This window comes from Mustela nivalis (assembly GCF_964662115.1).
Source record: "Mustela nivalis genome assembly, chromosome: 9".
Taxonomy (NCBI): Eukaryota; Metazoa; Chordata; class Mammalia; order Carnivora; family Mustelidae; genus Mustela; species Mustela nivalis.
Window position 1 is genome coordinate 19930510 of NC_139028.1, and position 544603 is coordinate 20475112.

At 49.1% G+C, this 544603-nt stretch overlaps 4 long non-coding RNA genes across 5 annotated transcripts; 1 reads left to right on the plus strand and 3 right to left on the minus strand.

Moving 5' to 3' along the window:
* Positions 1–20476: 20476 nt before the first annotated feature.
* On the minus strand, positions 20477–21906 carry LOC309840845. Its single transcript, XR_014298822.1, has 3 exons — positions 21740–21906; positions 21480–21563; positions 20477–20650 (listed from the first exon to the last, which is right to left on the minus strand). It is a non-coding gene; the product is annotated as an uncharacterized lncRNA (long non-coding RNA).
* Positions 21907–176042: 154136 nt separating this feature from the next.
* On the minus strand, positions 176043–183518 carry LOC309840913. The gene is made up of 3 exons (XR_014298861.1): positions 183454–183518; positions 182682–182807; positions 176043–176163 (listed from the first exon to the last, which is right to left on the minus strand). It is a non-coding gene; the product is annotated as an uncharacterized lncRNA (long non-coding RNA).
* A 110-nt stretch (positions 183519–183628) lies between these two features.
* On the plus strand, positions 183629–185323 carry LOC309840481. The gene is made up of 3 exons (XR_014298621.1): positions 183629–183811; positions 184338–184386; positions 184790–185323. It is a non-coding gene; the product is annotated as an uncharacterized lncRNA (long non-coding RNA).
* An 18167-nt stretch (positions 185324–203490) lies between these two features.
* Positions 203491–486369, minus strand: LOC309840910. 2 transcript variants are annotated; one of them, XR_014298857.1, is made up of 4 exons: positions 486283–486369; positions 457908–458063; positions 335271–335772; positions 203491–204410 (listed from the first exon to the last, which is right to left on the minus strand). It is a non-coding gene; the product is annotated as an uncharacterized lncRNA (long non-coding RNA). The 2 variants fall into 2 exon arrangements; XR_014298858.1 differs by lacking the exons at positions 203491–204410; positions 335271–335772 and adding an exon at positions 365222–365376.
* Positions 486370–544603: the final 58234 nt, after the last annotated feature.

Consider the following 544603-nt stretch of genomic DNA (forward strand, 5'->3'; position numbering starts at 1 on the left):
CAACCCCTGCTCTGTTATTTTGCATATTTTCATTTATTTAAAAGGCCCCCTATACTCTCAGGTTATAAACAAACTGTTGTACAGTCTCTTCTAAATATTATGAATCTCTTTATGCTTTGGTTTTTGAGCTATTTGGAATTGGTTTTCGTGCCTGGTAGATTCTGGCTCTGGTTTTTTTGCCCCTAATGAATAGTCAATTGTCCCACCCCAACGGATGTGAAATGCCACCTTTATTTATTTACCCAACAAATGTTTATTCAGTGTGTACTATGTGCTGGGCAAATATATGTATTTATTTTGAGGCTTGGTATTCCAGCCTACCAGTCAATTTGTCTATTTTTGGGTCAATACTGCAGAGTTTTACTCTAAATTTTAGTATGCTGGGCATCTGAAAGGGCAAATCTCTTTTCCTTTTTCTTTTTTTTAATTATCTTGATTTTCTTGATATTTATTTTTCAATGTGGATTTCAAAATTAGCTTGTCAGGGTCTATGAAAAACCTTATTGGGATCTTGATTGGAAGTGCATTAAATATTTATAGCTCTATTTGGGGAGAATTGACGTCTTTGCTATACCGAAACTTCTGTATCAGGAGTGTGGTAAATGTCTTCATTTCTCCAAGTTTCCTCTTTTTTTTTTTTTTAAGGATTTTATTTATTTATTTGACAGAGACAGATCACAAGTAGGCAGAGAGGCAGGCAGAGAGAGAGGAGGAAGCAGGCTCCCCACTGAGCAGAGAGCCCGATGTGGGACCCGATCCCAGGACTCCGAGATCATGACCTGAGCTGAAGGCAGTGGCTTAACCCACTGAGCCACCCAGGCGCCCTCTCCAAGTTTCCTCTTATGACAATAATGCCTGGCATATTCTTAGGAGGAAGAAGACTGCTTTCTCTGACTCGTCTGCTAGCTGTGTGTCAGAGTAGCCTCCAATGACAGGAGAACTTTGCTCTAGCTCAAACTTTCCTTCCCATTTTCCAGGACCTCCTAAGGGAATCAGTGCAGAGGCAGCCGATTCCTAGGTAGAGACTTCCTTACTCTAGGATTTTTCTGCACTTCTGAGAGACAGAGTTTTCATTGGTACATACAATGCCAGCCCATTGGGGAAAATCTCCCTTTTATATTCAGAGTGTCAGGAAATCATGGAAAATCTTTCGGGGTCAGAAATTTAGGAGGATATGATCATGCATGCAGTGTCACCAGCTAAATGCAGTGATTTAAAGGCTTTCGACAGGTATGTAGGAGTGATCACCATGAGCCAGGGACTGTGTTAGCTGTGGGGGCACACAGAGAGAACAACCCAGCCCCTCGATGATGACTTGCTGTCCGGGATTGGAGGTCAGGGCTGTAGGTCGCCGACCCATGAACCAGTAACGGTCCTCTTAGAGCAGTACAGAGGGGGCTACGGAATCATCCTCTGGGGAGTTAGCCTACCTGAGTTTCAGCAAAGGCTTTCTGGAGACGGTGATGCCTAGGGGAAGCCTTGTTGAAGAAGTAAGATGGAGCGCAGCTAAGAAAAGTGGGATAGGAGCTCCAAGGAGGAGGAGAAGCCTCCAGGAAACACTGAGGTGCGACACCTCCTGGTGTTCTTCGTCATGAAGGAATCCTGAGCAGTCTGGCGTCGCTAAGGAGCCCAGTGCAGGGGAAAGGCAGAAGGTAGGGCTCTGGAGATACGCAGGAAATCATGGAGCACCTTGTCCAATGCTCCATAGAACGTGAGCTTTTTTTGATTTTGTTTTTGTTTTTTTTTTGTAAGTAGTTGGAAGCTTTGGAGTTTTCCTTGGAGCCTAGAACTGGACATGTTAGAGATATTTAAATCACCCACTGGCTGAGCACAGATGACGGATTTAGTGGACATAAGACCAAAGTCAAGGAGACCACTAGGGAGGGAGTTCGACAGTCTAGTTCAAAGGGGAGGTTGATCTGCACTAGGGAGGAAGGAAGGGGCACCATGGCTCAAACACACGCTGGAGGTGATGGGCTTGCTAGTAGGGTCTAATTCCTACTTTCCCAAGATTTGGGTAAGGTGTTTTGGCTGCTCTAGGCACCCCCTTGCTCATCTCCAAAACAGAAATAACCATCCCTATTTCGCTCACTCGGTGAGGACCTGGCACAGGACACACGCTCCATCAGCCTCCGTGAGGGCATGCCAAGGCCGGCGGCAGGAGCCACCAGCACAGTCACGGCAGGCGGCTCTCTGGAATTAGTCTGTTTGGCTTAACTCGAAAGGAAGGGCAGGAAAGATGAACTGAAAGTCGTTGACGTGTTGCTCCTCCAGGGGGAAGGTGTGGTAGACCACGGGAAAGAGCAACCCTTCGAGGGAAGACCTCCCACTGTGATCTTTGCCGGTGGTAATCTGGCAGGTCTAGAGACAGTGCTTTGGTGGATGGTGATCAGCTCATGGCTCTGGGGTAGCACATAGACCTCGACTTGCAGGAAGGAGGGTAAGTCATCCTCCGCCCCATGAGTCACAAGGGACCAGGGAAGCTGGGCCCATGAGGTGGTTAGGGTGGGCAGGAAAGGTAGGTCAGGCTGGATGGGGGCAGGGGTGGGGAGCTCTGAAATGTGTCTCGTCCCAAAAAACCGAGATTTGGATCTTGGCTCTGAAACAATTATCAGCTCCACGACTTTGAGCGCATCTTGTAAATGCTCCCTGCCTCAGTTTCCCCACTTGCAAGAAGGGAATGAGAAGTAATGACGGTGTGTGATAGCTTACTTACATCACCTGCTTGTAACATGCAAAGGAGATGATGGAGGTAGAAGCACCATTAACTATAAAAGGGTATTTAAATGTTAGTTATTATTTTGCTAAGTGAAGGTGGGGCCCCGGGGCAAGGCTGGCGATCTGGGAGCTGCTCCACACCACAGCCCAGCAGGCTTCAAGTCCAGGAAAGAATTCAATTACTGCAGCGTGTAATTCTCTGTTTGCAAAGCTCATATTGTGTATGTAATTGAATCAGAATAAAGAGATCCAAAGGCTGCGGGCTTGGGATAAGGCTTTGGAGCTGGACTCCAACGAAGCCAGGCTAGGGGGGCTAGCTGGGGTGGGAGGGGGGCGCTGGCTGGGAGTGAGAGGGAGGGGTGAGGGCCCCGGGAACAGAGAGCCAGGTGGGCCCCAAAGCAGGAGCCCTGCTCCTCATTTTGTTTGGTTCCCCCAAGCCTTGTTGCCCAGAGACACAGAAGCTCTGAGGCTTGGAAGGCACCTGCAGGTGTCACCGGCCCTGGGCTGGACATCCCTTTTCTCTTCTGCTGGCGTAGAAGGCTGAGTCATGCCAGTCTGAAGGCTCTTTCCTCCCCGTCTCAACCCACCGTCTTGCCCCCTCTTCACGGCCCATTGCCTGCTCCAACAGAGTGCCTTTAAGGCCGAGAAGGTGCCTTTTGAGAAGGGATCCCTGAAGCCAGTTCAAAGGTCATGGGGTGATTTCGGTCTAGTGAGAAGGGTCCCGGTTTGCCTAGCACTGTCCCAGTCTTAGCTCTGGGGCGAACTCCTCACTTCAGGAACATCAGGTGGTTGATCTCCCTAATCTGGGGAGACAGTGGGTTTTAGAACGAGGAACAGTGAGACTCAGGAAACCTGCTAGGGAACTCGGGAAATCAAATGGCCTCCGTTTGGGGGTGCTCAGCCAACACTCTCCCCAGGACCCGGTGACAGCACCCCTCCCTGGGTGGGCTGTGGAGGAGAGGCTGTGGCTTCTCTGAAGTCATGCTGCTGGAAGCAGGGGAGGGAGGAAGCGTCTACACCCGCACTTTCTGAGCTCCCTTGTCTCCCCGCCCCGCCCCCCACCCCAGGCCACCCTGTCCCCAGTCCCCACCTCTCTCCCTCCTTGGTTTCTCTGACAACCCACCACACTCCATCTCTTCCTCCCCAACTCTGGGGGAAGCGAGTGCGATTTGGCAGTTGGTCCAAGCCTGGGAGATGAAGGGATTGGATTCTAGCAAAGAGCCAAGAGCGGGTCGGAGACCAGCTGCCTAATGACATTTCCCAAGCACTAACGAATCTGACTCCAAGACAAACAGCCTGGCCACACCTAGGAGAGAGCTGGAGATGGAGGGCGGATAGCTCACGGAGGAGGGGGAGGTGGCGGAGAGAGGAGGGACTGCGGACTGGGAGACAGACAGAGTGAGAAAAAAAAATGCCCAGCCCACCCAGCCCAGTGGCCCAGAATCTCTCCCACATCTGCAGAATCAGAAACACTTATTAATAGCCAGCAAAGGCAAAGAGGAAGTGTCTCATTGTCTGCGGCTGTCATTCCTCACTCTGACGAGCACTTAAAATGTCAAGACCCCTTTCAGCAGCTATGCACAAGCAATCAGGCCCTCTCCTCGGTCACCACGATTTTGCAGCCGCTGCCTCGCGGTCCCCACGACTTCTCTCTGCATTGTGTGTGGAGACAAGGCATGTGGGAGGACACCAACAAACACCGTCTTCGGGAAGGACGGCCTGGGTGCTGGGGGCCAGGGAGGCGAGAGAGGCCTGAACTGGGGGGTGGGGGGGGGGAGGCCACCTCCTGTCTCGCCTGCCTGCTCCGGGAGGTGGGAGAAAAGGTCATCACATGCATGTTTGGGGTATTGGGTCTGGACAGGGAGGGGGAGCTGAGCACCCTAGGTTTCCCTCGTTCCAGGGGGTGGGAACAGTCAGCTGTTACGGGAAGGAGATTCCGTTTGTAACTGTTAGGCAATGAAGGTAGGGGTTTCTGGAAGTTGGGGTTCTGGTTGACCAGTGTCTCTTTTGAGGACAAAATAAGACAGAAAGGGCCACAGTTGCAGCAAGTGGGATTTAGGTAGGATAGAAGGAAGGACTTCCTGGTCCTTGGAAATAGCTAGATCCATATGAAGCCAGACTGGGCTCCAAAAACCACTTTCTCTGAGGAGTTTACTTGCTGTTTTAGTCGCTCTACCTGAATTACTGCTCCCCGCTGGGGGCAGGGGAGGACGGGGAGGAAGGCTTTCTCCAGCAGGTGGTATCTCTTACTGTATTAGTCAGCTCCGGCTACAATAGCAAGCACCACAGACTGGGGGACAAGGGTCATGGTTCCAGAGGCTGGAAGCCCAAGATCAAGGTGTCAGCCCTCTAAGGGCTATGAGGGCAGGATCCGTCTGAGGCTTCTTGCCCAGCCTCTGGTGGCTGTGGCGACAGTTAGCATCCCTTGGCTCGTAGAAGCACCACACGCATCATCTTTGCGTGGCATTCTCCATGAGGATCTGTGTCCGTATTTTCCCTTTGGCTGAGGACACCCTTCGTATTGGACGAGGGGCCCACCCTACTCTAGGATGACCTTATCTATATCTGCAACAACCCTATGTCCACATAAGGTCACTGTCTGAGATGCTGGGAGTGACAGCAACATATGAACTGGGGGCAGGGAGAGGACACAATTCAATCATGAGACACTTATCCATCAGGAAGAAAGACTTTCCAGAGGGTGGGTGACCAGGAAGTCAGGAGTTAAAACAGAATTCCAGCATTTACTCTCCTTGGCTCCCTCCAGTCATACCCCTGTCCTCTGTTTCTGCTGGAGGAGCTTGGATCTGCTTCTCAAACCCCCACTTTCCTGGACCCCCCCCCAATTTTCTTGCCCAAGGGCAGACAGGCCTGGGTGTGACAGCTGGAGCGAGCTTGGGGTCTCCTCCTCTCGAAGGACCCACTAGTGCCCAAAGCATCCCAACCACCAGGAAACTTAAAACGTACCTTCCAATTCCCCCACCGAATGTTCCAAGCATGACTTGGTGAATCTGTTCACTTGTGAAAGGAGAGAAGGTAGAATTATTTCAGAGGCTGCTTTCTGCTGACCTGACGATGACACAGCCCGGGGATCTGGTTAATGTTCAAAGAAAAATTAGCCTGTTGTTCAACGTTCCCTATAATGTCCATCCAATTCAATTAGTTAATAGAATCATGAAATGTCAGTGCTGGAAGTGTAGAGATAATTCAATCTAAACTCCTCATTTTTTAGATGAAGGAAGCAATGTTGAGGAAAGGTAAAGAGGTGCCCAAGTATAGTCAGTGTCCCATGTGGGGACACTCAGGTTTGTCTGGTGGGCAAAGCCAGGGACAGGCCACTGCCGGTCACCTCCAGTGGGGCGTGCTTAGCGTGTGTCCCCCACCTCTGGTCTGTACAAGCCACGATACCCATAAGGCCTGGCGGCCAGTCCAGCGTGTGGCCTGCAATAGCTTAAGTTGAGTCGCTGATGTGCAAAGGGACCCGATGACTGAGGCCTCACTGGCCCTGCCTTTTAAGAGATGTGCTAATATGGCCCAACACCTGTGAGAAGGAGCGAGCACCCCACATCCTGGCTCAGTCTCCCTCCCCGTTCAGGGCAATTCGCAGTTCCTCCAACCTCTCCTCTTCCCCGGTACAAAATAGGCAGGGGCCGAGAGCTGGGCATTTGTGAGGGTCTGCAGGCTTGCCTGGCGCAGCCTGGGACCAGGCCTATGGTCTACAGTCCCCTTGGTGACTCCAATCCCCGCCTGGTCTGCTAGGCCAGGTCTTATCTATCTGCAGCCTTGACTCCCGGCATCATCCTTAGTCCCACCCCGTGCCCAGACCTGGGCTGGGCCAGGAGATTGGACCCAAAGACCTGCGGAGGGTCCTCTATCTTCACAGAGCTCCCTGGTTTTCCGGGAGGGTCCTAACTCATGCCCTGATGGCCCCAGGTTTCGGGGAGGGAAGGGGAGTTGGAATAATGGAGGGCCGACTTGCCCCTGCCTTCCCCTGGACACTGGGAGGACGCTTGGCTCCCGAGCTGCAAGGGAAGGAAGCACCAAGGGAACGGGGCATGCATTTCAGAAGGGGGTGTCACAAGCATGGGGATTTAAACACAAACAGACATAAGTAGTGTCCTTTTAGTGATAGCCGTGGTAACAGACACTGCTGGAATCCTAGCCAGGCCGGGGCCTGATCCTGAGGCTCCAGAAATGTGTGCAGCCTTACACGGCCCTCCAGCCCTCTTTGTCGGCCGGGCTGCTGCCGTTTGAGGTTCTCCAGGGCTGTGAACACAGCACACCCAGATGCACCCTGGCATTCTCTCAGGTGGCCCCGGCTCCTCTTCTCCCACGTTCCCTGCAAACATGGGATCACGGAGCCCCAAACACACTCAACACTGCACACCCGCAATGACACAAGACACATCCCATGGCGCTCAGATGCTCGCATGAACAGAAACCCAATCACATATATATACATCTTTGTGGACTCCTGAATCTGCTTAAAAATACGTCCTACCATCACCAAACCAGAGTTTGGGCACTTGAACCCGGGTCTCCTAATGCAGCATCTGGGCTCCATGAACATTTTTTTAAAAGATTTTACTTATTTATTTATTTGAGAGAGAGAGGAAGCACAAGGAGGGGAGGGACAGGCAGAAGGAGAAGGAGACACAGGCTGCCCACTGAGCAGGGAGTCCGACTCGGGACTCGATCCCAGGACCTAAGATCATGACTCAAGCCAACGGCGGGTGTTTAACCGACTGAGCCACCCAGGCGCCCCTCCTGGAACGTTGTCACGCACACACGAGCTCCCAGCTTCACCTGCCGTCTCTCCTGCCTGTTTGCCATCCGGCGCCCAGGCAAGCGTGTGGTTATCTGGGCTTCGTGCATGTGCTCACACAGATGTGGCAACACACTCGTGTGTCTGAGGACATACAGTTGGCACCTCTCCTTCCTTGGCATGCTCGAATATCCACATGACGGTGTTCACGTCTGTTCCCTCAAATGCTTACTCTCTGCCAAAAGCGAAAGCTCCCTCACGTCCCTTCTCCTGTGTCACGTGCAGGCTTCTCAGAGCCGAGGGTGGGCTTGTACATGCACACACGAGGGCTCCAAAGCAGCCCGGCAGGGATGCTCTCCGGGGCCCCCCTCCATACCTGACGTCTCTCCCGCTCCCATTCTCCCCCCCTCTCGCGCGCAGCAAAGCCGGGGTCCGTCCTTCTGTGGGCCCCATGCGAGGTGGGGGGACTAGCTCCGTCACAGACCCATGGGGTCCTCAGCAGGCGAAGTCGGGCAGCAGTGTAGTACCAGAGCCAGTGTGTTTTTTAAAAATTGCACAAATCTCCCAAGGAGGCAGAAAAAATCAAAGCCTCGTCATTTAAAATCCCCACACAACAGAAGGAGAAATAAACATGGAGTTCTCAGAAAAGGCTGAGCCTCCCCCCCCCCCCCCCCCCCGCTCCCTCCCCAGAAGAAAAGACAAACAGAAAACAAATCAAAAAACAAATCTGGACTGAAAGGAACAATTGTCGAAAGAATAGCTCCGGGCTTGCTTCTCAGCCCAGGAAACAGGCTCCCTGACCAGAGGGCAGGAATGAGAAGGGACTGGATGGGCTGCTGCTCCGAGGGGCAACCCAGGCTACACCCACCCGAGGATGGGGTCTTTGTTCCAGGGCAGTGGGGTGGGGAGACCACAGGCTTGGGAGGGAAACAGACCTAGAGCTGAGGGGAAGGTCTCTCATCCAGTGGGTGTGTGACCTGAAAGAGAGCACTTGGCCCCTGAGCCTCAGTTTTCCCATCTGTAAAATGGGGATAATGCCAAGTCTCTCTATCTAAGCCTGGATGTGAGGATCAGCCATAAAATCATTCCATAACTCTAATATGTATCTAGCAAGTGGCCAAAGAAAGACCTCAGGGTTCTAGCACATGGGAGGCCTCCAAATCCCCACCTTTGATGACAATAATTGCATGAGCACCGCCAGAGTACGATCTGTGCCTCCCTTCCCAGGGGAGGAAAGATGTCTCAGGAGAAAGAGCAAGTGAGCACCATTGGCTCCTTTATCCACACATTTGTCCACACATGTCCTTGTCCTAAGATCCTGGTTCCTTCCTCCAGCTACTGGAAGTCTTCCCTCTCCTATGACAAGGTCATTACCGTTCACCATGCTGGGCCCCGTACCTGCGGGAGCAGTCTACTACTGCGTCTGGGCTCCAAAGGGTGGCAGGTCAGCTGGAGAGAGCAGACTCAGCCAGGAAATGCATCCTTCTGTGGGGCGGCTTGGGCTGCTGTAACACGGGCCACAGTCGTGGTGACTTAGGCAACAGACGTCTATTTTCTTACAGTTCCAGACATGAGAAGTCCAAGGTGCTGGCACTTTTTGTTCCTGGTCAGGGCTCTTTCTGGCTTACAGACGGCCACTTTTTCTCAGTGTCCTCACTTGGCTTTTCCTTCTTGGGCTTGCAGGCAGGGAGAGGTCTTTCTGGTATCTCTCCTTTTTTTTAAGGACATCAGTTCTATAGGATTATAGGACCTCTGATACAGGTCCACACCTCTGACCTCACTTCACTGGCCTTTCTACAGGCCCTATCTCCAAACACAGGCACAGGTGCTTTCTTGGGGGACACAGTTCCCCATACAACACCACACTGGGGCAAGGGGACAAGAATTGAAAGTAAGCGTGCCCTGCTTGCCAGTATGACTCAGGACAGAGCCTGATACTGGAATCCTTCCTGTTCCAAGAAGACTCGAACCCAGTGAGCAGATAACAGAATAGGCAACTGTGGGCTGGCGCAGGAAGGGTGTTGGAAACCATATCGGAACCTGATCCTTCCCTTGGAGAAAGTAACAGCCCAGAATTCAGTGTGGGACCGAGCATGAGCGGCAGGAGGGTAGAGATCCCACTTTGTCTGTTGGGAGAAGCCCTCCAGTTCCTTGACAGTCCGGTTCACGTCCTATCTCCTCTAGAAACCATCCTCTGCCTACACACACACACACACACACACACACACACACACATACACGTACACATGCGTGCACACACACACACATGTGGCCATCATTGCTTTTTATTCTGAGTACTTATAGTTGGTGCCAACCTTTGTAACAGCGTGCTCCAAGTCTTACTGTCTTGGTCATCCCCTACTTTCTAGGATGTAAGTGCAGGACCTCGACCACCTGCTTGACCACGTTAACTCCAGCCATGAACAATGGAGCCCTGCGTGAGCCAAACCGACTTGCCTGGGACTGAATGATCTCCAGGGTAACGGACATTTGAGTTGTAAGACCAGGATAGCACCAGGCAAATGGGGATGATTGGTCTGGTCCCCTTGTCTGGTACGTAAGCATTCGGTACATAGTTGCTATGCAAATACTGTAATAGATCCGGACGTGATCCAGGAAAGAATTACAGGATACATTTCCACAATTGGGAGTACCAGATCAAGGGATAGAATAATTTTAATGGCTCGTACATGTTTTCACTGAATATTTACTGAACAACTACTATGTGCCAGAGACCATCCTGGGCACTGAGGATACCAAGATGAAAGAGCCAGCTTCCGTCATCGTGGGGCACAAGCACATCAATGACACAGTCTGATAAAAGCTGTCAATGCAAAACAAACCGAGTTATGGGGCCTCAGCAAGATCCCTTCTCACCGAGCAGAGGGCTGTGGGCCTGGTCAAGTGAGCTGCCCCAGGATAGAATTTAAATTACTTGAAAAATGTAGGGAATGCCAGCATGGTGGACGAGGGAAGGAAGGACATTCTGAACAGGGAAAACAGCAAGATCCAAGTCATGCAGCACCAGAAAACACAACGATTCTGGAACCTGCTGGCCGCTGGACGACAGGGGGGTGTAGATGCGGGCGTGGAGGGTTCCCAGAGGTTCATGGGGGGAGATGAGACTGGGCGGGTAGGAGGGGCATCTCCATGGACAGTGTCTCCGAGTTCATATTTCATCCTTATAATGGGGAGCCAGGAAGGGATTTTTAAAAAAATATAGTTTAATCAATCTCTATTTTTTTTGAAGATTTTATTTGTAACAGAGAAAGGCGGAAGCCTCTTGAACCCTCCCATGCTGCTGCCACCTGTCAACCAGAGCCCAATAGAGGACATCAGCTACGAGCTTCTCTTGTTCCCACATCCCTCATTTCCCCCAAACACACTGTGCTCGTCAGTGACCCCCAAAGCTTTACCTAAACTCTTCCTTTGACTGCCCTTCCTCTCTCTGCCTGTCTGGCTTACTCTGCCTTGTTCTCTAGGTCTTGGCTCAGAGGCCACGCTCCGCAAAGCCCACCTAGCCCTCTGGTCAGAGTGGGGCCACCACTGGACTTTGCACAGATCACTTTCACGGTGACGTCAAGTAGGGTGAGTGGTCACGTGCATGCCTTTGTCTCTCATTAGGCAGTGAACATCTTGGCAGCACGGATCAGGCCCTCATCTCCCATTCCCGGCCCCTTCCCGGAGTCTGATACCCACAGGTGCTAGTTAGTGACTACATACCCGTAGTCATCCTTTACTACTATTTGGTCACGTGGCAAGCAGGCTATGTGAAAGGGATAGAAGGGAAGAAGTACCCAGAGACAAAGGACCCCACACTGTGTCCTGTCATTGGGATGCATGTGAATATTCAGAGCCCCTGGGGAATCCAGGAGCTACTCGTTCCTTTTTCTCTTGCCTCCATCTCCTTCTCTGCCCCCTGATCTTCTTCCCCTCAGCTGCCAATGACACAAGTGCCATCCACCCCAGGTGCCCTCCTGCTCACCTTTCTTCCTGCCCCTGGGGGCTGGGGCACGGAGGGGACTGGGCTGGCATGAAACGCGTTTCCCGGCCCGGCTCTAATTCCAGTCCCTTATTAAAGTCAGGGCTGATCTGGGCTGTGGGGAGCTTTCTTGGGCCACCTGCTATCTGATCAATTCCTTTTCTTTTTGTCCCCCTGGTGACTAATAGCTGCTCTTTCCTTCAGTCTCCAAGTCTCTTTGTCCCCCATCCTACCCCCACGCCACATCGCCCCCTCCCCCCCGGCTCCACTACGAGGCAGGTGAGTCATGAAGTCTTCTCCACCTTGACTCCCTGAAGCACAGGGCTGGGAGGCCAAGCCAGGGGTTCCCCTCTCTGGGGAGGGGCTGCCGTGGAAGAGGTAGGATGGGGGTGCGAGAGAGAATGGGAGGAACAAAGGCTGGGGCTGCCAGGCAGCGAGGGAAGCTCCTGGAAAGGGAGACAATGTCTGAGAAGGACAGAGAGCCCAGGAGATAACAGAACCTTGAGCAAGGGAGGGAGGTCCTGGAGATAAAAGGACTGATTCAAGCAGGGACCGGAGAGCAGCTTAACGGAGGCAGGTGGCTGACAGGGGGTACCCAGGAGAACAGAGTGAAATGTTCCTACCTGAGAACGTGCAACCCCCTGTCCCCTTCAGAGAACAGAAATGACCTTGGAATCAGCGCTGGGTCCTGCCCAGGCTCCCCTTGCCAGTGTGGACGTGGACAAGGGGGACTCAAGGACCCTAGCGTCAGCCACAGAGCTGGAGCCGGGCAGGGCCTCAGGATGGCCGAGTGTGCTCAGCGTCCTCAGCGTCTGGAGTGCGCTGACCCAGGGCAGGAGCCCGAGGCCAGGGGGTGTCAGGGAAGCCTCCTGTCGGGTGCGGTCTGCGGGCACAGACCGTACCGTCACCCTGCCCCAAACAAGGGGACTTTGCGGGGAGGCGAGTGTGAGGCTAGGAGGTAGAAGACCAGGCCATGAGTCCTGACCCTTGGCTGGGAGCCTTTGAACAAGTCACCAGGTGTCGCAGAGCCTCTGTCCTCACCCGTGTTCACAATCTCAGCCCCGTCATTCATCAAAATGGACACAGAAGCAGATGAAAAATGGACATGGAAGCATTGTGCACGCTGTAAAGCTCCCCAGAAATAGGAAACGTGACTATGTCCTTCCCAGTTTGAAGCTCGCAGGTGGGACCCGAAGGAGAGCGTGGAGGACCCCCGCCCACCAACCCCCTCTCCAACCTTTCCCACCTCCCTCCACAGCCATTCTGAATTTCGTGTTCCCGGCCCCGGGCAAGCCAGCGTTCTCTCTCCCCAACCTCAGGGCCTTTGTACCTGGTTCCTGCTGCCTAGAACGTTTTCCTGCCTTCTCTTTGCTGTACTGATGCCTGCTCTGCCTCTGAGTCTCAGTTTAAGGCTCCCTTCTTCCAGGAGGCCCTCCCAGAGCCAGCACACTCCAGCTGAGGGTTCCTGCTGTGGGCTTTTCTGGAACCCTGTACTTCTAGAAGTGTGTGTGTGTGTGTGTGTGTGTGTGTGTGTGTGTGTGTGTGTTAGAGAGAGAGAACCGTGTCTGTGCCTGAGTTGGGGGCGGGTGGTTGTGAGTCCCTCCGTCTCAATGAGAGCCGCCTGCGGGGCCTCCAGACCACCGCGGGGAGACACCATCGTTGGGTATGGGGGCTCTGCCACCTGCCTGCCAGCTGCCACTCTCTTCAGACTCTTGGGGAGAAGCCATGGGAGTCTGAGGCATTTTCTGGGTCACTGCCTAGCACTTGGGAAGAGCGTCCCCTCACTGCAGCCCCCCACGTGTCTCACTAAGGCCACAGCCCCCTGGCGGAAGGAAGGTGTCACTCTGCGGACCCTACTGCGTGCAGCCTGCATGTGCCTTCCCGGCAGCCGAGGGGGACTGCTGGGCCCCATGCCCAGTCCTGGAGGGCCGCCTGCGTGACACACGGGCAGAGGGGGGAGCTCTGCAGAGCCGGCCTGCGCTGGCAAGGGAGGGTCTCTCTCCGCTGGCTGGAAGCAGGCCGCCACAGTCCCCTCGTCCAGATCTCCGCACCACGGCACCTGCTCCCAGGCCCCAGGCTACTCTACTTAAAGAAGTCCCCTTCTCAAAGAGACTCTCAACTCTAGGGAACAGACAGGTTTGCTGGAGGGGGAGAATGGGGTCCCTGGGTGCTGGGCATGCAGGGGGCACGTGATGGAGAGAACCCTGGGTGTATATGGGACTGATGACTCACCGACCTCCACCTCTGAAATTGATAATACACTACATGTTAAGTAACTGAAGTTAAATAAATTTTTTTTAAAGCACCCTTCCATTTTCACACTCTCCACCTGCTCTGTGTTTCTCCCTAGCACTCACTGCCCCGTTACTCTGAGTTACCCTTTTCTTGTTGTGCGGGTTACGTGTGTGTGTAATGTGTGTGTGTGGGGGGGTGTTTATTGTTAGAAGGAAAGCAGGGGCAGGCAGAGGGTCTCTGGGTGTGGTCCCCACTGTGCTGGACTTTCTCTGTGTGCTCCTGCCCCTCTCTGGTCCATTCTCTGCTCCTCTCTGCCCTGCTCTGGCCTCAGGATGATGACCTCTGGGGGTGACCTTGCTGACCAGCTCCTTGTTGGGTGAGGCCCTGAAAGCCCCAGAGAGCAATCAGAAGGCAGGGGACAGAGAGGTGGGGGTTTGTTCCCCGCCTCTCTCGCCCCTGCTTTGACACCAGGAACCTGGCAGAGCAGCGGTCATCTCTATGGCTCTGGCCAGACAGGCTCTTGCCCCTGAATCTGGGGTCCACGGAGCTCCCAGGCTGCCACGGCTCACCACTCCATCGATACTCCTGATTTCCCAGCCCTCACCATGACCGCCGGTTCCCCTGGCCTGTCCACGTTTCTATAACCCTTTCCTTCGTGAAAGCCTTTGCACCTGGACTGGTGAAAGCCAATCCTACAGCGCGTCTCATCCAGCTGGGGTCGAGCCCAGCCACTGCTGTGGAACGACTCCATGACCGGCGGCTGCCCCTGCTAACTGCCTCCTCCCCACCACCGAGCCTCCAAGGACCCCAGCGGTGCTCCAGAAGGACAGGGTGGGAGTCAAAAGGACGTTGAAGGCAGACGCGAGGTCTCTAAAGAAGATAACCCCAAAACGGTCCTCAGACTGACACCAGCGCTCACATTCTTAAAGGTTATAAGTAAGAAAATTCCAGCGTTCCCCTCAGTGGCCTGTTCTTATGACTTTTATGACTCTCCCTGGCAGAAATATCTTCCTAATGTCGAACCCAAATCCTTTTTATTACAGTTGGAAACTCTCTCTTCTTGATCTAAAGATAAAAGTTGCCTCTCTGTTATTATTTCAGGAAAATCTTCGCACTACATCAGCATGTTGTATTCTAGAACATCAATATATCAGATGGGGAGTGCAAAGAACATAGAATTGAGTCCAGAAAACCTGGAGTGTTGGTTCTAACATATTACGTGGTGCGGCTTTAGGCAACTCATTTAGCCTCCTCTGTATGTTTTCATCATCTGTAGAATGGGAATAACGGCGAGCCTTGCCCAGCCTACCTCTTGCCCTGTGTCTGGGAGCATTGAAAGAAAACCCTGTGAGAATGGGAATGCATTCTCTACCCAAAGGTTAGCTGGGACGCTCATTCTCTTCCCAGTATTTAATCCCAGGATCTGAGATGATCTTTGGGCTCTCTTTTTAAATCCTCCGGAAACCGAACCAAATTTTTTAAAAGGGCTCTTCCTGGCACTGAATACACTTGAGTCTTGGGATGGGGAGGGAGATCTCAGTTTCTGGTCTATGACCTTCTATTTGTGGCCTACTTGAGGCTGGTGGGGAAATGGTAGCCCATCAGATAAGGGCCTTGGTAAGGCCCCTGGATTTCATAGGAAGACCCTCCCCTCCTGCCATTCATTTGGTTGATCGATGAACAATGTGTGCTGGCATGTGTTGACAACTCTCCACACCCTTCTTGGGAGACATAAACTCCAACTGTCTGCTGCTGGCTGTCATGAAAAGCCCAGGGCAAGAAATAATATTCACGGAGGATTACCTGAAGGACATGTGGTCCATCTACTCCTCCAGATAGTCTAGATTTTATCCCCGGATCAAGCCAGACCATCAGACAACTGCACATCTGGACCACATGGTTTTGGCTCCTTGCGGAAGCAGATTTACTGACTTGTGTTTCGGCATACTGTTGGCACCGAAGGAATGCTTGACAGGAGAGCTCAGGGTCTAGCTATTACATTTAAAGGAAGCCTGGTATTTTTTAACTTGCCTGTTAGCTTCTGTGCTCCTTTTTGAAGTCCCACATGAGAAATTTCCCTCAGCTTCAGCTTCTCGGGGAAAACTGGTATAATTTTGTCTAATAGACGATGCAAAAATCTGTCACTGATGGCTTCCCCTTTGTCTCTGGTTGCCGGGAAGCTCGGACTTTATAGCCTGAATTCCTGTGTTCTAGCTTTTTCTCCATCTCATATTTCTATTCCTTCTCAGTTGTACTTTATCCCAATCTACATCTTTACCTTATTTTGGTGCATCAGGATTGCAAGCTACCTCCATTTCCATCTGTACCTCTGCAGAAAAGGGGGAAAGGTTTGTGGCTCAGAATATTTGAAAGGGTTGGGAATGGGGTGTGAGCAGTAGAGACAAAGCAGCAGAAACCTGCATGTTTTTTGAGGGGTGGACACCAGAAGACACATCTTCACTAATTTGTCATACATCCATCGTGATTTACTGAATGCTTGGTACAATATTCAACATTAGGGACATAAAATCAGGTTGGAATCCATTCATTTAAGACATATTTATTAGGACTTGCAAGGGGATAGAAGTACAGCAGCAAACAACATGGCCACAGCCCTCGCCCTCATGAAGCTTATTGACGGTGAGGGAGGCAGGTGATTTCACCAAAAAACTACTACCCCGAACTGTGAGATGAGTGTTCATGGAAGAAGCCTTAGGAGCATAATCTAATTCTGTCTAGAGCCTGAGAGGCGCCCCTGGCAGAGGAACATTTATAGTGATGTCTGAAGAGGGGTGAGGAGTCAGATTGGCAAAGAGGAGGAGAAGGGGAGAAGGGGTCCCCATAAGAAGAAACGGGTGGCGCAGAGGTCAGGAACCACAGGGGGCCGTGTCGTGCGGGGAGTGGATGTGCCAACCAGTCTTCATCCACGAAATGAAAGACGAGCCACGGCCACAAAAAGGAAAACAAACTTCGATACACACAACCACTGGCATCGGCCTCGCAGGCACGGTGCCGCGCAAAGAAGCCAGCCTCAGAAGGTTACTCTCCGCGTGCTCGCGTGGAAGCACTTCTTCCGAAGAAAACTGGAGCGGTGGAGAGCAGACTGGGAAGGGCGGCGGTTTGACCACCAACAGCCGTGCAGGTGAGAATGTTCCAGAGTTAGGAGACTGGCTGGTATTCCGGGGGCAACGGCGGCGCACACATCCACCCGTGTCACGACTCAGGGAACCGTACTCCAGAAATAGACATCAGCTTCACCATTGGCTAATTTCACCGCTAAAATCGCCACACACAGAAGAGAAACCTACAGCTGAAGATCTCGAAAAAGAAGACATGGGGGTCGAGAACGGTGTATGGTGGGTCTCAGCGGCGTCTGCGGTGTTTTGTTTCCTAATAGATCTGACGGGAAGAAAATCAGCCGTGCTAAGGCTGTGTTTGCACATTATCCTGGTGGCAGTGGGGAGCCCCTGCGAAGAGTTTTAAACAAGGCACCGGTGTAACTGGATTTGCATGTTAAAACGATTCGTCGGGCTGCAGTGTGCAGAGTGGACTAAAGGCAGCCTCCGTGGGGAGGTTGGGGAGGGGCTGTCGGGGTGGGGGGTGGTCCAGGAGACCAACACAGCAAAGAGCAGAGGGAGGAAGAGAGACAGGTTTATGCATAGCGATAGCCTCTGCCCAGGTCCACAAGGCAAGTGAGGGCAAGGGGTCGCAGCCCCCGCCGTTTGAGGGAACATGCCGGGTGGCTCTGGGCCAGAGGCCATGGTCAGTAGAGCCCAGCGGCCAGCCATCGAGATGTCATGTGCAGTCCCCTCCCGTGTCTGGTCACTCAAATCAGAACCCTTTGGCTCTCCTCGTTGGTTGGTCTCATCTCCAGCTTTGATGGCAGCAGCCTGTCCGGGCTGATGGAAAGGCAAGTGCAGGTCGCTGCCTGGCCCCAGGAGAGGTGGCTGTCCACTCTGGGGTCTCTCCCCTTTTCCTCAGCCCCTCTCATCTCCTTCCTCTCTGGGCCGCGTTCAAATTTGGGAAAGGCAGAGCTGGGGGTCCAAGGGCAGAGATGGGGAGGAGGAAAGGCCAGTTATAATACTGTTTCCCACCGAGTCCTGCTGAGAAATGGCTTCCTCGTGCTTTATCTGCCCTGGATATCTGCTGCAAGGATCTTATCAGGCTGTAATTACCCAGGCTGGGTCTGTGCTAATTGGTTCTCTGGAGTCAAGTTACCGGCGATCTGCGTGTTACAGGTACACGGCAGAAAGTGATTGGAGCCAAGGAGGTTGCCGGTGACGGCATGTCAGGGAATGACTGCGGCAGCAGCGACGACACGGGGGTGGGACCTGCTTAATGGGGAAGGAACTGCTCCCGAGGTCCCAGTTCGAACCTGAAATGACCAGCCAGCCTCCTGTCACCTCATGCCCAGGGTCCCCATAGAGAACAGCCAGGGTGAGAAAATGTTCCTCCATTTTAAAGACGAGCAGGGGGGAGGAAGGGAGAATGAAGGAAGGAAAGAAAGAAGTAAGGAAGAAAAGAAAAGAAAGAAAGAAAGAACGAAAGGAAGAAAGAAAGAAAGAAAGAAAGAACAGTAGAAAAAAATGCTCTTGGACCCCGCTGACTTCCCTGGTTAGGAGAGTCTCAAAAATTATCTCCATCGCAATCTCCAGCCAAGCCTTGTTCCCTCACTCCCCACTTCTGTAATCTGCCTTCTGTGAAATTGTGTTTGCAAAGGCCTCCAAAAACCCAGGATGAAGGAATCTGAGGATTGATAAGGGTCTTAAAGATCGCTTCCTCCTACGTGTATCTTCTGCAAGGCTGCCTTACCAAGAGCAGCTCCCACAGCCCCTCAGACGGGCACTCGCCGCTCGGTGAGCTCAGCATCGCTGGAGGAGACCAGTGGCTGTTTTTGAACGTTGACCCCAAACCCTTCTCCTTGCGATTCCACCTGCCCCCTCGGACGGCACTCCGCAAGTGGGATGCTTCTACCTTCTTGGGGCGTGTCGGCTGTTTTCCCCCAAAGTATCAGAGCCCAACCCCGTCATGCATCGTGTGTCCCACGACAAGGTCCTGCGTGTCACACACATCCCCTCTTTCTTTACATCCTGTGCGGATGGCTCACCCTGCCAGCTCTCTGCCTTCGAAATGCGTCTGCAGCCCATCTCTGGTCTTCTCTCCATCTCTGCTGGCACCACTCTGGTCTGAGGCCCCATCACACCACTCAGAGCACATGGAAGCCCCCCCGTGTTGGTCTTCCCCCACCCCCACAAAACCCCGCAATCTACTCTCCACGCAGCAGCCACGGGAACTTGTTTGCAACTTCTCTTTATAATAAGATAAAATATAGGGGGTATAAAATCAACATTTTGACCATTTTTAAGTGTGTGGTTCAGTAGCTCTAAGCTCATTCCCAGTGTTGTGCAATGATCACCAACATCCTCACTCCAGAGCTGGTTAATTCCGTAGCCACAAAACAGTAACTCCCCATTTCTCTTTCCCCGCAGCCCCTGGTAATCGGTGGTCTATTAGGTCTCTACGAATTTGCTTCCCAGAGATACAACACGAAAGAATGCAGATAATATTTGCCCTTCTGTGTCCGGCTTACATCCTTTAGCATCATGTTTTCCAAAGTCATTCATGTTATGGCATCTACCAAAATTGCATTCCTCTTTAAGGCTAAATAATATTCCATTCCACATACATACCACATTTTATTTGCCCATCCATCTATTGGTCTGTGTGGTCTTAGGATAATTATTTGGTGTCTCAGAGCCTTAAATTCCCCAACTGTAAAATGAGATGACTAATACCGTCTTTTTAAAGATGGTTATAAGGGCTAAATGAGATCATATATCAAAAGCATGCTGTGTACAGTAGGTGCTTAATAGATGGGAAGTATCATCATTACTATTATATTACGGAATGTTCCATTATCATCTTCCATGTCTTAAGCCTGTGTATACCTTGTGACCTACCTCATGCTATCCTGGCATGTGGTAGGCAGTCAAAACATATTTGCCAAATGAATGAATAAGGGAAATTCAACTTGCCCCTACATGAACATGTCATTTTCCTTCCCTGGCACATTTTCTTGTTCTTCTGCCACTGCCATTTCTTTTCTTCCAACCAGCGAGTCTAGTGAGTGGCTCATCATTTTTGACCCCATCGTTATCCTTGTCCTCTAAAGCCAAAAAATATGTAAATAAATAATAATCATCATACCTTCCCCCCTCAACTCTCCCGTTGCTTATTCTAAGGCCCTGCCTGCAGCGCCTGGGCTCTGGTTTTTATCATGTGACCCAGATTCTGGCCCCAGCCCATCCTCCCTCACTGCCAGTCCACAGCTGATTGGGCAGGGATTGGGCATCTGAGCTAAGATCAGCCCAGCCATAGGTTGGCGGGCAAGCCACGACCTTGTAACGTAACAGTCAAGGAATGCTGGGTCAGTCAGGAGCTTCCTCTCAGAAGTGTGAAGAGGCAGACAGTGAGCCTCTGGGTCACTTAGCAGTGGGAGGGCTGGAGGTCATGGCTGACTCAGGAAAGCTGAAGTTATTGAGGAATAAGAAAGCCAGTGGGTAGAGAGAAGGATGTAGAGAAGCTGTGTAGGAAGAGGAAGAATTGGTCCTAGGATCCAGAAAGAGGGAAAGAGAGACAGCCAGAGAAGCCAGCTCCATGGGTCTTCTTGGGTTTCTCAATGACGTCTATGCTCAGATCTCATTCCCATAATCTGTATTCTTTCAAGAGCTACCCACTCATCACCTTTTACTTTGATCTGTGACTCACTGTTAAGCAGTTTGACCAGTCCCCAAGTCATGCTTCCTCCTTGGGGCCTTGACTCCTGTCCCGTAAGGTCCATCCTCACGGCTGCCATGTGGTTCTCCTGGCCAGTCCCAGTGGAAGCTCCGACTCCAGCGGTCTATCCTCTCCGGTTCATACCCTCCAGGCTCTGTCATCAGGCTACTTCCCTGCACAAAAGATTTGGTGACTTCTCAGGGCTTCTTAGATAAAAGCTAAACTCAAAGAGACCGACGGTCCTACATCTTTCGGTTCTCAGATAAACCTATAATTTATCCCCCACAGGAAAACCTCACACAGGCCAGTCAAGATTCCTCCCCATCACGCCCTTCTCCACCCTATTTTACATCTTCCCCTCAAGTCTTGCAAAATTACCTTTCCCCCCACTCTTTATTTTTCTTCCTCTAGTTCTCCTCCTACTCTTTTGTTTCCAACTTCTTACTCAAATTCTACTTCATCTTTCAAGGCTCAGGTCAAACCTTCTGTAACCAACCCCAGACCACTCACTTATATTTCAACTATATGGACCTGTCCTCCCCACCAAACTGAGAACAGGGACTCCATTCTACCATATCAATGTCTTGTGTGTGTGGCACCTAACAATGTTTCATGTTCTTAGATTTTTTTTTTTAATTGAAAATGTTCTTGTCCAAGTAATTTCAATTATATAATTAATAAATGTGGTATAAATAGATATTTTATTTAAAGAAGTGGAAGTTGAAACGTCAGGCAAATTACTGTGTGCGTGTAAGAGTGGGTGAGGGTGTGTGCCTTTCAGCGTCCCACAAAGCTTACCCGGAATTTGGTTGTCTCCTATGCCAATGGTTCTTGTTAATGTTATTCTAGACATTCTTCAATAGGATGTAACTTCTGAGCTCATTTTTTAAAGAACTCTTTGGATTAAGGAAGTACATCAGTGCCTAGTCATACAAATTCAATTAAAATTCAAAAAGCACTTATTAAGCATACTGCAGGAAATAAAAAAATGATTAATAATACCTAATCTCTTCTTTCAAGATGCTCACAGTCTGGTTGGGGAATAGGCCAAACACATCCATGACTGTAGTCCAGGTAGGGTAAGACCTGTGTCATGAGAGAGATTTTTATTGCTAGGGTGCTATGGTGGGTCAAAGGAAGAGGCCACATGGGGTCTGCCGAGAAGCCACAGGAAGAGGTATTTGATGCGGGCAAATGAATGGCAGCGCGGGCAACAGGAGGCCCGGTGGGGAACCTTGAAGGGTCCAGTCAGTACTCCGTACCTGATTATCAGATCTCTGCCAATTGTAAGAGAGGAAAGTCCTCATGGCCAGGCGGTGTCATCAATACACAGCTGCTGGGCATTTGTTGAGCATGTGGACTTGGACATGACAGACGGGGAGAAGGCACCTTGTTGATCTATTTCTTGTCAAACCCTCCTGACAGGGAATAAATTGTCCACCTTCCCCTTCACAAAGGCACAAAAGCAGAGAAGACTGTTTTCCATTCAATGAATGTTTGAAGACGGTTGTTAACATTTTGTTAATAAATGTTATCACAGAGTCATTAAATACTGATGTAAAGAATGAACAAAATTCCGTATTTTATTTTCAATCTCACATTGAAAACGTGGTTTTCTTTATTCTTATCCCACCTCTGAGATAGGCAGAAGCTAGATGTTTTCCTTCTTGCCTGCCATCAGGTTAGCCTTCAGAACTAGGGATGTGGATGCACCTAGACAGGCAGAGAGAGGGCGTGTGCTCTGTACGACCATCCCATTATCATCTCATTTGGTGATGGGCGAGATCTCAGCCAGTGGTACACTGAAACCGTCTCATGCTGAAACGGTCTCCTGCCGGCTCACGAGAGCCAACGGTGGGCGCCTCTTCTTGGTTCTACATTCAGTGACATCCGCTTGACAGCTTGAAATCAGCTGTGGTAGGAGTATTTACACCACGGAAACTGGTAAAAGCTACAAAGAAGGGCTTTTCCTCCCTAGAGAGCTGGTTAAATATTTACCAGTGGATATGACTGTATAGAAGAGAAAGCAAAAGCAGCCAAGTGAAGTCACTTGTGCAAGGTCCCTCAAGCAGTTGGCTATGGAGCTAGCACCCACTGGGTCACCTGGTGCCTGTGTGTTACTACTCTTTCCACTGGGAAGCTGCAGTTCTGATTAGGATTTAGAGGAGACTTCTATGTGCCTGAGAATGTAGACCACAGGGGGCCCTGGGTGGCTCAGCGGGTTAAGCCTCTGCCTTCGGCTCAGGTCCTGGGACTGAGCCCCCCAGCATCGCAGTGTCTGGCTCTCCGCTCAGCGGGGAGCCTGCTTCCTCCTCTCTCTCTGCCTGCTTCTCTGCCTACTTGTGATCTCTGGCAAAAAAAAATTAAATAAAATCTTAAAAAAAAAAAAAAAAGAATGTAGACCATAGCAAGGATTCTTAGGCAAAAGAAACAGATGCCATGGTCTTCAAGTTAATAGCTGGCCACGGCCAAAAGAGGAGCATCCAAACTTCTCTCCCCGGATGGGACTTTTGTAACTGTCCCCCCACCCCCCACCCCTGCTCCCATACTCTGCAACTCCTCAGGGGAGGGGTTCCTGAGAGTAAAGTAGCAGGAGAGGAAACTTCAATTTCTTCCCGTTTCACGTTGGAGGGGGTGATGTGATGGAAGGCATTTCTTGGCCAAGGGCCTTGAAGCTTTGGACTCCGCACTGCTCTGTAATTAGTGCCTATTTGTCTCCTTAACTTAAACTGGGTTTTAGCAATTTAGAGCCAGGGAGCCCGTGTTATTTCAGCGAAGTGATAAAAAAATGGATATGTAATTGAAATCCCATTCTAGTCCTCTGGGAACCTGGTATGTTGCTTCACTCGGCTGAATGATAAAGACTCGGGGCCCTGATCACAGGCAGATAAGTAGGCTGGTTGATTAGGATGAATCCCATAGGCAATCCCTAATCTACTAGTCTGTTTGTTAACTATCTGTCTTTTTAGGATATTTGGTTTGCATAATATGATAATATAATAATGCACAAGCTCTTTAAAGGTGGAAATGAACCCAAATTGAGGACAAAACAGCCACAGCTGGTATCCGCCCTCCCTGCTGCAACAGATCAATTATCAATTAGCCACAGGTTTGTATCGAGTACTTATTGTTTGCACAGTGCTAGGTTGGGGAAGAAATGGTGTCAACTGTCCAGTTCCCGGCCTTTAGGAGCCAGCGAAGGCAGTAAGGCATGCCCACAGGAAATTAACAAGCGCTGTGAGAAAGTGAACGCTTTGGTAGGAAATACGTGAATCCGACCAAAGGAGCTGCTGTAACGGGGTATCTGGATTTTGGCTGGATAGAGCCAAGAGCCTCTGCAGAACCTCACAAGTCCCCCGAATACTCCCTCGAAAAAAGCACTGGAGTTTCTGGCACCATGTCCACCTCTGTGGTTAAATGGTATCTTTGCACCAAGGCATGGTGCTGCCTGTCCGGCGGAAACACCCAGAGCCCAGCAGGTTCCTCCCTACCCTCCGACTTTTCCAGCCTTCAGGTTTCTAGTCCACTTCCATAGACATAACCAAGAATGGCCATGACCCCTGAGCTCCTGCGGCACGCCAGACTCCGCCAGGTGCTCGCCATGTGGCGTTCTGATGTCACTGCCCCCCCACACACAGGAGTGTGTTCAATAAAGAAGCTACGCGAGGTGAGGCAGAGGAAAACACCACCTGGCATCCCTTACACGTGCAACCTAAGGCAAAAGCCAAACTCCTCGAAACAGAGCACAGAAAAGCGGCTGCCAGAGGCTGGAGGGTAGGGAAAAGAGGGGAAGGTTGGTCAGAGGATGCCAACATGCAGCTCTAAGACAAACATGCCTTACTGCCTTCGCTGGCTCCTAAAGGCCGGGACAAACAACGTGCAAGGATCTTGTGTAGTATGTGGTGATAACACGGTGTTGTGTGATGGAAATATGCGGAGAGCAGAACTTATCTGCTCCCGCCACAAGAAAAAGAAGAGACAAAGACTAAAAGTGATGGATGGGGGGAGGGTCTTGTCACAGTGTGTACGTGTAGTGAAGCATCCCGGTGCACACTTTCAATATCTTCACAACACTGTCAATCACGCCTCCGTAGAGCTGGGGAGAGACGGAGGGCCTTGTCCAGGGTCACCCAGAGCACCTGTTTTCCCCACTGATTGTACTCAAGGGATGCCGAATTCCCCAATCTAATCCCATACCAGAATATGCAGGTGCCCAGCCCCTATCCCACAGATTCTGACCCTCGATATCAGAAGCAAGGCGTCTGAATTTTTAACCAACTTCCCAGGCGACGCTGCCCACCGGTGCCTGAGAGCAGGCACTGGTAGCTGTTTATATGCTGTCTATTTTCCTTTCCCTCCCCAACTCCAAGAGCATCTCAAGGTCATAGATTGGGCCGGGGTTATCTCTGTGTGTCCAGCTTTCCACGTGAGGCCTGGCACAGTTCAAGAACCCGATGCACTTTTTTGCGAAAATGCTGAGTAACGTTGCACGGTTTGACTTTCTTTACTGCGATTCCACAGGTGGGATCTGTCACACCTGCTGCCGGTTCCTGAGACTCCGCTCACGTCCTGCCTCTGGGGGGGGGGGGGCGGTTTGCAATGTGTGCGACAAGCCCACACCTGCAGTGCACTCCCCGCTGCCTAGCTGGGGCTCCCTGCCTGCTGGCTCCCCTGCTACCCACCTCTCCCTCGAGCGAGCTCGGGGATAGCTAGCCACATGCCACCTAACCAGAGAAAGCATCACGGGAAAGAGGTGGCAGGCAGCCTCAGTAGGACTTTCCAAAACGGCACAATGCTGACCACTGGCTGATTGTCGCTGTGAGGCTGGGAAGCGCCACCCCCACCCCACCCTCCGTCTGGGTGGAATTACCATGTGATTATCCCGGAGGCACAAAATAAGTGACAGGGAGAAGCCCAAGAGCTCTGTCAGAGGCTGCCCAAGGCATATTCTTGAGTACGTCCACATCTATAGGACGGTAATAGGGGCCCTGCAACCCTTGGGCCAAACCAGGTTGAACAAACACGAGTTGTCCCTGCCACGGGCCTTTTCAGAGAGCTATGTATGCTCATCCGCACTCTGATTATCTTTCTACATTACGCAACATCCCTCAAACTTCTTCTTGAAATCTTTTCCAGGAACTCTCTTCTTTCCTGAAATGTTTTCCCCGGTGTCCCGAGGAATACACTTCGAACACTCATGATTTGGTACAATTCTCTTCGCTCCGACCTCCAGCGCCCATTTTGCAGGTTAAGAAACCGAGAGTCTCGAAAGGAAAAAGGGGTTGCCAAGACCTCAGCGCTGGTGAGCTCCAGACGCGGTTCTGGACCTCAGGGAAGCTGGGTCCCTTCTGCTCCCAGGAGCTCCCACTCCATGGCTGTGTGACAGTCCCTACAGCCAAGATCCACACCAGCCGGCGTGGCTGGTATGTCAGGCTTCCGGGGGAACATACTCCCTGCCGTGTCCGCGCCCAAAGGTGGGAGACAGGAGGAGCATCCACAGAACCCTCGGACCTTTACATTCTGCAGCTTGCCGAGCTCCTCCCATACTGCATATTCTGGACCCTTTCTGCAGCCCAGCGGGGAGAAACACACAGGATGCAGGGGTTTCAAGGAAGCAGAGGCTGTAAGAGGCTAGAGAATATATCTGAATCATTCCACTGAGAAAATGACAGACCTGGGACTCGAACCCAAGGTTTCCAATCTAGTCTCCAACCACCCTTTGACGACGCTGGTGCCCAGACGCTAGCTTGCAGCTCAGTGCGTGGGCCGTGAACGCTCCACGGGGCAGGGCTCGCTACCCCCACCCCCCAGGGACAGGGAAGCCCAGTGAAGGATACATTCCCCCTGGTGTGGCTATGTTTCTAATTCCTTCTCAGGGCCTTCCTAGGCCCTTGGCCTCAATTATGTTCCATGACCAGCGAGTGACACAAATTAATTATCTGCTGGGAAAAGAAGGGCTTTCTTTTATCTGTTTGAAAGTAGTCACCTTCTCATTTCAAGGATTGGCCTTATAAATTCCAGGGAGGGAAAAAGGAAATGGTTGCCCTAGGAAGACGGGAGGGAGGGAAGGGGGAGAGAGAGAGAAGACAGGGAAGGGCAGGGGAGGAGGAGGAGGAAAGGGAGTGGGTGGAGGGGAGAGTTGGGGCAGAGTGTGAGAGTCAGCACGATGTCACGGACAGTAGGAGAGAAGAACTGTAGACGCTGGGCAGGTACACAGGAGGGGTGCAAATCAGTGAAGGAAGAATGGATGTCATGACAGGATGTGATATTTAAGTGAACACCAAATTATTTATAATGTGTAAACCCCATCTTTGGCTCGCCCTGGTGTCCCAGCGCCCAGCGTGGTGACTGGCCTGCAGGAGACGCTCAGTAAACATTCATCTGTTCAGGGGCACCTGGGTGGCTCAGTGGGTTAAGCGTCTGCCTCCAGCTCAGGTCATGATCTCAGGGACCTAGGATGGAGCCCAGCATCAGGCTCCCTGCTCAGCTTGGAGTCTGCTCCTCCCCCTTCCTCTGCCCCTCCCTCTGTTTGCGCTGTCTCAAATAAATAAAATCTTAAAAAAAAAAATCCATCTGTTGAATGGATGAGTTAATCAGGAGATATTGACCAAGCAAATGGAGTAGGAAGAGCCATTCAGGGAAGAGTCGGCTGTGTGTGCGAAGGTAGTTGGAATGGCCAGCAGTGCCCATGACTGGAGCCGTGTGTACGCACATGTGCACACGCGCGTGTGTGCACGTAGGGACGGACAGGCAGATGTGAGGTGGGATAGGTAGGAACTGAAGATCTAGCTGTGCTGTGCTGGGGGTCCTTGATCATAATGAAATAACAGACAATTCCTTTTACATATATAATTCCATTTCATCCTCAAGGTCACTCTGTGAAGGATGGAAGGAAGTTCCGAAAGCTTATAAGATCACAGAGCAGGAACCAGTACCTGATTGTGAACCCAAACCCTGTGATCTCTCGGTGACACGTGCTCACCCCTCAGGCATCTGCCCGGATGGGTCGGGAGAGGGGAGGGTGACTCCCCTCCACGTGCTGACCTCTGGGCTGGGTTCAGAGCATGGATATGTGTTTTCAGGGCAAATGAAGATGGCAAATATGCTACAAAGAAAATCCACATGATTCATTCCAGAGGCAAGCAGGTGTTTGGTTATATCGTAATCTGTTCTTCCCAACTGCCTGTGCCCCTGGACCTACCCTCATGCTCAAAGATGAGTAATCCAAGGGTAGCTCTGGGCAAAGGGATGGGAGCTCTGTGTCATTGTCCTTGCTGCCCCAGGATAAAGGGAAAGAGAACCACCCTCCATGAGCGGATGGACAAGCCTCAGTCCCACACGCTGGGCACTCTCCCGCACACACCCACAGAAAAGTGTGCCCAGGATAGGACACAAACAGCACAAGGACACAATCTCTGGCCTCCAGAGACCTGCATCCACGTGGTGTGGGACTCCAAGTGGTACCAGGAATGTGGATCACGTGGGAAGGAACAGGACTTCACACCTGCTTCCTTGCCTGGCCACCGGACACAGCGATGCAGGAGGGTTTCTGAAATCCGCCAGGCCTGGGTTTGACCCCAGATCTGCCCGAGCCGGCTAAATGAACTCAGCTGTCCCACTAATACCAAGTGCACGCAGAGGGCTGTCCACTTCCGCACAGGATCTCATCTGAACCAGGCAGGGCTAGGAGACAGTGTGTCAGCAAGCACTTGTTGCAAAGCTGTTACCGGGATGCAGAAACTGAGAGTCACGGACTGATTTGGCTAAAGCAGCCCGGAAATCAGTAGATCTGAGACTTCCACACTCAGGAAGCCCACGGCCTCCTGCTGTGCTGCACCGAACAGGAAAAGCCCAGTTCCCTGAGCTACACCCACCAACAGTCTTAGCAAAGAACAAGACGGAAACCATTGTGTGGATTTTAGATCTCCAAGGCCTTGTGCCAAGGGGGCCGGGGAATAGGGAGATGGAGCCTCATTAACATAGAGGTGGGGACCCCAGGCCTCCCGGGCTGTCTACCCAGCTTCCTCGGACCCTTTGCCCACTGCCCTTCTCCCTCAGGTTGCTGCCTAATTATAGAGCTGTTGATGCAAATTATTCTAATAACTGCTGCTAATTTATACACATTTACATATAATTTGCAATTCATTTGCTGTCCACATTTTGTCAAACCTCACTAATTCAGACCAAAGTGGGGGAACCTACTCTGAAACGAAGAGTCTAAAATATAAAATAATTCACTAGTTTATCACCAGAGTATCCTCTAAAATCAAGCATGCAAGGTAAAAATAGGTATTGTCGAGGGGCGCCTGGGTGGCTCAGTGGTTTGGGCTGCTGCCTTTGGCTCGGGTCATGATCTCAGGGTCCTGGGATCGAGCCCCGCATCGGGCTCCCTGCTCCGCAGGAAGCCTGCTTCCCTCTCTCTCTCTCTCTGCCTGCCTCTCTGCCTACTTGTGATCTCCGTCTTTCAAATAAATAAATAAAATTTAAAAAAAAATAGGTATTGTCGAAATTCTCCTTGAAAATCCTTAAAGTCAAAACATGGCTCTCAGACGCTGAAAAGTGAAAAATTAATAAATTAGTGGATAAATAAAAGCCTCTTTCTCTCTCTGTGTCTCTCTCCCTCCCTCTCTGACTTTCTATGATGGGATTCAGGAAGCTTAAGTTCAGTTATCCTATGTGATTCCACCCACTAACTCCGTTAAACTCATGAAATTTTCCTGGCGCAAAATCCTCAATCCCTCACAGTATGTAGAGCGGAATCGCTTAACCGAGACGAGAGGAACCCCAAGGTCAACCAAGCTTAGACAGACTTGGGCCGTGTAGCCCGTGAGCACGATGCGGGGGACACATACGTGACCATGGGGTTTGCGAGGTCTACGCCCCATAACAATGTTGCAGAAGGAGGTGCTGTGTTAAACAGTCATAAACCCACGTACCTAATAACACACACAATGCGTGTCTTGTCTTAGGCGTGTATCCTAGAAGCAGTTCCTAGGGAGGGACCCTCACACTCATGATTTGTTGGGGGGGGCACTCCTGGGAGAGAACAGGAGGAGAGGTGGGGAAGCTACGCCAAAACAGGGTCTCAGCTGGGGTAGCTCGACTGAGCCCATGGGGTAGCTCCAGTCTGGAACACTAAATGCACCACGGAGTCAGCACCACCTTGAGCACCTTGTTTCCCCATGTGGGTCAGTCCATGGCTGAGACCCGAGCCTGGGGGCAGGGGCGTGTCTCTCCCAGGTCCGGTAGCCACCACTCACCGCAGCGGAAGGGTGTCTGAGTCAGGCACCAACAGCACCTACTTCGTTGAGCCTTTGCCCCACACTGATCTGCTTGTATCTCCCATTCGGTTTACTCCCTCCAGATACAGCCACTCTAGGATTCTGATAGGTCATGGTTTCCCAGAAAGCATCCAGAAGGAGGGTTTATAGAATGAGCCAAAGCCTTGCTTCCTGTTCCCAAGGTCATGACCACTTCTCTATCTTCCGCCTCTACCACCCATTCTCGATACCCTTGAATTTAGCTAGTGCTTCCACTGGTTTAAGAAACTTGCCTGGTGGGTTGACCAGGCAAATACTGTCTAACCTAGGGGCCACTCAATGTCATGGGATAAATGGGTAGCAGCAGAGTTGCCAACTGCAGAATATCCTACCTCCAAAACCTTTTGCTTCTTTCTCAGAGATCAGAGGTGGAAAGAGATTTCCTTAGGCCATTAGTTCCCTAGAAACGTCAATGATATGGCAGAATCCTAAGTCTCTAGGGTTTATTACCAGCCCTCTGGAACGCATGAGTCTTTCCATGGCATCCAGAGTATCTGGAACTTCTCACTGGGTCCAATTAACATGATGGCAGCCACAGAGGGGACCATTCTGATGTTTTGTAGAATGTCCAGATAGTCTAAGGTACTTTGGGCTACATTATGAATAAAAAATTAACACCCTCCAGAGATAAGATGGCAAACACAAACTATTGTCTGTTCCACATATAAATGCTAACTGCATTTGATCCTTCTTGCTTGTGGGTATGAAAAAAGGAATGCATTCACCAGATGGATAGCTGCAGGACCATGAACAAGGCCATGTTCATCTGCTTTAATAAATATGGGATGAGTGACATAGTGGCCACAGCTGGAACTGCTACTTGGTCAAACTTGCCGAAATCTGATGTTATCTGTCAGATCTACCTGAGTCTTGCAGGGGCCGGACCAGTGAACCAGTGGGACTATGACAAGGAGCCTCATTTCCATACCCTTTAAACCAGTTAGGGTGGCACTAACCTTGGCCATCCTTCCTAGAATGTGATATTGTTTTTGATTTATTGTCCTGGCAGAGGGAGGGAACATTCAAAGAGCTCTACTGGCCTTTCCTATTCAATAGTTCTTGCTCTACAGGTCAAAGAACCAAGTAAAGGTCATATCTTCTGCTAACTACATCCACTCCAATTATATTATGGCAACTGGAGAAATGACCAGCAGGTGGATATTTTGAGCAACGCCTGGGCCAGAACTCCATTTATTACGTGGCCCCCACTAACCTCACAGGGACATCAAAATTGCACTTTATTTCCTGGGTACCAGTGTCAATTCAGAACTTGTCTCCAGCAGACCTCACAAGGCTCTGGGTATCCCTTTTCCCCAGTGCTTGGTTATGCAAGTAAATAATTACAGGCCCTTTGGGGAAGAGCTGGGAAAATCATTAGTGTGATTTCACACTTAGCACTGTGTTGAATGACTCGGCCTCTCCTTTATTCAACGTGTTCTGGGTTTGAGAACAAGCTTGGGTCTGGAGACAAGGCAAGGGGACAGAACTTTCTGTCGGAGAGACTGAAGTTGGCCTTATGTTCATCCATGCTTGATTTCTCTTCATTATGTGTTTGTGTGTGTGTGTGTGTGTGTGTGTATCGAAGGCCATCTATCCTTGCTGGTTGCCCATCTGTCTGCCTTTAGGGACACCCTGATCTTCATACCATTTCCAGAAGTCCCTGCAGACCAGGCTATCCCAGCTCTCCTGCCAACCTTGCTGCCCATTGTGGTGATTATGCTCACCTTGTCTTGGACAATTACTAGGCTATTCTGGGACATGTCCATTTTTACTAACAAGCTCAGTTCCATAACAGAGTTTCTACCAGTTCTACCACTGAACCCTGTGGTGACATTAGAACCCCCATCACCTTAACAATCAGAGTGTCGTCCCAGTCCCCTGAGGAGCACCCTTAGCTGGACTTTCCAGTTTATATCACAGACCCGATCTCACACGCCCACTTCTCTGAGCCTTTGCTCTCTTCCCACCTGTTGGCCATGGCCATTGTGATAACACTGTTCAGTCACATGTGGGCCATTGTCTTAGCCAAGCTTCCAAGAGCCATCTCAGCAGTGCATTGGAACCAGACCTCATGGCCCTTCCCAGAGCAATAGACCCTGTGGCATGGGAGAGTGCTCTATGTTGGAAAACTGTCCACATCCAGCTTTGTATTCTGGTCCCCTCCCATTCCTGGGCCCTTCTGAATCCATTCCTGGTTCCTGCCACTACATGGCAGCCAGGTCCCATAGTTCTGGGGGTGATCCTCTGGTCCCTTAGTAGGCCCGCTATTCCAGTCTGGCTGTGTTGAGATTTAACCCAGTCTGAGGTTCTGGAGGCCAGAAAGGGGAGGTGGGGTAAACTCTGCATCATCTTCTAGCAAGTAGGATCTTCTGTCTTTGAAAGAGGAAGAATAAGCCATTTGGTCAGACCCAAATGGTTCAGGGAATTCTAAAGACTCAGTTCTCAAGTACATCTATCCAGATTTTCACATCCCAAGTATAAGGCCCTGCTCTCAGCATGGGCGATTCATCTTGGCTGAGAATTCATTCTTTGAAGTTCTGTCACTTCCACAATTAAGCCTTGTGCTTGGTTTTTAGCTCTGTCTGCCTCTGGCTGTGGGAAAGGAAGGTCTCCTCCTTAAATGCGTGACTTTGCTTTAAATTGTTAATTAATAGATGTGAAGCTTCCATTTTCTCTCTTCAGCAAATCAGTAGTGCTTAGTAAAGGCCACCCAGTTCCACAGTCTTCACAGTTGTTATTTTCCCTGTACCTTCTGTTACGGATTGAACTGTGTCTCTCCCAAACTCATATGTTGAAGACCTAGCCTCCAACGTGATTGCATCTGGAAATAGGGCCCAGAAAGGGGTAATTAAGATTAAACCATAGTAAGGCAGGGCTCCTATCCAACATGACTTGTATCTTTATAAGGAGAGAGACACCAGGGATAACACACGCATGAGAAAAAGCCATGTGAAGACCTAGAAAAAGGGTAGGTGTCTGCAAGACAAGGAGAGAGGCCTCAGGAGAAATCAAAACTTGACCTTGGACTTCCAGCCTCCAGAAGTGTGAGAAAATGAATGTCTGTTGTTTAAGCACCTCCAGTCCCTGGTATTTTGTTACAGCGGTCCAAACCCTCCAAGACAGGGAACCAGCTAGTACATCATCTTTGCTGCTCACCTAGGTAAAGATCTCAGCAATCACACAGCCTGTTGGAGACCAGCGATAATTCCACCTATGACCCACAATGTGATCTCCATCACAACCCAATTCCAGGATCCTGTACTTAGTGCCTGCTTTTGTTTTTGGTTTGTTTGCTGGCTTGTTTGCTTTCTTAGGACTAGTCTTGATAGCAAATGCCTTGGGTCAGACTCTTCGAAAAGCAAAGCCTATGATAAGAACTTACACTCAAGTTATTGATTGGGGAAATACACTCAGAAGAGGAGGACTGAGGGGGAAAAAATGGGCTGATGGGGGAAACGCTAAGCAGGGATACGGGTTTGGCTGAAAACAGTCTTCAGTCCGATCTTCTGGGGAGCCCAGACTCCCCCAGAATAGTAGAATAGTAGACGGTAAAATAGTAGACCAAGTCTACCTCAGAGTTTGTCCCAGGTTGGGGCAAGAGGGCTGCCCATTTACCCCAGTGCCAGTCGGTCACTGTCTCAGTTCTGCCATTGGGAAGGAATGGGGGAACACAGCCTCTGGGATAAAGCAGCTTCTGTTTGGCTACAGGAAAATTTCCAGGAAAGGGTGTAGTTGTGAATTATTATGAGTCAACACTTCCAGCACCTAGAAGGGTGCGTCCACCAATAAAGGAGACCTGTTCGGGCCACCAATAGTATTGATAGGTAGGTAGGTAGATAGATAGATGATAGATAAGATAGGTATGATAGACATAGATATGATATGAGAGATATGATATGACATGACATGATACGATATGACATGACATGGTATGGCAAAAAGAGAGAGAGGGATGGTAGACAGACAGGCGATAGATTGTAGGTGGATAGGGTTTTCTAGCAGTCACTAGACCGTAAGTCTGGAAAGAATCAAATCAGCGTATCCCTATTAGATGGAAAACATAAATGCTCTCATTCCATCATGACTCTCCTAAAAAAGCCTCTTTGGGCAACCCACGATGGCACAGGGATGCTGATGGCCAGAAAGGATACTACAGTAACGGAGAGGGTCACCATCACAAGACGAGCCACCTGGCCATCGGTGAGCAGGAAGCACATCCAGGGGTAGTCAGGCAGACGAACATGGGCCGTAGGAAACGGAGGGAAGCGAGACGGGCCCAAGGGAGGGGTTGGGCTGCAAGGCAGTCTCGTTCTCGGCTGAGCCAACTCCACTGGAAATCGAAGCTCAAGTGGGATCTCAGACTCGTACAAAACGGGAACAAAGGGCCCAGGCCTCGACCCCGTTGCAGGGGCCAGTCGTTGGAGGCAGGCACCCGGCAAATAGTGCATGACTCCTGACAAGTCGGCTCTCTTCAACGAGGGTCGTTCCTAAGAAGGGTTAACTGATGAGGACTGTCAGCGGACAACCCTCTCAGCCGCTGGCAGATACGCCCTTTAGAAGGTTCTGGGGCTGCAAAGCACAGTATCCACTAAAATCAGATAACCTAGTCTGAGGGAGCGGGGAGCCGTCCACCACGAAATGGCTTGTGAGCTGGGTCTCCGGGGCGGGGTTTGAGGGGGGGGGGGCCCGTTCAGTTGGGGACCAGGCCCGGCCCTGCTCAGAGCCTCCATGCCAGATGAGGAAGTACTCAATTAGGCTGAAGACTTTTCCGGAAAGAAGCAATTAGGAACCATTAACTAGGATACCTGTTCTCTCTCCTTTGTTTTCCCTTTTAAAAACAAGCTGGAAAATATGCCTTAATTAACCTGCTTCTCATCGGGAAGACAGCAGCCGTGCCTCGGAGCATGTCAGCCTGCTGGAGGAGGAAGTGGAGGAGAGCTTGTCAAACATCTCCCTACAAGGGCAGGAAAGTGAAATCAGGAGGTGAAAGGTTGGGGAGGAGGATTGCTCAGACTCAAGAAACTACCTGCAAGGCACTAATTGGGCTTCCAAAATGTGCGGGGGCAAAGAGGAGGAATGCAGGTAAACGGTTCCACAGCGAGGGGTCAGTGAGGGGCCGGGGATACAGGCAGGCGCAGCCAGGAGCCCCTTCCCCAGGCCCACTCCCCGAGGCAAGAGCCTGAGGATTAAGTGAGGTTTCGGAGTGAGACTGGGCCAGCCCCCCCGGCCGACACCCATCCCACTCCCTACTTCGGGCTCAGGTCTGGGCCTCACTTCTCTCCCCAGCTCACCTGCACCCTGCCGTCTGCAACATCACTCTGGGGGATACTGCTGGTAGGGCACGGGGGAGACGGCTGAGCCTGACATTCTCAAGTAGCCGGTGAGGAGGAATAGCAGGGAGAGCGGGCTCCTGGTGCTCCCCAGAGGGCAAGGCCAAGGTGAGAGAGGAAGGAGAGTGACAGCGGCGAATGCTCGTAAGAGCAGGCAAAGCAGGTCGCACTCTCCAGCTTTGGGGCAGAACAGGAAGCGGAGGGTCGGGACCAGGTATATGAAGGGAAATAGCGGAGCTCATCTCCTGGCTCATTCTCTGCTTGCTGTTCCCCTGCTTCCCTTCTCACCGGGGCTTCCTTAGCAAATTAAGGGGGCCGTGCCCATCCCCAACCCCACTACGGCCCAGGGTCACCCTCTGGCTTCTGCCCAAAGTGAGTCTCCCGAAGACAGCAGGCCACGCTAGAGATCTGTGGGGCCTCGTGGCTAATTCAACTGTCCCACTCCTCCTTGGTTCTTGGCGTGAGGGAAGCCCTGAGAAGCCCAGCGTGCATTACCCTGAGGGCCTGCACATGCTGGTCCAGAGAAGCTCCGTCCGAGGCTCTGGTGTCCTTTTTTCATTTAATCGTCCATCCCTTGGTGCATTTATTCATCTCTCGAACCTGATCCAAGCCCCTGGCGTGCCGGGCAGCCGGGTAGCGGAAGGGCAGAGCTGGAAGGCATCTCCCGTGTTGTCGGTGGTATCATATGGCCAAGTGAACGGAGAAATTAGTTCTTCAGTAAGGGGATGAAGAAAGTGGGATAGGGGTTGGGGCTTTCCGGGCTAAGTAGACATTGACCAGACATTAAAGGAGACAACGAAAGAGATTCCAGGCGGCATGAGCCCGTACGAGGGTGGAGAGGTGTGAAGACACGTGCCAGTGTGCCACGAGAAAATGGGGAATAATAATCCCGTAACGTCAGAGGACGGTCCATGTGGGGTGCGGGCGGTGGATGGAGGCGATGGAGGGACGGTGGGAGGCTGCCCATGTGGGCTTTTGCCGTAACGTGACCCCCAGTCCGGGGGGTTTACACAGTAGAAACTTCGCAGGACTCGCAGTCCGAGAGGCCGGAGGTCCAAGATCAAGGTGGCGGCCGTGTCGGGCTGTGTCCTCTCTCCCGGGTGGCAGGTCGCTATGTTCTCCCGGTGTCTTCGCGTGGCCTTTCCTCAGGGCGTGCATGAAGAGGGACGGACGGGACAAGCCCTCTGGTGTCCCTTCAGATAAAGACACCGATCCCATCACGGGGAGCCCATCTCCATGACCTCCCACCGACACCCCCTCCCCCCCCAACACACAAATCCCAGCTCCTTGCAGGAAAGAGCTTCAACATAAGGATTCTGGGCACTGAGTCCCAAACAGATGTGGAAAGGCAATGAAGACTCTTAGAAAGATTTTCTGAGAGTGCAGCAGGTCAGGGGGAGGCTCAGACACACCGCCCTGTCGCAGAGGCGGGGAAACAGAGGAGCGACCGGGGAAGCCAGAGATACATGCTGAGAGGCTGCTCAAGTCGTCGCAGCAAGAGGGGAGGGGGTTTGGCAGGGAGGTCCAGCAGTGGGTGCCTCTCTGTCCGAGGAGTCCGAGCGGGTTCCAGGAGATTCAGTGGCTGTCCTCAGGGTGGGGAGGGGGTCAGGTTGGCCACGATACCAACGCTCTAGTCCAGAAAGAGAAATGTTCGCCTCGGGACATTTCCTTCCCTTGCATCCACGGCTTGGCCGTTCTCCCTCCGGGAGGCGAGGCGATGGGCGGCTTGGGAGCACGAACGGCAAGCAAGACACGTTATGGTCCGGACTGTGGCCATGTTACATGACCTCTGATCTGTGACCGTCCCTCTCGAGTCCTTGCAGGCTGCGACAAGCTGAGCTTGCTCCTTGGGAGCGGGAATGAGAACAGACGTTCTCACAGAGACCGTGGAATTAGTCCTCACGGACACGATCCCGACGGACCGGCAGCCGCCGCCTGCCCACCTGCTCTGCCACCCTGGTACCCGGATCACACACAGGGTGACTCCCTTAGGCGACCACACACCCTGGTGAACCCAGGACAGCCCCGGGTTAAACGTGCTGTTCAACTGTAATTTTAACACAGTCCCTTTCATTCTCAAAAGGGTCCCAGTTTGGAGAATAAAATACAAGTTTCCTTGACACATCAGCTGCAACCTTCCTCCCCGCTGAGCCCAGAGGCAAACTCAAAATCCTTCTCCACGCAGCCCACCTTCTAGGCAACAATGACCCATCAGTCAGACATGGAAATCTACTCGCCACCTTCAATGCAAGAAGGAACACGGGTCCAGTATCAGCGGGGCGATCTCGGGCATCCAATTCCACCTCTCGGAGCCTCTGTTTCTGTACCTGACACTTGCAATAATAGTGTCACCCACCCTCTGGGCGGCAAGCGAGGGAGAATTCGGGGAAGTGCTACAAAATGGCGCTGGGGGTATGATTATGGGGCAGAAACAGCTGGTTTTGCAGTTGCCAGGGTCTGGGCATTTTCCTCCTGCTCCAGTGGGAGACCACGATCCTCCTTGGGAAGGAAGGAGCCTGCTGATGCCAGCAGCTCCTCTCGAAGTTTAAACCTCTCCTCCCCTAATCCTCTCCCCCTTTGGAGACAAACAACAAACCCCTCCAGCACCCCCGCCCCCCAGATCAACTCCATCAAGAAGCAAGGCTTCTCTTTGTAGTACAGCAAACACACGTCTCTTATTGACGCTCCCCTGGGACCCTCAGCGGCAACACTTAGAGCTTTGAAGCTGTGAGTGTGTTTAACGTGAGAGGGTCCCACCTCAGTTCAAGGACAGTATTTTAAGTCTCCGAGAAGACAGGAATGAAGTTTTGATGCTGAAAGAAACAGATTCTTAACAGACTTGAGTGATAAAGCGTCACAGTCCTATCTGATTGCCGCAGCCAGCTCTGAAGAGCGTGAAGACAGAAATGATGGAGAAGCCTGACTCCTACCCCAGTCTCGAGCCAGATGCCGAACCTAAGCCGGCATCACCTTCCTGACTTGTGACGGGCACCGAGCTAAGCATCCAGGGGGGTAAGGACAGTGGGCAGGGAAGCCAGCCAAGCCTAAAGAATGGAGGATGAAGACGTGTGTGGGGGAAAAGACCTTTGAGATGCTACTGCCTGGAGGAGGTGTCGCCTGGCCGACCAAATCATAAAATCCCAAAGTGAGCAGAGCTCAACGTCCGATTTAGAGTCACTGGTATGTGTAGGCAGTGTCTCTCCTTTTCCAATGAGCAACAAACCATAAATTTAGGAGCAGGTGCAAACGGAGTCCCGGCTTCAGAGAGGAAGATAAGAGTCTTCTGGGAGCTCCTGGAGGAAAGAAATATGAGGCAGATGCATCCTGACACTATGGTCTCCTTATGGGTTCCAGAAGGACCTGGGTGGGGAACAGGCTGAACTTCACCAAACTCACCACCATCTGTGCTGTTCCTGCTGCAGGCAGAGAGAGCCAGGAGATGCCTGGGCGAGGGGAAAGACTGCATTAGAGGCCAAGGTGAGCTCCGTGTACCTGAGAGGAGGGACGTGCTTATTATTCTGAAGGAGTAAGACCAGCGGCCTGGGCTCATGGGCAAGGATCAGATGGGGAAATCATTTCGTGGTGTCCTCAGGAAGTTAGGGTCTCATCATGATCCACAACTTTGCAAAATCGGGAATATGATCCCCCTACCTCTCCCAGGGGTGATCCGGCGCTAGGGGGATGGTTTGCACTGAGCCAGCAACATCATACTTATCTTTGTAGCTTCTGCAGGCAAACACAAGACAGGGCATACACCAGGCCACTAACTCAGCTCTGGCTGCTCATGAGAACAACCTAGGACGCTTTAGACAAGTACCTGTGCCTGGAAGCGGCTCCGGGAACCTCTCCATTCATTAGTCTGGGGAGGGCCCTGGGGGCTCTGTTTTGTGTTTTAGCTCCTCAGCTCCTCCCCAGTGGAGCCCAGGCTCTGAACCATTGCACCAGGTCTCCTGCGAGCAGGAGCCGAAGGAGTAGATGGATGGATGAATGAAGAACAGGGGAGACCGCCACATTCATTCTCAATGACAGCCTCTCCTGCAGGACCCATGGCCCTAGCGTGATAGGGGCTGCTGGACGTCTCCACACAGGAGGCCAAGGGATCCATTAGAAGACTCTTTGGTGAACTCAGTGTCTGCGGTGTTGACTGTGGCTGATTGTCTCCTCACAACAAACCGGGATGGCTGGTTCATTCTCATGAAAAACCAGGGTCATGGGCAGGATAGGCGTTTTTTGTCTATGTTTCATAAACGAATAAATTGGTGTGCCCCTCCCCCCACTGAGATGATACCGATTGTCTTCCGTCACTCAGTTCCCTCATGCGGAACCAAGGGCTCTGCCCTGGAATGGGCCATCCCAGAAGCTGAGGGCTAGCCTGGGAGTCTGACTCTCCTTCCCAGCACCTCCCCTACCTGTTCCTCACCACACCAGCACACACACGGATGGGAGGAATACGCCCAGCATCCAATTACGCACATACCAAACTCAAGAGGGTCCCACTTCTTCCATCGTGATATTGCAGCACCGAAAAGGAAATGCAGGAGTCTGAGGGTTGAATCACAGATTTAATAAACTTTTCCACCATCGCCTGGAGCCTGATTTCTGCCAAGGCACCCTGACTTCTTGAACTAATGTGTTGAGTGATCGCAAACTTCTTTGAGAGCCTCATGGGAGACGACGCTCAATGCTCACAGGTCAAGCCTGTGCCCAAACATATGCCCGTTTGGGTATATCCTAGCTCCTTTCTCTCTCCCTCCCTCCCACGCGCTCCCTCTCTCCCTCTCATGTGCGCACGTGCGCACACCCTCCTCACCATGCCATAATGTCTGTGTAAAATTGGATCTTTAATATCCTTCAGATAAATGGTCTCAGAAAGAACATGGATACAATAGCCTGTCTCTGAGTTAACATGATAGGCTCTGCTCCCAAATTGGCTCAGAGAAATTAGCAGGAATGAAGGAAGGATCAGACGAAATCATAAACCTGCTTACCTGTTCATTAATTCAATCTCCCCCCACCGCCACTAGCCGCTCTTCGCCCTGTGGTTTCACTACCCATGAAATAACTAGATAACTTCGAAGTCCTAGATGAAAGGGGAAAGAGGTCTGGAAGCTCTAAGATTAAAGGAGAATTTGTAGGATTAGTCTTTGATTTTCTCCTTCTCCCTTTCTCCCTCTCTCTTATTTTGTTCTTTTTATCTCAGAGGTGACTGAGGAGGCTTCCTCTTCTGTTCTTCTTTCTGCTGAGCTCGTCAGCCCAATGCCTCCCGGCAGAGCTCACAGGCCACTTGGGCCTGGGACAGAAGGTGCCATTTCTCGGGGAAATCGCTCACCAGGGGCTCACTGTGGGGCATCATTTGCTTCGGGGATATATGGGAGCAGAGAGCTGCTCCCTCCTCATAGTCTGGGTGGGTCCCCTTCTTACAGATTCTCAGGTGACACCCGTCCCCTTCTGGGTAGCTCTAGGACTAAAAGGGTCTGGGAAGAGGTAAGGTAAGGAAGACCCCCGACCCTTCTGGCTTGCAGAATCTTGGGGAATTTCAATAACGTCATGTCCTCCCAGTCGCAGGAGCAGGACAGCAGTCATCTCCAACACTGCTCTACAGCATATATCTCAAACCCTTTTTACAAAAGTCACAAAGGCCACAAAAGTCACAAGGTCAACCCCAACTGCTGGATGTAATTAGCAAGAGGGAGACCCCCTGCTACGGTACTTCAGCTCCGGTCCATAAGTTTGTTCCAGCTTTTCCATGCAGCCTGGGAACTCCTGGCCTCTTGGGCAGTGAGCACCTGCCCGAAGCACTGAGGAACCAGGTTTGCCCTCAGCACTCATGCTCCAAGCCCATCTCTCACATCCTCCCCAAAGTCCAGCAAGAAGTAAGACAAAGAGCACAGATACCACCTCCAGCTGGGGGAAGGTGACAGCAAGACATTCTAAGACAAAAGGGAGGGCAGATCGTCAGTGGGCTCTCTTCCATAGATGGGAAGCCCAGAGTGACAAAGGCAAGAACTCAGAGCCAGAGTGCCAGCTCGCCCTGATTCTCAGGCCGAGCATGGTTCGAATGGCTCCCCCAGTTGGACTGAAACCTTTTCATCAGAGGTCGTCTGCAACTCCTTCTCAGGTCAGGCTTCCTCAGAACAGGAGCTTCCCCATAGCAAGTGTGAGATTTTAGCAAAAAAGCACAGCCTGGGAATCGTATGTGGCACTATTAACAGAGGCAGCATTCCAGGGAATTGGGCCGTTTTAAGAAACAAAACAGGAGACATTTTCTGCTTCTTTCTGAAGACTCTCTAGGCATTGGAATTCAAATATTTATGAATCTATAAGCCCCTGATGCAGAGATATCCCCATGGCTGATATGGCACAAAACCTTACCTACTTTGATTCACTTTTGGATTCAGGGGTCTCCCACGTAAAAAGAAAGTTACTTTAGTCTGGAGCAACAGCATGCAAGATTGTTAAACGTAGGACCTCCTTATGATCTTAAAAATTATTAAAGCCCTCAAAGAGTTTTTGTTTACATAGGTTACATGTGTGGGTATGGACTGTACTAGAAATGAAAACTGAGAAAAGTTTAAAATATTTGTTAATTCATTTAAATAACACCAATAAGAACCACAACGCATTGATGTAAATAATTTGGTTTTTTGTTAAAAATTTTTCCAAAGCAAACTTCACGAGACCAGAGGCATTGTTTTACACTTTCACACACCTTGTTAATGTCTGGCATACTAGAAATCCATTGGATTCTTTTATCTGTTTATGAGTACACCCTGTTATAATATGGTGTTTTGCTGGAGGATATGGAGAAAATATGGCCTTACCCAGGTATGGAACTGGAAAAGCAAAGAGGATTTTGACAGGCTTTTCTGATCATTGTGAATAGTCTTAGAAATTACATCAAAATTCAACAAATAGCAGTTTCTTAAAGGTTAGCTTCAGAAACTGTCCATTCCCTATTACACTAAAATCCACTGGTCTGTCTTATACTGGGAAGGGAACCTCTACATCATGCGTTGATCACTTGGAAATATTGGTTCACTGAGTTACGCAGATTTAACAAATATCAATCCATTCCATCATACGATTTTGGAAAATCACATTCTTTAAGACCACCTCTGTTCTCATCTGGAAAGTTTTTAGGCTATTTGGAAGTTCACAGTGCAGGTGTAACCCCACTGGATGGCACAGATCTTTGCTTCATTGCCCTGGGCCAAAGCTAAGCCACAGTCAATGGGCTGAAGATGGCAAACAGGGAACTGGAACAGGACCCCCTTCCCCCAAATTGGGTACTGACAAAATCTACAAGGAAGCCATCTTTGAGGGGTCTTGAACACACTGAAGCCATCTGAGAAGTCTACGGAACTCACCGGAAAGCTGCCCTCCGGAATGCTTCCCATAAGGAAGTGTCCCACCAGTGGAACTGAGGAAAGACAGCTGTTTCAATGCTACACGGAAGTTGAACTCCGTGCCCAAGCCAAGCAGGAGAAAGGATGGACTGTAGCAGTTTTCCCGTTACCGCTGCCCAGCCCACGTCCATTCCCACCATGATGGTGGGACACTTCTTCCTGGACCGCTGGCACAAGGAGAAGTGGTGTCAGTAGACAGCACCAGGAGGACACAGAGTGAGGGAAAAGATTTTGTTTGTGGTTCTAATGATCTTCCCAGCTTGCTGTTCTGGCACAAGGTAGCCAGCAGCTTGAGGGACACTGAGTGGGGCCACGCCCAGGTCTGGTGCCTCCCCATTAGCAGCTTCCTTTGGCACCCTAGGGAGTGACTTTCCATGGAGTTCGGTCCACCAGTGCCTCACCTTCCTGTAGGCAGACCCCCTGGAACCACAGAGGGGAGCTTCTGGTAGGTTCTATAGGAGCCACAGCTGGCTTTCCAGGATGTTCAAGAACCCCTCTAGACAGCTTCTAGGCAAAGTTCACAGACACTCCCCAACCAGCTTCCTGCTAGTCAGCCTTGCTACCCCCATTATATTTATTATATTTAATATAATTTAAAATTATATTATATTTATATTATTTATATATTATATATAACATATAAAAATAAATATATTTATATTTTATATTATTTATATTATATATAATATGTTATATTATATATAATAAAATTTAAGATTATATTTAATCTTCCCTTGAGAGGTAGTTTCTGTCTCCTGTCCCAACCATGACTGATACAGTACAAATGCAAATTTTCCCAAATTCTAATATTCTTGGAACCTTGAATCTCATCAGCAGCAGCAAATACTGCCGGGGATTGTCCTTGAAGCAACAGTCTCTGTTCATTTGCAAGAATCCAGGTTTTTTTTTTTCCAAATACCCAAATCTGGATAGTTATAATTTGTCTGTCAGTCATTCTTTCAAGTAAAATGATATTTTGGGGAAAAAGTGGCTAATTCAACTTGCAACTCAAATAATCACACATACGCTCATCCTCAAGATAAACATTATATTTCACATAAATCTTTTTTTTAATATTTCCCATTTTATTACACAAATATTAAATAGACATGTACTCAAGGATCAAGATTTCATACAATTAATGTTTTTTTACTGATTTGTCAGAACATTCTTGAGCAAAATGGCATTTTTTTTCCCCTCCGCAAGGGTGTCCCAGTGAAAAATACGTATAGAAGCACAGTTTGATGCCTCTGCCTGGGTTTGGGCTGAGGCGCCAGCTATTTTACCCGCCACTGATTTTGAGTCGTCAGTACAAGTGTCAACACAGCGAAAAATGCAAATAAATCATAAACATGGTTTTGATCTTGGAAAAGGCCAAGGGAACCCCAGGCATCCATGAGGCGCACTTTGAGAACTGTGGATCTTGAGGTTAAGCATATATGGTTTGGCATTAAACAGGCCTGAGTCTGAATCTTGACTGCGTCTGTTTTTAGCTAAATGACCTTGGACAGTGTATTTAATCTCTCTGTTCATTGGTGTCCTCAGATATAAAATGGAATTAATAAGATCACCTCTCTCACAGAGACCTGGAAGGAGTCGATGAAAATACTGTCCGGACAGTAGGCAGCATAGAGCCTAACGTACGGTACATTCTCAGCGAAGGCAGAGCCATGACAGAAGGAAAAAAAGACAAGAAAGAGTGAATGGGCAACAACAGAGAGTCTTGGTTATCTGAGCGTGGGGACCTAAGGAGGCCGTCACAGCACAAATGAGCTCGCGGTAACTGACCCCAGAAGTCACCCGGGCCCTGAGCTCTTCCTCCTTGTCCTCGATTATGCTTGGAAGAGTGTCACGTGGTGAAGGAAGAAGCAAGTTTCAGGGCCAGATGCTCCACAGCTCACCCGCATCTGGCTCCGCTGTAGAAGGCAGCCCCAGAAGGGCTGTCTGTCTTTTAAGAGAATTTCCCTCCGCCTCTCGAGAAGGAGGGCACGGGTGAGAGACGCAACGTGGCTGACATGGTCCTGGTTGGCTCAGGACCTCGAATGGAAGGGCTTTTTGTGTTCACTAAGGTGCCAAGCTGCTCGGGGCAACTGGCTGATTTTCCTGAAGTTTCTCCCCTCCTGCCCTGCGGGGTCCCTCCCGGATGCCAGGAGACCTAGTCATCTCCATTCGGAGAAACGGGAAGAAAAAACAGTGACGCCCGGCAAAGGCAAGCGTGGTTCATACTCAGCCGTCGTATCTTAATTCTTCGGGTGTTGCTTCTACATCCAGCCATGCTCAGCCCCTGGGTTTGAATACTATTTTGCAGCAGGTTGGCAGGTCAAGCCACGGGGCGGGAGGTCTGCTTCCGCTCCCCACGATTCTCTTCTGGGAAAAAGGAATCTCCCTCACGATTAATAGAATTGTCATCAATTAATCCTTCATCACAAACATAATGGAAAACTTTGAGAACTGGCTTCACCCGAGGCCAGGGGCCGCACAGATTGTCCTTTAGTTCATCGGCAAACCTGCCACCTGGAGGGGATGTACAATTTAGGCTCATTTGAAAGGCGAAGAAACGGAGTGTCAGAGAGGTTAAGTTGCATCCGCCCGATTGGTGGATTTCATATGGCGCGTCTCTCTGGCCCCGGAGCCTGTACCAGGACCACTGCAAAGTGAGTTTCCACAGGAGGTGAGTGACTGTGCTTCTCCTTGAGCTTGGTACTTGGGATCACAATCTTCTTTCCTAGTTTATTCTGTTTCCATATCAATCCCCAAACCAAGTGGTTTCTGCAGTGCCAGAGGCTCCTTGTCAAGGCCACCTTTCTCTATTTCCTTCTCATCAAGCCTCACTCCCAAAGCCCTTGGAATTCCTCTTATCTCGTCAGTTTTCCTGCCTTCAGCTGCTTCTCCTGTGACCCTCCTCCCTGCGGCGGCCACCACCGCCGCTCAAAACAAACACGTGCTTTCCCAGCCGCCGTGCTCCCAGCATCGCCCCAGTTCCCACTGGACAAAGACTAAATCCTCCAGCTTGGCGTTCATGGCACGGCATCTCAGCCTCCGGCTGACCTCCCCAAGCTCCCCGCTGCTCCCCCCTGCCTGGTATCCTCTGCTTCCGCATCCTGGATGAATCCTACCATCTGCACGACAAGGACTGTGTCTTGTTTCTCTTTCCGTCCCTGGTGCCTAACACCATTCTTGGCACATAAGCTCTGTTCAGAACATGCCACTGAAGGAAGAGGTGGAGGATGGCTGCATGGGTGACGTTTCAGCAGCACTTTCCTTATGCCTCCTAGGACCCTGTTTCTTGAGGTCAATCCTGAAGATTGACCTCCAAAATTTTGGAGACACTGTATTACTGTTTGGAGCACCTTGTTCCCGGATTTTAACAGCTGAGCCTCCCTGTCTTCTTCCTGTCCTCTGGCTTTCCCAGGGAGTAGGTGGCCGTAGCTGTTTCTTACCTGGATTACCTTCTCCTGGGCTGATCTCCAGGATTCATGTATCCCCGACCCAGGAAACCTTCCAGTCCTCCTGCATGCAGACTGTAGGAGGTCAGATTTGTAGAATGATCGTGGGTTTCAAACGCCCTGCCACTGGCTTCTCCACGGAGCTCCTGCATCCCTGCCAGTGGTCCCCTTCCCCTCCGAGAAACCCCTTTCTGAGCTATCATCAGTTTGAAGGCAGGCATAGCACGGAGCATTTTCACAGCTTAATTCCAATCCAATCCTTGTGGCTCCAGCCAGGCTAGGAGGGCTCCCAGGTCCACTTTGAAATTTTGTCTCGGGTTACACAAAGAACGGAGTAAAAACAGCAGAGACGTGGAGAGTAGGCAAGTTACTTGTTAATATCACAGTTGCTTGGTGGAGCTTTGGGTATGCACCTTCTCTAGAGGCAACACGGAAATGGCGTTTCTAACCCCAAGGTAGCCATCTGTAACCCTTCCTGGAGCCCTTCGTAACCATCTGTAATGTCTGTCTATCCATCAGTCGGTACCTACCCTGAGCACAGAACAGGGGTGAGGAGGGAGGAGGGCGAACACCGAAGACATAGAAAGGGTCATTCCTACGCAAGCGCTATACTATCCGAAGTGAAGACATCACAGCAGACAGAAGGCAGAGAGTCATACAATGGACATTATCCTGGAAAGAGACAGACCCCTGTGACCATGGTGTGTGGACTGAGCTGGAGTATTCCTGACAGGGAGGCGGAGAAAGGGAGTAGCCTCAGAAGCTTGCGTGACACGAGGACACCTGTCTGGTTCGAGCCATGAGGATGCTCCCGAGGTGAAAGGTCAGATTGACGTAAGGATCAGAGCTTTCCAGTCCTCTCCGGATAGGTGGTCTCACCCAGCCTCACCGAGGAGATGCAGCCGAAACCCCCACTTGAGCCAGCCCTCTAGGATACGCTGACAGCCCTTGTACATTCCAACCTGAGAGTGAATTTACTTGCAATCTTTGGACCCATAGCAACAAGAATAAAAAGAGAGAATTTGGAAGTTATCTCCAGAGGGGGATAAAGGCTCATGAGGAGGGGCGTCTGGGAGGTGGTCGAGCAGAGACAACAGATCCCGGCTCCTTTGTGCCACTAGTACTCGGTATGTTTGCCAAGCAAAACATGTGAGCTGCTCGCTTCCTGCAGTTGTCTGTGGTCTCGCTCAATGCCGAGTCCTCCAGGGGTGCAGGACATCTTACTCTCCCTTCCTCCCAATATCAAGATCAACAGACAAATATCAGTAAGCCTGTGTCGAATGAATGAAGAAGGGAATAAATGAATGAATCATTGATGGTTCTCCAAAACCTGGTGATGCCACCACCAAGGAGAAGATGAAGGAAGCCAGAGTAACAAGGACGCTGTTAAAACCAACCAGAAAGAAAAAGAAAAAGAAAGCACAGGTTTCATCTCAACATCAGGAAGAACTTCAGAGAGGCCAAGGAGGTGAAAGGGTGTGGATAAAGGCTGTCACCCTTTGTCTCCTATTCATGTCACACAAACCTCCCTGCAGCCCGGGGACCCAGTGAGGAAATTGGGTCTCAAATAAGGTACGTAATTCGCCCCAATGGCAGAGTCCGGAAGTGGCAGAGGCGGGTTTTAAAACCCAGGATCCCTGATTCTGGGACCTCAGTTCCCTGGAACAGCGGACGTCTCTTCACCTGGGGATGCATATTGGAGGAGCTCTGCGCCCTTAGCTGACCACTGCTCACCCGGGTGTCTGCTGCTCGCCCACCGCAACCAGCCTCCTCCCTCAGACTTGCTCTTAAGATACCAGCCCAGCTCCAGCTGGGGAGGTCACGACGCTCAGACACTGGTGCTCTCTCCCACCTGTTCCTAAGGAAATGAAGGGTGCAGAGCTAGGTGTTTTCTCCCCAGGCCGGCCCAGACCTCTGCGCCCTCTGGGGCCTGTCCTCCCAAAACTTCTCGGTCCCCTAATTGGATGTCTTTCCAAGTGGACAGGGATGAGCTTTGCCCTAAGAAATGTTTGGCCTTTGCCCAGCTCCTGGGAGCTGCATTTAAAATAGGCCTGATAGGAGCGTCGTTCTTTACCTGGAGACCTTGGGCTACTCAGTATCACCTTGACCCCTGGAGGAGCTGGAGACTAAGTGAGGCTCCGGCAGGCTTCCCTAGCCAGCAACACTCTGCGTGTCGCCACCCATCCTTGCTGAGAGAACTAAGCGCCGTCCGGATCGTTCCATGGGAGGCGACACCTGGAAGCTCCTCCCCGGAATTCTGACATTGACTCGGCACCTTTCCTGGTCACTATCACCTGCGTCCTTTTGCTGTAATGAACTATAACTGTGAGAAACTGTTTCATTGAGTTCTGTGAGTCCTACCGAACTGGGACTCGAACCTGCGAATGGCCATGGGGACTCCTGCACAGCCTCCTCCAGACCGTTGCTCCCGGCCACTCCCTCTCACCACCTCTGCAGAAAGCCTGGCTCTCTGAGGGTTCCTGCCACCCCTGCCCCTCTGGACAGAACGGGGGGATACATCTAGCAACCAACACTTCAGGGTTGGAGAGAAAGGTGAAGATCTTCTGCTTCAGTCCTTGCCCCCGCTCTCTGTCTCTATGGGGCCTCCACCAAGTGGTTATTCCACTCTGATGAAGCACATCTGTCCTGCCGTCCTTGGGGAGGACAGAGCAGAGTGCTCCGGCCCGAGCTGGGTTCCCTGTGAGCAAGAGCAGGCCATGGTCAAGGCTGGGGCTGGTCCCGCCTGCTGCGTGCACTGTCCCTGGGCGTTGCAGGCGTCTGCTGGTTGCTAGCTGTATCCCCAGGTTTGGAAACGTTCCGTTTGAAGCAGGGACAGGGTTTTCAAACGGTTGTGTCCTCTTATCCGCCCACAGAGCGGCTGGGGAGACAGATGTGGGTGGGAGAGGATAGTCTCAGGGCGGGGCCCTGCCTGGGAGGCAGGAGGCAGGAGGGAGCTCCGCAGGCAGACAGCGACCTGGAAGCCCAGCAAACCAACCAGTCAGGCTGCCTTCAAAAGCTCAGCTTTGGTTTTCCAGAACTTGCTGGGGAAGGCTCCCCTTCCCTCCTGCCAACTCCTCTTTTCCACCTGGCACCAAAGGGCCTAGCCTCCAAGTCACCACGATGAAAGCTATGCAAGGATGCTAATTGCTGTATCTGACCTCCCTTCAGATAACAATGGAATCGCTCTCCCTAATTAGCCCCGCCACCGGTAGACCAGCAAAGCCAAATGTTTATTATGGGATGAATGCACTTACTGTAAATTTTGACATATGCTGTGGAAAGATGTTGGATAAATAAGACTTCAGAGGCATGGGTTGTTTAAATAATGAGTGCCCACTGCCGCGGGGGATGGGGTGGGGGCCAGAGAGGCCAAAAAGAAGCACGGGGTCCTGGAGCAGTGCTCAGAGCCCTGGGACAGACTGGGCGGGTCAGGAAAGGCAGAGGGAGGCTTTCTGGGGATGGGGTGGGGGCGGGGCGGGGGTGGGCAGGGAGCCAGTGGAAGGAGGAGAGGCAGGCTGGGCAGCCCCACCTCACCCCGTTGAATGAACCTCATGGCCCCCTCCTTCCTGCAGTATCTCCCTCTTATGCTCCTCCACTCGCAACCATTCACAGTCCCTTAAAGGGGGTCCTGGCAAACAGTGACAGTTGGTTGGGGACACCGTGTCAGAGAAGCGCTGCCCCTCCCCCATTGACTCTGCAGCCCTGGTGAGCGTTTGGGAGCCTGACCCCACGCCTGGGCTCTGCGGGCTGGGCCAGCATCTGCGGAGGGCAGCTTTCCGCCCCACAAGGAACCCCAAACCGCCGTGTTTGGAAGCGTTTTGGAGGGAGCCGGTGCATGGTGCAGCGTCCCGTGACTCCCTGCCCTGCTGGGAGAGCAGACCGCCTAAGGGCAGAAGGAGAGCAATTTCTCACACAGGGAAACCCGCCCCCTCCATCCCCGGGGACTCAGGCCCAGACAGCTGGTCCGCAAGCAGGGGTCACAATGATCCTGAACGCCACATCTCTCAGTCCGTTGGGTCCCTACCGGCCCCGGTGAGAGACGTCCTCTCATCATAGTAGGTGTGGGTTTGCTGGGCAAGCGCGTGTAGACGTCAGGCAGAGAGGGGACTCCCGGGAGCTACACAGACAGCCCCCCAGGCACCACCCGGCTTGCTCATGGTCAGCCCCTCGCTCGTCAAGTCTGCTCGGCAGCGCCTGGGCCTCCGCCAGCAGGGGCCTCACCGCCCTCACCTCGGCTCGTCCGTCTCCCTGACTGCCCAGCAGATGATTCTAGGGGTGGGTCTCACCCGGGAACACGGAGGGGCTGACGCAGCCCTGAGAGGTGTCCGCGTTTCAGCTGTGCCAGTCACTGGAGAGCTACTGAAGGTGTGCGAATGAGGACAGATCTGTCAGATCAGTTCAGAGAGGTAGAGCAGCAGCCGTGAGGCAGGTGAGTCCAGAAGGGGGGCCCTGGGGACCCAGTGGCCCGTGAGGAAGCTGCCATAGCGGTGCAGGCCTGGCCGGTGATGGGTCAGCACAGCCCCAGGCAGGCCCGCGTGGTAACCAAGCCCAAAGTGCAGGGCCTCCAAACAACAGATGTCCATGTCTCCTGGGGGTCGGAAAGGCCTTGGTCACTCAGGGACAAGGACTTTGGAGCTTCTCGTGGCGGGAAGAAAACCAGGGGACCACTCACTGGCTCTTCCACAAGCAGGCTTCAGAATGAAACATGAGCTTCTCACAGCTCACCCAGCGGGTCGAGCCCCAGGGCTCCCCCTCAGTGTGAGAGGCGGCGACCCATGGAGGGATCCGGGGAAGCAGCACCACGGGTGCCTCAGCTCACGTCGCAGGGGACAGCAAACAGGGACGTTCCCGGTCATGCTTTCAGTCCTGCCTTCCTCCCGTCCACACGCGTGCAGGAACACAGAATCAGGGGCCACCAGGGCATCTGACCTAGCAGGCCCCTCAAAGGACAAATGGGGAAACTGAGGCCAAGAGAACTTGTGGTTGGTCCAGGTTGCCCAGGCAGGCCACCGCATTCCAGAGCAGCCCTCCTGGGCCACCCACGCCCCACAGGCTCTCCTGGTTTGCGCACTGGCTCCTTGTCCCTTGTCATTTTTACTTCAGTATTCTCCCGCCCTCGTTCTGAGGAGCTTCCAAATGTCATTCTTTCTTTAGTTTTTCGCCTCCACAGAGCCCTCCTTTGCTTGTCTCCCCCTGGGCAGGCTCTGTCGCTGTGAAGGGCCCTTTTTTCCTCCTCCCACAGAGCACGCTGACCTTTTCCTCTTCTCCAGGACAAAGCCTGGCCTGGCAATTCCTAACAGGAGTTGGCTCTGGAAGTTCCGGTAATTGCTCCGTCCCTATTGTGGAGCGTGTGAAGCCCGTCTTGGACAGGGTGGCCCCCCCACCCCCGCTTTTACCCACTCACTTGCTAGAATCAGGCTGCAGATGGGCTGTTAACGAGGTGACCAATTAACCCAAACGCTAAATAACCCCAAAGGGTGTTTTTCTCCCTGGCCCCATTTCCAGGCCCCTTTGTTCCTCCTTGGGAATCTGTCCACTGTGACAAGACCACAATGGGACTGTTCCCAAGCCTGACCCTGTGAGAAGCTGACTCACTCAAGCCACGGTCACAAGACTGACTCCTTTGCTTCGGGTGGGGTGGGGGGGTGTGGCGCGCATGGGAGCAAGGAAGGTTCTTGCCTCTCAAAAATAATAATAATACAACCCCCCCACCACCACATCCACATTAGTGACAACTTACTACATCTTACATAATTCTCATGCAAACTTTCATTTGCTCAGTTATTAAACAAACATGAATTGAAAATTTCTGATGGGCCAGATGTTATACTGGGCGGTCTTGACCTCAGAAGGGACCAGAAATGGCCACTAGGTTAAGGCCCCTGCTTTGGAGTATCTTCCTACAAATTTTCCAAGTCTCTTTATGATGCCTGGTCTGCTGGCAGTCCAGAACTGGCATGTGGCCCTGAGCCCTGTGTGAGCCCTGCCCCTGTTTCTCCCCTTCAGGGCACCCCCTGACCCTCACCCCTACCTACCCACTCCACTCACAGACACAGACGTACATGGGGTAGACCAGAACCCCTGAGGCCACTCACACCTACGAAATCTCCTCCAGGAGTGGAGACCGGTGAGCACATTGCTCCTTCAGCCGATGGTGGTTTCTTTCATGGAGTCCCTTGAGATCGGCCACCAGAATGGTGCCGGCTCTCTGACTTTGTGCAACTTCCACCAATCACAGAGACAGAGGCCTCCCAAAAACAAAACTTTGCCTGGGACTCGACACAGGCTAGGAGGGACACTCACACGAAAAGTATGGTGGTGAGCAAAACAGACACAATCCTTGTCCCCACGGCAGCTGTAGTCACAAATATTCACCGGAACAGGACCAGAATGAAGAACTGACGGGATCAGAGCCTTCCCAAAAGAAACCCGACCCATTGTGTGAGGTAGGTACTTGATCAGCTCCATTTTACAAATGAGAAACTGAGGCACAAAGATGCTGGCTGCCCACCTGATGGGCCTTGGTAGCAGAACCAGAAAGAGACTGAGGAATGTGCTCACCTGGGATCTAATTAAGTGTATGATTTCTCCCATCTGCTCAGGCTGAAGGAGGAACACTCTGGCCTGAAAAACAGGAAAATGATAGTTGTAAGAACAATTTTGGTAGCCAGTGAGAGAAAACCTAGCACAATCTGACTCAAGTACAAAAAAAAAAAAAAAAAGGGAGGGGGAGGAGAATTAATTGGCTCTTAAGAGATGTAGGAGTTTTTGTCTTCAGGCATGGCTGGATCCAGGTGTTCAGATGAGATCCCAAAATTCAGTTTCTCCCTACTCATCACCCTCTTTTTCTTATTTAATTGAAGTATAACTTAATATACAATAAAATGTACAGATCTTAGGTGTACATTTCAGAAATTTCTACACATAAAACCATCAGATCAAGATACAGAATTTCCAGCACCCCATAAGGCTCTCTTTTGCCCCACTATAATCAATAATCCCCAAAGGGTAGTCACTGTGCTGACTTTTATCACCACAGATTAATCTTTCTTATCTTTTTATTATTATTATTACCAAAATATAATTGACATATAACTTTATATTAGTTTCAGATGTATAACATAATGATTCTATATTTGTATATACTAGAAAATGATCACCACAATAAGCCTAGTTAATATCTGTGCATACATAGTTACAATTTTTTTCTTGTTGTGATAAGAACTTTTAAAATTTACTCTTAACAGCTTTCAAAATACTGCCATGCAGTATTATCAACTACCATCGCCATGCTATACATTTCATCTCCATGACTTCTTTATTTTATAACTGGGAGTTGGTACATTTTGATCCTTTTCACCCATTTTGCCCACCCCCAACCCACCTGCCTCTGCCCTGGCAATCAATCATCTCTTCTCTGTACTTATGAGTCCGGCATTTTGAGGGTTTTTTTGTTTGTTTGTTTTGTTTTGATATGTTTTGTTTTTAGACCCCACATGTAAGTGATAGCATAAGTTATTTGTCTTTCTCTGTCTTATTTCACTTAGCAGAATGCCCTCCAGGTTCCTCCATGTTGTTTCAAATGGCAGGATTTCATCCTTTTTATGGCGGAACATAGAATACCACATGTACCATATATATCATAATATATAGCCACATATATATTTGAGATACACACACACAACACCATAACACCATGTACATATCACATTTTCATTCATTGGTGGACACGTGGGTTGTTTCCATATCTTGACTATTGCAAATAATGCTGCAATGAACATATATTTTTTCAAGTTGGTGTTTTTGTTTTCTTAAGATAAATATTCAAAAGTGGAATTGCTGGGTCACATGGTAGCTCTATTTTTGCTCTTTGGGTTTTTTGTTTGTTTGTTTGTTTTAGGAACCTTCATACTGTTTTTCATAGTGGCTACGCCAATTTCTATTCCCACTAACAGTGCACCAGGGTTCCCTTTCCATTTTTCCTTTTCTTTTTCTTTGGATTTTATTTATTTGTTTGCAGAAAGAGAAAGCGAGCGAGCATACAAGCAAGGGGAGCGACAGAGGGAGAGGGAGAAGCAGGTTCCCCACTGAGCAGGGAGCCCAATATAGGACTCGGATTCCCAGGACCCTGGGATCATGACCTGAGCCGAAGGCAGACGCTTAACCGACTGAGCCACCCAGGCGTCCCAAGGGTTCCCTTTTGTCCACATTCTCAACAGGTTATCTCTTGTGTTCTTGATCCTAGCTTTTCCGACAGGTGCGAGGTGATACCCCACTGCTGTTCTGATTTGCATTCCTCTGGTGATGAGGGACGTTGAGCATCTCTTCATGGGCCTGTTAGCCACCTGGATGTCTTCTGTGGGGAAATTTCTATTTGAATCTTCTGCCTATTTTTCAATCAGATTGTTTGTTTCTTTGCTGTTGAATTCAGTCTTTCCTCTCTGGGTCTCATACAAATCGCATCACGTGTGGGGAGTCTCCTGTGGCTGGCTGTGCTCCGTTGAGATTATGCTGGTGAAATGTATGCTTCTTATTGTGTGTAACAGGAGTTTGTTACTTTTAATTGCTGTACATTATTCTATTATATGAATATACCACATATTATTGTTGATAAACACACATAGATTATTTCCAATTCTGGCTACTATGAATAAAGATGCTGTGAGCATGTTTGTACACATCTTTGATGGACAAATCATTCATATCTTTTGGGTAAATATAACTCGGGAGTGGAGTTGCCAAAAAATTAGAGAACGTGTGTGTTTACTTTTAATAGATACTTTGAAATAGTTTTCTGGAGCAGTTATACCAATTTATACCCTCACTAGCCTTTTTAATTGGATTGTCTGTTGTTTGCCCACTGGTGTGCATGAGTTCTTTATATATCCTGAAAACTGCAGTCTTTTTTTTCTGATATGTGAGCTGCAAATATCTTGTCCTAATCTTTGGCTTATTCTCTCTCTCCATCATGTCTTTTTGTGAAGAGAAGTTCTCAATTTTTTTTTTTTAATTCTGTTTGTTTGTTTGCTTATTTGACAGAGAGCTAGAGAGAGAGCACAAGTAAGCAGAGCATCAGGGGGAGGAGGAGAGAGAGCTGAGCAGGGAGCCTGATGTGGGGCTTGATCCCGGGACCCTGGAATCATGACCTGAGCTAAAGGCAGCCGCTTAACCAACGGAGTCACCCAGGCACCCCGAGAAGTTCTCAATTTTAATAAAGTCCAACTTAACACTTATTTTACGTTGACTTTTATGTGTTGGTGTGTATATCCTGTAGGAGAAAACGCTATTAAAGGCATGAATATAAAGAACCTAGATGTCCATCAACAAATGAATGGATCAAGAAGATGTGGTATATATACACAATGGAATACTATGCAGCCATCAAAAGAAATGAAATCTTGCCATTTGCGACAACATGGATGGAACTAGAGCGTATCATGCTTAGCGAAATAAGTCAAGCAGAGAAAGACAACTATCATATGATCTCCCTGATACGAGGAAGTGGTGATGCAACATGGGGGCTTAAGTGGGTAGGAGAAGAATAAATGAAACAAGATGGGATTGGGAGGGAGACAAACCATAAGTGACTCTTAATCTCACAAAACAAACTGAGGGTTGCTGGGGGGAGGGGGTTTGGGAGAAGGGGGTGGGATTATGGACATTGGGGAGGGTATGTGCTTTGGTGAGTGCTGTGAAGTGTGTAAACCTGGTGATTCACAGACCTGTACCCCTGGGGATAAAAATATATGTTTATAAAAAATAAAAAATTAAAACATTAAAAAAAAAAGGCGTGAATACATTTTCCTTTGTTTTAGTCTAGGAACTTGAGTGTTCTGGCTTGCATGTTTACATCTATGATCCTTCGCGCATTAATTTTTTGTGAATGATATGAGGCAGAGGTCAAGGTTCATATTTTTTCCAAATAAATACCTAATTAACCCAGCACCATTTATTAAAAAGTACATCCTTTCCCCTACCCCCGGATCGTAGCGAAGCATTTGTTAAACCAGATGGTTGTACGTGCGGTCACTGTGGTCCCTCCCTCTGGTGTTCAGACAGGCAAGTGGGGCCCAGTCTCACCTGTAACTAATTCAGCAGCCCGAGGTGAAAGGAGTTCCTTTCTCTCATCAGCAGCCCCAACATTGCACTTGCCTTTCCACACTCAGCCTTGGTTCAGTCACTACAGTCAAGTGTTGACTGGCCAACATTTGGTCCTAGGTCCACCCCTGAGAGTAGGGCAGAGGGTGCAGAAAAAAGCCACCAATCCTGCCGATTGGGGGAAGAAAGGCATGGCTCCTCAGGAAGAACTTGGGAATCTATCACCAAAAGAGGGGGAGATGTCTGCTGCGGCAAACAGAATCAACTTAAAGAGATTCTATGGTCTCAGACGGCCCCTGGATCTTTCCAGTGATCATTCCCCTTTACGAAGTTGATTATGGGCCATTCCTGAGCCCCAGGCACTCTGCCAGGCACTGTAAGAATGCACAGAGATGTTTTAAGGCTTTGCATACAGCCCACCTCTGAGGATAGGCAAGATTAAGGAGACCTGCAGAGCAATCCAGCATTACTGGGTCCCTGGGGTTATCTGGGTCCCTCGGGTTATCCAGCACCCCCTGGGCTCATCTGGGCACCTACGCGTTGCCACTGTCAGGCTGCCCGGGAGACAAGGCAGGCCTGGAGACTTGCATGTCACGCCTCATTTCACCAGGTGTGATTTCCAATGAGACATCGCTCCACTGGGGCCTAATGACACGGGGAAAGTCGGGCAGGGAGGCTGTGATTTCCAATATGCACCAGCCCGTCATTACTAGCAGGAAATGGATTTTTGCTGGGTAATCAAAGTCAGATCCCTCACTCTCCCCATCTGTGAGAAGCCCCGGGCACTAGCCCCCATCACACACAAGGTGCCCTCGCGGCACTCTGCTCCCTGGGTCCTGGGGAACCGAAGCCGAGCCCGGCTTCCCCCAGTTCCCCCTCCGGAGGATATACTACCCCATCCTCCCCTGGGACAGCTGGATTCCTGGTTGGAAGGGGGGTGTGGGGGCTGTGGGGAAGGACGGAGAAGTAGGAGGGGCGAGGTCAGGGGAGGGAGGTCTTCACCTGGTGGGGAGTGCAGGAGAAATAAAGCAACAATGTCAGAGGTTTAATCAACCTTTGAAGACTTCACAGTGTTTGGACAGAAGTGTGTGAATAATATTCATTTAGATTGGCACCTGTACACACCACTGAAAGGAAAATAGCATTTTGTCGCGGTTGTGATGAGGAGCGAGCAGTCTGGAGAGACAGGCTGCACATCTCCTGGAAGCTGTGAAGATGGGTTTTTTTCCCTTTTGTTTCTGTCTCAGTGTGACCCGGTGACTCCTTGAAAATCCAGTGGCTCAGAGTCAATGCCTGACATTCTTACTTCCGCTTCTCCAGACAGAGAAGGAACAAGGGGATTGCTGGCACGGGCATCTGGGCAGGATGGGGAGGCCCGACTTCTGCTTCTGGCCCCGCCGCTGGCAGGCCACGAGGCTGTGGGCCAGTGTGATGGGGACCCCGGCCTCGGCCTCCCTGTGTGCAACGTGCACAGGAGCCGTCCGCTCTAACACACTTCCTGGTCTGAGTGAGGGTCACGGGAGGGCAGGTGACCCTGAGTGTGCGGAGGGTTCTTGGAGGGTGAGGCCATTCCCTTCTCTAGCGTTGACCAAAGAGACAGTCACACAGAGCAGCATCAGGGGACGAAGCCTTTGCGGAGCCCTCCCGCTCCTCCTGCTCCAGCAGGAGAGCCACGTCACCGACTTCCTCCCTCCCTCGTGCTTTCCTTCCCACCAGGGGCCCTTGGGTCTCTACATCCCAGTCACGGCATGTGTGAACGTTGGGACTTGTCGGCCTTTGTTCTGGGCTCCTGACCAGTCTCCCCAGGCAGAGTGGGGTCTGGCCATTGGCGCGTGACACTCTTAATCCTGTCCCCACGGACTCCCCAACTTCTGTAAATCAGAGGCCTCCTTCCTGCTGTTTGGAGACTCCTATCCACCATGGCCACGAGGCTGCATTGACAAGGTCTTCTAGAGACCCAACCTCCCAGAGCTGCGGCCTCCCCAGCACCTCTTACCTCTCTCCCAGGCCTCCCCTCTCTCCACTCCCATTCCCTCCCTCCCTCTAGCCACCAGGCTTCTCTTCCTGTTCTTCCTCCCCTCCCCCCTCCTCCTCCCATCAGAGGCCTTCCCTCCTCCCTCTTCCCACCCAGCTCTGCTCTTGACTGTCTTCTGAAACAACGATCCCCAGGGAAGAATCGCGGCTCCTCCTCCCAGCCAGGCTCCCCCCCCCCAAGCTCCAGCAGGGGCTTTCTAAACCATTGCCACGAAATACCTCCCAAACACACCAGCTATACCATACACGGGCTCCCCGACCTGCTAGGAGGTCACAGAGTCGATTTAGGAGGACGTGTCCACACAGAGCACAAATGAGCCCCCAACACTGGTCATACAGGATGGAGATGTCACCAGACCCTGCTTCCCTCCCACAGGCAGCAAAGTGGAGTCTTCAAAGTCTAGGATAGAAGAGCCCTTAGAAGTAGATCATGTTCCTAGTCAATGCCAACAATGTAGCTTGTTTGCTACTCAGAATAATATATGATTAAATATCAGTGTCCTTCTAATGTTAGCTATTAAACATTTTCAGTATTGAGGGTGTATAGTAAAGTATCTCTGTGTAGGAGAGTAGAGCTAGACCTATAAGGTAGTATAATATTAGCTAATATCTAACATTAGATATTAACATCTATCTAGAGAAAAAACTCAACTGAAAGAAACAGAAAGACACTAAACAAAATGAACGGAAGGGAAGAACTGCTCAACAAGATACTAAACATTTTAACACTATCGGGGTTATAATAGCCCATTATTGCATGTGGGAAGGGAGAGACCATACAGTGGAAAAGAAGAGAGACCCGAAATAAACCTAAATACAAAAAATAATTTAGCCTCTGATAGAGGTGGCATTTCAGATCGATGGATGGAAAGAGGATTGGACAAATGCTGGAGTTACCAGTGAACCCTGGACTGTTCCATATGGTAGCCACTAGCCACAGATGGCTATTGTGTACTTGAAATATAGCTAGTCCAAACTCTATGCTGCATTTTTAATACTAGGTATGAGAAAAGAAATGTAAAATAACTCATCTATAATTTTTATATGGGTTATATGTTGACATTATATTTTGGATATGTGGTGGGATAAATAATATGTGTTATTACAATGGCTTCCACCTGCTTCCTCTTATTTTTTCGTTGTGGGTAACAACATTTTAAATTACATATGTGGCTCGCTTTATGTATCCATTGGGCAGCAGTATTCTAAACATTTGTAAGAAGTCAAACTGAATCCCTATCCCACTCTTGATACCAAAAATAAAATCCAAATAGATCAATATTTTAATGTAAAATATACCCCGAAGAAAATATGCATAATGTATTATATGATTTTATTTTATGATGTTGGAACAGGAAAGGTCTTTGAAAACATGACTAAACTCAAAGGTATCTTTTAAAAAGGTTGATAAATTTGATGTCATAAAAAATAAAATTATACCCCCAAAATACCTCTAATAATGTCAAAAGACAATTAACAATTTTAATAGGGAAGATATTTGTAACATACAACAGTGAAAACTTTAGGTAAGAAAAGCTCTTACAAATCAGGTTTTCAAACAAAGACAGAAAACCTACACTATTGGCAAAGTATATGAATACGATGTTCAAAGGGGAAAAAATTAGAAATCACCAGTGCATGTATAAAAAATGTCCAACTTCATAAACAAAGGTGTGAAAACTTAAAAGCTGTTTAGAATATCATGAGAGTGGTAAGAAAATAGCCCTCTTGCTGGTGGGATATAAATTCGGGCCATCTCTTTGGAGACCAACTTTGGCAATAACAATTAAAATTTAAAATGCCTATTTCCTTTGACCCAAGAAGGCAACTTCTAGGAATTTAACCTACAAATATGCTCATGAAAGAAGGCATAATATGTGTACAAGAATGCTCATTTTATTACTGCAAAAGCAAAAGCCAGCCAGCCAACCAACCTAGGAATAATGTAAACATTTATCAGTAGGGACTGAGGAAGTAAATTTTGATACAACCATGCCATGGAACACTAGGCAGCCACAAAAAGAACGCGGTTAGGCTTATGTATATTAATATGGAAATATCTCCAATCTTTAAATGACAAATGCAAGTTACAAAAAAATTATGTATAATTCTATGTGTAGTTTTCAAGGACACAATTGTATATGTTGTGTTCACATAAAACATTTCTGGAAGGACCTATAACTTAACTGAATGTAGTTACCTCTCAGAGGTTGGAGGAACCCAAGAGTAAGGAAGGAAATTGCTTAATTTCTGTTTTTATTCTTTTATGCTGCTTGAACTCTTTTTAAAAAGACCATGTTCATCTACTACTTAAAATTTTCAAGCTATAGGTTTCAAATTGTATAGTAGAACCCTTCATTTTTATTTATTTTTTGAAGATTGATTTATTTATTTGTGAGAGGGGTGGGGGGAGGGGCAGAGGGGGAGGGAGAGAGAGTTTCAAGCAGACTCCCCACAGAGCAGAGAGCCCGACTCGGGGCTCAATCCCACAGCCCGTGAGATCATGACCTGAGTTGAAATCACAAGTCTGGCCATTAACTGACGAAGGCACCCCAAACCCTTCATCATTATAGAAGAAAATCAGGACCCAAGAGCAAGGGTTTTGGCAAATATTAACAAATTACTCCAGAATTTGGTAGCGTGTAAAACAATTTTGTGATACACATAATTTCCCAAGTCAGGAGTTTGGGAAGCACTTGGTGGGGTAGCTCTCACTTGGCCACTGCAGTCAGATGTGGGCTGCTTGCAAGCCTCTGAAGGCTCCAGTAGGCTGGATGGCCAACAGGGTTCACATTCATGACTGGTAAACCATATTGCCGGTCAGCAGGAAGTTCAGCGGGGCTATGGCCTGGAACAGCTCTCTCGCATGGCAGTCTCAAGGTTAGCACATTTCCTACATAGTGGCTGGCTTCCCCCAGAAACAGTCAGGCAGAAGCTGCATGACCTTTCCTGGCCCAGCCTTGAGAGTCACACCACATCAAAGCCACCATCTGTATTGGTTGAGTCATCACAAACCCACCTAGGGTCAAGAAGGACCCTCTCCGCTTCCCCCCATCACCACCATCACCGCCTCTCATTGGGGTGAGCGTTAAAGAATTCTGTGGCCATCTTTGTTTCCTCACCACTACAGGAAGTAACTTGCCCAACATCATAGGCAGGAAGTGTTGGAGGTCGGTGAAAAGCAAGGGAAGAATTCTCTGGCTCCATTACTGTCCAGAGTTGCTTCTGAACATGACCGCCCCACATTCAATACCTGCGACTCAACCAACTCCTATTCACCAAGGACCCCAGACAGCGGAGCTCCCCTAACCCTGAGGCTGAGTCCTGGGCTGCCATTCTCCCCTAGTTCCTTCCCCAGAAAGATCCACTCTGGTCCCATTTTATACCGATCTCTAGTTGTTCTCTGCAAGGGTCCTCTGGGGAAGACACATAGCAGCCAGTCTTGAAGAGCCTCCTAATGTCATCTATTCATTCAGTCCAGCTGAGTGAAGCTGGGGGCCACCCGGACCTTCTCTGTTGGTTCGCGGTGATAGCTTAATTACTGAACCTGCCTCACCCTCCCCCGCTCACTCGTCCCCTCCCGAGCCCGATCTCTGCTCACCCCTCTTCTCCTCCTTCTTCAAGAGCGTTGGCAGAAATTGTCAGGGAGTTGATCAGATTTATTCAATTTAGACTTAACAGACCGGGGACTCCTATTTCTCCTTCAGGTTCATAAGGTTTTTGATTCCATTTACAGGTTTATTCATTTATCAGATATTCGTTTCAATTCACTTTAAACACCGGGCATGGGAGATGAGTTCAGGGGAGATGCTCATCATTTATTGCTCCGGCTTCTTGGGAGCTGCTGGGCTGAACCCATTTCCATGTGTGTGGTGCCGTCAGGAGGGAGGGCTTTAAAGGGACAGGACACGGAGTGTGGATGTTCTGGGCAAGGACAGTTGTCTCGGGGGTGCGTGCCTCTTTCCCACATGGCTTGAGGCGTTCTGGGTACCTGTGGGTTCCCCCAGGCTGAGCGCTGCTGTATTTCGCGACTTGGAGAAGTGCTGCCTGCCTTTCCACACTGGGAGTTTCTTTCCATTTTCACTCTCTTGGGGCTAAGCGAAAATTTCCAGGAATGCCTTCTCTTATTTTCCAGAAATGAAGAACCCCAGCCTCCGTCCACTGCCCACCTGCCCTCCATCGTTACGCCCTTGTGTGTATCTCCAGGGATGGAAGCTGCCCAAGACGCTTCGAGAGAGCTGGCCCTCCTCCAAGAGACAGGGTGCAGGCAAGAGGAAAACCTAGGCCTGGGAGACCGTCCTTCTCCTCAAGTCAGGGACCCAGCACCCTGCAGCCACCCACCCCGGGGCCTGGAAGTCCCCTGACCACAAGGAAACCAACCCAATCTTCGCACAGCCAGACTCCTCTCTCCTGCGTGATTCAAGCCTCATTCTATTCTCCGTTTGCCATCTGCCCATTATCCTCTGAAAGGAGAAAAGGGAGAAAAAAATTCCCAATTCTTTAAAAAGAGTTATTAAGCCTCTTTCAATCTCTTTACTTCACTTAATTCTCCCTTAAAAGAAGTAACAGATCTTCAGCGTCTCTCTGAGGGACACATGTCTTCCTTTCCCTGTCCTATCTCCCACGATAAAAAGACAGACACAGACTCTACCACTCCCTGCCCCCCGAGAATGTGCCCTGGGCCCTACCGGTCAGCTGCTCCCACCTGGGTCCCTGGCTCTGGGAGGATTAGGCAAAGACAGTGGAACTTCAGGACCCTTAGCCCTGGAGATGGAGGTGCAGGGGAGAGGTGGCTGGTGGTGGTGGCCATTTGGTGAGGCAGGCAGAGGCCACGGCAGCCCCCCACGATGGCAGAAGCGTGATGTCCTGGCCAGACATCTCCCACCTGCCCCTTATTCCTCAAGACCACCCAAGTGCCTGACCAGGCTTTGTCAGGTAGCCTGCCAGGAATTTAACAAGCTCCAGAGGTGCTTCCAAAAAAAAAAAAAAAAAAAAAAAATCCCTTTTCTGTTTATTCCATCCAGAGCCAGTTCTGCCAGCTTGCCACCAAGACCTGTCCCTTGCTCCAGAGCCCAGAAGGTCAAGCCATCCTGTCCTTAAGGGCCTGAGCAAGCAGGTGACGGGTGTTGCTTCCCAGACGCACTGTCTGCCCCAGAGCAGCTCTGACGAGCCAGGCCCCACCCCAGACGCCAGCAAGCAGGCCTGGGTGCTGGAGGCCAGGGCCCCGCTAAGATGCCGAGGCAGCTCCCATTATCATTCCTGCAGCTCTTTTCCAGCTGCTTGTGGGTTGACACCATGACCTTACTCAAGAGGGGCCCGGGGCTTGAAGAGTCTCAGAATTTTTGACAAGATGACATGCACAGAGAGAAAACAGTTACATTGCTTCCCTGGTCAACCTTGAACCTGGCTTACACTTCCCCCAACACACACACACACACACACACACACCTTCCCTCAGAACAGAGACAGGCAAGAGCCTGGCTCAAGTAAAAGCTAATGGGAGGGCAGCAAGGCCAACCTTTCGCTGCCATCGGCGGTGGCCTCTGGCAGGTTCTTCAACCTCTTCCTGCCTGGAAGGGCGAAAGGGGACCCTCCTTCATCTTCTCGGTCCATGAGGAAGGTTTGGGATGGAGACGACGTCCTGAATGTTCTGAGGTAGACATCGCAGGCTGCCTGCTTCATTGCCCACCCCAGAGCTCTGCTGGAGAAAATGAAAGTCCTTGGAGAGGCTGCATAAGAATGCAAACAACTTATCGGTCTTGCTGACCTTCTTATGGAAAGAGAGAAGACTTTTTTTTCCCCCCTTCTGGTCCCTGAAGTAATATATATGTGGGCCTGGAAAGAATTGCAATGTGATTCTTTCTCCTTTGAGACATCTTATTCCAGAGAGGCTAAGAAAAGAAAAAGGAAAGGGGAGATCTGGCCACGGGCAGAACTTTCCGGAAAGCCGCATCTCAGAGAATGGAACGGGGAACGCACTTCCTGATTCAAATCGGGAGGGCACGTCCGATTTGAATCAGCAAGTGCATTCTTGAGCTGCCTCTTGGTAAGTTTGTGACCACAAGCAAGTGGCCTAACTTGTGGGCCCTGAGTTTACGCGTCTGCCGAACGGGCACGATAGATTCGCCGTCTGACTTACAGACTGTCGGAGCCTTTGTCTTCAAAGGCGTCCTCTCCCTTGTCTTCGTAAAATCCTCCTCACTCTGCACCATGCCCACCCAAGCAACCTGCATTTTGTGGCTTGTCAATACATACCCATATATTTAACCCGGTCCTGCCTGTTCTAGAAAGACATGACGTGACTGATGGGTTCAATACACGTGTACAATGAATGAATCAATTAATGGGCTAATGGAGGCGAAAGTGCTTTGAGAAGTATAAGATGAAAAAGATTTTTATGATCAGAGCAGTGACAGAGCGAGGCTGACTGGTACTTCCAGGGAGGAGACGCCTGCCTCGGACCTCTGGTCTGAGGAGGGGGGATTCTCTCTCAAAACCAGGCGATGGGCCGATTGACCCGTGAAGGTGACCCCTATTCAGCATTACTTTTTAAAAGGGATTCCAAGACCCAGGTTTTAAAAATACAAGCCCGAGGCTGCCGGCAATAAGTCACAGGTTTCTGGAGTGCGTTCTGCCTCTGGACTCAAGCCACGGGCCACGCAAAAGGAGGAGCAGGGCTTTCCACAGGTCCTTTCCCACACCCGCCTCAGGCAGGTGGGTCAGGAACGGTGCCACAGCAGGGCACCACAAATGACTTTAGAGTCACTGTTCCTTAAATTGGAGGCCCCCTCAGAGCTTACACAATATGAGATGAAACGGCTGGCAGGAGGTAGCAGAGAAATGGAACACGGGCAGAGGGGCTTTCTTCCCCCACCAAGAGAAATGCTTCAGACATGACGACTTCCGCCCCCTCCCTGCCCCTCTTGCAGTCACCTCGTCACCAGACATTTTTACCTGGATGGGCTCCCAGTGTCTCCAGGATTGACATGGACTACTTCCCCAGACACCTGCCCTCGTAACTGGCGGGGGTGAATCCAGCCCTTTGAGAAGGAAGGAGGGGTCTATTACGGGAAAAGGGAGGGCTGCTGTGGCATGAGGAAGACATGTGCGGCAGCATCTGTATGGGTACACGTTTTTGCACACACGAACCAGCATCGATGTCTGTCTGGTTGGACTGTGGGGGGAAATTTGCATATGTGCATTATATGTGCACGCGTATTCATACAGATGTGTGAGATGCAGGATGTGTGTGTGTGAGAGAGACAGGGAAGAAGGGGAGCATCCCTCGCATACAGTCTGGGGTGTCTTTAGCCCAGAGCCCGGCTCTTGTATTTCAGCCAAAGCCCAGTCGTTACCACCAGCTAGAAACATCATTCGGAGTCATTTGACTTTGTAGAGCTCCCACACCAGTGAGGAGCCCCAGGAGAGTAGTTCTTTGGGGAAAGAACAAAGGTAAGAGGAGGCAGAGGGAGGGACTTGCAGGTTTCCTGACAAAAGACAGGGATGGCAAATGTGAGGAGGTAAACTGAGGCAGGCCTGGGTGCGGGTGGTCTGTAAGTTGGCTGACCTTAAGACAAAGTAAGGCCTTCATCAACCTTCAATTAAAAATATATATATATTGTCTCTTGAGCCATCTGAAATCCCACCTTCCTACTGCACATTTCAGAGAACAGGAGAAAGGTCGAGAAGGGGCGTGCCCTTCGGGTGTAAGTCTGATCAGCTCCACATTCAGTTTGGCTTTGGTCCTGCCTCTGTGCCTGGGACTTGGAGGGGCCAAGGACAGGGAATATGAAGGTGTCCATACTTCGTGAGAAGACCACAGTCTGAAAGGATAGGTGAATCTCCCTTAGTGAGTTCAGGGTCTCAAGCCACTGGATTTCCCGCCACCTTTCCACGCCCCGTATCCAGTTAGGGCGATGGAGGAGACTGGCTGGTCCAATGGCTAGATAGAGGACGGCCAGGCAGGAATTGGTTAGCAGTTCAAGATCACCCACCCACGGGTGCAGAGGCCCCCGACGTTTTATCATGGAGTCGGGGCTGGAAATAGTATCTTCATTGCCCTCACTCCAAAAATCTCTCCTGCCTTTGTCCATTCCCAGGGAGAGGGCATTCCTCACTGCCTCATTAAGCTAGCCTTGACTGCCAGGCGCTCCGAACGCTTACTCGGTTAGCCAGCATCGGCGAAGACTCTTAGAACGGCCAGGCCTTTCCTTCGGTAACATCTCACAGCCCCAGAGCACTGGGATAAAAACATGGGTTAGCTGTGGTCTTTCATAATGTTTACCACACACTTAAGTCTGTTCTCAATTTCCTATTCATTTTCATTTCAAATAACATGGAATACAGCTCTGCATCAAAAGGAGGGAATTCATTGAAAATCCAGCAGGAGGGATTAAAACGCGGTTGACTGGGAAGCACGGATGTGTGTGAGCTCTGGCTTGCACGTAATTGGCGCCCTATAAATGTTGAATAGGTGAATGGAGAAATGTAGCTCGGAAGAGGTAATCGAGGAAACCCACACACGCCACATCTTCTGCATTTTACATGCGCTGCTCAACAGGTGAGTGAACCACCCTTCGCCCACCTGCATCAGCGTCACCAACGTTCCTGACAAATCCGTGGCTCCCCTGGTCCAAAGCCAGACCGACAAGATCAGAATCTAGGTGGTGGGTGGGGCAGGGCTCGTGAACTTGAATTTCCTAACTAGCCCCTGAGGAGATTTTGAGGAGCACCCAGGGCTGGGAGTCCTGGATTAGATGCTGGGTGAGACCAGCCTCGGGACACTGAAGCCCCCCAGTGATGCTGATTTGCTACCAGAGCACCCCACCAGAAGGCAGAAGGACTTGGTTCCTCCTTAGATGCCAGCTGGGGGCTCTTGAGTCACAGACAACTGCCCTTCTCCTGCCTGGGTTTGCAAATGGTCCTCTGGAGCGGTTGAGAGCCCCTTCGGGTACAGAACTCCACATTTTCATAACAAATCAGCAGGGAGAGAACTAAGATGGCTTCAAGAGCACCTAGGAGATGTCCCTGAGATGATAAGGATCTTCCTTCCTCCTGACCCCTCAGCCTCCCCTGCCGACACAGGGAAGGAGTCAAGAGGCGGCCGGCAGGCTCCTGGCTGCAGGAACGTGCAGCTGCTCCACCTGCAAAGCCCCTGGAAGGAGGCAGGGGGACCAGCCCCTGATCCCCGGCACCCTGCCCCTCCGACTGTCACCTAGGTCTTCCGGAAATGGCACCAAGGGGAAGCGCTAAATCACGTGCAGATTACAGTCGTTCTGTTTGCCTTTTTCCGCAGTAGATCCGATGATTTAAATTAGGTCTCGATTCTTGTTTAAATTATAGTTTACTGTTCTGCACCCCGCTCAGAAGTGAATTACCTTAAGCAGCGGTATTAATAACATGGTTATAATTAAGCCTCATTACTGCAGGCAGTTTGCTGAAACAAATTGCTTCTTCATTATTATTATAGCACCTTTGGTAAAAAGACATTTCCCCAGAATGCGACCTTGATGCTTTATATAGTAAAAGCCGAGATATGATAGAGATGTGAGGATGAATTAGCATCTTTTGCCTTCTCTATCCGGCTCATTAGAAGGAAAGGAACGCAAGTCAAATCCAAACAGCCTTGATGGCAATTTTAACCTGTATGAAATGGATAATGAATAGTTGTGAACTTTCCGCGACATTTTTGTAATGGTGTTTTATTTATACGACGCTACTATTAAAACGGAGAAAGAAATACAAGCCGGGGAGTGTAGAGACCGGAAAACTCGGGAAGGTCTCACCAGATGGCCAATGGCATTGAACTTGGGCTTGTTATCATCAATTGGTTTGAGAGTTTCTGGCCCAGAGCCTGTTAGGCTGGGGGAGAAAAAAGAGGAGGAGGGTCTGTTTATTTATTCTAATTATGCCGCCTTACTCTGGCCTTGAGGCCTGGGAAAGAAAGAACCCTGGAAGGAATGACCTAGAAACTTGGCAAACCAAGTTTGAAAGGCAGGCGAACTTCTGAGGACGCGTGGAGCCTCAGGAAATCCGTGCTGCCCAGTGGGGCCCCCTTGCTGCCCCTCCCACGGCCCACCCGAGTGGGTGCCCAGGCCCAAGCACGGCTTCCAGGGGCCCCGGGCCTCTGCTGGGTCATTTCCTGTTCTGCTTATTAATTACTCTTTCTGGTGATAATTAAGACTCTGAAAACTAATTTTGTTTGGTGATTTACTCTTTTTTTCTGTGATTAGATGTGGTGATTAGAATGTGTTTCGTATCACATTAGTGTTTTCTTAGAAAGAGGCCAGCGGAGGCTCACCCACGCTGGCATTCACCCCATGAAGGGTGGCCCCCTCCCATGGGGAGAGCAGGCTCCACCAGGGGCCATGATGGGCTGAGCCTACCGCCCACGCCCCCCCACCCAACCCCCATCCCTCTTGCCTCCCATATCCATGTAGGGCAACACTGGCCCTGCTCTCAACCCCAGACCCTGGCAGGCTCTAAGCCATGGCTCCAGACTTTATATCCAGCTAGAGACGCCTCAGCCGCGTAATCAGCAGTCCCATGAAGACACTCTACTGGTGTGCCATGTTACTGTCACACAGGTGGCCCCGACAGAGCACACAGCATAATCGGTAAAATAAATTCTCTCTCCACCTCTCACACCCACCCACCCAAGACACCCAAGACGTGAGAGCTGCCCTCACAAACCCGTTACCCATCTATAGCCCTGGGACCAGGCTCTGAGTGACAGAGGTCCCCCCAAGGAGTAGGCAGAGCGGCCGGTGCACAGCCCCGCCCGGAGCCTGCAGGAGGTAGTCAGTGAGAATGTGAGCTCTCGAGTCAGACACGTCGGGGTCCAACACATCGGGGTCCAGATGCCAGCGCCACCCGTGAGCAGCTGTGCGGTCTCAGGCACGTGACTTAAGTATTCTGAGCCTCAGACCCTTGCCATCCCTACGTCACCCCCCTTGCAGTACGATTCCAGATTCCTCAGATTCCAGATTCCACGGGTGAGGACAGGCGCCGCCTCCGGACCTGCTCCGGAATGAGGCTATTATCATAATCCCTCCCAAAGGCACCTTCTTCTTTCTCCGGGAAGTAGCTCCTGTGCTGTGTCCCAGGTGATAACTCAGCCTCCGGGAGGCCTGGGGAAAGGTCAGCGGGCCAGCCAGGGGACTCTTTTCATTCTGCGAAAAGCTCCCCAGAAGAGCGGGACCCATTTGGAACAGGCCCCCAGGCCTCGAGCTCTGTATCCCTTGGCGGCCCCGAGCTCCACCTGGCAAATGAATCATGCTGGTAAAAAGGAGACGTGCACCTCCTCACGACTCCTCCGCTACCTGCCCTTCCTGAAGGAGCAGCCTCACATTCGCCCCACGAGAAGGCTTCTCTTTCATTTATCCCCCATGCCCGGGCACTTGTCGCAAGCCTGACTCTGCGCGGGGCACCATGGACGGTACCAAATGGCTTCTCCATGGTTTTGAAGCTCAAACAGCTTCCAGCCTCCGGGGTGAGGATGGGGGGTTGTGTCTCTGGTTAGAGGGAAAGTCAGGAGGGGTCAGGAGCCTAGAGTTCTCCCCTGAGCACCCTCCCCTGAGGGTGGCTTTACCTGCCCATCAGAACACAAGCAAACATCAATAGGCCAAGAAGAGAACACAGATACGGAGAAGTCCTGAGGAGCCAGGAGGACTGGCACGACATGCCCAGAACACTCAGAAAATGGGAAGGGGATGGACTATGCACAGAGTGTTTCGAGGGAAGATAGGGGGCTGAGACTGGAAAGGTAAGCTGAGCCCGATTCCTCATTGAGCTTAAAAGCCAAACCAAAGAGTCTGAACTTCTTCTGAAGGCCTCTGAGACTCGCTGAAGGATGTGGGGGCAGGTGACAAGGTTCCGCTTATGTTTTACAAAGGTTACAGTGACAGCGGTGAGAGACAGGAGGGGAGACAGGGAGGCCCGTCTAGCTGGAGCTCCGGAGTCTCGGCGAGCGCTGTCCAGGGTCTGAACGAAAGCCGGGCAGGCCCCAGCCTGGAGCACAAGCCAGGGGGTATCTCTCAGCTCAGCCATTTCCTGGGACCAAGTGGTAAGGACCCCGCCATCCGCCTGCCTTGCTATTTTCCAATGACTTCTCAGGAGGCAGCCAGGCTGCTGACATCCCACACTCCATTTGTGGGAACATGCCCTGCTCCTTCCCCCTTCCCGATCTGCCCCCCCCCCCCCCCGTCAACCCTTGGGAGGAAGGCACCCCAACACGCAGACACAGTCTGATCGCTGTCTGGGCTCCGAAGCCCCCCTCGATACCACCTTTGTGGCGGCCGGGCATTGAAATCGCATCCTCGGGGGGTCCTCCCTCCCCATCGCATCCTTCTCCCCTCCTCGCCGCAGCTGCGACCCCTGGCACTCCCACCATCAGGGCATTTAGACTCTAGAGCCGTGGCTGCACTCTCCTCCGGCAGGAGCCCGGGTGGCATTTGAGGCAAAAAGCCACAAAGCCAAAGCTGAACTTTCACAGACCTTCAGTCTCTTGTCATTTCCCTACTTTGCAAAGAATTGTGAGTCCAGCTGAAGGATGCCGAGTGTGCAATTAGATCAAAGGTTACTGCAGAGAAGAATCTCTGCCATTGTTAAGTGAAGATATAGACCAGCCAGCGCCTCCCGTAACCTTTTCCTTGGAAGCTTAACCCCTCATGGGCCAAACTGTACAAGAGGCTGGAGTATGTGCTTTTCAGTTCTTGGAAAACCTCCTGTGGAGAAGCACCAAGACCAGCGACCAGACCAACCCATCCCTGCGGGGGCCTGGGCCAGTCCAAACCAGCGTGGAGGGAACAAGGTGAAGAAGGGGGATAGAGAGCTACTCTGGGACAGTTTTCTGATTTGCAGGAACCCCCAGACCTTCCTTTCTTATTTATGGGCACAGCACCAAGCTGTGTGGGGCGTGGAAGAGCAAAGCTGCACAAGAAGCCGTCCAGATTGGTGATTGGCTATAGGCAGCTCTGGTCCACCGTGGGGACATGGAGGGGGCCGAGCAATGGCAGCAGATGGAGAATGGCAAGATCGGAAGACCCTGGTTGTCCCAGAAGAGCCCTGATTACATACAGTGGCCGTAGTAAGTCTACAGGAAACTGTCACGTGATATGAACGACATTGCATTTATACAGCAGGAAAGAGACTTTGTGTTAGGATGAGTTACACCGCTTAACACACTTTTTTTGATATTTGTTAATGACTATCTCACCCCCTAGATGCTGAGCTAGTGAAGATCAGAAACTGTCATATCCATCTTTGATTCCCAGCATCTAGCCTGGGGCTGATATACATGGGAGATTCCCAATTAATATTTATTGGATCAATCAATAAGTAAATGGAAAGGAAAGGGCGCCTGGGTGGCTCAGTGGATTAAGACGCTGCCTTCGGCTCAGGTCATGATCTCAGGGTCCTGGGATCAAGTCCCACATCGGGCTCTCTGCTCAACAGGGAGCCTGCTTCCCTTTCTCTCTCTCTGCCTGCCTCTCTGACTACTGTGATCTCTGTCAAATAAATAAAATCTTTAAAAAAAAAAAATGGAAAGGAAAGAAGGAAGGAAGACTCACTAATATTTTTGCACACGTATTCAGAGCCAGGTAGCCACGTGGGCCTTTGTCACTCATGACTCTTACACTTGTCTCGTTAATGAGGTGACATCGTCTTGCTGCTCTCGGGAGCGAAACGAAGCTCCAAGGTGCGTAAGGTGTTTGCCCAAATCACACCCATATTTGAACCCACAGCCATCTGGCTCCGAAGTCCATCTTCAAATTCTGGAAGTCTGTTCAAGATAGAAATTGCAACATGTGTTTTCTGGTTCCTGAGTAGCCATTCCCTCTCCTTTTAGCAACATGACCCCCACTTTCCTTTCAAGAGATACCCTTCCCCATTCTCAGTCCAAGTGCTGTGGCAGATCCGGGCCCGGGGCTGTGTTTGGACCCTCACCTAATCCTTAGATCAGAGCCAACAAAACACAAGCAACCCATTGCAAGAGAATTATTGAAAGAGGGGCCATGTGTTGACATTCACCATTGTCCCCACCCTCCTCTGCTCTCTCCTGGGACACAGAACCAAAAGCCAGGAAATTCTCTCTGCCAGACTCCCTCCCCAGCCTGGTGTGCATATGAGTCCACCAGTGACTGGCGTCTGTACAAGACGTGGAAGGTGGCCGAAGCAGCTCCCACGTTTTTTCCAGCCACGGAGAGTTTTGCAGCTTCCAGACAGTCCCCTGTGAGGCACTTACTCCTGTGCAATGGGCCGCTGAGACCACTGGGGCAGCTTCCCAAACCTTCCTGCATTCCAGATTTCCTGGAGGTGAGGAGCTTCCTTCCTGGCCTTTGCTTCCCCAGTCCTTCCAACGAGTGTGTCCATTTTACTCTTTATAGTAAATGTATTGTTCCTCCAAGAGGAACTTCTGGTTTCCTGAGACGCTTCCAGTGACTGATCCATGCAGGGGTACGTTCCTGGCTTTATCCCCGCCCTGCTGGAAGCATCCTGGGGAACCGGAGAAGGGAGCCCTGGAGGACAGCTCTGAGAGATGGAGAGGAAACTGCGACTTGATGCCATCAGCTGAGCCCACATCCAGCTTTGCCTGAAGGCGGAGCTAGCCCCCGGGGGTTTCTCAGTGCCCAGCCTCACAAGATTCACCTTGGCAATTTATTTAAACCATTTCCTCTTGCATTTGGCAGGAGTATGGACAGCTAAGACCCCAGCTGAATCATCATCAGCCTTCTGGCAGGACCTTCGGGCTGCTCAGTACGTACCTGCTCCTGTTATCCGTGGCCCTTCGAGCGAATTCCTGGGCCTGCGCTCCTGTCGAGCTTCCCCCAAACTCCAAAGAGCTAAGTGCAACAGTTTTTCACCTACAACCCTATAGGCCTTAGGAACCACCTTCTGAGCTCCCCCTCTTCCTGGCTGACATACCCTCTTCCTCCATCAGCTTAGAACAAGGAGTTCATTATGCCTGTTGGCTGGGATCTCGGAAGCAGGAATCTCTTCCTCTTTCCTTCACTGCTGTTCTTTCCAACCACCCCACCCTGCTTCCACAGCTCACCCCCTCCGACTGCCCACTTCCACCCATCCCCGGGGATGGGGTTAGAAGACTCAGCAACTAGATATTCATAGTTCCTATTCCCACGCATAGGACCTCTGGCCATCATCACAATGTAAATCCCTCACGAGGGGCAACACGATAAGGTTGAGCAGGATTCCAAGGAATGGAAAGGACCAGAGTTCTAGACTCCAAGAGGAAGCGTTGCCTAATGTTTCTGATCCTCAGTTTTTTCACAGGCACAGCAGCTGCCACGGCATCCCCCCAGAAGGTCTCTGCGAGGAACCGAGCACCTTCGCTTACTGTGAGCTGAGTTGTAGCAATACTGAAGGAGGGCTTATGACGAGCCAGACCATTAAACCGTTCCATGCATGTCATTTCATCCCTCAAATCCCTACCCAGGGTGCTATAACTGTCTGCATATTGCAGAGGAGGAGATCACTGCACGCAGAAGTGATGCCACCTTACTACGCAGAAGGGAAGAGAGCCTTCCGACACAAGCAGGCTGATCCTAAAACCCACACTACTCATCTTTACTTCCTATGGTGCCTTGATCGAATATTGTACTGAAACTTCTTTTGTTTGTTTTTTTAGAGCATGAAAACCGATGATCTTTGGGAACCAGAAAAGGGGGCCTGTCTGGGGAGAGAGGGTGGGGATTTGAGGGTCCGGAAGACAGCCTACCCCAGGGCTACCTCCCATCCCATGGCCGGCCCAATGGTTTAAATGTACCCCCACTTCTTTACAATTAAAGTAAGTGCACGTTTATCAAACAACCACAGCCCTAGATTTCTGTGGGAGACACGGAGAAGGCTATGTAAAAGAAAAGAAAGTGTCATAATAATTTTTTTCAGAAGAAAATGTGTCTGCCACCTTTGTTCCATAGCTGCTGATTTGCATGAGCGTGAGTGTGCTCTCCAGATGTACAATAAAGTTATACAATACGCGTGGACAGACCCTGAAGCTCTGACCCGATTCTGACGGGCAACCCCCGCAGGAGAAGGGGTTGTGTGGGAAGAAGGAGGCCGGGTCGTGCTGCTGGCAATGGGGCCTGGGCAGGCCAGCCTCCCGTCCTGCCCCTGGTCCAGCTTTCCCAGGGCAGGGCAGGGCCCAGCCCAAGGAGACCGAAGAGAAGCGGCTCCTTCAATTCATTTCTGGGCCACTAATGGTTTCCGGCCTCTTCATTTGCATCCGTAACTGACAGCTCCTTAGCAGCTCATTAGGAAAGTAGGGCTCTTTGTGACCAACAAAAGAGGGGAATGAGTCCCTGACGGTGGGATTTGGGAACCTGCTTAAGAATCAGAGAAAGACAGCAGACAGAGTCACCGGAACCAAGAGCGTGAAGTTGTTGAGCAAGAATCACTGGCCGGGAACCCAAGCTTTGCAGCACTGGATGGTGAGCCTAGAACCTGAGCCTGTTCCTACCCAGGAGGCCCAGACGGCAGGAACCCTGGGCAGGGAAACAACCCCGGGACACCCAGGGGTCAGCCAGCAACAGTCCTCTTAGCCTCCTCGGGCCCAGCCTGGGCTCTCCGGTCCTCGTGACACCCGCAAGTGGCCGACCCCTTCCAGAATCTGAACCCTCACGCGAGGGAAGGATGCATCTGAGGAGGCAACCGTACATTCATTCTAGAACCACTTATTGGGCACCAACTGTTTATCTGCCAAAGCCCACACACTAGGTTGTTTTAATCCTCACAATGGAATTAGAACACAATTTGGGGGTGGGGGGAGAAACTGAAGCACAAAAAAGATTTACTAACACATTAAAAGTCACATAAGTTTTGAAACTAGATCTCGCACATCCCTATGGTAACGATTTCCCCCACAGCAGCCCAGTGAACAGCCCAAGGACATGCAGGTGTGAAAGGTCAGCACACACAGCAAGCTGATAGGCGATCAAGGCTACGAGAGGCTGCTCTGAACTAGGAGGTCACGGTAGGCTGCCTGGAGGGGGTAGCCCTTGGACTAAGTTTCAAAGGATGAGTTGGGTGTGGAAAAACAAGAAAGGAAGAAAGAAAGAGAGAAAGGAAGAAAGGGATAGGACCTGAGGTGAGGGTCACAGGCAGGGAATGAGCCAAGCAGTGACTCCAGAGCGAAAGGCCCCCAGAGAGTACTCATCAAAACCGCGCCCCTGCAGCAGAGGGTGTGAGGGCGGGAAAGGGCAGACCACGCGGCTCCACGGGCGCTCTGGGGCTAGAGCCAGGATGGCAGCAGATGTCAGACGAAGGGATGAGGGCTGCAGCCTCTGGGAGTTGAGAAACATAAAAGATGCTTGAGAAAAAATACGGAGCTTCAGAAAGCCAACCCTCAGCAAGCAGGGCTGAGCCCTCAGCCCCAGGACTGGGGCTAGGTGTGCAGCTAATTTCTACTGATTGGTTCCCTTCTCAGACTCCTGCAGGGCCCCCTCCACCTGCCACCCAACCCTTCCTTTCAGACGTACGGTGCCCAGCACGGCACCCAGACACCCCCAGCCCTTGCCAGGGCCTGGCTCTACACGCCATGTCCCTCCCAGAATGTGCTTCCCTGACCACCGCTGACTGGGGCGGGTTGTGAACTCCTCTCGCCCTGAACACCAGCCTCTTCCTCCAGGTCCCTTCGACCCCGGGGCCTCACCTCCCCCGACCGACCTCTTCTCTGTTCCCCCACGAGAATCTGTGCGTGGCCCTGTCCACATTTCCTGACGTATTTATTGGCCTAAATGATTCTCCCGTTTTTCATGTGTACCTTCTCTCTCAGAGTGACGATCGGCCCAGCATGGGCGAGGACTGAGTCCTCCCTCTTCCTCCCCTGTCCACGGGCCTCGTTCCTCTCAGAGCCCTCACCCCTGTTTGGCCCACTGAGGCTCACTGCATGGTATGTGTCTCCCACCCATTTCTTCACTAGTTTATTCATTCCAGCGGACCCAGACCTGCGTCTCACCGTCTGGAGCAAATCACTAGCCGGCTCCAGACCACGGCTGTTCCCCATGTAGGTTGGAGCAATAAGGGCAAATCTAGTGGGGAATTTTACAGACTTGATGTAAAGTAATATCCAAGAGGGCTCCCTGCGCAAGCTTGGGCGTCTATAGCCAGTGGAGAAATGTCTAGTGATTCCAAATCAGTGAATCCACTCACCTGAGCATCCCCACGGCGGACCCCCTCATAAGCCCCTGTCACATCCTCCTCTCTTCCTCTTGTCCCCTTCGCCCCCTCATTCCCTGTTCACTCACTTGACCAAGGATGCTCCTGGGTGCAGAGTAAGTTTCAATCGACGCCTGGCAACTTCACGAAAGGGAGTCTGCGTTCTCCAGCCTGACATCAGTAGCAGCGGGGGAGGCTGGAAGTCCTGACCCAGTCCTCCCTCTCGATCGTCATTCCCTCTCCCAGGTCTCCCAGACCGCAGGCAGGGAAGAAGGATCATCCTGGTGGGATCCTTGCGAGCATCGTCAGCCGCAGTGCCCTGGAGACCGCAGAAATGCCCCCCGTCTTTCAGCAGAGAAGTCTTGTTGGCACTGAGAGTCCCACTGAAACTCTCACCACTGGACAGCCTTCCTACAGGCCCCAGCTCCTTCTCCTAGGGTCTGCACAAGTCCACCTGAACTGGGATCTGCCTCCTCCGAGAAGCTTGTTGTGCCCAAGACCATAGGGGGCATAGGCCAGGTCACTGGTTCCAGAAGCGCAACCACTAATCTGAAATGAAGCCTAGTGCTGTCCCAGCAGGGGAGGTGGGGAGGGCAGCGCAGAGCTGGGATATAGGACAAGACACCTAGGCTCCAGGCGCTGTTCTGCTGATAACCTGCTGAGCAACCATGGCCAATCCACTGCCTTTACTAGCTCCCTCCTCTCCGTGCCAACCTGTAGGGTTATAGGACTGCCCTCTGAGCTCCCATTCAAGTGCAAAGGCAAGTGATGCCCCTGTTCCAGGATCTACAAGGCCTTTTGTCAACCAACTTCACCAGTCTTTCCCCCTACCTAACCTCACACTTCCTCCTGCAAATTATACTCAGTCTTCTCTGTTACTCTCTAGGCTAAAAGCAAATTGTCATCAGTTTTTGCTCCTTTTCCAGTGCTCTAAAAAAGCGTTGGGGGTGGGGAGCTTGTGCTGAGCCAGAAAGAGTAAGAGAAGGAAGCTTAATATGGTCTCTTTCATCCTTAGGACTCAAATTAAATGTTACCTCCTCAGAAAAACCTTTTCTGACCCCCCGATCCAAATCAGGTTCCCTGACACTGTCACCTACGCCCATTATTCTCGATCACACATCATCCGTACCCTGCTTATCTCATCTGTAGTAACAACCACTATCTGTCCTTCCTTAATTCTTTGTTTGTTCATTTATTACTTGGCTCCATATTCATTTCCTATTGCTGCTGTAACAAATTCCCAATAATATATTGGCTTCACACAACACATATAGTGTCAGAGGTCAGAAGTCCAAAACCAATTTCACTGGCTACGATCGAGGCATTGGCAGGCCTGTACCCTTTCTGAAAGAATCCATTTCCTTGCCTTTCAACCTTCTAGAGACTGCCTGCAGTCCTTGGCTCACGGACCCTTCCTCCATTGTCAAGCCTGAAGCTTGGCACCCTCAAATCCTTCTCTGTCCCTGCTTCTGTTGTCACATCTTCTTCTCTAATGCTGGCCCTACTGCCACTCGCTTATAAGTGACCCTTGTGATTATATAGCAGCCACCCAGACAATCCAGGATAATGTTCCCATTTCAAAATCCTTAACTTAATCATATCTATAAGTCCCTTATGCCATGTAAAGTGGCCCATCCACAGGTTCAGGAATGAAGACATCTTTGAAAACCAATATGCAGACTATCGTAAGCTCCCCTACCGTAATATAAGCATCAGGAGGTATCAACTTTTCCTGTCATGTTTATTACAGAATTTTCAGAACATAGAAAGAACTGGGCACTGTGCACTATAAATGAACAAAAGAAGGAAGAGAAAAAGAAACACGTTTGGTAGTGAGGAGAAAATAGCTCTCACCTCTGCTACCAACTCAAGTAGAAAGTACTAGTTTAGGTTTCTTTGCCTTCCTTATCCAAATAAGAAACCAATAAGCCATAAAAAAGATGATCTTGGAAATGGAGTGTGACAGAGGAAGAAAATTCTGGGAAGGAGCAATCTGTTCTCCAGCACTGTGGAAGAAACTTTGGCCATCCCTGGAGGAGAAGTCCAAACTAATTCACTTGCTGTCACCTGATAAGTCATGCCAATTGTCCAACTCCATGTCCTCTTGATGTCCCAGCCCCTGGAGGTATCCCAAAGGACAAAGAGTGAACTCCTCTTCTAGCAGTTTGAAATAATGTGGAAGGGATACAAAAATAGCCCATAACCAACAAGGAAAACTCATAACATCTTCCATCCAATAAAAAATTACCAGGCACACAAAGAAGCAAGAAAATACAACCCATGAGGGGCAATATAAATTAAAATCAATCAAAACTGGCATACATGTTAAAATGAGCTCATAAAGTTCTCAAACCAGTTATTATGCATGCATTTCACATGTTTTAGAACTAAACAGAGATGCGGAAGATACAGAAAAGATCCCAAATGAACTTCTAAAAATGAAAACTCCAAAATGGATAGTGAAAAAGACACTAGATAGGATTAATGGCAGATGAGGCATTGCAGAAGACAAGATTAATGAACTTGAAGGCGTAGCAACATAAACAAACCAAAATGAACCTCAAAAAGAAAAAAGCACTTTCAAAATGAATAGAACATCATTAACCTGGGGGACAACTCCAAGCACCCTAATATATAAGTAACTGGGGACTCTAAGGGAGAAGAGGCAAAAACAAATGAATGACAGCAAATAATTTTCCAAACTTGATGGAAACTATAAATCGACAGACCCAATGAATCCCAAGCATAAGAAACATGAAGACAACTATATAGCAAGTCATATCATAGTCAAACTGCTCAAAATAAATAAAAGAAAAATATTAACAGAAGCTAGGGGGGAAACCGTGTTATATACAAAGGAACAAAGATAAGGATGATGGTAAATTTCTCACTGGAAACAAGGCTAGTGAGAAGACTATGAAACAACATCTTTAAAATACCAAAAGAAAAAAATTGTTTTTTTCTATATAAATTCTATATAAAAGAATTCTATATAAAGCAAAAAGGTCTTTCTTTTTTTTTTTTAAGATTGTATTTATTTATTTGAGAGAGAATGAGAGAGATAGTGTGTGAGAGAGATAGAGTGAGCGCCTGAGATGGGGGATGGTCAGAGAGAGAAGCAGACTCCCCACACTGAGCAGGGAGCCCGATGTGGGACTTGATCATGACCTGAGGACCGGGATCCTGACGTGATGAAGGCAGTCGCTTAACCAACTGAGCCACCAGGTGCCCCCCAAAAATGTATTGCAAAAGCAAAAGCAATATAAAGATTTTTAAACCTAAAAAATCTGAAATAATCCATTGCTAGCAGACCCACACTACAAGAAATGTTAAAGACCCTTTAGCCTGAAGGCAAATGATACCAGATAAAAATATGAACCGGCACAAACAGAGGAAGAGCGCCAGCAATGATAACTGTACAGGTCATTGTGTAAGTTTTTCTTCCCTAATTGTTTAAATATCTTTAGAAAATAATTGACTAAACAAAAATGATATCAATGTAGTATGGAAGTCATAATGTAGGTAAAAATGTATAGCAATAGCCCAAGAAGGTACATCACTAGAAATTCAACTGCAATGAGGAAAAGATATTATAAGCCGTAAGCAACCAATAAAAAGTAAAATCACAGCAAATGACACAACAAGGGGAAAAAGGCAGAATTTAAAAATATATTCAACAATCCAAAAGAAGACAGAAAAAAGAGAAATATCAATGGGACAAATTGAAAACAAACGATGAATGTAAGAGATTTAAATGTAACCATAACAACAATCAATTTAAATCTAAATTCACTTTAAATGTCTCAATTATCAAAGTGGATTAAAAAAAGATGTAAGATCCTGCTAGACACTTCCAACAAGGAAAGCATGTCAAATATAAAGACACAAATGGTTTGAAAGTAAAAGGATGCAAAAAGATACACCATACTAAGATTAATAAAAAAAGTTTTTTTAACTGGAAACAGATTTCCTCTCCTGGGCAGGTGGAATAGATGTACTTTTCCCTAATCATCCTGCTAAGTAAAACTAAATATTCTGGATGCTGTATATAAAACATAAGACAATCCTAAAATGTGGAAAGAATAAAACAGGTCAGCTAGGGAATTCAAGACTCCAGAAATAATATGGTGGTAAATTTCCTGGGATTTCTTTTTGCCTCGTAATTTCAGAAGAATATATAAAGAAGCCAGCAACCTAGAAATGCCAATAAACACAGGAAAAAAAAAAAAAAAAAAAAAAAAAAAAGCTTGTTCTTTATAGTCAAAGACCAAGAAAAGAGCATCTTAGCAATACAGAAAAGTTTTAGAAAATCACTTCTCTACTCTAGCTTAGTAGAAAGAAAACTGGCTTTATCATAGCCTATGCTGCTCTAAAGGCTGACTGGGGAGCCTAGATTCCGCCCTCATGAAATTATAACAAGGCTTCTTGGTATCCCCACCAGCGAGGTGTCAGAGAAGGTCAACGAGAAGCCAGAACTTCCATTCTCACCAGCTGGTTTAAATCTGTTCCATCTTCAAGTCAGTAGAAAATTCATGGAGGTTCTGGCCTTCCATTCCCACCTGGCAGAAAGGAGGAAACTCTCCTCCTCCCCACTGGGCCACTGGGACTTTATCATGACCCAGGCCTCTCCCATCACTGGAGACCACCTGTGAAGCTGGAGCCCTCAACACTGCCCAGGGATAATGAAGAGCCTCTCTTCTTGGGTGCCAACAGAGGGTGAATGAGGAACTTGAACATCTACCTCCACCTGCCAGTAACAAGGCAACAAAACCTGGCAACCCTGATGGAGCAGAGTAGGAAAAAGGCAGGTAAAACGGAAAGTATACATAAGAACCAGTAGCAAACTTATTATTTAAATTTCTATGGCTCAATAAAAGGTCACTCATCATACCAAAAACTAGGAAGATTTCAAACTAAACTTAAAAAAATAATCAGTAGTTGCCAAAACTGAAATGACAGAGAAGTTAGCATCATTGGGTAAATATTTGAAAACAACCATGGTAAAAATGTTTCAGTGAGCAACGATGAACATGTTTGAATCAGAATAAAAAATAGCCACAGCAAAAAGAAGAGGAGGTATAAAGAATAACTAAGTGGACATTTTTGAACTTAAAAACTATTGTGTCTCAGTAGATAAATTTCTCATCTGAGAAGAAGGGAGGGAGAAAAAAATATTGAATTGGAAGATAAACAATAGAAATGACTCAATCCAAATAACTGGGAGAATATAGACTTAAAAAAAATTAGTCTCAGAGATCTGGGGAATAGTAATTAAAAATCTAACATTTGTGTTATCAGAGTTCCAGAATAAGAGAAGAAAGAGGAAGGAGCAGAAAAAATACTCCAGGGGCTCTTGGGTGACTCAGGCATTAAGCATCTGCCTTCCACTCAGGTCATGATCCCAGCATCCCAGGATCAAGCCCATTTCTGGCTCCCTGCTCAATGGGGAGTCTGCTTCTCCCTCTCCAGCTCCTCTGTGCTTGTGTTCCCTCTCTCACTATCTCTCTCTGTCATAAATAAATAATTTTTTTTAAAGAAAGAAAGAAAAAAGAGAAAGTACTCCAAGAAATAATGGCTGGAAACTCCCACAATTTGTCAAGAGACATAAACCTATAGATTTAAGGAGTTGAGCAAGTCCCAAACAGAATAAACCCCCCAAAAAATCCATGCCAAGACATACCATAATTAAACTTCTGAAAACTGAAGACAAAGAAAAATTCTTGAAATCAGCCAGTTGAAAACAAAACCTTATCCTTAGTAGAGAAACAATTCAAAATACAGTGAGTTTCTCATCAGAAGCCATGGAGGCCAGAAGGAACTGACACAATATTTTTCAAGAGTTAAGAGAAAAGAACTGTCAACTTGGAAACCTATTGCCCATCAGTATTTATCCTATATTTGGAAAAACTATCCTGCAATCATGAAAGGAGAATAAAATAGTCTTTGAAGAAAGAAAACTAAAAATATTGTTTGCCAGAAGACCTAACCCCTTCCCCCCAAAAAAGGAAACTTGGAACAACTGAAAGTAAGAAAGAACATGATAAGCAAACATATGAATAAATTCAAAAGAACTTAGTTTTCTTGAATTTCTAAATTATTATTGTCTGATGAGGTTCTAAGTGTATTTAGAAGAACTACTTAAAAGAATTATATTATAAATAAGGGAAGGTAAAGGAACATGGAGGGAAGTGAGATTCCCATCTTATCTCTTCATCAAATTGGTAAAATGATGATATTAGTAGGCCCTGGTAAGTTCAAAAACACATTCAAAAACACTATTAATAAATAGTCATTTGCGGCAATGTGGTTGGAACTAGAGGGCATTATGCTTAGCAAAATAAGTCAATCAGAGAAAGACAATTATCATATGGTCTCCCTGATATGAGGAAGTTGAAAGGCAATGTGGGGTATTTGGGGGGTAGTAAGGGAATAAATGAAACAAGGTGGGATCGGGAGGGAGACAAACCATAAGAGACTCTTAATCTTACAGAACAAACTGAGGGTTGCCGGGGGAGGGGTTAGGGGGAGGGTGATTGCGTTATGGATATTGGGGAGGGTATGTGCTATGGTGAGTGCTGTGAAGTGTATAAACCTGGTGATTCACAGACCTGTATCCCTGAGGCTAATAATACATTATATGTTAATTTTAAAAAGACACTATTAATAAATAAAAATAGAATTCTAAAGAAAAAGTTCAAATAACCCTCATGAAAGCAGGAGAAAGAAAACAGAGAAGCCAACAAGCACACAAAAAAGAAACACAAACAGAAAACCAAAAAAATGAAATAAAAGACTCGAGCCCTGATATACAATAATCCCATTAAATGTAAAAGGTATAAATACATCTATTTAAGAAGTGGATTAAAAAACTGACCCAACTATAGGCAGTCTACAAGAAACTCACATTAAATACAATAATATAGATAGGTTGAAAGTAAAAGGATGAAAATTACATACAATGCAAACATTAATCTATGGAAAACAGGAGTAGCTATATTAACATCAGATAAAATTGACTTCAGAGAAAAGAAAATTACTAGAAATAGAGAGGGATATTATATAACAATAAAAGAGTCAATTTACTAAGAAGACCTAGCAATTCTAAAAGGTTATGATCCAAACAACAGAGCTGAAGAATTCATGAAGCCAAACTGTTAGAGCTGAAAGGAGAAATAGAAAAAAACCACAATTACAATTGAGGACTTCAACACTGTACTCTCAGTAATTGATAGAACTCCTTGCTAGAAAACCAGCAGGGATACAGAAGAACATCATGGAACAAAAGGATCTGATTGACATTTATAAAACACTCCACTCAACAATAGAATACAGATTTGTTTCAAGTGCCCATGGAATATATACCAAATAGACCAGATCCTGGGACATAAAACACATCTCAACAAATTTAAAATGATTGAAATCATACAAACCGTATCCTTTGATTGCAATGCAGTCAAATTAAAAACCTAGAAACAGGACAGCAAAAATCTCTGCACACTTGGAAACCAAACCACATTTCTCAATAATTTGTTGATTAAAAAGCAAGTCTCCAGGGAAATCTATTAAAAGGATAGGGAATCAAGTAAAAATAAGAATTTGACATATCAAAATTTGTAGAACACAGCTAAAGCAGTGAGGATAGGAAAATTTATAGCACTCAATACATACATTAGAAAAAAGGAAAAGTCTTAAATTAGCAATCTAAGTTTTCTCCTTAAGAATCTAGAAAAAGAGTGACTTAAAATCAAAGGAAGTGAAAGAAGAAAATCATACATATAAGAACAGAAAAAAATTGAAGACAGAATACCAAAACAAAGAGCTGGTACTTTGAAAAGATTAATATAACTTAAAAAAATCCTAGCAAGACTGACAAAGGAAAAAAAGACACAAATTACGAATATCAGGAATGGAAAGGGGTATCATTATGGACCCTGCAGATAGTAAAATATAAGAGAAGGTAGAAGATGGTGACACAGATAGATCAGAATTTACCTCCTCCCACAGACACACCAAATCTACCCCTACTTATCGAACAATCCTTCCTGAAGAACTAAGGACTTATTGAACAGCTTTTGAACAATAAATACCAAGAAGGATCAGAGAGACAGAGATATGATAATTATAGGAACCTCGTCTCCAAAGTGACGACATGCAGTAAAGAGGGACATCACTGAGGGGCCCATGCACAGACTCACCTACACTGAAAAGCAATGAAAAAATAGTGCTATAAATGGATACTAGTTTAGAAGTAAAGGAAATTCATTTACTAACCCTAGAGTGTCCATCAAATGGATGGGAATTGCTGGAACTTTCTCCAGGGTCAGAGACGCTGGAAATCACTGTTTTTTATATTCCCCCGCCACCCTGAGAGTATGGATGGGGACAAGGTCCAGGCACTCTAGCCAGACTGCTAAAGTCACACAGACTGAAAGCAAACAGATGGAAAAAAAGGTATTCTATGCAAATGAAGTTGAAAAGAAAGCTGGAGTAGTAATATTCATATCAGACATAATGGACTTTAAAATAAAGATTACGACAAAAACAAAGAATGCACTACATAATGATAACGGGATCAGTTCAAGAAGAGGATATAGCATTCATAAAGATATGTACACCCAATATAGGAATGCCTAAAAAAAAAAAAGCAAATATTAACAGACATAAGGAAGAAATAGATCATAATACAATAATAAGGGAATTTAATATCCCCACTTACATCAATGGATAGATTATTCAGACAGAAAATCAGTAAGTAAACATTGGCCTTAAATGACACATTAGACCAGAGAGACTGAACAGATATAAAAAGCATCCCATCCAAAAACTGTAGGATACACATTCTTTTCAAAAGCATATGAAACATTCACCAAGATTGACCACATGTTAGGCCATGAAACAAATCTCAATAAATTCAAGAAGATTAAAAACATATCAAGCATCTTTTCCAACCACAACAGTGTGAAAGTAGAAATCTGTTACAAGAAGAAAACTGGAAAAAATAGAAACACATGAAGATGAAACAACAGGCTGTTAAAAAAACCAATGGGTCAACAAAAAGTTCAAAGAGGTAATTGAAAATACCTAAGACAACTAAAAATGGAAATACAGGTTTCCAAAATCTTTGGGATGCAGCAAAAGCAGTTCGAAAAGAAATGTTCATAGGAATACAGGTCTACTCAAGAAACAAGAAAAATCCCAAATGTAACTAACTTTATATCTAAAGAAACTAGAAAAAGAAGAGGAAAAAAGCCTAAATTTAATAGAAGTAAGGAATTAATGAAGAGCAGAGTAGAAATAAATAGACTTTAAAAAATAGAAAAGCTTAAAGGCTGGCACTTTTATTTTTAAGATTTTATTTATTTATTTGAGAGAGTGAGCAAGAGAAAGAGAGTGAGCACAAATTGGGGGAGGAGAAGAAAGAGAGAGAGAGAGAGGCAGACTGCCCACTGAGCAGGGACCCAATGCAGGACTTGATCTCTGGATTCCAGGATCATGACCTAAACTGAAGGAAGATGCTTAACTGATTGAGCTACCCAGGCACCCAAAGGCTGGTTTAAAAAAAAAAAAAAAAAAAAATTGATAAACCTCTAACCAGGCTTCAACAAGAAAAAAGAAAGAAAGAGAGTGGCCAAGTAATTACATGCATACCTTGAGAGATTGTATGTTCAACTCCAGATCACTGTAATAAAGCAAATATCACAAAAAAGTGAGTCAAATGATTTTTTTGTTGGTTTCCCAGTGCATATAAAAAATATGTTTATACTATACTGTAGCTCATTAAGTGTACAATAGCATTATGCCTAAAAAAATGTATATACCATCACCTGAGCTTCCAATGAGTCATAATCACTGGTCACAGGTCATTATTGCAAATATAATTATAATGAAGAAGTTGTAGTATTTAATGAAATAGTATATAATTAGTTTAGTAAATTATAGTTAATTAGAATATCATGAAATTAGTATTAGTAATTAGTAATTAGTAATATTAGTATATAGTAAATTAGTATATAATGAAAAAGTTGAAGTATTGTATTGTGAAAATTACCAAAAATGTGGCAGGGACATGAAGTGGGCAAATGCTGTTGGAAAAATGGCACTGATTGACTTGCTTGATGCAAGGATGCTTGTTCAACATCACTAATCTTTAGGGAAATGCAAATCAAAACCACAACGAAGTCTCACCTCACATCTGTCAGATTGGCTGTTGTCAGAAGGACAAGAAACAACAAGAATTGGTGAGGATGTGGAGTAAAGAGAACCCTGGCACACTGTTGGTGGGAATGCAAATTAGCACAGTCACTATGAAAAACAGTATCCGGTTTCCTCAAAACACTTAAATATAACCACCATATGACCTAGCAGTTTCACTTCTGGTTATTGATCCAATATAATTAAAGCAACAATTTGAAGAGATTCATGCATTCCTATGTTCATTTCAGCATTATTTACAATAACCAAGATGTGGAAGGAACCAAAGTGCCCATTGATAGATAAATGGGTTAAAGAAGAAGGAAATCCTGTCATTTGCAGCAACATGGATGGGTATTTGACTAAGTGAAATAAGTCAGACAGAGAAAGACAAATACTATGTGATTTCACTTGCAAGTGGAATCTAAAACACCCAAAAACAAATGAACAAACAAACCAACCAGAAACAGACTCATAGATACAGGAAACAAATTATTGATTATCAAAGGGAAGAGGGTTTGGGAGATGGGAAAAATAGGTGAAGGATATCAAGAGGTACAAACTATCAATTATAAAATAAATAGGTCATGGGTATGTAATGGACAGCATAAGGCATATAGTCAATAACATTATAATAACTATGGATGGTGAGAGATGATAATTAGACTTATGGGGATTATTTGGGGGATGTATAAAAATATCAAATCACTATGATATACACCTGAAACTAATAGGATGTTGTATGTCATTTTTACTTCAATTTAAAAAATTATAAGGGATTACTATGAACAACTATACACATACATTTGGCAACATAAGTGAAATGGACCAATTCCTCAGAAAATACAGATAAGCACAACTCACCTAAAATGAGATAGATTATTAAATAGCTCTGTTACTGTTAAGGAAATTGAATGTATAATAAAAAAAAAAAAAACTCCCCCAAATTTTGAATTTCAGTTTCAGATGGCTTCACTGGGAAATTCTATAAAACGTTTAAAGAAGAAGTAACATCAATTTTACAAACCACTTCTAGAAAATAGAAGAGGAGAGAACATTTTTCAATTAATTTTATGAAACTAGTATTACTCTGATACCAAATTTGACAAAGACAGTAAACCAAAAGAAAACTATCAATCATCATTCCTCAGAAATATAGATATAAAAATTCTTTTTTTTAAAGATTTTATTTATTTATTTATTTGACAGAGAAAGAGATCACAAGTAGGCAGAGAGGCAGGCAGGGAGAGAGAAGAAGAAGCAGGGAGCAGAGCAGAGAGACCTATGCGGGGCTCAACCCCAGGACTCTGAGATCATGACCTGAGCCGAAGGCAGAGGCTTTAACCCACTGCGCCACCTAGGCGCCCCACAAAATGTTAGCAAATAGAATTCAGCAACAAAATAAAACAATTACACACCATGACTGAGTGGGGTTTATTCTAGGGATGAAATATTGACTCAATATCCAGAATTTAATCAATGTAATCCACAATATTAAAAGTCTAAAAAAGAGGGCACCTGGGTGGCTCAGTGGGTTAAGCCGCTGCCTTCGGCTCAGGTCATGATCTCAGAGTCCTGGGGTTGAGCCCCGCATAGGTCTCTCTGCTCTGCTCCCTGCTTCTTCTTCTCTCTCCCTGCCTGCCTCTCTGCCTACTTGTAATCTCTGTCTGTCAAATAAAATAAATAAAATCTTTAAAAAAAAAAGTCTAAAAAAGAAAAACTATATGACTATATCAATTAATACAGAAAGAGCAATTAAGAAAATTCAATGTTCATTCACAACTTAAAAAAACTGTAGAATAAATAATAATAGAGGAGAACCTCCTCAACTAGATAGCGTGACTACAAAAACCTACAATTAACTACTAGGTTATGTATAACTGACTCCTTTCCCCCCAATGATTAGATAAAAGGAAAGGATATCTTTTTCCTCATTCTAATTCAGCAGAGTGCTGGAAGTTCTAACCAGTGAAATAAGGTAAGAAAAGGAATTAAAATGCATATAGCTGCGAAGGAAGAAATAAAACTGTCTCTATTTGTAGAAGACATAATTGCCTAGGTAGAAAAGTCCAGGGATCTACAAAAAACTTCTAAAACTAGCAAGTGAGTTCAACAAGGTTGTAAGATATGAGATAAACATTTAGAAATTAATAATATTTCTATATCTAAGCAAGAAACACATGGAAACCAAAATTAAAAATACAATATCATTTACAATCTCTTTTAAAAAATAAATACATAATTTGAAAATTTTTTAAAAATAAATTAAAAAAATAAGTACATAAAAAATAAATACTCTTTTAAAAAATAAATATACATTAATAAATACATTAAAAATAAATACATGTAAATCTAAAAAAAATACAATGCTGGTATGTTAACAACCACATAATATCAATGAAAGTAATCAGCAAGATCTAAATAAATGCAGAGATTGCTCTGCTCGCAAATTGGAAGACACAGCAAAGATGAGTAATGATATTAATTCTCACCATATAATATACAGGTTTAATAGATTTTCTATCAAAATAACAGACCAATATTTTGGATGTATAGGTAAGATTATTGTAAGAGTTATGTAGAAAGACATAACTAAAACAGCTAAAACAATTTTGAAAAAAAAAATGAATAAAGTGGAAGGAATCGGTCTACTTGATTTCAAGACTTACACAGGTGCAGTAATCAAGACCATGGATATTGGCAGAGAAATAGACACAAAGATAAATGGAAAAGAATAGAGAATCCAGAAATAGACCCACATAAATATGCTGAATTGATTGATGACAAAAGTGCAAAAGCAGTTCAATGGAGGAAAAATAGCCTTTTCAACATACGGTGCTGGAGCAATTAGACAAGGCAAAAATCAAAAACAAAAAACAAAAAAACAAGAAACAAAAAAAAACACTTCAACCTGAATCCCATAAACTAGGCAAAAAGTAAGTCACAACGGATCAAACTTAAATTTAAAATGTAAAACTATAAAACATTTGGAAAAAAAATAGGACAAAATACAGATATAGGCAGAGTTCTTAGACTCTTGAAAAAGGAAATTTTGATAAATTAGACTTTACTAAAATTTAAAGTTTTTGCTCTCTGAAAGACATTTTCAACCAAAAGTTTGAAAAAATAAGCTACAGAGTGAGAAAAACATTTGTAAACTGCATCTCCAACAAAGAAACTCTTCTGGCAAAAAAAAAAATTTAATTTGAAAGTGAGGATATACAGATGAAAAATAAGCACATAGAAAGATATCCAGCAACTAGTCTCTAGAGAAATGCCAGTTAAAGTTACAGTGAAATAGTATTACACACACTTCAAAATGGCTAAAACAAAAAAATAATAATAAGATGTCTGGGTGGCTCAGTCAGTTAAGTCTCTGTCGTCAGCTCTGGTCATGATCCCAGGGTCCTGGGATCGAGTCCTACATTGGGCTCCTTGCTCACTGAGGTGCCTGCTTCACCCTCTTCCCTGCTGCTCCCCCTGTTTGTGTGCTCACTCTCTCTGACAAATAAATAAAATCTCTAAGTAATAATAGTAATAATAATAACAGTAGTAGTAGTAGTAATGACAACACCAAAAGCTGGTGAAGATGGGGGAGAATCTGGATCACTTGTATATTGTCAGTGGAATGGCAAATAGCACAGATACTCTTGAAAAACTAAACCTCTAACTACTAAACAACCCAGTAATTGCACTCCCGGGCATTTATCCCAGAGAAACGAATACTTACATTTACATAAAAAACCTGTACATGAATGTAACAACCTTATTCATATAGCCAAAAAGTGAAAACAACCCAAATATCCTTCAATGGATGAACAATGGATGAACTGTGATGCATTCATATCATGGAATACTATTCAACAATGAAAAAGAATGAATTTATTCCTATATACAACAACCTACATGCATTTCCAAAGGAATACAGTGAATGAAAAAAATCGAATACCAAAAAGTTATATACTGTATAATTCCAATCTTATAACAGTCTTAACATGACAAACTTAAAGGAATGGAGAACAGATCAAAAGTTAAGGAGGAGTTGTGAGTCAGAGGGATGTTTATGGTGAGAGAAATGTCTGTGTCTTGATCATGTCAATATACATATCATGGTTGTGATATAATTTTGCAAGATGTTACACCACTGTGGGAAACTGGTTAAGAGTAATGTATTCTCTCTGCACTATTTTTTACAACTGCATGTGAATCTTTAATTATCTCAAAGCAAAAAATTTTAATTAAAAATAATGTTTAAAATCCCAAATATAAAAGCCACATATTATATGATTCCATATGTATGAAATGAACAGAACAGGCAACTCTGTGAAAAGTAAAAATAGTTGCCTAACGCTGAAGGTGGGAGGAGAAGAAAATGGCGAAACTGCTAATGGGTATGAGGTTTCTTTGGGGGTAATGAAAAGAGGTTCTAATATTAGATTGTGGAGATGTTTGCACAATTCCATAAATACACTAAAAACCACTGAACTATATACACTTGATGTGGGTGAATTTAGATTGCATAACTTTCATCTCAGTAGAGCTATAAAAAAAGAAAGCTTTAGAGTCTATATTAACCTCAGAAAAAGTAGATTTCAATCCAAAGAATATTACCAGATATTCTTCAAAAGTTATTTCACAATGAAAAAGGAGGCAATTCATCAAGAGGACATAACAATCCTGAATGTTTATACACCTAATAACAGAGCTTCAAAAACACGAAAATAAAACTGATAGAACTACAGGGAGAGATGGGCAAATTCATAATTATAGTTAGAAGCTAAACCCCATTTTCAGTAATTGTTAGACCAAGTAGACAAAAAATTATTAAAGATAGAGATGATTTGTACAGCACTATCAAACTAATTGACCCATTTGACACTACAGGAGATTCCACCCAACAATAAGAGAATGCAATTTTGCAAGTGTCCAAAGAACATTTCACAAAATAGAACATATTTTGCAACACAAACAAGTTGCAAGAAATGTAAAGAGCATAAGTCAAACAAAATGTTTCCTCAATTAGAGATTAATAACAAAAATATCCCTGGAAAATCCCCAAATATTTGGAAATGAGATAACACACTTTTAATAATGCATGGGTCCTGGAAGAAATAAAAAAGGGAACTAGGAAGTATTTTGAACTGAATAAAAGTAAGACACAACCTAATTAAAATTGTGGGAAGCCACCAAAGCAGTACCAGACTTGTGGAATGGAGGGAAGGGGAGACAGAGCACTAAATGCCTGAATTAGAGAAGAAGGAAAGAAGAAAGTAGCAAATCAAAGACCTAAGCTTAGATCTTAAAAGCTTAAAAGCTTGAAAGCAAAGAGTAAATGAAACCCAAAGTAAGCTAAGTGTTCTGACTAATAAAGATTAGAAAAGAAATCAATAAAATGGAAAACAGAAAAACAATATAGAAAAAAATTAATGAAATCAAAAGTTGGTTCCTTAAGGATATCAATAAAATTGAGGAGCCTTTAGCAAGACTGATCAGTAAAAACAAAGAGAAGACACAAATTGCCAATATAATAACGACAGGGCAACTTTGCCGATTCCACACATATTACTGAACAATAAGAGTGTATTACAAATAAGCAAATGCCAATAAAGATGCAAATCACCAACTCTCACTAAAGAGGAAATAGAGAACCTGAACAGATTTTTATATCAATTAAAAAAAATTGAATTCAAAGTTAAAGTTTTGTGACAAATAGAACTTCAGACCTACAGCATTGGTGAATTCTTCCAATACTTACAAAAAAAAGATAATAATCATAACTAAGTGGGATTAAATTCAGGAATGCAAGGTTGGTTTAACATTCAAATTTCATCAATGTAATTCATCATAGGGATAAATAAAACAAAAAGAAAAACCATACAATCTTCTCAATATATGCAAAGAAAACATTTGACAAAATCTAACATCCAGACAGAACAAAACTTCACAGTAAAGGGGGACTAAAAGGATCTTCTCCAACTTGATAAACAGTGCCTATACAAAAGATAAATTATCTCTTCCCCATCCCACACACACGCCAAGGCCAAGAGCAACATAAGCCCACTTCTGTTCAACATTGCCCTGGAGAATCTAGCCAGTGTAATAAGAAAAGAAAAAGAAACAAATGGAAGAAAGATTGCAAAGGAAGAAAAGCTGTCACTACTTGCAAACAATATGATTGTCTATGAAAAATTCCAATGGAATCTAGTAAAAGCTATGAAAACTAATAAGTGAGTTTATCAAGGTTAAAGGGTACAATATCAATATAGAAAAATCAATTGATTTATATACTATTAATGAATGTTCAAACATAGAAATTAAGAAAGCACAATATCACTTTATAATGATATCAAAAATATAAAATATTTGCAAACATTGAAACACATAGTCATGCCAAAAACCAAAAAACATCACTGAAGGAAATTTTTAAATATGTGAATAAACAGAAATATATACTATGTTCGTGGGTTAGATATTCAAAGTTATTAGAACTCTTCTCAAATTCATCTGTAGTTTCACTGTAACTGCAATCAACATACTAGCATACCCTTTAGGAGAAATTGATTCAAAAATTTGTATGAAAATACAAAGAACCCAGAATAGACAAAACAACTTTAAGAAATAAGTGCAATGTTGAAGGATTAGCACAATCTGATTTCAGGAGTTATAAAGTGACAGTAATCAAGATAGTGTGCTGTTGGTGTAAAAATTTAAAAATTAAATTAAATTAACCATATAACAGAACAGAGGACAGAGATAGACCCACACATACACAGATAACTGATTTTTGACAAATTCATACAGGCAGTTCAGTGGAGAGAGGATATTTTCCGTTACAGTACCTAGAACAATTAGATATCTACATGTAAAAGTAGGAGCTTTGATCCATTTTTATACCATATACAAATATTAACTCAAAAGGGAATTGTAATCTAAATGTAAAATCTAAAACTTTAAAATTTCTGGAAGAAAACCCTTATGACCTTGGGTCTGGCCATGATAGCTCAGATATGACCACACAAAAGAACAAACTGGTAAACTTCACTTGATGAAAATTCAAAACTTCTCTTCCAAAACACTGTTAAGAGAATGAAAACACAGGCCATAGGCTGAGAGAAAATATTTATGAATCACACATTTGATGAAGGAGTTGTATCCATGATGCATGATAAATAATCATAACAATAAGTAATAAGGACATAAACAACACTATTTAAAGAGAGGCAAAGGATGTGACTTTACCAAAGAGGATACACATAAAGTAACAATGAGACACCACTGTGCATTTATTGGAAAGTCTAAAATTAAGACGCCTGACCATACGAAACGTTGCCAAGGAAGTGAGGCAAGTGGAATTCTCTTACACGTCTGGGGGAACTATAAAATGGCACGACTAATTTAGAAAACAGCATGGCAGGCTCTCAAAAATTTAAACAGCCACCTACCACAGGGTCCAGTCTTCCTCTCTTAGGTGTTTGTCGAGGGAAATGAACACGCTTGTCCATACCAAGGCTTTCATACAGACAGTCACAGCAGCCCTGTTTGTAACAGTCCCAAATTGGAAACATACCAAATGTCCATCAACTGGCGAACAGATAAACAAACTGTGGTGTATTCATTTGATGAAATACTATCAGAAATGAAAAGAAAGGGACTATTGATATATACAACAACACAGATGGATTTCAAAATAATTATGCTGAGTGAAAGAAGGCAGACAAAAAAAGAGTACATACTGTATGCTTCCATTTATATAATTCTAGAAGATGCAAATGAATCTGTAGTGACAAGCAGATCTGTGGTTGCCTGGGAATTAGGGGTGGGGGAGCGCAGGAGAGAGAGATTACAAAGGGGCACAAAGAAATTCTTGGGGATGATGGATATATTCATTATCTTGAACACACATATGTCAAAACTCATCAAACTGTACACTTTAAATATGTTCGGTTTATTGTATATCAATTCTATTTCAATAAAGCTTAAAAATTAAAGGTAAAGAGGTGTACGACCAGGAGGGAAGATTATTGTTTTGCCTCTTGCCTTCCCCTTATTCTAACTCCCCAGTTAAGGGCTAGGGATGAGGGAGGAAGACAGAGAGAGTGCAGCTGGAGAGACACATCAGCCTGGGTCAACTCCAGAGTAGCTCCTGTTCCCCTGTACCCTGTACCCACAGCCCTGCTCCCCGCTGCTACCTGTCTCCCAAATCGGTGAGTACAAGAGCTGGAGGGGACCTGTGAGATGGTAAAGTCCCATGCAATGGTCAACACGTATTTATTGAACACTGTGTCAGGGTTCTCCAGAGAAATAGAATGAATAATGTGTGTGTGTGTGTGTATTCATACAAAAATTCATTCAAATATGTATATATTCATACAAATATTATATATAGTATATATAGTCATATAATATATATATACTGAATATATTGAATTGAATGAATTGAATATATATATGCTGAATATATATTCATACAAATATTCACAGCAGCACTATTTGCAATAACTAAAAATTATATATATATATTCAGCATATATATTCAATTGAATATATTCAGAAAATATATATACATATATGTGTGTGTGTGTATATATGTATGTGTGTGTATATATATCTATATATATATATGGAGAAAGACCTATAGATTAGAAATAGACATAGCTGTAGATTGATATATAGAGAAGAGGGGAAACTGATTTTAAGGAATTGGTTCACATGAATATGGAGGCTGAGAAGTCCCAAGATCTGCAGTCCCAAGAGACCCAAGAGAATCAGTGGTATAAGTTTTAGTCTGAGAAAAGGAGCAGAATAATGTCTCAACTGAACAGTCAAGCAAGAGAAGTTCCTCTTCTCAGCCTTTTTTTTGTTCTATGAGGTCTTCAGTTGATTGAATGGGACCCACCCACATTAGGGAGGGCAATCTGCTTTATTCAGTCTACAATTCAAATGTTAATGTCAGCCAGAAACACACCCAGAATAACATTTGACCAAAGGTCTGGGGTTACAAACCCCTGCTGTGTTGTATACACTGGAAATAAGGCAGCAACCAAGCATTTGAGCTTCCAGTCTATAGGGAGACAGACACAAAGAACTTTGTTATGATAATTCATTGTGGTCACAGAATTTCAGAATGGCCCTCATGATTTCTGATGCCTGGAGTTATGCCCCCTCTATGCCTTCCCTTTGAGTGTGGGCAGAGCCAGGGACCGCTTTCAACCAATATCATATGGCAAACATGATGAGATATCACTCCCTTGGTCATACTACTTAAATGGCAAAGGTGAAGGAATTTTGCTCAGATATAATCGATGTCCCAAATAAGTTGATTTGAATTAATCGAAAGAGATGATCCTGGGTGGGCCTGACTTAATCTGGTAAAACCCTTGAGAGGAACTCAGTCCCTCTTGACAGGGACACTCTCCTATTGGCCTTGAAGGAGCAAACAGGAACACTGTGGATGGTCTGCGGAGAGGGCCAGCCTCAAGGAGCTATGGTCCAGGTCTCACTGTCATAAGGAACAGAATTTGGGCAACAACCATATGCACTTAGAAGAACACATTGAGCTCCAGATAAGAATGCAGCCCAGGGGCACCTGCCAGTGTGGCTCAGTCGGTTAATTATCCAACTCTTGATCTCAGCTCAGGTCATGATCTCAGGGTCATGAGACCAAGTCCTGCATCAGGCTCTGCACGCAGCAAGAAGTCTGCTTGAGATTCTCTTCCTCTCCCTCTGCCCCCCACCACTGGCTCATACACTTTCTCTCACTTCTCTCATGAAAATAAATAAATAATCTTTTTTAAAAGCTTAAAGAAGGGGTGCCTGGGTGGCTCAGTGGGTTAAGCTTTCGGCTCAGGTCATGATCTCAGAGTCCTGGGATCGAGCCCCGCATCGGGCTCTCTGCTCAGCAGGGAGCCTGCTTACCACCCCCCTCCCCCACTTGCCTCTCTGCCTATTTGTGATTTCTGTCAAATAAATAAATAAAACGTTAAAAAATACAATAAAACAAACAGGCACCTCCCTCTGCCAGCGATGCCCTGCCTCTGACTCTTCGCCTCCTAGACTCCTTCTGCTCCTGCCACCGTATGAATGTATCCTCCTGCTCTCCAGTCACCCTCCCTGTTGGCTTCCTTTTGAAGCCTTCCTGGGTACATCGCGTGTCCCTCCCGGGGCTGCCAGCTACCACCGCAGGACACCCGCAACCCCCACCAGCGTTCAGCTCCGTGAGGGCAGGGCCTGGGTCTGCTTCACTCCCCACTGTAAACCCAGGGCTTCTTGAGGGGCCTAGCAGATAGTAGATGCTCAATAAATACTTGTTCGTGGAATGAAGCTCCTGGCTCCGACGGAGCTTGAGTCTGAGCCAGGCACACAGAGTGGATGAGAAACACCAGCCACCAGGGCAGACTCTCAGACCCAGGGCAGACTCCTCTGTCATGACAAGCTTCCCAGTGGGGATTTTGGGAGCAGCTCCCAGCTCTATCACAGGTTTATGACATGCTTCCCTTAGAGCTCCAAACTTCTGGTTTAAGAAAAACTAAGCATGTTATCCCCGTAAGAAAATAAGTCTCCTCGAGAAGAGTAGAATGTTTAAGCTTCTCAGTCCCTCATCCCTCAGGGTGCATGAGTTTACGGCTCCTTTGATCCTCTGACAGAAAGCATGAGAGAAAGGGAGCTTGCAAGGAGGGGCGGGAGGACCACCACTAAGCAAAAGGCAGGGTGGGGTCTGGGGGGCTCCTGTGCTCTGAGGAGACGCTGGCTCAGCCTTAGGGGTTCATTCACCGTGTGCTGAGCATGAACTATGGGGCGGACATGCGCCTGGTCTTGGTTCACAGGCCCCAAAAGAGGGCAAAGATATCACCCCCAAGGCCCCCAAGAGGTACTCAGGTCCCCTGAAAGCAAAGTGACTTTCTCAGTCCTAATATCAAGTATGTTAGGGGCACAACTGGAATTTGAACCCTGATCTGTCTCCCTTCAAAATGTCAGCTTTCCTCTTCTAATTCGACAGATCCGTCCAAAAACCATGAAACCGTTTATGGAGGGGGTGTTCAGGGTAACCCTCCTTGTGGCAGAAGGACCGGTGGACTCCTTGGAAACCACAGAAGGTCTGATCTCTCTAACAACAACGGCAGTAATAGTAATAGTGACCGTGGCAGCAGCTGCTTCTCGAGCACTCTGGCCAGGACCATAATTAGTGCTTTACACAGACTCTCTCATGTATTCCTTACCTCAGTCCTAGGAGGTGACTTTCTTTATCATCCTCCTTCTACAGAGAACGAAGATGAGGTTAAGTACTTCCCCCCAAATTACACAGCGAGTCAGCAGGGGGGCAGAACCCAGAGTTCTGACTCTGTTCCGCCCCATCCGTGGATTCCGGCTCCCGAACTCGCCTCGGAGGTGCTGCTCTTTCTTGGGGGGAGCACTGCCTGGCACTTCCCCAAACAACTCCCCTCCACCTGGGGCACAGCGAGGCCCCTCCTTCCCTTCGCTGCACCACCTACAGCCATGTGGGCAAACACCCTGCCTCTCCCCAGGCAGGGGACACCCGATTTGCATAACTTAATTAAATTCTGCATTCTCGGTTTCGAAGGAGCCGGCCTATGAAGGATGCTGAGTGCATGGTCTTAAGGCAAATCAGCGCAGATGATGAAAGAGCCTATTTCGGTTAAGCAAATTATGAGGAGGCGGGCGATGTCCTCACTCTAATAATTTCCCGTGAATTATTTATATGGAAACTGCAATTACATTGGGCAAAACAGTGTTGTGTGCATAAAGCTCACTTAATTACCCAACCACCTGTTGGGACACAGGGTCCTGAACCAGCCTATTGCTTCCTGCAATGGGTCCCCCTTCTGGGAGGGTAGGGGACCTGGAACCTGAGGTCCAGGGCTGGCAGGGAGGCGGTGGCACCCGGCTGAGGACATGAAGGCTCTCAGACCTGAGTCCCCCATCCTGGCTGTTCTGGTCCAGCCAGGAGCGGGAGTCCTTATTCTCCAAGGGCCTGGCCCTGCCCTGCCTCTCCCTCATCCCTGGAAAGGAGAGGGAAAGGTGGGGAGTCAGGAAGGGGAAGGAGAGAGGGAAGAAAGAAGGAGCCTCACACCCTTCCCCACAAACCCTTTAACCAAAGCAAACGAGATCCTTTCATCAGTGCCCGGTTGTTTAACTGGAAATGAGGGTTGCCATGGAAACCATCCTGTCACATAGTATTTCTTACCACTTGCCAGCGGGGAGAAGCGTTGATGTGTAGAGAACCCTGGCTGGGTGGGGAAGGTCGGGGAGGTGAGGGCTGCCGTGCTGGTGAGTCATTTGTTGAAACACAAGTCACACAGGCTGTCCCTAACCCCGGGGCCATCCCGAGTTGGTCTTTCCCTTTCCTGGATCTCGGGGTGGGGTCTGGAGGTAAACATCTCCTTCTACTTACACCCCGAGAGAAAAGCATCGTAAATGTCAGAAGTGTGATGGAACTGTCGGGAACACATGAAATCGGCTACATAGTAAATGGTGAAACATACATTCTTCGTTCTGCTGTGACTCCAGAAACCATGACATTTCTTTAGGAGGAAGTGAAAACACAGAAAAATCATGACTGCTGGAGAGGTTGCCTGGTAGTCCCAAGATTGGGGGAGGTCGCCCTCCCTTCCCAGCAGCATCCGTATCGGGAGTGTCCACATCCCAGGCAGCAGACACAGGTTCCATTAAGAGACGGGCAGAAGGTAAATTTGCTCCAAATGCTCTGAACTTGAGGTGGGCAGGCATTACGGAGATCAGCGGGCTCCCCGAAAACTACTGGCAGTTGCCGGGATCCAAGAATCCTGGGTTCTAACTCTACCACTTATTCCAATATAACCCTGAGAAATCAGTTACAGAAAGAAATTTCAGTTGGCGGTGAAATTCAAGCACAGTGATTGTAATACCCTGATTGATTTCACAATTAGTGATACACACAGCAAGTGAATAAAATAGCGTTGTATTGAATGGTTCAAAATAATGACAGTAGCTCCCATGTGTGATGCCCTGGCTAGCCCCCCCACCCCCCGCACCATCTTGTAGCTGATGTTTATCGAGAGTCCCAGCTTCCAGACAAACAGAGGCCAAGACAGGGGAAGCAATCTGCCCTTGCTACGGAGCCAGCAAGCGACAAAAGCAACATTCAGACCCAGACCCTGGGGCAACGCTCCTGCTCTTACCGCTGGAAAAAAAGTTTGGAGATCCCAATCCAAGTTCCCTGAGAGTCCAGCCCCCACCCCTCACCATGACGGCAGTGTGTCTCCGTCCGGTCTAGAACCGGCTGCTTAACAGAAATGAAATGGAGTGTTTTTTCTCCTTTAAAGATTTACCATGTATAAATGTATGAGAATATTAAAGGCAACAATTAACTTTATTGGAAACCTTATATTCTCCAGCCTCATTAGAGCTGCCAACAAGATCTATTATTAGTATTACTATGCAGATACTGTAATAAAAAGGGTATTTAAAGTGGATAGTTTGGCAATGAAATAAAATAGCTTTTCTCTCTCTTTCTTTTCCTTTTTAAGATATATGTGTGTACCAGCGATGGTCTTGGAGCAAGGCAGAAGCCTCGTGGGGCCGGAGGACTGAGGAGCTCATAAAACGTCCCTCCGGCAGCCTGATGGACGAGGCCCGCAGGCGGGGCGCCTGTGGGTCACCAGAAGTGTCCGGCCATATGCCAGCACCGGCCCAACGTCTCTTGGAAGAGCAGAACTTCTCTGCAGGGAGGAGGCCTGCTTGTCCGAGCAGAAAGGTGCCACGGGGCCCAGCTGCTGTCTCTGTAGGGTTGTGAGCCTCTCACCAAATTCCTGCAGGGGTTTTAGTTTATCTCATCCTTTCAACTCATCTCCAAAGTGATGGGTGTAAGCTCAGGAAGGACTCACTCTTCCCACCCTCCATCTCCTTCTTGTCGCCCCCCCATCTCTGCCTCGGGGTATGGAAAGGCAGAAATAAGAGGAGCCTGCCTCCTTGTCTTTATTTGGGCCTGCTTCCTCCTTCCTACTGGCTCTTAAGTGAGCCCTTCTCCAGCCTCTCTCTTAATTCAGAAGGCTTCCTGGACGAGGTGAGGATATTCCCAGGCCTTTCGCAGAAGCCGGTGCAGCAAAGGGTGCTTGGGCCTGCTAGCCTTCAGATGCAGAGAATCCGCCCTCCCTCCCAAGGTCACCCGTTCCCCCTCTGTGAAGTAAGAAACTCAGGATGGGTGAGCCAGCCGGGGTCATTGGCAAGTTATCCTCAACGCACTGAAGGCTGCCCACACCTGCTGAATGGAAAAAGTCTCAGCTGAATTATAGGCTCGGTCCTCCTGCAAGGGCCTAGCTACCGGAGCCTTCACCCCCTGCTCACACGATTATTACTCTTTTTATCAATGCTAATAAGTACCATTTATTACATTTAATCTCCACAACCACGCTATAGGATGAGCACTGCTATTATCTTCATTTATTTAAGTGAGGAAGCTGAGAGCGGATGTAACTTACCCCACCATCAGCATTGCTGACCTTGACCTTTGCAAGAACCTTCTAACAAGTCTCCCTACATCCACTCTTGATCCCCTGAGATTCACTCCACATAGGGCAATAAGCTAGAAACCTGGGGAAGAGGTCAGCCTTCTTTGTGCCCCAGGGCCTTTGCGCTGGTAGTTGTTCCTGCTGTCTCAACAGAATGTTCTCCCTCCAGATTACCACTTCATCATCATTCAGGTTGCAACTCAAAGAGGGTTTACATGGCCACCTTTCTGAGCATACACCTCTGTCCTATTTCTTACACTATGCCAAGACATATCCTTTACCACTATGGGTTTTGCCTGAAATCATATCTGGCACCTGGTAGATGCTAAGTAGATATTTTTCCCCATTATATTTATTTTCCCAGTAAATATTTTTCTTTTCTTTTCTTTTTTTTTTTTTTTTTTGTTTTGAGGAAGAGGGAGAGAGTGTGTGTGAGTGAGGCAACAGTAGAGGGAGAGGGGAGAGAGAGAATCTTAAGCAAGTTCCACACCCAGCAAGGAGTCCGGCACAGGGCTCAATCTCACAACACTGAGATCATGACCTGAGCTGAAATCAAGAGTCAGATACTTAACTGACTGAGCCACCCAGGTGCTCCTCCAGAATATATTTCTAGAACGAATGTTGTCAAGCTCATCCAAGGTTACATGCTCCAGAGTTAGAACAGAGAGTCAAATTCTGGGCTGTCTGACCCTTATGCACACAGCGTGTATGTGTGTGGTTTCAGTGTTCAGGGGAAGGACCAGGAGACGGGTGCTGCCCGGGGAGCCACTCAGACAGCTCCCCGACAGTCCAAATGCAAATGCTTCTTCACAGGACCTTCTTTACAGGCAGCCCAGGCAGTAAGGAGGCTGGGGAAGGACTGACCCACCACCCAAGAGGACGGTGAGGCTCAGGAAGGGAGGAGAGAGCACAGTCCCTGGGCACTAGTGGAGGAGGTGGTGAAGGTTGGCATCCTGGCCAGGCGGCCACAACCCATTCAGCCCAGCCGCCAGTCACGGGCCCTTGTGGCTCCCACGGCTAACCCAGGCAGGGCTGTCGGGTGCGCTGTAAGGGCTTCAGGATAGGCCCTCACTGCTGGGAAATTGGTTTGAAGGGGCCGGGTCCATGCATTCTCCAGTTCAGACTTCCCTCGGGGCAGGGGTGTGGGGGACGACTCTCTTACCCTCAAACACCAGAGCCCAGGCTGCATGGGGCTCGCTCTGCTGGGCAACAGCACAGGTAGGATCTCACACGCACGGTCACCTCCTACACCCAGGTAAAGCTAGAGGTCACTTGTGCCTTCGGTCTGCGACCCCAGGAAGGTCACCTGGCTCTCACTCTCCGTTCACACTAACGTGTCTGGCATGCCGGCAGTAATCCCTGAGCTCTTTCTACTGAGCCTAATCCTGAACAGTGGGGAGACAGAGAGACCGATAGAAAACATGGAGCTTGCTCAGGAACCACCCCACCCCACTCCTGATCTAACTGGGAAAAAGCAAAAATTTTTTTGCAAAAGCGAAATGCTCAACTGGTTAGGAGCACAGGCTATATCAGGCCAGAGAGACCCATGTCCAAATCCTGACTCAGCGACTTACGATTTGGGCAACTATTTCAAAGCACACAGACCTCGAGTCTCCGTGTGCACACGCACGCCAGCGCACACTACCCCACGGCACTGTTGTGAGTGAGTGGCAAGGCCCTTCGTGAGGGGTCAGGCACCTCTGCCAATGGCAGCAGCAGTAATAGTAGCTGTTACAGGAAACAGCCCACAGGCCACATATTAAGAAGGACAAATTAATTAATTTCAGGCTAAAGCAGCTCATCAACGCCGAGAAGACCATGACAGAGAAACGGCATTGAACTTGGTGTAGGAATAGACGTCTTGGAACAGGCGTGTTGTGAATCTAGAAGATGACTCACGGAATAGCGGCGGTATTATCCCAGCAGAGACTTCAGGGATGACTTCCAGGACTTCTCAGTGGTTTTTACAACACGGCACACAGAGAAATGGCCACATTTATTCCGCACCCTGGAGCGCACCATGCCGGCTACTCCCGGGAGAGGAGACCCGGCCAGGGGCCACCCCCGCCCACCTACAGCCTCCCTGTCTCAGCACATGGGGCATCTGTGGGGGGCTCGCCGGTGCACTGCAGTGCACCTGCTGGGAAGCTGGGATTCGGAACAAGTCCATCAACTGATGGATGAGAAAACAGCAGCGGGCAGCACAAGTGGCTCGGCTGAGGTCACAGGCTTGGGCCAGCAGCAAGCGGAAAACTAACATCTCTGTACTATATCGCCTGCTCTTAAAAAATGGGAGGACATCAGGTCTTTGGAGAAGGTCAAGGAGCTCATTTTAGGGCAAGGGAGTTAAGTAGCATTAATTGAGGAAACTGGACCCAATAAATAGGGGTAACAGTGGCTGGACTGAGCATCAGCAGTATCTCAGGCGTGTGCTAAGTGCTCTCAGTGTGTTATCTCACCTGCTGCTAGGGACTGGGAGATGGTCCTTCCCCTGCGAGAGGGCAGGCTGTCAACCAAGTCGTTATGCCTCCGGGGCTGAAAGCTTGGGGTGGTCCATCTCCAGACCTGTGCCCATCACACTTCTCTGGAGCAGGAAGCTGGCCAAGCCTACGGCCTTGGACCTCCACAGCTGGGGCCAGAGAAGAGAGCCCCCAGGAAGGAAGGACAGGTCTTGCTCCCTTTAACCTGCAGGACCTCCCACCCTGCTCCCCTCTCCTCCTTTCCCTCCCTGCGGCATCCATGAGCACAACCTTTGAACTTGGCCCTACCACCCTGCCTACATGCACATTCTGCAATCCATCACTCAAGTAAGAGGTGTGGCAGTCTTGAGCACACGTGTCCACCTGAGACACTGGCCAGGACTCCTGAGGGCGCTAGCATCATAGGGAGAAGTGACTTGCAGATACCCAGCTTCAGCAAGAACATTCGCCCAGCAGAGCCCGAGGCCCAAGTCTGGCCTCTTCTATCAGGAGCCGTTGAGGCCCTGGCTGCCCAGATCACCACCTTGGAAGGACCTAGCCCATTCTGGGCAAAGTGCCCCCTCTGTTGCCCCCTAACAGCCTCTTATTGCCAGCTTCAGGACCCCTCCTTCAGCGCCTTTATGCTTGTGCCTTCTTGGGCTTCCATACCCTGCTCGGCCGTGTGGAGTGTCACCTCCTCCTGTCCCACCAGTGTCTTCTGCAGCCCCTTTACTGGTCACTGCTGGGGCCCTGCTTGCAAGGCGCCATGAGCCGCCTCTGGCCTCTCCCAGCACCACCCAGACACAGCTCTTCTATTCCAACCTCCTGGTGGAGATAGGAGAGACATCCAGCCTTCCACTTGACTTAGGAAAGCCCGCCTCCTTCCCCACCGTCACCTCCAGGCGTCCTCTCATCCTGCCCAGACCCGCTGCCTTCTGCTTGTTGGTGTGGGTCTCTCTGAGCACAGCACATGTCCCCACTTCCAGGCTTCTGTACAGGCTGCCTCCACCTGGAGCAAGCACTCTCTTCCCCAGCTCTCCCGCCCCCTACTCATCCTGCAGATCTAGGCTTAGATACGGCATCTCCAGATGTGACTTCTCTGGACACCCATTCTGGAGAGTAGCCCCCGTCCTGCTCTTCTCTCTCACACCACCTTGTGAGTCTCCCTCCCAGTGAGGAAAAGCTAGGATTATATATCCATTCTCCCCTTTTCGAGGCACGTCTTGTTCTCTGATACCCCCTTGGCTGGCACCATTCTCAGCACAGACAAGATATTTATTAAAAATCTATCGATTAAATGATCCGATGACTTAGGCATTGTGAATTTCAAGTCCCCCCTTTTGGGGGAGAAGCAGCTCCCGCATCAAGAGACTTACTGGATGGAGCCTGGAATGGAGGCAGCCCAGGGGCTGGTCGGCCTTGACCCAGCCTCTGAGGCCCCGCTGTGGGCACTGATAAGGGGGAGGGGGCCGAGGAGGGGGCCTGTAGCCAAAGCTGCCCCCGGGCCTTCGTCCTCACTGAGGGCTGATGAACAGAGGTAGCTTCCGTCCTCCATTTGACAGAGCTCAGCCCCTCCTGGAAACAGTACCCTGGGATTTAGGAGAGGCACAGTGCCCATCATCATAACAAGGAATCGGTTTAATCTGCGTTTTAAATTTTAAATGACCCCACCTGAGACTAACTGCTCTAGGCCCCTCTCATCTCCCAGCCCAGGACTCAGGGCTTCATTCAAATTGGATTTCTGGGCTGATACCCCCTGGAGGCCGAATCCATCGCACACAGCCACTTTGCTCTCTTTTGGGCTCCCCCTCTTCATCTCCAACAAGTTCCTTGGTGCAAAAGGCAGGACCTGAAGCTGTGCTGGGACACCCCATTCACTACCTGATGGGGTCCTCGGCATGCAACAGGTCAACCTCCAGCCCCAGTAAAGTGTCTGAGAGGCTCTGAGGCTCTCAGCAACCCCCCCCCCAATTTTGGGGGCCCCATTCAGCTCATGGCACACATACCATTTTACCTCCTCCTTCTGCACCCTGAGTCTTGGGATTCCTTTATCATCCCGCTGTTTGGGGCACATGGGGACTGTTGGGTATGTACAAGGCCTAGCATGGTGAGTAAGATCCCAAAACAGGTGTCTCTTGGCAGTCCTCTAAGCTTCGGATGTGGGCCAGACCTCAGCCCTCTGTCCTGACCACCTGCTCAGGATCCTACAGGTGGTTTCACCAGCCACTGCGGCCACAGGGGCTCAGGCTCTTAGATACAGTTCTGACTCCAAAGATCCTCCTTTCTTGACCCATAATCCATCCCCACAGCACCCTGAGCAACAGCCTACTGAGCTCAAAAGGCTAGCGACTGACTGCCCCTCCCCTGCTATGGGACCAGGTGGATGGCGGCTGCTGGTCCCTCCTCCACAGGCTGAGGACTCAGACCCAATAAACACCAGGTCTCCTGGTCCTCATACTCTAGAGAGGCAGAGGGGGTTTTAATAATCCCATTTTACAGAAGATGAAACTGAGGCTCGAATCACAGAAGTGATGTGCCTGAGATTCTAGAAAGCCTGGCTGGAAAACTAAGCCTGCAATTCCTCTCCAAGACCCTGTTCTTTGGTGATTTCCAGAGGACCCAATGGGGCTCATGCCTACAGTGCTCCCCTCAAGGGCAGAGACTCAGCATCTTCCTCTTTGTTTCTCTGGTGCCTGGCACCGAGCTTGGAATCAAAGTCCTCACTTAACTGATGGATTTGTTTGCTGGCAGAAAGTCCATCTTATCCCCCAGGGGAGAGCTGGACCTGAAGTCCAGGCTGGGGAATGCTGGGAGAGACAGCCCGTCCCTCAGCTGCTGGGATGGAAGGTCTCCGTGTTCTGTAGAGTGAAGGGAGCTCCTGGAGCCAGTGGGAAGGGAGTGGGCTGGACAGAGCAGACGGCACCCAGGAGGGAAGCCAGCAGAGGGCGCCTCCTTGCCCACCTCCGCAGATAGCTCCAACTGGGCAGCTGCCTCGTTAGCACCAGGAGGCAACCCTGCTAATTACCAAACCCAAACTTGGGATTTGCATTTTTATGAAATGCTCACGGAGGAGGCAAATCTTTTTTCCTTAAAAAAAAAAGAAAGAAAGAAAAAGAAAAATCAAGATGGATAGGGGGAGAAAAAGCTCATACCAGTACATACTAATTCAATCTAATCTTGGTCATTTCAGTTTCCATAAGAAAGTGCTTTTATAAAGCTACAAAGCTAACATCCATAACTCTCCAGTTTCCCCAGACAGGATACCTCTGCATTAAGTTTCCCATTTATCTTCGGAGATGGCAAATCATCCATTTATAATGGGATCTAATAAAGCAAGCTCCCGTCATAGTCCCAGCTGCCGGAATGAGCCTCAGACCCAGAGATGCTCCTCTGTGACCATGACCGCTTCATCTTCTTGGGGGCTCTCTGACTAGATTTGTCTGGGTGCACAGTGCCCGGGGATCCACACACAACGTGGTTTGCCGGCTTGTGTGTGCGGGGAGGGACCTGGCCGTCAGAGGATCAGATACCCGACTCCTAGCAGCTGGTCCACACAAACCCCTTCCTGCAGAAGCCCCAAGATGAAGACCCACAGGGAAGGAGCCGAGCTCAGCCTGAGACTCACTCTTTAGAGTAGTGGGAGGAGCTTGCTGTAGAGAGGATGGGTGGGGAAGGAGCAGGGTTTGGCAGACAGATTTCAGGGTATCGGCCCAGCAGGCAGGGCTGATGTCCCCCTGTCATAACGTGGGTTCCTTGGGAAGCAGCCTCTGAGATGGGATTTCGCCAGTAAGGGGGTTATTAAGGAATGTTCATGAGATCCGCACTGGTGGAACAGAAGGATAGGAACTAAGTGTGGGGTGGGGGAGTGTGGGGAGAGCCTAGCTTTTATGCAGATCACCAGCACCCTTGGCTTCAACCCCACAATTTGCTATGGGGCCTTGGAGTGGCCCTTCAGAGCTATCCAAAACCCAACGGAGATGGCCAGGCCTTCTTATTCCCACATTACTGTCACTGGATATGGACCGCCCCAGAGGGGGTAAGCAGAAGGCTTCCGGCAGCTGAAGCGATCTCTGTAGGGGCCCGCTGCTGCTGTCCATCTGCTGACCACTTCCCCAGCAGCTGGGCCGGCAGGTCCTCACTGAAGGAGAAGCCAGGCGGCACCCCACTGTGGGGGAGGAAACATTTTTCTCACTACCCTTCTACACTCTTTTGGCTGCTCTATTAGTTCAATTGACATAAGACAGATTTAACAGGAGAAAAACAAATTTAATTTCACACACACAGGAGCCTCACAGAGACATGAGAGGTTCAAAGACAGCCAGGCACTGGAAGCTTCTATGCCATCCTGGGTCGAGTTGAAGTGCCAGACTCAGTCATTCGGCAAGCACTTACCGAAGTCCTACTGTGCGCTGGACACTCTTGGTGCTCTGGGCTCTCGCTCTTAAAATGGAGGTAGAGGGCAAAAAAAATGACCAGCAGGTTTTAATGGTTTTACAAAAAGATCCTAGGAGTTGACTGTCCCAATGGCAGACCCATACCCAACACGGTGGCTCATCCGTCCTCACTCCCTTTAACAGAGCCAGCCCTCCCGACGTCGACACTGAGGCTGGGCGGTCCCTGAAACGAAATCTCCCAGAAAAGCAGCCTCTTTGGCTCTCTCGACGGCCCCCTGAGAAGAACGTGCAGAGACCCCAAGGCATCCTCCTTACAGCCCGTCACGTGCGGGGCACGGGGCTCTCACTGCCCCTCCCAGAGACGCTGTGCTCCCTCTGTCATCGTGTTTCCTTTGAAACATCTCTGTGTGCGGAGTGGGGGGCATGGATTAGCTCCCCTTCCTGATAGGAGGCTCCGATGCCAGGAAGAGTGAGCTCAAATGGGCAAGGCGAGTTAAGCTTTCCGCCTGGAGCTGCGGGCTTAGTGGGGCCGATTACAACAGCAGGTGAGGAGCCGCGCTAGCCGGGGCCGCAGAGACTGTGAAAATCCTGTTAGAGGGCAAAGGCGGTTTAGCTACAGCTCCAAATTTCAAAGAATGATTGAGTTGGAACGTGGCAGGCGGGAGGCAACCCGGAGACCAAAGTTATTGGACTTAAACTGAGAACAAGGCCTGAGGAAGCCGGTGGAGTAGAAAATTCCAGGGGGACCTGGGGGGAGGGGCGCCCCCTCCCCCATTGTCCTTTGGGTAGAGCCTCTCTCCCCAACACCCCCTTCCCTCCCACCATCCTCCCGGCCCCACCCCTCCCTGCCCAGCTGGAAGCAGAAGGAGCCTCCATCTGCGCTGAATCCTGTCTCCCTCACCAATCTGTAAGCTCCTGGAGATCAGAGCACTTGCCTACTTTCCTCAACCCCTTAGGGTTTAGCACGGCTCCTGGCACATGGCAGGCCTCAATAAAGTTTGCCAAATGATCAGGTGGTTACTGCCTCAGAGCCACATCTTCCTTGCCTTGTTCTGCCTGGTTTCCAGATTACACACACACACACACACACACACACACACACACACGAGTGCTCCTGGAAACCCACATCTTTAATGCAGCCATCCCTGGCTCCTCGGAAAACAAGTGGCCCCTGGCTGGCAGACCCCCCTCTGACTGCAAAGGACGCACTCAGGGCAAGGAAAAGATGTCGAAAAACTAACCAGGAAAAGAATGAGCCTAAGTATTTGCTGGGCCCTATTAGCTGGGAAAGCGATACAATCCCAAGATTCGGAGTCTTTCCAACATCAACCTCCATCACGTCCCCCATAGTGATCCTAATTTGCTTTCAATAGGAAACGGTTTGATGCAGTAGAGAGCACTGGGGCTCCGAGGCGATTAGGGATCTGGGTCCAAATCCCACTTTTTCAAGTCAAGTCAATTAAGCTTTCTGAACCTCTAGTAAACTGTGCACCCCATTAGCTAAATACTGAGGCCATGTATAGAAAGAAATTTTCATTGGTCAGCCCATGCTAGAAGCTAATCAGATAGGAACAAAACCGTTATTATTTAAAATCACAGTTTCCCATGTTGTAAATCTGAGCATTGTCCCTCCTGCCCAAGGAAAGCCAGTTTACTTGGGGGATGAGGTGCCCTGATCTGATCTGATCTTCCCGACAAGCCTATACGAGGCTAGTCCTTCTTGTTCCCCGTTTCCTGTAGCTAGGAAACCGGGACTGCGAGAAGTAGCTTGCCCAGGGTGGCCTGGCTAGAAATACAAGCTGGAACCAGAACCAAGGAATTGTGGCCTGAGCCCGGAGCTGTTCTCCACACTGGGGCACCTCCCAGACACGAACCATGATTGTGAAACAGGGAAGCCTCTCCAAGGTGCAGATTCACTGATGTGTGGGCAGAAGACGACGGAGACAAACCTTCCCTTTTCCCTCCCTCTCCCCTCCTCTCCGCTTCCCTCCGTCCGTCTGTCCCTCTCTCCCTTCCTTCCTCCGTTCCACCATGCAGTGATTAAACGCTCGCCATATGCTCAGCCCTCTAGTAGTGAATATGTGGGATATAAAAGTTAGGGACGATCCGGTCCCCGCTGAAGACCGCTTACAGTCCAGCCAAGAGGATGAAACAGCGACCGTAGGTGGTCATTTCAGAGCATGGGTCCCACTCCCGCAGAGGGCAACGGGTATTCCAAGCCCAATGCGCTTGTCGGGTCAGAGGACAAGCCCAGACTTGGAAGTGCCACAGGAAAAACAGGAGCCAACTCCAGGGCTCAGGAGATTTGCATGGTAAATGGAAGCTACTAGAAGCAAGACTTCCTAGGCAGGAGATGCGCACAGGCAAGGCGGCTTGTCCTAGAAGGACAGAGAGGTCCCTTCCTGGCCGGTGTCTGCAGAATATCCCAGTGATTAACTTCAGGCCCCCCTCTCCCAGCCCCCAGATTCTCCACATTAATGACAGTTCTCGTTAAACAGTCCAGTGGAAGAGAAGCCAGGGGATCTAGAAAGGTCAGCTCCCGGCTCTCCGGAGAAGCAGAACAGCCCCAAGCGGGGTGCCTATCAACAGCTCCCAGCTCAGCTTAGCGTGGCTTCTGGCTTCTCATCTCACAGAAGCCCTCCCCCCTCCACCTTCTCTAGCCCGGCGGCTTCAGGCCAAGATTTACTGGACCTGTGGTGGCTGCCTCTCCCTCCAAGGGAAAACAAAGGAGAAAGCACGCAAAGACCATCTGAAAATCCCCTTGTTTGCTTTCCTCTTCTGAGTCACCGCCGAACGCGGGCTGGCAGGGTCCCAGACGAACAGGAAGGCAGCCTCCACTCACACCGTGCCCTTTGGGAAGGCTCCCATCCCCACCTCCTCCCCCAGTGAGGCCCGTTCTCACAGACCGTGGTGAGGGATCGCAGACTGCGAGGTGCTCTGCAGCAGCTGGCCACTTGTTCCCCGTCCTGTCCCTTTCCTCAGTGTCCCCAAAATAAAGGAGACTCCAGGCTGCCAGCTCAGCCAAAAGGCTTTCATCCCAAGGACCCCAGAGCTGGAGAACGTGACCCGTTGTGGTCCTTTCCTCCAGGTTCCTCATTTCCTATCTACTGCAAATGGCCTAGCATCATGCGCTGACCCCCTTTGCTGGTGGAAAGTTTTGCTGCCTGAGCACCTGGGCAGAAAGACTTGGCTGCTGTCAGAATTCTCTTAAAACTGACCATTGCCCCTCAACCCCAAGGAAAGACAGTTTCCAGAGCCTGCACTGGCAGGCCGCTTCCCAAAACGTAGCCGGAAGAGGAGGTGCCAACGCGCATTTAAGCCAGATTCCAATCACGGTTCCTGTAGTTGGCGGCTTGAAGACGTCGAGCTGCCGATGTATACTCTATGCCTGTTTCCTTGCGGTGGCAGCGGAGCTGAGATTTACCCATGCTGAGTTTTTGTGCAGCTTCAAGGACGTGATGCAGGTCGAGCCTTTGGCATTTAAGTAGCAGCTCCTTTTTCCTCCTTCTCTGAAGCCACCGGGAGGGGTGGAAAACAGAGATGGAAATGTGCTTTCTTACTTCTTTTCCTCCAAAGATCAGTCCCAGGTTCTGGCTCCTACTGGCCTAGCCATTACTTCTTAGGCTTCACCCAGACACGGAGAGCGGCAGGGGAAACAGGATTCCTTATCGTGACAGCCAGTGCCTTTCTCTAAGATAGAACTCCAGCGTCGCGCTCTCTGGCCAGAGTAGCCTGGCATTCCAGAAATGTAAAATCAGACAAATTGGGGAATGGTAAGAAGGAAGTGAGGTGATTACTTTTACGAACAACCTGACTGGGCCACTGGATGCCAAGATGTTTGGTCAAACATGAATCTATGGGTTTCTGTGAGGGTGTTTCTGGACGGGATTAACACCTGAATTGGTAGACTGAATAAAACAGACTGCCTCCTCCACTGTGGGTGGGCCACACCCAATCAGGTGAAGGCCCGTCTAGAACAAAAATGCTGACCCTCCCATGAGTAAGAGAGAGTTTCTCCTGTTCGACTACATTTGAAATGGAACATTGGCTTTTTCCTGCCTTTGGATTCAACCCAAAACATCAACATTTTTTGGGTCTTGAGCCTGCCAGCATTCAGACTGGGACCACACTGTCAGCTCTCCAGCTTTCCCACTCACTCTTCAGGTCTTAGGACTTGTTAGCCTCCATAAGTACAAGAGCCAATTCTTTTAATAAAAATCTTTTTCCATATATATGTGAAAAAGTATATATATATACACACACATATGGAAATATATAAATATACACATATAAATGGAAATACACACACACGCACACGCACACATATCTTACTGGATCTTTTTCTCTGGAAAGCCCTACCAGGGAGGATCCTGCTCAACACTGGAGAAGATGTTCTACCATCCTGAGCTCTCTCCCACGGGATAGGGGACAGCGCTCCCCTCCCCAGGAGGAATGAAAAGCAGGACTCGAGCCGCTATCCATGCATCCAGTAGGGAGATGAGCTGTACACTTTCCAAAGACCTTTACGCCCATCAGAGTCTGATTTTTAAGGCAAAGATGGGGAGAGCAGCAGGCAGGCATCCTTCTCCTCTGCTGCTGGCCAAGGTGGGTGCAACCAGAAGGAAAGGAGCCACGTGAAAACTACCTCCCCCATAAGCCTTCATGCCCACCGCCCCATCCACTTGGATCCTGTGGTGAGTAAAGCGAATTCTTCTAACTCCCAGCTCTGTGCTCTCCTGGAGGCCGATGAGCCATGATGCTCATGGAGGTGTGGAGGAGTGAGAAGGAAGGTGGACCCAGCCCTTCGGTGAGCTGGGAGGGCATCAGTGCAGGGGGGCGTGGGGCAAGATGTGAGTTTGTGGTCAGCTGCAGGGAACAGAGAGGAGCCCCAACACCCTGACCCCAAACCCAGCTCCCTAATTCAGAAGCACAGCGTGGTTCCAGGGCCTCCTGCTAATAGCAAAGACCTGCTTTCTCTATCTCCAGGAGGAAATTATGGGAGAATGATAAAGATATAAGGGCTACTTAATCTGGAAAAGAAAATTCTGATCTTTGTGTACTTTAAATAAAGATTTAAAAGAAAACAGCATTTCTCTCGCTTGAAATGTTTTCAGAATAATCCTATTATGAGGAAGAAGTGTGGTTAAAAGGCTTTCTCCGTGGCTGTGACAGCAAGCTTGGAATGAGGGGGATCTGACTAATTCCTACTGTCTCTCTTCCCCTCACTCCCGCTTCTCAGACTCTCCCCACACACCTCATCCCCCAGATCCTCTTCCGCGGTGCCTCCCTCACACTCTCTGGCTGGCTCTGCCCAGTTGTCTCTAAAGACACCTGAATGTGGGGGTTCCTTCCTCCTGGAACAGAGACACAAACCTGCTGGCGTGGCCGGGGCCCCAGTGGACGAGCCGATGACATGGAAAATGGCAGCTACAAGCAGGACTGGCAGCTCCTGAGGTGGGGCTGCTGGGCGGAGTCTGGGGTACCCTGGACATCCTGCCTCCATTAAGGGAGCTGCAGGGGGCGCTCTTCCCATCCCTCGCCCTTAGACAACCCAGCAGACTGTGCTGGAGAAAGGAAATCAGCTGGAGGAGTCTCTCCTGTAATGGATCCCAAGGGGGCCAAGGGAGCTCGGGGGCAGAGGATGGGGAGACGGGGGCTGAGTCTTACGGGTTGACTAGCATTCCCCGAAATCCATCTGTGGAAGTCCTACGACCCAGACCTCAGAATGGGATCTCATTTGGCTCCAAGATCTTTACAGAAATGGTCAAGTGAGATCATTTAGGGTAGACCCTAGCCCAACAACCTGTTGTCACTGACTGAATTTTGTCCCCTCCCCCTGCCAAAGGTATCTGCCTATGCTCCAACCCCAAATGTGACTGAATTCAGAGAAGGGCCTATGAAACGATAAAGGCTAAATGGGACCATGAGGGTGGGGCCCTAACTTGATAAGCCTGGTGTCCATAAAAATGGAGAGGAAGAGACGCCAGAGCGTTTCCCTCTGCTCTGTGAGGACACAGCAAGAAGGACACCGTCCACAAGCCAGCAAGAGAGCTCTCACCAGAAACTGAACCTGGCTGGACCTTCATCTTGAACTTTCCAGCCTCTGCACCGGTGAGAAAATTTTCTGTTTGTTTCTGTTGCTTGGGGCGGTTTCTGTTGTTTAAACCATATAGTCTGTGGCATTTGTTATAGCGGCCTGAGCTGACAAGGACAACCAGCCTTCTTATGAAAAGGAGAAGTTTGGACACAGAGACACACACAGAGGGAAGACAGCATGGAGAAGGCACGGCAGAGGACAGCCATCCGCAAGCCAGGGCGAGAGGCCCAAACAGATCCTGCCTTCCCAGCAGAACCCACCCTGCCAACACCCCGATTTTGGACTTCCAGCCTCCAGAAGCATGAGACCAAATCTCCCTGCTGTGTGCACCCCCTACCCATCTGAGGGACATTGTCACAGAGGCCCCAGCAGACTGGGAAGCCATGCGTCTGGGGCAGGTAGGGTCAGGTTCACCCTCTGTTCGGCCCTCGGCTCTGAAACCCCCACCAAGTCTGGAAGCGGGAATCCATTCTCTGACCCTAAGATTCGGGGCCCTTGGAGTTCCAGCTTCCCATCTCGTTTAGGGGGTAGACCCCACACAAGACCCTATTTTGCTTTGCAAGAAGAAATCATTTTTAATCAGGCCACAGTGAGTCTCTGAGAGAGAAATCCACGGAGAGAGAACAGATCTGGTGCCAGGAAAGGCCAGTTGCCAAAGCCCAGTGCCCTGCTTTAATTCCGTGGCTCACATGGGAGGGCATCTCCGCCCCACCGAAGGGTAGGAGAAAGACAGGGCTACTTATCAGCAGAACCAGATGCCCTCCCAGAGGCCTGGCTGGTGCCCTCCTCTAGCTGGGGCCTCCCCCAGCGTGATATTAAGCTGGAATGGAAGGAACTGGAGGCAAAGACAGGCCGAGGCTAAAGGAAGGGGGTAGACTTCAGAGAGGAAAGGTGGTGGCCTGGTCCCAAGCGACAAGTTGTCTCCTGCCCCCCTTATCCGCTGCTTCCCCAGCCCACGAAGAAGGAGTCCCTGCCACACGGTTTCAAAGACAGATGAGAAACAGGGCACAGAGGCACACAGGCAGGAAGGAATCTGGTGGGCATCCAGAGAAGGTTGGCATGAGAACAAGGGACAGAGATGAGCATCTCACACACACACACACACACACACGCACACCCGAAGCTGCCTCCGAAGGCTACGGAGACGCTGCAGAGAGCATGTCAGCCCAGTCTTCTCCAGCACCTTTAGAATATTCCCAGGGCAAGAAATTAGCGACAGTGTGGCAGTCTGGAGCCCCAGCCATCTGCCCCTGCCTGGCCGGAACACTCCTCCAATCGGCCCTGACTGGGGTCCGTCTGAGAGCCAGAGAGAGGAGCCCGTTCCCAGGGGTGAGGACAGGAAGGACGGAGTGACCCCTGGTATGGATTTCCAGGTCGGAGAATGGAATCCTTAAGCCACCGCGCTGATTTGGGATCCCGGCAGACAGACAAAACTGCAGACGAGGAGATGTCAAGGCAGTGTAAGAAACAAATCTGAACCAAAACAGAACTGCCTTGAAAAACAGTTGCTTTGCCCACAGCCGTTCCTCTTTGAGTTTTCAAAGATGGATCCAGAAGAGGGACCGACCTTGCCGCCAACCGTGGCAGCAGCCTGTGTTCTCAAGAATCGAGCACGTCACGTTCAGTTCCAATAAATGCACTAAAGAATTTTAAGCCAAGGATGGGATCCTCAAGTCCCTGTAGAAGGCAGGTGGATGTGGGAGCCGGCGGGCCTGGTATGCAGCCTAGCTCGACCTCGTGCGAGCTGGGATGTGTGCATTTAGTTCCATGGTTCTCTGTCCTTGCTTGCTTTCTTTTTAACCCCCACCATGGGTTTGGTGAATAGATTAAATGAGATGATATCACTGAAGAATCAGGCCCCTAGTGAATGCTAAGAACCATTCTCCCCATAACCCACTCCCCCTCCGCATCCTGGACAAGACTCCTCGGGAAGTGCTCTGTCTGAAAATCTCCAGTGACGGAGAACTCACCATGCAGGAAAGCGGGCCAGTCCATTTGGAAAGCCCACATGGTCAGAATGCTATTTTGCTCACCATACGGTAGGTAAATCAAAATCAGCCTGTCTGCAATGCCTCGTTGGTCCTTATTCTGCCTCACACCCCCTCACAAACAGGACATCTGAAGAGAAGGAATAGGGTCTCCTTCGTCTTCCATAACAGCTCCCGTCATCATCCGGGCCTTATCCATTCAGCCGGCACTTCTGCCAGTTACTCCCCCGCTCCCTCGCTCACTCAGCATCCAACGAGACGGGCCCCCCAAGGCACTTTGGGCGAACACAAAACCCTAGTCAAGGCTTCGCTCTGAACCACTTGTTCCTAGCTAACTAACATCTCAGAGAAGCGCTGTGATTTTTTTTTTTCTTTTTCCTGCCAGAGGAAATGCAAAAGGAAGAATAAACCGGTTTGGAAAGTGCCTCGGACGGAGGTCTTGCTGGAGACCTACAGAAAATCTGAAGGTTATGGCAGAGGAAGCGCGGTGATCCTAATTCCTAGCTCCCAGTAGGGCCTAAATCCCTTGTACATGGCAGGAAACGGCTCTTTACTTTGAGATGAGCCAGCTCAGTCTTATTTGCAAAGCTGTCCCCAAAGCCTCCATAGGAAGTATAATATCACCATAAAGAATCATTACATTCTCGTGTGACTACTTCTCTCACTTTAAAGAAATAGTCTGAGTTTTCCGTGAGCACGCCTCCTCTTCCCTCCCCCTCTTCTACCTGATATTACTCTGGCTCCCGATAATTACATTAGGTTTAGAAAGCGACTTTATGGTGCTAATAATTATACATGCTTACAAAACAGATGGGTCTGGGGATCTGGAGGGGGAGCGTTTATGGACTTGGAAATGAGACATTTTGTTGTAGGAAATGGATAGTTATTTCCAGGTTTTATTGCTGTGTTTCACAGGACTCTTCTTATATCTTTGTGGCTAATACTTCGCCTGCCTTGACTTCCATGCCTTCTGGAAGACTGGACTCACCGAAGTCCCGGGGGGGTGCTGGACCCACACCCAGTATTAGCCTGGTCTGAAACCAATCAGAAAATCTCAAGCTTTATAGGAAATTCTACCGGTGGCCCCCAAGAATCTGCTTTTCATTCCAGGAGATTCTGACGGTTGATAGGGTTTAAGAAACACAGATCTGGTTCAACCTTTTCATGTTAAATATGAGTCAACTAAGGCCCAGAGGACCTAAGTGATTCGCCCAAGTCACCCTACTAGTTAATAGGCAGGACAAGAATTTCCAACCCACTACAGCAGTTCTCTCCCTAAAACACCGTCTGGTCCCTGAAGAAGTTGGCACATGATCTAGGTGACTTGCTTCTTCAAGTTTGAGGTGCAGAGAAATCACAGGGAACTCCTGTTAAAATGGGGATTTGGATTCAGTAGTTCTGGGGTGCTGCTCAAGAGTCTGTATGTCCAACAAGGCCCCAGGTGAGGGGACGAGACTGGCCCAGGGCCTGGGGCAGCAGGATGCTGGCACACGTTGTGGGACTTCGGCCAATCACTTGCCCACTTCCCCCTTTTCTCCGCCTGGCAGCAGGGTCTGCAGAGAGGGGGTTTGAGACCTTTGTGTCCCTTTGTAAGCCAAGATCACAAGGACATTGTACCCCACTTCTCACCCCCTCTCATTCTCTTTGGAGCTTTGGTCAGTGCACCACAGGCCCACCAGTCCTTTGCCATCTTTGACCTGTTGACTTCTTATTGCCCCAGACTGTCTCACTTTCTTGTGTAGAGCGGGTCCTCTCCCATTCTCTCCAAAATTCTACAAGATCCATAGACAATGGGATCCAGGAAAAATGAAATATATCTGCCTTTCTTTCAAAAGATTCTTGGGGGTAAGAACCCCAGAACCCATTTTTAGACTCTCTCATTCCTATTTCTTCCTGCTCATTGGTAATGAGTCCCTTATGATGTCTGACCTGAATCCCTCTGGCTGCCGTGAAAGACATTTATTCACTCAACAAGCACTTTCTGGGTGCTTCAGAAAGGCAACCACGAGAGTGGACTTTCGATAATCGGGATTTATCTCTTCCCTATATTCTTCATCCCTTCCCCCAAAGTCTGTGGCTTAAAATGAGCTCCATCCAAAGCTAAAACTCCCACAAGGACCCCTTGTCGGCTTGTTGGACATATTTACTGAATTTCTTCTAATTTCATTTGGCTTATTACCTCTTCCCCCGTCCAATCCAGTGGACAGGCCTCATCCTCCTAATTGGGAACACCCACCTCCAGCCCCCAAACACACCCATGCTTCGGCTGCCAGCGGCTTCCGCGATGCCTCTTTCAGATCTCATCCCCTTTGGAATCCTGTTCCCTCCCCACTGGGTCCCTCTCCCAGACAAACATTGATAATGAATAAATCTCTTTCAGAGAAGGGAGTGGGCTGGCGTGTCCATGGGGAAGGCCCCGCAGACACAGGCAGGATGGATGGCTGGTGGGAGCCGCGCTGTCGGCTCTAATTAACGTATTGTTCTCTGGGCTCCAGCAGGATTATGGATGAGCTCCACAGAGCGGCCCACTTAACCTGAGCATCCTGGTTCCAATCCATTACTTTCGCCACTGGCTTCAGCCTACAGTTTGGCCTGGTGTGGAGGGGCTAAGTGTGGGCAAAGAGCCAAGAGAGCTCCATTTGACGAGCTCCCCAAATGCACCTGCCTCCCTTACTTCCACCTGACAGGTGAGCCTGTCGGAGGCCTGGGCTTCTACCCCACCCCTCCAGGGGGCAGAGAATACACAACTCAAGGTGCCACAAGTCTCTGCTTCGAGGTCCCCCCTCCCCCGTACAGCCTTACAGATACACCCAGTGAGGTTAGGAGCCCTCCAAGAGATGGGAGCCGCCTCCTGCTCCCGAGGGTTGGGGGGAAACAGTCAAACAGACGTAAATGATGGCTCCTAAGCCAAGTCTTTCATTTGCATATCATTGAAAGTCTTGGCTATCTGGTGATGATTTTCTCAGGCGTAAACTATTGTCTGAGGGCTGTTATGTCCAAAGGTACAAATTGTACAAGACTTAGCTCTCACCCTGATGAGCCTCACAAGCTGGGGGAAAAGATAAGAACCGTTCTCAGAAGACCATGGCACCGAGGGTACCTCCGAGGCAAACACTGCACGAGGGTACAAACGTGATGACGGAAGAGCGGAGATTATTGGGGGGACCAGGGGAGATATCTTAGAAGTGGCGACGGGTAGGCTAGCAACGAGGGTGTCCTGGCAGTGGGATGTCGGAGGGAGGAGAAAGGAAGTATGGCAAGAGTAGTGGATATATTTCAGGGAATCAAGGAGGATCCATCCAGAAGGGCAGGCTAGGGGCAGAATATAAAGAAGCAAGAGGGGTTAATTAAGGAGCCTGGACTTGACGGCAGTCATGAACATGGCTACGCAGAAGAAAGACGCAACAAAACATGCGTGTGGTTAAGAAGGTTCCTTTCCGGGATGTGCAGGAAAGGTTCAAAGACAAACTATGAGGCCTTGGTGAAACCAATTAGGAGACTATGCAGTCTGAGAGGTCTGGAATGGGGGTGGCGTCTACAGTGTCCAATTTTCAGGAGGACAGGGTGTGGAGCTGAACCCCAGGGATTTTACGCACGACGCCCAAAACTGCACGGCTGACTATGGCTGAGTTTCCTCATGAATACCTCTTGACTCTTTTTTTTTTTTTAAAGATTTTATTTATTTATTTGACAGACAAAGATCACAAGTAGGCAGAGAGACAGACAGAGAGAGAGAGGAGGAAGCAGGCTCCCTGCTGAGCAGAGAGCCCAATGCGGGGCTCCATCCCAGGACCCTGAGATCATGACCTGAGCCGAAGGCAGAGGCTTTAACCCACTGAGCCACCCAGGTGCTCCTACCTCTTGACTCTTAACCCAGGAGGCTTCACTCAAGATCCTATAACTGGAACAGGATTCCCAGCCCTGCTAACATCTCCAGGTGCACAGTTACCACATCAACTAAGCTACAATGGCCTACGCCCTCCCATTTCTCCAGATGCTTCCCAGAGCAGGAGGCAGCAAGAAGAGCACGGCCCCTCCATTTGCATCCTACTTAAGCTTCACCAGGAAGTCTGCCCTGCAGGATTAAGAAGACCGACTCTCCACCTACTCAGCCTCCCATCCCAGGTCCAGGGGGAGCCATAGCAACATGTGAGCAAGACAGAAGGCCAGAGCCAGAAAGGCTTAGACTCACGTTCTCACATTCTCACAACCTCCGAGAAGCTACTTAATCTCACTGAGCTGCCCCGTCCTCGGTTAGAAGATGGAGCTAGACTATCTGTCGTACAGGGTGCGAGAGTGAATATGATGTGTGCAGGATAGACCAGATAGGGAGATATTATGGCCATTATCATGATATTCTTATAAACGTAAGGACTTTCAGATCTCGAAAAAGACGGGAACACTGCTCAGTTGGAAAAGCTTAACACTTCAAAGTAAAGGGTTGGCAGGGCAAAGCACAGTACTTACTGCCGTCAGAACCCGGGTCAAAGGACGGATTTCGCTGTTGTCGGCCGTGTGAACCAGGGCACCGTGGAGACGGGCAGGGTTCATCTGCGTTCTCCTTTTCTTCCTGGACCTTCAGCTGCACGACGCTGCCAGCCTCCCCGTCGTGCAGGTAGCCAGGTGACGTGTTCCAGCCCGTGGGATGCAAGCAGAGGTGATCCTGTCACTTCCTGGCCTGGCCCATAAGAAACATTACGCATCAATACTCACTTGCTTTTCCCACCTCAAGAGTAACTGAGCCACGAGAAGGGGCCTGGGTCCCATCCAGCCAAGCACGCTACCCAACCCTCACTGAAGACAGGCCTGTGTGGGAAACTTCCATGGAGCTAACCCACTGAGATTTCGGAACTGCTTGTTACAGCACTTAGTGCAGCCTGTCTAATGCACCTGGCGAGTCACTCACCCTCCCTGAGTCCCAGATTCCTCTCCTCTGAGACAGACCCACTAATCCCTGTCCTGGTTATAGGACAAGGTGACTGGGTTGATAGAAATGAGACCGTGAAGGAGGGAGCACTTGGGCAAAAAAAAGCCAAGGATCCACACCCGTCAATCATTCCCACTGTGGGCACACAGCAGCCCCCCCCTTTCACATCATGTCCTGTCCTGGGCCCCTCACAGGGCTCGCCTTGCGCTTTAACCACTGGCAAGTGAGGGCGAGAATTCATCAGATGGGCGTCAGAATTACCCAACCCTGCACTAGACCTCTTAGTCTCCTCCAGAGAAAAGCTTCAGTTACCTTGCCTGCATCCCCATGCCCTCCCTTCCCCACCCCAAACACACCCATCAGAGTTCTTCTCTGTGCTCCACGGACCAAGAGCAGGGGTCCGACTGGTCCTCCGGAAGCCTTTCCCCCTCCAGTCTGGGCTAAAGCCGGGCTCCCTCCACTCATCTTTTAACGAAGAGGCCACCAGGCACTTTCTCCCCACATTTGATGCTTCGCTGCAAAGGTCAGTGGGGATAGAGACCATTTATCCCCGCCCCCCTATGGGGTACAGACCATAGGACCACCACCTCTTTCAGGCAGGAAGCACCAGTCGAGCATAGACACGGCTGATTGGAAAAGGCCCCCTTGCTGCTCTCATAGGGAACCATGCAGAAGAGAGTGAACGCGTGCTTCTGTGCATGTGTGTGTCAGGGGTGTGTGTGTGTGTATCCATGTGGAGGGGTTTGAGCTACGCGTGCACCTGAGGAGTGCATCTGTGTGTCTACTTCAGAGCTGTGTGCATGTGTCTATACATGGATGTGCCTGAGGCGCTCGTGCACATGCGCCTGTGTGCGGTGCGTGTGTGTGTGTCCGTGAGTGTGTGTGTCTGGAGATGGGAGGTGGTAGAGGGGCCATCATCAGGTTAAGTCCTCCAGCCTCACTTCTAGTGGAGAATTGACCGGGACTACAGGGACTGTCATGATTGTCGAAAAGATTCTGGGTCTCCCCTTCTTTAACCTTCTTCCTGGACATTTTAGAATGGAAACTGTTATCCTTCCCCACTCTGAAGAAGGCAGAATCCTCTTACGATTCACCTGACCTCGTGTGCTCTCACCAAATACCGTCCGTCCGCCCTGCTCCAGGACTGTGAGCCCCTGGCCCCATCTACCCTTCCCTTTCCAGCCCTGCTTCAAGGAACAGTGTGCAAGAGAATTCTCTCTGAAACGAAGGCCAGGAGGCCAGGTTGGTGATGGCAGAGGGAGAAGCTGCAGCCCCTTCTGGGCAGGAGGAGGACAGAGCTTGGGGGGAGACAAGGCCCCAGGTTTGGTGGGGGAGCTCCGCAGGGAGCCAGGGAGAAGCGCGGTGGCAGGGCAGGGCTGCGGGGCTGGGGACGAGCCCCTGACACGAGGGGTCTGCACAGGCGCACCAAGGGAAGAAAATCAGAGATGAAACCATACAAATTTCGGGTAATAGAAAGAGAGGAAAGAGATGTGCGCGTGGCCTGGGTCTCGGCTCAGAAAGGTCGATTCCAAGAAGACGCTGCTCAACTTTATATTACTTTTCAGAAAGCCAGTGAGCTGAAAAATAACTCTCCCCTTTTTTTTTTATATTATTATTCGTTTCTTCTTCACATTGTTTTGTGCATCTCGGTTGTTCATTTCTCCCCGGCCTGATTTCATTTGGAGATTTGGCCTGGAGCCTGCAGGGGAAGGCAGTCCTCCTTCTCAGAATGCATTGATTTCAAACCCTCAACAGCCATCCTCTCGCTTCTGCCCTCTCTCATCTTGGGGGGCCGGGGGAGGGAGGGGATGGGGGCAGACCCTCTCCTCTAGCTCACGGACGTCTGTGCGTGGTTCGCGGACAGATGTGGGCCTGCACACGTGTGTGTGGGTTTGGGGGGCTGAGGGTGTTCATGAAAGGACACGCAGGTGAGCACGTGCATGTGGGAATGCACACGTATGGGCTCATGCATGGCTGAGGGGTACACGAGTGTGCATCTGTGGAGCCGTGCGTGGGGGTCCGCGCGTGAGTGCAGGCGTGGGCTCAGCACCCCCTCCAGGAGGGAGGGACCCGTGAAGCTGGGTTTTTCCGTTTCCCTGGAGCCTACAGTGGCGGTGGCTGGCTCCTTCACCTTTCACCAGGCTCGGCGAGCCACAGATGTTGTTTGAACCAGGGAAAATGTCAGCCCCCAGGAGGAGCCCAGCTTTAACTCCGCGCGAGCCCCTAGGAAGCGTGGCGGCGTATTCTGGGTATTGTGCTTTCGATCCATTTGCATTTGCTCTTTCCAGTGACTAAGGACTGGCGGGAGGGTGTGAAGGACGGGGGATTCTCCCCGGTGCCCGCTGCCCCCCCCCCCCAGCTCCCCGGCCCCCTGGTGAGGCTGGTACCAGAGGAGGCGAGGGACAACAAGAACAGGAGCCCTCACCAACCCCGACTTCTCCCCGACGCCCACGGCAACCTAGAAGGATTCCTCCTGCCCTGAAGAGCTGCCCACCGGGTTGCAGGTGGGAGGCCACATAGCCGGCGCTGGGCTTTCCAGGGTTCATTATGCCCTTGGCAGTCACCTCTGAAAACGGCCTTTCGGGTTCACGCCTGCATGCTCCGTGGGGCCAGCGGCAGCGCATGTGAGCTTTGCCGGAGGCAGAAGCGGGAAGATGTGCGTGTTCTTCCCTCCTTCGCCGCCAGCCTCATGGCAGGGACTCTGTCAGATGGCCCCTGCCCAGGAAGAGCCCAGTGGGCAGGGCAGAAGACGCAGCACCCTGGGGCCCACAGCCTCTCCTGGGCCCTGGGGCATTAGAACGAACCCACTCTTCCACTATTCAGGCAAATGATGAAACGTCGGCTCAGAGAGGCTGAGTTACTTATCTGGGGGCACACAGTCACTAAGCAAAAAAGCCAAGTTCCTTCTCAGTCGCACCCAACATGCCAGGTTCATTCCCGGGCCAGCCAAGCTTCTGGGGGTTGGGGGGATCTGATGGGGCACAGATCCCAAAGAAGGTGACAGGAAGAAACATTTCAAGTTTGGGTTCTACCAGGTCACAAGCAGATCGGGGCCCTGTCCTCAGGGATGTCCAGTGCCTGATAAAAGGAGACCTCTGGTAGGACTGCAGGGTCACTGGGGTCTGGGCCGTGGGAGGGCCCCGAAGCCGCCCACCTGCTCACCGCAGGATTAACGCCCTCCGTCCGCATCCGCTGAGACCTACGGGAGGCAGCGCGGTGGAAAGAGATTTCTGCATGACCGTGGTCGCGTCCCTTAAGAGTCTTAGCATCTGCAAAACGACAATGCAGGGGGATGCTTAATTCACAGGGCGGGTGCGACGTCTGAATGTGCCGATAGGTGCAGAAATACCTTACATGTCGCCTGGCTCGTGGCTACACTCAGATGGGGCCCATCTCCCTCCTGCTTCGATGGGATGGCCCTGGGAGTTTGAAATCTCCTCCAAGTGCCCGGGGGGGGGGGGGGGGGGGGCAGGCTCCGCTTAGGGTCAGGCTGTGCTCAGGCCCCTGGCAGCCCCGCCCTCCTCCACAGGGGGAGGCTGGGCGTGGCAGCCTTGAAGGGGGCTCATTCCAGATGGTCCCTGATCTAAGGTGGATCCCTGGTGGTCTCCCCCAAACACACTCCCCCCACCCCATGCTAATAAGATAAACTTCTTTTCTCCCTTTCCTCTTTGTTCAGGACCAAAGGCAATTGCCTGGCTACAGCAGAGGTTCTTGTTTCCCAGAGAGAAGGTCTGAGAGTGAGGACAGTCTGCAGGCACCCCGCTTTTCCTTAGCACCCTAGACCTCCGACTCAGGGAACGTGAATCTTCCCTTGGGCAGGAATCCCCAACATTTACAGATAATAATAACTGAAATTTTTAAGCTCTTCGCAGCTGAAAAGCATCTTCACGGCTGAGCATGAGGATAAGCAGTGTGGGCCTGGGCAGCAGGGGGCTGAGACTGTTCGGCTGGGTTCTGCATGGGGTTGGTATGCTGATACCAGCCCGGGGTGGGGGAGGTTGTGGGATTCAATGAGGCAACAGATGAGTTCATGGGACCCAGGAGCCTAATTAGCCTAAAATAAACATACTAGCCCTATCTCTGCGACCTTGTGCAAATTGCTTAAACCTTCTGTGTCTCAGTTTCCTTGTTTGCGAAATGAGACTGATCCTAGTATCCACCTCATAGGGTGGAAAGAGAATTAACCGAGGGTTAATGGAGGATTACGTGAGTTAATATTAATAACAGCCTTAGGGTAACACCTGGTGCATCACAGAGGGCTTGGCAGGATAGAATTATAATCCTTACTAGGATTATTGGGCCACCACAACTGCCTTTGGAAGGAAGAATATTGTTAGCCCATTCCATAGATAAGGAAACTGAGGTCAGAGGGGCTAAGCCACTCGCCCTAGAGTGGAGCTCTAGACCTTCTGATACCAGGTGAGGTTTCCTTACATTCCTCTGACCCTGGCAGCTTTGGCCCTTTTCCTCCATGGGGAGACTGTACTGGGGCAGCAGAGGGGACTCTGGTCTCTCTGGGTGTTCCTTTCAGCCCAGCTTAAGATGACCTCTTAGACCTCTTAAGATGACAGCTTCTCCCTCCTGTCTTCCCAGGGAGCAGCGGCGGCTGGTCAGGCTTTTTCCTCAAACAAGGGAGCAGCCTCAGAAGAAAAGAGCCATCCGCTCCCGCCCTTGGGTTTTCCAGAAATTCTGATTATCAGTGATCCTCCTCTGATGTCGGTCCTTTGGCCATTCAGTGGCTGTGGAGTCACAGGGGTCCCTGGGGGTATGTGTGTGTTAGAGTGGGGTACATGGACGAGTGGGGTCTCCTTTCCCAAACCCCGTCCAGGCACCCAGATGCAGCTCGGACTGCAATGAGGGGCTCGGTACCGTGGTGCCTCCCCAAACCCCCAGCACATGGACACCCACACGCACACACACACATGGACACGCACACACAGGTGCGCCGGCACACAGCCCTACACAGAGGAAATGATCAAGTGCAAAGAATCCTCATGTGCTACTTTATATGGCAAATAATTGAGCCGTCCCCTTGTGGTCTCGGTGAGGAGTTTCATCCATATTTATGCCTGGCGTTTCCTGTGGAAACGAACACGCAGATACTCTGGCGTGATGGTGAAAGCAAGAAATCTCCAGCCCTCCTTCAGTGCCCCCATTCCCCAGGCCAGGCTGGGCGCCCGGAGAGTGGATTTAGATAGTACCTAAGCCTCCGGGAGGCAGCCTGCCCTCCCCGAGGGGGAGGACCTGCCCTCCCATCCCTGCCCCACTCTCCCTTTCTCTGGCTTCCACGCCTTCTCTCTTCCTCTCCTCTCCAGGCTTCTGGTCTGGTCCCCTGGCCCTCTTCCCTCCCCTCTCCTTTCTTAGGACCTCCCCTCTGTCCCCGCCTCCCCCTGCTCGCTCCCCCGCCTCCAGGCCCATCCCTTGGTCCCTGCCTTGCAGGCCTCCAGTCCCCAGGGCAAAAGCCCCCTCCCCCGTACATCCAGTTTCCCTTTCCTTGTCTAGTTATAATGGGGTGGGGGGTGCTGGGAAGCTGGTTTGGAGAGTGCGTGTCTATGAATACCAAGCATGTTAATAGGTTAAAGTAAATCTAAAGTAACATTTGAAAGCAGAGAGATGAAAGCAGATCACAGGCCAAAGATCAAACAATCTAGAGCCACTTCTAAGCCTTTTACAGCTGGAGATTATTAGCATTTGAAAGTGAAGAGCATTACAGGGAGAGAGGGAAAAAAAGTTGGAAGGAATTTTTGTTGTGGAGATAAAAACTGAAATAAATGACAGTGGAAAGCAGAACTAGAAAGAGGCTGACTTATTTTAAAACCACATTAAGACAGTGCGGGGAGGGGGAGATACCGATGGCTATATTTTTAGCTCTTCACCCGGAATCTGGACTCCGTGCTGAGGTCTGCAGCCCTCCCGGGCCTTCTAGGGGTGGCAAAGAGGTTTCCAGTCCAGGCTGACATTCCCTTCCCTCCGGCTGAGACCAAAGCCCTGGTCTGGGAGGGGAGTGTGGGAAGAGGACAGTGGGATGGGTTGTTGGGATGGCTGGAGCCAGGCCCTTCTTCTTCACGGCCAGGCACCCAGGGGTGCGGCCCACACACCCCCAAGGGGCATCTGGCCAGCCTCTATGAGGCTCCAACATCGGAGTCTAGAGATTGTCCAGCTGTGATTTTTTTTTCGACTTTAGCAAGTATGACCCTCCCCAACGCATCAGATGATCTGATAACCCTCAGTCAGACCTGGTTTCCTCATTTGCTAGAGGAGACTGAGGACCCGTCCCCACTTCTGGTGAGGACATGGCTAGAAAGGAGAACATCAGAAACATCCCCCCCTCCATGCTTTTAATTTAGTGGGTATCTGTTTTCTAAGAACCTGGTATGAGTTAGGCACACTGCTAAGTGCAGGGGAAAGTGTGGAACAAAACCGGCAGACTCCCTAGCTATGGGGCTCCCACAGTCTTGTGTGAGGGGAAGATATTAAATAAAAGCCTTCAGGCTAAACATGGTGGGTTGATCATCATTTTTTATCACGCTTCCCTCCTAAAGTCACGCTAACATGAGATTCGAGTCACTAAAACCCACCAGGAAAACGCAAGTGGGAAAGATGACAGCAGCACAGGACAAATGTCATCACATTTGGAGGAGAGAAAAAGCAAATGGAAGAGTGACAGCTGGCTTAATAGAATGGAAGAAGCTTCTATGGCCCTTCCTTGGGGAAGGAGATATGGCCTCTGGGGACCCACCCTGACCCCAGCCCTGAGGGACGGGGGACATCGGGCATGGCAGGAGGTCAGAAGGGGCTAAAACAGTCCTCCAGGGTCCCCTTCCTCCTCTGTGCAGTCAGGAAAGCCCCCATCTCCCAAATCGGGAAAGGGGCAAGCGTCCTCTGAAGAAACTGAACCAGAGAGCATTGGGCTCAGGGATGCCATCTGCATTGACAGATGACAGTCAAGTCTCAGCACCAGGCATAAAACAGGAAGTTTAGGTTAAATTCTGCATCCTGAACAGTAAGACCCTCACCCTTGTTCCCCGACTGAACTTTCGTAATGACAACAGCCAGGATATTCCCGAAATCCCATCCCTCACCCTGGACCCCAGACCAGAGGCAGGAGAATTCTTCTCTGGAAAAATGGAATGGACCAAGGTGGTATAAGGCAATACTGAGTGTCCTCCAAAGACAAAGCCAGCCCCCCTCCCCCATCCATTCCCCCTTCTGAGACACCCACCAGCAAAAACGGCCCAGCTGTGTGCACAAAGCTGCCAAAGGGTTTCTCTAATGACCCTAATGATCTTCAGTATGGACTACTAAGGATCACCAGACATTCTAAGAAAGTCTCCACCATTAAGACCAGACAAGTAAATAGGAAGGGAAAAAAAAGAACTCAGAAGAAACCAGAGACAAGGTCAGGAATAGAAGAAAACTTCAAAAATATGTATTACCAATATTCTCAGAGAGATCAAAGCAGACCTTTCACCTGAAGTTAGAGCAGGAAAAAGATAGATGAGAGTCGGATAGACAGACGGACAGACAGGAAGGAGATACAAGCATAAATAGAGCCCATATATAAAACCAAAGCGCAAGGAAGAGCTCTTGGCTATTAAAAAGGAGAGCAAAAATTCAGAATTCAATAAGAGGTCTGAAAGATAAAATAGAGGACATTTCCCCCAAAGTGGCACAGAAAGAAAGAGAATAAGAGAAAGACAGATAATGGGAGAGAAAATGAGAACACTAAGAATCAGTTCAGAAGGTCCCACATTTGACCACTGGAAATTCTAGAAAGGTTTGAAGAAAATGGAGGGGATAATTATCAAAGAAATAATAGAAGAAAATTTCCCTGGACTGAGAGATGTTGCTTTCCAGATTGAAGGGTCATTAAAGGGCCAAGGCATATGATCGTGATGTTTCAGACACCAGAGATGAGAGGTTCCTAAAAGCTTTGAGAGAGGGATCAGCAGGGGAGTTCCCCTCAAGAGATTGGAGGGCAGCCCCCCGGGGAGGGGAAGGAAACATAAAAGTAAGTTATAGATTATTTGATACACTTACTCGTGACAAATAATAGCAATAGAGATTTCCCAGTTCTGTTGATTCATAAAGAAAAAATTATGAGAAGGCATAGAAAAGCAAGTCAAAAATGAGGAAAAGCATCAAGTTGCACAAGAAAGGAAACATAATCAGTGTTGAGTACAATACTGTCTCGGGAGTGAAGAGTTTTTACTTACTCTCTTGTAGGAAGAGTATTGATTTAATTTTTTAAAAGTGTGATATAAGTATATTATGGGAACGGAAAGTTATGAGCTAAGACTGGTACCATAATAAGAAGTCAGGAGAAAAGGTCAAAAATTGTTGTCAAGAATGGGAGAAGATATTTGCAAACGACATATCAGATAAAGGACTAGTGTCCAAAATCTATAAAGAACTTAGCAAACTCAACACCCAAAGAACAAATAATCCAATCAAGAAATGGACAGAGGACATGAACAGACATTTCTGCAAAGAAGACATCCAGATGGCCAACAGACACATGAAAAAGTGCTCCATATCACTCGGCATCAGGGAAATACAGATCAAAACCACAATGAGATATCACCTCACACCAGTCAGAATGGCTAAAATCAACAAGTCAGGAAATGACAGATGCTGGCGAGGATGCGGAGAAAGGGGAACCCTCCTGCACTGTTGGTGGGAATGCAAGCTGGTGCAACCACTCTGGAAAACAGCATGGAGGTTCCTCAAAATGTTGAAAATAGAACTGCCCTATGACCCAGCAATTGCACTACTGGGTATTTACCCTAAAGATACAAACGTAGTGATCCGAAGGGGCATGTGCACCCGAATGTTTATAGCAGCAATGTCCACAATAGCCAAACTATGGAAAGAACCTAGATGTCCATCAACAGATGAATGGATCAAGAAGATGTGGTATATATATACAATGGAATACTATGCAGCCATCAAAAGAAATGAAATCTTGCCATTTGTGACAACATGGATGGAACTAGAGGGTATCATGCTTAGTGAAATAAGTCAAGCAGAGAAAGACAACTATCATATGATCTCCCTGATATGAGGAAGTGGTGATGCAACATGGGGGCTTAAGTGGGTAGGAGAAGAATAAATGAAACAAGATGGGATTAGGAGGGAGACAAACCATAAGTGACTCTTAATCTCACAAAACAAACTGAGGGTTGCTGGGGGGAGGGGGGTTGGGAGAAGGGGGGTGGGGTTATGGACATTGGGGAGGGTATGTGCTTTGGTGAGTGCTGTGAAGTGTGTAAACCTGGCGATTCACAGACCTGTACCCCTGGGGAGAAAAATATATGTTTATAAAAAATTTAAAAAATTTTTAAAAAATTGTTGTCACAAAACAGAGTGAGAAAAAGAGAAGAGTAGCCCCCTGCCTTGTGTGGGTAACAGTCAGCACTTAGCAAAAAAGGTGCATAAGGAAACTTCCCCTGGGGGGGAGGGTAAAGTTCTGCTTCTTGGGAAGGTTTGGTTACACAGTCTTATGCCTATGTCAGAACTCATGGATTGGTACATGTAAGATGTGCACATTTCGTTGCATATGAAATTTATTCCAGAAGGAGGGGAAAAAAAGAACCACCAGCAAATACCAAATTCTAATGAGATGCAACTCACTTGGAAATGTACCAGAAGGAAGACGGAATGATGGGTGGATAGAAGGATAGAAAATGAAGAAGTTATGTGACAGAACGGATATAACACAACGTTAATTGTAGAGTCTAGTTGTTGGGCATAATTACGGGCATTCGCTATAAAGCCTTTCAACTTTTTACACATTTGCAATTTTTTGCAATAAGATGTTGGGGGAAGGGAGTATGTTGTAAGCAAGAGTATGTTGTTTGGGCGAAGGGCTCTAAACACGAGGGGAGACAGCCAAGAGTTGACCATAGTTATCTCTGGAGGGTGGAAGACAGGCTAGGGGTCTGCTGCCTACCAGGAAACGTCTCTGGACATTATATGATTTTTAAATTCTGCGTATGTATGCCTCTGGTTGAAAAAGACTCATTTAAAAAGGAAAAGAAGGACATATTTATTGATAAGTATTTTAAAACATGAAAATTACTTGCAAAAAAAAGTAAACAATTTCATCATTTGTGACAGACACGAGCAGGATGCCAGCGAAGAGGGAAGTGGGGCGCTCCTCGAGGCTGTGAGCGGGGGAAGGCCTGTCTGAGCCCTGAAAGGTGGGGTTTCAGGCAAAGGGAAGACTATCACAAAGGTCCAAGAAGGCCAGAGGTCCTTGGTGTAAGGGAGGAGGAAGAGGAGTAGGGGTGGGGAAGGAGAGGGGGAGGAGGAGAATGGGCCGCCTCCGTGTTTTCAGGCTCCAGGTAGAAAGCCCCAGGTGACCAGCAGGACTCAAAACAGAGGACGGCTCATAAGCTCTTTGCTAAACTGTAATTGCTGCCTTTTTTGCCTTCCAACAGTTTTGCTCTGCTTTTATAATGTCTCTGCTACGCAATCCCAGGGAAGCTTTTCAGACCCGAGAGATGAAGATTGGGGATGGTGAGACAAGACCTTGGCCCCGGCCTTTGGGGGTGAGGCCTCCCAGGGGGAGGCCACTCCATCTGGTCCCCAGCCTCCCATCGGCACCACCCCAGCCTCGGGGCCTCCAACAGTGTTAGGAACAAGGAAGCGCTGGGGACAGAGGCGGGGAGGCGGCTGGCCCCCTGGGAAAGGTGTCTGAGTGGACCGCTGCGATGCTGGAAGAGCTTCAGCAGGAGCCCCGAGAGCGGGAGATGCCCAGAGCCCAGCATGTCCGGGTATAAGAGACAGCCATGCACCTCCGGCTGGCCGGTGCCCGCCCCCGGTGACAGTGACTGGCACAGAGCAGAGACGCCCAGGGCTCTGGCACAGGGCCGGCAGCTGCCACTGCTGAGGTTTTTATGCTAATGCTGCCTGTCAAGACATCAGCGCTCAGGGCGGCCGGACTTGACAGGGAAGCAGCTGGGTCCCCTGGGTTTTGCTTCCCCTGAGCCTTGCCCAGGCCCTCAGAGATGTCCAGCAAGGGGGGCTGGAGTGGGAGGAAGGAATGCTCGTGGAGGGCTGGGGCTGGCCGAGGGCCACGGGGCTATGGGGAAATCTCACCCTCCCCTAAAGCCCACCCACTCTAAAGTGGGAGCCGCACAGCCGGCATGGACGGCACCTCTGGGTTTTCCCAGTGGACGGGAGCAGAGGATTCATTCTAGGTCAATGATTCAGCCCCAAGGAGCCTGCCTGGAGGAACGGAACAGGAGACAGCAGCAGAGGGCCGAGGGGACCCCAGCTCCCCTCCGTAAAGTAACGGTGATGGTGGTGGTTTCGATCCATTGAGCACGAACGCACGGACTACTGCGTATGTGCCGGGCACACGTTGAATGACACAAAGGCAAACAAACACAGCCTTTGCCTCATCCTCCGGCATTCCGGCAGGGAAGATGGGACATAACTCACATCTCATTGCCCAGGACTTGGGTGCAAGGTCCACAGGGGATCCTGGGTTATGGCGCATCTCACAGAATGTGACACAGAAATGGAAACCGTGACTTCCACCCCCCGGGGCGCACCAGGGGCCTAACCTGGGCTGGAGATCTGCAGAGATTCTTGGAAATTACTTTCAAAGCTGTGTGGCAGGCGGGATCTGTGGGGAAATCTGCTTTCTGCCTTTTTCTGCGAGAGGCTGGGAGCGTAGGCAGCGTGAATGAGCACTGAACCTGGGAGTCTGGAGCCCCGTTCCTGGTTCCCGGCAGCTGTGTGACCGTGGGGAAGGCTCTCCCCGTCTCTGAGTTTCTGTGTTTCCCTTGGTAAAATGGGGCCCGTCCATCCTGAGAATTCACTGCTTCTGAATGCAGAGCACACTTGCTGAGCCTTTCCCGGAAGTGGTCCTACCCTCAGGGCTGCTTGGCTCCTGAGGGAGGAGCCAGCCAGTGTGTCATAGCAGGTGGGAGCCCCAAGGACGTCCGATGGGTGGGACGTGGGCTGACTCATCACCGCACCCCCACATGCCCAGCCAGCTACCAGCATTCCCTGAGACTTGTGGGGAAGTTTTCTGTAATTGGTTTATGGACAGTTCTTCCAGCATTGTGTCTGGCCATAAAATATACTCACTTCATAGTCTCCAAGGAACCGCCAGGCCTTCCGGCTATAACTCCAAGCCCCCAGCCCCTCCTGCCTGACCTGACACCTTGTTTAGTGAATCTGATTTGATTTTGATCTTAAATCTGCTCTAAATGCCTCTGAGCAGTAGCCACAGGAAGGGTGGGAGTGGGGGGGGGTGTGGATCACGGAGAATTACGACCCAGGCCCATTAGGAAGGGATGACCGCTCTGCACAGTCCCTTTTAAATCACCCGGAGAAGAATGTCGCGGACACCCGAGCTGGCCTCTCGCGCTGGCCGGCAGAGACGCTGGCTGGGAGGGCGGGGCTACGGGCCCTTGTCAGCCTGGCCTACGCGTCCTTCCCGGCTCAGGGGCCCTGGCATCCCTCCTGGGCCTTCCCATGGCTGCTGTGCTCTGGACACTCTCCTTCTCCGTCTGTCCAACGATTGATTCGTCCCTCCTTTTCCAGAATTCCAAGAAGTTGGTGTCCAAAAAGGTAGTGGGTGGGAGCCTCGTGGTGACGAGGGTAAAAAGTACAAGGATGATGGTCCTTCCATGCAAGGGGAGGAGACACTTGGAGGCTCCTGAGACCTCCCATCCTTTCCTCCAAGGAAGGGGCCATGGAGAAAGATGGGGAGTGGAGATACTCCTGGCCCGCTCGCCCAGGCATACCCACCCTCTGGGCCATACCAGCTACTGGCCAGGGCGTGGGCCTCAGTCCTGTCAGTTTGCAGGGAGGACAACATTCTGACTCCAGGAACTCACTCGGGATTTGCAGCCCCTGTGTAACATCTCCTCACCACAATCTGTGAGCATCTGAGCCCCATAAAGATAGTGCAGTGGCTAAGGGACTGAGCTCTGAAGTGAAACCATCTAGATTTGAATCTAGATTCCACCACCTGCTGTGTGACCTTGAACCATTGCCTAGCCTCTCTGTGCCCCAGTTTCCTCAACTATTAGGTACAGAATAATGAGAGGGCGGGCGTCTCAGGATCTTTGTGAGAATTATCCATATATAGCTGTCCAACCTGAGCGCTTGTCCTCTGCTACTTCTTGTGTTAGTATCTACTGGGGTGGGTAGCCGGGGATAGGGGGCTTGGGGAGGACACTGAACTTTCCACTCTATCACACCTTCCCTATGTATCCAAGGCCTAGGAGGAATGAATGAATGAATGAATGAATGAATGAACGAATGAATAGCACTGAATGTGGGAGTATGGGGGATGCAAAGACCCCAAGTACTTATCTTGTAGCTGGGCAGCCAGGACAGCTACCACAAGGAGAATGTTCCAGGGGCCCCCAGGAACTCATAGGTGGATCCAGAAGGCTACCAGCACCAGGAGTTCTGGGAGAGAAAGACCAGCTCTCTGAGGTCGGGGAGTGTCCAGACACCCCCAAACATCCCTGCCTTTTAGGGAGCATTTATGGGACGGAGGCCCTAAGGGATGCTAGGCGAGGGAGTGTAGGGCCACGATTCACTGGGTTTACCCTCAATTAACTCTCCCATGGTTCAGAATTTCTAGGCGCCTTTGGTCCCAGACTACTAACCAACTAACCAAAGGATCTTCCAATGTTCACGGCTGGGGGTTTGAAAAAGTCACAACGCCATAATTTTTTTTTTTTTTTTTTTCTTAGAGCTAGAGGAGCTTTAGGAATGAACATTTTTACCAGTGATTTTATAGAGGGGAAACTAAAGGTCGGGGAGTCCAAATGGCTTTCCTAAGTCTGCTGATCTTCTGTCCCACATGGGTCTTTTTATTTCCTGTCACCAAATCCCTACCCTCCTCACCACGGGTGGAGAGGAGCGAACTCACTTTTCCAGTTTCAGAGAACTGAAAGTAAGAGCTGGGACCCAGACTGGGGAAGGGGTTTACCCAAAGCCCCTGAGCCTGCAGGTCAGGAAATAGAATCGGCCGAACCAGCGCTTCCGGCCCCAGTCCGGGCCTCCACCCCAAGGGCTGGCTGCTGCCCTCCCCGCCCACCCCGATGTCCCACTACCCCGCTCTCCTATGCCACCGGAGCCTCCTGGAGCTGAGCACAGTGGCGACAGAGATGTCCTGGTCTGGATGGAGGGGAGCCGTCTCCCCACACGGAGCACCTGCTGGGGAAGCTGGCTTTCCCAACCACCCTTTGTCAGCTGCTCCCCTAAGCAGAACACACCCCACGCAGCGTGAGAAGGAGCCTTGAGTGCCAGGGAGGCTCCAAGTCAGTATCAAGAGGGTTTTCATAAACACAACTGTCGGTGTCTGGGCAGCCATGTGGAAAGTTGCAATATAACCCACTGATGTCATGTGGCAGGGGAAACAAGATTTCCAGAGGCAGCCGTGCTGCTCTTTCCAACCTCCGCGTGGAGCAGAATCCCAGACAGGCTTTTGAAAGAAAGGGAAGGGGGGTAAAAATCTGCAACAAATTGCAAAACAAAACCCTGGTTCTGAGGTCTGCAAGGAAGGGCGGCAGGGAAGGGGGCTGGGGAGGATCTGGAATCGACGAGGGGAAGTGTGCCGGGCTGCGGGGTCGCCCTGCAGCCTCCATCCTGTGGGAAGGCTCGGGCGGCCCCCCAAGGCGCTGGTGTGCCCCGACCTCCCCCCGCCGCTCCTCACCTCGGATCCCTGGGCCTCTGAATCCCCTGTTTCTCTCCCCTCCTGTGGACTACACCGAGCCTCCACCAGACCCTTGTTCTCCTGGTCTTTAAAATCTCCAGGTCTCAGACTCTTGGCAATCCATTCCACAAGGAGTTTGGGGATTATATATAAAGTCTAATTCACATGTGGGCTGCTGTGGTTTCAACACGGTTCTGGTCCTGCACTGGGGCTGGACCCTTCTCTGTTGATGTCTCATAGAATGTTACTTTGCGGGGTGCCTGGGTGGCTCAGTGGTTTAAGCCTCTGCCTTCCGCTCAGGTCACGACCCCAGGGTCCTAGGATCGAGCCCCGCATCAGGCTCTCTGTTCAGCGGGGGCCTGCTTCCCTCCCTCTCTCTCTGCCTACTGTGATCTCTGTCTATCAAATAAATAAATAAAATCTTAAAAAAAAAAAAAAAGAACGTTACTTTGCTTTTTCGTGGGTTCCAGCGGCCGGCACCCCTTGGCCGGGTCAGTTCATCTGCCTGCTCTTGGCTTCTCTTATTTCCACCGTGGGGCGCAGGGTAGGTATGGCACTCAGGGTTCCTTTTAGTTCAAAAAGTCTATCATTTTATGACTATTTACCCATAAAGAGTAGCAGAGTAGTGCAAATTACATAAAGGATATTTTGTGGTTTTATGAATACTTCTGGGGATCTTCAAATTATAAAGCAATTGTTCTAATGAGAGAAAACATGAAAACCAAGACTAAGCATTAAAAAAACAAACAAACCCCTCAAATACAACCCAGGTATAATTGCTATTAACTTTTGGAATGTGTTTTTTTAGTCTTTAGAGACTGTATATCCATATATTTTCAAGTAAAAATATTATACTATAATAAGGTTCTACAGTCTGTACTTCAATCATTTTGGAATACTCTGTTCATGTTTTTTTCTTGTGTGGATATTCTTCTGCACCATGGCATTTTATTGAAAGTTATTCTTTTTTTCCTCATGATGTTTAATATTCGGGAAAATTGCAAATGAGGAAACACAAATGGCTAGCCAAGCTATGAAAAACACTTTGCCTTGAGGATAATCAAAGCAAAGCAATGCAATATGATTTTCCCATATCAGATTAGCATAGATTTTATTTTTTTAAAGCTGACACAGTCTAGTTTGTTACCTGGATGAAGAAACGGACCATCTTTTACATGACCAGAAGGCCAGGAATCTATCTATCTGTATGACTTTTTTGGTACGGAGATACGAAATGTGTGTGATTGTTCACTTATTAGCTCTGTGTCTGGAATTGACCCTCTGAGAATAACCACCTAAGCATGAAGAGAAAGAAGTACGAGGATGTTTGCGGAAGCATTATTTAAAATAGACTGTTCATGACACCCTAAGTGTCCGCCAGTAGGGGAATGCTTGGGACACCTGGGTGGCTCAGTCAGCTAAGCGTCTGTCCTTGGCTCAGGTCATGATCCCAAGGTCCCGGGATCGAGTCCCGCACCTGGCTCCCTGCTCATGGGAGAACATGCTTCTCCCTCTGCCTGCTGCTCCCCCTGCTTATGCTCTCTCTTTCCCTCCCTGACAAATAAATAAATAAAATCTTTAATATAAAAATAGGGGAATGCTTAAGATAAGCATGAGCCCTCCAAAGTGGGTAAACGGTTTGCAGTCATTAAAAATGATAATGTAGCTCTATATGTATTGGCTGGGAATGATGCCCTGAATGTTTTGTGGAGTGAAAAAGATCAGGTAACAGAATAGCATGCGAAGTCTGAGCCCATTTATATAAATATACATGCACAAATCCGTCTGTGTCTCGGATCACGAAATGCCTTCAGGTAGGAGGGTATTAAAGGTGGCAGTCTGGTCTGGGGGTGGGGAAGGGAGAGGACCGAGGACGCACTTTGAAACTGCGTTTGCCAACCAGCCGTCAAGTTTCCACGTGTGAATGTGTTTTCTTAGAAGGTGCATTCATCCGGGATTGCAGAGAGGGACACCGATGGAGATTACGAACACCTCCATCTGCCGACAGGTGTTAACCAAAATATTAGCAGTGATTATCTCTTGGAGGTAGGATTCGGCATGTCTTAATTTCTTCTTTGAATTTTTTGCATTATTTAAATATTTTACAAAAAGCGTTTTTGCAGAATTTGCTGTTAGGGAAGGCTCACGTGTGCTGTTTACTTTGTTTCTTTTATCATATCCCGAGAGCCTGGATTTCTGAGTCGTACCTGTCAGTGTCTGCAATCTTAACCTCTCTCACCTTGTTGTTGCCCTTCCTCGAGAACCCCAGCTGCCTCCTGCTGAGTTTGGTTTTATCATAGCAGGTGCAAGCCCGTGCGGCCTCCATGCTCACAGTCTACCTGCACGGGACTCCTGAAGCCTGCTTCTGCCCCCACCACCTGCAGAAGGCTGGTATCACACCCTTCCTTCCCAGCTGAGCAGAGGCACTTGCAAATTTTGATCGTCCTCCCTAGCCTTCTTCTGCCCTCCTTTGCTTGGACTTGTCTCTTAGGTTCTGATTCGACCACAGGGCGCTCACCAGACGTGGAAATCCCTGCCATTGCTTCTGCTCCTACTCTCAACTCTGTTATATCCTGGTAAGACCCGACTCGGCATCTGACCCTGGTCTGTCTTTCCTCTTTGCCAGGCAGTTTCAGGTCATCCCTACCGTGGGAAGTGTGACCGCACTCTATCCCACTCCATGCTGCAGTTCAACCACCTGCTGTGTGTTCCTATGTGCCCCAGACCAGGGCTGGTGGTCCTTGTGGACACAGAAACTATGAGTCTAGGTCTCTGCTCGGGAGGGAGCCACAGGGACTCTGATGGCAGCTGACGTCGAAGGTCGGTGACTTCCAGGTGCTGTTCTAGAGGCTCTGCATGGATTGTCTCTTTTTTTTTTTTAAAGATTTTATTTATTTATTTGACAGACAGAGATCACAAGTAGGCAGAGAGCAGGTAGAGAGAGAGGAAGGGAAGCAGGCTACCTGCTGAGCAGAGAGGCTGCTGCACGGCTCGATCCCAGGACCCTGAGATCATGACCTGAGCCGAAGGCAGAGGCTTAACCCACTGAGCCACCCAGGTGCCCCTGGATTGTCATATTTAACCCTCTCTACACCCCTGAGAAGTAAGTGCTATATCCATTTTACAGAGAAGGAAACTGAGGCCTAGCTTCCCCAAGGGCACAGAGAATTGGGTGGTAACCTGGCTCCGGAGGCATCCGTTGTCAACACCAGAAGTTAGGGGAAAAAAGAGGCTACCTGCTGAGTGCTGTGGTAGATAGACATTTTTAGAAAGACTTCAGGAGTTCAGCAAAAGTGAGTCATGAATTCTTTTGGCTCACAGAATCTTGACCTTCCTGGGACCCCGGCAAGTGACCCGTTCCCTCTCTGCTGCTCACCTAACCAACCTTCCGCTTTTATCTGTGCCCTGGTGTGACACATGGTCTGTGACTTAGACTCAGCCTCCACTCTGAATGACTGACATCTGCTGGGCTGGCCTCCCGCCCCACGTCCACCGAGCTGGTTGGCAGGCCCAGATCTCGTCCCATATCATCTCGGATCCAGCCCACCAAGTGCCCCAGAACTCCCCCGCTTGGGTCTGGGCTTTTCCCAATGTGCCATGAGCCCTCCCACTGGAGAAGGACTGGTGAACCTTGCCCCATGACGCTTTCGCTTCCCTACATAGGCCATGTTCTCTGCCATAAGGATGTTCCTAGAAAGTTTTGTCAGAACTGAATGCTTGTAAATTGAATCCCACTTAGAATATACTAGAATAATTATCTCATGATACAACAGCATTAACTGCCTTAAGTGCTCACTACGTGCCGGTACTTTGCTTGTAACATCCCTTTAATGCTTAGAACACATCTGTAAGATGGGTACCGTTTCCTTGTCCTGATAGGAGTAATGAAGAAACCAAGCCCAGAGAAGTTAGTTGACTTGACCAACGGTCACACAGCTGGTAATGGCGGAGCTCACTCCTGGCCCAGCACAGGGTCTACACCATCACTTTGCTTCCTCTTGTCAAAGAAGCATTCCGTGAATTCTTAGGCAAAAGTCTCAGGGAAAATCTATGAGCCCTGCAGGGTAGATCTCCAGCAGGGACAGTGAAAGGTCCTCCCCACCGTCCCCCAGAAGGGGGAGCTCTGGAGCTGCCCCACGTCCACCCCAGCAGGCACTGGAGCACACGTGTGCATGCACACACACGTGAATACACACCTATACCTTCCCGGTCCAGCCCACAGCTGCCTCCTTGGACCCGGCAGCTGCCTGAGTGCACGGGACTGAGCCACTAGGCGCCAGGGCAATCAAGAGCAAGAAAGCTGAAGAAAAGCAGCTAATACTCTCTCTATGATATGCAGCTTTGGTTGTAATAAACACGGCAGCGAATATTCCCGGAGGGACTTCCTAATGGAGGAGATGGATACACTCCAGAGCAACCCCAGGGGGTTTACACGCAGCTCTGACTAAACTCCCTATAAAATCAATCCCGCCTTTTCACCAGTTGTGACAGGGTGTTCTAATATTAATCCACTCTCCTTGTCAGTCAGCTCCCCAACAAAGGCTTTAATGATCTTTAACCAGGCATAATAAACACGACACGTTCAAGCACAGAATGCCCGGACCCCGGGAGCCCCCACACCTGACAACGACCGCGATCTTGGAAGTTAAGGGAGACAAAGGGGGCCCCCTCAGTCCCCCTGAGCCACCTCTTCTCTCCCTACAGGCTGGGCAGTGGGGGAGGGCGGCCCCATGAGGGCAGGGGCCATCTGCTGGCTCAGGCTGGCGGGGCAGGTGGGGGGGGGGGCGGCCCAGCTGCCCCTCCGTCGGCTGGCTGGGGTCTGGATAGTCCCCCGGATGCTGATTGTTTCAGGCTGCATGCTTTCACAGCCTCCCTTACCCATTTATCGAGGGGTGGGTAGGGGCAGAGGGTCTCAGCAGCCAGAGGAAGGAATGCAGAGACCGAGGCTCTGGACCTCCCCAAGCCCAGACTGCCCAGACTTGGCACCCTCCTACTTTCCCACCTACCCGTCTCTTGCTCCCTCCTTCCCTGGACCCTTCTCTGGACCCTCCAGGCCTGTAGAGACTCCAGACAGGGGTGGGCCTGGGACCAGAAGACCAGCAGTGGGGAAGATGGGCAGACGACAGGTGCTGGCAGGGCTGAGGAAGTGGAGGGGTGGAGGAGGGGCGTCTACAGTACCAAAGCCTTAGTCCTTCCACCTCTAATCCACGCCTGAATCTGCAAGGCCACACGGTACTCATCGGAGCTGAGCAGGGGCCCTGCACAGGCTCTGGGGCAGCTCCGAGTCCTCCTCTCTCCTACCGGAGCCTGTTCAGGAAGCAGCAGGGTAAACTGCCTGGCAGCCTCGGCCTGAACCTCCAGGCAGACTCCCTCCGGCGACAGGGAGTCAGAGCCCGGAGTGCGGCCTCTGACCGCAGAAAACCACCCTAAGTTGCCAGGGATGGGGAATGCAACCAGGGGGGCAGCTCTGCAGGGCCCAGCCCCCCTCCCCTCCCCTTCCCCCTTCCCCCTCCCCCACGCCCCCCACAGTGGTGTCCAGCTTCCCTGCTGTTCCAGAGAGCTGGGCATAAAGAGCTGGGGAGCAGAGAGCAGAGGCATGTCTTCACTGTTGCAACCTGGCTGCGTGTTTTCATGTGACCAACAAACATACTTAAGAAAAATAGGAACATTATTAAAAAAAAAAAAAAAAGTAGGAGAGGCCACAACTTGCCTCTACCACCGCTGACATCTGAACGTCCTGCGAATGCACCGCCTTCCAGTGCTTTTCCCCTTAAAGGTACTCGGACGGTATCAGAGCCTGGAAGTGCTCTCTTGCTCCCAAGGGACCCCCCTGCACGGGGGAGGGGCTTGAGCGCATGATTTACTGGGGGACCCGGACACCTTTCTTAATGCCCGTGCCTCCACTTTCTCAATTATAAAAAGGAGAAAGGACTAGTCCTGACCTCACGGGGTGGGGAGGAGGGTGAGAGGCATTTATGCAGGCAAAGTACTTCGAAGAGTGCCTGGGGTGTAATAAACACGAGCTAAATGCGGTGGTCTCCAGGACAGCGTCAGTATGAGTACTGTTCATTATTCCTTGTTAGTGCCGTCTTCCCCGCGAGGAAAGGGAAGTAGACGGATGCAGCCCCCTGCCCCCAGCAGCTCAGCTTCCGAGGGGCTGTGCAAGGCTCCTTGCCCTGTTACAAGTGGGCAGGACAGCTCCGAGCAGGGAGGACAGAAGGCCAAGCATGGCCCATTCAAGGCCCTGTCTTTGCCAGGGTGAAGAGGGAAGGCGTGTAGCTACCATGCCTCCTGCGGGATTTTGTCGCCCGCGGAGCTCGACCCCCGGGGGGACGCATGGCAGCTGGCAGCTCCCTCTGTCCCTCGCCCCTGTGGGGGTCCTGAGTGCCCCCAGGAGAGTGAGCCCCTCCCTCGCTCACCCTGGCTGGCTCACCTAGGGGCCCATTTGTCTGCTCTCATAGAGCCCTTAAAACTGACTGAGACCATCCACCTACCAGAGCATCCCTGGAAAGAACCCGGGAGAGCCCCTAATAGCTTGTGACAGCTCTAACGGCTAGATTTATTCAGCACTTACAAGATGTCAAGCCCTTGGCTAAAAGCTTTCCATATATTATCTCATTTAAGCCTCACAACAAGACTATGAGGTAAGAAGTATCGTCCCCTCCACTTTATAGATGAGGCTGTGTCTTGGAGAGATTGAGTCGTCTGCTGGAAGATTGATGACCTGCTCCATCTGTCAGCAGGGTGACTCGAACTGAACTATGGAGAGACAGCCCTTTGTTCCGGGGAAACATCACTGTGGAACCTGCTAGTTTTCTCCAGCTGTTCTTCTAAGGGGCTGCCCGGTGCCATCATTAACTTGAATGCTGATGAATCAAGTGTTCGTTTGGGTCGTGTAAGCTGGGTCTATATCTCCTCTTTGACATGAAAATAAAAGGCAAATGAGTTGGAGAAACCAAGACCCAGAAAGGGTTAAATCTTTTTCCATGTGCTCACAGCTAGAAAGTTACAGAGGTAGAACCAGAATCCGAGACCGCGTGTCTCGAGTTCTTTCTAGCATATCCTGCTCACACCCTGGGTCCTTTCAGATGGCCCTGGGCTGAGACCAGAGACCCCATCCTGCAGCTCTGGGACACCCTGCGAGGTGCCCAGAGCAGCCCGGCATGCGCCCGACATGCTTGCTCAATCCCTGACTCCAAGATGATGTTCCCCTCGTGCAGGTGAGTTAGCAGCACGCACTGAAATGTGGTTCCAGCATCCGCTGATACCCCCTGTGGCTCATTCATTCACGCGTGGCTGCTTGCATCACCGGCTGGAGCCCAGTCCTCCCACAGCCGCTTACAGCTCCCCCGGCCCCACCTCTCCCTACCTGCTCCGCCCAGTCTACCACTCCTCACCCTCCTTCCCACCCCCTCCTTCCCCTAAGAACACAGCACAGCCTCAACCCACGGAGAGTCCCTTGAGAAGCTATAGAAGAATCATCTGGAAGAATCCAAGAAAGGCAGGGCTGATCAGAGTGTGTGCGAAGCTGATGCCTGCTTTACTTCGGATCCTGCCTCATTTCTCTCTTTCATGGGTTGGTGACTTCCTTTCCTGCTGCCCGCAGTGGCTGTCCCTGAGCCCCCAGACGAGGCAGGCGGCTCAGGCAAGCCTCCTCCAGCAGCAGCAAGTCTGGGTGGTGGCAACCATGGACCTTTTTTTGAGTTGGCAAGGTAGTGGGTATGGAAAATACACACCACGTGTCAGCCCGATGGCTGCTGCCACGGCCACACCACTCTCCTGCCTCGGGCTCAACTACACTGCTCATGGCTCACTCTCTCCCAGTGTTTTGTTTGTTTGTTTGTTTTTGTTTGTGTTTCAGTTTTTTGTCAGTCTCTCTCCCCAGTTCACACCTCCTCCCCACCGCCCCAAACAGCTAAAGGATCCCTAGGAACATTATTATTTATTTATTTATTTTTAATCATTTTCCTGGGCAGCCAGTTCCTGAGAAGACTGAGCCGTGGAGGCTTGGCTGCCTCTGCCAAGTGAATGTTCTGTCCTCTGTCCCTTCCCGGGATGCTCAGGTTCAAGGACAGTGGCAGCCCAGAGGGAGATTCTTTGCAACGAAGGAAGAGGCATGTGGCTTAGAGCACTTGCCAGATGCCCGACACCGACGTCAGCTGTGCACACATGTTCAACGGCCCACCAGGGCAGGCACGCTGCCAGCACACCCCTCCCCCGGCCAGCAGTGACCCTGCACACCTCCACCCCCTCCCCCGCACCTCCAAACCCCATGCTCGCATGCACACACAGCAATCCACTTCTTCATGGGCGAACCCCACCGTACCAGCGTTCTCAAAATATCCACGCTCCAGATGGGTCCTCCTGAGATTCACACGTAGAAGAGTGCATGCACACCTACAAGGTACGCCTCGGCCGTATCTCCCAGCCGCACACACACTCCTCATACACACATACTCTCAGCGGCACAGGTCCTCATGCTCTCTCCCAGGACAGCACACCCCTAATTGTGCCCAGGTATGTCCGCTCCCCGTAGACACCCCATCATCTGTGTATACCCCCATGGAGATGCATCTTTAGTACTGACATTAATCACAGTCCTACAGGTACCCTCACACTGCTTACAGACCCACCAAGAGCTTGTAATGTGCATGCACATGTAATAGGACCCATCTTCACGCACACACACCCCAGCATCACCCAGCCTCAGCGACTGCATCTGCAGATACATAGCCTCTAGGCAAGACGTGTGTGCATGTGTGCACCCCGCGTACACACTTTCCAGGCAGATCCCCAAACCTGCAGTTCTGCTGCATTCTCCTTTAAACCAACACGCCCAGCAACCAACATGCAAATCAGCCTCTCCGGTATATTTCAGGTATGTCTGTCAACATCTTATTACACACACAACATTTACCCTCTTTCTGCATGCTCATGTGTCGTGCATAGAAAGTCTTAGCCCCCTTTTGGATGTATATTTCATGTAAACATGCCATATTTTACCGTCTGTATGTTCACATGGCATGTCCCCATAGAAGACCCCAATTCTGCCCATACTCATACTCTGACACCTTCCTGTCTACACACATATCTCAAGTACACACCCCTGGAAGCCCGATTCTGTGCACGTGTGCCCTGCAGTAACTCCGCATCTGCTTAAAACTCCTACCCCCCTGGGAACAGACATACACCCAGTTCCCCATCATCACGTGTGAGGCAGCCAGGTACAGCTCCTTCTCACATCCCATGGCTCTATCAAACACCTTCCACCAGTTCTATGAAATTAAGACTCAACTAAACTCTTGGGCCTGGAGCAGACTCTGTTGAGTGCTGGAAATACGGAGATGAATAAGAACAAGGCCTTACCCTCAAGGAGCTCTCCATTTGGGAAGAGAAACGGACAAGAAGGCAGATGGCTATGAGTGGGGAGTTCAGCCGTAGAAGTAAGTGCACACACAAGCACACACCCTCGGTAGTTCCAGATTTATAGGAGCAAATGGGCACATTCACACACGTCCCTACTGCGCCCAATCCTCACCTTTCCAACCATGATCAGCCACTTCAATTAGGCACAAGGGCTTTAAAATCCCCCCACTGCTGTCCTGCCTCATGCTAAAGCTGCTGGTAGGGTGAGAATGTTCTCCCATGAGCACGGTCACTGCCTAAACTGGATCTCCTTCTCTTGGGCTGCTCGTGGAGTATGTAGGCCAGCAGGGACGGAGTCTGGGGAGCAGGGAACGGTCTCTCCAACTGTGGCCCTACTTCATTCTCAGCCTGACCTCAGACAAGCCACAGGCCTTGTAGGTTACCCTCCCCACTCTCTGCCTTCTACAGAAACTGCTGCTACCATGACAAGCCCAAGAGATCTTTCCTGCTCATTCTTCCTTGGATCTATTTGGCTCTAGCTGCTCTCTCATAAGCTTATTTTTATTTTTTTGAACATATATTATCTCTTTTTTTGATTTAGTAATGAATTTTATTTCTTTCCATTTTTAAAAATTTAAATTCAATTAATTAACAAATAATATATTATTGGTTTCAGAGATAGAGGTCAGTGATTCATCAGTCTTATATAAGGCCCAGTGCCCATTAAATCACTTGTCCTCCTTAATGTCCATCACCCAGTTACCCCATCCCCCATTTCCCTCCTCCCCGGTAACCCTCAGTTTATTTCCTATGATTAAGAGTCTCTTACAATTTGTCTCCTTCTCTGATTTCATCTTATTTTTTCCTCTCTTTCCCTATGATCCTCTGTTTTCTTTCTTAAATTCCACATGTCAGTGAGATATGATAATTGTCTTTCTCTGTTTGACTTATTTTGCTCAGCATAATACCCTCTAGTTCCATTCACATTGTTGTGAATTGCAAGATTTCTTTTTTTTTTTTTTTGATGGCTGAGTAGTATTCTGTTATGTATATACACCACCTCTTCTTTATCCATTCATCCATCAATGGACATCAGGGCTATTTCCATAGTTTGGCTATTGTGGACATTGCTGCTATAAACATTCAGGTGCATGTGCCCCTTTGGATCACTACATCTGTATCTTTAGGGTAAATACCCAGTAGTGTGATTGCTGGGTCATAGGGTAGCTCTATTTTCAACTTTTGGAGGAACCTCCCTACTGTTTTCCAGAGTGGCTGCACTAACTTGCATTCCCACCAACAGTGTAGGAGGGTTCCCCTTTCTCCACACCCTCGCCAACATCTGTCATTTCCTGACTGGTGAATTTTAGCCATTCTGACTGGCGTGAGGTGGTATCTCATTGTGGTTTTGATTTGTATTTCCCGGATGCCAAGTGATGCAGAGCAGTTTTTCGTGTGTCTGTTGGCAATTTGGATGTCTTCTTGCAGAAATATCTGTTCATATCTTCTGCCCATTTCTTGATTAGATTATTTGTTCTCTGGGTGTTGAGTTTTGATAAGTTCTTTATAGATTTTGGGTACAAGCCCTTTATCTGATATGTCATTTGCAAATATCTCCTCCCATTCTGTCAATCGTCTTTTGGTTTTGGCAACTATTTCCTTCACTCTGCAAAAGCTTTTTATCTTGATGAAATCCCAATAGTTCATTTTTGCCTTTGTTTCCCTTGCCTTTGGAGACGTGTCTAGCCAGAAGTTGCTGTGGCTGAGGTCGAAGAGGTTGCTGCCTGTGTTCTCCTCAAGGGTTTGAATGGATTTCTGTTTCATATTCAGGTCTCTCATCCATTTGGAGTCTGTTTTTATGTGTGGTGTAAGAAAATGGTCCAGTTTCATTCTTCTGCACATGGCTGTCAAATCTTCTCAATACCATTTGTTGAAGAGACTTTTTCCTGCTTTGTCAAAGATGAGTTAACCATAGAGTTGAGGGTCCACATCCGGGTTCTCTGTTCTGTTCCACTGATCTATGTGTCTGTTTTCATACCAGTACCATACGGTCTTAAAATTACAGCTTTATAATAGAGCCTGAAGTCTGGCAGGTGAAGAGCCTAAAGTCTGGTGATGGCACCAGGCTTGGTTTATTTTTCAACATTCCTTTCATTCTTCAGGGTCTTTTGTTGTTCCATACAAATTTTAGGATTATTTTTAAAAGCTAATACAATTCCATTCTGAATTCCTCAAATTGTGGTGTCTAGAGCAGAAGTCAAGCAACTGTGCCTCACAAGCCAAATCCGGCCCACCATCCATTTTTGTAAATAAAGTTTTATTGAAACATAGTCATACCAACGTGTTTAAATATTGTCTATGGGTCCTCTGGGGCTGTAATGACAGAGTTCAGCAGTTAACAACTGAGACTATGGCTAGTCAAACCGAAAATGTTTTTCTTCTTTACAGGAGAAGTTTGCCAACTTGGCATCAAGTATGGAGTTAGTAGCCCTACTCTGGTCTTCTCTGGTTAAAAAAACATAATACATATTCAGAGGTAGATAAGAAACTGCAGAATGCAGAGAGAGAAGACAAAGAAAGGAAAAGGATCCAAACCACTTATTTAATTCATCCCATAGATACTGACAGAGTGCCTCCTATCCACGGACACTGCTGGGCACCAGGTTACAGCAGTGACTAGAATGTTGTCCCTGTCATCCTGAACCAAACAAGCCTAATGGAGGACATTAAATCACAGCTTACCTAAGGACAGCATAGTAAGCATTGTGATAAATGCTGAGTTGAGGAAAAAATCGGGAGTATTGAAGTCGGAAAAACAAACTTAGAAGTACTTTGACAGGTGAACTCAATTCAGTGGGGAAATGACATGGCAAAAGGATTGGAAAAGCTCCCTGGACACTCCAATGTGCAACCTGGGACCAGGACAGCACCAGAAAGATAGGATGACTGTCTCAGTGATTCAAGAAGCTTTAGCCCTCAGCACTGCCCTACCATGGGCGCTGCAGCACAGAAGCTTGTGTACTCCACATCAATAAAGGAACATCATTTGAGGGATGGGTAGAGGGGACTGATGCTTGGGGTTGGTTGACATGACTTCTGAGTCCAAGCATAAGGTTCATAAAACCTTGTCAAGATGACACATCAGGCTAAGCTTTGCCAACATTCACTTTCCTTTCCCAGCATCCTCTGCTCCCCTGTGACAGACATAAGGGATGGTGACCTCTCCCAACCTGGCCCTTGGGTAGGCCATGAACAGCTCGTGTCACAGAGTGCTGTGAGGATGTCCACCACTCTGCTGGTCATTACAGGTTCATAAAACCCGTTGAAAATGAGTTTTCGTACCAACTGGCTTCTTGGAAGATCCCGAGAACTTCCCCCTCTCTTCTCAAACTGCACCCCAACCTTCTTCTGCTTGCTTCCTCCTCTCAAGCTCTGAACTTTTCCATTTCTCTTTTGAGTCTCCCAGCCCCTCTCCTCTCCAGCCCCTCAGGTAGTGTCCAAGGAGCCATGCCTGATTCCTTCATGCAGAAGATTCAAAGGAGGACGTCAAGGTTTAGAATCACCCTTACTCAGGATTCTTGGTGTCCACTGTTCGTTCATCCCTTTCCACCAGGGGCTTATTTCCCAGATCTGGACATCAGAGACACAGATAAGAGTAAGAGAGATAGAAGCTGGCAGCAAGAAAGAAGGTAGTATTGGGAGAAAGAAAGGAAGCAAGCGAAATGCTAGACAAAATAAAAGGGCAAATATGGAAAGCCTTAGGAACTCTGATTTTAAGTGGTCTGATAATTAAATGAAAAGTGTTTGTTGGGGGAGCCCACCTTTCAAAATCCACACCGATGGTGAAGTATATGAAAACCCGAATAGCAAATATTTACTCGGAATTAACACAGAACAGATCCCATCAAACAGCCCTGGGGCTGTTTTTGGAGTCTTACCTTAATGTCTTCTGTGGCAGTGGGGCCCAGGCGGGCACTAGACCTGGCATAATATGCTAATGGTGTGCTTTATTTCCCCCCTCAGCAGAACTCTTAATTATGTATCTTGCAAATGCACAGAGAAAATGGATTAGCCAAAGCAGCTGTTTGCTGCTGCAGCGGTACCCTTCCCAAAAGCCTTTGCAGAGACACCATGAGGCAGCCCCATGGGCTGGACCTGGGAGCTGGCAGGAGTCTGGGAAAAGTGCAGGTGAGAGGGTGTTATGGGATCTGAACCTGAATGTGCTGAGCGACCACTTTACTTACAGTGGATCTCTCCTAGGGTCATAGGAGGGGTATTCAATGAACTTGGTAAAACAGCTTTATGATCTGGAAAGGGCAGTGATAATAGTAACAACATTCATTGAACACTTACTGTGTGCCTAGTGCTTGTCTCTGTGTTTGATGTGCTTTATCATATTCAGTTCTCACAATAACCCTACGTGCAAGTCCTATATGAAGCCCAATTATTCGGATGAGGACATTAAGGCACAAAGAGATTACATCCATTCCCAAGGAGGTACCAATGGATGGATGTATTGATTCATTCCAAAGGATGTACCCTGCACCAGTAAGAAGTAGGTAGAGTCAGGCTTTAAATCCTGGTATTTAATTTTTTTGAAGATTTATTTATTAATTAGAGAGGGAGAGAGAGAGGCAGTGCATGTGAGTGGGGGGAGGGGCAGAGGGAGAGAATCTTCAAGCAGACTCCTCATTGACACAGAGCCCTACAGAGCTCGATCCCATGACCCATGAGATTATGACCTGAGAGGAAACCAAGAGTTGGATGCTTAACCGATGGAGCTACCCAGGTGCCCCCAAACCCTGGCGTGTTAATCCCATCTGCTCTACACCTGTTACAGGTTATTGTGGGATATAGGACTGCTCCCCAGAACTGGCTGGGCTTAGCACAGGGTAAGAGGAAGCAGGCCAAGCAGCATAGGACATTGCAGTTGAAGGCAAACCTTTGGACTCCAGTCCTGTAAGCAGCAAGTTACGGGCACATGCTACATTTAAAGATCAGAATGAGGCTACAGCATCAGGCCAGGGCAGCAGGGTGGCCGAGGCAAAGACCACGAGGCTCTGAAAACAAGTCACTTCTGCTCCACGTGCTCCCCAGAGGGCGTAACACAGCGTTTCCCCAAACATCGATTCCACTCCATTCAGCAAGACCCATCCTTACCGAGTGCCTACCGTGCACCAGGTGTGGGGGACAAGATGATCAGAAGCCTGGTCCTTGTCCTTGTGTGTCTTGTAGTCTACCAAGGAAGGCCGATATTACACACGTACTTGCAAGCACGATGAATTTGGAAAAGGGAAAGTTTCAGGTGTGTATTAATAAGTGTAGCCAACTGCTAGAATGAACAGACCCCAGAATGCCTCAAACTCCCAACTTCATTGCTCGCTCATGTAGCAGGACAAAACCAATGCCCCGGCTGGTGGAAGAGGTTCTCCTCTTCCCTTCTCTCAGACATGGGCTAACAGCAGCGTCACCATCTTCAACAGCATCTAGAAGCCCTCCCTGGTCCTCACGATCACCATCAGTCAAAGGGAAAAGAGCAAGAAGGAGTGTGTGGGAAGTTTCTGCACAGATCACTTCTCCTCACATGCTAATGACCAGACCTCCGTACAGGCTACACTGAAGTCTAGGGAAGGGCAGAGTGCCCAGAGGCTGTGGATTTGATGAGAAGCTGGCAGACCGTCACATTGGGCCATGGAGGCTCTTTGCCCACCATGTTCCTGCTACTTGGAATGCCTCACGTGGCTCGACTTCCCCTCTTTCTACTCAGCAAACACTGTGACTTCACCAACGATGGCAAGTAATAATTGTAATGTTCTTTTCCTCTCCTTATACACATAACCCGTTCCATTCTCAGAAGCCCTATAAACATCATCGTCACCAATAGGTGGATTCACACTATCAGGGCGCTGGGAAGGGAAGAGGCCTTCGATCCCACGTGGGCAAGGCTGGGCAGGCAGAAAATAACAGTGGAATAACCAGACACCAAGAAAGGACTCCAGAATTGAGTGGGGACAGGAATTCAGGACCACAAGTGACCAGCAGGACATAAGCCACCCAGAAAATCCTCAAAACGACTGGGAAGAATGACTCTCCAGAGACACGTGGGATGTTGACTCCAATTATTTTACTAGAAATTAAGAAAAAGTGAGGACTATGAATGCAATCTGGAAGGAACCTGGAGAAAGTAAGGAAGAAGAGAAGACAAAGGGCTTCACAAATGCTCATTAGATCAAAGACTAAGAGACGCGATTTCTCACTACGTATCAGTCCCGGCTTCACAACGGCCCCGTTGTGCAGAAATTGTTATGCCCAATTGACAGAAAAGAAAATTATTTCACAGAAAGCCTCATAGCCTATGAACCGGGGTGTCGGGGGCAGCTATGTACACAGCAGACAACATGGTGCTTGCCCCTGCGGCCAGACAGAGGACCTGCGCACCACCTGAAAGGTGATTGGCTATGCCCAGAACAGCTGGCCCGAGGACACTGCGTGCTTTTTATCATGCTATCAGGCTTCCTTTCACATGTACAGTCTGCTGATGGGAGGAGAGGGGATACAAATAGGGGTAAAGATGTGGGTAAGGAGAGAACAATAAAGATTCGCAAGCTTGTCACTCCTGGTCTCCAGGTCGTTCTTGCTGGTGAGAGCGACACAGGGGAGCCGGATTCAAACTCAGGCATGGCCTTAGCCACGCCACTCCACTGCCCGAGAAAGAAGGAGTAGAAGAGCAAAAGGATGGAATTTACTAGGAGTTTGGGATGGAGGCGGCCAGGCGGGAGCTGCAATTGTGATGGGAAAGCAAAGCTGCCGAAGGCTGGGCTTTCTGGAGACGGAGCAGCAGGCCAAGGAGGGCAAGTGGGGCTCCGCGCCCTGAGGGAGGGGGGCTGGTGATCCTCGCTTGCCAGCCTCCCCAGCGGGAAAGGGAAGAAGCCCGCTCCCCCGGACCGTGGCGGCTCCTCTCTGCTGGTGCAGAAGGAAGGGAGCTCTTGGCAACGCGTGACTTGCTAAGCCTCAGGGGAGAAAAACCAGGGAGTTGGTGAGAGCAGCTCCCTAAGGTGCCTTGGGCGTGATGCAGCGCTTTCCAGCAGGGAGCGAAATCGGGAGGAAGGGAAGGAGGACCAGATGGAGTTAGTGTTCCAGCAAGTGCATGTGGTTTTAGAAATGAAGAAGAAACATGGATTGAGGCCAAATCTAGTTCTCAGGGTTCCACAAACCTGCAGGGGCTGGGGGATCATTCAGACATGGGATGCGGGGGGCTGGGACGCATCTCGGAGATCATCCCCGCTGGTGGCTCGTTCTACAGCGTGGGGAACTCAGACCTGGAGAGGGTAGGTGAGCAGGAGGGCTGGGGCCGTATCCTAGGCTGCCGCTCTCCCGACTCCACCCTCATGAGACCGAGGAGTCGTGCAGCAGCAGACACAAGGAAGGCCGCCTTCTCACGCCTCCCTCTGCGCCAGCTCTGCGGAGCATCACTCACGAGAAGGTGCTAGAGGCATGTGGGCTGACGAGGTGCAGGTGTTTTGTGCAAACGTCTCCTCAGCCTGGCCCTATGCTCTCCGTCCACAGACAGTCCCTAACTCCGGGGCCTCTGGGAAGAGTGACTCTCCAGAGGTGCGCGGACCCTGGCGAGACACCCGGCCTCTCTGACTCGATTTCTTTGCCAGTGAAAGGATGCTGTAGGAAAAAAATCTTTAAGCCCCTGTGCTTTTCCGGCTGAGGCTTTAGGCCATCTGCCAACCCTTCTCACTGTGCCCTCAAGGGCTACAATGTCAGTATAAAGGCTGAGGTGACCCAGATGCTCACAGGGGATAAGCAGACCCTCTCCTAACGTTGGGGTTGGGGTTGCAGGGGGAGAGGGGGCAGGGCAACCAAGAAGGCCCACAGATCATGGCTCTAAATACTTAAAAGGTAAAATTAATATAACAAACTAATAAAATATGCTTACCCTCCTAGCTTGCCAAATATACCTTCCTGATGACAAGATAAAAAAAAAATTTAAGTGTAAAACTGTGGATTTCTTTTAATATGACTGAAAGTTGGCAAGTCTCAAAGATAGACGAATTTAATTATTATTGCACATGTTTGGGTGCTGACAATGTTTGGATGAATAATAAAACAAAGATAAAATAATTCCGAAACTATTGTGTATTTACTCCAAAATTATTTTTTTTGCCTTTATTTAAAGAGTCTCTAATTATGTTGTCATAATCGAGACATTTACATAATTTGTGTGCTGTTGAGATTAATGCCAATTTAGACATCTCGAGTCACTGTAGTTCTTAGATAGGTTTTTTTTGTTGTTGTTAATTTCCACTTGAAGAAAGTTCTCTGCGGAGGCAGGGTCCATTAGAAAGGACAATAAAACTCTTAAAGCCCCACGTCTATGTATTCAGAAGAGAGCATCGGATTTTACTTATTTCCAGACATGATAACGGGGTCCCAAGTGATAAACTGTCACTTTAGAAAATAATGGACAAGAGTTGATTTTCACCGTTTCTCACAGTACATGGTCACCTAGAGAGTCCGGAAGACGCGTGACGCCTGTGACATCTAGACTCACGTACGTACAGGTTTAAGCAGAGTAGGAGTTGCTTAATATTGCAAAAGGCTTCTGACTCTTCCGTGCAACTATTGCAAACACCACTCTAATTAAGGAATACTTCCACGAATTTGAATCTGAACACAAAGAAAACAAGAATGCGGATGCTCGGAACCGTGGACCCTCCATTATGAAAGAATCTACTGCCCTGTTGCTATCTGAGAAGAAGGACTTGACAAGTTAATTAATTGGTCTTCTAGCTCAGCGTTTCCACTGCCGGCAGCTTCCCGACACCCACCCCCCAGCACCGTCTCCCTGATGCAGCCGGCAGCGCCCTTCACCACCTTCGCGGCAACCTAGCTCAGCCACCTTTTGTTTCGGGAACGGAGAGCAAGAGACATGGACAAGCATCTCCTGAGAGTGGATGTTTAGGGTTACAGGTCTCCCCAAACCGACGCTGAGCACCGGAACCTAATAAAGGCACTCATGTGTCCTTTAATAAACGTATGAGCATGGAGGGCTTACGGGGTAGGTGAGGCTTTCTAGGGCAGGAGAAGTTCTCCCCCTGCCCGGAGAAGAGTGCTGCTGGGAACGTCAGGCTGGGAGGGATGAGGCTTGGAGACCGCCTGACGCTGCCCAGAGCCAGGAACCTCCTGAATCACTTCCAGCTTCTTCCTGGGAGCACGAGTTAGATTCCCATGCCCCATCCTCTCTCATCCCACCACTCTCCCCCGCCCCGGTCCACAAGACCCCTCAGACTCCCCTGCCGAGGGCTCACACCCCTCCCTGACTTCGCTCTCGTGGTTACCTACGCCTGGAACATCTTTATTCCTCCTCTTTGTTTTACTGGTTTATGAAATGGTTTATTAAACAGTTTATACTCAGTGGGGCATAAATACATTGTTTTTTTCTAGCCACACCTTCCGTCAGGTTCTCTGGATCCTCTCATTAACAGATACCCTAACGTTCCTGTCCCTCTCCTGGATCTGGATCCTCTGGTGCTGAGGACAGGGGGGTCGGTTAGGAAGGATGGCTGGGGTCATTGTGTGGAACTGGCTGCCTGAGCCCATGGGGTAGGCCTTGGTCTCTAACTCGTCAGCCCGGTTCCATCCCCTGCTGGTGGCTCTGCTCATGTGCAGGTACACACGGTGGTATTGGATTAGTGGCATTAGTTTCCCCAGTGCCGAGGACCACGGCAGGAAGGGCAGCCATGGCTGCCTTAGGTGCCGCCAGTGCTCGACCCCCAGGGAGGGCCATCTCCTCCCGTACTGGACACAGGCCCGAGGCAAGCACCCCTCCTGCAGTCACCTCGCCCTTCCACACCCGTGAAGTCTTCTGGGTTTTCTTTGGTCCTCTCTGAGAGCTGGGGAGACTCAGGCTGGATGGGAGATTCCCTCCCCCGCCCCATTTCCCTCCCAGACTCACAACACTGGCCTTCCTTCTGGCCTTGACCCAAGCCAGTCTGGACTGCAAACACTGCGCTCCTCGCGGCCCACGTCCCGGCTCCTGCGTCAGAAAGTTCCAGGAAAGACCCAAGCAGAGGACACAAGTCAAACTTCTTCAAGAACCCCCCGCTGTCCCTAACTCTATTCAAAGCACTGCACTGGAGTGTTCCCTTTGTCCTGGGAATGAGGTATCATCTCCCCTCCTACGGGCACCCTGAATAATTCTCTCAGAGCCCCTCTCACCTGGCGCTGGGGAGGGAGAAGGAATTCTAAATCGCCTCCACAGAATCAGTGGTGGGCCCCTCTGCCCATTTCTCCATAGACTGGGACGCTGGGCTCCAGGGTGGCTGTGGAGGGAGAGGATGGCCTCATCTACTGCAGACGCTGGGGTCTCTCCTTAGCACGGGGTGCTCTCAGCATTTCTTTGGACCCAGCTGCCAATCTCATTGCCAGTCCAAACCCCTGGCACACCTGGCCCCTGGAAGATCTTGAGGCTCAGTTAGGTCTCAGCCCTCCGTGGAGTCTGCCTGAGCCTCCCAAGAGGCCGGCCTCTCCTCCAGACCCCCACAGTGACTGGGACTCAACTGGGGCCCACGGCGGTGTCCTCAGCTGTTTGTGCGTGAGGACCTGATGGGAAGGAGTGGACTCGGGCCTCTTTGCACCGCCAGGACCTACTCCTGGGTCTGGCACCTCGTGGACATATGCTATAGGCTCGTCGAAGGAAGGAAGGAAACGGATGAACGTAATTAAGAAATAACGAATGAGTCAGTTATAGAGTAAAGGAAGGAACTAATCAGCGAGTGAATGACTGAAGGAAGGAGCCGATTATCCCAGGCCTATTCTTGGCCCCTTCCTGTTGGCCAGCCTCCCTCCGGGGAGCTCCCGGGAAGCCCATCGGCAGCCGCCCTCCGCTCATCAGATTCCAGGAGAGCAGCTGCCCAGTCCACGGTAATGGAACAGTTAGCTCAAGAGGCAACAGCCTCACCGTGTAAAATCACTGTCTATTCTAGTCAAATTAACTAGGTAATACTCTGCATTAGTGTAAAATTCTCCATCAAACCATGAAGACTGGCATTTAAAACATTCAAAGGCTCGAGAAGGGAAAGAGAGGGCAGAGAAAGCAAGAACCAGCACTTTTTCCCGGCAAGTAGGGTTTGAAAGGCCTCCCAGCTTCTCCAAGCAGGGAGGAGTCCCAGCCCGGATCGCTGGAAGCCCAGGCCTGATGCTGCGGGCTGAGCTTCCCCTCCCAGGACTACCGAGTTCCTCCTCTGCTCGCTCTTCTTGAGGTCATGGCCCTTTACCAGGCCCTCGCTCTGCGGGTTCAGTGGGATGAGGCTGAGGCCACCGGAGCGAAGGACAAGATGGAATGTCCCCAGCACAAACCCGCCACATCACTTGCTGGCACCCCCTGCTCTACAAGGAAGCCACCCCGAACCTAACCAATCACAGAGCAGGCTGCATCCACAGAACCCAAAAGGTCCAGCCGTCCTGCAGTCCCAGCGGTGCCTCGGGAGCCCCCTAGCGGTCCAGTGATTGAATGGAAGGCGCCCAGTCCTGAGCCTGACTCGTTCGTTATAAGGAGAGCATCTTTAATATGGAGTGGGTACCTTCCACAGCCCGGTGGGAGGCAGGGAGCAGAGAGCTTCTGTGCGGATCACAGACCTAGACGTGAGGTGAGCCTAGGAGACGGGGCTATGCTTCCTTTGCCTTTCCGGCCCCTCAATTAGCACCTGGTTGGTGCTCAGCAAACGCTGCAATAGCTACTCGCATTCGGGAATGAAAAGTGAACTAACGGAGCCAGTGCTACAAGGCGCCTATACATACACCCATCACACTGGCAGCCGCTCCTCCCAGCCCCGTGGGGCTTGGTCCTGGAGCCCCCCGCAGGAGGCTGAGAAAAAGAGGCAGCTTCCCAGGGGACTGTTCTGCGCGGAGGTAGCATACTGGCTGCCGAGCCCTGGGGAACTAGCTCCCTGCGTAAAGGCACAGATAGACAGATAGATCTTACGAAGCATACAACATTCAGGGGCCTCATTTGGAAAAGACATTGATTCTAAACGGCTGTTTGCCATTGACAAGCCTCAGGACCAAGGCAGACAGCTCCGGGTTACCCAGCTTGCAAGCCCTCCCCCTCTCCGTCCCCTGCGTGGGCACTCATGGTGCACCCCGGTGCCCCTCTGCTCTAGCCCCGCGCCTCAGCCCATACTGCATTCCTGGCCACCGACTCGCTTGGCAGGGACCAGATGCCAACACATCCCTCCCTGTCCCCTGGGGACCTGAGGCCAGCTGTAGCAGCCAGGCAGCCTTGGGACCCTGCAGTCCCCACCAGCCCCCACCCCCAGAGCCCATCAGCACAACTCCCCATCTCCCTGTCCCCTCTCCCACCCCATCCTCCCTTCTTACTGCTTATGCCTGTGTAGGCAGGAGGCAAAGCAATGAGAATACATTAACATTTCCTTAATTCTATCTGCGCCTCCAAAACTCTGAGTCACAACTGGGTGGGTTTTCGTGCCTGGTGAACTGTCAGCTTCATTCAGAAATGCCATTTTCTACTTTGCTCCTGGATCAGCAAGAGGACAAGGGGCGGGGCCCACGGGGGGGGGCGGCACACCCCACAGGGACTGATCCTTGCCCAACCATGATGAGATCGGGGTCCGAGCGGTTTGGAAGAGAAGCCGTACGGGACTCTACCAGGAACCTTAAGAGAGGTACCTTGCATTTGCATAGCCACGCTTACATTTTACAAACCGCATTTGCCTACCTTGCTTTGTCATTGGTATATCCATGCCGCATGGGTGGAAACTGAGGCACGATTACTTAAAACACTTGGTCTGGATATCACACAGCTAGTAAGATGATAACCTTACCTTCCGACTCTGCATCCATGCTGTACCACCTGGCCTCACAGCTGCTGGCGAAATTGCAGGCAAAGCCCCTGTCCCCTGGGGTTGGAGAGTTAAGGTTTGTCTGACCCTGTGGCAGTGGTCCTGCGTGGGAGACCGGACACATACTTTATCGGCCAGAGGTGTTTTGAGAGCAGTCTGGATGTCTTAGGCGTGGTGCCCTTCCCACAGTCGTCCCCGTCACCCCCATCCCCTACCGAGTTACACTCGACCGGTTCATACAGGACCCTTCCTTGCCTGGCTCTGGAGTTTGTCCCCTGCATGAGATTTCTGCCCCCTAAGGACAGTTCTGCATTTATATGGGATGGTGGGCACCCACGGGGCGTGATTTCTAGAATGTTAGCCAGCACCCTGTGCCCAGAAAGGGCTCATTGTTAACACATATTAAAGACTATGTCCAAGGCAGCCTCTTAGGCACCAGGTGGATCAGAAGATGAGTGTGTGTGGCCCTTTCTCTCCGGCAATGTGGCCAGTCACAGAAAACAAACACAGTAATTTTATCATAAGCCAGGGGTCTGAGTGCAAAGATGCTGTGGAAACATGGCAGCCTTGGGAACTGGGGCGAAGATAAAGACATGGGTGCATGTGCTGAAGGGAAGGGGCGTGGGCATGCGAACGACAGGACTTTCTTTTCAAATGTCTCGGAGCAGACACTGGAGAGAGCAGCCATGCTCGCTTTAACACCCGAGGCTCCCAACAGGCTCAGGACCCTGCTACAGTCATTCAGCCACTCCCCCCGCCCCCACCCAATGGTTTCTGGGCTTCTGATGCCAAGAGTCAGGGCCTCACCTTGCCAGCTCAAGCATTTGACCACAGTGGCTGTGCTCAGCTGAGTGTCTGTCCTCTCTGGCTTGGCATCAGGGAAACTCAGAGAGAAGCTACCAGATTCTGCCCTGAGTCAGTCCTGCTTGAACAAGGAATGCTGAGACTTTGGTAACAGGCTGGCAGGAAAGGAGGAAGAGCTGGAGTCTAGTGTGGCTGGGATATCAGAAACTCAGGGTGTCTCTGGGGTTCTCAAAAATCCAAGAGAACTACAAAAGCACAGACCTATCCAGTGGCCCCAGCCCAGTAGGTGGAATTTCCTATAACGGGGCTATTTCTGGAAGAGCATGTCTCTATCATTCGAAAGATATTTCAGAAGTAATGCATTCCAAATAATAAAAAAACATTAAGCCTTGCAAATAAATTGTTTGATAAAATTAGAGGGAATTCAAATGTACCCACAGAATAATATTAACTTATTTGTTGGCCATTCATTCATTTCACAAATACTAAGCCCTGATTGTAGAAGCTAAGCACTGTGCCTCTCATTCTTACTTACTGCACTACTGAGTGTACTCCTGATGGTGAAGGGAAAGGTACTAATCACCTGGGCATGGTGCAGAACTTGGGCAGGTCACAGAAGTGTCCCATATGTGCCTGGCATCTGTACATAATGAAGATGAAACATGACTGAGAAACTTAGTTCTAAAGGCTGGCGGGGCGCTTCTTTCCCCAGCTCACACTGCCCCGTGGTTGTGGGACTTCAGCCCCCCAGGCTGGGTGCCCTACCTTGATGAGGTTCCAGGTCTGTAACCTGCTAGGTAACTGATGTCCACAGATTCATGGTTATTCAAAGCACCGTCCCTGCACTGACCCCGGGGGTTCATAACTTGGTCTTCAAACATCTCACACGCACACACCGCCTCAATACCACATCCCGTTCTGTCGCTCTCGGCCCGCAAGAACGACCCGCAGACGAGGTGAGTGGCAAACTTCTTTTATTAATAATGGCGGCCGCCGCAAACCAAGCACTATCAGCAATATTTATGCACAAAGTTCACCCGTTCTCGCCCCCCCCCCTATTTGGCCAATCATAACGCCGTGCACGCAGTGTCCTTGTGGACCCTTATGTAACCATACAGGACTCTATTGTTCTCTAGCAGTGATCATGCGTTTATCTCTTGGCTCCTGGTGCTGTGTGCATCAGCCACGAGCGCACCCACATCCTCCTAAACCAATCATTCTCAGTTCCTCAATCTTCAGGCAGTCCCGTCTACGTGACTCCTTGCATCTGCTGGATGGCTCTCCACACCGTTCCAGAGCCCAATGCTGTTTTCTGTTCCTCTTCTTTGTCCCAAGATAGACAACACTCTCCTTCCCACATATACACATCACATCGTCTTCTCATCTAGAGAGGAGCAGATGAATTCACCCAGTATGCTAGTGCCCAACACAGCCCAAGGTTCCCTAACTGGATCCCTTTCTGGGGAGATGCCAAGTTGTCTCAGATCTAGTGAGGTGGTATTTGAGTACTTTATAAAGCTAGAAAGAAATTTAAGGCTCCTCTGGGTTTATAGATTTAGGAGGCTGGAAGCTCAGACATGAAGAGGAATTTTCCCACGGACACACAACTGGTGAATGATTGTATTAGTTATCACTTCTTAACAAATCACCCCAAAACTCAGTGCCTAAAAGCAATAATCATTGCTTTAGCTCACAGATCTGCAGACTGGAAATTTAGGCTGGGCCCAGCTGGTATGCCTCCTGCAATGGGGGATCCCTTGCAGGTCAGCTAGACAGCCCCGCTTCTGGGGACGGAATGTCAGCTGGGCAATGGAGACATCTGGACCACATGTCCCTTTCCATCTTGTCCAGCAGGCTGGTCCGGGGGAGGGAGGCAACAGCATTCCCATAGAGTGAACAGAGGCAGGCGAGCCTTCTGAGAACTAGGCTTGGAAGAGGCACATCAACACGTCTGCTGCATTCTGCTGACCTAAGCCAATCCCAGGACAGCCCAGATTCCAGGAGGACGGAGACAGACTCCTCTCCTGCATGGGAAGAGTGACAGTGCACGTGGCAAAGGACGGGACCACAGAGAGGAATGGAGCACTGTGATCCCTCTCTGACACCTTCAGCCAGGACCAGAATCCAAGTCTGCTGACTCTGGGCGGAAGGTACAGCACCCCGTTCTGATTCCCACTGCCCATTTTAGTCTTCTACAATTCAGAAAAATCTGTGTGAGAAGAACAAACGGCCAGCACAGGACAGGGGGTCAAGAACTTCTGTATCCTTGGTGTCGGGTCAGAAGAGCGAGTAGGAGCTCAGCTTCTGTCTGACCTTATCAGCATCCCCCCCCCCCCAGCACAGCCCTCACCTCTGACTCCCACCCTCTCCAACACGGAGGCCAGAATTCCTCTCTCTGTCCCTTCAGCAAAACCTCAGATTCCATATCTCATTTTTTTTTTTTGCAACTATCCCACATTACTGTAAGCTCCCAACCGCTCCACAGTCCTGGAAGGGGGGATGGCAGCCAATTTTCCAACATTGAACAAGCTAGCCCCTGGAGTCACTTTGGAAACACCACCAATGTGTTATGCCAACTTCTTTTCTGGGGGAGAACAAAAGCTATTTTTCTCTCTTTTCTTCCCCTGATGGAGAGAACCAAGACCCCTTTCTGCATTCAACTTTCTCTTCCCTGGCATAAAAAAAAAAAAATTTTTAAAAACAAATCTGTCAAAATTCCCACCCTGCCTTCCCAGTTACATTTTTTAATTCAGTTGGCTCCATGCGGGGGAGTCTTCTATTAATAGGTATACCAGGAGGCTTAGCAACTCAGGCAGAAGAGCACCTACAAGAAGGCTGCAGAGGGCTGACGCCGGAACAGTGAGCAGGAATCAAGCCGGGCTTAATTAGGAAAACATGACTTCCCTATTAACGTCCCTGTCCGCGTGATGCTGCCGCTAGAAAAAAAAAAATGCCAAGAAGCTTATTTGTTTTGCAATTACGGATGAAATAAAAAATTACTTGGTCTAATTGGACCTCTTTTACTAAAAGAAGCGTGTAAAATAACCCCAGTTTCATTAGCAACTCAAAATGCACTGCTCCGCGTGCTACATATGTTTAAGTGAAATGTGGAGGGTCAATTTGCTATGTAAATTTCCACAAATTTGGCTAAACTAAAACGATTAACCTAATGTGTATGCAAATTAACTTAATTGATAACGACTTTTCTCCAGGAACTTTAAAAGGGGGGAAAATAGATTCCAATTCTAACAATCCTCCAAAGTGTTCTGTCACCCAATAACGAAACGATATCTTGACAAATTAAAGAGAATATAATGAAATCAGATTAATTAATGCCAAGACCAATTAGCACATGCAAAGAAACAAATCTCACTAACAGACAAATCCAGCAATAATTTGAATGAGATTTTTGAAAGCTTTCCCTATTTGTCAATTTGTGTGTGTGTGTGTGTGTGTGTGTGTATGTGTGTGTGTGTGTTTAATTCCATCTTGGAAATGTTCCCTTTTGTTTAAGATATAGAATGTAAGAACTGGAAGGGGAGACCACACAGTCTGAAACCTCTAACTGGTTAGGAAACTGAGCCTCAAAGAGGTGAATTTATCTGTGTGAGGTGTCCCAGACATAGTAGCCCTAGAACCTCTTTCTTCTACAGCACCCCATCTGTCAGCAACTCCCTCTGACGTAGTAAAGCATTTCATTGTCCCTGCGTGGGAGGGCCCTGCTCTGCAGAAAAGTACCCACACTCTCATTCTTCCCAGGAGACAGTTGGTTTCCCAGCTTGGAGGCAGGGAGAACATTCTAGAAGGCCCTTTCAGCTCTGGGACTACCTGATCCTATAGTCTACATTGGAATATTTACCATATTAGAATGTAGCCTACATTAGAATATACCTATATATTTAAGAATTGAGGGGATTTTCACTTTGAGTCTCTTTTCCTTGACTCAGGCCACTTTTTTAAAACCAAAAGCAATCATCAAAGCAAGCTACAGAGGCTAACTAACCCCAGTCTACACCGGGTTTACCTCAAACCCCTATATAGTTAACAGTGACTTGTCCGGGTTGATCATTTGGCAGTGTAAGTTTCAGTCCATCTCTCCTCCTCCACTCCCCTCAGCTAAGGACTTTGAGCTAAAAAGCAGAACTCTGGCCTGGGTTTTTATTTTTATTTATTTTTTCTTGGTATGCCGGATGATTGTTGCCGAAAGACTGAAGTCTAAATTCCTTCCACTGAGATCATCAGAAAATGGCAGAGTGGAAGGAACCGTAGCTCTGGAAGGAGCAGAGGCGTCGGGGAGCAGTCACACCCTACCCAGCAGCAGAGGCAGCAGGAACTGCACGGAGCCCACTGGGCTCACCGCATGGACTCCCGCCTGGTGCAGCCTCCTTCGGCCAGCCCCCAGTTTTTGGGCTCAGCTCTTGCCTGGACTTAGGCAGGGCTAAACCTTGGCAAGCTGGAAGAACAAGGCAAGGAGAACAGACAATGGCTGGGAAGCCAATAGACCTATCCCCTAGCCGCTGACTTGGCCAATACGCTTCCTCTCTCTGGCTATCAATTGCCTCTTCCATAAAGGAAGGGAATGGAGGTGGACTTAATCTCTCCTGCCTCTGACTCCAAGTCTCAGCTTTCTGGGCATATCTGAGGTTCAAGAAGCACCAGCCACATGGGATTGTTGAGAGGATTCATGGAGAGAGATATGCATGTAAAGTGCTTAGAACAGTGCCTGGCATATAATAAGTGATCGATAAATATTATTAATAATACCTATCAATTTAAATATTTAGATAATATTTTTATCCTGCCAAGTGGTCCCCCACCCCTGTGTGAACGCTCCAGTGATATGGATCGCTAAAATGGTTTAAGAACCAGATGGGGGTGGAGGGGCGGGGCTCTGTTCTGTAGGGCTTGCCAGTTACCTAGGTGTAAGTAATCCCTCTAGGATTGATTTCAAGCTGCCACTATGATTTAAAACAACTCAGAAAATTCCTGAAAATTGAGCATTAGCTTTGGCAAGCCAGTAGGGGGCAGTTCCAGAGAAATGCAATGCCACCTCATTCTCAAGCAGCTGACCATTGCCCATCTTGCACGTGTAGAGACTGGACATTAATTAAAAATAACGTGCTTGCAGCCACGCTCTCACACAGTGCTCTTTGCGGCCACCGCACGTCCCCTCCCTGCCCACCCACTCCCACCTCCTCCCCGCAACCCTCCAAGCACAGCAATCTGTGTGTACTTTGGAAACATAAACTCGCATTATCATTAATCTAAGCCAAGCATCATTGAGAAAGTAAATCTGCTGAAAAGAAACATTTATTCACTTTTAAATTTTGATGATGTATATATTAATCACTGTTGGGGATTATCCACCCCATGTACTCTAGGGTGAGTCAGACACCTCGTCCCCTGCGTTTGCGCCCGGCTCCCCGCCCCGGCCGTGACTTCTACAGCCACGGGCCCTCCTGTTGGGAGTGTCTCACCTCGATCCTGAACTTGACAGTCCTCCTGCTCCCAGGAAGTTGGTTATTTACCGACTGAAAATGGAGAATTAAAAGAAGAAAAATAAAACACCTTTCCCAGCGGGGGCCATAAAAGTCTCATGAAGTCATAAAGACAATTACTGGCAGGTCTATATGGCATACCCTCTGTGAGTCATCTGTCTTCTGCTGGCAATAAAGGCACATAACAAATTAACCAGGAGGGAGGCCCGCTCACTTACCCTGTAATTAGACGGAGCTGCAAGATGCTTCCTTTCAGACTTCACATGGGAGGATCCTTTCTGGCTCCCGGTGGCCCTGTCTCCCAGCCCAGCCAGGCTCGGACTCCTCCTCTGGCCACGATGCAGACCCGGGCCTGGAACTGGAAGGCAGGGCCACGGTCACAGACACAGCCTCCCGTCAGAGGTGCCTCCCCTCAAGACCCTTGCAGGCTATTTAGAGAGGTAGGCAGCATGTAGAGATTCCAAAGTGATCCTGAGCTTTTCAAACTGGCAGACGCCTATCTTCCCCACCTCATCCTTCACCACCTGCTGTCATGAGATCTAGATTCTAGCCACATTTAGGAGGCTCTTTCTCAAGTTCATTGTCCACCTTCTGGCCTCCATACCTTCACAAGCGCTGTTCCCTCTACCTGGAACGTGCCTATCCCCACAAGGTCTCGGCTTACAGAGACGCAGTGCGGACAACAAGCTCCGTGAAGTCTTCCCTGACAAGTCTCTAGCCACATTAACTAGCTCTCCTCTCCCCGCATCAATTATAGATACTGATCACGGAATCTTTTATTCTCGCCCCAGATTGTGACTCTGAAGCAAGGCAAAGGCTGGCTAACGCCTTGGAAGCCCATTTGTCATCCCACCGCAATCGAAGCTTCTAGAACCACGCACTTACCTAGCAAGTGCTCAATAAATGTTAGTTGAAAGAGTAAATTAAAAAAAAAAAATAGTATAAGCAGAGCCTGTGGCATATTTGGAAGAAGGGAGAAGAGCTGGACGTAGCTCCATAGCCAAGTCCGGATCACAGGGAGGTCGGCCGGGATCTCAGGCCTGGCCCTCGGCTCCCACGGAGGCACTCCCCGTCTCTCTACCCTCTTACTTCTGAGATCCTTCACCTCACCTGGGACGTTGCCTTTTGTAATCAGCACCTGCATTCCGACTTTGTATGTCGAAGAGAGAAACCAGAAGGGGTCAGGACGTGTCTCTGTATCTCAGGTGACTATCTGAGACACTCGGCTCCCGAGAGCAGAGCCAAGCATGCAAATCAGCACTGGCCTACAGGCCCCATACTGAAAAGAAGTCTGCCGGAAGCAAGAGCAATTGCTGGTTAAAAATAAAAGATAAGGTGGTGCCGATGCTGTGTTTTCCTGAGCTCGGTGCATAGAGAGCCGGAACCTTCTTCCCCAGGACACGGGTGAGCAAGCCCAGGGCGAAGAATCATGGGAAAGTTGAGAGAATTCGCAGGCCGCTGGTTGGAGTCTGAACGTGCGGGCGCTCCGGGGCAGACAGGAGGGACACAGAGCTGCATCCTATTCCAGGTGCCTGGATGAGCCGTTTCTCTGTGGCAGGCACTTGCCCTTTGGAAAGTGCTGTGACCACACCTCACCCTGAGCTTCCTAGAGGGTCAGTAAATTAGGGAAAGGCCTTTCACTCACACAATCAATACTGATTTATTGAGTGCCTATCATGTGTCAGGCACTGCTCTCCATGCTGGAGATACTAAGTAAACAAAATCGTCCTGGCCTTCATGTTGCTTCCCACCGGAAGTGGAAAGGGGAGGGCAAATACACAAGTAATTCATGACGACTGTATGCAATCTGTTGCAAGAGCGTACATGGGGGTCTTATGCCAGCCTGAGAGGTCAGGGAGAGCTACCCTCAGGAGGTAACATTTACACTGAGAACAACAGGGTGCATGGCAGTTACCCTGGTCGGAACAGAAAGAATGTTCCAGGGAGAGAGAGCTGCCAATGCAAAGAGCTCCAAGATAGGGAGGATTCGCCAAAGGAACCAACATGGCTGCAAGGTGGGCGGGAGGAGAGGCTGGTAGTTGCTGAGACCTGGTTGCTGTCAGATCCTTGTAGACCAGGCTGTGGATGTGAACTTTCCAAGGGGACAAGTCAGGGCTGAAGTCTCAGCCCCTTCCCACTCACTGAGCCTTGCATCCCAGCACAGGTGACACCCTCTAAGCTGTCTTCACCCCAAAGTCATCCTCTGTGGCCAAGTCCACAGAAAAGTGCCTGAGCCACAGCACCGTTTGAAATTCGGTGCAGAGGGTCCTCTGGGCAACTCTGAGGGCCCTCCAGGGCTAGACTTCACTAAGTCCTTGAAAGAAGTAGACCATCGTATTATGGGGTTGGGGGGAGGTCAGTGTTGAGGACATGGACCCAGAGCCAGAGCAGCCTCCCGTACAGCCTTCGTGTCCTTAGTTTTCTATCCAGACCACCAACCAGTGTCACCTCTGATGGTCTCCTCACCGCTCCTGAGCTGGGTGAAAGGAGGGAGCCCACAGAGGCCTCCTGATCCAAGTGGGACTGAGCAGGACTGGCCAGAGTTATCCCTGGTAGGGCCGCCCTGGGCAGACGGCCTCTGCAGGTCTGGCCTTGCTGGTTCTCTGCTCCACACTGTTTCTTTCAGAGGATGCCCAGGGAGATAGGAGCCCCCAGGGAGGAGGCATTGTTTGCACAAAGTGTCTGTCTTTGCCTGGGGCCAGCAGCTCAGCGGGACTCAGGTCCCCACTGGCTGGTGGTTGGAGGGCCGGTGCTGGGGCCCAGGAGAGTAAGTTCTCTGTCACAGTCCATCCATCAGGGCATCCTCGTGGGCACCGCAGGCCCAGCAGGCCCAGGGCTCTGCCTCCAGCCCCGGTGCCTAGGGAAGAAAAGGGGCTTCTCCCCTCCCCGCTCTGTGGTCCTGCAGTGGCCACAGCCCAGCACCAGCCTCCCTCCCGGCACCCATATCGCAGCCCTAGCAACACATTCCCAAGCTCAAACTTCCGACCCCACGTTGGCAGGCTAAGCTTGTCAAAACCATCCTCCAGATTTGGTTGCTGGCACCACAATCATATAATACAATTTCCATCTATAGCCTCTAACTGTGGGCCCTGTATCCAGGCATAGAAGCCAGGGAGGCCTCCATGAGCAAACAGGCACAGCCCTGCGTGTGGCCTTGTTTAAAAACGATGCGGCGTTTGGCTGCTCTGTACCAGGTTGAGCCTCTGCTTCCTCCTCTGTCAGAAAGGGGGCAGAGAGGGAGTGACCGTATTGCAAGGGACCATAGGGAGGAATAAAGGAGACAAGCGGGGAAAATAATACAGTCCCTAGAGCAAAGTAACTCCTCACCTTTAACTCTTATTATGAGCTGCTATGTGCTGGGCATCGCTGGCGCTCCAGGCGCCGTGCTGGAGGACCTACAAACATGTCAGCCTTCCTTCACCACGACTGCCCCGGGTGCTGGGAGCAAACCATCTCACACAGGTGGAAATGGACGCGCAGTGCATGGGTTCTAAGCTGAGATCTGTGTGGCTCCAAACCACTGCCCAGTAGTTGGGGACCTACGTGCCTCATCTGCTTTCTGGGCAGCATTGTTTCACTCAAGCTCCTTGGAGGAGAGAATCCTCAGGCCCAGGGAAGGAGAGACCCAGGACTCTCCCCATCAGTATCGAGAACAAGAGTTGTTGCTCTGAAATGTTTTGAGTCAACGTGGGGAGCTCACTATGTCTGAATCCAAACAACGGGAGAGGCAAGGGGATGTCTGGAAGGGGAAGCAGACTGGGATTCAGAGCCAGAAGTCTACTAGCCATGTGACCTGGAGCAACGCAGGAAACATCTCTGATACTCACTCCCCCCTATGTCAAATGGGCTAATAACTTTCTTCCCAGAGATGCTCTGAGGATGAGAATAGATACTGTCTATGGAAGTGAGCTCTCTCCACCATAACATTAGAAAGAATTAGAAAGAATTGTCATTGAGAGGCACTTATGTAGAAGAGGTAAATCGTCAGAGCCCCTGGTTTTAATCTGACATGGGAGTGTTGGGTGTTTGCTGTATCAAAGGCTCACACCCAAACTCAAAGATGGGACCGGGAAAAGGAATGCAGTGTCTCATGGGATGTCACGGTGCTCACAGACCGGGTCCGGCGTGCAGGCAGAATTTCCTGGGGAGACACATGCACTGAGCTTTCCAGGAGAGAATGAGAAGGATGCTGGTCAGGGGAGGGCGCACCAGTGGGGCACAGACTGATCAAGAGTGGCAGGCAGCGTCCAGGCTGGCTGGACCGCAGGGTACACACACGAGGGCAGAGGGGAGAGGCGACGAGGCTGGCACCATTATTATCCCCATTGGACAGATGGAGACAATGAGGCACAGGGTGGCTACAGACATCACAGGGCAAGTCAGTGGGGTTGCAGTCAGCCGGGGGTCTGGCTCCAGAATCCATGCTCTTAACTATATATGGCCCAATCTCAAACTGTGGTCCTGGGATGAAAATGAAGAATGGGGAGCTGCAGAGGTTCTATAAGAGAACAGAAAGAGAAGACAGAAGAGGGGGACTTGGAGGGGAATGTAGAGGAGTCGGAAAAGTCAGTGAGTGGGCCCACTGAGAAGAACCAGTAATCGGAAGTCCAGGTAATATGTCCGAGGCCTCTTCTAGCCTGCATGTCAGAGTCCCCTTCCAGAGCATGTGGGCAGTGTCCCAGGTTTTGTGGGCTCCCGGCCAGCCGGAGCAGCTTGGGCAGGGTTCGGGCAGGCCAATGACATCATTACTTCCATGGCCCACTGAGCATCCCAGGCCCCAGATGCCACTGCACCCCTGGTATGTTCTCTGGACCCTGGGTCACAAGGTTGGGAACCCAGATGTTCCCCTCACTCTCGGCCACTGAAGACAGTAGCCTTCACAGAACTCCTGGCCTCTGTTGTGCAGGTTAGAAAGGGGTAGCCTTGTGGTGTCTCTGTGCACCTCAGCCAGGATGAGCCAGCTGGACTCCTGCCCCCATGAGGACGCAGCGACCTAGCCTTGTTTCCTGATGCTGGGGGGCAGGGGTGTCCAGAAAGAGGGGCAGAAGGGGAAGGCTTTAGGCTTTGAAGGCAGATCAATAAAAAACTTGATTCCTGGCTGTGACACTCACAAACTGGGCAACGTGGAGAAAATGCCTTAATCCCTGCAGCCTCAGTTTCCTAGTCTATAAAATGGGGGCAAATATTACCTACCACATAGATCAGAGAAGGGCAAGGGTCCAAACAGGGCTGGTAAGTGTCTATCCCAAAGGGCCTTCGGTAAATGCCAGGCCTCCTTCCTAATGACTCTTCCAGACCAGCGTTTAAAAATCTCACTTGGTGGCATTTACTCTTTGCCCAAAGCATGAGCCCAGATAAAAACAGGTAGCCCCAAGCCTTGCCCCCAAAGGCACAGACAAATGGTGAGGTCCCTTAGCTACCTCGGAGGAGAACTCCATCCAGCTCCCAGAGCAGCTCTTTGATGTGGATACGACCCAGGCCTGCAGCCTCGTTGCTCAAGAAGAAGGCGCTAAAAGATTGATAGAAGAGATCTGTGTGGGACACAGCCAGAGGAAGGCAAGCTGGAGAATAAGGAAGTGCACGTGCTTGGGGACAGAACATCTTAGAGAGGGGACTACTAACCGAGATAAGGGCAGAGTCTCCGTGCGCATAGAGACAGCTGCTTCCAACACCCCAGTAAGGAAGGAAGCTTGCAGTAGGCGCCTACTGTGTGCAAGCATCCTTGGGTATGTTGGCTCACATGACCACCACAGTGATTCCCTACAGTTGGGGGAGGACACAGAAGGGTTGAATAACGTGCCTGTTGCCAACAGCATCACAGACCTCACAAAAGAAGGTGGCATTAGATCTGGGCCTGGAAAGACGGCTGTGGCTTCCACCAACACAATGCTGGCCTGGGGGGGCCTTGAGAGCTGGGATCCCATGGGCAGAGGGCAAGGATGAGCAAAATCAAGAAGACTAAAAACAAATCAGGTGTCACTCCTGATGAGGGCTTGCCAGGAACACGAGTCGAGTGGGGAACCTATAGGTACTAGATGCTCTCAGGGTCTCAGAAACTTGCTCAAGGTCACGCAGCTCATGAGGGCTGCAGAGGAAAGTCAAGTCTATCTCACTTTTTTACTACCAAGATGGGATCCCTACACTGCCTGAAGAAACAAGACATCGGTCAGGTGGTAAAGGCAGAAAACAGTGAGAAATTCCAAGCTCAGAGAGGAGACTGAGGTATGAATGGTCGGAATTGCAACCAAGCCTGGTGACCAAAGTCTCCGGGTCTTCTTCCCCAGAGGACAGGAAGAGGGGTGGGAAGAGGGACGGGAAACTGACCTCCTCTCGCTGCCAACCGCGTCAGGCCCTGACCCCGCAGCCCAGCCCCCTCTGTTCCCCTCAGTGCCCTTGCTCCTTGCAGAGTCTGGACTGTCTCCAAATCTCCAAGCCCCTTTCTCTAGCGCTTCTCCTTCATGGACTAACCCCCTGCTCCCCCTCTTTCTTCATTTACAGAAAGCAGCAAACACCAAAGACATCACAAGATGGTCTCAGAAGTCGGGAAGACGATTCATGCTCGGAGCCCACAGATACTCTGCGCACTGAGCCCCGCTGCGTGCCAGGCCCGGGGCTAAGCACGGGGGAGCCTGCAGGCAGCTGCCCTGAGCCCCTGCCTTCCGGGAGCAGGTGGTCCAGGGGAGAACAGAGCAGGAAACAGTCCACCTGAGCGCGTGGACACTCCCACAGCAGCGGGGGGAATCAGGGAGGGCGTCCTGCAGAAAGTGCTGGCAAAGCAGAGACTCGAAGGACCAGCGGGAGTTGGCAAAGGGCAAGAGTGTTCAAAGCAGAACGAGCAGCATCTGCAAAGGCTCGCAGGAAGGAAGAGCACATCTGGAGCAACCGTCTGTAGCTCAGTACGGATGAAGTATAGAGTCATGGGGGCAGGGGGTCAGGGGTGGCCAGAAATGGGGCCAAAGGATAAAGTCGGGGCTACATCTGAAAGGCATGAAGACAGAGGTCCTTCCCCTTTTCGTGCGCGTGGACACCCCAGGCAGTCTGGTGAAGCCTTTGGACCTCTTCCCAGAATCACGTCTTTAAATGCATAAAATAAAATACATAGGATTACATAGGAAGTAAATTATATTGAAGTGCCGTTATAAAAATATTTTTTAAAAACTAATTTGCGATATAGTAATATATGAGCTTTTTATTAATGCAGTAAATAATAAGTTCTAGTGGCGGGTCTAATTACACGATTTTGAAGTACTGCCGGGAGAAAACAATATTTCAAGATTAAGTGTAATAACTGTAATATGATGTAAAAATATCTGTGATTTCCATGGGTGACAAAGTCCAAGGTACTGCCAGAATTACTACGGATTCCATGCTATGGATGGGGCCTACATTTGTAATCAAAGGAGATGCTAACTCCAGTTAGAGGTTAGTAAAATTGAAGCGTTTTTTTTTTTCCCTCTGTCATCTGTGCTCATGATCCCCTGCTGGAAAGATTTGTTAAGAAATGTTCCCTTGATCCTCAGCTCTTGCAAAGTCCTGCCCATGACCGCAGCCCCGTCCTGGTCTTCGTCTCCCACCACTCGCCTGCTGGATCCTTTTCAGCCACGTCATCAGCCTTCTTGCCACTCCCAGAACATACAAAGCAGGCAGCTGCCCCAGGGCCTTTGCCCATCCTTGTCCTCCTGCTTGGATTGCTGTTCCTAGAATTATATATGTGATTCCTACCCTCTTTTAGGGAGAACTCTTTTAGAGTTCTTTTAGGACTCCATTCAAATGTTACTTTATCAGAGAGGGCTTCCCAGGCCACCCTCGGAAAATAGCAACACCCCCTTTCCCTCCGTATTCACACCCCCATTTTCCATCACACCTCTAGTGTCTGATGTTCGTATGCCTTTGTTCCTAGTGTTCCTTAGTAGCACAGACTTTGTGCTGTTCACTGCCATCTTCCCAGCACTTGGAGCAGTTCACACCAGGAGACTGTGAGTCTCCACTCCCTGCTACTCACCCAAATCCTTCAAGACCGCTATAAGACCCAGCAGCCCCGTGAAGCCTCATCACTGCCCCCCAACTTCTCTGGATACCCGTGCTCAGGGAGACAGGTTATGGAGGGTGGAAAGCATGCCTTGCCTTTCTGCATCTCCTCACTGTGCCTGGGCAGGGAGCACACATTTGTTAAGTCAGGGGGTCAAAATCTCACATCCCGGCAGGTCCAGGCGGCTATGGGAATGAACGTAGCTGTCTGGGTGACAGTGTGGAGTTCCACCTGTAATGGGCCAAAAGGTGGCCCCCCAAAACATGCATCCACTCATAATCCCCAGAACCTCTAGGTGTGTCCTTATTTGAGGGGAGAAAAGGGTCTATGCAGAAATAAAGTTAAGGATCCCAAGATAAAGAGATCTTCAGGGCACCTGGGTGACTCAGTGGGTTCAAGCCTCTGCCTTCAGCACAGGTCATGATCCCAGGGTCCTGGGATCGAGCCCCGCATCGGGCTCTCTGCTCAGCAGGGAGCCTGCTTCCTCCTCTCTCTCCGCCTGCCTCTCTGCCTACTTGTGATCTCTGTCTGTCAAATAAATGAATAAAAATCTTAAAAAAAAAAAAGAGAGAGAGAGAGAGAGAGATCCTGGATGATCAGTGTGGGGCCTGAAGGCCATCACAAATGTCCTTACAAGAAGGAGCAAAGGGAAATGACACAGACCCACAGGGAAAAGGTAACTTGATGGGAAGACAGAGGTAGACAGGGTGATGTGGCCACCAGGCCGGGAATGACCTGGCAGCCACCGGGAGCTAGAAGAGGCAAAGAACAGAGTCTCTCGTTGAACCCCGGATGAAGCACAGCCTGGGGGACTGTAGACTCCTGGTCTCCAACACTGTGGTGGGCTAAGTTTCTGTTGTACTAAGCCCCCAACTTGCAGTAATTTGTTTCAGCAGCCACAGGAGACTCACGTACTATCCTGAGGCCTACCAGACGGAAACACAGACCTCAAACTAGATCTTCCCTATTCTTTTCCATTCATTCCCGACAGCCCCCGGCCCAAAAGAAACTAAAAACCCAACCTTTCATGTGAGATCTCCTAAGTGTGGCCGGGTTCTCGCTTGCAAGCATGGAAGCCGGCCCTGGCCAACGTGTGCGGGCAATATGACTTCATTAGAAGCAGCTCGATGTGCTCACAGAATTGAGGAGAAGCTAAGAAACAAAAACTGGAAAATAGGCAGAATCCAAGGGAGAGAGAGCCTGCGAGCTCCCGACCATGCGGACGTTTGCTTAGGACACTGACGCCGCTGGCCACTGGTGGGAGCATCCCCGGCAGCGGCTGGCTCCACCTTGGAGGTCACATGGAAAGCGTGTGTCGCACGGAAGCTTGGGGCAAGCGGCGCAGTCAATGTGCACTCCCCCCTCACCCCCAACCAGAACAAGGACCGCATCAAGGGAAGCTCTGAGTACGTGCTGAGTGTTGGACATTCCCCATGGGAACAGAGGCTCCCAGCTTTGCTGTCTGGGACCCACAGTGTGAGGTGCTTTTTAGATCCCAGCCCTGCATAGAACCAGCACAGACCTGCAGCAGTAGTTATCTGACCGTGTACTCCACACGGGGACCGCTCTCTCTCCTCTCCCCTTACTTCTTCTCGTGTAGGTCTATTCCTTCCCATTCCTTCCGATCCTACCCTGTCCTCCTCCCCCCTCCACTATCATTCCTAGAGTGATGTTTATTTATGAAAGTAAGAGAAAATATCCCCCATGCCTTGAAAGACTCGGAAAATAGACCACTTAGGGACTTACTCAGAGATAGATTTTTCCCAAAATCAAAACGTAAGAATAGGCAACTTGGGATCCTTTCTAAACCGATTTCGAGGCCCGCAAAGGGGTCATAAATCACAGTTCTAAAAACACAGCACCGGAGCAACTGATTCTATTTTTAAAAAGAAGCAACCAACAGTATTTAGGACAAACAAAAACCGCTTTTGAGCTAGTCCCTGGACTGCCCGTTTATGACCTCTTCGTTAAAATCTTGATGTATTGATCAGTGGATTGACTGACTCTACTGTAGGAAGGAGGATGTGGGAAGAGCCGCTTTGGCTTAAATTTTTCATGACAGCATTAACTCTAGCATCTAGTACAGGGCCTGGCACGCAGTCGGGCACAGTCACACGGAGGAGCAGCTGAAAACGGATGGCTTTCCTCAGTTGCCTTGTCCTGTTGCAAGTCCTCCTGGAGACTTGGTGTGGCCCGTGGACAGGGACCCACATCCACAGGTGATCAGGAGCCTGGATGCACCTCTGAGCCCCGGGCCTGCTGCCTCCCCCTCCCAGGCTCCGCATATCACCACCTCCATAAACACCAGCCAGGGAATGCTTTGTTTTCCCATCAGCCAGCCTGTCCTCCCCACCCCCTCTCCTTCTCTCATCTCTCATTTGGCAGTGCTATTTGTTAAACTGCAAAAACACACAAAATCCAGCTCTGTGGCTGGGGGGGGGGGGGAGTGGGGGCGGTGGCGGTGCGCGGGGAGAGCAAGCGAAGGGAAAGGGAGAGAGGAAAGAGACGCTTTTCAACTTTGCTCTAATGTCTTCGTTAATTGAACTCATCAGCTAAAATCATTTGTGGAAATTTTTAAGAGAGAGGGGGGAGAGAGAGAGGGAGAAAGAGAAAGAACTGATCACATGCAAGAGAAATAAGTCAGATGTGAAAATCCTTCAGACTGGGAGATTGCACTATTTATTCACCCAAGTGTCCTGCTGTGTCTCTGAAACGCAGTGATTTAATGAGGTGCTGCAAAGGTATTTGTTATTAAGAAATTCTGTGTCTGCTTCTTCTCCTCTGTGTGATTAGGCCGGAGCCGGCGGAAGCTCCTACCCGGCGTGCTGTTAAAGATTTAGGAGCTGTGGCCCTCCCCATTGCTCCCCTCTTACAAGTGCCTTTAGAAATGGTTCCAAAATTAAATATTGTACAAGCCGATCAGCCTTGTTTAACGCAGATGCTGAGTGAGATTTAAAAAGAAATTAGAAAAGCATTTGTGTTAACAGATGTTCTTCCTTTTCTCTCTTGGAGCCGAGATGATTTGGGCTGGGTCCCTCCTGAGGCACGCAAGAGCCAAGAGGGATAAGCCCCAAACTGGCAGAGGGAGGGGGGCCCGGCAGGCCTGGGGGGGACACCTGGGTCCTTGGATCCTCTGCTAGTGAGGACCCGGGGTCCCTACGGGAAGGGGCAAAGCAAGCTGCCAGCCTCGCAGGCTTTTCCCCAAAGCTCCCAGATCCTGCCAGAGCCTCTCCCAAGACAAGGGCTTCAGCAGGTGCTCGCTGCAAATCTGTACCCACACAAACACCATTACCCATAGCTTCAAGAAAATCAGCAAAGGAGCCGAAATCGGTGCCCAGACTCCACCAGCCATTGACCCCAAGGATCGACAACATCCCTAGGGGCTGTAATCCAGACCCTTCATCCAGGTCAGACCTGCTCTGATCCGCCCCTCCCCATGAGTTAGACACCCTGCTCCCTTTCAGCTATGCCATCTTCTTCTTCACCCCCTGTTAGCACAGACAGACCTGTGCGAGTGTGGGTTGATGTCTCAAATCTCTCTTGAATAGACTTTTTGCTCTGTCCTCAGTTAAAACACATAGGGGCCATCCCTTACACAAAGAAAACCATCCGAGTATGTGGCCGGTCAAGGTTTCTCTCTAAGTCCCTTGCACCCACTCAGAGGACTGACCCCCACACTACCTCCCTTGAGGCGGTAACAGGAAGTAGTGGATCTGGAACTAGAATCGGGACCCCCCCCCCCAAAACTCTGTTCAATGTCCCATCTGATAAGATTCAGATATTGAGAAACAGATTGTGATGCTCTTTGCAATTTAGCTTTATTTATTGTTGTTGTTGGTGAAACACAAGGCTCAGAAAGACAGCGACTTGATCGTGATCCCATAGAACATCAGGGAAGAATCAGGCGAGAACCCGCATCCCGAAGGCCCAGCTGAGGGCTTCTCCCTGCAGTGAGTCCACGGCACCATCTACAGATGCTTACGGAATGCCTGCTGCTGGCCAGGCTCTGTGCAAGGTGCTGGGGCTATGTGGGGAACAAGCCAGACCCTCAAGGAGGCCCCTGTTTGTCAGAAGAAATAGACATTGAACAAATTATTGCAGATATACTGAAAAAAGGACTTCCAAGAGGAGTATGGGGCTCGTGGGAGTGTATAAGAAGAGAAACAGGACAAGTCTGGACTCCACTGCCCCCAAGGGAAGACAATGAACAAGCAATGTGTTTCACCGCCACCAAGAAACCAACTGCAGACAGACAGCAGCTGCTGGCTGTCCCTTTTACCCTGGGGCATCCTTGCTCTGTTCAGCTAGCTCCGAAGGCAGCAATCCTTCTTAGTCATCCTGCCAACCCCTGCCCCGTCACTTGTGGAGCACTGCCCCATCCTTTTCCCCACCTCCAAACATGGGTAGAGAGTAATGACCTCCACCTTCCCCCCCGCACTATCAACACAACCAGCCCCTTCTTCTCGGAAGCCCCAGCTCTGCCTGCCCATCTCAGAAGCAAGAAGAAAGACAAGCTAAAAGGAGAACCAGGCAACTTCCTAATTAACACTCTTGGAAACAGCCAGACCTCCCCCTGCACACAAATGAAGAGAGTCGCCCACAGCCACAAAGACTCTTTTTCTCCTCGTTTGCTGGGTAGAGGCTTTGCGGCGGACTGAGCAACCGGCAGAGGGAGGGGGCGTGCTGAATGAATGTGGCTCTTGGCCGGGCTGGGAGGGGTAGGGGTATGAACCGCGGTGGTCCAGGCCTGGGCAAGCTCCCCACTGCTCGTCCGCACAGTGAAGAGCGAGTCCAGCGTAATCCGGTCCCTGCCGGCTCACTTCTCATACCTGGTCTCCTCCTTTTGGAGGTTCCGCTGTGGAGGTCAGCTGATTATGCCCTATACCTCCTCCTGCCACTTCCTCTAAAATGCCCCCTCGTACATCAGCATCACCAAGAGACCTTCAGTTTGGTTCCAGAGTGCCCCTCCTAGAGACTCTGACTCAGCTGGTCTTGGTGAGACCAAGTTGTGCCTCGGTCCCTTTCAGGTGTTTTAATGGCCAAACAGGACCAAGAATAGTACCCAGCAAGTCAGTGGGACTGGAACGCTCCCCTAGAGGCAGAGGAGACCCTTCTGGGCTACTCTCTTCAGGTCCTACTACAGAGCCCTCCAAAGTCCAGCAATAGTGCCCAGGGCAGGGAGGTTATAGCTAGCATTGTGACTTTTTTTTTAGATTTTATTTACTTATTTGACAGAGAGATCACAAGTAGGCAGAGAGGCAGGCAGAGAGAGAGAGGGGGAAGCAGCCTCCCTGCCGAGCAGAGAGCCCGATGCGGGGCTCGATCCCAGGACCCTGAGACCATGACCTGAGCTGAAGGCAGAAACTTAACCAACTGAGCCACCCAGGCGCCCCATCATTGTGACTTTCAGGCTCTAGCTGTGCCCTTCGGCTGATCTAGACCACCTCCTCCTCCAAGCTCCTTCTTCTTCAAAGACCCCTGCCACAATCCCCACCCCAACCAGTCTTTGCACAGCGATCAGCACGTACATCCCGTGTTACCCTTAGTGCCCCTCTCCTGTCTCCTCCCGTGCAGCTAGCTGTGGAAACATGTGCACCCCCCCGCAGACCGCAACTTCTTTAGGGGAACAACTGTACCCTCCTTCCACCAAGGCCTCGCACAATGCTTCAAATGTAAGAGAGGTTCAGAGTCCTTAGTTGGGAAAATTATAGTCTCACCCACAAAATGGCTAGAGAACCATATAAACTCTCTATATTTCAGGTACAGGAGAAAAGAAGGAAAGACTTAGCTTAGGAGTCAGAAGCGTAGAACCCTCATCCCACCTCTGTAAAGTTCGGGCAAACCTGTAAGATCTCTGGGCCCCCAGAGATACAGGTTTTTGTGTCTATAGAAGGAGGTGGTCGCACTCGCCCACCTCGAAGCTGCTTCGTACTCCGTGTTGCTCACGCGGAGCCTCTACCTGCCGCTAGGCTTTCAAAGAAGCAGCCTCGGCTCCTTGTTGCCGGAAGAGTCAGCGCACGAGCACAATCAGTGTTTTGCACGTTTTCAGCCTGAGACAGGACTGGAACCGTACCAGGACGCTTGGGTGTGGGGGCTCCCTCTCCTTCTGGAAAGATGCAAACGCACACCGACACACTCTCATCCAGCACGTCTCCTTTTGTCAACTCAGCTTCCGCCCTGGTGTTTTACAAGATCCAGGAAGGCGCCAAAGCTATACCAATGTCGTCTTCGGCACAGACCAGAACAGACGTGTACCAAAAACTCTGCCAGGTGGCATTACGTGGAAAAGTCCACGATGCACACTCTTGCACAGCTAAAGGGCAAAGCCTTTATCTGGAAGAGGAAAGGAAAACAAACGAACAAACGTGTTTTTCTGCTAGTCAGTATCTGCTGGTTCAGCTTCCCTCCCACTGGGAATTCCTGGAGCTACAGACTGAGAGAGAGGACGGTGGTGGCAGCCGGTTCAGAGATGAAGAGCCTGTCCGGAAGGTGCTCCTTGCTTCCCCGCAGTTGCTCCCTCCTGTTTTCACAGGAGTAGAACCCAAGTCCTGACTTCTAACTAGGCAGCCAGCTAAAACATGACATCTTCCAACCTCCCATTTAACTAGCGTGGCCACAGGTTAAATTCTGGCCAGTGAAACAGAAGTGTTGTGTCAAACTTCCAGAATATCTTCTAAAAGGGAAGGGCCTCCTCCTTGCAGCTGCTGGATGTGATGGCTGGAGCTCGAGGAGCCATCTAGGACTATGAGGTGACCTTGAGAAGGAAGCCACACACGGCAAAATGGCAACACAGAGAGTCTTGGTTCCTAACGCTATGGAGTCATACCTTCTTCTGACGTCTTTTAAAGCTGATTTGCTTGTTTCCGATTTATTTTACATCAGGGAGTGAGGCCATTGTTTTGGAGGGTATCTGTTACTCACAACCAAACCTAGTCCTGATCAATGCCACAGATGAAGTGGACAGAAAGCTGAACAGGGAGCAAAGGTACCCGTTCCTGGCCTCAGCCTGCCACCAGAGATGGCTATGGCCTTGGGTCCATCCCTAAGTCTCTGGGCCTAAGCTTTCATGATCTGTAAAATAGGTGCAGAAGGGAAAGGGAGTAAACTACATAGTTTCAAAGATCCATTCGGTTTTGTACAAATCAAAACCACAAAGAGATACCACCTCCTACCTGTCAGAATGGTTAAAATCAACAACACAAGAAACAACAGGTGTCAGTGAGGCTGTGGAGAGAGGGGAGCCGTCGGGCACTGCTGGTGGGAATGCAAGCTGGTGCAGCCACTCTGGAAAACAGTGGAGCTTCCATAAAAAAGTTAAAAATAGAGCTACCCTACCAGCCGGCAATTACACTACTAGGTATTTACACCAAAGGATACAAAAACACTCATTCAAAGGAATACATGCACTCGATGTCTACAGCAAAATTATCTACAATAACCAACTCACAGAAACAGCCCGAATGTCCACTGATTGATGAATAAATAAAGAAAATGTGGTGTGCGCGCACGCATGCGTACACACACACACACACACACAATGGAATATTACTGAGCCATAAAAAGAATGAAATCTTGCCATTTACCATGACATGGATGGAGCGAGATAGTAGTATGATTAGCAATAATGATGAATAATATTAAGCAATAATAAATGAAAGCAATAGTAATGCAAATAAATGAGTCAGAGAAAGATAAATACCATGATTCCATTCCTATGTGGAATTTAAGAAACAGAACAAATGAGCCAAGGGAAAGAGAGAGAGAGAGGCAAACCAAGAAACAGACTCCTAACTATAGAGAACAAACGTATGGTCACCAGAGGGGAGGTACCGGGAGGGGGGAACAGGGGATGGGGAGAAAGGAGGGCCCTTGTGATGAGCACCAGGTCTTGTATGGAAGTGTTGATTCATGAAATTGTACACCTGAACTTAATATTATACAGTATGTCAACTAACTGAAATTTAAATAAAAACTGTAAAAAAAAAAAAAAAGTCCATTCCATTTCCAAACCAGACACTTCTGTTAGATTTCAAGATGGCTCTGTGACTTAAAATTGACCAGTTAGGAACCCAGAAAAAGAGTCCCCAGTCACCAGAGAGGGCATCTTTAATCAGCAGGGGTGTCGTGAATACCAAAGTGTCACTGAGGACACTCAAGAAACCCAAGACCACAGACTGTGAAATCTCACTTCAAATCGCAGTGCCATGATTTACAACCCTGCGACCTTGGACAAGTCACCTACCCTCATCCTTCCATTGGGACAAACAATATAGTACATTTCAGGGACACGGGATAGATTCACGGAGGTGTAAACACTGAGCTCGCCAAAGGTACCAAAGCGACACAGTAAATCTAGGTAGATTTTGCCAAAGCAAACGGGGTGCCTGGAATGGCCTCTGTCTTCACGCATTGCCCTGATGAGAGCCCGATCCCCGTGGCGTCCACACGAAGCCATGTGAATCAGGAAGGCAGTCCCGGTTCCATTTCTCTCCATCATGGAAAAGAAGTGGGAGGATCACCAGAAGAGAAAGAAGGATAAAACAGAGGAGCCGAGATCTGGGTTTTGAGCACTTCAGCAAGAAAACAAGTATCGTTATTGGCTCTGGACAGTGTGCCAATCAGCCACGAAATTACCGGTTTCTCTCTCCTCCCAGAAGGGCCTCCCGGGCTGCGCACAAAAGCTGCCGAAGGAACGTCGGGGGGCCGGAGAATAAAAGCCCTCTCTGCCAAGCACAGGCTGATTTGCAATGCATGGCTTTAGCACCATTTCCCAACTCTGCAGCCGCACAAAGGCATTTCTGTCCCGATTTGCGAGTTTAATAGTTTCTATTTCCTACACCTTGCATTCATAATGCATCCTCGCACCATGGGCTTGGGCTGGGGGCCTGCCTCAGGCCTACGGGCACGTCAGCTGCCCTCTCCAGGGCCCGGGGCTGGGAAACCATTTATTAGACAATTTAGCATCTTCTGAGGATGCAGCAACAGAAGGCAGGCCGCCTGACCTCCTTGAAATGTGCCTCTTGTAATCACCTTGCCCTTCGTGACCCTTTGCCCCATTTCTTTAATTTATTTATTCCACGCAGCACCTGCTAATGCTAGGCATTGTCCTGCCCACTCTAAAACCTGACTTCTATCAGGTGCAGCATGATTCCTCAGTGCAGCATGGCACTGAGGGGCTGACACGTCCAGAGAGTGGAGGAGAACGGGATTCAATGTGCGAAGTGCACTTGACCATAACTCTGTGTGGGCTGGCACCATATCCATTTAGACGCACTCTTGATATCTCTAGCACTTAACAATATCTGCACATAATAAGCGCACAATCAGATGTGATGACTAGTGAGTGAAAATACATGGATATCAAGACCTATAAGTATAATGAAAAGAGATTTTGTTTGTTGGGTTTTATTTTGTTTGGCATGGGCAGGGAGGAGAGGGGCAGAAGGAGGGTCCATGTCCTGAGAGATCTAGAAGTCAAGGGAGTCGTGTGGCTGATGCTGGAGGTGCCCAGTTAGTGTGATGGCACAGAAGGAAGCCTCCAAGAAAAGTGTGTCTGCAGAGGCACGAGAGTCTGGGGACTGGAGCAAGGGACTGGGACAGGAGAGCAAGCTAGAGAAGTAAGCTACCTACTCACCCAAGGCCTTGCTCCCAGGCCAAGCCAGGACAGAGAATGACATCAGACAAACCTAAGTGTGGGTCCCAGCTCCGTCACTTACCAGCTGTGTGACCTTGGTCAATATATCAAGCCTCGCTGAGCCTCAGTTTCCTGTTCCGTAAAACGCAGTCACCAGAAACACTCGCCTGCTAGCATCAGTGCAAAGGTGACAAGGGACAGTGAGGTGCGGAGGACACAAAGCTGAGGCGATTCATTAGGTCTTGGGTGGAAGCCGCATCTGCATTTCCCGGGGATCCTGCCAGTTCTGATTCAGGTGGTTCGGAGACTGGGCAAAAAAGCAAGGCCCATCGTGGACTCCCATGGCCCCTTTCCTCTCGGGCTTTAGCAGGCTCCAGCTGGCGGACCAGCGTCTCTTACAGAGACTTCTCCACTTTGCTTCTCTCTACCAAGAGCCCAGGCACAAAGCTAAAATCCAGGATTGAGTCCTTTACTAGCCTCTTCTCGCTGAACTAGCAGCTTATCCGAGGGTCTTCAATTCCCTCAGTCACTTGAGAACAGGCGCTGTTGCCTCTTCAACTCTGCACCCCAACGCTCAGAATCGTGTTCTAGCACATAGTAGGTGCTCCAAGAATGTTGCTAAGCAAATGAATACAATCGGTAAACCTAGGATAATTATCCCTATTTTACAGAGCTGTACATGATGTCTAGTGGGAAAGAAAAGCCTGTTGTTAGAAGCACAAGGAGGCGTTCATATCTGCATTGTTCCCCTCTGGTCGCTTTCCTCTCCATCTCAAAACATCTGACGCCATATACAAAGTTGGTCGCAGGAAAGCCAGGGGGTGAATGGAGAAGAGAGTACTGGGGAACAAGTCCTAGGTCAAGATCTGTAATAGTCAGCTCAGGCTGCCATAACAAAACACCAGAGCCTGCATGGCTTAAGAAACAGAAATCTCTTTTCTTACCATTCCAGAGGCCAGAAGTCCAAGATCAAGGCGCCATCAGGGTTGGTTTCAGGGAAGACCTCTCTTCCTGGCTTGCACACGGTCACCTTCTTGCCACATCCTCATACAGCTTTTCTCTGCATGCAACTAGAGACAGAGAGATCTCTGGTCTCTCTTCCCTCATGATGCCTTGTAACACTTATTAATTCCCTCAAGGTCCTATCTCCAAATACAGTCATACTAGGGGTTAGGACTGTAACATATGAATTTGAGGAAAGGAGACACAATTCAGTCCATAAGGAGTGGGGAAGGTTCTGGAATTGATCTGGTTTGGGATCTGCCCCCTGTAACCTGTATTGCAGCAGAATGTCAGAAGTGGCAATGACATCAATCCCAGGTCTCATCAACTCATCAGTTGACCCTGCCACTATTTTTTTTTAAGATTTTATTTATGTATTTATTTGAGAGAGAGTAGAGGGGGGAAGATGGAGAGGGCACAGGTGACTCCCTGCTAAGCTCCATCCCAGGACCCTGGGATCATGACCTAAGCAGAAGGCAGATGCCCAGCCTACTGAGCCACCCTGGCGCCCCCTCACCCATCCCTAGTTCTTTATATGAGCATTCTCAATTGGCCTTTTCTCAGCCCGAACTGTATGCACAAAGATCTAGTGACCCACCCAGGTTCCAATTCCTGGTTTGCTAACCTTGACCTCATACCAGAAACGAAAGGACCCACCCACCCCTTTGATTTTGGCAACACTCATCAGGATCAATTAGACTGTGTTGCAATTACCATGAATTCCAAAATTTCAGTCACTTAAGACAAGCCATTTACTTCTTACTCATCTCCATACCCACACCATCATTCAGGGACCCAGGCTACTGTAAGTTCCAAGACATTGTGACATCACCAGGATTTTCCAAAAATTTCTCAGGATTTTCTAAGGAGAGAGAGAGAGAGACAAAACATGGAGAAAAATGCATGCCAACTCTTTGCCAACTCTTAAACACTCACACATCTCTTCTGGCTACACTCCATTAGCCAGAACTAGCCTCACAATACTGATTAATTCTTCCACGTGAACAAGAAAGGGAAGATATTTGGAAATATTGGTGAGCACTAGTAATGTCTATCAAACTCCTCCCTTCAGGTAAGTGACACTCCTAATAACCATAACACCTCCCTCTGCAGCCAGGAGAGCCTCCACATTCCCTTCTCCTTCCCCTCTAGGGATTGGAATATGTACTTGCACTTTCTCAGTGTATGCACCCAACAACAGGCGAAAAGCCAACTGTTCCTCCTGAGCTAATAACTTCACCATTTCTCTACTGTGGTTCCCAGCAATGCAAAGGGGTGACTTTCCAACCCTTATCTGTCCAGAAACTGAAAGCACCTCGGCCCACCCATACAGACCACTGCTCTGTCATCTCTTACAGCAAGGTGCCCAGGACCAACATCACTGCTAGCTTGCCACCACCCCCACTCCCCATGACAGTCCACGCTGGAGAGCACTTACATCCACCAGTGTTCCCCCTCCTTCTAAGCCCCAGCCCCACACAAAGATAAATAATTCAAGCCCAGACAGGCTGCCATGCTGCTGCCATGCTGGGGATTTAGTGCACACATCGCTCGTGCTCTTCTTGCCGCCACAAGAAAAATTACAAATTGATCCACAGGACCTGACTCTCTGCCCATACTTCTCCTGGGCCGCTGCTGCTTCTCTCTGTAAGTAATGGCTGAGCTGGTGACAGCGGGATTTAAGTCAGGGAGTGGGGGTGGTAAGCTGAGAGTCTAAGAAGAGTGGACCATGGGAGGAGGAGGGGTTGCAGAGCTGAGCCTTGACCATGACACAGAAGGGTGAGCGTCTCAGCCAAGAGTCCCCATGGAGAAATAAGGCAGGTGCCCTGTGGCTCAGTGGGCAGTCTTAGTCTTCTGTCTCCCTTAAAGTAAGAACCAAAAATACCAATAGGAGCCACCAGTCATGGAGCCTTTATTATACGCTAAGCACTATTCTAAGTGCCTTTTGTGCAACAGTTCACTTGAATTAATTAGAACTGGGCTCATCCCGGAGTGACAGTTACCCCAAAATAAAAGTGGTTTAAGTAAGATGTTTGTTTTCGCTTCCAAGTTCAGCACTGAGGGCTAGTGTGCCCATCACAGCGTTCAGAACCCAGGCTCCTTCTATCTTGCTGCTCTGCCTGTGTGGCCTCCACTTCCAAAGTCACTTTCTACTCCAAGATGACTACTGTTCCAGCTCCAGTCACTCCACCTGAATTCCAGCCAGAAGGAAGGAAGCAGGGGGAAGATGAGACCCTGATCCTTCCCTTTAAGGCACTTCTAGAAGCTGCATGAACTTGAATTCCATTGACCTAACCTTGGCCATGTGACCACAAACATAAGGGATCCTGGGAAATGTAGTCTTGAATCCAGGCACCACGTGGTCAGCTGACATTGGAGAGCTTTATTGCTGAAGAAGGAGAGAAAATGGCTGAGGAACCACCAGCAGTACCAGGCACCTCCTTCATTTGACCACTCTGAGAGCTAGTACTCTTACTAAATAAATGCCCTTTATAGATGGGGGAACCGGCAGACAAAATGTTTGCATGAAATTCCCTAATCCAAAACATTCTTATCTTTCAAGTTCCTTACTAAACATTAATGACTTTCGGCCTCATATTCATATTAAATGTTTATTTCTCAGGCTACACGAGAGGCTAGGAGCTCCTGGAAGGCAGTGCTGTACATTTGAGCCATCTCTCACTCCCTGGTACCTAACACCGTGCCTGGTATAAAGGGGACTTTCAGCAAGTAGACGTTTATCATATCAGATAAAATCTAGTCCTTTCTTCTGCTCTGTCATCCTCACCCTCATTATCAAAAACCTATTAATTGCCTGTTACACCCACTTAGCACTCCGCCACTCAAGATAAACAGACATGGCATCCGCTGTCCAGGAATTTATAGTCTAAATTTGGGGATTTAACATGCAAAGATAACATCCACCTCTTTCCTCACCCTGTTACCTAGGGAAGAGAAAACCTGCTCTCCTGTTGGAGGAGCTCCCTGTGGGCTTTCTAGCCAGGAGGCTGGAAACTCCTGCCTCCCCAGGGGAAGAGACGCAGGGCTGCACCCAAGAATATAAAACAGCTGCTCGGCATCCTTTGCGGCCCCACCGCCCCCACAAGCTGACGAGGCTGAGCAGTTCAAGCAGAGTTCAGCTCAAGTGACTTCCTCATCACCCCACTCTTAGCCCATCCTCTGCGGCATTTGCAATTTCTCTGCTCCGGGGGTCAAGTCTCCAGTGTGCCCTCCCTGAGTAATTGTGAAATTATTATGGTTGGTGATTTTAATTTAAATTGGATGGAGAAATGTCATACTGCGGTCGACTCATTTGCTATGGATTTTCACTTAACCAAATTGATTAGTCAACCAACTAGACTTAACTTGAGAGTTGTAATCATTCATTATTAGATCTCATTTTTCCCAACGCACCCAGATGATGTCAAGAAATTAAAACTGCAGCAAAAACTTCAGCAATGTCTTCTCATCAAGGCCTGGGGTCTGCCAGAAAGGCCCCAGAAATGGAACAGACTGCGGATTTCTGTGAGGAACCACCAGGGCCGAGATCGTAGTGCTGCCCTAGAAGAATGGCCAATAGAAAAGAGGTGGGAGTTTCTGGGGAGGAAAGCAGGCCATGGTTAGACGGGCTTTCACACCTCCCGTTCCCACGCACCAGACCTCTGCTCATCCTTTAAGAGCCATCTCAAATGGTACTTCTTGGCTTCCCAAATGCATGCCAGGACTTCCCATTTTTTCTGCTCCCATAGCACATCCCTATCTGTAGGGATTAGAACATTTTCATGTAATGATTTTTTAAATATCTTTTCTACACTGAAGCTCCTTAAGGTCAAGGTCAGGTTTTATCCAAGAGTGTACCCCAGCTCCTATTACTGTCTTAGCACACAGTGGGCACTTGGTAAATGTCTCTCTATGGATTGAATGAGTGAAAAATGGTCTAAAGATAATAGCGTGGTTAAGCCCTGGGATGGATTCTATGGGCAAAGCAAAGTCCACCATGGATTCTTGCAACTGCCCCGAAGTGAGAGACGTGGCTCAGCTCCTCAGCTATGAATCAAACCTCCGACTTCAGAGCAGACCTTATGCTGAGCATGACTCACCTGTACGCTCTGACTGCCAGTAAAGTTAATGTGATTGTCAATTGCTTTGCTAACACTAATGGATATATCCAGAAAAAAGCGCCTGTCACTCCACTTCTGGACAGGCCAATCCTATAACATCACTTAGGAGGACATTGCAGACCGAGATCTGGAAAAAGAGGTCCCCTATGGTCAGGGCTGCCTTGTGGGTGTTTAACCTGTACAACCACTCAGAAGGGTCCCAATGTCATCTTGATATTTCTAATAATTTTCAAACACAGAGCTCTGCATTCTCATTTTGCACTGGGGGCTCACACAAAGAAGGTAGCTGGTCCTACAAACAGTGGAGGGACCTGAAACCATGTCATATTAGAAACAGCTGAGGAACCTGGGGAGTTTTGCCTGGAGAAAGGAAGCCTCGGTGGGGACAGAGTAACACATGTCTATAAACATCCACGTGGGAGAAGAACAAGACCACCCAGGTGCTACCCCAGAGGACAGAACCAGAACCACCAGGCTGAGGCAGGCTCATTTAGGTTTGGTGTTGGTGTTGGTGTTGGTGGGCTAGGGGCAGGGGAGAACTTGGCATTGGTGGGAACTATTTGAAAAGACACGGGGGGGAGGTGATGTGCAGTCCACGGTCAGAGGTTTTAAACCAATACTGTATTTGGCAAAGATTGATGCAGAGGCAGAGGATAAAAAGCCAGATGGGGGTTGGACGGACGGATTCATAAAATCCCTTCCGGTGCTTTGATTCTATGCTTCCTGGGTCAGGCGATCCCTTTTCCAAAGCAGAGTAGGGACAACTGGAAGAGAATGAAGAGGAGGAGGAGAAAGTGAAGGGCGGTGCAGGGGGAGAATTTACTGTCCGGGGGTTAGTAGATGCAGACCTAAGACCCTTGATTTGTAACAACTACAGCCAGAGGTGAAAAGACGTGGCTTCGCAGTTGACCATCCCTCCGAGGTCTTTCTCGGCAGTCTTCCCTTCTGTCTTGGAGAAGGTCTAGCTTCCATAGGCAGTGTTACCTGGATAACGGGTCAGCACTTTCTAGCCCACCAACAGCCAACAAATACCCCCCAGGTGGATTTAATCCCCCAATCAGGGGGTGGTCAGGGGGGCTGAGCAGGAGCTAGGGATGGCTACAGAGGAGTTAAGTCGGTGATCAACCCTCAAACTTGCCCCAAGTGGCTCTGATCCAGGAAGATCCAGGGAGTCTCAGCACATGAAAAATAAGTTCCGGGCCAACTGCTTCCTTCCTGGCTCTTGGAATCATTTTTCTAGGCCTGCTGTCTGCTCACCCCAAGGGAGCTATTCATTAATGAGGGTGAGAAATGCCTAAATTACGCCTCTGGTTCATGTCCAGCTCGTTCAGAAAGTAAGAAAGTGAGATAACTCACTCCTGCATCTTTTTGGTGATTATCACCCACTCATTTCCCGTTTCCACACAGAGAGACCACTGACCATGAGACCAAAACTGCACATGCGCCCTCAACTCTGCATCCCACCCCTGACCCTCGGACCTCTCCTCTTCGTTACTATTGTCCTTATCGATGGATCTCTGTGTCCCCTCCCCTCAGCTCCTACCAGGGCACCTGTCTTGGTCTGGTTAGGAGATGGACAACATTGAACCCAAGCGCTGTTCCTTTCCCTGGAGAGCGGCTTCCTGCTCGCAGGCTGCAGGGGATTGGCAGTGCTGGGCGTCCCTCCTCCTCTCCCTACCCTGCCCGCCCGCCACCACCTCCAACTTCAGATGGGCTCTGAAAACTGCCACCGTTTTGGGGAGAGCAGAAGGCAGGGAGGAAGGGGTGCTAACATCTCCAAAAAAGCTTTTAACAGAGACCATCATTTCCCTCCAAGAATCAATGCATTTTAATTCATACTAAGATATTTGTCTGCTGCTCCGTTCCTTCGAGGCGTAGAGACACGTTTAACAAAACAAGTCAGCCTCGCGTGGAGACAAACGCGCCAGCTTCTCCCTGAAATTACTGGAAGTTCATTTTCAAAAGCCGTCCTGTTTTCTGGGAATCAATGCATATCAACTAAAATCAATAGTTTCTCCGTGCGGATGGGCTGAGACACCAAACTGATGTAGCGTTCCAGTGCATTTGTATCCAAATCTAGACGTTCTCAACAAGTCAATGAATTTAAGCGCCTGCCAGTGTCTTTTCACTTAAAACTAATCTGTTTGCTGATCGGACTGCACATTTCCAGAGTGCGTAGTAATATACTCTGTGTGTTTACCAAATCCAATGTACATTAACTCAAATAAAAATATTTCCACTTAACTTAAAATTGAGTTTGTCCCAACTTCAGCAATGCTCATGGGAATTAACCCTAGCCAATCAGCCTGGCCAGCTCTCCGAGAGAAAAAGATTCCACCTCCTCCATCGGGCCCCAAGGGTGTGGTCTCTCTGGGGCTGACTCATGGGTTCTGGAACAAAGTGCTTCCGGCTTCTGTGAACCATAAGCTCCAGGACTAGAAGCAACACTGCGGGATTTGTTTGGTCTACTCACCTCTGCCTCCAAACCACACATCTCCCCACAAGCCATTCTACAGAAGGGGGCCCCTCTTCCGTTCCTAGCATCACCCAGAAGAATCTTCCTGTGGTCAGTCTCTCCTCAATGGCAAAATGTTCAGCCAAAGACTCTTTTCTGCAGAGCCACTTACAGAACACCTACTATATTGAAAGCTCCGTGGAGATTCAAAGCAGTAAGAAAGAAAACAGAGCCTGCATTCCCTCAGCGAATGGTCTAGCAGTGGAAGTGCCTAGTCTGTGTTCAGATGGTCAGTCTGCAAATGTTCCCTGAGCTCCTCCTGTCCAGGTTCGGTGCTAAGCACAGGGAGACAGAGATGGACTTATCACAGGAAGCCCATTGCCTACAATTCCCCCAAGAGAAACATCAAGGGCATCGATACAAAAAATCAGTCATTCATTATACATGTATGCAAAGGACTACCAGGGGACAATCCAGGGTGCTAGGGGAGCAAATAGCAGCAGCGAAACGAGTGATGGAGAGGGAGGCAGTGGGGAGGGGGCAGTGAGCATGCCTGCTGCGCACTAGACCCTGTATCACCACTTTCACATTCACTGAAGTCAAATTATTATATAATTATTTTTAAATTAAATTTAAATCATTTATGAGAGAGAGAGAGAATGAGCGGGGCGGGGGGCAAGGGAGACAAGGAGATGCCCCAGTGAGTGCAGAGCCTAATGTGGGGCTCGATCCCACAACCCTGAGACCAGCACCTGAGCCAAAATCAAGCTGGATGCTTAACCGACTGAGCCACCCAGGCGCCCCTATAATAATTTATGTCATCCCCACAAGTTTGCAGGGAATTGCTGGGATTCCCACTTTGCAGGTGGAGAAACTGAGGCTGGAGTTCTCTGAGACGACTAATAAGGGACACTCATCCTAGGAGAGCAAATTAGCCAACCTGGCAGAGCCATGATTCAAGTCCAGGAATAAAAAAGATGCTGGGTCTGTGCCTTCCGCACTGCGCCACCTGCCCCTCAGCCACAAGCCAATGAATAACACAAGCCATTATGTGTTCGGAGAGAAAACCACAACCAGAGAGGCGGTGTGTATGTGGATTTAGGAGACTTAGGTCTTAATCAAGGAAGGAAGGAAGGAAGGAAGGAAGGAAGGAAGGAAGGAAGGAAGGAAGGAAAGAAAAGAAAAAGGAAGGCTTCCCAGAGATGGTGCCTCTGGAACCAAGTCAGAGACATACTAAGGGAGGGAATGGTCCCCCACAAGAGGCACACCCGGGACAAAGGCTCAGAAGCAGAAATAAATGCTCTTTCAGTGGGGGGTGAAGAGACCAGGCCAGGCTCAAGGAGCTTCTCTGCGTGGAGGACAGACAGGAGATAAACCTGGATAGGGAGCACGAAACCAGGTTCTAGAAGACCACGAGTGTCCCACACAAGGGGCGTGTTCTTAGATCGGATCCCAGGTTCCAAGCTGGCGCTGGCCTTGAAGAAGCAGAGGGGCGAGAATCCACGGCCGGCCCCCAGCCACCCAGACCCAGTCCTCCCCTGATTCCCTTGGCCCCTCTTCCCGGCCTCTCCCTGATGCTGGTAGCTCAGGGATGCTGCTGAGAGGGCTGGTCCCCAGCTCCGAGAAGCTTCAAGGCATCACCATGGAGACGCTCCAGGCCGCCAGCCACAAAAAAGGAGCTGTGAGTTCCTTTGCTCACCTGGGACTCCGAGCTAACGAGGAGGTGGCAAAAGTGTTTCATTTTCTCTCTTCTTCGTGTCCTCTCTGAAAAAAGAGGGAATTTGTACAGACAAACAAACCCCACCCTAGCCTGGAAAGAAGCTGCTGGGCCCGCCCTTCCCTGGTGGATGGCCTCCTCCTAAGAGGAGAAGGGGGAAGCCTGGGCCCGGAGATCTACAGCGGGATGTTCATCCCTACAAGGGGATGGAGGGGCCAACAGGAAGCCGAGGGTGGCTCACCTCCTACCCAAATCGAGAGGCAAGCCTAGAGCCGTGGGTGTGAATGTAAGTTGATACCTTTGGGCTCACTGGTTTTGGAGTTCTGAAATGCAAACAGCCTTTATAATTGCCTCCAAGACCGGAATCCTTTATACTGGGGTAAATAATGCGAATTGGGCCCACCAGGAGGCTCCCGGCATCCTCCCCACCCAACAGGTGCATCATGGACTAAGCCTCCCGGTACCACTCGTCCCCACTTAAGCAGCTCAGGGAATCCTGACTGGGTATGAAAGGACCGGGATAGTCTCTGAATGTGGAGAAGGAAAACAGGAGAGGGGGATGGGGGTGCCAGGATACCCTGAAACAGGGCTGGGGGCAGGATGTGGAAAGGAAGAAGGTTGCTTCTGCATAGGGAAGGGAAGAGAATGGGAGCGCCTCCAGCCAGCAAGCAATCTTCACACATGCATTGTCGTTCTCTTCTGCAAAGGGGTGAGAAGAGGGGAGGGGGAGAGGCGGCACCAAGAGGGAGCAGGCGGGAGAGGTGAGAACTCCAGCATCTTCAGACCTGCCCACACGGCTGGCTTCTCTGCTGTGTGCAATACCTCATCTCACAGCCATTAGCCCACAGGAAAAATGGAAGCCGGACACCCCGAAGGGTGAGAAAATGAAGAGAAGGGCTGCACACAGATGTACGTGCGCTTGAACATCTTGGGAGAGATGGGGCCCAGCCTGGGGCTGTCCAGTCCCCGAAAGGCCAGAATCCTTGGAGTGGCAAAGAGACCAGCACAGCTGTCACTCCCACAGCCCCAGAAACACCGAATGGACAAAGTCTCCCTGTTTAGTCTGAACTCTTTTCTCTTTCTCTAAGTTCTCCTGGAGGAAAAGGGACCCAACTCCCCTTGCAGTCTACCCCAGCCCCTCCTAGCTCCTGAGCAAAGAGCAGTAAACTGGGAAGCTGGGGGAGGGGAGCACAGATCCCGACAGCTTTCTACCCAGAGCGTGCAATGGCTCCCATCTCACTCATGATAAAAGAGAAAGCGCTATAGGATCTGCACACACACCCCTCCAGCCTGTTTCCTTTCTGAAATCCCTTGGGACTTTGCCTCTTACTTGCTCTGATCTAGCTGCAGCCTCTTCTTTTCACTCCTCAAACATGCCAGTGCCCTTGGGCCTCAGGGCCTTTGCACCTGCTATTTCCTCTGGGCAGAACACTTGCCTCAGATGTCTTCAGCCCTTACTCCCCTGGGCCCGTATTTCAACATTATGTTCTCAGTGAGCTTTCTTGGTTACCCTCCCTAAAACCGCAGCCACTCCAACGCTCCCTGCCCTTCTTCCCTACTCTACTTTGTCTTAGCTTTTATGACCACCTCTGCTTACTCATTCACACAGTGTACTCTCTGTGTCCCTCCCTGGAGTGCACATTCCATGAAGGCTGGGGGTTTGTCTGTTTTGTTCTCAGAACCCAGAAGCATCCTGGCAGATGGCAGGCCCTACGTAACTACACATTGAATGACAGAAACATCCCTAAGCCTGCCCCCCCACACTTCCCCTGTGGTACCCATAGCCATGCCCCTTCTAAGTACCTCTGAAGACACCAGCCCTCCTAGAAAATTACCTCTCCTTTGGATCCAGACTCAGATTGACAGGAGAGAGGGGACAGGGATAGCAGAGTGGGGAACTTCCGCTGCCGGGTCCGGAGGAGACAGAATATATGTGCGGGGACATGCCTCTTGGATGGAAATCCCACAAATTCCTGAAGGCGCCATCGCCATGCAAGGAACAAATTCATCTTGCTCACTAGTCTTCAATCTGGTACACATGTGCACACATGCACACACACACACACACACACACATACACACACCCTCTGTTTCCTTTCAAAGTCACTGAGGTTTGAGGAAAAGAACCCCAGAGTCAGCCCGGTGTGTGTTCCAGCCCCTGAGCCGTCACTCTCTGCTGTTGTTTGGGGCTAGCAGGCATCTCTCTCAGTTCTGGAAGCCTGGCTTTCTTCCCTGAGAAATGGGGCCAAAGGTGCCCTCGGGTGGTACTGGGTGTGGCCGCCTTTGTGACATCAGCCTGCTGAAAACACTCTCAATGCCTCTGCTCCTGGCCAGTCTCACTGACTCCTACCTGCCATGGGTGAGGGTGGGTCTGGGGGACTGGAAAAGCAAGAGCAAATGGGAGAGAAATGACCCCACGAGAGCAGCCCACAAGACAAAGCACTGCACCGTTCCAGCTGAACCAATTTTCCACTGGAGAAAAACCCTTCTGCAAGTTTGGTTTAATAATGAGCGCCACAAACTCCAACCAGTGGCCCCCAGGCCTGGGTGCAAACCCAGTCCACCCACACCTCGCTTGAGCTGGTGGGACCAAGGACAAGGGCATGCAGGTTTCTGGCGGATCAGCCAGGAGCCCACGATGCTGTGCGGGCGGCCGGGGCGTGGGCGGCGCCGGACCCAGGCAGCCTGGCTGCGGTGGGCATTCTCGGCCCAGCTGGGCGAGGCCGGGCATTGTTTCTAATTGAGCCTATCGTGTGCAGCGCTGGCTGTCGCTGGCGGCTCGAGCCATTTGATGTCGTTGAGCCTTTTGGAGAAAGGAGCAGGGTAGGAGGAAAGAGGCAAAGACAGGAGAAACAAAAGGAGTTTCGTAGCAGGACTTCAAAAAAGCCAAGTGCTTGAAAAGATCTTTGCTAAGGTTCTGACCTACTTTGCATGCGGATAAGCCATCTCTTTCACTTTAAAAGAAAAAATCCCACACCAAGTGGCCAGAGCTCTATTCAGGAGAACCGGGGCGGCACTGCAGAAAGGGGCTTTAGTGCTGTAATCAGAGACCATTTAGGAGCCATGATTTGGGTAATTATATAAGATTTCAGCCTCTCTTCTTCCAGGGCCATGCATAGCGCTAGATGACAGGCTGTCGGAGGTAAGACAGCTGAGGCTGAAAGGGAGCAAACCACTGCACCCCAGGTCAGCCGGTCACACCCTTGCTCCGACACCACCTAGCTGTGTGACCTTGGCTTTGTGACCTAGACTTTCGGAGACCTGCCCTTCTTTGTCATGTTTCCACCTCCGATGACGAATCAGGTCACGGCCACCAGCGAACCCTCCCTCGTCCGGGGGCCACCACACTGTAGGTGCTCCGTCATGGTGACTTTCTCCTTCCTGTCTTCTAGAATGAATCTGGAAGAGCCATCCTATCCTGCTCATAGACGCTGCGGATTGATTAACGCCAACAAGGGTCTCTAGCACCCAGGGATGGAAACAGAAGCAGAACCGGGGCTTCCCAAGGAAGGGGCAGATTCAACAGCTGGTAGACACTCAGCCCGAAGGCCCCAGGCAGACTGAAATCAGAGCCAGGGGATCTCACGGAGGAGCAGGACAGGAGGCAGAGGACATGTGGGTGGGGGCACCGGGGGCCTCCTGCAGAGGGCAGATGGTGAGGGTGACAGTGCTCCTCACCCACCGCCCAGCCCGAGGCTTCATACCCCCCATGGCTCCAATGGGTACAACCCTCCGAACCTGGCATGCCCAATGGACAGAAGAAGAAAGCATAATGGGGAACATTCTAGGACAGTTAACAGTGTTCAAGCGAAATGAGATGAGCTAGTTTAGAAAGGATTTAAGAAGGAAAACCTGCAATGTTAAGTGTTTATTGTCATTAAAATAATGAATGGTATTAATAATTTCTCTTATCATAACAATCCTGTGAGAGTTGGCAGTATTGGGAAATATTACTATTCCCGTTTTACAGATGTGACAACATAAGTTTAGACAGAAAACTCTAAAACTGTTCAAAATCGCACAGCTAGTCTGTGAGGTCTGGGTCTGAATCAGAGTCTGGGTGCTTCGTTGCTTTCTGTTGCCCCCAAAGGCTTTGTATCTATTCAATGAATATGCAGTGAGCACCCACTGTGGGGTGCCAGGCTCTGTTCCAGGCCCAGGAGGTTCAGCCGTGAACACAAACAATTCTCCACCCCCATGGCACCTGCTGGGGTCAGCCCTGTGGGGCTGGTGAACAGCACAACCCTCTGCCCTCCCCAGCATGGCACGGGACGACTACTTCGGGGATGTGCTCAGGGGATGCAAATAAACCCTTTTAATCTCCATCAAATTCAAGCATCTAAGGGTAGGTCAATCTCTTTTGAAAATCTAATCATTTTATAAATTCCAAACAAAGACAAAACTAATTGTGGATTATCCTTTGGCTTTGGGTTGCCTTCCAAATGCAGTTATCAAAATCTCCTCCAGCAAAGCGGCTCCTTTTGGCTCCATGGGCCTTGGTTAGTAGGGCTTTGAGAGCTTGAGGGCCTGGTGCCGCCCCCAGGTCCCTTGGCTGGAGCACCCTTGACCATGCTGGTAGTGGCAGCAAGCTCCTTTTGTCTCTCTTCCGGTTGCTTTTCACCTACAGGTCATCTAACCCAAGGGAAGAACAGACAGGCCAGATCTCAGTCAATTTCTACCCCTCCTAATTCAAGCAGAACTAAACCCCCATTGCAAATGTGCCAGTATCTCACAAGCTAAGAAATGCACCTGCTTTTTGATCCACGGTTTCATTCAAAGGATTACATTGCAAAAGCCAGCATTCCTTGACAGTCAAATGCATAAGGATGTTCAGTTCAGCGTTGTTTATAATAATAACAAAAAATGGAAGCTTGTAAATATCCATGAATGAGGGACTCGTGAAAGCACCCATGGTACATATTCTGGGATATTACGGGTCCATTAAAAAGAATGAAATGGAGAAATTGCCATTCTCATGAAAGATCTCCAAGACATGTTCAGTAAAAAAGCAAGCCACCAAACAATACACTTGGTGTCTTTAAAAAACAAAAATCTGTGTGTGTTGGGGCATATGCAATTTCAAATAAAATGAAGTATGTAAAAAATTAGCATAGTGTCTGACATATAGTAAGCTCTGGATAAATGCAGATCACCAAGGGGCCAGGCGGTTAGCGAGTGCTCCACTCCTGTCCACTCATCTCGGACCTCCCGTGACCACCTGCATCGGTCTGGTTAAGGGACCAGGGGTTTGGTCTCTGTCCTCGCCCTTCCTTTCAGCTCTGGCTCTCCATTTCTTCCCAACATATCCACCCACACTCATAAACCCAGCTCTCTGCAGAGGAATGAACACAGAACTTTTTGACCCCTGTCCAGTTGACCTAAGTGTCACTCGAGCCACAGAGAGCAGAGAGGGTTCTGAGCGAGGGGATTAGCTGGCTTTAGGATCCTAGACTAGCAGACATTTTCTGACTCTACTATCTCACATGTGAGGGATGTGGGATCCAGACAGGTCAAGTGCCTTATCCAAAATCACACAGCACGGCGGAAAAAGGATTCTCCCTCTGCCAGGACCCAGGTCCTGGAGGATGAGCTCACCTGTGTCAGGCTGAGCCCAGCCCATGCTCCTCTCTCTTTGGGGTGGATGACATTTTCATGCTGGTGGAATCGGAGCGTGGAGGGGGTTCAAGGAAGAGGCATGTTTGCTCTCTCCCCTCACAGGCATCACCTCACAGGCATCACATGCGAAGAATTTTCAGCCAGAACACTGTAAGCGCCTCCCAGCACTCTGTGAATCTCACCCCTCCAGGCAAAGCCTGCCCAGATGATGCCAGGATGCGGGCACCAGGAGGAGGAGGAGACGCCATGGCTCCTGCCCCATCCGCTGGTCCTTACTACAGCCTCTGCTTCATTGGTCCCGACCTACATTAACCTGATCTCAAAACTCGGAGACCCGATGGAGTGAGAAAGCCCTGGCATGGGAGACCTGAGGCCCGGTTCCAGGCCTGAACCCACTGCAGGGAAACCCTGGGCTGGCCTCCTGCACAATCTGGGCATTATGGCCCCATCCATGAAGCGAGGAGGCTGGATGAGAGCTGCCGGAAGGTTCTCCAGCTCGGCCGCGCCATGCTCAACCGCTTAGGGAGAGGGAGACAGCCGGAGTAAGAAATGTAGACCTCAGGAAGAGTTGGCGTGAATAACACTCATAATGTAACACTCCTTACGCATAGGGTAAGTCTGGGAACCCAGCTCGAGGCTTCACACACGTTCCTTCTTTTGATCCTCACAGTTTTTGGCTATAATTATCTTCATTTCATAAATGATGCAACTGAGGCTCAGAGAGATGAAGTGATTGTCCAAAGTCACACAGCTCGTCATCCGTGAGGTCGAGACTGCCCAGCTTCTCTCCCTCACCTCCTCACCCTGTACACTACACACACACTCACGCTCTGACACACACAACTCACACACACGTGTGCACACACTATCACATTCACAGTCACGTGCACGCACATACTTTCTCCTACACATTTGTACACATTCACACACATACATACATATGCACACAGACACACTCTCACACGTGTGCACCCATACACACTTACCCATCCAAACGTGCATATTTATGTTCCATACTTACATGCATATCCACACACATACACAACCACCTGTGCGGTCTTCCACACCCATGCACACACACACATACACACTCTCACGTGTTCACATGCATCACATACACGTGCTCACACACATGCACATTCCCAGGTGCATCACACACACATGCTCACACACACAAATACACCATCACACACTCCCACAGCCACACGTTCACATGTGCACCCAGACACATACATACGCGCGTGCACTCACACGTTCACAGCTGTCCTCACACACGTACACACACTCCTACACAAACACACTCCCACACCACATTTTCTGCCTGGAGCTGGGACTCTCCAGGTGGCGGCTGCAGCCACACGGTGGGGCCCGTCTCACACAGTCAGCCGCCCCTCCCTGCTCTGACAGGAGCACAGCCTGAACTTTCAGACCCCGTCTCAATGTCAAGGATTCTTGTCAGACAACAAGTCCTGTTCTTTGCTCCAGAGAAAATGGCTCCACGCCTTGTCTTCTCACGTGGTCCTTTCTCTCTTTTGATCCCCACTCACCCGCGCATCCCCTCGAGGTCCCCCTCACCCCCACACCGGAACCCTCCTTCCTGGGGCTCCACCCTGCCCAGCGCGCTCCCTACACCTGGGCTGTTAAACCTCTGCAGTTGCATTTCCTGCCTCTGGGCTCCAGGCTCAGCGCTCCTGGCTTCTTGGCGGGCTGGTGTGTGCAGCCTGTCTCTTGCTGTCAACATGCCACCCGGGAGAGGATCCAGAGGGCAAGGACCACACTTGGCCAGGAACAGGACAGGTTGGCCCTGGGGCCCAGGAGAGAGGCACAGTGGATGGCCAGCGAACACAGAGGAGGGGGTTTAAAGGAAAAAGCCACTGGACTCCCAGAGCGATCACAACCTGGAAAACCAGAAAAGGGCGCTATTGCAGATGACACCAAAGCTTAGGGAAAACCGAAGGTGCTGGAAAAGGTGTGGTGACCTTCCCAGAAATAGGGCTGATGGGTGAGAGGTCTGGGGGTCGGGGTGGGCAGGAGAAGGTGGAAAATCTTGTCTCAAACACTGATTCTGGAATCAATGGAGATGCCTGTTGGGTCGTCAGAAAAATGGGCCTAGAGCAGCAGGGAAAAGGCAAGGAGGGAGACATGAATGACAGCACCTACAGGGCATTGAACTTGGAGCTGCAGGAGGTGGGGTCAAAATCTGCTCCACCCCCCCACCCCCACCATCTCCTCCCAATATCTCCCCCCACCGGAGCCTGGGTCAGCACACCTCAGCCCAAATCTGTCCAGTGAAGCCAGTGACGTCACCCTGAAAGTGACCTGAGGGTGGTCAGGGTGTGGGGTGGGCCCTGCCGACAGTCGCCCTGGGGTGGTCAACCGTGCAGGTGCTGCAGGGAACAAGGGGACGGGGTAGGGAGGGGACCATGGGTAAAGTGGGGAGATGCTCAGTGACCTTTCAGAGAGCAATTTCAGGGGGACCGTGGCAGCAGCTCACCTGCAGAGGACCAGTGGGGAATGAATGGGGAGTGGCATTACTGTGTTTAGGGGAGAAAGAGGGAGGTGGGTTGGCAGATGCTAGCTAGGAAAGGTCATTAGGTCACCACTGGTCCTCTGTTCCAGTGGTTTCCTGGATGCTGTTTCGTGCAGGGCACTGGCCCTGCAGGGGACCCAGGGATGAATCAAGCCCCACCGCAGCGGAGAGGAGAGAGGGCTCCCTTCAGGACAGCATCATGAGGCCAGTGCTGACCAAGGCAGGAACCGCTCTTGAGGCAAGGGATGTGAGCACTTCTGTGGAGATGAGACGGGGGGCTTGGAGGTCAGGGGTCAGTCACAGCGGGGCCTGGAGACCTTCGATCCCCAGGACGCAGCAGCCTTTCCCTGCCAGAATCCAGCTGTCCTTCCTCTGTCATCAAAACTCCTAGATGACATATGCAGAACACAGCTCCCTCAGACCTCAGGCTTTCTAGAACCCAGATGGGGAGAGAGAGTGTGGCCAACACTCTATGTCTTCTCTCACCTTCTTCTTGGCAGTTTCTCCCAGCTCCATGAATGCTATCAGTCTGATGTCCCCCTCCAACACACACACACACACACACACACACAGTCACACAGCAGAGCCATTACTGCCTTCTGCCAAGGTCACACAGCAGGTCACTCTCCGAGTGGGTGAGGAACCCTTAAAGGGCCTTTGAGCAAATATTCCCGGATGGGTGGGGATGAAGGGAGCAGCCCCCAGGGAAGGCCCCTCCTTGGACCCCCCAGAGCCTCCATTCCCTCTCCAAAAGGCGCCTTCCCTTCCCCTGCCTTTCCCAAAATCAATCCCGACATCTCCTTAAATCGAAGTCAGCCACAATGAAAGGGTGGTGCGGAATTTTGTTTACCAATCCTGGCATCTAATTAAAATTAGCTGATAGTTCTTCTAGTTGGTTTTTTGTTCTGACTATTTTTAAGCCAGAGCTGCTAGATCAGTGCAGCCACTAGTAAGCTGTCAAATCAAATTTTCAAAAGCAAATTGCTTTTATAATTAATTTAATTATTATTACGGCTCCCAGTTTTGTGTTGCCTTAATGAACACAATCAGGTTTCACCCTCTGCTTCCCCTCCCCACACACTGAGCACCCCCTCGCTTCCTGGGACTCACCTCCTACCTCTCCCATCCAAGTTGGGCAAAGGGAAAAGAAAGAAGAAAAGCAGACACGTCCCCGGTCTCCCTCCCCAACCCCCCCAACGGCCACCTCCTCACTCACGCCCTCACCCTCAGAGTGAGTAATTAAAGTTCTGCTCCCTGTTATGGAATAAATGGTACATGTTTTAATTACCCCTGAGCCTGCCCAGGCATCCTCACACCACCCCCCCCGCCGGAGTCTGTGAATCCATGTGGGTTGGGGGGAGGGGCAGCGGAGAGCCTGTGCTTCTCTGACGGTGACAGCAGTCTGTCACCCGGGGTCTGGAATTCACTGGGGAACTGTCAGTTACTAAGGAAACTAGGAGGGAGAGAGGAAGAGAGAGAGGCGGTTAGATCCAATTTTGGGTGACAAGTGTGAGGCATAAAGACTTTGGTCCCCTTGGTGCGTCTAGCCTAAGTGGAGGGTCTCTGGGGGTTGGGCGGGCCGTGTGTCACTGGAGAGCTTTATCTGGAGACCACGCCCTTTTCTGGACCCAGAGCAGGTCAAGGGGATGGAGACGCAGAAGGAGGAACAGCCCTTGGCCGAGACAGTGACCAGAAACAACGCGTGTGTTGCGTGTCCGTGTGCATGCACATGTATGTGCACACCCATATGCGTGCACACACACATTTGTGTATATGTGTTTATCCTTCTTGATATTTTGGGTGTCTTCCCTTTTTTTCCTTTTGTTTTCCTCCTTTCTTGGTTTGCAATGTATCTCATTTCCATCCTTCTCCTTTTTTTTTTTTTTTTGGTTCTTCTGTTCCTTCTTCCTTTCTCTTTTTATCTCTTTCCCCTCCTCCTCCTCTGCCTCTCCTCCCTCCTGTTTTTCCCCGCATCCCCCCAGTATCTTTTCTCTGTTGATCACAGTCTACCTGCCTCCCAGCTTCCGGTCTCTGCCTCTGTTTCCCTCTCCCTGGTCTCTTTTAGGCCCTGGACAGACTCATCCCTGTGAACTGTAATCGTGGAAGAGCAGGGACACCTGTGCCCCAGCACGACGGACTCCCTGTCCAGGCCCACGTGACCCGTCCTGCCCCACCAGGATCGTAGGGTAAGGGCTGGAGGCAGGGCCAGGAACCAGCTGTAGCAAGAGGAAGCGCAGGCAAGGTGAACGAGACGGGGGAGAAAGGTCCAGCATTTATTTCTGGGCCTTGGGACCTGCATGGCAGCAAGAGATGCCACTGAGAGCAGGATGTGATCGGTAGCTGGGCGGGGCGGGGCCCGGCTGCCAGTGGCTCAGAGCAATCCGGGCGCTGCTGGGGAGTCCCAGGAGGATGCCAGGCCCGGGGACAACCTGTCCTGCTTGCCACAAACCAGTGCCAGGCAAAGCTGGGCCCTTTCACTTCCCTCCCTAGACCTGGAGCCCCCACTCATCTCCCCAGTAAGCCTAGGCCAGCATCCCTTACTCTGCTGCTAGGACCACCTCTCCCTTTGGTCCCTCAGTCTTAATTGTCTCCCCCTTGGTGCTCCCTAGACCAGGGCTTAATCTTTTCCTGTTCCCTCCTGGTGGAAAGAGGGCCTGGGTGGGCCCCTGGAGGATCCCCCAGGGCAAGGCAAGTATGCTGGAGGGCCAGGGGTCTGGGCCAGGCAGGTCAGAGGGTTGGGCAGAGGTGGACGACCACTCAGGTCTCCCTGCTTGAAGCAGGGATAGTCTAAGTAGAGGGATAGAGTCACCTTTCTCTCCAGAACCAGAGGCCTTGGAATGTCTCTGAAGATCCCGGGTCCATTTCGGTGACCCCACCCACGCCTTCCCCCCTTATACATACGAAGATGCGAAGGAAGGCAACTCAGCCCTCCGGACTCCAGGGGGCGCTCTCTGGTCAGATACTTGACATCAGCCTGGAGCCTCTTTCAAGGAGACCAAGGTGCCCTTGGAGCCAGGATCTCAGGGGGAACCCAGTGCCAAGTTGGGAGGCCTCAGCCCTGTTTCTGAAGCTGCCCACGCTGGCCTCAACACACCCCCGGCCGCGGGCTGATTTGGCACCCTCGGACACCTCCAGCCATTGCCAGGCAAATGCTCCGGCCAAGGCATCTGTGTAGAGCAAGCCTGCCACCTGGTGGTGAGGCCACCCAACTACAGGCCGGGGCTCTTGAGGGGGTTCAGGCCCACTTGGGGGGGGTCGCCTCCCCCACCCCCGGCTTGTGCCCACTGGCCCCCTAGCACCAACCGCCGAAGCCTGTGCTGCTCCCTTCTGGAATAGTTCCCAGGGACAGAAAAGCAGAAGGCAGGGGTGAGGTCGGGTTCAAGGACCGAGGCAAGGTCCCAGGGGCCAGGCCTGAGGACAGGGGCTTGTGAGAGAAGGTAGTTCAGGCTCGGAGACCAGCTTCCCTGTTGCTTCCCTGCCTGCAGTGAGGAAGCAGAAAGGCCACAGGCCTGGGCCTCACGCCTGGCTCTATCCCCGGGTACCCCTCAGACAGACGTGGTTCTTTCCCTGGACACGAAGCTCCTGCAGCAGGAGCAGGGACTACAGGCCCAGGGGGAGGCGGCCCCCGCTTTCTGGAGCTCCGCAGCTAGAGCCCAGATAGACAGACAGACCCGAGCCGCGGGCTGTTCTGGAAGCCTGATGCTGTCCCAGCAGGAGGGGCCTTTGGTAGTCAGCTCGTCCCACCCAGGCTGCAGGGGGAGCTCCAGGGGCCCCTTCCTGCACACGAAGACGTTCATACTAAAAATTATAAAATACATTTATACAGTAGATTAAAGCATTTTCTTCAACCAAAAAGCTCATTGCTCTTCTTCTGACTTTAACAGACATTAAAACTTTTTCTTGTACCTAATGGACACGTCAGCTCTGGGTCCAAACTCCTGCTGTGGGAGGTGAGAAGCTGAAGTCCAGAAGAGGCAGGGGCCTGCCCCACGTCACCCAGCAGACCAGGGGGCAGGCTGGGGCCACAGGAAGGCCGTCTAGCCCCCAGACAGAGTCGCAGCTTGCACAGGCCAACCAAGGGCCCCTCGGCCCAGCCTGGTAAGGCCCCTTGCCTGGTCCCCGGCCCTTCCCTCCCAGGCAGCAGCCCTCCCTCCCCCAGTCCTGGCCCTGCAGCCAAGTCACCACCACCACCACAGCTCTTTGGCCTGCTGTCTTATTAATTCCTAATTTCCAATTTGCAAGAAGAGAGAGCCTTAAACCTCCATCTCACCAGCCCGGCAATCACGCAGATGATCCAAGTATCTGTGGACAGCCTTTAATTTATTTCCCCGCGCACGCGGGCACCGCTGAGAGACTTGATGGCACCAGCTTAAACATAATAAATTACTCAAGTGCCCGAGATTAGTTAATAAAGCTCCAGGCTCCCTCCCAGCCCCTGCTGACTTGGTCGGTGACACCAAAGATCCCTTTGAAGATGCCCAGTGCGGGGGAGTGGGGCTCAGTGGCGAGGGGCCCCAGGTCTGAGCTGGCTGTCTGGCCCTCCTCCGGGCCCCTGAGGCCAGGCGTGAGTTGTGATCTGGGTGGAGAAGCAGGCGCCCCAGAGCACTCTAGGGTGGTCTCGGGCATTTTCGGCTCTGGGTCTCAGCGTATCAGAGGGGGTCATGATCCAGGGGTGGGAGTCAGACTCCTTCCTGGGCCCGGCTCGGAAGATGATGCAGATGCATCGCCAAGAATGAAGAAGAGGCCGGTGAGCTTTGGAGCCCAGCAAGGGGGACGGGAAAGTTTTTCTTGAAGACACAAAGGGTCAGGGCTAGTCTTGAATTATCTGAAGGCCCTTCCTTGCCCCTCACTCCAGGCACCTGCCAGGTGGGTCCCCTTCACTGGGTCTCACACTCATTCCATATGCCACCTGCTCACCCCCATAACCTCGGCCACTCAGGGGCCTTCCGGAAGCCCTGCCTGGCCCACGCACACCCAGTCCAGCCCCACCTCCCTCAGACGATCTTTCTGGAACACGGCTGTAACCGAATCACACCTCCGATCACCAAACCGTGAAGCTCTTCCACCGTCTGCAGGACACCGTGTGGCTTTGGAACCTGGAATTCTTTGTTCTTCCTCTAGCGGTGATGAATCTGGAGAGCCGGACTGGAAAACACGGTGAAGCGAGAGGGTGCAGCTCGCCTTCCGCAGAGCCTCAAAACAGGAGCTGGTTCTCGGCTGGCTCGGCAAACACTGCAAGAGACAAGGACACCGACCGGGAGAACTCAGCAGTGGGTCCCAGTGTGTGATCGGGGGGAAAGGGCTTGGGCGGTGGGAGCAAGTGCTAAGCCTTGGCCAGGACCCTAGGCTATCCTGGGGCCTCTGTCTTCCTTAAGGGTCTTCCCCACTGGCTTCAGCTTAGGCACCCCAAACCTAACGATCTCAAGAAAGACAAGCCGAGTAACCTCACCCTCTTCATCGCTCCTTTGTGACGCCTGATACCGAAGCCAGAGCTCCTAGCTCCCAGGTCCCAGCCACCCCAAGCCCCCACGTGGGTCCCCGTTAGTCCCAGGTCAGAGCCGTGAGCAGGGGCCTGGACTTCGGCCCGGCCCTGGGGGTTCTGGAGTGCTCCGGAGGGAGACTTACGGACACTGCCATCCACAGTCACCTTTGTTCCCAGGCACTAGTGTTTCTCTTTGTATTCGCAGTAAAATCCTCTTCAGCGACTCTAATTCTTTCCTTCCATAATGTTCAAAATACTGCCTACACAAGCTCTTGTTTATGCAAAGAGGGTCTCCCTTTTACACAATAGATGGTGGCTGAATATGGTATAAATTGAATCCCATTATAAACGCACTAGGGGAAGTCTAACATGAATCCTTTTGTAAAGTGAATAATCACCCCCTAATTTATCATTAGTGTAAACCCAGGTGTTCATATAACAAGTTTGTTTGATGTGAGCAAAACCTGTGTGTACACATACACACACACACACACACACGCACACACACGTACACACGCTTCAGGGGAGTGGAAGCCACAATGCCCAGTACAGTACCAGCCACAGAATCTTTCTGATAGTGATACCAGTGAACCAAAGCACCAAAGCTTATGTGAGAGTATACTGTTTCCACTGAAAGAAAAGAGAAACTGAGGCCCAGAAAGAAGGAGAGGTTTTGCTGCCGTCACCCATCTCCATAAAGAAGGTCATTTTCAGGTCTTTATAAGAACTTCAGGGTCACAAGGAGGAAGTGGGGGAAGGGGAGGGCTGATTGGCTGGGGGACAGGGGTTGATCTTGGGGAACACGGGGTTTCACCTCAGTTCCTACAGGCTCGAGGGAGGGGCGGGGTGGAAGTGAGCCATGTGATAAGGAAGTAGGTGAAATCATAGGTTTTAAGCCTAAGCTAACTAACTTCTGCTGGGCCAGGTCTCAAGAGGCAGGATCCCCTGACCCCTGACAACAGGGCCCTGGGGTTCAGGAGCGAGTGTTGCTGCAGGCTGAGGGGGCACAGCCTTCTCTGACTTCCCTCTCAACGCCTTCCTTCTACGGGCCTGAGCGCCATACTCTGTCCACCCCCTGCCGCCCACATCTGCCAGATGCTGAGAGCGGGCCCTTCTGTGAACACATCTCCAGGGGCCTCCCCCCAGGCCCTGTGGTTTGGGCAGGTCAAAGCCCACGGTCTGACGTACTTTCTCTAGGATTTCCTGCTCTCTAACTCCTCTGGGTCCTGCGAAAAAGCCCTCAGTCCTTTTAATCTCCCCACCCCAGACAACCTGGATTCACTGCCCAGTCCTGCCAGGATGAACAACCCATATTTGCATGAGCTTTAAAACTGGTAAGACCCCATCCTGCTCCCTCCCTTTCAGTCCTCACCACAAGCCGGAGGGACAGAAACGAGTTAGCTCCATGTTGCCAGTGAGGAAACATGCTCAGAGAGGTCGATACTCTTCCCTCAAATCATTCCAAGTTTCCCACGTGGAAGCCCACCGCTCTTTCCGCTCCCCCCAAGGAGCCAGACCAGATCACCCCTACGGTGATCCTTCCAGCAGATCCTTCCAGGCTGCGCGCATTGGCTCCCTGGCTCTGAAATTAGCAACTAACCCAGAGAGAATGCTTAGAAGAGGTGAGTTTGGAGCCAGGGATGGAAAAAAAGGGCAGACCTAGCTGGTGGAAGAGAAGACGCCTTTGCGGAGTCCCCCGCAGAGAAGTGCCCGACCCTTGTGCCCCCTCCTTCCCTCCGTGTTCTAAGAAAAAAAGACAAATGGTGGAAGATGGAAGATAGAAATGTCACCTGTGTTGCTACAAAGACTAAGGTGGAGGATCCGACTGAGTGAGAGGGTCCAGGAGAGGGTCCAGGAGAGGGTCCCAAGGCCTGGAGGGCTTTGCACGTGGAGGTGACAGTGGCCCCAGTGTGATGGATGTCAGGCGTGGGCAGAAGGAAGTTTGGGGGGCGCCTGGGTGGCTCAGTGGGTTAAAGCCTCTGCCTTCGGCTCAGGTCATGATTCCAGGGTCCTGGGATCGAGCCCCGCATCAGGTTCTTTGCTCAGCAGGGAGCCTGCTTCCCCCTCTCTCTTTCTCAGCCTGCATCTCTGCTTACTTGTGATCTCAGTGTGTCAAATAAATAAATAAAAACTTTAAAAAAAAAAAATGCAGCTTGGGCTCTCGCCGTTCTTCTGAGCTTTCACAGAGGAACAAAACCGTAAGCAGCTGAGCAGGCCTGCCCCGCGGATTCTCCCCAGTTCCCCGAGCGGGTAAGTCCACTCCCTTTCCCTGGGGCAGACAGAGGAAAGAGAGAGAGCCAAGCCAAGGGACGCACCCACTAAAAGCTCCCTCCACGTGGAAGGAGTGACTGAGCAGGAAGCGTGTGCCCCCCCCAGAGGGACCTCCCCCCAGTGCCCACCCCCACTCCTGAGTCCTCAGAGTCAGAAGACAGAGCCAGCCCTCCTCGGCCTCTGCCTCATCAGACGCCTTTCGACTCCCTGCACACCTCCCAGGATTTGGAAGGTGCAAGTGCTGGGGGAAAAGGTCTCGTTCTGTGACTGTGCAGTGTGTGGTGGGGGATTCTGGAAACCTTTTCTGACTGGTGAACTAGAACTTGTAACTTGCAAGAGGTTTTAAAAAAAAAAAAAGCCTAGAAACCTAGCGTGTGAGGAGAACATGTATTTTCTAAACCGATCTAGGTCCACGCGGGTGTTCTAGACCCCTTATTGCTCCAGTGACAACTGTTAACGTGTCTGTGTAATTGTGGTAGTAATAGGACTGGATGACATAGTTATCTCACGAGGTTGGAAAATGGTGCAAGAGAATGCAGAATTCCCAGCTCGGGTATCAGAGCACCACGCACCAGCCTCCAGTTTGTGGGCAAGAAGCCTTGTCGCTCCCAGCAGAAAACAAGGTCCATAAACTAGAATGGACTCAAAATCTTCCTTTTCAAAATGCCATTTTCTCTGCAGCGTCCCTTCCTGGGTAAGACCGGGGTGGTCCCAGAGTTAGTGGCATGGACGTTATTCACTGCCGACAGCCAATCGCCTTGATACTGGTAATCTGTGTAAATTTAAAAGCCCTCTAGGTCAGATAGAGAAGGTAAAGCATTGTGGAAATAACATACAAAACATCCTTCCACACTGAAATCTGAGTTTACATGCTAGATATAATGTAAGGTATACCATTATGATTATTATGGAGACAGGGGGAAAAGGCCTTTACTTTCAGTCCAGACCTAGATAAAGTGAAAGGCTGCATTCCCGCCGCCCCCCTCCGACCACTCCCATCCAGGTCTGACTCTGATAATGCCGAAATTGGTCCCACAGATCTCAATGGTGGGTGATGTAGCTCCCCTAGTGATGAACCACTGGTTCATGTGCCGGCCGGTGGCTGGCTGAGGACACCCACTCCCCAAATACAGGTTAAACTTAACCAAGATTGCCAGCTCCCAGCCTGTGGGAATCCAGAGCCGCCTCTAATTTCCATGAGTTCCCCACAGCTACTTAATTCCTGGTCCCCGATGTCTTTCCTCTTCCCAAGCGCTATCTCCATCCTGCTCTGCACCCCCTGGGGCACAAAGCTTAGGACTTTCCTCAAAAGGCCACAAAAACCCAGGTGCACCAAGCATTTCCCAGGTGCAGAACTGCTCCTGAAATCACTGGCGTCCAGGAGAGGGGCCGGGGCAGAAAGGCGCCTTCCCAGATCCCCTCGACCTCTTTGTCCTCCTGGGAAACCTCTCCTTGCCCTGCACAGAAGAGCTCCTCCTAAACCCAGGAACCTCCAACTCTCAGCCTCCCTCCTTCCAAAAACTAAACTAACTAAAATCAAGTTTCCCTGAGTGACACAGCTATGAAAGAGCTCCCCACGCAACCTAATGATAAGCCACGTGAGGACAGGGACGGGGTTCTGAAACCACCCCCCTCGAACTAGCCCAGAGCTCAGTCTCATAAAGACCATCCCTACAGCCAATTCTCATGAGTCACAGGAGTTGTGTCCTGGAAAGTCACTCCCAACACTGAATTAGCAACTGCCAAACCTTTTTCCCCAGGGGGAATACGGGGTTAGGTTTGGGGAGCACCTGGTCATAACATTTTCATCAACTGTCCAGTCCATAACCTTGTTTTATGTGAGCTTCTGTTTAAAGGCAACTTATCTGATACATTTTGCTGATTCATTAACATTGAACTCCCGGCCAATAGAGCCCTAACTCCTGCCTGAGCAAGGCTTATGTAACACATGTACTTTCTCCATGGGGCACGGCCCAGCCTCCTTGCTTAGGAACAGCAGACAGCAATTCAGCACAATGCTCGGGGCCATCTGAAGCAGCAAAAGCACCCCAAAATGCAGAAGAAGATGGCACTAAATAGGCCACGGAAAGGACATATGTTTCCAGCGTGAGCACCAAAACAAGAAGGGAGGGTGCCCGCCGGTAATGTGCAGGTCGAGCGACTCCAGCTTTTCAGGCCTCTGCGTGTGTCTGTGGGTAGCCATGAAAGCCCCACGAGAGTGTCAACTCCGCGGTCACCAACGGGGAGCAAGTCGGCGACTTTACGAATACGGCATCGCAAATACTGAGGACGGACGGGGCGTGCATGCCATGGAGTCCCACCCAGCCATCGGAAGGAGCCGACTGTGCGCAGATACACGCGATGAGCAGCACCGGGACCAAGGTCACAGGCGGTGCGCGGAGCAGAAGCAGCTGGTCTCCAGAGGTGGCCCGTTCACATGACATTCTTTTTTTTTTCTTTTTTTTTTTTTTTAAAGATTTTATTTATTTATTTGACAGACAGAGATCACAAGTAGGCAGAGAGGCAGGCAGAGAAAGAGAGAGAGAGGGAAGCAGGCTCCCTGCTGAGCAGAGAGCCTGATGTGGGGCTCGATCCCAGGACCCTGAGATCATGACCTGAGCCGAAGGCAGAGGCTTAACCCACTGAGCCACCCAGGCGCCCCTTCACATGACATTCTTGAAAGGACAAAACTACAGCGACGGGGAGCAGGTGGCGGGATGCCTCGCGATGGAGGTGGTAGAAAGCATTGGCTCTTACAATAAAGACCCTAAAAACCGGTAATCAGAGAGGCAGTGCCCACTGGCTCCAGCCCGGACAGCCTCCTTCCATGGAACAGGGCTTTGCGGGAAGGTGACTGTGGCCACTTGAGGCCTTTCTGATGTCCTAGCGGCCTTGTCAAAAGGAGGAAAGCCTCCACCTGTGTGCTTGGGTTATGGCCTCACCCCCCGACCCCCCTGCAAATGCGCTCCATCAGCCTGCCAGTCACCAAAAGAGGGCAGCCAGCACAGTCCAGAAGCTTCTCCGCCACCTCCCATTCTTCAGCTCCTCGGTGAGAGGACCCCACTCCTCCAGGGTCCCCAGGGCTTGGGTTTTATATCCACACACAGAGCTTCCCCCCTCAGAAGTTCGTGTTGCCCCTAGCAACCAGCTCTCTCTCCAAACTGCTTTGAATACTGACTGCCTGGGGAAGGCTGCTCTTCAGAACGGATTCTAAAAGATCTCCTATCACTATGTGAACAAAACATTTTTAAACAGAAAAATTTAACAAGGTTTTAAAACAAAGATTCAAACTATTTTCATCATATTCCGACTTTGTGTTTGCTGAGTGGCTTGAGGGGGACTCTCTGTTCTTGCCAAAGGAAGAGAGAGGAAAGGATCGTGGTAGATCGTGAGCTGTGACCTGTTCCGACAGACCTTTAAGAGGTGAAACAGACCATGGGCTGCCTCTGCACAACCCCCCAGTGGGGATTTGGCTCATAGTAGGTGCTTAAGAAGTGCCATGGAGAAATCAGGGCAAATCCCCAGTACAGAAGAGTTGTACATTACAATTACTAAAACACACACACACACACACACACGTTTATTGAACATTGCCTATGTGGCAATGGTACCCAGCAAAGAGCCTGCCACGTAGATGGTGTTCAAAAATGAATTAGACATGGCCCATACCTTCTGGGGGATCCATCTGGTGGAGAGAAAAATATGAATAAATAATTGTACTATCAGGCAGAGACACTGATGCTAGAATGAAGTATAAGGAGCGTGCTATGGGGAAATGGATAAGAGGGGGTACATTGATTGAGGTTCTGTGGTTGCAAGTTGACAGCACCCCAAATCAAATGAGCAGAAACAGAACAGTTAAGGCATTGGTTCACGTAATTTGGAAGGACCTGAACGTACAAGAGACTCAGGTGGGTGTTGATAAAAGAAATTCTTCTCTTCTGTGATCCTTTGTCCTTCTCTGCCTTCAGGAAAGAGGTCTGAAGTCTGGAAATGAATCTGGCTGGAATCCCAGCTCTGCTATTTACCAGTCTGAGCTTTTCAGAGCTTGGGCTTCCTCATTTGTAAAATGGGAATAATGACACCTACCTCACAGATGGTAGGGAAGGCTAAAGGGGGTCGATTATAACCATAACTGTTGTTCGATGAATCCTGTCCCCCCCTTTCCAGCTCAAAAATCTCTTCTACTCCTCAAGCACCCACCCACCCATCCGTGCATCCACACAATATGTATTAAGCCCCTTCTCTGTTCCAGACAATATGCAATCCATTGAGAAGATTAGTAAGATAGGCTCCCCTACCCCCCAACTACTTACAGGTAAGTGAGAGTCATAAGACAAAGAGGAAATATGAAAGGCGAGGAAATTCACAGGAGAAGTACAAATAATCCCTTATTTGCATAGTTCTTCTTAGTTTTAAAGACTTTCGCACCCAGTAGCTCCACTGAATTCTCCTAACAATCTCATGAGGCGCCTTATCTTACTAATGAGGAAACTGAGGCACATTACCAATAGCATAGCTAAAATGCTCACAGCTGGCAGGAGGTAGAAATAAACCCTACCTTCTGTAATGTCACAGGCGTGTGGAACATCAAAGTTTTACTGGGAGGGAGAAAAACATGATTTGTTTTGACATTATTTTGAAATATAGTGGCCAATAAAGTAGCCATAACCAGCTGTAAAAAAAAAAAAAAAAAAAAAAAAAAAATCAGACCACAGAAGCAAAGCAAGAAAGCCAAACAGTACAAAGTACCACAGGCGTGAACGTGGGTGAAAGAGTTGGTGTATGAGCCCAAGCAGTTTGCCATCTGCATAGAAATGTCTAGATTAAAGCATGAGTAGTGGAATCATACTAAAATGTTCGCATTTTTCTTTTCAGGCTTCCTAGGAATCTGCAGTTTCTCACATTACCATAGAACACGTAGAACTCTGACACGGCACAACAGTCTATACTCTAAATCTTTTTTTTTTTCTGCATTTCTCACATTTCTATACCGTCTTTCTTTGGGACATTAACATGATCTTTGACGGCCTCCCTCTCGATCCCCATACTACTTTTCTTTGAGGCAAACACTGTAAGTGATTTGCCTGAGATGACACAACCACCGGGCAGGAAACCTGGAAGTTGACCTCAGATCTCGAGATGCCATTTCTGGTGCCTGATCAAGCACATGAGGCTGCTCTCTGTACCAGGTGCCAGAGGCAAGAAAGGCATCCTGAGGTCCCCTGTGCTCCATCTGGGTTCGACCTGCCTCGGGATTTCCCATCGTGACCTGAACCTTCTCCTCTTCTTTCCCTCTCTCCAACCAGGGCCAGACTAAGCTATCTTGGAGTACATTTCTCCAGGTTCCTCAATTCAGGGGAGTGAGACGGATGAGCGCCTCCCCACCGTATCAGGTCAGCAAGGGAGAGACTGGGATTGCGGAAGCCATCAGGGCTCCCAAGAGGCTGCTTAGTCCACCTGTGGGCAGAGTGATCTCTGCCAGCTGTGCCAGAGAATGTGATGCCACCCCGGCTTTTCCAAAAGCAAAGCAAACGCCTTCTGCCCCAGGGTGAAGCTGCCAGTTCCTGGACCAAGCGTTGGGCTTGTAGTATTGGAACAGGACCACACTTCATAGCCATTTACCTGCTTTGAGTCCCAGTCTGCCACCTCCCTGATGTATGATCTGGGCAAGTCCCTTAACTTTCCCCGACCTCAGTTTTCTCATCGACAAAACAGGGATGATGGTGGCGGTGATACCATCTGTAGTACAGGATTGTTACAAGGCACCAATGAGCTCATCTATGCAAATACATCTTGTCAGTTGTATGTGTAGTAAATGCCTGCTCTTGTTATCTTCATTGTTATTGTTGGTAAGGGAAGGTTGGGGAGGAGGGTGTGACTATCCCCAGAGATATCACTGGGAACTTTCAGAAATTCCTTGGGATAGACAAAGCAGAAAAGCTTTATGCAAAGTAAAACCAGAAAAGATCCCACAACCAGGGAGAGCAGAAAATTTGGGGCTTTGAGCTTGCTTTTTTTTTTTTTTTAAATCCCAGAAAAACTGTAAAATAGTTGTAGAAGGAAGAGCAGACAAAATGGAGGAATAAATGGGACATTTTCCCAGCTGGGCAGGAGGATGCTGATTGAGTACAATCAATGCCACCAGCCCGCTAACGAGACCCAATCAGGCGGGGCGATTAGAGATATTCTTCAGGGAAAGAAGCCTGACAGCTGCAGGAAAGTTTCTGCTTTTCTAGAAAAGAGAGAGAGGGAGAGACAGGCAGAGTGATATGGCAGAAGGGAGAGGAAGGGGAGGGGGAGAGGGAACCCACAAAGCAACAGCACCCACTCAGCCCCTCCTTGAAGAAGTCAAAGAAGAACCAAGATTGCAAAGGAGAGAGGAGAGTAAAGGCTCTGGGGAGAACCTGCGGCTGTATCCACTTCCTTAAACACTGGCTTTCATAATCATCCCACTAACTTCCCTTCCTTCTGGAGTGAGGAGCCATGGACCCCACTACACTGTGCCCTGAGATAGGCATGGCTTGAGCCCCTGATAAGGACTGCACCATCTGCCAAGCCTGGTGCAGTTTACAAAGCTCTCTTTGGTACAAAATCTCACTTGAGCCCCACAGAAAGCTTTGAGGTAGGTATTTTTCATATCTTCCCCATCTGAAGGGTGATTTTAGAATAGTTTATTTCAATACATATTTATTGAGCATCTACTATGCATACAGCATTGGTGTTCAAGTTAAATAAACAGTCCCTGCTCTCAGGAAGTTCATAGTCTAGTAAGAGAGACACATAATCACTTCAATTTTGTCTAGGAGCTATTCCTTTCAGTTGAATGGCAACTAATAGATAAAGGATTTATTCCGTTAAAAATCATTGTTTTGCTAATATCAAAATAATTGATTCAGGCAAGAATTTTAAATGGATGCTAAAATTAGGGAGTGAAAATTTGGTGAGGACTAGGATACTTACAATCTCAAAATATCTCCCCATGGATCACCTATTAATTATAAAGAGGGAAATGATAAACATAATAGAGAAGCTTGGACGGCAACACTTAACACAGCGATCACAGTAAACAAAACCAAGAGTGGGACAAAATGATACTGTGTGCTTCCCGAGCTGATGTACTGAAAAGGATGCAAAGTAATTTATGTAGTATTCCTGCCAAAAAAATGTTTAATCTGAAATTAACCATGAAGAAACCATCACACAAATCCAAATTGAGGGACATTCCATGTAACAACTGACCCACACTCTTCAAAATGGTCAAGGTCATGAAAGATATAGAAAGGCAGGAAAACTGTTCCAGATTAAAGAGACAGAAGTGATCTCAAAACTGAATGCAATATGTGATTCTGGATTGAGTCCTATATCAGAAAATGAAATTGCTCTAAAGGACATTCTGGGAATAATTGGGTACAATCTGATTGTGGACTGTTTAAGAACCAAAGCCTATTTGGAGTGAGTTGATGAATGAGGGGCAGAATTCAACCCTCTACTTGATAGCCACACATTGATGTCTATAAGATTTCTCACGATCAGTTATTGATTAGTTATTATTTATAGATCCCCCTACCCCCCAAAGCTGTAACTATCATAACTGCCACCACCCAGTTGCTCAAGCCAAACACCTAGATGACATCTTTGTTTCTTTCTGTTACCCCCATGGCCTATCTATCAGCAATTCCTGTTGGCGTTACCCTCAAAGTATATTCCATGATGACCCACTGATTTTTATCTCTACTGCTACAACTCTGGTCCAAGCCACTGTCATCTTACGGGAATACTACAATAATCTCTTCATTTTCCCCAGCAAGTCCTCTTTAACACAGGGGCTAAAGAAATTTTCTTTACTTATTAATCAATACATGTCACTACCCTGCCTAAACCTCTCCAACGTTCCCATTGAGCTTAGAATAAAATCCTGAAATCTTCTCTCTTCCCTGAAAGAAACCCTTATCTCCTAGCCTCAGTGCTGAGATTTCTGAAAATCAAACCCAAAGTGGTGTCCTGTGAGATACCTGCACTACTGAATTACTACAAAAAAAATTGTACTCCCAACCCTACAGGGTGCCTTCTGGTAAAGTTAGGGCAAAGAACCCTGAAAATTGGAATGGGAGATACGAGAAGATGCTGATGAAGTTGAGAATCCCTAAATTCTGCTAAGTCTTCTTTGCAGAAGTAGCAATTCTGTCCCTGCTTAAGAAGGTTTGCCCATTTCTGCCTGATGCCACAGTAATACAGTAAAGAAAGGTATTCAAAGACTTCGGGAGGTTGGAACATTAAAGTGAATTTATCATGTAAGACATATTCACCTACCCCAGGAGGGTCTAGAGGACACATTTTCCTACCACTATGAAATATATACTTATAGGTATTGGAGGAGATTGTCAAGAAGACATTTCTTTTTTTTTTTTTTTAAAGATTTTATTTATTTATTTGACAGAGAGAAATCACAAGTAGATGGAGAGGCAGGCAGAGAGAGAGAGAGAGGGAAGCAGGCTCCCTGCTGAGCAGAGAGCCCGATGCGGGACTCGACCCCAGGACCCCGAGATCATGACCTGAGCCGAAGGCAGCGGCTTAACCCACTGAGCCACCCAAGCACCCCAAGAAGACATTTCTTTCAAGAAAATTCTTTCAAGAAGAATTTCTTCTTTTTCAAGAAGAATTTCTTCTTCTTCAAGAAGAAATGAACATTGGCTGACACATGAGTTGGACCCAGTCAATGAGAGGCTCCATACTCTCTCCTCTATCCTTGAAATGTGGGTTCCATTTGCCTTCCTGTTCCTAGAGGCTGCTTCAAGGACACAGCCTTGAGATACTTATGTAGTGTTGAGACCATGCGAATGGTCTACATGAACAAACCCAGTTAAGGCCTTCATATAAACTTTTAAGATGTAGGGGACAAATGTGAGACCCACACATCTTGTGGCCACCCAAGACCAGCTTCATATGCAAGTTCCCTTGCTTATTAAAACTGCCACCTACCAATCTGGAGTGGCCCGCCTCTTCCTTCAGGTTCTCCCTGCTCTCCATATACAGGAGCCAGTTTCAGATTATACCTGGGAAGCTCCCACGGAGGTGGCAATACAACAATGAAAGAAGTGCCAACATCATTAAAGAGTTCACTAGTCACTCTAAGTCTAGCAGTAAGAAACTGCTACCATTGAACTAAGATCTATAAATGCAATGGGGATAGTACGATACTGGGTAGCAGGGTCCAAATGGTGCCACTCAATTGCCAAAGACCAGGGGGACATGGTTACTATAATGGGTAGCACACGGACATTGGCTAGTTGTTCATGGTGGCCCTAGGAAATAAGAGTTCTAGGTGTCATGAGCAGAAGAATAATATAAGAGAAAAAATGTGATCCTGGTCCCACAGTCAATGCCCAGACTTGAACTGCTTTATAGACTCGGAATCCTTTGAATGAAAGGGAGCCTGAATCCACTGGAGGAAGGACCCTGCTACACTGTTAAAAATCCTACACTGTTAATCTTATTCTTCCCTTCACCAAAGGGATCTACAGTGACTTACCAGGTAACTGCGCCTGGGAGAAGAAGAGACATAATCACATCTTTCAAGGATTTCTAGATAGTGGCTCTCAACTGTTGGTATTTCCTAGAGACCCAAAATGTCCCTGTGGTCCACCAGTCAGAGTAGGGGGTTATGGAAGTCAGATAATCAATGGAGTTCTAGTCCAGATGCCTCTCATGATGGGACGAACGGACCCTCAGCCACCCATCCTGTGATTATTTCCCCATCACTGTAATGCATAACTGGAATACATACTCAGCAACCAGCAGAAGCCCCACATTGTCTCCCTGTCTCGTGTAAAGAGGGCTATTACGGTGGGAAAGGTTAAGCAGAAGCCACTAGTACTGCCTTTATCTATAGAAATAGCAAACCAAAAGTAACACAGGATTCCTGAAGGAAATACAGAAATTAATGCTACCACTAGAACTTGAAAAACGTAGATATGGTGGTTCCCACTACATCCCCATTTAACTTACCTATGCAGAACACAGATGGATTTTTGAGAATGACTGTGAATTATCATACATTTAGTCAGGTGGTAGCTCCGATCACAACTGCTGTTCCATATGCAGTTTTGCTGCTTAGGCAAATTAATATATCCCCTGGTACCTGGTAAGCAGCTACTGAGCTGCCAATAGCTTTCTTATGTGCACCTGCTTGTAAGGCCCACCAGAAGCCGTTTTCCTTCAGCTGGCAAGGCCAGCAATACACTTTCACTGTTCTACCTCAGGGGTACAGTAACTTTCAAGGTAGATGTCATAATTGAGTCCACAGGGAATTTGATCACGTTTCCCTTACAGGGGATTACACGGTCAATTATATTGAAGATATTATGCTGACTAGACCTGGTAAGCAGGAAGTAGCAGCTACTGTAGATATATTGTTAAGACATTTACATGTCGGAAGGTGGAAAATAAATCACATAAAAAGTCAGAGGCTTTCTACTTCAGTAAAATGTCTAAGGTCCAGTGCTGTGGGGCATGTCTATCTATCTTTTATAAAGTGAAAGAGATGTTGTTGCATCTGACCCCTCCTACCATTAAAAAAAAAAATGGCACAACACCTAAGAGGTCTCTTTGGATTTTGGAGGCAATGTATTCCTCCTTTGGGTGTACTACTCCAATCCATCCATGAAGTGATTCTAAAATCTGCTAGGTTTTAGTAGGACCCAGAATAAGAAAAGGCTCTGCAACCAGTCCAGGGTGTCATCCAAGCTTCTCTGCCACATATTCCAGTAGATCCAACAGTGTCTGAAGTATCAGTAGAAAATAGAGATGTGTTTGGAACCTTTTATGAGCCCCTATGGGAAACTTAGTGTATGGACCAAAGCCCTAACATCTTCTGGGAATAACTACTGTTCTTTCAAGAAATCGTGTTTGACTTATTACTGAGCGCCTAACCATGGGCCACTAGGCTAACTGGCCATCATAAACTGGGTGTTGTCTGATTCACCAAGCCATAAAGTTGGGCATATGAACCAGCATCCCATTATCAAGAAAAGGCATATATGAAATAAGGCTCAAGCAGGTCCTGAAGGCACAAGTAAGTTTCACAAGGAAGCAGCTCAAATGCCCATGGTCCTTACTTCTTCTACATTATTTTCTCTCTGTACACCTGCACCTATGGCCTCATGGGAAGTCCCATATGAACAGCTAACTGAGGAGTGGTTTTTCCTGGTATATAGGCACCAACTGAAAATGAACATGTGCCTTGCTTACAGCTCCTTTTCAGAACATCCCAGAAAGACCGTGGTGAGAAATCTTCTCAGTGGGCAAAATTCTGAGCTATGTACCTGATTATTCATATTGCCTGGAAGGAGAAATGGTCAGACATGTAAGTCCATACCAATTGATAGACTATGGCCAATGTTTGGCCATGTGGTCAAGGACCTGGACAAGGACAATTGGCAAATTGAAAACAAAGGGATCTGGGAAAGACTTATGTGAATAGACCTCTCTGACTGGGCAAGAACATGAAGATAACGTGAGTGTGAGTGCTAACCAGAAGGTGACCTCAGCAGAGGATGGTTTTAATAATCTATTAGAGAAGATGACCACTCTGCAGACACCAATGAGCTACTTTCTTTATCATTATCAAATGAGCTCATGAACAAAGTGATCACTGTCCAAACGTAGAGGTTATATAGGGGCTTAGCAACATGGACTTCCACTCACTAAGGCTAACCTGAAGGCCCAATCTGCCAACAACAGAGACCAACACTGGGTCCTTGATATGGCATCCATTCACCAAAATAGTCAGCTACATGCCTAGTGGCAGACTGATTACACTGGCCCACTTTGATGGTGGAAGGGGCATACTTTGTTCTTATCAGAACAAATCATTACTCAGATCAAGATTTACTTTCCCTGCCCCCCACACTTCTGACAAAACTATCATTCATGGATTTATAAAATGTCTTATGTACTATCATAGTATTCTATACCACAGAAAATCAAGTTCTGTAAGGGGCCTGTGGTCATGGAATTCACTGGTGTTACCATGTTCTCCATCATCTTGAAGCATCTGACTTGTTAGAACAGTGGAATAGCCCTTAGAAGACTCAGTTATGGTGCCCACTAGATGGCTTACAGGGCTGAAGCAAGGTTCTCCAGAAGACTATCTCTGCTGTAAATCAGCATCCAATATATGGTACTGTTTCTCCTACAGGCAGGATTCATGGAGGTAGGGATCAAAACCTGGAAGTGGGAGTGGGTCCATTAACTATTATCCCTAGTTATCTAAAAGATGTTTAGTGGATCCTCTAGATCCACTAAATGTTTGCTTCCTCTTCCTATGACTTTAGGCTTGTCTGTCTAAAGATCATAATTACAAAGAGAAGAATGTTTCCACCAAGAAACACAATGATAATTCCGCTGAACTGGATGGCTGTTACCCAGCACTCTTAAGGAAAATCTGGATTGTCACTACACTAAAAAGATGACAAAATTATGTCTGAAATGCAAGAGATCTCTTAGGACTTCTCTTAGTATGACCAAGTGCTGTGATTGAAGTCAATGGAAAACGACAACAACTTAATTCAGGCAGGACGGCTAATGGCCCAGAACCTTCAGCAATGCAGTTTGGGTCACTGTACCAGGCAAGAACTAAGACAGCTAAGGTGCTTGCTGAGGACAAAAGGAATGTTGAATGGGTACAATGAGTAGCTAGCTATACATAGTTATACAACAGCTCTATGTATAGAGACCATGTGACCACTTTTAGAAACAAGGATTATGGGGGGAGGAGTCAAGATGGCGGAGAAGTAGCAGGCTGAGACCACTTCAGCTAGCAGGAGATCAGCTAGATAGCTTATCTAAAGATTGCAAACACCTGCAAATCCATCGGCAGATCGAAGAGAAGAAGAACAGCAATTCTGGAAACAGAAAAAACAACCACTTTCTGAAAGGTAGGACCGGCAGAGACGTGAATCCAAAGCGATGGGGAGATAGACCCCAGGGGGAGGGGTCGGCTCCCGGCAAGCGGCGGAGCAACGGAGCACAAAATCCGGACTTTTAAAAGTCTGTTCCACTGAAGGACATCGCTCCAGAGGCTAAACCGGGGCGAAGCCCACGGGGGGTCAGCGTGGCCTCAGGTCCCGCAGGGTCACAGAAGGATCGGGGGTGTCTGAGTGTCGCAGAGATTGCGCGTATTGGAACGGGAAAGCCGGCTATAGAGACAGAGCCAACAGTAAGCTCACAGCTTGGGGTTACCTTGAACCGGTCGCAGGCTTGGTGAGCTTGGAGCGCGGCCGGAGGTCAGGCAGACGGGAGTAACTGGGCGCTGTTTTCTGAGGGCGCACTGAGGAGTGGGGCCTTGGACTCTCGGCTCCTCCAGGCCGGAGACCAGGAGGCCGCCATTTGTATTCCCGTCCTCCGGAACTCTACGGAAAGTGCTCAGGGAACAAAAGCTCCTGAAAGCAAACCCGAGCGGATTACTCAGCCGGGACCCTGGTAAGGGCGGTGCAATTCCGCCTGGGGCAAAGACACTTGAGAATCACTACACGAGGCCCCTCCCCGAGAAGATCAACAAGAAATCCAGCCAAGACCAAGTTCACCTACCAAGGAGTGCGGTTTCAATACCAAGGAGAGCAGCAGAATTCCAGAGGAGGAGAAAGCAAAGCACAGAACTCATGGCTTTCTCCCTGTGTTTTTTTTAGTCTTGCCATTAATTTAATTTTTTTCTTTTTCATTTTTTTGTTTTTTTTCTCGCCTTCTGGTAAAATTTTTTTTTAACTTTTACCCTTTTTTTTCTAACGTTTTTCAACTAGTTTATCTAATATATATATTTTTTCTTTTTTATATTTTTCTTTATTCGTTTTCTTTTTTTTTTAATTCTTTTCTTTTCTTTTTTTTCTTTCTTTCTTCCTTTTTGAACCTCTTTTTATCCCCTTTCTCCCCCCTCACAATTTGGGATCTCTTCTGATTTGGCTAAAGCATATTTTCCTGGGGTTGTTGCCACCCTTTTAGTATTTTATTTGCTCCTTCATATACTCTTATCTGGACAAAATGACAAGACGGAAAAATTCACCACAAAAAAAAGAACAAGAGGCAGTACCGAAGGCTAGGGACCTAATCAATACAGACATTGGTAATATGTCAGATCTAGAGTTCAGAATGACAATTCTCAAGGTTCTAGCCAGGCTCGAAAAAGGCATGGAAGATATTAGAGAAACCCTCTCGGGAGATATAAAAGCCCTTTCTGGAGCAATAAAAGAACTAGAAACAAGGATTATAATAGTTACAAGCATTTTTTCCTTATACAAAAATATGTATATATTTATTTATATAATATTAAATATTATAAAATATTTAATATAAATATATTATGTGTTTGTAATATTTATAATAAATATATTTATAATTTTATAATTATGGTTTTTAATATACATGTGAGTATTTACACTTATTACATAAATATATAATATCTTCCTCCTCTTAGTCTCTTATCATCTCAAATCAGATATATTAATAATGGCTACCTTTATATCTCAGTATTTAAGATACAAGACAAAAAAGAGTGAACACTATCCAACGACTTTACAATCCCTTCTGGTGTAAGTGTTGGTGTTTTTGTGACTATTCTCAGGATACTTGAATCACGTTAAGCAGAAGTATGACTTTGTTATTGCCTTTATTTGGATATTACACATGTTTTAAGAGATGAGTATGGGCACCGAGTTGGCAAGGGGTGATCTGTGATGGTCTTTTTGACATGTCCACTCAGCTAGCTACAGTCCTGTTATTCAGTAGAACACTAATCTAGATGGTAGTATAAAGATATTTTGTGGATATGATTAAAGTCCATAATCAGTTGACTTTAAGTAAGAAAGATTATCCTAGATAATCTGAGCAGGCCTGATGTAATCAATTGAAAGGCCTTAGAAGCAGAGCTGAGGCCTCCCTAACCAAAGATGAAATTCTGCCTGTAGACAACAGACTCAGACTATGCCTCAGAGTCCCAGTCTGACCCTACTGATGCTTCCTCTTTGGATTCCAGACTTGCCTAGCCAGGCCCCACATTCATCTATGCCAACTCCTTATAATAAATCTATCAATATATATCTCCTATCTGTTCAACTTCTCTGATTGAACTTTGACTGACAGAATTGGACATCATGGGATTTTAAATGACACAGGACAGTAGCAACACTTAACCATCAACAGTGAGATGTATGGTTACCAAAATAGTTGCAAGGTATGAGCAATCAGAGGGATTTGAACCACAGGGATCTGTAGTATTGCCTAATTGATTATGGAGAAACAGAAAGCTACCTATGGAATCATGCTGCTTGTATAATTTTTAAAAATCAAATAAAGAGCTGGCAAGCCGAAAGCTGCCATCAGCGGCCACAATGAAAATGTGTAGGCCTTCACCCAACTTTCAGATGGGGCAAACCCAGAGCTCAAAGATGAAGAGGCGCATGTCATGTTGTGAAAAGATCCTACAATGTCACTACAAGCTTATAGCATGAACTACACTAATTCTTCCCCAAAGTGACATGAGGACATTTGTCAGAATGATTGTTTCCTAGAGAAAAGGAACTACCTCGACTTTTCAGGGACCATTAGATACAGGATTTGAGCTGACTCTGATATCAAGGAACACAAAATGGCATCATGAACCTCTATTAGGTTAGAGTAGAGGTTTATGAAGAGTAGAGTAGAGTAGAGGTTTACTCAATTAGAGTAGAGGTTTATGAAGGACAAATAATAAAAGGAATTTGGGCCCAACCCCATTCACAGCAAGTCTATGGAGTTATCAAGCCATTCTGTGGTTCTTTTGTGGCACCTGGCAGAACCATTACATTGACTCCTTGGCCTGCAGAGTAAAGGTTAGAGGTAGGCAAAATGAGTCAAGTGGAAGCCCATAAAATAACCCATTCTCACCTCTGGCCAAGACAGTATATCAGAAGCAATGCTGCAATGAAGGTATTGCAGAAGTTACCATGACCATCAGAAAATTATATGTGGGAGTCATAGTCCACATCACATCCCTTTCCAGTTATCTACCTTAGCCCTTTGAAGACCTGGTTGATTGTAACAGATTACGGTATATGGCTGTGAATTTAGCCAGTGGTAGCCTGACTTGCAGCTGATGTGGCAGGTGTAGTAACTTTACAAGATTAGATCAACCCACTTTGGAATATAGGTACTGATCTGCCAGAAGTCTTCCTCATCAGTAGGAAAGATTTAAAACTAGTTTGCATTTACATGGTGAGGGCATCAGTACACTGACATTAGATTTCCCAAGCGCTATGTAACTCTGCCATTGTGCAGTGAACCTTGTTCATTTTGACACTCTGCAGACCTTCACAGTGGTCCACTATATTGATTATTATACCCCACAAGTTGAAGTACCAAATGTACTCAATGAGTACTTTTCAAACAATCTGTAAAGGGCCAGTCTTTTGTTTCAATTCATCACAGAATAACAATTTTATAAAGTCAACAAAAATGAACTACTAGAAAATTCTAGTGAAATGAAATAAAAAACAGAAATATACAAAACAATTTTTAAATTATTTGATTCAATAGATATAAAATTATATTTTGATAAATACAACCAGAAAAATATACAACATAGGGACAAAGATAACAAAAACCATACACATGTTCACTGAAAGTGTACTTTAGATTATTAATATAAAATCACTATCACACTCAAAATCTTTTATTATTTTTCATTTATAACTAAGCAGAGGTTATGATGATATATTGATTCCCCTACATTGAATACATTTAAACATGCTTGTTTCTTGCTTGTAAAATTACATAAATTGGGTTGGATTTATGATAACACAATTTTTTATTTTTATAATTTTTTATAATAAATATATATATTTATTTATTATTTATGATAATCACTTGCAAGAAGTGAGTATATCTAAACCACTTCTATGACTTATTTAATTATATAACACAGTAGAAAAACCAGTTGTATAGAGGGATGTAGCCAGGAATCCAAGAAGAGATTTTAAAATCATTTCAAACAAGCTTAGCATACTTAATTTTCCTCAAAATGAAGCAAGTGATGCTGTATTTTCAAAACCATTCTTCAGTTCTTTGTTTATCCTGTAAAACTATACTTAAATTTGGATTACCTTTTAATAAAAGGAATACATCCATGGTTTTACACACAGGGATTACATCCGACAAACTAGCCTTTAACTATCATATAAGATACGCTTGTGTGAGTTCAATAATATCCATACTGACTAACCTGGCTGAATAAGATGAATCCACTAATCATGAACTTAGAGGTCATAGCAACGTCAACTTGCTATAAAATTTCTTAAAGTCTTATCTCTCAATCTCAGCATCTATGTAATTGCAGAACAATAACAAACAGTTTACAAACCACACTATAGATGGCCTAGTAAGAAAAATGAGTGCAACAAATAAGAAATTCTACAAAGATTCAGGATCCTGCGATATAATGGAGTTTTTAGGATTCTGGTGGTCTGGGACAAGTTGAGACATTTTCTCTAAACTAAGTTCTTGTATCTCACACCTCCTACCACTAAGAGAGAGGCATGCATTGGGTACACAACTGCACTTGAGGGTAGTGGTTTGGTCAATTATCAGGTGACTGGAGACTTCCAACAAGAACATCCTCTGCATCATATCCTGCAGGTACAAGTTGTCAGGCCAATCAGACCATATAAACCAGAGGCAGAGAGAGACATTCATGGTAAATAAGGGTGTTTTGTAGAATCTTTTACAAGAACCAACTGGAGAGACAACTGACAAACTACTAGGCCCTCGTAGAGACTGAACCGTATTAAATCAGAGCTATAAATGACCATTGTCACCAAACTGTGGAAAGAGCCAAGATTGCCTTCAACAGACGAATGGATAAAGAAGATATGGTCCATAAGAGACTCTTAATCTCACAAAACAAACTGAGGGTTGCTGGGGAAGGAGGGTCAGAAGAGGGTGGTGGGGTTATGGACATTGGGGAGGGTATGTGCTATGGTGAGTGCTGTGAAGTGTGTAAACCTGGTGATTCACAGACCTGTACCCCTGGGGCTAATAATACATTATATGTTTATTAAAAAAATTTTTTTTAAAAAGAAGATATGGTTCATATATATAATGGAATATTGTGCCTCCATCAGAAAGGATGAATATCCAACTTTTGTATCAACATGGACGGGACTGGAGGAGATTATGCTGAGTGAAATAAGTCAAGCAGAGAGAGTCGATTATCATATGGTTTCACTTACTTGTGGAGCAGAAGGAGTAACATGGAGGTCATTGGAAGATGGAGAGAAGTGAGTTGGGGGAAATCAGAGGGGGAAGACAAACCATGAGAGACTGTGGACTCAGAGAAACAAACTGAGGGCTTTGGAGGGGAGGGGGTTGGGGGTTGGGAGAACCTGGTGGTGGGTATTAAGAAGGGCACATACTGCATGGAGCACTGGGTATGGTGCATAAACAATGAATCTTGGAACACTGAAAAAAATAAAATAAAATTTAAAAAATAAAATCAGAACTGTAAGCAGAGCTGTCCATTCTGGAGTGGCTACTATCCAATTCCCCATCCTCAAGTTATAAGGTGGGGTGGTAGTAACAGTAACCCATCACACAATGCAAGTGGCACATTCTGGATTGAGGCAGAGCAGGTTCAGAAGATATATGTAAATTACACTAATGGGTGAGCCAGACTCCCATGCTCCCTATATTCCCTAATATCTCTACTCACACTTACGACCTCATGGAGTAGAGGAGTTCCTATGACCAACCAAGAAAGAAAGAAAGAAAAAAAAAAAAAAGACCTCAGGTTAGTTTGTAAAAAGTGCAATATGCTAGTACTACTCAAGAATTGCAGTTCCATTAAAATCTACTCAACAGTGACTAAAGGAAATTTTCTCACTGATAAATATTCCCAGTAGACAGATAAGGAATATTATACTTCATCATTTACTATAGGTAGAAGAAAAGAAAGCAGAGCTGTACATACATACAGAAAACCTCAGTAGCCAATGGCTTGGCTGGGAGGAGCCTGGTAGGGAACATAATTGGAAGATCAGGGACAAGGAGCCCTGGTGAAGAGATACATCAATAGGCCTACAGAGGTGGGCACCAAGTACCCAGATCCTTATATCTCCTCCTGCTCAGCAGAGGTCACCCACTACCTCAACAATCTGGTAGGTTTGTCTTGTGAAACCATCTAACCCATCTCCTCAGCCAGCCAGTGCTGATGCAGTGATCCCATGAACAGAGTGACAGTGTGAAAAGGATGGAAACTACACATGGACCCCAAAGTGTAGGCTCCCTCCCATCATGACTGATTCAGCTCTTCCCCCTGATACCTGCCTGAGATCCCAGCAACAGAAACCTACCTTGAACCCTTGAAAGGCCAGTTTCTCAAGGAGAACCTCTATTGCATCAGACCCTTGATCCTTTAGGGAGACATCCATTTGTTCTTACGAGAATTAGTACCCTTGATATGAATTTGTTTTCCTTGCCTACCCCCATCTGAAGGCTTACAGGAATGCTAACCTATCAACATGGTGTCCCATCCAACACATTTGGGATAAAACCTCCTATTTTATGCCAAAGGAGGTATACCACTAGGCACATGACCATACCAGGTACTGCATCACCCCAAAACAGCCAGTCTAATCAAAGAGTGGACTTGTCTTTAATACTCTAGCTAAGGTGCTAGCTAAGGGTCATATCCTGTAGACTGAGATACTGGCCTCCAAGATACATTTTATGTGTTGAAATAATGACCTACATACAGTATTATAGCCCAACAGCCAAAATTTATAGAAATGGGAATCAAGGGGTAGGATTGGATATTCTCACCTCGCCATCATTTCCAGTGACCCACATAGAGAAATTGTCCTTCTTAACTCCCTAATATTATACTCAGTCAAGTTAGAGGTGCTGGTTCCCAAAGACTTCTGTTAGGGGTCACAGTAAGTGTTCCACTGAAAGCTGGGACTATCATTTGGCTATTTGGGGTTCCTTATGTGTCCAATAGGCAAAGGGTTTGTTTGATGGCAAGGAAACCTACCCTGGCCATCAGGAGGAGGTAGAGTTGCTGCTACACAGTAAGGGCAGAGAGGGGTACTCTTGGTCCCCAGGGTGTTTAGAGGTATGTCACTTGGTGCTTTCATATTCTAAGATAATATTTAATATGCAATTCTAGAAACCTCAGCCAGCAAGGGCTACTAAGGACTTAGATGCCTCATGGGTAAAAGGCTGGGCGTCCTTAGCAAGACCAGTCAGAGTGCTAGGGAAATCTAGAATGGTTGCTAAGAGACAAAGATGATGAATATCAATTACAACATTGGCATCAACTAAGGGACACTCGTTGGCCTTACTAATCACTTGTCTTGAGTTTTTTCAAGATCATGACCAGCCTCAACTTTGAAAGGAGCTCTAACTTATTAGATTTGAATCTCCCTTTAGGTAAAAAAGAAGGCATCTTCTTTTATTAAGATGGGGTTCTACATAAGAAAAGCATGAAAGCAATAAAAAGCAGTAAAATGTTGTTTGGAGATGAGGGTCATAGGGAGTGTGCTAAGACTTGTTTAGGGTGACACAGAGAAGCAGAAGAGGAGGCCTCACACCTAGGGCATCTTTTCTTAAGAAGCAAACTTTCCCCTGCATCTTGCTATTTACTGAGTAGGAGCCACAGAATGAACTTCTAGTGATGGTTGCTACCCTCAAGGTCTAATTGAAACTTGGCTTTAAGCATATATTTTCTTTTTTTTTTTAAAGATTTTATTTATTTATTTGACAGAGAGAAATCACAAGTAGACTGAGAGAGAGAGAGAGGGAAGCAGGCTCCCTGCTGAGCAGAGAGCCCGATGCAGGACTCGATCCCAGGACCCTGAGATCATGACCTGAGCCGAAGGCAGCGGCTTAACCCACTGAGCAACCCAGGCGCCCAAGCATATATTTTCAAGTAAAGGATAACACAAGGCAGCCAGAGCTAAGTGCCAAAGACAAAGTCAGACAGTGCTACAAAAAGCTCCTGGGGGAAAAATACTTCCCCAAGGAGGAACAGGTGGACAGACCCCACCTGTAGAGCTTGAACCTGGTTTTACCAATAGCCACTGTCTTAGAACAGAGGTTGGAAGAGGGTTTTCCTCATCAACACAATGGCCTTTAATTTGGGGTGGTCCTTGTGCCAGCTGTGAAGCTAGTGAAGCTAGGAGGATATCTCTGTGCCATATGAATGCTCACCCTCTTTGGACAGCAGACTCACCCCCAGCCCCGCTAGTGCTTGCTCAGTGGACCTCAGTACAAAGTGGCCCTAGTGGCATGGATAGAGCCTACTCTTGGTATGGACATCGCACACTTCCTCTCATGAAAGTTGACTTGCTTATCACTCCTCCTGAGTGCCTAAAATGCCAAAAGCAGAGACCAACACTGAACCTTCTGTGTGGCACCATTTCCCAGGGAAACCAGGGGCAGGTGGATTCCATTGGACCCCTTCCAACACAATGGGGACAGAAGCTGTCCTTCACTGAAACAGACGCATAATTCTGGGTTTGGATTTGCTGTCCTTGCTCGTAATGCTTCTGCTAGCACCACCATCCATGTGCTTACAAAACGCCTTATTCACCATCACAGTGTTGCTCACAACATTGCTTCTAATCAAGAAATTCATTTCTCAGCAAAAGAAGTGTGGCAGCAGGCTCAGGCCTGTGGAATTCCTCTTGTTACATACCTCATCACCCAGAAACAACTGGCCCAAAAGAACGGTGGAACGAGCCACTGGAGGGGAGTCTTGGCTGATTCCCACGGGGAGACGGCCTTCTGGAGTAACAGGGACTGCCCTACAGAACGCAGTACATTCTTTGATTTGGTGAACAATACATGATGCTATTTCTTCCTTAACTGGGATCCAGAGGTCTCAGAATCAAGGGCTAGAAGCTGGCATGGTTCTTCTCACTAGGAAATCCAACACCTCACAGAATTTTTGTTCCTCCCACTGCAACTTGGAGCTCCGCTGATCTGGAGGTCTTGGTTTCCAAGGGAGAGAAGTCTTCCACCAGGATAAACACCAACAGTTCCAGTAACTTACAAGCTGAGACTCGCCCTGGCTTTCTAGGGTCCATGTACCACTGAAGCAGCAGGTAGGAAAAGAGGAATTACTCCACTAGCTGGGGTGATTAAGACCACGAGGAAATTCAATTGCAGAGAAGACAATGTTTGGAGCCTAGGGGATTCTTTGGGGCATGCCTTACTATTTTTGTGCCTAATCGTAAATATTAATGGAGAATCACCGCAATCAAAAAAATACACAGAATCTCTAAGGATTCAGACTCTTCAAGAATGAAGATTTGGGTCATTCCACCACTCTACCAGGTAAAAAACACCAACCAGAGGATATCCTGCATGAGGATAATGAAAACTCAAAAACATGGAACAGATAGTATACAAAGGAAGATTTTATATATAATATATATATATATATTATATATACACACACACATTTGTATCTATATACACATATGTGTATATATACACATACATATACACATATATACATATGCATATATCCACACATTTAATTTTATGTATAATATACAATTATATATAACTTATATATGTAATATATCATTTTTATATATTTTATACATACATATATCTGTCTTTTATGACCAGTTACACAAACAAGGGCTATCACAATTATGCATGTTTTCTTCTTTGTATGTATGTGTGTGTATTATTTCCTTTTCTGTCCTCCTTCCTTTATTACACAAATTATGGGGAGATTAACTCTGCAATTTACTCTCTGAGGAAGAAGATTCTAAGATGATGAAACCCTCTGAGCACAGTAGTAACCCACATGAGCCAGTGATGGGAAATAGGAATGTGTCCCAAAGATGGAGACAATGACTGTAGAAATTTTTCTTCTCTTCATCTTGAGGAGAAAACAAGAATGTCTCTCTTTGTACAAAAGATGTCTGCATCTTGTTAGATGAAAGGACACATTTTTTCATGGGTGTAGGAAGTTCTCATCTGTGTAGAAAGGAGTGTAGGGATGCTGAGTACCTAACGGAGTAGCCTTTGTGAATGAACCACAGCGATGGTCTTTCCAGGTTGATCCCTTCCTTCCAAACTCTGTTTTGTGATACTGGGGTTTTTGCTGTGCCCCTGACTCCCTGTCCCAGTTAGTCAGCTGAAGCTTCTGCAGGAAGACTGCAGGGATGGAAGAGGAATTTTAAAAAAGGTGGTGCCCAAAAGCCACGGCCATATGCAGCCCATATGCTGCCACTAACAGTACCCTTTGTGTGCCCTCAGGAATGGGATTAGTACCCTTAGGAAAGAGGCTAGTGAGAAGTCGACAGTGTGCCACCCAGAAGAGGTCTCTCACCAGAACCCAACCATGCCAGCACCCTGATCTTGGGCTGTCAGCCTGCAGATCTGTGAGAAGTAAACTTCTGTTGTTTATAGGCTGTTCTGTCTATGGTGTTCTATATAAGCCCAAATGGACTAAGGCAACAACCTTAACCTTAATCTATTCCATTTTATTACAAAACAGTGAATGGTGGGATGGAATTAAACAAAGGTAGAGCATGGGGCTCCCTTATATAAAGACCATCAAGAACAGAAGGAAGAGCTTTTAAATAAGCCTAACCTCTGTGGTCTCAAACTTCTTATCAATTCAACAAGTATTTAAATGAGTCAACACCGTGCTAGATTCTGGGCTCATGGTAATAACAAGACTGGGTTTTGTTGGTGTGCTTGCTTTCATGGAGTTTACAATCCAGAAATTAAGAGATGTACATAACACAAAGTGTTAGGTACCCTAAGAGATAAAGCAGTGTGGGAACATAAAAGACAGAAATTCCAATTAGCAATAGGTGGGGAGAGAACCAGAAAAAGCTTCTTGAAAAATATGGCATTAAATTTGAGTTTGAAAATGTAGGTAGGGGGTACCTGGCTGGCTCAGTCAAAGAAGCATGTGACTCTTGATCTTGGGGTCATGAGTTTGACCCCGTCTTGGGTGTAGAAATTATGTAAATAAAAATAAAGCTAAGGAAGGAAGGAAGGAATGGAGAGAGGAAGAAAAGAAAGGAAAGATAAAAAGGTAGGTAGAATTTGAGCTGGGAGAAGAGAAAGAGGAAGGCATTACAGGCAGGAAGTATGACCTAAGCAAAGGCCCAGAAATGGGAAACCATGGGGTGTGGCTGGAGGAGAGTAAATGGGATTACTGGGATAGAGCACAAGGTGATCCACAGGGTCTTCACCCCTCCACCTCTGTCCCCCCACAATCATCTCCCCAGTCTCACTCTTCTGGAACTAACCTACCCCTCTAGCTTTCCATCTTTTGCTACTTCTGCCTCCCCATCTCTGCCCCCAGGGAGCCCCCAATCAGAATGGACGGATTTATAACCAGTAACACTCCCTCCTCCGATCAATGGCCAAAGATCAATAGCTATAATGCAGAAAATTAATCCATATTCATTAGATTGAATTGAACAAATGGTATTATTAAAACTCCCTTGGAAATCTATAGAAGGGAATTAAAGAGAAAGTTGTTCTAATGTCACTACCTACCCTCTGCCAGGCTACAGGTTTATAACATCAGGCAAGGGGAGCTCCTATTAATCTCCAGAGGAAACTTAAAAGGTCATTGGGGCATAGTTTAGGTGACCACACAGATGCAGAGGGTATGGAGATGGGAGAGATATTGTCTTCGACAGGGATTTGTGGGTCTGGGAGGCAGAGCAGGATAAATGAACTCGTGAGTCACCTCAGGTCCTAGAATCCTGCACCTCCTGGGTTCATCCCTGGTGTCATGAGGAGTGAAAAACATGCTTCAAGAATGTCAAGTGCAATCTTTAACTGAGAAAATAGTCTTGGCTCCTGAAGATCAGTGCCCTTCCTTGTCTCCTCTCCTGTCCCAGGGAGTTTCTGGCCCTTCTCAGAGCCAGACCCCCAAGTCTTATCATGGCCTGGTGAATGTTTGTGGGAACACAGGATAGAGAACTTACTCCAGTTTTGAGTTCACCTTCCACCAGTTACGAGAAAGTGACATAATCCTTTTGAAGTTCTATTTCTTTATATGCAGAATAAGGTCAATATAATAATTCTACCTCACTGTGAAGATTAACACAATTCATGGCAAAAGTGCTCTGCAAACTGCAAGATACTATTAAAGAACATTATTAGATTGTCCTAAAAGCTCGGAGATGTTCTTCTGAGGCAGGTATCTTATCAATAGGATCTGTTGATGGGTTCTCTGGGGTCCATAAATGCTCTGAAAATTTAGTACCAAATTATCTGGGTATGTATATGCATTTTGAGGAGAAAGACAACTCATGGCTTTTAACAGATTCTGCAAGAAGGCTGTGACCTAGAAAGATCAAAAATTGAGAACCCCTGATATAAAGATACTGAGTCTTAGCTCCTCATCCCTGTGCAGATGGGCCCAGTGTCTTTTATGTATCACAAGAGAGACCTTACTAAAGCAGGAGTCCCTGGAAGATGAAGCATCAACACCATTGAGGAACATTGTAAAATCTTGGTGGTCAGCCACATTGACGTGCCTTGGTGTTGACTTGCCCTGAAGAGGTGGAATGGTATAAATGGCTTCTTGACAGTTTTTCCAATCTTCTGTGTTGCCCAATACCAGAGAGCTCTGATCAGCTCTGTGTGAGTGAAAACATCTGGAGCACAAGGGTAGTGCTTGCTCTTCCCATATTGTCTATGGTGCTCCATGGAGTTGGGTTGGAGTTGGCTCTGAGGAGCCATCTTGCCACCTCTCCCTACCTTCCTTCTAATCTCAATATTCATAGCTGGAGGATCCAAGATCCTATGGTAGCCTCTTGCTCACCTATGCCATTTCTGAAACTCCAGTTCCTTCCTTCTCCTCTGGGTATGCTGGGAGATTGGTGACCTGCGGGGTGGCTACTTTGTCTTCAGAAGCTGGCTTACTGGAGGAGCTCACCCAGCCAGAGCCTATCTCTGTGTACCTTGCATAGTTTCTATAACATAAAAGAAGCCAAGGGGAGGGTGGGGAGGACCTCAGTTGCATTTTATTTTGTATTATCTCATATCTGGAACCTAGACCCAGGTACAACATAGTACCTTGTTCTAACTTCTTCTAACCCAGGCCTGTCTGACATCTCCCTGGGGTTTCTGGAATCCTCCAGGGGAAAAAAACAAAAAAACTAATATGGTCCCCAGCTCAATGAATGTATGGTTAATCAATTAGTGGGTTTTTTGTTTCTACTGTTCATGCCATTTTGTTCCCCACTGATGCCACATGAAAATCCTGGAGGGCCCTGACCAATATCTTTTCCAGCCCTTCCACGATGGGAATGTTAGAAAATGACCCCTCAATGGGAGGAAATAAAGAGGTGACCTTGACCTTGACCTTGCCTCTGAGAATCCCCACAGCTCTCCTTTCCTGAAAGGGTCCTGGGGTGGGCCCCTCATCAACTCCCCTCATCGGGAGACCAGGAGCTTCTCCTAGCATCTTAACCAAGTCCTACTGCTGGTGCTCTGAAATAGGGAGAATGACTCTACATCTAGATTCAGTCCCTCCCGCTCCAACTTTCTGCAATTCCCAGGGCCCCCTTAACTACTCTGGGTCTCTCTTCTTCCTCTGTGTTGTATTTATCTTTTTCTTGGAAACTGCCAAGCATTTGGGGGAGGCAGTGTGGGCAGAAATGACCACAGAGCTAGAGGGAATGTTTAAGGAATCCAACAACCATTCAACACAGATTTATTGAGCATCTGTCATGTTCTGAGAGCTATGCAAGGCACACAAAGATGGGCTCTGGCTGGGTGAGCCCCTCCAGTAAGCCTCCTTCCAAGGACAGAGTAGCCACCCTGCAGGTCAGTTTCAATGATCGCCTATCTTCGGGCAATTTATTCCAGTCTGTCTAATGGGTAGCATGGCGATTTGGGTAGAGGACCTACCCACTTACTGAACAGCAAATGCATTAAAGGCGAGAAGGGTCCAGACAAGTGTTCTGCATTTGCTTGTTGAATTAAATTGAACTAAAACAGAATTCATGCCCTGTTCTTTATTATCTCTTGGGTGGTGGAGAGCAAAGGTAAAATGGAATAGAAAGTGAACATGTACAACACTGATGGAGAATCCTCTATTAAATGCAAACACACACGCACTCCTCATATATACGCATGCACATATGTACATAAGCATGCTTGTGCGTGTGCACACGTGCTCGCGTGCACACACACTCACAGAGGAGACTCTTGGCTCCCTGCCGCTTGCTTGAAAACCCAGTCTTCAAGAGACAATTAAATATTGATATCTTTACATCTCAGTATTTTCTTTTCAAATCCAAACAGCCCCAACAGGAGCCATCCCAGGCTCTTATTTAACTCCTTAAAAACGTCCACAAGGGGTTTTATTTAAAAGTGAAGTTGTTAAGAGCAAAGATAATGCAACAGGCTGTGGGTGAGAATGGGCTGACTCCCCTGAAATGAGCCTGCAGGAAGCCCCAGTACACTTGTTTTGACTCAACCAGGGATCCAGCTCTCCTGGAGCTGGGACCCAGCTTTTCGGACCGCACCCCCCTTATGGTCTGAGAAGGACAAAGGGATGCTCTCCTGCCAGCTCTCCCCAACAGGCCCTTGAATGCCCTGCAATCAGAGGCTTGGCAGAGTTATGCAAATTGCCTTTGCATAATGATGTCCTCACTGAATCGATTAACCCAGCGGGAGTACCGGACAGTAACAAGCAGGTGCTGGCTGCCAGGTCCTTAGCTCTCTGCCCCAGCATGGAGCGGTGACGTTGCTTCTAGACCAGGCTCCTGATGGTCTTCTCAAATGCCACCTTCCCCACTTGCCACCAGGTCTCTATCATGTGCACTCTACTGCCTCTTCTCTAGCAATCTGTCTCTAGCAGGCTATCTTGTGGGTCTCCAAGGTCAGGGTTGCGAGGGAAAGGAACAAAGTCCTTCCCCGGAGCTGTCTGATGCATGTATATTGTCTGCCTGGATAGGTGAGGGAGCTTTCGGATGGGCTGAATCGTACCCCTGGAGTCACTGGCATATGTGTTCCTGTCTGATTCCCCATCTGTGGGCAGGACTTACATCCTTGAATTCTCCACAAAACCCAGTCTAGGGCCTTCAACAGACAAAGTGGTCACCAAATGAATATTTCTTGGATAGAATGGCATTCCAGAATTATAGGGGTGGAGAAAGCATCTCTAAAATGATTCAAGCAGTCAGCGGCATATTCTGATTACGATGCATGTGCCAGGCACTGTGTAAACACTGGCATAGGGATTCTAGCCTAGCTTCCAGGAGTTCCTGGAAATTAGAGGCAAATTATGTTCACATGATTTTCTACAGGGAGAGGGCCCATGGCTTTCACCAGCACCTTCACGAGGTCATGATCCCTTCCTTAAAAAATTGTTAACGACTGCTAGTCCATAGGAAGGACAGACACAAAAACTAATCATCACAGCAGTGTGATAAGCCCTGGAACCAAGAGGGGCACAGGATAGTTTGAGGTCATAGAAGAAGGGCCAGCATGCAGAGGACAGAGCCCTGAAGCCAGGATCAAACCTTTCTAAGGTAGATCTTATTAGTCCCATTTCGCTAATGAGGAAAAGGAGGCTCAGAGAGGTTAGGCCACTTGACCAAGGTCACACATCGGTAGAGCTACTTAGTTGAAAGCTAAGTCTCTCTGATCCCAAGCTCAATGCTGTCTTGCCCCCTCACCTCCCAGCAGCTGCCTTGGCGTTTGAGAGCCCAGCCACTTCATGTTCCCCCAGGCACTGGGGGACAGAGGAGTGGAACCCCTACAATGGCTGTCCAAATTTTGAACAAACATGGAGCGGGCTTGGCTGCTAGACCTCCGGGTCCCCCCGGCGTGCACATCTTTGCATGCTTCAGCGGACTTTGTGGAGTCTATTTACCACATCTAAGACCAATTTCCTTCCCTTCAGTTGCTTTGAAGATAATTGAAGGTACTTGCATTGTCTGCCTGGGAATGTAAAAAGCTAGCTAATGCTGCAATCGATGCTCCCTGCTTAATGCTGCGCTCCTCCCGCCTGCCCGGAGCAGCCGCTAACGCAGCCTTCAATGACGGCTTCTGCAGATCTTCCCGGCCGGCTACTTTGTTAATCAGAAAGGGGCTGGGGGCTGCGGGGGCCCTCAGGATAATGGCAGGCAGATTGAGTTGTTAAGCCTGAATGAAATATTTAGTAGCACCATTTGCAGGACTTGGCTGGTCGGAACAGTACTCTCAGCCCTGCATGGGGATGGGGGTGGGGGAGGGTGCCCAACTTGAGCTCCCCAAGCTAGGGGCACTGATTAGCCTGTTCCAGCCTGCAGCGAGGGAGGGGTTGCAGCCCCAGCTCAGGCTAAGAAAATGTGGCAGAAAGGAGGGAGGAGAAGCCCAGCCAGGACATGACCTCCTGGCTGGCAGCGTTCCCAGGGGAGACCGGGACTGTCTCCGGAGGGCAGGATGCCAAGCTCTGCAAAACCTGTACCTGCAGCCCATAGGAGAGCATGAAGCAGGCGTGCCCACCGCCACGGAAAGTGCTCCTTCCCTACATCCATCCACACCTCCCCTAGGTCCTGATGCCATACGCCAGAGCCTGGCTTGGCATGGGAAGTTGAACCAAAACGTACAGGTCTAGGTAAAGGTTGAGGTTATAAGAGGGGAAAATAGAAATTATGGCATTCTCCCTGATCCCTCTCCTGAACTGCTCTGGGAACAGTGTTTTAGTCCTATGTACTTCGTGTCACACCATCCTGATTTCCTCATTTCGGAAATCATGGCGTCTCAGCATTTGCTGGGACTTTGTAGATCATATGTTCATTCAACATTTATTGAGTTCCTCACCTACTGTGATCAGACGCAACACAGAGTAGGCCATCTAGCCCATCCCACATCCAGTATTTTAATTTGTTTACAGAACCCCGTCCCAGATTGGCCATTCGTGGTTGGGGAAGGTATTAGTCCCTAGTGATCCTCATTCTAAACAATCTTTGTTAGAAATCATTCCTTTTAATCAAGCCAAAATCTGTATCTTCTCAGATTCTATTTGTACCCTTGGCCCTCGGTCCCCTGATCCACTCCCCATTCCAGCCCCCAGTCATTGCCAAGGCCACAGCAGAGTCCTTCAGATATCTGAAAACAGCCTCCAGGTTCCTTCCAACCCCGCAACATGACCGACATCTAATTACTACTCTGAGGAACAAGATGGACTGTGGCAACGCTGAGTCTTTCGGATGTCATCTAACTTAATCCTTTTGTGACTCTTCTCCCTCACATGTGTTTGATTCCTTTTCTACTTAATCTCCAGTCTAGCACAAAGTAGTGGCCACAAAAGTCCTTCATAAAAGCAGGTGACAAGATTTCTGTCCTTACCTGTGTCAGACTGGCTTGTATCAGACAAATTTCTCCTATTAAAAACTTTTATAAACAAAAACAAAAACAAAAAAGACTCTTTAAAAATCATCAGAGAGCTACCAAGGCAGCCAGGACTTCTGTGCCAAAATCCCAAAAAGAAGGGAAATGAATTGCGAAGCACCCTATATTCATGACTACCTTTCCCTTGAGGCATTCACTGATTCATATGCAGTAGCTTGGAGGCTGAGAAGACAAGCAGAGACTAAGAAGACAAGCATAAAGTAGTAGCTAAGACACCGTGAAGCTAACAGAGCTTTTGACAGTCTCATGAGGCTGAAGAGACATAAATTGGAGTTCAGAGCCACCAAGGCATCCAGGATATAAAGGTTGAGATCCTAGAAAGAAGGGAAGATCAAAGAAGTGAGACTAGCATTTAGTGCCAATTTCCCATAAGGCATTTGTGATCTATAAGCAACAGCCCAGGAGCTAAAAAGCCTAACCAAAAGGTGGTTATGAGACTGGGAAATTAAAAAGAGCTTTGAGCTCTCAGGTCCTCACTTCCAAGATGCCAGAGGGGGACTGAGGCTGAGTGTGTCACAGCCCCTTCCTAACAGGATCTTCATCCTGATGTGGACCACGAAGAGAAATAATAACGGTGGTGCTCACAAGCCACGGCCATATGCAGCCCATAAGCTGCATGCACTAAGAGTACCCTATGTGTGCCCAAGGACAAGGCCATTATGAGGTTCATCACTCAAAACAGTACAGACTACAGCTGTCAGGGACATTTCCAAGCAATACTCTTTGACACCTACATGCTTCCCAAATTGTATGTGAAACTGCATGACTATGTGAAACTACATTGCTGTGTGTGAATTGTGCCATCCACAGCAACGTAGTCAGGAATCATTCTCAGGAAGCCTGGAAGACCTGAACACTCCCACCCAATTTAGACCTAAGGGCACTGCCCCATGGCCCCTGCCAAAACCCATGTAAGAAAGCTGGTCCTTTAAGGACTGAAGAAAATCTGTGCTTTGGCAGGGCTGGGGGTGGGGGGTGGGGGTGGGCAGGGGGAGGCAGAGAATAAATAGAAATTATACTTTTAAAAAATAGGTGTGTTAGTACTATAGTCTTACAGTGCTAAGGAGATAAAAATGAAAGATCACCAAGGAGAGAAGCCCTGGTAAACATTCCAGGATTTCATCTGGGATCCATGAAGGGCTAACCCCAAAGAGCAAAAGTGAGTAGGGAATATACCAACCTTCACTGAGATTGGAACCCAGCTTCAAATACAGATGATCTTTCCCTATTCTAATTGACTAAGCAAATCTTAGTTGGAAGAAGATATCATCTAGGGATTACAGTTTCCATAACAGTGTCCAGCATTCAATTAAAAAAAAAAAATGAGTAGGCATTCTAGGACACAGAATGAAATGAATAAGAACCAAAAGAGCAGATCATAGGGACAGATTCACATCTGAACCTGATATTGTTTTCAGACACAGACTTTAAAGTATCCATGATGAGTGTCTTCAAGGAAATAGATCAAAAGGAAAATTTTTCAGCAAAAAACAAAAACAAAAAACTCTGAAATCTTTAAAAAGAACCAAAATAAAATTCAAGATCTAAAAATAGGAAGAAGAGGTTGGAACTAAAGGCGGGAACTCAAGGTGGGAACTAAAAATGAAAGAATAGGTTGGAATGATAGATTAGAAGACAATAACCAGATCGATGATGAGAGGATATTTTTAAAAGCTGAGAATGTAGAAAAGAGTAGGAGACATATGGGATATGGTGAAAAGATCTAACATATGTGGAACTGGAGTCCAAGAAAAAATGCAGCATTAACAATATTTGAAGAATAGTCGCTGTGAATTTTCTAAAACTGAAGAAAGACATTAAGCCACAGATTTCCAGAGAACCTCAAGCAGGATGAATGTGTATCTAAGCGTATCATAGCAAAACTGTTGAAAACCCAAAACCAAGAGAAGCATTTAAAGCAGCCAGGAAACACACACACACACACACACACACACACACACAATTGTTACTCAAATGAGTAACAATAAAACATCGATAATTTCTTAACAGAAAGGATAAAAGTAGTAAAAATAATGATTTTTCCATTTATTGTAGTAAATCAAAGACGCATGTTGTATTATCAGGAGTAACCACTAAAAGAATTATAGGAGAACACAACAAACACAATAACAGAAATAATAAAACAAACTTAATTAACTCAAAAGGAGAAAATAAAGGAGGACGAAAGGAGAATCACAAGTAAGAAAAGATACAAATAGAAGAGATGATGTGTTTAAGCCCAAACATATCAGTCATTACATAAGGGTAGATATAATAAATGCTACTGAAAACAAAAACTGTCAGACAAGTTTTTAATTGGTCAGGTAAGTTTTTAATACCTAGTATTTATTTATATTATTCTGAAAACAAATATAAGGTTTCTGGATTGGGGCAGACTATTATTACTTAAAGCAATAACTGCATTAGTCCCCCATGCCCAATTCTTCCCCTTAAGGGTGGTGTAATGAGAGCCGAAATTGTGAATCTGAGTGTTTATATAGGAATGGTCATACAGCTGCCTTCCTCTGCTCCTGAGAGAAGGAGAAGAACTTTATCTTTCTAATGCACACAAATGTTCTCAGGGAAGAGATATGGCAAAGTCTCCACTCTAGAATGCAAGTATTTGACTCTGGGGTAAATAACTTTATTTACCCTTTGAAGGGAGCAGATGCTTTTAAGGATAAAAGCAGCTCCAGGCTTATCACCCTTAGAATATGAAGAGCAAATGTGTCTGGGGGAAAGAGACATTTTCCATTATTATATCATGTCAATTTTCTTTGCTTAGAAAGATTTAGAAAACTTTAACCATGCAGAATATGAAAATATTTATATTGCTTTTTAACAATCGTGATAAAAGAAAACAACTGTATGTTGTTTATAAGTGATGTGTCTTATATATAAGACCAAAGAAGGAGTAAAAGACTAGACAAAGATATACTATGAACACTAATGGAAAGAAAGCTAGTAGGGCTATACTTATACCAAACAAAGTAGACTTAAAGGCAAGAGGAATTACCAGAGATGAAGAAAAGACATATCCTAGTGACAATAGGATCAATCTACCAGGAAGATATAAAAATTCTAAATTTGTATGCAGCTCATAACATGACCTCAAAATGTAAAAAGCAAAATTTGGAGCAAGAAGAAATAAAGAATCTCTTACATTTTTCTCAGTAACTGATAGAATGAGCACAAAGAAATATATAAGAGACGTAGAAGATTTGAACTATGCACTTAATAAGGCTGAACTAATTAAAAGTATATTAAACTAATTAAAAATATATAGAAACAATTCACTCAGTCTCCACTTGGAGTAACAGGTACCAAATATATCTTCCCACCATAAACAGCCAAAAAAGTGAGAGCTCAATCAATTGGATACTTATATGGGGAAATAAAAGTTTGATCCCTATCTCATACCATATACAAAAGTCAGTTCTAGATGTATTGCAAACAAAAAAGTGACAGATAAAACAATAAAGTTTCTAGAACATAGAGGAATATATCAATGGCTTTGAAATATTTCTTAAATAGGGTACAAAATGTACTAATCATAAAGGAAAATATTGATAATGAGACTACATTAAAATGTAGAACTTCAGAGGCACCTGAGTGGCTTAGTAGGTTAAGCATCTGCCTTTGACTCAGGTCATGATCTCAAAGTCCTAGGATCAGATGGAGCCCCATGTCAGGGTCCCCAGTCAGTAAAGAGTCTACTTGTCCCTCTCTCTCTGCCCCTTGCCCCTGCTCGTGCTCACTCTCTCGATCTCAAGTAAATAAATAAAATCTTTAAAAAAAATTTTTTTGAAGATTTTATTTATTTAATTGACAGAGATCACAAGTAGGCAGAGAGGCAGGCAGAGAGAAAGAGGGGGAAGCAGGCTCCCCATGCAGCAGAAAGCCCAATGCGGGGCTTGATCTCAGCACCCTGGGATCATGACCTGAGCCGAAGGCAGAGGCTTTAACCCACTGAGCCAACCACAGGCGCCCCTAAAAAACATTTTTTTAACTTCTATTTATCAAATAATACCTTAAAAGATTGAAAAGGCAACTCACATGGTATAAGATATTAGTAATATATGTTTGACCAAAAAAATTAATATCTAGAATATATAAAAGACTCCTATAATCAATAAGAAAAAAACACAGAAAATCAAATAGAAAAATGGGGAAAAGATGAACAACTATTTCACAAAAGAAGATATCTCTGTGTCCAATAAGCAGATGAAAAGTCACTCCATTTCATTAGTCATTATGGAAATGTAAATTAAAACCACAATAAGTTACCACTATATTGATAATAACCAAGTATTGTCAAGGATGTGGAGCAAATGGAACACTCACAGACTGACAGTACAAGTGTAATTTGTACAACCACAAGTCTTTTCCTGATATACCTAATAGAAGTGCATACATACATATACCAACAGATATTCCTAATAGCAATACGTTGGGGTTAGGGAGGGAGAGAGTGTACATCAATAGTAAAATGTATAAATAAATTGTGATATTTCACACAGTGGAATACTACAGAGCAAAAAATAATAGATAAACTATTGCCATATACAACAGCATGAATGTAACTTGAAAATATCATGTCAAACATAAGAGGTCACTCACAAAAATCAAAAAAGCCATATAATTCTATTTGTATAAAACTCAAAAGCAGGTAACGCTCCTCTATAGTGACGGAAGTCAGAATGGTGGTTATGTCGGGTAGGGTCAGTGACAAAGAGAGCTATGAGAGAGGTGTTGGGATGCAGGCTTCTTGATATGGAAGGTAGTGGATTACATGACGGTGAAAATTTATTGAGCTATTACACACTTATAATTTGTGCATTTCTCTGCATGCATTTTTGGCTTCGACTATTTTAAATGCTTACCAAGCAAAAAATAAAATGAAACAAGATTGCAACCATCACTTGAAGCACGATTTTACACATATAAACCTATATAAAAAATACGCGCTAAACATGTATAATTCTATATGCCAAAAAGCTACCAGTAATTATGTCTGGGTATTAGCTTATAAGTAATTTTTATTTTCTTCTTTATACCTTTTTGTATTGTCTGAATATTTTCAGTGAGAATGTATTACTTTCATAAAAACTAAAAATAATAAAGCCTTAAATAAAGTTCTAATTTTCAGATGGTAAAATGGTATTGTGATTATGTTTAAAGAAGAAAAGAGTCCTAATTTCCTACAAATACATAATTGAAGCATTTACATATGAAATAGTATGATGTCTAGCAGGGGGCAGGGAGAAGTGGAGCACATAGATTTTTTTTTAATGGCTATATGTTGGTAATTGTTGAGGCTGAATTATGGTTCACAGGGGTTCATTATACTCTTCCTTCTACCCATGTTTGAATAATAAAAAGTTGAAAAACAAACAAATATTATTTCATAAACACAGAACTTATGCATGACAGATATAACCTGCAACAAAATCTACGCATAACCTGTGTATAGCCAGAGTGAGGGGGAATCATTAGAGAAGATTTTCTCAACACTTGGATGAAGAGCAGTTGGACTCCACAAAGAGTCTACCATGGGGACTGCACTCATGGCACATTGAAGGTCCATCAGGATTCCCACCCTGATCAAGAGTCCAGCTCACAGAACCATGGCTCCAAAGAAAGGAGACCACTCGTGGGACCCTGACCTTTCACCAGCCTAGAGAGGATTCACGCCTGATGCAGCACAAGGTGACTCAGAAGATGGAGCGCCAATACTGACCCTTCCCCTAAGGCTTCTCTGAAGAGAGAAAAGGAGGTGACTTTTTTCATGAGGAATCAAGACCTACCTGAGAAGTTTCTTGTTGTTTCAGCCTAGAAATAAGGTATTGGGGACAGGAATTAGTGAGAGGTGGGAAAAAGGAAAGAAGAGTCTTAAATTGTGTTTGATGAAAAGGCAGCAGCTGCTGTGAACTCCAGCCAGAGTTAGAAGCCCCTGAGCACTATGTCTGGGGGTCCTCAGACCCCACAATAGACATTGTCTGGTTGGCTCTTGTCCTGACTTTCATCTGCTCTTCATCTAAGCCCCACCAGCCTTGAGGTGGACATGACCATGCTTCAGTCTATCTTCTTGACCAATCTGGCCTTCACACTCTAGGGTGCTACAGTCTTTCCTGTAACTTCTTTTGGTTAGTAGATAAAATTACCGCCAGCTGAATTTTCAACAAATGGCAAGTATAGGTCAAAGACCTTATTTTCTTTTGGAGAGGGGTACTAGGCAGGAGGAGTCAATAAAGCAGCTGGGAGACTTTCTAAATGGGGGAAAGACTGCCATGTTTCTTCATAAAAATCAGAAGAATTAGGCTCTTACCTAAAAATTTATATTTCACTTTTGATTTTAATATGAGAGCAACCTAGAAGATTAAAGAAGAACTTGAAGATTGATCAAAGACCACAAACTAAGGCATTCTCTAGAACAATGTTGCCTGATAGAAATATAGAGCAAACCATAAATGTGAACCTTACATATAGTTGAATTTTCTTGCAGCCAACTTTAAAAAGAAAAAAATGAAATATGTGAAATTGATAATGTTTTATTAAATCCAATATTTTAAAAATATCATCTTAACACATAACATCAAAAATATTAATACGGTTTTTTTACATGTTTTGTACTGCATCTTTGCAATCCAGTTTATATTTTACACTTAGGGCACATCCAATTCAGCCTAGCCATATTTCAAGACTTTAACGGCCACATGTGGCTAGTGCCTCTACCATTGGATAAGCACAGCTCTAGGAGCAAGAAAATAGTACCCCTTGTGACCCCTAAAGACTATCACAGTCAAGGGGCTGGGCTCTCAGTCATAAGCTCCCCCAATGCCCCCAGCGCACCATCCATCCTCAAGCCCTGGAGAAACCATTGTTCTATTCAAGCTCTAGATAAGATTGGAGCTATGAAAAGCAATAACTTACAATAATTCTGGAATTGGTAAAACTGTTACCAAACCCTTCCTAGTCTCTCCTTATTCTTCTTGAATGATGATACTTGGCTATTCCAGTGAAGTTAAATAATTTATATATTTAAAGTACAATTAAAGTGTAAAGGTATGCTAATATTTCTCAAAGGTCATTGAAAGCCTACTGATTGCAACCTCACGACCCGCTGACAGTGGCTACCAAAGTACTTGAAAAAAAAATCACATTCTCATATGCAGAATTTGCAGAGCCAAGCCCTCAAAATGAGAAAAGCTAAATGAAAAAGTGAAAAGTTACATCTGGGAAAAAATAGATATATAACAGGACAAGACACAAACTAATTTCAGCTTCAGAGTAAAGGGGCAGGATGATGTGATGAAGAAGCATGGGTTTTGGAGCCACACCATTTGACCTTGAGGTGTCTCAAGCCTCAACTCCCTCATCTGTAGAATGGGATAATGATATCTGCTTCTCAGCTATTGTTAGAGGACTAAATGAGGCAAAACACAGTGCCTAACAAGGGCCTTTCCCACCGCAGATGCAAAAAAAAAAAAAAAAATGCATTATCTCATTTTTGTAATCAAAAAATATTTGTTCAACTGCCAGTATGTAGCAGATACTAAAAGATAAAGCATACCAAGTGAAGGGAGGGCCGTGAATACCACTCCGAAGGCCTGTCCTTTCTGAGAAGGAATTCTACCCAGCTCTGCAGGTCCAAACTGCACTCATTGTTGTGTCCTGCTCACTTATGAAATCTCCAGAGCAACACATTAGCCTCAGGAGTTCAGCCTTGTCCAAACTATTCACCATTATTCTGTCTTTTGACACAGCACTCAAGGAAAGGATGGGGAAATTTCTTGAGGGCAAAGAGAGCAGATGTGGGGATGTGTCCTGATCACCTGAAGGTGATCACTCAAGATCATTCACCATTATAGGAGTGAAATAATGGCTCTAGAGGCAGTTACCAAAGATCCTCTCTGTGACTTTCTGGGTCACCTCTATTTCTCTCATCTCCCCCTGCCATGTTTTGGGGCACGCGTCCCCTTCCAAAGTTACCAATGCAGAGCAGGGGACATAGTGTCATGATGAGCCAGTTAATTTCTGGAGAGCTGCTGCTAAGCACCCTACCACCTGCAGTGTCAGCAAAAGTGAGGGTCTAGAGCAGGGGACCATGTCGTCAGTCTGCAGGTGTGTGCCCACAAGTGCCACGGGGACTTCGGCACTGCCTAGTAATGGTGGTGGCTGATGTGCATGGCCATTGGGTTTTGTTCTTGTCCCAGCCCACTTGGCACCTCAGTGAGAGCCTCCCTCTGCCCCCACCTCCTTCTCTCTCTCAGCATCTGGACACCCCCCCCCCCACAACGATCACTGCGGGGTGGTCTTTTGCATCATATCTGTAGAAGGAAGGCCATGACCTTGAGCTTCTCCAGGCCTGCTTCCCATCTCCTACAGGCCATAGGTCAGCAAAAGCTCCCAGGGCTCTGCATCTCACATCAGGTGGGTACCTGCCACTCCAACCATCGCCAAGGATTTAGTATGTAGAACACACCATGCCAGGCATCAGGGATATCACTGTAAAGGATACCTAGGAGGGGAGAGCCACACAGTCTGATGAGAAAGCCCAGATCCTAGGGAAGTTGGAACTGCTATTTATTGAATCCTATCAGGTCTAAACACTCTGCCTTCTGTGTATTACCTAATTTAGCCTCCAGCAGAGTTCTGTGAGATAGAAATTATTAGTCCCATTTGCCAGATGAAAGCCACTCAGAGTATGAGTAATTTGTCCAAAGCCATCCTTCCAGGATTTGGCAGAGTCCATATAAGAAATCAAGCCTCTCTGGCTTCACTAATCTTTTCATTATAAATAGTCTCTAAACTTCACAGGAACACGTACTTGCTTCATAGACCCCAGCAAGTGAATGTACTGGAGTAATTCAGTAGAATGTGTGTTGGGGAGGCAGTTGTGATGGAATTCTCCAATCTCCCGCGGGAACCGCACTTAGTTACATCTCTCAACCATTATGATCCTACCCCCAGTGCTCTGTCTCACACACAAGAAACATGCATTCCCCTGAGACTCACCCTGTGTCTATCCAGGAACGTCTGGGAATCTGCTACCCACCCCATACTACGGAGCAGGGCCAGAGCAGGTGGCCTGTGTCCAAGCCCAGTCTGGAAGCTAAACAATCTGTGACCTAAGTCTTCCTGCAATTGAGAAGCTTGGGATTGGGAGGAGTCCTTCAAAATCGTCTTTCCAACTCTCCAACTCAAGTTGGAGTGGTCTCCAGGAAATCCAAATGTAGCTCTCTCCTCCACCCATGTTAAGAAGCTTTCCGGTCTCTATTTGATGGCCTTCCTCCATGACCAGGAACCTGCCACCTTCCTAGGGAGCTGACATCCCCGCGGTCAGCTCCAGCTGGAGAATACTCTTCCTTGCATTGGTCCAAGGCCATCTTGGGGGGCTTCTACACACATCCTATTTCTACTCTCAGGGATGTGGAGCAAAACTGTGTCCTCTTGCTCACAACAGGCCTTGGGAGATGTTATAATGCCCCTGTAGGTCTTTTGGTCTATAGACTAGACATTGTCATGTCCCTCAACCATTCTTTATGAGACATAGCTCTTACCTTCCACCCCATCTGGTCACTCTCCACTGAACTTGCTCCAGGGTCAGCTCTCTCTGATAGTATACTGTGGGGGGAGGGGAGCACTGTTTGCAGCAATCAACTCCCAGGGATCAACTCCCAGGTTGATCATAGAGAAAAGGTTAAATCAGATCCTGTGACCTCATCCCCAAGCATTCCCATGGGGCCCTGACAGCGAATTTATTCCCATGGGCCCCGGGCAGCTCATCTCTATCATGAGCACACCTGGGGGCTCTCCCTCCAGGCCTCCACCACCACCTCACAGAAGCGCTGCTACCAGCCCTTGCTGGAGGAGATGGACATGTGCATACAGGAAGTTAATTCACCAGTACATGGCATGGGCTCAGAAAACCTTCACCACTCCTTGGATACCAGTTGTTGAACAAGCTCCCTCTTCTACTTTGCTATATTACCTTTATCCAAATACCATGAGACAATCAAGGGCAAATAAAAAATTCCTGGTCAACAGCCCTAGAGCTGAGAAGGATCGGTATTTTCAAAGGCATTCCTCTCCCTCCTGCTACAGGACTCCTGGACTCCTTCTCTTTCTCGAGGCAACGTGACGGGAGGGCCATGAGTGAAGCACAGGAGGCCTGGGTTAGAGGGTGAGAAAATGCCCTGCATGACCACCTGGGGTGCTGAGGTTCATGACAAGGTCACATGAGGACACCCAGGGAAGCTGTCCTTTGCTCAGAGTTGAGGGGGTAGCAGGACATTCCATCACCCAATTCATTTGGGGACGTTCCCTTAGATACAGAGGACACATGCACACCTTGAAATCCAGACAACCTACACAGGTCCTCATAGTTACACAACTGCATGAGAGGCAGAAGTATGAGAAACAACAGCAACCTCACTCCTCCCGGGGCCTGGCTATGGCATCACCCCTACTCTGGCAAACTCTGCAGAAGCAGCATACAGGGGACAGGGACTGTCCAGGGAGTCAATCACATGGTGGAAGTGGGAGGGGATCTTGTAGAGAAAATGGCATCTCCAGGAAGGACACAGATGGGAAAGTTAATCAATCACTGGGGCCAATACATTTGCCCTAATAATTCCAGCGATGGTGGCTCAGGTCAGGCTGTAAGGGGAAAGGCTCCTGGACCATAGCCTCATTCCATGCACCCAGCTCCCTCCCACCTTCAGCCCCCCACCCCACCACCGCCACATCCAGCTCTGGACCAGTGGCCTGGGGAACACTGTAGCTGTGAAGATGCTTCCTTTTCACTTGCTATCTCCCCTCCCCCATCCTTCTGTGGTTCCAGGTCTCCCTCTTACTCCACTCCATTCCGAGTGCTCTCTACTTATCCCCAGCTAGAAGCACTCAGAAAAGGCTCTGATAAACTCATTCACATCTCTATGTTGCTTTGCAAAGAACAAACACATTAAATGAAAGGTCTAACATTCAAACGATGGACTCTTGGCTACCAGGACATGGGTATGGGAAGTATTTCTGGTTCAGAAAGCAAGACATGATGTTTCCAACTTCCTAGGGTCCCATAGTAGGTGATGGCTTCCTGTGAGTCCCAGGAGGCTACACTCCTGGAGCTGAGAATCTCACCGAATGACAGCAAAAGGATGGCCGTGTTCCCTTTTTCCCCTACTTCCAAGGTGATTTGGGGGCAGTGCCCACACTCAAAGAGAGATATCCCTGACAGATGCCATTCCTGCAGAACCACACATTCACTGTGTGACCCTGGGAAGGCCCCTACCCCTCCTTGGTTCATTCTGTCATCTGTTAGAAAAAGGGCTCCTGAATCCACCTTCTCACGGACACTCTGGTCACATGATCTCTGGGTCACAGCAGACACTTGCTTCTTGGTAGGAAAGGCTGTCTTCTCCATCTCGCATCCCTCTCTCTCTAGTGACCTGCACCCCCACCCTCATCAGGAAAAGTGGTTTCAGAAGATACATGACTGTTTTCTTTGCAGGCACTCAGGACATGACCGGAGGGACACGATCCTGGTCGTAGGAAAAGAATCTCTCTAATTGGGTTAATTAGGTATTGTTCTCCTGGTCTAGGATGAAGAGAAGGGAAAGGCAGGCCCAGAGGTTGAACCTGATAGATAGCCAGATCAAATGAGGTCCTAACCTGAACGAGCGTCTAGTCCTGAGTCTACTCCAGGGCAAGATACAAAGACAAAGAGAGGCCAGGACCACGCTTTCCTTCCTCTCTAGACTGGACTATACTGAACCGTTTCTGCTGAAAACTAGAGATGGGCTTGCCAGGAGAGCCGGCAATGAGATTCAAGCTTCAGACAGGGGCCAGCCTTGCTAATTGCTAAGCCCCTTCTGGTTCCGGCACTCTGAGAATCAGTGCCCAGCCCAGGCCATCGGGGTCTCTGAAAGAGCTGTGGTGCCCACCTTGCCTGTTGCTTGGCAGAGCCCCTGCCAGCTGAGGGCCCAGTTTCCAAGGCTGGATGCCCATGTGGGTCACGGTCAGCCTCACCGCCCCCCACCACCACTCCCACCCACTGTGCCTGCACTTACAGATCCCTCTTTATGGACACGGGAGAGGAAAGCGGACTGGGGAAACAGCCATTTCTATGCTAACTGCCCACATGTGGCCCAAGGGTTGGAAAATGAAACTGCGAAACGGCTCAGAAATCAGCAAAGCTGGAGTTCCTGAGCCCTAAAGGCTGAGAAGAGCCCCGGCCACCTGGGTCTCACCTGGATTGGAGCCCTGGCCCTGGACATTGGGGACCTATCCAGCAGCAGGAAGGGCTGCTGGCCATGGAAACCAGCGGCCAGCGGGACTCCACTTAAAACACTGCCGTGCCCTGAAGCAGGGAAGGCAGGTGCCCCCTCTGCCCAGCTTGGTCTGCACCCAGCTTGCTCTGTCCCCTTCCTTTTCAAAACCCACCCTCTGACGGAGGCAGGGATGCCCCATGGAAAAAGCACAACCAGGACTCAGGAGATGGGTTCTCCCGGCTGTGCAGGTTCTCCCCACTCGGGGTCTCAGTTTCTCCACACAGGGTTAGCCTATGGGACCCCATGGGCTCTTCCCACACACGTGCCCACCAAACGGGAGACTCATTCACGGGGGGGGCATGTAAACCATAAGGCTGAAGCATTTCCTTTCCTAACTTAGGACAAAAACCTCCAGCACAAGGAACGAAGAGACAATGATAGAGCTGTAAGGAGAAGACGCCAGTCCGCTCACCCTCTTGAAACAGAGGAAATAATAGGTCAAAGATGTCCTCTGACAAGAATGAAAGGTGTGGGGGCACCTGGGTGGCTCAGTCAGTGAAGCGTCTGCCTTCAGCTCAGGTCATGATCTCTACATTGGGCTCCCTGCCCAGCCGGGAGTCTGCCTCTCCCTCTCTTTCTGCCCCTTACCCCTGTTCATGCTCTCTCTCACTCACTCTCTCTCTCAAATAAATAAATAAAATCTGGGAAAAAAAAATGAACCTACTATTTGGCTGAGTCTCTCTCAAAAATAGGGAGGAAGAAGATGGCCTTTGGCCTAAGACAACCCTCTTGTGAACAGCTCCAGAAATGGACAAAGCAAGTGTCCCCACATGCCTTCCTGCCACTCACCCACCATCAGTCTTGTCGTCTGAGGGTCCTGTGGGGGACAAAGGGGCTGGCTGTTTCGTGCCAATGCCCTGGCCTTCAGTGGGGACATGGTCAGGGAGGTTCAGGCAAATCACACTTCGTGTGCAAGGCATACTAGATTAAATAAACACTAAGGACTGTCTTCCAGGCTGGATGTCTAAAAAACAGTATATGCAACCCAGGGGAGAGGAAGGGGCATAACCGGGTAGAAACACCTCCTATCCATTGGTTTGGCGGTTAAGGAGAAAGAGGCTGATCCGATGCTGTCTGGCCGGGCCCCCTGGTGGCCCTGCCCAGCCACTGCAAGTGGTTCACAGACGGTCCCCTCTCCATCTCCTTGTCTAGCACAACTCCTGGCCTTAATGAATGATTTCATTATACAATTACAGACCCCACATTTCATCCATACCCATTATCTCATTTAAATGTTATTGCATTTTCCTAACGAGAAAATTGAAGCTCCAAAAGGTTAAAAGAGTTAGCCAAGATCAGACATTTAATAATTGGACTTGAACCCAGATCTCCAGAGTCTACCTCTGGAACTCCTTCCTCGGTGTCAGAGCCGCCGGGCTGGGCAGGGCGGAGGGAGGCGAGCTTGCGAGCGGCTTCGCCAGCTCCCGCGTGGTGGGAGGGCAGCAGGGCCAGCGCTGATGGAGGCCCAAGGGCCCTCTGCATGGCGGGAGAGTCTTCCCGCAAAATGGAGCAGGCCGCCAGTATGCTCATTACCCAACCTTATTCCATTTCATAATAAATGGAGCCCCTGGAGGGCCAGGCATGATGGGGTGGGGTGAGATGGGGAGTGAAGACTATTACGGGATTTTAACCTTCGTCTTCTCTTTCCGGGCCTCTGGAACAGCTGTTCGACAAAATGGATCTGTGCAGACAATCATTTTTGCTGCATTACTTAATATACAGTTGCTCTCGGCAAGAGATATAATTGACTTGCTTAACTAATCAATCTTTCTATAAGCATAGCTGCTTTTCCTCTCCCACTGGGGGAGGGAGGCCAGGGAAGGGGGAGGAAAAGAGAAATTGCAAGGAGCAACCTTTGGCATGAATTACAGAGCTCTACCACCCAGCTGAGGTCGCGCAGCCAGGAGGCAAAACTGCTGCAAAGCGTTGCCATCCCGTTTCCTTCCTGGCCCAGACGCGGCCGGCGGGGGCCTGGAGTAATGACTGCCCCACGTGAAACGGAGGCACACGTGCCAAAAAGCCATCCAAGCAGCGGGGGGCTGAGCCATTCAGAAATCATCTTCGTTGTTTCTGGAGTAGCTTGCTGTATATTCAAAGACGAGAGTGTGTCTGAGGACCTGGGCCTTCACAACATTCAAATCAAATAATGAAGCCGTGGATAAAATCTCAGTTGGGCTGAGCAGGAAAATAGCCAGCCTCCCCGCGGCTCCCCTGCACCCTAGGCCCAGCTCAGCTTCCCCGTCATCTCCCTTCTTCTGGGGTACAGCAGCCTCACCCAGCAAACTCCTCCGAAGAGCGGGCCCAGACCGCCCTGCCCTGTGTCCAACATGCTCTGCGTCTGACTTCCCCTGGTCTCCAGTCCCAAGAGGAACGGCCAGCCGGCCTTGCTGTCTTCTATTCCCTGCACTCGGATCGCCAGCCCTCTGCACACCTGCGCACACACACTCCCCTGGCTACCGATGAATTTGGGGCTATCATGCTAAACTGAGAGGAAACAGTCAGAGAAGGAGTCACAGAGCCGAGGGGCGAGTGAGTTACAATGATGATGGCATGGAAGCAGCCAGATGATGGAGGTGAAAACACCTCCCCCGGGGGCCCACCCCCCAGCCCCTCCCAGCATACCAACCCTGACAACTTCATCTTGTCGTCTTCTTCTTTTTTTAAAAAAGATTTCATTTATTTATTTGTCAGATAAAGAGAAAGAGCACGCAAAGGAAGGGGGAGCAGCAGGCAGAAGGAAGAGCAGATTCTCTGCCCAGCAAAGAACCCAATGTGGGACTCGATCCCAGGGCCCTGGGATCATGACCTGAGCCCAAAGTAGATGCTTCACTGACTGAGCCTCCCAGGTGCCCCATGTCCATCTATTCTTTAAGTCCTAACTCAAGTATGACCAAGTTCAGTGAGGTGGCCCGTTTCTGGTCTCTCACCCCCATGCACCCAGACAGACCACCTATGAGTTACTGTGATTTGTCCACCGGCCCATGTCCCCAGCTCCATGGGGGCTTTGGGAAAGCAGATTCTGACTTGAACATCTGCATTTTGTCAGTGGCTCTGCTTCACCAGAAGTCTAGTAGGCATTCAAAGTTGGATTAATACGGCATTACAAAATCAAATACTACGGTGTCTCCCTTCCAAGATAATGGGTTCCTGAATGGGAGCTCTCGTTCTAGAAAAGACACCCAGACCCATCTTCAGTCTCATTCAGCATTTCTCATCAAAGACATCATCAAAGGCATGGATGACATCTGATGATGTCAGATGTCATCTGATGACATGGATGATTACCTAATTTGCATATGACAAAATGTGAAGAAGTTAATAGCATGACAGAGAATCTATCTGAGAAAACTAGAACACAAGCCAAAACCATACTGAAGAAATCTAGGAGTGTTAAGCGTCAAGACCCGCATTTAGGTTCAAAGTATCAATTGGACAAGTATGAGATAAAAGAGCTCTTGGCTTGGCAGAGACCCACAAGAAAAAGATCTTGGGGTCTGAGCTGACCACAAGTTCAATATGATGGGCAGCTGCTAAGAAAAGAAAGAAATCATAAAGTTGCACAATCCGACAGGAGGGATACTGACCTCTCTGTAAGTCTAGTCTGCTGGAGCCCATCTGGACCCCTGGACTCTACTCTTACTAGCTCATTTTAAAAGGAGCAGAAGAGGGTGACTAGGATGCCAAGGAGTCTAGTACCAGTAATGACCTTGGGGTGACTAGGATGCCAAGGAGTCTAGTACCAGTAATGACCTTGGGAGTGTCTCACCAAAACAAATGACAGCTGGTTTCAAACATGAGACAGGCTCTTTCTTGGAGGAGAGAGAAATCAAGGCCACCCAGCGGTGCAGAGGGTTAAAAAGGTGGGCTCTGGAGCCAGACCGGCCTGAGTTTAAATCCCAGCTTGGCCATTTGCCAGATGCCGGGCCCAGGGCAGGTTTCTTGACATCTTCGTACCAGTCTCTTCATCTACAACAGACATGATGGTGCTCAGCTTGTGGGCACGAGATGACCTAGGCAGAGATCTTCCAACAGAGAGAGGCACAAGGTAAACTCTCAGTGAATGGTGGCTATGATTATGCTGAGTTCACAAGACAGACCAGAATGCCAGTGTGGAAGTTACCAGAAGGCTTCTTTCAATGGCGCAAACACTTCTACCAACGAGATCTGTTACTACATGGAATGGGAGGCCTGCGAGGTGGGACTGTCCACGAGGCTGGATGCTGTGGACAGGAACTCTGTGCCAAGCCAAAGCCTGCTCACAACTCCACATGAGGTCCCCTCAACTCTAAGGCCCTTGGAGACGCCAGGAATCTCCCATCCCTTATCTTTTTGGGGAGCTGAGCAGCTTTTTTCCTTGAATACAGAGAGGGCAAGAAGTGGAGCATCAGTGCGATTTCACACTCGGTAGAAAGAGGCTTCAAACACTCCTTGGCCCACAGCAGAGCCCCACGGCCCCTGCCTCTCCTGCTGGGACACACAGACTCCAGCAGAGTCTAGAAGGCAGGCCCAGGGAGGGAAGAGTGCTTTCCTGGTGAGCACCTGAGCCCCACAAAGAAGGCTCAGGTCTTGCTCCCCTCAAGACATTGGAACACCAGAAAAGGACATCTGCCCAGATTGGGGAAGCCAGAGGGTCTCAGAGGGAGGGACAGAAATGAAATTTAACTACAGGAGCCACCAAGCTCCCCTGGGAGCAGAGGCTTCACAGTCGGGTCCAAGGGTGACATTTCAGGAGGTCCGGGGAAAGGGCTTGCTTTCCCCTTGAGCCTCTGTTTCACAGACAGCCACCAGCATTATTTGAACAAAAAGGTGGCCTTGGTCTGGCCCGGGCCTCGGAGCCAAAGCATCAGTGGGAGGCAAGACTGAATTGCTGATCCAGCCCCCAGGGAGCAGGGGGCTACAGCCCAGGTCCCAGGGGAAATGCCTCTGATCCCGCTCTGCTTTGGGCCTCGGCTTGGAATTCACAATAATGACTTGACCACTTTCTCCCAAGGTGACCTTGAGCCAGGTGGTTTGAACTCTCTGAGCCTACATTCCTATATCTACAAAATGAGGGTCTGCATGGGGTGGCCACAAATGTCCCTTCCTGTCCAAGCTCAGCTTGTGAGGAAACTTCCAAGTCTTCGGCTCTGAAGCAACCCACTGAGGTAGGCAGGCCAGATCCCATAGTCTGCAGAGCAGGAAGCCTTAAGAGGGATGAGCGACTCATCTGAAGTCCGAGCCAGGAGGCAGAAGAAAGGAGACCTCTGCCCAGGTCTGTGGCCCCCAGTTGCCCTCCTCAAACCACAGCCGGTACCCCACCTGCATGCTTCTACCCCAAACCCTGCATGTCTCCTCTCTGATAAGGGAACTGGGGTCTGGGGGTTCAGTGAGCTGGGTGGGGGGCAAGAAAGGAGACAGAGACGGCTGAAGGTCAGGGCCAGCCCCCCCCCCCAGAAGCTAGGAATCAATCCCCGCCCCCCCAAGGATGACAGCTTCCTGGCTGGGCGAGAAGATCGATTGGGGGTTCATGCTGTGAGCGCACCTCATCTTTCAGACACATTAGTCCTGAGCCTCTGTCTGCAAATGGATGTGGTTTTTATGGCATTGTTTGTGGGACTGAATATTCAGATTGATTCTCTTTTCCCTTTCCCAGGACTCTTCTGGGAAGGAACAGACAACCACCACCCACCCCCACTAGGGTGCGAAATTGCTCCTCTGCTCCCCCAGGCGGACTGAGGCCCGGGCTCCCTGCCCCCTGCAAGCCCCTCCCTCCTCGGGTCCCCAGTAATGCCATGGGCTGAGTCCCAGAGCCTCAGATGCCTCCCAGTCCTCACCCGCTTACTCCCTTGAAACCTAGAAGCCTGTGATTAGGAAAATAAGACAAAACAAATAAAACAAAACAAACAGAAGAAAACGCGGTCCCTGAGCCATTTCCGTTGGCTGGGTCATCTGGGGCTTCTGTTTCTCCAGTGCTCCACAGAGCGGCTTATCTCCTGGTAATCTCTGAGCAGGTGTCTTCCAACAGGCCCAGCTCCCTTTCCTTCATTCACTAACAGAGCAGTGACAAGCTTCTCCCTTCCCTGGGGCTCCTTCAGGCCATGTTTATAAAGGGGTACCATTCACACTCCTGGGGACCTGGTCCCCTGCTTCTCTTCAGTAGGAAACAGCATGCCACAAGAGAACCCCATTGTCATCCCAAACCACTGACCTCCCTTCTGGGGCTCAGAGAGAGCCTTCGAGGTCACCCAGTCCAAGTGTTGCTTCTAACTACCTAGACTAGACTCGTGCCTCCTCTCCCAAACCTTCATCCATGCCGTGTTAATACCCTCTTATGCACAACAAGGAAGGTTCTGGGGCCAAATATATTTTCCTCCTCTTACAGATTCCCAGAAAAACACCCAAAGTGTTTTGCAGCGAAATGGCATCTTTCACTGGGTTCAACCCAAGGTTCAAACTTTTTCAACTACGGATTTCTTTTTCCAGAGGATGATCATTGACATTTTGGAAATGGGATCCCATGGAACACAACCCTAGAAACGACGGGCTAACGTGACTTTCTGGGACTCCTGTAAGCCCTGACAATTTAGGATCATATAATCCAAACCTCTACAGTCATCATTTTGTGGGGCCGAAGACATGTACCACCTCTCTGGGTCTCCAGAATAGGTCTCCATGGGTCTACTGCGCTCTGTCTGTCCTGAATCTCACACTTCTACCCACTGGTTCCTCCAGAAGCCCAGCTTCCATGGGCTCTTAACGGGTAGGGTTTAGTTCTAGCTCTGTTGCTTGTAGCTATGGGGCCTGAGACAAGTTTTGGAAGTCCTCTGAGCCTTGGTGTGGCCAACTAAATTTTCTAAAACAGCTCCCAAGGGTCCCCTGCCTGACATACAAACCCTGCGTAATCCACCCCACCCCCACCCGGCGGGTGTGGGGCCTCACTCATAGATTACTAATCATTTGACTCTGAATTAACCAAAAGGGAGTTTCTCTGGGGTGGGCCTGGCCTGGGAGCTGCCTTGTAAAATAAGGAGGCCAGAGCCTCACCTCCACTCTCTCGCTTATTTTTTTTTTTAGGACTGTCTCTGGGTATACCGTGGGACTAAGGTGGGCTGAGAGGGATCACCCCGCAACCCATCACGTGAAGGGAAGAAATCTCTCCAGAGGAGATTAATGGATTTGACCCCCTGAAAGCCAAAAAGTCCTGCAAGTTTCCAACCTTCACCCACCAGGTCACTAGTCAGGTCCACTGAGTCAGCCAAGAATATATTCATGTAATAACAAGCACTTATTTTTTAAAAAATAAATAAATAAGCACATATTGTGAACCAACTGTATGTGGGCCCATGCTAAGTGCAGGGGATAAGGCAGCATCCATGCCCATGAGGAGTTCCCAGCGTGTGCAAACAGGTGGCGACAAGAAGATCCCCACCTAGCCTTGCACTGGGGTCCCATAGACTATTCAGCCGTGAGCAAAGCGCAGAAGATGATCATCTTGTCCAGGAGGCCGTCAGATGCCTGGTTGTAAGATTTCAAGCCCTTTGATGACCACAGGTGCCCCACTAATTTTGAGGTAGTAAAACTCATCTAAGGGACGATCGTGTTCTGAGTGGAGACAGAGAACGTGAATTGGGTGTATCTGCTGATACAGAGACCAGGACAGTCCAGGGGGAGAAAAATATTGGGAGTAGCCCTATGTGTGAGGCCTCTCGGTCTCCTGCCGCTCCTACCCCGGCAAACAAATAAGCAAATAGGTTAACTAATTGAAAAATAAGAAAAATAGGGGCACCTGGGTGGCTCAGTCAGTTAGTTAAGTCACTGCCTTCGGATCAGGTCGTGATCCCAGGGTGCTGGGATCGAGTCCGGCATCGGGCTCCTTGCTCAGTAGGGAGCCTACTTCTCCCTCTGCCTCTACCTGCCACTCTGCCTGCTTGTGCATGCGCTCTCTCACGCTCTCGCTCTCTCTGACAAATAAATAAATAAATAAAATAAAATCTTTAAAAAAATAAGAGAAAGAAAAAGGGAAGACTTGTATAGAAGACTCAGAGAGCCATCCCGGCAAATTCACTCAACAAGGACAAAGTGATTACCAGGTGCCTGCACACGGTTCAGATGCTGGCCGTACCTCAGATGCTGGGCGTACAATCGGACAATAATTCTCCTTTTTTAGGGTCTTCAGGCTGGCGGAGAGGGGCAAACCATAAACAGCAGACATGAGGGGGTTTTTGAATAAATAAATCAACGTAGTAGAATAAATCAATACGCAGAGGCAGGGAGGTTTTACCATTTTAAGTAAGTCATCCGTGTACTCCCGTTGAGAGGGGAGGTTTGAAACAAAGACCTGAAGGAAATGAGGGAATTGTGGCCCAGCAGATCCCTGGAGAGGAAGGGTTTTAGACCAGGGAACAGGTAGAGCAAAGACCCCAGGGCAGGAATCTGGAAGCAGCAAAGAGGTCGGCGTTGCTAGATCAGCCTAAGGTACAGTGAAGAGTCATAAAATATAAAGTTAAGGGGCCTGGACTGGGCTCAGGGTAGGGACTTCTTGGCTTTAATTCTGATGGTAATGGGGAGTCACTGCAAGGTTTTGAACTAGGGAGTGCCATGATCTTCCTTAGCTTTGAAGAAGGATCATTCTGATTTCTATAATGGGAGCAGAGCGGGTTAGAGCGGCATCAGGGAACCCTGTCCGGAGGCTCCTGGAGTGACTGAGATGTGGAACGAAGGGGGTTCCAATGAGGATGGGAGCAGCAGTGGCAGGGTGCAAAGTGGTCAGATTCCGTATATTTTTATAAAGTAGAGCCCAAAGTGGATTACTTCCTGGCAGGTGTGTTGTTCCAAGCACCTAGAATATTGGAGCTGTCGTCAGCTAAAATAGAGAGAGGCTATAGTTAGAGCAGACGTGGGATATGAGGGAGAGGATTTCAGGAATTCTGTTCGGGGCTTGTTGAATCTGAGAAGTCCACCAGAATTCAAGCAAACGTCGGGGAGACTCTGTACTTCGAAACAGGTCAGAGTAGGCTCACGGAGGCTATGTATATATAGGTTTCAAGTTTAGGAAAAAAGCAAACCTTGGAGTTATCAATATATAGCCAATATTTCAAGATCGCGAAGGCAACCAGTATATTAAGAAAGGACCAAGGAGAGCTCCCTGGGCACCCAGGAAGCCCAACATCAGCGGGGACCTCGGAGAAGAGACGAAAAAGCAAAGGGGTCTAGAAAGAATCCTCGGAGAGAGAGGAGGGGAAGAACCAAGACACTGTCATGTGTGGGAGCCCAAAGGGAGGGCGCGACCACCGGAATCAAAGGGCTGCCGACAGGTCAGACCAAATGGAGGCTGAACAGTGGCCACGAGACTTAGCAACAAGGGGGCTCTTGTTGACCTCCACAAGAGCAGTGGCTGTGCGCTGGGGCCTTCCTGGGTGGGGCCAACTGTTCTGAGAAGCTTTGCTGTGGTAAGAGTGTAGATATGAACAGTAGCTTGGAAGACAGGTGGGATCCAGAGATTTTCTCCACACCAGAGAACAGCGTGTGAACAAGCCAATGGGAATGGTCCCATAGAGAGTTAAAAATCAGTGACATGTAAGAGAGGAAAGGCGTGCTGGAGGGGAGAGGGAAAGGGATTCTGGTGCCTTACACAGTAGCACGTGGGAAAGGCCGAGGGGGCAGACGCCCATGTGGGGACAGTTGCAGCCCTAAAGTGTGTGGAAGAGCTCTTTCGGTAGCTTCTGTTTTCTCAGTGACGGTGGCAGCGCATCCACTGGGGGGGAGGATACCCTCTGCAAAGATGCAGATGCGCGGCTCAAGATGATGGAGCAAATTGCCGGAGCCTCAGCCCGGCTCACTGCAGACTTTGCTCTTAACCCAAGGTGCACATGGAAGGCGGGAGCTGGGTGGGGGGTAGTACTCAAAGGGGAGAAGGGCCCTTTCCCTACCTCCCATCAGCAACTGAGGGGCCCAGAGGAGAGGGCTGGCCTCCTCGTCTTGAAGGCCCACAAATGAACACGTGCACCAGGGAGTTGCTCAGGGGCTCCCCACACCTGCCGGGCCCCCCTTCCTGGGCTCTGACTATATCTTGCACGTATATTCATTAAAGACAGTACTTTCACGGTCTATTAGAACAAGTATGAGGTACCTCACGCAGCCCTCCGTCATGTCAGCCAGATTCAGGACACCTACAAGCATTTCTGCATTAGTTTCCTATCACTGCTCTGGTGAGTTTCTACACACCTCATAGCCAGAAACAACACAGACTTGCTGTCTTACAGTTCTGGAGGTCAAACGTCTGAAAGAAGTGTCATCGGCTAGAACTGACAGGTTGCCAGGGTCTAGGGAACAAGCGGGAAACCAGCCTGGATCTTGCCTTTTCCAGCTACTAGGGGCCTCCTGCACTCCTTGCCCTGGGGCCCCCAGTGCAGGCTGAGCGCTTTCCACATGGCACCAAGCGGACCTCTTCTCCCTCCTGCTCCCACCTCTGAGGCCTCTGTGATTACACTGGGCCCATCTGGATAATTCAGCTTACTCCCCCTTCTCAAGGTCAGCTGGTTAATTTGCTACCCACAGGGTGCAGGGACTAGAACTTGGCAGGGGGCGGGGTGTGGCACTGTGTCTACCGCAGTGGGTCTGGGTTTCTAGGGCAGAGTCTGCCCAAGCCACGTCTCTGAAACACTGGCCTACACATCCGTGTCTTCATTCATTCATTCATTCATTCTCTCGCTCATGCATTCATTCAGGAATCGGGGCCTTGGGAACCAGCCCTGGTCTGGGAGTGGTTCGCCTGCCTCCCCCGCAATGTTCATTAGTGGGTGCGTTCTGTGGCCCAGAAATCCCGCAGAAGTCTGACATGGAAAATGATTTTGCATCTAATCCAACACCACTTGTGCGCTTTGGGAGGGTGGGGGGGGCTCAGGAGGGTGCGAGCTGGGGGAAGGAGGGTGACATCCCCACTATTTCCTCAACATCCCTTGTCCACTCCTTCCCTCCTCGTCTAGCGTGGAACAGACGGAAGGGGTGAACCCCGCTGGGTGCTGAGGTTTTTCCTGATGAACTTGGTTAGCAGGGCACGTAAATCATTCCGATTACTCCGGAAACACCCCATTAAGTTTCCCAGCGAGGGTTGCTGAGGAAAAGGGCGCGGAGAGATCGAGATGGGGCTGAGAAAGACAAACTGTGACCAGGCTGGCACTTGGCTCCCACAGCATCCTCTGCCTTTTGTTTCCAGCAAGGAGGCAGGGGAAGGAGCCAAGGGCAAGACACAATAAACAGGTAGTGTCAGGTCCTGCCATTAGAAATGCAAAATTCATTAGAAAAACATTGATTGCAAAGAACTGATTTAGTAGTGATTTGATTGTCAGGCATACAGTACATCCAAGGAAAATTTTCATTATGATTCAGAATTCGTTAAAAAGAAGACAAGACAGGCAGGCGGGGGAACAAGGATGTGCGGCTGCAGCTGCCGGCTATTTGGAACCCAAGCCTGGCCTGGGAGCTGCCCCCCAAGAGGGCCATATCTATTGGGTTGACAAGGAGCTCGTGGTTTTGCCTGACACCTCCTGGGGCAATACTCTGTTCACTCTATGGAGAGGCATGACCTGTCTCGTGGGGTCCGTGGCACCCGGTTGCAGTCACCTCCCCGTTTAGGGACACCACACTCCAGCCCAGGAACCCTTCTGCTGCCCACCACCCCTTGTTCTCTCATCCTCTGCCGTGAGGTCATAGAGCTGACTTTGGGCCAGACAAGAACAGGGACTGCCAGGTACCAAGGACGCCCAGCCATGTGCGACCAGCTTCCCAGTCCCCGGAGAGCTCTGCTGTGTCTCCCTCCCCTGGGCCCTGCTCTCACCCAGGCCCTGCTTGTGCTTCTGAGGCTCCTCTCCTCTGCTGAGTCCCTCTGCAGCCCCCTTCTGGCCTCCCTGCTCTCTGCCAAGTCCCTGGAAAAGCCACCACCTCGCTGTTTAGCATCCCGGGGATAATCCTTTTAGCTTCTGGCCTTGACTTCACCGTCCTCACCAACACAGATTCTCCGGGAAAACCTTGACTTCCCTCTGCCCCATCTCTCCAGTCCCTCCAAGAAGCGGGTCTCCTCAGCTGATTCCAAAGATGGCTTTCCATCTGCTAAAACCACTTGGACGTCAGCCCGGTTCTTACCTGTCCCTGCTGACTCTGGGCTCCCTCTCTCCTCTCCCTCACCGAACACCCACCCCTAGCTTTACGGGGACCAAGGGGCCAAGGGTAGTGTCTCCTCCATCACTCAGGTTGAACATCATCTTCCTTTCTGAGGTTGCTTGACCTCCTGCCCTCGATTCTCCTCCGTGAAATGAGCATTATCATAGCAATGTGCCTGCCTACTTCCGAGAAGCAAACAGAACCACACACTGTGAAAGTGCTTTGCACACTGAAAGGGCTACTTCTATGTAAATTATTTTATTTCTCCAAGTCAGGGATTCACCATACAATTTGCATTTTGAAGTCTGCCCTCCATGATGAGCATTAAATATTTAGGAAACACTTTCAGCCAGTGATTCCCAGCCCTAGGTGAGGAACAGTGGCTTCATCAGTCCGGGTTAAAGACGCAGCAGCAACCTGTTCTTGAAAGGCTCCCAGGAACCAGTGGAACCTTGCAGCCTATTGAGAGCCAGTGATTTGTACTTGACATTCCCCCAGAGCCATCATCTACCCATCGGCTCGCCCTGCCCCCCGCCTCCATCCACTCTCCTGCTCCATCTCCCCATCCAAAGCGGGCCTGTGGAAAGAGATTTGTAAGGGAGATGGAGAGTCCCGTGTGGAAGATGGACGGGAGACGCGGGGGGGGTGAAAATCGCCCTTCTGGAGTTTTACCACCCAGGGGAGCTCACGGTGACAGGCAAGCCCAGCTTCCCTCTGCTAAAAGCAGCACAGCCGCAGTGAGACACCAAACTACTGCCCTGCTTCCTGTTTCCTCTCTCAGATGCCTCCCTTGCTCCCCAGAGCCCCGGCTCGGCCTCCTGCTGAAGTTCCCATCGGACTCCGGCGTTGGCTTCCTTCAGCATCCGTGTCCCAGCCCCGACCTCTGAGAATAGGTAAGTTAACCTAGTCCATCGAGTCTAAGATATCAATTCTAAAATGTGCCATCCCGTTATGTATCGCGAAGAAAGAAAAGCACGCTTCCAGATACACTAGGGTACGCCGTCCACGGTGAGAGCCATTCTGACTTCAGAGCCGTTCCAGTATGAGCAAATGTAGAACTGATGAAATACAAGACTTCATCCACTGGCCCCAGCTCTGATTCCTGGCCATGCATTTGATGTTCCTCACTTGCTTCTCTGGGGCTGCCGGACCTCGGGCCTCTGGTCTCCTCTTACTCTGCAGTGCCTGACTCTGCTCACAAAAGGACAACAGTCCTGTTCCCAATCCATCAGTCATCTCCCATGCTAAAGAGCTGGTCCACGGAGAGCCATGGAAGCAGAGGCAACAGGAGAGACCTTCGCCTGAGCCCCCATTATAGCACCCTTTGCCCTACCAAGGTGAGCAAATAGGCCTCACCCCATTGTGGCACGAACGGGCTAAATGCCGAGTGCTGGGCCGCATGCGGGGGGCACAAGGTCGACTAAGACCTGCTCCCCGGCCTCAAGCATCTTGTCTCAGGCTAGACAACCACCAACTATAACATGTGTAAAATGACTCTACAAAGGGCATATGTGATCTAAGTGGGAGGGTGTTCCTAACTAAGTTGGAGGTTGGGTTGAAAGTCACAGGAGGCTTCATGGAGGAAGAGACAAGGAGCCAGGTCTAGAAGAATGCAAAGGAAATTAATAAGCCAAGAACAGGGGAAAGGTATTCCAGGCAGAAGGAAAAGCGAACCAAGAACCCAAATATAAAAGGAGCTGCTGTGGTCCCGGGTAGGCTGTTGTGAAGGTAGGTGTGGGGATGGGGAAGCAGAGGTGGCAAGGGATAAAATGGAACCTGGCTGTGACAATCCTAAATCTAAATGGAAAGCTAAAGAGTTTAGCAATAGGGACTATGGACCATTGCTAGCTAAAGACTTAGCAACAGGGAGTCATGGAAGGTGTCGGAGCAGGAGTGTGGCATGCCTTCTGTGCGTGCTTGCAGCATACTTGTTGGCTGAGGACTTCTGCTGAGTGAGCAGAGCTCAGTGATCTTCTGACCCCTGGTCCTTGCCCACTATCATGTTGTTTTGTAGGCTCTGCCCCTGCCACTGCCTCTGGCAGGGCTGAAATTCCAAGAATGGCATAAACTGCCAACTCAGAGGGCTTGGTTTGGAGGAAATCCTCAGAAGCATTTACTGAGATCATTAGCCCTGACCCGGGTTGTAGTAGCAGAATCTACTCCCTGCGGCTCATGGGGTTGAAACAGAGAAAAATCTCGTCGGGACCATTTGGGAAGAGCCAGGGTCTCCTGAGCTGAGAGAGGGTTTGCGGAGAGAAAATCAACCATAAGCTCCTGGTCACCAAATGTCACATCAATCAGTCCTCTAAGGGGCAAAGGCATTGGCTTGAAGGGCTGAGGTATGTGCGGAGAGCTGATTCTATCCATAATCTTAAATGATGATTCTTGGGCATCATGAGAAAAGCCAGTGATCCCTTCGAAGAGTGAAATTTGCTGAAAGGACAGCCAGAAGTGCTGTAATGAGTACAACCATTAATTTTATCAGACGCTGCAGGAATAGTCGCCATGGTGATTCCGGCTTTCCCTCCAGGGCTGGGCTGCTCCAAGTGACCAAAGAAGGGACCCCAATCTACGGTGTCCTGTGATTTAGAGATAATGTCAGTGAGATGGGATTTCGGAGTCTTTTCTTTAGGGTGCTGGTAACAACTTTGCCTCCTTCCATGTGTGCTTACGCCATGCTCCCTCTGGGCTGTCATTTTCAGCCAGCAAGTGAGGGCGAGGAAAATACATGCCCCGGAGGTTGTTATGAATAAGGTTTGGAATTAATATACCCATTGCTTCCGTTCATACTGCGTGTTCAGAATTCAGTCACATGACCCATGTTCATGCAAGGGGTGATGGGAATGTGGTCCCTGTCTGCAAAGGGACTAGCCCTGGACAGCTCTACACTGTGCAAGGGAAGCATGAATGTTTGGTGGGCTGCGAGCCATCCGTTTCCCCTGTTTGCTTTTGCCTGATGCAAATGAGGGAAAGAGCACTGGACCGGAGTCCAAGAGTAAATGTATGATCGACAACAAGTCCCTTTTCCTCCTGGAGCATCAGTGTTTTCATCCCTAACGTGGAGGGTTGGACTTTAAAGCTTCCGGGGGCTTGAACACTGAAGTTGAGGCTGTCCTATGAGAAAGGCTCAGTTAGCCAAGCCAATGGAAAGTTCCACCCAGTGAGCCACCCTCCTGGGCGTGGAGTCACACTGCTTTGGAAAAATTGTACCAGGTCACAGTCTCACTCTCGGCCTGACATCACACAAATGGGACCCCAGAGAGGCTGGAAATTGAATGGTCCCCACAGGAGAGGAAACATTAAAGGTTACATGATTTGAGCCTGCACGGGGGTCCAAGCGACATTTCCTTGAGTGGAAAGACGCAGGCTCCTGGTCGAGTGACCGAGGAAGCAGACGGCACCAGAAGCTGGGCTGCCCCCAGGGACCACGAGGACTGAGCAGAAGGGCTCATGCTGCCCGAGTCACAAAGGTGAGCACGCTGCCCGCAGGTGGGAAATGCCAGAGCGCTCCATAAGTACACGCACGCGACCACAAACACATACAGCATCTACCCGGACAGACACCAAGGTCAGGTGCAGACCAGAAATGCCCAAATATGGATGTGCACATAAAGGGATACACACAGCTGGTATATACCTGCCCAGGCAAACAAGAGGAGACTTTTACACACGTAGCTACCCACGAGTGAGTATACACACTCAGACACACGCAGACATGCAGAACCCGGGGTAGATTCATAATTAGGTGTGTGTAAATGCATACAGAAGCTCATCGGCATGCATAAGCATTCACGTGCATATCCCCATAGCTTCCCACAGATGGAAACACACCCAGGGACACTAACGCCACTGCCCATAGGTGCCTAGCACCAAGGGTACATACAAAGACACACACAGAGTCCACACACAGAAAGAGCTCACCGTTCAGCTTCTAACCGCACAGCCACACACACATAGGAGGCTGGGAGTTTGTCTCTGACCCTGGTCAGGTATGTTGACTCTGGGCAAGTCACTGCCTCTCTTCAGGCTTTAGAAACCTCATCGGTTAGATGGGGGGTGCACGGGGAGATCTCTAGATGCCAGTTCTAAACGGGCTCCAGACACTTCTAATTCAATCAGAAGGCATGGCCCCTGTCCACGGGGTGCCTCCAGCCTACTAAGAAGTAGGCAAGCACAGCCCAGCAATGCCAGGGAGGCATGGAGAGCTCCCAGGGTGTGTGTCACTAGGGAGCGCATCTGTACAGAGTTAGGGTTTGAGGAGATCAAGTTAAACAGTGGCACCAGAGCTTCCTTTAGAGGTGACTTGGCTTCCTCCATTGACAACTCAGAAGTGAGGCCCGAGGCATCCAGCCCTTCCAGGGGCCCTGCTCACGCAGCCTGCAGAGGGTGGGCTTTAAGGGGGACTCAGGAAGGAGAGGGTGTGGTGACAGGGCTTTTTCCCAGGACATGGGACAACTGGGAATAGGCAAACCGGTCCAAAAGTCCTCTGGAAGGCTGAAAGCCGGCACCAGGACGCCCAGACCTGCAGTGAGCTGGAAGAAACGACCATAGGGACAGGCCGGATGCCAGCCACTCACCAGCGCTCAGCCCACAGCAGCCCTCTGTGGAGGAACTCCATAAAGTGGCCTCTGAGCAGACCCGTGTACTCTGTCTCCTACTGTCAAATGACTCAGGACAACGCTGGCCAACATTCAGGAGGTGCGTGCCCACATGGGAAGACCTGAGTGTGTGTGTGTGTGTCCCCATGTGAGTGTGTGTGTTTGTTGAGTGTCTGTGCATGTGTCCAATGATGAAAATGTCACATGAGGAACCATTCACAAGTATGTCCTCAGCCGACGGAGCCTGCTTCTGTAATGCACAACTGAATATGTACATCGTCTGTGTGTAAAAGTATTTGTGTGTTTTCACCCATTCGCCCCATTCACTGGTACCCCCGAGGTATCCATCCTCGAGGGAAAGCCATTTCTTGTGTTCCCGCTCTGACTCATACACTGGGAAGTTCTGTCCGCCAGGGAAGAGTGGGGAAAAAACTCTGTTCTGTTCCTCACCTGCCTCCCTTCCCTGACCCATTTGTCTCCTTACTTAATGGAAGACAGGGAGAAGGCAGGGGCACGGAGCCTGCATGGCCCAGGCTGGTCAGAACATACTCATCTGTCCTCCTTGGAGCCTCTGCTCAGAAGAGCAGGCTGGCCTGCAGGTCTCTGGGCTCGTGGCTGGGGACTCAGCAGCCTCCATGCAGGAGAGAAGGGGAAGAAGCCCTGGTAGGCCTCGTTTCTTCAAACCAACGCTGCTGGCAATAAAGCTAGTATTTCATTATCTGTTGCTAATATGTGGCTGATTACGCACACCCGCCCCGAGTTTCAGAAATGTGGAAATACGTGTCTTTAAAAGCGGATGAAATACAGGAAAATTTTGGTCACTGTCTACCTTTTGTGTGTGTTCCACCTGACTCAGAAACTGGTGGGAAGAGGGGTGCAATTAATTATCACCACCAAATCTCTAGATGTTTGCCCGTCTCTGCACACGTGGGTATCCGTGTACACACAACCACGATAGCTGGACTGGGGAGCCTGCCCATCTGGGGCTCCCCGCTGCGTCTACTGCTCACTGAGGACCTGCACTTACCCGCGTGAATCACCAAGGATAGAACACCTGCACGGAGAGGTATTTTGGGGTGGGGATGAGTGATTTTGGGGGTTCCTGCATTTGTTGGAATCGTCCTGATTCCCAGGACCACCAGCTATACACCAGGAGGCACATGAGGACCACAGCCTGTCTTTCTCGTTTCTTCACTCTCCTTGCTCTGGCTTCTCCCTCTCCAGGAGGAGGTCACCCAGAGGCACCCCCGCGCTTGCAGAGACAGGCCCCGCCTCGCCTGTCTGGGAACAACAGGCTCAAAGCAATCTAGCAATTAGTAATAATCGTGTCTCTCTGACAAGCCATTATTTCAGCAGGACAAAGAAGGAGCTCAGGGGGTTACAAGGGCCAGGAATAAGAAGGGTGGGAGGGACTGCTCCCTCACTCCTCCGGATCAGGCAGGGGTTTGGGGCTCCTTACAGGAGAGAAGACTCCATGCTGTAAGGGCACCTGGTCTCCTCCTCAACACCCCCTATCTCTCCCTAGCCCCTGAGAGCCAGGCAGCTCTCATTTCTAGCCTTACTACCGGAATGGAACGGATCAGGCACAAAGGAACTCAGAGCAGCCCATGGCGCAGGGCAGGGATACAGGAATGGCTGACAGGAAGACATAGGTTGGCCAGTCCCCTGCCCTTGGACTCAGCAGGACACACGTTTTACAGAACTGAGCAGGTGTGGAGCTGCCTTAGAGAGCGAGCTCCTGGAGGACATGCCTTGGTGACCAGCCCAGCCCTGGGTCTCACTGAGGTTTCCTGAAGATTCCTAATCCCTCCGGGATTCATGGAGGTGGCTTGAGCACAAGGCATGTTGACAAAGGGACGCAAAGGTCCAGAAGATAGGGTACCTTCTCTGGAGGAGCTCAAAGCAAGCAGGAAGGACAGAAAATCTCCACAAATGACTCCAATACAGAGCACCATGGAAAAGCGTCATGGAGAGAGAAGCCAACAAGTGTCATGGAGGATGAGAAGCCACTTGCCTAGGAAAATCCAGAAATGCTTCAGGGAGAGAGAACGTGCAAGCTGAATCATTCAGAATGGAGGAATACAGGAATCCGAAAGGAGAAGAGGGGTACTAAGGTGTTTGGGGACATTATGCATTTGAAGGAAGAGAAGGAGAGGGTAGGAGATTTCAATGACATCAATAAAAACTCCCTGTCCACTTCCAGCATCTTCTCCTTGGCCCAGACACAGCCGCTCTGCTCATTACTGACGAAGCCCATGCCTCTTTACCTCTCCAGCCTCCAGTCTTCCCGGAATCACTAAAACACAGAGGTGATCCGATCTGCCCTCCACAACAGACAGCCATTACGATATGGAAGGAGACAGGTCTTTGGTCCTGGCCCCAATGCAGGGCAGGTTAAGAATCGATGAGAAGATAGTAAAAGGAAAGGAAAAAAATAATACTTTGCATCTGGATAATGCAGCTTTTCAGAGTACTGTTATACACATTATGTCATGTTGGCAAAAAAGGCAGCATCGACCGCATTGCAAAGACGATACCCAGACTCGGGGAGGGCGGGGGTGGGGGGAACTGGTCAGCCAAGATTCCACAGCCAGCCCAGGCTCTATCTGCGGCCACGCCACGGCGCCTGGAAGGGCATGTGGGCACCCACTTTGAGCCCACTCCAGAGGAAGCCGGTGAAAGCTCCGAGGATTCATCACTCTCTACGGTGTACCAGTTATCCAGAAAAATGGGAAGGGGGCAGATGTCCGGCAAAGCCCATGGCCAGACTTCTCTGTCAGCAGTCCCTTCAGGAACTGCCAAGCATGTGACCCTGGCACAGTGTCAAGCCGTGTGCCCACCCGGGACACAGCAACCCTAAAAATGCTCCTCAAAAACTGGCAGGTGAGCCCAGGGGCCCCCAGAGTGAATCTGAGGCTCCCATGGTCTGGCCCAACCCCATCTTCTCCCGCCCATTCCTGACAATGTCTTTCCTTCTGCAGCACCAGACTGCCCACCATTCATCCACCAAATTCACCTGCACTCCCTGCCTCTGAACAGGGCACTTGGCCCAGCCCGCCAGGTGGTGGGTGACTAGTGCTTGTCTCCTTCTCCCCCCAGTGGGCTATGAGAATCACAGGGCAGCCCACCTTTATCTCTCTATCCCCCCACTCCTTGACACACTCACATGCACACACACACACACACACACACACACACGCAGTAGGCACTCAGTTCATATTTATTGCATGTTATGTCATTAGAAGTTTACAGCAACTCTCATCAGTGCTGTTGCTGAGCCCTACCCAGTGGGCTAGGAGGGTCCAGGGGGAAAGCTGGCTGCTGGGACGTGTTCCTGAGCCGCACACAGTTCTAGCTATCTGGGCACAGTGGAGCATGGTTGGAGACATGTGCCGCGGCCTGCTGGGCATGGAGAGTGGGGCAGGAATGACCCACCTGGGAAACCCCCATTAGCACCTCCTCTCTGAATCAGGCCTGCCCAGGGAAAGAAAGACCCAAAGGACCATTCAGATCCCCCAGAAATGTCAACACTCCCTGAAAGAGGTCTTGACTGGCCCCGAAATCTCCAGGCTGCCTGTACTTGTGATAAGCACAATAAATAAAACAATGAGGCCCATTTGAAGGCACTTGTGAGATAGTAAGGCTTTGAGAACTTGACTTTGATGAGTTTGAAAGGCAGGGAAAAGAAAGAATGAGTTTCCTCCTGGGCCCAGGTTTGTTTACCCTGCTTCTCAGGAGCCCAAGCCTACCAGCTTGAAGGTTTCAAATGCCCCTGTGTGTTCCTTCCAGGCTACTCTAGGCCAGAAGGCACCAATCTTCCCTGGGCCAAATCCCATGTCAACACAGTAAAGGCACAGCCACACTGGCTCCCTGGAGGGTCTCTGCTGGGACAGTGAATGGAAGAAGGGAGAGTCCAGGGCTGAGTCCTCCCTTTTGGGGTAACTCTAGGCAAAGAGAGAATCACAATATAGAAGTGGCTGTGAGATCCATACCCTGGACTTCCTCAAGGCATCCCCTCTGTGGGGGCTAAGAACAGAGTCCTGGACCAGGGGTCTGGTAGAGCTTGGACCCAGCTCTACCCCTCACTTGTCTGGCACTAAGCTTCTTCCTCTTACGGGGAGGAAAATTTTTTTCTCTACCCTTCTAGGTTCTTTTGGCTGCTCTATTAATTAAATTGACATAAAACAGATTAACAGGAGAAAAACAAATTTAATTTCCTACATACAAGAGCCTCACATAGACAGGAGAGTTTCAAAGACAGTCAGGCAGTTGAGGCTTATACGCTATCTGAAGCGAAGCAGGAGAGGGTAAGGTGTGGGCTTCAAGGAGGAGGAAGACAGTTCATAGGAGGATGGAAAAAGCAAATGTTTGGTAAACAAGAGCTCTTCACTGGAGCAGAGACAACAGGACAGGACAGGACTTTGCACAAACAGGCCTACAGCACCCTAGCTCCCCACACCTGGCCCAGAGTCTTTGTAGTTGTCTCTGCTCACGGCCTCTTCCTGCAGCACAGCTTCCATCTAAATGCTTAGAGGCAGTTAAGGAGGAAGTAAAAAGCTCTTTCTGAGTCTTTTGGGCCTTGATTGTCTTCAGCTCAAAATAAGCCACCTGCCTAAGAGGCACATTTTGAAGAGGCTAGTTCCAAACCACTTCACTCTCATTGAGTCTTATCCTCAAAAAAAGTAATCTCTGAGGTGCCCCTGGACCCTGCCTTGATTGACCCCATCCTTCTCTAAGCAGGTTGCTCTGCTCTGGGTTCCTTCTTGCCCCCTGTTCTCTCCTTTCCACTCCAAGCCCAGGTCAGCTGGACCCCATCCTGCAAGCCTCCTGCTTCCTTTCACCTGTCAGCACATCCCCACCCAAGACCACCCATCCAGCCGGAAACCTCACTGTGGTACCCTGTGGGCATTTCCTGTCATTACGGGAACTTGGAACTTGCTGTTTGGGGGCCACAGTCTATATACCTATGTGTGCTGCCAGGTTAATGATAACAGAGACTTTGGGGGACACGGCTGGCTCAGCTGGCTGGGCGTCTGATTCGCGATTTTGTCGCAGGTCATGACTTCAGGGTTGTGAGGTTGAGCCCCACCTTGGGCTTCGTGCTCAGCAGAATCTCTGCTCGAGATTCTCTCCCTCCCTCTCCCTCTGCCCCTCCCCCTTCTAAAATAAATAAATCTTAAAAAAATAATAACAGAGACTCGTATTTCTTTAGTCCTCACCCCATGTCAAGCATTTTACATGCCCTCCTACTTGACATGACCCCTTCTAGAGATGAGAGAAAACTGGAGCTTAAGAAGATTAAGTAATCTGCCCTCCCATTGCCTTCCCAAAGGGCCTTGGCACCTGCTTCATCCTCACAACAGGACTGCCAGGTCAGCAGCCCGATGTCCCCATTTTAGCAAAAAGGAAATGGAGCCTGAGACAGGTGAATGACTTGCTAAGATCACAGCCAATAAGAATCAGAACTGGGGCTTGGGTCGTGCTCCCCAGTTACCCTGCCTTCTGATGCCTTCTCCCAAGGCTTCCAGGCCCAGTGGCCTTCTGTCAAGCTCCCCTGGGGTCACACTCCTGGTGGAAAAACAAAAAAACAAAACAAAACGGCAAGGGCTGGGGGCGGCCTGTACCATAGGGGAGCCACCCTAATAAGGCAGCACACGGCCGCATCCCTTCCAGGACAGCTATGCTCCCTCTCCCCACCTGCCGCCCACCACCTTTGCCACAGCAAGACAGTCAGCCCACCCCACCCCCCTCGGGGCCATTCCACACAGTGCAGCTAGATACTAATTGGCTCTGAGAAGTGATTACTTCAAAGAAGTTCCCATAGGACCAAGATTTCTCAGAAAAAAACAAACAGCAAGCACTCAGTCTCCCCTCTGCCTGGAGAGCTGATGTGCCCCCCGATGGCTCTTCCGCCTGCTTCTAGGCGGCGCTGCTGAGACTGACAGAATGCAGGAGCATCGGCCTCAGCCCAGCCTTGGCTTCCTCCTCTCCCACCTTGGCCCTCTGGGGTCCACTTTCCTCTGCTCTGACCCCACCCAGGAGCAGAGGCATTTGAGCTGAAAGGTACAGAGCAACATGAGCAGAACGTCAGCCTCCCGCCACACACACGTCCCCCCGACGCCCTCCCTGCCTTCTAAAAATAAGGAGCCTCTGGCCTTGCCTGTCTGTAGTGGTGAACTCAGGCAGAGAGGGAATTCAAGGAGCCTAGCAAGTTTAAGTCAGAGGTCCGTGATTGCCAGCGCGGGCACCTGGCCCACAGTGAATTTTTACAACTTCATGAAATAGTATCCGACAGTTAAAACTCAGAGCTCTCATTAAAACTCAGATGACGGGCTTCTTCTGATAAACTCAGGAGCTCTGGTAACAGGGGCGCACGTTCTTTCCTTTTGTTCATTCTTCCTTCGGTGGTGGGGCTGGTCCCCCTTCCCAGTGCCAGGAACAGCGAGGGGATCAGCGCGGTCCGAAGTCACGGCTCTTGAGAAGAATCTCTTTCCTCAGGGGGTCTGCTCTGGTTCCCCCCCAGTCTCCACCCTTCCCTAGACCACTTCTCCAGTATGATCCCTGCCTGACCACCGAGCCGGGACCACCTCCACCAGCCCCGCCGTCAGAAAGGGCAGAAAGCGGAAGCACGCGGGGCAGATGTTAACCACCCTCTAAGCCGTGGTGGGTGTAAGTGGTCGTCGGAATGTTGGTGCTTCGTCCTTTGTTAATTGAAACACAAGCATGAAAGTGAGGAGAGTTACTTGCGAGTGGAAATCCAGAAAGGTTAAAGTGGGAGAAGGGGAGAAAAACAAGCAAAGGCTGTGCTCGAGTGGCTGGGGGAGTATTGAGAGGGAGGGAAGAGCGAGCACTGTGACTCTGCCCCGCTGTGTGAGGTCCGGAGAGACAGAGATGGAGCGGAGGGGGGTTTAAAATTCTGCTGTACGTTAGGAATGAATGTCCCTTTGGCATTTTTCAAACAGCTTCATAAAAGATTAAAATTATTTTTCAATGCTTTTTGGACATCCATCTTCTGCTTCTTTTGAATGTGACGCCGAGGGGTGGGTGTGGGGAGAGAAGGTCAGTAAAATGCCGGCAGAGCCGAGATAGCGGGGTGCGGGGCTGCGCCTTTCTCCTGAGGGGAGCGTCTCCCCTGCACCGGGAGTCCGGCAAAGGCCCCCAGGGAGAAACCCGCCAACCCAAGGGGCGGATGAGTCGATGCGGGGCCAGCACAAGGACAAGGTAGTGAGAGAAGAAAAGGTGAGGACATTCCAGACAGTGGGAATCCGCTCGGGAAGGCTTGAAGGACAGACCCCAAGCTGTGGGCGCTGTTGTGGGTGGTCAGGTCAGGACAGTCAGACCTTGTTGTAGGGATGTCAGGAGAGAGGAGCCTGATGGGGTGGCCGGGACCCTGCCAGGCCTTCTGAGCTACATGGCAGCTCGTGGACCACATGCAGTGGGCAACCAGGAGCCACTGAAGCTGTAATCAGGACAGTCATGAAGCTGTAATCAGGACAGTCATGTGGTCACTTGGTGTTTTAACATATTTCTCTGGGGGCATCTGGGCAGCTCAGTAGGTTGAGCATCCGACTCCCAGTTTCAGCACAGGTTGTGATCTCGGGGTCGCGAGATGGAGCCCTGCGTCAGGCTCCGTGTTCAGCAGGGAGTCTGCTTCAGAGTCTCTCTCCCTCTCCCTCTGCCCACCCCCTGCTCTCTCTCGCAAATAAATCCATCTTTAATAAAATAAAATATTTGTGTGTTCTGTGGGAAATGGGCTAGAGTGAGGTGAGGCAGAAGTAGGCAGACTAGGAGGCTATGGGAATATAGCAGGCAAGAGACAGCTGTGGCTTGGGCTGGGCTGCTGGCAAGGGGAACAGGAAGCAGATCTTGATTCCCAATGACGGGGAGGAGAGGGAGAACGGAGTGACCACGTAAATCAGCACCGTGTCCCCAGCACCTGGCATCCCTCCTGAAATTCGGTACAAATGTAATAGACGAAAGACCTAGCAATTAAGCAAATATTGACACATAAACATCAGCTTGCTTAAACCTCATCCTTCCATTGCTTCCAATGTATGAAAACAGTGGTCACCAATTTCTACTCTTCTCCAACAAATGTCCACTCTCAGCCAGGCAACTGCATTAGATTGTTCATATACACCAGCTCTGCACTAGCTCTAGGCATCGCAAAAGTCCTGTATTTAGGCGTTCTTATTTCTGTTTTGCAGGTCAGGAGACCTTCACCTGGGAAGTAGGAAACAAAGCTAAATTCCCACCCAGGTGTATTCCTTCTACACCACACAAACTCTCAGAGTGACCCCTTCTGTACTGAATTGTCCCAATGCTGGGCTCCCCACCTTGAGTGTCTCCAACTTTGTATAGTGGATAAAAGGAAACAGCTACCGGCAAAAAAAAAAAGGTTGGAAAACATGAGCCCAAAGTTCCTGAACCTTTCATCCTGATATATCCCATTAGTCATCTTCATCATCCCCAATAAACACTTAATGAGCATCAAAGGAGAAGTGGATACATTCTCTGTCTTAGAGGAACTTGTGGTCCAGTGGGGCGGGAAAGTGATTGCAAGGTGCCCTAGGGTTTTGCAGGAACGCAAGCAGATACTCAGAGCGCTGCCCATGCAGGGCACATCTAGGGAGACCAGAATGGGAGTCTGTGAGGGACAGCGGCAGAGGAGTACGGAAAGGATGGATAAGCCCCTGAATCAGGACCGTTGAAATGGGGTCCAGGAGAAGGCACAGAAGTTAAAGATGTTTCAGTGATAGGAGAGACAGGATGGTGATCACTTGGTTGTGAAAATCAATGGGCCCACCTGGAAGTCCTGGAGATCTTGGGCATTTCCTACAGAGCAGCTGCCCCGCGGACCCCCGCCCCCAGCCCCGCCTCAGTGTGGCTGCCTAGACATGTCCTTGCTCCCAGGGCCAATGCCTCAGAGCAGGCCAGGGGGGATGAAGGAGGGACTAATCCCTGCCCCAGCTTCCTCTCGCACACAGCTCCTGCTCCCTTGGCTGTTCCCCTTACCTGTCGAAATTCACAAATCTGATCAACTCACTTGCCCTGAAACCAAATAACTCCGTCTTCGGCTAAATAGAGAAGAGGAGATTGAGGATTTGAAGAGACACTTATTTATCTCTTTACCAGACAGTCTAATGAATAATTTCATGTTTGCAAAAGCTCATTTTGAAATTTGAAGACAAGAGATATATTGCCAAGGCGGCTCTAATACTGCGACATTAATTTTGCACTGAAAGATTTACTCAAAAATTAGATTTTACAATTTTAATGCCTCCATTCTTTTCTTTAAATAAGCTGTGAAATGCAGTTAATTAGACTTAAACCCTGGAAGCTTAGACGTTTGAGCTTTGGTGTAAGCTACAAAAGAAAGCAAGCTTTTTCACTTGCAAATTAAATCTAAATTCATTACACGCCTAAACCTATACCACTTGCAGAAATCCTAGTGGGCTGAGGAAGGGTCTTCTTAAGGCTCCAGATGTCTCCCTACAGAATCCTGGCTGCAGGAAATGAAAGGAGAGACAGACGGGAGGTAGAAAAGACAGGGCATCTCACTAAGCTGTCTCCGGCAATGTTAGTGTATTCTTTGGAACATCAGCCTCGAGAATTGCTCCTTGGGGAAAAGAAGGTTCCGCGCTCAAAAAAAATTAGGGAGATGCCACATATCACGCTCCCTTCTTGGAAAGTCCTACGGTTCAAAGAAGTAAAACAAACAAAGCAAACAAACAAAAACTGTTTCACTTTGTCTCATCCAGATTTTGCAAACATGTTGGACAGTGAAGCCATTTTTGTCAAAACACCTAATATTCAAGTCTATCCACTGCTGCACGGAACACAGACTGCTCTGCGCTCCGGCAGCTCCGTGAGGACCCCTTTCTCCTCCTTAGACATGGCCTCGGAGACCCAGCCCAAGCCTTCTGTTCTTGCCCACATTGATCTCTTCCGAGAGAGCCGGGAAACAATCACACACACAGCCGGCTAGGAAATTCAACACTGAATTCACAACAGGCGGAGCTTGGGGCCCATGGTAGATACAGTACAAGTACTCAGCCCAGGGATCGTGTCTGTTGGACACTGCTTAACACATCAGAGAAACAAACAATGGAAAGGTGTGAGGAAGCGCAGGGACCTCTTAGCCCAACCTTCCACCTAATGCCAGAATGCCTTCCTCCAAACCTGGGCTGGATTCATCCAACGCTTGAGCCTTTCTCAGGACGGGGGACTCAGCTGCTTCCCGGAGTCTCTCCCTTGTCCCTTCACAGAACTGACTTCCTTTGTGGATATAAAACTGCGTCCCGGTGAGAACCCTCCCTGGCCAACTTATCCAGGACCCTGCCAGGTGGGCTCCAAATGAGCTGGGCTAGAGGCTCTACTCCCAGTAACTCCCAGTCCTTCCCCGTCCCTAACTTCCACTTCTGAGTCAAAGACCCTCTTCCGAAGAACTGCCTTGTGCCTGATCCCGAGGCCACGACTTCCTCTTCCTTCTGGGGACCACTGAGAATCTCATGAATTGTGGGTCTTCTTCCCCGAATTGTCCGGTATGAGAAGTTTCACAGATGCCTTGAAGTCGGTCCACTGGCCCTATCTAGGACTCCCCAATAGAGGTATCTGGGTCTGACAGCTGGAGTTGGCTAAGCCCAGCTAGTACCGAGAGACTGCAGAGAGTTTTCCAAATGTCCACTTCCATCTTCTGTTCCTTACTATTCACAGACTTTCTGTCCCCGCTTACTATTCTGTTTGGAACAGAGTTCAACTTTGGAGAGTAGCAATTAAAAATGGGAACAATCAGGGGCACCTGGGTGGCTCAGTGGGTTAAAGCCTCTGCCTTCAGCTCAGGTCATGATCCCAGGGTCCTGGGATCAAGCCCCACATCGGGCTCTCTGCTCAGCAGGAAGCCTGCTTCCTCCTTTCTCTCTACCTGTCTCTCTGCCTGCTTGTGATCTCTCTCTGTCAAATAAATAAATAAAATCGTTAAATAAATAAATAAATAAAAATGGGAACAATCATAAACTTCACCTTATTTTTGCAGTTTACAGAATGGTGGCATCACTTTATTTACTTTGCCTTTCAGTAGAGCCCAGGGATAGAAGTTCTCTTTTGCTTTCAACTAAGGACACAATAAGCTCAAAAAGACTGAGTGATACACCCAGGCACAGAGCCGAGAGGTGCCTTGGGTCCTAGGTCAGGATTCTTACCCCATGTCATGTTGCCTCCAAAGCATAAGCCCTAAACCCCACATTGTCACATGGGACTCCTAGGCCTCGGCGTCACAGAGGGAAGAAGAGGCTATTTATTCTTTGCAGAACAGGTGAAAAGACCAACAGATTATTTTGTATATGACGAGATTAAAAAGAATGCTTTGGATTTTAAAATGCCGGGTTCGATACTGTTACTGAGCTTAGAGCTATGAATTCTGAGCAAGAGACTTGACCCTGGGGATTGGCAGCAGAGCTGGGGTCGCACGGTGTGGGGAGGAGGACCTGCGATGACTCACACAGAGCACTCGGGCCCGGGTTCACACTCAGCAGGTACTAGACTCCAATGGAATGTGGGCCAGGGAAGTCTTGATGGGAGAGTTAAGATTTCACCCAGGGTCGAGGAGCACTGGTAGATATGGGAGTGTGGAAGATGGAGCGAGGTCCATGGAACGGTGTTCAGGCAGGGCACTGGGACACGCACTGTGCGGGGCAGGGTAGTTACATACAAGCTGCAGTCCGGAGCCAACTGGATGCCGTGTGGCTCCAGGGAAGGGAGGCGGATGGGACTCTGGAACTTGGACTCCTCCCTGAGGCCAGCGAGAGTCACTGAAGGCTTTGGGCTAGACAGATAAAGGGGGCTGGTTAGTCAGCTAAGACCAGCAGCAGAGAGAGGCCAAGGAGTGGGTTAAGTGACAGGTGGTGGCAGTGGCCCCAGTGACAGACATGAAAGAGTCTCTTTGGTCTCGTGTGAGTTTGTCAAAGTATCCTACCTTGTCCTCGGGGTCCAGGCCCACCTCCCGTGCTCACCTGGAGGGCCCAGGGAGATGACTGGGCCTCCGGGCAGGGGTCCCCCTCCCAGGATCTGCATTCCGCTAGCCTGACTGGGAACACAGTTCTACTCTGTGTCTGGGACAGTTGTTAACCGGTGCCTTCCTGGGGACAGGGCCCCTGGCCCAGCGACCCAGCCAACCCTGCTCTAACTCATCATGTAGAGAAGAGTCACAGGTGTGTTCAGTCTGTCACCCACCGCAAGGGAGGTACTGTGCTGAGTGCTGGGGAGGGGGCATAAGCGGGCATGAGTTCACAGCCTTCAGGAAACTTGCAGTGCAGTACAGCAGGCAAGCCATATGCAAGAAGGACAACGATACAAGGTCAAAATGAATCAAAGAGCTTTTTAGAACAGTTTTGGATAAACAGTTATGATTGTTTCCCCAAAAAAAGATGACCTGCTAAGCCATCATAGATCTCCATGTATTTGGCTAACATGGCCATTCCCATCAGAGCTTTCTGCCCCCATCTGTGAAGGAACGGCTGCCATGGAAGCGGTCAGCGTCCCTTCCTGGCCTGGCTCGACGCCTGCCGCTTCCATCTCTCCGCGTGCTGCAGATTCCGGCTCTGGCTCTTCTTAAGTTCGAGGTCCTGGCTGCTACCCCACCTGGCCACTGAAGCGTATCTCCCCCTCTTGGGTCTGCAAATACACCCACGGGGGACTGGGGTGGGGAGAACCTTTCAAGGAACACAAAAGAAAAATACCAAGGACTATAAAAAGAAACATGTTTGCAGAGTGCTTGTTTCCGATTGCCAATTGAACATTTAGCAAAATATTGACTTGGTGGGTACAGCTGGGAAGCGCCCCCTCACCAGGCCCCAGCCTCTTCTTGCCATTTCCCCTTCTCTTGCCTGAATGGTTAAGAGATGTTCCCATTTCTCTCCAAGCAGATGAGGACTGGCCCTGCCCCTGGGTCTTATCTCTGAACTGGGGTCCCGCATGACCCACCCCACCCCCGCACTGGGCCAGAGCTGCTACTCTAACCCCCTGGTTGTGCTCCTCGTGGCCCATTTTGATTGGGATGCTGCCTCTGCCCCGCCGCAGCCTGGGTCTCCCTGTACTGAGCCAGCAGATCTTCTCAAGACCCTCCTGTCTGAGCCTGAAATGGCCCTCTCACCCAGCCTCCCCCTTCACCCATTCGCAAGTAGCAGTTAACACCCATTCTGTTCCCAGGGAAGCCCGGCCTTGGCACCCTCGTTCATCCCTGTCTCCCACTCATCAGCCTGCAGGTGGTCTTCAGAGCGGACACCATCTTGCCGCCGCATCATGCTGTCACCTTCTTCCATGGATCAGAAACAGACACCATGGCCTTGTTTGCCCTCTCCTTCTGTGCTCCACTCTCCAGCGTCCTCGGGCGGGCAGCCTTGAGCAGCAAGTGGACGACGGTAAGAACACTCTAAGCACGGTCCCTGCCTCAAGCCTTCTCCTCCCTGGTCCGTGTTCCAAGGTGCAGGTAGAGAAAGAGCTTTCCCCAGCACACATCTGTGCCGCTCCCAGCTCCAGCACCATACTGACTCCCACTGTCCTCGCCTAAGACCCACTTCCTTGGCACAGCGGACAGTGACCTGCACGTTTCGGTCGTCGCCTGCCTTCCCAGCCTCATCCCTGGCACCCAGCATTTGGGGCTGGGGATTATATACGTGCCCTGCTCTTTGCCCATCCCTCTGCCCCCTGCCTAGCCCAGCCCTTACACCTGCAGAGTGCCTACTCAACCTCCAGCCCAAACTCTACCTCCACTGGGGGCCCTCCTTGACTTCCCGGGACATCCAGAGGCAGCTGCTTTCCTCTCTGCAGACCCCATGGTGCTGCATTTGGACCTGCATTACAAGATGCTGCCACTTCCAGAACTCTGTGTATGGCCTGTCTCCCCAAGACATAAATTATGACCCAGAGCTCAGACTCTGAGTCTAACAGAGCAGAGATCAGATTCCAGCTCCAACATTTACTAGCTGGGTGGCCTTATGCAAGAGCAGACCTGAGTCTCGGTGTCTTCCTGTATAACATGGGGGCCGTGACCATCAGACCTGCCCTAGAAGGGTCCCTGCGAGGACTGAAGAAGTCAGAGCTAGAAGTCTCGTTGTCTGGTATACAGTAAGGAGCCACTCAGTGTGGATTCAGTCTACTGTATACACTGAGTCTCTGAGTGCTTACTGCAGAGGAACAGCGGCTACAGGGCTGTAGCATTTACCAGCCATACTTGTTATGACCCACTTCATGCCCTAGCAACTGCCTGAAGGTGGTATTTTGGTTCCCCCCATTTTCCAGATGAGGAAACAGAGGCAACAAGCCCAACCCACTTGCCTAAGTCTCCACAACGGGTCGGTGGCAGAATCAGACCCAGGAAGTCGGGCTCCAGAGCCTTCGCCCCTAAAGACGACACCTCACTGGCCCCTTAGATACTCACTAAACATTTATGTAAAGAAGAAAGAAAGAAGAGGGGGGAGAGGAAAGAAAGGGAGAGAGAGAGAGGAAGGAAGGAGGCATGGAAGGTTGGAGGGAGGGTGGGAGAGAACCACTCAATCCGCTCAGCTTTCTGTCCTTCGAGTCCAGCACGGACCCAGCACATACTGAGTTACCGTCAAAGGCTGGTGACTGATGAGGAGGCGAGCCGGCAAGGGCACGGAACAAGGCCTCTTCCTGAGCTCAGTTCTGCCCTTCTTCACGTGCCCGGAGGAGGCTCGGCGCAGGAATCGCTGTGGGAGGGGGCTTGCTCTCCACCATAAACCAGTACAGTAACTAGAGCAGACTTGCCCTCCCACCTAGAAAGGGGAGGAAGGCCCCTCATGGGCTCATGCAGTCACAGCCTCTGGTCTACCTAGTATGACCCCCCTGACGCCGGCCCCGCTGTCTGTAGAGAGAGAGGGGAAGAGCGAGCCCAGCCAGGGAGGGATAGAGAGAGCATTTGACTCATTAGCTGCATATTTGATTCTGACGTTTGAACCTGACGGAATCTGAGTAGGGCTAGAGTAATGAATTAATCCCAGGGAAGAAGACAGGTCCGCAGCTCCTCGGCTATTAGCAGCCCGCTGAGAAGGGGAGCCCTGCTGAGCTGACATGTGCCACAGAGTTTGCCCCCCACCCCCTGGCGCCTGTTGGAACCTCCAGGGTCTGGCCCAGCCAACCTCAGAAAGACCAGCACGTGACAGGTGTTCAACACGCGTTGGCCAATTAAGGAACTGACTGAAGAGCGCCATTCTCTCTAAGTTCACTGGGGCCAGGACCACGCGTCCTATGACTTTGTGCCCCAGTGAGCAATCCGCCTATCTCCCAGGGGTCGTCCCCTCTAGCCCCTGCCTCTGGGCAGCCTATTTTCCTTTTCCATAGTCACAGATCAGAGCATCTCTTATTGAAAATCACAAAGGAAAAGTGGTCCTGAGTTCCCCCAGATTTATTTTCTTTCATTCATTCATTTATTCCTGATTCCCCTTTGGAGAGAGGCAACCGAAACCCAAACCAGGAACAGGGTCCAGTGGATACCAACCAGTCAGGCCTCCCTGGACTTCAAAGATGGAGCATCCGTGCCCAGCTTTACCAGGCACCCGGACTCAGGCGCCAGGATTCAACATTCAACTCGATCCGCTCAAAGCCTGGATGCAGAGCTCAGCTTCCTTCCCTCCCTGCCCCCTCCCTCCCTTCCTCTGATCCACACATACACCCTCCCCAAATCCACCGCTCTCCCTCCCAACCTCCCTGGCTTCCCACACTCTTAGTGACACCAGACCGAGGTGGTCACAGGATGGAACTGGCACAAATCTTCTTCAGAAGAGAAAGGACAAAAGAGAGGAAGAGACAGGAAGAGAGACATCCCCGTATCCCCCTGGCTCTCTTCTCCCAGCCGGGCTGTCTCTAACCCCAGGCCACAGAATTCATCGCTCACTCTGATTCAGTGGGACAGTTATTTTATATTATTAAAATAAGAGATTATCATCACCACCGATCTCCATCTTCTTTCCAATCTCATCTGAAAAGCAGGCATTGCCTCCTGCTCCCGGACCCCTAATTCTTTCTGCCTCGGCTGTTAAATCATTTAACCTGGCAAAGTGTCGGGATATGCATTTTACATGAGAGACACGAGGCAGGATAAATCTAGGCTGACTGCAGAGACTGAGAAGAAATATCTGAGTTGCGGCCAAGGGTCAAAGGAGCCCTGGATGGGGTGCAGAGCCAGGAGGGCGGGGTCTCCTCCCTCTCCCTGCCTGCTTAGGGACAAGAGAGCCAAAGCCTGATAAGCCTTTGCAGAGACCCAGTTGAAACCCAAAACATATCAGTGATGGGGTCCAGGGGATGCCATGCAGCCAGGCGTTCCCTGGACTGCTGAAATGGGGCATTGTCGTGCATGGCCTTAGCAGGCACTGGGACTCAGAGGAGACCCAGCTCTCAACAGAACTCAGCAACACGGGAGCTGTCTCAGAGTGCCTGGGCTATAAGGAGCCCCATGCACGACAGCCTCGATTTACAGATGAGGAAACCAGAACCCAGAAAGGGGTGGGGACTTAGCCAAGGCACAAAATACTAGCAAAACCCAGGACTTGCATCCAGGGTTTCGAGCTTAGTGATCCTGGCGCCTGGTCCAGTGCCTGGTTCTGACCCTGGCCATTTCTGTGCAGTCAACTCTTTGTGATATATAAATGACAACTCTAGTGATTTGGGAGCTGGGTGGGAACACGGGGAAGGTTCATTCACTCATGAATTCACCTTAGCAATTTATATTAAGGGACTGCCAACTGGTAACCCTAGGTTGGGTGCAGGGGATGCAAATGGGGACCAGACACATCGGGGCCACCAAGGAGTGCCTCGTTAAATAACCCCAGTAGGGCTAGAAGCTAAAAACAATGCCAGGCCTGTGCTCTTAGTTGACAGGATAATTTTCCAAATGCTTCACCAGTTAAATGGAGATTTTTTGCAAACCACTGTGTGAGAGTCCCCTAAATGCTTCAGTGCCCCAGAGTTCAAGGTTGCTCATTCCTTGCTTGACCTCGAAAGAGGAAGCAATGGTCCCCAGGGCACTTGGCGTGTGGACGGCAGGCCCAGGGCTCAAACCCGGGAGTCCCATTTCAGCTCTGACGTCAGGCTCCTAAAACAGGGTAGGGGAGCAAGGCTGCCAGAGCCTGCTAGCAAAGACAAATACATGAGGCTGGGTGAAATTCGAATTTCAGATAAACAGTGGATAAAAAAATGTTGTAATATAAGTGTGTCCCAAATATTGCAGGAGACACATACTTAGACTAAAAAATCAAAACCATTTCATTGCCTGCAATTCAAGTTCAACTGGGCATCCTGTATTTTACCTGGCAATCCTGTGGGGACAAGAGGGAGAAGCACTTGGAAGTTGGGTACGGAGTGAGAGATGCCTGGACTCGGAAGCCCAACGTTCCAGGAGCCCATAGAGTGTCCCATCTGTCCCCAGGGAGGCTGGGCCCTTCTTCTAGGGCAGCCCCTGCCAGCCCCACAGCAACTTGAATGGCCTCTTGCAGCTGTGCTAACGAGAACACTCTTCGCCAAACAACAGATTAATTGATTTAAAACTTTTAATGCCAGATGCTTGGTGGAGGCATTTTAATAATCCTCGAGTCAGAATTAATCATGTCTCCTGATCTTTAAGGAGGGCAGTTATTAAATCCTGCAGAGGCAGGGGATGGGAATGAGGGGAGGCTGTTTTTCCTGGGTCCTTTTCCTGCTGTGCTCTAATGATGAGCCCTGGGGCTCCCAGTGGGGTACAGGTAGGAAGCAGAGGCAAGATGTGGTCTGGAACAGCCCCTGAGGGCTCTTGGTTTAGCTCAGCCCTGTAAGGTGAGGTGAGCCGTAAGCTCACCTTATAGCCAAAGGCCGAGGTGGGGTGCAACCATTGGTCCCCACCCCAGCCAGGACAGAGTTAACTACAGAACCAAAGACACTTTACTCAGCCCCAGGACATCCCTGGGTGTGAGACCCCCGTTGCTGAATTCCTTTCACTCACCCGGCCCCCAGCCCCTTTCTACTTCCGAGGAATATTAGAAGAATCCATTTCCTTGAATCGGGGCTAAGGACAAGGAAGACATGTCTCCCCTAGTGAAGCCAGGGGCCCCTCCACACCTCCCCGCTGCACACCGTCTTCCTGCCGCATCCACCTCTTCCCAGCGTGCCCTGCCCAGCCCCTTCTCCCTGCCTCTCACCTCTCACTCCACCCAGGGGCACTCTGTCCTCTCCCTTCCTTGATCCAGAAGCCTCCCCGCATGTCTCCAAACCTGCATCCTCCACCCTCTCTTTGACTCGTCCTGTCCCCCGTTCTCTGCCCCAATTTCCTCTCAGTCCAGCCTCCTACACGTGCATCACACCGAACACGTCACCAACACACGTTCCAATCTTTATAACCTTCCTGTTGTTGGAGACATAGTCGATGATGATTATCCTTGGCTTACAGAGGGGCAAGCTGAGGTTTAGTTACGTTCGTGGCTTGTCCAAGGCCACACAACCGCCTGGTGCCAGCCTTGAGCCCCCTCCACTCAGATGGCTTCCTGGTCCCATGTGTGCTCTTGGTTTCAGAGTTCTTAAAGGAGTCGTAGTCAGTGGGAGCTGATTTTACATGAACGATCCCAAGTGCCTGCCCTATTCACGGTTCATAGAGGATCGGGTCCACATTATGCCCTCCTATACAGGGCCGTGTACCAGGGCACCTGGAAATACCCGTTAAGTAACAATGGGAAGCTCATGGCTGGGACAAACTTATTTGTGCCCCTGCCTCCCACTGATGGAGCTAGGCAATTCCACTCGTCCTGAGAGCCATCCTATTGAGGACGGCGTCTCTCCCCCCTCGCCCTAGAAACCCTCACATACCCCTCAGCACTGTCATGGAGACAGAAAGCTCTGAGCAGGTAGGGGCTTGCCACTGGTCTCCACCCCATAGGAAGTCCAGCCCCAAAGCAAAGCAATCCTAGGTCGGCCTCAGGGATGCCACATTCTGCCCCTATTAATGCTGAACACCCTTGGGCTCCCCTGGTCCCCTGATGCCCCACTGTCAAAGCTAAATCGATACTCCCTTTTTTCTCTGCAAGAACATCTCAGTAATCCTAATTGGTCACTATGGCAACCCCAGCTGCAGCTCCTCGTGGCCTCGATGAAGAGACAGAAGGATGAGAGGGGGCGCGAGGGAGGTTAAGCCTACTTATTGTATAATGCTCTGCCTTTGATATCACCTAGATCCACATGCTAAGTACCTGGAAAGAAACAAAATCCCGTGTAAATTAGAATGATACCATCCAATCCCTTGCTTATACCCTCGCTAGTAGCAGCCGATAAGGCCATTGTCTGCGGCCGCTGGGCCTGACCTCCCCTGCCTGGCAGCTGATGGGGTTTCAGGGGTGGGTCACATTCATCAGGGAGGATGGGCTGCGGCCGTGATTCCCACCAGCCACTGTCTGCGGCACCTCCCACCCCACCCCGGCCCGGCCCGGAGGGGGCCCAAGGGAAGAGGAGAAGCAGCAGAACTACAGCAAAGAGCCCTGCCACGTGTTCCCTCCCTTGACAGAATCCTGGGGCTGCCATTCCATTTCCTTGGCAGATGGGTCACTCCCCACTTGGTTGGGGTTCCCTGATAGGCCCAGTCTTGCAGTGAGCTCAGTGGTGATGTCTCCCCATGTCTCTCTCTTTCTCTCTCATACACACACACACACACACACACACACACACACATCCACACGCACACACACTGCCTGCAAATGTATCCTGCCATCCACCTACCCTCAGAAAAAACCTCTACTCCTTTCACTTGTCAAGGCTTTCTACCCTCTTCCCTACATGGGCCAGGCCCTCACGCTGTGAACTCCCTGGCCCCTCCGACGCTATGCGGGGGCTGGCTCTGCAGCTGCCACCCGCATTCACCAGTGGCCTCACGGTCCCCCGCCTCTGCCTCCATCTTGTATTCTCGGAGCCAGACTTCTTTCCCATCGCAGGAGAGAAGGGCTCAGACTTTCTCTCCCAACTCATTGCCCTGCCTCTGCTTTACCTGCCCCATGTGAAACTTCCGTCCGGTTTTCCACTTGTTGCCACACAGGACCTCTGGTTTCATCTTCTACCATGGCTCAGGCCAGAGTCTGATCAGCCCCTTTATAAAGAGGATTCGGGACAGCCTCCTTGCTCATTCCTGCTGCCTCGGGTCTATTTGAGCAGAGCTTTTGATCCTGCCCTGTGGCCCTCAGAGAGACCCCTCTGCTGAGAACCCCTCCTTATTTCTTATGGCCCATGTGGGTCCTCTCTCCTTGGGAAAAGGAGGGACCGAGGACATTGGGTTTTTCTTAGTATTGAACAGCATGTGAGAAAGCCATGTCCATTTTGGCTCTTTTTGTCTGGCCCTTTCATAACTTCTCCTTTAGCACACCAGTGGTCAACCATCCATTTCTAACCTCTGGTCAACACCTAAGGCTTCCTCTGCCCCCTGCCTGTTCACTCTCGCCGCCATCCGCCTTATAATGATGCAGGAGCACTTTATCATGTAGCAGGTACTGTTAGGGATAGAGAAAACCAGAGAGGAGTTCCCATTTTCTAATCCAAAAAGGATTAGTGAGCACACATCTGTCCATGTCTAGTCTATAGGAGATAAAACTTTCCTCTTGGTCGTGTCTGGGAACAGAGAGGCAGAACAGCTGCGGTGTGGTGGGAGGAAATTAAACTCGGCATTGGACAGATTTTGTTATAGACCCTGGGACAAATTACCCAACATCCCTGAGCCTCAGCCTCACAAAGATCATAATGCCTGGCTTGGAAGGATGAACGGGACCTAGGCTAGAAGAAGCCTTGTAAATGATGTAATGTGGCACAGATGTATAGAACGGTCATTGCCATAACAGTGACATGGGTCCTGAGTACTCTTGGCCTTAGGTGGGTGATCTTCCCATTTCTCCCCTCATAGGACCTGTTCTGGGAGAGGAGGCAGCCCAGGTCCCTATCAGACCGTGACCCTATGCGTTCTTGCCTTCTCCCCCAAGTGGTCCAGTGTTGGTGACTTGTGGCAGGAGAATTTAGACATAGAGGCATTTCTGCCACTGCTTGCCCCAAGGGAATACATTGTAAGGGACACCCTCTTAACCCAAGATGTGGTCATTGTCTTTTCACCCCTGAGGTCCAAACCTACCTTCCTGGAAACATGTTCCCATATTCCTACTAGGTAACTTTTTATCAGGAATATAGGTATAGGCACACTTCAGATACATCTGTTGAGCCCCAACACCTCCTGTGACATAGATAAAACAAGCACTGTGCTCATCTTCATTACACCAAGGAGGAAACTGAGGCAAGAGAGGCAAAGTGAATTTTCTGAGGCCCTGGAGCTCGTGAGTTGCAGATCTGAGATTTTTAATCCCCCAACCCCCAAAACCCCTGCTCTCTTCCTCCGTGTTGCAGCTGCCTGCCTCCTGAAAGCTGCTCCCCGTGGCCCACTCATCTGCTTATTCTGGCAGGGTAAACACTTGAAGAAGGCCCTTTGCTCAGAGGGCATGTTAAGTGGAATATCAGGTCAGGGTTCATCTGCATCTTTGGCGACAGAAGGCTGCAGAGATAATAGGAGCCCCTCGGTGTTCGGTGGGGCTGGGTGGGAGCCAGCGGATGTCTGAAGGAGATTACAAGCGGTCATGGATATTGCTTGTCATGCTCCCATCAGCAGACGCCTTTTTCAATTGACTAGTTGCTTGTATTTCCAGAATAGGGAATGCCAGATGTATTTACTGCACTGAAAGAGAGTGCTGAAGGCCCTTGGAAAGGTACCCAGCTGTCGGGAGGCAGTGGAAGCCAGGATAGGTTAACCCCTGGTGGCCTAGTAATCAGAATTCCTGGGACGCCAAGGACAAACAGACAAAGCAGCCAGCATGGAACAAATGCATGGAGACTTGGAAGTGCTCGCTAAGTTGCTTGTTTGGAATTCAAAATCCACTTTCCTGTGTAAATAATGTTATGAGGACGAACATTTATTAAGCCCTGCTCTGTGCTAGATGGGATCGAGGCATTCCACCTGCATTTTTTTTCTTTCATTACATTCTCACCTCATTAGAATCTTACAAGGTGGGAGTGGTAGACACTGGCTGGTGGTTCACCAAATCAGTAACCCTTTCCTCTTGGGCTCCTAGTTAGTCATCCCTCAGCTTTCCTCATATTAGCTGCAGCCGTGGGACAATGCAACGTAGATGGGTATCATGTGCACCACCTCCTAGTCTGGCCCGTAAAAATGCCTCCTGTTCCATCTTCCGTGCTTCTCTCCACCTTCATGTCTGTCTGCCTGATGCACAGGATCCCACGGAATGCTCCCAGGCTCTAGGGAATTACATCCACTAAATGAAAGGATCTGGGGTTCCTAAATGACTACAGAGAGCCAAACCCCATGACTGACATGAGTGAGAAATAAAACCTCATTGTGTTAGGCCACTGAGATTTGGTGACTTCTGTTGAAGTCCTCTTTCCGAAGTCTTGAAGACTTCTGTTTGAAACTCATCGATGCTAACAAATTCAGTAAGTGTCAGTACCTAGCAATATCCCCCATTTATAAAGGAGGAAATGGAGCTTCAGAGAGATAACACGACATGCCCAAGATGACAACGCAGGAACACCATGAATTTGAGAGTCAAGTTCAGGTGTGTCAGACTCTAAAACCAATAATTTTGCAAGTTGTCTATCACAGTTCATGACCAGGTTACTAGACAAACCACAAAAATTATTTTACCAACAAAAAGTTGTATTTTTCAACTACCATCAGCCATTACCCGTAGTAGTTTCTGCAGGACAATTAAGTTTGACAATTAAGTTTCAACACTTGACTCTGAAAACATATCCTATCACTACCACATCACCTCCAAGTTCTGGATCACACGTCCTGGCCTGAGTAAAAGAGATGCTTCTCCAATGGTTTCTCCCTATTAAGATAAAAGAGCAGTTGTCCCAGGGGAATGGGAGGTGGGACCAACATTCAAACTGCCCCCGTGTAGCCTGTGTTGCCCTTGCTAGGTCACATTGCTGGTAAGCTGGGACTTTGCTTGTGACCTAGGACAAGCAGGTCATTTCTGGCTCTTGGTACATTCCTGTATTGATCCTAGCAGCATGGATTCTGGAACCGTATTTTCTAATCCTGAAATTTAGCTGCATGGTCCAACCAGCTGAGGTACATTTATGGTGACATGAGGAAGGAATATTTATAATTTTAAGTGACCTGGAAACCCTGAGAACTCTGATTGCTGCAGACAGAGAAAAACTCATGCTTCTTTTCTGAATGGGTCTTAGCCAGAGGAAACAAATCAACTCTTCAGTATATTCTGAGTGTGTGATGTATGTACACTGATATACCATCCATAGGAGGGAGGGAGGCAGAGGAGGCACTATGCCTGCCCTCCAAAGGACAATAAGCTGATTAGAGAGATGAAGCTGAAGCACAAGGGACAAAACCCTAGAAATTCTCCACTACCACAGCCAAGAAAAAACTCTCCACCAGTTCATTTTAATATGCAGGTGTTCGTATGTGGAACACAGACCTCACCGTCCCCTTCACCTCCTCTTCAAGCTCTCAAATAAATCCAGCTGCACATAATCAATGGTGTGGGACTTACTGAACATTTGGTAGGAAAGATGAAGATTTACTTCACACACCCCTTTGAAAATTCTTCTAACATTCTCTTAGTTCTCTCTCTTGACCCCAAACTGCTCTCTTCCTTGTCCCCACTTGGAACCGCTCCATTCTGACTACCTCTATATTTTATTGCTCCTTAATCCAACTCTCTCACTGATGCTTTATTTCACAAAAGTACCTGACCCTTTCCCAGATCCTGTCATCAAACTTACATTTCAAGGTGTCTCCCCAACCCACCCAACACATATACACTATGAGGTCTTCAGCAAAAAAGTGTCCCCTGGTTACTAGACCCCATTCTAGGAGGAGGGGTGGGTATGTTACAAATAGCCCACTGAAAAACACTTCTGATATTCTGCTTGTGCGATTTCATCCCACAGAATCTTACCCAGGGCTCTGCCTGCCAATAAGTCTGCTGTCCGTGGTGCTGACCTGGGAAGCTCTACAGCTGGTCATCATCTTCCTGCTCACCATTCAGGCGGGGAATTGGATCACCTTGCTGTCTGCTCCAAACCTCACTCTATCACCTCTAAAATAGGGTTATTAACAGTAATTACCACATGAAAAGCATTTAGCATCAAACCCAGCACAAAGAGCTCAATAAACAGTAATATGTATTGTTATTATGCTATTATTCCACAGCCCCCAGGAACTGTCCCACATCTCCTAGTTATTCACTGCCACTTCCCAGACACATTCTTCCCTCTAAAAAGTCCATAGCTAAATGGTATTTGCACAAATGACGCCCCTCTGGTCTCTCTTCCAACACTTTGCTTTAGAGTGAATACAGCTTTTCGAGGGTCTTTTGTTTTAACAAAACAGAAGTTAACAAAAAACTAACTGGTTTCACTGGTTGAAATATGAGTGGAGTTAAATCTAGAATACTTCAGCTATGGTTTAGTTCTCTTGTTGATTCATCTCTTGGATTCTCATTGGAGACTATGACTCACTCAATTTTATTTATTTATTTGTTTATTTATTTATTTACTTATTGGTTTTTGAAAGCCTATGGTCCCAAGATTCCCTGTGCTTGTCTCTCTCATAGTACATCTCATACTCTATTGAAACTGTCTCTTTACAAAGACTGTATTGTACACCTTTGTATCCTCAACAGCTTGCAGAATGCCAGGTGCATTGTTTGGGCCTGAATGAATAAGTACATTAATAAACAAATGAGCAAATGGAATGTGGTGGGTTACATTTTTTGCCCCAATCTTTGACCCCTCTCAGTATCTACATACCCTTTTCCATGTGTTTTGCAATTCTTCCCACTGAAGGAATGAAGTATATTTTCCAGTCCTCCTTTGACTTTGGGTTTACATATGTGGGTTTCTTTGGGCATATAATGAGGCAGAAGTAATAGTGGAACAGTTCTAAGCCTAAGTCTTAGGAGGCTTTACACCTCTCACTTCATTATAAAAAGAATATACCTGGGATAGCCTATGGTACCAGGAGGAGAATAAGAGCCACGTGCACCAGAGCTACCAAAGCTGCCACAAACTCCAGGAGCTGTCCCAGCTACCCATAGATCTGAAGATCTGAAGTGAAACCATCCAGCCAAGGCTATTCTAGATGGGCCATATCTCAGCTGACCTACAGAAGCATGACTGATAATAAGTGACCACTGTGTTAAGACACTAAGTCTGGGGTTGATTTGTTGCACAGCATTATTTGGGCAATAGCAAACCCGTATTTAGAAGAAAACATAGTCTTTTTTTTTTTTTTTAATCTGAAGATCATGGTTTATGAAGTTCAGCATCTCACTTTCTCTGAGTCTTAGCTCCTATAAAGTTTGGATAACAATTTCTGAACAACCTGGTTCATAACGATCGTGGTTAGTTTCAAATGATGTAAGGGTAGGACAGCATGGCAGCGAATTAGCCAGCAGCACAGAGATAAAGGAGCGTTATTATTAGGAACTGGTATTCATAAGTCTTTACAACATCTTGGTACATTGATAGTCTGCATCCTGGACCCTGTATACTTAACTAAAATGGGACACCAGACCGCTATGGAGGATCACTTGGGCTATATGGATGAAACTACTTCTCTTCCAAGAGGGAACTTGATACTGCCTCTTTTATGTTCAACTAAAAATTCAGCTGAATTCCTGGATTTTGGAAATAAAAAGCTTCCACTCGACCCTACCCAGTGCTTAAAGCACTTTATAACACCCTCATCCAGAGTCTTCCAGCCTCCACTTAAACCCTCAGTCAAAGGAACGTCAGTTGCAAAGCAGCCTATTTTAACTTCGGACAGTTCAGATTGTAAGAAAGCTCTTCCTTATCTTCCCTAAATCCCAGACTAGGTCAATGTCCCTATTTATAAGCTTTTCATAACACTCTATGCCTTCAGAGTATATACTACAGACTATAATTTCAAAGTTATTTGTGTCATAATTTGTTCAATGTCTGTCTCCCACACCTCACTATAAACTTCATAAAGGCAGAGACTGCATGTTTTTCATTCACTGTTATATCTTCAATACCCAGCATGATAACCGCAAATTAATAGGCATTCACTAGACAGATGAACAAGCTGTTTTTCATTTTATTTGGCAATCTTTTATGTAGGCCTCACTTAATAACAAATGAATGAGTGGATGAACAAACAGAGACTAGTATCTCTCTTCCTGAACTTCCTCCCTCCTAAATGGTATCAGTTCTATCTTTTGGGGGTCCAACAGAACAAGTCTCCTCCTTGTATCATTCCCTCACATTCCAGAGTAGTTGAAAGCTAAACCCTAGAAGGTTTCTAAGTAGAAGAAGAGGTAAGGGACTGAGAGTGAAAAATTTATAACTCATATAACAAATATCTGCCAAAAATATTCATGGTTTTAAATACAGCACCAAGAGGTACAGCACTAAGTAGAAAAGACCAAAAAGAAAAAAAAAAATCCCTTCCCTCATAGAGTTTATGCTCTAATGGGAAGAGAGAGATAACAAACAGAAAAATAAAACATACAGCATACCAGATGGCAAAAAGTGCAACAGAAAAAAATAAAGCAGGGAAGAATAAAGAACACAAGAGAAGATGGCTATTGAATGAGGTGGTCAGGCAAGGCCTTTCGGAGAAGCTATTTGCACAAAGATCTGAAACTGGTAAAATACTTGCAGTAAGAAGGCTCCAGGCAGAGGGGAATGGCAAGGAGGGAAGGTCCTCTGTTGGGAGTATGCCTGGCCATGCGTGAACAAGGTATAGAGGCCAGTATACCTAAATCAGAGTGAGCAAGGGAGACAACAGTAGGAGACAAAGGCAGAGGGGTCACAGGGAACCTTGTAGCCATTGTTAGGGTCTTGGTTCGCACTCTGGGTAAAATAAAAAAGCAGAGTGTTGAGATATGACCTGACCTTCCTGGCTGGTTAGGCTGCATCTAGATTACAGACGAGCAAGGGCAGAAGCAGATCAATTAGAGAGATATGACGCTAATGTGGTCACATGATGACAGTTTGGAGCAAGGTGGGGTTCATTCTTCTCTGTATCCCAGCACCTAGCACCTAGGGGACCTGAATAAATACTGGATGAGTGAACACTTGCATAGACGAGAAACAGAACATGCTCAGGCTTTAAAATCAAAACAACTGGATTTGGAGTGAGAATTCCACAGTTAACTCTCGCCTATGTCCCTGGAATTGGTTTTCCCCAAAATCCTATCTCCAGTCTAAGGATGAGAATTAAAGCCATTAATGCACATGTATGAGTGGCTGGTTCAAGACACAAAAGACCACATCTTGTAAGATTCCATTTATCTGAAATGTCCATAACAGACAAACCCATGGAGAAAGAAAATAGGTTAGTGGTTGCCAGGGACTAGGAGGAAGGGGATCCTGTACAGAAAAAGGACATTGGGTAAAACACTAAGGAAATCTGAGTAAAGTATGGCCTTTGGCTAATAACAATGTATCGGTATTGGTCCAGTAACTGTGACAAGTGACTAATGTAGAAGATTAATAAGAAGAGAAACTGGATGTGAGGTATAAGAGCACTCTCTGTACTACTTCACAAATTTGATAAAACTAAAGCTATCTAAAAGAAAAAGCATATTTTTAAAAAGTAGTGGCCATTCAGGCTTAGGCAATGGAAGAGTCTCACTGATTTATCAACCAGGAAGCACGGGATGCCCCCTCCCACCTGCAGATCTGGGCCTACCCTGGGGAGGTGGTCTGCCTTGGCTATTCTTCCATAATCCATTCTTAGAGCTGTTCCTTTCTATGTGTGCCCTGGGCAGTAAACCAATTGTTTAAAATAATAATAAGGTAAGAAAAGCTTGATACAAAAAATATTTCTCAATGACTTTAACTAACGTCCTCAGGGCTTCTGCGTGGGTAATCTGGACCCCTTCCGTGTACAGGCAAATGTGATTACAGCAGGGCCTGTATTGGCTGGTCTCTGAGCTCTCACCCCACCACCCCCACCCCAGGCTGTGGCCTGCCCTAACCACATTAGCAGCACTAGAACCATCCATCAGACTAATAGGGGCCTGGGATCGGGCCTGGCCCTCTTGGGAGCCGTCAGGGGACATCTGGCTCCGACTTCTCACAGCCTCAAGATCAAGGATGGGGCTGAGGAACTGATCTGCCTGTCTTGTCCCTTTCTCCTGATGGCCTCAGTCCCCCCACCCCACCACTGTATCCTCAGAACTGCTTGGTGGGGGCTGGGGAGGCTCCTTGCTTCCCGCGGACAGACCAAACCTGGCTGGGGTGAGAGGCCATGCTTCGGGCCACCATCTGCCTCTCGCCCCAATTCAGCAGGTTCCCTCTCTTCTGCCCCCGCCTGTGAACTCTCCCAGCCTCCCCAGCCCAAGCCTGTCAAAAATAGAAGTCGCTGGCAGCAGGAGCAGGAGCATACGAGGGGCAGGGGGTCTTGTTTACCTAACACCGTGCTAGTTGCTGCAAAGGTCAAGGCCCATCTGCCAGGCAGTGGGTGCCAGGAAACCAGCTGCCTTTATGGCACAGGCACCGAACATTACTGAGGGGCAGGTGGACAGACCAAGTAACTGCCCCCTGGGTGGCCACACACACACACACACACACATCCAGAATCGACTGAGTAGGCCATGAGTTACTCATTGGCTGAATGACTCACAGCAAACGTTGAATCCTGTGTTGGTGTCCCCTGTCATTTACCATGCCCCAAACCACCATCCTGTTCCCCAAGCAAGCACAGAGAACCCATCTTGACAGTAGAGGAAATTCAACATAATGAAGAAGCTTAATCAGCTATTGTGGGACAGGGGGGAGTGGGGGATAAGCAACAATTCTATGACCGATTTTAAATTTGAACAGAAACAATTTGGAAGCACTTAGGCTGTGGGGATTAACTTCAGTCACTTGAGAGTTGCTTTCCAGAAACCAGCACTTCCCACCTTCCCACCTTGCAGCTCAGTCCCCTTCCCTCTGCTGTCCCTGTGGCAAGTCAGCTGAGATGGGTGATGTTGGGGAAGAGTGACACTTCGAGGCCTGGAGCATCCTGAGGGCAGACGAGGACCTCTCCCAGCCTCCGAGCCTCCATCAGAAAAATGGAGTCGACCCAGGCTTGACCCTAAGACCAAGAATCTCTGGCCCTGGGGAACTTAGAAATGAATTGTTAATGCGCATCCCCCATAGGGCCCCACTTCCCAGGACCTCATGGGTGGGCTCAGGGAAGCCAGGAAGCAGAGTGCTGTCCCAGCAGGAACCATCCCCTTCTTCAGGGTGCTTTCCACCTACAGGTAGGCAGGGCTGAAAAGCACATGGTCCAGAAAAACAGGCCCCGTGTTGACAGCAAAGGCAGGAGCTCCCTGACAGGACAGGACACACAGATGCAGCTGGCTGCTCTGGGGAAATCCTTAAAGGTGGACCAGGAGTTCTCAGGGGTGCACTCCTATATGGGAGTGCATTCTAGGAACCACAGAGCACCCATCCCCAAATGCCTAGAAACAACCACAATGGTGCACTCACACATGAGAGTGCATTCTAGGAACCACGGAGCACCCCATAAGCCTGGAAACCACAACTTCAGAGGAAGGGAGCCAGGGGCTCTGTGGTAGGCTCATACCTGCTGTGGGAACCCAACAAGCCACTTTCCTCCTCTGCATCTGTCTCTAACCTGTAAGTTGTCAGACTAGCATTTGCACCAAAATCACTGGCAAAGCATTTTAAAAGTATGTTTGCCCAAGCAAGCCCAGAGATCTGGAGGTAATCGTGGTAAGAGAATCACTAGTAGTTTGTTTTGGTTTTTTTGTTTGTTTGTTTGTTTGTTTGTTTGTTTTTTAACTCACCAGGTCATTCTAAAGTCTAGCCAGGCCTGAAGAAACACTAGTGCCCTTTAGCTTGTGCTGAACCAACCAAAGAACTGAGTAAAATACAGATTCCTGGGCCTTGCCCCTATAATTTATTATGCAGTAGGTCGGGGGGGGGGCCTGAGATCTTGCATTTCTAACATGTTCCCAGGTGATGCTGATACTGCCCTTCTGAGGACTACACTTTGAAAACCACAGTCCTGAACCAACACCACTCAAAGCAGGGGCCCTTGAGAGGGAGGAAGGACATGACCTTGCTTGTTGGAAATGCACATCAGGGTGCCTAAGTACACACTTTAAGATAATATGCCTCCGTGTGATGATAAAAGGATGGGGATCATGCGGATGACATGAATGGAGTTGCTGAGGGTACAGGAGTGAGCCTGAGTGGGAGAGGGGATGTGCTCGCCGCAGTCAACACTGCCTTGGTGCTGGATACAGAGGGACGAGAGGAGGGAGTCAAGCCCAACCACTGTTGCCTCTCAGAGATCGCTTCTCCCTCTTTCTACACTATCATGAAAGACACCTCACGCTCCCACCCCCTATTTTCCTTAAGTGGTAGATTTGCATAAATCACAGCCTCAGCACCCCCTAACCTACCGAGTCCAAGTTCTATACGTGGAAGAGAATGTGTGGTTTCAATGGCTGCCTGGAGTCCCCAGGGCAGCTCCGAGCTCACCAATGACCCTGGGTGGGTAGTCTAGACTGGCGCTGTTGCCATCAGCATGGATAGGCTGGGCGGTATGCTTCCTTGGCCTGGTTTCCAGCCACGACACCTCTCCAAACCCTGAGCTGCACAGATGCTACGAGACATTAAGAAGAAAGGAGGTAAAACAGGCTGGCTGGGAGAGCCCTGGCCTAGGAGGTGAGAGGCCTCCTGCTGCCTTGGGCTTCAAGTTCAATTTACTGTGACCTTGGCCCAGCCACCTACTCCCTCTAGGTCTTAATTCCTCCGTCTGTGAAACAGAAAAAGAAATCCTTGCTGGTTCCCTGAGGTTGGGGTAGCAAGTTACCTCACATTCACGAGCTTAGAACCAGTGAATGTAGGCTCCATGTCATTTTGACAGTCCTCAAGTCCCATCCTTAGCGTCTTCCGTCTTGGGAACAAAGCTTGGCCATGTGACTGATTTTGACCTGATATAACATAAGCATCAAAGTGAGACTTGGGGCTTGTTCCAAACGTGATTCCATTACTTACCCCGTTACTCAGTTCCCATCCTGGGAACTGCCGGAAGAATGTGTTACACGTTACTTTAAATAACTTCATTGGTGGCAAATCTTCATCCTAGGAAGGTGGATTTGCTTGTTGGAAACAGCCCAAAGCTATCCAGAGCCAAGCACGGTGAACAGAGTGGGAGATTAAAGCTGGGAAATACCATTTAGTCTAAAACAAGGTGTAACTATAATTAAATCGATCCGGGGGTTGGTCAGGATGGCCTCTAACGTCCCAACCAGCTCCAACACACTATGATTTTCTGGTATAAATAGAAAATGGATTCTGAAGGCAAAGGAAAAACATTCCGCAGGTGTTCCGAACGAAGTAACTTCAAAGGAATCTGTATAAAATCACTCTGTCCAAGATGACCACTTTGAAAGGTAGTTCTCCTTTAGATACACACCTTATTTCATAGATTCAGAGACACGCTTTTATTTTCACATTTTATCTCTGAAACCAGGACACAGATGACAATGGGAGGATTGTAGTTGAAATGGCAGCACATTTTCTTTGTCAGTGGTATATAATATAAGGGTGCATCTTTCTGTCAATGGTTTCTTAGATTCTGTGATATAGGTAAACCCAAACTGTTTTGATTTTACCTTTCAGGATAAGTTCCCTTAGAATTTCACTTCTTAAATTTTTTTTTTCCACTTCTAAGATTAGTCTTGATTCTCAAATTTGGCAACATACCCCTAGACCAATTAAATCAGAATCTCTGGGAATAGGATTCAGGCATCATTAGTTTTTAAAGCTCTCCTGGCAGAAGGCCTATGACACCTTAAGAGAACCACAGCTGTCTTGGAAACTTAGGAATCTTGGCTTGTGGGAAAGCCAACATCATGGCTGGTGGGTCAGAGAAATGGAAAAGTCTAAGGCATAAATCATGGTGATCACCTAGATTAAACCATGCCTGAAGTCTCCCATCACCTCTGGACTTCACAGATTTGTAAGCAATCATTTTTTCTATATTGTTTGAGCTGGTTCGACTTGAGTTTTTTGTCACTTGCACCACACATAAAATGAGACACTAGTGGTGGTGTGTTGTATGCGATTGACTGAGCCGAGGAAGCAAAGGGGTGGGCAGTGAAGGTGCCTCCCTCCTGGGCTGGGAGGTTGGTAATCCTTGCTCTTGGGTAGCGAAACCACTGATTAAACTATGACCTTTTTAAAAAAAGACTCAAACCATATATTCCCAAAGATTTCTGTATCCCAGAATTTATTCACAGGAATTCAAGATGTCAGAGAGTGAAGACTACTACTAGTCCACCGGCAAATAGCTTTGGGAGAAGATAACAGGGTTGCTAAGAGCGGCCCTTTTTAGCTTGTGGTCTGCAACATACATTCCCCAGGGTCTGGCAATTAATAATTCTGCCTTACAGAGTCCAAAAAGCCACATTCTCTACTTCAAGCTCAATTTCCTGCAAGTGGAGGTAGGAAGTAAGAAATCCAGCAAAAGACAGATTAGGACCACAGGAGAAGACTATCCCCCAGGTGTCTCTCAAGTACACCTGTTATGTATTGTCTGTCTGAGAACAGGACTCATCACTCCCCTGGCTCAAACGAAGCTGTAGGCCAGAACACTTACAGGGTCTTCCTCAACACAGTTTGAGGTTTCCAACTGACCCAAAGTATAGCCCATGGAGGGCTACAGAAGAGTAGAGCATTGAGGCCAGGGCTGGTTGCCTGGGGACAGAAATGGGCAGACCCTGTTATAGCCTCAAAGGCAAATTCTCTAGGCTTGCCTAGTAGACCATGGCCTAAAGCAAATAGATGCATGGGCTACAGGGTCTCTTAGGATTAAGTTTAGTTACCTGTACAGAAGACTGCCTGCCTATACTGGCTTCACGAAAATATGTTTTTAGTTATTAAAGATGTATCCCAGGCACTGAGCAGATATTTGAGCAGATATTTGACATATGGTGACTACATGGGTGATTGAATCCAGCCCAAACACTACTGACGGCATGCAGAATTTTGAGTGCAAAATAAACCAAAGGGATAGATGGTGAGAGTAGAGGTCCTCCATCTCAGTTGGGAAAGAGGAAACCAGCATGAGGTATTTGAGTCTTAACCGCTTAGGCCTGAGGTGCCTCTTGCTCGTCTCCTAGATGGAGCTCGGCTGGGCCAGGCGACAAACACAGCGGCTGGGCTTCACAGCATCTTCCCTGGAGATTTACAGGGAACACCAGAATAGAGTCCCATTCCCTGGGAACCTTTCATGTGTTGGGTGAGGGACAAGATGGATACATCCAAAAGTGTTCTCTGTGGGTGACAGACACAGGAACCAGGGAGACGATGCATCAAATTTAATGGAAATCCAAAGGACCCAGAGCAGCCAAATCAATTTTGAAAAGAGGAACAAAGTTGGAGGAGTCACACTTACAGTTTCAAAACTCACATGACTACTAATAAAGACAGTGTGGAACCCAGACATAAAGATAGGCATATAGGGGCGCCTGGGAGGCTCGGTTGGCTAAGTAACTGCCTTCAGCTCGGGTCCTGATCCCGGAGTCCCGGGATGGAGTCCCACATTAAGCTCCCGGCTCCGCAGGGAGTCTGTTTCTCCCTCTGACCCTCTCCCCTTTCATGCTGTTTCTCTCTCTCTCTCAAATAAATAAGTAAATAAGATCTTAAAACAAAACAAAAAAATAGGCATATATATCTGTGGGATAGAACTGAGTCCAAAAATAAACCTCTATACTTACAGTCGATTGTTTTTGGCAATGGTGCCAAGACAATTCAATGGGGAAAAGAAGAGTCTCTTTGACAAATGGTGTTGGGACAAATGGATATCCGGGTGTAAACGAGTGAGTCTGTACCCTTAAATCACACCCTAACACAAAAATTAAGTCAAAATCAATCACAGATTAAAGGTAAGAAATGAAACTATAAAACTTCTGGAAGAAACCATAGAAGTAAATCTGTGTGACCTTGAGTTAAGCTGGGATTTCCTAAATAGGACACCAAAAGCACGAATAATAAGAGAAAATTAATAAACGAGACTTCACCAAAATTAAAAACCCTTTTTTTTTCAAACACCAAGAAAATAAAAAGATAAGCCACAGGTTGGAAGAAAATATGCAAATACATTTACAAACCATGTATCTATCAAGGGGCCTGTGTCCCTACCTAGCAGGCAGAATTATGACCCCACTCCCAACCCAAAGACATCTTTGTCCTAATTGCTACAACCTGTGTATGTATTACCTTATACAGCAAAGGGAACTCTGCAGATGTGATTAAGGTTAAGGACCTTGAGATGGGGAGATTATCCTGAATTATGCAGATGACTTCAATCTAATCACAAGAATTCCTTAAAAGAAGTACTCTCTGAGAGTACTTCTAGGTTGCAGTCAGAAAAAGATGAGACAATGAAAAGGGGTCAAAGGCACAACCCATTTCTGGTTCTAAAGATAGAGGACAGATTTCTTCAATTCAAGAAATCCAGATAACCTCTAAAGGTGGAAAAAGTAAGGAAACAGATTCTCCCCTAGAGTCGGCCAGCCCTTTGATTTTAGCTCAATGAAACCTGTGTCAAACTTCTGACCTACAGAAGAATAAAATGATACATTTGAGGTAATTTGTTATAGCAGCAGTGTAAAACTAATACACCGAACATACAAAGAATTATTCCCTCTCAGTAGTAAGACAAATAATGCAATATAAAAATGCACAAAAGATCGGCATTTCACCAAAGCAGACGGAGGAATGGTGGATAAGTATAAGCATGTTCAACATCATTAGCAATTAGGGAATTGCAAATTAATACCACAATGACATACCACTTTATACCAACTAAGATGTCTATAATCAAAAAGACACACTGGAACAAGTTTCAGTGAGGATATGGAGAAACTAGAAAGCCCATGGGCGGCTGATACAAATGTATAATGGTGCAGCCACTTTGGAAAATAGCCTGGCACTTTCTTAAAATGTTTTACACAGAGTATATAAATACATGACCAGGTCATTCCACTCCTACGTATCTACCCAGGAGAAATGAAAGCATATGTCTACACAAAGACTTGCATGTGAATATTTATAGCAGCATTATTCTTAACCGCCAGAACGTAGGAATCCACTTGTGCGTGGGTAAACAAAATAAATAAGGATAATCATAAATCATAAGGAACAAAGTATGGGATACATGTTACAATATGGATAAAGCTCAAAAATATTCTGCTAAAGTCAAAGAAGCCAGTCACAAAGGATTGCACATTGTGGGATCCTACCTAAATGAAAGGTCCAGAATGACGCGAATCCCTAACAGCAGAAAGTAGATCCGTGCCGGCCCAGAGCCAGGAGCAGGGGAAGTGGGAGGAGGTTGGCTGCCAGGACAGGGCTACTTTTATGAGGTAACATAAATGTTCTAAAGTCAGATTGGAATGTAGCAGTGCCTCCCTGTAAATATACTAAAAATCATTGAATTGTACACTCAGAATGAGTGAATTTTATAGTATGTGAATTATACCCGATAAAGCTTAGGAGGAGGGGACGAAGGAGTAGAACTCTGTCAACCCCGACCGGCAGGGAGGCTGTGCTTTGAGAAGTCACATCCACGGAGGCCTGGCTGGGCTCCTCCTCAGATAGATTAAATACAGACTTGGATTTCATTTCAGTAGTCCATCACAAGATTAGCCAGGGCTCCCCAGAGTAAAGAATCTCTTCTGGAGAGCGCCTGCTGACGGAGGTAAGACTGGGAAGTGGATTTGGCAAGAAGGCAGGTAGGCTGTAGACCCCACAACTTCCAACCAGAAAACACGGCAAAAGCGAACGTATTTGAAGGACGACGGGACACCTTATACAAAAATCCATGCCTACCCAGAAGACCCTCAGCTCCCATTTATCCCTGCCTGCAGCCTGTCCCATGAGTACAAGGAGGAGGACCCAGGGCTGGTGCCTGGCCTGGTTCTTCAAGGGTTAAGCCCTCAGACCAGTCACGGTCCGGTGGAAAGAACAGCATCATGCAAACAGGCAGGGAACTCACGCGGGAACTGGCCTGTTTGAAAAGCAAGGACCGGGGCTGCCTGTCGTCTGAGTGCGTGGAGCTCATCCTGATCTATCCTCACACCTGAGAGAGAGAAGGGGCCTCGTAACAAGCGTCTTGATATATACACGTCTACAATCTGCTTATGAGATTATCAAGCAAGAAAGACGCCCCCAGGGAATGCATATGCTTTTCTCCTAGAGAAAACTGTGAGTAAACAGCCGGAATTTATCTGGAGGGAGATAATAGAAACACTTTTTTAAAATGTGGAAAAAACATTATTTTTCCCCAGAGTATGCAAGCCCTTCCAGGTTTAGATCACGTTGCTTATTAATGGGCCTCCTGGCTAGATTCATTCTGGGTCCATGGGACAAGAAAGGAAGTGCCTCTGCCTGGTCAGTGGTTTTTAATACAAGCCAAGTGGAGGAGGGAGGGAAGAGGAACACCAGCCACCCCACACCGGCCTCCACGTTGCCCAGCGTCAAAGCTTCTCGAAGGCTGGCCCAAGGGTGTCCACTGCTAGAGGTCTCAAGGGCACCGGAGATTTCTAGAGGAAGGTGGCTTCCAAATCTGTCTGCTGGCATCTCTTATGCCATCGTCATGTTGGTGAAAGACACTGGCCTCTTTGCCTGCATAAATGTAAATACTAAATGCATTTACTGACCTATTTGAGAACTGTCTTTGCTGGCTGAAACTGATAGTCGAGGAATACGGACGCCTCTGCAAACCAAGAAGCCCTGGGGCTGGAGGTGCAAGGGAAGGGGCAGGTGCCAGCATTGATCAAATACTTTCAAATGCCAAGCTCTTTCCTTTTGGTTTTTTTTTTTTTTTTTCATTCTTATTTAAAAAATAAAAAAAATAAAACCAAAATCCCCAAGGTAGGCATTTCCATTTACACATGGAGAAACTGAGACTTAGAAACTTGACATGGCATGTCTGACCTGGTCTGTAAGTGGGAGTGCGGGACTTGAACCCCAGGTCTGTCTGACTGCAAATCCGTAGCTGGTCCTGAAGGCTGGTCATGGATGCTAATAGACTAACATCTCCCTTGGGGCCAGGCCTGGGCTGTGGTGGACTCATTACCTGGAGCCTTGGGTAAAGCACAGGGCTGCCCCAGAAGCAAGAATACCTCCCATGTCACTAACACAGCAGTCACAGCAATCCTGGTACCTCTGATCCCTGTTTAGAAATCCCTTTGATCGCTTCCTCCCTTCTTCCAATATGGGAGTCCCCCACCTCAACGCACTCAAAGGGCCCCTTCCCCTGGAGAGGCACGGGAAGAATTACATTTTCTCTTAGGACCCAGTTCACCTATAAATATTATCTTTCCACGAAACAAAGCTTATCCATACTCTGTGTGATGTGCTTTACTGTTTGGCTATTTTATTCTATTTTTGTTAATGCTGGTCACAGTCCATTAATTAATTTGATTGCACTCCCCTAAGGGGTCACGACCCACAATTTGGAAGACCCCATTCTGGATACTTTCTAATGACCACCCCAGCTGTGACGCTTGATGAATCTTTACCCAGCCTCCTCCGCCTCCAGAGGGGATCCTTCTGAGCTGGTAAGCTCCCGTCTGCCGCTGCTTCTCTAACCCCTCAAATGGTTCTCCCAGCAACCAGTTTCACTTGTGTGCATGTCTCTTTCGTGAACCGCTACGGGGAAATGACTCTCTCAAAGTCATACACTAGTAGCTGGAACAAGGACTTTAACCCAAACAACAAGACCACAAGTCCAGACTCTTCCATGCCACCATCTGCCTCCAGAGACAGGGACCCTGCGGCCAGCAGCGCCCAGGCCTCCCAGGCAAAAGTCCTCCACCTCACCTGCCTCCAGGCTGTCGGCCTCCTCAGAAAAGCAGAGCTGTTCTTGTCCGTGTGCATCCAGCATTCCTCACTTCCGCGCGGCCTCTCGGCACATGCTCCCAAGCCTATCTCTGACATTTGTTTGGGGACACCTGGGTCATGCATGTGCTTGGGGATGGGGGGCAGCAGAGTCAGACCATTTTGATCTGTCTTATCCCATAGGCCTGGTTCGGAATTCTTAGTCCCGTGGAAGCAGACATTCTACCTTGTGTGGGCTTTAAGTAGTCAGACTGAGTGTGCATCATTAAAGTGATGTCTCTCTTCTGGTCCTGTAAGTGGACCTCTGCCTCTTGCAGTCAAAGACCCCCCTCACCCCCCCAGATATGTGATGGGGTAGTCATGAGTCTGATGGATGCATGAGCCAGGGATGCTAGACAGAGAAGAGAGGGTCTATGGTCTCCTGGCTGTGACTACACAGGACCCACCATGGGCAGTGCCACTCAAAACTTCTATGGTGGACCAGGGGCTCTCGCCCCAGAGAGACATCTATACGCAAAGTTCTGTCTTGAGATTTCTAATGGATATTAACTATTGTGTATGAGCATTGGTAGAAAGGACAGATGGAGAATGATCGCTAGATGACAGCTGATGGGTGTTAAATAATAGATTGTAGCTGGTAGATGGTAGGTAACTACAGATCGCAGAGAATGAAAAGTAGCTGATAGATTGTAACACAGTGGATAATAGATAGTAGCTGATAGTAGATCACAGATAACAAATGGAAGATACTGGATAATGGTTGAAGATTATAGAAGCTGATAGTGGATAATAGTGGATAGTTGATAAGAGTAGCTAATAATGGATAATAGGAGCTAGGTGATAATAGTAGCTAATGGTGGCTAATAGTTGGTAAGTGATAATAGTTGCTAATAGAGGGCAGTGCTAATAGCAGATAATAGTGGCTGACAGCTCACAGGTAGATCACAGCGGATAGCTCATAGGCAGTGGCCTGGCAGACTCTAAATGCCGACCATCCTCTGGTTCCATCTATTATTCTAAATGGCTTTAGTACTCACCAGGCACCCTTGCACACGCCTGTCCTGGAGTGTCTGTAAGCGGCCCCAGGGTGGGGGTGGCTGGAACAAGGGATACTCAGCCCAGTAGCCACAACTTCCAGTAGAAGTTCCATCATTAACTAGCTTTGGGATCTTGCTGACCCCTACGATTCCTCATCTCTAAGGAGGGAGATGGGGCATACTCCCTGCTCTAGCCACTGCAGAAGGCCTGAGGATAAATGGTAGAGGTAAGCATGCTCAGTGCAATAAGGAAGTTAGATGGTTAGCAAAGCTGGCAAAGGCTCAGCCGCAGAAGGCTGACCGCTGATCCCCAGGTTGTGGACAAAAGGATAACTGTGTTTTCCGTCCTCACAGTCGGCAGGCTGTGTGCCCAGGGGAAGGGACGGCACGTAGCTGACAGGCGAGCCCGAGTGCCAGAATGCCCTCTGCTGGGCTGGCACGAATGCTCACATTCTGAGCTTTCTCCTCTAACACCATCCAAAGGTTTCTGTTGCTTTGCTGATGGCTTCCTCCATTGTGCTTTGCTTGCTCTCCAAACAAGCCGAGCTCATTCCTGTTGGACTTTCACTCGATGCTTCCTCTTCTTAAAAGGTTCTTCCTTCATACCCACGCTCCGGAGCTGTGTGCATGGCCCTCTCTCAACCATCACCCCTCGGAGAAGCCTGCCCCACTTGGAGTCACTCATCATCACATCATCTTGTTTTATTTCCTTTGTGGTGCTTGATCCCCACCGCAAATTAAAACCCATCATCTTCATTGACTCAAGTTGTGCCGTGTCCCAACCCTACTCTAACAGACCCTCCATGAAGTCAGGGCTCTTGCTGTCTCTCCGGTGAATGCTCCCCAGCACCCAGAACCGTTCCCGACATAGAAATGTATCACTCTTTGTTGAATAAGTCCATGAACCAAGAAAAGGCCCTCGAGACTGCAACAAGATGCCAGCTTTGAAGCCAGACAGCCTGGGATTCTGAGGCATCCGCACTCAAACTGGCAATGAGCTGCCGGACGAGGTACCTAACCTCTCCTATTATTTTTAGTTTAAGACCCACCTCCATCCTTCCTCATGACTCCTGTAAGATTCACCGACGGTTCCCTTGCTTACTTGCCTTTATGAAATCATATGCCCCCTTCCTTTTCTTTGAGACACTCTTCACTAGTGAGCATTCTCCCCATTGCAAATAGTCATCATAATATCATCTCCTTATTGCCCAGTGCATGCTGACTTCCACAATATTTTTCTCCTTGTAGAGTTAATACGAGGATTCAATGAACTAACATGTGTGAAAGTTGTATTGGACGGCGCTTTCAATGTAATTTTTTCCCAGTGGGATCTGAATGATCTCCAGTGATTCTCTGCATTGAGGGAGGGTTATTGGTCTACTCACAGTTCCGAGAGAAATTAACCACAAAATGTGGTTACTCACGTTAACTCACAGTAACTCAGGACTCCAACCCCCATTACCTCTGCTCCCACAAAACCAAGAACAAAGTGCATACCCTGTTATGTGTGTGTGTATGTATCTCTATGCATATATATATTTATACACACACACACACACATACATACATACATATAAACACACATAGATACATGGACACATTTCCAAATATATATTTTTTGAATGTACACCCATAATATGCATTAATATGCAAATATAATGCACAGCACATATTATGATATTAATGAATATTATATTTCTATTATAATATTAGAAACCACTTTGGTGTCAGCTGTGTATTACGGGAGAAGCACTATGTACTAGCTGTTATTATTCCCATTTTTCAGATCTTAGAGAAGGAAAGGGATTTATCTAGGGTCCCACAGCTAATTAGTGACAAAGCTGGGACCTGAACCCGGGTCGAGCTGATCCCAAAGTTCATGCAATTTTTCCTCTACACTTTTGTCTTGCTAAATATCATTCATTAATATGTATCTTAAGTGCCTGCTCTGGCCTTGTCATAAAGAGAATATAAAGATGGTTTATACAAGTGTTGCCCTGCGAAAGCCCCCAATATGCTTTTGAGGCAAGACTGAGACCCTGGGAACCACAAGGAGAATACATAAGTCAGGCTTAGCAAGTCAAGGCTCCAAGGAGAGGTTCAGAAAAGAGCAAGATCAATGTGCTTAGGAGGCTAGAAGTTCACTGCTTTCTGTGTGTGCTCAATAAATAGACTAAATGAATAAATGATTTCAATTAATGTTTCAGGGGGGCGGGGGGGTTTAAATTGGTCTTTAATTATGAACTCGCCCCAGCATCTCTGGTCCTTCCATTGCCATATAGATGAGAGTGAGAGATGAGAGTCATTTGAAGTCCAGTGGACTTCTCCTCTGTGTATTTTCCACCTGCCACCACTCCTAGGGAGGCTGGATTTGCCTTTCTGGGGAAAAGATACTTAGCCAAGAACCCAACCCTTTCGCAGGTGGCACTGTTCCTTCCAGCTCTCCATGTGACTGTCTTCTAAGAGCCTCCCCCATTCTGCTAAGGATGTTTAAGTTATGGAAATTAAGGAGCAGGAATATTCCTCAATTCCCTGCATGGCACGATGGCCATTAACCAATTAATGGCTGGGCAGATGCCAGGCAGCAGGGTAATTATTAGATGGTAATTGCCATATCATTACAAGGTAAATATAGGGTCGGACTGTCATCCACCCCAAAGAGGGCAACTGGGAATTCATTTTATTCTTATTAAGCATAATTATTCCCCCGGTCTCTGGGAACCTGTGATTTCCAATATAATTATATTGTGTTTGCCAACTCCCATCCACGAGGGATGGGGCTCAAAAGCAGACAATGAGGGGCAGCTTGGGAGGTATGGGGCAGGAGCTTGGAACTCAGAGTGGTGTCAGGGTTTAGAAGCTAAATCAGCTGGGCATCTCTGAAGGCAAAGGGGCCAAGAGAAAGAAAAAAGAGAGAAGAGTTTCATCGATATTTAATATAATTTTCTTCTTTGAATGTCCAAAAAACCACAAATTATACAGGTCTTCATTACCCCAGATCTCCCACAGACGGTATCATTCACTCATCCACCAAGTGCCTAGCACTGGAGATAGAAGGAAAATAGAACAGGGAACCTGCTCTTGTGGGCCAAGTGGTGGCAGACAGCACACTTTACAGGGATGGAAACTGAGATTCCCCAATTGGCTACATTTGCCCAGCTCCCTCCAAGGAATAGAATTAACAATCCAAAAAAGCAGAAGGTCATCTACAATGCCAAAAGGTGCAGACCGAGAACTTTTGATGCTTGACAGGAGCTGTGCAGGTGTGACAATTGAGACATAAAGTTGACAAAGAACCGTAAGTGCCGCTGGGTGAGATGATGGAGGGCCATGTTCCCAGCTATGGAAGACGGGAGGCTCTGACCTGGTGCCATCTGTGAGATCCGGAGACAGCACTTTTCATGCTAATGTGCAATCCTACCATATATCACCTTTAAAGAGAACTTGACTGTAATAAACATTTACACCAAAACTATTTCCTATAAATCAAGCAACAAATCCCTGGCCTATCTGAGACACATTTTGTGTCTGGGAGTCTTGCTATTAAATCAAGTGTTGTAATTTGCTTCAGAAATGTTTTGCCAAAAGGTTAAAATATACATATTTGTAGCTCGTCAATCTCATGGGTTGGTGGGGAAAGCCTGTTGGGTTTTTTTCCTTTAGAATTCAAGCCTTCTTTCGATTTCCTAACTGTAGTTGGCTGCCGGGTATGAGATCGACTCTAGGGCACTGGATTTAGAGAGGCGGGTTGCTGGCTGAGGCTGAAAAGAAGGCAGAGGGGTTAATGACCTCCAAGACTTTTGATTACCTACCAGTGATATTAAATAAAAGTAATTACAACAAAAAATATTGCAATGGTAGGTACGTTAATAAACCTACTACAAGCTAGGCACAGAGGTAGCGTGAGGGATAAAGGGAACAGGAGGGACAGGGGTCCTGCCTTCATGGAATTCATAGTTGAGTGATTCCAAGAACCTTTGCATGTAATCTTTGCCACCTGCTAGAATTATCCTCATTTTATTGATGAGGATATGGGAACTTCTCCACTTCCCACAGTTCGAAGTGGGCAAGAGAAGGCTGCTTACAGTGTTCTTTCTACCACCTCCAATCACTCTCAGCGTACAAGGAAGCACACAGGAGCCTCCCCCTTCTCCCCCCCACATCTGCCATTTAGCTTTCCATGATTTGTCACCTGTGGTCAACCACACTCTGGAAGCAGATGAGCCTCCTTCAGACACATTTCATCAGAAGGGTACAGATACCGAACGCTGCATCATGATGCCTACGTCATTCCCCATTCTTCACCTTATCACATAGGCATTTTATCGCCCCATATCATCACAAGAGTAGGGAGGGTGAGTACAGTACCATAAGAGGAGAGAGAGACCACATTCACAGTATATTGTTATCATTGTCCTACTTTATTATTAGTTATTATTAATCTCTTACTGTGCCTAATTTACATTAAACTTTATCATAGCTATATACATATAGGGAAAATCATAGCGTATATAGGGTCTGGTACTATTCAGGGAGTCCTAGAACATATCCCCCGTGGTTAAGGGGGACCACTGTACCTAGTTCTCACAACACTAAAAAAAAAATCTTCCCCCTCAAGTCCCAGCTGGACCTGCATGTATGATATGTTGTCTACAGTCTACTGGGCCTGCCAATAATTGCTCTTCAATTGTGTTTATTATCTTTGTGGCACAGAGTTACCGTAGCAGTAAAATTTATACTCAACGATACAGTACTCCTATGATTTTCAACTAAATGGAATTACTATTTTTGTTTGTTTTAAAGCCAGAGCAATAAAATAGGCTCCTAACAATACTCTTGCAGTTTTTTATGTCTTTAAAATTTACTGGAAGCGACAACTATAATAACAGAATGTCTGTAAACATACAAATGGCCTTCTCAGGGAAAGGGGGGCTTTGGTTTCCATCATGGTGGGCCCACAGAGTGACAGATGGAAGCGTGGGAAGAAAAGGTTGAGAATCACTGTAGCCCTGGAGTCCAGGGATGTCTGAGTCATATGAATCCAATCCTAGATGTATGATGACCTAAAGAACAAAGAGCCATCCCTCTTCCCTGCCAAGAACATCCAAGAAGGTGACTGGTAAGCAAAAAGGAAGCTGAAACACAATTGGCTGTACCAGGAGTTCTGGCTACTCCTCACCGTGTTCCTCCTATGGGAAGGTGGATATGAACAATATGGGCCATGCCTCTCTAGCCCAAAGTGTGAAGGTCAACTGAAGGACAAAGGCAGACAAAAGAAGAAACAGAGTGAACAAGATGGTAGACCAAATCTGGAACCCTTTCTGAGATTAAGACCACTTGAAATATGAGGAGTTTCAGAAGATGTCCTCCCTCTCAATCTATGGCTTTAAAATTTGCCTGGTTTGCTCACCATTTCATTGGGTTAAGACATAACTTCAGAAGGGCCATGCGAAATCACAAGTGTGTTACCACTGGTATAACATATGCACCTTCTGGTAGGGGTCAGTTTCTCAATCTAGTGATCTCCAAGAGGAACGCTCTTCTGGAAGAAGACTCTAGAGAAAGAAAGTAGGAGGCGTTTGGAGAGCAACATAACCTAGAAAACATTTCAGAGCTTAGAGGAGGGCAGGCTTGGCTCAGCTACCAAAAGGAGGATGGAGAAAGCCTGGACAAGAGGACAAGAAGAGAAAGGGGCATGGGTTCAAGAAGGTGGTGAAGGGAGGGGAAAGGGAAAACTCCCTCACCCAAGACAGAGCTTCTAAATGCAAAAGTGAGAGAGAAAGTGGGGGCAGTAATACAGGAGTAAGGGGGCGACAGTGCACCTGGGCACTTGATGGGACCATCAAAAGCCAGACTCCAGAGAGATGCCCAAAGAAAAAAGAATGCTTTGAAGGGGTATTTTTTTCAAGAGCCTAGAAGGGCATGGGAACTGAGTGGCCCAAAGTTCAAGGCATGAGGAACAAGTTGGCCAGCCTATTAATGTGGTCATCTGAGTCACACTAGATTAAGTGACCACATTGAGATTATGGAACTCGCCAACCAGTACACATTCTACACCCAGGATTTCCTTATACAGGCCTGGCAGACCTAGCTCAGGATGCATGGATGTCCTGCTAGGAGATGAGACAAAATATTTATGTGAGGTGGTAGAAGTCACCCAGAGGGATCTTTGGCCCAGTACAGACATGGGGGTCAGAGGAAGTAGCTCGGAGAGACTGGGGACTTGCTCTCTGGTCTCCCTGCCTGCCTTCTCTGGCAGGTACCCATCCCCGGTCCACTCTAGCTACCCAGAGCTTGCCCATATTATCTTCATCCCCACCCCCATCCTGGTCCTGAAATTAGCCAATCCTCTCTGTTTCACCAGCAACATCCAAGTCTGACTGCTCTTCCTCACCACCCGGTTTCAGATGGCAGGGAAGAGGCTGGGCCCGATGCCTATCTGAGGGCTCTCGGGAGCCAGAAGCATACGGCCATCTCCTCTGACCCCATCATCGGGGGACATCAAGTTTGATCAAGCTAAGCCTAACATTGGAAGAGTGAGAGGGCCAGCTTGGGAGCCATTGGATAGGCTGCTTCAGAGGGAAGAGGCAGACATAGCAGAAGGAGATTTAGTGCCTGCTCTGCTGCGGGCTTCTACAGAAAAGAAGGTGACGCTGAAGCAAGTTGGGGCTCTGGGGTCACATGCCTAAGTACACCCAGGCGTACACATTGGCATCTGCTCCTGAACTGATTCATGTGCATAACAGCCAGCTCTCTGCAGAGCCATGTGGAAGATAGTCCACGGCCCTCCCCCACCATTTGGCACATTTCCAGGGCTCTCTCCACATGTCCGAGTGCCCACGAGACTTGCCTACTCGCATTCTCTGCCTCTTCAAACCCTACCTCTTCTTTTATTTTTTTTTTTTAAGATTTTTATTTATTTATTTATTTTTAATTTGACTGAGACCACAAGTAGGCAGAGAGACAGGCAGGGAGAGGAGGAAGCAGGCTCCTGGCTGAGCAGAGTGCCTGATGCGGGGCTTGATCCCAGGACCCTGGGATCATGACCTGGACTGAAAGCAGAGACTTTAACCCACTGAGCCATCCAGGTGCCCCCACCTACCTCTTCTTTTAAAGCCTACTCCAAGTTCCCCACCCCTCATGACCTCCAGCCCAACAGGAGCAGCCCTCTCCTGACCTTAAGAACTCATGGTGCCCATCTCCAGACGTGGCTTTTGTCATGGGCTCCCGTCTAGAAGGCTGGCTTACTTTTTAGGTCCTATGATCACAAAGGGAATGTAAGCTCCTTGACCCCATCATACACTGCTCCAGCATCCCCTAGAGGCCCCCATAAGTACATGCTCAATAAAGAACTTCATGAATCTGTATCAATGAAAACAGTGATCTTTTACAGGTTCTCACAGAGAAGGAACTGATAACTGTTTGGGCTCTGGCTCTTTTTTGCTAGATGAGCTCAACGTACTTAGCTTTTCTGAGCCTCCATTTCCTTGTGGGTGCAATGAAAAAACTGACAAGCAAATAAATAAAACAAACCAGACTCTTAAATACAGAGAACCAACTGGTGATTGATGGAAGGGAGGAAAGTGGGGGGACAGATGAAATAGGTGAAGGGGATTAAGAGGTATAAACCTCCAGTTATAAAATAAATAAGTCACAGGGATGAAAAGCACAGTATAGGGGATAGTCAATAATGTTGTAATAGTTTTGAATGGTGACAGAGGGTAACTACACTCACCATGGTGAGCACTTCATAATGTATATAATTGACAAATCACAATGTTGTGCGCCTGAAACTAATATAATATTATATGTCAACTATACTTCAATCAAAACTACAATAAATAAATAATTGAGCCCTACCTCATGCTTTGAGGTCAATGAAATTATATGTGTTCAGCCTTTAAAACCATAATGGACGTGTAATTGATCTTCAAACAGGGCTAGCCTGGTCCCACCCACCCCGTAAATTTCTTTAGTGCTTTTAATTTAACAAGACTATTTCCTTACAGAAGCCTTACGTGAGGTATAGTCTATTAGTGCACCTGTTTTACAGGTGAAGAAACTGAGGTCTGGGGAGTTGATGTAAGTCTAACCCAAGATGACACCACTAGTAAATACCAGAAACCGCCTTCCAGTGGGGTCCAGCTGACTTCAAAGTCCAGGCTTCCCGGTGGGGATCCCGCAGCAAGGCAGTACCTAGAGATGGTGCCTGGTAGGATGCACTGGGGTTGGTGTGCAGTGAGAGAATGAAGAAAGAAAGGCAGACAGAGGTTCAGGGGATGTGGTGATACTCCAGCTGGGGGCCAGCAGCTTTCTTCCACTGAGCCCCCACCCATGGCAGTAAGAGTAGAGGGCCCACAGGACCCAGGTGTGACAGCATCCTGCATGGGTGGTTTTCCCTCACTCAGGATGCTAAGGAATTCAGGGTGCAGCCAGTCACCATGGCGATAGTGATGGAGAAGCATCAAGCAATGAGCTCTTTGGGGCCCAGCCCTTCTGCTAGAGAGACAGAAACAAGATTCTCCAGGCACGCCTTAGTTCCCCAGCTTTGAACCACCAGTCCCTGCCCCAGAGATTAAGCCCTCCTTAGAGTAGCGCTATCACAAGGCTATCAGGAGGGGAGAAATGAATGAGGGAAATTCAGGGCAACCAAGAGAGTTCCCACTGCCCCCATGTCTTCCCCACCATTATAAATGCTTCTTGCAGATACTGACTGTAAAGTTTCCAGGAGGTGAGGGAGGGGGCAGGGCATGGGTTGGTGGACACCAGCGTGAGTCAAGCATTGTGCTACATCTTGGAAGTCTGTGGTCTCCTTTGGTGATTGGTATTGATATCTCTATTTGATGGTCAAGAAACTGAGACTCAGAAGCTGAGCACACCCCAGTGCTTAGGTCAGCCCGACTTTGAGCCCAGACTCATTGGACTCAAAATCTGTCTTGGAAGGGGTAACATGTCCACATTTTACCATCTAACCCTTTGGGGAATGGAGCTACGACTGCTGGTTGGGAGGAAAGCTAGGAAATAGGACATGTGTTGAGGCAGGGTCAGTTCCCAGGTGGAAGGTAGGGCACTGCTTGGGGCAAAGCATCAGAGCCAAAGTTCAACCATGATCTAGCCTGGCCTTCCCCTGCCCTCTGGCGTCTAGTCCTACCCAAGGTCTCCTTCTCACACCCCTTCTCTTGGGAACATGACAGGATAAAGGAGGAAGGTGAGGCAGCTGTACACCCCAGCACCAGCATGGAGAGGATGGCTGCATGGACGGGGGGAAGAAGGGGAAGCAAGCAGAGACCAACCCCCTACCCACCTGCAGACTTAATGCTAAAAAATCAGGGAAATAATTCAGGGATGGAGAGGATTTATTAAATTGGGTAAGTCCTGGCTACAGCCTTCCTTTTAGCCTTCAAGTGGTGTGTGTATTTTTTTTTCATTAAGGCTGCACAATAAAATAATTGCATAATTAGTGAGGAATTTGTTACCTTTCAAGGAAGAGTCTTTAACCCCCCTGAAGAACACCTCCCCTCCCCAAGCTCTGTCCCTGTGAGCGTTGAGCTCACAGAGTGGTGAGAAAGGTGGCTTCCTTTCCCTTGGACAACTCCTGGTGGTGAGAAATGAAGGTCACTCCCCACCCCCACCCTACCTCTGAACGTGCCTAACTACCGGGCTTGGGCCAGCAGGGTCTCCTGCGGGTCATTCTGCCCACCATCCTTCTAGACTCCCGCCATGGACCCCACCAGTGTTTCCCAAATGTCTGCTTCTCCGGCTCCTCAGAATCTTGATAAAAATCTTGGTAGACTCCTGGGCTCCATTCCTATATAATCTGGGGAGGAATGGAATTGCAGGCTCCTGTATTCAGCGTTACCTGGAGATTGTTATTTCTACTAAAGTTTGAGCACCACTGTCCGTCCCTAACCTTGTGCAGTGGAACGGAGTGTCGGGAAGAGAATTTGGTGCTGATGGAGGAGAGCCCAGGAAGGGCAGTGGGGTCCCCTCATTCTCTCCAGGACATGAAGAGGTAGGGAGACCCTTCTTCATGACAAGCCTGGCCGCTGTCCCTTCTCCCACCTGTATTTCCCGTCTGTATAATGGGGGATTGTGCCAGAGCATAGAAGGTCCCTTCCAGCTGACCGTCTTTGATTCAATGGCCTGTTAGCAACCACCAGCGTCTCGGCTGTCATCTTCTGCTCTGATCTATTATCCCTCCCAGGTCCAGGCAGAAGTGACCCAACGATTTTGACAAGAGAAGAGACGACTCTGGACAGGTTCATCCTGGAGAGGACTCTCCTCTTCAGACTCCACAACTAACAGGTCCGGTCCTTAGTCAAAGGCAAACATCCCCGGGAGGAATAAGCAGCACCCGGCTTCTTCATTTGACGCAGCGGGTTTCACAAGAGGAGGATGGAAAGAAACACTGAGGACTGCTCGGAGACGAAAGAGGCGAGAGGACCGAGAAACAGAGTGACGTCCGTGCTGTGGGGTCCGGAGTCCCGAGCACCAGTCCCAACTCTGCAGGTTGAAGCGCGTGAGGACAGCATTGAACATGGCCTGAGCCTGGGACCCTGGCAAACTAGAGAGCTGAAGACAACCCCCTTCTTTGGTGTTCCGGAAAAGAGCTTTTGACAAAAACTCCCCTTCCCCCATAAGACTTCGAAGAGACCTAGAGATGCCGGCCCCCTTGTTTCCCTGTGACAAGGCCAGACACAGACCCTCAGCATTTCCTTCCTTTGCCTCATAGATGATGAGCCGAACTGCTGGCCTCGAGCTCAACTATTCTCCCGTCTACTGTCCCATCACATCACCTTTTGCCCCACTGTCCCACACCTGTGTCTTCTAGCTTGTGGACTCCTGTCTGCGAAAGAAAACCCCTGCTGGCCCCATTCACTGGCCACTTGCAGTTCTTAGGGTCAGGCCATTCTCCCTCTTCCATGCAGTGCAGGGGTCCCCCGCTATCCAAGAGTAGAGCGTTCCCATGAATCCTTGTGTGCGCCGAAATGGTACAAACTGAAGAAGCAAATTAATATGAATTTATATGGAAAAACTTTTGAGCATTCCCCAGACCCAAAAAATAACCCCTCTTATAGAGCCTTTTCGAATACCTTAGGACATATCTTGCTAAGAGATACACAAAATAAATCGAGATAATGCTCACAGACATTCAGAGCCCCACCCCCACCCCCAGGGGGACGTGGAGATACAGAGCACATCTCCCGAGGAGCTGGGGAGGGAGGGACCCTTCTCCCCACTCAGGGTGCGGCTGCCTCCATAATGGCTCGCCGTCAAACCAACGCTGAACGATACTCCTGCTTTTTGCCTTTTGTCATCCAAGCAAAAATCCTCTTTGGGTGCTTGTGGTTGGAGAAAACAGGTACTAAAGTGGGTCTTCTGTAAACGCGATGTGGCCCAAGTCAAACTTCCGGAAAGGAGGAGCACCTGTAGTCAGTCCCTTTCCCTGCCTGCAAAGAATCCTTCCCAATGCGATCTCTCCTTCCTCTGCAAGGAATTGTTTCTTATTCAACAATGACCACGGGCAAGTCATTTTACTAGACTTTCCACAACTGTCGAGTAAGAAAAATATACCATAAAGTTGTAAAATGCAAGACAGCGTACAGAAAAGCACTTCATACGCGTAAGAGAACCCAGGTCTAAAGGGCCCCACCCTCAGGTCCCCGCAAAGAGTCAGGCCGGCGCCCACCCTGCTTTGCGCTCCTGCCCTGCTCGGTGGCACCCAAGCTACCGGGAGCCAGTTCAGCTATACGGTCTCAATCCAGAAAGCCACCGCTCCTTCCCCAGGCGCATCCATCCCTCATTCATCACTGTCACAGCCCACAGAGGGCTTTTATTTAACAACCAATTTATTTCCAATTTAACTAATCTGGGGATGGGCATCTCTCTCGCAGGCAAACCGGCGACGCCTGGGTTGTAAATAGACTCACGGACGAGTGTGCTAGATGATATAAACTCTCATCCCAGCGGCATCAGAAGAGGGGGGGAGGAGGAGAGCCAGGTCAAGAGATGGCACAGGGATGAAATATGCAAGCCCCCAAGGCAAACCACCCCTGCCACCCTCTTTCCCCGCCCCTGCACTCCGGGCTGCTTAGAATTATTTATTTATTTGCCTCACTGACTCCTGGCTCACCTTGAGCCCCGACAAAGGCTTCATAAACAAAGTCTGAGCTGCTACGTGGGGGCTCAGTGGGAGCACATGAGGTGTCCAGGAGGCAGCCATCAGCCTGACCCCAGGCCAGGCTCCCCTGACCCGCACCCTGCTGCAGCCACGCTGCTCGCACTTGGGAGGGACCGTGGCCCCGGATGAGAGGGATCTTGTTCCTGGAGAGGAATAGCTCATCAGTAGTCTACGTGGCCTTGGCTGCCCAAGGAATACATATTGATCGCTGGAGATACCCGAGAGCAGAAGGGCTTTGTTTACAAGGCTGACAGGGCTGGCGTGAGGACCAAGGCTTCCCCTGGCCTAGGTGGGCTGAGGTGGATTGGGAACAGACCCGGAGGCTGCCTTGGTGGGTCCCTTCCCCAGCCCTCCCCCTTGCCTTAGATTTCTCAGGCTCTGTCCAGATCCCCCATAATCTCATCCAGGGGAAGGGGGACCTAGACAGGGGAAGAGGCGTTGCCTGAGGAAATGGGGTTTTAGAGAGAGCGATCACATCCTGGCTGGGGGATTTGGGCTGAGTCACCGGACCTCCCGGCTCAGTGCCCTTCCCTGAAATGAAGACCTTGAACCAGATCAGATGATTTCTGAGATGTCTCCCCGCTCCGACCACTAACTGGTGGAGGCACGGAGAAGGCCACTGGGCTGCCGCGGGAGATTTATCCTTGCCCCGGCAGCACAGGGAGGCCTGCCAGCAGGACTTTAAATTACACCTCCCAAACTCTGCTGCACTCGGCACTTTCTCGGGTTACCTCGCAGGGCAGAGCAAGTTTATGTTAAACAAACAGCACTTGGTTATTAGGAGCAGTATTTATGGTGGTTGTGCGACTTAGGGAATGAGGATGGATTCCCTCCCAGGCCCCGGCTCCAGGGAGGACTGTCCCTGCTGAGCAGCTCTGTCCGTGCCCAGGACAGGAGGCACCCCACCCCAGATCGATCGCTCCCTGATTTCTTGTCTCTGCAACAGCCATAATTCCATGCCTAGATCATGCTCCCAGTGTCTGGGGGAAACCAGCTCTGGGGCCTGCTGATTCCATTTAAAAGGATGATGTATGTGGCAACAATTTTTCGCTGGATCTCCAACTCAATCCTAAACCAATTAGAAGAGGGTGTGTTTATTGAGAGAGCCAGGGGCATCCCTTTCAGAGCGAACATCGGGATGCTGGTTAAACGTTAAAGACGTGGGTGGGACTCTGTCTCTCAAGAGCAGGGAGAGTCCAGGGACGACAGGCCCCTCCTGGCAGAGCCGGCATTCTCTGAGGAGGAAGCAGAGGACAGAAAAAAGACAGACGCAGCAAAGCCCCTCCCCCCCCCCCTTCCCCACATCCCAATGCTACGTGGCTGGATTCCTCTAGTGGCCAGAAATATTTAATCGAATACTTTTGTTTGGATCTTGCCTCCCTGGTAACCTGAAGATGTTACCATGGCAATCCCTGAGTAATACATCTCGATTATTTATGGTCTTGAAAATAGGGTGGGGAACCACTCCAGGCCCCACAGAAACAGCAGGAAGGTAGAGGCCCACTTCCTCCTCTCACTGTTCCCAGCGGGCCCCGGAAGAAAGGGAGAAAGAAGACGCCAGCTTGGTTGGCTGGGAAGAGCTCAAAGCCATTTGGCATAGAAAATCTCCCCTCCCCATGATGCCCCTCGGAGCTTTCCTGTTCCCCATCGCTTCCATTCTGAGGTCTCCTTGGGGCTCCCAGATCCTGCCCCACTCCCCAGGGAACAGGCCAAGGATGGCTAGGGGCAGTCAAGAGTATCTAGGGACCTAGGCCCCCAGTTCTAGAGTGAGCTGGGCTGGAATCCCACTTAAGCCAGGATTACTACATCTGTGACCTCAGCCACATGACCTGGCCTTCCAAAGCTTCCATATCCTCCAGTGTCAAACGAGGATAAGAACGGGTCTTCTCTCAGAGCTATTATGAGAGCTAAGTGAAAGAATGCGTAGAAAGCTGTTGGTATGGGACTTGGGACGTAACAGGTATTCAACAAATCATAACCATTCTAAGGAAATTACATTATCAACCATCCTAGCATATCCTTGCTTACGGAGAGAAGTCAGGATGATCAAGATGGCAGAAAGGGACAGGAAGATAGACCGGGGGAGAGGTGAGGTGGGGGAGGGCAACTGTCTTCTCTTGTCCAGTCCTCTTGAGTCAGAGGAGCAGCAGGAACCCCAGCATTGAAATCAAACCTGGACCCCCTCAGTCCAATTCACTCGCACACCATCACCCTGCTCCTAACTGGCTAAATCCCCTTCCCAGCCCTAGTGAGCCCTGTACTGGGTCAAATAGTGCTCCCCCGACCCCAGATTCATGTCCACTTCTTGAGTACAGTTTTATTTGGAAATAGGGTCTTTGCAGATTACAATAGAGTAGACCCGCCTTAATCCAGTCACTTGTGTCCTTATCGTTAGAGAGAAATTTAGACACAGACATGCAAGGAAAATGCTACATGCCCAGAGGCAGAGGTTGGAGGGATGTGGCCACAAACCCAGGAACAGGGATTGCTGGCATCCTCCAGGAGCTAGGACACAGGCATGATACAGATCCTCCCTCAGAGCCTCCGGAAGGAGCCAAACCTCCTAAAACCTAGATTTCAGACTTCTGGCCTCCAGAACTATGAGTGAATAAATGTCTGTTGTTTTCAGCTACCCAGCTGGGGCTTATTTATTACAGCAGCCCGGGGAGACTCATAGAAGCCCTCAGACACTGGCTGACTTCGCAGCTAACAGGTGTCCCCTCAACCATCAAGAACAGCTCTGTCTCACCTCAGTTGACATGATTGGGTGTGCTGGAAAGAGAACAGAGCTGGGTCTCTCACTAGCTTGAGTGAATCGCTTACCCTCTCTGAGACACATCTGCAAGACAAGGACACTAATGCCTGTCCAGTCCGCTTCATGGGCTTCTTGAGAGATCTGGACTGGATCCAGTCCGTGAGCTATCTTATCACCTTTAAAGCAGGCCATACAAGCAGCCGATAGTGTTTATGTTCACTGTGAAGACACAGAAGGAAAATTTTTCCCCCTTTCCCTCATGCCTACATGTCAGGGCGCCCTCCCCACCCCAGTTAAGAACAGATAGAGGACATCTCCCATCAAAACTGGGCCCCTGACTCATGGACTTTTGCCCCCACTGTACCATTGGCATTCCTGAAATGGCCCTTTCCAATGGCCCCGGACAACCACCGCCCAGTACACAGACACGATGGTCAAGTATAACCTCAGGTGAGAACCACCACCAAGGCGACCCCTGGAACCCTGGCTCCCCGGGCTGCTTAGACGGCAACAAAGCAGGGGAGCCAGGCAACAGTTGACAAGTGTCTCTACAAGGCCCTTCTCCCCTGCCTTTCCTGATACTGACACCTGCCCAGAGCCAGAGGGGTTCTTCCTTCGTTCTGGGCTGGTCCCAGGCCCTCCTGCTCTCAGCCGCAGGGTCCGTGACTCAACCTGGCTTCCCGGCCGTCGGGGGCCATCCTTTCTGCCTCTGCTGGCCCGGCCCTTATTATGAGGAATTTTGAGTATGTAGCAGCGCCTGGCACATACTAGGTGTGAGATGTATTTTGAACGAATGAATGACACTTAGGGGCTCATGATACTAGAACCATGGATTCGTGGGATAAGAAACAGAACTCGGACTACCTACAGTCAGGATGGAGAGAGTGTCCCTTCTCGCTTACGTATGCTAATACTTCTGTATGCTGATAGTGATGCGAGACCGGAAAGGTGAACGTTTTAGACTAAGACTATGCTCTCTTAGAGAAGAAGGTGGTGGTGCTCATGTGTGTGTACATGAGTGTGTGATGTGCATACGTGTACATGTACGCACATGTGCGTGTGCACCGGGAAAGGACTGGAGGGGCATCACACTGTTCACTCTGCATCCCCTTCAGTGAAGGAAAGGTACCAGAATAGGTCACAGAGATGCAAGGGCCTGAGAAGAGCAGATAAGAAGGGTCTGGAGGATCTAGACCAGTGGCCCCAGTCTGTGGCCCTCAGACTCCTACAGGTTCCCACAGGTAGTAATGGGGGATCAGGAGCTATTTTTAATATTTCTGTATGCCTAGCAGAAACGACACTCTTACCAAAGATAAGGCCGCACAGACTGCTAACTGAGACATCATTTCTTTGCTGTTGGCTGGAATTATATCAACTCAGTGTGATAACACTGCTAATCTCACGCTGATCTGAACCCCTGATTGGCAGTCAGACATGGCTTTGATTAATAAAAAATGGGAAAACAAATTATTACTTGATAAATGCAGTTTGTTTGCTAGACAAAAATCTTTAAAAATACAGGGTGCTGGGGCAGAGGGAGAGAGAGATTCGGTGACTGTCGAGAACTCGGACTCGGGACTCCGACACTCAGATTCAAATCCTGGCTCCACAATTTCAGTGACTAGTACCTGTCTCTTAACTCCTTAAGCCTCGGTTTCTTTATCCACAAAATGGGACTCATAGTAGTATCCATCTCATAGAGTTCTCACGAGGATCAGATGAGACCCTGCAGACGAGTACTCAGCTTGCTGTTGGACACGTAGAAGCATATATCACACACCAGCTCTTATCATCATAATTGCTATCACTGCTCTCAGGACGAGTGGGAGGATGAACGACATGGGAAGCTCTGGGCCAGCTCATTCCTGAGGTTCAAGATACACCCATCAGCACTGCCCTTAACAATGAGAACTAGAGGTCCTTGACCCTCCGCCCCTTAAGTCAGAACTCACCCAAGAGGTAGCAAGTCTCGGGCGTGAGGAGGTAAAGAAGAAGACACATACCCCATTGACCTGCTCCCCACTGCCAGACTCCCCGGCTGGTCCCGTGAGGAAGGAGGGATTCCAGGCCAGGTGCATGGATGTTAGATTTAGTGTGTTATTTTCTATGGCTGCATAACAAGTTGCCACAAATTTATCGGCTTAAAACAACATTCATTTACTGTCTCTCTGCCTGTGGTCAGAAGTCTGGGCACACGCAGCTCCGTTCTCCAGTCTGGTCCCACAAAGCCAACATCAAGGTGGGGGACGGCGTGGTCCCTCACCTGGAGGCTCTGGGGAAAATTCTACTTCAGGCTGTTGGCCAGATGCACTTGCTGCGGCTGTAGGACTGAGGTCCCGTTCCTTCCCTTGCCGACAGTCAGCTGCAGACCGCCGACTACAGGCTGCCCACGTGCCTCTCTCTCCCTGTGGGCGGCTCTGCACACTGGCCCGACTCACTCCATTCTTCCCCGCTTCTCAATGGAAAAACTGCTTTTAAAGGACTCCTTTGATTCGATTAGCCCACCCCAGTAATCTCCCTATCTCAAGGTCAGCTGTGTTAGAACATAATCACAGGAGTAATGTCATGCTCACAAGGAAGGGGGAGGGTCACTGAGGTCATTCTTCGAAGTCTGCCTACCACAAGGAGGATGTTAGGGGGCAGGTGGCTTAGAATAAGGCAAGGAGGGCTCTGTAGGGCCCTGTCTGCCCTCTGGGGAATTGAGGATTTCGTGTAGTTCAAGGGGACATAGCCATCATGAAGGAATATTGCTAACCCAGGTCAATACCCACCATCCTCAGTGTCCCCCAGGGAGACCGGGGAACAGGCCTGATCTGGGTGTATGTCACCCAGAACTGCGTGCCCTGGAAGGCTGATGTTCGTTTGCCTCCTGGCTGTACTCCCTTTCCCTGATTTTCCCATTCCTCCATCCCGGCGCAAACGAAGCCACCTTGTCAGCGCCCCTTCCCATCTGCAGGAGGACAGCCTTTTGTTCATCAGCTCTCTACTTCCTCTCCTCTGCTAGCTTCTGCTCAACACCTCACGACTCCTCTGCGGACATGGCCCAAGCTCTGGGACTTAGGTGTCCTCTCCTGTCTCCTGGGCCGTGGAGTAAGCCTCACGTTAACCTTTCATGGGTCCAAGACCCCCGTCCCGTGACAGTCGATAATTGCTCTAGGGCCTTTGTTCCGAGGGCACACTTCCCTCCCACCTGCCACCCGTGTGCCAAGCCACATCTCGCACGCCCCCGGACCAGCCCCTTCAGGTGGGCCTTCCACTCCGGAGCCTTCTGGAACACATTTCTGCCCCCCCACCTTCCCCCCAGGCTGGGTGCCCTCTGCATCATCAGCATCGAGCTACAAAGCTCTCAGGCATCTCTGCGCCCTGCAGGTCTACCTCCCTGCTTCCCCGTCTCTAACACCCGGGCAGGGACAAGGCATGATCAGCGGCCCCCGGTCATGGCTATGTACAGGGTTACCTGTGGAACTGATAGAAACTCGGATTTCTGGGTCCCACTCTGGGAGGAGTGATTTAAAGCTCTGCGCTGGTTCCAGGCTCTGTATTCTTAGGGCGCCCCACAGGCCATTCTGGGTGGCCAGCCCAGTGGGGGAGCCCTGGCCCTCCCGGATCTAACATCCCCCAGGCCACAAATGAGCCAGACAGTTCGCAGCCCCCTCTCTCTCTGAGGCCCCTCAGCTGGACACAAACACCTCTTGAGGAAGAGGCCGGGAGGGGGCATCCCACTCCCAGGCTCTCTGGAGCATTTGAAGTCATTGCCAATGTCTGCTCTGTCTCAGCAACAAGCCTGCTGAGCATAAGGGCATCCTCCTCACGCTCTGGGATAAAGCAAAGTGTCCTTTCTGTCATGCAGCCTCAGTGGGGAGGGCCAGGGGACCCTCCGCTCGGGCCTGGCCCCTTCCCGCTCCTGAGGGTTGCTGGGAAGCGGCTCCCAGCCAAGACGCTCTGAGCAGCCGATTGTCTCGTTTGCCTGGCTGTTATGGAGAAATCCGACACACAGGCAATCAAACCCCTTAGCTCACCTGCCAGAGGAAGAGAGCGAGCGACAAGTGTAATAGTGGGGAGAGAACAGATACTCCATGTCACTCAGCTCACATTATCCCCCATAATGAGCTCTGCCCGACAGCTGCTCACACGGCTCACACAGGTACCGCAGTGTGGGAGCCCAGAGGAGGCGTCCCGACTGCTGCAAGTCTGGGACCGTGCCAGCCTCCCTCCCGGCCCCGGCCTCCCTCCCTCCCCGCCCCAACCTCTCTCTTGCTAAACAGGCCCAGAAACCAAGCCAGCCCTGAAGTGGGAGGTCTGGCTCCTTTCGGACATGGATAGAGTTACAAGAGGCTTATGTCCTCACAGCCGTGGAAACTGAGGCAATGGGCCAGTCAAGTAGCAGCTGTAAAGGACCTGACTTGACCCCTGTGTGAGAGAGAGGCTGAGCTTTGCCGTCCTGTCAGAGAGGTAAAGCATCTGATGAACACTGAACACTTTAGGATGGCCAGATGGTGAGGGAGGGCCAAGACCTGGGTGGAGGCCATCGGGAGGAAAGGGGAGCTACACCAGACTCCAGAGGAGGCACGGGACCCCGCTGCACATAGTAGATGGCATCAGAAGTGTGGCAGGGGAGTCACTCTCAAAGGGACAGCTGGTGCCCACTCTGGCTTGGGGAGGGCCAGCAGGGTCACTGACATCTTCCTCTTCCATGAGCTCCCTGCCCATCTCAAGGGAGGCAAGGTCAGGGCTGGGTGGGGGCAGGGCCAACAATCGAGACTTGGAATCAGGTCTCTAAGTTCTTAGAGATGGAATGGTTTCCTAAAGCCAAGCAGGTGGGGTCAGGAGAGGTGGGCCCCAGCCCAGTGGCCTTCCAACCAGCGGCGTAGTTTTGGGTGAGCCCCCCCACCCCACCCCAGAGCCCCATCTCTTACCAGCTGCCATTTCCAAGGCCCTGGGTGTTGGGCTGCTCTTTGAATTGGGAGGGGAAGGAACAAGGTTCCAGCCTTGTTTTCTCTAGGGCTAGGTTCTAGGCCCAGTCAGGGCTAAGGGAGGAGGCAGGGGAGACAGGGGAAGTTTCCTTCTTGCGGCAGTATAGTAGTATAATGCCGAGTGGCCCAGCAGCTAGGAAAGAGCTTTGTGTCCCCTGGAGGAGCCACTAACTCCCCAGCCCTCACTCAGGATTTCCCCAGGAGCCCGCAGGTAGCAAAATAAAACAAAACTATCAATTCTTTAATTGTATTCTTTTCCTTCCCCAGAGCACACCATTCTTAGTTAACTCCTGGGCCTGCAGTCCCCCTCCCACTCTCTGCTGAGGGAGGCCGCCTGAGAGGTGCAGACAGGTTCGAGAACGCTCTGGAGAGCCCACAGCCCAGGGAGGGTCGGGAGCCTAGAGGGGAAGAGAGGTCCACCCCTCCGCACTGAGGCTGCAGCTCTGTCTGCCGTCTAACCTACCTCCCCAAGCTCATGGTTGGGCTCCTCAGGCTAGGCTGGGCCCAATGACTCTGAGCCCCAGTACACAGGTTCGGACCAGCTGGGCACTGCAAGATGCAGGAAGGGGAGGGAGAGGGAAAGAAACAACCTGCGGAGAGAAAGGAGCAGGGCCGAGGAAGAAATCTCAGTGGTTCCTGAGCATGAAATGAGTTGGTGTTTAAATGAGATGCAAATAACATGCAAATGAGCCTCTAGTACTTTTGAAAAGAAGCACCAGCGTTTTGGCTAAGAGAATAGCTATTAATCTCTCTGCAGCCAGAGACATCCAGAGTGACCTCTTCTCCCGGACTCTGTGGCTCTGCCGGGACCCTGCCCCACTAGGGCCATCTGGGAATCACCTGCCCTGTGTCCCATGCTGCCCAGGGAGCATCTGCCAACCACTTCTCTTTCTTTGTTCCTCATAAGCCAAAGGGGTAAGGGGCGAGAGCACAGCCCCAGATCTAGAACTCACAGCACCACGTAAGTTGAGTGAAGGGACAGTCCTAGGTATCATTCCTTCCCCATTTCACATGTGAAAGGCTCTGACCAAGGCCTGCAGTTCTGTGCTGTGGCCTGCCTCTGAGACCTACCCCAGGTCACCATCTCACCCTGACCTCCCCGCTCTTCTGTCCTGTGAGCCCTTCGCAGGCCTGTGAGATGTACCACTGCACCCGGGAAAGAGGGCCGGACAGCATCCAAGGGAAACATCACCTGGGTCTTGTGTCTGGAACTTTGTCCTGATTCCTGTCCACACTCTGGGACCCAGAGGCAGGGGGCTGACACAAGGGCAGCCCTCCCCCCAAGACTCCACACAGTACTTAAGTTTCTCAGATCTCCACGCCCCCACACACCCGCCCGCCCCTGTCAACAACGCCTCTTGCTTTCCCCATTCTTCTCCAACGCAGACCCTGCCCAGATGTTCCTGAAGATTCGTCCTCACAGTCCTTCCCCAGGACCCTTTGGGGGCTGCAGCCAGAGTCTGGGAAAGCCAAAAGAGTAACGCGATCACATTGCAGAGCAGAGAGAAAAAGGCAGAGAAGAGTGTCTGTCCCTCGGGGCAAACAGAATCAGCCTTTCCCAGAGCTCTCAGGGACTTGAGATGCCAGAAGAGACCTCCAGAGGGCAAAGGGGAGGTGGCTGAGCCCACAGAAGACCAGCGGCAGTCTGGGAGAGAAGGCGAGCGCAGGAAGGAGACATGGTGCCACTTGATGGAAGAAATCAGCACAGTCTACAGCCTGTTCCGCTGGTGGGGCTCCCAGGCCCTGAATTGTCAGGTGTCCAGAGAAAGAGTTATCCCCCCATTCATGTTCCTCAAACCTTGGGAGGCTCTGGAGCCCACCTTCCCACCCTCAGTTATCCTGCCCAGGCCTCCTATGCAGCCTGTGCCAACCCCAGGATGCAGGCGTTCTCCCCATCCCCCCAGAGTGAGCACAGGCCAGAGACAAGGCTGGGCATAAGGAAGCATCGGGTCCCGACACTCATGTACTCAGAAACGCTGACAGGGACCCCGTTAGCGCAGGGCTGAGCCCCTGGTGTGCTTAGTAAAAGCCCGATAAATGAGTACGAGCATTGATTGGCTAATTAATTATTGCTGAAGACCTTCCAGCCAGTAAATTCTTACCACCTCCCCAGGCCCTATAGTCACCTGCACAGAGCCACTCTGCAAACCCATCCTGGCCCCCCGGGCAGCCTCTAATTCTAGATCCATGGCAATGGGGGAGAGGCGTCCAGGCTCTAATGCTGGGCACGTTTTCCACACCCTACAGGGCCCTAACAAATAATGAGCCTCAATCCTGACCTCTAAGCAGGCTCTAAGAACACGGGCTTCCGATGCTGCCTTCCCCGTTGTCCAGGCATCTGATTCTGTGGCCAGGGTCTCACCTACTCCTTTAATGTCTCCCCTTGGGACAGAGGGGGGTCCTACGAAATACAAATGACAAGCTGCAAACTCCGTCCTTCTCATCTTCAGACTCAGATAGAGAACCTGGACCCCAGAGGGCAAGGCCAATGGCGGGGTCTTCTGACTAAAGACACCAGCCCTCCAGCAGAGGGAGGTGATTCTCCCCACCCCAAGGAAGGCCAGGCCGAGGGGAGAAGGTGGGGCTTTGGGGAAGATGAAAGGGATAATCGCTGGAATTTTCCATGTGCTCCTATCCCCCCGAGCTTCACTTTGCTTCTGCTCAGCCTCATCAGACTTCTGTCAGTGTGGAGAAGAACAGAAGCCTCTTTGTGGGCAGTCACTGGCCCAGGGTCACCAGAGATTGTTAGCATCCAAACCGGGGATCTTTCAAGAGTGAAAGGGAGCGCTATTAATAATGCACCAGCACAGCAGGTGCGAACCTGAACTGTCCTGAGAAAAGGGGGGACGATGGTCATCCCAACCACGGCTCTTCTGGGCCCCGTTCTCTCGCAGATCATCTGTGAATTATCTGAGAGTCAACAGTAGTGACTGCCGTGGCCTCAGCTGGTGGCGTCACCCACAGGGGTGTGGAGATCAGCCAGTGACATGAGACTGGGGACCCTGCTTAGCAAGACAGATGCTGGGGAGGCGGAAGAGAGAGAACTCGGCCACTGTCTACCACACAGTTTACATTTTCCATTCATTAATTTGGCAGATATTTCCAAGGCTACAGTGTGCCCAGCAGAAGAACCCTGGGTACTGGACAAGTGTTGGCAGTTAACACGGACACTGACCCTGTCCTCATGGAACCTAGAGACCACTGTAAATATTGAACATCAGTTATAAGATCAAATCATATCTAAACAAGGGAACACTGGTGCCATGGGAACGGTCAGGAAACACAAAGCCATGCCTTGTCTAAGGGAGGCCTGACTGGTTTTATTTTTATCTCAAGTCGGTTCAGTATGGAAGATCAGCACTTGATAGGTATGTGACTTTAAGCAATTTATTTGACCTCTCTGAGCCTCGATGTCCTCATGTGGAAAAGGAGAATGATACCTACTTCACAGAGTTCACCTGAAAACAAATTAGATGATAAATGTATGTAATGCTTCGCACAGCACCTAGCACAAGGTAGGTACTCAACAGATACTACTTTCCTATTATTTCCAAACCTATTTACTCCCAATGCCTTGACTCCTGCCAGATATTCTCTCCTTCCTATTGTCTTCATGACAGACTCCTATTCATCCTTCAATGCCCGCCCTCGCAGCATGAGAGCAAGAAGAATAAAGTAGTAAAGAGTACAAGCTTTTGATCTAGGGTTCCCAAGTTTGAATTCTGATTCTGCCAATTGCCATGCGATATGAGGCAGAGCACTTGACCTCTCTGTACCTCAGTTTCCTCCTCTGTTTCAGGGGACTATCATGAGAATAAAATGTGTCAAAAAGAATAATGCATTTAGACCCATGTCTCCAAAATACGAGGTACTCTGTGAATTTTTAAAAAATAAAACAGCCAAGTCAGTTATCATTTCCTCCAGCTCGAAAGAGCTAAAATGTTGCTGAATTAAACTGACCTTGTGCGCTTTTAGCTATAAATGACCCTAGCCATGGGCTCCCCTCCACACGGTCCCGGGGTAGAGTGGGGTCAGTAGACAGACTGTGAACCAGGGCAGGAGCTGACCTGCGGACGCAGGATTCTGAATCTAACCCAAACCCCAGGCCTAACTACCCTTCACTCTCCACTTACCTATCTGGGGAGCTTAAAAAAAAACAGACAGATTCTCCTCCTCTCAAAGGGGTTTAAGCACTGTCCTTACGGAGACAGCTTCTCAAGGTCCTTGCAAACCCAGAATCTGATGGCTCCTCCCAGCAGCCTTCCTCCCCTGAAGACAGCCACCGAGGCCCAGACTCCAGCTTCAAGATTTCACGAGGCGTTCAGTTCACTTGCACTCCCCCCTGCTTCCCATGGCCGCCCTCCATCCCCCAGGGCCCAGAAGCATCCTTGGAGCAACACCGCCCGTCAGAAGAGCCCATCTAGCCCAGGGTTGACATTTCAGCAGCCCAAGACCCGGAGATAAAAGTGGTCACTGAACAAAATTCAGTTCCCCCTCCCTCGCCTTTCTGGAGGCTCGATAGGCATCAGTGTGGGGGCCAAGATGGTCCTCTCCACCCTGCTGCAGCCGTGATTCCTGCTTTTTGGGGAGGAAACCTTCACAATTGATGATTACAAAGAAGCAGTTTATCACCTGTGCTTTTATGATTGCAGCAACTAAGGGGAAAAAAGATGTCCTTTCAGATAAGCATTTGAAGGAGGGGGAGAAAGATTTTCAAAGCCTCCTTTGTTCTCCTCAAGAGCCCTGCCATGGAGTTCTGGCAGGTAGCCCGGGAGAAAGGAGAATTTTAAAAACACCATTGGAGCCGGCTTCCAAGCCACTGCACCATCCCTGTCATTAATTAGGGCTGTTACTTAACAAGGGGTATGGACCATTGTCTCATCCAGCCTGCTCTTCCTCATTGAACGTGGACTTGTGATGAATTCTCTGGAAAAGGGTTCCGTGCAAGGAGGTCGCCACCTCGGCCCCCTGGCACTCAAGCCAGCTCCAGTGGGGCTGGCGTGGGCCTCTAGGGCACGGTGCTGGCAGGGAGATAAGGGAAGGACCTTTCTGAAGCCCCTCGGTGCAGGCCGGGAGCACAGGCCTGGAACGCAGGGACGGGCAGGCTGCCAGCCTGTGCTGGGAACTCAGCCTGAGAGCTGGGGAGAAGGTGGGAGGTGGAGTCCATGCCCCCAACGACCTCAGCCCTGCCCAGCAAAGCCCCCTGCCCAGGTTATGAAGATGAACCTCATCAGGGCACAGAGAGCTGTTGGGACCCCAGTCCACAAAGGGGTGGGCTGAACTGCCACAGACTCAGTACTATTGTGTTCAAGAAGCCTGTATATGGGGCTGCCTGGGTGGCTCAGTGGGTTAAGCCTCTGCCTTAAGCTCAGGTCATGATCTCAGGGTCCTGGGATCGAGTCCCACATCGGGCTCTCTGCTAGGCAGGGAGCCTGCTTCCTCCTCTCTCTCCTTCTCTTTCTCTCTCTGCCTGCCTTTCTGCCTACTTGTAATCTCTCTTTGTCAAATAAATAAAACCTTAAAAAAAAAAAAAAAAAGCCTGTATACAGTCAGTCACAGCCTCGCCCCTGCCAACAACCAAAAATTGGCCATTTTCCTTCACAAACTAAAACTCTGATCCTCCACGGTATTCAACAGAGACAGCCCTTGGGGATAAAGAAAGCCGGATCTCACGGTGCCCCAGATTACAGAGACCTTTGGCAATGACAAAGTCGTGGTATTCAGGATGCTCCCCACTTTATCTTGTGACCCCAAGTGGAGGCATGAACGTTTTCATTGCTCTCTACAGGATAGCTGAGATCAAGCTGGAATGCTTAAGTAAAACTTTATCAAAAGCTCCAGAGAAACAAAGGGGAGAAAATACAGACAAATACAAAACCCAATCACCTAGTTCAAGAGCCACGTCTGGTTCAGGTTCAGTTTGAAGCCTTCCTAAGGTTGTTCACCACCAGGATGGATTCCTGGCTTGGCCCCTTGCCAGAAGCTGTCTTTCTCTTGCTCATCTAGGATCCTGGAGGTCCATATCCAAGTTAAGGATACGGTTTACCCTCCAACCTACCTAGGACCTGCCTTGTGAGTTCTGTCCCAGAAGCTATCTGTTGCCTGGATAATTCAAGCAGGGACCGTTCAGCAACTTCCTCCAGGAGGGAGCACTTCTACCCACCAGGCCTTGCAGGAATGCAGCCTCATGGTCTCACACAGGGGCAAGAAACACATATATTTAAAAGCAAAGAGCTAAAACTCAGTCTGCAGCATAGGCTTCCTGACCATTATCACTCCTGTTCTCTATGGCAATAATTCCCGCCCTGCTTGGCTGGAGTCCTAAAGCACCTGGCTGGCTCGTGCCCACTCCCCGCCTGGTGCAGGGGTCTGGAGGCCCTTCCCCAGAACTCATATTTGCTGGCACAGTCCCCACACTAACCGGATGAACCACCTGTACCTGCAACCCCTACCTGATTTCCCGTCCTAACAGCTCCTGAGCCCACCCTGCGGCCGCACCCCACCCCAGCTCAGCCTGGCTGTTGACATCAAAACCTGAATAAAGCCTGTGGTCACCCTAAGTCTTCTTGGAACCTACGAAAGGAGTATCTAGTGGCCTTCACCAGCAGCTAGCCATACTTCAGAGTGAGTGATAACCAGACAGAAAGCTCTACATTCTCTCGAATTTTCCTCAGAAAGAACATCCTTTACATTTCTACAAAAGAAGAGGAGGCCCCCAAGAGATCTGGAAGCAAATAGAGCCAGTCTACATGAAGCAAGGGTGAGGTTTTGTTTGATACCCTGAAGAGGGAAGAGAAAAGAAGGGGAAAAGAGAAAGAGCTGGCAAGATCACCAAGGACTGTGCCCCACCCACAACGCTGAACCCCTTCTTCAAATCTCACCTCCCCTAATCTTCAACAAGGCTGCAAAACTCCACGAATTCTGGAAGGGACTAGAGAGTATATGGAACCCAGTGATGGAGAAGATATAGACAAGCCTGGGGATGGACGACGCAGGAAAAAATAAGTGAAAGAGCTCAAGAAATCACAGGTTCATGTTACAGCATACAGAATTTAGATTGCAGTCGAGTTTAATAGATCTCTAAATATCAAGAGGTCCCTCTCATACCTTACTGTACAATCAGTGCAGCCACCATTTTCCTGAGCACCTACTATGTGGCAAATTTTGCAAATTTTTTTCAATCTTAATAACCCTATGAGGTAAGTGTTATACCCATCTTAGTGATAAGGAGACCGAAGTTCAGAGTGGCTAACTTCCCCACAATCACACAACTCTTGCATGGCTGAGCCAGGATGGTTCCCCGGGCCAATGGAATCCCAAAGCCATGCTCTCCTCTATGATACAGTAGACTCTGGAAATCTCCTGCTTCCCTTCCCCCATTCATCTTGGTCTCCTCCCATTCTCCTTCCATCTGCACCTGACAGCCCAGTACGGAGCCACAGTGAGATCAACGGTGTGAGACCACCGTCAGTCAGTCACTCAACAAACATTTCACAAAATCTTACCATTTGCCAGAAACTGTGCCGGAAGTTGTAGATTCGAACAGAAGCACATCACAGACAATGGCCAAGAGTTGGGTACCCTGGCAAACATGCCTCCACAGAGCTACAGAATGGTAGGGAGCCTGCGTTCTGTCCTGGGGCAAGCGGCAGAGAACAGGGCACTGGAAATGCAGGGGGCCTCTTTGGCCAAAATGAACCACACAGTCTCCTGATGCCAAACAGCCAAGCCCAGAGCCTCCCCAGGGAATGACTTTTTCCCCCACTTTTCCCCTTTGCCAACCAGGAGAGAACAAGGCTCAACCCCACATGGAAGGAAAGGAAAGAAGCAGCGAACATTTTCAGAGTGTCTCCTATGTGCCCGGCACCCCCTAGGGCTTACAGCTGCATTTTGCTGAAGGAGCCGCAGACGGGTTCAGTCACTTGACCTGGGTCATTCCCTTGGGAAATGCAGAGCTGGGGTTCGAGCCAGTCCTGCTTACCCCAAAGCCTGTGAGTGATTCTTCCTCCACACCATGCCTCAGTGCCCCGGGCAGAAGCTGCTGGACGTCCACCCAAATGGACTGGCTGGTGAAAATGTGGCCCAGCAGGTAGCACGTGCGACAAAGGGATGGTGCCAAGGCCACCGCTGCCAGGACCCTTCCTAAGCCAAGGAGAGGAGATGATGAAGCGTATGCGGGTTTGGGGTGCATGCCCGTCCGTGCTCTCCAGCCTCCTCCTCAGAAGACCATCTCCCCAGGCTCACCCTCATCCCCCTTTGACCACCCTCATCCCCACCTCCCCTTCCCAGCCAGGAAGTCTGAGCACCAGCCTCGGGAAAATGTCAGCCAGGCCTGGCCAAGCATATGCCTGTGTCATTGGCACCCGCAGGGAGCTCCAACAGTCAGAAGGTGGAGGGACCCAGTGCCAGGGGCGGGGCAGATGGCCTCATCCCTGCTCTGAGAACCCTCAGGCCTACTCTTGGCTACGTCTCTGAAACAAGGGCTGCCCATGAGCCCTCAGCCCCCACGCTCATGGCAACCCACCCGGCCTGCAGAGCCATGCCAGCCCACGATCTGGCGGAGACACCGCCACAGCTCCGGCCCCCCTGCCACCTGCCTGTTGTCACTCTTCAGTGAGCATCGTCCGCCTTCCACAGGGCTGCGCTCCCAGGCTCCAGGCTCCAATCTGCTCTCTGGGAGGCTGACAGAGGACAGGCAGGGCTGGGGGAGGCCTCCCTTCTTCACTCCCACCAGCTCCTTGCCCAGGGCCTGGATGTTGGAACAAGTGCTAGGAACCCAGATGGCGATTGCTGCCATCTAATTATGCGTGCATACTATATTAGCCAAAAGCATTTGACTATCTCCTGCGGTCTCGGGCAGATCAAACGGAGAGGCACACAGGTTCGAGGATTACTCCGGCAGGGTAATGGCTGACAAGACTGCCTGCTGCCACTCAGGCGGCCACTGGCTGGCTGTCCTCCCCCAACAGAGCCTTTACTCCTCACCTGGAGAAAGAGGAGGAGCTGGGAGCTCAGGCCATCTGGGGCTGACACGGGCTGGACTCCTCCACGGCTCCTGGCTGTTGGCCTTTCTCTGACCCCATCCTACTAGACACCCCATGGAAGACCTTGCTCCTCACCAGGGCAGCAAAACAGAGGATGTGTGTTTTCCAAGAACAGCATTTATGTGCTCATGGCGAATCTCATCTTCTTCTAAGTCTACCATCTCTGTCTTGCCAGGTGATAACCCTTGATCTAGAATCAGTCTTTAACCCACGCAGCACTCATTTGCACTTAACGGTAAACGATCTGTGCCTTTGCCCAGCCAGCGTTCCTGAAGGTCAGATACCCTGTTGGGCTCAGTTTTCTTCCTGAAACCTAAGCTGCTTAACTACATGCTTTGCACGCATTAGGTGCTCAAGGAGTGGTTACTAAGCTCAGGTTCACAACTCTGGTCAGCTCTTCCCTGGTCACCTACTAGATGACAGGTTCTGTGCTGGACAATGGGATTCACACTTGAACCAAGCACCATCCCCACCCCACAGAACTCTACACCCAACCGGCTAGCGTGTCACTGTGAATGCCTGGACTGAGGAAGAAGAACCTCAGGAAAGGAAAGGCCAGGCGGGAGCAGAAGATAGAGAGTGGCCTGAATCAGGACATCAGGACCTCCCAGGATGTCAGCATTTGCTCTGCAGACAAGGTTCTTGGTACCCATTGTGCAAGAGGCAGGGAACTCACAGAAGAGTCTCTAATCCCAAGTGACGTGCAGAAGTCGAAGGATGCAGAAGTATATGTCAAAGGTAACTTTGCTTCCTGTAGTCATCACTTAAGAACCAAGAGAACGGCATGGAGGAAGCCCATGGACCCCGGGAGGCAGGAGGCCTCCTGGGCAGTTAGGATGCGGCAAAGCAACGTGAGACCCTGAGAGCAGGATAGGGAAGACAGGAAGGGACTGGGAGCCAGCACCTACCTGCCTCTGGGCTGGCGCGGTGCTCCAGAAACTGACGCCGCCAAGGACAACGGCTTCTGAGGCTCCGTCTGGTGGACAACCAGGTATTATGGGACATAGCTGTCTTCAGTCTCGGTCCAGGGTGAGTTCCAAGAAGATGTAGAGGGCATGATCCTTGGAAGGCTCACATTTAAGGACTGGGATTCAACGGAATCCTGGAACAGGGATCGATGGGTATCCAGGACAGGACACAAAAGCCCACGGTCAGAACACGAATTCAGGTGCATGACCAAAGTTGTCAGAAATGGTGCGTGGCATTGGGGTGGGGCCAGCAGAGACGAGGCAGGGGTCCTCACCTGGGGCCTTTTGGACCAGCGCTCCTTGCTCACTGGTTCACTCCAGCTCTAGGTGCGGGACGTGGCTCATCTTTACGTGAAGGACCCACAGGCCGGCTATGGGCAGGACGTGCTAGAGGCTGGGTCCAGGCAAGGCCTTCCCAGAACAGGTGGGACTTCAGCGAGAGCTAATGGAGAAAAAGAGAGGGCAGAGCATCATTAGAGTGAGAAAAGATACGTAGGTGAGGTTTTTACAGCACGCTTCTGGTCCAGTCAGCAGAAAAAAATGGGTTCCACTGGAATAGAATATTTAGAATGAAGAGTAGTGCTAATCACCTTTGGGAATACAAATTGGGGCTAGATCATAAGGAGAGATATTAGGAATTGTTCTGGAGGAACTCTAGAACCAACAAAAGGATATATATATAGGGTGGAGGTGGAGGAAAGCATATGGAGAAAGTGGCCTCTTGGGGTCTCACATCCTCTACAGAAAATCTAAGGAGAGAGTAGGAAACCTCTCGTTGTGGCTGCTGACCGGATGGAGATTTCTAGGCAGGAAAGGAAGAGATTGATCCAGGCTATGATTGTGTGTGTGTGTGAGTGTGTGGGTGTGTGCGCGCGCGCGCGTGTAGGACACTGTGCTGGGGAAGCAGAATCATGCTTACATTGTGCTCTCTGGGGCCACCACACACCTGGCTCTGGGTCCGGGATTAGCCATAGGATAAAGACAAGGCAACACCAACCACCAGTTCCCATTTTCCCTTCCAAGAGCCTTCTCTTTCCCTCCTCTTCTTTTCTCCTGGTTTCTACGGAGGATGCATTCCCTGCTTCTCCCCGCTCCCCCCGCGGCGTGACTGCCTTCCAGCCACAGGCAAACGAGTGTGTCAGACTGTAGATCACCGTGGAAGGGCTGTCACCTCGTGGGTAATGAAGAGAGAAAATGCATCAGGGGTGTTTAGGGGAGATGACAGGTGATCACAGAGGCCTCCTCCTTGTCCAGATGTATTTTGCCAACTGATCACTCAGCAGACTGGCGAAGGAGCTCAGTCAAGCCCCCTGGGCGCTCGGGAGGGATGGGGGCTCTTTTGATCCCAGACGTGCTTAACTCTGGCCTGAGCCACACTCCTGCTGCTCCCCTAGTAGCGCGGAACGAGGAGGGGACAGGGTCCCTTTGAAGATCATCCCAAGACTGGGCAGAGCTTTCTCTCCCTGTAGAAAAATTAGAGCGGCAAGCTGTGATTGCTTGGAAATCATATCCCTCCGAGAGCAGAGCTCCTGCTCTGGCCTCCAGCCAGGGGGACTGTGGCTTTCCACACAGCCACACTCATCCAAGACTCCTCTAGCCCACAGAGAAAACAGAGCCCTGCGACCTTGAAGAGTCACCAACTCTGAACTTCAGCCTCATTATCTGCAAATCAGAGGTAAGTCTCTACTTTGCTAAAACTAAGACGCCATGGACTCTAAGACCCACCATTCTCTTCTTTATCACTACAAGAAAGTAAACACTGAATTAAACCATGACAGGCCACCAACTGTAAGACCCACCCTGATGTCAGAGATGAGGAGATGAGAAGAAATATTGATACAAAAATCTGTGAAACGCGATCATTCTGCAGGAGGCTCTGAAGACGATCAAGCTCTGGCAAGCATACAGCGGCTTCACGAACTAAGAAACACAGGAACAGGAGTGGCGCGCGGCATCCGAAGCTGATTCTGGGAATGGTCTCAACTGATTTAGAAAGTGAGCTTCAGGACAGGAGGCATCCTGGTCTGTCTCCTTTGGCACAGTGGCCCTGGGTGTGGGAGACTGCTCGGCCCATCATAGGCTCCCAGGAAATATTTCTGAATACAGAAATGATGAGTGATCCATGACGTTCCAAAACATGACAGTTTCACACCATGACAGGTCCATGTGTGCAGCCAGGCCAGGGGGTGGTGTTGAGTCTGGGGTCGGAGGCCATGGCTACTCCCCTTTCCGACACCATGGGGGTGTATGAGGTGAGAATCCAAGCAGACTAAGCAGGGGTCAGGCTGCCTGAGACCAGCAGGGTGCCCCCTTTCACAGCCTGGCTCAATTTTCATCCAACGCGGCTGGCAGGCTAGACCCGGGAACAAGAGAGAATTACCCCAACTCCTGAACAAAACAGACTTCAGAAGCATTTACGGGGCAACAACTGCATGAGTCAAGGTTCATCAAAGCTGGGCCCTTCTGGGCCTCTGTCCTGGGCTTGTCAGTGGCTCCCTGCTCCCTGCATCTTCACATGGAGATGTGTGTGTGTTCTCTGTGTGCCTTTGTGTCCTTCGTGTCCCCATCTCCTCTTCTTAAAGGGACACCCATCATATTAGACTAAGGTCCATCCTAGGGACCTCATTTTACCTTTGCTTCCTCTTTAAAGGCCCTATCTCCAAATACATTCATATTCTGAGACACTGGAGTTAGGGCTTCATTGTAGGGATTTGAGAGCTCGTAACTCAGCTCATAACAGTCCGTTCAATAAACAACTCATAACTACCTACTGCATACCAGGCACCGTGCCAAGTGACGGGGACCCATAATCAAATAAGATTGCCCTCAAGACGATCACAATCTAGTGTGGAAAAGAGACAGAGAAACAGATAACTGTTCTTTTTTGTGGAAGTGTAATGAGATATGTATCAACCCAGGAGGAATGCCAAGAAGGGCCACCTCTCCTAACCTGCGGGGTCAGAGATAGTCAGGAAAGGCTTCCTGGAGGAGGTGACACCCTAGCTGACTATGAAGGATCACATAAGCCAAACAGAGGCTGGGGCAAGGGGGAAAAGAGGGTAGTCCTGAGAGAAGAAACAAGACCCCAACTGTGTTGAAGGACAGCCATGTGGCAGAGCAGAGACTGGGGTGAGACACCATGCTTGGTGTCCTACAATTGCCCATTGGTGCAGCTGCGAGTGATGCCTCCTTAAATTCCATGCCCTGGGGACTTGTCTCACCCCTGATCCAGCCCTGAAGAACCACAGCTGGTTCAGTGTTTTTGGACCAACAGATCCAAAGCAGGGGCTAGTGAGCAACAAGGCAAGAGGGAGCTGTGGGTGGGACCTACAGGATGGTGTGCAGAGAAGGGAGATTGGCCTCCGTCCTGCATCGGGGGTGGAGGGATCCAGGATGGACTTCAGCTGTGTGCCCCTAACTCCTACCCTCTCACACTAGGTGGGCACACACGTCATGAGTGACAGTGAAGCTTACACACAAAGCACAACACCCAGGGCCTGATTAGTAGCCGTCACTGTTATTCTTCTGTCCAGAATGGTTCCAGACCCTTGGAGAAGGGTCGGTAAAAGGACCACGTCAGGTTGTTACAAGAATTAACTGAAAGAGCCTGCCCAATGTGCTCAGTATCGTGCTTGGAACATAGTAGGTGTTCAAAAACCTGTTTCTTCTGGGTCCTGTTTGGACATTCTGCCATTTGGTACATTTACTTGTGTGCTAACCTCTCTTGTTCTTTATGGAGCAAGGGCTGTGATTTATGTCCATTTAACAGAGGCAGGATGGACTTGGGGCAATAAAATGGATTTTAGAGTCAAACAGAAAGACCTAGATTCAAATCCAGGCCCACCACTTACCCACCAGCTCTGTGACCTTGGACCAACTTTCATTTTGTTAAACCTCCATTTCCTCATCTAAAAATACTCACTTCTAAAAATACTCAGGTGGAAGTGCCTGGCTCCCGAGACACGTTTGGCAATACTTGTTGAGTGTGTAAAGGAAGAGGGAAGAGAGAAGATGCCTGCCTTGGCTTCCCTCCTTAGTGCCCACACTAAGATCTGGTCACCCGTGACTTTTCTGCTCTCTTACCTCTTCCCCTAATGAATCACCATACTCTGGTCCTGCCTTCTTAGTCTAGAATCTGCCCACTTATCTTTCTCCCTACTGCCTTGCTCTGAACCTCTTCATCCAGGCCACATTTCTAGGCTGACTTCCCCCAAGGGCTACGTTCTGTAGTCATCTTCTGTACGGATGCTGTTGGCCACCGACCCATGTATCAGCCTCTCTTCCACATGGTGCAAAGCTAAGTGGATGCATCAAAGTCAGTCATGCCACGTTCATTCTCCTTGTTGGTGGTTCATTTGGGAAAGCCCAGGGAACCCAAACCTGGCCAAAGAAGAGTAAGGAAATCTGCTGGAGGGCTTCAGGGAAATCTTTCTTTGCTGATAAAGACAGACACACAGGAAGAGACACAGCCCCTCTCTTTCTGCGGGAAGGTGTCCTACCTGTGTGGGAGGCATCACTCATGGGATGGATCATGGCCAACAGGCCAAGGACCACAGAGCAGAAAGATAGGAAGACCCTGGGTTATGGCACTGTGCAGCTGCCCAGTTAGACACGCACTGCCACCATGCTTCTCACCATATGAGATAAGTGGCTCTTATTGCCTAGCTAGTTTCATCTGGCTCCCAAGGACTGGCAGCATCTTGACTGATAAAGCTTCCTACCCCTCGTGTCAAGTCTCAAATCCTTCTCGCCCACACACTAGAAGATCTGGTGGCAAGTCCAGCCATGTCATCCTTTCTGTGGCTTCTCCTTGGCATCAGTTTCCAATTTCTTGGCATGGCCTTTGACGCCCTTCCCGATCCAGCCTCTGCCTTCTCTACAACCCGATATCTTTTCACTTCCCTCCTTCCTGAGCCCTCTTGACCTCTCTAACCCCGCCATTGCTACAGTCTACTCTCAACCAACTGGGCAACCATTTCACCTTCCCGTGTTCAACTTCCTCATCTGTAAAGTGGAACTATTCACGGTATCCACACCACACAACTGCCGTGCAAACAAAATGAGTTCATGCATGTAAAGAACTGATGCCCAGATTAATGTGTAAAGTGCTTCGTAAATATTGCCATGTCATTTCCCCAAATGTGCCTTTTTTAGGCTTCCTGTTTCTTTCCATTGGCCAGAGGCAGAAAACAAAGCCCTGGAAGATGGCAGAGCCACAGGATAGGAGGAGCCTGAGACTCTGAACCACCACACGGGCATGGGAACTATTACCTGTGCCAGCAATAAATCCTGGTATGTATTTGTTTGTTAGAGCAGCCAGCTCTCCCCTAACGAATAGTGACTCCCCTACGCCATGCCCGCAGCTACCCTGTGATAAACCCTGCTCTCCAGACCAGCAGGCCATGTTGTCATGGTCAGTTTACATTTTCCTGCCATCCTAACTAGAAGCAGAAGTGAGTCAACTGACCTTTGATTAGTTATGGGTTGGATTGTGTGCCCCCCTGCCCTGAAAAATATGTCAAAGTCCTAACCCCCAGTACTTTAGAATGTGACCTTATTTGAAATGAGGGTCATTGGCTGATGTGATTGGTTAAGATGAAGTCATATAGGAGAACAGTGGGTCCCTAATCCAGTATGAATTCCAGCCTTACGAGGAGAGGAGAAAGAGATGAACCCAGGCACGCACAGAGGGAAGACAATGCAAGGACAGAGACACCCAGGGCCAAGGCCATGTGACAATGGAGGCAGAAACTAGAAAGAGGCAGCTATAGGCCAAGGACACCCAGGGTGACCGGCCACCGCAGGAAGCTGGAAGAGGCGAGAGAGGATTCCATCCAGAGTCTCAGAGGGAGTGTGGCCCTGCGACACCCTGATTTTGGACTTCTAGACTCCAAAAATGCAAGAAAATAAACCTCTGTCCTCTTAAGCCACCTGGTGGTATGGTACTTTGTTTCAGCAGCCCTAAGGAACTCATACAAGTGCCAGCCCTTACAACAGGGTCAGAATCAGAGCTGGAACTTCATCAGTCAGTGTGGGTAGAACGGAGGAAGGAAGGAGGGAAGAGACAGGAGGAAGGAGAATAAGAAAGAAGATGAAAGTGACTTTTCCTTCTGTTTGATCTCCTTCTAGACAGTTACCAGGCGTTTTTTTTAAGGCTCTGGGTATGGAAAGAGATTTCTTCCAGAGAATATTATAAATGTGGGCTTAAAGCAGCCTCCTGGAAGAAGTAAGGGAAGCTGAGGAAAACAGCTTCTTCAGATCACCGATTGACAAAATAATACGAGGTTATAAAGCTGCAGTATCCCTATGGCCTCATAAGCTTGGAGAGAGAATGAAACACATTTTGAAAAAAAAAGCGATGAGAGGCAGCACTGCGTAATTTCTCTTATGTGTCTTCTGGGCACCAGTAGCCTATAATGAGACAGTGCATCTGGTGGGAGCTGTCTCGGTGGGGCAAAGTAAAGAGCAGGGTGTCATTCCCAGGCTATAGCTCTGGACCTTTCCAGAGTTGTGCAGACCCTGGGGTGGGGCTGGGCGGTGTCAAAGAGCTGAGAGTGGCACTGAGTGCCCCCCAGGAGGACATCTGTGGGGCAGGGCTAAGGCAGAGGACAGATGGTGGGCTTGCTGGCCTGCCACCCTCCAGGGGAAGAACCAAACCCCTGTCCCAGCATCGGTGGTGTGATAATCTGCTCCTGGGAGAGATGGGGATTGAGGTTTCCTATTGCCTCTATAGCAAATTACCACAAATTAGGGGCTTAACACACAATTTATCATCTTACAGTTCTGGAGGTCAGTTCAGAAAGGGTTTCATGGGGCTAAAATCAAGATGTAAGCAGAGCTGCATTCCTTCTGGAAGTTCTAGAGGAGAATCCATTCCCTGGCCTTTCGAAGCTTCGAGAAGCTGTACAGTTTCCTTGTCTCCTCTGTCTTCAAAGCACGCAACATTGGGCTGAGTTCTCATCTGTCGGCTCTCTGGGTCTCCCTCTCCTACCTCCTCCTCCACCTTTAAGGGTCTTTGCGATTACATTGGGTCCATTTGAATAATCTGAAGTAGTCCCCCCTATTTTAAGGTCAGATGATTAGCAGCCTTAATTCCATATGCAATGTTAATTCCCCTTTGCCACATAAAGTAACATGTGACAGTTTCCAAGGGTTAGAAAGTGGATATCTTTGGTGGTGGCTGGACATTATTCTTTTTTGTCTCTGATCACCAAAGATACAGGTCCATCCTACAAGCAAAATACAAATGCTTTCACCCTACTTCTGGTACCACAATCGATACCAGTCAGTGTTCAGCCAGAGAAGCAGAATCAGCAGGAGGTATATATTAAGTGATAAATTGCAAGGAACCTGCTTATGTGGTCATGGGGGCCCACGAGGCAAGTCTGGAGTCTATGGGGTGGGTTGGGACCCTCGGGTATGGACTGAAGCTACAAAATTTCCTCTTTTCTCAGGGAAGTCTCAACCCTGCCTTCCAGATCTTTCAGCAGGATCAAACCTACCCAGATGATCCAGTATAACGTTCCCTGTTTAAAGGCAACTGACTGTGGATGTTAATCACATCCTCAATGTATTCTCACAGCAACACCAAGGTGAGTGTTCAGTGGAGTGAGTGGCGACTGTAGTCAGACCACACTGATGTTACACAGAGACCATCGCACAGATAAGGTGGCTCACTAAGGACCCAGTCATTTGCCACAGCCCCTGTATATGTCCGAATAGATGACAATTTCTTAGGATGGTCCTCTCCGTGGAGCTACATGGGTCTAAGGAGACCACAAAGCCGATTCTGTTACTCTGCTCCACTGTTCTCGGAGATTAGCAGCTCCTTAAGAATAAAGGCTAGGATTTCACATGCATATGTATATGTACATGTACATGCATATGTACATGTATATCTAGCAGCACCTAACCTAGTGTTCCTTGTATAGGAGAGACATACTCGGGATATGATGGTTGGAAGAATTTTGTCTTTGTTGAGTAAATATTCTCTCCTGTTCCTAAACTACCAACCCCTTTGGGCAGCTCCCAACTTGATGGCATTTCCAGCTACTTATTCAAATGTTGGTACAAACTTGCATCCTATCACATATGGCCAGGTGGCATTGGGGGATGATGAGAAATCATCCTAGAGGTGGGAGTGGGGTGGAACGCTTGAGTGGATTAGAGAAAGAGGCCATGGCACCTCTTTGTAGAGATATTTGTAAACAAAAGAGAGCCCAGTCTGCCTGGATCAGGGTGAACATTGACTGGTTTAGAGACAAGTATCCTCAGAAGGGCTCGACAGCCTGAGAGATCTTTTATTCCTAAGCGTTCCAGATCTTTGGGAGCTCGACAATGCCCTTGATGCCAAGGACAAAGAGAAGAGTCTAACAAGCCAAGCCTTCGAGAACATTTACCCTAACTCCTTGTGTTACAGAGACTCAGAGAGGGAGAGCGATTGGCCCAAAGTCACACAGTCAACTACAGACGGACAGATCTGGAACTGCGGACGGATCTGGAACCAGAGGCTATGTCTTGTGATTCTGATGCACTTTTTAATTTTCACTGTGCTGTTGTGTCAACCTCAGGGATGTCACACACTCAGAACTCAGTCTAAGCATCCAGAAGAATCGGACATATTTCTCCAAAGTTCAAATTATACATTCACTGATGGGAAATCAAAAATGACTTAGAGGCATCTGTAACATCTGCCCATTAAGTGAGCATGCATTCTAAATAAAAATAGTTGCAACTTTAGAAAGGTTCCCTGTCCTTTCTCTTCAACCAAATTACCTCTCTGGGGCCTGGGTGGCTCAGTTGGTTAAGCCTCTGCCTTCAGCCCAGGTCAGGATCCCAGGGTCCTGGAATCAAGCCCAGCATCAGGCTCCCTGCTCAGCGGGGATTCTGCTGCTCCCCCTGCTCTCTCTCACTCGCTCTCTCTGAAATAAATAAATAAAATCTTTAAACCAAACTATCTCCCTGAAGTCCATCGAATATGGGAGTTCTGGAACCCTGCTGTCTTCACAGGATCACTGGATACTTGTGATTCACGGGCTTGAGCAATCTCATGAAAACCAAGCCCAAGTGAAAGTGTTTCATGTGCACGTAACTGGGTCACTACCTAAAAATAATTCATGGGATGTATCATAATTTCTTTTTGTTTCCCACCATCCCTTTAATAATGTATTCAATGGGGGAAGTTTTCCCTTTGGAGCTATAATCCTGCCCTTGGGCATGTTGCATAGACTGATGGCTATGATGGGTGGAATTCTCAGATGACCTCCCAGACTGCCACCCCTGGTGCGAACATCCTGTACCCCTCCCACTGAGTGTGGGCAGGACCTGTAAATACACTGACATAGTCAATCCCTTGAGGACCTACACTACATGAGACTCCTTCCTAGCGGACTGGAGGGAGATTCTCCTACTAGGAGCTGAGGGCCCTGGGCTGACAGCAAGCAAGAACACAGGGGCCTCAGTCCAACAACCACAAGGAACTGAATTCTGTCAGTAACTTGCAAGAGGTTCCCAAGCTTCGGATAAGAACACAGCCCAGCAGATACCTTAATTTCAATGCCTTGTAAGGCATGGAGCAGAGAGCCCAGCCAAGAGCAAAGGCTGACTCCTAATCTATGGAAACGGAGATAATAAATGGGTATTGTTTCAAGCCACTGAGTTTGTGGTAATGTGTTACACCGCAGTAGGCAATTACAACTAGCCCTTGAACAACATGGATTTGAACTGCACGGGTCCACTTAAATGCAGATTTTTCTTCAATCAATGTAGTGCATTACTGCCAATGTATTTTCTTTTCCTTATGATTTTTGAAAAGATTTTATTTAGTTATTTAACAGAGAGAGAGAGAGAGAGAGAGGGAAGCAGGCCCCACACCCTGAGCAGAGAGCCTGATGTGGGGCTCCATCCCAGGACCCTGGGATCATGAACTGAGCTAAAGGAAGAGGCTTAACTGAATGAGCCACCCAGGCGCCCCTCTTCCTTATGATTTTTTTTTTTTTTTTTTTTTTTTTTTAGATTTTATTTATTTATTTGACAGAGAGAAATCACAAGTAGATGGAGAGGCAGGCAGAGAGAGGGAGAGAGGGAAGCAGGCTCCCTGCTGAGCAGAGGGCCCGATGCGGGACTCGATCCCAGGACCCTGAGATCATGACCCGAGCCAAAGGCAGTGGCTTAACCCACTGAGCCACCCAGGCGCCCCCCTTATGATTTTCTTAATACCATTTTCTTTTCCCTAGCTGACTTTATTCCAAGAATACAATATAGAATACGTAGGATGAAGGAGTGTGGAGGCCAAGAAAAACTAAGGCCATCCCGCCTCAGGTTTAGCCTTAGCATAAGTACAGCCATCTTAGCTCTGGCAACCATCTCAGACCCCTGTGCCCAAGGGCAAAACTTTCCCCTACTTAACTTTAGTTCTAAGAAGCCCCACCCTGCTTTAGTCCCAGAGACCCGCCCCCCTGCTTTAGTAAACAGGAAGCCCCACCCTGCTTTGGTTCCAGAAACCCCCACCCGGCTTTATTTTTATTTTTTTTAACGATTTCATTCACCTATTTGACCGAGAGAAATCACAAGTAGACGGAGAGGCAGGCAGAGAGAAAGAGAGGGAAGCAGGCTCCCTGCCGATCCCAGGACCCTAAGATCATGACCTGAGCTGAAGGCAGCGGCTTAACCCACTGAGCCACCCAGGCGCCCCCCCCACTCTGCTTTAGTAAAGGAATCCCCACCCTGCTTTAGTAACAGGAACCCATAAATACCCCTGCCTTAACTAAGCTCAGGGTCCAAGTCCTTACTCCGCTGTGTTGGGTATACTTGGGCCCAAGCTTAAGCTTGTCAAATAAACCCTCGTGTGATTGCATCAGTGCTTGGCTCCTCGGTGGTCTCTCGGACACGAAAACTCAGGCACAACAGAGAGTTGGAAGGCAGGCAGGCAGGGACAAGGGACCACCCACCCTCAGAGGAAACCACCCTTAAAAAGGGTTTTACCTCACCCTGGAGGGAGACCTCCACCCTTTCCCTTGTGACAAAATCCTGAGCCCACAACAGATGCAGGGAGGGTCAATCAGATTACAACAGCCCACCCACAAGCCCATTAACCCCCCCCCCCATTAGAAAATCTGGTGGCAACCCTCTCAGGTCCCCTACCTCCTTGGGCCGTTTGTACTACACTCAATAACCCTAGCTTTGCTGCCCACCACTCTGTCTGGTCTAACTCTTCCTTCTTCAAAGTAGCATAACCAAGAAGCGCAGGCACCATGGGGGAAAAATCCTGTAACATCTATAGCATACAAGAACATGTGTGAGTGGACTATGTTACTGGTGAGGCTTCCAGGCTACAGTCGTTAAGTTGTGAGGGAGCCCAAAGTTCTATGAGGATTTTCCACGATGCAGGAAATGAGTGCTCCAACCCCCACACTGTTCAAGGTCAACTGCAGTGAAAGGGCTTCCGAGCTTTCTGGCTATGAAAGCACAGAGGGAAATAGTATTTATAGAGGGCAGTGAGATAAATGGGGAAAGCCACCCGTCGACCACTCCCAGAGTGGAGGGCATTGGTGTCTAGTCCTGCCTGTCAGGAAGCTCTCTATACAGAAGGTCGCATCAGTACTTGGACTTGTAAACACAATCCCCTTTCAGAAATCTGAGTGTTTGGAGCACCTGGGCGGCTCAGCGGGTTAAAGCCTCTGCCTTTGGCTCAGGTCATGATCTTAGGATCCTGGGATCGAGCCCTGCATCCGGCTCTTTGCTCGGCGGGGAGCCTGCTTCCACCTCTCTCTCTGCCTACTTGTGATCTCTGTCTCTGTCAAATAAATAAATAAAATAAAATAAAATAAAAAGAAAACAGTGTTTGGCAGCACCCACAACTCTCGATTTGGTGTCAAGTCTCCTCCCTGCCCCTCCATAGGACCCTGCGGCCTATGGAGGGGGAGCAAGCTTCTCATTCCCAGACCTGCAAGGGCCACCCCCCCCATCAGCCACAGGTGACTCTGCATCATTCTCATCCCAATCAAAGCCTCTCTCCCAGGCCACCGGCCCCCGCAGCCACCACACCTCCAAGCCCTGCGTGGGGGTGCCCAGCCCACGCTGGAATGTAAGGATTCTGAGGCAGGGGCCCCGCCAGGCCTACACAGCTTCAATGTCTGTTCCAGCACCACTTAGGTGTGTGGTCCTGGGGACGCAAGGCTACACGCTCGGTGGTCAGGCAATCACCCCAGTCTGGCCTCAGGCCCATCTGGCCTCCTGCCAAGCCTGCCGCCTGGGCCCAGCCAGAACCGAGTGCTAAGGCCCTTGCTGAGGGACCCAGCCCTTTAAACTTGATAATCAAGTTCATTCCAACTCTCCCTCCTCCACTCCACCTCAGCCCCCGTTGAAATCTTATCTCTTTTTGGGCTGAAAAGGAGACTGTTATTCTCCACAGTCTGGTTCACGATATAAAATCTGTGCTCTGAGCCCTCTGGCTTTGGCTTTTGATATTTAAAGCCAAGCTTTAGAAATTCAAAAATACCCTTTTTTCTCTCAAGCACCTTGCCCTTAGAATTGAAATCCGTGGCTCTCAATACCATTGCCTCTACAATAGATTTACAAAAGGCTACTTAAGAGCTCAAAAGCCAGGAAAGGGACTCTTTGTTCTCTCTGTAAGGTCCCTACCCTCAGGGCAAGGCAGTCCAAAACCCCGCCGGCACACCTCACAGGGTAGAGTCGGCAGTGAGAGGGTTAAAGCAAGAGCAAGAGCCCCGAGTGTAACAAAATGTGTCTGCAAGGCATTTATAAAATGCTGAGGTGTTTCCCCAAGGCATCGCTAGGTGTGGTTCTCAGGGCTCATTCCAGCAAAAGTACTAATAAAGACGAACAATAAATATTATAAATATTGACACAAGCAAGTTGACTGGGAAGTTTGAACTGTCATTTAGGAGCATTTGCGAATTTAAACTTTCTGATACTAATCTGGGAGCTGCTACAATATGCAACTTTAAATGAGTGCTTACTTTGTAGCTGGAAGAGTACATAAAAATAGAAGAATCCACACATAGCTGGACAGCTAATTTTTGATAGGGTACAAAGACAAGCCAGTGAATAAAGAAGGATCTTTAGAAGAAAGATCACTGCGACAATTAGACATTCATTTTTAAAAATGTTAAATTTTATCCATGTGTCCCACCATACACAAAATTTAACTAAAAATGAATCATAATCATAATCCTAAACATAAAACCTGAAACCATAAAACTTCTAGGAGAAAACATAAATCTTTGGGACCTTAGGTTAGGACTTTTTATCAAAATAAGAAATCAAAACAGTAGCATCAAAAACATGATCCATAAAAAAAATTGATAAATTGAAATTTATCACAACAAAATTTCTGCTCTTTGGAACACACTGTTGAATAAAAGACACCCCCCAGACAGGGAGAAAATCTTGGAATATATTTGAAAAATATATGGAGCCAGGATAAATAGAAAGATTTTAAGATTCAATAATAAAACAAACCACACAATTGTTTTAAAGGAGCAAAAGATCTGAAGACACGAATAGATGCTCAACATCCTTACTCATTACGAAGTGCAAATTAAAACCACCGCAAGAATCATGTCATATCTGGTAGAAAGATCTACATGAAAAGTCTGGCCACATGAAGTGTGGGTAAGGAGCTCTTATCCAGTGCTGGTGGGAATGTCGAATGAATGGTACCACCACTCTGGAAAACAGCACCGCAATTTCTTGAAAAGTTAAATACTCACGTAATCCTATGGCCTAGCCATTCCACCCTTAGGTATTTGCCTAGGAGAAATGCAAGCCTATATCCTTACAAAGACTTTTACACAAATGTTCCTAGCACTTTATTTGTAAGAGTCCCGAAGTGGATACAATCCAAAGGTTCAACACCTGGGGAACAGAACAGGCATAGAGAGTGGTCACCGATACAATGGAATTCTACTCAGTAACAGAAAGGAATGAATTATCCATCCAGCTGACACTATGAATGAATCTCGTGCTGAGTGATAACGCTAGATAAAAAGGAACACGTGCAATATGATTCCATATATATGAAATTATCGAAATGCAAACTAATCTGTAGTAACAGAAAGCAGATCTGTGAGTGCCTGTGGGGAGATCATGCCAGAAGGGAGGTGGGCACTGAGCGGTGGGAAGGTTGGATTACCAAAGAGCATGAGGTAATTCTGGGGGTGATGATGTGTTTATCATTTTAACTACAGTGATGATTTCACAGGTATGTAGATACATGGAAGCTTAACACATTGTACATTTTAAATATGTGTGGTATGTTACATGTCAATTACACCTCAATAAAGCTGTGAAAAAAGCATGTTTATAAAAACAACGTGTGTTTCTGGCTCTGTCACAGGAAGACACTTCGAGCACAATCCATATATACCTTTCAAAACCTGGGCTTAGTCACATAGATCTCCATACAACTCCACATAGATCTCTCAGATCCCCTGGTTGGTCTCATTAAATAAATGCTGTGTGTAAAATGAACAGTTTTAAATTTGGGCTTACAAGAAAATATATAACTCATTTTTTAAATGACAGTATCTTTCCAATAACTATTAAAATCTGAGTTCTGCGGCAGGTACATCAGTAGACGAGGTGTAGCCCCTCATACCAGGCTTTCAGTGATCTGAAGTCTGAGTGGGTAAGAGGGGAAGGGGAGGTTTGGGCTAGCGGTGGTGGGGGGTGGGGGGGATGAGGGTGTGGGGTTGGGGGTGGTGGTTGGTGAGGATGAGTATTTTCACCTGAACGCACAGAGCCCCAAGTCACGGGGCCAGAGGAGGCGAGAGCAAGAAAGACTGAGAAGTGGCAGGATGGGGAGAAGAGGGGAAGGCGAGAACCGGGTGCTGAGCCCCACAGAGCTGGTAGGACTAACCCTAATAGCGACATTATACTGCACACTGTCTGTGTGTTATCTCAGTTCATTCTTAAAACCCTATGAAGTGGGTACTACAGTGAAACTCCTTAAAAACATGGAAAACAGGTGTCTGGGAGAAAACTTCAGTAGCTTGCTTCAGGTTAGAAACCACAAGAGCCCTAGGAATTTCCAGCTATAAGCAGTTTGCTCTTGCTGCCATAACTGACTATCATGGATTTAGTGGCTTAAAACAACAGAGATTTAACCTTTAATAGTTCTAAAGGTCAGAATCCCGAAATGAGTCCTGCGGAGCTAAAATCAAGATGTTGGCAGGGCTGTGTTCCTTCTGGAGGCTCCAGGGGAGAATCTGTCTCTTTCTGCTTTAAGTTTCTGGAAACTGCCTGCATTCCTTGGCTTGTGGCTGCTTCCCTCTCCAGCTCCCTTTGATTCTCCTGCCTCCGTCTTACGAAGACCCTTGTGATAACACTGAGCCCAGCTAGATAACCCAGGGTAATCTCCCCGTCTTAAAGCCTTGGTTTGATCACAGTTGCGAAGTCTTTTTTACCACGGATGGTAACATTCACAGTTCCTGGGAATCTTCTTTGGGGAGCCATGGTTCTGCTTACCACAGGCCCCTGGCTCTTATGACTCCTTCAGTCACGATGGGAGGCCTTTGCTGATCAGTCCTCAGCCACCCCTCCACAGCCTTTCCCCACATTCCTTCCCATAGCTGACACAGCCGCCGAAACTCACAAGCTTCCGTGTGCCGGCGAGGCTGCCCACCTCCTCCTCACCTTCCTCCAGGTGACTGCCCTCTGCTGCAACTCCTCCCTCCTCCCCTCATCAAAACCTACTGAAATCCCAGCCATCCTCCAAGCGCTGGCTCAAATGCCAGCTCCCTGGGAAACCTCTCTGAATCTCCAGCTGAGGCTCCTCCCTGCTCCCCACCGCCGGCATGGCATTTGAGTTTCACATTCAGCTTTATACGGGGTGGCGTGTGTAAGCTCCTTAGGCAAAAATCATATCGCATTTACCTGTGGAACTCCACAGCCCACACCACAGAGCCCCACATACAGGGGCTTAGCGGGTGTTTATTCAACACCTGAGTAGGTCACTAGTTACACACATTCGAGGACTCAGGCAAAGCATCCTCTGCCTCTCAGCCCCAGAAGGTGCTGGTCCCTTCCAAGGTCCCTGGAGCCCGGGGCCTGCTGTACCTCATGGCAAACACTGCAGCCCTGCCCCAGACCTACGCCCACAGCCAACCGAGCTCAGCAAGTTTGCTCAGAGCTGCTCTAACTTGGAGCTTGAGCTGTAATGAACAGATGGCATAAATAAGGGAAGGGAAGGAGAATTCAAGGCAGAAAGCAGGTGAGGAGGCATTCAAGGTTGATGGGCTCTCGTCCCTGCATCCACAGGGCTGGGACAAAGCGGGGCAAGGATGTTCAGTTTGGGAATGTGTGGTCTCTGACGGATGCAGACTCCTGGGTCAGCCCGTTCCTGCCATTTGGGGTCTGGGACATGGCTTCGTAGCTGGCACCACCAGCCCCCAGGAACAAGCATCTGGACACTCACCCAAAACAATTCTTAAAACACCACACTGCTACAGGCTTCAAGGTCCATACGCTGAAATCCTAACCCCCCCAGGATGGTTTTAGAAGGCCGGGCCTTTGGGAGGTGCTCAGGCCAAGGGGACAGAGCCTTCATGAATGGGATTGGTGCCTTTGGAAAAAGAAGCCCCAGACAGCTCCCTCTCGCCTTCTGCCAAGTGAGGACCACAGCTATCCACGAACCAGGCACCAAACCAGCCAGTACCTTGATCTTGGACTTCCTAGCCTCCATAACTGTAAGAAATAAGTGTTTGTTGTGTCAATTCACCCAGTCTGTGGTCTCTTTGTGATAGCCTCCCTAGCAAATTATAACCACACAGAGCTAACATCTTTATTTTACTTTACCAACTGAACCCAGGGCTCAAGGAAGGGAAGGCCATTCATTAGTGATAACGACCACCGAGTTCATCAAGCGTTTATTGACACATTGGTGAATGGCACCGAGTTAAACACTGGCTCACCGACTCCCAATCACTGCACACACAGGTGCACACAAGCGTGTGTGTGTGTGTTGAACCCCCATGGGGTTGGAAATAAGGTCCTCAGTATTCTTCAAGGCAAACCTTGGTTTCCATGTCTTGTTGATTGAATACATTACTTTGCTTATCTACCTACTCTGCGGATGAAGGGGTTTGAGGCCAGAGATTTATCCCTTAAATTAAACAATAAAGAAATGGATCTTAAACAAAAATACTTCAAGAGTTCCTCCATAGAATGTGTAAGTCCTGGGAGCCAAGGAGTGGGGAAGAATTCTGGCCAAGTGACTGGCACTGCCTGAGCATTGATGCTTTCTGTCCCCAGCATGGAGTAGGGAAGAGAAATGGATAAGGAAGAGGAAAAAGAAAATCTGTCCCTCTTAGATAACTGTCCACCTCCTCGTTAGTCAGATTTCTCTCAAGTAGTTTAGAATCATGTAAATTTCCACCCCAGTCACTCTCTACCTAATGGAACTTTAGGAATACATGCTAATGGCAAACAAAGGTGGGTTTGGGCATCTCGGGCATTTGGGACTGGACAGAGCCCGCATCTTTCTCTTGAGATATCAGACAGTGGCCACTGCCCAACGCATCCACAGAGCTGTTCACACTAAATAGCAGACCGCATGGACTGGCAAATCAAGGGGGCGCCATTCCTGTGGCAGTCACACAGAGTGGTCTGTTCATTATGACAGTTTTCCAGCAGATGGCAGTGACGCGTCTTGAGGAAGGAGCCTTTATTTTATAATTTGTACGTAGCACCATCTAAGCTGAGGCCATGCCACAATACCTAGTGGCTGGTTCACCTACTCGACCTTGGGTGCTTCTCTTTAGAGAAATGGTACAGGGAATACAAAAACAGAAGGCCAGGCTATCCCAACCTGTGTCTCTGTGACATATCCATGGTGGCCTTGATTTGAGATAGAGAAGTGGTCTGGACGGACAGAGGCAAAGCGACCAGCAGACATCTAACCTCCACCCTGGTTTCTGACCACACGCTGGTGTGAAAGAAAGAGTGGGGAATGAATGTCCTTCTCACCGCTCTGTCCCCACAGCCCAGGAGAGTGCTGCACACAGAAAGGTGCACCTACAAGTTAGTTGAGGGGAGGACGGATGGTTGGATGGATGGATGGATGGATGGATGGGTTCATCAGACACCTGCGCAATGCACGGGTGCGCTCTCCTGTCACTTGGTTCATTTGCCCCAGCTGGTCTTCAGAGAGAGCTAGCAAAAGCAGTGCCCATGGACTTCACTGAAGGAAGGCAGAAGCCTCCAGAATGAATTCACTTAAATGGTCTCTCACCAGGAAGCAGCCCCTAGAGAGTCCCCTTTCTGGGGGAGCAAACCTCTTCCTTAATCACCATGTGCTCCTGCCCACTGTTACCACTAGCTCAGTGCAGCTGTCTGTCCCACCTCTCAGCAAAGCCCATTTACCTAACCTTTACCTTGCAAATGCAAGTCTATAAATGCAATCACTGGCTTCCTCCTCAGCTTGTTAATTTTTAACAGGCCTTCCCTGAACCAGACTGGGAACCACCGCCCTGGCTAGCTGGGTGTGGTCCTGCCTCTTCCAACATTTCTGCTGCTCCGTACCTGCACCAGAAAGCTACAGGTAAAGCAGAAGTACCAATCAAGCAATAGTCTGGGCTAGGACTAAAATACCTCTGCAGGGGATTATCAAGGGCAGACTGGCCTTGGACCAATCAGCTGGCGAGGCTTAGGGAGAAAGGCTTGGGGGAGCCCCATGTCAGGTCTCAGGTGCAGAGGGCTCCATCCTGCTCAGTGTGACATGCTGCTGGCCCACATAGTGAGCCCACTGCTGGAGGCAGGTCTGCAGCCCAGGAGCCACCTGGGCTTCGTGGATAGCCTGGCTTCCAGAGGTCCTCCGCAGACACGCAGTGAGCTGAATGGCTCCAGGCAAAGTTGCTAGGGGGGAACTAATGCCTTCTTTTGTCCTGAACCAGCCCACTATTCCTTCAGGAAGTATGGGGCACCCACCATACATCGGGCAACTTGCTGGGTGCAGAATGTGCCAAAGAACAAACAGTCATTGCCCCTGCCTCGTGGAGTCTGTGGTCAAGTGGGAACAGAAACCAGAAGTTAAGTGCACCACCCGGTGCCAGATCAGGGGCACCCAACCCGATCCAAAGGGCTCCTGGAGGAAGTAGCAATTAACCCAGGACTTGAGGAACAGAGGACTTAGCAGGCAGGGCCAAGGCACCGAGCCAGAGCAAGCATCCTGCATTCTAACCCATCAAAATGCCGATTGGCTGGGTCTGTGAGGCAGAGAGTGGCCAGAGAGGAGGGTGGGGGAGCCAGATCCCCAAGAGCCTTCTTTGCCAGCCAGGCCTGGAGCCCGCACTTCCTGGGGGTGGGGGTGGGGGAGTCAACAGGGAGCATCAACAGGCTTTGGGGATATTTGAGGCCAAAGCAAGTTAGGGATGAGGGCACTGGCAAGGCAGGGACAGTAAGGAATCCCGGTGGCCTGGAAACCATTTCTGAGCATTTATGGAAAATTCTATCATATTCCTTCCTTCTGTGAGAGATGCACTTGGGTAAGAAAAGAAGGTAAATCATCGTCCCTCATGTTCCATACTTCAGAAAGGATTGTTGTGCTCATCTCCTCGTGAGATTCCATAAGAAGATGGCAAGTAAGATCATGTTACAGATGAGGAAACCGAGACCCGTAAGGTAAACCTTGGCATCTAAAACTGTGTATTAAATAAGGCTGCACAGAGAGCTTCCTATTTGCCTAACAGAAGGTTGTAACATAGATTATGAATGACCTTGGGTGGGCAAGTGGCTGGGCGCTCACCCCCATGTAGTGACAGCACAGGCCCGAGTGTCTCTGTGCCCTATTTCCACCTCGGCGTAGAAGGAGCAAATGGCCATGCAAGGAGTGGACCCCCAAGGTTCTGAGAGCTGGCCCAGTGCCCTTGGCATGGCAGCCAGAGCAAAAGAGACCTCAGAAGTCTCTGCTTGGAGTCTGGGGGAATCCAGCAGAACCCCTACAACATACAAAACCCCGGGATCCGATCTGAATAGATGCGGGGACATCCCATGCCAAGCCATCAGCACCACCACATGGACGGCTGGGAATCCAGCCCCTGCCCTAACATCCTCTCCCTTTGCCCTCCCTGCCTCCCAAACCAGAGTCCTCTGGCATCCTGAGGAGGCTGGGGCCTCCTCACCAGCTTCTGGAGACTTGGCCTGTCCTGTTTGTAGACACCCTGTTCCCCCCATTGCACCGAGGGCCGGAGCCAGCGCTCTTGGGCATGCTGCTTAAGTAAGAAAATAAAAAATCCCACTCGAACAGCCACGGCGAACACCCTTCTGTCCGAGGGCCTTTCTGCCCTTCTCCCAGTTCCTGGGTATCGTCTCTACTAGAAATGCTTTTCAGGACAAGGGGAAAGAGGTGGGGGAAGGGAGGGTGGAGATGGACATTATTCTTCAGAGGGTCTTTGTTGCTGTAATTTCCATCTTTCTCCTGGGGCTGAGAGCCCCCGCAGAGCTGGGAGGGCTGCTCAGTGCCATGGAGACAATTGTGATATCAAAGGGAGAGGATTATGGCTCCAGTGGGGAGGGAGGAGGAGGAGCACCAGTCCAGTCGGAGAGCTGGAGACAGCCAAGAGAAGATGACAAGTCACTTAGGCCCCGGGGTTGAGAGCCTGGTGGCAGACTCTGAGATGCAGAGACAGGTCTTGTCAGTTCTGAAGGACCGTCAGTGTCATAGGAAACGACACTCTCTTTAACAAGGAGCTGTCCCCCTGAAGGGGGAGAGGCTGGAGAGCCGCAGCTGGTGGCAGTGGCCAGGCGAGGGGCAGGGGTGGGATCACGCACATGGCAGAAGGCTGTCCTTCTCCGCTAAGGAAGAAAGAAAAGACCCACCATAAATGCCAGAATGAGGCCCACGGGACCTGAGTATTCTGGAGTCAGATGATTTGGACAGACAGGTAGGGGCTCAAGAAGCAATTGCTGGAGAGGACAGTCACTCCCAGGGCCACTCGTTGACCAGGATGCATCGGGCGCCCACCTTGGGCCCAGCACCATGCTAGGCAAAACTGCAGGGCGCAGCAAAATAGGGGCCATGCCCTGCCTTCAGGATTGACCGCAAATACGGAGATAAATGGCCCGTCCGTGCCTGACCTCTCTGTGCTCACAAGGAAGGGGTGGGCAGGACGTGGCTATGCTGGAAGGCACTCCACAGGGGACGTGGCAGCAGGGAAGAAGACCAGGGGGCCAGGTGATTCCATGGAAGCCATCTGTTTAAATTCTCTGGGTCTCAGTGTCCTCATCTGTACAATGGAGCACCTTGCACTCCGGGCCCTCTGGGGTGCCGCACCAAGGGCACTCTCCCCAGGTTGGAACCAGGGTCATTCTAGCTTCTCATTGTCCTGCAGCAGCAGGGAACAGTCACTGGCATTCCTATCTCTCAGAATACAACTAACGTGGGCCATGATTTATTACCAAGCGGAAGGAAAAAGCAAGCCATGTCGGTATCATGGTGACATCTTCCCAGAGGACCCCTACCGCTATCCCACCCCACCACACCCAAAATAAATCGGGGAGACACATTTTCCAGGCTCTCCCCTGACACGTTAATGGATATCAGATGGGAGCATCCGCATAGCAAATAGGAATCTAATCTATCCCCTCGTTCAGCCAAATGGAAACAGCAGGATACCCATGGCTGAGCCTCTAGCTTCTGGCGGGGGACGCGTAAGAGGAAAATGGAAACAGATTACAGTCAGTCTGATATCCAAATAACAAATAGGTATCCCGGAGAGAAATTTGTTTTATTGATGTTTGGGAAGAGATCCACTGATTTCCTTGTCTGTTCTGCCTTGCCACTTTAATTGAGGAAGGTGCTAGTTAAAAGCCAAAGGAAAAAGAAAATGAAAGAAGGTACTTAATGTCTGGCAGGCATCTGTTCCCCTGTACCCAGAGGCACGCGCGCGCTCACACCCGCACGGCTCTCTGGAATAAATGCTCCCAACCACCCAAAGTGTCCGTTGGAACCGGCCACTGATTGGGCACAGTTCACTCTCCCAGGGGCTGGCAGGTGTTCTGGGCTTGAAGGCAGATGGATTTCGAGGGAAGGATCGGGCCCTGGGCCTGGGGCCAGGGGGCGGGGCCTGGGGATGTGGATTCCCCCCCCCCCCCGGGAGTTGCTGAGGCTGGCCTGGGATTCAGGCAGAGAACGGGGTGGCCTCCTGGAGGCCAGGGAGGGCTGGTGGGATCTGAAGGACCCTCCCAGAATCTCAGCTCTGGACCTCCCAAAACGGGAAGGGAAAGTGAAGCCAAATAGCACGAGAGGAAGGCAATCGGCTCAAAGGAAAGAAGCAACGGTGTAAGAAAGACCAAGAGCAGGTAAAGCCTTAGCCCCACGCCAGGCCCCGATGTCTCATTAGCATCCGGGCCACAGTCTGCCTCTGAAGATGCCAGGGAGGAGGGGAGATATTTGTAATACTATAACTATAGTTTATAGGCTTTGGTTTATCTTTATGACAGACCCAGTAAATAATTTACTGGTCAGTAAAAGATCAAAGACATTGCAAGAGCTGCAGCCTGGAACATCGTAACGTCTACTGTTTCTACGGACACTCTACCGGCCATGCAAATTTATTACTTGATGGGCTAAGTTTATGGCCCTGTGCCCTGGTCCCCAAAAGGTAAAATTTTCAAGAAAACAGAATAAACAAACACCGGGACCGACAGACATAGGAATGGACGTAATTTACAACAGAGCTGGGGTAGCAATGCAGCTGACCCCACGGGGTTAGTCCTTGTAATTTGTGGGAAGTTGCCCCGACACAGTCCCACTCGACCCCTTCCCTACCCCCAAAGAATCTCGGAGGGGATGTGCATACTTCTAAAAGCCACAAAAGCATGTGATTGACCTTCTGAGAAATCATTGCAGAGAAACTGAAGATCTGAGTGAACGGCCCTAAATTCAGTTAAGGTGACACAGGTATTTTACCAGGAGGACTGTCTGTGCTGTCATTAAGGTCTGGGAATTCCTGTCGGCGGGGAAGGCTATAATAATAGGAGAAGGTAGCTAGGCTTGGGTCCTAGAAAAGGAAGCCCAAAGAAGGCCCTGCCCGTTCTCTTCCTGCCCAGCTCCATCCTTGTGTTCAGGCTGTGAGTTCCAGGTCTGTCTCCTCCCACTACCCCCCAACCCTGCCAAATACAAAACAGCTCCTGTTTGGCTATCACGGGCCTCAGGATGTGCGCACTGGGGTAGAGGCCCTGGGAGCCAGCCTCGAATTGTTTGGACAGGGAATCGCCAGGTCCCAGGTGAGGGGAGGGCCCGAGCACAGCCCTCTGAAGCACAAGCTCAGGGCAAGGGCTTTATTCCCTAGGTCTGCAATGGTAGTAACCTGAGGAACAAGTGCTGTTAGGGTCCTTCCTGCACTGGCTAAAAGGGAGAGACACAGACCCACCCGGATGTTTCAGGTTCTAAAGAACAGGTTGCAGAAATGATGAGGAGTCGTTGGTTCATTGGGCCTCACTCTTCACGGACTTCCACGAGACCCCCAATCCACAATTCTTTGGGCTGTTGGGTCATTTCTGTATTTTCTGGAACAAGGAGAAGCTCCAAAGAGCGGAAGAGAAATCTCTGTCCACTGCCAGGAACAGCCCCTTTTAAATGACTGCCCTGCAATTCTGCTTTCTCCGTCTCCTAATGACTTAGTGTGCATCAGCTCCCCTTGAGCCCAGTGGCCTCAGAGTACCCTGTTGCCCTACCCATTTCACAGGGCCACCACTGGCCTTTGGGGCAGGAAGAGTCTTTGTTGTAGGGGACCGTCCTGCTCGTTGCAGAGTAGTTAGGATCCACGGTGCTGACACCCTGAGGGAGACCCAGAAACTGTCCTTGTCATGGACATAACCAACGTCCCCTCAGTTCCGAGCCCTGCCTTTCCAATGTGCAGCACATCCTTCCCCGTTGGAACCACTGCTCCAACTGCTACGCAGGAAGGAAAACATGGAGCCAGACACAAAGGATCGGTCAACTGGGAGACCAGGACTTGGGGATGGACTGATACCACAGATCAGCAGAAATGGGGACAGATAAATGCTCAGGGAGGGGGCAGCCCAGACAATTTGCGACCAACCTCACATACGCTTGCAGATTGATACAATCGGCAAATTGCCATTTTATTTTCTTTGATGGAAGAGAGAGGTGAAGACACGCTTGAACCTGGCTGCCACCTTGAAAGAGACGATCAGCCATTGCCCTGTCTCCCAAGGCTCCCCCTAGAATCCCTTTGGGATGTGGAAGCCTGATGAGATTAAACAAACGGAGCTGTCTTTGTCCCTCTACTCAATCCCAGCCCGCCCTTCTCCCACTCATAGGCCGTCCTATCCCTAATGGAAGCCAACTGCTGATGAATTGGTGGCAGGTTGCTTTGCTGTCTTCCTAAGTGGCTCCCCCCACCCCCGCCTTAGGGTAGGAGGCAGCTGCTGGCAGGGTCAGCAAGAATGTCAGACTGTCAATGAGCAGGCCAGCCGCTCTGTTCATTAGACCAACTCAATGCAGTACCTCGGGCCCGGACAGCAGCTGGGGCTGGGATGAGTCAGAATGGAGGGTCTCCGGGCCTACACTCCCCCTACCCCTGCCTGGCAGCTCTCTGCCCATTTCCCCTGACTTCTTAGTACTTAGGAGAGTCCTGCTCAAGAGGAGGGCTGAGGCGGGAGCACCTCAGGGTCCTAGACAGGAGTCCTCTTTCCTTCCACCATAGGGAGGGGACAGAGGACTACAGAAGAAGGTCCAACTCTGGGGCAGCTGGGTGGCTCAAGCCTTCAGCTCAGGTCATGATCTCGGGGTCCTGGGATCGAGCCCCATATCGGGCTCTCTGCTCAGCAGGGAGCCTGCTTCCCCCTCTCTCTCCGCCTGCCTCTCTGTCTGACTGTAATCTCTGTCTGTCAAATAAATAAATCTTTAAAAAAAAAAAATAAAAAGAAGGTCCAACTCTACCTGGCTTTGCCAGCTTTGTCTTCCTACAGCCTGAACCCAGCACGGTCCTCGTACTACAGGCCCTATCCCTGCATCCCTGCACACATCTGAGCCATGCACTTGGCCAAGGGGCCCACGGGCCCAGAATTCCCAAAAGGATCCTGAGTGGACAACCCATGGGGCATGTGGCATGTGACCAACACCCTTGCTATTTGGGTCCTTTCCCTCATTGTCATCTAAAATAAAGGAAGAAGGCCCTTGCTTCTGTGGGGACCAAGGGAGACCAGATCTGCTTCCATAGCTTGTCTCTGTTCTCCTCTGCTCTGCAACAAACCACTTGTGACATTGGGCACCTGCTCCTGAGACTGAAGCCAAGTACATCACAGACCTTCTGGAACTGTCGGGTGTGGACCAATACCAGTATACGGCACGGACACTGATAATCACTCTCCTTGCCATGGACTGAGCACCCACCAGCAGGCCTTAGTCTCTGCACCAAGCTTTTCCTCTATTATCTCACTTGATCCTAACAGCAATCCTGCCAGGTGTTACGATTATCCCACATTTTTAAAAACCAAGGTAACTGAGGCTCAGAGAGGCTGAGTAACTTGCCAAGGGTCTCCTCTGTGTGATGCTCTAGCCCCTGGCACATGGTACCTAGAACAGAGATTTCATAAAAAAAAAAAAACTTGCCAAGTGAAAGAAAACTTGCCAAGTGAAAACTTGCTCAACTTTGTCTTCAGTGATGGAACTATCTAACCCCACCCTGCAGCCAAACCCAGTCAGCCAACCTATTTTGTTTATCCAGTAAATACTTATTGAGCACTAACTCAATTTTGTTCACTGCTGTGAGGGGGTACAAAGAAGCAGCCACTGGAAAAGTTAATGGAAACATTCAACTAATAAAAAGTTAGCAACATTTAGTGTTAACTTGAATTAATTTCAAGGTTATCTGTTTCCCCTTTGAGCTAATTAAACGCTAGTGAAATGGTGCATAACTAGTTGACTACAGAGTAATGTAGCAAAAAGAACACGGGATTCGTTCGAAGTCAGGGGTCCTGGGTTCCAAAACCTCACCAGTTCCTCAGCACAGGAAAATGGGCAAGACGCTTGACCTCTCTGAGCCTCTGCCTTTGTTGCCAATGTGAGTCTGAGTGTTGCTCAGCACCATCAAGGGTGGTCACTGTCATTTGGAGAGAAAACGCACAACAGCAAGATTTATAAATCTTAAAGCTCCAGAAACACGGGAGGGAGATGGTATTCTCTCTCTCTCTCTCTCTTTTTAAGATTGAAAATTAGTCCGTTGACAGTGTTTAAATTTTTTTGAAAGCAATAATGGGCAATTTGTCCATAAGCTCATAAATTTGCTTGAAACTTTCCCTGAAAACAATTTGTTCTTTCCATATAATGTGCAGAGTGACAATATAACAGTGTTGCTAGACTACCATGTCAAGGATTTTTTAATTTGGTGATAGCAGAGAAGGGAAATCATAATTAAATAAGGCAGGGCACTGACATGGCTTAGTGCCAGTTACCTGGTCATTGGGTTTACCTCTCATTTTCCACAGCATTCGCACAGGGGGTGCTGTATAGAACTGGGGCGCCTTTCTTTCAGTCCAGCAGGATTACAGTTTTCCCCAAAGGCAAGGGTGGTGTCTCTGTGACCTTTTCACCATGGCTCAGCACCCCATCGGAAGGAAAAGTTGTGTTTATTGCCTAGACCTCAATTATAAAGGAAGCTTGAATGAGGGTCAATGTTCAACAGGAAATGCTAAAAATTTCACGTTTAGATTTTTTTTTTAAGATTTCATTTATTTATTTGACAGAGAGAGATCCCAGGTAGGCTGAGAGAGAGAGGAGGAAGCAGGCTCCCCGCGGAGCAGAGAGCCAGATGCAGGGCTCCATCCCAGGACCCTGGGATCATGACCTGAGCCGAAGGCAGAGGCTTTAACCCATTGAGCCACCCAGGTGCCCCTCACGTTTAGATTTGAGTTCGGGTTGAGTGATCCTTTGGGAGAAAGAAGCAAAGAAAGAAGGCTGATGTCTTTGGGGTGAGGTGGTTTTGGCAGGTGAGCTGAGCCATCATCATTGGCCATTGTGATGCCAACAGATGATACTCAACGAGTGTACTTCCTTTGTCCAATGCTATGCTCAGCTCGTCTAAATCTCTCCACAAGAAGAAGCACAGTGAGGAGTCCTGCTTTACAGATGAGGAAGCAAAGGCCCAACAAGGTCATGAAACTTGACCCCAGCCTCCACCACCCTGTCGTCACAAAACAAAACCCACAGCTGAGCTCTGCACGGACTCTTAAGCCCCAGGTTCCTGACTACTGTGTCACCTGCCTCGGGACACAGCAAGCAGAGGGAAAGTCATCTTACTCTCTGTTCAAAATGAGATCATTCTCCAACTTTCCACACAGGAGAGAGCCAGAGAGAACAATGATTTTTTTTTTTTTTTTCATTCATGTAAGTCCACATTTGTGCCGAGAATGACGGAGCTGGGCAGCACTTGGCCTCTGGCCAGTGTGGCTGTCTTTCCAGTGACGGGGACTGATCCAAGTTGGGACATTGCTGACTTAATTTAGCAAACCTACAAGGGTACTAGAGACAAGGTGGGAGCCACCGCTGATGTGCAGTTGAGCGAGAGGCGTTTCTTGGTTGGGAATGTCTACCCCTCCCAGTCATGAACAGAGTGCAACATGGGATTGAATGCAGGAGAAATTACTTGGCCTGTTACCAAGTATTTTTAATAGCAACATCCTTCAATTTCTCTCCCTTGGCTTGACCTAACCACAGGAGGAGATGGACGCCTGGCAAGCCATGAATCTTGCTCAGAAAGCTACTCTCTCCAGCTGTGAATGGAGCCGCGTGAATCAGGAGCCTGGTCCGGTGACCGGCAGTCATGGGCATGTGTGTGCATGTGCGGACACACACACCCCCCACAGTCCTATCAGCACTAGGCCCCCGTGGCATTCATGGTTCCTCACTGACCCAGTCTCTGGGGGACTTATAGCCTTAAATTCTCAAACAAGGTTTTCAGAAGGAGAAAAAAAAAAAAAAAAAAAAAAAAAAACGATTCCTCCTGGAGGATGTTGAATAAATGAATGAATATTTATCATTTGTAAACTCCAAAAAAAATCTAGTTCTCAAAACATTTCAAGTCTCTAGCACACTTTTAAGCAACTTCAGGTTAAGTCATTTTAAATTGTTACACTTAAATGCAGACCCTTATTTAACTACAATGATGTCATAGACAAGACATGAACCATTTAGCCTGATAGTAACTGGTTTATTCATACCCTCCCACTTGTGAAATATTCCCTCTGCCCACGAGGAGGTTGGGCCTAGTAGGAATGATTAGACATGTACATAAATAATCTGAGTTCAAGGTACCAGGCAATCAGAGCCATGTGTATAGTGTTAAAAAGGAAAGGGAGCATTTGTTTCTTGGTTGGCAATCAGAGGAGACTTCCTGGAGGAGTCTCCTGTAGAGGAAGTTGAAGAACAAGCAGGACTTTACTAGGTAGATTTGGAGGGAACAGCAGGAAAAGGAGAAAGACTCAGAATTGGGTTAATGGAATGAAAAGTGGGCCAGTTTAACTTAAGCATGAAGTTTATGTAGGGTGATGAGTGGGAGCTAGAATTGGGCATGTAAATTGGGACCAGATTATGCTGAGTTTTGAATGTCAAGGTAAGGCTTCTGGGGTTTATTTGGGACACAATGGGGAGCCGTTGAAGGTTATTGAGCAGGGAAGACAAATGATCAAATTAGTTTGTTCCCAGTCCCTGTTTTCTGAGATCATATGATCCTTTCTGGCAGATACTACGTACAGCCCTAGACGAAAGCCAAACTCCTCTCCGAGGCAGCGGCTAACCTGGCGGTGCTTCCTGGCTGCTCTCCATGCCCAGAAAGCTCTTGAACAAGTCCCCTTTCTGGGCATGCAGCCTGGGTCAGCTTCCCTGAGCTCCTCTCTCTACCTCCTGCTTTATGGAATGCACTCCATTTCTTAAATGAGGCTCCAGATTCTTCCGTAGCCATGATTCAATAACGGCAATCCTTTCTCTATTCCCAGAAAAATAAGTTAATTGATGATTGCCTTAATTATAAATTTTTCAACTACAAATTTATTTTTAAATGTTGGCCCCTGCTACAGCTTGCCTTTAATAGAATCTTATATGCGATGCTCCTGGATTTCGTACAAAATTGTACTTTTAATTAGCCTGGGCTTTGAAGTTGGGCCCGTCGGGATTAGAATACTTGGTCTACCACATACTAACTCTGTGACCTTCAACAAATCAACTGCCATTTCTGGGCCTCAATACACTCATCTGCAAAATGTGGGCAATTATGCCTTCCCCACCTGGGTGTTGGAAGAACTAAATGAAATTAAACACATGTGGAGTGCCTAGCCAAGTGGCAGCACTTTGAAGGACTCAACAAGTACCCTATCTTTCATTCCCCCTCTCACCTCTTCCCTTTCCCCTGCCCTTGGGGTTGAGAAGTGTGCTTTATACCAAGGCTGGACGTATGAGCCTTTTGCGATGTTCTATGGAGAGGGAGGCAGTGCTGGAGCGTGAACTGGAGGTGCAGGACAGAACCGGGTTCAAAGTCTGGCGGTTCTCCCCAGCACTGTGACTTGGGTGAAGACCTGATTCCCTCCAGGCTTCAGCCTCCTCGATGAACAATACCACCTGCCACATGCAATCACTGTGACGATCCCCTGAACGGACCCGGGCAGTGCTCCTTGGCACCAGGCCTCTTGCTTAGCAGGGCGCAACGCATGCTAGCTTCGGAAGCTTCCAGCAGTCAACCTCCACAAGTTTGAAGACCACTGGGCTCAGACCTGTCTCCTCTCCAACCCACCTTCTTCATTCCCCTTTCTTGTCTTTTTGTTAAGATTTTCCATCCTCTGGCATGCACCTGTCTTCCTATGATAGGTGAGCAGATTCAATGAGCACATGCAGGGAGGGCACTCACCGCTCCAGGCTGAGTTACCCCCGCTGCCCGAGGTGCACCAAGCATCTTCGTCCTGACCACAGCCAATTTCATCGGCTCTGCCATCACAGCCTCTTCCGGGGCATCTTGGGGCTCTCTCCAAATTCACACTCAAAAGCCCACAGCAGGACTGGTCCTCTTCTCTGCAACAACAAAACCCAGGGACCTTGTAAAGCACAACCAGGGAGAGGGGCTCATTGCCTAGAGGAAACCAGAGGGGTCAGCAGCCAAAACAGAGGAAAGCCAGGCCCATGGACCCAGCAAAGGGAGCTGAGTGGATGATTTCCTTCCCGCTCTTTGTCCATTTTGCTTACATCAAAGCTCATAGCCATACCTCTCCCTTAATCAAAGCAATTGTGATTTCTGCTAACTTGCCCTATAGACATTAACTCTCTCTACCAAGCATGGCCAGATCCTGCAGAAGTCAGTGCCCCGTGAGACAGAGGGGTTCCAAGTAGCACCCCTCCATGCATCCGGGAGAAGTAGCTATTTGTCCTCTGTCCCCTGCCAGCCCAGGAGAGCTGGGGACTTTGGCCTCAGAAACTCAGCCTCCAAGAAGGGAATTATCTTGTCTTCCTAAAAACCAGAGAAATGCCCTTGCTGAGGGAAGGATCAAAATATGAAAATAATCCACGTTCACAGCCATGCTGTCTAAGGGTCCTCTGTTGTCCGGGCTGGTCTTTGGATGCAAGAAGACCACTACAGCCTCAGGAAAGTGAATGGGCGGCCCCTGAAGATGACCGAGCTGTGCTCCAGCAACAGAAGCTACTGGAACCTGCCTCTGGGCAAGGAGCGAGTAGTCCGTGTGGACCTGTGAGTCCATGTGCAGGGTGGTGGTCACACAGCCCAGATTTATGCAGCCCACCAGTACATCTCTGAAGTCCTGGTGATCTCTTATCAGAAGTACATGGATGAGGCTTCTAAGAAGGAGACCAAAGACATCCTCATCCAGTACAAGCAGCCCTGCTGTAGCTGATCCCCTACCCTGAAATCCAAAAAACTTGCTGGTCTAGGTGCCAAGGCTCACTACCAGAAATCCTACCAATAAGCCCATCAGGGGGATCAGAGTTCATCTTTATAATAAACATTTTGGGGGGCACCTGGGTGGCTCAGTTGGTGAAGCACCTGTCTTTGGCTCAGCTCATGACCCCAGGATCCTGGGATCGAGTCCTGTGTCAGCCTCTCTGCTCAGCAGAGAGCCTATTTCTCCTTTTCCTCCCAGCTCGTGCTCTCTGTCACTATCTCTGTCTGTCTGTCTGTCTCTCTCGCTCACTCAAATAAATAAATAAATAAACCTTTAAAAAAACATAAAAAGTGTATATATAATAAACAATTGTCACAGGACTAATAAAGGTTGAAAATAACCACTTCCTGTTTTTTTTTATATTTTTATTTTCCAACTTTTTTTATTTTTTATTTTATTTTTTTTGAAAAGGCTACATACTATATGATTCTTTTTTATTTTTTTTTTAAGATTTTATTTATTTATTTGACAGAGATCACAAGTCGGCAGAGAGGCAGGCAGAGAGACTGGAAGGGAAGCAGGCTCCCTGCTGAGCAGAGAGCCAGATGCGGGGCTCAGTCCCAGAACCCTGGGATCATGACCTGAGCCGAAGGCAGAGGCTTTAACCCACTGAGCCACCCAGGCGCCCCTGATTCTTTTTTTTTAATTAATTAATTTATTTTTAGCATAACAGTATTCATTATTTTTTCACCACACCCAGTGCTCCATGTCATCCATGCCCTCTATAATACCCACCACCTGGTACCCCAACCTCCCACCCCCCGCCACGTCAAACCCTTCAGATTGTTTTTCATAGTCCATAGTCTCTCATGATTCACCTCCCCTTCCAATTTCCCCCAACTCCCTTCTCCTCTCTAACTCCCCATGTCCTCCATGCTTTTTGTTATGCTCCAGAAATAAGTGAAACCATATGATAATTGACTCTTTCTGCTTGACTTATTTCACTCAGCATAATCTCTTCGAGTCCCGTCCATGTTGCTACAAAAGTTGGGTATTCATCCTTTCTGATGGAGGCATCATACTCCATAGTGTATATGCAGTAACCTCTTCGATATCAGCCACCGCAACTTCTTTCAAGATATGTCTCCAAAGGCAAAGGAAACAAAAGCGAAAATAAACTTTTGGGACTTCATCAAAATCAAAAGCTTCTGCACAGCAAAGGAAACAGACAAAAAAACAAAGAGGCAACCCACGGAATGGGAGAAGATATTTGCAAATGACAGTACAGACAAAAGGTTGATATCCAGGATCTATAATGAACTCCTCAAACTCAACACACACACAAAAGAGGCAATCATATAAAAAAATGGGCAGAAGATATAAACAGACACTTCTCCAATGAAGACATACAAATGGCTATCAGACATATGAAAAAAATGTTCATCATCACTAGCCCTCAGGGAGATTCAAATTAAAACCACATTGAGATATCACCTTACACCAGTTAGAATGGCCAAAACTAACAAGGCAGGAAACAACATGTGTTGGAGAGAATGTGGAGAAAGGGGAACCTTCTTACACTCTTGGTGGGAATGCAAGTTGGTGCAGCCTCTTTGGAGAACAGTGTGGAGATTCCTCAAGAAATTAAAAATAGAGCTTCCCTATGACCCTGCAATTGCACTCCTGGGTATTTACCCCAAAGATACAGATGTCGTGAAAAGAAGGGCCATCTGTACCCCAACGTTTATAGCAGCAATGGCCACGGTCGCCAAATTATGGAAAGAACCAAGATGCCCTTCAATGGACGAATGGATAAGGAAAATATGGTCCTGTTTTGTTTTCTTGTTCTTTACCACTCAGTGACCCCTCGCCTCTTGGAGTTAGAAAGAAAGTCCTCTGGCTTTTCATTTCGCTGTGAGGAAATGAGGTCGGAGTATCTGTGAGACTTGCCCAAGGTCATGGGAACTGCGTCTGACTGAAGGTTCCCTCCACAGCGACCCAGGGGCAGACACAGCCGCTGCTCTGGAAGCAGACACTGGAGCAGAAGTTGACACTGAGTCAACCCACTTCTCAGTGAGGTTGATACTCAGCAGTCATTGTGTGCCAGACACCGTGCCAGCTGCTTACATGTGTATTATTTTATGGGATTGTCTTGTTCCGTGCCAGACTTGTCCCAGCACTGGTCAACAGTAGTTGCTCCATAATGAGGGGTTTCTTCTTTGTCCTCGGAGCTGGGGATGGAGTAGTGAGAGTCGATTTAGAGTCAAGCTGGGTTTGAACCTCATCCCTGCCATTTGTCAGCTTTTTGGCCTTTATGTCCCTAAGCCTCAATTGTCCTATCTCTAAAATGGAGGTGATAACTAATGGTAAGTTGTAAAGTCAGCCAATGATAGCAGTTCCTGTCATTGAACATCTCCTCATCGTTGAATCAGCTCCCTAGGCTGATCACCTCAGAAGTTAAGATACATAAATATGCAACCACAAAGCAAAGCAGGGTAGAGACCAGAGGTGGGTTATGCGGTTCCAGAGGGTGACTTTATGTCTGAGAATGACGGGAAGGCTTCCTGGAGCAGGTATCATTGTAGGTGAGTCTGTGTGGGTTGAGGCGGAAGCAGTGATTCTGAGAAAAGAGCAAAGGTAAGGATGAGGAGATGAGAGAATACAGCAAGTGTTCAGGTCCAAGAGCATAGGGATCTAGAATTTGGGGAAGACTGGAAGTTTAGGGGAGTGAAGATAAATCTGGAAAAACAAGTAGGGGTCAATTTGTGAAGGCCAAAGATTGCAGATCTTATTCTGCTGACAGTGCGGAGTCAGAAAAACATTTTAAACAGGGTAATGGTATGAAAGAGCTGAGACTTAAAATGATTAATTAGGCCAAGTGTCCAGCATTATTTGGAAGGCAGAAGCTTCCAAAGAAGAAAGGAGAAGCTATTGCTTTGATTTGATCAACCACAGCTACAATTCATCAATGAAGGCCTGATATAGGGAGTAACATGTGGAGGGAAAGATAAAAATGAATATAAGACAAAGATCAGAGGTAAAAGAGAGAGGACTGAGCCACAGACTGGATGTAGAAATGAGGCAGAGGCAGGGCAGGAGGAAGGCGAGGAATGGAGTGTCATGAACCTACGTGGGAAAGTAGCAACAGTTGAACAGACGCACAGAGAAAGGAAGACCAGGAGTCTACCTCGGAAGGAGGGCTCAGGAGACCTGGTAATGTAGAAAGAGCTGCAGAAAGAGAGAAGATGCAGGAGAGAGGGTAACCAGGAGAGTAAGATCCCGTGTGAGGCCAGAAGCCCTCCTGGGACCCTTGGTCAGGACAAGAGCATGGAGTGGAAAAACAAAGGAAGACACAGAAGAACTTTAAGCTGGGGAGAAGGGAAAGCAAATTTATTCATGGATATTCCCATTCCTTCCATAAACATCCACTGAGCGCCTACTATTGCCAGTCAGGAAGCCAACCCTTCTGAGCCTGCATTAGACTTCCCAGCAACTTAGAGGCAAGGGAAGCTCTAAGGGAAGGGGTTCAGGGTCCTTGGGAACTTATGAAGAATGCCAGTTCCTTGCCCCAACCCCTAAAGATACCAGTTCAGGATCACTCTCCACGTGGCTTTTTGGGAGATGATAGTTGGAGAGGCTTAATTAAAAGCTCGTGAGAGTTTTGGGGTCATAGTTGAGGCCCCAGATGTTAGCAGAGCTAGGCTGCACTTAACAGCCTGAGTGTGTGGGAAGCAGTGTGTGGGGCTTCCCTCCAATGCATGGAGGGAAGAACAGGGGAGCAGAGGTGGTGACTGTAGGCATCACTAAGGGAGCTAAGGGAGTGTTGCAAATGGCCCAACTCTAATCTTCATGAGGCCCAGCACACCCCCATTTCTGACCTCATCTTCCACTTTTCCCAACCCCTGAGAAACCTTCCAGGAGTTCCAGGGAACTAGACACCTGAAGGCTTCTAGGTTTCCTTCAGCTCTGATATTTAATTATAATTACATTTAACACATCTAACAATCAGATCCATTCAAAGGAGACAGTCCTCTTGATAATGCCTAATGTTTGTGATGAATGTCACAGTTGTCAGCGATTTCATGCATGTTACCATACATTATATTCTACCAGCATTTCTCCAAGTATGATCCATAGACCACCAGCTTCAACACCACCTGGAGCATGTTAGAAATGCAAATGCGGAGGTCTCAGCCCAGACCTATTATATCAATCACCTGCAGAGCCAGGGCCCTGGAGGCTGAACTTTTTTTTTTTTTTTAAAGATTTTATTTATTTATTTATTTATTTGACAGAGATCACAAGTCTGTGAGAGGCAGGCAGAGAGAGAGGAGGAAGCAGGCTCCCTGCAGAGCAGAGAGCCCAATGTGGGGCTCGATCCCAGAACCCTGGGACCATGACCTGAGCCGAAGGCAGCAGCTTAATCCACTGAGCCACCCAGGCGCCCCTGGAGGCTGAACTTTTAATGCGCTCCGGGGTAACTCTAACTTGGCAACTGGACATATGGTAAAAAAAGAAAAGAATTGAATCTTTGTCCCTAGTTTACTGCACAGAGCTTCAAAACCCCTTGGAATTTCCAGGTAGGAGTGTCTTTTGTTGAGGAAACCTCTTACACCATTGGTAGGAATGCAAGTTGGTGCAGTCACTTTGGAAAGCAGTGTGGAGATTCCTCAAGAAATTAAAAATAGAGCTACCCTATGACCCTGCAATTGCACTACTGGGTATTTACCCCAAAGATACAGATGTAGTGAAAAGAAGGGCCATCTGTACCCCAATGTTCATAGCAGCAATGGCCACGGTCACCAAACTGTGGAAAGAACCAAAGTGACCTTGAATGGACGAATGGATAAAGAAGATAAGGTCCATATATACAATGGAGTATTACTCAGCCATCAGAAATGATGAATACCCAAAGTCTGTATCAACATGGATGGGACTGGAGGAGATTATGCTGAGTGAAATAAGTCAAGCAGAGAAAGTCAATTATCATATGGTTTCACTTACTTGTGGAGCATAAGGAATAACACAGAGGACATTAGGAGAAGGCAAGGAAAAGTGAATTGGGGGAATTCAGAAGGGGAGATGAACCATGAGAGACTGTGGGCTCTGAGAAACAAACAGGGTTTTAGAGGAGAGGAGGGTGGAGGTTTGGGTGAGCCTGGTGATGGGTATTAAGGAGGGCACGGATTGCATGGAGCAATGGGTGTGGTGCATAAATAATGAATCTTGGAACACTGAAAAAATAAAACAAAATTTTTAAAAAATTTTTTTAAAAAGGGGAAATGTCTTTTGTTATTCATAATGAGCTCCTTTTGACTATACCTGAGTTTATGCTAATAGTGGGCCCTTATGGCCAAGCCAGCAGGGCCAAGAACAGGACTTTCAGCCCCACCCCACAACCTCTGAGGAGGGCAGAGGGACCGGAGATTGAATTCCATTGCACGACTGTCGCTTTGGTCAACCACGCCTACATACTGAAACTCCTCATACCTCCAGGTACCGAAGCTCAGGGGACCTTCCTGGTTGGTAAACATACTGATATGCTGGGAGGGGGATTTGACCTGATTTTATAAGGAGAGGGTATGGAAGGTCTGTGCCACCCCACACCCTGAGACCATTTGGCTGTTCCTGAGTTGTATCCTTTAGAATGAAACTGTAATTGTAAGCATAGTGCTTTCAGTGAGTTCTAAAAATTATCAAAACTGACAGCACGTTTCTGGGACCCCCTGGATTTGTAGCCAGGTCAGACAGAAGTGCAGATTGGACAGGAACCTCATTTGTGGCAGGCATCTAGGGTTAGGGCAGTCTTGATGGAGACATAAGCCTTCACATCGGGATCAGATGGGAATTCTGCGTAGTGTCAAAATTAAATCAAATTGCAGGAAACTCCACTGGTGTCAGAGAACTGGTGTCAGAACAAAGGAAACATAGTCTTACATAAGCCAAACCGTAATCCTGCAAGTTACATATCAGTATCTTCATGCTACAGAAGGGCCAGCCCCAGATCATGCCTCTTCCCTCCAGGCCTTCCCTCCTGACCTCAGTTGCCTCACAGTCTACCATGCCCCCAAGATGGTGGTAAAATCACAAAGCTTAAGGGCTGGAACCCGCCTTGTGGTGATGGTGGTGGGGGGTGGGGGGCACTTACCTCCTTCAACCCATGAAGGCCAACGGCCAGGGAAGTAATGAGAAAGAGCTCCGGCCTTCAGACCTCTCAAAGTTTAAATTACACCTTTCTGAACGTGCGTGTCTTGTGTAATCCTCAAAGATTTGTAATTGTGACAGCCTAGGAAAATTACAGGTGACTTGAAGCAATTTAATGATAATAAAAATAAAATAAAAACAGTAAACAGCACTGCTGCTCCCTCTAATTTCCCAGCATCTTTATCATAGAAATGCCGCCATTCTTCTTCCCACAGACGATTAATGAATCTGCAATGGCCACAACAGGAGGCCGTGCTGCCCTCACTCATTCTTTCTGCTGCGGCTCCCAGCTCCAGGCCAGGGCTTCCCCAGGCCCCTCCAGACTTCAGGAGCAGCCCTCAGAGGGCCCGGGCCCTCCTCCAGATGCCAGGCCTTCCTCCTCTGCCCCTCCCCTGGGTGGCCCAGAGCTGTCTTCTGCAGCCAGGTTTGTGCCAGCGCCCTGCTGATCTGAGCAGCCACAAATTGACCTTCTCTCCAGGTGTCTCCTTGCCTCCCTCCTGGCATTAATATGCTCCTTAAAGAGCTGCAAGCTCAACAAGTCTCTGTTATGCAGGTTAATTCCGAGCGCAGCCAAGCTGTGATCAAATGACCTTTACCCACTTCCCTGCTAATTTTGATGGGCAGCTCCATTTTCCTTCTCCCTCCCAGTCCCCCCTTGCTCTAAATTGGAAATCTATCAATTTTCTAGGTAAATGGAAAATAAAGACACCCAGGCACAAGCAACACACTCGCCTGCATACACACTCACACTCACACTAATACTAACATACCATTGTTGAGGCAGAGGCTGGACCAGACCTGGTTTTTTTTTTTTTTTTTTAATTCTTAATTTCCAGTTCTTAGGAGAACACAGGAACTGGATCCTGAGCTGATGCCAATAGAAAGCAAAGGTGTTGAAAGAGAATGAATCCCTTGTCCACAATTTTAGTCCTTGCTTCAACAGTGGGACACTAGCAGTAACAATGGGGGTAATAATAACAAACACTAATGTTTGTCAAGTGCTTACTACTTACCAGTCACTTCCCAAGGATGAGCTCATTTAATTTTCTCAACACTTCTATGAAATGAGAATTATTACCCCCGGTTTATAGAAAAAGAAATTGAGGCTACAAGACATTATGTCAAATGTTGAAGGACACACATACAGAGTCAGAGTGAGCATTTGAACCCGGATGGTCTGATTCCAAAGTCAAGCTCTTGTTTTGCTCCCAGCAGCATGACCAGGGACCTATCACATAATCATGTAAAGCCTCAGTTTCTCCACCTGCACCATGAGGATAATCAGATTGACCTCCTCAGGCTCCAGGAGGATACATTCAGCGGTGACCATCCTCTGAAAGATGCAAATCATGGTCGGTGTGCCATTATTATAATGATGATTGATTCAATTAATTAATTCCTTGTACAGATATTTCCTGATCACCAGTATGTGCCAGCCCTGTTCTAGGCCCAGGGATACAGCAGTGATCAAAACAGATAAATACCCTGTCTCCCAGGAGGCATTCAAGTGGGGAAAATTGACCAAAACAAGTAAAATACATAATGAATCAGATGAAGCTTAGTGCTAGAGAGGAAATCAAGTTGGGGGAGGGGGGTCTAAGGAGTGAGGGTGGGAGGGCTGCATTTTTACATAAGTTGGTCAGGAAGACCTCACAAGAGTGAGTGATATTTGGACAAAGGTTAAAGGGAATGGGGGAAGTCAGGCAAGAGTCATTGGAGAAGGACCATTCCAAGCAGTGGGAACAGCAAAAGGAAAGCCCCTAAGGCTGAACCAGCAAAGAGACCAGAATGGATGGGCAGAGAGAGGAAGGAGAAAGAAGCAAGAGGTGAGTCCGAAGAGGTAAAGCCGGTGGTGGGCCATGGAAGGCCTCATAGGCCACTGCCTCTGACTCTACATGTGGCGGGCGGGGGCGGGCAGGGGCGGGCGGGTGTTGCATGGGTGCCTAGAAGAGTTTGAGCAGAGCAGTGATATAATCTAACATATTTAAAGGGTCACTGTAGCAGGGCAGGAGCAGAAGCAGGGAGACCAGCAGTTAGGAGGCTGGTGCCACTAACCTAGATGACAGAAGATGGTGGCTTGAACCAGGAGGGAGAGTGGAGGTGAAGAGAGAGATTTGGATTCTGAATATATCTGAAGGTAGAACCAACCAGATATGCTTATGGATCTGGAGGTCAGTGGGGAAGAAAGCGACAAGTCACTGATGACTCCGTTTCTGACCTCAGCCGATGAAAGAATGGAGACCACTTACCCAAATGGAATAGAGTAGAACATGTGGATATTATGGGCTGAACCACAAGAGATCTGTTGAAGTCCTAATTCCTAATACCTGAGAATGTGGCTTTATTTGGAAATAGGGTCTTTGCAGAGGTAGTCAAGTTAAGATCAGGTCATCAGGATGGGCTCTGGCAAGACTGGTGTCCTCACATACATGGAAAATTTGGACACGGATTCACATGCACACACAGGTTGGGAGTTGGAGAGAAGCTGGAAGTTACACTGCCCCAAGCCAAGGAACTATCAAAAGCAAGGACATGGACCAGATCCTTCTCTGATTCCTCAGAGGTAGCAGCACACTGACAACACCTTGATTCAGATCCTAGCCCCCGGACTGCAAGATGATACACTTCTGTTGCTTAACCCACTCAGTTAGTGGTACTTTGTTACGGCCAGTATGGAGGACAGGGTCGGCAGTGCCTTTTCAGACATCCCATCCATGTGGAGATGAGGAGGAAGCAGCTAGGTAGGAGTCTGGGGCTGAGGGGTGAGGACTAAACTGGACACATCCATTTGAAAGTCATCTTCTGTGCTGAGAACTTACAGCTAGGGCACTGGCTGCCATCAAGTAGGGCAGATAGAGGAGAGGTACGAGGGCTGAGCTCTGGAACATTCCACCACTACGAGGACAGGGAGTTAAAAAGGAGTTGATGAGTAGAGGAGAACCAGGAGAGGTGGTGTCCTGAAAGGCAAACGAAAGAAATATTTGGGGAAGGAAGAAGTCGTCAGCTGTCAAATGTCGGCAATGAGCTAAGTCTGATGAACACAAAGATTTGACCATTGGGTATAGCAACTCAAAGCTCATTTGTGACCTTGACAAGGGCAGTTTCAGAGGGGGGGAGCACAGCCTAACTGGAGTCGGTTGAAGGGAAAACTGGAGGAGAGAAATTGGAGGCACAGGCATAGACAACTCTTTGGAAAGATTTGCTCAAGGGAGACAAGGGATCAAGACAACTTTTTTCAAGGTGAGAGAGGTAACAGCATGCTCTATGCTGAGAAAATGATGCAGCAGAGAGTGGGATATGGATGAGACAGGCGACAGCAAGAATTGCAGGTGACACACTTAGAAATCTGGTGGGGGTGGGATTACATACTTGACCAGGAGCATGGGTGATACACCCAGAACAGGAGAGACAGGATGACAGGCAGGAGCATGGATGGGCTGATGTGGTGGTGGTGGCATAGGAGGCAAAGTCAGCAGCTAAGAGCAAGGAGGGGAAAGGGATGACACAGGCATGGGGGACAGTGGTAGAGTGAGAGGTGGGAAGATATAGTGGGATAGTCCATAGCACAAGGGGCCACCTGAGGTCTGGCTCCTAAATGTGGAGTAACATCAATCACATGAGATTGTGTTTTTTTTTTCTCCCACCATGTTTGGCTGCCCACGTGGAAGCTCAAACTTCATCAGAGCTGGGGCTTTGCTCTTCAAATGCAAAGAGAGAAGAAGCAAAGGAGCTGAGGGCATGCCAAGGCAGTAATTTAAGGAATTTAGGCTGGATGGTGATAAAAGGGAGGGCCTGAGAAGGGCAGCAATCCCCAAAGGGTATCTGGATCAAGGAACTGTATGTTCCAATGGGGGGTGGATTGTTAGAGTCGAGAGTACTAGCACTTAAGAATAAAAGTGGGGGTCAGAGAATAAAAGTGGAGGCTCCTTAAATGCATATCTTGGAGGGGTGGCAATGGCTGACAATGACAAGGTGAAGGGTATGGCCAAGGGAGTGGGTGGCTGGCACAGGGTGGAAAACAAGAACATTGGAGGAGAAGGTCAAGGACTGAGAAGCCAAGGTCCTGAAAGACTCATAGGTATTGAACCCAGCAGGCATTTTCAGACAGGTGGTATTGGAGATAAACAGTGAGCCAGGAGCTAAAATCTAGAAGAAACGAGAGCAAGCCACCAGGAGTCATTAGGAAACCACAACTCCTGATATGATTCCCCACACTCTGCGTTCTGACAGAAGAGATTGAGAATAGGGTGAAAGCAACCATGAGAAGCAAGGAAGGGTCCTAGGTCTCCAGAAAATGGTGTCCTTAGGGTAGAACTTTAGAGTAGGGACTTTCAAAAAAGAAATTAAGAAAAGCTGTTTTGCTGATGACTGACATGAATCCCAGAGGGCAGGAGCTCAGGAGGAAGGAGACATTAAGGCAGAAGAGGAGGCATGCAGAGCCCAGTGGAGGGCTGGGCTCCATTAGGGGTGGAAATGGGGTGGGAGGGACTTCTCCATGACTGACTTAAGTGAGGATGAAAGTGTTCAGAGCCATGAAGTCAGGACAGATGCCTAACCTCACTGTGGGTGGTCTCCTATGAAAACACCCCTTTCATTTGCCTTCAGCGAATGCTGGAAGCTTCTGTTACTGCCACCCTCAAAAAAGCCAACAACTCTACCATCGCATCAGTCCGCAAACAAAGTCTCCTTGGCCAGGCCGCCTTCCTTATCTGTCTGCTCTCTAAGCCCAAGTCTGTGGACAAGTCTGATTTGTGCAAACTCACCTATGAGCCAGGCCTCACCAACAAGGGAGGTTGACTGTGCAAGTCTTGTGGCCTCTACCCTAGGAAGAATTATCCAAAATCTGTGTGAACTGCCCAAATCTAAGGAGGGTGTTCAAAGATTCTGGCAAGCCAAAAATGTCAAATATTGATTAGATAACAGGGAAAAGAGTCATTTTTATTATTATTTTGTCTACGTTTTACAAGAAAGAGATGGGGAGCCACTGTGCAGCCACTCTGTGCGGCACTTCTCAGATGAGGTCTCTAACCTTCCAGCTGCAGTTGAAAACACTATTTCTATTGATTAGCGCCAAGGACTCAATAAGGCACGTGCATGTTCTCAGGTAGGACTTTAGGTCTGAGCCTTCCCAGATAAGATCAGACCCGTTTAGAGCTCACTCCACAGCAAAGCACACTCTTGACTCTGGAAAGACAAGATGATAGAGGTTTCTATTTACTCAGCAGCCCCTGTGTGCCAGACACTATAATCTTCACTCGGCATGCATGATCTCCTTTAATCCTCAAGGTGACTCTGTGAGGAAGGTAGTGGGATTACCATATTAGAGATAAGGAAATGGAATTTTAAAGAAAATATTAGTAAGTTCCTTATGACACCCACCACCCCCCACTGCCTCCGTTACCTCCAGCAGCTACAAGCTCCCCATACATGGATGTGCAGGTTGTGCACTGCACAACTCCATGAGGCATAATTGTACCCATTGTTGATGACACTACCTGGAGCTGCGCAGCGCACAGCCTATGTGCTCAGATGTAGCCTCTGCTCCCTTGGTTCCCAAATCCGTTTCCTCACAACTATATTAGAGAGTCCAGTCATCAAAATCTTTTACGTAAGAGCTCCTTAAGGTCAGGGAAGATCTCTTCTGTGTGTCCACAGAGAGCAGCACAAAGCCGGGCACATGGCAGGTGCACAGTAAATGGCTGCAAGATTAAAGGCTATGAAAGATGAACATGAATGTGCTCGTCAGCTCCTGAATTGCTGGATCTACAGAGGCACCACTTGAAGCCTGAAATAGGTAGTTTAAAACAAATGAAAGGAAGAGCTACTGCTTGCACAGCTGGTTGTCAGCTTATAAAACTCATTAACCCCAGAGGTGGTACAGGCGGCAAATACTAATGGACTCCAGGTGTGTCTAGGAAAGTTCAAGGTTTCTACAACCATAGCGTACTATTAAGGAGAGTAGCCAAGAAAGGGGCCACAGACTTTGTTTGAACACCCACTGTATTCCTTGCCCTGGGCTAGACTGAGCACCTTATCTTAGGAATGCCTCCAAGTCTGTTTCCATCTATGTTAAAAATTATTACCATCTACCTACTGGGGTAGCTAAGGCCCTTAGCACCAGCCTGGCACAGTGTTAATACTCAGCGTAAGTTAACTATTATCCCCAGAAGTAACAATAACATATGGAATCGTGCTGACCTTTCACTAGCAGGAAAAAGTCTTCACAAAACCTGCATCTCATACCAAGAAACTGGGTTCAATTATCCTCTTATATGGACAGTTCACTGATCAAGACTTTAAAAAACCTAACCTTTCGCCTTTGGGATTGCACATAAATAGAAGAGCAATTTGATGATTTTCCTCCCTTGTGATGTTCAGCCAGAGTGATCTCGAACTAAAGCAGCAACAGAATGTGAATGTGCTTCGAGCATCCCCCAGCTCCTGTCACTTCTACCAAGAGCTTTCAGGGGACCAACACTGTGTCAGGCACCAAATGAAATGGTCACATAAGACTTCTGCCTTCCTACATGAGCTTTCTGTGCAGAGAGCTTTGTGTGCCGCTTTCTGTGGCTATTGTTGTACCCAGACGACATGAAAGCAGATTAGTATCATTGGAAGCTCCATTGCAAAGAAAACCATCTCAAATTTTCCAGCTTAGCCATGCTTCCTTTCCTACAAACCTGCATGTAGCCCCTTGGCAGTCAGCCCTGCTGGACTATGCACCCCTTGAAGGCAATGATCACTCAGCTCTGGGTCATTTCTTCTCTGGATCCATAAGCCCATCCACAAGCTCCTTGCTCAGTGGGGAGCCTGCTTCTCCCTCTGCCTGCTCTGCCTGCTGTTCCCCCTGCTTGTGGCCTCTCTCTCTCTCTATCAAATAACTAAACAAAATCTTAAAAAAAAAAAAAGTGTTATTAGGTTCCAAAATGAGCTCTGCCATTATTTCGTCATGTGGCCTTGAAAAAGTTACTTGATCTCTCTAAGGTTCAGTTTCTTTAACTGTAACATGGGACTAATGCTAACACCTACCATGTAAGTTTGTTGTCACTATTAAGTAAGCAAATACAGAAAGCACTTACGCATCAACACACATTCATTGAGTTCATACTACGCACCAGACCACCCAGTCTAAGAGCTGGGACTACCTCATTAAGCAAAACAGATAAAAATCTCTGCCTTCACAGAGCTTCTATTCTAACTGGGGAAGCAGGCAAAACATAATAAATTAGAGAATTCTCTAGCATGTGAGAGGGTGAGGGTTTTTGAGGGCAGGGTAGAGCAGAGTAAGGCGATGGGGAAAGGTTTGCAGTTTAAGTTGAAATGGTCAGGGTGATCCTCACAGAGATGGGAGCAGTTGAGCAATGACTCAACGTAAGGGAGTGAGCCAGGGGGCCATCTAGGGAGAGCATTTCAGGCCCAGGAAACAGCCGATGGAAAGGCCTCGAGGTGGGAGTGTGCCTGGTACATCCCATGTGGTTGGAGCAACAGGGGAGAGGGCAGACTAGCAAGAGATGAGTCCAAGGGGGAATGGGAGGTCAGATCCCATAGGACCTGATGGACACAGTATGGCTGTGGCTTTTTTCTTGTTTTCTTTAGTGAAATGGGGATCCTTTCTGAGCAGCAGAGGGACAAGGTCTGATTTACCCTCTGAGGGGGTCACTTTGACTATTGTGTGGAGGCCCTGCTGCCGGATTGGGGCACAATGCTAGCGGTTATGAATGCTCAGCAGAAACAGCTACCTTCTTGGGGGTCTTAGCAAAGCTGTTTGGCTTCCTAATTACTTATACCATCTGTTTTCATCAACTGCAGCAAAGGGCTCTGCAGAGTCGAGTAGAAGGAGCTGGAAGCTGGCACTGCAACTCTGCATAACTCTCTGTCAAGGTGCTCCGCAGAGCCAAGGGGGAGTGGGCATGTGTGTGGATGCGTGGTTGACCCCCATGAGGGGGACCCTCTGAAGCTGCTCCTTGCCTTGCCCATCTGCTAAGGGTCGCTGTCCCTCTCGCTGTCAGACGGCCTCTTCTGGGCCACAGGGGTGAGCATATTCTCCCCTGTCGGCCATGAGGACGTTTACAGAACTCTTATAAATACAGGCCTGACCTCTTCTCGTCCTTCTCTTCCTCTTCCTCCATCCCTGCCCCCCTTTTCTCCTTCATCCACTTCCCCCCCCCCTTATCATCGTTTGTTCTGCCTGTGACCATGCTGGGCACTTAATGTGTGTCACCTAACTTCATCTCCAGTCACTGTATGAGATGGGGACTAGGCTCTCCCCGTTGAACCCAGGGAGAAACTGAGGCCCAAAGAGGACAAAGTCACTTGTCTGAGCTCCCATGGCTCACCCAGGGCAGAGCAGGACTAAGACCCCAAAGAGGGCAGCTTCAGAGCCTGAACTCAGAGCCATTATGCTGCTTGCCTGCCCACCCCGGCTGTTTCTTGGGAGGACCTCATTCTTTCGGTCTACCCAAAATGCAGTTAACATGGCCCTCAGTCTGCAGAGAAGGAGAAATAGCAAGGTTCAGTGGAAAGGATACCCAGACCTTTACCGGGCAGGTCTGGCTTCCCACAGGCTGTGGATGTGCACAAGGCCAGACTGTGTCCTGATATTCATCTGGGGGTGAGCATGTGCACATAGAGAGACAAAAAGAAGGGAGGTTAGGAATGGGTGCAAATTGGGCTCTGGCCATGGACAAGGCTTATCTTATCTTGGGAGGAGGGTCCTGGAGGGGGTTGAGAGCACCCAGAACCAAAGCCTCACTCTGCCTTTCACCAGCTGGGAGACCTCTACCTCTTCACACCCATTTTCTCTTCTGTAAAATGAAGGGGAATGTAGTGCCCAGCTCACAGGCTTGATAACAAATGTGCTAAGCAGATCAAATGTGCTAAGGAATGGGGGCAAGCAAGATGGTGGAAGAAGAGTAGGGGATCTAAATTTCATCTTGTCCCAGGAGTTCAACTAGATAGCTATCAAACCATTCTGAACACCTACAAACTCAACAGGAGATTGGAGAGAAGAATAGCAGCAATTCTATGAACGGGAAAGCGACCACTTTCCAGAAGGGAGGACATGCAGAGAAGTGAATCAGAGGCGATATAGGGGAAGATATACGGCAGGGAGGAGGGAGCCTCCATTAGCTGGCTACTGACAAGTAATAGAGCAGGAGAGCACAAAATCAGGACTCTGAGGAATCTGCTCCACTGAAGGACATCATGCCAGTGGCTAAGCAGGGGGTGGAAACCTGGCTGGGACAGTATGGTCTCAGAAAGACTGGGGGTGCCTGAGTGCAGCAGAGCTCCCATGTATCAGATCAGGGAAGCTGGCTGCAAAGATGGTGCTGAGGAATGGGCTCTGAGCTTGGTATTGCCATAAACCATGATCCAAGGCACAGTCGGGCCACTGCTCTTTGAGCAGGGACCCAACAAGCAGCAGATCTGGGAGCCTCACTTTCCTCAAGGAGGAGCTGCGTGGGAGGGTGCAGAAGGAATCTGCTGGGTTTGGAAACTGTAAACGGGGCCAAGCACCAGAGTCAGAAATGCTCAGTCACAGGCTGGGTGAGCTCAGAGTGTGGCCACAGACCAGGGAGACAGGAGGGATCGATTGCTTTTTTCTGAGGGCGCACTGAGGAGTGGGGCCCTGAGCTCTCGGTTCCTCCAGGTTGGAGACTGGGAGGCCGCCGTTTTCATTCCTGTCCTCCAGAGCTCTACAAAAAGTGGAAAGTGTTCAGGGAACAAAAGCTCCCAAGAGGAAACGAAGCGGATTACTTAACCTTGTCCCAGGCAAGGGCGGTGCAATTCTGCCTCAGGCAAAGACATTTGAGAATAACTGCAACAGGGCCCTGTCTTGGAAGATCCAACCAAGACCAAGTTTACCAATCAATGAGAAATGCAGAACTCCAGTACTGGAGGAATATAGCACAAAGAATTCATGGCTTTTTTTCCATGGATTCTTTAGTCTTTCAGAGTTAACTTTTTAAATTTTCTTGATTTTATCTTTTCTACTTTTTAAAAAAATTTCCTCTTTCCTATTTTAACCAACATCTTATCTTACAATTCCTTTTTTAATATCTTTTAAAATTTTTCATCTTTACAGTCATATTCCATCCCTTCATCATATTTACCCTTATTTTTGTATATATATGTTTTTCTTTCTTTAAAATTTTGGGAGGCAGTTTCCTCTAACAGACCAAAATACACCCAAAATCTAATGTGTGGCTCTGTTCTATTCACCAGCCTGATCATATGTTTTTTCTTTTTTTTTTTTTTTTAACTTTCTTTCCCCCTACTTTCAGGTCTCTTCTGATTTCTTTAGTGCATATTTTTCTGGGATCATTATTACCCCTTTAGCATTTTATTCTCTCATTCACCCATTCTTCTCTGCACAAAATGACAAAACAGAAAAACTCACCTCAAAAAGCGAACAAGAGGCAGTACCAACAGCCAGAAATCTAATTAATACAGACATTCATAAGTTGTCAGAACTAGAGTTCAGAATGATGATTATAAAGATGCTAGCTGGGCTTGAAAAAAAGCATAGAAGATACCATAGAACCCCTTTCTGGAGAAATAAGAGAACTACTATCTAACCAAGGCAAAATCAAAAAGGCTATTAATGAGGTATAATAATAAATGGAGGCTCTTACTGCTAGGATAAGTGAAGCAGAAGAGAGAATTAGTGATATAGAAAACCAAATGATGGAGAATAAACAAGCTCAGAAAAAGAGAGATGAACAACTACTGGATCACAACGGGGGAATCTGAGAGATAAGTGATATCATAAAACAAAAAAATATTAGAATAATTGGGATCCCAAAAGAAGAAAAGGGGGAGGGGGGACAGAAGGTATATTGGAGAAAATTATAGCAGAGAACTTATCTAATTTGGGGAAGGAAACACACATCAAAATCCAGGAGGCACAGAGAATACCCCCAAAATCAATAATAGGTCAAAACCCTGTCATCTACTAGTAAAACTTACAAGTCTCAGGGACAAAGAGAAAATCCTGAAAGTAGCTCAGGACAAGAGGTCTGTAATATACAACAGTAGAAATATTAGATTGGCAGCAGAGTATCCACAGAGACCTGACAGGCCAGAAAGGACTGGCATGATATATGCAGAGCACTAAATGCGAAAAATATGCAGCCAAGAATACTATATCCAGCTAGGCTGTCATTGAAAATAGAAGGAGAGATAAAAAGCTCCTAGGACAAACAAAAACTAAGAGAATTTGCAAACACCGAACCAGCCCTACAGGAAATATTAAAAAGGCTCCTCTAAGCAAAGAGAGCCTAAAAGTAACATAGATCAGAAAGGAACAAAGACAATATACAGTAACAGTCACTTTACAGGCAATACAATGGCACTAAATTCATATCTTTCAATAGTTACCCTATTGACTGTAAATGGGCTAAATGCCCCAATCAAAAGACACAGGGTATCAGAATGGACTAAAAAAAAAGACCCATCAATATGCTGTCTGCAAGAAACTCATTTTAGACCCAAAGACACCTCCATATTTAAAGTGAGAGGGTGGAAAACCATTTACCATGTTAATGGACATCAAAAGAAAACTGGGGTGGCAATCCTTATATCAGATAAATTAGATTTTAAGCCAAAGACTATAGTAAGAGAGGAGGAAGGTCCAACAAGAAGATCTAACAATTTTAAATATCTGTGCCCCTAACATGGGAGCAGCCAATTATATAAGCCAATTAATAACAAAATCAAAGAAACACATGGACAATAATACAATAATAGCAGGGGACTTTAACACCCCCTCCTCGCTGAAATGGACAGATTATCTTAGCAAAAGAACCACAAGGAAATAAAGTCTTTAAATGACACACTGGACCAGATGGGCATCACAGATGTATTCAGAACATTACATCCCAAAGCAACAGAATACACATTCTTCTCTAGTACACACAGAACATTGTCCAGAATAGACCACATTCTGGATCACAAATCAGGTCTCAACCAGTACCAAAAGATTGGAATCATTCCCTGCATATTTTCAGACCACAGTGCTTTGAAACTAGAACTCAACCACAACAGGAAAGTTGGAAAGAACTCAAATTCATGGAGACTAAAGAACATCCTACTAAAGAATGAGTGGGTCAACCAGGAAATTAAATAAGAGTTTAAAAAATTGATGGAAACAAATGAAAATGAAAACACAACTGTTCAGAATCTTTAGGATGCAGCAAAGGTGGTCCTAAGAAGAAAGTATACAGCAACACAAAACTTTCTCAAGAAATAAGAAAGGTCTCAAGTACACAACCTAACCCTACACCTAAAGGAGCTGGAGAAAGAACAGCAAAGGAAGCCTAAACCCAGCAGGAGAGGATAAATAATAAAGATCAGAGCAGAAATCAATGAAATAGAAACAAAAGAACAATAGAACAGACCAAAACAAAAGTAGGAGCTTCTTCTTTGAAAGAATTAATATGACTGATAAAACCTTGGCCAGACTCATCAAAAACTAAAAAGAAAGGACCCAAATGAATAAAATCATGAATGAAAGAGGAGAGATCTCAACCAACACCAAAGAAATAGAAACAGTTATAACAACATATTATGAACAATTATATGCCAGCAAATCAGACAACCTGGAAGAAATGGAAGCATTCCTGGAGAGTATAAACTACCAAAACTGAACCTGGAAGAAACAGAAAACCTGAACAGATCCATAATCAGTAAGGAGATTGAAGCAGTCATCAAAAATCTCCCAACAAACAAGGGCCCAGGGCCAGATGGCTTCCCAAAAGAATTCTATCAAGCATTTAAAGAAGAATTAATACCTATTCTCCTGAAAATGTTCAGAAAAATAGAAATGGAAGAAAAACTTCCAAACTCATTTTATGAGGCCAGCATTACCTTGATCTCAAAACCAGACAAAGACCCCATCAAAAAGGAGAATTACACTAAGCATGATATGCTCTAGTTCCATCCATGTTGTCGCAATGGCAAAATTTCATTTCTTTTGATGGCTGCATAGTATTCCATTGTGTATATATACCACATCTTCTTTATCCATTCATCTGTTGAAGGACATTTAGGTTCTTTCCATAGTTTGCCTATTGTGGACATTGCTGCAAGTGGAGAAAGACAACTATCATATGATCTCCCTGATATGAGGAAGTGGTGATGCAACATGGGGGCTTAAGTGGGTAGGAGAAGAATCAATGAAACAAGATGGGATTGGGAGGGAGACAAACCATAAGTGACTCTTAATCTCACAAAACAAACTGAGGGTTCCTGGAGGGAAGGGGGTTGAGAGAAGGGGGGTGGGGTTATGGACATTGGGGAGGGTATGTGCTTTGGTGAGTGCTGTGAAGTGTGTAAACCTGGCGATTCACAGACCTGTACCCCTGGGGAGAAAAATATGTGCTTATAAAAAATAAAAAAATTTTAAAAAAAGGAGAATTACAGACCAATATCCCTGATGAACATGGATGCAAAAATTCTCACCAAAATACTAGCCAATAGGATCCAACAGTACATTAAGAAAATTATTTACCATGACCACATGGGATTTATTCCTGGGTTTCAAGGTTGGTTCAACATCTGCAAATCAATCAATGTGATACAATACATTAATAAAAGAAAGAACAAGAACCATATGATACTCTCAATAGATGCAGAAAAAGCATTTGACAAAGTACAGCATCCTTTCTTGATAAAAACTCTTCACAGTGGAGGGATAGAGGGTACATACCTCAAAATCACAAAAGCCATCTATGAAAATCCCACAGCAAATATCATTCTTAATGTGGGAAAACTGAGAGCTTTTCCCCTAAGGTAAGGAACACTGCAGGGATGTCCATTATCACCACTGCTGTTCACCATACTACTAGATGTCCTAGCCTCAGCAATCAGACAACAAAAAGAAATAAAAGGCATCTGAATTGGCAAAGAAGTCAAACTCTCACTGTTTGCAGATGATATGTTACTTTATGTGGAAAACCCAAAAGACTCCACTCCAAAACTGCTAGAACTCATACAAGAAATCAGTAAAGTGTCAGGATATAAAGTCAATACACAAAAATCAGTTGCATTCCTATACACCAACAATAAGACAAAAGAGAAAATAAGGAGTCAATTCCATTTACAATTACACCCCAAACCATAAGATACCTATGAATAAATTTAACCGAGGCAAAGAATTTGTACTCAGAAAATTATAGGATACTCATGAAAGAAATTGAGGAAGACAGGGCACCTGGATGGCTCAGTGGGTTAAAGCCTCAGCCTTTGGCTCAGATCATGATCCTGGAGTCCTGGGATTGAGCCCTGCATTGGGCTTTCTGCTTGGCAGGAGACTGCTTCCCAGTCTCCTACTGCCTGCCTCTCTGCCTACTTGTGATCTCTGTCTGTCAAATAAATAAAATCTTTAAAAAAAAGAAAAGAAAGAAATTGAGGAAGACACAAAAAAATGGAAAAATGTTCCATGCTCATGGATTGGAAGAACAAATATTGTGAAAATGTCTATGCTACCTAGAGCAATCTATACATTTAATGTAATCCTTATCAAAATACCATCAACTTTTTTCAAAGAAATGGAACAAATAACCCTAAAATTTGTATAGAACTAGAAAAGACCTCAACTAGCCAGAGGAATGTTGAAAAAGAAAACCAAAGCTGGTGGCATCACAATTCCAGACTTCAAGCTCTATTACAAAGCTATAATCATCAAGACAGTATGACTGACATGAAAACAGACACATAGATCTGTGGAACAGAATAGAGAGCCCAGAAATGGACCCTCAACTCTATGGTTAACTCATCTTCAACAAAGCAGGAAAGACTGTCCAATGGAAAAAAGGCAGTCTCTTCAACAAATGTTGTTGTAAAAATAGGACAACCACCTGCAGAAGAATGAAACTGGACCATTTCCTTACACATAAAAATAGACTCAAAATGGATTAAATATCTCAATGTGAGACAGGAATCCATCAAAATCCTTGAGGAGAACACAAGCAGCAACCTCTTCCTCCTCGGTCGCAGCAATGTCTTCCTAGAAACATCGCCAAAGGCAAGGGAAGCAAGGGCAAAAATGAGCCATTGGGACTTTATCAAAATAAAAATCTTTTGCACAGCAAAGGAAATGGTCTACAAAACCAAAAGACAACCAAGAGAATGGGAGAAGATATTTGCAAATGTCTTATCAGATAAAAGGCTAGTATCCAAAATCCATAAAGAACTTATCAAACTCAACATCCAGTGAACAAACAAGCCAATCAAGAAATGGGCAGAAGACATGAACAGACATTTCTGCAAAGAAGACATCCAAATGGCCAACAGACACATGAAAAAACACTCAACATCACTCAGCACCAGGGAAATACAAATCAAAACCACAGTGAGATACCACCTCACACCAGTCAGAATGGCAAAAATTAACAAGTCAGGAAACAACAGATGTTGGCCAGGATGCAGAGAAAGGGGAACCCTCCTATACTGTTGGTGGGAATCCAAGCTGACGCAGCCACTCTGGAAAACAGTATGGAGATTTCTCAAAAAGTTGCAAACAGAGCTACCCTACAACCCAGCAATCACACTACAGGGTATTTACCCTGAAGATACAAATGTAGTGATCCGAAGGGGCACGTGTACCGCAATGTTTATAGCAGCAATGTCCACAATAGCCAAACTGTGGAAAGAGCCTTGATGTCCATCAACAGATAAACAGATAAAGAAGATGTGATATATATATATATATATATATATATATATATATATATATACCATAGAATACTATGCAGCCACCAAAAAACCCAAAATCTTGCCATTTGCAACGATGTGGATGGAACTAGAGGGTATTACACTAAGTGAAATAAGTCTATCAGAGAAAGACAATTATAAAATCTCACTAATATGAGGATTTGAGAAACAGAGGATCATAGGGGAAGGGAGGGAAAAATGAAACAAGACAAAATCAGAGAGGGAGACAAACTGTAAGAGACTCTTAATCTCAGGAAACAAACTGAGGGTTGCTGGAGGAGAGGGGGCTGGGAGGGATGGGGAGGCTGGGTGATGGACATTGGAGATGGTATGTGCTACGGTGAGTGCTGTGAGTTGTGTAAGACTGATGAATCATAGACCTGTACCCCTGAAACAAATAATACATTATATGTTAATTTTTTATTAAAAAATAAATAAGTAATAAAAATTATATCCTAGCAAAACCAAAAAAAAAATGTGCTAAGGCACAATGACATAGGAAAACCTCTGAACACTGCGGATGACAAGATACGCAGAGACGTGGCTCACTTCTGATACTTGGCCCAGATGACATCCTCTACACACCAAGGTCTTTTAAAGAGAGTTTGAGCTGTGGGTCAAAGGGAAAGTTTACCTTGGAAGCCTGGTCCCCACCTTTGGAATTAAAAGGCTTGGACCCAGGGGGAGGGGTGCATCTCCAGGACTGCCCACATCCCAGGCTGAAGGTCTGCAAACATGGCTCCCTGCGGGCAGCCCAGGCCTCTGTCCGCATGTGAGCTCCTTAAGGGAAGGTCTTCCCGTTGTTCTGGAATGGCACTGGGGATGACTCACTCTCCCCCAACAAGGTCTGTCTAAGGTAGAGGAGGCATCTACTGAGGGGCCGGCACGGCTGGGTCTGCCCCAGGGCCCGGCTGCTACAAAGCTTCCTGCAGTAACGCATTCTGGTAGATTCTGCTTTTCTTCACACCGAGCATGGAGGGAGATGGTAAACTAAGCAGCCCTTTCAGCGTTACCTCACTGCACAAAGGAGGGCAACTACTGTCTGAAAGCCAGGGCTGTGTTTCTGGAGATCACTGCTGGCTCCCCCAGTTCCCAGCACAGTGCGTCGGTGTCTCCAGAAGGAAGGAATAAAGAAATAACAAGAAAGGAGGGAAAATTGAGCTTTTTAAAAAAATAATACCTATGGTTTTCCCCTGACCAAACAAATCTGCCAATGCCACAGGGCAGGGACACTGGTTTCCTGGTCAACAGAGGAATATGGGACCCACCTGGGGGGAGGGAAGCAGCCACTATCCTCCTCCTCCAGGATGACTCATCTTCCCCTCACAGCCAGTACCTCAGCCCAGCCTTCAGGCAGTTCCCTCCTCCCCAGGCGCTTCTCCAGAAACCCACCACTGTCAAGTATAAATAAAGCAAACCACATTATTGCATGCATCTCCATCTGTTAATTAACAAATAAATCAGCCCCGTCTCACCAATTAAGGAAGGATATCTGGGACCACAAAACGTGACTGACTCCTCTCAGTGAAAATGAAAGGTGTTTGTCACAGGCCTTGAGGTGATGGGAGCTGCCCGCCTGTTGCACCAGCCCCTGCCTGCATCTCACAGCCATGATTCTCCAGCAACCAGGGGCTTCAGGGAAGCCGGGGAGCAGGCACGGTGGGGAGCCCCCTCCACGGGGCTTTCTGGACGGCACCTGCAACTAAGCCCCCAGCGGTGCATCCAAGGCGCTGAGGGCTCCAGCCCGCCCTCCCAGCATCCCTGCACCGCGTCTTACATGAGGACCAGACCCGAGGCCGGCCCATGAGGCAATGTGGCATTTCTCTTCTCACCCCATCTTCACTGAAATACAATCAACAAATTCAAATTATAGCTATTTAAGGTGTATGACTTGATGTTTTGATATACATATACGTCGTGAAAAGCAGAATTTCTTAAACTGAAGTCTGAGGACCACCAGCCTCAGAATCCCGGGGAGCGTGCAGAAGTGTAGATCTTCAGACCCCCGCCAATCCCACCGGGTCAGAAGCTCTGGGAGTGGGACCAGAACGAGCACTTTAGCTGGGTCCCTAGGAAGGTCTCAGGGTTTGCCCAGCCCTGTACAAAACCCTCCCTTTCCTCTGCTTGGGGACCGAGACATTCGGTCATTCACAGGGACAAAAGAAAAGGGGAAGCTTCTGGCAATTGGAACAGGATCACGGGAAGTCAATGGTGGAGGGACCCTGGTTGCACCCTCACTGCACAGACAAGGGGACCGAGGCCCAGAGGAGGGGTTGGTCTGTCCCCCTCAGCAAAAAGACATGTGGATGTTCGAGCCCCTGATGCCTCAGAATGCGGCATTATTCGAAAATCGAGTTTTTACAGAGACAACCATGTTGAAGTGGGGGCATGAGAGAGAACAGGTGTCCTTATGAGAAGGAGACATGTGGGCACAGAGACAGACAGGCACAGAGGGAGGCCGGAAGAGACACAGAGAGAAAGTCACGGGAAGACGGCAGCTCTGTTGTCGCAAGCCAAGGAAATGTCTGGAGGTACCAGGAGCTGGACGAAGCAAGGAAGGATCTTCTCCTAGGGTTTCAGAGGGGGCATGGATGTTGATTTGAGACTTCTAGGCTCCAGCACCGTGAGACAATAAATTTCTCTTGTACTAAGCCATCCGGTTCATGGTACTTCATTATAGCAGCTTAAGCTGATCCTTCTAGTCCAGAAAGGGAACATGAGTTGCCCGCAGTCATTCCCCCACACTGCCACACACTGCGGCATAGTGTCCTTCTCACCCTCCGTCCTTACAAGGCATGACCCCAAGCCCTTTGGAAATGCATTTTCTCACACGCAGAGAACAGAGGGGCAGAGTCATTCAACATGACAAGGACCCCTGGGGGCTCACCCAACAGACAACACCTGTAGAGCCATCCTCCCCCTCACCTCCAGATAGATACTTTCCCTCTGAGGCCAAGCCACTGGTAAGTTCTCCAACCCCGTGATGCCTCCCTGAACCCCTCCACAGTATGCAGGTTACCCCATAGCCCTTATGAAACGGTCTTGCAAGCCCCTGGTCTACCAGGCCTGGATGGGGCAGGAGGGGAGGCCACTACCAGGATGGACAATTGCACATGGTTTAAGAATTCTGCATTAAGGAGCAAAACAAAATTCTTAGAGCTCTTATCCCTGTATTGTGTGGTGGCTCATGGGACTCGGACGCAGGATTTCTGAGCTCTTAAGGAAGACACCACCAGACAGAAGGCTAGAAGCACTTTACGATCCTCTCCAAGCCCAGGCCCTGAGAGCAAGAGAAGCTGGTGTCCAGGAGCAGGAGGGCTCCGCAGCCAGCTCTGAGCGAGCAGGGCCTCCCCCATCCTGCCATCGGGGCCTCAAAGGTCCCAACAGGAGGAAAGCTGTCATGCCCGAGAGTAACACATCCACGAGGAGAGTCATTCATGATGAGAAAGGAGAGAGAGAGAGAGAGAAAGAGGGAGAGCATGTAATCAAATTAATTCTAATGACATTGATAAGGAGATTTGGAAGCACAGCCAATGACTCCATTAAAATAATGACTTTGGGTCTCTTCTGTCATCACCTGGGGTCTTTTCCCCTCCCTTGCCACTGTATCTCAAGAGTGCTGGCAATGACCACTGGGCAGGGAGACAGGCAGGACCGCAGGGATGGAGACTGACGCCACAGAGGAGCAAACCCTCTTTCTACCCACTGGCTCCTGGGCAACAGCAGTCAGGCCTCTTGGTTGGCAGCTACAGGGAGGGAAATAAAGCACTTCATGACTATGTGATCAGGAGACACAGGTGAAGGAGTCTGGCCTGGAGCCTCCCCCATCCCCTTCTTTCAGCCAGAGGCGCCATGACACCCTCCCAATACAGGGAGGCTCTGGCAACTCCATCTGCATGGATCGTGATGTCTGGGGTGTCCCCTGGAGTTGTGCAGAGTGACAGCTCTGGCAGACACCCACACATCCATGTGGGCAGCTTCATAAGCGACTCAGGATGATAGAAAGATGTCCCGTAGAATTTCTGGAATTTCCCCAGATCCCCCAGAATGACACCCACATTCCCTTTTGTGTTGGCTTATCTTTAACTGTTTTTATTGAAATGAAATTCATATAAAGTAGACAATACCTTCACAGTGTTAGGCAACCACCATCTCTATCCAACGTATTTTCATCACCCCCAAAGGAAACCCCATACCTCTGCTCCCTTCTCCCAACCCCTGACAATCACCAATCTGCTTTCTATCTCTACAGACGTACCTCTTCCGGACACTTCATATAAATATATAATTCAGAACCTCTATGCCTGCCTCTTCCAGCTAGCGTCGTGTTTTTGAGGTTTATCACATGGCAGGAGGTATCGAGAGTCCATCCCTCACTGTGGCTGAATAACATTCCACTGTATGAATATGCCCCAGTTTGTTTACCCATTTGTGGATTGATAGACATTTGGGCTAAATCTACATTTCTGATTGGACCCCGAGTCTCAAAGCCACCTTCCCCAAGAATGAGTGCACCAGCCCTTGCTTCCCAGCTCTGTTCTGCCTCTACTTCCAATCCAAGGAGAACTCTCTCCCTATCTCCTGCTCAGGCTGTCTTTAGCTGAAAAAGATAAAGACACCTTTCCCGAGTCCTCACTCTGGGCCTCTAGGAAAGAGGAAAAGATGCAAGCTGTCTGCAGTCTGGTCTCAACCTTGCAATCCCAAACTCTCAATCAAAGAGGATTTGTTTTGTTTTGGTTTGGTTTGGTTTAAAAATTTTATTTATTTATTTGAGAGAGAGGGAGAGTAAGAGGTAGAAACAGGCTGAGCAGAGAGGCCAATGAGGGGCTTGATCCTAGAACCCCGAGATCATGACGTGAGCCAAAGGCAGCTGCTTACTTAACGGAATGAGCCACCCAGGCTCCCCTCAGTCAAGGAGAACTGGGACAAAGTTATTTAGGTGGAACTGCTACTATCTCACCTGGGCAGACAGACAAGTGTGCACGCATTCCGATCCTCCCAACTGCCAGAGAGGGTTGACTGGCCACTGAGCCTGGCATGTTCCAGAAGACCATGCTATTGGCCAGGATTTGGTTTCATCTAATGGGCCCTCACTGACCACCTGCTCTAAGCTGGGCACCATGATAAGCCCAGGAATACGTAAAGATCAATGAGACATGGCTTTTGGAGCTCTTGGTCTGGAAAAAGAAAGTACAGGAATAGCAGTAAAATGGGGGAAGACAGACCCAGAGTCATACAGTGGTCCAGGAGCCCAGGGGAGGGGAGCTGTCTCCTGGCAGACCCGGGAAGGGAAGGTTTCTCAGAAGATGGGACCTCAGGAGGCACCTGGATGGCTCAGTCGGTTAAATTTCCGACTCCTGATTTTGGCTCAGGTCATGATCTCAGGGTCATGAGATCAAGCTCCACATCTTTGGGCACCGTGCTCATCAGGGAGTCTGCTTGAGATTCTCTCTCTTGCAAATAAATAAAATAAATCTTAAAAAAGAAGACGTGACATCAGGACTGACGGAGGCTGAGTACTGTTTGACCAGGGGAAGAGCTTCCTGAGTAGACTTCAAAAGCAAAAGCATGAGAAGGCTCTGGTTTGTGCGGGGAGCGCTTCCCCCACTGTGGCCATGAAGGGGATGCTGTGGACAGGCAACGGAGGACTGGCTGGAGAGGCAGCACACAAGGGCAAGGGCCACCAGACTGTGGAGGGCCTGGGGCATCAGAGTAAGTCATCTATCCTAAAATATCTGCAGGTTTGTGGCCTGAGGAGGTAGGATCAGAATGGGCAAGGGCTGGAGGCTGGGGGGCCGGGTAGGAGGCTACAGTGGTGGCATTGCCGGGCCCTGAGCAGCTGACCCAGCAGCCCCTGCAGTGCTCTCTGCAAGACAGGCTGAGGGCAACCACCTTGCTGAAAGGTGGCAAGCAGGCCCTGTAATTAACATGGTAATTTATGCAAGATTAAGAAAACCAGTGGGGGGTGCTTATGGAGACTGGGAGGTTGGAGCCCTTCACCCAGCCCCTCCACCTGGTCTCTCTGCCCTGCCCCTCCGCCCTGCCCCCACCTAGCATTACACTTTCTGAATTTGGGCAGCCACAGGAAGTTTGGGAAAAGGAAGAAACCGCTTCAGGAAAGGATGTCAGAAGAGGATGAAGGGGATCGTTCACCTCGCAAGTCCAAGCCAGGAAATCATCAAAGCGTGGTTTCCCACAGAGCCCAGATGTGTAAGGGGCTCCTGTCCTGCTTGACATACTCTTTGCCATTCTGAGCCTGAGGAGAACCTCCCAAGTCGAAACCCAGCTCAGAGCAGAAGGCGTCCGCAGCCACCTGCTGGAACCGCCCGGCGCCCTCCGGCTCCTGCGGCCGCCTGCCCCGGCTCTTCCCAGACGGAGCGACTGGACTGCGCAGGCAGGGTCCGGCCAAGCCTCCACCTCCTCCCTGTGCTGCCACTTGTCAGAGCCACAAGAGAGACTCCAGCCTCATCCCCAGCCTGAAAGCCCATTCGGGGCGCTGGAAGATGAATTATGTTTCATTTATATCAAAGAAGCAATCTCGGAGCCCATTTGTGATCAAATTTGCTGTCAGAGAAACTTTGCTTTATCTCATTACATCTGATATCTCTTGGCTTCTTGTCCTTGAGACTATTAAAGTTTAATGTCAAATTCAAGATGAAATGAAATCTTTGCTGTATCATCTCATCAGGACCTGAGCGTTCCCCTTTCCATCTAAAATTTTCTGACAACTAATTACAATGGGGGGTGGGGGGAGGGAAAGAGAAAGACCTACTTCCCTTCCATTTGCTGAAAATGCCATCATTTGAGGGGGTTGCCAATGAGCACAGTGGCCCCGCGATGGTGCAGAGCAAGGAGAGGTTCTTGTCACCCTTCAGCTCCTGTCATCCCTTCACCCCGAACCCAACATCCCTGGGATCAGTGACATCTGTTTCCATCCCTGTTCTTACAAGGCCTTCCTGCCCAGGGCACATGGTGACAGAGAAGGCACACTGGACCAGGAGGCAGGTGGGCACTGGATTCCAGGCTCTGCCAGCTGCGTGACCATGGGCAAGTACACACACGGTTTCTTCTGCTGTAACACAAGAGGTTTGGACCAGAACCACATCACTCCACTCAGGCAAGAGGATAGCTGAACAGCTGTGCGTGAACAACAGGGGTAGGGGACTGTGGCAAAGGGAAGCGTCTAAGAAATTAAACAAACACCAGAACATCATGTCTGCAGGCCTTATTTATCATGACATCTCTGAGACAAGTTGATTTCCTGGGCTTATGATCGCCTCTAAAGAAGAAAAATGCCCACAGAAAACAGGCTTTACACTGGGAATATGCTTTCCCTGGAATAGAGTTGGTACCTTGATTAATAACACTGATTGAAACCCACCTATACAATACAGAACTCTCCGAAGACCCAGGGACACACAGCTCAGAATCCCTAAAAAGCAATGTACTTAAAAAAAAAAAAGCAGGGGGAGGTTTAAGACAAAAGCAATATATTACAAATGTGTGAAGGCGTTCATTTATTCAAGAAATATCTACTAAGCATCTCCGATGTGTGCTTCCACTGTTCCAGGTACTAGGGATTCTGCAGTTAATAAGAAAGACAACAATTCTTGAACCTGTGGAGCGTACACACTGTGGGAGGAGGACACACAATAAATGTGATAAAGAAGGAATTCGTTCATTTAAACAAATCTCCAAATTCTTAAAGTAGATGGGGCCAAGGCATGATGTGGATGCTAGGGTATTAAGATAGCTCAGACCCCTGACTAGCTATGTCCATAAAACAGGCACCATCATGGTACCTACCTCTTTTTGGGAAGTGAATGGGTCTGTGTGAAATGCCTGGCACATGGGAAGTCGCCGTTATCTATAGGCACAATCAGCTGGGAAAGCATTCTGGAGAAGCTGAGCTCTGACTGGCAGGTCCTAGTGTCGCAGGCCTGGAGGACAGCAGCCGGCTTTAGTGAAGCAGAGCCCACAGCTCAGAAGAAGGTCCCAACTGTCTTCCAAATAGCTCCTCCACCAGAAGAAATTAGGAATTACTTGATGCACTTGGCCGAGCTAGGATCCTGCCTTTTTTTTTTTTTTAAGATTTTATTTATTTATTTATCTATTTATTTATTTATTTATTTGAGAGAGAGAGAGAGAGAGAGAGAGCATGAACCGGGGAGAGGGCAGGGAACCCAGACTTGGGGCTCAATCCTGGACCCTGAGGTCGTGACCTGATCCAAAGAGGGCAGGGAGCCCCAGACATGGGGCTCAATCCTGGACCCTGAGGTCGTGACCTGATCCAAAGAGGGCAGGGAGCCCAGACATGGGGCTCAATCCTGGACCCTGAGGTCGTGACCTGATCCAAAGAGGGCAGGGAGCCCAGACATGGGGCTCAATCCTGGACCCTGAGGTTGTGACCTGATCCAAAGGTAGACACTTAACCCACTGAGCCACCCAGACACCTCAGATCCTGCTTCTTAATAAATGATTTCTTGGTCTTCTTCACTTGCCCTTCCCTCTGCCTAGCCATATTCAGGGGAACTTCTTCTTGGGCTCTTGCCCGTATCATTTCTACGGCAACGAAATGCCAGGAACTTCTACAGTTTTCTCCAGAAGAATCAGAGCATCATAAAGCTAGTCTGTCATTTCAGTCTTTGGAAGTGTGAAGGCAGCGATTTATTCCTTAGCCCTTCTATTCTCGGGGTTGGGGGGGGCAGATAGTCATCTAAACTGTTGGTAGGTACTTTCTTTACGATCAGAATATCTGGATGCCAGAGCCAACACTCAACTTTATCAATAGCCCCATTAAGTAGATACCACCATGACCCATCCCTTCAGGTGAGTAAACTACCAGAAACTTCAGATGACTGCCCAAGGTGGCTGGTCGGTACATTCAAAGCCAAGATCTAACCACATACGGTATTGACTCATTGTTTGCTGAATGACATATTCCTGTCCGAGGTGTGACGTAAGCCAGAGAGACCTTGTCCTCTAAACAAACATGCCAGATTTCATGCATCCAAGTTAACACTGTCCCTTGTAGGGTAGGACCTGGGAGGCTCTGCATTTGTCCCAGGGCTGCTGGCACTCACCGTTGTTTGCTTTTGTGTGTGTGTTGCTTTGGTTTAAGTTTTGCTTTTTTGCAGTTTTATACTCTTTGCTTTCATTGTTGTGAATCTGCTCCAAGACAGTAAACCTTTAATGTTTTGAGGGTAGATTCGATTTCTGGAAAAAGACCAAACTTGTTTGGAGCCAAATCTTGCCAATAAGGTAGACAAGTAGTTTATATTAAATTTTAAAAAAAGAAAAAACAACTATGTGCCTGGGGCTCAATAAATATTTGTTGACTAGCAATGACAACAAAATGAAAATTAAATACAAGTTGTTTGATTCTAAAGAAAAGAGACTAGTTTTATTCTTTGGCTCATAAACCTTCTCTGAAAGTAATTCCAGAAAAGAAATGCCAAAGCATTTTGAACAGCGGTGGAGTCGTTGGAACAGGACCAGCATATCAAGGGGGGTTCGGCTTGGAGGACGACCTATGGTTACAGAAGCCCTAGATTTCAAATCAACATTTAAGGAGTCCCACGTACATGCGGACAAGTTCTAAACACTGCGTGTAACTAAATAAGAACAAAATTCTCAAAGAGCTTCCAATCCTTTGGGGGAGGGAAGCAGGAAAGATGCCTATAGAAAAGCAATAAATACCCATGATACAAAGCAGACCATAAGACACTCCAGAAGGACTGGGGGAGGTATCTAAGGGAGGCAGGGAGACTTCTGGCTGGAGGGTCGGGAAGAGGCTTTGCGGGGGAGGCAGCACTGAGCTGGGCCTTAAAGCAGTGCTTCCAGATCTTTTCATGACATGGCACACCCAGAAGATGGCTGGCTCACTAGGACAAATGGACAATGGTCCCCATGGATGGGAGCGCTGGCCAAGAGGGCTTCCTGTGGCTCCAGCCCCATCCGGTGGCCCTCCGCACTAAGGAGAATGAATTCCTCACAACACATGCGTTAAGAAGACCTGTCTTACAGAAGGAACAGAACTTCCAAGTGGGCAGGGAGAAAAGGCATTTGCAAGCTCACAGGCACAGGACAGAGAGGAATTAAGTGTTTGCTGTATCCTGACCACAGGCTAACGTCCTGTTGGCAGGAGGGCATGAACTCAAGGGGGAATTAAGGGAGTTGAGACCCTGGAAGCAGCTTGAGGCCAGTGGACTGGGGGCCTGGACTGCCATGTTAGGGACTCTGGAAGTGATTCCACAAACCACTGGAGAGCTGAGTAGTCTTTTGGGGGGCCGAGAGGGAATGGGAAGAAACCCTCACACTGCTATGGCTTCCTTAAAAACAGCCATTAAGAATACACTTTAAACAAACAGACAAATCTCCAGAGCTAGGATTCAGGCCTTTCTCCCGCTTGGAGCTTAGCAGGGTGCCCCGCTTAGAGAAAAAGACCCAGCTGATTCAGAAAAGAGATGAAAACCCCCAATCCCCAGTTTTCTGTTATTTTTTTTTTTTAATCCTGTGAGGCTAACAAAGTAAACACCCGTGTCTCCTCAGAAGCTCAGGTTCCCCCAGAACTAAGAGCAGGCAGACTCCTTCATGTGTTTTTTATCTGTCCCCTTAGTAGTTTGAGTCATCGTGGCTGTGGTCTGAGTAAAGGAGACTTACAACCCCGCAAACCAGGGCCCTGTGGTGTGGTACCAGCCAGCCCTCGGGCTGGGGCACAGTACTCCGGACATGGCTGCTAGCGTTGCTATGGAAATTTAATTCCCCACCAGAAGCAAATCCCATTCTAAAGGCCAGGAATGGCCATGTTAGGTCAAGAACGAAACATGAACTGGGGGAAAAGATTGCTTTTCAAGAGAACCAGACAATTAATTTCGCAGAGGAACCACCCTACAAAGAGAAAACTGCAGATACCTCATGTAAGCGATCCTTATTCTGTTCGAGGGCAAATTTTAAGAGTGCCTACAAGGGACATGGTGCCGGGGAGCACTCTCTATGTCATCAGAGGAGAAGTGTACGCGGGTATGCGGTGGCCAGAGGGATGGAGGTGACAGGTCAGGAGAAACTTCCCTGGCAGAAGAGTTGTAAGACACTGATCTGTGTTCCTGAGGAGAGTAGTGAATCCGCTTCTCAAGAGGAATTCCGAAGAAGGGTAAGATTAGGTACACGTCCTAAGTGGTTTGGGTCAATGCCTTCCAAACCTTTTGAGTCAAAAAGTTCTGGAAGAGTCCAAAACCCCATTTCCATCACTCAAGGTCTCTCCCTTCCCCTGATGTCACTATCTACACGTGAGGTAAAAGTGTGAGTATGTGTGAACTGAGTCACACAAAGCAGCTGCTTAAACAGGCGCATGTGGAAACCCCAGTCCTGTCTGGGCACTGTCTTCTTCCTCTCTCCTCTCTCCATCGCCCTCCAGCCCACAGTCCAGAGTTTATGGAAGGAAGGGATGATTCAGTGTGCAGACATTAGCTGGGCCACCGTGATGTTCCAGGCACCATGTTTGATGCTATGGGGAAAACAAAGAGGTGAAGATTTTACCCCCTGCCTTCAAAGAACTTGTCTGGAAAGAAGCTCGAACGCGACCACATAAAAATGGTAACAGGTCAACTTAGGGGGTTTCTGTAGAAAATGCAAGACTGTGAGAAGCTCTTTCTTTGCTCAGCTGGTCAGGGAAGGCAGAGAGAAAATCTCTTCTCTTTTTTCTAACTATGGTAAAAAAAAAAAAAAGGCAAAACAAACCAAAAACACGTAACATAACATATTTTAAGTGTACAACTCAGTTAAGTACATTTACACTGTTGTGCGACACACCTCCTTTAAAACTCTTCATCCTGAACACAAACCTTATATCCATTAAGCCACAGCTCCCCAACTCCCTCTCCCCCCAGCCCCTGGTAACCAGGATTCTACTTCTGTCTCTGGGAATCTGACCGCTTTAGACACCTTACAAAAGTGGAATCACACAGTACTTGTCTTTTAGTGACTGGCTTATCTCACTTTGCACCATATCCTCAAGGCTTATCCAAACTACAGCATCTATCAGAATGCCCTTCCTTTTTCAGGCTGAATAATATTCTCTTGTGTGTAATCCCTCATTTCGTTTACTGTTTCATCCGTCAACTGACATTCGGGTTCCTTCCCTCTTGGATACTGTGGATAATGGTGCCGGGAACATAGGCATGCAAATAGCTCTTTGAGATCCAGCTTTTAGTTCTGTTGGAGGTGGGCCCAGAAGTGAGATTGCCGGACTGCATGGTAGTTCTAGTCTATTCTATTTATTTATTTATTTACTTTGGCACCACCATGCTGTTTTCCATAGCGGCTGTGCCTATTTTACGATCCTGCTAAAAGTGCATGACCGCTTCAATTTTTCCAAATCCTCCTGAACACGTGTCACTTGGTTTTTTTAACAGTGGCCTTCCTAGTGGATGTGACATCTCCTTGTCGTTTTCATTTGCATTTCTTCAATAATTAGTGATGTTGAGCATCTTTTCATGTGTCGGTTGGCCATCTGGATATCCTCTATTCAAGTAGTCTGCCCATTTTTTAATCAGGTTATTTCAGGCTTTTTTTGTTACTGTTCAAGCAAGAGCATCCTGAGTGGAGTTGGGAAGAGAAGAACTGTCTGGGCGTAGAGAGGAGGCAGGCTTTTGTCGCGTCTGAATCACGTTGACCCAGGCGGAATGCTTTAAGGAAGGTGAGGACGTGCTGTGTGGGGATCAGACAGGCAACAGGTGTGGGCCCGGTCTCCAAACCGAGATCCTGAAGCACCATGTCCAGCATCCGGAGAGCCCGAGGCCACAGACGCACACCTACCCTTCCCCCAGCACCCACCTTAGCTAAAGTACAGCTCTGCAGTTGACTGGAACTGGCTTCTTTGTTACTATTTCTTCTCTTGGAGGAGAGGGCTCTCCCTCCCTCCAAGTGCCTGACATTTTTAGTGTTATCCTGAGCTTCTAAGTAACCAGCACCTCTGCCCTCTCCAGGAGCAGCTGGCATACTCCCGAGATGCCTGGGGAGGGACCCTGAAGGACAGCCTGCCCCGCCTCTCCAGCTACCCCTCCCGCCTGTGGACTGTATGGTCCTGCACCTTCACTGGAAGCAGGAGAGAGCCCCATCTGTCAGTGCTGAGAGCCCCTCGGAGAGTGTGCTCTCTCACGCTTCCTGGACCAAACACCTGGCTACAATTTTTGCCTAGTGTTTGTTGCGTGGGTAAATGCTCCCCACACGCTGTTATAAAGTAGGAGACAAAAAAAGTGTTACTGCATGAGATTCCTATTAAAAGACAGAGATAAAGAGTCAGAAAGAAAGAAAAGGACAGCGAGGTGATACACCTCAAATATTAATAGTGGTGGCTTCTGGGTAGTAGAATATGGATGAATTTTTTTCTTTGTGCTTTTCTGTATTTTCCAAATTTTTGACCATGAATATGTATTACTTTTGTAATCAGAGAAAGGACAGCACATGGTAATTTTAAAAAGCCTTTGTTGGGCTTCATGCCCACTTGGGCTTGGTGCTCTTACAGATTCCACACAGAAAATGGTAGTCTTTGCCCTTGGAGCTCCTCCTGCCAACTACACCTGTTGGACCTCCCAAAGGGGCTAAAGACGTTCCCACTCACACCAGACCCATCAGGGCAGAGAAGCCATGGTGGGGTGGATGGTGCAGGATGCAATGTCCATAAACGGAAGTGGGTGTTCCCTGGGAACAGGGGTCAGTCACCTTCAACTCTCCTCGGATCAACCCAGAACACCCTTCGCCTTCCTGAAGGAAGGGGCGGTGGCGGGGCTCTTTTAGAAACTTGGAGATAGCATCAGTATGTAGGGAGCCAGGGAAGGCCTCTTCGGGGTGTGCAGGGGTGCCACCCACCCTCACCCCCACCCCACAAGGCCTGGCTCCCCACAGTTCAGCCTTCCCTCCCTCACTAGAGAAATCACCACATTTTCAGGGGCGAACTGTCTCTCCATCTAGATGGGCTTGCTAAGGGAGCCGGAATGAGTTCAGCAAGATGGAGGGGAGACTGAAAGACAGTATCTTGATTTGAATCAGTAGTACCAAAGCATGGCTGGTCTCTGGATTCTAGTATCAACCATTTCCCTTCCTCTCGCAGGAGGGGAAGCATCATGGGTCCTAAAGATAGCCCTGTGAGAGAAAGGGGTCCTGAAGGCACCACCAAACAGGGGTACAGATAAAGTCCTCCCTCTGAACTGCCCCTTGGAAGATAAGGCTGGGCTGCTGCCTGTGTTATGCATGGGAGATGAAAGTCGTAACGATGTTCCTTGCATTTACACAAGACTTCTTCATCTCCAGAGCTTTTATGCAACCCATCCTATTAGACACTAGGGGAAACTGAGGCTTATAGGAAAAAGCGGCATGCCCAAGGTCATGGAGTGGTACAGCTAGGACTGCAAACCTAGAGCTCTGGATTCAGAATCAGGATTGTCTCCCCCAGTAACTGCTGAGTCATTTACACAAGTCCACATACCTTTCTGAGCTCCCCGGGGCGGAGGGGGGCGCAGAGAGAGGCTCTACCAGGGAGAAGGGTTGCCCATGTCCTGGGACCAGCTGTCTGGGAGTCCAGGCTCTCCCTCAGCACTCCCCGCTGTGGGCTGACTCCTAGCACTCCCCTACCCCCTGCAATGTTTCCAATCTTATCATGTCTGGCTTGAAAACATCCATGCCCTGCAAGCCAAACGATACCATTTCTGAGGGGGAAATCTCTGACGGGGTTCCTGTGTGTCTCAAGCCAGAGAACCCAACTATACAGCCAGGTACCACCGGCCTTGGATAGCCTCAGTTTACACAAGATGCTTTTGTTAAAATTAGAATACAGCGCCCCCCTCTTGGCAGATGAATTACAACACAAGACCTCTGGTGCCCAAGTAACCCCCAGGGATTTTAGTTCTTGCTCAACCCCAGGGGTGGGGATCCACTGTGCAAGGCATGCTACGGGCCTCATCCCCAAAGATCTAAAAGGCATCCTCCTTCTCCTCAACCCCACTTCCCAGGCACGCCCCCTGCCACACACACAATTTTCTTTCAAGCTCCCTCCACTTGGTGGTCGGAGAGGGACCCCACCCCGCACCGCACCCCTGTCCCTGGTCTGGACTGGATTTCTAACTCCCTATGTAGAGCTGATGAGGTCTCATTCCCAGGAGGAACCAAGCATTTTCCTCGTCCTCTGCCCACCCCCTCAACCCCCCTTAGAGAGCTCCTTTATGCTCTATTTTTAGTTTTCTTGATTGCAAGCGAAAAGTCGGAATCAGAGTATGCCAGGAAACTGCCGCGGTAACCAACCCCGAAAAATGGACAGCAACCGGGGAGGGAGGCGGGGCTCAGAGTGGTGGAGAGGTGGCCTCCGAGTCTCAAACTTGCCGGGGTTGGGAAGGAGGGCGGCGGGTGTGTCAGGCACCCCTGCTCTAGACCGGCTTGGAAAGGTAGCTTCCGTCAAGCCACAGAGCTAGAGGGACCCCTAGAGGCCGCCCAGCCCAGCCCCCTCCTTTCCGGAGATGAGGAGAGTCCCACAGCGAGGGGAGCGGGGCAGGGCAGGGCCGCCAGAAGTAGCCTGATTCCTGCGGCCTCCTCCTCTGGCCCGTTGCAAGGAGATCCCACCGCTTAGCCGGGAGACGTTTCCGTCTGAGACGCAGCCTCGAAGCCGGTGCCGTCTGCGTACCAGCGCGGGCGGGAGAACCAGGCAGGCCTCCCACGGGCCGCCCAGGCCCGCCCCGGGGCCAGAGTCAGGCCCGCAGCCCTCCGCCACCCTTACGCCGGCCTCTGCCCGCTTTGGGTCGCGGGCAGGAGTCGGCGGGGCCCTCCGCCCGCGCCAGATGCGCCCCCGCCTCGCGGGGCACAGGCGGGAAAGACGCGGGCCCGGGAGCGCTTCCCCCCGACGGGCCGCCGCACTCCCTAAATGAATGAACTGGCAGCTCCAGAACGGCGGCGCAATTGGCAGTTATTGCTGGCAGTTTATCAGTATTAACTGATTAGGCCCGGGATGATGGATCCCCTGTCTCACGGAGCCCGCTGCCCCGAGCACCGCGCTCCACCCTCCGCCGCCCCCGGGCAGCCCCGCGCGGCCCGCGCCCGGGAGAACCCTGCCTGGCACCTGCCTCCCTCCCGCCCCAGCCCCTGGCTCCCCGCTCCCCCGCTCCCCACACTCCCCTCCCCCTCAAAGAGACATTTAAATAAATAAAACAAAATTCAAATGAGGACACTAAATCTCCCCGGCGTTTAATTGATGATCATTATGCTTGGGAACCTAAACTCTTTTAATTTCACTGCGGTGCAGGGAGATGAATTATAGAATTACAGTCGCCAATTATCAATCACGCCTTTGCTCTGAGTCTCTTGGCTGCCCAGCCGGCTAGCCCTCCCTCCCGTAGGCCAGGGGTTGAAGAGGCGGGGTAACAGCATTGCAAACCTGAGCTCAGCCTGGACACCCGGTGAACTGTGGGTTTTGGGGTGCCCCCTTGTCTCGCTCTCTCTCTCTGCTAGCACCCCGTTTCTAGCACACCACCTTTTCTACTTAAAAAAAAAAAAAAACGAAAGAAAGAAAGAAAAGAAAGGAAAACAGCAGAGAAAAGAAAACCTTTTTCATTTTGAGCTTGGCGTCTAATTCATTTTGTTCAGGGTGAGATGTGCTTGTAGCTTCAGTCCCCACACTGGGCAGGATTCCAACAGCAACTTTTGCCCCAGCCCAGGCAGCTGCTGTCAGGCCCACCCCCCGGGGAGGTAGCCCCAGAGCTCGGGGAGGATTTAAGGGCCAGGGAGGCAGGCTCTGGAGTAATGGGCCAGTGCCGGCTGCTGGAGCCCTAAGGCTTCCACCACCGGGGAATGATCCCACTGCCCTCTCCTTCCCGTCCTCCTTCACAGTGAAAATAATAATAATAATTTGAATAATAATTTCCACCAAAGCTGTGAATGATTTGCATTTGTATAGAGCTCTGCAATTTACAAAGTGCTTTCATGTGCATTATCTCATTTGATCCTCCCAATAATCCTGAGAGAGGTCGCTAGAGCAGGTAGTTCTGTTATTCAAACGTTTATTCATTCATTCAACTAACATTTATTGAGTTTCTACTTTGTGCCAGGCCCTGGGGATACAAAGACAAGAAAAAAAAAAAAAGAGGCCTCCTATCTCAAGGAATTCACAGACTCCTGGGGAGACCTACTAAGTGAACAGAAAATTATTAAGTCCTGGGTGGACAGGTGTCTCCCCCCAACTCTCCTCAGCCTTCCCCCAACCCCCTACTCCCACCCCCTGCACAGGGAAGAAGGAGATGCAGCTGAGGGACGGGGCCAGGGTAGGCCCCACACCTGATGCACTAGGGTCCAAGTATGTGCTTCCCCACAACCACAACCACACACACACACACACACACACACCCCTTATTATGGTGTTATCACTGTCTTTATCTGGTCCATTTTTTTAAGGACCCATATAGATCTATTTCCAGCCTTGAGCCCCCAAAATTATCATTAGTAAACAATTGTGGATCAGGAGAAACAAGTGTGGGAACCTCGGACAGCAAATCTCCCAAAGCCAAGTGTACTATCAGCACATAAAAAAAGATGTGAGCTGTGAATGGAGCCGGATCCTGCTCCTCACTGGCCCCCCTGACACCTGGGCCTCCTTCCTGTGAGGCGCTGCTGGTCAACATCTCTGACTGGCTGGTTGGTTGTAATACTCTGTTTTACTCCAGAAAGGATTTGAGGTAGACCAAGACAACACATTCTCTCCCACAGGGGTGACGGCAGTGAGCGTGGCTGGCCTAAAGTCACTGATAAATTCATCAGACAGTCCCATCCCTAGGTTCGGTCTTCAGACGGAGGTATAGCATTCACCATCTGACTCTGATGCATGGCTTCTTAATCATCCAGGCCCCCTGCCTGCAGGGGCGGATGGAGTGGAATTAGCCTTGGTCGGTTGGCTTAGCTCAGCCCCCCAAAAGCAGGTAGATCCTTGGATTCCTGTGCCAGTGACTGAGGTGAGGGAACACAGAGCACAGGGATACTGGTGAAACAGAGTCTTTGCCTCTTTACAGAGCTAAATATCTCTAAGAGGAGGTCCTGAAGAGATCGCGGCCTGGGTCAGAGCCCACTGGTCTGCCTGGCCAAAGCCAGGACAACTCTATCCTGTCACCAGCTGGCTTCCCTGGGCTCTGGGCCACTGGCCTCCAGCCATGGGCCAGGCACCCAGCCATGCCAGGGAGCCAAGCAGCGCTGGCATGGGGAGCTCTGTAACATTGTCCTCGGCATTGGAAGGCTGAGATGAAACAGGACACTCTAGAGAAATTATGTCTCCATCCTGAAGTGGAGAGGGCATCCCAACCTCTCCCTGGTCCTGAGGACTTTCCTCCTTCCAAACATCCCACCCCGTCCCACAGGCAAGGAAAGGGAGAGGGTACATTTCCATTCGGCAGCCTCCTGCGCTGCCATGCCCATCACACACCATTTTGTGCCAGAGCTTAACTAAACGTCCTCTTATAGCTCTGCAAGCTTTGCCTCTTGAGCTCCGTCTCCAGCATTCCCTCTCCTCTGCCTTGCAAATACCTCTTCAGCCTTCAAAACCTCAACTACTACCTCCTCTGGGAAGCCTTCATGACTACCCCCCCCCATCACCACCAAACCAGAGTTCACCTCCCCCTCTCAAGGCCCCCTCCTCGCACACTGGAGGGCAGTTCGTCTGCCCATCACGCCGCCCCTCCTCTGTGCTCTGAGCACCCTCCAGGTAAGGGTTGCTTTTGTCATTACTGTGTCCTTGTGCCTTGTCCACAGTAGGGCACCAACTAAGAAGGACAGAATCATATTTGAGCCCTGTCCTAAGGGTCCCAACTCATCCTACCTTGCCTGGACCTCCTCACTTTCAGCACTGGAAGTCCTGCATCCTGGGGAACCTGGTAGTTGCTGGTGAGGGGGCCAATTCGTGACCCCACTCTGTGCCTCCTCCCTGGGACCTGAGGGTTGCAGTTTTCCAACATCGTGACACCTGTCTTCCAGGCTGGGTTTTCCAAGTCCATGAGGTCTGCAGGGAAGGGTCAAACAGAGCCCACCCATGCGGCTTCTGGGCATCGTTTCAACGTACAGATCTAAGCATTCAGAGTTCCAGAATGGATTCACAGGACTTGGACTTTTTCGAACCGGACCAGAGATCATCTGGGATGAGGAAACCACGGCCTGGAGAACTGGAATGGCCCACCCGAGAGGGCCCTGGGGAGTTGAGAGACACCATCAGGGACTGAAGTGACACCAGACTGGGCGTCCTAGACCTTCTAGTCCCAGCTCCAGCGGCACATGGGCTGCCCTGCTGAGCCTGCACCTTTCCCTCTAAGAAGCAGAACATGCCAGGCAGCTGGTTCCCACGGGCCTCCCAGCCAGGTGGTGGAGGCAGGCTCACACCTCCTGAGTCCTGAGCTCTGGGGCACAAGCTCTGCAGTCACCATTTGATTTAATTCTCCTGACAAGCCTCTACCAGTTTACAGATGAGAAAACTGAAGGCCGGAGAAGTCCAAGAATTTTCCCGAGTTCCCCCCACCACATGGCAGACGGTGGTGCTGGGTTTCAAACCAGCATTCTCTGGCTTCAGAGCCCAGCCCCCTTACACTCCCTCACTAGGCCCCAGAGCTCTGTGGGCCAGGCTCCTCCAGCTCCTGTGCTCTCCTTGGCTCTCATGGCAGCAGATGTCAGGTGTGGCCCCACTGCTGGACCAGGTGCTCAGTGCCAGGGACAGGAGGCCCACCCTGAGGCAGCAGACAGGGCAGAGCAGAGCACGAGGAGCCACACTCCTCTGAAGCTCTGATCTCAGGGCCAGAACAAAGGGAGGTGGCTGTTAACAGTTAAAGCTGTCTTTGTTCAAAAGGACGCGGTGAGAAATATCGCTAGGGAGAAAAACAGAGGAGAAAGAGGCAGAGGAGGAACGGAGCAGCAGCCTTCCCAGACGATCGGAAGGCAGCCAGGAAGGGTCTGAAGCTCAAGGTGTCTAGGAGGGAAGCCTCCTGGTGCCCGCTGACTTCCTCTACCTGAAGCCCCGCCTCTTCGGGAATTAGCCTCAGGCCACTCCTCCTCCCCCACCCACCCACTCCGGAGGAGCAGGGACCCGCCCTCCTCTTCAGGGCCAACTCCGCAAACAGCTCCAGAGGCATATTTGCTTAGGACTGGGCCCTCAGAATGGCCCCTCCGTAGCTCCTGTCTGACTGTGCTCCCCAGCACAGTCAGAGGCTTACCGGGCCACAGAACAATCGCTGCCTGGACCCCAGCCCTGCCCCTCCCCACAGCAGCCTGGTGGGTCCACAGTTTGACTTCACCTGCTTCCATGAATACGGGGCGGGGACCCCGAGGACAGAGAAGCCTACTGAGGGACGGGCGACCTGCGGGGCTCCTCTCTCCTTATGAGCCAGCTTCAAAGGGGACAGATGAGCTCCTTAACCCCAGGAACCACCAGCAGGGCCCCACCCCCACCGTCTTGCCCCACCCCCCACTCCTCCCAACCTGTCTTCCTGGCCCAGACCCTGCATCTTCCTTGCAGCCTCAAATCGCCGCGTTTCTGAAATGTAAAGTGCAGTTTCTCTTCTAATTACAAAAATAACAGCTGACAAACACGTGCCCAAGGCCCCCTCTTTTCCTCCTGAGCTAACAGCCCCATTAGGACAGATCCTGTTATCTTCTGTGCCCTCTCCATATATTTTATGGAACAGCCTCAAAAGTGCTCTGCGGCTCATTCTCCCTCCCCCCTCTCTCTTTTTCAAGGCGATGGCTTTGTGAAAGCTGAGGGGAAAAATAAAGCCTTTTACTAAAATGTCACTCTGGGAAAAGGGGGGGAAATTTTCTAATAGGCCATCGAAGGCTTGCCTTTTTTTTTTTTTTAAAGTGTGATAAATTTGGCCTGTCTTAAAAAGACAGCTCAGTGTTGCTTATCAACCGTGATTTGACCAGATAGCCGTTTCAAAAAAAAAAAACAGACACTGGTCTTTTTATAATAAATGAAAGCAATAAAACCAAGAGCTGGGCCAGAACTATAATTAAGAATCAGGAGCTGAAAACAGTGGGTGTGTTCACGGAGGGCAGCGGCCAGTCTCTGCGCAGGCAGAGGGGGCCAGACCTGCGGGGAACACACCCCACTGGAAGGGGAGGGTGACTCCTCCTGCTCCGGGTCAGGCTGGTGCCCCCCCACGTTTGCACCCTCCCCTTCTTTTTCTCTCGCATTTTGGGAGACTTCCTTCCCTGGACAGATGGGCCTGAGTGTAGAGAGGAGGGGACCAGGGAGGGGCTCATCACCCACCCCCAAAGCCAAATCAAATGTCTATTTGAAATTCAGCCAGAAATCCCCCTCCTTGCTCTGTCTGTGCACAATAAACATCCCAGACTCGGCCGCTCCTAAAGAGCTGTCTGTTTAACACAATCTCCATCTCAAGCGGCTGTTTTGCATTTCCTTTTGGCTTTATTAAAACTGATTTTCTATTTGCACTATAAAAACTGATCTGATTAAATTTCCATTTTTCCCCAAAGAAAAGACTCTCTTCTCTCTCCCTCTCTCTCTGCTTTTTCTCTCCCCTCTGTCTCTACTTGCCTTCCTGTCTTTTCTCCCTCCCACTCTCCCTCTCCACTCCTTTTTTTTCTTTTCCCAAACAAGTAATTCTTGATTATTCTCCTTCATCCCTCTCTTATCCCCCCAACGGGGTCCCCATCGCAGTTGTCATGGGGACAGCCATGAATGGCGCTCCAGGGGAAGGGAGCAGGGGGGGTGCTCCCCCTGGGGCTCTGGAGACAGGAGACTGGGGAGGCCTTCTTTGGGTGGGGGGGTCATCTGCGAAACTTCAGCCACCCCGCGCGGGGGGTCATCTGCGAAACTTCAGCCACCCCGCGCCTACCCCTTATGAGGCGCCTCATACTCAGGGAGGCCCACACGGCCAGCTGGTATCCGGGCTGTGTACCAGCTCCATGTGCCATGATTCTAACAAAGACTAGGTTGAGGGTTCGAGCCTCCCATTGGCCGACCAGCTCCTTCACTGTGTTCAGTCTCCAGCCTAAACTTAAGCTGACTAAGCCAGTGAGTGACTAGGCCACTGGAGGGTGCGCCAAGGAGAGGAGAGAGTACACAAACCCACCTGCCCTCCATGAATAAAAGACAGCACTTTTCCTTTTGCATTTTTACTTCTCTCTCCTGCTTGACAATAGAGAACCCATGGCTTTGGCACCTCTGTATAATGACAGTGACAGTTGTCACTCATTAAACCCTCACTATTGTTTGCACTGGGACCTAGCTGGTCACACACAATCTTTGTCATTCCTACACCCACCCCCTGAGGGAGATGTCAGCTCAGAGAGCCTCAGGAAGTGGCGAATGCGAATGCGAAGGGGCAAACCCAGGCGTGCCACCTGAGAACCTGTGTTTTCAATACGCCACGGCCACGACACCGCCTCCTGAAAAGAAAGGACCTTTGCGAAAGACAAACCCAAAGTGCCTAGGGGTTTGGCAGAGGAGAGCTTGGCAAGCAGCATCTCTGACAAGAGGGCAGGCAAATGAAGTAGCTGACCTCCGCCCTTCTAAGGGCCACCCCCCCCTCTCCCACCCCCTTCACGGTCCCCTGGTGCCCTGGGACTCCCCTGCCTTCCTGCGCTTCATACTCCAGCCCAGCCTTGCTCCCACATCTCCTCCCCACGGCACAACTGAGGCAGACAGGCATTTAAACAAAGACTTTTCTTAAGATTCAGGGAAAACAAAAATTTAATAATGACAGCAAATGTAAGTGACAAGTACCACCTGATTTCCTACTGTACCTCGGCACCTGTGTAGGTACTCTCGTTAGTCAACTGTTGGATGAATGAATGAGTGAGTGAGTCAGTGAGTGAATGATTTGCTCATTAGACAAAACCAAAAGAGGCAGGGACTGGTATGGGCCAGGCCACAGAGAAGAGCCACAGCTGTCAGAGGAAAGTGCTGGGCACACTCAGCAGGAGAGAGACTGCCCATTGGGAGGGAGGGAGAAGGCTTCATGGAAGATGAGGCCTGCGAATCCCTGATCTTGAAGAATAGTTACTACCTTGACATGCAGAAGCACAGAGAAGGCTCCTGCAAGAGGAGGGGCTGCCTGAGAGGTGCTGCTAGAAAGCGTGGGAACTGTGCACCATCCCGTCTTGCCAAGAGCAGAGTATGCTATGCATAAGGGGCTCTGGGAAAGAAAGTCAAAGGTGGGCTGGGGCCAGAATATGGAGGGCTTGGCTGCCCCAGGGCAAGGGGAGCCCCTGAACTCCCAGAGCTTTCCTCTTTCATCCCCACCTGTCCAGATCTTCCTCATCCTTCAGCGTGCAGCTCAAGGCCACTTCCTCCAGGAAGCCTGTGCCAATCTCTCCAGAAGAGCTCTCTCTTCAGCTGAGGTCATCTGTCTGTACAGGGACTTGCACTCACTTGACACTGCAGCCTTCCTACATCCCAGCCTTGCCGGACTCTCGGGCACCGGGGTGCAGTGCCTGTGTCCACTTGGTGATGAAGGCATGCTCACCCTCAGAGGCCTGCCCAGCCATTCCCTTCCCCCGGAAGGCTTCTTGGCCCCGCAGCTCTGTCCCAGCAGTTTCTCACACTTCCTGCCTCCCTTGGCCCTTTCTGCACGGATCCTTGTTCATGCATCTTTCTCCTCCACCAGAGCATGTGCTCCTTGAGGGCAGGGACTATTTCTTTTCTCTCCCCATTCATTGCAACCAGCACAGTGTCTGGCATATCTGGGGTCTTCAATAATTATCTGTTCACTGAATGAACCCCTGAATGAACAGATGGCTCTCCTGTGAATATCTTGCTGATTGTTTTGGTTTGCTGCTGAAGTCCCTGTGGATACATTGTTCCTCCAGTTTGCGAGTTCCTTAAGGGCTGGGACTCCATCCTCAAACCCTCAGTGTTTAGAACCATGCCATGCTTAGACAAAGTGCTTCCCACATTTGGGGCAAAAAAAAAAAAAAAAAAAGAAAAAAAGAAAAAAAAAGTCCGGATCATGTGTTTTGAACTAAAATCTGTGCTTGAAGTCTCTGGAAGCTTCCCAAGACAAGTTAAGCATGGTTTCTCTGTCCATGAACAAGGCAGCCCACTCAGAGGCCTGGGGCAAAGAGAAACCATGGGAACCTAAGCCCTATGAAGGCAGGGAGCTGTGGCTGCTTGGTTCACTCCTTCACCCTGCCCATGGCAGATAATAGTTTCTCAATGCACACTTGCTGTAAGAAATATTACCATGCACGGAAAGATGCCTTAAAAACTATAAACACCATACAAAGGTTTCTTTTGATAACTGCTTATATATAAGAAACTAAAGTGAGAAGAATGCTCTAGAAGAAGAAGGAGGAAGAGGAGGAGGAGGAGGGGGAAGAAGAGGAGGAGGAGAGGAAGAAGATGAGGAAGAAGAAGAAGAAGGCAGTGGCCGCTAGGGGTCACAGGGGGAAGCAGTGGCTTGTGAGAGAAGATGTGGAAAGTGGTTTTAGACATTTTATGGTGACAGCAAGACATTTAAGGAGAGATGTCCTACAGGCTGCTGGATTTATGACACTAGAGTTCTGGTGAGAGGTCAAGGCTGGAAATGAAAATTTGAGTGTCTTGGAAAAAGAGAGGATAGCTGCAAAATGAGCTCATGCAGGAAGTAAATCTAGCAGCAGGAAAAGGCAGCATCAGGAGTGGCCTTGGGGGCCAGTCCCACAGATGGGGAGGAAGTGGCACCATGGAGACAGAGAAGGCATAAGCAGGGAGATGCAAAGCAACCAGAGGACAGTAATAGATAAAAGATGAGAAGGATGAGTAATCTCTGACTCACCTTTGGAGATTTGGGCCTCTTTTCTGACAGTTTTCGTCTCTGCCTTTTCTCAGGGGCAATGCAATCACGTCCTGCTCCAAATTCTGGCTTGGTCCTGGCTTCCTGTTGGGCAGTCTGCTTCTCCCACCACACACCCACTCAACTTCCCCTCTTTCCCTCTCTACAATCAGACCATCAGTGCGACCACATAGTATCATGGGCCCCTACCAAATCATAGATTTAAAAAAAGAAAAAAAGAGGTTTCACAGAGCATCACATCCTTTGCTCTCACACCACCGATGAGGCCCAGAGAGGGAACACAACCCGTGTGAAGTCACACAGCCAGGGAGTGGAGAGCAGGACTAGCTCCCAGTCTAGTGTTCCTGGATTTCTAGCACAGTGCCTGCTGCAGAGAAAGCAGAAACCCTGAGGGAGAACATAACCTGCCCAAGACTCACAGCTGGGCCAGGCTGGGACCAGGATCCAGAGACTGGATTTCCTGTCCACACTCTTCCCGCTCCGCTGGCTGGACAAGAACAAGCTGCCTGCTGCTTTCCCATCTTCTGGCCAGCCTCTGTGCCCAGACTGCTCCCTAGAGCAAGCAAGCACAACCTCGCAAGTTGAGACTACAGGGCAAATACGGAGGCTCGAGCCCTCACTGCTCCCTGCCTCTGAATAGTCCCCTCTGCTCAGTCCCCTCTGCTCTGCTTCCCTGAAGACAACTTGCCTTTAAGGGCAAGGTACTGTTGCTCCCTGAGCAGTGACTGTTAACCTCCCTTCATCCACACCTAAAATCTGGGCCATTCCAAAGACACAATTACACAGCCTTTACCATCCCGGCACCCAGAGCGGCTGGCTGCTCAGAAACCCCTGGCCCTCCTTGTCCTGAAGCTGCCAATTTCCTCATCAGTATTTTATTTGTCTGTTTTGCTCATTTTTAAGCTGGTGGCAATTGCTATTTAAATTGTTTTGTAAAGTGTCTTTGCATTTACAATGCCGGCTGTCAGCAGCCCCACAATAGGAAATGAGATTTGGCATCAAAGGCAAAGACGCTACTAAAATACATTTTAATAAATATGTAAATCAATTAATCAATCACCCATCCAGGGAAGGAGCTTTAGGAACACAGACAGGCTGGCTGAGAGAGTGGAGTTCGGGAGATTGTGGGGGTCCAAGGTGATAGGCGATGTTCAGTGTTTGATAAATCCAGAAGTTAAAGGCACACAAGGACTTGGGGCACTGACCTGGCCTCCGAACCCCCCCCCAACTTTGCCTAAACAGGCCTTGCACAGTCTTGCAAGGGTCTTGCACAGTAACCCCACCTGAGAAAGGGCACAGGGCCCCATCAAGATTCAAGAATCAGCTCTGTGCTGAGAAACCAGCCCTCTGGCTGAATCTCCCAGCCCTGTCAACACCTTCCCCATTGATACTGTTTCCTAGAGAAGCCAAAGATTAGAAAGTTCCTGCAAGGTTTGTGTGTGTAAACTGGACGTACCTGAAGGATTAGGATCAGGAAACATAATAAAGAAGTGACCAACTATTCTCTCCTTTCCTGACAAGGCACCTAAAGGAGAGGTGCGTAAGCTGTATCAGGAGGTGCTAGTCCTTGCGGAGAGGAAAGGTTGCTGTCCGCCAGGAGAGGGTGCTGACCAGGGGAAGGAAATAGGACTCAACCAACGGTACTGAAGGGACAGAGAAGAGGACTTCCAGTCAACCCAAACACAGGCTGCCACGGAGGAGCGGACAAGGGGCTGGGTGCATCGTCACAGACCCTCAGCTTTGTGCTATGAGGGGTGTCGTTCTGGCCAGTAGAATCTGAGCTTCAGTGGGCACACGTCCCCAAGCCTCGGCAGATGCTGAGATGCTATAGACACTCCAGCCCATGCTGTACGGTATGCTAAAGAGGGACCTCACAGTCATGGGGAGGGGCTATAGGGAGGTACACCCTCACACACCTTCAACATGACCTTGGGCAAGTCACTTGTCCCCTCTGGGCTTCTGCCTACGCATCTAGACAATGCAAGCGTTGAGCAAAAGGATCTCTGAACTCAAAAACTCTCTGACCTAACTTCCCCCATCATTGTGGAGGAGGAACCAGAACCTCCCATTACAGCTGCCAGAGCTTTGTGGCCATCAGTAAAGCCTGGCCTGACCCTGCCAGGGAAGAGACTGACGATGTGAAGTCTGAAGACTGGGGAAGACCTGTCTGAAGGGCTGAAACTTGCCCCCCCAACTCAAGTAACCAGGCCACAGGAGGAAACCGAAGAACCGGACTCAGCTCACCCCTTCCTCTGCACTCGCTCCCCGCCCCACCCCCACTGCCTCCTCTGGAATAGGTAAGCCCTCTGATTGAAGACCCGTCTGGCTCCCAAATTACCTCGTTTTTTAAACTGATGCCACCTGGACCAGAGGGCAAACGTTCCCATTAGGGCTGAGCGTGTGCACACATGCCCACCCTGGGTGCCCAGGCATGTATGCAAATGGCATACACGTGGGTGGAGTTTCAGGGCGCACACATAAACACATAACTTCAGGCATATCTGCGTACACTGCTGTGCCTGTACCTGTGCGGACCTCTGTGGCTCAGTGTGCTCACATTCAGGTGTGTATATATCTATTACGTGTGTGTGTGTGTGTTTCCACAGGTCTGTGTGTGTGTGACTGGTGCCTCAGTAACCATGCTTTCACACATCCCTGTGGCCAGGAAAGGCTTCATGCTCGGCGGGGACCAGTGGACATTTCCATAGCCAGAGATCTTGCTTACCTTGCTCTCTTCTCTGGGAGAGTCCGTTTCACAGCATTGCCCAAAACAGCTCCAGGCAGGCGGCCCCAATCTGAGCCTGCTTCTTCCCAACCCCACTGAGGCAAAGGCTGGGATGAGGCAGTGTTGAGCACAGAGCTGTGGGGATCATTTGGCCATGAGCCAGGCTCTCTGCTCAATTGCACTGACCTGCTACATGTGACCACGTACAAGAATGGGGAGAGTGGTTGTACAAGGAATCCCTCTAGCCTTTCTAGAAAGATCCGGGGTCACTCTACAAGCCACCAGACAGTGTGTCTCTGAAATGCATCACACCTACATGACACGACTCAGGCTGAGCCCCTCTGCCTCAGCAGGACCCTCCAGCTTCAGTTGGTTTGACATCTACTCAGCCTTAAAGACCAAGCTTCCAGGAACCCCTCTCTCACCCATCTAGGCTCATTTTCAGTGCTCCCATAAACCCAGCATGGCTATGCCATGACACTGTGTTGTACTTCTTATCATTTGCTTACCGCTCTCCTTTCCCTGCTGGACTATAAAGCCCCCGTGGCCAGGCACTGCGTCCTAAGCATCATGGAAATGCAGATAGGAATGCCCACTGAATGACCCGATGGCTCTCTCTAGATTGCCGTGCAATGAGCTGGATGAGGTCAGGGGCTCCTCTTGGTTTCCAGAAGCTATAATGGCAGGCAGTTGGCATGTCCAGCTCTGGTGTGCATTCCCTCAAGCAGTTGGCACCATGCTTACATTGTTTTGCAAAGTTGCTCTCATGTTCTCCCTATAAAACAGTAGACTAATAGCAGTCTACTGCTACTGCAGCACTCCTTTTCTGAAGCCCAGCCCTTAGGGCATCCAGCATGCTCAGTCCAAGCATGTAGGCAGCATGTTTTGTTACTCTGGTGCTTTGACATCCGATTATTATTGCCTTGCTAACACTGGAGGTACTGCCCCGCCCAGCACTAGCTAATTCCTAGAAATAGCAAACACCTAGAATGCACCTGTCATATGCAAACAAACCAATCCAGAGCCCATACGGCAACTGGCTCCTTTATGGGACCCTCTTCCACTCTGGGTCACTAGCTCTCTATCCTAATCACCGCAGGGCCAGGTACCAAGCAACTAGGAACAACCCTGATGCCCTAGAGGCAACTGAAATTATTCAAACTAGCTAATGCCAAGCCTGCTCACCCTACCTCATCCATTCCTTCCCTCGAAAACCACTCAGAAGGCCAAACTGCTCCCACCCGAGGACTCCCTGACTGTCCAGCTAACTGGTCACCCCACAGCCCCAAATATGCTGTCCCCCTGGCTCCCCATGGCTCCACCATCCCCACCCTGAAGGTGACACTATTTCTGGGGGGACTTCTGAAATGCCAACTTTATTAAGATTGATTTGGCCTGCCTGCCATTCTGACAGGTCCAAAAGCAAACACGGCAGGGCCATGGGGGAGATTTGGTCATAATTACCATCTTTAATTACTGCTAAAACATCAATTGCTCGTGTTCAATTAGCAGTGCGGTTTCAGGCATGGCAAACTTTGCAACACAAAATAAGCTGAAAATTGATTTCTGAACACTTAATGCAGATCTGAAATTGCTAACCTGATAAGGTTGTCATAGAAGAGACAACGTGGCCAAGGAGGAACTTTGCGGGGCTGTAATTGCCTTGGTAGGAAGATTAATAACTTGTATACTTACATCTTGTTCATCAAGTAGGAGGCACTCTTTGGGGGAGCCAGAGCGGTGGGTGGGTGTGAGGCGTGAAGGCAGAGGGAGGGTGTTAACAAGGACAACGGCAATTAGGCAGGAGAGAGCAGCAGCCTGCACCCAATGGTCCGTGAACGTGGACATGGCCTTCTGGGATAGCACGCGGGAGGGGCCGTCTGCCTGGGATGGCTGCCAGGGAGAGCCGACCCCTGCAAAGCAGGCAGGTACCGGGGAAAGCTGGTGGGGAGAGTGTGCCCGGGGTCCCAGCCACCTCTCCAAGCCCTGGAAAAGGACCCTCAAGGTCAAACCCCTAAGAGCTCAGGTGGCTGATGAACGAGCTCTCTATGTTCAGGCCTCCTGCCAAGGAAGAGAGTCCGACGTGACGGACCAGAGGAACCGCAGCTGGGCTGGGGATGCGGAACCCCTGCCCCCACTGCTCTCATCATCTCCCCTTTGGATGCCAGGGTCTTCCTGCCATGGGGCTGAGTGCATTTCTCGGTGCGTCTCACATAATGGTGAACAGGGAGCATTCAGCTACCAGGTGCCCCACAGACTGCGCAATTGCAGCTGCTATTATTATTATTATTATTATTATTACTCCTCTGGACCTGTGGTGGCGGTAAGAGCACAGGTCAAAAACCTGAACAGTCTTGGGAAAAGCGCCCCCGCGCCCTCTGAACCCTGTCACTGAAACGGAGGAAAGCGAAGAAAATATTTCCACTGCTGCTTATGAAACTAACATCTATGGAGCCTTTGTATGTGCCTGGGACTGGACAAAGCACCAGAGAGATCGATGGGTCAGTGGATCCATAGATGGGGCGGGGGGGGTGGGTGGATGCACGGACGGGTTGATGGATGTGGGTCAAGAGAGCAGGCTGGCAGGGAGGTAACTGTTAAAGAGAGGTTATTGCATTTAACCCTCTCAATACCACTCGTGACTGGGTGCTACTCTCCCTATTTGATGGATGAGAAAAACAGGACTTAGCAAGATTAAGGAACTTACCCTACTAAGTGGCAGAGCGGAGATTCGAGCCCATACTCTCTGAGGTAAGAGACAACACTCTCAGCTCTACTCTCTGCTCTGGAAGCATCCTTTAAACCCATTCGGTGCTTTCCTAAACTGTGCTGGGTCCCGTGACAGACAGGACTAGGACCCAGAAACATCCTTGCCCATGTCACTCTACCTGTAGAAATGGACACAGACGTCCATCCAGCCAGCTGTGCTGTGAACGGCCCACAGACCCCCTGCCTCATGTCCTGAGCAGCAAACTGCACACTCAGAGCCGACACCCCTGCTAATGCCGGGCTGGGCCAGAGCCAGGCTATAGCCAGGTCCCTCTATTTCCTTAGAGCATAGGCCCATGACCCCTATAGATCTAAATTTCAACTCAATTCAACAAATGTTTAATGAAGACCTCTTTCCCAGCCACAGCCCAGAGATCAAGAGAAGAGTAAGACTTTCCAACCATGCACTCCCTCGAAGAGGGAAAGGAACAGAGGGAGGACCGTATGTGTGTGAGTCGTGCAGAACAGATGAACGAGGTACTGAGTGCAGAGGAAAGGGAACCAGCTGGGAAAGGCTGCCCAGGGGAGGTTAATATCTGAATCGGCTGTACAGCTGTGAGCTGGGCGGACACGAAAGCCACAGGGCCCTCCAAGGGGAAACATAGTGGTGTGAAGGGGCCTGGTCTGTTGGAACAACTAGAATCTGTCTGATGTCTCTGGCCTTGATGCCTGAGGTTGGGGTTGGGGTACGAGGGAGAGATGAGGCTGGACAGGAGGGACCAGATGACGAAACAACTACAGGCCACGCTAGACTTTATTTTGTAGGTGCAAGGGGTCAGCATAGCATCCCAGAAACCTCCCTCTGGTCAGAGGGGAAAGAGGGTGTATGAGTTTGCCAGGGATTCCATAACAAAGAAGCACAGCCTGTGGGGCTTAAACAACAAAGACTTGTGTCGTGGAGGTGAGAAGGCCAAGATCAAGGTGCAGCCGGGGTTGGTTTCTTCCAAGGCCTCCCTCCTCATTTTGTCTCCCTGTGTCCTCACCTGATCTTCCCTCCGTGCTGTCTGTGTCCTAATCTCCTCTTCTCTTAAAGACACTAGTCTTATAGCATTAGGGTCCACCATATGATCTGATGTTAATGTCAGCCCCATCCCTTTAAAGACCTTATCTCCAGATAAGGGCACATTCTGAAGCAATGGTGGTTAAGACCTCAACGTATGAATTTGTCCTTAACAGAGAGAGACAAGAGGCAACCAGAGCAGAGAAAAGAAACCACTGGGAGCTTGTTGCTGCAATCCGGGCAAGAAGGGGTGAGGCCTGACTCACCCCCAGAGCAAGGGGCTGCTTGGAGGAAAGTGGAGTAGAGAGAAAATAAACAGGTTGTGCGGGCTCCTGGATGGAAGAGTTCCCTTACAGTTGCAGATGCTCATAGGGCCAGAGGCTGGGCCACCAGCTCCAGAGAAATCTCTCTAAAATGTTTGTTTTCAGGGTGTCTGGGTAGCGTGTCTGACTCTTGATTTTAGCTCAGGTCACAATCTCAGGGTGGTGAAATCAAGCCCTGTGTCGGGTTCTGCACTCAGCACAGAGTCTGCTTAAGATTCTTTCTCTTGCCCCCTCCCTCTGGCCCTCCCTCCATCTCAAAAAAAATTTAAAAATAAAATATTTATTTTCAGGACTCCTTAGGACAGTATGGCATGCAAATCTACAGTGAACCCACACACCGTGCAAAGCGGTGATACCGAGAAAATATCACACACTCGTTAGAGAGTGGTCTAGCATACTGGACAGGACCCCAGACCAAAAGTCAGGAGGCCTGGGTTCTGGGACCCTGAAGAAAGTCACATCTTTCAGGGCCTCAGTTTCCTCCTCTGTAAAAGGAGAGGGTTCGACTAGAGTGTCTATAAGTTACCCTTCCATCCCCTACACCCTATAAGCTTACGACTACATAAGGAGCAGAGTGGGAGTAGGAGCAGCGGGAAGAAAGAGAGGCCAGAAGGAGACTGCGGTGAAGGGGGAGAGAAGGAGCAAGTCCTCCATTCATCACACTAACTACTCTCCAGGGACGGTCTTAATAGGCACAGATCCAAAGGCCAAGCCAGCCTTGGCCTGGCATGACTGTTTCTAATAGTCACTGAAGAGAAAATATTAATTATAATAAGTGAACACTGGTACAACAAACCAACTAGCCGTATTACCTGAATTCCTCCAACGCTGATGACCCTAAAAGTACTCCCTGATTCTCCCCCTGACCCCTGGCGCCATGTCTCCCTCTTGCTTCAGGTCTCCATCCCACTTCCTGGCTTCCGTCAGTGGTGCCATCTTTGACTGCTCTCTGTCTTGCCCACATTACCAAAAAGCACCTGAGTTCTGTGGCTCTGTCTTAGCAGAGGCTCTTGCCTCCATCCCTCTTCTTTCTTCCCTTCCAATACGTCCCCCGTCTTGAAAATTTCCAGCTTCATGACTGTTGTGGTTTGTTCTTCACAGTTCCCCAGACGTGTACCCTCAGGTTGACGGGCAACAGCCTCCAAACTGGGTCCTTCTTCTAGACTCCCCTCCTTCGGTGCTTCCTGCATTTCCTCAGCCCCAACCCCCAGCCCTCCTAGGCCCTGCCCAGGTGTTAACTCAACAGAATGCCATGCAGGTTCTGAGCCAGTGAGAGCTGCTGCTCTCTGGGGGAGATCCCAGAACAGGGAGGGGAGGGAGAAGGGTGGAGGACCAAGCGCAACCGCCACCCTCCCTGCGTAGTCAGTCTCACCTTGTACTGTTCCATCCAGGCTTGGTTTGGGGGCTTCACCCCAAACCCCACAGACTCAGTCCTAACCTCAAGTCACTGCCTGGATTAAGACTGCCCATACAAACCCTTGTGCCCATACTCCCCTGGTAAGGAGACAGTCTAAGGCTATATAGACTTGGCTGTGTTGTTAAGAGCCTCAACCACAGCTACCTGACCAGTGAAAGGAACTGATTCAAGGTTTCATTAAGAGGGCAAAAAGTTCTATCCAAATAAGGACAATGGTGACTCGCTGGGCCAATCAAATTGTTTCAGAAGTTTGAGTTGGAAACTATGGGGAGAGCATCAGTCAATTGGTAGCAAATGTAAAAACTGAAAAGACACATAGAAATAGGCATTGAGGTGGGGTGCCTGGGTGGCTCAGTGGGTTAAGCCTCTACCTTCGGCTCAGGTCATGATCTCAGGGTCCTGGGATCAAGCCCCACGTCGGGGTCTCTGCTCAGCAGGGAGCCTTTCCCCCTCCCCCACCCCCGGCTGCCTCCCTGCTCACTTGTGATCTCTGTCAAATAAATAAATAAAATTAAAAAAAAAAAAAGAAATAGGCATTGAGGTATAGGGTTATTAGTGTGTCTCAAATAAGCAGAAACAGTAAATAAGCAGTAAACAGAAGCTATGAGCTAAACAGACCACCAAAATAAAGAATGTATGGAAGTTATGGTTACTGTTTCTCCTTCTAAAAGGAAAATACTTCTCTTGAAAATCACCAAAAACCAACAAGGAGAATAAAAACGAACTCTGTCTTTGACAAAGCTAGCAAAGACCTATAGACTCAGACACAACACATAACTGGGATACAGAAACACGCTAACAGAAAACAGTTCTGGCCCAGAGCTTGGGTAAAACTAGCCAAATACACCCTCCAAGGAAAGTGCCATTCTCCAGAGTAAAAAAAAAAAAAAAAAAAAAATCACACTCTCTTGTTAAGAATAATAAGGACAAGTATATGGTGGGTTGGACATTGGGAACTTTCTTGAACCTATTTTGACATGAAGCAGAAAAAGCAAAGGTGGGACCAATGATGAATCAGGCAGAAAAGTCATATTTGCAGAAAGCAGTCTTAGTAATGGAGGAGAGAGTACTGGGACTCCACATTATGAGTGTATCTACAGTTGCCAGTTGGCTAGACAGAAGTAAAGCTTAAAAGATCTTACACTCGGGGCGCCTGGGTGGCTCAGTGGGTTAAAGCCTCTGCCTTCGGCTCAGGTCACGATCCCGGGGTCCTGGGATCGAGCCCCGTATCGGGCTCTCTGCTCAGCGGGGAGCCTGCTTCCTCCTCTCTCTCTCTCTGCCTGCCTCTCCTCCTACTTGTGATCTCTCTCTCTCGGTCAAATAAATAAATAAAAAATCTAAAAAAAAAAAATGGATGTGCAGATTCACCCAGGAAGCCTATTACCAATACAGATGACTAAATAACACCCCTGGAAATTCTGATCTGACAGGTCTAAGGTGGTAACTAGAAACAGAAGTGAGCAAGGGCTTCTGATGCAGCCACCCAGAGAACTGCCCCTGAGAACTGCTAAACAAGACCAGTGGCTTTAAAAAAAAAAAAAAAAAAAGATCTTACACTCATGTCCCTATAGGAAAGTGCTGGTATCCTAGAACATGACCATGCTCTCCCTCCCCCACTCAAGAACCTCATGTCAATAGCTGGTCCAGGAAAAAGTCACCTCATTAAAAAGTGAATTAATAACCAAAAAGAAACTACCATAGAATTTATGTAATAAAGGTATTATAACAAAAAAGGAGAGAACAGAGGAAAAAATAAGTAGTAGACAAAAACCCTCACCAGAGAAATGAACAAACATATTGTGCTAGAAATTTTTAAAATTCAAGGAAGCAACTACTTCTACAAACCAAGAGAACAACGAAGAGATACAAATGTTTAGGGGGAAAAAATTGGCAAGGCAAGCAAAAGATATAAGTCAAAAGATGTCAGAGCTCAGAAAATAAGTAGGGAAAAAAATGTAAAACCAACCACAGAGCCTGCTGAAACCATGGACGACAAAATTGAAGAAAGTGAGAAAAATCAGAAATTATTAAAAGGTTAGAAAACCAAGATCAGGGACGCCTGGGTGGCTCATTGGGTTGGGCCGCTGCCTTCAGCTCAGGTCATGATCCCAGCGTCCTGGGATCGAGTCCCACATCGGGCTCCTTGCTTAGCAGGGAGCCTGCTTCTCCCTCTGCCTCTGTCTGCCATTCTGTCCGCCTGTGCTTGCTCTCTCTCCCTCTCCCTCTGACAAATAAATAAATAAAATATTTTAAAAAAAAAAAAAAAAAAGAAAACCAAGATCATAGAAAAATGGTTAGTCTGAAAGGTAGACAAACATATATGTAACTCATATCCCCATGAAGAGAACAGGTATTTAAAGATATTTTACAAGAATTTTTTTAAAAATATGAGAGCAAATCTACCAATTAGAAAGGAAAATACCAGCAAAGAATGATCAAATCTAGTAAATATTCTGGACTACAAAGACAAATACTCCTTTGGAGCATTCAGCCCAAAAGATCAACTTGCTTTTAAGGGGGAGGTAAAACAATCAGGGTAACCGCAGACATCGCCACAACTCTATTCAAACAAATAAATAACGATGTGACTGAAGATACCATTTCCAGGCAAGCTTTCAATCAAGTGTAAAGGCAACATTTATGAACATGCAAGACCATGAGATGATCAATCTCATGAGCTTGAGGAATCTACAAGAGGGTAATCTCAAGGCAATCAAAAGATGAATGGAAGAAAGCGAAGCTATAGAACTACAGTGACACAAGATCCATGTAGCAGAGACGAAGACCAATACCAAAGCAACGTAGTAATAATGCTTCTAGAACCAAAGGCAAAGGCTTTTGTTGTTGTTGTTGTTTTAAAGATTTTATTTATTTATTTGACAGAGAGGGAGAAAGACAGTGAGAGAGAGCAAATGAGCAGGAGGAGTGGGAGAGGGAGAGGAGGGCCCCCCACTCTGCAGGGAGCCCGATGCAGGGCTCGATCCCAGGGTCCTGGGATCATGATCTGAGGCGAAGGCAGATGCTTAACGACTGAGCCACCCAGGTACCCCAAAGGTGAAGGTTTTAAATTTTGATAACATAAAAAGTTTACAACCAACAAAACTTGGCTCGGGAAAGGAAGAGAAGGTAGAAAACTGTGTACGTATGGTAATAACATTTTGTTTCTAACTGGCTGTCAAAGATATCATTTAAGGGTAATAAAGTAAGTAGTAGCCATGCATGAGTATTTAAAGGTATAAAAGGGAAACATTCAGAAAAACAGTAATAAATGATCAACTAAAGGGGGAGGTAGCATTTAGTAGAAATACAGCAATTTTGTCATTTTAAAGAAAAGAGTCAATAGATACTAGGGAACACACACACAGACAACATACAAAATGTAACCACTTGGGGGAAAATGAAAGCCTCTCAAATTATTAGAAGAAACATACACATAAAAAACAAGCAAATAAAACAGAATGTGGAGTAAGGGATTGAAAAAATAAATGCACCAGCAATAAAACCAGAAAGTATAACATAAAACATGATTTAAAAGGAAAAAACAAAAAACAAAAAAACAAGAGCAAACATGTCTGTCATATTAATTTATGTGAATGGTATCACTTTACCTACTAAAATATTTTTTTAAGATTTTATTTATTTATTTGCCACAGAGAGAGATCACAAGTAGGCAGAGCAACAGGTAGAGAGAGGGGGAAGCAGGCTCCCGGCTGAGCAGAGAGCCCGATGCGGGGCTTGATCCCAAGACCCTGAGATCATGACCTGAGCCGAAGGCAGAGCCTTAACCCACTGAGCCACCCAGGCAACCCCCCACTAAAATATTTTTACTCTCAGACTGGATCACAAAATAAGGTCCAAATTTCTTATGTCTCTTAAAACACGAGTACCTGGAGAGGCAGAAAACAAAGGAATGGGTAAAGATAGAGCAGGTGAGCACCAACAGAGAGAAAGGAAGGAGCACAATTTTAAGATGCGGTAAGATTTAAGCTGAGGGCTGCGAGTAGGACTCAGAGGGATATTAAACTAGAAGGAAGAAAACGTTCTAATGATAGAGATCACCATCCCCAGTGATGATCAAACAGTTGGGAATATTCGTATTTCAAACATCATCACATCAACATTCTCTAAGTAAAACTACAGGACACATAAGATGAACTAGAAGCATTTTATTAGTCAGAGATAACACTTGGCCACCCAGCCCATGCCAGAGGAAGTGAACACAAAATAATTCAGGATGCAGAGGAGCAAATCATCAAATTCAGAAAGGGATCCTGGGGGTATGTGGGTGGCTCGGTGGGTTAAAGCCTCTGCCTTTGGCTCAGGTCATGATCCCAGAGTCCTGGGATTGAGCCTCGCAATGGGCTCTCTGCTCAGTGAGGAGCCTGCTTCCTCCTCTCTCTCTGCCTGCCTCTCTGCCTACTTGTGATCTCTGGCTGTCAAATAAATAAATAAAACCCTTAAAATAAAAAAAAAGCGAGGGGGATCCTGGTATCCTGAAAATAATTTCTTCAAAACCCTGAAAACAAAATTTTAAAAATTAAACACTTTAGTCTACAAATACCACCACAATCCGTTCTCCAAAACAAAACCAAACAAAACGGAAACTGTGTGCTAGGATGATAATGAAATAAAATCAGAATTTTAAAATAAAATTCTGACTACTCTGAAATGTTTACTCCTTCTCTTAAAGAGCATTTGGGACAAAGGGGAAGTCAAAGCTGAAATTGGAAAGTACCTTTAAATAATCCCAATGGAAGTGTTATGTCGGAATTGTGCTAGAAGGATGTTCACAGGTAAAAATGATGATAAGTTAATTAACCATGCAACTCGAGAAGTTAGGAAACAGACAACAAACTCGAGCTGTGCAAAGCAGAAAGAAGACATTAGTTATGTGAAAGCAGAATACAATGAATGAAATTAAAGAACTGTAGAATTTATATATATATATATATATATATATGTATATATATATATATCCAAGAGGCAATTCTATTTAAAAAAAAAAAAGCTCATAAAAGAGATAAACCATTAGCTAACATTATCAAGCCAAAGGGAGAAAACAGAAATACCCAAAATAAATAATTATAATGGGAAAATAACCATAGAAACTGATAAAATTTAAAACATAACATGACACTATTTTGCTCATCATTATGCAAAATAATTTGAGAATGTGGAAAAAAGGATAAGTATACAGGAAAATATAAATTGTTAAAACTAAACGCAGAGAAGTGCGATACTCGAACAGATTAATTGCTGTGCAAAACCACAGATAATTGTCAAAGGTGCACCCCCACACAAAGAGCACCATGCCCAAGGACTGTCACAGAAGAATTGTAACTAACTTTACAAAAGGGATCATTCTGATGCTCTGTAAATTCCTTTGGCACATACAAATGAATACAATTTTTTTTTAAATAGTAGAACACTGACATCAAAATCTGACAAAAAGCACAAAAGGAAACTATACCCCATTGTCACTTATGAATATCATAACAACAAAGAAATGATACAAAATAGCAAGAAACAAAATATATATGTGAACAACCATCAGTTAGAAAACAGAGCAGAAGGAAAAATTTCATCTGTAATAGCAACAGAAGATCAGATACACAAAATTAAACCAGGAAATGTAGAAGATCGAGAAGAAAAAAAAAAAAAAACAAAAACAGAAAACACCATAAGGCTCCATCAGAAGACTTGCAGATGAAGATTTAACATCGGAAATATGAAAACTCTCTTTACATTAATGCAGATTCAGTATGATCCTGCCCCCCCCATATCAACAGAGTAGGGATTTTTTTTTTTTTTAAGTTTTGTTTCTTTGTTTTGTTTGCTTGGGCTTTGGAGGGCAGAACTGAAAAGATGATTCTGAAATAAATAATGACTCTGAGATATAAATGAGAATTGCTAGCAAAAATATTTTTTGAGGAGTAATGGTGGTAGAAGCAGGATTAGCTTTATCAGATATTGAAACAAATTATAAGGCAACGAGGCCATAATAATTAAAACACCATAGTATGTGGCATGAACAGATGGACAGATTAATGGAACAGAAGAAACTCAAAGGCATCCTTTCAAAAGGGAGGAAGAAGGAATTTTTAAAAAAATAAATGGCATTTAGCCAACTGGGTAGCCATTGGAGAGAAAATAAAAAAGAAAAATTGTACTCCTTTTTCCCCCTAATTTTTAAGTAGTCTCTACACTCAATGTGGGGCCCAAACTCACAACCCTGAGATCAGGAGTCACGTGCTCCACAGACTGAGCCCGCCATGCGCCCCTGAAGCTGGATTCTTAATCTCACATCTTAGACCAAAATCAACTCAAGAAGAATCACATATTTACATTTTTACAAAATAAAAGCATAAAATCCTAGGGACAAAAATGGGAGACTCTTACAAGTATGATCTTAGAGTAGGATAGATCTTTTAAAATATGACCCAAAATCCAGAGCCCATTCGCTAAGATGATTCACTTAACCATATAAAAATCAAATTCACTGATTTTGGGCGTTGGTGAGGTGGGAAATGGCAAAACAAAGCCAATAAATAAATGATAAGCTGGAAAACAAACTGTGAAAATCATATTACAAATGGTTAATTTGCTGAAAGGAGAAAGAATGTCTTATAAATCACTGAGAAATGGGCAAATGCTCCTAAAACGGAACAGCTCCTAAACACAAGAAAGAATGCTTGCTCCTACCTGTGACAGGAGAACTGTTAACATGATGACACCATTTCCCCCCAAAAGATGGCCAGGGGTTAAAAAGTTCAATACCCCTTTGTAAGAAAGGGTATAAAGACTCCCAAAGTTGGCTTCTTGTGTTCTTGGTTTTTGCTGGTAGAAGTGTAATTTCATAACCCTTGGATAAGGTTGCTCCTAGCTGGGTCTTTGACCCTAGGCAAGTCTCAATTGCGCTCTCTTAGAATTACTTTCAGAATGAAAAGGAACGGCATATGCAAACTGGCTCGGCACTCGGCACAGTAATAACGAGATACCTCACAGCTGAGTCACATAACACCCTCTGCCCTTGTGGACTCAAAGGGAATATTCTAGCCATAGCTAAGTTTGTTCAAAGGCTCTGCTCTTTGGGGAAGGGGTCCTCCTCCCAGAGCTAGGGGAGGGAACTGTTATGATGCCCAGCTGTGCCTGAGAAGGGTAGAGTCCCGGCCCCCAACGCTGGGAGCCCAGGATGTGCCTCCAGAGCAAGACTCAGCTGAAGCTGGCCAGCTGGTGGGGTACGGAAGAACAGCACAGACGCTTGGGCCTGAGAGCCGCGGGCAATGGGCGTGTACAAAAAACCAGGGGCAGCCTAGCCCTTAGACTGCATTTTGAGGTTGCCGATGCCCTCTGACTGGCCCAGATCCCCAACTGCTCGGTTCCAGCCCCACCACCAGCCTCACACACCAGGGGTTGACCGAACTCTCTGGCTTCCTCCCAAATGGGGGAATGCAGGGAAGCTTGGTTCGGTGCCATAACAACCAGCTGCGAGAGGCCCGCCTCCCCGTGGACCTCCGGACCCTTGAGTACACACTCAGGTCTTCTTGGAGGTAGGAAAGCTGGTGTCTACTTGAATTAAGAGTCTGCTGGTCCCAGAAAAAGGAGGTGTGTACTCGGAATCCCTTCCAGCCTGGGCTTGAAACACAGCATCTCTGTAAGCAGGTTGCTTCCCTTCTGTGGGCCCCAGCTACCTCCCCAGAAAATGAAGAAGGAGGACGAGCAGCCTCTGTGACACCTTCCCGCTCTGACACTGTGTGGTTCTAGGATCTCTCCCGAGAGCCAGCCTGGAGACCAGACTGCCCTTTCTGGTAAGTTCCTCAGGGAAAGGGAAGTGTTGGAGGCTGCATTCTGAGAATGCAGGCCTGGTTAGGGGGGTGGCCCTCTTCCTCTGCAAGCATTCCTGTCTAGGAGGGGCGCTTCATTCAGTCTTCACAGGGTATTATTATATGGAAATTTTGGCACCGTGACACAAGTGCCAGTCTCTCAGTAGAAATGGCAAAGCAGATGTTCAAAACCAGTTAGAAGGCTCTGCGATCTGCAGAGAGGATGCCGAAGACAGAGAACATGGGAATGGAGAGATGAATCTGCACGGTAGTTTTATTTGGGGAGAACTGCTCTAAGTGTCCCCATCCTTCCCCAGGCAGGAGCCATGAAGAGAGTGTGCCCCCCGAGGGGGACTTCCAAAGATCTCTCCAAGAACTTGATAGGAGTCCCTTGTACCATGAGGATCCCAAGGGTCTAGCATCTAGCTTTTCCCAGGATATTTAAAGAGCAAGAGAACGAGGCCCATGAGTCGCTTTCGTGGCAGGGGAAGAACGGTGTCTGGGGTGGGAACCCTGCAGCCCCAGGATTTGTCAGGAACAGAAGATGCTTCTGCATTTCCTTAGACCGGAAGTGGGAAGGAGAGAGCCATCTGCAAGCCACCTTGTATCCTACACAAGACAGGCACCCGGGAGAACAGGGGGACTCCCACAAAGAGTGAGCACCCACTGGATGAAAAGGGGGAGTTCCGGCGAGGGGTGGCAGCTTGAGGATGGCTCACAGAAGCGAGCTGCCGTCAGACAGGAGCCTCTGAGAAACCTGCAAGAGAAGAGTCAGCTTCAAACACCTGCTAGGTCTAGAGTGCACGGAGCCATTGTGTCTGTAGGGTTTCATCAGGAAAAACAGAACTGCTTTGAGGGAGACGAAACTGGGACTTATCACAGGAATTAGCTTTCCACACTGGTGTTGGCTGGCAAAGGGGTCTATGGAAGGCGGTTGCCTCTGTCTGACGCTGGGCCTGACATCACCACAGACCGTGAAGCAAAGGAGAGCGGGCAGACTGCAGCCTGCATCTGCCTCTTGGTGCCTCCAACCTCGACAGGCGGCAGAAGGAGCGGGAGCCCCTGGCCCAGGACTCAGAGCAGCTGAAGAGGGAGACCCAGCAGGAGCAGCAGCCTGGCCCCTCGGAGCTGAGCCAGGAGACTGTCAGCAACACGTCTGAGCTACAGCAGCACCTGGTTCCCAGCACTGACCTTTGTAGACTAAGGGCTGCTGCTTGCCTTCTGCCTTTGAAACCTCGCCTGGATTTTTCTTGTGCTCAATCCTAATCCAGAGTCACTCAGAGAAGGGAATTCTGGGACCCTTCATTCGAGCTGAGCTACGTTGACATAGCACAAAACCACTACAGCCTCCTTCTGGCGGCATCATTCAAGTGAGAATGTCCCCCCCCCCCCCACCCCGCCTTCCCATACTCCCACACCCGAGGGGTCAGGAAGGGCAGCCGGCAACTGGCGCAAAGCAAACTCTAGGAAAACTTCAGCTGAACGCATTTTCGACTCCACGGCAGGCAGCTGAACCCACGTCCCTCAATATTCAGCTAGAAATCAGGTGCTGTCACAGCACCAACCGAAAATATAAAGTATTTTGGAATTTAATCTACCTGAAAATTCAAAGGGCCTTTACAAAGACAGGTTATACACTATTAAGGGATAAAACAGGTGATCTGAATAAGTAGAGAAAATTATCCCCAAATTAATTCACAAACTCAATACAATTCTGAGCCAAATTCTGGCATGCTTACTAAAAATGAGTTTTTAGTTCATTATGAGAGAATCTGAGTATCTTTTCCCTATAGCACTTATTTGCTTACTTCATTTCCTCTTTACGGAATTGTCTTGCTTTTATGATTCTCTTCCTTCTTAGGGGTGTTCCTGGGTTTGCCTGATCGGATGAATACTTTACTAAAATGACAAATATTTTCCTGTCAGGCTCATACAAAATGCGTCCCAGTTTGTTGCTTGCCCTTAAGCTCTGCTTATACTGTTCGGACATCAAGAGTTTTACATTTTTATGTAGTTAAGTCTGTCAGTGTCTGTGTGATTTCTTCCATTCCTTTTAAGGTTAGAAACAGAAATCAGGTATTTATTCTAGCTTTCTGTGACTTCACTTTTATAGTTAACTTCCTATTTTTTAAAACTGAGATCTAATTGACATACAACATTACATTAGTTTCAGGTGAACAACATAATGATTTCATATACGTATGTATTACAAAATGATCGCCTGTTGACATCCATCGCTATATGTAGTGCCAAAATTTTTTTTCTTGTATTGAGAACTTTTAAGATGTACTCTCCTAGCAACTTTCAAATGAGCAATACAGTGGTATTAACTACACTTGCCATGCTATACTTATTTTATAACTGAGAGTTTATACCTTTTGACCACTGTCACCCTTTGTCCCCCCTTCCACAGTTAACTTCTTTATCCATACAAAATGTATCTTCTGACGATATAAACTATGTATCCGAATGTCTGTCTGTGTTCTTCTTCCCACCCCTACCCACCGACTAATTTCTCCCAGCATCTTTTGTTTGTAACAAAGTGGCTAATTTTGTATTATCTTGAATTATATCAATCTTATTATTATTATTACTATCTTGAATTGCATCAGAATTCCTCTTGGGGGGAAAAACAGTCACTGTTTAGAAGGTCCCCTTGATAAATGTGGGATAAAAGGTGAGCCCTCCAAAAGCCGAGGGTCAGTGACCCCCAAAACTTCGGATAAGGGGGAAAGCTACTCTGAATGAGACTCGGGAGAAATTTTGGTGATTCACATACAAGGGAAGTGAGAGAAAATGAAAAACAAGGGAAGATAGTGAAACGACGAACCAGAAACGTGGCAACAGGACGGCATGAGGCAGGTCAGTGAAGCACGTGGATGAGGGAACAACATTTGTACTTGAGAAGCTGATGCTTGTTGGGGAAACTCAACCTCCCTGCATTTCAGCAATTGAAACCCTCCCTCTTTTGTCACCATCCTACTGAAAATACCTTGTTTTAGTGAATTTTTCCAGCTGGAATTCCCTAGAAGATTGACAAAGTCTAAAATGGAAGCACAAAGAGCTATGTAGTTTTTTTTAAAGGAAGTACAAAGAGGAGGGACATGCCTTATCAGCTACTGGAACTAGTCCAACCCACGGTAATTGTTTTAGTCAGAATAGGCTGGATTTTGCTGTGGAAACAATAACCTCCCAGTGCGATCATTGAAAGCAGCCCAGGTGTGTTCCTCACTCACGTTACATGACCATCGAAGGTTGCCCGGAGGCTCTGCTCCATGTCACCCAGGCTGACAGCGCAGTACCTGGCCAGAGCATCGCAGGTTGTCACGGCAGGGGGGAGGGAACGCGGGGGATTCCACACTGGCTCTGAAAGCTTCCTTCCAGAAGTGACATGTGTCACTTCTGCTCATATTCCATTGTCCAAATCAAGTCATAGAGCCACAGCGAACTCCAAGTGGACAGGGAAATGCAATCTTACCATTTTCCTGAAAGAGAGGAGAGCTACCCTATTTTCAAACAGTACTAATGATGACAACAACCATTTTTTGAAAAGAAGACTGGAGGGAGTACTGACACAAGAACTAACAGAGAAATGAATAAAACAGAATTGAGAACAAACAACAAAACATTTGTGTGTATTTATATATGCACATATATATTATGTATTTGTGTGTCTATCTGATCAGGCATATGACACAGGGGAAATCTTAAAGACTGGGGGAAAAGGTGATTTGTTTAGTGGGTAGTGTTGGGAAGACTGGCTTACCATACAGGTGAAAAACACGTTTAAATCTCTCCTTCTGCTGTATAAAAACCTAAACTCCCCATGATTGGGGCCCTAAATGTGACCTGCAAATCTATTGGAGAGTATATGAAAAAATATCTTTGTGACCTTGGTGTGGGAAGATTTCTTTAATAAGACCCCAAAAGGCTCAAACCATCAGGCAAAAAAAGAAATGATGCATTTGGCTAGAATAAAATTGAAGCTTTCTGTTCACTGACAGAATAGAATGCCGGAGAGAGTTAGCAGGCAGGTGACCAGTCGGGAGAAGGTGTTACAACAACTGAAAGAGAGAGCTGCCTATACGCAGCAAATATCATAGACGTGAACACCTTTGAATCAACAAGGAGAAAACAAAAACAAAAACAGAAACAACCGAGAAAGGGAAAGAAATATGACGGGCAACTCACACAAGGTGAAATCTGCAAAGTCGCTTGCTCTAACAGGTGCGCCGTGAGGTGCGTGAGGTGCACGGTAACCAGAGAAACTCAAGAACCAGAGGAGCACCCCCATAAGTCCCATCCACCTGGGGACAGTTAGAAAGCCAGATGACACCAAGTGCAGGAAAAACACCGGCCACCGGTACTGGTGGTGGCGGAGTCTGCAGAGAGAGCCGACCTCAGGACCCACGTGCCAGTTCTGAGTGGACATGAACACGGCCACCACGCCCTCACCTGGGTGTGCGCTGCACACAAACTCCCACAGAGACCGACAAGAGGGCATGCTTGAAATTGTCCATCATGGCAAGGAACTGAGGCAGCCTGGTGTTGGTCACTAGGACCTTAAAGCCCCCTTCGGTGGGTGCGTAGGTGAAATAGCCTGTACGAGCGGGAAGCCATGAAATGGACGGAGATAGAGCAGCATGAACAAACATGGGAAACGGCGTGAAAGAAGTAAGGAAGAGACCAAACCGTATCAGGTTTGAGATACCGTAGAGCGAGGGAACTAAGTATGGGGCTGAGATGGAAAGAAATAATAAAGCAAAACAAAACAGGGGCCTCTCACAGCTGAACGGTGACAGTTACCCCGCAGTGCGGAACAGGATTAACTCAGTCCTGTGTTTCGGATGCCCAATAAATGGAAGGAAAAAGAAAGCAACCAATTGGAATCACTGCACTGCCGGACAGTGGTACTTGCCCTCCTATTCCGTGGGTCAGAACGGCTTCTCACACTTTCACCTGCAGATCCCTGGGTTCAGCTCCTAGAGATTCGGGTTCAGTAGGGCTGATGTGGAGCCCTGAGGATTTGCGTCCCTAGCCAGTTCCTGAGTGATGCTGATGCTATTGTCCAAGGAATCATACGTTGAGGAGCAAGGAGCTAGACAACAGTCAGAAAACCATACTTCCTGCCAGGGAGACTGGGAAGGCTAGTCTAGCTCTACCCCAGAAGGGAGAGGGAAGAGGTCTAGTAAACAGTTGGCCAGTCTCTGCCCCTGGTCACACCCTCACTTCCGGTACCTGCAAGTCTCCATCACTAGCTCCTTCCACACACCCATGTTGGGCTTCCCTGCTACATTGCAAACTCCGTGAGGCCAAGGGTCATGCCTCGCTGAGTCCCCTTCCCCCACCCCCCGAGCCTCGCTCAATGCCTGGCACATAGCAGAGACTCAATAAACACTTGCAGCTACTAGGCTGGACACTTACAGTTTTTGAGCACCAAAAAACAGCTGGTTGGAGTCAGGGTAGGAATTTCACCAGCAACTGGGAAAGAGTGGCTCAGAGTGGGAGTGAAGTAATTGTCAGGGGAGGCAGGTGTAGGCCAGGGAGGCTGGAATGGAAAGGAAGTGTCCGGTGGGTCTCCGCCCATTGCCAACTGCCCGATCAACCCAGAGTCTCTTTCATCCACTACCCCCCACACCTCCCTCCTCCCTTCCCCCATACCCTCTCCTCCAGCGACAGTCAGAGGGGACAGCAAGGGCAAGAGCAACTGGGACTCCAGGGACCACCCCGAAGTTGCTGGGAGCTGGAGCGGGGGCAGGAATCCAGTCCTACAAGATCAGGGTGGGTTATCCAGATTCGGGCGAACCGCAGGTTGGCTGGCTGCAAGCCATGTGCTCCCTGAAACCCAAAGGGTCAGGGCAAGATCATCTCTGGGGATGGAGGAGAGTCTGTTTGTCTCTGTGGCTCTTTCCCCTCGTGCTGCTTCCTGAGCCCTGCCCTCTGTGCTCCCGCTTGGAGAACAGTCACTAAAGCCACAGCCTGTTCTGTGGCCAAGTCAACACATCTGTTTTCCTCTCAGTCCCCATACCGGCGGGGAGATATATGAACCCTTCCAAGAAGCAATTAAATACTGAGATTCTAGAGGGTTGTTTACACCTTCACATGACTTATTTTGTTCCCCTTCCCTGGTGTTTTTTCCCCCAAGGGGACTGGGGTAAATAAGTGATTTTAATGGTGATCTGTCATGCCACCTTATGCATCTGCAGGGAAGATTACAAGACGGTCTTCCTAGGTGACCTGGTCAGCGGGCTGTGGCTGTGGGAGGGCGCCTCTCCCATCTGTCCAACTCAGTGTGACTTTCCCCCACCTGTATGAAACCCAAACTCTCCCAGTTCGGGTTGAGAGCTAGGTACAGAGAAGATGCACCCCTAGAACATGGCTCCAATTTTCTAGTTGTTACCTGGGAATCAGGCAATAGGAGAGACATCCTCTATTAAGCCTGAGACGCAGGGGAAGTACTGTCTAGACCCGGGGAGGGAGCGGGTCTGTGGGCCACCAGCCAGGCCATCCCTGAGGCAGCAGGCTCTCACAGCCCCCAGGCTGAGATTGTTGGGAGAGCCCAGCCAGGGAGCCCTGTTCCCAACCCCAGACTGACCTCTCCTGGCCAGACCCTGCAAAGCAGTTTGCAGAGAGAAAGGGTGAGGAGTCACCCCTGCGCTCCACATTTTCTCACCACCTTCTCCCAAAAGAGAGGGAAGAAAGGGGACAAAGAGAAAACCAGGAGCAGTAAGTTGGCCCTCCCACCCTCCAGCACCCCCCCTCCCCCAGACTCCAGCTGTCGGCCTAAAATCACAAAGCCTTTTCGCTCAAAACCCTGAGAAGAAAAAAAAAAAAAAAAAAAGAGAGGAAAGCGAAGGGAAGAGAAGAAGCAGCAGTGAATTTCAAAAGGAGGGCTAATTTGTGCAGTGCCGGACAGCTGCATTTGCATAATGAAATGTGCAGAGGATGTTTGGCTCATGTATTTTTTAGAAGGTTTAACTTTAATTTTATTTAGCCTAAGAAGGGCATGTCACTCAAACTCCGCTGGTCATTTATAAAAATATTTCAATTGTGTTTCCAAGGAGCTGTCTTTCTGGCCTAAGTGGCTGGTGCCGGAGGTTGTGAATGCTAATGCAGAGGTCGGAGATCGATGGGGAGGGAGAGCACGAGAGAAAAAACTGGGAGGAGCAGAGACACCAAGAAAGAGACACCGAAGATGCAGAGAAGAAAGGACAGTCTGGAAGACAAAGAGAGTGTGGAGTGGGACGAGGCCCACCGAACTCAAAAGAAGGAGGTCAGGTAAACATCCACAGCAGGTGTCGGGGATGGGTGATCCCGGTGGACCACACCTTGCTGGTGCAGGTCGGCCCCTCTCTCCCAGCCCGTAGCATTCAGGTTTGTTTTGAGTATTGCTACTCTAATCTCCAAAAAAAAAAAAAAAAAAAAAAAACCACTTCCAAGAAGGGCACTCTCGGACCAAGCTGTCTGCATTCTACCCCTGGGTCGTGCACTGGAGGCATTTTCTCCCATCTGTAATTCTGCACTGTAACGAAGGAGCTCGATGGTGGGCTGTTTGCATCAGCGATGGGCAAGGGAGGGCTGAGCTGAGCAAAGCTGTGTACATTTCTTTCCTCTTGCCATTATGGCAACAATTACCCTTCAACTCCCCTCGCTAGTTTCCACACAAACACCTCAGCCTCCTAAATAAAGTGCTCTCAGACTTTCCCAACACAGGGAGGACAGCCACAACAGTACACAGAAGAGATGAGGAGCCCGGAGGTAGAGGAAAATGTATCTATAGGATATCTTCCTTCCTCTCCCACTGGCCTCAGAGTGCTTCAGAGAGACCCTAGACTCTCAAGCCAATCTCTGATTCACTGATGTGAAAACTAAGAGCCAGGGAAGGGAGGAAATCCATCCAAAGGCAGCCAGCCCTCAGGTTAGAGCTCTCGAGGCCACACCTCACCGCTTCCCTCCTTCCCCTGCCAACCCAACCCAACCTGGGCTCCCTCTGCCTCCTCTCTGGTCTCGAGAACCAAAAAGGAGATCCCCAGGAACCTGCCTAGGAAACGTCCACCTCTCAGCTCTTTGGTTAAGTCATCTAATCAGAGCACTCGGCTCTCCACTGGATCTGGGGACACAGCAGGGGGACCATGCATTCTGGTCTGACAGCTCCAGTGGTCCCTGTCTTGGAGTTCACAGGGGCTGCTCCAGAATGTGGGGGCTGGGAGCACACTAGAACCCTCCCTATAGGAAGTACCCAATTCCCTACTGTAGACAAATGATGATTATACACACAGCCAAGGTGGTCTGGGGCTGGAACCAATGCACAAAGCTCATGGACTTGGTAGAGGGTGTAGGGTAGGGAGGATGGCCCCTATGGTGCATGGGACAGTGGCCTGAGGGGCAGGGGATTTGGAGCTCATCTATTAGGGGTTTGAATTTGCTTGAATTAATCCCTTGAGCAAGTCACCTAACCTCTCTGATTCTCTCTTCATCTGTCTAAAGGGGGAAAGTCGACCTTACCTGTCAGCTTGCCATGAGGCTTTGACTTCATGTATTACATAATGTGTGGCCCGTGGTGGTATGAGGGTTTGAAGGACTTTCTGCCGGGCAATGTGCAAAGCTACCACACCAATCCTGGGCACCTCGGGAGGCAGAAACAGAGCCGGGAGAGCACAGCCAGCTCCTGCCCTTGAAGAACGCCTCATATGCCTCATACAGAACTACTGCTGATGGCCCAGGATTGTGTCAGTCCTGGCCGTTAACAAAAGAGCTGGACAAAGAGTAGAGAATCAGAGACTGCAGGAAGCAGAAGAGGTAGAGACAATCTAATGCAATACTAAGGCTTTCAATTCAAAGATAAGAAGTCTCAAGTCCAGAGAGGGACGGGAACAGCCAGCCCCAGGTCACATAGCTGGTCCACGCAGAGCCAAGACCTGAACCCACCTCTCCACGTCCTGCTTTCCTCTCCTCACCCATGATAAGACTAATTGCTTCTGGTGTGTGAGACTCCCCGCCCATCCCACCCCCAAACCTCCCCACGCTCGCACACCACAGACAGGTCCAGAAAGGGCTTGAGTGGGCTTCTGGCTCAGCGGTTCCCCCTATGCAGATGGAGGGGCCGAGACCAGACCGGGATGGGAGGAGAGCCAGGGGAGGGGCTGGCGCTGCCCACCGCAGGCCCTCAGGAGACGCCTGCATATGGCCAGGCGGGCCTGGCAGCCCATGCACACTAATCCTGCTGTCAGCCAGGCCGGGCGCCGGATTAGGAAATGTCACGTTTCAAAGGAAATTATTTCCATTTTCTCCCCAGGAAAGGAAAAGGCAGAAAGACAAGCAGACTCCCGGGGTTGTGTGTTGGGAGACAGGCCAGCATGTGGACCTGAGACAGGCGCCCCTCCTCCAGGCCCTCGGCAGACGCCCAGAAGTGGCGGCCATCGCGGGGCTGAGCTCATCCCAGCCAAGGACAAATGGATTTTACAGCTTATCAAGGGAGGAAGGGGCGTGTCATGGACTCCTCAAGCATGACCCACCTTTGGTCCCTGCTTTCCCACCCTGGGCTGGCTCCCAAACCTCAAGACCCAGGGAATGAAACGATGCATGCTCCCTCCCTAGATTTCTCTCTCTGCTATTACTGTTCTGCTTCTCTAACTTCTCCAGCCTCATCTGAGACAATAATAAACACTTCTCATTCTCACTGCCACTGAAAATTATGGGGCTTCTTAATTACAAAAGTAATGTCACAATATTAGCAATTAATTAATTCTAATCTGGCCCGGAAGAGAGGTCGGGCGCACAATTGCCCCGTACGCCTCTGGAGCCGAGGACCACCCCAGCGGATATTGTGATTGAAATATATTTGTATGGAGTTATTAGATACTATCTGCAATCAATCCATTACCATAAACTTAAGCTTCCACGTTCTTTCATATTAAATGAATTTTCATATCACATTTCCCAATAAGCACTGCCTCAAGTCAACCCTTATTTATCTAATAACGCCATGCAAATATTTTATTATATTTCAATGAAATGTGTCGAAAACTATTACCTTGCGCTGCCTTTGGGGTGGGGAGGGAACAATGCTGAGTGGAGGTGCGGAGACTTCCCTCCTTGTCTGCTCTGTGAGGAGGCGGCTCCCTCCCCTCCCCCGACACCCCCACCTCTCCCCCCCACTCTAGGCCCCCAGTCCCTTCTGGGAGGTCCGTCTGCAAGGAAAGGGTTTCCTAGCCCCAGACAAACTGAGGACTTGCAGGGCAAATGCAAGCCCCCAAGGAGTGACGGGACCCCTCCCCAGTTCCAACAGCCCTCTGTGCTACCCATCAGCCATGGCCCAAGGCCAGTGCTGGACGGTTGACTGTACAGTCACATAGAGCCCCTCACTCAGGGGGCCCTGTGCTTTGTTTACGGGCCGGCAGGCACCATGATGAAATTCTTAATCGTTTTTGAACAAGGGGTTTCACATGTTCAGTTTGCACCAAGGGGTCCCACAAATGCTGCAGCTGGTCCTGTCCAGGATACACTCTAATTCCACAAGCACTGGTTCTGAACTTGACAGACATGCTGCACACTCCGCGGTGTTCACCTATAATCTAACAGCCACATCTCTGGGGTCAAAGAGGCCCTTTCCAGTCCCGCCTTTCCTGCCTGTCCAAACGGTCTTCCTGCCACAACAGGCTCGCTCCCAGAGATCTCACCATCATGCAAACGAGGACCCAGAGGCACAGCCAACAAGCAGAGATCCTGGAACCCAGAGTCGGGATGACTCCCACTGCATTGCTAATGCCAGGGTCACGAGACCGTTCTGGGCCTGGAGACAGGTGGACCTGGTGACCCTCTCAGTGTCCCCCAGGATCCCGTGCCTGCTCCACGACGGTCTGTCCCTAGCCCCATTTCAGCTGGCAGAGTTCAGGGTGAGCGTGAACCCTGTCTCCCTGTCCCTACTGTTCACAGTCTTTCTAACTAATCTAGAAAGACTGGCCTCTTGGTGACCAAAGCTCCCAAAACAGCCATTTGTTTTTTGTTTTGTTTTGTTTGCTCTTTAGACTATTAATTTATTTATTTTAGAGAGTGAGCTAGAGCAGGGAGAGGGGTAGAGGGAGAGACTCTCAGGCAGACTCCATGCTGAGTGGGGAGCCCAAGGCAGGACTCGATCCTATGACCCAGAGACCAAGACTTGAGCTGAAACCAAAAGTCAGGACACTTTATCAACTGAGCCCCCAGGTACCCCCGCTCTTTGGTTTTTTAGCTTTGTGGTCCCTTCAGCCAGGAAACTGTTTCCCAGGGACCGGAGGGCATCACACTTACACTCGCATCTCCTTCCCTGCTCTGGTCTTCAGTTTTACCAACTGTAAAATGGGGGGAAAAAATTATCTTCAATGAAAATCTCAGAGTTCTGTGGAAATCAGGTGAAACGGTAGAGTTTCTAAAGCCCTATGTGATTTTCTAGCTTTCGAGCAAGTGTGTCTGGGGTAGAATGGGTCCTCCGTGGTCTGTGTGCTTCCCCAGGCTTGTGGTCCCCTGTGTAAGCGCGTCGCACGTCACATCCATGCCCCCCAATAATCCCTTCTCCTCGACATGTTACCAAAACTCCCATCCACTCAGTCAGAAAAGCAAGAGGGGCTCTTGCAAGCGGAACTGACCCGAGGGAGGAGCAAGCAGAGCCACCCCGCCCGGTAAATCCTGACCCCCTCACCCCTGAGGAACTGAGACCTCAGCACTGGGTTTGGCCCCCCAAGCCAGCCAGGGGGGCGCAGAAGTCCAGCCCAGTGGGCACCCAGTGCTCCCTGAGGGCAGGCATCCTTCCTCCTAGGCCCGCTGCCCTCTGGGCTGCTTATGTGCCTCCTTCTCAGTCCCCACTTGGTCTGAACTTCCACTGCTGCCCCGGGAGACCATGTCACTGGTGAGGACACTGAGCTCACACCGCCGTCACAGGCAGAGTGGCCATTCTGGATGCGGCGGGCCACCTTCCGTGACTCGGGGCAACACATGCCCCGCCTCTCACTCAAGCACCTGCCTTTTTAAAAGAGCAGGAGCTTGCCTGCTGACACCTGACCACTAGTCCTTCGAGGCTTCTAGAGGCCGCCCTAGGCCAGCTCTAGGCTTGGAGTGGCCACCACTCAGCATCTAATTGCTCAAGTCAGGAACCGGAGAGAGAGGGGCCCGGGCCGGTGGCCTGCCCTCCTCCCAGAGGAGGCACTGTGCCCTCTCAGTGCCTGCCGAGGCCTCCAAACAGTTGACCTAAGATTTGGGGAAAGTCAGAGTCACTGCTCGCAGGAAAGGGGATGCCAGGTAATAGGATAGGGGAAAGGCATCATGATGGAGAAACTCCCCAAAATTCCGTAAGTAGTGTCCTATAGGAAACCACTCACTGGTAAGGTGAGCTTGCATCCCAGCTGTGTGTGTGTGTGTGTGTGTGTGTGTGTGTGTGGCAGAGAGAGAGAAAGACCCGTCATTCAATCCTCAGTGCCCTGAAGGCAAAAACACCAGCCTCCCATTTTTTCATACTCCGCCCCCATCCAGCTGCATTTGGGGGACTTCAGGGCTCAGTCCATGGGGGCAGTGACCGCTGGACAACCTGCCTGAGCAGACCACGGTACACAGACCTTCCCCAGCCCCCGCCCCCGCCCCCCACCCCAGGACACAGGCTCCTCCTCCTCTCGGTCTGTTCCCTCCCTCTCCTCCCCCCTCTCTCCAATCATTCATGGTGACAGATTGACAGAAGTGCCCCCACCAGATAAAACTGCCTCTGGGCACAAGTACAAAACATAAAACATTTAGGGAAAACCATCCAAGAACAGTTGGCACCATGAGTAAACTGCTTTAAACACTCAACTCTAAGCAACCAGTTTAAAACTCTGGCATAGCCAAGTCCTGGCATCAGCCCGGCCGGCCTCTCGGGGTCTCCATCCTCAGTGCTCCTGGGGCTCTCCAAATTGTAGCTGCCTTCTCCGGGCCTCCTGTCCCTCCCCTCCCTCCTGAGACTGGCCAGGGACCCCTCATGCCCCATAGAAACATCTACTAGAGGGAGCCAAAGCGGGGGAAAGTCCTTTTTTTGGGAATACCCTCTTACCAACTCCCACATACACCCTGCGGACAGTAAACCGGTTTACTGGTCTGAGCAGCCTTACTACTTGCATAGCACGTATGACCCACATACTCAGCTGCTTCACACCTTGTACTGGCCCTCTTGGTGGCCCTCATAGAAGCCCATGTGGTGGGCTTCTAATTCCATCCTTGAGATGCACAAAAGGACCAGAAGCAATAAGCAATAGCCCAGAGCTGGCAGGGGACAGAGCTGGGACAAGTCTTTTTCATGGCCTACCCACCATATCCAGCTGCCCACACTTGAGTACCACTTTAGGCTCCAAAGTGGTTTACCTAGGGCCTGGGCACAGGATCTATGGGAAGAACAGGTATGGCTCCAGGAAGAAGCAGGGCTGGGGAGGGAGTCTGGGGGCCTGCTGGGCTCAGAGTGGTGGCCCCAGCTATCCCACTCCCCAGTGACCTTAAGCCAAGCCCTCCTCCCAAGGGATCCAGATTAGTGTCTGCTCCCCAGTGGGAGGCCTGAATCTGGGCAGGAGCTGGGTTCAGACTGTCCCCTCCTTGCTTTGGTGCCCCCAGGAACTTTGTGTCACCTGAGCTATGAATGGTTCGCAAGCAAAGATGAGGAGACAGGGCATTCCAGGCAGAGGGGACAGCATGGCATGCCTGTGGCTGCAAACATTTCATGGTGGATGCAGCATAGACCGAGATGGGGCAGAGCAAGAGAAACAAGCTTGCAGAAACAAACAGGGGCCAGGCCACACAGAGGCAGGGGAGGCTTTGGTATCTGGGAGCCTGAGAGCAAGGAGAATCTACTAGGGGTTTGGAGCTTCACAGTGGAGTGCTAAGAATTGTCTGGTCTTCACAGAGGCAAGGGATTGAAGTGGGCAGGACTAGAAACAGGGGCACAGGTTTGGGAGCTAAGGTAGTAACCCAAGCGGGAGGCAGCAGGAACCGAGCGAAGGTAAGTCCTAATGAGACTGCAGAGGTCGATTGGGCAGCATTGTGTGTTTTAGGAGATGGAAAGTGAGAGCACTGAAAGCTGCCCGCAGGGGCTTCTGCTGTGGGCAGCAGGGGGGAGGGTGCCCAAAGTCTAGGGCACTGCCTGGCACACAGCAGGCACGCCGAAAGTGCGTGCTGAATGAAAGGATTCACCAAGGGAGGGATACGGGAGGGGAGCGTGTTTGTTGGGAGTGAGGATGCTGAGTGAAGTCTAGGGGATCAGCAGCAGAGTGGACTCCACAGGGGCTGGGGTGGAGAGAAGGCGCCAGAGTCACCAGCGGATAAACCCCAACCGAAGCCATGGGGTTGGCCTCAAGCCCCCAGACAGCTTGGGAAGTGTCAGGTGAAGGAGGCAGAGAGAAGAACCCTGAGAAATATCAGAATTTAAGGAGACAGAGTTTAGAACTCAGACCACGAAGAAAGAGAACAGAAGAAAACAGCACCACGGGAGGAAAGAGAGCATTTCCAGAAGGCGTGGTCAGCTAGATGGGACGATGGGGACAGGTCAAGCAGAGCACGAGCTAAACCTCCCTGTCGCATTTGGTGACAGGAGTAGGTCACAGGTGACCTCAACAGAGTGATAGGTGAAATTGATTCCAGTGCTATGAATGCAATAAAAGCAGAAAATGATGACAATGTTTCAAAAAGTCTGCCTCCACAAGAAAGAGGAGGAGCGATGACCAGGGATGCGTGGGAAGTCAGAGAAGGGTGCATGTTTGTTCGTGTACGAGAGACGCTGGTGTTCCAGTGGTGCACAGACAGTGGATCCAGACAGGGAGGGGGGCTTGTAAGTTGTAGCAGAGAAAGTTGCTTGCTGATGGTGAGATTAAATCCTGGCAGGAAACAGAAAAGATGGTCCCCCATTCGCAGGGAAAGGAAGGACCCAGGAAAAGCTCATACACAGATATGTGGAGTCAGTGTGGGGGAGGAAAAAGTCTGTTGAAGGCACTGTGGGGGAAGGGCCACTGCCATCTCATGGTGCCAGAGGTGGGATGGACGGGGGTGGGTGGGTGGGTGAAGTATTGAGGAAGTTCAAGGATGGTAAAGGAGGCTGGAGACAGCTTCTTGGAGAAATGGAAAGAGAACTACCTAGGGAACTGGAGAAGGGCTGAAGAGAGTGCCGCTGAAGGCCAGGTGAAAGGCCAGGGGGCTCAGTGCTTTGTGTGCATGTGTGTGTGTGTGTGTGCACGCATGTGCATGTGTGTGTGCATGTGTGTGTGTGTGTGCATGCGTGGATGTGCATGCTTGTATGTGTGGCCGGAGGCACTCATCACCCCAGACTGAGAAATGAACAAAGGAGACTGCTGTATTGATCCAGGGTTTAGAATCTGTCCAGGTCATGAGACACAAGCAATGCAGCAAAGGACAGGAGGATATTGCAAAAGGACGGGCTGAATTGCTTAATTCTATGTGTAAAATTGGCTGGGTCATGGGGTGCCCAAACATTTGGTTAAAATATTATTCTGGGTGTGCCTGTGAGGGTGTTTTTGGATGAGAGTAACATTTGAATGGGTAGTGTGAGTGTAGCAGATTGCCCTCCCCAGTGAGGGTGGGCCTCATCCAATCAGTTGAAGGCCTGAGTGGAGCATAAAGACTGACCCTCCCAAAAGCAGAGGAAAACTCCTCCTACCTGACAGCCTTCAAGTGGGGCAAGGGTTCATTCCTGCTTTCAGACTAGAACTGAAACATCAACTCTCCCTGGGTCTGGATCCTGTTCGCTTTCAGGCCAGAACTACACCAGTGTCTCTTCCTGGTCTCCAGCTCACTGACTGTAGGTTTGGAGACTTCTCAGGCTCTGAAACTGCATCACACAATGTCTTATAAATCTCTTACATAAATATAGATACAGACATATAGATATAACTGTCTATTGGTTCCGTCTTTCTGTTCCACTAATACAGTGGATAGATGGTGGACCAGAGAATTTAAACCGGGTGGGAAAGGAAATGAGGACAGGGAAGTGACAGAAATCAAGGGACTCTCAAAGAGAGAAGGGAAAAAACCACTTACTGGGAAAGAAGAAATGGCAAGAGAGAGAACTCAGTTAATGGGAAGTTGTGGTCAAAGCACAGAGGCAGGAGTTCCGAGGAGGGGGCGATTCTGGACAGTAAGGTCCGGATGTTACAGTGAGGGGGGCTGCCGAAGGGCGAGCAAAAATAAAGGCCAACGTATATGTGAAGAGAAGTGAGGAAGGAGGGGCCAGGATTTGGGATGAGTCTCCCACACGGGCCCCTGAGTTTCCAGCACCTGGGAAGCCTTGGCATGAGGACAAAAACAGACGTACTATGCATCCATGTAGGAAGGAGAGTCCCCGATCCTGTGATGAGCCGCGGGAATCTGGGGGCTCTTGCTACTGTGGCAACAGAGGATGGCATGAGCGAGAGCTTTGGCGGGCTACGGCTGGCCGCATCATCACATTTCCCTGGCAGATTGGACTGGCACAGGAGAGAGATAGGAAAGATGCTGAGGAAGTGGGGAGGGAGGGAGACAGACTTTCTCAACCCCCACCTACTTAGTAACCAGGAGTCTGGACCAAAGTGTCCTCCAGGCTCCAGAGATTATTTACAGAGAGGTTGGAAGACCTGTCCTCAGCCTGGGGGTCTGTGGGTCCTGAGTGCGTCACAAATGTGCTGTGGGAAGGGTCATTTAACTCTCTACATCTCTGACGTCCCTTCACCGTGACATCACTCATTTACTCCTTCATTCATTCATTCTACAAATAATGCACAGACCATGTGATACATTCAAGCACTTCACCGGGGACCGGAACTGGAGACTGACGCAGCTCTCCAGGGGGAGACGTCAGACGGGAATCAATGAGTCCTTGGAAGTCCTGTCGCCAGCCAGGGGTCAAGCTGGCTAGGCCCATCCAGGAGAAGGGCCCTCTTCTCTGGTCCCTCCCACTCTGGCTGCTGGGCTGTGTGGCTGTGTGGCTTCCCCCACAGATGGCTCCGTCACTTTGGGAAGGCTTTGAACCTGCACAACCTTGAGCTCCCTGCCTTTCCCAGAGCCCAGAGGAGAAACTCTGCCCAGAAGGAAGTGGCCGGTTGGGGGAGAAGGGGAGTAGAATGACGAAGGTTTGTAAATAACAAGGTTTCGATCTCAGGGACCCGGGCCTGTCTAGCACTGTTGCTGTGGCCCTCTGGGATGTCCAGCCTGCCCCAGGGCCCGTCTCTTCATCACCCACCCCCCATCCCTCCCTGGTCCCCTGGCTGAGCCCCTTTTCCTGCTCTCCCCGGGCAACTCCAGCTTGGGTCACCCTTGCTGGCATCCATGTCTCTTTCATCTTCCCCTGTCCCTGACTTCCCCTGCTCCCTCGGTCTCTCTCCCTCTGTGCTACCTTCCCTCCCTTCACAGTCTCTAACTCCTGCCTCTCTGTCCTCCCTTTCGTCCCTCTTTCAAATCAAATCAACAAGTATTTATTGAGTCTGACCCTCTCCCTCTCTCCCCTCCCTGACCCTGCTTCTCCTTGGCCTCTACTCCCACCCACATCTGCTGCCCTGCGGTGGGTCCCACTCAGCCGGGAGCCCCCCCGCGGGAGGCTGTCAGCAGCAGGGCCCCGGGGGATGAGGAGTGAGACATGTCCCTCGCGCGCGCTGGAAACCAAGCCAGCGTCCCCGCTCTCCCCCGGCTTCTCCTCCCTGCAGGCAGCCCAGGGAGCGCACATTATTTAGAGAAATTATTTAGCATTCTGCTTCTGTCATTCCTTGCCATGGCGCCGGGCCCTGATATGTGATAAAAATATCAACGTTAAATCGACTCTGACAACTGCTGTTTACTTGCAGTGTCACTAGAGCCTAGAGCCGGGGGCAGAGACGACAGCTCCTGCAGGACCCGAGGCTCCAGCAGCAGTGGGGGCAGCTCGGAAGCCTCTCCAACTCCCCAGACGGGCGGGCCCAGCTGGGAGAAAGACCAGGAAGGACGGCTGGAGTGGGGGGGCAGGGATGCACGGCTGCCTGCACACCATGCCACAGCCCTCCAACTCCCAGTCCTTCCCATTCTGCCCAAACTTCCCACCCTGGTAAGGGTTCATTTCATCAGCCGTAGAAAAATGCCAATAAAGAACCAATAGAATCTTTTCAGCAAGCACGGTGCTGCACGAGCGGTCGAGCGCATGATATCTTCTTCAAGTTCCACCTCAGTCCTGGTGGAAGGAAGTTATGACCCTGTATTCCAGATTTTAACACTGAGGCTGGGAGATGTCACGTAGTTTTCCTGAGAGCACACAGGTAACAAGCATGGAGCCTGGGCTAGGACCTGGGTCCATCTGATGCAAGCCCAGGGCACTGCAACGTAACATGCTAGCTGAGGGCATCTGGGTGCAGTGATCGGAATCCAACGTGGGGCACTGACCAAAAGATGACCATCCTCTGAAAGCCGGTGAAGATGGATCCCTCTCCCTAGTGTGTGGCCGCCAAATTGGCGTGAACATATTCAACCTACCTGGATGGAGGTGCGAGCAGAAACTACTCAAGCTGTGTTAAGGATGCCAGACTAGTGTTAGTCCGGACTAGGTTAGACCTTTGTACTTTCCTGGTCCTCCCCTTTGCATCACTCCCAGGGCTAAGCGAGGATCCACAGACAACTGGAAGAGAGAGGGAGCATAGAACTTCAGGGAGTGAGGGGGCAGAACACCAAGGACAGCAGGAGGAAGGAAGCACAGAATCAGAGCTGGAACCCAAGACAGAGAGCGCTCTGTTTTCACAGGACGCTCACATGACCAACATCACTCTCAGGGGTCTCTCTTCTTGGGAAGAGAAGCCATGTCCCCTCCTCCTTTTGAACTAGCAAAAGGCGAAGCACATAACGGACCGCACAGATGTGTGCTGGTTGGGTTCTCTCTATTAAGGGCACAGAGTGGAAGGTGGTAACAGCCTCTGTAGGCACCTCAAGGATGATGGTCCTGAGTAAGGTCTCACCTGGTCCTTGTGAAAAGGACTTAGGGGCTCCAGGCTGCACAGACTCAGCATGGTGAAGGGGTCACCAGCCAAGCTAGCAGGTGTGGGTTGCTTTCATGGAGGCAAAGGGTCCAAAATGAAGGAGGTGATAGTCTCATCTGTCTCTGCAGGGAAAGCCCTCCCTGGGACCTGGGTTCAGTGGTGAGTGCTTTAGAGAGATTTAGAGCAGGGTGACCAGGATGCAGATGGGCTTCAAATGATGGTAGAGAGATATTGAAGGAATTGGCTGTCTTTAGCCTATAGAAGACTTGCAAGGACATAGGATCCGATATTTAAAGAGTTGTTAAGAGAATGAACTTGACCATTAGGCCCATTAAGTGTGGAATCAAGGGATGCCTGGGTGGCTCAGTTGGTTAAGCAGCTGCCTTCGGCTCAGGTCATGATCCCAGGATCCTGGGATCGAGTCCCACATCGGGCTTCTTGCTTGGCAGGGAGCCTGCTTCTCCCTCTGCTTCTGCCTGCCTCTCTGTCTGCCTGTGCTCCCTTGCTCTCTCTCCTTCTGTCTCTGACAAATAAATAAAATCTTAAAAAAAAAAAAAAAAAGTGTGGAATCCATTCTGTTGTTGGGGAAAGGAATGGGTGAGGTTGCCCAAAGCCGTAGGTGACCAGCAATGGCACTCTGACCACCCACATGGCAGCCCCATGGTGGAGGAGAATTCACAAAAGGGCTGATGGAAGGACACTGGAGGAGCTCTGTCGTAGCAGTAGTGAGCTTCCTGTCCCTGGGGATATGCAAGGAAAGACTGGCCGAGGGCTTGGGGGAGAAAGGGTGTGGCAGAAAGGGCCTGAATATTAGAAAATAAGTCCATGCGTTTCAGCTCAGAGCATCCTGGTTTCTAGGCCTCCAGCAGGACCAGAGGGGAGAGGAACAATTGTTCCACGCACATGCCTGGGCCCAGAGCAGGGTTCGTCCAAGTCTTCCTCCTCTTCTCGAAGAGTGGAGGATTTCTACACTAGCCAGCCCCTCACCACGACGACCTGTGTCAGTCACTCGCCATGCTGTGGGAGACCCAGGTGACCCTGGGGTACGACTACCCCATTAGCCTTCCACCCCTGTGTGGGATAAGGCCTCCAGATGGACTAATGAAAATCACCCAAATTGAGTTCAATTGAGCAGAAGAAAGGAGGATGGATCCCATTAATTATCCCCAGGCTGACCTCATGCATCATCCCAAACACAGAGCAGGGCCACTTCCAACAGACAATAGCAATTAGTGATGTGGAACTTGGATGTTGTCAAAATAAAGATCCATGCTCTGCTCACAGAGCGTGAGATGACAAGATGGCCCCAGGTTGGCCCGGCAAGACTGTCTCTGCACGTCTGGAGGGAGGGCATGGACTGCAAAACCAGACAGAGCCAGGCTTCTCTGCTCACTGGCTGTATGACCTTGAACCCGTGACTTGGCTTCTTTGAGCCTCTAGCTCCTCAGCCATGAAACAGGTTGAAAGGAGCCCACTTGATCGGCTTATTGAGAGGATTTCATGAGCTACCATGTGGTATTGCCATGGACACTCTCTGCGACCTTGGCATCTGTCCATAGATGGCTAAGGATCTTCAAGTTCTGAAGTCTTGCCCTCGATGATTTATAAACTTTCAACCAAGTCTGGAGTGGGCCAAAAAAGCCACCAGTCCCTGCAACGTGAGGCCTGTCTCCCTCCCTCAAGTCTGAACTCACTCTCTTAGAATAAGGGTCTCCAGCTTGCCTCCCCTTCCAACCCCTCCCTGTAAGCAAACCCAGACACAACTCTCCAGACATCCATCAATGTCGTAAGATCTAGAAGTCACTAACTTTTGATTTATGAAGAACTTTGTTGTCCCCTGCCAGGTGCCCTCTACCTCTGCCCTGCGCAAAAGACAGCCCAATCCTTGGAAGATAAAAAGCTACTAATTGTTTCCCTCTCCACTCCAGTATTGATTAGGAGAGTACACGGCTATTGGTGTTTTATCGACAGGCAGCTATCTCTCTTGCCTGGGGTAGATGGCTTTTAATAAGATAGAGAGAAAGAGAAAAACTCTGCTGGGTCATAGACTCAGAGGCAGGGAAGCCCAGGTGGGGGGTGGGTTGGGCAGCTGGATGATCTGGGTTATAGTTCTGCATTTCTGGGACAGGTTCTCAAGGGCCACAGCTGCCCATCTCCAGCCTAGCCCAGCCAGCATGTGAGCGGAGGCCAGGGGATCGACACATTTCCCCAAGATGGGCACTCTCAGCTGACCCCAGACCCCGAGCATTGGACATCGCCAATTCCCTCCCCCAATCCTAACGCCCCCTTCTCCCCACTGCGTGTGACCCAGCTCCTACAGCTGTGGTCTCCCCTTGGACCCTGACCTGGCCCACTCCTCTGTCCAGACCAGTTAGGGAGCCTGTCCTCAGCTCTAAGCTGCTTTGAGGACTCAGGGACACAGGGGGCCACAGACTATATGGGACACCCTGGGGAACACAAGTACCTAACAAGTCACCGGGCAGACATCACAGAGTCAAGGATCTCTCCTCTGCTTCCCTTCTCCAACCCAGCTATGTCCCTCGACCTACCCATTCCTTCTCTTTTCAGGAAATCTTGTGAACCCAATCTACACTGTAGGCACAGTGCTAGATACTGAATTATAAAAATAAATTAGACACAGTTCCTGCCCCAAGGAACTTACAGTTGGTGGGAGTCAGAACTCTGTGGCATACAGAACTAGGGACACCGAGTCCCAAAGGTGCTATGGGAAGGGCCATCAGAGGGCACAGTGGGCACTGCCACCTCCTTCTGAGAACTGGACACCAGATGGGGTGTCCCTTGTCCAATCCGTCAACACATCTGGAGACAGATTTTCTCTGCTAGGGGCTGTTTGGATTTGGACCTCTGTGAAAGTTAGAGAATGACCCGGATGATAGATCTGAGCCCCCACACAGCTCTAACCCTAGGAGTCCCAGCCCAGGGCACCAAGCCTCCCAAAGCGCTTCACCTTGCCCTTGACTTTCTTTCCTCTGAGCCGTAGGTATGGTAACCTGTAGCTTCACCATTTCTCCCCCGGTGTCCCTGGCTTGGAGGAGGAGGCAGGGAGCAGGGCCCCAAGGAATATCCCACGGCTCCCTCCGGGACTGCCTCCCTCCAACTGCCAGATAGGGCAGGTGTCAGCTCAGGAGTCCAAAAATCACCAATTCCCCTCCCCCCACCTGAGGATGAGATTTGTTCCAGAGCCTCCCTCCTGGAATGTACTCCATCAAGGAAGGGGCCTGTTTGAGGGATCACTGCGGCTCAGAGAGGAATTTATAGGATTAATCTTTAATACTCGCCAGCATCAGTAATTTGCTTATTAAAAGAAGAAATAATGAAATAACAAGCTTATTCCATACCATTGGGTGAGGTTCCCTCCTCCCAAACACAAATGTTCCTACACACACACACACACACACACACACACCAGCTGTTCTAGAAAAACCTGTGGCAGCAGCAAGGAGCACCAGCACCCTTGATCTCAAAGAACAAAGGTGGGGTTAGTGGGAATAAGAGAAGGGGAGGATGCTTCTTTAGGCTTCAAAGACAACGGTTTACAACCGATGGACAAAACCAAATTAAGCAATTCTAGAGCCCCAAAATAGAGTTTGGGGAGGACAGAATCTCCCAGTGCTACTGACAATAAATATTAAATAAGTTAAAAGCCACCCAAAATGATAAAAAATTGAACTGAATTGAATGTTGTCATATAGATCGATTTGGATATAACAGGAGTGTAAGCTGTACTCCAAAGACTTGAAAACCTACAATGTGCCATTAAGAGACCTCACTTCTGAAAGAAAAGGTTTAAATAAAGAAAGGTCACTCTCACACTCCACAAATATTTACTAGGAAGCTACTGTGTCAGACACTGAGACATAGACATGAGCAGGAGACCACCGCTGCCCTCACCTTGCTCATAGGCTAGACAGAGAAGCAGACATGGAAGAAGAAGATAGTGGATTTGGTAGACGAGTACGATGGGCTAGCCCAGGAGAAGGCAGAGCGCCAGGAAAGGAGAGAGGAGGGAACGTGCCTCCGCCAGGAGGAATCAGAGAAGCGTTAATAGACTGGGTGAGCACCAAGATGGGTCCTAAAGGGAGCTACCTCCGAACAGAGAAGGGATAAAGGCATTCTAGGCAGAGGGAACAGCATATGCAAAGGTACAGGGGTGTGAGCAAGCACGTCCCATTCGAAGAGCAGCAGACAGCTCCCCAGACTGGAGCACAGAGTGTGAGGGGCACCGACAGCAGTGAAGCCTAGAAAGGTAAGCTGGGGCATCATCACGAAGGACTCTGAATGCCAGGCTAGAAGGTTTCAATGTTATCCAACAGTAAGTGCTAAGCCAGCAAGGCTTTGAACAATGTGGTGAGTTAATTGCGTTTTAGGAAGCTGTATGGGGAGAACAAAACTTGCTGCTCCAAAGACTGTGGGGGCTCTGGAGGCAGTGAGATCCAGGAAATTCTTGGGGAGCAGCATCCGTCCACCAGGGAAAGGTAGGACCAGAGGCCCTCCTCCAAAGAGGAGTGCTTACCAGACAAGCCTCATAAGGAAATGGGTCACAATTTCAGGGGTCCCTGCAGGAAACCACCCCCTCCATTTTCATCAGTGGTAGGGCTGGTGGGCAAGTAGACCCTCAGTGGGGAGGGGTTCAAGGTCTTGGAATAACTCAGCTGCTGCAGAAGCTGGCCCTCACCCCTGGATAGAGGAGACCTCCACGGGAGCTCCTGCAAATATCCAAATCAGTTTTGTCTTGAGACAAGTTCGGTCATCAAAGGCCTCAAGAAGCTCGTGAGACACCGTACAGGGAGAGAGGTCCTCAACCTTTGCAAATAAAATTCATGTTACACACTGATATACCTTGGTCTCAAGAATCCAGGCAATTTCCAGGGAGGGTGCAGTGAAGAGGCTAGTAAATTTTCTTCCCAAAATCTGGGACCAAATCGTCAAATACGGAGCAACCATTCGGGCCCCGAAAATCAGCCAAAGGCAGAACAAGCCACTGAGAAGACTTTGCTCATGAAAAACAACCTTGAGTAAGAAAAGGGGGCATCGCGCCTGGGATTGCCGCATCCCCGCCCCCAGCTGTGGTTCTTCCAGGGCACGGCTGACCACTAACAACAAGAACCTTCATGCGGGAGAGGCCTGAGTGGGAACAGAAGGCCGGGAACCGACGTGGGGCTGTTGGCAGTTGAGGAAGCAATGCGCCAGGCCCAGAGCTCTGCGAGATGGAGGGGCAGTCCCAGTGGGATGATCAAGAGAGCAGCAAATCAGCCAGAAACCGAACGGGGAGCGCCCACAACCGAGAGAGCCGCGGAGCGCTGTGGGCCCACCGTGACGGGCCTCCTTTGGGTCTTCTTTTATGTGAGTCAGAAGACCTGGATGTTTCGGCTTTCTGAGGCCCCGTTTCCTCCCTCCTTAAATTGGGAGAAATCGTATCTGCCTCACCAGAGTGGTGGTAGAGGGAGGATAAAGATAGAATAAGGATAAATATTAATAACCCTAATCATTATTTTTTAAAAATGTATTTATTGTAGAGAAAGCATGAGGAAGAGAGGCAGAGGGAGAGAGAACGTCGAGCAGACTGAGCACAGAGCCTGATGCGGGGCGGAGGTCACCACCTGAACGGTGTCACTCACACCCCAAGAACTCTAAGTATTAATAACTAAGACCAATAATAATGTTTAGCATTGATAATATTATCGGTAAATATCATTTATATTATAAATAACGCAGCAAAGGTGGAAGGAGCCGGGAGGGCTGGGCAGGGCAGTGGGGAGAAGGAGCAGGGAGCACAGGGCTCCGAGGACTGCAGGACTGCGAGGGCCCCCACTGTGGGACACGTCGGGGGAGGGGGAGAGGCTAGAGGAAGGTATGACTGGAGAATCCAGGGCGGGGGTCCTATGAGGGTTGCTGTCCCGACTGCTGGGCACACAGCAGTGAGTCCTCAGGCCTAGCCTGTCGCATGAAAGCCCCAAATTAAATAACTGCAACTCCCCTTTTATTTCCTCTCTGACAGCAACTTATTGCGAAGGCTGCTGCTTCTGACATTCTAATATTCAGAGTCACATCCTGTGGGATAAACCCATCGCTGTTGTCTGAGCCAATGATTTGTGCCAGGAGAGGAGGGAGCTGGAAGGGGCAGGGAGAGGCGGGGCCTGGGGCTGCTGTCAGCAAAGGGGGAGAGGGATGAGCGCTCTGGTTCGGCTGGACCGGCCCTGGCCTCTGTCCAACAGGCGTCTGACCCTAGAGCGGGTGGGGTTGCCTGGTCATCCCTCCCCTATCCACCTGGACATTTGAGAAATGCTTTGAGCACCCACCACAGGCCGCCTGTGGCTGGCACTGGAAGGTCCCAGGCCCCATCCCTTCAGGAAGGTCACACCCACACTCCAGTCTGGGCCGGCAGCCCACAGTGTGGCCCGGCACTTCAGAGAGACACAACTCTGGGTTCTCCGTTTCCCCCCCCTGCAGCTTCCCAGCGCCGTAGCTATAGGAAATGTATCCTGTAAGTCAGAATAACCACAGGGTCTACCTCTTAGTGTCATGCAGAAGATTAAACGAGAGAACACAACAGAAGCCCTAACCGCCCCCTCTGCCTGGCACAGAGCAACTAAGGCTCCCGGCTGCGGTGAAACTCACGGTGTAGAACAAGATACGGCTAAGAGAGGGGCCAACGGAGTGCTGCGGCGATGCTGGGGAACGCTTGCGCCCAAACCATGACATCCCAGTCAGTTGGGAGCTCCCCGCGATCCCCACAGCCCTCCCGTGGCGTCAGACACCTGTGGGGCCCTCCAGGCAGCTCGCCCTGTGGTGGGATGCGTCATGGAGTTTTCTGTCCAGTCCAGCCAAGCTCCAGACAACGGAGCACATGCAGGACGGAAGTTGAGCACGCTCAGGGGGGTGGGTCACTTCCAGGGGACGGGGTGAAGCCAGGGCGGTCCGAAGCTGGAGTGTAAGGGAGCAGACTCCGTGGGATGGGAGACCAAGGGAGGACCGGTGAGAAGGCCCACCTTGCAGTCTGGGGAGGGCAGGGGGTAGGGAGCATTGCAGCTGGCAGCCTGGGGCTGATCTTGGGGGGTTGGTGGGGCAACAGAGAGATGCTGGATCCATTAAAGGACACGCGACACAGGAACTTAAGGGGATGGGTGGGGTGAGGGGTGGGGGGATGGGGCCAAGCCTAGAGTCCAGGGAAAGAGGTAGCAGAGGGACCTGGAGACAGACCTCGTGCTCCAAGTGAGGGCTTGGGGGAATGCGTGAATGGAACACAGATTCGGGTCAGCCCCTCCCAGTTAGCCTTGAAAGGGGAAAAAAGAGTCTCCGCAGACCTGAAAGGAAGAACAAAAACAAGGAAGAGAAGAAGCTCTGAGAATGCCCAGAAGAGCCGGCGAGCACTGCTCTGGCCTCTAAAATGCAGGGAGTGTGTAATCTAATAAACACGGCAACAAAGCGTTTGTCACCAAGCTAATTTTATTAGAACAGATCTCAAATGGCTAATTTCCTTTTACTAATGAGCAAATTAGTTGAATCTCTGATCTGCTTTTAAGGCACTTATACTAATAAAACATGAACGACAGTGAAATTTGTTGTGAGGTGTAGTGACACGTGCACTTGGGTTGGAGGGAACCTCCAGGCCGGGAGGCTTTGTTCCAATGGGGCCTGGTCACTGTCTGGTCCATGCAGGCCAGCTCGGAGCCCAGCCCGACCCCAGGGAGGCCGGGGATCAGGTGGTCTGCTCCCCGCCTGCCCCACCTCCTGGCCTCGGTGTGTCGTATGTACAGAGAAGGTTCTAAGACAGTTTGGCCCTCTGGTGATCCAGGCTGGCTCCCACCAAAGCTGAAACCCTTTCTGCTGAACCATCTTTCCCAGGGCCGATGTTGGGGCTCCTGACTCCAGCTCTTCAAGTCAGTTTTGCAGAAGCGAGGGGAATGGGAAGAACAAGGGCCAACTTCTTCCCGAGGCAGAGGGGCTTTGGCTGGGCTCTGACTAGGACCAATGTTTGCAGCCAGCAGCCAGGGCAGGTCTGGGAGGGCAGAGCTCAGAGGAGGAGCTGGGGGAGAGGAAGGGCCCCTGGCAATCAGAGCCCAGGGATGCTGGGTTGAGGGTTGGCAGTCTGCAGGATGTGGCCTAAAGGATGGGCTGAGAGTGTGGGTAGAGGGCATCTGCTCTGAGCTGAGAGGAGGGTCTGCCACGGGCTTTGGAGCAATTCTGGCTGTTGGCAGAGGGAGAAAGCCTGGGGAAAATGGTCCTGTAGCAAGACCAGGGACAAGGGCTATCAGGTGGGTCCCACGCACTTGAAAAGTACAGGACATTCACCTATTTCAACTTGGCTTTGCAAGGAAGGGGGAGAAATTCCTATGAATGCGATCCAGGACCAAGAAGACCCTGGCCCAACCCATGCCCTAGCAGTTACTTTTTGCCAACGGGGCTTAAGAGACCTGGGGGTCTGGGGCAATGGGCAGCAGCTGTCTAGCTGCCCCAATAGGGAGCCTGACTGAAAGACCCCCGAAAATGCCAACGAAAGGACGAAAACTTCCTCCAGTTCCAAGCCCAGCTCAGCCACACACATTCGGATCCCAGCTCACCAGTGAGTTATTGGGGGCATAATTCAAGCCCAGTTACTCAGTCTCTCTGTCCCTCAGTTATTTGTCTTGAAAAGGGGGACACTCATGCTTCCAGATTTGAACTAGCATGTGGGCTCAGTGAGGAAAGGAGCCAGGCAAGTGGCAAGACTTCAATCAACCAAGGAGCGTCTCTTTGTGTCTGCAGGCCGAGTTGTGGAAACTGCAGCCCTTCTTGGCCATGCAGAAAGTACAAGGATGGTATTGAGTTGGCAGAGATAACGAGGGGCAGGGGACTCCCAGGTCACAGCCTTGGACGTCTACGCAACTGAACTGCTGAATGAAACAGGCTGCCTCAAGAGAAGGGGGGGGGTCTCATTGCTGAGCCATCAAGTCTTTGGTGGCCCTGAGGAGCCTTGACCCCTGCTGGGGACACCCTTGCAAGTTGCCCTTGTCCAGAATCTGCCAGGAGTCACATGTACCACAGGCGCTCTCCTGCTTAATCTGGCCCTCCTCTAAATGCCCCCTCAAAGTCTCCCGTCCTATAATCTTCATCTACGGGGGAGGCAGCTTTGATCCCCACATATAGTCTAAATCCAGCTCCACAACCTCTGCAAAGTCCTCAAGTAGCCTTCCTGAGTAGGAGGTTTGAGGCCGGGAGAGAACAGACCCTGATCCAGGAGTTCCGATGTGGGACAGGCCCAAGGTTTGCGACACAGTCCATGGACACTTCCCTCTGCGGGTCCACAGCTCTGCTCTGCAGGGGAAGCCATAGCCATGGCCCTCATCGGGGCCCTCGGCATCTCTCCCGTGCCCAGTTATTCCCACCTGTCTGCGCCCCTCCTTCTGCCCGCACCGTCCCCAGGGCCACCGCTCTGATGTGCTGCGGCTCATTCATTATTCAGACATTTCCTCGGTTCAGAGGCCCGGGGGCCGGAGGGTTGGCAGTCTGCATGCTCTTGCCTCTCCCGGGCTGTATTGAGAATGCAGATGCGCCAGGCTGGGGTTCAGGATGTGGCCAAAACGCAGCCCTAGGTCTGGGGGCATCCTCGGGCTTTATGCTCTAGGCCTGCATCCTTTCATGGGGAGCCCTGAGGGCCAAGGCTTTCACCCCCACCCTGGGGAGCCACAGTGGAAAGCAGGTGGAATCTGACCCAGGGGCAGGCTCTTTACAAGCGGCAAGTGATGAGACCTGACTACTCCAGAGCAGCACTAGAGTCACCTGACCATGAGCTTGGGAGCCAAAGGCAACACAAAAGCCTGGGCAAGCCCCTGGGCAGAGGGACAGAGAGCCCCCCTGAGGAGGGGCCAAGACACCTGCCAAATCGAAAGCCAGCGGGGGCGCCCTGACCCCTGCTTTGGCTGTGCGGGAGGTGGGCTGGGAGGGCAGAGGTCTCTCTCACCTGGATCATGGGTCCTGTGATGTGCATCCAAAAGCTGACATTGCTCTGCTCCTCCCGTCTCGGGCTTCTGGCTGCACAATCCTCTTTTCTGAAGTTTCCCTCCCAGGGTGGGCCGATCAGCAACTTAGCCTTCAGTTACTTGAATAAAAACAAGGGCTGAAAGAAGAGAGAGAGAGAGAGAGAGGGTCACATTGCCTGGCCCTAAATATGTCTTTTCCCTTTGCCTATCCTGGATCAACCTCCAGCACAGCTTGGATCCACGACTCTCCCTCCTCCCCCAGCATCAAAGCTGGAATCTTCTGTATACATCTGTGCTTCCCTGAGTCTAGTATTGGATCCCTAGGCTGGCCAAAGGAGAGGGAGTCAGCGTTGCTCCTCACTGGCAGGAGAGTGTTCACGGGGACCCGCCCCCACCCCGCACTGCCCTACACAGAGATTGAAGATGGGCACACCCAGCAGGGACGGTTTCCTCTTTTCTGTCTCTGTGCCTGGCTCTGCAGGATCAGCCTGGAGCACATGGTGAAGGCGATCTTGGTCATTTCCCTCCACAAAGCCCCATTTTGGAGACAACCAAAGGGGACCTCAAAGAAGAAGTCTCTCTATGAGGCCACTGAAGGCAGAGAGGGAGGGAAAACAAGAAGCCAGGGAGAACTTTCTTTCTGGGACTCTAAAGAGTAGGCTTCTTCATAGAAATCTGAGGATCCTGTTGAGCACCCAGAAAGTGAGGCTGGCCAGGGAGCAGACAGGCTCTCGAAAGTGTGGCTTGTTCATTGCCTTCTACAGGCACATTGCTTTTTGAAACCCAGCCCCCAGGCCTGCATTCCTTCCCTGTACCCCCCCCCACCCCCGCAATAGCTCCTGGGGAGGGGACCAGCCTGAGCACGGAGGACGGCACGAGAGTTTCAGACTCTGGCCAGAAGCCAGACCGCCCAAGGCTTTGTGCAGGACCTAGAGATCTGGAGTCTTCCATGAAGCAGGTGTGGGACACCCTCAACTGGGTCTCCCAACGCCTCCGGCCTCCGAGCTCCGGGCATCCGAAGTTTAATAAAGGGCTTTATCCAGAAGTAATATGATTAGTGCAGTCCAGTGTAGCCCCAGGTCCCACCTGAAGCTGTAACTACCCTCACTCACATTGTTGCCTGCCAGGAACTCCCTCCTTCTACCTGTACCCCTCTTCTCCTTCTCAAATACTCCTTGTCTTTAAGAACAGACTCAAGCACCACATGGTCCCACGCGACTCTTCCTTCTGCTCTAACTCGTGGTCCATCTCTTTCCATCAGCCCAAAACATGTACTTGGCACTTGGCCATATACAACTTGGCAATTCATTCATTTTTCCTCCAATGTTTCTCTCATTTTTCATATATATCTTTCATAGATGCCTTGTCTCCCCAGCTAGGCTTACAGAGGAGAGTCGCATCTTTATCTCCTCTGTGCTTTCCCTGGGCACACCCTACACTCCTTCACATGACCACATCTCTAGTTCAGGCATCCGCCCCCCCCCCCCCCGCCAACCCCAGCAATCACGTGATTACTGCTCAGCAACATCCTGTGCAACACAGCTAAGTTAATCTTTCTAAAGCACCACTCTGATCATGACATTTGCAGCTCAAAAACCCCCAAGGCTCCTTGCTGACAATTCAATGCAGCCCAGACTCCTCTACTTGGCATTGGAGAGCCTCCATGACCCAGCTCAAGCCCCACCAAGGCTGCCTCCATCATCCCTCTTCTACATATCCTCCATGCTTCAGTTAAACCTGATACATTAGCAGTTCCCAAGTACACTAGGATTTCTTGCCTTGGTCCCCTGCCCGGGCCACTGGGGCCACCTAGAACACCCTTTCCTCCCACCGCCATTTGTTCAGTTCCTACCCATTACTCAGGGTCCTTCTCAAATGCAAACTGCCCCTACACAGGTCCACACCAAGGGGACGCTGCTCCCACCTCCGAACCCAGGCAGCACTCGGTGTTCAATCAGAGTCTGCTTGGGGTGTTCAGTCAGGGTCTGCTTCTCATCACAGAGCGCCCTGAGCTCTCATTTATCCTCCTGCACCATTATCCTCACTCACGAGACAAGGATCACCCTGAATCTCCACAACCCAGTGAGAGGAAGTCACCAAGACTTTCCTGCTGTCTCACATCTTCCAATCTTTTCTTAAAGAGAACCCAGGAATCTAGGTAAGGATGTAGCTACTATGAAAACACACCAGCACCAGATGCAGGATGAATGTCCTGTGGGCTATAGTCAGTGGGAGGGGTGCTTTTCGGTTGCTGGCTCCAAAACCCAACCCAAGCAAGGACCTCAAAGCAGACCAGCAATTGCCCATAGGAGAAAGGTCACCCATCTAGATTTTAAGCCCTCTGGGGATCCTGTTCTTGGGACTCCAGGTTTGGGGGAGATGTGGCATTCACGGTCCTGTCTACCAACATCCTTTATATGCGAGAACTAAGGGACTCCAAGAGAAGGGGGTGCAGAAGATACCCCGGTGCCCAGTGGACTACTCAGAGCCATATGTGCTAAGTGAAATTTTCCTAAGCCTAGGAGGCCAGTGTACAGCAGGACCCACAAGACACTTACTAAACCTCCGCCTTCCTCCTGCCAAGTGTTAGTTACCCGTCCATATCATTCATGTCCCACCCCGCCACACACACAATCAACGTGATGTGGGCAGACCACCCTACCTGAAATGAGCTAGATGACCATAAAGAAAACATGGAACAGTCAAGAACACCAAACCAGGAGTGCAAAGGCCTGGACAAGGGAGAGCCACTCTGCCAAAGCCCAGCTTCTTGGTCTAGAGCGTACACAACATTAATAGTATGGAGGACAGTACTGACCGCAGGCTCCCTGCAAAGCACTCTACACATTCATCATCTCACCTGCCAACAGTGGACGGGCCCTGCCCAGGCACTGGAACCTCTGAACTGTAGCCCCTGTTATGCACTAACAGCACCTTCTCAGCCCAGGCTCCCTTACCTTACAATGCCAGGCGCTGACTTCAGCCACTGTGGTCTCTTCCTGCCCTCCCATCCTGGGTACCCCTGACTGCCTGAAGTCTCAGGCTGCCTCAGGAGTGGTTTGAGAATCACAGGAAGGACCGTGGAGGTGCAGAATGGCCTGGGGAACATAAGAAATGACCATGGGAGCTCTAACAGGAGGAAATGGAAAAGATTTGCCTGGGCTCAGCCTCCAGTGAGACATTGCAGAGCCCTGGTTGGCTGGGCCAGCCTTCTCCTAAGGGCCTGGGGCCACCTGCATGCTCTCTGATCATAGCTGGCTTGTAGCTGTTTCTGTGTGGGTTGGAAACGGTGGGCTTTTTGTAGTTTGGAGTTTAAGATATTCAGACCCCTCCCTCTACTCTTTTCCTTATTAAACTTTCCCTTGCTCCACTTATGTAATATCCAAAAATCAATCGCTTATTTTACTGTCTGTTTAGAAATGAAAGTGGGACTTAGTGGGGGAGCCTGCAAGCCAGGAGGCAGCCCCAGGCTGAGCCAGAGGCACTAGGAGGGAAAAGGCCCAGGCAGCTGGCTTCTAAGTTCAGCTGTAAAGGAGCTGAGTGTTTGGGGTCTCCAAGGGCCTCGGGGCTAGAAAAGACACCAGAGCTGAACTCTCAGTTGACGAGGCCACTCCCTCCCTTCCTCTGCTCTCCTTCACCCCAAACAGGGCCTGGAGCACCAAGCCCTCTTGAGGTCACAGCTCAACCAATGGCACAGGGCGAGATCATCCAGTTCCAGCAGTAGCTCCAACTTCCGTGCAGACAGCTCACACAGTCCTGAAGTAGTCCCATGGTGCCTGGCTTCCAAAAAGCCTCTGTGGCTAGGTATGGTCAGGTCTAGAGATCCAAGAGGGGAGGCCCTTAGAAAATTCCCCAAAGCAGCAAATAAAAACATCCTGGACATAGTAAAAAGATCAGCGGTTGGCAGCAGTTGGGAGGGAGAGAGGGAGGAATGAATGGGGGAGCATAGGAGATGTTCAGGGCAGTGAAATCACAGTGTGATACTGGAATGACAGGTACATGACACTATACATTTGTCAAAACCCATACGATATACAAAGCCGGGAGGGAACCCTACTGTGAACCATGAACTTTCATCAATAATAATGTATCAATATTGTCTCCTCCACTCTAACCAACGGGCCATACTTAGGCAAGATGGTAATAATGTAACTGTGAGGGGGAGGGCGGAGGGGATACATGGGAACAGTCGGTGTTTTCAATTCAGTCTTTCTCTAAGTCTAAAACTGCTCTAAAAAATTAAGTCTATTAATCAAAAAATAACAGCCAAGCTGCAATCAACCCAAAGCAGGTGGATATGGGGCACGCATACCATGGAAGCCTGCTCAGCAACCACAGTAATGAGTGACTGACAAGACGCATAGCACAAGAGCACATACACACACCCACACCCACACACACACACACAGAGTCCTCAGTTCAAGCTATGGAAACACTGACTTGCTGTATGACCTCAGGCAATCACTGCAATGTTTGGGCCCCAGGATGGCCCCATGTGGACCTTCTCTCCCAAGCCCCTCTCACTGCCTGACTCTTGTCTAAAACAGCAAGGAGAGGGGCGCCGACGTGGCTCCGTCAGTCATTAAGTATCTGCCTTCCGCTCAGCTTGTGATCCCAGGGTCCTGGGATCAAGCTCCCTGCTCAGCGGGAAGCCTGCTTCTCCCTCTCCCACTCCCCCTGCTTGTGTTCCCTCTCTCACTGTGTCTCTCTCTGTCAAATAAATAAATAAAATCTTAATAAAATAAAATAAAACAGCAAGGATGAGATGAAGCTAAATTTGATCCCTCTTTTGTCCCTAAGAAGGAATAGGTCTCCCCAGCCCCTGGCTGCTTGGCAGCCCTATGGCTCCCCCCTCCCTGCCAAGCATGTAGGGTTTCTCCTCTGGTGGGAATGAGCCAGGACCCAGCTCTGTGGGACCATGAGTACATGCACCAACAGCAGCAGCCACCTTCCCTGTCCTGCAAGGCTCCAGCCTCTCTGGAGCTCCTCAACTTCCCCTCCTGTCCTGGCTCTCCTTCTGCTCTCCTGACTTATCCATACATCACCAAGAATGCAATACCCTTTAAAAAAAAAAAAAAAAAAAAAAAAAAAAAAAAAAAACCATTTTGCTCTGAACTAACAGAGTCAGGCCTCATTGTTCCCAATATCACCAAGCAATTTCTGAGCTAGGGGAGTGCTGAATTGGAGCAGGAAGACGGGCAATTGGTCAGGGTCAGCTGACATGGTGGGGAGTGGGGGTTGAGAGCTCTAGGGAGGTGGGATAAAGGGCTCAGCTGCGAATCAGTAAAGAAGGATGCTGGGTCTCCAGAGGTGCAAGCAGAAATGACATCCTAATATTTCTATCTCTTCTCTTCTGATCTAACTCACCATGCTCAACCATGTAACTTCTGGAATGTACCTTCTTTTTTTTTGTTTGTTTGTTTTTTTTTTTTTTAAGATTTTTATTTATTTATTTGACAGAGAGAGATCACAAGCAGGCAGAGAAAGCAGGCAGAGAGAGAGGAGGAAGCAGTCTCCCTGCTGAGCAGAGAGCCCGATGCGGGGCTCAATCCCAGGACCCTGGGATCATGACCTGAACTGAAGGCAGAGGCTTTAACCCACTGAGCCATCCAGGCGCCCCTGGAATGTACCTTCTTTACCAACTGACAAAATCGCTTTTAAATAATGCCAACCTGCCTAATAGCTCCACCCTCATTCAACAGCAAAAATTCCAGCCAAAGAGAGTTTGAGTTCTGGAGATCCAGAACCCAGAAAACATCGTCCCGTCCCTACCTGCCTGAGGAGCGGCCGACTGTCCTCTAAGGAAGGGTCCCCAGGACCCTCCTCCAGGAAGACCCTTAGGGGAAGACACCTCCAGGAAGACTGTCTGAGAGAATGATTTGTCCCCTGAGCTGCACCATGAGCTTTGGCTCTGACACAAAGCTAGCCCCTCTTGCATTCACTTAGCTCCTAGACACGTGATACAAAGACAGCACTAACATTTCAGTTCTGCAAGTTAACGACCTACTGCTCTTATAAATCATATTTGTGAAAAAGGAGCCATATTTATTTAGTTCTCTATTTTCCAGTCCTGCCTGCTATTCCAGGCAACTCGTCATAGGGCCCTCACCCATGGGGAGTGAACAGAAAACTCTGGTGGCTGTACAGTTCCAGAAACAGAATTGTTGGTTGACTGACACCAGTTAGCCAAAGGGATATCAAAAGACTCTGAAGAGAAAGAAATGCATTTCCACAGTCCCAGAACAGAGCTGTCCAGGAGAACTGTCTGTGATGGTGTGGTCGTTCCCTGTCTGAGCCATCCAGTACCTAACCACTGAACATACAGGGCCACTGAGCACTTGAACTGTGGCCAGTATGATCGAGAAACTGAATTTGACATTTTCATTAATTTTAAAGAGTCACGATGGCTGATGGATACCCAACTGGACAGTATGGTTCTAGATAGGGGCGTCTCTGGAGATGAGGCTCATAGCGACACGAACGTGGCAGTTCCCATGGAGAGCATGGGGCCACAGCACAGTGCAGCAATAAAAAGCATGCACTCTGGGGCAACACTGTCTTGGGTTCAAATCCCATCTCATGCTAGTAGCTAGTTATTTAACTCTCTGCACTTCTGCTCCTCATCTGAATAACAAGAATAACGGCCGGAGGATGGCTACGAGGGCCAAATGAGTTCGTACGTTGAAGCAGTTTCTCCTGTATCGCGAATATTCGGTAAGTATTGTTGCTATGACAGGCACGCAGTAGGCATTAAAAAGGGGCTGTTGAATTTGAATGTGCGTCTACAAAAGAATATTCAGTAATATTTATTGGACACTCACCAAATGTCAAGCACTGTGCTAAGAACCTGACAATAACCCTGAGAGCAAAGTGTGATTATCAACATGTTAAAGGTGAGAAACTGAAGCTCACAGAGAGAAGTGCCCAGCTTCCGGATGACACTGTGTTTGATTCCAGAATCTCTGCCCAGTCTGTTTCCTTGTCTACACAATGAGCATGAGAATAGTATCTGTAGCCAAGTTTGGCAAGAAGAGAAATAAGATAATGCATATGGCCAGTGCTTTATATAACACAATGGTTTCCAACTGGGGACGATTTGCCCACCAGGAATGTCGAACATCTGGCAATGTCTGGAGACATTTGGGTTGTCGCAACTGGGAGAGAGGGTTTGCTACTAGTATCTAGCGGGTAGAGATCAGGGGTGATGCTAAATACTGCACAGACCACAGGAAACCCCCACCATAAAGAATTATCTGGCCCCAAATGTCAAGAGTGCTGAGGCTGAGGAATGCTGGGCTAGCCCCTCACAGAGTGTGTTCGACATGTGCTCGCAATGAGAGAGAGAAGGGAACTGAATCCACAAATTTCAAAAGGTACAGCTTTTGTGCAAAGCCCAGGACAGTGGTGCCATAGCAGGGCAGGAGGCTCCGGGAAAGTATTTATCACATCACAGAGAGCTTCCACTTGCCACATGAAAGAACAGTGTGTCCGGCACTGTGGGACAGATGCTTGAGAAACAGAGTGCCCGCTCTCTAGACACTTGTGATGAAACTGCACCAGTGTGAGGAAAGGAAAGAGGGCGGAGGAGGCTGGGAGCTGAACTGCTCAAGACGACGAGGAGGGGGGAGGGTGTGGGGAGGCAGTGAAACCCCTCTATCCCACCCCATCATTTCACAGCTGAGACGTGCAGAGGGCAGCAGAAGGGCCCAGAGCCTGAGGCAATGTGGACAAAAGGCAATGTGGACAAAAGGCCTCCTGCAGAGGCCGATCGCTCCCTGTACCCCAGCTTTCCTACAAACCAAGCATGAATGATACAACTTATTGCTTTGTTGGACTACAGATCGCCCAATCTCCAACCGAACACCATCATCAATGTCACCACCGTTTTCTGGGCACTCACTAGGTGCTACGCGTGGCAAAGCGAAATGTCATTTAGTCTCGTGACAACCCCATTTTACAGGTAAGGTAACCAAGTCTACCCAGTCCACTGATTCTAGAGCTACAGCCCTCATTCACCATGTGGGTTCTCCTGGTATCAGACAGGAGCCTGAACAATGGATAAAATGGGCCCAAGTCACACTCTACCCCTCCACTTGACTGCCCTTGCCGTGCCCTGACACACTGCAGGAATCAGAAAGGTCTCCCAGGTCCCAGGACAGCACCAGGCATCCAGGGTTGAGATGGGAGGGGTGCTTCCTTGAGTCCCATGGGTGAAAGCCATAGTCCCAACTTCCTCTGCCTGCACACAGGCCCTGTTCTTGTCACCTAGAACCCGATTAGGGGGCGGGAGACAGCACACAGCTGAAGAAGTGTGGGACTCAACTGGACCTTATGGGTCTTTGGGGCTCACACCTCATGTGCTTAGCAATCAGGAGATGGGGAGACAGAACAGAGAGGGCTTCGTCAACTCCATGCGCTCACGGTGGAACTTGAGGGAAGGGGAGGAATCCTCCGGACAGACTTGGAGAGAGAAGCAAGGAAAAGGCATTCCCAGCAGAGGGACTTGTGTGAACAAAGATAGTAGCGAGCAAGGTAGCTGAAGTGGGGAATGGATGCCTGACTTGGTCAGAGCAGGGGGACAAGATGGGTCCTCCTTGGGAGGGAAACAGACAAAGAGGGGCGAGGCAATGGGCGTCCAAGAGCATCCTCTAGATGGGGGTAGATTAGTGTTCGCAATGCTTCAAAAGGGATTTGCAAGGGAATTATTTATGGTGGTAACAAGCAAGCACTCATTTAGCTTATATCCCACATTATACAAACACGGCATTGAGCTTTGCAAGAGAAGGCCCTAATGCCACTCTAAATTAAATTCATCAGTGTCTTAATTAAGATCTATATTTAGTTCTTAATTAAAGGGGAGAGAAAAATCCACGATGTTGCATGGCAGAGATGTGAAATGGAGATAAATCCTCTTTCTGCCAGGATACTGGGCATCTGCCCACCCACTCTTAAGACTCCGCCCCCTACCAGGACAGGCAATCTTTTAATTCCCCCCCTTCTTTCTTTCCTTCCTCCCTGTTTCATTCATTTCTTCTTTGATTTATTCTACATCTATTTCTTGAGCCCCTATGTGGCCGGCACCAAACTTTGATTCTGGGGCTCAGTAGGAAATAAAATAGAGATAGTCCCTGCCCGCAAGGGGTTTACACTCCCCACAAGAACACCAATGGACACACTCATGTCTCAGCTCTGAGACCCTCTGGGTCTCCACTGTTCTTCAGGTGTTTCCAGCAGGAAGAATCCTGGTGTCCAGACACTCTGGAGGATGCCACAGCTGATGGCATTCATCCTACCAGCCAGAGAGAGCCTTGAAGTGTAGCCATACAGGTCCTTCAGCTTCCCCACGTTTGCCATGCTGAGCAAGCTCCTACAGGAGCCCGTGGCAGGGCAGACCCTCAGGACCCCTGTTCCTCTCTCCCATCCCCTCAAGCAAAGGATGAAGACAGGCTGTCAAGAGGATGAGGAAGGGATCTGTGAGTTTTCCTTCAACCTCAAGATTCCAGGCTTCCCTGACCCCTACTAGGGCACTGTCCCCTGGGAGTGGCTTCACGGAACAGGGTTTTTGAAGGAAGATCACAGAACACAGAATATCACAAAGACCTTTGCTCCCCAACAGTCTGAGTTCCTGGAGGGGTCAAGTGACTTGGTCAAGTAAACAGAACTGGCCAAGTACAGGAGCTAAAATACACATCCATCTGGGGCAAAGGATTGTATCCAAGAGGACACAAACATCAGTATAACAGAGTTCCTGCCCTCAGCACCACTGGTGGGGAGGAAGGGGGAGACAGTGCAAATGAGGGAGGTGGGGAGTCCGGATGGATAATCAGTGAACTCTAACCCTGCTGCACACCCTCATCCTCCAGAAAATGCTTTTTCCTCCAGGGCCCCCAGGGTCCCTCCCAGATTTGCTGAGAGCAAAGTCTGAGGGGCGGGGAGGAGTGCTATCCAAATGATGGTGGTGACAGCACAAGGGCCACTCAGCCACAACAGAGGTGGCCCTAGCTCAGGAAATAATGGGAAGCAAAAGGCAAGATGCATTTGGGCTGAGAGTTCAAGACCCCAGAGTCTGTTAGGGAACGGGATGGACAGAAGGGCATCTCGGAATACACTGTACAAAGGTACAGAATCAAGAACACAGGGTGAGTTCTGGACGCAGGCCTTGAACACAGGCATCCGACTCCCGCGCTCAGCCTTGGGGCAGCCTCCAGAGAATCTTCAGGGCTGCAGGCGTCCCCACCAGCGAGCCCGTAGCGGCCTGCACCTCCCGCCAAAAAAATGGATGGATAAGCACCCCACTTCACAGCACAGTCCTGGGGTGGGCCAGGGTGGCGGTTTATGTTACAACTGGCGACCGGATGCCCAAGCTGGGGCACCAAATCCTGGAGACCCGGCGGGCGCAGCAGTCGGAGAAGCGGCAGGGGCGAGCGCCTAGCGGGCCAGGAAAGTTAACTTGGCGCAATCTACGCATCAAAGCGGTGCAGCTGCGACTCGCAGAGCCCGCACAGCTTTCTTCTCGCTGCTCTCTTCTCCCCGATTAATCAGCGGCTACAGCGCGGCGCTTTGATCCCCGAAATCAAACCCTTCGTCTGATGGGTGACTTGATGTTATGCTAATCCGAGCTGATTGAGCTGAGATAATTACACTTCATCTAGGTTTCCTGGGAGTTCCGAATAAATATTGATGCACATCTGTCCCCCGCTCAGGTGTAGCGGGGAGCTTTGAGCTGGCAACAGTTTCGGCTGGCCGGGGACGCGCGCGCGCACTGCCGCCAGCCGCCCGCCTTCTCCAGCCACCGCCTGCTTTTACCATTGCGCCCCGAAGCGCGGAGCCCCGCGGGATGCCCAGATGCTCCAGGCGCCTGGAGAGGTGGCGAAAGCCTGGAGCTTTGAGGTTTGAGTCTCAGTGCCCCGCTATCGGCTGTGTGGTCTTTGACAAGTCACTTAACCTCTCTGAGCCCCAAACCCAGAATTTTTTCTAGTTTGCCGCAGAGATGAAATGAGATGTGTGAGAAGAGGCTGAACTGGGCGGAGTCGCACTTACCCGGAGACCTGGGGCTGGGAGGGGGAGGTGCTAGGAGGAGGCGCCCCAACCCGCACATCCTCCTCGCTTACACTTGGCGCGCTAACACTCGTGCGCCGGGAGGCGCGCTCCAGACGCTATAGAAATGAATAATAAAGCAAGCAAGCTTTTCGGTGGCGCCGCTCCTCCCCGCGGGCTAATTAGGTCGTGTTTGTAAAGCACTTCGAAGACAAAACGCGCCCCAAGTGTTAATTATCATTAGCCCCGTCCCAACACGCTTCCTGAACGGCGCGGGCAGCCCAGAGCATCCCCTTGCCAGCCTGCTTGGCAGTGGCCGGGCGGGGCTCAGAGAGCTGGCTCCCAGCCTGTCCTCCCACCCCTCCTGGCTCTCCGTCGCTTTTCCCAGGCCCTCTGCAGTTTGGGATGCGAGGACAGAGACTGGAAGGAGGCAGAGCGGGGTACAAGACATAACTACCTGCAGGTGTATCCATTCCCAGGAAGGCATCACTGAGGAGGAGCCCTAAGGTTGAGGATGTGTAGGAGCTGGCAGAGGAAATGGGTCGAGGTGGTCTCCTAGTAAGGTCTCCTAGCCTTTGCATGGACTGAAGCAATCTGTCTTCCTCGGCCTTACAGGATTTATCTCTGGCTGCCTCCAGAACACCCCCCCCCCACCCCCCAACCAGAGAGCCTGGTGCTCAATCCCGACCTCCCCTAAGGCCAGGCCAGGGCTGACAAGCAGAGAGGTACAAACCGAACTCAAGTGGGTTCTGGATGTACCAAGAGGAAATTCTGGCAGAACCTGGTCTTGAGTTAGACTGCACTGGAAGTCCTAAACACAGACTGAATATGATACAGTCCCTTCTCCCACCTTTATGGGATAATGATTACAAGGATGAGACCGGTGAAGGGTCTCCATGTATCACACAGCCAGGAGGAAGCGGAGCCAAACTCCACCTTCCAGACTTCTCTAGTGCTCAGCTTCTTCTAGACTGTTCCCCTTAGAATAACCACAGCAACACTTAGAAAGATAATAATGAATGACGTGCAGAGTTCATTACCATTTACAACAGGCTGAAACATACATTGGATTATCTCAGTCAGTCCTAAGGAGACACAGAGGCTCAGAGGGGTCAGGGGATTCAGTCTGGGTCACAGCTTACCTGGGCAGTGGGCACCCGGAGGCAGAGCCCAGGGGTACGCTCTCTGGGTCCTGTGCAGTAGCTTTCAGCTCACCTTCCCAGTGCGTCTAGACTCATTTCTCCAAAGGCACGCAACTGCTGCCTGCTCTGCTTCTCATGTCACTTTCCTAAAATTCAGCACTTTTCTGTCAACAAGCATTTTTGCCAAGAGATGTTTTCTGTTAACTTCAGAAGTTAGGCTGAGCCCCTAGACCCCTTCCACAGAAGCATGAAGAGGCGAGCCTCTTGTATGGGTGGGGGTTAGGGTGGCAGAGAGGAAAATCCTCTGAGAAAGAAGACTTTACACTCCACAAAGCAGAGGTTAGGCTACACCTATCGTTTTCTCCTCCATCACTCCTACCACTCCTACCACAGTGGCTGCCAGCACTGGTCGAATTCTGAGCAGGGGTGAAACAGAAGGAAGGAGGGGCAAGGAGAATTCATGCCCTTTCCTGATACTTGGGCCCTCCAACATTTATGTGCAGGGGGAGGGAATTGATTGGGAGGCCCTTACAGGGCAGTCTCCCCACTCCAACCTGAGGGTCTGATGCAGAAGTTAACTTCGAGCCCCTGGAATGTTCTTTAAAATACTCATTCCATGGCCTCCCCATCCCCAGTCATTCCTACAGCCACTCTCAGAACCCCTAGCCAACAGGAGCTGAGCATCGCACAGAGTGCCCCAGAGGTCAGCCATGTGGGAGTGCCGAGCAGGGTAGACACTCAAACAGAAAACAGTGGGGCCAGGAAAGCAGAGCCAACTGGGCAAGGCCTTGTTGGGGATTGGGGGATGGCGGGAAGACTTCGGCCTCCTCTACAGGAGGGTCTTGGGTTTCAGAAGCAGGGTGCTGAGGTGGAGGGGGTGGCTAGGGAGAGGTTAGGGACAGCCTGAGGGCAAAACTAACATAGGCTTCCTCTGAGGACTTCTGCGGGGAGGAGCAGCATTTGGTTTGCCAGACCCTGGAGACCTGCCACTGGTCACTAGGTCAGTTGGCGGGGAGGTAGGCTGCCTGTCAGGAGATTCGGATTGAAGGGGGCGGTGCAAGGGGGACAGGGGAGGGGAGCTGTCTTATCCATCAGTCCCAAGAGGCTCAGGGCCCAGGGCCCATTAGGGGAACCAAGGAAATGTTTCAATTTCTTTGAAATCAGAAGAAAACAAATGAGCTTCCAGATGGAATAAACCATTTCAACACATAATATCAACTTATTTGGCTTTATACCCATGCAGTTGTAAAATAGACTTACTTACCTACTTATTTTTCAGAGAGGAAGAGACCCACGGAAGGGAAAGTGCCCTGGGGGTCACAAGTGAGCGTGCAGAGGGGGGTAGGTAAGGGCTATGGGTGGGGTGAAGAGCAGCTGTCTTGGAGCCTCAGGTGCAGGGGTGGTGTGACCTCCGAGATGCCAACCGTGGGCCCGGCCCATCACTGGTGATGCCCAGGGCTTGGTGGAAAGAGGTTGCCTTTGACTGGGCCCTAAAGCTGTGCTATCACTATGATGGACACTCGGGCAGTGCTCCCTAAAAAGATCTCAGCCCTGCTGGGGATCCGCGGGATGGGCTCAAAATGGGAAAGAGAATGCAAGAGGACTGGGTTCAGCAGTGGGACGACCCAGCCTCCTGTGCCTTTGGAGAGAAATAAATGAGTGTAAATGAGGTCCAGGTGAGCACGTTTATCTTACAGTCAGGATCTGGGCATGCTTTGATCCCGAGCTGGGCATTCTTCACTGTGATCCAGAAGTGAAGAGGAAGATGAGGAGAAAGAGAGGAAATGCCCTGCTGACCAGGGCTTTCTCTCTTCCTCTTGCCCTAACTACCCCCATCGTAATGCCCTGCAAGGTCCCAAACTCTGTGTGCGGTGAGCCAGTGACCCCACCTGGAGTCAGAGGCCACATTCGCTAATCCAGAAATGAAAGCGCCCAGAGAAAACAGGCTAATCAAATTATACATTCCTGAGAACCATTTATAAGCCAGGTACATTCTTTAATCTTAATTAGAAATCTGAGCAGCTCCCACAGTCTCTGTAATCAACATTTAAACAGCGCTGACCCCCATGGCGCTAACCTTGAGAGCCATACACGGATGGGTGAGAACGGAGCTGGGGGCTGCCTTCTCACTGGGGAAGGGGTGTTCATGGGGTTGCAGGCAAGGTTGAGTCACTAGGCTACCCTCTCGACGCCCCATGTCCTGACCTCCCCAAGGACACACATACACAGAGCCTTAATCTATCCAATCTGCCCTCCAACCACCCCCACCTTGAACCAGGACCAGGTTTAGGACTTGCATCCCACACCTGTCTATTTTAACACCCTTTTAGCTAGCCCGTTCTCTGTGCTATAAGCCTGGGACCTTTCTACAAGGTATGCGTGACCATGTTGATTCCTATAGAACGCCTTTCAGTTTCCTTAAAGCCTTTAAAATACAATTCAACACACCTTGTCCCCACTCCCAGTGCCTTAAGTTTTGTGCCACAGCCCTACTACCTCTATCCCACTTCCCGAGAATGCCACTCTACCATAAGGATTATTTTGGACTGAAGGCAATTTCTAAAAACCAGACACAGGATAAACTTTTTGGTCTCCTCTCTACCAGGAAGGGCAGGGTGATTGTTATTCACTGGGAACAGCACTGGACTCTCATCTGCCCAGAGGTGGCACCAGAGTAATCTACATAACAAAGCTTGCTAAAACCACCCTTATATTCCTTCAGTTTCCCCCATGTATTTACCTTCTTACAGTTGGCCACCATTAAGAGCCTAAACCCCTACTCCTTTGTCTTGTCACTTCTCTACAAATGTACTGTTCTTTGTTCAGATGCTATAGAAGCCCAAGTTCTAACCACCTCTTCGAGTTACTCATCACTGGGTCCTCCCGTGTGTATGTAAGACATATGTGTTAATAAAATCTGTTTGCCTCCTGTTTCTGTCTATCTCCTTTTGTCAGTCTAATTTTCAAGGCCTCAGGCAATGAACTCAAGATGGAGAGAGAGGAAAAGAGATTTTTGTCCCCTTCCCTACGATACCGAACTACTATTATCCCCTGCATACACACAGCACTTTAATCTTCTGCACTTTTGTACATACTGTATAACCTGCCAGGAATGTTTTCCTCTGGCTTTAACAATCGAGTCAGCTCCTATTTAACCTTCAAAACCTTACAAAGAAAACGCATGTCCACACAAAGGCTTGTACAGGAAGTTTCACAGCAGCATGATTCATCATAATACCCCAAAACTAGAAGGAGTTCAAATGGGTCGGAGAGATCTGTGGCTGAGCCAACGGTCTCTAAAATCCAGACCCCCCAATAATATTATCTTAAGGAAAGGTGGTGCCCAGGTGAGTGAGATCAGCCTGAGTCAAGGACACAAAAGTGTACAGAGGAGGGCTGGTTTGAGCAAACCTTGTGTGTGGTGCAAAAGTTCCTTTGGACACAGAGATCCTTGGGCAGTGTATACAGTTGTGGTTAACAATGGCTGAGCATCTGAGTTCTTAAGTTCCGAAGGCCAAGTTTGGGGTCCCACTACAGTCTGACAGGGGCCTTGAGATTGGAAAAGTCACCCTTGAGATAGGACATCCTAAGGAGTATGGCCAAATGAGCCCAGGTATCAACCATGCACTTATTCAATCCACCTGTGAACTGGTATTCCAAGGCACAGTGCAAAGAGCCAGGGATGGAGCTAAGACTGCTTATGGAACTGTCTCAGCCTGGAATATGATACGACCTCACAGAAGTCCCAAAAGTGCTACTGGAACTGGGTGCATGTCACAAAAATCCTTATTTCAGCTCACTTAAATAATAAGGAAAGGGTATTATTTTATGTAGCAGAAAGCCAAGGGCTAAGGCAGGATCCAGAGCTGGCTTATGTAAGAGCTCAATGACATGACCAGGAGCCCTGCTTCTTCCTGCCCCTCCTCTGTGCTCTCTCTGGTTTCGGCTTCCTCTTCAGTCTGGTGACAGAAGCAGCTGAAACAGTTGAAGCCATCCCTTCCAGACCTGATAGTGGGCAGCACACAAGAAATGGTAGACTTTTTCTCTTCCTGGCTTTCTTCTAGAGGAAGACTATTTCCAGAAGCTTCTTTGTCTACTTCTTTTCATGTGTTTTATTGGTCCAAATGTAGGGTACATTCCCAGATCCTGAACCAGTCACTGGCAGGAGGACAAGGTTTATTTAAGACCACTTAGACTCACCGCTGAGGCCTGAGAGTCAAGGGAAATCAACTTCCCCTAAAGCCACTGGCCGTGTGGGAGAGTGGTGAGTGCCCAGATAAAATCAAGATCTGTCATGAATTTTCATGGATGAACTACCAACAATGTCTACAGTATGATGCCCAAGGAAAGAGCAGGCACCCCAGAGGTGGTGACCTTTCTAGAGGAGGTGACCTATGAGCAGGGTCTTTCACAATGGGCAGGAGTTATCAGTGAGAGAAGAGGCAGAAGGTTATTCCAGACACTGGGCTTGGCATTTGCAAAAGCACAGCAAGATATTCAAAGGCCAAGGAGATGCCTGGCTGGACTGGAACATTGGGGCCATGCAGGACAAGACATCTCAATCCAAAACTGGCTGGAAAGAGGGGCAGGATAACACAGAGAAGGCTCTCACATGCTGTGTAAGGAGCTTGAGCTTTACCATGGGAACCAGAGGATGACTCAGAAGGCGATGTGAAAATGCCCCAGTCTGGCTGGGAGAGAGCATCGCTCTCAAACTAATCCCTTGTCCCCACCTTCCAATGACACACCTAAGAGCTGCTGTCGGTCCTCATCCCCTTTAACTTCTGAGTGGCGTTTCTTATTTTGGGCAACCTGCTTCTGCTTAAGTTCAATTCTAGGTGGCCACCCCGTACACTATGCAAAGCACCCCCCTCCTCGATTTCAGGGGCACCCCTCAGCTGCCTTCTGGGGCCCCCACCCCTCTGGGCATTTCCCACTTCTTCTGCCTCCCCCAGAGCCCCACTTGGGAGTGTCCTCACTGGCTGTGTCTCTAGCCATGCTCTTTCACCACATGCTTTCTCCTGCTGTCCTCGTTCTATGTCTGCACCCTGGCTAACCCCTTCTTACTCCCAGCTTCTCGGAATGCTGGAATGCTGTCCACATCTACCCTGCAACCGAATTTGAAACCCTGGTGTTTCTTGTGACACCTTACTCTCCCTTGCTCCTCCCACTGAATCCATAGCCACCTTTCCAGATCCCTACAATTCTGATATTTGCCACACCTTGGCATAAACTTTGGGGCCTCCACCCACCACGAGTCCAGTAAAGTTCAAAGTCCTCAACTCAGCATCTGAGGCCGTCCGGGACCTGCCTCCGTCCTCTCTTTCCAGCTCGTTTGCTAGTGTTCTTCTCTGGGCCAGTTTGCCATGCCACTTTCTCCCCACACCATGCTCTGACCCCCAGCCTAACTTGTCCATCCTCTGCTGCCTGGCTCCACCAGTGGCGCCCTCCACAGGAACAGAAAGAACCACCAGCCTACTGCAGGGAAGGCGGGGTTGGCAAGCCCAACTTGGATCTACATCCACAGCCGGGCTCCTCATAGTTTTGCTCAGAAACTGAACTTTGCACTTGGAACTGCAGGTCTTCTCCCTACAGGGTAGACATCACTCCAGCGAGGAGAAGAAGAAGGCAGGCACCTTGCAGACAGGGCAGTCCTGGCAGGAGAGAGAGAGGAAGGGTGCCCAGGCCACTCTGGTGCGGGCTCCTCTTCCCATCTCGCCAACTCCTTTGGAGAGAGGAAGCAATTGAAAGCACAGAGGGCAGAGCAGAAGCAATTCTAGAGACTGCTGCGGGAGAGCTGCAGATCCATAGAGGGGGACACGGCAGAATGCTGAGGGAGGGAGAAGCCATTCCTCCCACGCCGCCATATGTTCGTTCCAGGGCAGTGAGCCTGAGCTGCAAGACTCGGCAGTCTGCATGGCTCTGGGTCCATGAACAGCTCCCCTGTGGGGGCAGCGCCATCACCTACATGCGAGCGTGGCCACCCTGGGCCGCCTCTGAAGATTCCAGCTATGACTCAGATCTTGCCCTTCATTCTAGCACTCCTCTCCAGTTTCCGGAAGAAGGTGGTTAGGACCAGTGATTCCAGAGCTGGCTGATTCCAATATCCAGTCCCTTGTCAGCAGCCAAGACCCGGGGGGGTCTGGCCTGCATGATGGTACCTGCCATTCCAGCCGGCTGTGCTAGCCTGGGGTTAAGGGCCAGGAGCTGGCAGGAGAGCTGTGGCTCATTCTTTCCAGCTCTCAACGAGCAACGGTAAGTAGCACAAGGCGGTGTGCCAATGAGGGTGGTAGAAAGGAGATCACTCCTGCCAGCACCTCCTCTCCCCTCATTAGAATCTGGTCAAAGACACCCACTAACCTGGAGATTCCAGCCAGCAGGAGCGCTGGCCCTCTGCAGCCCCAGTTTCATGCCGATCCCAGAGATGAGAGTGAGAGAGGGAGGCAGGCTGGGGCCCAAACGAAGGGCTGAGCAGGACAGGCCCTGTGGGTTGGCCTCTCACTCCTCACTCCTTCCTGAGGGGACTCCGAATGGCCCTACTGACCAGGTGCTGGGGGTCCTCTGCTGGAGGGTACTCAAGCCAGCGGCCCTACCAGGGGCCTCTGTGTCCTGGGAGAGAGGACGCAATGCCAAGGCTGGCTTCCTTCGAGCCAGCTCAGGCATCTTCCTCAATCCTTTGTGCCCAGTTCCTTGGTCCTGAGTCCGAGACCATCTCTATCCGGCTCTGAGACCCTCCCAGTACGGTTTTCTCGCAGTGTCTGTTGATGGGCGTTGCCCGCTGCCTCTCCAGGGCCATTGCCGGAGAAGACTGCTATGATGTCAGGGGTTGGGGAGGGGAACAGAGTGTATGAGAGCTACCTGTCTACCGGGGGACCAAAGTTAAATACAGATGCTTGGGTTGTATTTCTTGGTATGCTGACAGGCTCCCAGCACTGCACGACTTTTCTTCATAGCGTTTCTTATTCTACCACCCCAACTGCTTCTCCCCTTTGGCGGAGGCAGCTGTTACCAGCTTCATTCTACAGATCAGGAACTGAAGGCTCCGAGAAGTGAAGTCACTCTTGCGGTTCATGACCAGGCTAGGATGAGAGTGGGAGTGGCCTGACTCCCAACCCCATGCCTTACTTCATCTTTTCTCAGGAGTACTCCAATGAGGGAAGAGCCGTGGGCACTAACACCCTGCCCGGGAAGGTGTTCCTCCAGGGGCATCTCACTCCAAGCCCAACATAGCACCCCACTTCCAACTCAAGGAGCTGCCTGACAAAATCCTTCCACCAAAAATCTATCCTGGTCAGAAGACACAAACCTGGCTCTCTTTGCGGACTACCATCAATGGCAGACCCCATTCTTTTCCTTCCTCACCCATGGGAGCAGTCACTATGTCTTCTAAAAACCCCTAGCCAGCTTTAAAGAACGTGCTTAAATGTCACTTCTTTTGGGAAGTCCTCCCTGACTTCCAGCACCCTTCTCTTTGCTCCCACAGCCCTGGACCCAGGCTTTGCAGTATTTTTCACAGGTCAGCCTTCTCTACCAGACTAGGAGTTCATCAGATAGGATATGGCCTTGGTCATCCTGATGTCCCATTCAAGACAGGCCAGAAATGGTCCTCCCCCAAACCAGGCTCAGGCTGGGAGGCCTGGCATGCTTCCTGGAGCCCTGGCCCTGGATCTGCTGCTGCATCTCCCCAGAGAGCTCAGGATCTGGAAGGTTCCCAGCAGGGAGGATGAGTAGGCCTCCAGCCATGTTATAGTCCTTGTCCATAACTAACTACCCTTTCCCAAACCAGAAATGCCCAAGCTGAGCCTGTTGGATCTCAAGGTTAAAGGACAGCATGGGGAGGACAGACAATACCCCAGGACTGCCAGACCTCCATCACAGGTTAGACAATTGGTCAGTTCAAGAAGGGGGTAGAGGGCTCTGGTAAGCAGCACATGGTGACAAGTTACCATCTGGTGCACGGTCAGAGGTCTGCAGAGAATCAGCTTTTGCCTGTATGTCTACCCAGAGGGATCAGGGACCAAGCCCCCAGGTGAGGTCGAGGGCAGTCTCTGTTTCTAGGTGGGGACAGGGACTTCCTACTGGCCGAATGAGCTGTGCATAGAAGATGCTCCTCCCAGGCATGTTGAATGAATGAATGAGAAATAAATAAAGCTCCCACCGCCCCCTGAGTGGCAGGCTGAGCAGGGCCTCTGCGGGGTTGCGGCACCCAGGGAAAGGAAATCTAACCCTGGGCCTGCACGGAGGGTGCCTCCCGCCAGTGCAGAGAGCGAGAGCATCACGGCGGCTTATTGGGAAATCAATAAGGAGGCGGGCCCTGTCTGGGCAGGCCGACACGCTGTATACAGGCCTTCTGCAAACACAATCATCTCCTCAGTTATTAATGGGCCCGCTCGCTGCCTCTTCATTAGTGCTCAAATATCAACAGAAAACCGTTTACTTACCATGGGCTCCTGCTCGCGCCGAGCAAATTTGGACAGGGCTAGTCAAACAGGGAGCTTGTTGTTGGGCTAATGACAGAGCCCAGTGTAAAGTTTAGCAGCAGCCGAAGCAGGCAGAGAGGGCAGCAGCCTGCACCTGCCCCGGGGGGGCGGCCCAGTGAGAGCTGGCTGGGGGAGGGGAGCCGTGTCCCGGAGAAGGGGCTGCCCTGAGCCCAGACCCCATGGCCACAGTCCCACATGCAAGCCCTGCTCACATGTGAGCATCTCACACTGTCAGACCTTTACACTGGGCCTGGGCACGAGGTCTGGCAGGAATTGCCAGGCAGGGTAGAGTAGCGGCAGAGGACCTGTGTGCACAGCAAGACAGGGCACTGGTTCAAAGCCCAGCACTGGCTAACAGCATGGCTAGGCACAAGTTATTTGGCATAAGCCTTGGTTTCCTCATCTGTAAGATGGGAAATGAAACAGTGCTTCCCTCAGAGAGACACCACGAAGATTAAATGAGATAGTGCACAATACAGTGTTTAAGCCCTTTCGTTGATGAGAAACCGAGGCTTGGATGAATTGGAGACTCTCACCCAAAGTTGTGTGCTTAGGAAGTGGCAGAGTCAGACTGGACCTCTGGCTTCCAACTTCAGTTTCAGGGTGGTGCCCCTTGAGGCCTGCCCAGGGCTCTCTGCTGCCTGTGTACACCCACAAGCCCAGCCTGCTCCAAGACTGGCATCCTGCTGCAGGGGGCCCGCTCCGATCTTCCCCGGGATGGCCCCTCCCCGGCCCTCTGCCACTTGTTCTTTGCTCTCTGCGTCTCTGAGGGGATGCACACTGACACTGGGGATCTCTGGAGCTCAATTCTTCCTTCCTCACCCAGCCCTGGTCTCCCCAAAAGCAGTGTCTCTTCCTGGGGTCTCCCCTGAACAATCCATCTGGGCCATAGTAAGGAGGAGCTTGGTAAGCTTCCTTGGTGGCCAGAGTTTGAGTCCCTCTGCCCAGTGACTCAAGCTTGGGGAAGGACCCTCCCCCCCAGTCCTTGGCTCCCCGGGAGTCTGTATAGTCAGCTAGTTACTGCCTTCCCCGGGGCATCGGAGGCTCTCAAGCTGAGCCCAGGAGTTATAAGAAAGGATCTGGTGGTCGTCAGATCAGAGGGACCCGGGGTGGGGGGTGGGTCAGAGAACAGAAGACACATTCATTGTACCTGCACCTTTCACCTTCCTGCCAGTCCTCCTACCCTGTGCCCTAGGATGTCTAGCTACAAGCTTTGTCTCCGAGCAGTTTGGGTTTATTGTGGGGTGCACCGGCGAATATACCAGAGTGGTCGGAGCGAGGCTGTGCATACCAAAGGGTCCCAGGAGCGGTGACAAAGCCTCAGGGACAGGGTTCTGCCTGGAGAGTCAAGGATAACTTCACAGCGCATGAATTCTGGAGCACTGGCTAGAGGGTTGAGAAAGAGTTTACATCAAGGAAGAAAGAAAGGGCTTTCCAGGCCACGCAGACAGGAGGTATGAGGCTGGGGAGGTGCGCTGGGACCAGATCTTGATGACTTTGTGTCCCACAATAGGGCACTCAGGTGGTAATCCATGGGTGTGGAAAGCTAACAGCATTCACTCAGGCTGTCTGTGAATGCTTTCCCTGACAGGGAACTCACTCCTTCATGTGCTAATCTAGTCTGTGGCGTAAGGCCTCCAACAGCTCTTCTAAGACCTCCGCCAGCTCCTGGGGGCAACGCAAGGCAACCAGTCGGCTCATCACTCATTTTACAAAGCCTTCCCTGAGTGCCTCCTGGGAATACGTTCCGGAAAGCCATCCCTGCTCTCAGGGAGCTGCATTCTGGAGAGGGTGGAGGACACTATCATATAAACAAGCACAGAACAAGATAAGTTCCTGCAGAGATAAGCCTGCAAAGGAAAGGAATCTGTACTGAAATGGAGCATACCTCTAGGACCGCCAAAGGAGGTATGTTGGCTGAATTGGTAACAAAAGGTCTATCTGGAGAGGAGAAATTTGAACTTGAGAGGAAAGCAAGGGAGGAAAGGCTTGGGACTTGACAGCTGGCCCCGCGGTGCGACCCCTCACCAAGATGGGAGGACTATGGGTAGGTGGGCGACGAGCCAGAAAGGTCAGCTGCCACCCACCCCTCAGACAGACCACAGGACAACCCTTCACGAGCTGTGTGGTCACACACACACGCCCAGGCTCCAGTAAGGGCTGGCTTGCCCCTGTGGGCACATGTGGACACACACACACACAAACACACACACACACACACACACTCGCTCTCATGCACACCTTCCACCACTGTCCTCGGTGAGCACGCTGAGGGCCTCTCCCCACGGGGACGAAGGCACGTGAGGGACCTGCTACCCTCACAGACACAACAGTTGGGAGGCACAGAACACAGTTTGCCTCCTTCCATGCCCTCACTCACACTGGTCCTTCCTGTGTCACTAGTTCATCTGCTTTTTTAACCTCTGCTAATCTGTACGCCCACCCCAGGGTGACTGGACTGGCTTCTCCCCCAGAGGGAAAGAAATTCTGACTCCTGAGTCATTTGAATCTGTGGCACTGAAAGGTCTCCTGACCAGAAGGAACAAGAAAATGTCACTGGCTGGTGGGAACAATTTTAATGCAAAATGCCACCTTCCGATGATTGCTCCTTTTGCTGCAGCTGCCAAGAAAAAGACACTTATCTCTTTCCCAGGGGCCAGACTCTGATCAAACAGTTTTGTACTTCCTTCTGCACCCCCTTCCCCCAGAACTAGGCATTTCGGGACAATTCTGGGCTCCTCCCAGTGCCAGCACTGGACTTCTTCTGGCAAAAGGCAAAAGGGGCCTGGGTAAGCACCCCCCAGATGGCCCTTCTCACAGCCTCTGTCCCCCTCCACCTTCCAATGGAGGCAAGGGGCTCCTGTTCCATCCACTCTAAACAGGGCCCTGGGACAAGGAACCTTCCAGTGGCTCCCCCCCCCCCCCCCCGCGACACTCCCCTTTGCACAGGAGGCCCCTCTTCGCTCATCTCTCCTGCCTGGATTCCAAGTGCACGTCGCGGGCAAGGCTCAAGCCCACCTTGCTCACACACCACTGTGTGCTCCGAATCTAGCACAGACCTGGCCCATGGCGGGTACCCCACAATACCTACAGAATAGGTGAATAACAGAATGAAGGAAGAAAGGAAACAAGCTCTTCGTATGGAGAGCAAAGAAGACCATTTCTGCTACTTCCCCCACTGGTTTGGGCCATGTCTCGGGAACAGGCTTCAGCACCACACTCACATGCCAGGCCTGCCTCTCCCACCCCAAAGACACCATCGAGCCCAGGGCTCAGGGCCTCCTCATCCTCCTCGTTCTGGAGCTCTCCACCCGGAATGCCCTTCTGCGCCCTTGGAAATCCTGCCTCTCCTTCCATCCCCTTCTAAAGATACCTGCCAGGATGGGCAAAAGTGTAAAATGCCTCCCAAATTCCTCTCCCAACAAGTCAATCAAACACTAAACTAGGTGTGGCTGTGATCAATCTTGCAGACATATTTAAAGTCCCAAATCGTTGACTTTAAGGCACAGAGATGATTCGGGGGGGGCTGACCTAATCACCGTGCACTTTTACAGCAGAGTTTCTCCTGCTGGTCACAGAAGAGAAGTCAGAGAGGCTGGAACCAAGAGGCTACGACATGCTGCTGCTGGCTTGAAGGTGGAGGGGACTGTGTGGACAGTACTTGAAAGCAGCCTGGGGGTAGGGGTAAGAGTGACCGGCAGCCAACAGCCAGCAAGACAATGGGACCTCGGTCCTACCACTGTCAACAGCCTGAATGAGCTCAGAAGTGATTTTTCCCCAGCTTCTCCATATGAGAATACCTTGAGTCAGCCTTGTGGCTACTCCAAGCCCCGCCAGACTTCTGACCTGGTACTTCTGGTACTGGGAAGTCAGAAAAACGGGTCCCCAACCTGCTGAGAACAAATATCTACGCAGCCCCTCTGCTTCTGGCTAGGTTGGCCCAGCCCCAGTGAGCTGCTGGCCCCTGCTTTGTGTGGACACTGGGGAGGAGACCAGGACCTGTGTGGGCCACACAGTGGCCAGGAGGCTAGAAAGACCCGGAAATGGGACAGAACCTCTGGGTCCCAGGAGGTCAGCTTGGGTCACCGCAGGCCTTCTCCTGGCCAGACTTCTGACCTACAGTACTGGGAAGTCAGATCTAGGTGTTGTAGTGGTTTTGTTGTTTTCTTCCTCATGATTTTCTTTTTCTTTTCTTCTTCTTTTTTTTTTTTTTTAAATGGTGGCTAAATGCATATAACATAAAATTTACCAACTTTTTCATGTCCAGATCAGTGGCATCAAATACCTGTGGATTGCCGTACTAACGATATCCAGAACAGGTTTTATCTTGCAAAATAGAATCTCGGTCCCCATCAAACACTACTTCTCACCCCCCCCACCCCCGTTCTCTCCGTACAGTCCCCCAGTAACATGTGTCTGCGAATTCAGAGGTGTTGTTTGAAAGTATTCAGTTTGTGCGGCACCTGGGTAGCTCAGTCGGTTAAGCATCTACCTTCGGCTCAGGTCATGATCTTAGGGTCCTGGGATCAAGCCCCATATGGGGCTCCCTGCTCAGCAGGGAGTCTGCTTCTCCCTCTCCCTCTGCCCCTCCATCCACTGCTCAACCCTCTCTCAAATGAATAAAATCTTTAAAAAAATAGATGAATAAAAAAATAAACTACTCAGTTTGCGTAATTTCTTGTGTCCTGAGAAGAGCGTCCCCCTGTCTAAGTCCTTTGCTCCCGCCCCTATGGTGGTGCAAACTGTCCTCCTTCCAGCTTCCTTAGTGTGCTCTCTGGAAGCCCAGACCCTGGTCAGGGCAGCTTTAGTGCTCCCGTCTGCATGGACAAGCACAACTTGGGAGTCCCTTGGCCTGTTATCATAACAGCTAATAAAAATGACATCACCACATATCCCTTGGTCAATCATCGACTGTGTCATAAGCACTTACATACGCCTCACCAAGAACGAAACAAAAACAAAAACACCAAGGCGGTGGTATTCATAAAGAAAATAAAATAACAACCCGCTAATTTACAGCATGCCAGATACCATGCGAAGACTCTTGTGTATTTCCTCATTCAAACCTCGCTGCCTTCTGAGGTCAAGATTCTTATTAGCCCATTTCAGAGAGGATGAGAAAGACTCGGAGAGATTAAAAGTAAAGACTTGCCCAGGCTGACACAGCTAAAAAATGGCACAACCCCGAGGCTGATGACCATGAAGTTACGCGTGTTGGCACCTAGCGGGCAGGCTGTGTGGACCGGCCTTGTGGAGTTTGATCGGAGACCCTCAAGGCTGGAGGAGACTGGGCAGAACTGGTCAGGATGCCAGGAGAACACTGCAGGGCAAATTCAGGGTCAGATGCTGGAACTGGGCCCAGTGGCTTCAAACCATGGGGGACAAAGATGGAGGGAAACTGAGGGAGGGTCATCCAACCCCAGGCTTCTCCTTCAGTTACTGCAACTCTGCATTTCACTATTTTATATGTTGGAGTCCCAGATAACGTTCCAAAACGGAGTTCCACTGCTGAAAACATAGTCTGAAAACCACGAAGCTCTTCCAAACCTTTTTGCTATAAAGATGGTATAGTCACTATAAAAGCTCAGAGAGGTGAAGTCACTTCCCTCAGCTCACACAGCTTTTTTGTGGTCCAACCAAGACTAGATCACAGGTCTTCTCTCAGATCCTCTTTGGGTCACTGGGAAGACTGAATAGTAGACAACCAAACTCCTAAATTACCTGGGTTTCTGTTGGGCTTGAAGCTGACCTTAGCCAAAAAGACTTCCAGGCACAAAAAGACCCCACACAAAGAATGAGCACTGTCCTGGGAGTCAGCTCCAGGTATGCAGGTCTCAACTCTGTCTCTACCCATGTGTCTGACCTAAGGCAACTCATTTTTCTTCCCCAGGCCTCAGTTTCCCCACCTGAACAGTGAGGGTTTGGGCTGGGTGCCTGTGTATTTTTTCCCAGCATCGATGCGATGTGAGTTTGTGCTGCTGGGATGACGGGAAGGCTGGCAAGGAAGAAGCCCAGCCGGAGAGCAGTGACGCAGCACTGCTTTCCAGCTCTCTCCGCGGGCACCCCACCCCCACAACACATGATGAGAAGCATTAAAATACAAAGCAGCTTCAGACAGGGGAGCAAAGCCGAGGTGCTGAAACCCAGGCACAAGGTGTCAGCACCAGAGGAAGTAATTTAATAAGGGCCCGCTTGGAAATTATATCACCCCAAATAATATAATAAACCCTAATTTACTCACATTTATCTCTCAGAGTTTTTTGGGGAAAGCATAATCTTGCCTGCTCTACAGTGATGGATTAGCGCAATGGAAACTCCACTGGGAAATAAAAAAAATACATCTTGTAGTTTTTGACGCGTTATTATTCAGTGTTATCTCGCATGCCTCATTCCAGGCCCATTACTCATGTTCAGTTTTTCCCTTCCGTTATGTGTCCCCTCCCCTTCTTAAAAATCGGGGCTAGAGGCAGGGCTGTGGGCTCATGACTCCGCTCGGCCACTCCCCTGAGCCTGCCCAGTGTGAGGGTTTCCAGGGTTGGGCAGGGGGTGGTAGGAGAGAGGTGGTCCTCCAGGAAGCCTCTCCAGGGGAGGATGGGCATTGTTGGTGGTCTGGGGGTGGGGGGGGGGGCGGGGGGCGCTCCCTCCTCTCAGTCCCTTCTTCCAGCCTGAAATCAACATCATACCCACAGCTCTGCGGGAACCCCCTGGCCCCCGAAGTCAGAAGGAATGCTGGAGCTCCCTTCTCTCCGGCTGACCACCTGGGCTGGCCGTGAAATGCTTATGTCAGAGCTCACTGAGGGACTTGGGATAGGGAACTATCTGGGGCAGGAGAGGGGGCTTTATTGGAAGAGCATAGGGCCATCTCTGGGAACCAAAGGATAGGGAAGCGCACTCAGCCAGCCAGGCCTCACACTGAAGTGGAGAGTAAAGAACCAGGAATGATTTCTGTGTTTCCTCTCTCTCTCCCTCCCCCTCTCTCTCTGCCTCCCCCTCCCCCTGTCTCTCTCCCTCCCCCTCTCTCTCTGCCTCCTCCTCCCCCTGTCTCTCTCCCTCCCCCTCTCTCTCTGCCTCCCCCTACCCCTGTCTCTCCCCCTCCCCCTGTCTCTCTCCCTCCCCCTCCCCCTGTCTCTCTCCCTCCCCCTTCCCCTGTCTCCCTCCCTCCCCCTCCCTCCCTCTCTCTCTCCATCCCTCTCTCTGCCTCTATGAATCTGCTCTTGCCTTACTTCCTAGAGACTGGCTTTCCGTGTATGTGATTGAAACTGGGCTTCCCAGTTGCCCATCACCTCCCACATCCAGCCTCCCGCTGACCATGTCTCAACTCTCCATTTGCAGGACAGAGTCCCCGAAGGGCCAGGCACCAGCAGACCCAGGCTGGTCTGGAGCAAGGACAGGGGACGGCAGGGATGGCCCGGGCTTTAGCGGGCCGCTCTCCCAGAAGGGAGGCTCTCAAGGAGGTGACTGCTGTGACTTAAACTTCCAAGGTTCGGTGGGCTTGTGTGTAAAATGGGGATGGGCCCCAGGAAATGAGGTCCTGGAAGAGAAGGGCTTTGTAAAGGGTATCACGTGCAGTTGGCCCCCTCCCCCAACTCTCCCCGATTACCCAGCAAGGCCCCTCCTCCCCCCTCCCAGAAGAAACAAGGGGACAGCCTTCTCTGCCCTAAGCAAGGCCAGTCTCTGGTGGAAGCAACGGGAACTACCTGTGTGGTTGGTGCTCCTCTTCCAGCCACGGGAAGGCCACCCTCTGCAAACTTGCTCTCTTTAGGAGAAGGAAGAGAAAGGGGAAGGCCCACGGCACCCTGGGAGATGCCATGCATAATTGCTAATAAGCAGGCGTGACTGAGTCTTAACAATAATTAAAGTTACCAACTGAGAACTTGTCCATTTCGGGGTCTAATGGTTTTTCAGCACATTAAACATTAAAGGGGTAATCACCTCACAATGCACCGGTGCTCACACAGCAGCCCTGTGTCATGCCTGCTGACAGTAGGAAACTGCAGGCAGGAGCCCCAAGCAGAACCTGGGGCAGTGGGGTGGGGGGGTCTCTTCTCCTCCCCTGGGATTCCAGACACAAAACCCCAGCAGACAGCTCCCGCAAGGCCCGGTCACCGCCGGCAGGAGCTGGCCTGGGCCTGGGCAGAATACCTCCACAGACTGCAGGGCCCGAGGCCAAAAAGAAATCAGGCTCCCCGGTCAGGAAAGCCGTTCCAAAGTCCTCTTGCCACCTCTCCTGCCCTGACTCTACTCCAGGGAGGGGCACTCCACTGCCCCTCACCGCAACCTGCCTGGTGGACCTCATCCCTCACAGAATTGGACAGATCCCGGACATTCCCAGAAACAGGACCCTCTGTAATTCTGTGCACCATGTTAGGCCCTTCATATGTTCCCTCTTATTTCCTACAATCTGTGGGGCCGATTCTGTTATTCCCATTTTGAAGTCAAGGAAATGTTGGCTCAGAGAAGCTGATGAGTTTGCGCAAGATCACACAGCTCTGAGAGGAGGTACCGATAGTCAAACCCAAGTGTACCTTCCCCAGTGCCTCTGCTCTTTAGAGAAACCCTCCCCAGTGCACTGGCCTGACTCCTGTTGGCCTGACCGTCCACATGCCCTGACAAGTTCTGGGCCACAGGAATGGGGCTGGGACAACGGACTTCATCGGAGGTGCAGTAACGTGGCTCTTGACCTGGAACTGGGAGACCAGGGCTCCTCGGGTCCCTCGGGCAAGTTGTTTAACCCAGCTCATGCTTCAGTTTCCTCAACTAAGAAATGGAAGACTATTATCTACTGCACAGGATTTTTAGGAGCCATCAAAAGAGTTCCTAGGCAAGGCTTAGCGAGCTGGAAGTCACCATGGTCATCATCGCCATTTTGGCCTTCGACACTGCCCTGTGATGACTGGCAACGGTACAAGTGGGGATAAAAGTGAGCGTGGGCCCTTCATAGGTTTCTGTGCACACCAGTGACATGTAGGCCCGCCTGTCTCCCTCTCACTCCTGGTGTCTCCATGCACGCGTGTGTCTTTGTGTGACCCTTCCCATCTACAGAGGTCTCAGGAATGGGGAATTAACTGACCAAGATTTCCATTCCATCCTGACTCTGCTGGAACTCCACAGGTTCCGGCAGAGGCCAAATAGTGGTGCCGTGTTCAGTGAGCCCTCCCCAACTACTCCCAACCCTCCGCTGTTCCCCAACCATCACAGGGCCCCTTACTCTGGCACCCCCTCAGCCCCCTCTCCCTGGGCAGTGGCCTTACTCCAGACCTTACGATTTCTTCTCCAAGGTGCACCTGACCTGAGGTACCTCTCCTAGCAGCTAATATATTTGTATTTGATGGGGTCTTTCAAGCTTTCTCTCAAAGGTAGTATGTCTTTGGGAAGATGGGGACAAAATGGCCTACAGCCTCTCAGGAACACACTTATGATTCCCCTTAGCTTGAGCAGACCTACCTCCACACACAACACAGACCAGCACAGAGGTCTGTGAGCTCAGGTTCACTGGAATGCCAAATGACATCATCTTTGCAATAACAGGGCCCACCCCGGAGGTCCCTAGGTTTTGGAAAGATACTTATTGGCCAAGGCCTGCATCCCACCCCCTGATCTTAGTCCTGGACCTTGACCAGCCCTGGGAGCCTGAACAAGGTGCTGATGTTTTCCTTGGTTGCCCCCTCGGGAAAGAGGACCTGGGAACACAGAGCCTTCTCAGACAGTGGGTGGAAGAGGGACAGACACAATCTGTCTTTCCTCAGCCAAGCATCATTATTTCCCTCTGTGCAGCGGTGGCAAGAATGACTCACGGCAGAATTAGAAGTGACAGCAGATGGAAGCGCATGGCAGACACCCCTTTCTGCTGGAGGATAACTGACCCACACCACCACCCTAGGAACAGATCTCAACTCTCTATAGCAGCAACGCCACCTCCTGCATGAAGCTTTTCTGGCACCTGTCCCAACGTCAGGAAACTAATCAATAGTGTCCCCCAGGATTCCCACAGTGCAGTGCGCACGCCTCCCTCCCGCACTAACTCACCGGCTGCGGTGTGTTTACCCATGAGCTTGTGTGCTCCTCTGCGCCCCGCTGAACCACAGGCCCTCGAGGGTGGGGCTATGCCTTATTCCTGGGCATGCCCAGGCTGCCAGGCGCACAGATGGGGCTTGAACGCAGGAGTCCAGTTCCCCAGAGTCAGTGTCCTTTGTGTAGAACTGCCCACCTACCCCCGCCCCCACTGCCCCACTCACCTTGCAGTAAGGGTGGCCACCTTCCCATGCCCTGCCTGTCCCCTCTATCTTGGACCTCTCCTAGCGCCCGCAGCCCTCAGACTTCCCAGGTCAGACTGCACCGAACCCTCGCAGGGAAGGTCAGGCATCAGCCACATCCCCGCCGCCCCCTCCCCCACCATCAGGGTGCCTAGGCTTATGCAGACCCCCTTTGCCTCCGCTGCTCCCGGCCACTGACATGGCCTCTACTGCCCTAGAGCGCCCTTCACCTGCCCACCCCAGGCCTGGACAGTCTCAGCTCTCCCTCAGGCTCTGGTCTCATCCCTTCCTCTCCCACTTTCCCCCTCCTGTTCCTACTTTTTACACAAAATCCCAGACTTGTCCCTAATGCAGAAATGGAATTATCTATAAGATTTTGAAAGGACAAATGTGCGGGGAGCCAAAGGCACCAAGCTCTCCTCTCTCCTTCCCTTTGATAAATTCCTTGCCTGATCCAGCAGTCTTCCAATTAGGTGGATTAATCTATAACAGAGAGCTCGGGGGAGGAGGGAGGAGCTGCTTACGGAAGGCAGTAAGTTCTGTGGGAAAGAGCCCGTCTGTTCACAGGAGGCTGCCCCACCCCCAGAGGCCGGACTGCTCCTTCAGCGTCAGGCCACGTGTGCCCCTTACTCATTGCAACAAGCTCCCCATCCTCTTCACCCTGTTTGCTCGTAACAGGACACTATCAAGTCTCTAGGGCTCTCCCTGTTTTATCCATAATAAAACTGAAGCTTAGAGAGAGGTCTCCCAAAGTTCCTGGGTATTCAGGGTGCTCCCCACTGTACCTGCCCTTCCAGGCTCCCAGCTGCCCCATCATACAGGCCACAATGGTCCCCAAAAAGCTGGGAGAGCAGAGAGCTCCGCAGCAGACCCATCCTTGGACACGCATAAGAGCATGAGACTTGAGACAACAAGACATCCTTTCTGGCGCAGCTGACTACAGCATGGCCGGGGATGCCACGGGAAGGGCATCCTTAGTTTACCAGACTCTGGGAGAAGGGGACGGGCCCAGCTGGCTGAAGGACAGAGTACGAGCCGCAAGGTGCAGCAGGCAATCTGGGTATGCGTGAGGCTTTGCAGTGTCTGGCGAGACTTCCTGCACAGAAGCTGGTCCCCTGGGAGCAGATGGCTGCGGCAGATGAGAGCCCTGCGTCCTGCCCTTGTGCCGAGCCCACGCTCCATGCTCTAGCCCTGGCTTCCTCGGGCAGTAAGGAGCAGCCCAGCAGGACTGGCTCCGCATCTCCTCCCCCGATGCCCCAGGAACGAGGCTGGAGTGGCTCAGAAAAGGCAACGCTTGCTCAGCGCCGCTCCACCCAGGTCCATGGTGGGCTGCCGCGGTGACCCCTCAGCAGCTCCCAGACCCAGCTCAGAGGGAGGGAGGCTCTGCCTCCAGAGCGCCCCTTCCACCCTCTCAGGCTCCTGTGTCCCTGAGGGACACGCATGAAAGGATGCCCCGGGGCCCCGTTCTAGAGGGAGGAGTTGCAGAATCAGGTCCTGCTGGGAACCTGGCACCTTCTAGTCAGAAGGCTCTCAGGGTCAAACTGAAAAGAATCTGGCAGAGCGTCCTGACGAACCCCCTCCTGTGACAGATGTAGAAACTGAGGCTCTGAGTAGGGGAGTGACTTGCCCAGGGCTGAACAGTGAAACCATTGAAGATCCGGGAGTAAGACCAGGTCTCCCAGCATCCGGTCCTGGACCCGCCCCATGACATCTTACAGTAGGTCAAGTCGCTGAGTTCTGGAGGAGATGACTCAGCCAGAGGCCTGGGAGAGATTCTGCAAGATCGAGAAGTCTTCCAGATGTGCGCGTTATTTGGTTGAGAACTTTTCAGTGTGACTCAGTCGACTGAGCATCTGACTTTTGATGTTGGCTCAGGTCAGCGTCTCAGCTGTGGGAGCGAACCCCGCGTCGGGCTCTGCGCTCAGCATGGTATCTGCTGGAGATTCTCTTGCACCCCCTCCCTCTGCCCCTCCTCCCCCTGCTCTTTCTCTATAATAAATAAATAAATCTTTAGAAATTTTTTAAAAATACTTTCCAAAATTGCAAGGGCACTTTGTACTTAAATGTATCATTAATTGTTGAGCGTCTGCTGCGTGCAGGGCGCTAGAGCAGGTACCACGGGAAACAGAAGAGGAAAAGCACCATCTGGTCCTCAAGAGGCTTGCTCTCCACACACTCACTGCCCTTCCACTGTGCATATTCAGTGGTCAACACGGGTGAGACCCATGGCTTCTGGAAACTTCTGGAAACCTGCATTCCAGTAGATAACTCCAGCTTATTAAGCATTTACTACATGCTAGAAACTCCACTAAGTACTCTACCTGTCTTATCCTGTATCATCGTCACAAGAGGTATATGAATGCCTGGTTTACAGATAAGGAAACTGAGGTCCAAAAGAGTTAAGAATCGTGCCCATGTTCAGGTACCACTTAGCAGAGCTGGGATTTGAACCCTGGCCATTTAATTTCAAAGGCTATAGTTTTATTTGCTGTTACCACATTGTGTTAGTGTGAAAACGTTCCAAAGGATATACATCCTCCCAAACAGGGCCATGCAAGCCACCTGCCCCCGAAGCTGTCGGTGTGCACACTCGTGAGTCCCCAGGGCCCTGATGTACAGAGTTGCGCCGTCACTGTAATTTATAGGCCTATCATATTCAAATTTAGATTCAACCCTTGGTGGCCCCACTACACTTTATCCTGGTAATGATTTATTGGTTTAATTGAGACTTCGCTTAGGTAGAACTCATTGCCTCAAGCGCTAGGGGTTCCAAAAGCCCCCATCCGAGGCCAAGATTGGCCCAAGCCAGCTCTCTCTCCCCTGGTTCCTCTGACTACAGCCACAGAGTGATAGAAAGCTGAAAGCAGTCCCCCAAGGGAAAGACTATTCTCCCTGAAAGACAAATGGCCTTGTTTCCCATGGAGAAGGCCCTGATGCTCGGTGGCCCTTGGGGGGGTGAGTGAGAGCAGCACCTAGATAGGTCAGCGCTGTCAGGAGAGAAGGCAGGGGCAGCGAGCTCGTAGGGGGCCCAGCTGGGGAGAGGTGAGCCCTGTCACTGCCAGGGAGCGAGCCTGTGACAGCAGTTTAGCAGATCTAATGAACAGCCCAGCTTCCCCATGTCAACCCTGACATCTCTGTTTCCCCAGGCGGCGGCACCCGTCCGTCGGCAGGCCCAGGACCTACTCCAGGCCATCACCCTCCCTGGCAGCCAGTGCCAAAGAATTGGCTAAGTGACTGTGAAAGGAAGAGCTGAGAAGAGCAAGGGCACGAGTTGAGCCACTGCAGGAAGGAGCTTCTGCACGGTTGCACAGGCCCTGGCCACAGCAGAGGCCAGAGAGGGGGACCGGGGGTCACCTTAAGAAGCCAACAATTACCAAGGACCTACTGTGTGGGAGCCCTGCCAGGCCATTTGGGGGAATTTGGAAATGAACGAGATGCAATCGGTCCTACAAGGCCTTCAGTCTGGTAAAAAGCTGAGACGGCAACAATATCAGGCAGACCTTGAGAGTGGCAAACAAGTTACTAGGCAAGTGCAGAGGACAGACCCATCACTCCCAACTCAGAGGCCGGGAAAGGGCTTTATGGAAGAAGCAACTTGGAGGTGAGTCTTGAATGATGGGTGGGGTTCTGATAGGCAGGAGAACCACGGGAGCCAAAGAAGACAGGCCGAAAAGCATGGGGATTCCAGGAAATCAGCTTGACTGAATCCCAGGACACTGGAGGTAGAACCAAACAGCTAAGTGGACACCCAGAGACGGAAGGTCTTTTGTGCCAGGGGAAGGAATTTGTGTTTTATTTAAAAGATAATAGGGATCTATTAAAAGTCGTTGATTTGGGTAATGATATGGTCGAAATTGGGAATGGCCAGGAGACCATCAGCGTTATACTGGTGAGAAAGCCCACCAGGCTTTTCTACTCTCCAGGCAAGGAGCAGAAAGAGGATAAGTGAGGGTTTAGTGTGACCGAATAGAACAGAAACCCAGGATAAAGGGACTGTACCCAAAAGAGGTCTGAAGAGAAGGCCAGTTCAGGGTCAAGATGGGTGGTCCAGATATGTCGTGGACCTTGGCTCCCTCTCTTCCTACTCTAACATCCTAGCAAATGACTTCCATCCTCAAGGTCACTTCAGGGACCAAAATAGCTCCTGGAGTTTCTGTCCTCATTTCTACGTTTTAGGCAACAGAAGGAAGGAAGGAGGAGAAAGCAAAAAGCTCCCACTGAGTCAGCTCCCTTAAGGACACGATTTCTCCTACAGCGTTTCCTCTTACATCTCCTTGACCGGATTTAGGCAGACGGCCAGTAATAGCTGAGAAGGAGGGTAGGAAATGGAATCTTCTGGGTGGATCCACTGTGCCCTGAATACATTCAGGATTTGTCACTAGGGAGAAGGGGGGATGGCTATTGGAGGACAATGAGCAGCCTCTGACCCGGGGAATGGGCAAAGCCTCTGAGCTGTGAGCACAAGGGCCAGGGAGGGTACCGAGTCCAGGGGCAAAAACGGGGGCATCCAAAGAAAGAGGAGGTTTGGGAGTGCAGATGACCCCTGGTTCTCATCTTCAGATGACATCCTGCTGGGGTCCCTGCCTCGCTAGCAGCCAGAGACTCCCACCAGCCTCCCCACCTTTCCAGGGGTCAAGCCCTGGAGACAAGCCTCACCTGCAGAGGGCGAGTGGAGATGAGGGGCTGGGAAGGAAGCCAGAATCACTTGGCAGGGTGGTGGCGGGAACAGCCGGAAGTCTGACACCACTTGTCAAGAGCTACCTGGCCACAGAAGGAAACCAGGCAAATGGGACTCTGAAGCCAGAGTCATGAGTAGAAGCGAATACAGGGCATGGAATGGGAGGCTAGCTCCAGAAAGCTTTCTCTAGATGGACTGCAACATGGGGTGTTCCTCTGCCTAATCTATTCCCCTGCCCCACGATATCAGGAAGACTTCCCAGGGCTTGGCTTCTGGTCTCTACCGCAGCTCACATCCCGCCCCTGTGGGGAGAGCTGGAGGTAGCAGAAGGACAGGTCGGGGTGGCTGTTGGCCGACTCTTCTCCCCTCCTTCACTCCAGCAAAGGAGGAGGGCGAAGGCCACAGGTTGAACACCTTCCGGCAAGAGTGGGTTCTCTGTGTACAAATGAGTGTGATGAACATCCCCCGTTCCTCAGCTCTCTTTGGGGTCAGCTACTTCTTTTTTCCAAATGTGCTCTCTTTTTACAATATTTTGGTTCACCCCGGCAGTTTGCATTACAACACAAATCTCTGGGTTTTCCGAAATGTCTAACATGGGGATGGGAAATCGTTAGTGGCCCTCTAGAATTCTGTGTTGAGAAGGATTCTGAGGACTCCTCTTGACTCAGTGGGAAAAAGGAGCTATTATCAATTCTGATGTCTGCCATGGGAAGGCAGGGAAGGGGAAGGGGAACACACGCCAGCTGATTGCCATTCCTGGTTTAGTACTTTATCTCTCATATTTAAGACGTGTTTATTAAATCAAGGCCTGAGCTCCAGGGGGTCATTCAAAAGGAGTGTCATCCTTTCGCTCTGTAAGTCCCTCCCCTGGCCTGGGTCTGGAATGATCACAAGCTCTTCTGTCTTAAAACTCAGGCAGGTGTCTAGGCAGGGTGAGCTCTAGAAGGATTTACTGGACTACACATGCAGATTTCTTGTAGGCAGCTCACATTTGTCTCTCTGGGAGATTTTCTTCCTGCAACCAAAGCTCTGATCCCTTGGCCCAGAATTCCGTGCAGTCTGGAGAACACCTAAGGCCAGACAGGGTGAGTATGGAATGGAGTAATGGAGTAACTCTCTGCTCCCTGAACTCTAAATAGAATCAGACAGCTCTCAGGAGCCCAAATCTTGAAGGCTCATGAAAACAAACAAACAAAACAATAAAAACAACAAAACCTAGGGTAGGCCAATTCCTATGCCCAGATGCAGCCTGACTATTAAAAGAGGTCCCCAGTTCTTCCCCAATCCTCCCCTAACAGATACTAGGGCCTCTCAGCCCGGAGGGTGCCGCTCTTCAGCTTGGCGGAGCCTCGGTGCTCCCCCACCCCCCACCTCTGCCCTAGCCAAGAGCACAGCCTCACCCTCCACTGGGCAGGCTGGCACGCTCCTTGTTAACTCTCCTGAGCCCTCCGACGTTAGCCAGCTAACGAGAACGGATCTGACAGAGCAGGATTACCCACTCGGAGGGAGCCGAGTGATTGTGTTTACTCCCAAACCTGGCCCTATTTAGTGGTCTGTGTGCATCATTAATCTTCTTCCACAATCCGTTCCCCATCTGCTCCCACTTTTTAATGAACTGCCACTTGTCGCACTCAATAAAATCAGCACTTTGCGAGAATTTCAGCAAGGATGGACGGACGAAGGAAGGCAAGAGGCAGCCTGAACAGGCGATGGGGGAGAATGAGGGAAAAACCAGAAGGGGGGGTCGGGGGCGTGCTGGGCAAGGAGGTGGCGATAGAGATGTCCCTGCGGGGTTGGGAACAGTGTCCGATCTGCATGGGCAAATGAATCACAGCATGTCTGCCGTTCTGGGCAGCCTTGCCCCCAAGCAAGGTACTAATAACCACATCAGACCAGGGCGCCGGCAATTCCTACACTGCGCCATGTCAGGCTGGGTTTGATCCGAGCCAGCCTGCTTTACACAATTATTTTCCTGGTCATAAATGGTGCAGAGGCCTGGGGATGGAGTTTTCCAGACTCAGCTGCCAGCTCTGGGGATTCATCTGATACCAGGCTATTACCTCCTGATTACTTGACTTGGCACTCAAGCCACCCCGAGCTGCAAATCAACAGCAGGAAGGGCGCGTGGGGAAGCTGAGGCTTCGGCTCACACTTTTCAATCACATGGCATACCAAAGGTGGCATGAGTGCTCTGGGGCTCCCAAGATGGGGAGATGGGGTGGAGGAGGGTGAAGATGGGGGCCCCTGCCCTACTTGGGGACCTCGAGGCTAGAGAGGTCCCAATAGAGGCATCTAGTCGAAGGCTCAAGACAAAAACTGAGAGATAAAATGGTGAGGGGACTTGCCCCGGGTCACTGTCTGTTTCCATTCTAGCTGCTATAACCAACTTCCGTGACTCAGTGGCTGGTGTTGATTTCTCAGAGTTCCAAGGCTGGGAAGTCCAAGATCAAGGAGCTTGCAGCCTCGGCATCTGGTGAGAGCCTGCTCCCAGTTCCTCACAAGGCAGACGGGGATGGGAGATCCTTGGGATCCCTTTTTTTTAATAAGAACACTACTCCCATTCATGAGGCTCCACCGTCATGACCTAATGGCCTCCCAAAGGCCCGGCCCTCTAGTACCATGGCACTGGAGGTAAGAATTCAACATAAGGGGCATTTACAATTCTGGGGGGACACAAATGTTCAGTGTGTGGCAGTCACGCAGTGGCTGGCAGCATGTGGACCATTGGGTAGGGCTGGAGCTCAGGGCAGACTCCGTCTCTCCCTGTGGGTGAGGGCTGGGAGTTAGGCATTGTCTTCCTGGGGCCCCTCTTCTCCAGACCAGAAACCCTGAATCCCTCTGCCTGTACGCTCTGCCCCATCTGGTTTCTGGACAGATACAGACCAAGTCAGGGAGGTACCGAGATCTAGAAGCAGCCTCAGACTCACAGGCCTGGGGAGTCTAAGGAGCCAGAGCTCTGGGCCTTCACGTGACCACCAAGGCAATGCCTCCCCTGCTCTCTCAGTCTGGGCCAAGGAGATTGTCTTAGGGTTTGGTCATTCAGTCAGTAGGTCTGTGAACTCCTGTCATAATACAAACAGGCCATATATACGCCCTGCTTACCATTCAAGAGCCATGAGCTTAGAGTTCAAGGAGGTTCCCCTCCCAGTCCATCAGTTCCCCACCAGGACTCTGGCCAGCACCTCCCTGAGGAATAGGAGTCTGCTCCTGGGGAGCCCCACCCCAGCACGATTCTGTGCCCACCGCTATCCCTAGACCATCGGCTCTATCAGACAGGGCCTTAGTCATGTCTGTCCTAGTCATGACAGCATCCCCAGCATCCACAACAGTGCCCGCAAGGTGCTCAATATATTGAATAAGCACATGAGTGAAGGGATGGGGGAAATGAAGGTCTAGACCACCTCATTTTGCATGTCACCTGTCTTTAAGGCCTTGCAGGCTCCTTCCCACCCTTCTCTTCCCTTGGTCTAAGACTGTCTCCATGACGCTCTCAATTCTGACTGCTGAGTGGGGTTGAGCAGGAGCCTCGTGGGTCCAGCCCTGAAACCACCACCATCCATCTCCTGAACCCAGCCTCCCTCAACCACTTTCTCCCTTGCCTCACCCACCAATGGCTCCCCAGGTCCCCCTCACACAGGGCTGAGTCACCAAGCACATGAAGGAAGGACGATCCTGCTCGTGCCATTTGCTCTGGTCCTCAGACTCCTTAGCCTGGCCAACTTTAAAGCAATCCTGTTCCTCCTTTGGCTGCCCCCCTTCCATTTGAGCCCTCTGGGCTCAGAAACAGAATATCCTACCCCCAGATTTTGCTCACACCTGTGAAAGGAAATCGCACTCACGGTAAAGAATTATTTAAAAACCAAAACTGAGAGGGGATGGAAAGGAAAGTCAGAGTGCCAACTTTCCATTTGCAGAAAGACAGTGAATAATCAGGGACCAATGGCTCCCTTCTCCAAGCCCAACCCTGAGAACATTACAGAAGAGGGAGGAAGAAATGCAGGTAGGAATATAAAGCAGAGGACATGAGATGACTAGAGGAAAAGCCTACATTTCCTTAGGAAAGAGACCTCTGTTCACATTGTCATGACCCTGGGGCAGAAAATGGTAACATAAGCCAAGGGTGGGTGCCCACAGAGTTACAACCAGGTGGAGCTTGAGGGCCCCCAACCACACACATGCATACACACATACCCTATTAAAAACTAGGATTAAAACTCAAGGCAGGTTCTCTGTAGGATAGGTTCTCTCCAGGTCAGGGCAGTAGGGGAAGGGGAGAGTGATGGTCCATGGGCAATGGCTGAACCCTGGCTGTACCACCAAGGTAGCACACTGATGTACACTTACCCATCTTCCTGCCCCCTACCCACCACACTGGCCTAGAGGGATGTAGCTGGGGCCCAGGGTTCATCTGTATGAGTCAGTACTGACTCGGTATGTGCAGCAGTCAAGATGGCCTATGCCTCTGGAGAATAAGGGTTCACAGAGGAAAGTAATGAAATATCTGAGAAGTACAACGCTTGTTTAAAAAAAAAAAAAAAAAAAGATAAGAAACTACCACAGACAAAAATGGAATTAAAAGACTAGACAGAATAAGAATTTAAAATATCTTTATAACAATGATTCTCTAAGAGATAGGAGAGAGGACTGGTGGCATGAAGTGGGAACATACCATTATAAAGAAGAGGCAGCTGGAATTTCCAGGATGAAAAGTATCCTAATTGAAATAAGAAAGTCAGGAAGTGGGTTGAGTAGCAGCATGGATTCGGCTAAGGAAAAAACAGGTGAGCTGGAAGATCAAACTGATGCCGGATAGCATCATAAGGGATAAAGAGTCATAAAATAGAAAAAGGAAAAGTTAAGCAATATGATGCATAGAAGTAGAAATATCAGTATATATTTAACAGGTGTTGTTTAAGGAGAGAACAATGAGCAAAGGGAGGAAATATGTCAATGAATTGAGATTGGATTGAGAATGGATTGAGAATTTCTCAAAATTTAAAAAAAAAAAAGCCAAAAGATCTCCTATTGAAAAGGCTCATATAGTGCCAAACAGGATGGATTTGGAAAGAATAAAAACAGCATCGAGACACATTATCGAGTAAGTCAAAAGCAAAAGCAAAGAGTAAAATTTTAAAACCTTCCTAAAATGAAAAAGCAGATAAACTGCATATGAACAAGAGTCAACATCAGACTTCTCAACTGTGATCCTGAATACAAAAAATGCAATACAACAACATTTTCAGTGTTGCAAGGGGGAAAAGAAAAAAACCTTTAAACCTAGAATGTTACATCAAGTGACCTATGTTTAAATATAAGATCAAAATAAAGGATAGTAACAGGCAAGTGAGACCTCAGAACATTCTCTTTGGAAAACTCAGAGGAAGTACCCTGGCAAGAAGAAAAATAAATTAAGGAATGGGCTGGGAGATATATGGATAAATAAGAAAAAAAGCAAGAAACGAAAACAAGAATACATCCACAACAATCAAGAACTAAAATTTTAAACGAACCTAACATGGTGGAACAAGGGAAGAATCATCCTGAAAGGGAGGGGCACACATTCAGGGGAAGAGAAAAATATTGATATACTTCAGAACTTAAGGGGGGAAATACCATCAGAGCTCTCAGTAGGATAAGCACCAAAAAAGCTAAAAAATGGAGTGAATGACTTGACTAGTCAGCTTTTACATGGTTATGCTACAGTAACAAGCAAGCCCATCTCAGCAGCAACAGGAGCTTATTTCTCTTTCAGGTGTTGGCTGCAGGCCAGCTACTGCAGGTGTGCCCATTCCCTCATCCAAGGCCCCAGCAAAAGGAGCAGGTCTTATCTCAGCCTCATGGCAGAGAGAAAAGCACAACAGAGAAACGACATGATGGTACAGAAAGCCCCTGCTCAGAAACCATGAGTAGATCTTTCTGACTCATAGTCTATCTGTCAACCAAATCTCATGTCAAGCCTGATACCAACAAGGTAGGTAAGTATCATCAACTCACAGGGAAATGCTGCAACTCACATCACAGAAGACAGGAATGTATAATCCTCTTGTGCGGAGGATGGGGAGATCTTTAAAACCAGGAAAAGAAAATTCACTCTAATTAATGAAAGGCATAAAAAGAGAGGGGGGTATAGAAAAGTATGTAATACAGGACATAATACAGCATAAAGGACTACTCAAATAAAAATTATAATAATGACAGTTGACTGAATTGTCTTAAAAAAGCAAAACTCAGTAATATATTTTCTATAAGGAATATATTTAAAAACAAAATCCAGCTTTCCAGTCTGGATAAGACAGTAGAGGCCCATTTCCCTGTTCCTCCCCCACTAAGTATAACTCTAAACCCTGGAAATAATGCCACAAACAACCAAAGGAAAACTCTAAAATGCTGTGAGTAAATAAACCTGTTTGTGGCCCTAACACCAAAAAACAAGAAGCAAGTCATCTTATGTCCCCTATTTAACCAAAGAAGGCAGTTATGCCCACCATTTCCTTAACTTTGACCTAGCAAAAGAAGGCAGTCCAGTAGGCTCAATTTTACCCCCAAATCAAACAAGAGTTCCTTTGACAACATCAGGTAGGCCCAACACATGGGCAAGGGGAACTGATGGAGAAACACATCAACAATATGCAGCCAGGGAGAGTATTATCCTTCCCTGCTGGCCTCAGACCCCTTCACCATGTAGAGACGTCCTGCATACAGCCTGAGGAAACCCCTTCTGCCCACTCAGGAGCATGAACACGGACCAGTGAGATCCCAGGCAGCACCAGATATGCCAAGCAGACCAAAATAATACCAGAAAGGCTCTGAAGACCTTACTGTCACTGGAACGACTACCCACAAATGTAGAACAGGAACTATGCTACACATAAACAGAGTGACCCCCTGCCAAAATAAAAAAGTTTAAACAGGATCGTGAGTCTCATAAAAGAAAATATAAAATTTCCAGGAAACAATTTAAAAACTACCTGCCATATCAAGAATCAAGAAAAGTCACAATTCAAATAAGAAAGGCAGGCAACTCTACCAGCACTAAGATGAATCAGTGGTCGGAATTATCTGACAAGAGAACTTTTTTAAAAAGAAGCTATCATAAAAATGCGTCAACAATCAGTTACATACTCTGTTGAAATGAATGAAAAAAATGGAAAATTTTAACAAAGATTGATGTCATTAAAAAAAAAAAACCAACGGATATTATAGAATTTAAAAATACAGTAACAGAATTTTTAAACATCTCACTGGATCTGCTCAGTAGTAAAGTAGAGATGACAGAAGATAAAATCAGTGAATATGAAGATGGATAAATTGATTTCACCCAATATGAAAAACAGAGAGAAAATCGTTTTTAAAAAATGAACATAGGGGTGCCTGGGTGGCTCAGTGGGTTAAGCCTCTGCCTTCGGCTCAGGTCATGATCTCAGGGTCCTGGGATCAAGCCCCGCATCAGGCTCTCTTCTCAGCAGAGAGCCTGCTTCCTCCTCTCTCTCTGCCTGCCTCTCTGCCTACTTGTGATCTCTCTCTCTCTGTCAATAAATAAAATATTAAAAAAAAAAATGAACATAGCCTCAGGAATCTGGGGGATAAGATCAAAATATCTAACATTCGCATCCTCAGAGTCCCAGAATGAAAGGAGGAAGAGAGTGGAACTTAAAAGATATTCAAAGAAGTAAGAGCTAACAATTCTTCAAATGTGGCCAAAGATACAACCCCATAGACTCAAGAAGTGGAGGAGACCCCACATGGAATAAACTCAAAGAAGTCCATGCCAAGAAATATCAAAATTAAGCTACTGAAACCCAAAGACAAATTTAAAATCTTGAAAGCAGTCAGAGAGAAACAAAGCACTACCCATCGGGGACCAGCGATTCAAATGACAGCAGATTTCTCATCTGAAACTATGGGGGCCAGAAGGATGTGACGTGACCTTTTCCAAGAGCTAAAGAAATGACTTCTCAACTGTAAATCCTATACCCAGTGGAAATTTCCTTCCGGAGTGAAAGGAAAATGAAAATATTCTCAGACAAAGAAAAACAAAAAGACCCCAGACCTGCACTTAGAGACTAACTAAAGAAGTCTCCAAACAGGAAGGAAATGATAACAGGAAGCATTTTAGAGCATCAGTAAGGAAGGAAGAACAACAGAAATAACAGAAATATTGGTACTTGCAAAAGACCATTCTTTTCCTTATAAGTTTTATAAATCATATTTGATGATTGAAACAAAAATTGTAACATCATCTGATACTCAGGCTTCTGAAATTTGAAGAATTTATCCAAACATTTAAAAACAATTAACACTTTTCTTTTCTTTTTTTTTTTTAAGACTTTATTTATTTATTTGACAGAACGAAATCAGAAGTAGGCAGAGAGCCAGGCAGAGAGAAAGGGGAAGCAGGCTTCCGTTGAGTGGAGAGCCCAATGCGGGGCTCGATCCCAAGACCCTGAGATCATGACCTGAGCCGAAGACAGAGGCTTAAACCACTGAGCCACCCAGGTGCCCCAACAATTAACACTTTTATATAAAGTGTCTTCCAACCCACTTTATGAGGTCAGTATAACCCTGATAAGAAAGTCAGATGAAGACAGTACAAAGGGGGGGGGGGGACTACAGACTAGTGTCTGTCATAAATTTAGATGAAAAAGTCCTCAATAAAATGGCAAGCTGAAGCCAACAATATCTGAAAAGAATCACACATGATGATGGAATGGCATTAATTCCAGGGTGGTTCAACATTCAAAAAGTTATGTAGTTCACCATATCAATAAGCTAAAGAAGAAAAATCATTTTATCATATCAATTGGTACAGAAGAGCATTTGACAAAATCCAACACCTCTTTATTTTTTTTTTAATCTCAGCAAGTTATAAATAGAGGGCAATTACCACAATTTGATACTGAGCATCTAAAAAGAACCTTCAGACAACATCACACTTAATGGATAATGACTGAGCACTTTCTCCTAAGAGAAGGAATGAGACAAAGATGTCCGCTACCATCACCCTTATTGAACACAGTACTGCATGTTCTAACCACTGCAATTAGGCAAGAGAAAGAAACAAAAAACATACAGATTGAAAGGAAATAATTAAAACTGCTGCTTTTATTTACAGATGACATGATTGTCTATGTAGACAATCCCAAGGAATCCACAAAAGATTCCTAGAACTAATGAGTTCAGCAAGGTTGCAGGATAAAAGATAAAATATATAAAATCTATCACCTTTCTATATACTAACAATGAGAACACAGAAACAGAAATTTAAAAGCACAATATTATTTACAATCCCTCTCCCCAAAATGAAATATTTAAGGTACAAACTTAACAAAATGTGTTCAAGATCCGCATTCTGAGATGTACAAGATGCTGAAGAAATAAATGAAAGAACACCCAAAGAACTGGAGAGACATACCACGATCACAGATTGGAAGATTTAACATAGTAAAAAGGTCAGCTCCCCCCAAAATACATGTACGGAAAGAGAGAGAGAGATGATGAGAAATTTGCTCACATGATAATGGAGGCTGATAAGCCTCATGATCTTCAGTTGGCAAGCTAGAAACTCAACAGTATAGTTCCAGCCTGAGTGTAAGTCCAAAGACAGGAGAAGACTGATGTCCCAGCTTGACAGAAGTCAGGCAGAGAGAGAGCAAATGCTCGCTTACTCGGTCTACTGTTCTCTTCAGGGTTGATGGATTGGATGAGGTCAACTTACATTGGATGAGGGCGATCTGCTTCATTCAGTCTGAGGATTTACATGTTAACCTCATCTGAAACACCCACAAACTCATACCGATACACCCAGAAAACATTTAACCAAGTATCTGGGTACCCTGTGACCCAGTCAAGTTGACACATAAAATTAGCCATCACAGTAGACAAGCTTTTTCTAAAATTTAGATGGAAATGCTCAGACACTTAAACAGCTAAAACAATTTTGACAAAGGCAAAGAAAGTGGGAAAAATCACTCTACTTGATATTAAAGTAGTCAAGACAATATGATATTAGCAGAGGGATAAAAACATAGATCAATAGAATAAAAGAGACAACTCTGAAATAGACCTGCACAAATATGTTCAACTGATTTTTGACAAAAGTACAAAAGCAATTCAATGGAAGAACAGCTTTCTCACACAATGACTCTGGAGTAACCGGACAGCCATAAACAAAACCTTGACTTCAACCTCACCCAAAAATCAACCCCAATGAATCATGAAATTTTTAAAAAGATTTTATTTATATATTTGAGAGAGGGAGAGTGAACACAGCGGGAGAATGACAGGGAGAAGCAGGCTCTCCGCTGAGCAGGGAGTCCAATGCAGGGCTCAATCCCAAGACCCTGAGATCATGCCTGCGCTGAAGGCAGACACCTAACCAACTGAGCCACCCAAGAGTCCCTGAATCATGAATTTAAGTGTAGAGTATAAAATTATAAAACTTCTTAATAAAAAATAAGATTAGGAGAAGTCTTCTGGTTCTGAGTCTAAGTAAGGAAGTCTTAAGAAGTCTCAAACTTCCTATCAGAAGCTCAGTCCAAAAAAGGAAAATTTGATAAATTAGACTTCATAAATATTTAAAACTTTCCTCTGCAAAAGACCATGTGAAGATTATGAAAAGACAAACTACACCCTGGGAAAAACATTTGCAAACACTATATCCAACAAATGACTAGCACCTAGAAGATGTAAATAACTCTCAAAACAGTAAAAATATATGTGAAGGGGAATATATTTATGTAGACAATTAGAACACACGTAAATGACAGGAACAAACATTGCATCGAGCATAAACAGATTGTGAGCACATGAAAAGATACTCAACATCATTAGCTGTCCCAGAAATACAAATTAAAACCACAATGAGAGATCACTATACACCTCTCATGGTGACTAAAACAACAACAACAAATGCTGGTGAAGATGTGGAAAAACTGGGTCACTCATCCATTGCTGGTAAGAATGTGAAGTGGTACAGCCCCTCTGGAAAATAGGTTCTTATAAAACTAAAATATGCAATTACCATAGAACCCAGCAATTCTACTCTTGGGCATTTATCCCAGAGAAATAAAAACTTATGTTCACACGCACACATATAAACTGTGCATAAATGTCCTTAGCAGCTTTGTTTATAGCAGCAAACACTGGAATTGGTTTCAGATGTCCTTCCAGAGATGAATGGTTAAACAAACCACAGTCCGTACATACACAGAATGTGCCCCAGCAGCAAAAAAGAAGGAACTGTCGATACGGGCAACAACTTGACTAGATCTCCAAGGAATTATGCCGAGTGGCAAAAAAAAAAAAAAAAAAAAAAAGTGAATCCCAAAATGTGACCTACTATCTGAGTCTACTTATATAACGTGTTTTCAATGGCAGAGTAGTGGTTGCCAGAGATAGGGCTGGTGGCAGAGGGAGGATGGAAATGGAGATGGGTAACAGACGGGCAACAAGGATTCTTGTGCTAATGGGACTGTTCTGACTGTGGTGGGTACACAAACCTACACTCAAACCATAAAAAACTAAGTGTATGCACACAAAAAACTGTGTGTGCACACACACATTCACACATATACACACAGAAACAAGTATAAGCAAAAGTGAGCAAATCCGAATAAGAAATAATATCGGTGGATTGTATCAATGTCAATATCTCGGTTGTAATATTATATTATAGTTCTACAAAATGTCACCATCAGCAGAAACTGGTTAAAGTGTATGAGGGACCCCTCCATATGATTTCTTATAATACATGTGAACTACGATCTTCTCAATGAAATGTTCAATTGAAAAAAAAAATCTACAGAAGAGTAGAAAAATAAAGAGATGGTATGGCAGAGATAGGTAATTGTCAATTATATACATTTTTTTCCCTTCTTCTATTTAATATAACACAATTTTCAGCTGGGCACATGGTTTCCTGGAATAAACATATTTCTCAACCTCCCCTGCAGCTAGTAATGTTCTGCGATGAAGTTCTAACCATGCAATGTAAGTGTGATGCTATATTCAATTTACACATAATATTCTTCAAGAAAGGAAGGGTGTCCTTCTCCTTCTTCTTTCCTCCTTATTAATCATGAGAACAAGAGATATAACCTATGCATTGTGGAAGAGTAAGTACAAGAACCCTGCGTCCTTAAGGAATTTATTGGGGGACCATAACACCTGTCATCTGCCAGTGTTGAATTAAGAAGAAGTAAGTTTCATATTTAAGCAGTACCAACCCTAGGCTTCTTCTAGGCTTTGATAAAATAAACTTTTATCTTGTCCAGGACACGGATATCTTTGGTTTTCTTTGACTACAGCTGAATCTGAACTTAACTAATTAATACAAATAGAAAAGATATTCCATGGAAAAATAAACCACAGTTTTATATTTAGGTCAATAGAATTCCAGGCCAAAAAGAAAACAAGAGACAAAGAAGGAAGTTATAAAACTGTTAAAAAAGAAATCAGGAAGATACAAGGATCACAAATATATGTCCATTAATAACAGAGCTTCAAAAAAATAATATAGCTTCAAAAACTTAAAAGCAACAGCTGACATACTAGAGGGGAATAGAAAAACATCTACAAAAAACTATAGTTAAGGAATTTAACATACTCCTCTCAGAAACTAACAGATCAGGGGTGCCTGGGTGGCTCAGCGGGTTAAGCATCTGCCTTCGGCTCAGGTCGTCATCCCAGGGTCCTGGGATTGAGCCTGGCATCGGGCTCTCTGCTCAGCAGGAAGCCTGCTTCCCTCTCTCTCTCTCTCTGCCTGCTGCTCTGCTTACTTGTGCGCGCGGGCGCTCTCTCTCTCTCTCTCTGTGTCAAATAAATAAATAAAATCTTAAAAAAAAAAAAAAAGACCAGAACACAACAGACCAGAAGACAAAAATAAGCTAATAGATTTGAACAGTACAGTTGATAACCTTGAACAGAGGTACAGTAAAGAACTTTACACCCCAAACATGAAGACCGTGCACTATTATTTAGCTCACCCAGAACATTAAGAAAGTCAGCCACAAAGGTCTATCTAGGCTACAAAGGATGATGATTGAATCGTTTCCAAAGACTGCAAGAAACATAAGAATCAATAGCAAAAAGACAGGTACTTATTAATCCCAAAGGTATAAAGACTGAAAACCAAGTTACTTAATAACACTTGTGTTAAAGAGGAAATCATAGGGGAAATTACAAAATACTTAGAACTGAATGACAATAAAAACACTACATGTCAAAATTTGTGGGACACAACTACAGCAAGACTTAAGGAAAATTAATGGCTTTAACTATATTTACCAGAAAACAACAAAGATGGAAAAAAGTGAGCTAAGTATTTGACTCAGGAATTTGGGGGAGGAAAAGATTATAGAATAAACCCCCAAAAAGAAAATAATAAAAGAGGAAAGGGGTAGAAATCAGTAAAATCAAAATAGAAATGCATTAAATTAAAATACCACTCTATTGGAACTTCCTAATGAATTAATTGATATAGTTATTGATTATTAATGCCAACTAAAACCAATAAAGAAGAATCGACCAGACATTGCCATTATGTAAGAAGATAACCCACTTACAAGACTGTCATGTAAAAAATGTATATCTACATCAATATAGACAGGTAGATGTTGATATAGTTGTAGATAAAGATGTAGATATAGTGTGAATTTGATCAACACTCTAGATTCAACTGCAAATCTGCCGGAAATGCCATGAAAATTCAATTGTCTAATTTCAATGAAAGTTCAATAGAATTCTAGTGGATTTTTTAAAGAAAGTTAACCAATTGATTCCAAAATTAATATATAGAAAAACAAAGGTTCAAAATCCACAAACAACTCAATCAATGTTTTAAAAAGAATGAATTAAAGTGATTTGCTATATCAAATATTATGACATAGTACATAGTTATACAATTTTACGAAGCTTGGCTCTAACTCAAGAACAGAGATATAAATGAACAGAAGAAAGAACAAGCAACTAGACCTCTGTGTATACATAGAAACTCGACATAGGATAAAGACAGCACCACAAATAAGTGGGAAAGAATGGTTGGTGGTTCACCAAAAGAATCTTTCCCTCAATGGTGAGTTCCAGGGATATTAAAGACCTGAATTTGATAGATAGAATAACAGATCTAATAGAATAAATATGAATAAAACTCTCCTTGTGATCTTTGGCAGAGATAGAACTTCATAAACAAAACCCAAACAGCAAACCCATTAGGCAAAATCTGATAAATTTGCTGCACCCAAATTAAAGATTTCTCTTGTCATTTGCAATAACATGAATGGACCTCGAAAGCATTATGAGAAATGAAATAAGTCAAAGACAAATACCATATGATCTCACTTATATGTGGATTCTTTTTTTTATTTTATTTTATTTATTTATTTTACAGAGAGAGAGAGAGAGATCTCAAGTAGGCAGAGAGGCAGGCAGAGAGAGAGAGAGGAGGAAGCAGGCTCCTCGCTGAGCAAAGAGCCCGACACCGGGCTCGATCCCAGGACCCTGAGATCATGACCTGAGCTGAAGGCAGAGGCTTAACCTACTGAGCCAGCCAGGTGCCCCTTATATGTGGATTCTAACCTAACAACAAATGCCCAGATACAAAGAAGAAGTTGGTCATAAAATCAGTCATAAATAAGTCATAGGGACGTCATGTGCCTGGTGACCTACTTATCACTACTGTAGTGCATACTCAAAAGTTGTTAAGAAAGTATATCTTACAAGTTCTTATCACAAGAAAAAAATATTTTTGTAACTATGTAAGGTGACAGATATTAACTAGACTTATTGTGGAGATCATTTTGCTGTTTATACAAATAATCGAATCTTTATGTTATATCCCTGGAACTTACATGATGTTAACATGCGTTTTACTAACCTCAGTTTTTAAAAAATAAAATCAAATATTAATAAAGAAATAAATTTTATGTGACAATGCATAAAAATTAAAGATTTCCATTAATTGAAAGGATGCAGTTCTACTGGGTAACTTAAAACAACAGAAATTTACTGTCTCAGAGTTCTAGAGGCGAAAAGGCTCAAGTCAAGGTGTCAGCAGGACATTCTCCCTTTGGAATGTGTAGGGAAGAATCCTCCTTTGCTTCTTCTGGCTTCTGATGTTGGCCAACAACCTTTAGCCTAACTTGGCTTGTAGGTGGATCACTCTAATGTCTGCTTCTACCATCAAATGACCATCTTCTCCCTGCATGTCTCTGCCTTCCTCTTCTTAAAAGAACATCAGTCATATTGGATTAGGGCCCCCTCTAAAGACTCCATTTTAAACTTAATTACATCTGCAAAGACCCAATTTCTTTTTTTAAAAAAACATTTTATTTATTTATTTGGCAGAGAGATCACAAGTAGGCAGAGAGAGAGAGAGAGAAAGAGGAGGAGGAAGCAGGTTCCCCCCAAGCAGAGAGCCCGACATGGGGCTCGATTCCCAGGACCCTGAGATCATGACCTGAGATGAAGGCAAAGGCTAACCCACTGAGCCACCCAGGTGCCCCAAAGACCAAATTTCCAAGTCAGGTTCCATTCACAGGGCCAAGGGTTAGGACTTCAACAGATCTTCTTGGAGAACACATTCACCCCCATTGCAGTCTGCCCTCTGGTTTCCCTGAAATTTACATCCTGCCCATATGCAGATACATTCACCCCATCCCAACATTCACAGAAGTCTTAACTCAGTCCAGCAACAATTCTAAGTCTAAAAATCTCAGCTAAATACAATCAACTCGCAAGTCCCAAACCCAATCATCTAAATCTATACAACAGGTATAAGTGAGACTCTGGGTATAATCTATTCTAGGGCAAAATTCCTCTTCATCACATGTCTTCTGCAGATGTGTGAAACTAGAAAACAAGTTATCTTCTTCCAAAAACAGCAATGGGCAGCCCTAGAACAGACATTCTTATTCTAAAAGGGAGAGATTCAAAGGAATAAAAGGGCCACCATTCCCAAGCAAGTAAGAAACCCAAAATTCCTATGAATTTCAAGGCCTGAGAATGACCCTCTGTGGCTTCATGCATTGTCCCCTGGGCTTACAGTGGCAGCCCCTGCCTTTCTGGCCTCTGCTACTGCGTCTGTAGGTCTCCCCCAGAGCCATTCACCTGTTTCCTTATGGGTAACACACATTTGTAGCTGAGTATCTCTATCAGCTAGCGTCCTGCCTGCAGAATCCCAGAAGTCTGCTGGCCTTCCTTTGGTTTTTGTCCAGTCTCTGTCCCTTTTGGTCCAAACTAGCCATACTTCTGATGGTGTAACATTCTCACAAACCTTGTGTCTCCTGTGTGCGTCACAGGGATCTCTGCCACGAGACATGAATGTTACCCACAGATGCTTTTTGGATGACCCCACCTCCATCCCTGGCTTCTGCTCAGATGAACTGATGGATCCATTTGTCACCTGATCTCCGCAAAATGTTGTCAAGCCACACTCTCGGGTCTTTCTCAATGGTGAATTTCCTAATTGTAGCATCTACATAAGCCAAGAACATTCCAAACCATCAACCACTGGCTCATTTACGTTTAACAATGTCTTCCTCAAGTCATCTCTTTGCTCTTGGACTTCACTATGAGCAGTAAAGGGAAAAGAGGCTATAGCTTCCACAATTTGCTCAGAAAATCTCCCCAGCAGGGTGCCTGGGTGGCTCCGTGGGTTAAGCCTCTGTCTTCAGCCTAGGTCATGATCTCAGGTCCTGGGATCGAGTCCCACATTGGGCTCTCTGCTCAGCGGGGAACCTGCTTCCCCCTCTCTCTCACTGCCTGCACCTCTGCCTACTTGTGATCTCTCTCTCTCTGTCAAATAAATAAATAAAATCTTTAAAAAAGAAAAAAGAAAATCTCCCTAGCTAAATATCCTGGTCAAATTCTGCATTTCATCTAACAGTAGAGCATAAATCCGCCAAGTTCTCTGCCACTTTATAGTAAAAACTGCCTTTGCTCCCATTTCCAGGAACATGTTCCTCATTTCCTCCTGAGGCCTCCCCAGCAGCACCATGTTCTAGTGCATTCTGTTCACGATAGAAGCTTCCTCAACTGTGCTCCTCACTTCCCTGCCAGCACTCCCTAGAATCACCTTTCACATCCATATTTCTGGTCAATGACATCCTCAATGCAGGTTTGGCTTTCCCTATAATAAGCTTCAAAATTCTCCCAGCCTCAGTGCATGACTCAATCCCAAAGCCATTTCCACATTTTGGGGTATTTGTTACAGCAGCACACCACTCTCCCGTGCCAAAATCCACATGACTTTCCTGGGGCGGTCATGATATAGTTCCACAAACTGGGGAATTTATTCTGTCGCTGTTCTGGAGGCTGGAAGCCTCAAGTCAGGGTGTCAGCAGCGCCATGCTCTCCCTCTGAAGGGTCTAGGAAGGAATTCTCCCTGGCCTATTCCAGTTTCTGAGTGCTCCAGGCACTCCTTGGCTATGGAAGCAGAACTCCAATCTTTTCTTCTGTCTGTAAATGGCCTTCTTTATGTCTTCTCCAGTCACTGGATTTATAGCGTAGACCAAATCCAGGATTATTCCATCCTGAGGTCCTTAACTAATTACGTCTGCAGAGGCCTTATTTCCGAACAAGGTCACATTCTGAGGTTCCTAGTAGACAAGCATTCTTGAAAGACACTATTCAATGGACTAAAGGTACTATGGACAAAATTAACATACAAATGACAACTGATAGAAAATATTTTAAAGTCTAAAATCATTAAAGATTACTATCTATAACGTGCCCCAAAACTGCAAATCAATAAAATAAAATCCTACAGAAGAACACACAAAGGATATGAATAGGTGATTCATAGAAGCAGAAACCCAAACGAATAAAATGTTTATAAAGAGCTATTCAGCCTCATTTCTGAGCATATGAGAAATCCAAATTAAAACAAGGAAATTCTACTTTATACCCATATTACTGACTTGAAAAATTAAGTTAGGTAATACCAAATGCTGGCAAGACTATAGAGAAAGTGGGAACCCTACATAATCTATATTGATTTCTTATCCGGCGCAGAGTGAAGCCAAAAGGGGCTGCATTTCCTGGTCCAACTACTTCCCTGACCTCGTCTCCAACCGTCCTCTGCTCCCATCCAGCAGCCTCCATGCTGTGCCTCTAACAGACCGAGCACACTTAGACCCCAGGGCCTTGGCACTTGTTTCTTCGGCCTGGAGAGTGTTTACCACACTCAACTAGAATGGCTAGGTCCCTCATTTTTTTTTTTTTTGAAGTCTCTGTTAAATTTCATCTTTTGGGGAGACCCCCTTGACCACTCTCGTAACACAGGATAGAGTTGCCCCCCACTTTTTCTTGCTTTTTCTCCTCCACAGTGACACCTCTTTGGTATCTTTTATACTTTGCTGGTTTGTCTATCTATTAGCTATGTCTCTCTACTAGAATATGCACTCAGTTTTGCTCACTGCTGCATCCCGTCCACCCAGACTAAAACAGTACCTGGCATATTAAGTGCTCAATAAACATGTGGCATGAACAGTGAACTCCTACTATTTGCCGAATGACTACTGTGTATTGAGTGCTTTCATTGAATTATCTCATTTAATCCTTACAACAACTCAGAGTGTTAGCTGTTATCACTTCCGTTTTACCTACTTGCAGACTGAGGCTTAGAGGGTTAGCCAGCCAATGGGAGATCACGCAGCTAGCAAACAACTGAGCTGGGGCTTGAGCCTGGCCCGGCTGATGTTAAAACCCATGTTCTTAAGTGCTTCGCTGTAGGTCCTGCCAATCACCCCCAGGGTTCATAAATCTCAGGTGGCAGCCACAAACGTGCGTGGCTCAGATATCCTGCTGCAAGGACCACAGATTCCCCCAGATCCAAAACCACATGAGTGCTGAGGCCACACTTCCCCCAGCTGTTTCCAGTCAGTGACTAAGCATGGCTGGTACTGGTGTGGCCTTCTCCCAATGGTAACTCTGGCTGGAGACGCTCCCTCAGCCTGGCCATTGCCTTCTCAGACCCCTGCGGGCTCTCAGATTCCTCCTATCCAGTCCCCTACCCTTCCCGCTTTTCTTTCACAGAGTCGAACAGAGATGGAAGTCTGAAGCCTCTCCCTTCCTACTCCCGCTTCCTCGTCTTCTTCCTGCACAGCATTTCCCCCAATAAAGCTTTTGCACCTCTAATCCCATGTTGGCTTCTGCTTCTTCAAGGTCCTACTCTAACATACTCCCAGTGACAACCAAAAGTTGGCCAGCCCGGCACCTATGCACACATCCTGCGACCCAGCAATTGCACTCATACATAGCACACTCAACAGAAATGCACACATGCTGTCACCAAAAGACATGAGCGCTAGTGCACCTAGCAACGCTGTTTATAACAGCTCAAGACTGGAAACCGTGCAAATACCCTATCAAACAGGCAGACAGGTAAAGAAAGCACGGTCTGGTCACACCATAGAATGTCATACAGCAAGGAGGACAAACAGTGTACAATCCTCCCCACATGGAGGAAGCTTACAAATACAAGATGTCACGAGACCATGAGGCTGCATTGATGTAAAGTCTGAAACCAAGCACAGCTAATTTATGGTGTCAGAAGTCAGGATAGCAGTTGCCCTTGTGCGGAGGAGTAGAGACTGGCTGGAGCACAACAGGGATTTCTGGGGTGCTGGTGATGTTCTGTTTCTTGACCTGGATAGCAATTATGAGGTCTTGGTTGACTTTTTGAGAATTCACTACATGTGATATGTACATTTTTTCTGTGTTACACCACCACAACCACAACAGCAGCAATATATATATATATATATATATATATACACACACACACACAATATGTGTGTGTGTATATGTATACACATGTATACATATATATGTATACATGTATCTATATAGATAGAAAAGCAGACCACTACTGAACAACACCAACCAGAAAGGTAAAATCCCAGGCCAGCTGCTAAGCTCCAACCCTGTTCCCTGTTCCTATCAGGGCTCCACCATCCCACCGTCTCTGTCCCACAAATACTCCCTCTCCCTTACTGTCGCACAAATACTCCCTCTCCCTTACCCTCGTGACCAGTCTGCCACTATGTCCTGCTGGTTCTTCCATTACAGTGTCTGCCAGTTTCGATCAGTTTCTTGCGTGCCTGCTGTCACAGCTCCACTTGATGACTGGACTTGGCAAAAGTTAGCTGCTAACTAGTCTCCCAGCCAAGGCAGGGATGAGGGTGAGGCCAGCGAGCACCTGGGGGCAAAATTTGAGAAGGCGTCATTCTCAGGGGCTTGCAAGCATGGAGCTGACAGCTGAAGGTGACAATTCTTTAAATTCTGCATCCAGGTGCCTATCTTGGTTCACATCAGTCCCCGCTCCATGATGCTGGGTTACTCTTCCAGCTTTCATCATGTCCCTCACCTGCACGAGGACTGACTATTGTCCCCTTTGTCCCCTCTGGACTGACCAAATTAAGGATGGCCCTGAGAAGGTCCTATCATCTCCCTTAGCCTCAGTTTTGTTTTGTTTTGTTTTTCTTTTTTATGTGTACAGCGAGGGGACTGGGCCCAGGGATGGCAAATCGATTTACTTTGAACACCAGCTCCAATCAGTTGTCACAGCTAGCTGTCTTGAGCGGCGGGTTGAGAAAGCTACTGAGGACAAGTTCAGATTCATTAGAGAAACGTGCTATGATCAGTTACTGTTCCTCGCCCTGGCTGAGAAAGAGGGCAGCCTCAATACACATACCTGGTATTTGCCTTAAGTAACTAAAGCCAGATTCTTTATCCTGGCCTTCTAGACCCTCCAAATTCAGTCTTATCCTATAGAACGGTCCTGTTCCCCAGGAAATCAAGTCTGAACCATTCAGCCGGTTTCAAAAAAAGTAAGTAGGAGTGAAATGGGACGGTGCCACCGCGCTGGGAGCCGCCCCATCACTCTCAGGGCCGCTCAGGCAGAGCCCCCTTGGAGGGAGTCAGTCCGTGGGCGCCCCCTGGGCTCAGCTCCATTTCCAGAACCCAATTCCAGAAGACTGTTGTTCTGAACTCCCTACAGAGGACTGATTTATGTTCTGGCTAAGTGAAGAGGAACCCAAAATATTGTGCCCATTTGTCCGCGCTGTGGATGGTTAGACGGATCATCTCCAGCGCGCGGACTCGCCTGGGCTTGCGGCTCCTCCGGAACCGGCTGGAGGCAGCTGACGGCGGCTCGGCTCAGCCGACAAAGCCCAGCCGGCGAGCCCACAGCTGTGTCCCAGGAACGTCACCCCGGGACTCGCCCACGGGGCTTTCTGAAACCAAGGCTCACTCGCACGCACGCACGTGCGTAAGCACGCAGAAGCCCAGGGACGCAAGACTGGGAAATGTACCCAGTCCTATATTTCTTTTTTCGCCCCTTTCCCAGCATCTTTCCACCCAAAACGGTGCTGGCTGAGCTCAGCCTGAGCTGGCACATCCAGGACTCTCCGATGGGGGCGAACCCAGCCCCGCTGCAGCCCTCGTGTCCCCTGGACGTGCACCCAGGTGCGGCTCCCCAGAAGGCAGGTACCTATAAATGTAATACAGTGAGATCTGGGCTCTGCTTGGGCCAAAGTGCCAGGAGACAGAGTAGAGGCCGTCAATTCTCCACAGTGTTTACAGTGTTCTCCACCTTCTCAAGGGAGGTGACTGGGGTGGTTCTTAAAGGACAAGGGCTGGCCTAGCAGAGCGGGAAGAGGAGGGGACGCTTGCTCCAAAGGCTGTATGACGGAACTCGGCTTCGTATCGAGCATGTACTGGAGCCTGAATCCCGAGGGAGCCAACCCGTGTGCCATTCTGCAGACCCTGACGTCGTTTTGCAGGCTTGGGGCAGGGTGCGGGGCGGCAATCTTTACTCCGCCTTCACCAACCAGGTGGCATTTCCAGGAGCTCCCTAGGGAAAGTCAGACCCTCTCTTGAGGGCATTCCTAACACCCCTTGCCCAGGGTGGACCCACTTAGGGAAAATCACAGTAGGTGAAAGGAAGGTAAAAAAGTCCTGGTAGAAGAGAATGAGCTGATCATTGCTATATTCCTTTCCCGTGGACATGCCCAGCGAGTGCTTCTGCGTCGTCTGTTTCCTGCAGAGCTCATCATCCCCCATCCGCTCATGGGCCCGCTCCTGTCTTCACTCCTTGGTGAAGCCCAGGGAAGGCAAGCATGATGACATGAACAATGGGGAGTAACCTCCTGAGACTGTGAGACTGGGAACACCCCATGCTCGACTCATCCCCCTCCCAATGAGCGAATCAAATAACCTGATTCTGGATTCAGTGAGGTTACTTAGAAGAACCTGGACACTCTGTGGAGGCGATGTGTGAGCGCAAAAGGCAAGAGGGATAGACAGGGCTGAAGGAGGGGAGAGGCATAAAGTGCCTTTTCTCTCCCCATCCAAGAATTCTACCCACAAACTCTTCACCCCCAATGCATACCTACAGGCACCCTTCAAAGCCCCCCTCCTCCATGGAGCCCTCCTTGACAGCTCCAGTAAGAAGTGCCTGAAGTACTACCAAGTTGAGGGCCACAACATCTAGACTATTGTCTTAGGAAGCAGGACCATGCAAAGGAATTGCCAAGGGCTTTGGAAGGCTACATCTGATTTCCAATTTGATTTCCAAAGATTTTTCAATTATTCTGCCTCAACTAGGTGGGTGACCTCAGGCGAGGCACACGCTCATCCTTTATCAGCACAATTTTCTCTTCTACTAAGTGAGAAGTGATCACAGTACCTACCTCCTGATGCTGAGAGGTTTAAATAAGATGTTTGCAAAGCCCCAGAACTTACTAGATGCTTGAAAAATGTATTTTTCTTGCAACATGCTTCATTTTCAAGAGCACACCTCATCTAGGTTGTCTGCTCCAGGAGGGAAGTTTAGCACAATGAGCACCATGTCCAGCATGTGGACAGCTCCCTTAGAAAAAGGGAGGGAAAGGAGGCCAGGAGGCAGAACCCTGCGAAGGGCGCTTCGCCCTTCCCCCCATCCAGGAAGCTGGGTTACATCATTCTCATCTAGTTGTAAAGCGCCTGTGTTCATTATTTTAACAGTTATTCGTGATCAAACGATTTGGTGTTAATGTGGATCTAATGTATAAATCCATACGGGTCCCACAGTCATTTAGCATTAATTAAATGAGGCCATTATAAGGCTGGGATTCCACTGGGTTTATTGTGCTGAACAATTAATGGCAGGAGCCACTTGGCCACTCTGCTTTCCCTGTGCTCTTGCCTTTTCCCTTGTCCCTCCAGAGGGCACAGTTGGAGCAGGAGTGCAGCCTCCCTGGGTGCAAAGCTGTGCATACAGGAGGACCCTGGCTGGGGGTGCAGAGAAATGATGGACAGGTGGGGAGTTCAGAGATGGTCCAGTCTTGCCCATGAGAAGTTGATGTTTCATTAAAAAATAAATAACTAAAAATAAGGGCTACACGGCAGAGCACTGGCCTGGGAATCAGAAGAACGAGCTTTTAGTCATGCTCTGCTGCTGCTGGATGGCTATGCGACCTTAGGCAACACATTGGCCCTCTCTGTTCTTTATCAGTTCACTACGTTCTATCTGGCCAAGCCAAGATCATTGCCTCTGCCTGGAATGTATCCCTTCCGTTCTCCCATGGAGGCTTCATTCCATCTTTCTTTCCCCTCCAAGAGGTCTCCTGACCACCCACTTCCGACCACTATATCTTCTCTGCTTTATTTTCTTCATGAGACTTCAGCAGCATCTAAATTATCTCTGAATTTGCACTCACCTGTCCATTTGTGGATTATCTCTGTCTCTTCCTAGTTTAAGGTCCACAACCAACGACGTCATGTGCCTTTTCATCACTTTAACACCGATTTCCACAACAGTACCTGTTCTGTCTATGCCACGTGTTCCTGGCACATGGGAGGGGCTCAAAAAATAATCTGTCCATTGAAGGAAAAACTGGGTCATTACCAGCCCAGAGAGTAAGGGTGGTGTGGGGCGCAGATAGAGCTGTGTGTTAGAAGGGCCGCTGGGATGAGCCCTGAGTGGGGCAGAGCAAAGCCAGCCTGGAGAAGAGGGAAGGATGGATGTCATCTTGAGCAGAAGTTAGGAGCCACAATGGCGGAGAGCTCCAAGTCTCAGCAGCTGCTACCCCTTCGGGCTTCCAGCCAAGACCATTTGGTGAGACTATATTAATAACTGCAATACAAGAATCCCTTACGGGCTGGAACAGTTTCCCTTCCAGAGCCCCACCATGCATAGCTCTTCCCATTATTCCCTGCCATCCCCTTGATACAGGGCCGGGGCGGGGGGGGGCGGGGATCTCTCATGCTGTTTACACTTACAGAATTAATAACACTAATTGTGAATTTGAATACCACTTTCCAGTTTCCAGAACACACTTTCTTATATAAGAATGCCGGTATCTAGTCTACCCCCATTTTGCAGAGGAGAAGACTCAGAGAGGTAAAGTGACTTGCCCAAAGGCACTCACGGACTAGGTAGCCTGGAACACCCAAACACAAAACTCAAAATTTTTCCACAACCCAATGGCCCATTTTGCAGATAAGGAAACTGAGGCAAAGAGTACATGACTAGATCATGACACACTTGAGGGGGGGGGGTGCTAAGTTACTCAAAGGGGGAGGGGGAGGCATGATGGGCACAGGGAGAAGAGGACAGTCTCCCTTCCAGACCTGAGCATGGAGATGGAGATCCTCCCGAGTGAACTATTCTCATTAAGCTAGTTGAGGGAGAGAGAGTCAGAGAAACATGGTATTACAGAATCCTAGGACTGCAAGCAGAAAAAGATGACGGGGATATCTTCTGTTTCTTTAACGTTTAAATTAAGACTGATAGAGGTCTCAGTTCCCTAGGCTAATGAGCTCTTCGATTTATCACTGTAGTTTCTGAAGCAAAAACACGGTGCCATACGCAAAGTGGGCCCGTGAATTCGGATGCGGGCCAGCCGCTGTGTGTGGACGTCTCAGATAGATCAGGTGCAGCAAGTCAAACAGCCCTTGCCACTGGGCCGCAGAGCTGGGAATTGCCAGAGTGGTGGGCCCTGTGGGTGGTAAATCGGAGAATATAATTCCATCTCAGGGGGGTATCACTGCTGCCAACTGTTGCCATGTGGGCATGCAGGCCCTGTTACCAATTCTTCCAATTTTTGAAGAAAAGCCAGAAATGTGGCTCTGTTGGAAAGTCTAGAATTTTAAATGTTGGCATTTAAATTTAAAGCACTGTGTGGGCCAAACAAAATATATCTAACAGTAAGCTTCTATCCATTGTCCCTCAGTGTGACACTTGGAGCTCAATGACTCAATTAAGTCTGTTCAGACCCTTCCTTATGGAGATGGGGCAGCTCCAAGAGATAAGCCACGTGCCTGAGGTCACAAACACTTCGGAGCCAGGCTTAGACCCTGGGCCTCCGGATTTCCAATCTGATTCTCAAACTGTTGAGCCAGGGCTCAGATCAAGAAGAATAACCTGTGCATAAGGGCCCAGTAGGTTTGGAGACACATGGTTTAATGTCCTGAATCCACACATTGCCTCCAGCCACGCCCTGACCCAGGAATCAGGGTCCAGCCTCCTCCCACTTAGGCGTGAAGGTCTGACACACTGTAGACGCACACACAGGCAGCACCCCCTGACCTCCCTCCATCCAGAACTTGAAAAGGGCCCCCCATTCCCTCCCTAGTGCCCCATTTAGAATGCAGCACCGTGGCCCAAGCCAGCTGTCACTTAGGCACTTACAGGCAGAACCGCGGAAAAACCAAACCACTGTTATTACACTTAATAACCAGTTTCCACATCATCAACTCATTGGAGTCTGGCAAGCGCTGTTAGGGTGTCAGCTTCCTTGGCCTAACAAGTCAGCACTAGCGGGGGGTACCAGGCGGGGTTGGGCGCTAGCCTCCAGGAGTTATTCCGTCCCCCGCCTGCCCTGTGTAGAGGACACCCACCCAAGGGCAGCCTGAGGCTCAGTGCCGCCCTCCACAACCCCCACTTCACCAATGCGCTCAGAATCTCAGCAGATGCACCAGCAATGCCCAGCAGGGTCTGGAGCAAGGCCAGAACCCCAGAGAAAGGGGTCTGGAACCTGACCGATGGCTGAACAGGAGAAAACAGCCCAGCTTGGGAGAGTGGGGCCAAAGGGTCTGAAGAAACACAGTCCAGAACTGGGATACCTGGGTTGGGATTCTGGTTCTGCTGTATGACCTTTGTGAGTTACTTCCAACTTTCTGAGCCCCAGATTTCCCCCTTGTGTGAGATGGTACCTCAAAGGCTTCTTACAAGGATCAGTTGAAATGTATGCAGAATGGCCAGCATGTCGATCCCCAGTAAATGGCAGGTACTGATGGGCTATTATTGGAGGGAAATCTAGAAAGGCTAGGGGCCTGACGGGGAGACAGGGACAAGTGCAGGGACTCTTAGGAAATAAGACCACTGGGAAATGCTTCTGAACTGGCCTAGTATACTGGGTAGGGGAGATCTTTCAGAGCTGTGATTAAAATGGCAAGTAATAATAAAACCCAAGATAAGAAAACTCAAAGAGGTTAATTACTTGCCAAAGGTAATGGAGCAAGCAAGTGGTGGAATCGGGCTTAGAGACCAGACAGTGAGACTACAATTGACATCTTAGCCATCCTGGCCCTTCCTCTCTCTCTGGTCCCCTCTTAGCTCTGGTATCTGGGCAGAGACGCTGTGAGGGTGGGGGCACGGGGAAGGCAGGGGGAGGGCCAGGCTAGAGCTATCCAGGGTCTTGAGGTCCTACCCCCAGACTGTTCTCTACCCAAACAGCAACCACCCTGGAGGTGTAGAGAGCATTCAGGAATGGAGGCCAGGGCAAAGGCCTCCAGAATGCAATGATCCTTCTTGTAGCTCTGCGCGGAGGCGGCGTGAATCACACCTTGTATGCGGCCCAGCCAAAGCGGCAGTCCCAATCCAGAGGCCTGGAGGGCAAAGGACAAACCCTCTTCCCAAACCGGGCACACCAGTGATGGGCTCCTCCAGCTACCCCTCTGCAGCGCGGGACTGAGGTAGTGCGGTGCTGCCATCTTTTGGCCACATGCTGCACTGCACCCCCGCCCTGCACAGTGGGGCGAACCCAGGTGGAGCTGAAGGGGCCCCCAGAGGAGCCACAGCCTGCGTTTCCTGCCCAACCTGTGCCTGGAAGGATCCACTTCTGTGAGCCCTGGCAGGGCGGCCCCTCATCAGCGGACATGGTCCAAGACTTCGGTCCACTCCAAGCGACCAGCGAGGGGCCCTCTGCCCTTGGAGAGGTTGCCCCTCCCCAACCCGCTTCCACATGCCTGGTCCAGTGCTGGCACCACAAGGCAGGGACAGGGGAAAGGTGAGTGCGAACCAGTGCACATCCCAGACCAGGGCAGTGGTTCACTGCCAGCTTTGGCCTGAGCCTAGATTCCCAAAGTACCAGGAGCCATTATCCCTGAGAGGAGGGATTGTGGGTTGGACGTTTTTGTCAGTTTGTTTGCCTATTTATTTTGTTGTGTTTATTTCTTTTTTCTTTATGCTTAATTGGAATTTTATGTTTTTCTTCGATGACTGAGTAAGACTCAAGAAATAATGTAATATGCTTATGAATTTATCTGAAAGCAAATTTACTTTGCAGTAAAGACACAATAGTTCTAGAGCAAAAAGGGACCTTTTTCCAAACTCTTCTCTTTCATGGATAAAGAAAATGAGCTCAGAGATAGGTGACTTTCCCAAGGTCACACCACTAGTGAGTGGAGAGGTGAACTAGAACATCCCTCTCAACACAGGATTTTTCCCCTTTGGGGAGCAGGACTGGGCTTCCCAGACCCTCCAGCCAGCATAGCATCCTCTATTAGTCACCTGTCCTTCTGTTTACTGTCTGCCTCTCCTATGTCAGCTTCATGGGGCTGGGAACCTCACCTGCATTGTATTCCCAGGGTCTCTTATAGTGCATGGTATGTGGCACACATCCCATAAATACATGTTCAATCAGGGAAGGAGTTAATCAGGGAAGGCTTCCAGAAGGAAGTGAGTTATACACCCATTTTTGAAAAGATAGTGGTAATAAGTCAACAAAGAAGACCGGACACATTCCAGGAGTTGGAGACTGGCCTACAACTGGCACCAGGAACTAGGTGTTCCTCAAACACTTGTGGGAGCAGCGAGCGGCATGGATTCCCCCTGCCCCCGCCCCCCGCCATCCATAGATGTGCCTGAACTAGGATTCCTTTGTTCATCCTGGGAATTTGGGACAGAAGCCAGAAAGGGATCCTCTCTGGGACCAGGAAGGACCCACTAAGAACAGAAGCCTCCAGGCAGCCTAGCTGCATCTGATGGGACCCGACTGGGCCTGGTTAGAGCTGACCATGCTGGACAGCGTCTGGCCATGTCTGGATGAGTGGACCTGGCTGAGCCGGGCTGAGCTGGCAACATTCCCCTTGCTTCTGCATTTAGCAGCGCCTAGCACCTGTCATCTCAGCCTGGTCCCCCGGGGCTCTAGTCTGGAGACATAGGCGGGGAGGGGATGGGGGAGGAATCCAGAAATGCTGAGGCCGAGGGGAAACATGAGGGCGTCCAAATTTATGCAAGGTCTTGTTTCTAGGGCCCCTTATAATATCACTGTTAGTTTAGGAACATAGAAGGCATTAAGATGTAATGATCATGTTGAAATATAGAAGCCATTTACTGTGTTTCAGTGCAGATATCAAAGTCTGAGAGAGGAAAATGGGAAATTTTCAACAGAGGGAAATGGACATTTCCCAAAGGAAAAATTCTTCTTTTAATTTTCCTGGAAAAGTCCCTAAAAGGTTCTTAGGAAAATTTTTATTTTTCCTAGAATGTTACATAACGCCATTGGGACCAGGAGGTCAGAAGCTGTGTGCAAGCCCCTCCTCAGAAAGGAGACATGCACTAATTGAGCACCTGCTGTGTGCCAGTCTCTGCACTAGGCTCATCATGTGCATGGCCTAGACTGATGAAAATGGAGCAACCTGTAGATCACAGGCAGCCTGTGGCTAGATAGACTCCGCCACCTGACAGCATTTGCCCAAACACATGGGAGACAGGATCCCTCCCTCAGCCTTAGCCTCTGCTTCTGCCAGGCATGTCCCAGTCACAGGGAGGGCCACTGGTCCATTCTTACAACTAGCATATATTTGGAAAGCGGAGTGTACCTGCTACCGTGGGGCCTTGCCACTCCCCTCCCTAAACACTTCTTGACCTGCCCTGAACAGAGCTCTGCTCTGCCTTGGGCTGATTTACATTTCAAAGCCCTTCAGCACCAAAACCTAGAGATGGGGTGCCAGTGAGGGCCCCTTTGGAGAACTGGGGCCAGGTTTAATTCTTTATTCTTTCTGGATTCTATAGAAAGTGAGAGAGGGAGAAAAAAGAAAGATGGAGAAATAAAGAGGTAGGAAAAAAGGAGACAGATGAAGAACAGGAGAGAATGTGACAAAGCAGGAGGGAAAGGAAAGGTTACAAGGCAGAGGAAAGAAAGAAAGAGACAAAGGGAGAGAGCCCCAGCGGAAGGACCAGGGAGGAGGGAGAAGGCGCCCTCTCTCAAGGCGCTTCCACCCTCCCTGCAAGAATAGCTAAGAAATGGGAGGCAGGAAGAGGAAGCAGAGACCGGCAAAGTCACCGGGTAACCTTGGAGACAAGAGCAGGGAGATGGGTGTAGGGAGGGGCGTCACAGGAGGGAAAGAGGGAGAGGAGGAGGGTGGGAGCCAGGCTGGAGACCAGCAACAGGTCCAATGTCCCCAGGGAGAGGGGTAAGGGGGGGGGGGGCAGGGGCCCAGGCATGTGACTCAGAGGAGCTAGGGGAGGGGGCACAAAAATTTCCAGGAACAAACCTAAAGAGGCCTGAGAAGTCGAATAAAGAGAGAGGTTTGCCTGAGAATCAATTTAGGGAAGAAAGAGCAGAGAGTTTCGAGCAGCGATAACAGGAACCATTGGAGCTGATGCCAGGAGGCAGGAGCTAACCCAGATGGCCCACTGAGTCAAGGAGGGGGGGGGGATGTTGGCACTGGGCAGAGGGGCACAAGGACCCTGCTTTCTGACCCTTTCCCTGGAGGGGTAGCCTTGTATGATCCAGCCCCAGCTGGGGACCCAGGGTTCTGAATCCCAGCTGGTGGGCTGGTGAGACCATTGCATTCACTTGTGTCACAAATTCTTGCTGAGCTCCCACTATGTGCAAGGTACCTTGGGGGACAAAGGAGCCATTAGTTAAACTAGGTCTTCAAACCACACATGGGCTAATAGAGAAAATAACATATGTGCACAAATAACAAGATGACAATGACATGGAGGGACTCCTGGATCACTCACGAGCAGCTGGAGGCATCAGAGAAAGCTTCCCCTGGGGCTTATGCTTGAGCCAAACCCAGAAGGCTGGGAAGGGCTGAAAGAAGGGGAAAGAAAGGCTTGTCTGGTGAACAGTGGCAGGACCCTCAGCAGAAGGCAGGAAAAGCCAGCCTGGTTCCTGGGTCTGCTGCTGACCAGCTGTGTGTTCTTGGGCACGTTACCTAACCTTCCAAAGCCTTTCTTTCCCCACCTGGCAGAACTGTTTAAGAACTGTAGAAAATATCTGGGGCGCCTGGGTGGCTCAGTTGGTGAAGCGTTTGCCTTCAGCCCAGGTCATGATCTCAGAGTCCAGGGATCGAGCCCCACGTCAGGTTCCCTGTTCATTGGGGAGCCTGCTTCTCCCTCTTTCTCTGCCTGCCACTCCCACTGCTTGTGCTCACTCTCTCTTTCTGTGTCAAATAAGTAAATAAAATCTTTTTAAAATTTGTTTTAAAAAATACAAATCTGTGTAGTGTCTGACACAGAGTAGGGTCTGACACAGAGTAGGTGGTCAATAAAGGGTTGCTATTATCGTTGTAAAGAAGGAAACGAAAACATGAAGCTAGAAGCCAAGAAAGTGGGTAGAGATGGGCTGGTAAGGCAGGTTGGGGCTGTGAATGCCAGGAATGAAGACCCTGGTTTGACAGAGAGGATGCGGCTGCAGACCCACCTGGCCCTCAGGAGAAGTTGTGAGCAACAGGTGGGGGAGTGTTCCCCAAAGAGCAATGTGTTAAATCCTAGTTGTGGTAGGTACAGAGCTGGGTGGCTTCTCTTTATGAGTAAAAAAGAGCCATTGAGAGTGTGGTGATTTTAAAATACGCCCACCATTCCTTCTGACACTCCTACCTTCAAAACATGAAGCTTACTCCCCTCCACTTGAGTGTGGCCAGACGTAGGGTCTCGCTTCTATCAACAAAATAAAATGTTGTGGGAGTGACCACATGACTTTTGATCCAAGGCCATAAAAGGCACCGCAGCTTCCCCTTTGCTCTCTCCTGGATCATGCACTCTGAGGGTAGTCCTATTGTGAAGACTCTCGAGCAGTTCCTTGAAGCACTAGCTTGTGAGCCACATGAGTGCGCCATCTTGGAAGTGGGTCCTCCGGCCACGGTCAAGCCTCCAGATGACGCTGCCCCAGCTAACATCTTAACTGCAGCCTCAGGACAGGCCTTGACCCGAACCCAGCCAGCTAAGTCACTCCTGAGTTCCTGACCCACAGAGACTGTGTCAAATAATCAATAATAAATAAGGGGCGCCTGGCTGGCTCCACCGGTTAAGCGTCTGACTTCAGCTCTGGTCATGACCTCAGGGTCCCGGGATTGAGCTCTGCATTAGGCTCCCTGCTCAGCAGGGAATCTGCTTCTCCCTCTCCCTCTCCCTCTTGCACTCTCTTTCTCTCCCTCTCTCTCATTCTCTCTCAAATAAATAAAATCTTTAAGAAATAAATAAGGTAAATAAATGAAGTATTGTCTTAAGCTACTAAAGTATGTGGCAATTTGTTATGCAGCAGTGGATAGCTGATACAGGGGCTTGTGTTTGGGTCTAGAGCCCTATAGGTCTTGGTTATAAATGGCTGAGCTCCGTAAGTGCCCACCACAGGGAAACTAAGGGGGTGACACAGAGACACCAACGACATCAGCAGGTCTGGCTACAGATGGAGTTCGGAATGACGCGCAGGCCAAGCTAACTGTGGAGGGCATGGGCAGGTCTGGATTGCCCTGCATTCCCGGGAAGGGCAGCGGAACGGAGTAGGTCCGCATCATCCTGGGCTCTGTCCACATTGATGCAGCTGTGTGTGCCTTGCCTGGGCCAGCAGGTGGGACAGGGTAGAAGTGAGAACAAGGTGGTGCTCACCTGACCTAGCCTCATGCCTCAGTCCACCACTTACTATCTGGTTAATGACCTTGAGTCTCTGCCTCAGTTCCCCATTTGCAAAATGGGAATAGTATGTCTGTTTTGTGTGGTATCATCCTCACGGAATAGCATAAAGCCATGGCACGTGGGAGTCAGATGAAAAATAAATACACAAAACACCAAGCACGAGGTTGAAACTCCATAAACGTCGGAACACCCAGGCCCTGCAGCCAGGAGAGCAGGTCTGGCGGGGGATTTCCCATCTTCCGTCACTTCCTGACACCTACATTGCCTATTTTCTTTAGGGTCTGAATTAATGGGCCAGGGCAGCTTGAAAGGTTGGGAGTGGGGAGGACATTGGTCATTCCTGTCCCATAACTCTCCTTAACTCATTGAGGACTTGTTTACAGAGCACCTGGTGGCCTGGACCTTGTGTCTTTCTCATTCGCTGAGGCTCCTCTGCTCTGCTAAGTCTACAAACCCCACTCTCCTCATCTGGGAAATGGGGACAAAACACCATCAGGTCCACAACATTGTAGTGAGAGTTATATAAGATCCCAGGGGAGCAGGTCTGGTGGGCTCTCCTTAAATGTTCAGGAGCCCCTACACATGCTGTCCCCACAGTCTTTCAGCAGAGGCAGCTGTCTGTGGGAAGCCAGTACCCTCCCAGCTCTAAACCTCTGGGAGATGGAGAGCTGCACTATAGCCAGGGGTCCGGCGAGCAGCTCCTGGTCACGTCCTCCCCACCTAGTCCTTGAGAGCTGGGCTGAAGTTCCAGCCACAGGGAAGACCAAGCTGCCAAGTGGCCCGAGTCACCACCTTGAACTCTGAGCCCTGTTCTCCCTGCTGTGAGTGCCACCCAGCCAGCCCAGACAGCCCTGGAAAGGACGTGGAGCCAGGCCATGTCTCCAGCAGAGATGGTGCCTTGTGGTGACTCAGCTCCACCAGGCCAGAGCCCTCCAATCAGGAGAGGAGTCTCTCTGCACTTCAGTCTCGACTGCTCCCAAACAAAGCCAGAGAGGCAGGAGGGGTGACAAAAATGGTGAACCCTCTCCTTCCACCAAGCCCAGAGAAGAAAGAGAAGGGGCTGGCATCACCCATATACCTTCTGGGAAGCGTGGAGACAGGATTTGTTAGGACACCTCCTCTGGGATCCGACACAGCCTTCCTACCCTGTGGCCAAGAACACCCCTTGGCCAGCTCCCACCCAGATCCCAAAGGCGGCTTGCTGTAACGAGAAAGGGCTGAGCCCAGGAAGGAGTGATGACTTCGGGCCAAGCATCAGCAGTGGGGAGAAGAGACCCTTCAGGGCCAAGCTGGCATGTGGTTGGTTCTAAGGAAGAGGGACTAAGGTGCAGTCTGTAAGACCCAGAATTCGACTCACATGGGTTTTGACCATCCCCCACCTGCCCATACCCACCTGGGCAGCCTCTGCAGACAGTTCCGGGAACCCAGCTTCTCCACTGCCCTGTCCTACCCTCCCCTGTCCTACCCGCCCCGGAATCAATGCAATCCCCTAAAAGCTCATAACTCGGAGGTAATTATAAGAAGCATCAATTACCCGGCAATGTGGATTTCATGAATTCAATTAATTTGCATGGCGATCGATACAGGCGGGTTCGCTAGGGTCCCCGGGGGAAGTTAGGACATTGTTCTGCACACTATTGATTTTACAATGTAAAACAAAACCTCTCTCTCCGAATTCATAGATGCCCATTCAGCCATATTAACTTTCAGATCATTTATTTTTGTATGTCTTTCAACTCTGTTTGTTGCTATCACACAAATGCAGAGTATTACATTGTAGGGAATAATTGAATCAATACAGTCATGCTACGCCAGTCCTCCCTGACTCAAAGAAGAGATGCTGGTTGGCGAGCTGCCCTTCTTCATATTCTTGTCCTCTGCTGTCCCCAGCCGTCCCCTCACCCCGATCCAAACACTCCCTGTCCGAACCAGGCCACTCCCCTAACCCTGAGTCCCCCACTCCATCAAATTTATCTGCCTGATTCCAGAGAGGCTTGGAACACAGCTGGAGGGATGTGGTTAGACAGCAGGAAGAACTTGTCTGGTGGTAGATGGCAGCTCAAGAAGGTCTGAAGAGAACAGAGGACATCTGCTTCCAAAGGATCTTCAGAACCAAAAAGATCCAGGAACAATAGCTGAAGTCAGAGGTATGGACCCAATAACCTCTCCGTGAGCCTTGTCTTTGCCTCTCAGAGGAAATGCATGTGTATCCTGAGCTGGAGGAAGAATGTTCCTTGTCCTCTTCCAGAAGCAATGAGGTTAAAGAGACAGCATCTCCCAAAAGTTAACCCTCTTCTCTTGGAGAAGGCCAAGTTTCATACGAGGAATGGTCATTAAAAAAGTGAGGGGCTCGCAGACCTTCCTCCTGTTCTCCCCAGATCGGGTGCCCTCAGCCCTGAACTATTCCTGAGGCCCCGACCCCTCCCTACCCAGCCACCCAACCTCCCCAGGACTCCCTGAAAGAGGCCAGGCTCTGCTCTTAGCAACATCCCAGACCACTCCTGGGCACACGTATGCACACAGACACACGGCAGGCTAGGTACAAGGCTGGGGCCCTCCACCCAGCCACACCCCCCAGGAGAGCATGAGCTAGGGTTTCTCTGCTTCCCCCAACCAAGCCCCAACTCAGCAAAACACCCTGGGCACCCCTGTCTGGAGAAGGAGAGAAGGCTTTTTTTTTAATTTGCCTCTGCCCCCCACCCCGTCAGGATATTAGACAGCTAAACGCCCGGCGCCTGTTTCCTTCAGATAACCAGTTCCTGACGAGCCCCCTAATTGTCCCCAGAATCTCAGCGCCAGTGTATAGAGTAGGTCATTTAACCAACGGTACACACAACTAAATAAAAATCCATTTTCCAAGAGAAAATTCTATTCTTATCAGAGTTTTGCAAGAGGGTTGCAAGCGGCCCATGTTAATTGAAGCTTTGATGTTTGTAGGAGGAGGCTTCTAATCAACTCCACAAAGGAGGTTGATTCACTGCAGTGGGCCCCTCAGCCGAGGACCGGACTCTGGGGAGCCAGTGATGGGAGGCAGGGGACAGGACCGAGGGCTCAGGCCAGTCGCTGGACGCCATGGGGCCCAGCCACTGGCCCAGGCCTGGAACCGGACCCAAAGCCGTCAGGGAGGCAGACAGTTGGGCCGGGCAGGTGTCTGACCCTGGAGGTGAGCAGAGCCCAGGGTCAGACGAGCCTGGGTCAGGAGCCACCTTGTGATTTGCTCAGTGCCTGGCCTTAGGCAAGTCACTTGACATTTCTGAGCCTCAGGTTCTCCCCTGGATGGCGAGAACCCTCTTGACCTACTCTGAAAACTCATTTGATGATGACTGAATAAAGACAAAATCCAGGAAAGCAAGCTTCGTGTTTGGAGGACATCCTGTGAGCCGGGCTATACATGTCACTTTAAAACCTGCATAGGGGGAGCCTGGGTGACTCAGTGGGTTAAGCTGCTCCTTCAGCTCAGGTCGTGATCTCAGGGTCCTGGGATCGAGTCCCGCATTGGGCTCTCTGCTAGACGGGGAGCCTGCTTCCTCCTCTCTCTCTGCCTGCCTCTCTGTCTACTGTGATCTCTCTCTCTGTCAAATAAATAAATAAAATCTTAAAAAAAAAAAAACCTGCATGGAACACACTGCTGACAGCTTTCTGTTATGCCTCATCTCCTTTCATCTTCCAGGTGGGGAATCTTATCCCATTTCCCAGGCGAGGAAACGGGGGCTCAGAGCAGCTAAGTATCTTGCCCAAAACCTCACAGTAGAAAGTGGCATCGTTGGGATTCACACTTCCTGCCTTCGAAGCTAGAAGCCAAGCAGCTTTCTCTTACCTGAGCTGCTTCTCCTAAAATGAAGTGGGAGGGCCATCCAGCCCATCCTCCCTGTCTTCCTGCCTGGGCTCCCCACCCCCCAGGAGTGATTAACATCCGGATACACGCATGCGTCGTTTCCCTTGCTCCTCGCACTGGCCTCCAAAGCAAGCAGGAGGTACCTATGAACAAGAAGACAAGCCTTGCACGAATGTCACACCCAGAAAGAGTCAACTCCGCCTGGACCGTGACAGGCTCTCAAGGACTGGCAGCTCCAGCACCATAATGATTTGACGCGGAGGATTTTATACCTAGCCCACAGGTGCCTTCCACACAAGACCTGCTTAAAAAGGCACAGTTGGCAGCCCTAGTGAATTTGCTTTCCAGGTGCAGAAACCGAGCTCAGTGGCAGTGAGTCCCCGGGCCATACAGCCAATGGTGGGTGGTCTCGGGCTGTCTTTATTACCGGCTTTGGCCCCCAACCCATGACCTGTCCACTGTGCTCTCGGCACCTAGTGCTTTGTTAGGGCCATGGCTGATCAGGGCTGACATGCGAGGGAGGGAGAAGAAACCCAAACATGGGGCTGCCTCAGTGTTGTGAACTCAGTTGTGTGCCCTCCTCCCCAAATTCATATGTGGGAAGCCCTACCTACCCCACCCCCAATGGGGAGGTGGGACCTTCGGGAGGTGACTAGGTTCAGATGGGGTCATGATGAAGGGACCTCTGTGATGGGAGCAATGACATATAAGAAGAGATGCCGGATCCATGGAGACACGGCGCTCGGGCTTCCAGCCTCCAGAACGGTCAGGAATAAGTATCCACTGTTTAAGCCATCCCCCCTGATCTGTGGTATCTTGTTATGTGCCCCCCCCCCAGCGCTCCGAGCAGACTGAGCCGGGGGGCCATCAGTAATAGCACAACTCACGTGCTCTGGAGGGGACACCGTGTCCTCAGCACCTGTGAGGGGTATGGATGGTGTGAAGACAGTCCTCACCCTCATGGGCCTTGGAGGGGAGGCTGGAGACCAGCCATTGGCCTGCTACAGATCTACAGAGATGGTAGTCGCAGGGAAGAGACAGGGAGGGAGACGGGGGACCGGTGGCCTGGGTGGGGAGGGGGGCTCACGTGGGGAGTATCTTCAGGGAAGAAAGAACGAGGACAGCGGTTGAATTTGCCAGGCCAGATCAAGCTAGCAAGAATTCATGTTCATTTCTGCAGCACCATTTCCTGCCAGCTCTGCGCCAGGCGCTGGGGCTCAGAGATGAAGGCGCACTGACGACAGGCTCCACACCGGGGAGCCGTATTTAAGTAAGGGGGCCAGAGCTTCCACAGAGGTCTGCCTCAGCCCTCGAGAAGAGGAGGCAGCTTCTCAGGTCCCACTTCAAGGATACTTAGGGTTAGGAGTGTGCTAGGCAAGGAATTGAGAGATGAGTGGTTTCCCGGGAGCCCTGCTTCTACATCTGACCTCAGTTTATAACTTCACCTGTTGGGATGAACCAACAAGGAGGAAACCAGGGTCCAGAGAGCTCCGGTGACTTGCTCAAAATCACAGGACTTGCTGGGGGCTGAAACGGGACCCAAAGCCAGGTCTCTGGGTCCTGAGTCCAGTGTTTTCCCACCACACCAAGGCCCTTAGGTAGGGGATGCAAAATACAAAGTAGCTAGCTAAATAAAATCCAGAGTTAACACCAGGTGCCTGGAAATGGGTGCCAGGCGGAGCCCACGTGGCTGACAAGCAGACCGTGTCAAGGTGAGCTGAGTGATTCCTACAAGGGTAGTAACATCTGGCTTCGGCCTTCCTGGGAGCTGGTGGGGTTTGCTGAAAGATGATGGTGAGACTCAAGGGACCACTTGCACGGAGTCAAGGCCAAGGTGGGTGGGATGCATCAGGCCCCACGAGCCTCCTTCCTTGCCGAACCAGCGCAGCGGACTCTATCTGCCTTGACAGCAGTGGGGTTTTTGCAGGCCGAGAGTGAAAGACTGGTGAGCATTTAGTAAAACCCTTATAAAACTAGGAGAAGGCTCCTCACCTGAGTCTTCTGGTTATGAAATCAACTCCCGGGGAAAGTTGGGTGACTCAAGTCTCCTAACTGGTTCCTGTTCTTCCCACTCTTTGCCCTGCATTTTGTTCTCTGCTCTGAATTCAGAACGATCACTCTAAGGTGATCTTAGGCGACATTCTAACCATGTCCCTCCCCTGCTGGAAACCCATCGATGCTTTCTCACTGTCCTGGGGATAAAATCTGCAGGCTTTGCGGACAGATAAGTCCCTTCCTCATCCCCTCCTGAAAGCCTTTCCAGGAACCTCCAGCCTTGCATATCCTAAGCTCCTCCTGGACCACTGGCATGCACCGAGCCCCATCCTGTGCCTGCTGTCCCCTTCCCCTGTAACACGCTTCTCCACCACACACCCATCCCAGGTGTGGTAGATTGCACTTGTGGCCACCATTCTGAAGGTGGAGGTCATTATTCCACTAAAGAGGTAGAAGACCTTTCCCTGCCTCTTGACCTTGGGTTCAGACGGAGCAGTGGTTTTGGTCCATGGAACTTCAGTGGGAAGGTCATAAGTAAAGATTTGAAAAGTGCCTCCGTGCTCATGCTTTACCTGTCACTGTGAGAGACCATGCCTGTTGGCTCTGGGACAAGGAGAGAAGATTCACGGGGCAGAGCAGACTAATTAGGCCCAGACTCCATCAGCTGACCCCGGACACCAAGAGGAAAAAGCCCAGATCAGGAGAACCACCCAGGCAAGCCCAACCATGACCAGCCAGTCCTCAGTCAACTCATAGAAACATGTACTAAGTTAAGTAGTGATTGTTACATGCCCTGCGATATTATAGTATGTTATGGGGATAGCTGATGTATATATAACTTTAGCCTGGGTCATTTCTAGCCCTTCCTTGGGCCTCAGCAGAGGTCGGGTCATTTCTTCTCAGGAGTCGGACCTGAGTCCCACCACCAGGTCCACAGTTCTGGGTGAGGTCTTCCCTCACGAGACTCCCCTAGCACCCCACATCCTGGCAGCACACGGCACACCCTGGGTTCTAACTTCTCTTGCATTCTCCTGTCTCCCACACAGGACTCTTTTGGGCATAGATTGCATGTTATTCACACCCTGTGACAGAGAGGGATTGAAGGACCATTTATTAGAAGAAAAAATGTGAAGCTGACCTTTTCCAAGGAGTAGAAGCCAGGAGGACCCCTCACTTTGCCACCCAAGCCCACCGCCACCGTGGAAAATGCCCAGAGCAGGAAGGAGACTTAGGTGAGCTCTCCACACCGTCGGACGGCCACACTCGCGCACACGCGTGTGAATCCTCGAACCCCACACGTTCCCACCCGCCTGCTTGCTGGGTGGCGAAACGCTTTTTGAACCACTTTGCTCCATCTTTCTGCAATATCCTCCAGCAAATCAAGCATCCCCTTCTTGGGATGTTTTCAATCTGTTTTATGTTGATTTTAATTAAAGAATCCGAAACTGAACAAACAGTTCCTAGCAGGTGGCCATACAAGTGTGAAATAAGCAAACTGTTTTATCTGCCACAAACTCTGCTAGTAAATTTCTTCAAATTAATCCCAGCCTCCGAGAGTCTGCTGATTCCAAGGAGAAAACTAAGCAATCCCGGCCTCCAAATATTTGCCTTTGTTACAGCTCCTGGAGCCAATGACGGGCGTTGTCCGCCTTCGCCCCGCCCTCATTTGCTTTGTCTCCCAGGCCCATCACTGGCGCTCCGTTGGCCCGACCTATGTGCCCAGGACAAGGCTCATGTGCCCACACCACCACGCACAGGTCAGAAGCTCCGGGGAGAGCCCCCAGCCCTTTCTCTTCCGAGCACCACCACCAACCACTCTCCCCTCCCTCTGCCAATGCTCCTCCCCCCTGAGCTTGGTCCCTCTCACCAAAGTTCGCCCATTCCCAGGGAAGAACAGACTCGGGGGCGCAAGGCGAGCCTTGCTTTCCTCCCCGTGGTATAGTCCAGAAACGAGAGGACCCCCGGGAGGACGATACCCACTAGTCCCAGCACGGGACACTCGAGACAAAGCAAGTATCTTTCCCACGCCTGATGGAAGTACCTTCGCACAGGCTTTCTGGAGACCAGTTTGTCTACGCCTAACCAACGCGTTAGAATTTTTCTTACTCTTGGATCCAAAAATTCCACATGTAGGACTTTATCCAAAAAAATAGTCATTAACGCATAGTAGTAAACGTTTATCTCAGAGTGTTTCTAACAGCAAACACTGGGAACGAGTCACTGCTCAACAGTGAGTGACTGGTGAACTAAGCCATACAAAATATTGCAAAGTAATACATAATACATAGAAAATAGTCTTTTGATGTTAGTGGAAAAAGCAAGTTATAAGGCCATGTGCCCAGCATGAATTCATTCCTTTTATTTTTTTAGGTATGTATGTAATATATCCATATGTGGTGTATATACATACTGTGTGTACATTATTCAAGGTGTGTCACACATGCGGGTACGCACACAGAAGAAGAAAAGGCTGGAAGGCTATAAACTAAAAACAATAGTTGTCTAAGTCTTGATAACATAAGTGCTAGCTCTCTATTGTTTCATTTTTTATAATCAGTATTTTGTCAGTTTTCTAGTTTTGAGAACCCTGGCTGGGGAACCTGGAAACTGGGTTAGGACCAGCACGGGGACACCAACGCGAGCTTAGTATTATGCCGTCTTGGGGCCTAACTTCAAGCCGGCTCTGGAGTCATTCACATCAGGCTGTGTAGATTTCCAGATCCGCATACAACAGGGAAGAGAAAGCAGGCACCCTGAGTCCACCCTCTAGGGTGTGTCCTGCCCTGCCCCTGGGAAGGATACGTCACCTGCTCGCCATGATCCCACCAGCCACAGAGCTAGACCCTCCACGCTGAAGAGGCAGCCTCTAGGTGCCGGGCGCTATCCTATCATAATGTACTGCAAGGGCACAGAGCTAGAGGAATGACCTGCATTTTGGCCCCACTGGACCCGTAGGGCCATCCCGAGAGGACGGTGATATTTCTCACCGTCCCCAGAAGGATGGAACATGAGGTCAAGTACAAAGTCCAGGGCCCTTTGGCTGCCCGCCAGGGGTCCGCCAGGCACCACCCCTCTCCAGGCTGGCCAGTCCCCTCTCCCTCCCACCCCCCCTCCGATCCATTCCCCAGGGGCTCCACTGCTCCCCTCCACCTCCTCTAGGGCCAGCACCGCTCTCAAGCATGGCAGTGGGCCGCAAGAGGAAAACAAAACCTCTGCACGTGTTAAGGTGACACTAGCCGTGCAGATAAGCACCTAAAACTCATTGATTGAACACAATAAAAGTTTATCTCTGGCTCACAGGACAGCCCAGGGGGGCGTGGGCTGCGCTCGGTCATTCATAAACAGAGCTTCCTCCCACCTGCCGCTCCACTCTCCTCTAGGACCCCCGAGTCCTCTCCATGCTGTGGTAAAGGGAGGAAGGGGGCAAGGACTGCACAAGGGAGGGTCTCAAGGGCCAAGGCGGAAGTGCTCGGCACCTCTGCTCCTAAGTCATTAGCCCGGGAAGGAAAGGAGCCCCATGTAACTGCAGGGGAGGCTGGTGGCCCAGCGTGTGCGCCCCCGGGTGGGGGTCTGCTGAGGACGGGGGAGCCACAGCAGGCTCTGCCCCGTCTCTGTCCCCACGTTCTCAGTGACTCTCTTGGGGGCATCCCAGCAGCACAGGCTCACACCCCAGTGCTGTAGGGAGTTTCACGAGAAGCGGCTCCTTCTCACCATCCTGTTCCCCCCCACACCCCGGGGACCAGATACGCATCCTGGTGGAAGAGAGTAGCCAAGGAAACAGAGTCCTCCTTGGAAAAAAAGGGGGCCCTCAGGACCCTGTTGAGGATCAAACAGAACGTACCCCTCAGTCTCTCACCATCCAAATACTTAGAAATCCTAGAGGTCTCCAAGAGCGCAAATCTGCCAGAAACAATGACTTTGTTGCCATCTTTCTCACTTAGTCCTCCCATAGTGTTTGGCTCCAGTGGTTCCTTCTAAAACTCTCTCTTGGCCGCACACGACCTGCGCTCCACAGGTTGTCTTTGTGCTTCTCTGACTTCACCTCTGCCTGCTGCGGGGACAGGACTCCACTCCGTTCCTTACTTCTCAAATGACAGTGCTCCCGGGCAGCAACTTCCACGCCCTCCTCCTCCCTGCTCCCTCCCTGCACCCCACCCCAGACACTGCCTTTCACCAGACCCATGTATTCTGGCCAGACTTCTCTCCTAACGTCTGGACCTGCATTTCTCACTGCCTCCTGGCCACATGGGCCCATGTGCTCTGACTCGTCATGTCCAAAGCTGGGCTCCCTGTCAGTCTTCCTGAAGGCTTCCATCCTCCCTCTCCTGGGTGATGAACCCACCATCCGCGCTGGTACCGAGGGAGAATCCTGCACGTCCGCCGAGCTGCCGGCAGTCTGGCTCCACAGCCGGGTGGTAACGGCCCTGCCGTGTCTTGCTCCTGGTGTTTCTGGGCACTGTTTTCTTCAGAACCTCCAACTCTACCCTCTAGACCCCCCCCCCCCCAAGAGACTCCTGCCTGGTCTCCCTCCTGCCAGTCTTCCTCCTCCAACCCATCCTCCTCAAAGAAGCCAAAGGGGTCTCTAAAAACAATTTAACATACCGCGCCTTCCCAACACACAAGGTGTGGAGCCCTGGGGGCAAGACCAGACTCCTTACTCCTGCAGGAAATGCCCGCTACCATCTGGACCCCCTCTGCCCTCTCCACCCCCACTCCCGTCCATCTGCTCCTCCCAGCCTCTATGGGCAACCTCTGCCACCGCCTCCCCTGCCCACCACACCCAACGCCTTCCGAGGCCCAAGCCCCATGCCTGCACTCACACACCCTTGGATGTCTGTGTGTGAATGTCTCCTTTCTGCCTGGAAAATTCCATACATCTTCTCTGAGTAGGCTCGCCCCCACACACACCCTAATCAAACAAGTGCAAGTGCTCCCACCCCTGGGGTTCCCTAGTCATTTTTCTACCTTGCCTCTCTCTCACCGCTTTGTTATGCTCCTTTGTTTCTGGTCTAGCTCCCGGAGGGGGGGGGGGGCGCCTGAGGGCCAAGCCTGAGGGCTGGCACTTGGAAGGGCACGTGAGGTTTCTGGAAGGAATTAAGTCCTCCCCATCTCCTCCTCAGGCCGGAGTGTGACTGGGAGACACGCATGTACAGGAAGGTGCTGGAAGGCTAGGTGCCCTCCCAGACCCTCTTCCGCAGTGGGACCTGGAGGAACCCGGCCAAAAGCCTTCTCTGCTCTGCTGCCGAAGCCGCCTCGGCCGTAACCTTGAAGGCACAAAGCCATGAAGGACCCTCTGGGCAGCAGTGGGCCCTGCATGCTGATGAGGGAGCCGAGGGGGCAGCAGGGGCAGGCGGCCTACACCGCCTTCCTTCTCCTGGGAGGAGACAGTGAGAAGGGGATGGCAACAAACAAAAGAAATCCTTCCCCTTCATCTCCGGATCGGATCCGTGCCCTCTCTCAGAACCGCTTATCAGCATCTTGCAATGATCACCGCGCCACCAGCTTGCGGGAATATCACTCCTGTGTGTGGTGGCAGCCTGAACTCGGAAGCCAGACTCACTGCCCACCGCCGGGGTTGCCAGGCTGCCTTCCCAGGGCTACAGGCCCTGCCCCTTTCCTGACCTGGGGCTCAGGGGTCCACCAGCATGAACCCACAAGAGCCGCCCAGAGCCTCACCCTCCTCCACACTCACACTGGGTCCCAGCTATGGGCCCCTCCCCACACATGCAAAGGCAACAAGTACAGAGACAGATACGCACCCGCCGTGGAGGAAACACCACCACCTGTAGCCTCGCCCCCACCATCTAGTCAAGAAGCACAGGCTGGGCACTCGCCACCCTTCTGGCACAGAGCTACGTCCCCCAGAGACAGAGTGAAGCCCTAAGCAAGCCAGCAAGAACCACAGGGGAAGAAACTGGGGGAGGGGGGCAGAAGGCCAGCCTGGGTACCCCGGTGTCATTTCCTAAGAAATGTGAGGAGGTCATTAAGGGGAGAGGAGGTGGGCGTGCTCTGGATACTGGAACACAGCAGGGACACCCCATCACCGGGAGCACCCTGCTTCTCAAAAGCAGGGCTGGGTGGGATGCCTTCTAGCCCGGGATGCCCAGCCTTTGAACCCAAGCAAGTGGCCTAAGCTCTGTATATTTACCATTTCTGCTGTGGCCTTCCCACCGTCATTTCAGACACGGCAGTCCAACTCGTCATCCAGAATCTGGTCCTATTGCTTTCTGTGTAGCGGCTTCCTATCATGGTCTGGACAAAGTCAGACGCCTTTTGCACAATCTACAAGTTCCTATGCAACCTGGCCACGGCCCACCTCTTAGCCCTCCTGACACTACAATAGAAATTCATATTCACGTGTCCCCCTCCGTGAAGGCTGGCTCACTGTGGGCCAGGACTCCCCCCACCACATCCACACATCCACAATGCAGGAGCAACACGAGCCACGTGGCAGACGCAAGATGCACGTTTCCTGACCAAGGACCCACACGCTCGCAGTCCAGGTCTGGCTTATACTTGGCTCGGGGGTTCATAATCAGAGACCTGTGGATCACTAGGATGGTCCATGAAAGGGTTTCTGGAAGTCCTTGAACTCCTGGAAATTCAATATGAAACAAGTCCATATACATATACACACTTTTCTGAGGAGAGGAGCTGTGCCTGCCCTCAGATAGATAGGAGGGTTAGAATCCAAGGAGCTCGAACGAGAAGGAAGGGGACACCCAGGAACGCTCTGTGTGTGGCCCCTGCCCCCAGATGTGAGGGTCAAGTGCAGCCCACGGACATCTGTGAGGCACCTGCATTTTGCACTCAAGGGCAAGTACACATAGGTTCAAGACTTGAGTTCAAAGGTCTTCCCAGGCAGGGGAGCAGAGCAGACCCCTGGGGAAGAGTGGACAACAGTCCTTGAGTGCAGATTCTCAATCTTCCTAGCGTTGAGGACGGGGAAGATTGAGAGACTAGGGCAGCTGAAGCAGTGGGGGGGGGGGGGTCCCAGATGGTCTACTCTATAGCCTGACCAGTGCAAATATTTTCCAAGGCCATCAGCACAGAGGAAGGACCTCACCAGCCTCACACAGTACTGCAGCACAGTAAAGAGCAGAAAGTCCACAGACTTGGACCCATTGCCTGGCTCTGCCATTCACTGCCTGTGTTACCCCAGGCAAGGGACTTAATCTCCAAGTCACAGTTTTCTCATACATAAAATAGGAAGGTAAAATAGGGTTGTTTTGAAATTAAATATAATTATATTTGTAAACTAGCTAGTGTCTGGCATGAGGAAGAACCAAAATAAATACAGAGAAAGTTCAGTCCAGAGGTGTTGTATGTGAAGACCCCTGGGCTCTGTTTGCACTCTCTCCCATCCACCATTAGGGCCACCTTCTCATCTGTGCACGTCACACCAGATGAAACAACCAGTCACGCCCAAGTAGTCTAGAGAAATCTATACAGAAAGTCTGGCAGAGGTGCAGGGTGTGAAAGCTTGGTACACCAGGGACTCCTGAGGTGTGGTAAGGTGCCTAGGTTGGGTTCCTGCTCTCTGTCTTAACTTATTTAGAGCCCGCAAGAGTCACACCCCAGCCCAGCTCAAGAATCAGAGTTAGGAGAGCAAGAAGAGGTTTGAGGACTTTCATTTGCTAAGTATCTATTATGCATTGAACTCAAGGGAAATATGATTACCTCCCTTTTTTAGATAAAGAAACTGAGAATCAGAATGATTAAAAAGAGACTAGGACATTGTACTAGGCAATATAATATCCCCCAAACCCAAGACGTCCACATGCTAATCTCAGAATCTGCCCATATATTACTTTACATGGCAAAAGCAACTTTACACATTTGATTAAGTTAAGGACCTTGAGATGGGGAGGTCATTCTGGATTATTTGGGTGGACCCAATGTCATCACAAGAATCTTTAAAAGTAGAATTGGCAAGCAGAAGAGGTCGTAGTGATGAGAAGGATTCAATTTTCCTTTGCTGCTGTTGAAAGTGGAAGAAGGGGCCACAAGCCAAGGAACATGGGTGGCCTCTAGAAGCTTAAATATGCAAAGCAACAGGTCTTATCCAGATGCTACAGAAAGGATGCAGCCCTGAGGAGCCTTTGATCTTATTTAGCACAATGAGACTTGTGTCGGATTTCTGACCTACAGAATGGTAAGATAATAAATTTGTGTTATGTGGGCTGCTAAATTGGTTGTAATTTGTTATAGCAGCTACAGAAAACTTATACAGTCACACGGTTTATAGGGGAGTCACAATTCAAACCCAAGTTGGTATGGGTATATTTTGAAAATTGAGTTAACAAGAATTGCTGATGAGGTATGTGGTGTGAGAAGAAGAGAGGAATTGAGAAAGACTTCAGGGTTTTTCTTGGGAGCTGCTATTTGCTGAAGTGGGAAGACTGTGGGATGAGCAGGTTTGGGGGAGAAAATTAGAAGTTGATGTTTGGACACATCACATTAGCAATGCCTATTAGTTATCCAAGTCGAGATGTTGAGTAAGCAATTGGATATGGAAATCTAGACCTCAAAGGAGAGGCTCAGCCTAAGAGTAAAAATAAATGTTGGAGTCACTGTCACGAAGAAGGTTTTTAAGCCAGGAAATTGAATGAAACCACCCAGAATGATAGAGAAGAGAAGACCAAGGACTGAGCCCTAGGGTTTGGAGAGACGAGGAAGAAAGAGCAAGAAGATAAGAAGAGGCATCCAGAGTTCCAGAAGCGGTTCACCTAAGCCTTAAACCCCTCTTGGCAGCTTGCACAATGTTCACAACATTTTGGAAGCTGAATAGCTAAGAGAGACAAGACAAGTGATGACTGAGTTAGTGGACACAGGAATGTTGAATCCCTAACTAGCAATAGGAAAAGCTGAGAATCAACCCAATGTACACTGCAAAAAGCCACAAAAGCCTCAGGTACCAAAAACACCAGATATCTCTGGAGCTAGGGCAGGGTGGGAAGGATCTAAAATAAGAAAAATTAGATAAAAGCTGTCTTGAGAAGCACCTAGCCTGATCAGGGAAATACAAATCAAAACCACAATGAGATATCACCTCACACCAGTCAGAATGGCTAAAATCAACAAGTCAGGAAATGACAGATGCTGGCGAGGATACAGAGAAAGGGGAACCCTCCTACACTGTTGGTGGGAATGTAAGCTGGTGCAGCCACTCTGGAAAACAGCATGGAGATGTGGTATATATACACAATGGAATACTATGCAGCCATCAAAAGAAATGAAATCTTGCCATTTGCGACAACATGGATGAAACTAGAGCGTATCATGCTTAGAGAAATAAGTCAAGCAGAGAAAGACAACTATCATATGATCTCCCTGATATGAGGAAGTGGTGATGCAACATGGGGGCTTAAGTGGGTAGAAGAAGAATCAATGAAACAAGATGGAATTGGGAGGGAGACAAACCATAAGGGACACCTAATCTCACAAAACAAACTGAGGGTTGCTGGGGGGAGGGGGGTTGGGAGAAGGGGCTGGGATTATGGACATTGGAGAGGGTATGTGCTTTGGTGAGTGCTGTGAAGTGTGTAAACCTGGTGATTCACAGACCTGTATCCCTGGGGATAAAAATATATGTTTATAAAAAATTAAAAATTAAAAAAAAAGAAGAAGAAGCACCTAGCCTGAGGCCATGAGCACATTCCCTTAAACTTCTCTGAGACTTGTTTCCTCATCTACAAATCTATAAAATGGGGATGGTTGCCTATCTCACTCTGCTGTTTTAAAAAGGAATTAAATCAAATGGAAAGAACTGTCCACACCCATTGACATCACTTCCTCTTCTACCATTCTCTCTAGAACTCACTTCAACCAGGTTTTTGTCCCCATAGCACCAAGAGACATCTCTCACCCAGGTCACCAATGACTTCTCCAAGTCCAAAGGCTAGTTCTCTGTCTTCATCTTATTCATCAGACACTTTGACAGAAGTAACCACTCACTCTTCTCTGAAACCCCTTCTTTGCTTGCTTCAGGGATGCCACTGTCTCCTGGTTGTCCTTCCTAGGTTACTCCTTCTCACTCTCCTTTCCTGATTTTTCCCTCCCTCATCCATGCTGCTGGGAAACTGCCCTTCCTCCACCTGGCGAGGGCAAAGGACTGGAGGTTTACTCTCTAGAAAGGGTGAAACAGAGGTCTCTGAACTAGATGTCAACCAGCACAATTGAGAGGGTGAGTACCAGATCATAAACAATGAAAACCATAATTGTATAAAACTAAATATGGGATCCCAAGATCATCCACTTGGTTCTAGAAAGTTGGCAACCAGAACCTTATCCTTCAGGCAGGAATTTTGTAGGGACTATATGAAGAATATGATCAGCTGAAGAGAGAGACCTAAGACACTGGCATTGTTCAAAACATATCCTATGGAAGTTGACGAGTGTCACCCTCAAGCTCAAAGTTTGCAATCACCACTTTCATCTGCTACTTGACTCATTAGCTGACAGTCAAGGTTTTTCAGATATTTGAGGGGGGAGCCAAATCAAACAAGAAAAGGTAACTATGAGGAAACAAACTATACAGAGAAAGAAAACTTTTAAAAGAAAAATATCATTAGTATCCTGAGGATAAAAGAAGATACCGTATCCACAAAATAAGAATAGGATAATATAAGAAAAGAATGTTGTATGAACAAAAATGAAATTTTGAGGGGCGCCTGGGTGGCTCAGTGGTTAAGCCGCTGCCTTCGGCTCAGGTCATGATCTCAGGGTCCTGGGATCGAGTCCCGCATCGGGCTCTCTGCTCAGCAGGGAGCCTGCTTCCTCCTCTCTCTCTCTCTCTGCCTGCCTCTCTGCCTACTTGTGATTTCTCTCTGTCAAATAAATAAATAAAATCTTTAAAAAAAAAATAAAAATTAAAAAAAAAAATGAAATTTTGACATTTTTAATAACAAAAATGAAAAACTCAATAGAAAGGGTAGAAGGTAAATTTAAGGAAATATCCCAGAAAGTAGAACAAAATGAATAGAAAATTGGAGAGAAAAAAAATAAGTAAATTAGAACACCAGTTTAGGAGATTCACATCAAATTACAAGAGATTAAGGAAAAAAAGGAAATCTTCAATAAAATAGCTAATGAAACTTTCCCAAAACCAAAGAGCACGAATTTCCAGATTGAAAGGGTATACCAATATGCCAAAGCACAACTGATGAAAATAAATTCATGCTAAGACACATCATTGTGAAATGTCAGAACACTAAAACAAAAGAGAAAATTCAAAGAGAAAAATAAAGGGGGGAGAGGTCATAATCAATGTATCAGAAATTGGAATGGTCCTAGACTACTCAATAGCAATCCCAAATTCAAGAAGGCAAGGGAGCATTGTGTTTAACATTCTGAAAGGAAACAATTTACAAATTAGAATTTTATATCAGTCAGGATGGGCTTGATTATGCTTTAGTAACAAACAACTCCAAAATCTTGGATGTTAGCTGTGCATCTCAGCTCAGCAGGTACCTCAGTTGTTAGATTCTACACCCATTTCCATTGGAGAAAAGAAGAGAAAAAAGAGAAAAGAAAATCAGTGAGCAGCTCTTCAAAAAATTCTATCACAAAGTGATAGACATCACTTCTGCTCACATTTTTTTCATCATAGTTACAAGAACTTTCCCAACTTCAAAGAGTTAAAGAAGTCCAAACTTACCCTGTACCCAGAAAGACCCAGATATATATAATCACCAATCCATCCTTTAGTCACTAAACGTGTGTCTTGGTCTCCTCACCACACAATATATGCATCCTCTCCTCAAAGGCAACAACCAAAAGTTCCATCTAGTCATAGAAATAAACACAGAGTTTCATATCCCTGGATGATATATCATTGTGTGTCCATTAGATCCAGATGTGGCTCTCCTCTTAATCTGAAGACATATATAGTAAAAATGTGTTTTATGCCCCATGCACTCAATCTACAGTGGTGGAACAGAGATAGGATAACTACAACAGCCGGTCCCTTTCAGAAAGAAAAAGAATGAAAATAGACAGAAGACACTAGTCCATAGAAATTCTGAAATCCTGCTGGGAAGACATTTTGAGAGTCCTATTCTCGAAAAGGGATGTTGCTAGATTAGGCTCTCATTATGTTCCCTAGGAATAGTATGGGAATTAAAAGCAATGGCTTTCAATAGTACAGATAAAATTAATTATATTTTAAAAACTCAATCCAGAAAAAGATAGAAAAGTAGGAATAACAGATATTAAAAACAAAACAAATAGGATAGATTTGAAACCAAGCCTGCTGATAATTGTATTAAATGCTAATAGTCTATACACCCAAATTAAAAGACAGATCATTAAACTAAATTAAAAAGCAACTCCCAACACTTAAAGCATAAAAGCACAGCTAAATTAAAAGAAAACAGATGGAAATAGGTATACCATGTAAACGTTATTCAAAAGAAAGCTGAAGACGGCTCTATTAATACCAAAGTAGTTTCCAGAACAAGGGATATTATCAGAATAAAGAGAGACATTTCATAATGATACAGAGCTGAATTACCCAGAGAACTAACAATCCTAAATATGTGTGCACCGATTAACAGAACCTCAAAATAGATGAAACAGAAACTAATAGATCAATGTAATTCACCATATTAAGAAACTAAAAAAAAAAGCAATGTATGATCATCGTAACAAAATTTAACATCTATTTGTAATTTTTATAAACCCTCCATGCATTAGAAATACAAGAAAACTTCCTTAATCCAAAGAAGGGCACCTTAAACCCATGCACCTAACATCATACTTAGTGGTGAAAGACTGAATGATTTCCTCTTAAAGTCAGGAACACAGTAAGGATGTCAACTCTCAGCACTTCTACTCAACATTACACAGGCAGTCCTAGCCAGAGCAGTAAGACAACAAAAAGGAATAAAGGCACTCAGATTTGAAATAAATGATAAAACTGTCTTTATCAACAAGATGATCTCTGTAGAAAAATTCAAAAGAATCTACTAGAACTAACAAATGAGGTTAACAAAGACATGATAGAAGGCCAATGTATTTTTTGAATAATTGTATTTCTACATATTAGCAACAAACAACTGGAAAATGAAAGTGAAAAATAGTATAAAAAATGATCCTCAGAGGGGCATCTGGGTGGCTCAGT